General features: G+C 42.6%; 1 protein-coding gene across 1 annotated transcript; it reads right to left on the minus strand.

The window, feature by feature from the left end:
• Positions 1–31,687: 31,687 nt before the first annotated feature.
• Positions 31,688–469,532, minus strand: LOC126260331 (synaptogenesis protein syg-2-like). Its single transcript, XM_049957655.1, has 14 exons — positions 468,757–469,532; positions 339,180–339,309; positions 226,506–226,720; positions 224,686–224,796; positions 171,715–171,918; positions 153,944–154,095; positions 147,300–147,444; positions 139,507–139,637; positions 112,651–112,810; positions 97,876–98,169; positions 82,657–82,953; positions 76,906–77,172; positions 54,045–54,199; positions 31,688–32,770 (listed from the first exon to the last, which is right to left on the minus strand). Exons 1-14 carry the CDS (start codon positions 468,848–468,850, stop codon positions 32,414–32,416), a joined length of 2,712 nt encoding a protein of 903 aa, XP_049813612.1. The 5' UTR covers positions 468,851–469,532; the 3' UTR covers positions 31,688–32,413.
• Positions 469,533–576,716: the final 107,184 nt, after the last annotated feature.

Below are 576,716 nucleotides of genomic sequence, written 5' to 3' on the forward strand. Positions count from 1 at the left end.
ACAAAGAAGTTCTGTATTTCGCTTTTTTTCCTACTCATGAAAGAGCCATAGTTCTAGATCATTAAGATATTAAACACCGGTTACAGATCCTTCACCGAAAAGGAAATACCCGAACACTTTTCAGCACATTATGGCACAAAAAACATTAAAATTAAGGGAGTATCGTCGCAACTATCCCATCTCGTCGGTATTTTCTGGTCCTTAGTTGCACGTATTATATGTCTTCACATTTTCGCTTACATGAAATGTCGATTAATCACTGTAGATGACACGATATAGAAAATTTTCTTCGTCATGCAGCAGCATTTCCTTTGCATAAATGGCACATAAACCTTAGTCCGTAAACTTAAGATCTCGTAGCAACTGCAAACGATATGGGTATAGTGGTAAGCGTCCCAGAAAAGTCTCTGCACAGACTTTACTGCCTAATTCGCGACTAGTCTTTTGAATTGATTTCTTGTAAGTACGACTGAAATACTCTCTCACTCGTAAAATACGTTCTTCAGTCAGTGTTGGTCCTCCCGTACTCTTCCCTCTGCAAAGGTAGTCGGTGTCTTCAAACTGATGATACAACCCATGAATGTTACTACCACTTGGACGATTCCTGTGGGACTTAATACGAAACGCACGTTGCACTGTAACAACAGATTCAGTCCTTGCAAACTGCAAAATATAGAGTTTTGTTCAATAGTCGCCATTTTTGCTACTAGAGCTTTCTGGCGGAAGACAAAAGAAACAGTGTATGCGCATTTACACAGGAATAAAAACAAACACAGTTGAGTACTATTTCATTTGTTGTATTATTTATAATCGTAAGCTGAGTGCGACAAAGCCTTAAAACCCCTATGTTCATTTGAAAATTCGTCGTATAGTGATAACGAAAAACTGAGCAGATGAAAATAATATTTTTAAAGTAGGAGTGGCGTGGCATTCGTTGTATCACCCACCACAGTAGAGTACCATACGTATTACCGACAACAAACTAAGACGCCAAAGTAACGGGTGCAGGTCACATGACGTCTGTAGTATTGCGCGATTTACATAGATTAATTTAGGACGAAATAAAATCGGTAACTTTTTCCGTAGAAGTGAGTAATAGAGCAGTGGGCTTACAGGCATAAATCGCTGATATCAGCATGAGGATTCTTGGAATTGATGCAGCCAGCTTGAGCATTCATATTATCACTGACACCATCATCCAGTTCGCAGTGTTATATTTTCGCTGAAATTCCCTCTCCCACCCCTTTGGCCCACCTACCACATTACCAGGCCCATTCGTGGAGGGAGGCGAGACGCGGTGATCTCTCTCGCTCTCTCTTTCTCTCTCTCTTTCTCTCTCTCTCTTGCACTCTCTAAGGTATGTGTGTTGATCACACTTCTATTGTTCCATCACAGTTGCTGACAGGTGCTAGACCTACATTCACACACTTAGATCCATCAGCAATTTGATTATATATGGAGATATTCTACTGTGGTTAGGAGTGCAGTGGCAGTCGTATTGGATTACGTGCTGTAGTATACTAATCTCATATTAATGTTCATCTCTTATGGCAACACTGATGTACTGAGTAACACTATTTGTACAACGTCGGATGCAGTATATCATTATCAGATTTCCTACATCTTATTCTAAGTGTTATAATGGTGCTATGATACATGACAGTACACTATTTTACATGATATCTTGGATACGTAAGAGATTTGGGAGTACATACTAATTTTATAAAATAACAAATATCCTGATAAATATCTACTCCCAGGAGAACAATAATATGGATGATGGAATTATACACGTACTGCAGCTTGTATAAAAATATTAGTGTGTTACATCTTTTGTTAGTTTTATCTCAAAATTACACGCACACACACACACACACACACACACACACACACACACACACACACACAGTGTTCTGATAGCAATAACACTGATCATGTATATCACGCATTAAAATGCGAGGGGGGCAAAAACAAAAATAAATAAATAAATAAAATAAAAAACGGGATAACATTTCCGTGGACGGAACTTGCGCATCACGCATTTCTGACGGTAGGTGTGTGTAGCGCAACTCATTGCCAGTTCAGTGCTGTCTGTGTTGTCGACCTAGCTTGTTCTATTCATCTGCAGTGATTGTCTTTGGTAGCGCTATTTTGTGCTTGTTTCTGTATCTGTCATGGCAAGTTTAAGTGAACGACGTGTAGCTTTGAAATCTTGTTTTCAACGCGGTAAAAGTGCTGCTGAAACTATTTTAATGCTGCAAACAGCTTTTCAAGATGAGACTATGGGATAAACTAAAGTCTATGTGTGGTTTGCTCGATTTAAAAATGGCGACATGCCGATCGATAACAAACATCGTTCTGGACACCCATCAGCTGCCCGAATGGATGAAAATATTGAAAAAACTCGAGAGCGTATCTTCGCAGGACTTCGACAGAGCAGTAATCAACTGTCAGAGATTAGTGAGTAATCTTGGAGTTCAGTTCAGTGAATTTTAAAACAAGATTTGGGCAGACAGGAGACTGGTTCTTCTACCACGATAATGCACCTGCACACACAGCCATATTAGTAGACAGTTTTTGGCTAGAAACGGCGTGATTCCGTTCCCTCACGCACCTTAATCGCCTTACCTGGCTCCGGGCGACTTTTTCGTATTTTCATGAATGAAAACGTGCATGAAAGGACACCAATTTGAAAAGAAGTGAAGAAAAAACCAGGGAGGAGCTGTCGGCCATTTCTAAAGGTGACAAAAAAGAAAAAAATTCGAATACTGGAAGCAGCTTCTAATATACAAATTTGCATCATCATTAAAGTTAATTATAATGAATGCTCTGTAATAAATGTCGCTGCACTGATGGTACCAAGCTACGGTTTCAATGAAATTCACACAAACACTTAAAGTAAATAGTGCAGCTTTCTATGTAGGTAACATTTATAGTTATGTTTGCTTAGGGTTTCAGTAATGCTGCAGTGTGGTCATCACATTTGCCAGAGAGCAGTTATCATTACTTCATGTTGTTGTGCATGGTATATATGATATACATTATAGATATTATTTTCCAACAAATAATAGGACTTTCTACAATACATGGATTTTAACATAAAAACATTACATTTCTATCATTTTTGTATCCATCGTATGAGAAATCTCATGAGCCAAAATCACAGCATGACTGTTCCAGCAGTTTCAAATTTAACTCAACAGCCATTGGCTCGTACATGTCAACACACATTTTCAGTCTGAGTGCAGGGAGTCAGGAGCATCTCCCATCCTCAATATTATACTAATCGTATTCCAGTAAAAAGTCATTAAACCACTTCACTTTCTCCACGTCCTTCTCAAAGACATGTCACTCGGCTTAGCGTACACCACTCAGTGCTACCTCAAATGGCACACCATCTGAGTCCATATTGAGCTGATGGTGATTATCGATCAACCGTTTTGCAGAACTTACGTCCAGCTCATAGTGGGGCATTGTCAACTCCGGAATGAAATCACCATAAGCAATTACATATATCTGAACGCCAACCAACATCTCAAAAATTCCGTTGCAACAAATCGATTGTCTGTATTGTGGAATCCTTGGCATTCAAAGAGGTTTCTGGAAAGAGAAGAAAAATGTAGCAGTGAAAAATCTCAGGCTGCAAAAAGTTCTGTTACTAGGCAGGAGATAATTATGGTTTTCGCCCTTACCTTCAGTAAGCTGCCCAACAAATTACTGAACAGTTGCTAACAACTCTGAGTAAGACTGATGTGGTTTATAGTGAAAGAGTACTTCCTAGTTACAGATTAAGTTATAAAGCCAGTGGGGTGTACCCCCCTCACCCCCCACCGCAACTACCACCTGTATCCCTAGATCAGTCATTCTGGATGCTGACATCTTGCATCACCCACTGCTACGCGTTGGAAAAAGAGTTGTTTTTTCAGGAAATAATATTTTGTAGTTGTATATACATTGACATACATTTGCATCTCATACTGCAGTATTTCTTTTTCTGCAAATAGATGCTTCCTGCATACTACGAAGTCACCTTGTATCCGTTTAGTACTTATGTAGGTGACAGAATACAACTTTGCTGCTGATTGTGGATAAACAACGTCCCTTGATTCAATTACTACAGTCACAGGCAGTATCTCCCAGTTGATAAAGGGCATTTTTGCCTGTATCCCAGCAATCTTTTCATGATAAATAGCTTTGAGATAATCATAATAAACTATAAGCTAGTTTCTCATCGTTCATAAAATATCCTAGAACGAAATTTTCACTCTACATCGGAGTGTGCGCTGATATGAAGCTTCCTGGCAGATTAAAACTGTGTGCCGGACAGAGACTCGAACTCGGGACCTTTGCCTTTCGGGGGCAAGTGCTCTACCAACTCAGCTACCCAAGCACGACTCCCGCCCCGTCCTCACAGCATTAACTCCGTCAGTACCTCGTCCCCTACCTTCCAAAATTCACAGAAGCTCTCCTGCGAACCTTGCAGAACTTGCTCTCCTGGAAGAAAGGACATTCTGATTTCACAGGCTGTGCTGTGATGTTATTTTCAATGCTGTCAAAATATCTTACTGCATCACTGTATGATGTCCGTTCAGAGTAATTAGACATATGTATGGCGTATGTATGGTTATATGCTGCGCGTGTACAGCATATATGCGATGTAATTCCAGCGTAACTGTGTCATATTTCAGCAGTGGCTGTGGTGTATGTAGTGTAACTGCAGCATAATTGTGGCACAAGAGGCTAATTACAGTGTTATGTCATACAAGGCGTAACTGTGGCGTAGATGCAGCGTGGCGTTGCGTTGGAGTTAGGGCAAGAGGTCTATGCGTGTCAAGTACGTATCCTGCTTGAAGTAGCGTCTGAAACCTACGCTGGCAAGAGCAGCTAAGAATTCCCAGTACTCACATGGTGGCTGTCTTGAATCAAATCGATTCTATGGTAAGTAATAAAAGTTTGTTACACTTATTTGTTCGAATGATCCTAATCATATTAAAGGCAGTCAGAACTTTTTATGGTTGCCCACACCTGACGTCAGTACCTTATGTACATGTTGATGCAGTATCCTTATTTGATGGCACTGTGAAGAAAAAGTATATATATACGGGGTGTTACAGAAAGGTACGGCCAAACTTTCAGGAAACATTCCTCACACACAAAGAAAGAAAATAAGTTATGTGGACTTGTGTCCGGAACGCTTACTTTCCATGTTAGAGCTCATTTTATTACTTCTCTTCAAATCACATTAATCATGGAATGGAAGCACACAGAAACAGAACGTACCAGCGTGACTTCAAACACTTTGTTACAGGAAATGTTCAAAATCTCTTCCGTTAGCGAGGATACATGCATCCACACTCCGTCGCATGGAATCCCTGATGCTCTGATGCAGCCCTGGAGAATGGCGTATTGTATCACAGCCGTCCACAATACGAGCACAGAGTCTCTACATTTGGTACCGGGGCAAGAGCTTTCAAATGCCGCCATAAATTAAAGTCAAGAGTTTTCAGGTCAGGAGAGCGTGGAGGCCATGGAATTGGTCCGCCTCTACCAATCCATCGGTCACCGAATCTGTCGTTCAGAAGCGTACGAACACTTCGACTGAAATGTCCAGGAACTCCATCGTGCATGAACCACATGTTGTGTCGTACTTGTAAAGTCACATGTTCTAGCAGCACAGGTAGAGTATCCCGTATGAAATCGTGATAACGTGCTCCATTGAGCGTAGGTGGAAGAACATGGGGCCCAATCAAGACATCACCAACAATGCCTGCCCAAACGTTCACAGAAAATCTGTGTTGATGACGTGATTGAACAATTGCGTGCGGATTCTCGTCAGCCCACACATGTTGATTGTGAAAATTTACTATTTGATCACGTGGGAAAGAAGCCTCATCCGTAAAGACAACATTTGCACTGAAATGAGGATTGGCACATTGTTGGATGAACCATTCGCAGAAGTGTACACGTGGAGGCCAATCAGCTGCTGATAGTGCCTGCACACGCTGTACATGGTACGGAAACAACTGGTTCTCCCGTAGCACTCTCCATACAGTGACGTGGTCTAAGTTACCTTGTACAGGAACAACTTCTCTGACGCTGACACGAGGGTCATCGTCAACTGCACGAAGAATTTCCTCGTCCATTGCAGGTGTCCTCGTCGTTCTAGGTCTTCCCCAGCCGCGAGTCATAGGCTGGAATGTTCCGTGCTCCCTAAGACGCCGATCAATTGCTTCGAACGTCTTCCTGTCGGGACACCTTCGTTCTGGAAATCTGTCTCGATACAAACGTACCGCGCCACGGCTATTGATCCGTGCTAATCCATACATCAAATGGGCATCTGCCAACTCCGCATTTGTAAACATTGCACTGACTGCAAAACCACGTTCGTGATGAACACTAACCTGTTGATGCTACGTATTGATGTGCTTGATGCTAGTACTGTAGAGCAATGAGTCGCATGTCAACACAAGCACCGAAGTCAACATTACCTTCCTTCAATTGGGCCAACTGGCGGTGAATCGAGGAAGTACAATACATACTGACGAAACTAAAATGAGCTCTAACATGAAGATTATGCGTTTCCGGACACATTTCCACATAACATATTTTCTTTATTTGTGTGTGAGGAACGTTTCCTGAAAGTTTGGCCGTACCTTTTTGTAACATCATATATATATATATATATATATATATATATATATATATATATATATATATATATATATATATATATATATATATACTCCTGGAAATTGAAATAAGAACACCGTGAATTCATTGTCCCAGGAAGGGGAAACTTTATTGACACATTCCTGGGGTCAGATACATCACATGATCACACTGACAGAACCACAGGCACATAGACACAGGCAACAGAGCATGCACAATGTCGGCACTAGTACAGTGTATATTCACCTTTCGCGGCAATGCAGGCTGCTATTCTCCCATGGAGACGATCGTAGAGATGCTGGATGTAGTCCTGTGGAACGGATTGCCATGCCATTTCCACCTGGCGACTCACTTGGACCAACGTTCGTGCTGGACGTGCAGACCGCGTGAGACGACGCTTCATCCAGTCCCAAACATGCTCAATGGGGGACAGATCCGGAGATCTTGCTGGCAGGGGTAGTTGACTTACACCTTCTAGAGCACGTTGGGTGGCACGGGATACATGCGGACGTGCATTGTCCTGTTGGAACAGCAAGTTCCCTTGCCGGTCTAGGAATGGTAGAACGATGGGTTCGATGACGGTTTGGATGTACCGTGCACTATTCAGTGTCCCCTCGACGATCACCAGTGGTGTACGGCCAGTGTAGGAGATCGCTCCCCACACCATGATGCCGGGTGTTGGCCCTGTGTGCCTCGGTCGTATGCAGTTCTGATTGTGGCGCTCACCTGCACGGCGCCAAACACGCATACGACCATCATTGGCACCAAGGCAGAAGCGACTCTCATCGCTGAAGACGACACGTCTCCATTCGTCCCTCCATTCACGCCTGTCGCGACACCAGTGGAGGCGGGCTGCACGATGTTGGGGCGTGAGCGGAAGACGGCCTAACGGTGTGCGGGACCGTAGCCCAGCTTCATGGAGACGGTTGCGAATGGTCCTCGCCGATACCCCAGGAGCAACAGTGTCCCTAATTTGCTGGGAAGTGGCGGTGCGGTCCCCTACGGCACTGCGTAGGATCCTACGGTCTTGGCGTGCATCCGTTCGTCGCTGCGGTCTGGTCCCAGGTCGACGGGCACGTGCACCTTCCGCCGACCACTGGCGACAACATTGATGTACTGTGGAGACCTCACGCCCCACGTGTTGAGCAATTCGGCGGTACGTCCACCCGGCCTCCCGCATGCCCACTATACGCCCTCGCTCAAAGTCCGTCAACTGCACATACGGTTCACGTCCACGCTGTCGCGGCATGCTACCAGTGTTAAAGACTGCGATGGAGCTCCGTATGCCACGGCAAACTGGCTGAGACTGACGGCGGCGGTGCACAAATGCTGCGCAGCTAGCGCCATTCGACGGCCAACACCGCGGTTCCTGGTGTGTCCGCTGTGCCGTGCGTGTGATCATTGCTTGTACAGTCCTCTCGCAGTGTCCGGAGCAAGTATGGTGGGTCTGACACACCGGTGTCAATGTGTTCTTTTTTCCATTTCCAGGAGTATATATATATATATATATATATATATATATATATATATATATATATATATATATAGGGTGAGTCACCTAATGTTACCGCTGGATATATTTCGTAAACCACATCAAATACTGACGAACCGATTCCACAGACCGAACGTGAGGAGAGGGGCTAGTGTAATTGTTTATTACAAACCATAAAAAAAAATGCACGGAAATATGTTTTTTAAACTTGCCTACGTTTTTTTAAATGGAACCACGTTAGTTTTGTTAGTACATCTGAACATATAAACAAATACGTTATCAGTGCCGTTTGTTGCATTGTAAAATGTTAATTACATCCGGAGATATTGTAACCTAAAGTTGACGCTTGAGTACCACTCCTCCGCTGTTCGATCGTGTGTATCGGTGAGCACCGAATTACGTAGGGATCCAAAGGGAACGGTGATGGACATTAGGTACAGAAGTATGTGGTATCAGCATGATGGTGCACCTGCACATTCCGCAATAAACACTAGGCTGACCCTTCACAGGATGTCCGACGGGCGTTTCATAGGACGTGGAGGACGCATAAATTGGCCAGCCCGTTCTCCTGATCTTACACCTCTGGACTTCCTTCTGTGGGGTACGTTAAAGGAGAATGTGTATCGTGATGTGCCAAAACCCCAGAGGATATGAAACAACGTATTGTGGCAGCCTGCGGCGACATTAGACCAGATGTACTGCGGCGTGTACGACATTCATTACGCCAGAGATTGCAATTGTGTGCAGCAAATGATGGCCACCACATTGAACATCTATTGGCCTGACATGTCGGGACACACTCTATTCCACTCCGTAATTGAAAACGGAAACCACGTGTGTACGTGTACCTCTCCCCTCATGGTAATGTACATGTGCGTCACTGAAAAAGACCAATAAAAAGGTGTTACCATGTGGACGTAATGTGCTGTTCCAGTCCCTTCTGTACCTAAGGTCCATCACCGTTCCCTTTGGATCCCTACGTAATTCGGTGCTCTCCGATACACACGATCGAACAGCGGAGGAGTGGTACTCAAGCGTCAACTTTAGGTAACAATATCTCCGGATGTAATTAACATTTTACAATGCAACAAACGGCACTGTTTACGTATTTGTTTATATGTTCAGATGTGCTAACAAAACTAACGGGGTTCCATTTAAAAGAACGTAGTGTTAAAAAACATACTTTCGTGAATTTTTTTATGGTTTGTATTAACCAATTACACTAGCCCCTCTCCTCACGTTCGGTCTGTGGAATCTATTCGTCAGTATTTGATGTGGTTTACGAAATATATCCAGCGGTAATGTTAGGTGACTCACCCTGTATATATGTATATATCCTGCTGCTTTAGTATGACATTTGCATAGTGGGGTAGCCGCTGTCTTATACATGGCAGTAGACAAATGGCATTGTGTGTGATTGATACAAAGACAGATAGGTGTAAAGGCAATGGTCACGTCACTCCTCAATAATAATATTGCTGAAGCTAGTGGATTGTGAGACTACACATACTGTATCATGTTTGATTCCATTGGCAAGCAGCTGCCCCCAGCGTCTGCATTTATTTCAAGCAGTAAGGGGTACAGCAGTCAGTCGCGAATAATGATTAGTAAATATCCACAGTTCGGTCACTGTGTTGCCTTTGCCATAGCTAAAAGACCTGTAGCAGCAGTCAAATAAATTATCATGCAGGCATTACTTAATGTACAGTTGTGTAAACTTCAAATGTGAGGCAGTCATAAAATACACACGAGTAAATACAAGTTAAAACGTGAAAACCACATATATCCACATAGGCCCAATTGGATTACTTATATCGAAGGTTGAGTTCACACCGAGACCACCGTTTACAGTTACAGCACAGCTGAATTCAGTGTACGTCATAGCCATTACAGCGGTCTCTTTACACGAATAATTTGTTGACAGTACTTTTGTGGGTGGCGGTTATGGCGTCGAATAGTTGATCGACGGGAAGGTGAATGTTCGACTTTAGTGGGAGAAGTTTGTGAAAATGTGGTTCGTCAGCAAAGGAGATCAGATATAGAACGTAGAATGACCGAGTCTTGAGCACTGCTCAAGTGTTTGGGGTGAACACGAGGTCTCATTAAAGTAAGACCTGGAACCAATTAAAGGCAGACTGCTAAATTCGTTACCAGTATGTTCAAACAACACGCAAGTGCCACTGTAGTGCTTTGAGGGCTCAAATGAGAATTCCTAAAAGGAAGGTAACGTTATTTTTGAGGATAATGATTATAAAAATCGTCCAATGCATAGGTTCCTTACACCAGGCGAGGCGTGGTTTGTCATTTACAGACGTGATGTGTGGCTTATGAGCAGCTGCTCGACCATAAATTCCAAGTTTGCTCACCTCCCGCCTAACTGTCATAGTACTTTCATTGATTCCTGATGCAGTTTGAAATTCCTGTGTAATGGTCTGGATAGATGTCTGCCTACTACACATCACGACCCTCTTCAACAGCCGGCGATGTCTGTCAGTCAACAGACGAGGTCGGCCTGTACGGTTTTGTGCTGTACGTGTCCCTTCACGTTACCTCGTCACTATCATATCGGATGCAGTGGACCTACGGATGTTACGAGTGTGGAAATCTCGCGTACAGACATAAGACACAAGTGGCATCCAATCACCTGACCACGTTCGAAGTCCGTGAGATCCGCGGAGGTCCCCATTCTGCTCTCTCGCGAAGTCTAATGACTACTGCGGTCGCTGATATGGCGTACCTGGCAGCAGGTGGCAGCACAACGCATCTAATATGAAAAACGTAAGTTTTTGGGGATTTCCGGACACTTTTGATCACTTAGCGTATAGGGGATGCTAAGAATGTGTCCTAAATCATTTATCTAGACCAGGAAGAGCAGAGGGCCTATAATATTTACTTGTGGAAAATCAGATATTACTTTTGTTTTACTCGATGACTTCCCATCAGTTAATACGAACTCTGAACTTTCTGACGTAAAACCACGAACCCACTGGCACAAACGCTTCCTTACTCCATAGGCATATAATTCGATTAGCAGTCGGTTGTGAGGAACGGTAACAAAAGCGATCTGGTAATCTAAAAATATGGAATCAATTTTGCGTCCACTGTTGATAGCAGTCATTACTTCGCGAAAAAAATGAGCTAGTTGCGTTTCACAAGAACGCCATTTTCTGAATCCATGTCGGCTATTTATCCACAAACCGTTGTTTTCGAGGAAATCCACTACATTCGAAAACAAGACATGTTCCAAGATCCTACTAAAAATCCATGTTAGTGATATGGATCTGTAATTCAAAACGTAAAAAATGCACATATCCACAAAGATGCTTTCAAGAGATTCTTTTCAGTAATCGTAAATATTTAGGTCACTGTGTCATCTCTTATTTTTTATGTGTGTAGTGATTTACGTAACCGGTAGAGGTAAAGAAACTTGTACACATGCCTAATATCGAGCAGGGCCCCAACGAGCACGCAGAAGTGTTGTAAAACTCGACTAGTGCCTGAAGTGGAGTGAGTTAACACCACGAATTCTGCAGGGCTGTCCATAAATCCGTAAGACTACGAGAGGCAGAGACCTCTTCTGAACAGCACGTTGCAAGGCGTCACAGATATGCTCAATAATGTTCATGTCTGGGGAGTCTGGTGCGCAGCGGAGTGTTTAAACTAAGAGGACCGTTCCTGGTGCCAACCTGTAGAAATTCTGGACATGTGGGGCATCGCATTGTCCTGCTGGAATTGCCCAGGTCCGTCAGAATGCACAATGGATTTGGAAGGATGCCGGTTATCAGACAAGATGCTTACGTACGTCTCTCCTGTCAGAGTCATATCTAGATGTATCCGGGGTCCCATACCACACCAGCCCCACACCCTTCCAAAGCCTCCACCAGCCTGAACAGCCCCCAACGGACATGCAAGGTCAATGGATTCATGGAGTTTTCTCCGTACTCGTACATGTCCATCCGCTCGATACAATTTGAAACGAGATTCGTCCGACCAGGCAGCATGTTTTCATTCATCAGCTGTCCAATGTCGGTGTTGACGGGCCCAGGTGAGACGTAAGGCTTGTGTCATGCAGTCATCAATGGTACACGACTGGACTTTCGGCTCCGAAACCCCATATCGATGATGTTTCGTTGAATGGTTCGCATTCTGACACTTGTTGATGGCCCAGCACTGAAATCTGAAGCAATTTGCGGAAGGGTTGCACTTCTGTCACGCTGAACGGTTCTTTTCAGTCGTCGTTGTTCCGTTCGTGCAGGGTCTCATTGCAGCCGCAGCGATGTCGGATATTTAAGGTTTTACCAGATTCCTGATATTCACGGTACACTCGTGAAACGGTCATACGGGAAAATCCCCAATTCATTGCTACCTCAGAGATGCTGTGTCCCATGGCTCGTTCGTCGACTATTACACCATGTTCAAACACGTTTAAATCTTGATAACCTGCCATTGTAGCAGCAGTAATCGATCTAACAACTGCTGCATACTGTTGTTGTCTTGTAAAGGGGTTGCCGACCGCAGCGCCCTATTCTGCCTGTTTACATATCTCTGTATTTGAATAAGCATGCCTATACCAGTTTGGCATGCGGGCTAGTAGTGAGAAGAACTGACAGGAGAAGGCCAATGTTGTATGAGAGGTGCAGACAAAGATTTGTGAAAAAGTAAAGCTTGTGAAGAGAGTGCGGGAGAGGTTACTGAAATTTATAGAGAAACCAGGAGGAAGGTAGAGGGTATGCAGAAACAACCTACAGTAGTGGAGCAGAAAACAAGTAAGATGAATCAGCAGTTACAAGAAGGCTTAAGAGTTTGTCGTGTTTATGACCCCACTCGATAATTTCGAATGACAATGTGAGAAAGCGAAGCTATACAGCCAAGAATTTAAAAGAGGGAGGGAATGTATATCCGAAAGAATTTGTAGACATTTTGAGGAGGAATATGCCGGCACACTGTAACGAAGAAAATAAAATAGATGTGGCTTGTAATTTAATGAAGAATGACAGCAAATACGAGACGAACAGGAAAACACTGTCAATGCCGATCGTTACGTAGAGATGTTACGAACTTTCGTTACACCTGCATTGAACAACTTTCCAAACGGTCTAGAAGCCTGGTTTCAACAGGACGGATCGACATCACACACTGCACAGCAATCAATGGCATATATGCGAGAATTGTTTGGCAACCGTGTGATCTCACGATTCGGTGACATTCCCTGGCCCCCTAGATCGCCAGATTTATCCGTTTGTGATTTTGTCTTGTGGGGCTACTTCAAGAGCAAAGTCTACATGGCTCGACCAAGAATCCTGGATGAGTTAAAACAGAGCATTCGGGATTCAATTTTCAGTATCCCAGCTGATATGTTGCAGTGGTCAATGAGGAATTTCACAATTGTATTCGTACAGGAGGACGTAATTTTATTAAAAATGATAAATGACATCAATGTTTCGTAAACGGAAAAGTTGTAAGGTTTCAATTACTATGAATACAATTTCTTTCCTTCATCACTTCTAGTTTTGTTGGCTTGTGGAAATGATCCCGCTGTGTCACCCTGTACTAAAGTCGGTAACATGTAACTCTTACTAAAAATATACGGAGAGAGGTACTTTCGCATTTAAATCATTTCTGGATATTTGATGTCTCTGCTAATAAATCATCATATATAAGCTGCAAGTATGCAGGTACGTATAAATTCCACTAATTAGAAAGATAGTGAAAGAACGACACTGTGAACGAAATTCTGTCAAGACAGAACAATTGCTAATGTTAATTACGAAAATTACGTTTTTAAATCAACCACGATATTAACCTAAACGCATCAAATGACAAGCTGTAGTCGCATGAAGTTTTTATCCCATGCAAATCGTATGATGAACTCAGTTCGCTAATGAGCGCTTCACTATCTGAATGCATGGAGTTCAGTTTGTAGCTAATAGACGGCTCTTAATTGTGTTCTGAAAAGAATCGCAAAGCACTGTGTGTCACGTGGCAGCAGATTATAGTAAACAACCAACATGGCACAGAGGCTAGCTCGTAATGACTATGATGAGTGTTTACAAAAACTTGTTGAAAGCGTTCTTAAAAGTGCTAATGAAGGAAATGATTTGTTTTTCAGTAATTCAGATTTTGAAGAACCTCAAGCAATAGTTCGAGGTGTCCTCGAATACCATAACGGAATTGATGACGTACACTTTTAAGACCGGAAGAAAGCTCTCTTTCCAGACACGCGTCGAACTGTGGAGGGATATAGAAAGATACGTCTTTTAACATTTCTATTGGTGTAATTGAGCTCCTTCATTATGTATTACAAGCTCAATGGAAAGAGAAACACCTGCTGCACAAACTTCAGGGACAACGTTGCAACTCTGATCGGAGGAGAACATCAGTGAGTATCGCCTCTGTGGGTTCATTTCCCTGAGTACGTTCTTCCAGCTGAGAGAAAACGGTGCCAGTAGGGTTTGTGCTGCTTAAGAGGAAAAAGAACTGAAAGTGCAAGCCATTGTAAGTAGTATTGTGTTGTTCTATATTTGATAGACTGTTTTGAGGTGTAACAAACCCAACAATCATACTAGCTGGTATGTAAAATTAGCTGATAGATATCAAATCCGATTTCGCAGCAGTCAGTAACATATGTAAATACGATGTCACTGAGTTAATGAAGTGTAACATATAACTATGATCATGTAACTATTTATACAGGGTGTTTCAAAAATGACCAGTATATTTGAAACGGCAATAAAAACTAAACGAGCAGCGATAGAAATACACCGTCTGTTGCAATATGCTTGGGACAACAGTACATTTTCAGGCAGACAAACTTTCGAAATTACCGTAGTTACAATTTTCAACAACAGATGGCGCTGCGGTCTGGGAAACTCTATAGTACGATATTTTCCACATATCCACCATGCGTAGCAATAATATGGCGTAGTCTCCGAATGAAATTACCCGAAACCTTTGACAACGTGTCTGGCGGAATGGCTTCACATGCAGATGAGATGTACTGCTTCAGCTGTTCAATTGTTTCTGGATTCTGGCGGTACACCTGATCTTTCAAGTGTCCCCACAGAAAGAAGTCACAGGGGTTCATGTCTGTCGAATAGGGAGGCCAATTCACGCCGCCTCCTGTATGTTTCGGATAGCCCAAAGCAATCACACGATCATCGAAATATTCATTCAGGAAATTAAAGACGTCGGCCGTGCGATGTGGCCGGGCACCATCTTGCATAAACCACGAGGTGTTCGCAGTGTCGTCTAAGGCAGTTTGTACCGCCACAAATTCACGAAGAATGTCCAGATAGCGTGATGCTGTAATCGTTTCGGATCTGAAAAATGGGCCAATGATTCCTTTGGAAGAAATGGCGGCCCAGACCAGTACTTTTTGAGGATGCAGGGACGATGGGACTGCAACATGGGGCTCTTCGGTTCCCCATATGCGCCAGTTCTGTTTATTGACGAAGCCGTCCAGGTAAAAATAAGCTTCGTCAGTAAACCAAATGCTGCCCACATGCATATCGCCGTCATCAATCCTGTGCACTATATCGTTAGCGAATGTCTCTCGTGCAGGAATGGTGGCGGCTCTGAGGGGTTGCCGCGTTTGAATTTTGTATGGATAGAGGTGTAAACTCTGGCGCATGAGACGATACGTGGACGTTGGCGTCATTTGGACCGCAGCTGCAACACGGCGAACGGAAACCCGAGGCCGCTGTTGGATCACCTGCTGCACTAGCTGCGCGTTGCCCTCTGTGGTTGCCGTACGCGGTCGCCCTACCTTTCCAGCACGTTCATCCGTCACGTTCCCAGTCCGTTGAAATTTTTCAAACAAATCCTTTATTGTATCGCTTTTCGGTCCTTTGGTTACATTAAACCTCCGTTGAAAACTTCGTCTTGTTGCAACAACACTGTGTTCTAGGCGGTGGAATTCCAACACCAGAAAAATCCTCTGTTCTAAGGAATAAACCATGTTGTCTACAGCACACTTGCACGTTGTGAACAGCACACGCTTACAGCAGAAAGACGACGTACAGAATGGCGCACCCACAGACTGCGTTGTCTTCTATATCTTTCACATCACTTGCAGCGCCATCTGTTGTTGAAAATTGTAACTACTGTAATTTCGAAAGTTTGTCCGCCTGAAAATGTACTGTTGTCTCAAGCATATTGCAACAAACGGTGTATTTCTATCGCTGCTTGTTTAGTTTTTATTGCCGTTTCAAATATACCGGTCATTTTTGAAACACCCTGTATATACGACTACGGTCCAACAATATCTCAGGTATACAAGTCCATAACGTCAGCTGGAATAAAATCCTTTTGTGTTTTTGGCCACGTAATGTCGATACTAGAAAACAACTTTTAAAACTGACGTTTCAACCATTTTTCCACTGTCCGTCTATACAGGTATCTGTTACGAGGTAGTTAGATCGGCTGTCACATGACAACCTAAATAGGTCGGAATCTAGGGAAGATCATCAATAGAAACCAGCAGTTCGTTCCGCTGGATGAAAACCGCTGCAGCGACTGTTGAAACTTCTCTGTCAATAGTGAGTTTCAGTTTAGGAACATCGCGGAGTAATGTCCAACAGGATTTTATTCAAATTTCAAGCACAGTTTTCTGTGCCAAGCGCACAGAAATTGATTATACTGACGCTAATGTTGTATTGTGTCACTTCTGGTACTAGTCATTGCAACACTGTCGTCACTCCACCTTGATACCGTTTTTTATCTGTAGGTTCCAATTACGTCCAAGGGTATGCTAGAAAGAAAATCGTTTTTGTCTTAGGAGACAGAATACTCACACGTAAAATTTTTAAACAGTTTTATTACAAAAGCCACAGTTTAAATATTACCATTTTACAATTCGATTTACAGTGAAAACAATTCATGATACTAAAACTCGGAGTCAATGAATACACATGTTTCTCGCAAAACCATCAGAGCTCTCTTCACAGTTGGCAACTAGGGGAGGCACTCGCTTCGATTTGAGAATTATTGAAAGACGATAAAAACGAGCAGTATGTGAAGAATGAAAATTAGAAATGATAAACGAGTAATGACATATTAGTAGTAAACGTAGCATGTAAAGCAAAAGACTATTTCAAAGTATCAGAAGTATGTAATGACCAGGGAATAAAAAAGGTTCTATAAGATTTTTCTAAGGATTTACACATAAGTTTAGAGCAAAACAACATTTGCTTCACTGCATCAACGTTCCTTTCTGTATTTTTGTCGTAAGAAAAACCGATAGCTTACAATTAATTTGAAATCTTACGTCTCTATACAATAGCAGTGGGGTTTAGTGGAGTTAATAAATCAGATATTCCATTGAAATGTGTGGTGCCTAGCGTAAAAGATATCATCTTATTATCAGTTAACCTAAGTACGTGCTGCAGTACGATCGGAGCATATACCCAAGGAGATGCACGTAAGCGCTTTATAATAAAGAACATTCAAGGTACACTCTATGCTGCGTTATATATAGTGAATATGCACTGACTGGAACACATAGTGTAAGTTGAGTGTAGAGAGATAATTAATACGAGAGAATGGATGTAACAGTATACAAACAATTTACGCTTTCAGACCAGGTAAATATAAAAAGGAAATGTACACATCACTAAGTTTTGTATGACATGATTCACAACAGCGATTTAAATTTATAATATTAGAGAGATTGTTCCTGCTTCGTACGATCACAACTAGTTTCGATTTTTACGTCTAACTTCTGGCAAAAGGTAGGTATACAGGTTACTTCATTCTGAGTTTTCTGACAGGACACATTGATGACTTTTTTTTAAAAAAGGAAGTGTTTAATTCACTGCCGAAAGCCAGATCAGTAAGACGAGAAAAAAGTTCGGAAAAGACAAAAGTGTGGCAAGAATCAGGTAAACAACGGAAAACGTTATTTGAGTAGCTGGATTAGAAATTAAACACCACTGGCAATGCCCTAAGATATTCCGTGATGTACACTTCAAGAAAAATATAAACCGGTTGCAATATTTCGAAAATGTTGTTCTCCTATCGCTTAACGGTTTATTGGCTCTGAGCATTATGGGACTTAACTTACCTAACTAGCCTAAGGACATCACACACACTCATGCCCGAGGCAGGATTCGAACCTGCGCCCGTAGTGGTCGCGCGGTTCCAGACTATAGCGCCTAGAACCGCTCGGCCACCAAGGCCGGCTAACGGTCAATTGTTTATATACATATCTCATTACCAATGAATTCTATTTTTCCTTTAATTTTCGCCAGAATAAAGTCATGGGACACAAGTTACATTAAGTAAATTTCTGATGAGGGGCGAGATGGCTTAGAAATTTGTTTTGAACAGAACGATTCGATAGTTACACGACAATCGGGAAACTGATGAATGCTTCGAATATTCGCGTTAAGAGTATAGAACAAAGAGGACCTGCCTTGCATAATACTAGGTCAGATCTTTTCGAACACAGCATGTTTGGAGTCATCCTTAGTACACAGAATGAAATATATTTGCGGTATTGTCAGATTCTGATGACAGATATTGCCGTGAACCAGAAGGCAATAAATTCAGTTCGCTAATGAACGCTGCGTTGAGCTTTCCATGCCAAACCACACCAAAATAAATCCAATTATCTGGACGCAAGCTCTAATATTTTATGTATGTGGCGACTAAACCTGACAACAGTAAGCATGGCTAACAATTATTTATGATTAAATGTAATTCCTGTTTGTTTTCGGTATAAAGTGCGTCTGGATCATAATAATTTGTCTCGGTGTATGACATCGTTGATGCAAGTGGCGCTACAAACATTAACAAACTCTTACTTATGGTCTCCTTATCCGAACCGAACACTATTTTTGACTAACACAGAGTCGTAACGGACATCTTTAACGAACCAGTTAACCACAAGTTGTAGAACAGTGTTTACGACATTTCTTATGAAAAGTGACATAATAAAGGTGTAAATAATATTTCAGCACTAACACATACAGTCAATAAGGAATCAAGCTAAATATAATGGACATAGAGTTTCCACTACTGAATACCCGTTCGTGTAAATGATAGACGTCGTTGTAGAATTTCAGACTTACCGGCTAATGCTAACAAGATCGTAGTTCCTTCTGACAATATGTAAAAAATTCCAAGTGAAGGGAATAAGTGCTCCATGAAAAACTGTTTATTACATGGCAGTTTATCCAACATTTTGACGGTGTAGTTAGTTATTTTTTAATTTTGTTATGATTTCTGTGTTATTAGTCACGATTTTAAATTGAGGGACTGAATGAACAAAACAAAATTATTTTCACTTTATAAAATTTTATTAATGTCAAAAGTAAAGATGTTCCATCAAAGTAACAGGATTTTTAAAGTGTTCCTTCAAAGGAAAAGCTTGGGAAGCTAATAACAGAGAATGCCTACAGTGTAAAAACACCTCACCAATCTTTGCATTCACTGTGAAGTTATCTCTAGAGACACAGTTTTCGTGTTTATATAGCTAATTGCTAATGCTTCGCAAGTCACTACTCATTTTGCTTGATACTCTTTCAGTGCTGGATTCTTCGAAAGATAACTTAGAGCATATCACATGTTCTTTTTCGTGTGCCATGCGACGTATTTCATGTTTTATCTTCACTTAGTTTACATAAGACCCATTTTAGATATTTCAAGAGATCAGTGTTGCCAGATGGTTATAATGACTGGACGGAGTGGAGAGTTTATTTAAGCTTACAACTCACGATGTGGCATACTAAAGCAGACGGCTTCCTGGAGGTTTATTTTCATCAGCTCTTTTAAGTATCCTGCCTTTCCGACTATCCCCAGTTACTGCATAGTATTTCTATTTTCGTAACCTACTATGCGGTTTTGAAGGAAGCATTATTTTCAGAAATGCTTTACCTGTGTATATATATAACAAATTCGTAAACTGTGCCGACGATCGTCATACAATTTTTCAACCATAAGGAGTCTCTGTTCATTCGTTTGAACACAGAACGTTGAAATACCGTATCCAATTCATCGATTTTGAGAGCGCGGTTGCTATATAAATACATTCATCTACATATGTCAAGCCGGTACATGGTGTGTTCATTAGACTCTGATAAGCTAGCTTTGTTCGACTAAAGTGTGAAAACCATCAGTCATGCGCTGTCTAAGGAATCAGCACAGCATTCCCCTGACGTTGTAGAGGGTGCAACTGTCAATAGTGGTATGACACACGCAGTCGTTCTTAGGACCTTTGGTTCTCTGAAACATTTGTAACCGAATGCTCCTTTTCCTGGACGGGACATCGTCTTGCTGTTTCCATCAACAATCCATAGGTAACGACGATCACGCACGTCTACGTGAAGCGATGGTAGTGGTTTTTCAGGTTTAGCGTGGAATGGTCGTATGCAGTCGAGTGACTCCAAAGACTACGTTCAATTTTCAGCTGTTGATATCATATGAGTTTAGAAGCTATCCCTCGAACAGCAGAGTAACAGTGACTGATTAGTCGATTTATTCGTGGAGGGGGAGCATATTTACGCATGAAATCAGTGGATAAACCAGTGTCGCCAACTTAGTCAGTAGCATCCGTTGACTAGCTGTGACATTATCTGAACAATTATTAAGGCTCCTGTTATAATTCGATACTTCACTGTGGAAAACCAATGCAACAATGGGAAACTTCAGTGTGAAAGGGACTGAAGTTAACGGCTAACGTGAGAATGGCTGCATCTAATAATTTTCAGGAAGTGTGTTATTTACCAGCTGAATAATCGAGGTAAATGATATCAACTGTTGTCCCTCAAAAGCAACGTTTTCACTTAAAATGAAAACTGATGATTTTAAAATTCCTAAAGAAAACAGACACGATGTCGTTTGAGGCAGCTCAGTCATGTTTCGTACGAAGTGTGTAAACCATGTCCGATCGTCTCAGAGGAAGTTGTCATAATAAGGCTGAACAAAATGTTGCGGGGTAGGGGCGGGATTGGGTGGGAGAGAGAGGGAGGGAGAGAGAGATAATAAATATTTTTAAAAGAGTAAACCACCATTTGACTGTGTTTTATTAAATCTATCTTTTGTACTTTCCAGATTTCAGCTTTTATGTGATTATCAAAACAGTGCTAAAAGCTGGAACATGCAAATTGCGATACACATAGCAGCAGTTCTGAAAATTAAAAAAAGATATTAAATGCACAAGATAGTAACTTACTTGTTAAAACCATTATTAAGTCTTACCTGTTAAGGTAGTCAAAGCGGGTAAATAAGGGTAACACACGTCTTTAAGAAGCAACCCGTCAAAGAATGTGGGCTCTAGAAGACATAGTATAAATTATCACACTTGTAAGCTTATATTTGTGATATTTTTTTTAAATTTCCACACTTTTTTGTCATGTATCTGTTTGCAAGTTCCAACTTTTAGCAATGATCTTGATAAAGGCTAAAAGCCGAAATCTGGATAGTACAAAAGATAGATATAATAATACACATTCAAATGGCGGTTTACTCATTTATGACGTATCGCATGACTGTGGCTCAACTCCATCGAAAACTTTTTACATTAAAACATCTTTCACGAAATGATGGGAAATCCAACTCAGGGAGCTTTCACGAGGTTCTGACTGATGCTACTGAAGAATACAAGCCACGTTTCGTAACCGTTGCTTCAAACTCACTCGCCGTTTGACAGATTTTTACCTATACTTACGGGATCACCTTATATTTGCTCATGTCAAAACTACTTCCAGTGCTGATTTTAGATGCAAGATTCCCACCTTTAAAACATAGACCGTCTGCGATATCAGCGAAATACACCTTTTCTATTTTACTTTCATAGGAAATAACTCATAGGTTAAACTATGAAAATGTGGGGTTGGCAAAGGTAGCGTGTGTCATCGATAAAACTATCGATCTTTCGTTTAAAAATCTTGAATGCTTGATGCTCCACAGCTTTCAGATATTTATTAAAGGGGAATATATATGCACCATTAGCTGTAGTAGAAATGTTTATTTTCCAAAATATGTCACTGCTACAGGAATTCGTAATATGCCACTGGTAATGGATTATAAACCCGAAAACCTGTTTTGGCTAATAAATATTTCTAGTTGCAATTCATGGTATAGAGAAGGTGTCCTTTAATGAACTGCTGTTTGCCAAAGATGCAATTTTTTTCCCGACTCTGCAGAGCTACTGTCCATAGATCATTAAACTTCATGGCTTCTTCTTTTCTGTAAAAACGTTCTCCAAGTTGCCATTTTATCTTTGACAAGACCCTCCCAGCTAGCCGTTCACATTGTCACGCCTGTGCTAGCATTCGGACGGTTAATAGCAAGGCCCGATGTGCTGGACAGTGTGGATGTGGGTTTTCGGCCATTTTCCACATCCGTCTAAGTGAATAGCTAGCTGGTACCCAAGTCGCACTTCAGGCACATGATTCGTTACCTTTTCGCAGTTCGAAACATTTCACACACTTTCGCTTGAATAACATTAGAGACAAACAGGTGAGGTACATGGTTTCCGCTCCGGAGAAGGAAGGGGAATGGAGTTGGACGGGAAAGGGGAGCGAAAGGTAAAGCATCTGTCCACTCTACTGTGGGTGCGTTTTTATGAATGAACTAGGATTGACAATCATTTGGTTTCTTTATTAACAATTGTGATAAAAATGTTTAATTGTCAATAACATTTCGTAAGACCATACGGTGGCAACATCTAGCCATTCTGTGGCCGCCAGACGGCGTGGGCTCTTCTCCTAAGAAGTGAAACCTGGTGTCCGGCTGTTCCAGCGTTCGGTTCACTGGCTGTGTCGTCCAGTTTGCTTCCAACACATTTCCTTACTTCGCAATAGCATGTCCATTTTGATCCAACTGCGAGTAATGACCATTCGTATATTTAAGAGTAATTAATTACACAGTTCGATGGTGGGTCTCTGATCTGTACATAGTGAAATTGGATATGTTGACGTCCGTTCCGAAAAACAGTCGAGTTACACTATATCACTGAAACTGACAAATCAAGATTAACTTTGCAATCCTGCGAAGAAGCGCGAAAAAGGTCAGGAAAATGATGATTCTATCTTTGACAAGCATTGGTGAACACGACTTCAATTCAGAATATTTACATCTCACTCGGATGATATATCTATCAGTCGGCAGAACACAATGAACCCGGAGCACCACTGTAGATGTCCAAAGTAGCTGTAGACCAGTGTTCGTACCCTGGGGGTAATTACCCCCTGAGGGGTAAAATGAAATTTTCTTATGGGTGAAAACCAAACGATTCGATTTGGTTTCACTCACGAAACTAAATTATTTTTGAAAGATCATTCCTATTATCGAAATATTGTAACACGCTAATACTGATTACATAAATTATCAGTAATTACTTTCAATTAGTAGCATTAACGCGATGAAGGTTGCAGGTTCCTCACATAGTCCACTCACTACACACATGCTGTGCTTTGTCCCGTACATCGCTGATGATACTATATGTGTAACAAGAGTTAGATATGTCAAGAAAAGTATTCTCTAACTTGTAGGTATTACCTGCAGTAGTCCAGAAATCGCTTCATTAGTCGCTAGGAACAGATAAAGGAATTAACTGACAACACGATACAGCACTAACTACGCAAGGGCTACTATAGTGCTGTACACTGTATTATTATTATTGTAATATGCTCCGAATACATACAAAAAAATCCATTATCATTTAGCTACAATATAGCAGGTCAGCAACTGGAAGCAGTTAATTCCATAAATTATCTGGGAGTAGGCATTAGGAGTGATTTAAAATGGAATTACCATACAAAATTAATCGTCGGTAAAGCAGATGCCAGACTGAGATTCATTGGAAGAATCCTAAGGAAATGCAATCCGAAAACAAAAGAAGTGGGTTACAGTAAACTTGTTCCCCCACTGCTTGAATATAGCACACCGGTGCGAGATCCGTCCCAGATATGGTTGATAGAAGAGATGGAGAGGTTCCAACGGAGAGCAGCGCGCTTCGTTACAGGATCATTTAGTAATCGCGAAAGCGTTACGGAGATGAAAGATAAACTCCAGTGGAAGACTCTGAAAGAGAGACGCTCAGTAGCTCGGTACGGGATTTTGTTAAAGTTTCGAGAACGTACCTTCACCGAGAAGTCAAGCAGTATCCTGCTTCCTCCTACGTATATCTCGCGAAGAGACCATGAGGATAAAATCAGAGACATTAGAGCCCAAGCAGAAGCATACCGACAATGTTTCTTTCCACGAACAATAAGAGACTGGAACAGAAGGGAGAACCGATAGAGGTACTCAAAGTACTCTCCGCCACACACCGTTAGGTGGCTTGCGGAGTTTGGATGTAGAGGTAGATGTAGATATACTGTGTGGCTGTGGCTGTGGTCTGTGTGGCTGTGGTCAGACACAAACCGTTAACTGCCTGAAGTCTTTCAATTTCTGCCAGTTGAGGGGCGCAGCAGCGAATTGATTTACGAACCAGTAAGTACAGTGCACACAGTTTAAGCTGGTTGGTTTTAAAAGGGGTTGTCGTGTACAGGTCAAGCAAGTGCCGTGGTGGAGAAGAGAAACACAGGGAGAGTATGTTTTGTGACCAGTGTCTACCCTCAGTGTGGATAGTTAGCATTCTTGTCTGTTGTTGTGGGCAACATTTAAGATGCACCACGAATTCTTACATCATTCATTCTAACACCCCTCCCCCCTCCCCTCCCCTCACACAAACATACAAAATAAGTATCATTCATCTTTCATCATTTTAAAAATAAAAGTTACCCAAGAAAAGTATTTCATCATACTGTTTTTTCGACAACATGGTTGTGGAGATGAAGCAACGATTAGTATGATTAATCAGTTATTCAAAAACAGTCTCAATCGCATTTATTATTAGTATACCGCCAACCGGTTTCAACCCGACGTAGGGGTCATCTTCTGAGCGTTTACACCATTGGTCGACTGCTGGTGGTGTCACTCCTGTCTACATAACGGCGGGAAACTAGACAGGAGTGACACCACCAGCAGTCGACCAATGGTGTAAACGCTCAGAAGATGACCCCTACGTCGGGTTGAAACCGGTTGGCGGTATAATAATAATAATAAATGCGATTAAGACTGTTTTTGAATAATTGATCTTTCATCATACAGTTTAGTTAATAAATTTGATGATAATGTGGCGGTTGGGGGGGGGGGGGGGAACAACAGACACCAGTGAGCCGGGGGGGGGGGAAACAACAGACACCACGGAGCCGGGGGGGGGGGGTTACTACTTAATGTCTCATTGCACTCAGGGGTAATGGTCTAAGGAAGGAGGGGAACCACTGCTGTAGACGAAGGTCTACAAATAAAAATGTTATGTGGACTACTGCCAAGCAACACGCAAGATTCAACAGTAGCTACGACAATCGGTCGTGAAAGGCTTCATTGTGCGATAAGAGAATAAAATTCGCTATGCTGCCGACGTGAATTGGTATTGCTCCGTGCGCAGGCACTGATTGTTCTCGAAATAACGCGGCCCCAGATTTTCGCTTGCACAACGGCCGAGCGAGCGGACAAAGCGACCGCCGACGCCAGCCCGGCAGGCGGGGACAACGAGCCGCGTTCCTGCGGCGTCTTTCGCCGCCGGCTGGGGCACCGTGCCAGACGCCAACGCCGGCCCACGGGCGTTTTTGCCGCCACCCATTAGCCGTCCCCGCGCATTACTCACCCTCTGCAGCGAGGCGCCGGAGGCGTGATTGCCACACCAGGCGTTTCCTGCGTGAAAGCGCAACTCGAAACCGACAAAGCGTCTTCTTAGACTCGAGCCTGCCCCAAGTGGAACGCCGCTAGTTGCGGTGCGTCATCCGCTGATACTCACCGAGAGCAGTTGTGGCCTTCTTTATTTGTTTTTTCCCTTGAGTTATAAGTATCTCGAATGTTTTCATCAAATTTTTCAACTCCTCCTGTCTCCAACTAATTTCTTCATCATAGTACAGGTACTCTGCTGATCATGGATGTTAATCTGCATCGTGTATCTCTCTCATTTTCCCCTTTTGGTTTCAGGGCGATGGTGCGATGGGCTACGTCCTCACTCTTGCCCAATCACAGTACTTTCTCTGTCTCATCATGGTGTAAAAAAATGGCTCTGAGCACTATGGGACTCAACTGCTGTGGTCATTAGCCCCTAGGACTTAGAACTACTTAAACCTAACTAACCTAAGGACGTCACACACATCCATGCCCGAGGCAGAATTCGAACCTGCGACCGTAGCAGTCGCACGTTTCCGGACTGCGCGCCTAGAACCGCGAGACCACCGCGGCCGGCCATCATGGTGTAAATAGAACGTACAAATGCTGATCTCTCTTACATGCAGCTCATGAAAAACTTTATGTGTGCGGATGGGCGTCGTTGGCAAGTAATTAGTTATGGAAATTTCTTCATATGCACTGCAAGTGAGGCCACGAGCAGGTATATAAGCGGAGTCATTGGATCTTCTGGTTAGATTTACTTAGTTAACGATGGGTTAACTGTCGAGGGACATGAAATGGAAGCAGTGGTTGGGAAGGGAGTGAGACAGGGTTGTAGCCTCTCCCCGATGATATTCAATCTGTGTATTGAGCAAGCAGTAAAGGAAACAAAAGAAAAATTCGGAGTAGGTATTAAACTCCATGGAGAAGATATAAAAACTTTGACGTTCGCCGATGACATTGTAATTCTGTCAGAGACAGGAAAGGACTTGGAAGAGCAGTTGAAAGGAATGGACATCGTCTTGAAAGGAGGATATAAGATGAACATCAACAAAAGCAAAACGAGGATAATGGAATGTAGTCGAATTAAGTCGGGTGATGCTGAGGGAATTAGATTAGGAAATGAGACACTTAAGGTAGTAAAAGAGTTTTGCTATTTGGGGAGCAAAATTACTCATGATGGTCGAAGTAGAGAGGATATAAAATGTAGACTGCCAATGGCAAGGAAAGCGTTTCTGAAGAAGAGAGATTTGTTAACATCGAGTATAGATTTAAGTGTCAGGAAGTCGTTTCTCAAAGTATTTGTATGGAGTGTAGCCATGTATGGAAGTGAAACATGGACGATAAATAGTTTGCACAAGAAGAGAATACAAGCTTTCGAAATGTAGTGCTACAGAAGAATGCTGAAGATTAGATGGGTAGATCACATAACTAATGAGGAGGTATTGAGTAGAATTGGGGAGAAGAGGAGTTTGTTGCACAACTTGATAAGAAGAAGGGACCGGTTGCTAGGACATGTTCTGAGGCATCAAGGGATCACAAATTTAGCATTGGAGGGCAGCGTGGAGGGTAAAAATCGTAGAGGGAGACCAAGAGATGAATACACTAAGCAGATTCACAAGGATATAGATTGCAGTAAGTACTGGGAGATGAAGAAGCTTGCACAGGATAGAGTAGCATGGACAGCTGCATCAAACCCGTCTCAGGACTGAAGACCACAACAACAACAGCAACGATGGGTTATGGAGTCGAACCGTGGGAAATTTAAAAAGTAAACCGCTCGTGGTGAACAGAAAGAATTACTTTGGTCAGCAATACGAGAGATTAATAGTAAACGTGCCGCAAAACGTAAGAGAGATATTTTAGATGAGTCTGTAGAGTTAACTACTGAAGATAGAGATTTTTTTTGATGCTTTAGAAGATCTTCTTTTAACTGAATTATTTAGTGAGTCTCCATTTGAAACGAAACGTCCTAAACAAGACAACGAGCCTACACCAGAACGTTCTTCAAGATCTGATAATCAACCTAATTTAACAGAGAACGAATTACAAGATCAAGGATTACAAATTCCGAGTACTTTTGCATCTACGGAAATGGATGCAGAAGAACAACCACGGTCTGCTCATCAATTACATCAAGGTGCTAGTAATACTGATTCTTCAGCTGGTGGTTCAAGTTCTGGAGAATTGACTCCATTTCAGTTATCGAAGTCAGTAGAACAAATTAAAAAAAAGTAGTGTTATAATTAGTAATAAACATATATTTTTTGTGTGGGGTTATGCATATAAATGGTTCAATGTAGGTGCTTCTGATAATAATAACAAAGTTGTAGCTAAAACATTAGTTACATGCCAACACTTTGTCATTTTCTGATAATCGGCACTGGAATCATGTTACACGAAGATTCCATGGATATCATCAGCAAGTCGGGTTACTTACCAATGTACTGTAACAGAAGTGCAAAGGAAACGAATCTCGTATAAATAGACGTTTTTGTCTCATTTTAGAAACAGTGATTTTCAGTGACATTAATTACAACCATTTAATACGAATTCGTCTGCAACCATTTAAGCTGAAAAATCTATAACAAATTAACTGTTCCAGAGATAATCTTCGGACTGAGATACATTGGATCAAAACAGCAAAAACTTCATTCCTCCAGGAATGAAGTACCTTAGACACATGTTACACTCTTTTATTGATAACTGCTCCCGCAAAACCGTCGTTGGACCTAATCCTCATTTCCGAGCGCGCGCCTAGCGAGATAAATAGAGACTGGACTAGCGCAGGTGAAGCAGAAGATACAAGGAAGAGCTGCACATTGCTTCATTTTTTCGCTTACAAAGTGCGAAACGATACTGAAATGTGTCATATGCCACCAAGGTTTCTACTACAGTGATACAAACAATATATCAGTGCATCTCCTTCCTTCCAAATACGTTTCTAATATACTGGACAAATGACCGGAAACAGGTGAATGTGGGTATCTGACGACGATGTAACAGTGTGACAGGGTACTTTGCTTATGTAGATGTAGGTCAGTCTTCGAATCCCCGTGCATGTAAAGTGAAACGGCAACACGGCAGCACATGATGAATTTCAATTGTCATTTGTAGCACATGCTATTGAGGATGTAGTGTGTATTAGTTTTGTGGCTAAGAGTGTGGCAGTGTAAAGGTGCACTGAACTGAGAAGCACGTTTTCTGCAAACGTATGTAGTAGCACACACATCCCATGAAGCAGGAGCGGCGTGCCAAACAAATGATACATAGTGTTCTTGGAAACCAAATTTCGCATCGTATTTCAGTCGCCTTCATTATTGAAGGAAGCTGTCTCCGAGAAGATTACAAGAGTCACGTCTTCAGAGACAGGGATTTTGTGATACTATGTTGTCGGTGCCGGTTTTATTTCTCTGAAAATTTGAGTAGGGAATCGGGAGAATAAACTAATTGGGATGGAGGGTGAAGATGGTGACCTGCTCCTACTGATTACAAATCCAGTAACTTAAAACCCTTAATCGTCATTAATGATCCTTAAAACAGTGGCAAATGGAAGCGTATGAGGACCTCCTTTTTACAACCTATGTTCATAATGGGGGCATAATGAAAGCAGACGATTAGTAGGTGATTACCTCTGGCAATTCAAACAGGTGTGCTTTGCAAGAATGCTTAGAGAGATTACTGTTTGTGGCACTGATTTTGTATTCGAATGTTATAGCAGCGGTGTCCGTTTATTGTTCAGGTTATTGATGTTGTACAGTGATGAACAAGTTTTTGTTCCAAAAAACATGTTGTAGTGGCCTGGAATGTGCCATTTAAGGAAAAAAATCGTCATTTCTAGGTCATTTGTACTAGTCAAGAAGGCAGTAAACTAAAATGAGATTAGGTAGGCGCTCTCTCATGTCGTGTTAATCCTTGTGAGATGGCCCACTGTGTCGTTGGGCATAATTTAGGAGTATCCCTCGATCTTCTAAAGCAGATTCTTAGGATCGGAACAGAGTAACGCCGACGGAACAAAACTGTGCACGTGAGTATTACAAAGTAAAACTGAGTCGCAAGGAGGCTACACGCACAAGAACGGTTCGGGGCAGAGGTGGAGGTGTCAAAAATCTTTTTATTCATATATGAGCGAAAAAAATGTTGGGCAACATCTGTTGCGTTACTCTGTTGGGATTTTCAGACAACAGCGTCATCGACATCTCCACCACTCGTAGTAACTTTGGAAAATGGCTTTTCCCACTCACGTTTCATTGCAGCTGGCACCAGGCACGTGCACCAAGGGTACGAAGGCTCTCTGATGTCTATACATGGGGCATACTATAATCTGGGTGTGCCACAGAAGATAACAGAGCCATTCCAAACGACGCAGCACAAGGGTAACTGTGTGGGTCTGACACATTTTGGTACAGGAACTGGGGTCACCTTATGCATAAATCTTGGAGTACAGTGTGGACGATAACTACAGTATATTACCTGTCAAAAGGAATGGCACTTTTTGGGAGAAACATCCGTCCTCAAACACGAAAATATCATTCGAAAACAATCCTATCACGCTCGAATGGTTTAATAGTGTCACGAAAGAGCACATCTCCCATAAGTATACGTTCTGACGTTGCTAGAACAGGTGTACGCAGCTGCGTGACATATTATCACAGTCGATCCCTGAAGGAATGAACAGTGTGTCTAATTTTCTTATAACCCGCATATTTTTATAAACTTAGCCGCCATTCATTTCGAAAGTATTTTGCAAAGTTCATTTAGTGTTGACTGAACACATAAACAAGCTCTGTTATACAACGTTACTTCGTATGATAGCCTTTGCCAGAATAGGTTTAGTCAATCGGCAGTATAAGCTTGTACAACAACCGACTGAAATTTAAAGAGTCTCTTACCCTTTTCCTACTTATCTGCTACATGCAACGAAAGCTGTGCGTTGCCAGTAAGACGGTAGTAATTAGGTTCACCGTACATCCTAAAGTTATAGCAGTGAATAACTCTGATGTTGAATTGCTTGCTTTGAGAACTATGTGAAGTGGTTCAGCGTATAGATAGGCGATGATAGCCTTATTGGAAAGAATGACAAAACATTATTTATAACTAAAGAATACTATTTCATCCATTGGTACCGTAGGGAGTGAGCGAGCAGTAGCCGCAGCCGCAAAACGTTTGGTGGATGGTGAACTTATATTCCACAAACCCTTTATTGTTGACATTTTACTTTGTAATGTATTCTGGTTCGTTTAACAGGTAACATATAGCATATGATGCTACAAGGGTAATATTCGGCTCCAAATTTGATCGAGATACTTGAATTATGAAGTTAAATTATAGTTGAAAAAACTATCATTACTTTTTGCAAGGAAGTCTAATATAATCATTAATATACAAAGAAAATTGTGGAAGAGAAACCTACAGACTTGAAAAAGGTATATTCTCCTATAGCAAAGTAAGAAGACCGCGTCAAACAACATAAATTTAAATGTGTGGAACTGGTACCTGCTTTATCTGCAATCCACTTTCAATTAGATAAAACGTTGTGATAGATGTAGGGCATTTTATTGTAGACCGTAATAACTGATATTAAGTTACTGCGGAAAGTAGAATGCTGTACAGTGAGAGATAAAATAATGAATTCTTATGAAGTAGAGAATTAAATATATTTCGCTTGAATGATAGAAAATGCATGGGATAACATAATGGAAGACGCATATTGATGGAATCAGTGTAGAAAGAATTGTCAGACTTGTAACAAACTATAGACCTAAAGGAAAGAGAGATACAGGAAGGGCAAGTAATATGTGGCTTTTGTGAGGATGGAACGGGAAATAAGCCTACTCCTTGAAACGTAGAAGAAGAGGCAAGACAGATAAGACTTCAATAATGATATGACCGTAGAATTAGACGAACTTGGCGATTGTTGAAGTGAAATTCACTTAAATGAATTTGAACCTCCACAACGTCCAGTGCAAAAAGTTGTCGTTTCCGCCACTGTTGCAGATGCCCAACGTGAATAAGGTTAGGTGGATGTTTAGGAAAATTATGAAGATATGTTTTATTGTACATTCCATATTGTATAACTAGGAATATTTTACTGCATGTGAAATTCCTGATTAGATAACAGGCTTTACATAACGGATCAGCATAAGAATTGTAAGAACACGTCAGAGTTACACACAGACGAATTGTATACAGAAACGTATATATTGTCTGACACTCGATGAAGTCGACTTCTGCGCATGATATACCTATGTACACTTTATGGAGGAGTGATATTTTCGAACGAGTGCCTCCATTGAGTTGCCATCCGTTGAGATGCTTTGCCAATGCAGTGGGGGTCCTGAAGGTGTTAGCCTATTGCAGTACAAACTTTGTTCTTCCTAGGCAGCAATTCTATGCCTCTGGGTGTGGTGACTATTTAAAATCTATTGCGTCGATAATGAAGAGTTGATTGCGGGTCAGAGTTCCTTGCAGACTCTCACGTAGAAGCTCATTGTAGGTTTGTAGCATGTTCGTTCGGGCGCCATCCCTACTGTCCAGGAGTGGAGGGGTGGCTGCAGGTACTGTGCGCATGCGCAACTAGACGCAGCTCTCTTGCTGGCCGACCATCAGGGGCGTCCTGACGGTCACCACCTCGCGCGACTCTTGCGGTTGTTGTTGCTGCTGCTGCTGCTGCTGCTGCAGCACCTCCAGCTGCTGCGGCGACGCTGCCCTCAGCGCGCATGCGCTTCCCGCCTCTGACGTCACGGTCGCCACGGAAGTCGCCGCCGGTGGAGGCGCGTGCGCGATCTGTGCGTACACGACGGGCTCGTGGCGGTAGTAGCGGCGCATCGGCGGGCAAGCCTGAAGCGGCGGAAGGCGCAGCTCGGCGTACGTCACTTCCGGCCGGACGCCCGCCTGCTGCAGGCGCGTCGCCGGCGGCCTCCGCAGCGTCGCCTGTCCAAAGACGGCGTCCACTTTATATTACATGCTCTTCATAGAACAGAAATCGTCACATACAGGGGAAGTTTGGACACATTTTAGTACAAACAATATTTTTTAAAATTAGGAATAATGTGTTAGTGAAAACGGTGTTCTTCTCATGTATTTTTCTTTAAGGATTATAAAAATGACTTTTTTTCTAATAATATGAATATTTAGACGGGGTGTTACAAAAAGATACGGCCAAACTTTCAGGAAACATTCCTCACACACAAATAAAGAAAAGATGTTATGTGGCCATGTGTCCGGAAACGATTAATTTCCACGTTAGAGCGCATTTTAATTTCGTCAGTATGTATTGTACTTCCTCGATTCACCGCCAGTTGGCCCAATTGAAGGAAGGTAATGTTGACTTCGGTACTTGAGTTGAGATGCGACTCATTGCTCTACAGTACTAGCATCAAGCACATCAGTACGTAGCATCAACAGGTTAGTGTTCATCACGAACGTGGTTTTGCAGTCAGTGCAATGTTACAAATGCGGAGTTGGCAGATGCCCATTTTATGTATGGATCAGCACGGGGCAATAGCCGTGGCGCGGTACGTTTGTATCGAGACAGATTTCCAGCACGAAGGTGTCCCGACAGGAAGACGTTCGAAGCAATTGATCGGCGTCTTAGGGAGCACGGAACATTCCAGCCTATGACTCGCGACTGGGGAAGACCTAGAACGACGAGGACACCTGCAATGCACGAGGCAATTCTTCGTGCAGTTGACGATAAGTCTAATGTCAGCGTCAGTGAAGTTGCTGCTGTACAAGGTAACGTTGACCACGTCACTGTATGGAGAGTGCTACGGGAGAACCAGTTGCGACGGAGGGTGGATGCATGTATCCTCGCTAACGGAGGACATTTTGAACATTTTCTGTAACAAAGTGTTTGAAGTCACGCTGGTACTTTCTGTTGCTGTGTGTTTCTATTCCATGATTAAAGTGAATGAAGAGAAGTAATAAAATGACTCTAACGTGGAAAGTAAGCGTTTCCGGACACATGTCCACATAACACATTTTCTTTCTTTGTGTGTGAGGAATGTTTCCTGAAAGTTTTGCCGTACCTTTTTGTAACACCCTGTATATGTGTTGAGAGAGAGAGAGAGAAAGAGAGAGAGAGAGAGAGAGAGAGAGAGAGAGCGAGAGAGATTGATTTTTGATTGAGATTTTTACATTAAGTCGCAACTGATAACTGAATTGTGGTTCCTGTCTTCTTGAATGATCAGCTTCTGCACCAGTTGTTGACGTATTGCAATTTGGAGGAAGTTATTGTACTTCAAGGTTTAAATTACGACTCTGTTAGTTACTTGGCCGTATTGCAGATAGCTTTGAGCCCACGTTTTCGTAGCTTTTCATACCTAAGGGACCACTGTTGTAAGTAAATAAGATCAAACAACAATCTGCTTTTCGTGAGGAAAGGAGATTGTTTAACACACAGACTTCTTTTAAACTAACGTTCTGCTACATCAAAATTGGTCAGTGGAGTTCAGCTCCATACTATTGTACAAGAACATAATCCAATTACTGTAAGTAAGAATTTATGAGAGGTTGTTACTAATTGAATGAAAACTGTAGAGAAAGCATTTCTTTTCCTGTATTTTAGTGAACTTTGTACACTTGCAATTTTATCAATTGATAGACGGCAACGACAATAAAGTTCACCTCCTTTTCCAAAAACAATATATTTCCATTCTTCACTTCCAGAAAATTTGTATACAGAAATGTTTGGCAACTCTTACCTATACTTTACTTGGTTTTATCACTAAAATATCAAGTTCCATTAAATGTAACAATACGCTCTGAGCGACGGCCTAGCAACACGTCCACTTTCCACAAGATCCAGATTAACAGTTCTCCTTTTTTTTAATAAATCAATTGCCTTTTTTTTTTTTTTTTTTTTTTTTTTTTTAGAGTCCATACTCAAAGATTCACAACTACTATCGTTGCGAGGATTCCGCGCTAAAGAGCTTTTGCTGTCCAGTTGGCGCTTCGCTTCACTTCATGTACTTTTTGAATCAAATTTACGTTTACGGTATTGACACACATTACTGAGCTTCTCAGAATAAAATCAGACACAAATTAGTTAAAAAAACGGGCACTGAGGCTCACATAACATTACAGGATCCTTAACTGTTATTTATAGCACACAGCCGAACAGTTCCAGTCATTCCACCGGGAAGGAGGTACACGCTCGTGTTGTCTGTAGTTCATCGATGCCTAGACAGTCAATACCACGTTGTTACTCTGTGGCAGGAAGGGCCCTCAACAAGGGCAGTGTCCAGGAGTCTTGGAGTGAACCACAGCGATGTTGTACGGACATGGAGGAAATACAGAGAGACAGGAACTGTCGATGACATGCCTCGCTCAGGCCGCCAACGGCAGTTACTGCAGTGGATGACAGCTACCTACGGATTATGGCTCGGAGGACCCTGACAGCAACGTCACTATGTTGAATAATGCTTTTCGTGCAGCCACAGAACGTCGTGTTACGACTCAAATTGTGCGCAATAGGCTGCATGATGTGCAACTTCACTATCGACATACATGGCAGGGTCCATCTTTGGAACCACGAGACCATGCAGCGCGGTACAGATCGGCCCAACAACATGCCGAATGGACCGCTAAGGATTGGCATCACGTTTTCTTCACCGATGAGTGTCGCATATGCGATCAACCATACAATCGTCGGAGACCTGTTTGGAGACAATTCGGTCAGGCTGAGCGCCTTAGACACACTGTCCAGTGAGTGCAACAAGGTGAAGATTTCTTCTGTTTTGGGGTGGCATTATGTGGGGCCGACGTACGCCGCTGGTGGTCATGGAAGGCGCCGTAACGGCTGTACGATACGTGAATGCCATCCTCCGACTGATGGTGCACCCACTTCGGCAGCATATTGGCGAGGTATTCGTCTTTATGGACGACAATTCGCGCCCCCATCGTCCACAACTTGTGAATGACTTCCTTCAGGGTAAAGACATCGCTCGACTAGGGTAGCCAGCATGTTCTCCAGACTTGAACCCTACGAAAATGCCTGTGATAGACTGAAAAGAGCTGTTTATCGACGACATGACACAACCAGCCATTCTGAGGGATTGACGCCGAATCTCTCTTGAGGAGTGGGAAAATCACAAAAGTGCCTTGATGAACTTGTGGATAGCATCCCACGACGGATACAGGCATGCATCAGTGCAAGAGGACGTGCTACTGGGTATTAGTGTACCAGTGTGTACAGCAATCTGGACCACCACCTCTGAATGTTCGCTGTATGGTGGTACAACATGCAATGTGTCGTTTTCATGAGCAATAAGAAGGGTGGAAATGAAGTTTATGTTGACCTCTACTCCAGTTTTCTGTGCAGGCTCTGGGACTCTCGGAACCGAAGTGATGTAAAACTTTTTCTTACGTGTGTTTGTAAATTATTAGAATTGTGATTTTGTGTGACAGATAGCACGGTCCGTACAGGTCGTTAGTATTGCTCATCTTTTTGTGTTGTTAGCGGGCCTGGTAGGGCACATCAGGTGCCCTAGAAAAACCATCAGTATGTATGTGTGTGACATCAATGACCAATCGGAGCAAAATAGGCTAGTAAACATGGGCTCTAAAGTGGATAGCTTCAGTGTTATGAACCATTTTCTTCCATACCGTGAAACAAATCTCTTCCATTACCAGCTATTTGCTTTCCGCATTTTCAAGAGTGATAGTATGGACCAAAAAAGACGAAATGTCCAATATACACTGCTGGCCACCGTAAATGCAACACCAAGAAAGACAAGAGGTAGCACAACAAAATTTATTTTGTAGATAACATGTTGACCAAGTATCAAATGATTACGTTTACAGACGTCTGGAACAGGAAAGGGAGGTAATGACAGTGGCACGTAAGGTGCCCTCCGCCACACACCGTTGGGTGGCTTGCGGAGTATGAATGTAGACGTAGACATGTGGTTCCTGCCAGAATCAGTAGCCAGAGTAGCCGCCATTGTTGGAGATCACCGCTGCCACACGTCTCGGCATTGAGTCAAAGAGACGTTGGATGTGTTCCTGGGGTACAGCAGCCCAAGCAGCTTCCACACGTTGCCAAAGATCATCTGGTGTGGCAGCTGGGGATGTAATCTGGGTCACTCGTTGAGCAGCCATGGACCACATGTTTTCTATCGGCGAAAGATCCGGAGAGCGAGCCGGCCAGGGAAGCAATTCAATCTGGTTATTGACGAAGAACCTTTGGACAATGCGTGCCACGTGTGGTCGCGCATTATCCTGTTGAAATATGCCTGTGGCCGAGCCCTGAAGGTAAGGAAGGACAACTGGCTGCAGCACCTCGGATATGTAGCGCCGGCTATTTAAAGTACTGGCAATGCGTACTAGAGGCGTGCGAGAGTAATATCCAATACCGCCCCATACCATAATACCCGGTGCAAGACCAGTGTGGCGGTGCATAATGCAGCTGTCCAGCATCCTCTCTCCACGGTGTCTCCACACTCGAATCCGACCATCGTGGTGCTGCAGACAGAAGCGTGCCTCGTCAGTAAAGACAACGTCATTCCATTCTGCCGTCCACATCCGTCTGTCATCACACCATTGGCGACGGAGGCGCTTGTGGTTCTGCGTCAATGGTAGACGAAGCAATGGACGTCTTGCGGACAGACCACTCTGCTGTAAACGGCGTCAAATGGTACGCGCAGACACTGGATGATGCGTTACAGACGCAATGTGACGCGTCACTGCCATGTGCACAATTTGCCTATCAGCACGTGCAGTGGTGCACCGAGGTGAATGCGATCGACCACGTCGGTCCGTCGTACCCTCCTGCATCCAACGGTCACATACCCGCATTACAGTTGTTTGGTTTCGTCCAACACGACTAGCGATTTCTCTGTACGATAATCCACAATCTCGGTAAGCCACTATCTTTCCTCTGTCGGATACTTGATGAAAAGATGTTCGCTGTTGTCTACGAGGCATAACTGATCGTCTTGTGAAACAACCACAAGGTAAACACACGTGCCGAACGTACACTCGTCGAAATCGCCAAACCTTAAATGGCGCTATGAGGTGGCGCCACAGGTGCGCGTGAGGTGCGTCTGCGTTGAAATTCTAATCAGTTGCATATCTCATCGCTGCAAACTCATGGTGTAAATTTCACTTGATTCGGATGCTTCCTTCAGGGTGTTGCATTTACGGTGGCCAGCAGTGTACATGGGCTCTAAAGTGCATACCTAAAGAGCTATGAGCATTTGTTCATCTTGGCTGCTGTAAAGCACATCGTTCAACTGAGCAAGTGCTCATATCTCTTAAGGTATGCATTTTACAGCTAATTTTACCATACGATTTTATATTGTTTTGGGTCATACTACCTTCTCCCAAAATGTTGAAAGCAAAGCACTTGCATCAGAGGAGATTTCTTTCACACTGTCGAACAATCGGTCCTGTCATATCCCGGAATATTGACACCCTGTGCTATGGATGTGAACAGCGTCAGTTGGTTGGGTGATCACTGCAAAAGACACGGAGATGCCACGTACTTATGGGATGGTGGTGTCATCACCTGCAAAGTTTCTCCATTTGGCAACATCCAGGACCGTGACACGATGTTGGAGTGCATTGGAACATTGTGGCAGGCACATTCGTTGTCAAGGTTCCGGTTGATCACGTCTGACCATCGCAGTGGAGGATAGGATATTATGAACCAAGCATATTGTAATCTCCGAGAACATGTAATGGACGGCGTCCAGCAGTCGGTATTATCCTGTAGACAAGCAGCAGGCGGACCATGGAGTTACCGTCCCATGTGTAGGCTGCAGTCGACACCGCAACCCAAACGGCTGCGTCACGAAAGGGGCCACGAGCGGGAAGCATGGATTGCTGACGAATAGCGCCGCACTGCGTTCAGCGATCTCGGTTAAGCCTTTACCTGGATGACCATCGTCGAGTACAGTGGCGATCTTGGGTGAGGTCCCCACACTTCCATTGATTTAGAGAGACTCAGTGATGTTATTCACGGTGTGGGGAGACCTCGAACATGATTATGAGTCGTGTTTGGTATTTCTTCAGAGAAATATTTACCAAGTCACTTCCTTTTAGTTTCAAATAACCAGTATCGGTCCAGTATCGCATGTTCACATGTGTCAGACGAAAATTAAACTACTTTGGTTCTGACATTTTCATTGTCGCACGATATTTCAGCGGCGTTACTCGTTGTCTTCTTCAGGTGGTACCCGAGAATGGTCATTGGGCTTTTTTCTTTTCCTCATTCCATTACTTCCTTTTAAGGAGGAATGTAGGCTGTCTGTGTGCCTTGGGGATTAAACGCGCTTCAGCCATTGGGAGTCTGTTATTCTGTGTTGGCTCTATTTATCTATTTATTTTGCTAGGGGTATCGTAGGGCGGGGGACTTATATCTCCAATTGGGAATATATTTGCAGCAAATTTATGTGACAGCTCCGGTATTTACCTTACGGCCTGAGGAAAACCTGCAAACCCAGCCAAAGCTGCTAGTGTTGCAACCTTTTGCCTCTCATGGCCCTGCACTTAGGTACAGCTATGTTTTGTTTTTGCTTTATCAGCGCTACGGCGTTGTTCCTGCCGCCTCGCACTTCGGAGCGAGCCTATCTTTTGTAATAGCGATAGGGCTGGCGTTAGCGTGGTTCTCCTTGTTACAGACTCCCCCTATCGAGCTCTCTCTGAAATTCCAGCTGTTCAGCCTCTTTCTTTCGTCAGACCTCGAGCCAATTGGGTTGATACGTGTCGTCTCGATCCTGCGTCCTCAGGGCTGTCTTTTCTAGCTCCTCAGTGTTGACTAAATTCTCATGGCAGTGGCATGCCTCTTGGTGTTTCTGGTCTGTGGCGACACCGGTGGTTTTTATGGCACGGTTTGCCACCATTCTCTTCTTCTTGGTTGTGGTCTGCGCTTGCAACGAGCAGGATTCTGTTTGTGATGCCACATCAAAGCCCATATCGAAGCCCATTTGCATGGTCATCTGTCATGCATGCAACTCCACTCACAGAGTGAGACAGAAGGACTCCATTGGAGTGAGGCAGGCTGCTTCCATCTCCAAGTGAAACACCATCCGGAAGGGGGATACTGCTTCTTCCAGGGTGGCGTCGATGTCTGTTTGTGGTGCCTCTTGGCTCCATGGTGGTGCACTGCCTTTTGCCACTGTGACGACCTGGCCATCACAGCGGTCTTGGGCCATCTGCCACCGTCCGTCTGTCAGCAGCCGGTCACCCTCTTCCCCCCCCCCCTCACCCCCACCCACTTCCGCTGGCAGGTGGGGTGGGCGGCCGTGCTGGAGGTGGGGCTGCTGTTGGACCGCTGTTGTTCTGTGCCAGAGGTAAAGCAACGGTCTTGCTGCTTTTATGCCTCCTTCTGCATTTCTTCTTATGTTACTTCAACTCTCCGTACGTCGCCTTGTTGGTGCTGCTATGGCCAGAAAAGACTCTGCAACCACGTCAGCTGGCGACATACAGTGAGCGCACATCAGTTCTTCTTTCTTCTGCGGGCAGGCATGGCTAGTGTGCTTGCCAACGAATGTAACGCATACTGGCTAGTTGCAACAGTAGTTTGCCACATGGCCTTCCTGCTGACACTAGAAGCACTGTGGCTTACTGTCAAGTCTCGCTGGAATCGGTTCCATTTGCACATTGAAGTCCATGAGCTTATTTAGCTCATAGACTTGCTCTGATTCTTTCCTTCTCTGTTACCCTACAGCCGCCTCAACAGGTAGAACGAAGAGTGGCGGATTGTGTAGTTCGACTGCCACCTCTCTGAACGCAGCTCGCTGCAGCCCCCTGCAGACCATTTCTTCACTGTATAGCCATGGCAATTCTCGCAGAACTGCCTTGACTGCTTTTCGTCTCTTGGTTTGCGCTACTTCTTGCGCTGGGATTACGTGTTGGTCAGGGAGAGGCTTCAGAGCCTCAAAGTCAGCCCAGAGTAACGTCATTGTTAGCGCATTTGACGCTGATCTCCCACTTGGCTTCGTTTTCTAGCTTGCCAAGAAATTTTAGCCAATCCTATCCTTCGTATCAGATGAGGACTGCTGGTGTTGGAATTTTTCGGCCAGCCTTCTTCTTTGTGACTGTTTGCCCTGTGGCTGTTGGTCCTGCCGTCGTCTGCCCATCTTCTTCAGAGCTGGCAGATGTATTTTTCTTGCTCATTTCATTCCTTCTTCTTAAGGAGCAAGGCAGGCTGTTCAAGTGCCTTAGGGATTGAACACTATTCAGCCATGAGGTGTATGTAATTCTGTTTTGTCTCTATTTATTTTTTTTAGGTAAAAAGTGTGGAACTTATAACTCCGAACTGGGAATTTATTTGCCGGAAATTTAGGGGACAGCTCCGGTATTCACCTTATGGCCTGAGGAAAACCTGCAACACACGGTCAGAGCTGCTGGTGTTGGCACCATTTTGATTCTGATAATGCTTTGCTGTCGAGTGGCTGTTTTCTTTTTCACTTGTCAGTGCTGTGGCGTTGTTTTTGTAGCCTTGCGCTTTGGGGCATGCCTATCTTTGGTTAAGGCGGTAGGGTTTGTAATGGTGTCGTTCTTTTTGTTCTAGTCTTCTCCTATCGAGCTCTTCCTGAAATTCGGGTTGTTTGGCCTGTTTCTTTTGCTAGGCATCGAGCCAGTTAAGTTGATACACGTCGTCTCGATCTTGAGCCCTCGGGGCTGACTTGTCTAGCAACTCAGTGTTGACTATGTTATCTTGGCAGTTGACAAAGTCTCAAGTTTGTACCTCTTGGTCTTCTTGCTCTGCTGTGACACCGGTCGTTTGTACAGCATTGTTTGTCACCATTCTCTTCTTCTTTGTTGTGATCCATGCTTGCAATGGGCAGGCTTCTATTGGAAATGCTGCATCGATGCCCGTTTGCATGGTCATCTATGACGAACCCAATTCCTCTTGCAGTCAGTGACGGTGGAGCACCATCTGGACGCTTGATACCGTTTTTTCCACAGCAGCATCAATGTCCATAAGTGGCATATCTTAGCTGTATGTTGGTGCACTGCCTTCTGCCACTGCAACAACTGTGTCAGCATGGCAGTCTTGGGCTGTCTGCCAATGTCATGCCCCACACAGCTGACCAACCCCCATTCCACTGCCACTGGCAGGTGGTACAGGCTGTTGTGCTAAAGGTGGAGCTGCTGTTGTACTGCTGTTGTTCTGTGCTGGAGGTAAAGGAGCAGTTGTGCTGCCTTTACATCGCCTCCTGCATTTCTCTTATGTTGCTTCAGCTCTCCAGATATCAATGTCTTGATGCTGCCGTGGGCAGCAAAGGCTCTGCAGCGACGCTAGCTGGCGACATGTGGCCCACCACAGTGGGCGCACGTTGAGGGTTCTTTTTTCTTGGACAGGTATGGCTGGTGTGCTTGCCGGCCCATTTAATGCATACTGGCTGGTTGTGGCAGCACTTTGCCACATGGACATCTTGCTGACACTAGAAGCACTGGGGCTTACTGCCAAGTTCCACTGGAATCGGTTCCAATTGCACATTGAAGCCCATGACGTTATTCAGCTCACAGACTTGCTCTGCTTCCTCCCTTCCTTCCTTCTCTGTTGCTCCACGCCCTCATCGATGGCCAGAATGAAGAGTGGCAGCTTCCACCTATTCATCCGACTGTGTAGTTGGACTGCCACGTCTTTGAAGCCAGCTGGCTGTAGTCCTCTGCAGACCACCTCTTCACTGCACAGTCATTCCAATCGTTGTAGAAGTGCCTAGACTGCTGTTGGTCTTTTGGTTTGCACCCCTTCCGGCGTTGGGATCACATTTTGGCCGAGTAGAGGCATCAGAGCCTCATTGTCAACCCAGAGTTCCGTCTGGACCTCCTGAACCGCGTCATTGTTGGGGCATTTGACGCTGATCTCCCCCTTGGCTTCATATTCTAGCTTGCCAGGAAATTCCAGACAGTCTTCTCTTTGGTATCAGATAAAGCTTGGCGGCGTCACGGTTTTGGTTCAAATGGCTCTGAGCACTATGGGACTTAACTTCTGTGGTCATCAGTCCCCTAGAACTTAGAACTACTTAAACCTAACTAACCTAAAGACATCACACACATCCATGCCCGAGGCAGGATTCGAACCTGCGACCGGAGTGGTCACGCGGTTCCAGACTGAAGCGCCTAGAACCTCACAGCCACATCGGTCATGGTGTCTCTGCCTGCCTTTTTCTCTGTGACCACTTTCCCTATTGCTTACTGGTCCTACCGTAGTCTGCCCATCTTCTTCACAGCTTTCAGATATGTCGATCACCAGTCGGTGGCTGTCCATGATGACTGGTTCGTGTTCTGCCATTTTACACTTAGTCGACTTCTCAAGTGGAGCGGCTCCCACCCTGTGTGTTCTTCCATTGTTTCCTTTTCTGCCGACTGTGAGGCGCGGTTAATCACACAACAATTTGCTTTATTGCTGTGATTACATCAGCACAACTACAAGCTGCTATGCACACGCACATCACAGGGTAGCAAGTTCTCTGACACTGTGTCACTGATCTGCACGCCTCGGCTGCACAAGAGTAACTGTGACAGACGGCAGATTTATTTTTCCCTTTTTTCGCTCTTTTCATTCCTTTCTCTTAAGGAGGAAGGCAGGCTGTTCGAGTGCCTTTGGGGTTTAACACTATTCAGTCATGAGGTGACTGTTATTCTGTGTTGGCCCTGTTTATTTATTTATTTTGCAAGGGGAATGGGGGGGGGGGTACTTATATATCCAAATTAGGCATTTATTTGCTGGAAGTTTGGGGGACACCTCTGGTATTTACGTTACAGCCTAAGGAAAACCTGAAAACCCCAGCCAGAGCTGTAGGTGTTGACACCATTTTGCCTCTCATACTGCTTTACTCAGGATGTGTTATGTTGATTTGGCTTGATTTCTCAGCATTTAATCATTGTTCTTGCTGTCTTGCGCTTTGGGGCTGGCCTGTCCCCTATGGTAGCGATAGGGCTGGCATTCACGGCATCCTTCTTGCTCTTGTATCCTCCTTTAGAGCTCTTTCAGACTTCCGAGTTGTTCAACTTCTTCCCAACGCCAGATCTCGAGCCAGTGGCACTGATACGCGTCGTCTGGGTCCACCGCCCTCAGGGCTGTCTTGTCTAGCACCTCAGTGTTGACTAAGTTGTCGTGTCAGTTAACAAACTCCCGAGTTTGTACCTCTTGGTGTTCTTGGTTTGCTTCGACACTAGTCGTTTGTTTGGCACTGTTTGTCACCACTCTTCTTCTTTGTTGAGGTCTGCTCTTGCAGCCAGCAGGATCACAGATGTGAAGACCCATCGACGCCCGTTTTTAGCGGTCATCTGTGACGAACGTGACTCCACTAGCAGTCGAGGACGGAAGGACTCCCACAGCATGAGGTAGGCTGCTTCCATCTCAGTGTGGAGTCTGTGTGGAGCACCATCCGGCAGAGGCATACCGCTTCTTCCAGGGTGGCGTCAATGTCTGTTTGTGGTGCGTCTTGTCTGCAAGGTGGTGCGCCGCCCTCTGCCTCTGCGACAATTTGGTCAGTGTGGTGGTCTTGGGCTGTCAGCCATGATCCATCTGCACGCAGTCGGCCACCCCTGACACCCCACCCCCCCACCTCCCCGCCGTTGGCCGCTGGCGGGCGAGGCGGACAGGGCGGTCGGCAGCGCTGGTGGTGGGGCTGCGGTCAGACTGCTGTTGTCCTGCTAGGGATGTAAGGCAACGGTCTTGCTATCCCTATGCCTCCCTCTGCATTTCTTTTATGTTGCTTCAGCTCTCTGGACGTCGCCTGTTTGGTGTCGCTACGGCCAGCAAAGGCTCTGCAGGCACACCAGCTGGCGATGTGTGGCTCGCTGCAGTGGGTGCATATCAGGGGTTCTTCTTTCTTCTGCAAGTAGGCATGGCTGGTGTGCTTGCCAGCACCTTTGATGCATACTGGCTGGTTGTGTCAATACTTTGCCACATGTCACTCCTGTTGACACTTGAAGCACTATGGCTTAGTGTCAAGTCCCACTGGCAGTTGTTCCACTTACACATTGAAGCACTTGAGCTTATTCAGCTCACAGAAATGCTCCGCTTCCTTCCTTCACTATCGTTTCATGGCTGTAGCTATGGCCATAATGAAGAGAGGTGGCTTCCTCCTGTTCATCCGATTGTGCAGTCAGACAGCCGCCACTCCAAACACGGCTTGCCGCAGTCTTCTGTGGACTAAGTCGTCACGGTATAGCCATTGTAATCCTCGTAGATATGCCTTGACTGCTGTTGGTGTATTGGTTTGCGCCCGTTCAGGCGCTGGGATCACGTGTTGGCTGAAGATAGGCATCAGAGCCTCACAGTCGGCCCAGAGTTCCATCTGGACCTCTGTACAGCCTCATTGTTAGGGCATTTGTCACTGATCTCCCCCTTGGCTTCCTCTTATAGCTTGCCGAAAAATTCCAGCCAGTCTTCTCCTTAGTATCGGATGAAGACTGGTGGTGTCGAAGTTTTTCGGCCTGCGATCATCTCCGTGACTGCTTGCTCTGTGGTTGCTAGTCCTTCTGTCATCTGTCCATCTTTTACATGGCTGGCAGATGCGTCGATCACCAGACAGTGGCTGTCTGGGCTGCCTGGTTCGTCTTCTGTGGCATTATCCTCAGTCGACTTCACAGGCAGCGCAGCACCTGTCTCGTGTCTTCTCCTTAAGCTTCCCTTTCTGCGCATTTTGGGGTGCATAATCACATGAAAATTTGCTTTATTGTAGTGAGAACAGCAACACGACAACAATTTGCAAGGCGCGCGCATGCCACAGAGCAACAAATTCTCTGCCACAGCATCACTCGTGGAAGTATTTATGGCTGTAAGGTGCTGGGCGCTCCCTAGTTGGTCTGCATCACATCAGGTGATCGCTCTTTAGTCCGCGCCCACCAGAAGCATTCTACCACCGGAACAATTCGGATTTCGCCCAGAGCACTCCACGATGCAACAACTGAAACGTGTTGTTGAAGAAATTACTTATGCCTTCAACTATAGAGAACATTGCGGTGCAGAATTCCTAGATGTATCAAAGGTATTTGACAGCATTTGGCACTGTAGCCTCCTCTGAAAGCTATGACATATGGGTTTTCCAAGGGTCGGCGTCCAGCTGACGGCATCCGACTTGAGCGATAGGAGTTTTTCGTCCGTGTCGACGCATCAACATCAATGGACTGTCCGATTGCTGCAGGAGTACTCCAGGGTCCCGTGCTTGGCCCAATGTTGTACATCATCTTCACATCAGATCTACCGTGTGTAGAACAGCCCTTCTACGCCGATGTCACTGCCATCTATACAAGAAGAAGGTGGCCACAGGCGATACACTGAAGACTGCAGGAAGCCTGCACTGACCTGGAGACATGGTCGAAGAAGTGGAGAGTACGTTGCAATGCCTAGAAGAGCCAGGCTGTGATCTGTGATCTTTACACGCAGAAGACAGCCGCAAGTTCCGTGCATCCAGCTCAACTATGAAGATATCGAATGGCAAACACACTACTACCTATTTGAGAGTAATTATAGACAGGTCCGTGATCTGGGAGCCAGAAATTACTGCCGTCCGACATAAGGTCGACCAACGCCTGGGGCTCTTTACCCTCTCCAGACTGAAAGGTCCAGCCTCTCCATCTAAAATGGATTGCTGATATTTCGACAATTCACGCGACCCGTGATGGATTACGTGTGTGCTGCATGGGGCAACGCAGCAACGAAGCACATGCAGCGACTGCAATCACTGCAGAATAAGGCCCTTAGACTAATATTCCACGTTCCCAACCAATTTCCACCAAGAATGCTCCACTAGGCGGTCAAGGAACCGGAAGTCCTACGAAGGATTCAAGCAGCAGCACAGAATATTTGTAGGAAGGCAGAAGACTTGACGAATGAACTCATCAGGAACCTCAGAACTCCACCAGGCGATCGAGACCGCTACAAGCGGCCAGTAGGTTTGCTGGAAAGATGAATGCATGCACGGTTTAAAAGAAGAAATTTAATATGTATTGTATTAAATAAAAACACAAGAAATACCCAGTATGACATAACAGAAGTAGTAGTAAATGCCCTAGGGTAATAGACTACATTCCCCTTCAATAGAATAAATAAATTAAGATGATGCGGTCGGGCCCTCCAGGTGCGGCTGCCATGGTCCTCTGTTGTCGCTGGTGTTCCCACTGCCGTCCGCGCCCCGCTCGGCCGCTCTCTGGGGTCTTGGTTGTCATCTGTAGTGTCTGGTGCTCTGTATCCTGGCTGTTTCCTTGGTTTCCACTTCTGTTTCTTCCTGGGCGCTTCGTACTAGGTCCACGCCGCGTCGATTGTTCCGTCTCCGATCAGCTTCCGTCAGGCGCAGTTCCAGTGGTTCCCTCTGATCGTTGGCGTTCCGACCGACGTCTGTGCCCGAGTTGTACGTCCTCTAGAATCGTGGTCGTCATCTCGGTAGTGTCAGGACAAATTTGTAGTGTCTGATGCTCTGCCTCCTGGTTTTTACTTGGTCCTCACTCTTGTTTCTTTGGAGATCTCGATGTGTTTTGCGTTGAGTTTTCAGAAATTCAAGAGCTGGATCCCAGGCGTTGCTGAGCTGGTATCCAGTGTCACAGTTGATGAGATTCTCCTCTATTTTGATTTCGATGGGCTCTTTTATGACGCTGTCCCAGTATCTATGAGTCTGTGTGACAATCTTGGTGTCATAGCGGCCGAGACGGACTCGGGCGGCAGTAGGAACACCTGTGACCAGAAAGGACCATGGGAGCCACGTCTGGCGGGTGCGGACTGCGGAGAGAACACCCGATGCGGCGCGGACCGACTAGGGAGCTCCAGCACTTTACAGGCATAAATACTGGACTAGATCCGCCCAATGACCATTCTCGGGTAGCCTCTGAAGAAGACAGCGAGTTACGCCGTCGAAAAATCGTGCGAGAAAGACGCGAACATCTCGCAGAAGTCCAGTTTTTCTGAATGTCAACAGATCGCCTGGAAATCCTGAAGAACTACTTTGGTTCTGTTTCAAAGGTTTCCAAACCTGTTAAGAAATTATTTACCATACAACGTTAGGGTTACATACCATTTGTTACAGTTGCGGAGTAATTGATTGTCATAACTTAACAAATACCAACCTGCTGAGGCTCTATATGCCCTAAAAGGAGTCCTGCATCGGTGGAAGTTGAGCAAAACGTGTCTCTCTTCTTTCTATCTGGTGATGGCAGCTAGAGCTGCCATTGCGCCGGGCCAAACACAGCTCCACGCTGAAGTTTCCCCTGCCATGGCCAGTTCGATACTGTCACTATGCCGAGGGCGGCCGCAGCTGATGTTTGGTTGCGCGTACTATCCTAACCACAAGTAAGTCTAAAGCATGTCGTCACAGTTTTATAACATGCATTACGCCTTAAATCATTTCGTTCCTTAAACAGTTATTCTGGGGTGCTCATGCGGCAGGTGTAACTTTCAGTTCTTCCAGCACACACTTCTCAAGTATTTCAATGCCGTTAAATTACTCATCAGCTTTTGGTAATAATTATTATGTTATACTTAGGAACATGTTTTATGTATGAAATATTTGAGTCCTCCTGCTAATGGAGAGAATGAACTTTGCAGCGCTACTGGTGTTTCATCAATTAGGTTTCTTAAATATTTAAGTATAAAGCCTCAGAGGGTTGATATACGTTTAAATCTGACAGCGAAGTAATTGTTTCGTAGTGACAAGTTACTCCACAGCTGTAACAAATGGTATAGTACACAACCTCTGTATTGTAAATAATTTCCTAAAGTTTTCAAAGCTATATAAACATAAGACAGGACGATGTTAGGAAGGAAATTCGAGTGGAGAAGTTGACTGAGAAAACTGAAAAGAATAGATTAAAATGGTTTGGGCATGTGAAGAGGTGGTAGAGGGAAGAATACCAAGAAGAATTATGGAGTTCAAGATTGAGGGCAAGAGGCCAAAAGGAAGATCGAGAACAAGAATTATTTCTACATATACATCTACGTGGATATTCTGCAAATCACATTTAAGTGCCTGGCAGTGGGTTCATCGAACCACATTCACAATTCTCTATTATTCCACTCTCGTATAGCGCGCGGAACACCTATATCTTTCCGTACGTGCTCTGATTTCCCTTATTTCGTCGTGGTGATCGTTCCTCCTTATGTAGGTCGGTGTCAAAAAAATATTTTCGCATTCGGAGGAGAAAGTTGGTGAATGGAATTTCCTGATAAGATTCCGTCGCAACGAAAAACGCCTTTGCTTTAATGATTTCCAGCCGAAATCCTGTATCATTTCTGTGACACTCTCTCCCCTATTTCGCGATAATACAAAACGTGCTGCCCTTCTTTGAACTTTCTCGATATACTCCGTCAGTCCTATCTGGTAACTGTCCCACACCGAGCAGCAGTATTCTAAAAGATGACGGACAAGCGTAGTGTAGGCAGTCTCCTTAGTAGGTCTGTTACATTTATAAGTGTCATGCAATAAAGCGCAGCCTTTGGTTAGCCTTCCCCACAAATTTCCTATCGGCTCTTTCCTATTTAAGTTGTTCGTAATTGTAATACCTAGGTATTTAGTTGAATTTACGGCTTTTAAATTAAACTGATTTATCGTGTAGCCGAAGTTTAACGAGTTCATTTTAGCACTCATGTGGATGACCTCACACTTTTCGATATTTAGGGTCAACTGCCAATTTTCGACTCCATTCAGATATTTTTTCTAAATCGTTTTGCAATTTGTTTTGATCTTCTGATGACTATAGTAGTCGTTAAACGACAGCGTCATCTGCAAACAAACTAAGATGGCTGTTCAGATTATCTCCCAAATTGTTTATATAGATAAGGAAAAGCAAAGGGCCTATAACACGACCTTGGGTAACGCCAGAAATAACTTCGGTTTTACTCGATGACTTTCCGTCAATTACTACGAACTGACCTCTCTGACAGGATATCACAGATCCAGTCACATAACTGACGACGATATTCTATAAGCAGCCATTTTCACTATGAGCTGCTTGTGTGGTACAGTGTCAAGAGCCTTCTGGAAATCTAGAAATACGGAATCGATCTGAAATTCCTTATCAATGGCACTCAACACTTCATGCGAATAAAGAGCTTGTTATGTTTCACAAGAACGATGTTTTCATAACCCATGTTGACTGTGCGCCAATGGACCGTTTCTTCGAAGTAAATCATAATTTTTCGACCATGTATATTCCAAAATCCTGCTGCATATTGACGTTAACGATATGGGCCTGCCTTTCTTGAATATTGGTGTGACCTGTGCAACTTTCCAGTCTTTTGGTACGGACCTTTCGCCGAGTAAACGGTTATATATAATAGTAAAGTATGGAGCTAATGCATCAGCTTACTCCGAAAGGAACTAAATTGGTATACAGTATGGAGCAGAAGACTAGCTTTTATTAAGTGATTTAAGTTGCTTAACTACTCTGAGTACATTTACTTCTACGTTACTCATGTTGGCAGCTGTTCTCGATTTGAATTCTGGAATATTTACTTCGTCTTCTTTTGTGAAGGCAATTCGGAAGGCTGTGTTTAGAAACTCTGCTTTGGCAGCACTGTCTTCGATAGTGTCTCCATTGTTATCGCGCAGAGAAGACATTGACTGTTTATTGTCACTAACATACTTCACATAAGACCAGAATGTCTTTGGATTTTATGCTAGGTTTCGAGACAAAGTTTCGTTGTGGAACCTGTTATAGGCGCGCTACATTTCGAGCTTCTGTAAAGGATCGCCGATCTTGGGGATTTTGCGTCTGTTTAAATTTGGCATGTTGGTTTCGTTGTTCCTGCAACAGTGTTCTAACCCGTTTTGTGTACCAAGGAAGATCAGCTCCGCCTTTGTTAGTTTGTTTGGTGTAAATCTCTCAATTTCTGGCGATACTATTTCTTTGAAATTAAGGCGCATCTGGTCTACACTTATATTATTAATTCGGAATGAGTGGAGATTGCCTCTCATGAAGGCGTCAAGTGAATTTTTATCTGCTTTTTTGAATAGGTATATTTTTCGTTTATTTTTGGAGGATTTGGGGAATACAATATTCAATCTCGTTACGACAACCCTGTGTTCACTAATCCCTATATCGGTTTTGATGCTCGTTGTTAACTCAGGATTATTTGTTGTTATACGAAAAAGATGAGTTTAAGGAGGAGAAACCTGCTGTGGAACCAAATTGTGGAAGAAGAATGGTGGAAAGACCGAGTAAAGTGGCGAAGTACCATTGATACCCCTACCCAACCAGATGTTGGATAGAGGGGAAATGAGGATGATGATGGTAAACATAAGAGTTCAACAAAGCGTATTTAACTTTCGTGAAACAGGTTTGGAGATGAGTAGCTGGCCCGAAAATAAGAAGAGGTTATCTGCAGATTGATATTGGACAGTTTTGAGGGAATTATGACACCACAACGGTATCTCAGGGACATTATGCGTCCATATGTGTTACCACTCATGCGGCAGCATCGTGGTATTTTTCAACGGACAACGCTCGTCCACATGAGGCACGTGCTACTCCCGTGGCTAGTAACATCCCCAGATCTGTCCCGAATCGAACATGGGTATTTATCCACAAGCAGTCTCGCTCAAACGACCACCTTCAAGTCATGTACACAATTACACCAGGTTACGAAGGCTTCTTGGCGACAGATAGTAATTATTTATTAATTCAAAATAAATTCGCTGAATGCGAATATTTGACATCAGCTTTGTTAGCTGTAGATATACTTCCTACTGGGGACATTTGAATATTTGTACCAGATCGGGTCTCGAACTCAGATTTCTCATTTATCGTGAGCGGTCGCACTAACCACTTCGGCTATCCATTCACGGCACCCATACCGACCCAAACTCCCTTATGTCCCGGTCCTGCACAAATATTTATACGTCACTAATAGATAGTTCATCTGTGCCTAACACACCTCAGGGACAAGGTATTCTCATTCAGCAAATTTATTTATAATTAATTTTGGACGGCTGTCAGTAGTCATTATTGTCCCTTCATTCAGGCGTGCAAGTAAATAATTACGTACGTGACTCTAAGGAACTTTCCTTTAACCTAATGTAACGGTTTACGTGATTTCAAGGTGATCGCTGGTTTGTACATGTCCCATGAATACGGTCAGTCACCGAAATCGGTCATGCTAAATTAATTACTCATACAGGTCAGTGCTCTAAATTCCTTTCAGTATATAATACATGATAGAATCACCTAATAATAATGTATAGAAAGCTATCACATCATGGGATGAATATGTATGGTGCTGAGGACAAAAACTATATTAAAGTTAGTGAATGAGAAGCTGGAATACTGTAGATGATCTTATACTAAAACTGTTTCTTTGTTAAAGAGAAGAAATATTGTTTAACTTAAAAGGGAGGTCACGATAATGACAACAGATATTCCTTAGTCTCCTCTTCAATGTTCGTGATTTTGGATCAAATGCTAGCTAGTGCGATGAGTAATCATAAGATTTTGATTATCACGTCGATAAAGTAAAGCGACTTTTGTTTGTTAGCAGGTCCACGTCTCCCACCCTGATACACAGTGAATTATTCGCGACACGTCTGCATAGCACGCTATTGCAAACGAAATAATGCGTCGAAAAGCGTAGTGAGAATAATTAAAATAGATATTTGAATATCAATTAATACACAGTTACGGTCGGCTACCGTAAATACTTCATGTTTCAGAATTATAACACGTCTGTGGTAGTTTACTGGTAACTGTATCCGTTCTCACGTTCGTCATACACTATAAACAATCGTTTATGAACATTGTATAATCAAAAACTGCTCCTGTCAGACCACAGAAAATACGAATATGTTCGTGCTTATTTTAAAAGAATCTGCTGAAAAGTAGGGTACCATTTGCCTAATTCTGTCTTCCTCACCACCTTTAAAAATTTTCTCAAATATTTTGGCAACTCATATAAAAGAAAAGTATTGGTGAGTAATATACAGATATTTTACTTATGTGAATGTGAAAAGACACAAAACTAATATTACACCTAAGAGCGGATTTTATTGTGCAAGAAGGATAATAATAATAATAAAAATAAAAATCATAAAATAAAAATTTAAAAAAATATAAAATTTCATATGGTTTAGTGTTACATTATGGGGTTTACAGTCATAACGAAAACACTTTATAGCATATTTGTCCATGCTGCGCCACTTTCTAAACTTCGTTTTCAGCTCACACCGCATTTTACACGTGTATTTTACGTCTAAAAGCTGGGTAACTTTCAACCTTTGCATCTCGGAAACGGACAAAGATATGAAGAAAATTTTTAAGGTCCGAGATCGGGATGTGAGAAATACATCGTAAAAATTATAACCATATTCTGTGCATAGCCGTCTCGAAATGCGCGGCTGGGGTTTGGTACCCTAAAACAAGTTTCTGGGCTCTTTTTCGGTAATGGGTGAAGATTTTTGAAAACGGGGGACTGCTCTTTCAGATAAGTGACTAATGAATATACTGTCAAAATCTGAACAATATGCTACCGTTATTTATTATTTAGATTTCACCAAATGCCGGATGTTATGGATATCACTTTTACACATCTCGGAAACGAATAAAGATAACAAAAAAATTCTCAAGTTTGTTCTAAATCGGGATCTTATGAATGTATAGTAAATATGTCAGAGATATCCTGTGCACAGTCGTCTTGGAATAGTTGGGTAGGTTTTCGTCCGCTGGTGACGGCAAGAACACATTAAAAAAAAAAAAAAAAAAAAAAAATTGCTTCTGTGGATTTTTCCGAGGAACCGCCCTTGAACTCATGGTGTTTCCCAAAGCACTATCAGCCTCACCGTAGACTATACCAAATACAAAATGAACCACCCGCTATGCTACATTTGCCTAAGAAGCTATATTCGCAGTTTGACCACGTACTGTGCGGTAATGACAATGAGACGACCCTTCTGTTGGGTAAACAAATTGTCCCTAGTACAAGGACTATTCAAAATATCCAAAACACTTGATCGTACCTTTTTATCACCAACAGAAGCCAAGGAATGAGGACCGGAAAATCCGGTTTATATGTCCATCGTTTTGCATTATATTAGGTACGCATGCTGTCACATGCATACCGATTGTGGCATATTTTCTCCCAATATCAGCTCGTCAGTTAGCATTAACCTCATCTCATTTACAATTGGAAGCTACGTTTTGTCACTAAGAATCTTAATCCTTAACTCTCTGTGCTGTGTCTCCTGAAACGTTGCTTCAGTGTTCGGGGACACGTAGCGCTATTACTGCAGTGGTTGCTGGACGACGCCGCGGTACTGACCGGATGCGGCACGTAGGCGTCGCAGGCGGCGGGGCAGACCTTGAAGACCTCCCAGGCTGGCGCGGGGTGCAGGGGGCGCTCGCCGTCGCGGGGCAGCTCCGGCGCAGGCACCACGGGCGTCCCGCGCGACGACGACGCCGCGTCCGTCTCCGACCCTGCACAAACACCTGCTCTCAGAACACAATATGATCACACCGCCTCCAGTTTCTAGGACATACGGCGGTAAACATCGTGAGTACAAACTGCGGCACAGTTCTGTGCATTCGGATTTCAGTCCATGAGTGTGTCACGAAGAAGGAAGTTAGTCCCATATATGAAGGGCTTATTTCAATAGTGGTAGAAGTCCACTTTTGTTCATTCTGAGATACAGAGTCTTAAAGTTAAATGAGCGCTGAGAAATTTGCGGTTGAGATACCAGAAAGATTCAAGCATAGAGATGAAATTTTCTTTCTGTTTGTTTTGACCATTAATGTCAGTAGCATTATAGACAGAAAAGTGGAGGTAATGGACTTGTACCACTATTGAAATAAACCCTTCACATAACAGGGTGGTCAGAAACCGTTCTGGAAAGCTTTTAATGGTGCTGCAGGAGCGGTTGTGCCGAAGAAGTCGATGCATTGCGTCATGTACAATTTATTTAGCATTGAAGTTAGCCAATCCGGTAGCTGTGCGCGTAAATATGAGCACATGCGCTTGCACTTGTTGATGCTGTCGTTATCAGTTAAAATGTGCCTTTTTCGGAAGTGATAAATTTAAACTAGGTGAGCAAAAGCTACGTTTCTTTGGTTTGAGGAAAACAAACGAAGAACGCATTTGGCGACACTGTCTCTGCGATACTGCTTGAATTTCCATTCGCGATGAGCAGACGGCTAGTTCAGTGCTAAACAATTCGGACATGGCGCAACCTATCTACTTGTTTCTTAACAGTTATTTCTCAGCACAACCTATCCTGCAACATCCTTACAAGCTCTGAAGAGTGTTTCTGACTACCCTGTACAGGCCGTCTCCGTCTCACCTATTTTGTAAAAATCCTCCTTCTGTACAAACCGTTAACGATCACCTACCTTAAATAGAGATACAACACGATGGCAATGTCAGCAACCACGTAATTCAGGGAGAAAAACATTTGCAGTTTGTTAATACCCAACCCTGTTTCTTCCTTTATGCACCTATCGGCACTTATTGATGCTAAATGTACCTCGAGTTTCTTCTTCGGCTGTTTTTCCTGCATTTCAGTTTATATTAGGAGAGTTAATTACTGAACGCTACTATATGCTTGGCTAATTTAATTACTAAGATTAAGCTGGTACTCATTACACAGAAACGTATTCTAACGTAATCCGTCTCGAATACGAATCTTACGTTACAATAATGTAGAATATTGTTCGTACTGTCAGCAGTGCGAGAATATATTCAGAAAATAGCTAGTTTCCCGCAAGCAGCAAGCAGCGATATTCGCCTCGGAACGCCTTCAGCGCTCTGAGACATTGATAATTAAGGTTTTTAACATGGCTGGCAATCGGCGACTGTTGTGTAATACAAAATTATGAAAAACTCAGCCCTCAGTCGCGAACACAATCAATTTATAACCTAGGTTTCGGTGTCATAGGGAACACCTTCTTCCGACAAAATTAAAACTAAATGTTACAGCATAACGTACCAAAAAATACGAAAACTGCGGTCTTACCTGACAGCGTCAGATAGTCAGAATTAATTCTGTCTGACACTGTCAGGTATGACCGCATCTTTCGTATTTTTTGGTACGTTAAGCTGTAACATTTAGTTTTAATTTTGTCGGAAGAAGGTGTCCCTTGTGACACCGAAACCTAGGTTACAAATTGATTGTGTTCGCGACTGAGGCCTGTGTTTTTCAAAATTTTGTTTTACACTAATAATTCTTGTTTTTTTCACGTCTGTATTACTCTTAAGCCGGCAATTAGCACTCACATGTAATCGAACCAGCGTACGAGGTACTCTAGTTTTCTGATAGTGAGAGTCTTTGCATTGCGGTATGTTGCGAAAGGCCGCCATTACATAAATTATTATTGGGCAAAGTTCATGTCATGTTAACTAGAGAATTAATTAGTCTTAACTTCAGTAACAGGAAAATGTTGTCTAGAAAACGTAGCGATAGACTCTGAAACAGAAGTTATCTTTATTTATCGATTTTCAACGAGTCTTTGATTTCACACGAGCAGCATTACGGTATCGCTTAAGTCCTTTGAAAATTGATGTGAACTAATTGGGTGGACGAGCCTGCTTGCGATTACCACTATTAAAAGGGGCCATTTATTCTCTTGTCTTGAATTACGGAAATTTATAGGACAACCTGACATTTCTCATTGGGATACTGTCATTGCATGAGGACAGATTCCGACGGATCTAATGCGAGAAGAATAAAGACTGAAGTTTCAATGTCCTCGGCGTATACCCCTTGAACGGAGAGGCTTGCATCCGACTCCAGAACGCAGAAAATCAGCTCTACAAAGTTTCCTGCTGTATAGTCACGCCGTCTTTCGTACTATCACTTCCACTGAAGTAAATCTTCACAAGTTGTTCTTCATTCTGCCAACAAATAGTCTCAAATTATCAGTTCGCTTACTCTTGTGCAAAGAATTTATTGAGCTTTAATTAATCACAGACGGAATACTTAATTTGCAATTAATTCAAGGCAGTAACTTGTCAACAGACTTAAACTTAATTCAGAAACTCTAGAAAAATTGCCTTTGTGATAGTATAATAGCTGTGAGAATTTAGCTTAGATGACAGATGACTCTTCTGCATAACCAGTTTCGCCCAAGTGCGCTTGAGTCAGTACGGACACATGCAGTTCTTCCATATTGTCGTATGTGGTTGGTTTGCCTTTTTATGACTGTAGTTCTACAACGATGCATGCTTGTAAAGATACTGATTTCACGTCCGATATTCTACTCTGATTTTAAAAATAGCCGGCCGCGGTGGTCTCGCGGTTCTAGGCGCGCAGTCCGGAACCGTGCGACTGCTACGGTCGCAGGTTCGAATCCTGCGTCGGGCATGGGTGTGTGTGATGTCCTTAGGTTAGTTAGGTTTAAGTAGTTCTAAGTTCTAGGGGACTGATGACCAAAGCAGTTGAGTCCCATAGTGCTCAGAGCCATTTGAACCATTTGAACCATTTTAAAAATATAGTTTGTTTTACACACAGAAAACAATGGTAACGAAATTTGTTTGATATAATATGGTAGACAAAGATGAGACGATCTGAGGGTCACACCACGTTCAAAAGTGTGGCAAGCCACTGCTCAGTGAGATGCTTCGGAGCGGTTTGGAACTTATTCCACACCACTGCTTCACAGACTGGTGACCAGACATTACCAAGCTACAACATAACCTGCCGAAGCCGGCTCTGTAATACAGATATCTCTCCAAACCTGACTTATCGACAGCTCGAACGGAATCCTCCGTATGAGCCTTCGCTATATTCGTTTTTCGAATATCTGACTGTATGGCACACGGTTGTACCTACAGGGTAGTGTACCAAGGAAAACACGATGTTCTTTGGTCGGTACTTCAGTGTTGTGATTGATTTTAGAGTCACATGAAGTAATGCGCATTACAGGCCTCCATAAGCAGTTTTTGCCGTATTTACGGCTTTTGTTATTATTTGATATGTCCTTTGAGCAGCATTTGTAAACATTTCGTGTTATGCACAGTATTTAAGTGCTGTTTACTATAACAAAATTGTTTGGAATATTTCGTTAATTCTTCAGATATTGAATTTTATGTTGAGTAAGAGACTACATTTTTTTAGCACTAGTTATGTAACACACGGACAGTAAATCCACACTTTCTGGGTCGTGCGCCATTCTGTACTTCAGAATGCAAGAAGTCTTTTACCGCTGGACATGTGATACTTGTAGATGAAATAAGTTGCTCTAATACATTCACAATTTTACCTGCCGTAAAAATGGAAATTTGTTATTTTCCAATAATTTCTATTACAAAATGTGTTTAGCTAGTAGCTGTTTCTTGATAATACTTGTGCGTAATTTGATTTCACGTTCTCATAATCAGTTTTACTAGATTAATAACGTTGGAGATAGATTATTAAGAACAATTTTGACAAGCTTGTTTCGATTGTAACACTTTTAAATATCAAGCGAATATTTGTTCCTAGACACATGATCATGCGGCACCGCGTGACTTGTTTTCACTGTCAGAATGACCTTAATTTCTCGCAGTAACTTTTGTTAATTCAGAAAAAGACTGCAGGGCATAAAAAGTGAGTGCTATCGTTTCAAAATGTAGTAATAAAACATGATAAACGTTTATAGGGTAACGGACTGAAGAGTGTACGAAGCACATCTCACCTACTCTGACACATTGTGTGAAAAATGCACCAACAGTAGTAGGTAGTTAGATGTCGCTTCCCACGAGACAGCTCAAATACCATCAGTAATAAACACTATTTTCTCGATCCGCCTCAGCTTGGGATCGGACCCTGACTTATTGAAGCATACCCTGACGTACGTATGTATTAAACCGGGGACTTAGAAACAACGGAGAGGCTTCGTCCCGCCATAGCCCTCAGTGGTTCACAACCCCACAACAGGCCACAGCAGTCCAACCACGCCACCGCCGATCCGCACCGAATCCAGGGTTATTCGGCGGTTCGGTCCCCAGTGGAACACCCCAGAACATCTCATACCAGGCGAGTGTAGCCCCAAATATTTGCGTGGTAGAGTGATTATGGTGTGCGCGTACGTGGAAACGGGTTTGCGCAGCAATCGCCCACACAGTGTAACTAAGGTGGCATATGGGGAATCAGCACGCATTCGCCGAGGTATATGGAAAACAGCCTTAAGAACATTCCATAAGATTTTGGGATTGCAGCCGGATCTCATCGACTTCTTTCCACGATATTTCGGCTGCCAACCTTACAGCCATCTTCAGGCGAGTGTTTGACACTGGAGATTGCTAGTGCAAGTCGCTCTATTTATACTTAAAAGTGCCGCAGGCGCGCATGCGCAAGTTACCGTAGCATGCGCGCCACCTGTCGACTCCAAGGCCCTCTACAATATTACTGCATCTATGGAGCGCCAACAAATGCATGAAAAAAGTAAAACATGCACACAGATGTGTCCAAAACATTAAAAGGAAAATTTCAATATTAAATTTAAAATTACTTGTCGCTCGACATGTCAGAAGCCATAAAAAGTTTTCTTTTGGTTGAAATTAAAGAAATCAACGGGTCCCAGGCCTTATTCAATAAAAAGCCGCCATCACGATTAATGAGATTTTCCGCTAATCGTATTTCGACGGATTCCTTCACAACTGAATCCCAGAAGGATCTCGATGGGGCCAAGATTTTCGTGGCCGAATAATCCATAGTATGTCCTGTGGATATACAATGTTCGGCTATGGCCGACTTACTGGGCTGTAAAAGGCGAGTGTGGCGCTCATGTTCAACGCAGCGGTCGTGTACTGTGCGTGTGGTTTGACCAATGTAGGCTTTCCCACACTCGCAAGGTATTTTATAAATTCCAGCCTTCCGTAATCCCAGATCATCCTTGGCTGAGCCCAGAAGAGCACGAGTCTTTGTAGGTGGCCGGAAGATTGCTTTCACACGATGTTTCTTTAAAATTCTGCCTACTTTCGATGAAATGTTCCCGACATATGGGAGAAATGCTCTGGACTTAAACACCTCCTTATCCTCTTGATCTTGTGGGTGGTCACGATTTTTCCTCCTTAAAGCAGTACTGACCTGATGTGCAGAATATCCATTATGTTGAAATACCGATTTCAAGTGCTCTAATTCGTCTGCAAGGCTGTCTTTATCAGACACGACATGTGCCCTATGCACCAACGTTCGAAGAACACCCATAGTTTGTGACGGGTGATGACAGCTTGACGCCTGTAGGTACAGATCCGTATGCGTGGGTTTCCGATAGACAGAATGCCCCAATGACCCATCCACCCTGCGTTTAACCATGACGTCCAGAAATGGTAGGCAACCATCCTTTTCAACTTCCATCGTAAACTGAATGTTTGTGTGGATGGAATTCAGATGTTGTAAAAACCTTGAAAGCTCTTCTTCACCGTGAGGCCACACTACAAAGGTATCGTCCACGTACCGCCAGAAGACTGTTGGTTTCAACATCGCCGAATCGAGAGCCCTCTCCTCAAAGTCTTCCATATAAAAGTTGGCTACCAGAGGGGACAGAGGACTGCCCATGGCAACACCGTCAAGTTGCTCAAAATATTCATTATTAAATAGAAAGTAAGTAGAGGACAGGGCATGGTGAAACAGCGCCGTTATATCGGCCGTAAACTTATTGCCGATAAGTGACAATGAATCCAAAAGAGGGACCCTCGTGAAGAGTGAAACGACATCGAAACTTACTAACAAGTCCGAATCCTTCAGCTGTAGTGTTCTCAGTCTATTGATAAAGTCCGCAGAGTTACGAATATGGTGCGTACATTTGCCTACGAAAGGTCTCAGTAGCGATGCCAAATGACTAGATAAATCATATGTTGGAGCACCGATATTGCTCACTATGGGGCGTAAGGGCACATTATCCTTATGGATCTTTGGAAGACCATATAACCTAGGTGGAATAGAACTGTGAGGTCTCAATCTTTTCACAACTTCTTGCGGCAGAGAAGAGGAGTTTAGCAACTCTGACGTTTTCCTTTCTACTTTCCGAGTAGGGTCTTTATCAAGCTTCCTGTACGTTGTCTCACTCAGCAAACTATATATCTTCTGATCATACATATCACGTGGCAACAGCACAGTAGCATTCCCCTTATCCGCCGGAAGGACCACCGTCTGAGGATCTTCCCGTAACTTACGCAGCGCAGCCCTTTCCATTCGGACTTGTTAGTAAGTTTCGATGTCGTTTCACTCTTCACGAGGGTCCCTCTTTTGGATTCATTGTCACTTATCGGCAATAAGTTTACGGCCGATATAACGGCGCTGTTTCACCATGCCCTGTCCTCTACTTACTTTCTATTTAATAATGAATATTTTGAGCAACTTGACGGTGTTGCCATGGGCAGTCCTCTGTCCCCTCTGGTAGCCAACTTTTATATGGAAGACTTTGAGGAGAGGGCTCTCGATTCGGCGATGTTGAAACCAACAGTCTTCTGGCGGTACGTGGACGATACCTTTGTAGTGTGGCCTCACGGTGAAGAAGAGCTTTCAAGGTTTTTACAACATCTGAATTCCATCCACACAAACATTCAGTTTACGATGGAAGTTGAAAAGGATGGTTGCCTACCATTTCTGGACGTCATGGTTAAACGCAGGGTGGATGGGTCATTGGGGCATTCTGTCTATCGGAAACCCACGCATACGGATCTGTACCTACAGGCGTCAAGCTGTCATCACCCGTCACAAACTATGGGTGTTCTTCGAACGTTGGTGCATAGGGCACATGTCGTGTCTGATAAAGACAGCCTTGCAGACGAATTAGAGCACTTGAAATCGGTATTTCAACATAATGGATATTCTGCACATCAGGTCAGTACTGCTTTAAGGAGGAAAAATCGTGACCACCCACAAGATCAAGAGGATAAGGAGGTGTTTAAGTCCAGAGCATTTCTCCCATATGTCGGGAACATTTCATCGAAAGTAGGCAGAATTTTAAAGAAACATCGTGTGAAAGCAATCTTCCGGCCACCTACAAAGACTCGTGCTCTTCTGGGCTCAGCCAAGGATGATCTGGGATTACGGAAGGCTGGAATTTATAAAATACCTTGCGAGTGTGGGAAAGCCTACATTGGTCAAACCACACGCACAGTACACGACCGCTGCGTTGAACATGAGCGCCACACTCGCCTTTTACAGCCCAGTAAGTCGGCCATAGCCGAACATTGTATATCCACAGGACATACTATGGATTATTCGGCCACGAAAATCTTGGCCCCATCGAGATCCTTCTGGGATTCAGTTGTGAAGGAATCCGTCGAAATACGATTAGCGGAAAATCTCATTAATCGTGATGGCGGCTTTTTATTGAATAAGGCCTGGGGCCCGTTGATTTCTTTAATTTCAACCAAAAGAAAACTTTTTATGGCTTCTGACATGTCGAGCGACAAGTAATTTTGAATTTAATATTGAAATTTTCCTTTTAATGTTTTGGACACATCTGTGTGCATGTTTTACTTTTTTCATGCATTTGTTGGCGCTCCATAGATGCAGTAATATTGTAGAGGGCCTTGGAATCGACAGGTGGCGCGCATGCTACGGTAACTTGCGCATGCGCGCCTGCGGCACTTTTAAGTATAAATAGAGCGACTTGCACTAGCAATCTCCAGTGTCAAACACTCGCCTGAAGATGGCTGTAAGGTTGGCAGCCGAAATATCGTGGAAAGAAGTCGATGAGATCCGGCTGCAATCCCGAAATCTTATGGAATGTTCGATACACCGGCAAAATTTCAAGAGTCACAGCCTTAAGAACCATCCACCGGCTGGCCGGCACACCGGACATCGACTCAAATAAGCCGGCGGATTCGTGCTGGGAACCGGTGCGTTTCCCGCTCGGGAAGTAGCGCGATAGACCGTGCGGCTATCCGGGCGAACACGAAACACTGATTACCCGTACCTACAATGCCAGTTTCACATTTATTATAAACTTGCTGCAAGATCTGCACGGAAGATGAAAAAGGTTATGGACAAGATAAACAGTCTATTCCTGTCATGTGAAGTCACTCGATGTAACATTTTCCTTTGGCCTCTGCCTGTAGCATCAAAGCCTCTCACATTGCAATTAATATGCTTTTGCCGGGAATTTTTCCAATCGACTTCGCAACCGCTTTCGACCGCATAAGCCACGCCAATTTATTACTGCCGGCCGTGGTTGCCGAACGGTTCTAGGCGCTTCAGTTCACAACCGCGCCACTGCTGCGGTCGCAGGTTCTAATCCTGCCTCGGGCATGGGTGTGTGTGATGTCCTTAGGTTAGTTAGGTTTAAGTAGTTCTAAGTTCTAGGTGGCTGATGACCTCAGATGCTAAGTCCCATAGCGCTCAGATGCATTTGAACCATTTTTTGAATTTACTAATCGTGATGAGTAAAACGGGATTCAGTTCTCAGTTCACCAACATTATTCAGAACTTTCTGACAGGAGCCATGTTTGTGGTGATGACCAATGGTTGGGAAACAAAAACTATTGCAGTGCGTCGGTCTGTTCGGCAGGGCTGCCCATTATCGACAATTTTGTACATCATGGCTGTAGATCCATTTCTGAGGGTTATGGGCTACATGGATAATTATATGTAGGTACTCAACTCTGCCCTCAAATAAATAGCCTGTGCAAATGACATTGGTGTATTCATGAAGCACGATTTCGATACTGATTTGATTTGAACCACATTACAACTGTATGAAGGCGCCTCTGACGCAATCATCGACAAACGTAAAACTGTGTTGACTCTACCAGGACATCGTCGACCGACAGTGCTATCGTGTGGGACGAGGCAATAAGATCCTTGGTTTTCACGTCACTGTGTGCCCGCAACAAATTCTGGCACGAAACTGCAGGAAACTCATCGTTACCATAGAGGGTGTCAGCAGAAACCATGCCTCTCGGCGACTTGATATTCAGCAATAATTTACCCTAACAAACATCTTCATCCTCTCTAAGGCCTCGTATGTTGCAAAATTGCTAAATATGCCGAAACTTATGGGTATATCAACCTCACAATTAGTATGGTTGCTGTGGAAGCACGGAATCCTTCAAGTAAGAGCAGCGACCGTCTTTTTGCAGAAGGCTCTTAGTGGTCCCCAACTTGTCGATTTTAAACCTAAGTCCGGGGCGCTACTGGTTTACTCCATAGCCACCATGCAGACCAGCAACCCGGATGAATGAACGCTGCACTATTGGGAATTTACCGCCAAAGTCCGAGCAAGCCCTTGTAGCGGTGGCTTGATTCAGGTGTCCTTCCTTAAAGAGTAATACCTCAACAGAAGTGATGTCCTTCAAACAGCTACGGATACACAAGGACGGCTCGAAGACCGTATGTCGACTTGCTAGGTCGACCCTCAGTACACAAGTTCCTAGCCCGAATTAGAAATAGGTAGGGGAACATCAATAATCAAGCCCTGACAGCAGACACTTCTGAACTGTGTTATAAATTGGTAAATGATACTTTCCCAACTAATCAGCGTCCTGCGGACATAAACCTACTCACTTCAGAAAACAGCAGAAAATGTAATATCCTTGACACCTGCGAAAATCTTTGCCTGTGTCGTAATGTCCCAGTAGTGTGGGAACACTGTACAAGAATGGTTGCGTTCATCAACATATCCTCAAGTGCACACGTGGCCGCCGAAAGTGTCTTTGCGACAGATTTCAGATTCTAACCCAAAATCTAAGCAAATGCTACGATGTGGCTGCTAGGCCACAGAGTCTATGCCGTTATATATGAGCAAATGAATAATCTCGTTACATGCCTCTCGTATTTACGGCCACAGTATGTCAAGAAACGACAAATAAGAGAACTATAGTGCAATCAGCTTGACTGTTCATGCATCCAAGGTTCTGATAAGAAACAGAAGAATGGAAAAGAAAATTGAGGATTTGTTAGACGATGATCAGTTCGGCTTTAATTAAGGTAAAGACACAAGAGAGACAATTCCGACTTTGCGGTTAATAATAGAAACCATACTGAATAAAAATTAAGACACGATCATAGAATCTGTCGACCTGGAGTAATCGTTCGACAATGAGAAATGCTGTAAAATGTTTTAAATTCTGGGAAAAATAGGGGTAAGCTATAGGGACAGACGGGTAAAATACAATATGTACAAGAATCAAGAGCGAATAATAAGAGTGGAATACCAAGTACGAAGTGGTTCTATTAAAAAGAGTGTAAGACAGGGATGTAGTCTTTCGTCACTACCGTTCAGTGTATACATCAAAGAAGGAGTGACGGAAATAAAAGAGAGGTTCATGAGTGGAACTAAAATTTAAAATGAAACGATATCAGTGACAAGATACGCTGTTGACATTGCTATGCTCAGTGAAAATGAAGAACAATTACAGGATCCGCTATATGGAATGGACAGTCCAATCAGTACTGAATACGGACTGAGTATGAATCGAAGAAAGATGAAAGAAATGAGAAGTAGCAGTAATGAGAACAGACAGAACTCACAAACTAAACATAAAAATTGGTGTTCACGAAGTAGGTTACGTTAAGGAATTGTGTTACCTAGGCATCAAAATAACTCATAATGGCAGAGCAAGGCCGGCCGTTGGTGGCCGAGTGGTTCTAGGCGCTTCATTCTGGAATCGCGCGACCGCTACGGCCGCAGTTTCCATTCCTCCATCGGGCATGGATGTGTGTGATGTCCTTAGGTTACTTAGGTTTAAGTAGTTTTAAGTTCTATGGGACTGATGACCTTAGATGTTAAGTCCCATAGTGCTCAGAGCCATTTGAACCATATTGAACAGAGGAAGGAGAACATAAAAACACAACAGCACTTCAAAAAACAGCACTCCAGGCCAAGAAACGTGTACTAGTATGAAACATAGACTTTAACTTTACGAAAAAAATTCCGAGAATGTACATTTGGAGCACAGCACTGTATGGCACCGTAACATGAACTCTGGGAAAACCAGAAAAAAAGAGACTCAAAGCATCGGAGATGTAGCGCTGTCGAAGAATGTGTGAAATTAGGTGGACTGTTAAAGTAAGGAATGAGAAGGTTCTCCGCAGAATTGGTTCTGAAAGGTAAACATGGAAAACGCTGACTAGAAGAAGGCACAGGATGGTAGGACATCAGTTAAGAGATCAGGAAACAACTTCCGTGGTACTCGAGGGAACTGTAGAGGATAAAAATTGTTGAGGTCGACAGAGATTGGAATACGTCCAGCAAATAATTGAGGACATAGGTTGTAAGTGTTACTCCGAGACGAAGACGTTGGCGCAGGAGAGATGTTTTTGACGGGTCCCATCAAACCAGTCAGAAGACTGAGGTCAAAAAAAAGTTATGTGAACTTCAATAAATCACGGATACAGAAAGGCACTACCCACTGAACCTAGTAAAAACTTGCTTACTTCCCTTTTTTTACTCCATGAAATACGTTAGTTATTAGTGATAAGAGCAAAACTCATGAACCATCATAAGGAGTGTACCGTGATTCGATTAACTGATTATTTAGTATCTTAACTACTCGTACTTGAAAGAGGTTATCGTCTCTTAGGGACAAAAAGACTAATGGCTTTTTCAGAGAAAAGGTCACTTGGGGCTTAGAAGGGCAACATTGCAACCTCACAACAAAATTGATTAGGGAATAATTAATACGTAAGATATCGAATTATGTATATCGGAAGATTTATTCATTTGTTTTAATGCTTAATATGTTTTCCTTACAGTGGCTACCCGTTATTTCTTAACTAGTTTACGTGTCCACTTAAAAGAACTGGCAGATTTTAGACTTCATTAATTTTGCTCCGTCTTTACAGCATTTTATTTTAAGAGTCTCCACCGCTCAAAAACAAAAAACAAAGAAAATGAAAGAAAGAAGGATAAAATCTCTCGGATACCGGTATGCTTAATTTTAAAAAGTTCCGAAAGAAGGGCATTGTACTAAGACTAGAACAAGAAGGAATATCTTCCTCACTAAGAAAGAATGACAGTCATGGACGAGGAACAGAGTGCACTTCTAAATTCTTCGAACAAAATGGTACACAGATTTCATTTTTCCGGCAGTACAAAACAGAAAGCTTTTTCCGATCTACAGCGGAGGCATTAGATCACCTCCACATTGCGGATGTGTACGAAGTGACGTGTTTGTGGTCAAGTTACGTAAATGAAACTGGGAGGACAATAAAATGGGGTATTAAGGAGCACAAAGGTCCCACATATGTAAAATGACGTAACCTCTGGTAGTACAACTACAGGACGATAGTGGGCAGCATTTGGATTTTAATTATACCCGAATTTTTGACAATGTCTGGGATATTATTACAGTGTTAAGTCCAGGAATCAAATGAGATTTATAAGAGTAATACAAGTTCAACAGAGATGGTGGCTAGAGGCTTCGAGCTTCATTCGTTCTGCCATCAAGTAACCATCGATCTAACCATGATGTGCAAGGGACATAAATGGTAATCTGGTAGCCACATGGGAGGCACAACAATAATGTGCTGGTAATACTGGTCCTCCTCTCCACCACCTTTTATCAATGAAGATGTTTTACAAATTAAAGAAAAATGAATTTGGCACAATATTTTCAATTCTCAGGAAAATAATAGAAAGAGAAACTTCTGTTAGTGCATGCCCAACTCATTTTAGACAGCGTTTAGCCACGTGGCAACGCCAGAACACTTCTGAGAAAGGTCCCACCCAATCAACTGAGGCACCGACTTTAAACAATATGCGTCTCACGATATGTACCATCTACTCCACTGGAGACAGCAGCATCTATATAGCACTTACTTTCGATTGACTGTGCAGGAATTAAGTCTGGTTGTATTTATTAACTATTTATGTGTGCGTTTATTTCATCTGCGAACAGGTAAAAGTAAATAGTTTTACTGGATGTAGAAAAGATGGAGACAATATCATTAATTCTTATTTTGTAAAATATAAAATGGATACTGATAAATATGCCCTCAGAGCTGGTAACCTAGGGAGAGCCAGGCACAGGAAAAGCATGTGATGATTACAAATCCAAAGAAAGCAGGTTCTGACAGCTGGGTGTGAATATTACCGAACTATCAGTTTAATACGCCATGGTGAGAGTGTGCTCAATATTCTGTATTGGCAGGTGTTGCCATGTTCTACACCAAGTGAAGTTGGTAAGCCTGGCAGTCGTGCGGAAAATTACATATCTGGCCCGTCGCACATGTTACCTTCTGCTCTAGGTTGCAATAGCAAGTCGGTTCCCTAGAGCTCGTGGAAGCTCAAAACACAGTTTTGTGTTACCTACTTTGGATACTTACAACACATATTGGCTGAACTTTTTCCCCTCCGCTTCCCACTTCTGGCCCTAGCAAACCCACTCCACTCTTCCCGCTGCCCGCATTCGCCACTAGGGATACGGCAAGTAACAGATCAGGGGTAGTGAATTTGGATACTGTTTGTAAAATAGGAATTGCGTAGAAGAGCTATTAAAGAAATAATGAAGACGGTTGCTTAAGTTTTACCGCACGAACAACATACATTTAGTGACTGATAAACTGTTTTCCTTTCACTGTTTTGAGAGGCGATAAGGGAGAAAAAGTTTGGAAAAGTATGATATTACGTTTGTGGTTCGTTGTATATCGGTAAGTACTCTCATTGTAAAGTATTTGATAAATACATTTTGGATAATTTGCGCGTTCTCAGTTGCTCTTTTTCAACATGTGTAAACTGCGTATAATGTTATTACTTGTCTTACGTGTCAAATCTTTGACGCAAGATTCCAGTTCTTTATCAGTCGATTATAGAAGTATTATATATATATTTTTTAAATTCTGGCAATAATTGTAGACAACCGCTATAAACAATCTAAGGGAGGAAATGGTTGATTTGAGGATTTGAATAGTAATGTTTGATTAAAATCTTTTAAAGAAGATGTTTCAAGCATATACAATACGATTTCGGTTTTCTTTAATATAACTGCAGTATCGACATCATTTTACAATGGTAAATTACACAAAATATCTATTCTTAAAAATTCGACAATGTGTTCGTAATATTCTTTACTTGTAAACTGAGTACAATTAACGTTGGTTACCATTGAGTTACCGCTGTTTACTTGCAAAGCCAATTAACGAAACATTACCGCAAAATCACTGAAAATCACATATTTAAAAGATCGGAATTGTTGCAGATTGTGATGCTAATAGCGTTTGATACAAAGATTTCCACTGACAGCATTTGCTAGAATAAAGTACAGAAACCTGAAAAAGTAATCTATGATACAACGCAATAAGACTTTAATTTGACCCAGCATCTTACTGAAGAGTATATGCAATGTAAAGGACCGGCGTTAACTTTTCTAGGATCACGTAAACTATGGGAAGAGGCACATCGTGAGAATGTCTACCTGCTGCACCATATTAGGAACAACTTTGGGAGCGGTTTCGCGCTCAGGAGACGATTTCGTATCTGTATTATGTAAGTCGTAGTTTTCCACAACAACCCAGGATTAACATAAATCGTTCTTCAACAGGATTTCTTCTTTTTGGAACGAACGCTGTACGCCTTGGTTGTACAGGCACCCATAGTTTTGGCTCTTATCACTGTTTACACGCATACATCTTGACAAAGATGTGAAAAGAATCTGAAATTATAGATAGACTGCCATTTATCAGTTTGTCATGGAACTATGAAACAATATGAGTGAAGCGCATCACCTTGTAACAACAACAACTGTACATATAATAATTTTTTTCTTCTGATTTTCGTTAAATTAGTGTAATCGATGTTCTGATTTCATTTCTTTTTCTTTTCATGTCATTATGTTAAAGAAACTGTAAACAATTTTCGACGTGAATATTAATGTTTATGTCAAATTGCAAGCAATATTAAGACAAAATGGAAATGTAAGAAATGTTGAAACTGTTGTAAGATGTTAAAGTTGTAATTGTGCGCCTGGTCCATACGTAGGCAATGTATTAGGATATGTAGAATGTAAAACCTTTGGTGAATACCCTGTCTGTAGGGGAGCGGTAATAGGTGGATGGCAGGCGAGCGCGGGACAATGCACACGGGCGCGGCACGGCATAACGGGCTCAGCAGTAGTAGTCGGAGTTGGGCATCGGTCTGAGAAACAAGTTCTGGATCGAGGAGGCTCTCCTGGAAAACGTGATTTCGTTGAGCCTCGGATGTGCCGTTTCCGACGCCTATACAGCATGGCAATATTCAATAGGCACTAAATGGAAAAATATTGCGACGCTACGAAGAAGTAAAGTGCCGATACATCAAGAGCCATAGCTGTGATTGTATGTGTGCTTTGCGCCTCGCCATCTCGCCGCCCGCCGACCGCCGCATCGATACGAACAGGTTGAAACTTTTAGTACTGTATTCGTGTGGACCAGTGTTACTTTTGTTCCTGACTGTTCAATAATAATTTAACTTTTACCAGAACTGTCCTATCATTTAATTATCCTCATCACTAACCTAGACAGGGTCCTTTCCACATGTTGTGCAATCCGAGTGTCCCGAAATGAAGATTTAAACTTTATGTTAATAATACTTACCTGCAGACCTATCTATGTTAGAATGATGTTTAAAGAACTTTGTTGTTAATGAATATATAGGTCTGGCAAAGTTGGAAGATAATGTTGAAATTGGTTTAGTAATGAAGTTTAATTATTTGAGGCAGATAAAATGGTAATTAAATGAGCAGGAAATAGGCTAAAAAGAGTAGTAACTCACCTATTGGAAATCTTGAGTGCTTAATGAATCCTTTAATCAATATTTTCAATACAGTGATCATAATAGTTTCAGGGTCTCCCCCCCCCCCTTTTTTTCTTTTCTATTCATTCAAATTCGGAAGTGTACGGAACAGATTTGACCAGCAAATTTAAAGTCAATATAAAACCAAAATTTATTAGTGTTTTACCTTTTTCAAAATTGACATTGTATGTGTGTTTCGAAAGTGCTATTTCTAGGGTAACCTATGCCCGATTTTAATCAGATCAATAGACAGTACGAAATTTGTAGTAAACATTATAGTGTATTGTTGTGTATTTTTGGCTTGTCCATATTAGTATAGCAAGTGAAATTATTAGTTCAGTAGATTTTCTGGTTCTAAAATTTACCATATTATGCAGTACTATTACGTGTTGTTTTGTATGAACGTACATCAACTTGTACTGGGAAGAAACTCAGTTAATGCCTAATTAGGCTGGCGACCGTATTATTAACAATTTGGTAGCATCTGCTGTGTCGTTTCTTGTCCGTCCTAACGTGTAGTTGCACTTCAGATTTGCTTGACGCATCATTGTTGTTACTGAGTGGGTGAAAGTCTGATTTTGCCTCCATTCGGGTACACGCGGTCAATATCTACCCCTAAATCCTTTCTTATAAGGTGAAGCCCGTCAACTTACCATAGTACAGGCTTTAATAAGTATCGTACGTAGTAGCGTAGGGTTACAACCTATAGTGTCTTACATGCAATAATTACGTGTCTCATAGACTGTCTCTTCTAGTTGTTTACAGCCGATGTCTTCAGTTAAATTAAATAGAGAAAATCAGATTATTGTTGCCCCTAGAAGCCGTTAGATACGCAACTTGTTACCACGAATTTGGTGACTCTCTTATCCGTTTGGTAATACAGATACTTCTAAACTTCCATCTATAACTTGATTTTTTACATATAATTGGTATTAAATTATTGACCTATCACAGCTTCCCACATGTAGCAGAATCCGAATGACTTGTCTGGCATAGCGGTAATTTTTTTCACGGGCCACTATGTAAATTTACGACTAAAATTCGGGGAACAATATTTGGTAACTCCGCATAATTGCTTTCATACAACTGCAGACACTCAGGCAGTGCACGCTAAGAAAATTCTCAGGATTGGGTGTTACGTGTCTCATATTTTCCCGTCATTTGGAGAGATATGTTTTGGTAATGACTAGATCTGTGAGCTACCACCCAACTTGTCCACTACCTGATGGCAGCGATAGTACACTGAATCCACCTGACTACAAGGAAATCCGGTGCGAACCAAGATTACTTGCCGATTGCCCCGGTTCAGTGGCAGACCCGAGCGAGCAAACTTTTATGTGTGACCTTTTCCCACATTTCCCTTCCCAAGTTTTAAACATTAGTTCACAAGGAAAACTGCCCATCGCACTCCCCTCAGATTTTGTGATACCATAACCCAGTGAATAGTCCGTCAGAAACTGAACACGGGTCACACATGAAATCAGGGCTAAGGTGTACAGAAATGTCAAAAGAAGAACAAAATAGAAACAGTTAAAGGTCTAACCTCAGGATGTGCAACATCGAGCAAATTACAAGAACCACGACGTCGTGATTGCGTGGTCCTGGTGCAGGATTGCAAAGGGGGACATCCCTGTTGAAACCTCCCTCGCACCCCACTATTTCCGCAAAAAATTATCAACTTTCCGCCCGGACATTTGACGTGTCTGTTCTCCTTCTGTGGTCTTGGAAACTGTCATACTGTTCATTGGTTATAGAATATGAGTCATATTCCGTTCTGCGCTCATCGGCAGCACACCGCACCTGGTACATTCGGCGCTCGGGGACCAAAGCACAGCTACGACACCTGAGGATGGGCTTATAACAGTCCGAAACCGGTCGTGTGAAAATAAAGTAATTTACAACTGAAGCGGTATTTTCAACCTCTGTCATATGGTAACAATATATTACCGTGACAAGTAAATGGTATAAATAGTGAGGGCAGGTGAGATGCTGCATAGACGTCTTACAGAAATGAAAAGAACAAATAAACTGGTATAAACCATGTTGCAACAAAGGAATACAAGAGAAAAAAACTTGCAAAACCGGAAGCTAGAGTCTTAACGTGTGGTACTTGTCTAGAACGAGTAGGGGTTACGTGCTTATGGAAGTCCATTCCTTACACATCGCTGTTGGAAACGGACGTTGCACCACGACACAGACACAAATCTGAATACAACGAACAGACACGTCAATGACCGGCAGAACAGTTCATAATTTTGTGGGAAAAAATGTATGGGGCACGAGCGAGAATTGAACACGGATCTCTCAGTAAGCAGTGCAGCAGCCTGACCACACAACCACGACGCCGTAGATACTCGACTTCGCTCTATGCTGCAAATCTTCAGCTTGGACCGTTCAATGTTTCTATTTTTCTACTTTTTTCGCAGTTCAGTGCACCTCCTTCCTGTTTTCAAGCCTGGTCTGTGACCAGTTTTTGACAGGATGTCCACTGGGCCATATTACCACAATATCTGATGGGGGTGCGATGGGGAACTTCCCCTGTCAGTACCATAAAATCTCTTCTTTTTAGCTTCGTACCTGATACTCCTGCATCACAGGTCGTTTTAGATGACGGCAGGTGCTTGTGCCGGTCTCCCGGTAATGGTAATTCGCACAGGTGGCCTCAAAAATGTCCACTGTTCACTGCTAGAAAGTATTATATGGCAATTGGTGGGTGGGGGGAGGGGAAGACCAGTAGTAGTTTCTCATGTTAGCAGTCAGGTGGTCGTACGCCTACCTCCTGTTCATCACTAGATGTCAATGGCAACTTTTCCCCAACGGCAGTGAACTATAATTCAGCATAGTTCAGCCAGCTTATACGATACAGTTATAAATTACCTATACACTCCTCGAAATGGAAAAAAGAACACATTGACACCGGTGTGTCAGACCCACCATACTTGCTCCGGACACTGCGAGAGGGCTGTACAAGCAATGATCACACGCACGGCACAGCGGACACACCAGGAACCGCGGTGTTGGCCGTCGAATGGCGCTAGCTGCGCAGCATTTGTGCACCGCCGCCGTCAGTGTCAGCCAGTTTGCCGTGGCATACGGAGCTCCATCGCAGTCTTTAACACTGGTAGCATGCCGCGACAGCATGGACGTGAACCGTATGTGCAGTTGACGGACTTTGAGCGAGGGCGTATAGTGGGCATGCGGGAGGCCGGGTGGACGTACCGCCGAATTGCTCAACACGTGGGGCGTGAGGTCTCCACAGTACATCGATGTTGTCGCCAGTGGTCGGCGGAAGGTGCACGTGCCCGTCGACCTGGGAACGGACCGCAGCGACGCACGGATGCACGCAAAGACCGTAGGATCCTACGCAGTGCCGTAGGGGACCGCACCGCCACTTCCCATCAAATTAGGGACACTGTTGCTCCTGGGGTATCGGCGAGGACCATTCGCAACCGTCTCCATGAAGCTGGGCTACGGTCCCGCACACCGTTAGGCCGTCTTCCGCTCACGCCCCAACATCGTGCAGCCCGCCTCCAGTGGTGTCGCGACAGGCGTGAATGGAGGGACGAATGGAGACGTGTCGTCTTCAGCGATGAGAGTCGCTTCTGCCTTGGTGCCAATGATGGTCGTATGCGTGTTTGGCACCGTGCAGGTGAGCGCCACAATCAGGACTGCATACGACCGAGGCACACAGGGCCAACACCCGGCATCATGGTGTGGGGAGCGATCTCCTACACTGGCCGTACACCACTGGTGATCGTCGAGGGGACACTGAATAGTGCACCGTACATCCAAACCGTCATCGAACCCATCGTTCTACCATTCCTAGACCGGCAAGGGAACTTGCTGTTCCAACAGGACAATGCACGTCCGCATGTATCCCGTGCCACCCAACGTGCTCTAGAAGGTGTAAGTCAACTACCCTGGCCAGCAAGATCTCCGGATCTGTCCCCCATTGAGCATGTTTGGGACTGGATGAAGCGTCGTCTCACGCGGTCTGCACGTCCAGCACGAACGCTGGTCCAACTGAGGCGCCAGGTGGAAATGGCATGGCAAGCCGTTCCACAGGACTACATCCAGCATCTCTACGATCGTCTCCATGGGAGAATAGCAGCCTGCATTGCTGCGAAAGGTGGATATACACTGTACTAGTGCCGACATTGTGCATGCTCTGTTGCCTGTGTCTATGTGCCTGTGGTTCTGTCAGTGTGATCATGTGATGTATCTGACCCCAGGAATGTGTCAATAAAGTTTCCCCTTCCTGGGACAATGAATTCACGGTGATCTTATTTCAATTTCCAGGAGTGTACAACTCTACCTCATATATCAGTATGGCTAACAGTGAATTTCCTATTATAATCCCTACAGCAGTTCCTTAGATTAACCCAAACATATACAGGGTGGTCCATTGATAGTGACCGAAAGTTCCGAAAGTATGTTTCATTCTTGTTTTTTCTCACGAAAGTACATTGCCAAAAGCAAGTGCACCATGGGACCAAGAACTACACACCTTGCAGTATTTTTCGACATATATTGCAAGCATTAAGACATTTGTCGTAGCGTGGAATAAGTCTGAAGAGATCAGTCTGGCAGAACGCGGTGCCCTGTGATGCAAGAAAGTGTCGTACAGCCTACTCCACGCAGCATTGGTTTGGATGTTATGTCCTGAGCGTGAAGCTTTCGATGCAGGGAGCAAGCGCAAGTTCGACATATCAAGATCGGGTAGGCCGGCTGATCCAATCCCTGCCATCCGAAGCGACGAATCTGATCCTGTATGAGCACTGTAGTGTGTGGTTTTTGGGTTGTCGTCTAAGAGAGCAACACCTTTACTGAAGAGCCTTGGTCTCTTTCGTCGAAAGGGGGGCCCAAATTTGGCGAGGGTGTCGTAATGTGCTACATTGATGGTCCAACCATTTGACAAGACATTCAGGACGTCCAGGATACGAACGTCGGCGATGGCGGTATTTAAATTTATATACGTCTAGCGGAACACTAAAAGTGCTAAACCAAGAAGAAATGCAGATGATAAACGGGTATTCATTGACAAAAATATTATACTAGAAGTGACATGTGATTACATTTTCACACAATTTGGGTGCATAGATCCTAAGAAGTCAGTAGGCAGGACAACCACCTCTGGCCGTAACAATGGCCTTGATGCGCCTGGGCATTGAGTCAAACACAGCTTGGATGGCGTGTTCAGGTACAGCTGCCCATGCAGTTTCTACACTATACCACTGTTCATCAAGAATAATGACTGGCGTATTGTGACGAACAAGTTGCTCGGCCACTATTGACCAGACGTTTGCAATTGGTGAGAGATCTGGAGAATGTGCTAGCCAGGGCAGCAGTCGAACATTTTCTGTATACATAAAGGCCCGTAAAGGACCAGCAACACTCGGTCGTGGATTATCCTGCTGAAATGTAGGGTTTCACAGGGATCGACTGAAGGGTAGAGCCACGGGTCGTAATACATCTGAAATGTAACGTCCACTGTTCAAAGTGCATTCAATGAGGACAAGAGGTGACCGAGACGTGTAACCAGTGGCACCCCATACCGTCACGCCGGATGATACGCCAGTATGCCGATGACGAATACACGCTTCCAATGTGCGTTCTCGGCGATGTCGCCAAACACGGATGCGACCATCATGATGCTATAAACAGAACCTGGATTCATCTGAAAAAATTGATGTTTTGCTATTAGTGCACGCAGGTTCGTCGTTGAGTACACCATCGCAGGCGCTCCTGTCTGTCTTGCGGCATCAATGGTAGTTGCAGCCATGGTCTCCGAGCTGATAGTCCATGCTGCTGCAAACGTCGTCGAACTGTTGGTGCAGATGGTTGTTGTCTTGCAAACGTCCCCATCTGTTGACTCAGGGATCGAGACGTGGCTGCACGATCCGTTACAGCCATGCGGAGAAGTCGCCTGACATCTCGACTGCTAGTGATAGGAGGCCGTTGGGATCCAGCAAGGCTTTCCGTATTACCCTCCTGAATCACCGATTCCATATTCTGCTAACAGTCATTGGATCTCGACCAACGCGAGCAGGAATGTCGCGATACGATAAACCGTAATCGCGATAGGATAGAATCCGACCTTTATCAAAGTCGGAAATGTGACGGTACGGATTTATCCTCCGTACACGAGGCATCACAATAATGTTTCCCCAGGCTCGCCGGTCAACTGCTGTTTGTGTATGAGAAATCGGTTGGAAACTTTCCTCATGTCAGCACGTTGTAGGTGTCGCCACCGGCGCCAACCTTGTGTGAATGCTCTGAAAAGCTAATCATTTGCATATCACAGCATCTTCTTCCTGTCGGTTAAATTTCGCGTCTGTAGCACGTCATCTTCGTGGTGTAGCAATTTTAATGGCTAGTAGTGTAGATAGATGAAATAAAAATAAATTCGGTCAATTTTTTGGAAGAAACATGTCAAAGTCTTTACATGAGATTCACCCATCAAATTAATGTAGCTGGAGCGTACTCACAGTCGTCGCAGTAGGAGGGCACGACGTCGGGGTTGCGGTCGTCCTTGTCGGACAGCTCTGTGGCGGCGGCGGCGGCTGCGGCGGCGGCGGCGGCCTTCTTCTTGAGCGCCAGCTCGGCGGCCGGTGGGGAGCCGTCGCGACGCCGGCGCCGCCGCCTGCGGTGCAGCAGCCACGCCACGGCGGCCACGGCGAGCAGCAGCAGCGCCGACACCAGGCCCAGGAGCGCCCCCACCGCCGTGGGCAGGTCCAGCGACAGCGGCACACCACCTGAGGCGGGCGGCGTCTCAGTCACTCTCTGGTCAACTAATTGCCACTGGGACTGGAGGGGTTGCCACACACACATAAATGTGGAACAACCTGTGCTCTCATTCCAAACAGCTGCTGTCATTGTAGTACGTGAAGCGAAGGTACAACGGTACTTTGCGGGCAGGTGTGTCAATTAGCATCATATTAATTAAAATCGGGGATAAATAGACCTTATTTTGGAAGAATTAAAAAGGGGAAAATAATACGAAACTTTAATAACTGCACAGTATTACTAAGAAGCAAGATAATGAAAAGTAATAAAAAGCAAAGTAGCAAAGACGAAGCGGCACAGAAAGATATAGGGGCGCGTTTGTTTTTTAATACATATAAAAGAACATGTAACACATTATTGAGCTCTCTACCTTCAGTTATCGCGATCGGGCTAGTCGATGAAAAAGTGGTACGCGACTGCGAAATTCGTGAAGGAGATTATTTAAAGACTCTTCAAGCACGTTTAAAATACATTACGTCTGACGAAGTGATCAAGACGTTTATTGTCGGGTCAAGTGAAAATGATTCCGACAACATAATTCGACCTTTGTGTTAGCTGGTAAAAATACTCTTGGGAAACTATTATGGTTGTGGAACCCACGAAAGTTGTACGCAACGGAAAGCTATAGTTTACGTAATCCTGCATTTTATAAAATTGTAAAAGTGCGCTGTACATTAAGAGAATCTTATCCTTGGATGGTTGCGGGGGTAACTGATACAAACAACGCGCCAACATAAAAATAGTTCGATTATTAACTACCAGATATTAATTAACAGGGACCTAAAATACTAAAAACAGTGCATACACCGTTAAATTGAACCCTGCGTGTGAACGACAATCACATCAAACATTTCGAGAGTGAAGAATAGACATTTAAGTGCCTAATTGAGAGCCTGAGTCGTGTCGATATTTGGACATTATATGACACGCGTTATTCAGAACACGACATCGACCACTCTAATACTGAAAAGAAGGATAGGATCATCACCTCCAATACCGATTCATAGTTCATATTTAGTTAGCGAAAAGAAAAGTGTTAATAAAGAAACTACATTTCAATTTTATCCACGATTTTGGCTTCATTAAGTAGTCTTCACTACATGATAAACAATATCTGTGGAAGTTGCATACAACGTATCGTCATAATATTTAGCCAACCAAAAATGTAAATGCATAAAATTGTACTTACAGTGGATGTATAATGTGTGAGTGCGACGAACTACGTATATTGAGAAACTGAACATCCATTACGTACTTGCATGTTTATCTGCGAAAATGGTCCTTGTCGGTACATCAGCAAAGAGTTCGAATTGAATAGCTAGAACATTGCAAACCATTCAGATTAACCGAACATCTAAATACGCATAATGCTGGAATCACCAGGATGTGTTCTTTCTCCTCACCATCGTGGCAGTAATTGAATTAAGAGTCAGTCGGGAATAACAATTGACGACCATTGAGCTGGCGTTACGAATTTTCAAACGTCCACTTCCGTGAAGGCGAGTGACACCACGAGTGCAAACGACGACCGAGGGGTGTCGTCGTGATCGTATTGAATGACATTGAGCGGTCACACTGTGCAACCGAACGACAAGCGTTACGTACTAGAAGCACTGAGAAAAGTTAACATACAGCAACATCGATACCAGATCCAACAACTTCTAGTTACAGGTCTAGTAACCGTTGGCCCATCTGAGAACACTGCTGATCCCGGAAGTGTAGCACCTCGTAGATTGACACTGGCGACTAGGATGAACACAGACATGCTCCAAAATGGACACTGCTGATAACATCTCAATAACTGCTTCCAACTTACGCTGCATTTCAAATGATATTGGCAACACACTCAAAAGGGACCCTATGAGTGCAAGGTCGCAGAAGACCAATGGATGTTATTGGCATTTGACGCCCCACATATTGTCAACCATGCGACCACAGTATTGTCTGCTAATGGCAACAGGTGGAGGGTCTGGAGATATCCAATGGTGAGCACGGCATGAAGCTATGGAGCGTAATTGAAATGCCTGTTCGACGAATATCTCACAAAAGAGCTGATACAAAGCGGAGAAACGGCCACGATAAACAAAGTGAACACTGCATTATATCTACAACAGTTGCTGAAGTTGAGATTTCCTTCACAAAGGAGCCTAGGCAATTTCGCAGAGTGAGAAAGAAGGGGCAGATGAAATATTAGCGTTTCTGCGAGATATGTCTGTGGAATGTGTGGTGTCGTACGCGCTCGACTGCGTGGACTATGTATATGAAGACGTAATGATGACGATATGTGTTTAACAAGTGGTAGTGATACTGAACAAGTGTCGAGCCATGTAGTTCATCATTTTGACAGGGAATCACAGATCTCGTCCCCAGGAAATCGCGCTACAGGACAATCGTCGTCCAAGAACCGTGTACTTCACATCTTTGGCGAATGTTCACAAGAGGGAATCTGTAGTATTTCTTAATTTTTTATCCATTTGTTACATCCTTGAGCCCCTGGTTCGCAATGCACAACTAGCGATTGATGACGTCATCAGAGATTAAGGCAGAAAGGTTAAAGTTCTTATACATTGAGGTATAGGAGAATCATTGTTTTCAATGCTATGAAGTAATAGTGAATGTTATTGTAGATGAAAAAAAAATTGTCCACGTTAATCAGAACTAAAAATAAAGGGTAAACGCCGATCTTAATTTTTGAAAATTATGAAATTTGTTTTTCGTCAAATTTGTTATCCCGGACGCGTGCTATAGTCTCTCTAGTATCACGCGCCGTCCAAGCAGTTATATTAAATGCACCTATATTCTTCCGTGGCTGCAGAGTTAATTTTACTCTTGACTTCGCCACTGGGAATTCCGGCAGTGGTTAGTTTACTCTAGCCATTGTTCGTACCCAGTGACAGCGCTGAACTCAGAAATGGTGCCATGTCGTCTTTTCGAACGAGTCCCAGTTTTGGCGTTCGTCATGGCCTTGGTAATACCGGTCTGCTTCGGTCCTAACGAGAATGAACAGATCGTTATCTTTCAATAAAATGATGAAAGATTTATTGTTGTCCTTGCTGTACTACTTCGATACAGCACGTTCATCTAGATCGATTGAAAACATTTGGTCATACGTTGTAGAAAGACGGTACACCACACTCGTCAGTCACTAAATTTAATAAATTTTGATAGAGCTTAAGCGGCAAGGAATGAGAGACACGTACCTATCATTAAAGTCCAATACGACATCATGGCTACCCTCGTTGTTACTGTCAGACATTTTAGTCTTCTGGGCCCTAAATTGCGTTCTCTGTATACCGGCAAATCAGTTTCAATATGAAAAAAGACGAACAAAGAAGGAATAACCCGAATGGGAGGTAAATTGGGAGATATATTATACATGTACGGGTAAACAATTGTGTACAATTATTTTGGTGAGAGAGTTTAACAAACTGAGCTAGTCAACAAGTTGCTCCATCTCTGATTCTTTTGCCAGCAATTATTTGGCTTGGCACTGATTGACTGATGAAGTTTTTGAATGCCCTTCTAAGGGATATCATACGAAATTCTGTCCAGTTGGTGCGTTAAATCGTATGGTGGGCTGTAGCCAGGTTAGTACCCCCACCGCACTCCGGGACGTCTCCAGACAAGTCTTACGCCTGGAATCTCGTCACTGGTGTAGGATTGTCTGTGGAAATGAGTTCCGCTTTGAACTGATTCCCGATGACCAGTGAAGATATGTGTGGACAGCGGTGGGATACCAACCTGAATAGCGCCTACCACACGGCACAACAAACAATAGTGATGGCCTGGGATGCCATTTCTTCTCAGAGCAGCACCCCTTTGGCTGTCAACTGCTGCACCCTTATAGCACAGCCACTTCTGTTGCCCTCTATAGCAAGGCTTCCAGATCTTTACATTTTAGCAAGATAATGCTCACACGCATGTGGTATCACTTTTTGTGCTTGTCATCGTGATTGCAAACCCTACTTTGCCCAGCAGTAACGTCGGATCTCCCCCCTAACTGAGAACGTTTGAAGCAACACAAGGCAGGACCGTCCCACCATTTCTGGATTTAGAGTATGAACTACAAACTTAGGTATAAAAGCTACTTTTAGAGGTAACTGTTGACAACAAACGATATGAAAGCCACGAATTTCGGAACCCTCTCGTTAATCTGAGACATTGGTGCCTTGTTGGTCCATATGGTCGCTGAACCACTGATTGAAGAAAGAGAGAGTTTGAACACATTACGTGATATTGTCATGGATAGGGTCAGGTAGAAAACACAAGCTTCATCATCTAAGGTTTTCTTGTTGCAAGTATTCTCCAACTGCCGCCAAGTGCCACTGAAAACGAACCCTTGGCTGAAGAACTTCCTCCATATTTGTGATACTATAGCATAAATAGAAATTTATATGAATGAAGATAATGAGACAACAAGCGAGCAAGAGATAGATAGATAGATAGATAGAGAGAGAGAGAGAGAGACATATGAGCAATGATGCAACTACTGTAGTGAAATTAACCAACCTATTATTACGATGCACAAGCTATAAAACTAAGTGACTTCTCGTCGACGTATTTTCTATATTCTTGTCGGGCCTGATGGCAGAGTAGGTACATTGCACGAGCGAAGTAGCCACCTCGAAGTGCAGCTAAATTGTATGGGTAGCTGTTCTCTCTTGGTTCTGTTTTAGCACACATAACCCGTCGAAAACAGTCTATTTGGCAGCAAGGTCTGAAGGAATCGCACTTTCACTCTAGGCTGGCAGCGTCTGGTGACTTACTATCAGTAGTTCCATCTTTCTGATGATCCTTGCGTTTTAAAGCCGGCTCAACAACAAGATGATCTCCACAGCGATGTCATCTCTCAACAGTATAATAGTCCGCGTGTCGAAGTCAGAACAGTGCTGCCGTGGTTAGAGGGCCAATATCTTCGACTCACGTTGATGCCTTGGCGACCAAATTTGTCAGATGTAAATACCACTGAAACCATCTGGGTCGTTATCGGGTGCCATCACCGTGTACGCAAACTAGCGGCCCGTTATTTAACGTGAATTACAAGACCTGTGTGTTGACGTCTACTGCCACATTCCTCTAAAAAGCTACTAATAAACTGCTGGATCACTGATACGCAGAATCAGTGATGAATTTCGTTCCAGAAACGGACGAACAAGATATGAAGCAGGTGCTCATAATAATATTCTTCTCGGGTGTGCAGCCGGATCATAATATCATCTTGACATCGGGTTTGTGTCAAGATGACGTTATGATCCGGCTACACACCCAAGAAAAATATTATCAATTATTACGCGCGGGAAAGCCTTCGGAGTCACAGGTGGTCATAATGTTTTGGTCCATCAGTGAAGCAGCACTATTTATTCCTTGTTACACAGTCACAGCACATAGAAGCAACACCGCACTGACACAGCTGGTCTTGTTGCAGCATCGTGCCGCTACGCCCTGGTACTTACTGGCTCGCATCTCTGGCGGCATCAGCGTGGCGGCATCCAAAGTGATGGAGTCGCTGCGGCCCTTGGCGTTGACAGCGGAGATGCGCAGCTGCAGCAGCTGCCCGGCCGCCAGGCCGTCGACGACGAAGTGCGGCCGCAGCTGCGTCATGTTGAACAGCTGGTGGCCGCTGGCTGCCTCCAGCACCTCCAGCAGGAAGCTCTGCGGCTGGCCGCCGTCGAAGCCGGGCGAGCAGCGCACCACCACCGACTGCGACGTCTGGTTCAGCACCGAGCAGTTGGTCGGCACGTCAGGCTGACCTGTCAACGGCAGTCAATGGCACTCCGTGTCATACTTGTCATCACAAGCGCCTGGTCGATATACTGACACTGGGGTATGTAATGGTACTTGAATTACGTAACCATTACGGCACCTCACCTGAACCTCTCGATACCAGTAATATTCTACTGCGTTTCTGTAGAATAGTTAACATATTTCTGAGACAACATTCAGATTTGATTTCATTAATGTAGAGGTACTTTGATACATCGATATGTTTATATTGCAATGATATTATTCTTATGTATATTCTCTCTTTTGTCACTATGACTTTTGTCGTACTTGTAACTCTGATTTTTGGGCGCGTAAGCGTTTATTAGTTAGTTAGAGTCGGACCTTGAGAACGTCAAGTCTTGGACGTCATGTTGGAAAGACGCATATTGTAGTCAGCTTATAAAATGTGAACTTTAACAGTGAGGAAGATGTTTTCAAGGATGTTTCGTATTGTGAAGTGATGCTTTGTGTGTTACGTGATATTGCAACAAAAGCAATAAAAAGGAAGTGTAACTTAAATTCGGAGTGCTGCTTATTTTTTTTTACATCACCATTGCCCTGCAAACGTGTAATCTTCAAGAATGGTTTGTGAAGCGCATCTACAAAACTTTTGAATATAGTAGAATAAAACCTAGGCCTCTTTGCATTCGAGCTTGGAATCATTACCACCTAGATTTTCGACAATTGAGCCATGATTTTACAACAAGACCAGCGTGGGAAACACGAAAAGATGAGTGCCTAGTTCATTCATTATTACATGAAATGACTTTCTTAACTGTGCTCTAATGACACCTGCCACATAATAACTTTGTTGTTGCCCTTAAATGCAGTATTTAGCAGTGTGAGCAACACCACAATCATTATTAAAGTTTGACCTTTGTTGTGGTAGCGTTGTTAGATGTACCACGTACTGACGTACAGTCGAGGCGTGATTTCAAATGGGCTATTCCTTATGGATCGCGACATGAATCTGTCAAAAGATAGCGCTTGTAACATTTAAAGTATATAATGTAAGTGGTGTGTGTATGTTGCTAGATCAGGTTAGGAAGAAAGTTTCTCAGTTAACAGGCCACATCTTATTCCGATAAAATACGGAGCCTTCAATGACAGCCTAACAGAATTCGAAACAAATGTGGAAAATTGAAATGCAACTTGATAATGAATTTAGTTGAAAAAAATCATGACCTTAAGCAAAATGAAAGCTCCTCTTTTCCCCTGGTCGTCATCGTCTTTCTTCATAGATTCAGCATAATTCTTCGTATTCAGCAGTGTTAGTCGTAGTGGGTGGCCGGATGCCCTTCGTGAGCCGCCTTGTGGCGGTCCGTGCGGTTGCCCCCATCGGAGGTTCGAGTCCTCCCTCGGGCATGGGTGTGTGTGTTGTCCATAGCGTACGTTAGCGTAACTTACATTAAGGACTTTGTATGTAGGCTGAAAAGGGAAATGCAAAGGCTCAATCTAGATATAGTAGGGGTCAGTGAAGTGAAGTGGAAGGAAGACAAGGATTTCTGGTCAGATGAGTATCGGGTAATATCAACAGCAGCAGAAAATAATATAACAGGTGTAGGATTCGTTATGAATAGGAAGGTAGGGCAGAGGGTGTGTTACTGTGAACAGTTCAGTGACCGGGTTGTTGTAATCAGAATCGACAGCAGACCAACATCGACAACGATAGTTCAGGTATACATACCGACGTCGCAAGCTGAAGATGAACAGGTAGAGAAAGTGTATGAGGATATTGAAAGGGTAATAAGGTATGTAAAGGCGGACGAAAATCTAATAGTCATGGGCGACTGCAATGCAGTTGTAGGGGAAGGAGTAGAAGAAAAGGTTACAAGAGAATATGGGCATGGGACAAGGAATGAAAGAGGAGAAAGACTAATTGATTTCTGTAACAAGTTTCAGCTAGTAATAGCGAACACCCTGTTCAAGAATCACAAGAGAAGGAGGTATACTTGGAAAAGGCCGGGAGATACGGGAAGATTTCAAGTAGATTACATCATGGTCAGACAGAGATTCCGAAATCAGATACTGGATTGTAAGGCGTACCAAGGAGCAGATATAGACTCAGATCACAATATAGTAGTGATGAAGAGTAGGCTGAAGTTCAAGACGTTAGTCAGGAAGAATCAGTACGCAAAGAAGTGGGATACGGAAGTGCTAAGGAATGACGAGATACGTTTGAAGTTCTCTAACGCTAGAGATACAGCAATAAGGAATAGCGCAGTAGGCAGTACAGTTGAAGCGGAATGGACCTCTCTAAAACGGGCCATCACAGAAGTTGGGAAGGAAAACATAGGTACAAAGAAGGTAGCTGCGAAGAAACCATGGATAACAGAAGAAACACTTCAGTTGATTGATGCAAGGGGAAGTACAAACATGTTCCGGGAAGACGCTGAGGAATGAAATAAATAGGAAGTGCTGGGAAGCTAAGACGAAATGGCTGCAGGACAAATGTGAAGACATTGAAAAAGATATGATTGTCGGAAGGACAGACTCAGCATACAGGAAAGTCAAAACAACCTTTGGTGACATTAAAAGCAACGGTGGTAACATTAAGAGTGCAACGGGAATTCCATTGTTGAATGCAGAGGAGAGAGCAGATATGTGGAAAGAATACATTGAAAGCCTCTATGAGGGTGAAGATTTGTCTGATGTGATAGAAGAAGAAACACGAGTCGATTTAGAAGAGATAGGGGATCCAGTATTAGAATCGGAATTTAAAAGAGCTTTGGAGGACTTACGGTCAAATAAGGCAGAAGGGATAGATAACATTCCATCAGAATTTCTAAAATCATTGGGGGAAGTGGCAACAAAACGACTATTCACGTTGGTGTGTAGAATATATGAGTCTGGCGACATACCATCTGACGTTTGGAAAAGCATCATCCACACAATTCCGAAGACGGCAAGAGCTGACAAGTGCGAAAATTATCGCACAATCAGCTTAACAGCTCATGCATCGAAGCGGCTTACAAGAATATTATACAGAAGAATGGAAAAGAAAATTGAGAATGCGCTAGGTGACGATCAGTTTGGCTTTAGGAAATGTAAAGGGACGAGAGAGGCAATTCTGACGTTACGGCTAATAATGGAAGCAAGGCTAAAGAAAAATCAAGACACGTTCATAGGATTTGTCGACCTGGAAAAAGCGTTCGACAATATAAAATGGTGCAAGCTGTTCGAGATTCTGAAAAAAGTAGGGGTAAGCTATAGGGAGAGACGGGTCATATACAATATGTACAACAACCAAGAGGGAGTAATGAGAGTGGACGATCAAGAACGAAGTGCTCGTATTAAGAAGGGTGTAAGACAAGGCTGTAGCCTTTCGCCCCTACTCTTCAATCAGTACATCGAGGAAGCAATGATCGAAATAAAAGAAAGGTTCAGGAGTGGAATAAAAATACAAGGTGAAAGGATATCAATGATACGATTCGCTGATGACATTGCTATCCTGAGTGAAAGTGAAGAAGAATTAAATGATCTGCTGAACGGAATGAACAGTCTAATGAGTACACAGTATGGTTTGAGAGTAAATCATAGAAAGACGAAGGTAATGAGAAGTAGTAGAAATGAGAACAGCGAGAAACTTAACATCAGGATTGATGGTCACGAAGTCAATGAAGTTAAGGAATTCTGCTACCTAGGCAGTAAAATAACCAATGACGGACGGAGCAGGAGGACATCAAAAGCAGACTCGCTATGGCAAAAAAGGCATTTCTGGCCAAGAGAAGTCTACTAATATCAAATACCGGCCTTAATTTGAGGAAGAAATTTCTGAGGATGTACGTTTGGAGTACAGCATTGTATGGTAGTGAAACATGGACTGTTGGAAAACCGGAACAGAAGAGAATCGAAGCCTTTGAGATGTGGTGCTATAGACGAAGGTTGAAAATTAGGTGGACTGATAAGGTAAGGAACGAGGAGGTTCTACGCAGAATCGGAGAGGAAAGGAATATGTGGAAAACATTGATAAGGAGAAGGGACAGGATGATAGGACATCTGGTAAGACATGAGGGAATGACTTCCATGGTACTATAGGGAGCTGTAGAGGGCAAAAACTGTAGAGGAAGACAGAGATTGGAATACGTCATGCAAATAATTGAGGACGTAGGTTGCAAATGCTACCCTGAGATGAAGAGGTTAGCACAGGAAAGGAATTCGTGACGGGCCGCATCAAACTAGTCAGTAGACTGATGACCAAACAAAAACAAAAATGTATGCTTAGGGACCGATGACCTTAGCAGTTTGGTCCCATAAGACCTTACCAAGCTCGACATGAACCCCATCGAAAACTGATGGGACATAATCGAGACGTCGATTGGAGAACAAAATCCTGCACCGGCAACACTTCCGCAATTATGGAAGGCTATAGCGGCAAAATGGCTGAGAGTCTCCATCGACTTGTTGAGTCTACAACACGTCAGGTTGCTGCATTACGCCTGGGAAAATGAGGTCCAACACGATATCAGGATGTTAAGAGGTATCCAGTGACTTTTGTCGCCTCAGCGTAGTGTTTGCTTATAATGAGAGACTGTGGCATTCAAGTAGAGGAGGCAATAATTCTGGTAACTACCAATGAGGAGAACTGTGAGTCAAATCCTCTGCCACGCAGGTTTAAGTTTCCCGTCATTTCCCTAAGCCACTTCAGGAGATTCCAGAATGCTTGCTGTGACCAAGAGGTGGCGGAGTTTGTGCCCCATCTGCAATGACCTCATAATTGATGAGACATAAACTCTAATTTGCGCTCCCTAAAAACTGCTCACACGACAATGGGGCTCTTTTTTTCTCCTTTGCAGTTTTGGAACATACTAGTCAATTTCCCACAAATAATTCCAGTAGAATCTTAGAACACAAAACAGGAAGCGCTGCACATTCTCTAATTTCTCAGAGATATAAACATATTTCTGAAGTTAGCTGATTTCAAAGGTGAGAAGTGTCATATATGACAGGTTTGACACTGTATTTGATTGGCGCATGTTCATTTTATACCATCTGATACATTTATCCGAGAAACTGTATCGCCTTGTGAATATATTTATATAAGTGATTTCTTTGTTGCAGAAATGCAACACTACATAAACATGTTTCTCATAAACAAAGTAAACCTTTCCGTAGAACAATGTGGAGAAGACTAGATGACCAGGATTTAGGACGATATGTTCCGAGTTTGGTCATCTCTTTTAATTCAAGTTTTATTCGAGATAATGTTTTTGGTGATAATCGTCCGGTTCGTGCATACACTGGAGATCCTGTAATTGTGATCATCTGCTGGACATTAACTTGAGTCAAACCACAATTATGTTTCACCTAGAAAATTGTAGGATATCTTAAGCAAATCGCGGTTTTTGTATTCTGGATCAGTTAAAAGCAATAAATAGCCAGTAGGTACAAGTGCAGAACCTGGACTAGCGATTACAATTCGTCCCTCAAACACCTTTTTGGTTTTAGAATCAAACAACAGTCTGTGACAACTCAAAAAATTGGAACCAGTAATTTACTGTCGAGCATCTGCAGGAAGATATGACCATAAAAATCTTCTTCGTAGGCCCATTTCGATTTTCAGAAGGGGTTCACCACATATATTATGGAACAGTTTTCTAATCGTTTTTGCGACCTAGTGCTGTTACTGCCAGTGCGGAAACGTCTGCTCAGGAATCAACGCCGGCCGAAGTGGCCATGCGGTTAAAGGCGCTGCAGTCTGGAACCGCAAGACCGCTACGGTCGCAGGTTCGAATCCTGCCTCGGGCATGGATGTTTGTGATGTCCTTCGGATAGTTAGGTTTAACTAGTTCTAAGTTCTAGGGGACTAATGACCTCAGCAGTTGAGTCCCATAGTGTTCAGAGCCATTTGAACCAGGAATCAACGAAAACCCAACGATTCGTGTAGCGATAAGTAATGAACAGACGGCTAGATGGTTTAGTCCCCACACACTGTGCCGTGCCAACTTTCCTGTCGCAGCATTAGTGGACTATTTGAAACAAATGTACTTGTTGGTGGGTATTTCTTGCCATTCTGCTTCAGTTTATAAAAATGCCAAGATATGAGATGTTCATGTGCACGTCGCGGAGATTTTCATTTGATTCTCATTCGTGTCCCACTTCGTGGGTTCTGACTCTGGCTCGTTAGTTCTGAGAGCTGCTACCCCAGGTGGGAAAATCTGTTATTACGAGCTGGAGGCGAAACAATTTCAGTAGTATACAAGAGCTGACTGGGCGTCGAAATCTCGAAGATATTTTGAGTCATAGAAGCCACCGCATCGATAGGTACATCTTGATAAGCTGCTAGGAGAGAACCTGCGCTGGTTAGTAGCTGTTGAAGAAAAAAGTCGTCATCTAACTGCTTTCTGGGAAGAGAACGCGTCTCTCTGAGAACGATAAACGTTTTATTGTCTCCTAGTTCTACTCCAATTAGCATTTATTTTTACTTTACGTGACATTGATTCTGCAAACTCTGTGATAATGCTTTTCAATCTGCAGACGAAACCGGGCAGTGGTTTGCTAATGAAATCCGGAATTACCTCGTATACATCGCTTTCTAGTGAATTCGCTTTCACAAAATATCATGATTTCTCGTCACTTTACTGCTTAAGATTTCGGTTACAGATTGATATTCCACTTGTAAAACCCATTTTTTCACATTTTTATCGCCGGAAAGATGATATTTTCGAAGCTATATGCCATATTTCCAAGCCTGCTTATTTGATATTGGGTTGTCAACCATATCGCATATCTTAATCGACGCACTAAAATTTAAAAAAAAGTGATATTTGTGTACTAATGATCACGTCGGGTTTATCAGCTGCTGTTATAGGTTAATATAATTATTTATAACTATTTTTTATAGACGGTTTTGTCACACAGAACTACGTAACAACACAAAACGGCAATGAATGCACGTATATTTTGACAGTCATGTTGCAGTACATACGATAAGCAGATAAACTACCGGTATCTGAGTGTGTATCGCTATTGTTAACACAGTTTATATTTCACTGCATCAGATAGAGACACAGCGCCCAGTCTTGTTACAAGCATTACTTTTACGTATTTAGGTATTTTGCGTAACGCTAGAGGTTTACGGGCCAAAGAAATCGAGGTTGAACAACTGGAACGTGCCAGAAGAATTACTGGATGTCACAGGTATAGGTGTACGCCTAGCAAGTGATGTTTCAAGGTATCGGAATGATTGCCTGTTTTTTGATAATTACTTTATATCATTTCCTTTGGTAAAGTAAATGTACCCAGAATGATTCCATGCCTTTGGTCCTATTAGATGAAACCGAATTCCAAATTGTAGATGTAAAGCAAATGCAAACAAAGGAACGTCGGTACTCCCTATGGTACGTAACTAACGTTAGTGTTGCTGACATATCCGTGATTAGAGGTATATTAAGATGAAAATTTGCACAAGAAATTCGTAAATCATAAGTGCAGTCTTATGATAAATTTAACAGGAATTGTGTTGTCCATGACAGGCTTTTCATTGTTGGTGAATACAACTGACACATGGGTAGGGTGGCTATGACTGACTGTGTCATGGGGAGTTATAAAAATAAGGAATAAATAGTATGTACGTACGTTTCACCATTATTTGACACAACTGTAGAGGATTTCTGGTTGCTATACAAATACACAAGTCATTTAATACTTTAGATACGAAAGTTGTGCCCTAACAGCCCAACAATGCACAACTGCAGTATGAACTTATTTCAACAGAAATTCTGATCCGTAAACGAAATGAGTTCTTTCATTATTTTTTCCATCGTGTCATGTATACCAAACGACATGGTTTTTGACATGTTACCTAAAAGTATATACAGTGCATTCGGAAAGTCGCTGTGAACTGAGATATTGAATACGCACGAAGATTGCAGTGGATGTTCGAAGCAAAATTGACAGAATACAGGTTCGCAGAACTATTTTTTCAAAGATACGCCACTGGTTTTCAGTTCATTCTAGTGTTGCGTAACATTTAACTGCTCCAGTTCACGGAAAATACTGAGTGCGATGGGTACTATTTAAATGTTCAATTTGTTTTCAGATTGTCGTGCTTTCAACTGAGGAATGCATTTTTCTTGTTGAACGTTGACAAGGCGATGGACATACATATGTTTTGCAAGAGGCGTTTGCTGAAAATATTGCGGAAACGGCTGTACCACATCGTAACACCGTGTAATGTCTCTTGCAGCGGTCTCTCCGCGATATTTACAGAAATTTTATAAATCATATAACTCAGTACATATCTCGAAATATCTCTTCTTATCTTACCGATTATCAAGGCAAAGTAGTTTCAAGCCCAATTATTCCTTGGAACGTCCATTTACTCCATGGAATAGCTTCTCTGCTATCTACTCGTATGTTTTCTCTTAGGAAAAAGAATAGAGGACTTCTTGCCGATTAGTCGTAAAAGAAGGATGTATATGTATGTATTGTTGAGCTAGTCGCCATCTTGATGATATTCTGTATGAGAAGGAATTTAATACATGAACTAAATTAAAGTAAGTGTGTTCGCGTATTATTTAACGGATTATTATTATTGACAGTGTCTGCTTACTACGCTGTGTTGCACGGGATCAGTGGGGAACGTCTGATTTACACTGGACGAACCTGCCGTTTTGTATGCTCAAGGTATCCAGTTACTTCAAATAAATAGGCTAACACGGTCTTACCAGCAGATCTCCAGTCTTCCCCATGTGATCACCGAAAGTTAATAATTATTACAAATGTTTCCAGGAGATCGACTGACAATTTTCGTCGCACCGAGACTTCGAAATTGCTTCACTGCCTTATGGAATTTAAGTTAAGCTTAATTTAATCAGGATAGAACAGTATTGAACTGTGTGAATGTGATAAGCCCGCTTTGTCAATGAAAATTCCCTTAATATACGCATGTTTTTACTATCCTGATCAGTGAAGCTAAATCAGGCCGGTTTGAGATAGGTTTTTAAATTTTTGATCCCATACAAAATATATTAAAACCGTTCGATGACTTGCTGAGAAATTTCGAGAGATTGTCTCTGTATTAAATGCCGAACGAAGTGGAAGATGACCAAAACTAGACTAACAGAAGTTGTTGGATATTTTTGATTGTATGCATCAAAAGCCGAACACGATAATTGCGTAAATTGGTATAAGAAATTATATCGTGTATGCAATCGCGCCTTAAGCGGTTACGAAAACATTTAAATTGTTCCCATATAAAGTGACAGCAGTGCTAGACTTGTAACGGTACAAACCCCCGTTACTAGATGAGTAGGTCTTGTATGGAAGGATTGCTTTGTGGAGAGCGAGCGCGCGACATGGTGCGCCATTGGCGGAAGCGCATGGCGCGCCCGCGCGAGATTTGCAATGGTCGGTGGGATGCATCCGCCGCCGGGCGGACACGTGGCCCGCAGCTAGGGTCATTGTTTGGCTGTTCGCACACTACTCGAAAACTATGTAACTTACGGTGAAGAGCGATGCGGCAGTAGATTGTGGTCAGCAATATGCATCTTCTGAAAGAGCGATCTTTGTTTTAAGTCTTGAGAGGCAGAAGTTATACTAACTTGAAAATTGTTTAATATCACAAATAGTAAAAATAGTAAGTAACACCTTACAGAGAAGAGTGAGCGCTCATTTAAAACGTCTCGTCATAGCGGATCAAGTGCCGTAGTCACATGTGAACATTCACAAATAATTAAGTTCGTAAAAAGCAATAAACAAAGTTTGTTGCAAATTGTTTATAAAAATTCAATACAAAATTCGTGTCGTAAAGAACGGCACTATATAATATTTAGGGTGGCATCAAACGTATTTTAAACTAGCTAAGTTATACTATACACTTAACTTGCAATTGTTTTCATTGTTTGCAAATCATTAATAACATTTACATCCCATAATTAATTAATTATTATGAAGATTCTAAGATGCGCAACGTGTAGATCGCTACAGATTACGTCTAAAAACAGTTCTGTATGCATTTCTATGCTAAAACTTTGCAGCAGAAACGTAAACAAACAAATTTACGCTAAGTGGCGAAATTTTGAAAAAAAAACTAAAACTTGATTTACAGGTGACAGCAAAATCCTAGAAATTAATGTAACATAGTAAGTAAGATGTACTTTTAGGGAGGATCTGATAGTGTACTTATTTCTGTTGAGGGATGTATGTGTCAAAATTTGTAACCTTAACTAGTGAGATTGGTACTTGCATAGCCAGGAAGGGGGGGGGGGGTAGACATCCGAGCCTATATAAGTGAGCGGCCATCTTGGCCAGGGGTCACCCCTGAAAAGAACTGTGGCCTCGAAGTCGGCACCGCCGTGAAGGAGGCCACGGCAACCAGGCCACGGCAACCCTTAAAGCCGTCATGGTGGCAGAGAGGTCTGCCTTCGCAGCCGCCGTGACTGCAGAGAAGGAAGAGGCCTTGAGGCAACTGCGTGCAGTCTTCGCCCAAGGCCTCTGTGCTGCCGAACCTGCGAACACTCCTGCGACCTCGCAGAAGGACGTTCGCATGCCTGTCCCAGTGGCTGCCCCAGCAGCAGCACCGCTGGAGAGGGGCACAAAGAAGACAACCGCCGGCCCGGCAGCATCGGCGGCGAACGCCGACCGCCGCGGTGGCGGTCCGCGCAAGAGGCCGAGAAGCCAAACAGGCGGCCCTTCTCGCCGTTATGCGAGAAAGCGGCGCCCAAGTCTCCGAAGCTCAAGTGGCGCAGTTCGCCGAACAAACGGAGCTCCTCGAGGGTCAAATGCGGTACAACTGCGCCATGCAGTAGAGGAGGACGACGCAGAATGGCGGCAGGCTGCCGCCGCTCAGCAACCAGCCTGATGAAGCTGTGCCAAAACACTGACGATTCGGCGCAGCAGAGGGCATAATGGCAACGCGCTCGTTGCCGCACTAATTTCCTTGTTACAGCGAGGAAGCCGCTGCAGCAGGCCCAGGAGAATCCATACGAGCCCAGCTGCAGCAACCGGAACACGCAGCGACATAGGAAGAGCAGCAGCAGCAGCTGGTCCAGGAGACGACATCGGCGCCAGCAGCAGCAGCCCTCACCTCCTCGACAAAACTGATCATTCTATGACAATCTGGCATTGCTCTATGGTATTAATGCATGATACCTAACCACGATCTGTCGCAGATAGCAAGAAACCGCTACTGCCCTTACAACTCAACCTGACACTGTCGCAGAGGTTTTTTCCCTTGGCACTTTTTTCCCTCTGCCCTTAAAAACCGCTCTTCTTTCAAGCTTGACTCAGTCAAGCTTTTTCGATCACTTCTATCACCTAGATGCGCCCGTATTAATGGGTAACCTTACCCAGATGAACGGATAACATCGTAGTTTCTCGCTCCTGAGATCTCATCGATTATAATTAGTAACTATGCAGAGATGACAGTAGACCTTTTGAGTTGGTCACCATGCTTGTGCGAGCGTGGAGGGGCTCCCACTTTTAAAAAAAATTGCCAGTGGTCAGTCGTTGGTCAGTCGTTTGGCGGGGGGGTGGCGAGCAAGCGCCATTTGTGGGTGGCCCATGTGGTCGTTTGAGTAAGAATTTTTCGCGCCGATTTATTTCGACAAAGAGTATTGTTTAATAGTGCAAGTGTGCAAGCATATATTTGGTGAACTGGAAGTGCTATGATTATTTCTGTGAGTACGAATTACGATGTATGCATCGGCGTAAGTGAACATGTGGCGATCTGTGACTTCGAGCCAAAACTGTTAGAACAAAGAGGACAGTGGGACTTGGGGTTCTATTCGAATTGATTGTGTAATTATAGCAGGCTAGATTACAGCTATTGGGGGCTCGGAGTCAAATTTTTATTAATGTGGAACTGTAAACCGTCTCACCAGTCTAATTTCATTGCGTGAAAGAAAAGCACGACGCCAATAAATAGTGATTGAACTGTGTCGTGAAAAATGATTTTGCTGTAATAATTGCCTAATTTTATTCCCTAACATATACTGTACTCATGTCTGAGAACATTAATTCTAAAACTATAACTAATGCGCTGGTGTGGAACAGTGTACTAATGCACCAAGTGTGGAAATCACCCCCTGAGACGTACGTGATAGCCAAAATTTGCACTAACATTTTAAACGAAGATTTGTATATGCACATTCGTGTGAACTCTACAGCCGCACTTATTTGCCGCCCCGTCGCAGACTCTAATCCGTTATTGCTAATGTTTACGTGTTTTACTGACAATAATACCTTTGGCAGTCTTGGTGTCGTCATCGATACAGAAGAGGTGTAGTGTAAGTAGGCTGTTTAGGTTTTTATGTTGGTAACGCCATGTAGCGCTCTATATGAAAATCACTGACTCTTCTGTGTGCAGTCTGTGGCCGGTTTGCATTGTTGGAATTTGCTATTGTAGTGTTGGGCAGTTGGCTGTTAACAGCGCGTAGTGTTGCGCAGTTGGAGATGAGCCGCCAGCAGTGGTGGATGTGGGGAGAGAGCGGATGATCGAGCTGGACGTGTGTCCATCAGAGACAGTAAATTTGTAAGACTCGATGTCATATATATATATATATATATATATATATATATATATATATATATATATATATATATATATATATAATGACTTTTGAACACTATTGAGGTAAATACATTGTTTGTTCGTTATCACTATCTTTCATTTGCTGACTATGGCTATCAGTAGTTAGTGACTTCAATAGTCAGAATCTTTCATTTAGCTGGCAGTATTGGCGCTCGCTGTATTGCAGTAGCTCGAGTAATGAAGATTTTTGTGAGGTAAGTAATACATGAAAGGTATAGGTTATTGTTAGTCAGGGCTGAAGTGTTGGCAGAAGAGCCAACACCGTGTTGCTAGAGGAGGCCGAAATGCACGCGTTTAATTACACGCAGACTGGCATGAGGTCTGGAACAGGACATTGTCTTGAGAATTGCAAATAAAGTACGTAGATGATGTAATATTTAACTTTAATCCATAATTGGAGTACATCGCTCTTGATGATACAAAAGTATAATAAGCTCAATATAACTGGTAATGGCGCCTTGCTAGGTCGTAGGAAATGACGTAGCTGAAGGCTATGCTAACTATCGTTTCGGCAAACGAGAGCGTAATTTGTCAGTGAACCACTGCTATGAACGTCGTCTGTACAACTGGGGCGAGTGCAAGGACGTCTCTCTAGACCTGCCGTGTGGTGGCGCTCGGTCTGCGAACACTGACAGTGGCGACACGCGGGTCCGACGTATACTAATGGACCGCGGCCGATTTAAAGGCTACCACCTAGCAAGTGTGGTGTCTGGCGGTGACACCACAAGGGCCATTATTTTGTAGGGATTATTAAAAGTCAGACTGCATTGCGCTAAAAATATTGTGTGTCAGTTTAGTGTTGATCAGACTAAGTAAAGAGAGAAATGTCTGAGTACTTTCAGTTTTGCTCAGCTGCTTGAAAATCAAATAACGTAAGGGTTCTGCCATCACAGTAATTCATTACATTTGCTAAGGGGACGTTTCAGTAGTTCAACATCTTTAGTCACGTTAACACACAAAACACGCTACGACGATCAACGGAGAATCCACCACCATTTATTCTTTGGGGAGCAGCAAACTCTGCAGTGCTGTGGTGTATCGCGAACGCCCCAGGCACGCTTTGCCACTTAATAATTAAACTAAGAGCGCACATGAAAAGCAGATCTGCAGAGAGTGTTTTCCAACAAAATTAAGCAGGACCAGACTTGTATGGCCACCCGTGGACGTCATTTCCTACATACGAGGTGTGGCTAGAAAAAAACCGGACTAGTACTGGTGAAACAATAAAACGAATTCAATAAGGCTGAAAGTCGCGTGGCCTGTCACGTGACTCTCGCTCCGCCTACTGCTCGAGTTTCATCTGCCTCCTGCACTCAGTCTGCCCGTGGCGTCTGTTTTAATTAGTTGACGTTTTGTCTGTGCGTCGGAAAATGTTGAGTGTACAGAAAGAACAGCGTGTTAACATCAAATTTTGTTTCAAACTAGGAAAATCTGCAAGTGAAACGTTTGTAATGTTACAACAAGTGTACGGCGATGATTGTTTATCGCGAACACAAGTGTTTGAGTGGTTTAAACGATTTAAGGATGGCCGCGAAGACACCAGTGATGACACTCGCACTGGCAGACCATTGTCAGCAAAAACTGATGCAAACATTGAAAAAATCGGTAAACTTGTTCGACAAGATCGCCGTTTAACAATCAGAGCAGTGTCTGAGTTAACAGGAGTTGACAAGGAAAGTGTCGAACAAGTTTACCGATTTTTTCAATGTTTGCATCAGTTTTTGCTGACAATGGTCTGCCAGTGCGAGTGTCATCACTGGTGTCTTCGCGGCCATCTTTAAATCGTTTAAACCACTCAAACACTTGTGTTCGCGATAAACAATCATCGCCGTACACTTGTTGTAACATTACAAACGTTTCACTTGCAGATTTTCCTAGTTTGAAACAAAATTTGATGTTAACACGCTGTTCTTTCTGTACACTCAACATTTTCCGACGCACAGACAAAACGTCAACTACTTAAAACAGACGCCACGGGCAGACTGAGTGCAGGAGGCAGATGAAACTCGAGCAGTAGGCGGAGCGAGAGTCACGTGACAGGCCACGCGACTTTCAGCCTTATTGCATTCGTTTTATTGTTTCACCAGTACTAGTCCGTTTTTTTTTCTAGCCACACCTCGTATGATATACCGACTGCAACTTTCCGAACACCTTATATTAAACACAGGGATTCTTAATTGTATCTGTCCGTTCACTTTGCTGGAAAGTCTTGCTTTACTCAACCCCATCCCCCCCCCCCCCCCCACAACTTGATGTGGGTGTCAGATATAACGCTTGTGAAGATGGTTGGATTTAGCGGCTACATGCAAGAGTAGAGTTGCCTCCAGAGCCGACCTAGGTAAGGTAGGCACGGAAACAGTGCGAGGTCGCTAACCGGCCGGCACGATGTGGAAGACGCAGGGCCTCCGCTGCTGCCCCACGCTGTTGTCGGCCCAGCACAGCACGGAGCCGTAGTCCATGTCGTTGACGGGGGCGTGCGCCAGCTGCGAGGCGCCCGCTGACCAGTTGAAGCGCGACTGCGGCACGTCCAGCGTCTCGGCGGAGTTGTTGAAGGCCCAGCGGAAGCCGACGGCCTCCGGGAAGGCCTCCACCTCGCAGCGGACGTGCGCCACCTCGTGGCGCGCCACGGCGTACACCCGCCGCTGTCCAGGTCGGCACACCGGCTTGTCTGCAGCACACAACAAGCCACGTACTCCTCAGTGTCAGCCCTAGAACTCACACTGTAGATGCGAATTACGTGTGTCACTAAAGTGCGCGTCATTTATGCTGGCGGCCGAGTTTAGGTTCGTTCTGCGCATCTGACGTCAAAAAAATACAGTGAGCCAATGAATAGAGAACGACGTTGCCAGATCTCGACTGCAGAGCAGAGCACGGACGAGTGTCTTCAGTTTTAGAAACGTTCAGTCATAAATAAATAGAACAAAAGCAATGTCTTGATAGCAAACTTTGTTTTATAGAAAGTTTGGAAAAACCATTCTTTATACAAATTGCTTCATATTCTATTAATTAATTAAACCAAACAAGCAATAAGACTCCTAATTCAGGCGATAGCAAGGAAAGGTGTTTGTATCAATTTCACGAACCGCTTTTTAGCAATAAAGAACAGCGGTAATTGTTTATTTCCTATTGTACTTCGACGAAGTGCGAGTAATTCATAGGCATACCAACAGTGTTTGTCGGAATTCTTCGTGACCTGTTAGAGTCTTTGTGGAGGTACTTTGCAGAACGAGCTGCGCTAGCTTAACGGTTTATCTCTGCTTAGCAACGTAAACAGAGATTGCAGTTTGGTTCGCATTGTGAAATAATTTAAAAATATAGTTGTATTACAGACAGTTATACTTTGAGCGGTGTCCATTATCGTTCATACCCTTCTGACAAGCAATTACACAAAAGTTTCGTTTATCTGGGACCAGAATATCGGCTTTTGCGGCCGTCCTGAGCGGACGCGCTGTGGCGCTTCTGTTTGGATTTCATGACTCTGCGTAACAGTGTTGTGTAAGCTTGTGATTGTGGTGATGCAGCATTTTAGTTTCCTTGTTTTCGCGAGCTGTTAACTGCTGATATGGCAACAATGTTTCCCAGAAAGCTTACCCTAAGATTTGGATTTGACAAAGCAACCCGTAATGTTCAGCCAAGTTCACTAGAAATTCATGACTGGATCGTTGACGTTATTGGCATTACTTCGGATCAGACGCACACTGCTTATTATGACTTGGAGCAATACTGCTTTTTTGTGAAGCTGCTTTCCCCGTTGGTGCTGGAACGGATTTTGCAGAAATTTGAAGGAAAAGCTGAATTCCGCCATCGCGATAATTCGGTGAGTACAGTTACCATTTCAAATGCTGATGTTGATTATAAACAAGTCAGAGTATTTAATTTGCCCCCTGAGGTAGAAAACTGCTACTTAAAAGACGCATTATCTAAATACGGTGACATCAGGCAAATTCGTAATGAACTATGGTCAAGCCAGCATAGATTGCAATGCTTTAGTGGTGTTCGTTCTGTCGATATGCAAGTCAAACAAAAAATTCCATCTCATATTTTGGTTTGTGGCTACAAAGCGCACGTTATATACAATGGACAGACTTTGACTTGTCATATATGTAATGAAAGTGGGCATCTCCGGCAAAACTGTCCAAAAAAGGTGTTCGTATTGCAGAATAATTTACAACAGCGTAAAAGGTTAACATTGGCTGATCTTGTGACTGAAAATCAGATGACGGGTGGTGAAGTTTCCAGCATTTCGGGGAATGTAGACGACAGGCCACAAAATACTCTTGAAGCATTTCCACCATTACTCAGGAAAGACACTGTAGACAATCCGGCTGGAAAAAGTAGTATAGCCACTAACAAGAGACGTCGAACTTGTGACGGCAGTAGCACAGAAGAAGAAGATATCAACCTGTCGCTGAAAGCTGTAGGTGACATTCAGAAAACAGTACTGCAAACTGTTTCAGACAATATTGTCAGCATAGATTCGAACTCTGAGTCAAGTACATCAGTAGACAAATCGAATACGCTACCATCACCGGAACAGGTCGAAGTGACATCAGAGTCCCATTCTGTAGCGCTGGACGCGCCAGTAGATGGCAATGCGCTGCTCTTGGTGACGCCACAACCCAGCGCTGCAGTACCCGTACGTCAACCAATGCAGACAGATTCACTCGCGGATGCAACTGAAAGCAAACATGAAGAGGTAGCGAGTGATTGTCAACAACAGGCGACGTCACAGCCCAAATCCCAAGACGAAGAAGCGGAGTTTTACAGCAATAACACACAAACAGTAAACGAAAGTGTTCATAGAAGTGATGGGGCATTGGAAGAATGTTTGCAAACTGCTTCTGCGTCGCCTTTGGCAGACGAGATGGTGGCACACGACTGCCCCTCAGATCCACCGACACCGCCCTCGGTGGAAAACTGCTCAGGAGGTGGGCGGAGCAGACATTCGGTGAAGGCTAGTGTCAATGCAAACCGCAAGAAAAGTAAAAAGAAAGGTTCTAATGCAAACCGTGACGGTGGTCTCCAGTCAGATTCTCAGGAAGTGTCCGGCATGGAGTGGCATGAAATGATAGACTAGCGGGAAAAAGGTCACTCCCCTATGTTACAGTCATATACGATTACCACGTTAAACATTAATAGGATACAGTCGGATGTTAAAATAGCTGCTCTGAAACAGTTTCTGTATGAGTCAGCGACGGATATTGCTCTCCTACAGGAAGTGGTATTCCCACAATTAAATTTTTCCAATTACGTTGATTTTTACAATATTTCCACTGAAACGAATGTTGGCACGGCCATTTTAGTTAGAGAAGGCATCCCCGTACATGACGTTGATAAATTAGAATCGGGGCGAGGTATTGGAATAAATGTAGCAGGAGTTACTATAGTCAATTTATATGCTCCTTCTGGCAGCAGTAATAGAGCTGCAAGAGCCACATTCTTTAATGAAAGCGTAATTTATTTACTGAGGAAAAACCCCCTCCAACTTATAATAGGGGGAGATTTTAATTGTGTATTGAGTCGAAAGGATCAAATCCCCAACTTCAATTACTCAACTGACTTGAGACGTCTTGTTGTTGATTTAAAATTAAAAGATGCGTGGGAAATAAAATACCCAACAATGGTGAACTTCACTCATATTGTTGCGAATTCCTGTAGTAGAATTGACAGAATTTACGTATCGGAAAATTTAGCAGATAAAGTACTGAAAACAGAAACTGTTCCCGTTAGTTTTTCCGATCACAGTGCGTTGTTGACCTGCGTAAATTTATCACCACAACCCACCCGAAGAGTAAGAAGCCAGTGGAATCTAAATACAACGTTATTATCAGAAGAAGACTTACAAGATGCACTAACCAGAGCTTGGGAAATGTGTCTCCGTTCACTGAACAACTTTCCAAGTGTGATAGAATGGTGGACACAACGAGCGAAACCGAAGCTAAGGAAAATTTTAATATTTTTTAGTATATATATGGCCAGAGAAAGGAAACAGACTGTAGAATTCTACTACAGCGTGCTCAGGGACCTCTACGATCAGACAGATGCAATTCCTACAAGATTAAAAGACATCAAGAAAATAAAAGCAAAGTTAATAAGTCTGAATCGTAAGGAACTGGAGGGACTTAAAATAAAATCCAAAGCAAAGTCAGTCACTGAAGATGAGACTGCTGCATTGTACCACCTTGTCAGACACGCCAAGAATAGAAGAAGTTTCATGGATGAACTTCAAATAGGTGATGGTACCATAATCACCACCCAGAAGGAAATAATTAAAGAGATCTCAGCGTACTATGAAAGTATGTATGCGTCAGGGGAAACAAACGAAGAAGAATACGATGAGCTCTTTGGTACATATCTTCCACGAATATCGCGAGATGATGATGAGAACATTTCTTCGAACATCACCAAGGAAGATGTATTAGAAATCGTGTGCAGCTCCCCTGCTAGAAAATCTCCAGGACCTGACGGATTGCCCATTGAATTCTATAAACGATTTTGGACCCTAATAGGAGAAAAGTTCACCGAAATTGTCAATGAAGTCTTACAAGGAAAGCCAGTGCCTGCAGAGTTCAAACAATGCAAAATCGTGTTGATCCCGAAGAACAGAGGCTGCAAATAAATAAACAACCTACGGCCGATTTCGCTTTTAAATTCTGATTATAAAATTATAGCTCGAGTAATTAACAAGCGCTTTACACCATGCACTGCTGACATCATAGGCCAACAGCAGACTTGTGCTTTTAGAAGAACGATTTTACAAACTGCGGCTTTGTATCGCGATGTCATTGCGCTAGCGCAGGCTAGAAACATAAAATGTGGACTGGTTTTCATAGACTTCCATAAGGCATTTGATCAAATTAATCACAAATACCTTATAGAGATAATGCGCCGAATGGACTTCCTGCCAAAAACCATCGACATCATCAAGAACATGGCTATGGGTGTTACTGCACAAATCTCCGTTAATTGTCAACTAACAAAAAAAATTGAAATAAAAAGGGGTGTTACCCAAGGAAGTCCCTTATCCATGCTCCTGTTCGTTATATCGCTGGAACCTTTCTTGAGACAGCTACAGCACAGGCTGACAGGCATTACCATTCAAGGAACAAAGACCGTGGTTGGTGCTTACGCGGACGATGTAGGCGTAATCATCAGAGACCAAACAGATGTGACACAACTAGAGATGATACTTGCAAAATACTGTTCCGCATCAGGTGCGAGGGTAAATGAAAATAAAAGTAAATTTCTAAATATAAAGCGGCTTGCTAACTTACGCATTGAGTGGGCGAACAATGTTAATGAACACAAAGCTCTTGGAATGGCATTGACAACGTCCCTTTTAAAAATGATAGCAATAAATTGGCGGGAGGTGGCAAGAAAAATCAAAGGAGCTTTGATTGAAAACTGTCAACGTAGCATAGACCAGTTCCAGAGAATACTGTTTATCAACACGTGTATTTTATCCAGGGGCTACTACATAGCACAGGTTCTCCCCATTCCATCAATGGTGGCGAAGACGATCATGTCCACCTTAGCAAAGTTCTTGTGGAAAGGGGAATTGTTTCGAGTGCCGGTGAAGACAGCAGTTTTGGATCCAAGCAATGGAGGAATGGGTCTAACCGACATCAAGTCTAAAGCGATGGCACTGTATGTCAAACGAACATGGAGCATAATGTGTAATGATCCAGGGTGCATTACAGCAAAACTGTACGATATTGTCAGGCCAGAAAGTGTAGAGCCGCCGATAAACATACAAAAAATAAGTTTTAAGCTGAAACACATTAGGGAGTATTATCTTGAACTAAGTTATCTCAGTAAAAAGATTTTAAACTCCAAAAACGTTACAGCAAAGGCGATTTTAGCTGAAAGACGGAAACAAGAAAGGAAAAATAAAATAGAAACCAAATATGCTGGAATAGCATGGAATGTGATCTGGAAAAACATCAGTAGTGATGTTCTTTCGTCTGACGTGAGAACAGCGTGGTACAAGGTAGTCAATAACATCATCAGCACTAATGAGCGTCTCTTTGCCATCGGTTTAAGTGACACAAATCTCTGCAGCAAATGCAACCTCGTTGATAGTGTGCCTCATCGTTACACTTGTGGAGATCGGATTATCAACTGGAGGTGGACCAGGGAGAAAATTGCTCAAATAACAAGAACTTCAGCAAACAATGTACCGACTAACATTTTCTTCAGACCAGAGGAAAGTTACTACCCTCAGGCAAAAAATAACGCAGTGATTTGGTTAATGGGCAAATATACAAGTTATGTTTTTAACAATATTGGGAGCGATGAACATATTGAATACAAGATGTATATGGAAAATGAATTCGAGAAAACACTTAAGTATCAGAATCACAATAAGAAATATGGTAACATGCTCCGAATTGTCTTCAACAGAATGGGTATAGGTTAGGAACTGGATTCCTAGTAGAGAGGGAATGGATTGGGTCACGTTTCCGACCCTAACCTCACCTGCAAGTCACACATGAAAAATAAATCAGCAGTACAGCAGATACAAGAATATGACGAGAAACACTTGGTGTCATAAAGGAAGATCTTGAACTCCCTAAGGATGCGTTCAGAAGGCTGGAACTGACAAAAAAACAAGGCAGTGAAGGACTTTGCGATGTCGCTGTTCGGGACTTCTCTTCTGTCCATGTAATTTACCCTGGAAGGAACACACATCAAGGATTTACTGAATGATTAATTTTGGTCTGGGAAATGATTATGAGGAACCGGCTGCAGAAGAAGAAAATGTGCATGCTGATCTGCCACCAGTTGAAGGTGACAGTGAAGGTGCTATATTGTGTTACTGCTAAAGACTCATTTTTTGAATGCTGTAATTTATGACTGCAATTATCTGTCACCTTATTTACGTCATTTCATTGTAGCCATTTTTGTTACTGTTTTTGGTGAATAAAAAAAAACGGTTAAGGCGTTGGGTTAGTAAGCGGCAGGTAAACAGTTCAAACCTTGTGTGATGCTAAATATTTTCTTTATTTAAAAACAATATCGAAGTGTCTTACTTCACGAATTTTATTCGTTTGAATGCAATTTTTTGAAATTTCTAGTGCTTTATCTCTTCATTAACCCTTTCGCTGCTGCAGTCACGTGCTCCCCGCATTCCGCGCTGTGCGCGATTTTGTCATCACTGCACTGCTTTGACACTCTTCTAAATCGATTCCAGAAAACCTATTTGGCCCAAAAATTAGATTTTTACACATCTTATTGACTGATACCTTCCCCCCATAAATGACGTAATTTTGTTACGATGTTCAAAGCAGTTATTATGCAGCATTAAATGTAGTAAACCATTGCACGAAATTTTGAAGAGTTTGCGGAGGTAAAAAGTCCATAGAGTATACTTTCCGTATGGTCGATTTTAGTTGCCACAATGTTGAGAATGAAATGTGGACAAGATACCTAAATTTCATATAAAATTTACTGTATGACAATATCTCATTTAATTTAAGTACCACATAGGTGTCGTATGTAATATTGAGAAATATTCCGTCTTTAGCGACTGTAATAAAAGTTTTATTTACACCGGGCGCGTTTGGCTTTATTTTAAAGCACTTCAATCAATGAAAGGTATGGCACATGCACAATGGTACTCATGTTCTCTTTCTTGTTTTTGTTCCACAGTCGCAGTTTTACCAATGGTATTGAAATATATTCCTCTTCTGCAACTGTAATAAGCGACTTATTTAGACCAAACGCGTTTCTCTCTTTTGAAGCATCTTCAGTGGACAGTATTTTGTCCCCTCCATTGCCAAGTCACCTTTCGTAGTTTTGAGCTGCGGTAACACAATATTCAACGTTTGTATCGGCTGATCAGTGTTTTAGCAAATAAATGCTGTTTGTGTGTGCCACACACAAAAATTACATTTGACATAGCTCAGAGCACTTCACTGATAGACGGTATATTCAAGTCCTAATGTTTTTGTAAGTCCACAGTTTTGTTTAATGTACTATGTGTACTTCCTTTTTATTGATTGAAGTGCTGTAAAATAAAGCCAAACGTGCCCGGTGTAAATAAAACTTTTGTTACAGTCGCGAAAGACGGAATATTTCTCAATATTACATACGACACATATTTGGTACTTAAATTAAATGAGATATTGTCATACAGTAAATTTTATATGAAATTTAGGTATCTTGTCCACATTTCATTCTCAACATTGTGGCAACTAAAATCGACCATACGGAAAGTATACTCTATGGACTTTTTACCTCCGCAAACTCTTCAAAATTTCGTGCAATGGTTTACTACATTTAATGCTGCATAATAACTGCTTTGAACATCGTAACAAAATTACGTCATTTATGGGGGGGAAGGTATCAGTCAATAAGATGTGTAAAAATCCAATTTTTGGGCCAAATAGGTTTTCTGGAATCGATTTAGAAGAGTGTCAAAGCAGTCGGAACACCATGTGTCTGCACAGGCGAGCAGTGCAGTGACAAAATCGCGCACAGCGCGGAATGCGGGGAGCACGTCTCTGTAGCAGCGAAAGGGTTAATGCGGCCGTGGTGGCTTTACTTAATAAACTGCGCGCTCCCCCCTAAACGTAAGCTTGCGAACTATATGCTATACTATGGCGCTGCTTCTCATGGAGCGTGCGTCGTTTGCAACTGGCAACGCAGCAATCTCCCGCGTCTGGGCGAGCAAGCGCGAGCCGCCAAGATAAAAGAATTCAACTATAGTTTGATTTAATCGGCAGGTAGTAACAAACAACAACGCTTCACTCAATTCGTAATTTTCTCTTATACCTCCACAAGATTTTTACCGGTATTGTTGATGGCTTTTACACTATTAGATCAAAAGTATTCGGACATCCGTCTCAAAATAACTTACGAGTTCGTGGCGCCCTCCATCGGTAATACTGGACTTCAGCATGGTGTTGCGCCACCCTTAGCCGTCCACCCCCAGTAGCTGAGTCGTCAGCGCGACAGAATGTCAATCCTAAGGGCCCGGGTTCTATTCGCAGCGGTGTCGAAGATTTTATCAACTCACGGACTGGGTGTTGTGTTGACCTAATTATCATCATTTCATCTCCATCGACGCGCAAGTCGCGAAAGTGGCGTCAGATCGAAGGACCTGCACCCGGCGAAGGTCTGCCCGAGAGGAGGCCTTCGTCACACAACATGTATATACCCTTAGCCTTGATGACAGCTTCTACTCTCGCAGTCATACGTTCCGTCAGGTGATGGAAGGTTTATTGGGGAATGGCGGCATATTACGGTGTTCTGTAGGGTTCAGGTCAGGACTCTGTGCAGGTCAGTCCATTACAGGCATGTTACTGTCGTGTAACCACTCCGCCACAGGCCGTACATTATGAACAGGTGCACGATCGTGTTGAAAGATTCAGTCGTCATCGCCAAATTGCTCTTCAACAGTGGGAAGCTAGGAGGTGCTTAAAACAGCAATGTAGGCCTCTGCTGTGAAAGTGCCACGCAAAACAACAATGGGTGCAAGACCCCTCCATGGAAAACACGAGCACACCATAACACCACCGCCTGAGAATTTTGCTGTTGGCACTACACACGCTGGCGTTCGTTATACCCACACCCTGTCACCGGATTGCCACATTGTGTTCCGTGACTCGTCACTCCACACAACGTTTTCCCACTGTTCAATTGTCCAATGTTAACTCGAGGCCCCGTTTGGCATTCACCGGCGTGATGTGTGCCTTATGAGCAGCCTCTTGACCATGAAATCCAAGTTTTGTCACCTCCCACCTAACTGTCATAGTACTTGCAGTGGATCCTGATGCAGCCTGGAATTCCTGTGTGATGGTCAGGATAGATGTCTGCCTATTACACATTACGACTCTCTTCAACTGCCGGTGGTCTCTGTCAGTCAACAGACGAGGTCGCCGGCATCTCGTGGTCGTGCGGTAGCGTTCTCGCTTCCCACTCCCGGGTTCCCGGGTTCGATTCCCGGCGGGGTCAGGGATTTTCTCTGCCTCGTGATGGCTGGGTGTTGTGTGCTGTCCTTAGGTTAGTTAGGTTTAAGTAGTTCTAAGTTCTAGGGGACTGATGACCATGGATGTTAAGTCCCATAGTGCTCAGAGCCATTTGAACCATTTTGAACAGACGAGGTCGGCCTGTACGCTTTTGTGCTTTACGTGTCATTTCACATTTCCACTTCACTATCACATTGGAAACAGTGGACCTAGGTATGCTTAGGAGTGTAGAAATCTCGTGCACATACGTATGACACAAGTGAAGCCCAATCACCCCACCACATTCTAAATCCGTGAGTTGCGCGGAGCGCCCCATTCTGCTCTCTCACGATGATTAATGACTACTGAGGTGGCTGATATGGAGTACCTGGCAAAATATGGCAGCACAACGCGCCTAATATGAAAAACTATGTTTTTTTTTTTGGGGGGGGGGGGTCCGGATACTTTTGATCATGTAGTGCACTTCTGTACTGAATATTGATCTTTTTTGTGTAGGTATGTCATCCGAAAAATATGGTATAGTTTACTGCTCCATTTAAAAGGCCAATAGTCTGTTCTGCAGCGGCAGGATTGGGAAAGCCCGCAAAAACGTGCCAATGGAAAACGTAGAGGGAGCGAAGAGAGCGAGTCAGTCAATAACAAGAGACCAGTCCGTCGATAGCAACCAAACTGTGAACAATCTATCGTGGATGCTAGCCCAAAATACGTACGACTCTAAGAAACTAGAGTCTTAAATGGATGTTTATTTCGCGTGCAAATATGTCGAATGATGATATTGAACTACATACCAATTGCAGATATGAAGAAGAGGCATGTGTGAGCAATGTGAACTCTGATGTTGTACCCACGAAATACTATACGATGCCGTCGCAGCACTTCACATCATAACGTCCAGGCAAAGTAATTTTTCCTTACAATTGTTAAAAAACATAGTCCTGTATTTGTTGTGTATTAATCGGTGGGTATACTGGAAATATTTAATTTACCAATGGATCCAGAGTTTTACTGACCTAATTCATGTTCCCTGTGACACGGCCCCCTTCCGCATCCTAAAATACAACTTAGCGTCATATTTGCAAAGTGAATTTGTCTAATTAATCCTAACAAAGAATGTCGGAGGTTTGTAAATGCTTGGAAAATAAATTTGTTGATTGACCATTACCTGCTTACAGGCGTTGATAAATATCAACGCGGACCACTGAAAATGTATGCCCCATCCGGAGCTCGATTCCGGGATCTCCTGCCACCATGGCAGACGCTCCATCCGACTGAGCCATCGACGACACAGAGGATAGAGCGACTGCTCGGACATCTCTGGCGCGCTCCCCGTGAGATCCACACTTCCAACTTACTGTCTACACGCTACATTTGTAGTGTCCCTGACCACTAAAAAGCTATTGTTCAATTCTGAACAAATATTTGGCGTTCATAAACAATTAGTCATTATTCCGAAAATGACTTGATTCTGACAGAACTGTTAAACAGACATTTAAGATAAATTTTCTGATTTGGTTTATTACTAGACTGCTTTGTTGTGAGTTTATTCTTGTGCTAACAGAATATCGTTGTAAAGAAAGAAGGTCTGCTGGTTAATTTCTATGATACCTTTATTCCTCTACTCGGATTCATCCACACCATTTTCATATTCGCTAATGTGAGAGAGTGATTTTACTCATGGTAGGTATCTCATAGTGAAGTCACATGAAATAGCTTTCTCAAGGAACAGTCAGAGAAGAAGTCACGTTTTCTTATTGAAATTTTAAGTTTACAGACTGCAGTTACCTCGTTTACTAAAATGTCTCGTTTGAACTCGCGATCACGATATTACCGTGCAACAACTCTCAACAACAGCCGTGTGTGACGAACTGAAACGTTTCACAATCAGAATTTCCTTGTATAAACATTAAAGTGTGTCTTGGAGGCTAATATATAACTCTGGGTCAAATTACCTCAGCAGACCGTTGTCAACTCTATCGCGGTCAAAATGTATTAAAATGGCAGAATTAGACTTACAGAGTGGTGTGGCGGTGTTACTAGCAGACGACTGTTTAATTTCTAATCCCATCGTTTCGTTAGAAGAATTGACTGATTTTCTTACAGCATTAACTTCCACTGTGGACTGATGACATGAGTGGAGTTTATATGTGCTCGTAGTTCCATTGCCTGAGTGACTTTGGATGATCATCGGCATACCTTCTCCCTTTGTACCTGTGGTCGACGTTCCATGTGAGATAAAGATTCAGTATTCGCTTTGCCTGATCATTGTTAAAGGTTGTATTGTAACTGTAAATCCTGATGGCTTGTTGGAAGAAACACTATGACGACTCCTATCCGCAGACATAACTTAAGTCTCGGTGAAATTTATGAAGTGTATAATATCATTTAGTGTTTTCTAAGCTAGATTATGAAAACCCATCGAGGTCTACAACATAAGTTCTTAAGCGTAAAGAGAAATACGACAGGCTAAGTGAGCGTGTTGGATTTCTCTTTTGCAGACAATGGTGAGAGAAGACAGGTGGTGCGAGACTCTCACTAGTCTTGTGAATACATGGATCTACAGCGGCTGCGAATATCATCTTTCTGCACAGGCAGTTTTTATTTTTGGAATAGATTGTTTATAGTTTTAACACTTTATTTCGAAAATACAAAAAACAGTTTACATAGAGAAAAGTCTTCCTCAATGAAGCCATTCTCTTGTCGACCACAGAAACGACCTCGAAAAATGTGCATGCAAGTACATAACCTCACCTTTGTCAACTTCAGTCGATCATCAGCAATAGATGAGAATTCTTTAACAACGTCTACCACTCATGATGGTGAAATGTTACAAAGGGAATGAGCCATCAACACAAGACCCTGAAAAATGCACCTGTAGGTAATGCACAAGGATTAAAATGTCAAAATACTGCGGTTGATTTCATGTAAGTTCCAGTAGCATGTGCAGTATTACGATCTCCTTCCAGTCTCAATCTATGTCGATCTCTTGGCGATCTGCTTCCTCTTACCAAACACTTAGCGATGGCAGGAGATAGTGCGTTTCTGTTATCGTCTCCCGGAGTAATGTAAAATACTCGTAACGTAGCGATCGTCGATATAGCACTCTCTTCCGATTAAACAGAATTACTGAGGTTCTGGTACTTAACACAGGATCAGGACGGGACATGACATGTACAGAAACATTACCCACCTCCCAGAATTCTGCTGAATGTTTTCTTAAGAGAGACACAATGAAGCCAAGCATTTTTAAGCGGGATGAAATGAGGCACACAATTGCACAAGTAGTTTGCTTAATAAAGTCACATCTTCTGATCCGCTCCAAATAAAGAAATGACAATAGTCTACGTGTTTGGTAGAGACACATCCGTTGATAATGATAGTACAGACGACAGAGTTCTGAAAAATAAATAATCTTTTATACTATTATCTTACAGGTACGCCATTCATGGCACTAGAATGTCACCTCTGTGCCGATGATTAAACCACAAAATGTGAATTATTGAGTGTGACGGATTTTTAAAGCTTACTAATGATCTGACACAAGAAGAACGCTGAGAGTTTCATCAGTGCATTCTGTACACAGTTGTTGGCACGGAAGGCCTCATCTTTCATAGTTTATTATAGCATGATCTAATCAAGGAGCATTGCTAAGGGTTCAGTATGATACTGGCACATTTCTGAAAAAGTTTGTCTACTATAGAGGTAAAATACCTGATCCTAAACACTTTTTCCATCTATGTGAGCATTTTATGGGATGCTATATGATCGATCAATGAAGAATCTTCTTCTGTACGATCAGAGACGGTCTTGTCATTTTCATGTCCACAGTCTCGGAGAGCTCTGTTTGGAGCTATTGACCTAGTTTCTTAGTATGGAAATACACGATAAGAAAAAAAGAGTTATGCACCACGAAAGGAATTAAATTATGTGAATGGGAAGGAAATTGGTAGATGTGATGTGCATGTACAGACGAACAAACCATAATAGTTTCAGAACAACTGGATGATTTATTCTAGGAAAGAGCTTCAGAAACTGAACAAGTCAACAACGGGTTGGTCCACCTCCGGTCCTTATGCAAGCAGTGATTCGACTAGGCATTTATTGATAAAGTGATCTTGTGTCTCCCTGAAGTACATCGTGCCAAATTCTGTCCATCTAGTGCCTTATAAAGTAAAAATCCAGAGCTGGTTGGGGACAATGCCCATTAAGCTCCAAATGTTCTACATTTGGGAGACATGCGGCATTTTTGCTGGCCCAGATATGGGACACAAGCTGACTGTCCCCTGCCAAACGACTCAGCAGCCATGAGTGCTGATCTAGGGAGACGTTTCATTGTATAGCAGGACCCCTTGAGTTGTCATCCGCTGCATCCTTACAGTACAGCGGTACGTCGACCATATTCTGCGCCTTGTTTTGTTGCTCTCCATGGCAAGCCATACTGGGCTTACAGTTCAGCAAGATATTGCCCATGGTACACGACAAGAGTTTCTACTGCTCATTTTTGTGCTTGCCAAATCCTCCCTTGGTCAACAAGGTCGCCGTATCTCTCCCCATTTGAGAAACGTTTGGAGGTATATTGGCAGGTTCGTCCTACCACCTCGGGATTTGGACAATGTAACGCAGGAGTTGGATAGAATTGGGCATCATATTCTCAGGAGGATTCCCAACAGTTCTATCAAGAAATGCCAAGCGCAGTTACTGCTTTAATAAGGGCAAGAGGTGGACCAAAGCGTTTCTGAATTCTTCAATTTGTGGTAGTTCTTTCTGTTGAAAAAATAATGCAATATTTCTGAAATTGGTGTCATTTGTTTGTCTGTACCTGCACATGACATATACCGATTTCCGTCCCATACGTTAGATTCCATAGTGGTGCGTCGTTTTTTTTTCTCACTTTTTGGAATTCATTTAGTGCATGTACCTTGCACGCATCGCTCCTTCAACACCTTGCACCTTGTCCGCATGGATTATTCAGTTCTTCCCATCTGCTCCTAATACCGAAATACTGAAACAGCCAGCAAACTTTTGTATAATTTTGAACCTAATAATTTAAGGGAGTAGAAACGAGATCGCTTTTATTCTACGAAGGCATGTGGTGATTCTAAATCTATAAACAACAAAGTGGCGTCAGCTTCCGACCTAAGGTGCAAAACACTGTTAGACGGACGCTTTGTGGAGCTCACACTTGATTCGCAGACGCAGCGGGGGACTCTCCCCGTCGCCCTCCACGTTGGAAGCGACGCAGGAGTAGGCGCCGGCGTTCTTCCTGCTGACGGACTGCAGTGCCAGGGCGCCTCGCGTCATTATCACGCCGCCAGTGTGGTTCTGTACCAGCGTCTTGCCCTGCAACAAAACACAAACAGCTTCAGTGTGACATCACTACCGATCCTACAACCAAAGGAATAGGTTTATCTTTTTCACTTGTGATATCCATCCCGGGTGTCCCTCCTAGAAGCCGCCAGGTGCATTTCCTCGTCTGAGGAAATGTGTGGCTGTAGTGAGCACAAACAAATATCTACCATCACCTGTGTAAAGTGACACACTATTTCGGAGCAAAGCGTCGTAAGTTAGCCGTTACAAATAAAATATTGTATAACGCTGAATTTTACTTTGCTGTTCGACAGATGGTTCCAGATTACTCTAGTGCGATACCTGTTTTATCTGTACTTTTTATTGGGGATTCTAAGACACGAAGAATAACACAGTATTCCAGCAGCGACACCGGCGCTGCGGCTTGGCGGTGGCAACGAGCGCGGGGGCAGGCGATGATGTCACTGCTGGAGTACTGGCTATTCTTCCTGTTTCACTGCACCTGTTAATACATTTAGACAAAAAAATATCGCACTAAACTAATTTGGTACCTTTCTATCGGATAGGTACGTAGAATTCCATATTAAAAATTGTTTTAGTTGGAATGGGGAAAAAAACCAACGCTTTCGTCGACCTGGAGAAATCGTGTAGGGTGTGATGAGCAGTATGTGACTGGACTGTCTCCAAGTACACATTGCAATAGCTAAGTTCTGCCGAAATACAAGAGAAAATTCACCTAATGAGAGGTCCGCCCAACGCCTTATATATACACATGTTCAAAAAAGTGACGAATACTTTAAGAGGTGGTAGTACTCATCGAAACAAGAAAAATAAGTCCAATGAAGGTGGGCCCATGAATACATACTTTCTGCGATAAATACATACTTTCTGCGATAAACATGTGTTTACAGGAGGTGTCCAACATGGCGCCCATTCATGACTATGCACCCTCGGTCCCCGGCGTAAGGAATGACGCACAATATGAAGTAGAATCTGTTGTTTTTGTAGCTGCTGGCACGCACTGAAGACGCGACGTTGTAGTGTTCGCACATCGTTGATTGGCGTGGCGTAGACCGATTACTTCAAGTGCCCCATAAGCAGAAGTCTAGGGGACTGACACGTCTGGGGAACAAGTAGGCTACGCACACATAGTGACGAAAGTGTACAGGTGTGCCATCGTGCGTGAACCACATTTGTATTCGTTGCTGCAATGGCACAGCCCCAACCAAAGTAGGCAATACATTAATGAGGGAATCCAGATAATGCACACCAATTAACTTTTGTGTAGCACGTAAGATCCTATCAATCAATCGACAAGTACGCCTGCCCATATGTTGATTGAGAATTTGTGTTGATGCACTCATTCCTGAACTGCGTGGGAATTTACGTCTGCTCATATAAGCCGGTTATGGAAATTCACAACAACATTTCTTGTGAACTCTGCTCGTCGGTAAATAAAATCTTGTATGTGGACAGTGCATCTGCAGCACACTTCTACAATAGCCACTGACAGAACCGCCGTCTGTCATTATGAGCATTTTGCCTTATGGCATCAACATGGCGTAGGTGAAATGGGAACAGCAATACTTTCCGCCCCCAAATAAAAGAATGAAACACGCCTTTTCCTTCTGCTAATCGTCGCACACTGATCGCAGGGGTTTCTTTAGTCGAATGTTGCTCATATTCCTCCATTTCAGCCATATGGTCTATACGGGACCCTCCACACTCAGTTTTTCGAGGTGTAAGGGCATCTGTGACCCTAAACGATGAAAAAGTCTGTCGAACAGATTATGATAGGGCACTCTGCGCTGTGGATATTTTTTAGCGTAGGGGATTGGATTCCCATCCATTTTCTAAACCATTGCAGAATATCATACCCACCATTCCACTTGTCGAGTAGTAGGCTTCCTATTCTAGCAGGTGGTGGAAGAGTAAAATATAAATATACTACACCATCTGCTCGTACAAAAAGGGCAATAACAATAAAGGCATAAGTAAATCCGCGCTTGGAAGAAGGTAAAACAGCATGGTACGTACCCTGGAATGACAGTCCTGTACAATAAGGCATACAAACATGACGAAAACTTCCTTACCCTACAACATGACTCGAGCCACACACTGAGTGCAAAGCACCTGATAGCTAAATTACTGTCGGTAAGCCATTATAAGATATTGCCGGCACATTTGACGGAGCGCCAATGGAACGACTGTTCTAATATCCGAAACCAAGCGTCGCACTGCCCTTCCTATAAACACATGTTTATCTCGAAGGGTATGCGTTTCCGGACCCTTTTTTACTGGACTTACGTTTCTTGTTTCGGTGAGTAATAGCACCTCTCAAAATATTGAACACTTTTTTTTAACCCACTATATGTATACACTTTTATTTGAACATCCTATATACATACGTGGTGAAAATTAGTAAAACGGACAACCTGCTAGGACGGATTCCTGACTGGAAATGGAGGAAAAAAATTTCCTTCGGAATACGTGTCCAGAAATGCATCGTTGCCACAGTAGATGGCCTCTGACCACGTGCTGTGTGTTCCTTGTGGGTTGCAGGATGTGTGATAGACGCAGCTTAATATAAGCAGAAGATTGGTCCGGTATTCAGGTCAGAAACAACACGATTGTGTACGGTGAAGTAGATGGAAAGGGTCGAGAGGCAGCTCGACTATACCAAAACAAGTACCCACACAGACCCAACCCCAACATTTCAAGCTCTTTTTGGGTGTTTGTGGGATCATGGATCCTTTCAGACAGGCGAACGTGCAGGAAGGCGGAAGATTGTGAGTACACCAGATGTGGAGGACCTGATTGGCCAGGATTTTGATACGAATCCAAGATCCAGGCAGGTTGCCCGCCAATATGATGTAAGCCAAAGTACGATTACGTGTATGCTGCATGACAACTGTTACTATTTCTGTTACCTGCAACGAGGGAAAGGCTTGCGGCGGCTTTCCTTTACGGGAAGGATTTTGTCGATGGTTTTTCTACTACATCCTTCGCAGTTAACGAGATTTCTATCATCAGTCCCCTTTACAATTCGCTGCACAAACACACAGGCACATGGTACGAGGACCTGTCATTTGTCAGCGCCATCTTCCGTGGCAACGATGCATTTCTGGACGCATTTTCCTAAGACCTTTTCGCCTCCATTTGCATTCAGAAAACCGTCCTTGAGTTTGCCGGTTTTATTTATATTCATCTTGGATACAAAATGTCTGTATATATAGTGACGGAAAAAAATCCCAACACCAAAAAATAGTTAATATAGAGTAACGAAATATCGGGATTAAATTTGTCTAGGTAACAGATTTAAGTGGTTGACACTGCAAGATCACAGGTTAATGTTAGCGTGAAGTAAGCCATTGCAAAAGTGAAATTCTCGTACATTAATAGTCGGTGCTACCACCAGAATGTTGAATGCAAGAATGCAAATGTGCATGCATTGTTTTAAACAGGTGTTGGATGTCAGTTTGTGGGATAGAGATCCATGCCTGTTGCGCTTGATCGGTCTATATAGGAACGGTTAACGCTGTTTGAGAATGACGATAGAGTTGTCATCCAATGCTGTCCCACACGTGCTCCATTGGAGACAGATCTGGTGATGGAGCAGGTTTAGGCAACATGTTGACAAGATGTAGAGGATGTTGGGTCACAACAGTGGTCTGTGGGCGGGCGTCGTCCTGTTGGAAACACACCATGGAATTTTGTTTATAAATGACAGCACAACATGTAGAATCGCCAGATTGACTTACAAATCTAGTGGGATAACCAACAGAGTGCTCCTGCTGTCGTAATAAATTGCAACCCATACCATAACTCCAGGTTTAGGTCTCGTGTGTCTAGCCTGCAGACGGTTGGTTGCAGACCCTCAAGTGGCCTTTTTGTACCCAACACACATCCATAATTGATACTGAGGCAGAGTCATCTTTCATCAGAGAACGAAACAGAACTTGACCCCACCCTCCAATGACCTCTCGCTTCACAAAATGGCGGTATTTTGGGGTCAGTGGAATGCACGTTACAAGGCATCTGGCTAGGAGCTCTCCCTGAAATATCCCATTTGCAAACAGTGTGTCACTGTGGTGCCAACCGATTCTCAAATTACTGCTGTAGATGCAGTAAAATGCCCCTGAACCATACGCCGAATTCGATGGACCTCCATTTAGGTAGTGCCACGTGGCCATCCGAAACGCCGGCCGGAGTGGCCGAGCGGTTCTACGCGCTACAGTCTGGAACCGCGCGACCGCTACGGTCGCAGGTTCGAATCCTGCCTCGGGCATGGATGTGTGTGATGTCCTATAGGTTAGTTAGGTATAAGTAGTTCTAAGTCCTAGGGGACTGATGACCTTAGAAGTTAAGTCCCATAGTGCTCAGAGCCATTTGAACCATTTGAACCATCCGAAACACGCTCATCTTTCTACCATACATTTTCGTGACCACTGCTGCCAGCGGTTTGTAGAGTCGCTACATTTCCGCCATGTCTCCGTGCAGTATCGCAGAGGAAACATCCAAATTCTCGTAGCCCTGTTACACGACCTCGTTCCAACTCACTGAGGTTATGACAATGGCGTCTTTGTCGCATTAAAGGCAACTGTTAAAGTGGTCTGTGCAGCCACTTCTTCAACTATTATTTCGTTAAACTGTCCGGTAGAGGGGCTGAGTGGTTACCTAGTTGTCATTCAATCGCGCGGATCTACGTCGGTGTTGTTAGTAGTTGTTCTGACATATATCTTCTGCCCGGCATCATATTCTTATCTTCTCTTCTTCAGCGCCGTCCTCATGTGCTAGGAAATTTCGCGCTGCATGCGCCGTGACAAAATGTTCTACCTTGCACAATTGGTGACACAATGGGTCTGCTGGTTCTAGAAGCAGCACATTCGCTGGTCTTGGGTTTTGAAGGGCCCAGACCAGGCACTGTTCATCGTTGGTCTATAAGGTGAGAGCTGTCATCTTGTCATCCCACTTTTCTTGGCGGAATTACATCGCTCTGTAATGTAACTTCCTGGAGAGACGCTAAAGTTCTCTGGGGTCGTTGGGGCTACGGTACTGCTTGCAGCGTTTTCGCACCCTGTTTTTAAGGATCTTCAAATCCTGTTGAGAACTCTACACTGTAGAATGCGTGCCGCTTATTTCTTGCCGTATACTGACGGTAAGATCTTCGGATCTTCCCCGTCAATGCGGAGATCCTCCTCTATGAGGACTGTTGTCGTCACATCTGTTGTGAGGCGAACATCTTTGCTAAGGGACAGCTGGAACTGGTCCCAGTTGAAGGTCTGTTGTACTGGGTGGCGTACACGTTCCAGAGCTTCTCTGATGATACCGACCAGCGGATTGTGGTCGGACATCAGATAGTTAACGGTCTGAAGGCGCAGGTTGAGCCTTAGATTCTTGTCGATAGCTGTGTCCAGCAGGTCGGTTCTGTGTGCTGGATTGTTGGGGACGCGAGTCCGATCGTCCAACACATATGTGAAGGCTTCAAGTCCTTCCTTCAAGCCATATAGCTGGTTACCCTGTGGGCTGGTACGACACGAATTCCACGCGAGGTGCTTGGCGTTGAGGTCCTGACAGAGCAGAATTCACTCATGCAAGCAAACAGCAGCAGACGGTAATCCTCCAAAAATGGCCTCTGAGGGCAGACAATGTAATGATATCAAAACGGACGGAGTTTTTAATTGTAGATGCTTCCAGAGATTTAAATTGTGCCAGTGTGACCGCTTGATATTTATAGCTGTGCCTCCTCCTCGGCCATTTGCTCTGTCGTCCAGTAGCCCATTATGGTGCGTAAGTTGAAGGGTTGGGGGAGAGGGGTGGAGATGAGATTCCCTCAGGAATAGAATGTCGACCTTAAAACGTGTGGGGAAATCCTAGAGTTCCGCATTGTTATTGTAGACGCTCTTCACGTTGAATATGCAGAGTGAAAGTGTTACTGGTCTACGGGTTATTGCTAGAGGCGAATATTTTCATTGCTCCATCTGCTAAGGTTTTGATAGAATGTCTGGTGCTTCATTAAATTTTCGTAAGGTGGATGACGATAAAAATATTCCTCTGGCAGGAAGTCGCTAAAAGTTCTGTTACACGCGTGACCATCTTCATGACTTCTGAGAAGTCGCACAGTGAATATGCATCCGTTGTATTCACGCTAGGTTGTTGACCTCTGGTGTCAGGCAGCTGTGAACTGTGTAGTTCTCTGACATAAAGATGGAAATTCTTTTTCTTTGGCAACGTTCAGTTGAGTGGAGGAAGCACACGGTTATTGTCTGGTCTTATGATTTGGAGGTTTTTAGCGTGCCTCGGATGGACGGTGGTCCATGCACTTCACACAGCGAGGTGACAGGTGGCAGTAATTGACTGTATGTAAGAAAGATAGACATTTTTTGCGTTTCGAAGACCCCTCTTTTGATCTATATATTTCAATTACCACTTTGGTGTCGAAAATATTTCTTACGTCATATACTTACCCGCTGGCTAGCCCTGATGCCAGGGTCTCACAGCAGACTGGCTGTGGTATTAGCTTGCTGGTTCTCTCGTCTCTCGATTCATACTGATGGGGTGAATCTTGTTGGTAAGCATTTGAGGCTGACTGCAGTACAATTTTACTGCCACCAACTAATATTTCGTGGAAAGACCACAAAGATAAGATAAGAGAGATTAGGGCTTGTACAGAGGCATATAGGCAGTCGTATTTCCCTCGTTCTGTTTGGGAGCCGAACAGGGAGAGAAGATGCTAGTTGTGGTACGAGGTACCCCTCCGCCATGCACCGTATGGTGGATTGCGGAGTATGTATGTAGATGTAGATGTAGATATAGGGAGTTTATGCTGTCTTCCCTTCTGTGATTCTCCTGGGAAGTTACTCGATGGCGACTTTGGGAGACATGTCAGCTGGCAATTGGCGTGTAAAAGAAGGAATTTTTAAATGCTTGACACAGCGCTGGCCACTCCTCTAATAATCGAATGATGAGAAGTGATACAAGAATTTATCGCCTTTATAAATCGCCCTTATGGGTCCTTCGACGTATTCCTTCAGTTCACTGCTCAGGAGTAGGTACTGCACTGAGTATAGAATGGTAACAGGCGGTATCCTCGCTGGTGATATTGGAGGTTTTTGTGTCAGCGGAGGGTTTGAGTCACTGCTTGTTACGGCTGCACTCTCCTCTCTTGACACCTCCATCTGACCCTCGTCAGGCTGTAGTGGTGAGTGTTTGTTTGAGACGGACACAGGGTGCTGTGGTTTCGCGATGTCCTCCACTCTGTGCGCGCTCTTGCGTTTTCTTCCTAATCCTTGATAGTCAAAAAACTGAAACTCTTGGTCTTCGTCCTGACTGGGTGGTTGAGCTACGTAACTATCTGTCATGTTATCACAACCTGTCGAACTCGGTAAATCCATTGATTCCACTGTGGCTCCCTCGGCCACACCTGCACTTTGGTACGTCTGGCGTGGCATCGCGCACACGACTGAACAATAGTCTCCCGCCAAGTAAGGTTGCCCGCTACGAGATTTCGGCTGAGTTCATGCAACCCCACATAACATACCTGTCAAGCGTTTCCCTCTTGGTGGCGGTTCTTTCCCGCAGACTGCAGGGGTAATGAGGACTCTTCTACAGTGGTTTTGATGGGAAGTGCATGATCACCCACCATACAGTCATGATTTGGCTACGTCTGATTTTCGGCTCTGCTCACATGAACCGCTGGCATGGAACACAACATTTTGGCACACGCAACTAACTGCAGACCTGCGAAGTGGCGGAAAGCATAGGTGGCTGCCTTCTATGATGAATGTACTCGAAAGTTGAAACAACGCTACGACAAATGTCGAAGTCAGAGAGGCGACTACGTTAAGAAGAAACTGTGAGGTGTAGCAAACTGCTGCAAATAAAACATTTTAGTTTTTACTGTGGTTTCCATTGCGAGACTGATGAGAACTTACTTTCCGAATATCCCTCCCAAGAAACGTCAGGTGCATTTTCCCTGGTGTTTTAGCAGATCATTGAATTCGTAATTTTGTTTTGTGCATCTTGTGGCTAGTTGGCTCAAAGAAATACAGTTCATATCCTCTTTCATGCGGCACACATTGTCGACGGAAAACGTTGGTTTGTTTCTCATTACAAAGAAAATTACTTTTAAAGCGGAGTATTGCGTGGCCATTCGATAGTGTGGTCCCAAATTAGTCTAGCGCATTATTTGTTTTATCAGTATGTACATTATGTGATCAAACGTATACGGACACGCCAAAAACATACGTTGTCCATATTAGTTGCATTGTGCTGTCACCTGCTGCCAGGGACTCCATATCAGCGACCTCAATACTCGGTAGACATTGTGAGAGAACAGAATTGGGCGCTACGCGGAATTCGACTGTGGTCAGGTGATTGGGTGTCACTTGTGTCATACGTCTGTACGTCAGATTTCTACACACTCAAACATCGCTAGGCCTACTGTTACTGATGTGATAGTGAAGTGCAAACGTGAAGGGACACGTACAGCACAAAAGCGTACAGGCCGACCTCGTCTGTTGACTGACAGAGACAGCCGACAGTTGAAGAGAATCGTAATGTGTAATAAGCAGACATCTATTCAGACCATCACACAGAAATTTCAGACTGTATCAGGATCCACTGAAAGTACCATGATAGTCAGGCGGGAGGTGACCAAAGTTGGATTTCATGGTCGAGCGGCTGCTCATAAGCCACACATCACGCCGGTAAATACCAAACGACTCCTCGATTGGTGTAAGGAGCGTAAACATTGGACGATTGAACAGTGCAAAAACGTAGTGAGGAGTAACGAATCACGGAACACAATCCGGCGATCCGAAGGCTGGGTGTGGGTATGGCGAATTCCCGGTGAACGTCATATGCCAGCGTGCGTAGTGCCAACAGTAAAATTATGAGGCGGTGGTGTTATGGTGTGGTCCTGTTTTCCATGGATGGGGCGTGCAGCCGTTGTTGTTTTGCGTGGCACTATCACAGCACAGGCCAACGTTGATGTTTTAAGCACCTTCTTGCTTCCCACTGTTGAAGAGCAATTCGGGAATGGTGACTGCATATTTCAACACGATCGAACACCTGTTCATAAAGCACGGCCAGTAGCGGAGTGGTTACACGAAAGTAACATCCCTGTAATGGATTGGCCTGCACAGAGCCCCTACCTGAATACTACAGAACACTTTGGGATGTTTTGGAGCGCCGACTTCATGCCAGGCCTCACCGACCGACATCGATACCTCTCCTCAGTGCAGCACAGCTTGAAGAATGGGCTGCCATTCCCAAAGTAACCTTCCAGCACGTGATTCAGCGTATGACTGCAAGAGTGGAAGCTGTCATCAAGGATAAGGGTGGGCCAACACCGTACAGAATTCCAGCGTTACCCATAGAGGGCGCCACGAACATGTAAGTCATTTTCAGCCAGGTGTCCGAATACTTTGTATTGTAGTAACATCACGATAAATTACCAGTAGTCCAGAAACGACTAAGCCGCACTGCTACACGCCGGTAGCAGTCAGCTCGAGTCTGGGCAATGCTGGCGTTGCTGGAGAACTGGTTACTCTTAGTGTTTTACTGCCGCTGTAATACGTGCCGATAGAAACAATTTCGCACTAGTCTAATTTGGGACGGCTCTGTCGAATGGGCACTTAAAACGCCGCTTTTCACCATTTTGTTTCTAACGGGAAACAAACGAACGCTTTTCCTCCATGCTGGGCGTCTTGTGGAAGACCACACAGGCATCGGTCGGAAATGCACCGTTGTGGAGCTGGAGTCGTTAAACGGCAACCAATTAATAGCGAGCTCGCGGAACTAAACGCCTGCGCAAAGATGGTTGCGAGAATTTCTGAGGCCACGAAAAAATGATTTACAACGAGTGAAGAATTTTTGAAAGTGTGCGAGAATCCTATATTCGACTACATCAGCTTTGTAGCGATATAGGAGACCGTAATTTCGAGTATTTGTTGGAAGAAATATGAGATGAGAAAACAATACTGTTTAAGATTTAATTTATGTTTGCATTCTCACCATTGTCTTAGATTGTAGTTAATGATGAAGTATACTTATTGTCATTCATGCGGTGCTATTTGAGGCTTTCCCGACGTAATATCTGAAACGTTCATGAAACTTTCATTCCAACATGCCCTCGGTTCTTCAGCATTTCTTTGTAAGAGCCACCTGGCGGCGTATTTGTGAGAAATCTGATATCTTTAACGAACTGATTTAAATAAATATTTTAAACAATAAATATAGTGTTGTTTGTACACATTGCGAGGAAACGAAAGAGGTCAGCAGCTGCTGCCCGTGCAGAAACCGTTCAAAACTATAGCTGGCATATATTTTGTTGAAGAATTAACGGAAATATACTATGCCAAAGTACATCAAAACCCACAAGACGAAAAACCTGCAAATATAATCCGTTATGATGTCGAAACATGTGGTTCTACATAGAAGAAGAGTTCAGCAAATCTTCTTGCTTTTACAAGGACGATAATCAACGATATTGGTCGCTGTAGTTACCTCCAGATGAAGAAACTTAACCGAGACCAAACTTGTAAGAAGGTGTTATCGAACCAGTAGAGAATCTGTCGAATTTACAGGAAAAGTTTCTAATACTTTCGATGCAATTGTGCTAATGCTAGTGACCATACATGTGAGAGTATGAAAGAGATAACTGCGCTGGATTTCTGTTTAACGACCCTAAAACAGGAGTCTGGATACGAGACTATATGATGATACCACTATAGGAAACAAGTTATAATGCACGCTGGTATTTTCTACGTCTCTTTAAGTTTCTGCCTGAGTCGGCAAACCTCTTGTTCTAGATCCCTTCTCGTCCGTCTTCGCCTCGCCCTCCCCTCACACCTCCAACCCCCCAAGACGGCCTTGAATTTAAGCTGCTTATTACGCTTCACTTGATGTTTAATCGATGAGAGTACGCATCACTCCAAAGACTTTGACACGATATGAGAGGAGACTTCTAGTTCTGACTTTATCGGCAAATTTCTTCTGAGTATATGACCGTGCCGTGATATAAAATATAATAATAAATGGAATTTTGTTCACCATAGCTGTCATTCTCATCAGTAGGACTCATATGCATTCTCTTGTTTTTCAGAAGATATTGTTTGTTGTTTTTTCAGTGAAGGATTCCCTCCAAAAGCAAGGTAGGCACAGCTACCATTTCGTTAAACTTTTTGAGACGTTCCTCGTCTAACTCGTTAACCTTTTACATACAGTTCCACATATGTAGTAAAATTTACTTGTTTTGTTGTGTACGTCTTTATCGTTATTTAAGTAGGTTCGCTCCTTAAATAAATAAAACTGGAGATCTGTTCCAGATCTTTGTCTTCAATAACAATTTCTTTTAGGACTACATGCTTCACCAAAGTGAATACGTAAGTTTTATTGATATATATTTTCAGATTATAGCACTGTCTTCAATGTTCATGTAATTTACACACCAGATACGCTACTGTCGCAGGTTCGAATCCTGCTTGGGGCATGGATGTGTGTAATGTCCTTAGGTTAGTTAGGTTTAAGTAGTTCTAACTTCTAGGGGACTGATGACCTCAGAAGTTAAGTCCCATAGTGCTCAGAGCCATTTCATTTCCAATTTATGTTGTTCGTAACTGTAATTCTTAGGTACTTAGTTGAATTTAATGCCTTTGAGATTGATTAATTTATCGTATAACGGAGTTTAAGGAATTTTCAATGATTTTTCCTCCACCGTATATTCATATTTGTGTTAGCTAACCATCTGGTATATGAAGCGGCTGAGAAGCTAAACTGAATGTGTTTCTTTTCGCCAGTATGCATTTTTTACAGTTACACCTTGTACGTGTTGTTCTGCTTATACTGGAAATCTCACAGGGACTTTATTTGGTTAAGCATTTAGTTCAAGAAGTAAGCTCGCTGGTGTCTTTGAAACAAATCGTGATACTGATCAAGAGGAGCAACATAAATTTCTCACGCCCTTAAATTAATCGCTGCTCCCACATGTTAGAAACTAAATTTTCCCGGTCGATAACGTTTGGTATTAGTCTCCTGGCCTTTACGTGGGCATACACACGTGTTTCATCGTTTGTTCCTGTTACCGTACGACAGACAGACAAAAAGAAATATATAAATAACTTTCTCTCCGATGATCACTTTCAGTAACCACAACGTTTTGTAAAGTATATGGGCTATCTGACACTTTTCTGTGAACCTTTGAGAGCGACTGATCTGTATACTTTATTTCGTTAGACTTCCCATGGGCAGAGAACGCAATACCTCGTTTTCGTTTTCTCTTTATCGTACGTCCAGAGCGCTCCCGAAAGCCTTTGTTGCACATTCCCTTTGTAATACAGCGTGAAAGAGAAATTCTTTCGCTGTTGTTGAGCCCTGGGCAATTCATTAACGATTTTGTGTACAAGTGCGTTCCAGTGTATGCGAGCGCGTTTGCCTATAGGAATCCGGCACATTCTAAACAAAACAGATGGACACGTGGCGTGAGATGTTAGAAACAAAGTAACAGCAATGTAAAGGATAAACAACAGCGTGATTGTTCGCTACCGAGGAAATGTTTTCAGCCAAGCTAATATCACAGTTCATGGAATTAAACACTTTATTAGAATAAAGAACCGCGGAAATGTGCGAACGAATACATCATGTAACTCAATTACCTGCGCACCGCTTCACGTCGAGCTAATTTTTCTTTCCTCTGTAGAACGAGTTTGCGCAAAGGTTAGAGAGGGCTGAACTTAGAGCATTTACTTGCTCGCTCACCTCGGTTCTCATCTACCTCGCGGTGAAGAAGAAACGAGGGGAACTCCTTCTCTCCTGTCTGCAGTGGCGGTTACTGCCTCTCCCACCGAAAGTCATCTTTCGCGCGGCCCACCGAAAGTCATCTTTCGTGCGGCCAGTCTTCTATTCTGCTACCACCTCCCTCGGCGGTTCTCGTACTCCACCGTATAACCCTACATCCTACATCAACTCTTCGCTTACCTGCAATAGCAACCCTTTTAGATTTAATATTACATTAGCACTGGTTCATTCAAGTGCGGTACACTAAGATACGAACGAATGTTTTGAGAAAAAAAAAGTCTTAGAATATTTTTACTTAAAGTGGTATCACATAGAAAGTAGTGATTCCAAGAAACTGTTGTTCTTTATGGTGTCTGAAAAACTATTACTCATGCAAGAACCAATACCACACATACGACAAACCCATCAGGTACGATACGGATATCTCACTTTGCTACACACTGCACACCTCCTTGATGTCACCCTAGTGTGATCGTATGTGATGTTTCAGTTCATTAACCCGGTTGGATTGTGGAAGGTTTGTTTTGTAACGGCTAATACGTAGGGTGCTTTATTTTATGTTGTTACCGAATATGCGGAGGCCTCACAAGACCTATAACACGAACTCTCGAACTCATTCTGTCTCATGTGTTATTTTCGTTTAAAACTGTTCTATCGCTGATGTTTACACTGAAGCGCCAACGAAACTGGTATAGGCATGCGTATTCAAATACAGAGATATGTAAACAGGCAGAATACGGCGCTACGGTCAGCAACGCCTATATAAGACAATGTCTGGCGCCGTTGTTAGATCGGTTATTGCTGCTACAATAGCATTTAAGTGAGTCTGAGTGTGGTGTTACAGTAGGCGCACGAGCGATGGGATACAGCATCTCCGAGGTAGCGATGAAGTAAGGATTTTCCCGTATGACCATTTAACGACTGTACCGTGAATATCAGGAATCTCCGACATCGTTGCGGCCGGAAAAAGATGCTGCGAGAACTGGACCACCGACGACTGCAGACAATCGTTCAACGTGGCAGAAGTGCAACCAATCCGAAAATTGCTGCAGATTTCAATGCTGTATCATCAAGAAGCGATGGCGTGCAAACCATTCAACGAGACATCATCGAATGGGGTTTCGGAGCCGAAGGCCCAATCGTGTACCCTTGATGACTGCACTAAACAAAGCTTTACGCCTCGCCTGGGACCGTCAACACCGACACTGGACTGTTGATAAAAGGAAACAAGTTGCCTGATCGGACAAGTCTCGTTTCACATTATATGGAACGGATGGACGTGTAGTGATTTGGATACAACCTCATGAATCCATGGACTCTGCGTGTCAGCAGGGGACTGTTCAAACTGGTGGAGGCTTTGCAATGGTGTGGGGCGAGTGTAGTTGGAGTGATATGGGACCTCTGATACGTCTAGATACGACTGTGACAGATGACACGTATGTAAGTGTCCTGTCTGATCAACGGCATTCATTCATGTGCACTGTGGATTCTGACGGACTCGACCAATTCCAGCAAGACAATGCGACACCCCACATGTCCAGAATTTCTACAGAGTGACTCCAGTAACACTGTTCTGAGTTTAAACACTTTCGCTGGCCATCAAAGTCTCCAGACATGAACACTACTGAGCATGTCTCTTATGCCTCGCAACGTGCTTTTCAGAAAGGATCTCCACCCCCTCGTACTCTTACAGATTTATGGACAGCCCTGCGGGATTCATAGGGTCAATCTCCTCCAGCACTACTTCAGACATTAGTCGACTCCCTGCCACGTCGTGTTGCATGCTCCCGAGCGTCCTACACTATATTCGGCAGGTGTACTAGTTTCCTTGGCTCTTCAGTGTATGTAGATTGAAGCCACTAATGAAAATGTGTACCATGACCGGGATTATAAACCTAGTCACCTGCTAACTAGGCAGAAGCACTAACCACTACGCCACCCTGGTACACTGACTTTGCACTACTGCAGGGACTACTCTAGCTCGCCTCCCTCCAAAATCAACGTACCTATTCACGCCTGAGGCTACTTGATATTTTCCCGTAAACATGAATTCCTTCATCATCAAGAACGCCACATTATGCTGTGTCGACATTTCACTTTCATGGTCACTGTGGGATGTAGCTTATGATAATTTGGTAATTCGTCAAGTAACTGATATTGGATGTCACTGGACAGGTAAGTAGCATGGGAATGCCATAATTTCATTGCTGAGAGGATTACCCATAATTGCCAATGGTAACACACTGATACTACAAATGACTGTGTTATATAGTTCGAAAACTGACTCGTACTAATAACTTGCGGTAGAGAAAACGTAATTTTAAACACATATCAGATAGGTAGACTGAGAGGTCTCTTTATGGTACACTGTTATATCTAAGATGCAAGAAATGTGATTTCTGGAAAACCAGAACGTGTTGTAAAAAAGTCTGTCAGTTCTGATAATCGTATGGTACATACTTATAATATCACTTTCAGTAGCCTCATGATATCCAGTCTCTGATCACTAAAAATACAACCGACCTCTGATGTTTAAAGAGTAGTTCGGAACCAAAATGGTAATTTATAATGTATAGTGTATAACTGTCGATCAGATTATGATAGGTATAAACTGACAGAAGTTGTCACAACAAAGAGACTTTTACATAGCAAGGTATTTTACTCTTCAAACGAAGTTATGTAAATTTACGAACAATATGGAACACTCTTGTATTTATGAATTGACTCACAAGTACTATTTGGTGCCATTTATTTCCAGTGTGCAGACAGCTGGCCGGTTCACAGCGGGACATCATTTTAATATACGTATGATACAGGGGTAGCGTCTTTGACTAGTAATAAAAATCTCCTTGTTCTCGGTTTCCATCTCAGCCTCTGCTTTAATTTTGAATATACATCATCAGCAACGTCGGCTGAAGATTTCCATAAGTAGTCACCTTCGTCTTGCCAAACAACTGCTCTGAGGACAGTTAATGTGTATCCACAGTGGCCGGGCGGTTCTAGGCGCTACAGTCTGGAACCGCGCGACAGCTACGGTCGCAGGTTGGAATCCTGCCTCGGGCATGGATGTGTGTGATGTCTTTAGGTTAGTTAGGTTTAAGTAGTTCTAAGTTCTAGGGGACTGATGACCTCAGAAGTTAAGTCCCATAGTGCTCAGAACCACTTGAACCATTTTGTATCCACAGCACATGTGGCCTTTAGTTAATGGAAACGCGTCATAGCGATTTCCTAGTTGGCAAAAGATGCCGGACTAGTCCCCCATCATGGATCTCCGTGACTGCTAGAGGTTAGGTGACCATTAGAAGACGAATGAGAAAACAACGAAAGGGTGACATACTAGGATTTGGGACGTTGACTATCAGAATTGTGAAAGGGACAGGGAAGCTAGAATATCTGAAAGGTTTAATGCAGAGGTTCAATCAGGATATAGTGGGGGGGTGAGTGAAGTGAAATGGAAGGAATGTTAGGATTTGTGGTCAGACGAATACAATATAATATTAGCAGCAGCAGAAAGTGGTACCAAGAGGGTACGATTCGTTGTAAATATGAAGATCGGTCAGAAAGTGAGTTGCTTTGAAGAATTTAATGAAGGTTCATTCTCATCAGAAGGCAGAAAACCAACGGCAATAATATTAGTTCAGGTATACTTGCCAACGTCACAAGCTAAAGATTACGAGACGGAGTACGTGAGGCCTCTGAACGGGTGACAGACTATGTCCAGGGATGACAATCTAATAATCGTGGGGATGGCAATGCTTTCGTAGAGAATTGAAATGAAGATGTTGTTACGGGAGAAGATACCAGCTGGATTAAATCATGGTGAGAGTGAGATTCCAAAATCAGATATTGGACTGTAAGTCATGCACATGATCAGATAACAGACTCAGACCATAATTCAACAGCCTAATGATTTAGGGTAGGCTGATGTTTACGAGAATCGTCAGAAAGGTTCAATGTGGAAACAATATGGGTACTTAGGTGCTGAGGAAAGGTAAAATATGTTTGAAGTTCTCTTAGACTGTAGGTAATTTGATAATGAATAAAACAGTATGCGGTTCAGTTAAAGAGAAATGCCCGTCTCTAGAACGGCCAATCCCATAAGCAGAGCCGAGAAGAATTCAAATGGCTCCAAGCACTATCGGACTTAACATCTGCGGTCATCAGACTAAGAACTGCTTAAACCTAACTAACCTCTGGACATCACAAACAGCCATGCCCGAGGCAGGAATCGAACCTGCAACCAACCGTAGAAGCAGCGCGGTTCAGGACTGAAGCGCCTAGAACCCTTCGGCCACAGCGGCCGGCCCCGAGAAGAATCATTTAATAACAAGAGAAATATGGAAGTACAAAAATGTTCAGGAACAGACAGTAATAAAGCAAAATAACATAATCAAGAATGGAATGAACAGGAAGTGCAACGAGCCTAAGGCGAAATGGCTACAGTTACAATGCAAATGAATTGAAGAGGGAAACAAAACGGGTGGAAGAACGGATTCAGAATATAGAAAGGTTAAAGTAACCTTCAGTGACATTAAAAATTTGAAGTAGGAACATTAAGAGCGAGGAGGAATACCGCTGATACACGTAAAGGAGCGTGCACATAGGTGGAAATAATTTATTTAACGTCTCTACGAGAAGGAAAAACAAACCTGCTAACGTAACAGAAGAAGAATCAGATATCGATTTTTCAGACATAGAGCATCCAATGAAGAATTTGACAATGCTTTGTAAGACACACAATCATATCAGACAGAACGCATACATAAAACACTTTTAGAATTTCTAAAATATGTGGTGGAAACGGCAAACAAATCACTATTGACGTTGGTTAGTACAATACATCAGACTGCAGACATAGCACAAGGCTTTCGAAAAAATACGATCCATTCTGTCACGCTGATAACAAGCGCAAATAACTGCGATAGTTAATCCATAATTAGCTTAATATCTCAGGAACACAAGTTAGTGACAGAATTATTATACCGAAGAATGATACAGAAAATTTGGCATCGCTTATGTGACAATTAGTTTAGGTTTCAGGATAGGTAAAGGCACTAGAGAGGCAGATCTCACGTTGCACATGATAGTGGAAGCAAAGCGTATGAAAAATCAAGACACCTTCGCAGGATCTGTCGACTTGGAAGAAGAATCTGACAATGTGTATTGGTGCAAGATGATCGGGATTATGAGAAAAAATAGGAATAAGTTACAGGGAATGAAGAGTAATACATAATATGAGGGCTGTTTGGAAAGTAGGGACCGATCAGTCGTGAAATGAAAACCACAGTGAAAATGAAAAAAATTTTATTCGCAACAGTTAACCACGCCTTCCACCTACTTCTCTGAATAGTCGTGACGTTGTTCAATCTTTCCAGTGCCCTCATCACAGAAAACAGCCGTCTGTGCTTTCCGCCAGTTCTCTGCGCTGGTTTGCCTTTCTTTGTTTGCACCAAATCGTTGTGCTCGTAGCTAGCGGTTCATGTGAGCAGAGATGAACAACAGAGGGAGCCAATTAAGGTCTGTATTGTGGGTGATCATTTACCACGAAAACGCTGCACGTCTTCACTGCCCCTGCATAATGCGGGTGAAAATTTTCATGAATATAGAAACGCATGACATTTATGTTAAGTGGGCTGCATAGCTTCAGGCGAAATACCTCACCAGATCCACATACTTGGTGGGAGACATTGTTGTTTTAGGCATCTCTGCATGATCACTTTGCGCTCTGAACTGAATAGGGTGAAATGAAGCGATCGACAGGCACACTGAAGACACTGCCCAACACGTCTGTGCAAAATTCCATTCCACAGTGGTCTCCATTCCGCGACTAATCGGACTTTTCTTTCCGGATACGCCTCGCATTTTGATGATCCCATAGGGAACCATAAGATTGTGATGTCATGGAAAGAAGTGCTCTGGTTCAAGACTAGGATGCAGTCAATCGTCCATAGTATTCTGTCCACAGATCGAAGAAACAGTCATGGAAATAAGAGAAACGTTCAAAAATAAATTTGAATTTCGGGGTGAAATGATTCCGATGACAAAATTTGCTAATGATATTGATATCTTCAGAGGTAGTAAAAATTAATTACAGGAGCAGTATAAAAGTATGAATAGTGCAACGAGTACAGCGTATGAACTGACTGTACACGGAAGAAAACCAAAAATAAGACATTAGCGATAATTTTAATACGACGCAGTAAACGAAGTTATAAATTTCTGCAACGTACAATGCAAACTAACACATTGCGAAGGAAGCAAAGCGGCCATAAAAAGCAGAAAAAGCAGACGAGCGTAGGAAAATAAGGCTCTTCTCACGAATAGAATATTCAAGCATTGGCCTTAGACTGAGGAAGTAATTCTGGAAAATGTACTGGAATAACCTGCGTCACCGGGCACGCCGAGAAGTGAGATTTTTAGACAGTCTATGGTGGGAAAAACCGGCAGTTTCGTTGTTGGGTAGAACCGGGAGCTGAGAAACTGGAGAGAGGCTTAAACTGCAGGCATCGATAGCCGCAGACGCAGACACGAGCACGTTCTTTACCCACACGAGGGATGGTTTAAAAATCGCCACTTTGCGTACAGCCTGCCATGCAATGAGAAAATGCCGCTGTTGCAGATCTCTTCAGGCACGGAAAAGACGTCACAAAAATGCCGTAACTCATCAGCTATGAGTTGTGAAACGTCTAGCTTGCCGGAGAAGTGTTGCACTGTATGGCAAAATGCTTGGCGGGCGGTAAGAATTACGTCGATAAGTCACGCACCACTGCGGTCACTGAGACGACACGTAGAAGCAAGAGCACCCTGAATGTACGCAGAAACAGCGTGCAAAACATGGATTTGCTTTCGAAGATTTGGTCTGTGTATAATGTTTGGTGGACAGCAAGAGAATTACTTGTAAATGATGAACACCTGCAAATTCGAGAACGAAGCAGATGTATGAGAATGCCCAGTCTTCACACACAGATGGCCGTTACCAACAAGTTAGTTTCTTGTAGACTGAACTCTAGCGAAACGGCAGAGCCGGCCGCTGGTGGCCGAGCGGTTCTGGCGCTACAGTCTGGAACCGCTCGACCGCTACGGTCGCAGGTTCGAATCCTGCCTCGGGCTTGGACGTGTGTGTTGTCCTTAGGTTAGTTAGGTTTAAGTAGTTCTAAGTTCTAGGGGACTTATGACCTCAGCAGTTGAGTCCCATAGTGCTCAGAGCCATTTGACCCATTTTTTTTTTTTGAAACGGCAGAATAAAGTGCTTGATTGATTATGGTCAGTGTTAGAAACGGTGATGAAAGAGAAACGTGAGAAAACCACAAGTTCCAGAGGGACTACTAGCCAACGAAGGATCGGAAATTTCAACCTTGCACTGGGAGGCGGGCTCACGAAACGGCTATTAGTAATTCGTCGGCACTTCAAATGAGGCCCTCAAATGACTGAGAGGACGAAAAATTCGGGTAATCTATGAGCTAAGGTCAGCCAGGTGAAGCGAAGTGGACAGTTCCTCAGACAGCTCCGAAGAAGGAGTCACTTTGTGACTCATTCTCTTTCCGCTCCATGATCAATGGTCTAGTAGCTTGGACGTAAGCAATAGACTTCACACTGCAGTTTCCTTATCTGACATCCTCCTCTCAACGCTGCGATAACACAACTTCTACGATGCAACAGTCGCTGCCAGTCAACCATCCCAAGAGATGAGAGCTGCCGTCTGCCATGTCGCCACCACACAGCTAAGAGAGTAGGAATGAGCCGTACCGGCTTCACAAGTTCCACAAATGACGCCACATTAATAGTACGAAGAATGGTGAGATCGTTTATTCCTCCCCTCCTACCTCTCAATAACTTAGTGGTGTTCATGCCCAGCACTGATATTTGTATCTATATGAAACGCTCTGTAACAACCATAAACATTCCACGATTTAAACCATTCTATTAATTTCTTTAATCTACCTATCGCAACTTTGCTGTGAGACTAAACAGTACAGGCATATGATAGGTATAAAACAACCAACCGGTTGCAACAAATTTCTATTTTACCTGGCTTCGACACCGACTACGGGTGTCTTTATCAAAAAATTCACCACAATATGTCGTAACTGATGAACGAATTTAGGAGCAATAATGCTCTCGTGATAGAAAATACTTCATTAAATATTAAGTTAAACAGTTAGCTGTTTTACTTGTCATATTTGCAAAGCAGTCCTCTTAACTCACAAAGCTTTTTCTGTTGTCAGAGTGGTGGACCTCTATCGTTATTTTTTGATTTACGACATTTTGGCACCGAGCATTTGGCAATATCATAGGTAATTTGCAAGCGTGTCATGCACTATTGGATGGGAAAACGGAGAGAAGCGGATCGATGTGTCTGAGATGTGGTGCTATAGAAAGAAGTTAAAAATTAGGTTCGCTGATCATATAACAAATGAGGAGGTTCTCGGCAGACTCGGCGAAGATAGGAAATGTGGAAAAAACTGACAAGAAGAATTGTAACGATCATTAAACTTGCGTTAAGATATCAGCAAGTGACTTCCAAGGTACTAGAGCAAGTTGTAGAGGGTAAAATCTGCAGGGGAAACAGAGATTTGAATATATCCTGCAAATATTCGAGGACGTTGGGTGTAAGTGAGAAAGAGACATTGACACAGGAGAGGAAGTCGTGGTGACCCGTAATAAACTGGTAGACATATGGCACAAAAAGAACAAATGAAAAATACTCACAGTTGCGGATGTGGATCACCATTAACTGTGTAATGGGATAGCGACAGTGAAACATTGTGTCGGTCAGAGACTTGAAACCGGATTTCCGGTTTACCGCGAGCTGTCGGGTTATCATTAAGCTACCCGAGCATGTGCCACGGCCAGACCCAAAGTTACATGTCGTCAACCATGTGTCTGCAACATGCATACGTACAGCCGTTATGTATATTCCCATAAAGGCAAGAGGTTTTAATTGAAAGTCGCTTGACCGGTGTCGGCGAATAAATACCATGCTGCAGTGCCTATGTTGTTTAGAAGTACAATACAATGTTCCTTCGGATGTGCACGCGAGTCCGAAGGGATAAGGGATCGTACTTCCAGACAACTACCTATTACAGCTGTCAAAAGTTTTTTGTTGTCACTTAAATTTCGATTATTTCTCATTTTTAAGCGAGAATCACTTATGCAGACATTCTCAGAAGCTTGACAACAATTAGAGTTCCAAACACCAAACGTGTTATAAACAATTAAAGGTAGAAAAATAAAATTTGGAAATTTCTGGTAAGTTATATGGGACCAAACTGCTGACTTCATCCACCCGAATCTCCGACGGGGAGGAGTCGAGCGAACCGTGGGATGGCGCCTTAGACCGCACGGCTACCCAGAGCGGTGAAAATAAACAGATAAACATTAAACCTTGCTAAAGCCAAGTCAGTAATATACTTAATACATTAGGTTTCATACCGTTTCACGAGTACTGTAGATTGCGAAAACAGCTCTTACACTTCTCGGATCTCTGAATGTAAAGTATGGTATTGTTTCGTAGCATGTTTATGGAAGAGAGTGATAGAGCAATGATGAACATCGAATCTGTATATGGTGGCCTAAAATTAAAATGTTTAGGAAGAAAGGTTATAGTCCACACTGGTCAATCTTTTAAAGACATAAATACACCACAGGCCATTAAAATTGCTACGCCAAGAAGTAATGTAGATACTAAACGAGTATTCATTGGACAAATATATGATACTAGAACTGACATGTGATTACATTTTCACGCAATTTGGGTGCATAGATCCTGAAAATAGGTACCCAGAACAACCACCTCTGGCCGTAATAACGGTCTTGATACGCCTGGGCATTGAGTCAAAAAGAGCTTGGATGGCGTGTACAGGTACAGCTGCCCATGCAGCTTCAACACGATACCACAGTTCATCAAGAGTAGTGACTGGCGTATTGTGACGAGCCAGTTGCTTTGCCACAATTGACCAGACGTTTTCAATTGGTGAGTGATCTGGAGAATGTGCTGGCCAGGGAAACAGTCAAACATTTTCTGTATCCAGAAAGGCCCGTACAGGACCAGCAACTTGCAGTCGTGCATTATCCTGCTCAAATGTAGGGTTTCGCAGGGCTCGAATGAAGGGTAGAGGCTGCGGGTCGTAACACATCGGAAATGTAACGTCCACTGTTCAAAGTGCTGTCAATGCGAACAAGAGGTCACCTAGACGCGTAACCAATGGCACCCCATAACATCACGCCGGGTGATACGCCAGAAGAAGAATACACGCTTCCAATGTGTCTTCACCGCGATGTCGCCAAACACGAATGCGATTATCATTATGCTGTAAACAGAACCTGGATTCATCCGAAAAAATGACGTTTTGAGATTCGTGCACCCAGGTTCGTCGTTGAGTACACCATCACAGATGCTCCTGTGATGCAGCGTCAAGGGTAACCGCAGCCATGGTCTCCGAGCTAATAGTTACTGCTGCTGCAAACGTCATCGAAGTGTTCGCGCAGATAGTTGTTGACTTGCAAACGTCCTGTTGACTCACGGATCAAGACGTGGCTGAACGATCCGTTACATCCATGCGGATAAGGTGCGTGTCAACTCGACTGCTAGTGATACGAGGCCGTTGGGATCCAGCACGGCGATCCGTATTACTCTCCTGAAACCACAGATTCCATATTCTGCTAACAGTCATAGGATCTCGACCAACCCGAGCAGCAATATCGCGATACGATAAACCGCAATCGCGATAGGCCACAATCCGATCTTTATCAAAGTCGGAAACGGTACGCATTTCACCTCCTTACACGAGGCATCACAACAACGTTTCACCAGGCTACGCAGGTCAACTGCTTTTTGTGAATGAGAACTCGGTTGGAAACTCTCCTCATGCCAGCATGTTGTAGATGTCGCCATCGGCGCCAGCATTGTTTGAATGCTCTGAAAAGCTAATCATATGCATATCACAGCATCCTCTTTTGCAGTCGGTTAAATTTCGTGTCTGTAACACGTCATCTGAGTGGTGTAGCAATTTTAATGGCCACTAGTGTAATAGGATTGTTAACTGTAACACATACGCATAAGCAACATCGATATAAAGTACTGTATGGAGTTCTTTACATTTCGACTGCAATAGAGTACCACTGCGATCCTATGAACAAGACAAGAACAATAAACTCGGAAAAGGATTTCAAACATACCACGGTGTAAGGCTACCAAAAGCCAGTAGTTCGGCAAGAGAGTAAGTTAGTCATTAAAGAAAATAAGGTACGGTGTCTGAAATCCAACTTTTATTGTAAGAGAAGACATATCTGGAGAAAGCATACTACTGCTTTCAAGGCTACATAATTAGGCGATATGTGATGTGACCTTCGTCACAACCACTGCCCGCGTATCATGGTATCGCTCCGCTCAGCAGCCAAAAGCACGGAGATGCTGTGTCACCTTCTGCCCAAGGCACACACCCCGTGGAATAGTTGGCAGGTCATGGTTCCGAGTTCACAGTTGATGTCCATCGAGTTAGCAGTACCACACCGAGATTAATCGCACTTAAGGAACCAAATCTCTGTATTGTACACCCAATACGTAATGACCTGTGTCAGCAGCGTAACTGGACCAATTAAATACTGCATTTTGCGTGGAGCAGTCTTCATGTGAAAAACAAAGTGGTATATCCATTTGCATGGATGCTATTTCTAATTAATATTCAAGTTTTGAAAAAACACTGATGGTTCAAATGGCTCTGAGCACTATGGGACTTAACATCTATGGTCATCAGTCCCCTAGAACTTAGAACTACTTAAACCTAACTAACCTAAGGACAGCACACAACACCCAGCCATCACGAGGCAGAGAAAATCCCTGACCCCGCCGGGAATCGAACCCGGGAACCCGGGCGTGGGAAGCGAGAACGCTACCGCACGACCACGAGATGCGGGCGAAAAAACACTGACCAAGAGAAGATACCAAGGAGCACAACTACATGCCAGTTAGATCATTATTACTATAACAACATTATGCTACCTGATAACCGGTTGAATCGTCAGCAGCCATCAAGGTGGTACACATATACCAATATCTTAAATTGCCCAGTGGTCTAGGGTTAGTGTCGTCGACTAGTAATCAAAATTTTCTGTCTCGGGAGTTCTAAACCTCGCCACTGCTTAAATTTTATATAAAAGTCGTCAGTAATGGCTGTCAAAGACTTCAGACATAAGACGTGACTCTGATTCATCCAACGGCCTTGTCAAAGAGGGAGAAGGGGCAGATAGATGTTTAGGATACTCTCTCACCCTTGAAGTGGGAAACTGCTCTAAAGGCAGAAGAATCAGAAATGATCAATAGCGTGAAGATTCAGAAAGCAATAGGAACCACTGCATTAAAGACACAAAGTTTATCCACAGGACATGTGTCCTTTAAGTGAAAAATATCTTGACAATCTTTCCACTGGAAAAGGATTCCGGGCTAGTTCCCCATTTGGATCTACGTGAGGGGTCCAAACAAGGGGGAGGTGACCATGAAGAAAATATTCAATAACCAACGAAAACATAGCGTTCTACGAATCGGGGCGTGAAATGTCAGAAGTCTGAATGTGACAGAGAAGCTATTAAATCTGAAAAGGGAAGTGCTAGAGCTTAATCCAGATATAGTGGGGTCAGTTAAGTAAAATGGAAGGAAGACAAGAATTTCTGAACAGACGAGTCTTTTGTAATATCACCAGTTCCAGGAAATGTTACAACGGGAATAGGATTCGTTATGAACAGAAAGGTAGGGAAGAAATTGAGTTACTGTGAACAGTTCAGGGATAGGATTATTCTCATCAGAATCGGCAGCAAACCAACACCGAGAACAATACTTCATGTATATATAACGACGTCGCATGCAGAATTTGAAGAGATAGAGAAAGTATATTATGGTATTAAACGGGTAGTTCAGCACGTAAAGGGAGATTATCTAATAGTCGTGGGGGATGGGAATGCGGTTGTAGGGGAGGGAATAGAAGAAAGGGTTTCGGGAGAACATGAGCTTGGTAGTAGAAGCGAGAGAGGAGAGAGACTAATTGTGGTATGACAATAAAAACCAATTAGTAATAGCGAATACTCTGTTTAAGAATCACAAGAGGATGAGGTACACTTGCAAACTGCCGGGGATAGTGGAAGATTTCAGTTAGATTACATCATGGTCAGACAGAGACTCCGAAGTCAGATACTGAATTGTAGGACACACCCAGGAGCAGATATAGATTTACATCACAATGTAGTAGTGTTGAACAGTAGGCTGAAGTTTAAGAAACTAGTCAGGAAGAATCAGTCCGCAAAAACGTGGGATACGGAAGTACTAAGAAATGAAGAGATACGTTAGAAGTTCTCTGAGGCTGCAGACACTGCGATAATGAATAACTCCGTAGAGGTAAAGATAGCACTAAAGTTATCAAAAAACGGTTCAAATGGCTCTGAGCACTATGGGACGTAACTTCTGAGGTCATCAGTCCTCTAGAACTTAGAACCGCTGAAACCTAACTAACCTAAGGACATCACACACATCCATGCCCGAGACAGGATTCGAACCTGCGACCGTAGCGGTCACACGGTTCCAGACTGTAGCGCCTAGAACCGCTCGGCCACACTAAAGTTATCATAGAAGTTGGAAGGCAGAGATTGGAATACATCCAGCAAATAATTGAGGACGTAGGTTGCAATTGATATTTTCGGATGAGAAGGTTGGAACAGGAGAGGAATTCGTGGTGGGCAGCATCAAACCAGTCAGATGACTGACGACCCAAAAAAAGCAAAATAGAAACCGTAAGTGGTATAGATTGTCTCAAATGGCCGTAGTCAAAAAATCGTCCTGCGGTTGAAGAAAAACCCATAGTGTTAAAAACGAAATGCGTCAAACCGTCTGAATGAGTGCTGAGTATAAAATACAGGATAAGTGAACAGTAGTAGGCACGTACCTCGAACTTCCAGAAGACCTTATAGGCAGGTGGGTTGGCTCGCACGTGGCACTCGAAGTAGACGTCGCTGCCTTCTTCCACGTCGTCCGCGTGCAGTCGAGGGCCCAGTCGCAGCTCGGTAGATGGTGCATCTGCATCAAGTACACAGATTACATTAAACTATTCACCACACAGTACTGGGAGCTATTATAAAGATCTAATGCCATTCCACAATCTCTTTCAGTGCAAAAGATTGACATCTTAGAGGATCAGATACCGGATGAAGTACAAAAACGGTCCAGTCACTGCGAAAAGTTATCCTAGGTATTAATCTAAGAAACACTCATTCCGATGGATGGTACCAATGAGTTGATTGCGAAATCGCCAGAAAGTGATCATCAAACTATTGCGCTGCCCTTCCTTCCTGTTCATAACGATTCCTATTCCCGTTATACGTTTTTCTGCAGATGCTGATATTAACCTATACTCGCCTGTCCAGAAGTCCTTGCGTTTTAATCACCACTATCTGCCCGTTGACATCCAAGCCTGAACAAATATCTCCACTACAATTTCCATGAATTGTATTCTCGAACTATGAATATGTGCGTTGATCCTTCTTGTTTCCTAATGTCATATAGCCACCTACCACTACGTCGTCATCCCATTCATCTTTTACCTCAGAGCATTCAAAAACAGTTCTAGGCGAACATACGTTATCTTATCAAAGGTATACGGAAAAATATTGACGGACGTTAATAGGAGGTCAGTCAACCTTTCGACCTCATGGCGGCTCGAACTTCGCTGGGAACGGTTTCAGTGTGACGTCTAAATGTCGGTGGGGCAATGGCAACCTATTATTCATCAAGACTCCAAACTGATGAAGATAGTCATGCTGTACACTGGGAACTGAAGCGAAGTTGTCGTTGTGATACATTCAAACGGTGTTCCATTGCGTTCAGATCGTGAAACAGGTAATTTCAGTATTGGTATTGTCCACAGACCATTGCATGACAGATGCTGCTTTATAACAGAGTCAATCGTGATTCTGTTCCAAACATCGTCTCCGACCTATTCCTATATTTGGCGCAGTACATAATGCTGCAGATGTGTTCATATCATTCCTCATTCAGCACTTAGGTAAGCGGAGTAAAGAGACCACACCGTAACCCCGAAAATCACACCACTATCATAACAACACGTCTGTACTTCACTGCTGGCATTACATACGATGGGAGTCAACGTTATCAAGGCATTGGCTAAAAATAAACCATCCCAGTGGGCTGCAGAGGGCAAAGAGTGATTCATCACCCCAGATCGCTTGTTGCCAGTCATCTACTGCCCAGTGCTGTTGCTCTGTTGCTCCTTGCACCACCGCAAGTGTAGCGTATCACTGCCTACAGAAATGGGTGGCTTATGAGGAGTCGTTGGACCACTGTACTCCATCGTTTTTAACTACTTTCGCGAGGACACTCTACTAGCTGGACTGCTGATAGTGCTTTGGACGTCACCAGTGATTCCTTCCTCAGATTACATGCCATTTCTTACAACCGTAGTCCACAACTCTCGACATTCCCTGTTCGTTATTAAGTGAGTCAGCCTCTTTTGGGTTATCTGTGGTTGTTCCTTCACATTTTCACTTCACAGTCACTTCATCAACAGTCGACTACGGCAGATTTACAAGGATAGAAGTGTCCCTGATGGAATTCTTACCCAAGTGACATCCAATGACTAGTCCACATTCGAAGTGACTTAGCTCTCCAGACCAAACTATTCTGCTGTTCTCGCTCCCTGCTGACAACGCAGTCTACCTTTTATGCTGGCACGTCCGCCTGTTGTGGCATACGTTCACCATTTCATAGGGTTGTCCGGATACTTTTGATCGGATTGTCCATCATACAATCGCCTGGCTATTTGTGCTGCCCATGTTCACATTTTTTTCGTAAAACTGACCAACGATGGTTACGTAACAACCTGTATTTCTCATATTTTCGTGTTGTTTAGTATTTTTCCAGTACTCCTTCATCTTATCCCCATGTTGTCCGTTTCTTTCTTCTGTTCATGTTGCTCCTGTTGTATTTTTTACTATGTTTTTAAACGCTATTGAATTTTCTTATTTCATTTTTGAAATCTTTTTTCTTTTAGAATGAGTCCTTTCAGGTTTCTATCTAGGTCATTTCATATTTATACAATCCATGGAGACGTCGATTTTTTTCTCACAAATATAGAAGTTTTTGTTTCGATAGCCCATAGAGAGTAGTCACTCATTGGGGTTATCCGAAGATCAACTTCGCTTTAGCATTTCTTTGGTATAATCGGTATTTTTTCGCATCTCCACGTTGTTTCTTATCTTCCAATTATTTATATAAACAACTGCCAATATATCACGGTGGTTCTTTGAAAAATCCTGCACAGAACAGTCGTTGAACTTAAACTTAATAATCCTCCACAGAATGTTAACTTGTAAACCGATTATAATATGATTTACTGCTTTCAAAAAAGCATCTGAAGCTGTAAACTGACAAATATCGGATAAAATCATTTGAAAACGAGGTGTTAAATCAGCATTAAGAAATATAATTCACGAAATTAGAAAAAATACGATAGGTAAAGTAAAATTCATATAATAAGTACATCAGTCATTTAAAATAATAGCTGGTATTAGAGAAGGATGCAGTTTATCAGATTTACTGTTCAGCTGTCTGTCAGAAAAAAATTGTAGGGACATGGAATTTGGAGCTAAAAAGTCAAAAATTTAACCTGTAATTGTGAAGAGGAATTCATCTAGAATTAAATGAAACTGCCTGACTTTTGCAATGATTCAGCAATACCTCCATTGTATTTTCGTTACAGTCTTAAGTCTTCTACTACAGTTTGTTCTCTTTTCCATTTCTTGTCCTACTGATTCCATACGTGCATCTCTCAGTTGTTCCTAGAACAATCTCTGTTAATGGATAGTTTCTGCATTTAAATTTCAGACTTTGCTTCTATAAATCAGAAGCGGTAAATACACATATTATATTTTCCCTCTTCACACACATTGTAAGTCAAGTCTTTTCAGCAATATTTTGTGTACCTCAAGTACACTGTGACCATTTCTCTTCTTTTGTTTACTAGCTTTGCTGCCAATCCAATCCTTGTGTTCACTTACTATCAGCACAAAAACGTGATCAGTTGGTTCTGTGGCATTAATTATTACTTTGTAATATGAATATCAATATAGTTCCACAGCATTTATGCTTAGTAACAAGACAGAGAGATGCAGAAGAATCATTTGCCACCACAGAAGCATCTTCTGCTATATATACAAGACCATACTGTAAGATAATCTGTTTCATGAAATCGTATTATAAACAACGATTTTTTAAACATGCAGCCTCACTTCTGCTGGTGTTGATACTTATTCTCCCATAGTAAACAACAGGGTTTCAGTTACAACAGAACCAGCCTCTGACAAGGGAATGATTCTAGATGTCGAAAACCACCCTGAAATTTTTCACATTGGAAGAATATGCTGAAAGAAAATGCACAGCAAAATTTCAGCTGCTAAGGCGCCTAGTGCTCGATCAGTCGACTAAGCAGACACAGCAAGAAGGTATAGACGCGTGGCACGATGTCCAAAGTGCACTCATAGCGAAAATATCTCAGAAAGTTAATTTATTGAAAAACTTGCAGTTCATATTGGCAGCTGAACTGCAACAGATGTAATTATTACACAAGTGACTGAAGGAGGCAGCAAAATCGAGGCAGTGTGCTGTGTTACATTACAGGCGACTAACGTCAGTTGGAACTTTAACTTGTTGACATGAAATATTTTTCAAAAATAACAGTAGTATAAGTCTTACAATAACTCCTGAATATCGTGTATTTCACTAACAATGAAACTGTTCACTAGTTACTCCAAATAGTTGTCACAACAATGCGAAGTGTGTATTCGATGACGAAAAAAAAAAGGTTATCCTGACACGTGACACACTTGACAAAAGATAAAATAGTGCATTGAGACACTGCACACTAATTAGTAGCTTCATTTATATAGAACTGGTTTGCTGTAATAAATGGTCGCGGCTGTTGTTGTGCATATTGTGCTACATATTTGGCATATTTGATCAAATTCGTAAAACTTGACGGTGCAAACTGACAGTGCACAAATGACTAAAGTTAAATACTATTACGCTGACATACCTGACATGACAAAGATCTGTCGGAAATTACGTTGTATGGCAGTTTTCTGAATAATGCTTTACGCTGCCGAAAAATTTCTTTGTCGAGGGTCTAGGTCAAACTGTTGGTTCCAGGTGGAGTCCGAATTATACTAACAGCCTATCTGTCCTCCACCTGAAATAGATGTCGTTATGGCCAGGCTAAGAGTCCTACAAAGGCAATGTCTTCTTTTCTGCAGGCGTTTCGGATATTGTACTGAAAATTATAGTCTCCGATTTTTCCATATTCTGCTACGTCGATTACAAGATTTCTGAAACCAAAGACTCCTTTTTTCAGTTTTTGGCCCTCATTTGCCTTGTGCTTCCTGAAGACAGGTAATAAGCTGCGGAATCAGTAATACAGTACATGATACTTACCAGTGGCATTGTAGTATACGAACGTGTCATAACATTCATCGACTGCACAAATGCATTATTCTTTTTTCTAGCTCGAAATGATAATGTTTGGTTTGCATGCAGTTTTTTCACGAAACCTGACTGTCTTTATACACAGCATGTTAGGGAATAACAATTTGTTTATACTGTAGCCTATGATTAGCATGTCCTCTACATATGTACTTGAAGTAAACTTCATAATTATGTGACTTGTTTTTCCGTGTAATTTTCTGAATCGGTTTAACGAGGCTGAAGAAGCCTGGAAATCAGCAATGTTCGTCTCACTTGCAATTCAGATGGCCCAGTCTCGTAGACTTCCCTCGATAACGGTGCCCTGACTCTCAAGAGCAGTTCTAAATCTTTCGAATAGTTTTTCTTTCACACCTTTGCGAGTTTCATTTCGTGCTGCATGTAAATCTTTCTTCCATTTACATAATTAACGTTCAGATTTTACGAAATGAAGTCGGCTTTGCAGATAGCTTAACTTTAAACGTTTTCTCTCTCCTTCATTTAACCAACCGTTTCTTTGTCCGTGAAAGCTATTACTCTTCATATTTTCTTTGGGATAGGAAGTTACTCAAATTCTGTTCTGGAATTTAATTAGCACAAAGATCATCGTCCTTACTGCAATTCACGGAACTGTCAGAGTTACTTCTTCTTTCTTCTAATATTTCCACAATTTCTAACGAAATTTCGCCATTATCAGAATGAATGTCCAAGAAATTAGCTAATAAGTTGCACAGATGTCGGTCCTCAGGAGAAGTATGTGATTTACATTGCATACAACGTTCTTTTCGTTGTGACCTTACGAGGTTGACAAATTAAACTATGAACATATTGGATACCACACTGGTGTGAATTTCTGGAATGTCCACGATGACGGAAGCTATTAGCAAGCATATATAGAGAAATTACAAAGCAAATTATTTCAATTTAACTTCCATTGTTAACTCTTAGCAATATCGGAAAGGTAACTTCAAACTCTGCGTCTAGTTTAGCAGGGGACACAACCCGTCGGCTTTTGACCAATGACGTCAGAATTGGCCAGAGAGCATGTATTCCAAAGATGAAAGAGCTGAGAAGAATGTTCAGAAACAAAGGAATGCAACAGAGAAAAACTGTACTTGACGTATATAAGGGCCAGTAGTATTTTCACGTTAACGATATCTCGTGTTTGTATCTTAGTATTTCTCCGCAAAATACAACCGAAATAAATGAATGAAATATATTACTAGCAAAGAATCCATCACGTTACGTGTATGTCAGTTGTATCTCGAAACTCTTTCGAACTTTTTTGCTTAAGTGCAGTACGGAATACGAGTTTGTCTTAAGTCGATTTCTTCGTTTTCTCTAGCATTACTGTCCTGTTCTTCACTTGAACGATGTATCCTCCGCTTCAGTAAACCCTAAGTGGAACACGGGATACAAATTGTAGATGTGTTATTCATTTCGTCTCCGCTATTACTAACAGTCTTTTCTTACGTACATATCAGTACTACTGATGACAGAAGGACCTACGTATGTAATATATGTATACCAGACTTCCGTTGACCTCTATGTATGTACACTGGTAACGAAAAGGTGGAAATAGACGTAAGTTACATTTGCAACCTGTACCTCAATTGAAGTACACGGAGGTAAGAAGACGACACGCAGAATTTCTATCCCGTACTTCCCTATGGGGTACGGTTTTCTTGTTGCCTTGGACGCTAATAGTATCCCATTCGTTACTTGAGCTATATAGCTATACGCAACATTTGTATCTTGCTCGCCAATTGACATATATAGTGTCAGTGTAAAGGCGAAGTGAAGGACGGGATACAAATTTTAGTTGTATCGTCAATGTAAAGGCGAAGTGAAAGACGGGATAGAAATTTTAGTTGTGTCAGGGGTTTCGTCTGTGATATAGCAAGTACACATTCGAAAATGTCGTACTGATACTAGTTCTGGGAAACGAAAGAAGATCGACAGCTGAGAAATGTCTATTACGTACTTCACAACACGAAAATACACATATTGGTGGAATAAAACAGTGAAATATGTCAAAATAGTGAAATGCAGTGAGAGAAGCAAATGGCAAAGTGAACTTACCACACGGAAATGTCGAGGAATAAGAAACAGACAAATCCATTTCTGTAAACGAAAATAACACACTAAAAATTGTTCCACAATAGCAAACTAATACTCCAAATTACCTCAATATCATTGCGAATAATTTTAACGCAAAATGATGGCGCTTATCCGGAACACAGAACTGTTTTACTATCTATGCCTCGAAGTGAAGACATTACTATCTATGACTAATGTATGACGTCATTGGTCAAAGCCGACGGGTTGTATCCCCTGCTTCACTAGACCCCAAACTCTTATGCATATTAAATGAGTAGCAAATTGGAGCGAATAGTAACTGTGAAGAAATGTGTCAGTGAAACTGTTAATAGAAAGTGAAACTCGCTATACAAATTACGATCGCATTGTGCCGTGTTATCTGTTAACCGAGTGCCGTCAATCGAGGATAAGCGGTGTCTGCTACAGTTCCGGTAAGGATGTACATTTCTCCATTTCTTTAAAAAAAATGCTTGCAGTGTGTGTTAGCAGCGAAAATTTTGACATTGTGATGCTTTGGATGTAGCCTTACTGCATAATGATTTTCATGGCAGGTTTCGAAATGTCGGACTGGACAGTTTCCTTGTGAGACTAACTGTCGGAAACAGTAACTGGTTTTCATTGGAATAAATAGCCACACTTCTGTTCGTGAAGAAACGCTATCTCACCAAATCAGTGCACAGAAATGTTTTCTCATGGTTGAGGTTTATCGTAAAGAGAAATTTTAAATGATGGAGAATTCGGTATCTGCACGTTAATACATGTAAGAAATATAACAGACAGCGTTCGATAATGTAATGGTGTTTCACTCATAAGAAAGGAACAAGTAAAGGTGATTTACGAAATATTGAAGTGCAACTGAAGTATTTCTAATAATCACATGATCACACGACATGTAGCAACGCTATAGCATTTTATGTGCGATGAAACTCAGATTGAATGAAGCGTGATGAAACTACGAATAAGCGAAATCCTGTATGTGATAGCTCTCACCCCGACGAGCCCCTAGTCAATGTGTTATATATTCGGACTAGACAACAGTACACCGTGACTTTTAAGTAACTTCATGACAGATTTCTGGAGAGACATTAACTTTGTGCCAGACATACTCACAGTAAACAGCCAGCCTGACTGAATGCTCCTCGATGCCTCCAAGCACCTGAGGGTTTTCAGCCCGACAAGTGAGCAGCCGCCCATCGTCCGTAGGTTCCGGCGTCAACGATAGGGTCGATATGGTCTCGTTATCGTCTGCAGAAACCTGTGACAGATGAAGCGACCTCTGTGTCAACATTGATAAGCGTTCAAAATGCTTAAGCTGGGCTTAGGTTAGCGAAGCGTAAGCGATGGCAGATACTCTCATTAACACCTCGTCTTACAAAACCCTCCCCTCTTTATCGTTGTGGTTGCTGCTGTGGTCTACAGTCCGAATAACAATTTGATGTTGCTTTATTTTTCTTTTTTTTTCTTATGGGACTTAACTGCCAAGGGCAACAGTCCCTAAGCTTACACACTACTTAACCTAAATTATCCTAAGTACATCACACACCCATGCCCGAGGGAGGACTTGAACCTTCGCCGCTTTGATGCAGCTCTCCCCCCCCCCCCCCCAATCTTTCCTGCACACTCGACTTCTCTGGGTAGGAAAGTAAGAGTTCAGTCCAGTCACTCGTGGATGAGGTAGGAATTGAAATTTATGATGAAAAAAAAAGAAACGCTTAACTCCGTTTTAAAATATTTTTTTCGAAATTAAAACTCAGGAGTGTTGACCCAACTTAATCCGCGTACCACTGAAAAGATGAGTGGACTAATTGTTAATATCAGTGGCGCTATGAAACAGCTGAAATGATGAAAATTCAACAAAGCTCTAAAGCCCGATGGAATTCCTATCAGAATCGATACTGAATTTGCGGCTGAGTTTGCCCATCTTTCATTTATATCTTAAATCCCTCGAACTAAAAGCAGTGCTCTGTACTTGCAATAAAACACAAGTCACACCCATTTACAAATTTAGAAGAAGGATTTAGATGTGAACCGCAAAAATATCGTCCGGTATCTTAGAATCTAGTCCGAGCTTAAGCATAACGAGAATCTCAAATAGAGTGACCTCCTCCGAAAACATCGACGATGTGAAATCCAATTCTCACCAGGATTCTTACATGACATGTTGAAAGCCTTGGATGAAGGTAGTCAAGTAGATTTAGTATTTCTTGATTTCCGAAACACATTTACTCCGTATCATATCTATGCTTATTATCAGAAGTACGGTCGTATGTGGTATTGAGCGAAATTCGTCACTGGATTGACGATTCTTTGGTAGGGAATACATAGATAATTATCTTGGATGGACAGACATTAGCAGGCGACTTTGGGTGTTCTCCAGAGAAGTTTGTTCCTATACTTGCTGTTCGTAGTGTACGAGAATCATATTCGCATTTCCGAATATTGCTAAACTTTGGCTGCGCTACGCATTGGTGAGAATGGATATTCGTACACGGACCGGGAGTTGAATCCGGATCTTTCGCATGACACGAGTGGTCACCGTGACGACCCCAGCCAGCCGAGCCACTCCACGGGCCGACTCAAATTTCCGTATGTAGCCGCTTTCGTCTACATCCTGTAGTTGTAAAGGTTCTGTGAGTCCCGTACAGGAAGAGACGTATGAGTAAAGCCGCAGCCCTGTCATTAGGTGTGAAATATAATACTACAGTGCCTGTGTTGTTCTAACGTACTTTGCAATTACCTTCAGACATGCGTATATGTAAACTCATGTGTACATCTACATCTACATGACTACTCTGCAATTCACATTTAAGTGCTTGACAGAGGGTTCGTCGAACCACAATCATACTATCTCTCTACCATTCCACTCCCGAACAGCGCGCGGGAGAAACGAACACCTAAACCTTTCTGTTCGAACTCTGATTTCTCTTATTTTATTTTGATGATCATTCCTACCTATGTAGGTTGGGCTCAACAAAATATTTTCGCATTCGGAAGAGGAAGTTGGTGACTGAAATTTCGTAAATAGATCTCGCCGCGACAGAAAACGTCTTTGCTGTAATGACTTCCATCACAATTCGCGTATCATATCTGCCACACTCTCTCCCCTACTACGTGATAATACAAAACGAGCTGCCCTTTTTTGCGCCCTTTCGATGTCCTCCGTCAATCCCTCCTGGTAAGGATCCCACATCACGCAGCAATATTCTAACAGAGGACGAACGAGTGTAGTGTAAGCTGTCTCTTTAGTGGACTTGTTGCATCTTCAAGTGTCCTGCCAATGAAACGCAACCTTTGGCTCGCCTTCCCCACAATATTATCTATGTGGTCTTTCCAACTGAAGTTGTTGGTAACTTTAACACCCAGGTACTTAGTTGAATTGACAGCCTTGAGAATTGTACTATTTATCGAGTAATCGAATTCCAACGGATTTCTTTTGGAACTCATGTGGATCACCTCACACTTTTCGTTATTTAGCGTCAACTGCCACCTGCCACACCATACAGCAATCTTTTCTAAATCGCTTTGCAACTGATACTGGTCTTCGGATGACCTTACTAGACGGTAAATTACAGCATCATCTGCGAACAACCTAAGAGAACTGCTTAGATTGTCACCCAGGTCATAGATCAGGAACGGCAGAGGTCCCAGGACGCTTCCCTGGGGAACACCTGATATCACTTCAGTTTTACTCGATGATTTGCCGTCTATTACTACGAACTGCGACCTTTCTGACAGGAAATCACGAATCCAGTCGCACATCTGAGACGATACCCCACAGGCCCGCAGCTTGATTAGAAGTCGTTTGTGAGGAACGGTGTCAAAAGCTTTCCGGAAATATAGAAAAACGGAATCAACTTGAGATCCCCTGTCGATAGGTATTTTAATGACCTTGGAGTAATATTATTAGTAACCTCGGACTTCTTGCAGATGAAGCAGCTATATATGTAGTCAAGCACTGTCTGAAAAAAGATGTATAGATATTCAGTCGATCTTGAGAAGATTTAAAAGTGTTTGGAAAGGTTTGTAACTTATTGTAAGGGTTCAGAAATTAGAAAATGAGCACTTCACAAAAAAAAAAACGTAGAATCTCTTGGCTACAGTATCGATGACTCACAATTAGTATCGGTTAAAGCATACAAACACGTGGGTACATCAGTTGGAAGAATATGAAATGTAATGAACAGGTAGACTCAGTCGTAAGTAAAGCATGTAGTGGACAGAGGTTCATTGGTAGAATACAGGGGAAATGCAATCAGTCTACAGAGGGTAATACTTACAAAACTCTCGTCCGACCCGGCCTACAATATTGCTTATATGTGTGGGACCCATACCATCGGTAACAGTGGGCCTAGGGATGTGTAGGAATGTGGAAATCTGACGTAGAGACGTGTGACACAAGTGATACCCAATCACCTGACCAAATTCGAAGTACGTGAGTTCCGCGGAGCGCCCAATTCTGTTCTCTCACGATCTCTAATGACAACTGAGGTGGCTGATGTGGAGTACCTGGCAGTGGGTGACATCACAATGCACGTAATATGAAAAACATATGTTTTTTGGGCTGTCTCGAGACTTTTGATCTCATAGTGTATTAAAGAAAGGGAGCCTGACTCGTGGGCCACCTCTGTGAATTGTACATAAAACGCACACAAAATAATATTTGATACACGAGGGTCTTGGTTCATACGGCAACAAACAGGGATTCCGTTACAAAAGACGCGGCTGATTTTAAATGAATAGCAATAATATTAACAGATATCAGGGTTACACACACAATAGGATGTATGGGGTGGGCTTTGGAAGTCGAAAGGAAGCAACGACGAATACTTGACGCTAGTTAGGAGACGGAAGCGGCAATTTCGGCCCCTCAACCCACCTGACCTCACTATGTACCACGCCGGGCCGGAGCTGCTTTGAGCTGCCAATCATTTTCTGCGCCCGCGTAGTTTCGGCCCAGCTGTGACTGATGCCAGAGGCCGCAACTAGCGACACGGCTTGAAGACAGAGGAGATTTTATTGAAAACAACCAATCATTATATACTGGATATGTTTTAGGAATATGCTCGGAGCAAACGGAGGGAGCAGGCAATCCATTTCCTGTGGATGCTTTCCCAATCTGGTGTCCGCTACAACGAGGAAGTTCTATTAGTTAAGCAAGCTGCGTCTATAGGTAGTTACACTGATTTGAAATTACTGTATACAGACTATTTACGCGAGGTCAAGGGCCATCTAGAACATCTGTGGCAAGAGATGTGGAACGTGTCCCAAAAAACGACAGATGGACATTATTCGGTGTTAAAACCTCGAAATTTTACAAAGATGTAGTTTACGATGACATATTTGAACCGATCAGCTACTTCCACCATCATTCGACCCGTCATTTCAACCACTCCTCTTTTCCTCTACGTGTACAATGAAGCAATATTTAGAATTGTCCTGCATGTGAGTGTGATTCTGAGTCTGAAGCTATTGTAAACCTCATCTTGGTTATGTGAACCAAATTGGACTGTGGACCGTTGGATCTTTTTAAAGACATTACTTGGAATAACATTCCGCATCCTACATCAATTTCGTTTGCCAAAGTCATTCGATTTCGTAAAGTGACTGTCTATTTCATTAAGAATACTGTGAAATAACTCAGGCTTTAATGGTATGTGTATTTCATACTTACGGCTTTCCTATGATAACATTTCAGAAATGGTATGAGCTGATAAATCAAAACTGTCTAATTTAATTCAAAGTGTATTTTTTAACGACGTTTGGCGGACAAAATTGTGACAGGTTGTGGCTTTATACTGTAAATGCCATTCTGCGTTCTTTCATACAATTAAGTGTAATCATGTGATTTAGATGGCTAGATAGAGAACACAGTCAGGGCGACAAATAAATAACTGAATAAGTAATTAATATAATCTGGCTCATTTGCATGCTGTGAGTTTACCTTCCTTAAGACCTATACTCGCACTCTGATGAAAGTAATGATAAATAGCGGAAATTAGAACAGAGAGAAACTTGACATCGGAATTGGTGATCACCAAGCAGATGAAGTTAAGTAACTCTGCTAGGTAGGCAACAAAATAACCCATGACGGACGGATCAAGGACGACACGAAAAGCAGATTATCACTGGCAAGAAGGGCATTCCTGGCCAAGAGAAGTCTACTACTATCAAACATAGCCCTTAAGTTGAGGAAGTAATTTCTGAGAATCTACTTTTGGAGCACAGAATTGTATTGTAGTAACATGGACTGTGGAAAAACGGGAACATAAGAGAATCGAAGCAATCGAGATGTCATGCCAAAGACGAATTTTGAAAATTAGGTAGGTTGGTGAAGGGCGAGGGAAGGAATACCTGGAAAACAATGACAAGAAGAAGGGACATGATGACAGGGCACCTTAAGACATCTGGGAATAACTTTCATGGTACTTGATGAAGCTGTTGAGGGTAAAAACTGTAGAGGATGACAGAGATTGAAATATTTCAAGCAAATAATTGTGAACGTAGGTTGCAAGCGTTACTCTGAGATAAAGACGTCAGCACAGGAGAGGAATTCCTGGAGAGCTGCATGAAACCAGTCAGATTACTGAAGACCCACAAAAAACTGATTTGTTGTACTTATCTGGACTTGGAAGAGCAGTTGAACCGAATGCACAGGGTCTTGAAAGGATAATGTAAGATGAACATCAACAACAGCAAAACGAGGATAATGGAATGTAGTCGAATTAAGTCGAAAGATGCTGAGGGAATTAGATTCGAAAATGAGACACTTAAAGTAGTAAAGGAGTTTTGCTATTTGGGGAGAAAAATAACTGATGATGGTTGATATAGAGAGGATATAAAATGTAGACTGGAAATGGCAAGGAAAGCGTTTCTGAAGAAGAGAAACTTGTTAACATCGAGTATAGGTTTAAATGTCAGGAAGTCATTTCTGAAAGTATTTGTATGGAGTGTAGCCATGTATGGAAGTGAAAAATGGACAATATATAGTTTTGACAAGAAGAAAATAGAAGGTTTCGAAATGTGGTGCTACAGAAGAATGCTGAAGATTAGATGGGTAGATCACATAACTAATGAGGAGGTATTGACTAGAATTGGGGAGGACAGGAGTTTGTGGCACAACTTGACAAGAAGAAGGGACCGGTTGGTAGGACATGTTCTGAGGCACCAAGGGATCACAAATTTAGCATTGGAGGGCAGCGTGGAGGATAAAAATCGTAGAGGGAGATCAAGAGATGAATACACTAAGCCCAGTCAGAAGGATGTAGGTTGCAGTAAGTACTGGGAGATGAAGAAGCTTGCACTGGATAGAGCAGCATGGAGAGCTGCATCAAACCAGTCTCAGGACTGAAGACCACAACAACAATAAAAACTTAAAATTTGATCTTATACTTCTTAATAAGTAGATTATGGTAGCTTCTAAAATTTGTTAAACGGGTCATAATTATTGTATGAAATATCGGAAATACCGTTCTCCCTGGAAGTCACTAGATTGGGAACCTTAAACTGGGATTTAGTGACAGGGTGATCGTTTTAGCCATTTAGTAATTAGATTAAGTCATCGGCAAAGGCGAAGTTCCTAAAATTTCTCCATTTCCTCCACTGCTTACGAGAAGTACAGACAATAAGAGCAGGGAGGGGGTACACAGGCGTCCCAGTCCATTCCCTTCCATGCCCTTCAACTGTCACAACTGCTGCCTGGTTCCTGTACGAGCTGCAGGTGACTTCGCGGTCTGAGACTGCGTGCGGCCACTCACCTTGTCGGTGCTGGCGGGCAGCCGCGTGTTGTCCAGCCACCAGGAGACTACCGCCGGCGGCCGCGACCCCACTGTGCGGCAGGCAATCTCGTAGCGCCGGCCGGCCGTCAGCGGCTGCTCGCTGCTCAGGATGGTCGTGGACAGCGGCCTGACTGCAACAGCGCACCCGCCCGTCAGCTGCTGCACTAACCACTTCTCGAGTTGGCGGATGTATAGCTAACTGCCGTATTACTCATTGCCTTACATCACAGGTACATTAACTGGGACACTTGGCGTTGCCAGGGTATTTATATATTCCAGTCTTGTATTAGTCCATCTCCTCCTCGCTCTTCTTAGCACTGTCCAAATCCTCACCCCACTCTCTGTCCATCTCATCTTCCTTCTCTATCTCTCCATCTTCTTCTCCCCCCCCCTCTATTCATCCTCTCTCTACCCACCTCCTTCTTCCTCCTCTTTCCCCTTCTGCCTCTGATCATCTGCTCCGCCCTCCATGTAGCCCCTTTCTTACCATGACATCCTCCCCCTTCTCCCTGTGTCTCTCTGTCCATCTCCTCCCTCCTCTCTATATATCCCCTCCATTTCTATCTCTTCCTCCTTCCCCTCTCATCCTCCTCCCCATTTCCTCCTCCCCCATAATCTCCATCTCATCCTCCTCCTATGTGACTATCTAATCCTTTCCATTTTTCAGTCCATGTCTTCCGTCCCCTCTGGCCATCCATTTCTCATCGCCCCTCTCACCGGGCACGTCCTTCTTCCCCCTTATGTACCCATCACGCCGTTATCACCGCCTTCAGAGTAGGATACTGGTGTTTCTTGGCACAACAATTTTTCTTGCCAAGTAGTAAGGCGTGTTCTACGTTTCGTTGTTATCCAGCAAGGGGCTTAGTAAGTAATGTTGAACACATGCTTATGTGACATGTATTCCACTAATGTGAGCTGATTCTCCGCTGTGTTACACAGAAAGACTGCATACTGCATGTTATACCTATCTGTGGTACTCAACCTTGTGACTTGATCTTAAATCCTGAAATATGTAGACAAATTTATTGGCTTGGTGCAGTGCTCACTATCGTGATCTGTCTGACACAATGAACAGCACAAATGAAAAAAAAAATTGTACTCCATACATTTAAAAGTATTCTAGGTCAATTAAATACATGAAATAAACAGCAACAGATCGTTTTACAACATTTTTGGGTCAACCTTCTTACTCCACGTCCGCGCATTTACCGGTTGTGGCGACACTGCCACAGCATTTTTTATACATATAACGACCTGCAAGTAAGAAATTCGCTTGAAACTGCTCCACTTGTTGCTGTTATGCTTCGGTGTCACCACATTTTCATTCCGACCCCTCTGGGATGTTCAAAAATGGTTCAAATGGCTCTGAGCACTATGGGACTTAACATCTGTGGTCATCAGTCCCCTAGAACTTAGAACTACTTAAACCTAACCAACCTAAGGACATCACACACATACATGCCCGAGGCAGGGTGAGTGGCCGCACGCAGTCTCAGACCGCGAAGTCACCTGCAGCTCGTACAGGAACCAGGCAGCAGTTGTGACAGTTGAAGGGCATGGAAGGGAATGGACTGGGACGCCTGTGTACCCCCTCCCTGCGACCGTAGCGGTCTCGCGGTTCCAGACTGTAGCTCCTAGAACTGCTCGGCCACTACGGCCGGCGTTTAGGAACAGATGTTAAATATACGCGATGGAGAATTTATATACACCTCACAATCTGCCATCTGTGGCGAGACAAGGTTTTAAACCATCATCTATGTTACAAGATGGATGGCAAACAGCCGAGTTTCGGTCATTCGGCACAACGCAAATTGGATAGGACATTACAATGTTTCCCATTTGTAACTTAAATGAAGCACTGAGTTTAACTGACGGACTTATATTAGTGCTACCCATTTGTAGTACGTTTAACATAATTGCTCCTAAACTCCCAGAGTTAATGGGAAGGTTTTCATTTACACTGCCGCTCGCCAACCTTGTATAGGGCAGCAAACATCTGAAATTCTAAAGTTCCAGAGCGAAGCTACCTCTCTTGCATTACGGAGGTGTTGGCGCGAGGCGGGCGTGAAGAATAACATTTCACCACCGACAGCAAGTCAAGTAGATAGGTGTGGTATACACCACCTCTAACAAACACCGAACAACGCGCTCCAGTACGCGGCCACCAAATACATCGCTGGCCGCACTTCCCTGGGCGGCCCGCTGCTTCCATCGCTTGCCGTCTTTACACGCACGCTCCCTTACGTGGCCGAGAAATACATCGCTGGCCGCACTTCTCCGGGCGGCTCGCGGGTATCATCGCTGGCCGCCTTCGCGCGCGCGCGCGCGCGTTTGTCAGCACACAGCAATTGGCTACGCCAGGAAACATTGCGATTGGTTTTCCCTGGAAAACAGCGACCCCAGCCGACGGCTCCATTAACTAGCAAGCCTTATATAAACCCGGCCGCCGCCGCAAACGACAGTTCTCATCGGGAAGTGCAGTACGCCGTGTTCCAGCTGCTTGTGGATGACTCGCCGCACCACTCGACGTTACCTGGCTGCTCGGCGGAAAATCTTGCGACTTCACTTGGAGAGACTGAACTTCACTGGACTTGGGAATAATTATGGGACGTGCACCCCACCATGCACATTCGGACATTGGTATAACCAAACTTTATTTCTGCATTATTTCTGAGTGTGAGCCTGGGTAGACGCTTGGCTAACATAATTGTTAAAAAGTGATTTGTGATTTGATAAACCAGACTGAAGAGGTTATTGTGTTATTCCTGGATATAACAAAAGGCAACATCGGCGCTTCCGGCAAGCCAGACAGCGCATCGCATGAGAAATGTAGTGGGGCAGCGCAGCTGGGCAGGTTCACACCACCTTCGTCACATGATGAAAGAAACGCTTTTGCTAATGCAGTGACGCTTACCAAGAGCTTTTTAAGAAGCAGCCCACAAACTATAATAAATTCACTAGGCAAGCACGGTAGAGTAGAACCGCTGATACCTACGTTATCACATGACCTAAGCGGTCATGACTAATGACGTCAGCTAAACCTTAGCTACTAGATAGCTCCATAAATTCCCCATAATCTTACCTCGTGAGGCAGTCGGTCAGGTGGATCGACGGCGCGTGCAACATTTGCATTTTTTTTTAAATATATGATAAAGATATACTCCACGCACTCCGCTGTCTGTGAGGCGTCAAGGTCTGAAACCAACATTTAAGTTACGAGACGAACGGCCATCAGCCGAGTTTCTGTTCAAATGGTTCAAATGGCCCTAAGCACTATGGGACTTAATATATGAGGTGATCAATCCCGCCGGCCGCGGTGGTCTAGCGGTTCTAGGCGCTCAGTCCGGAGCCGCGCGACTGCTACGGTCGCAGGTTCTTATCCTGCCTCGGGCATGGATGTGTGTGATGTCCTTAGGTTAGTTAGGTTTAAGTAGTTCTAAGTTCTAGGGTACTGATGACCGTAGATGTTAAGTCCCATAGTGCCCAGAGCCATGTGAACCATTTTGATCAATCCCCTGGAACTCAGAACTACTTAAACCTAACTAACACAAAGACATCACACACATCCATGCCCGAGACAGGATTAGAACCTGTGACCGTAGCAACAGCGCGGTTCCAGACTGAAGCACATAGAATCGCTCGGCCACACCGGCCGACCGAGTTTCTGTCATTATCCACAATTTGAAGTGAAACAAATATTACAATGTTTCCTATTTGCAGCTTAAATGAAGCACTGATTTTAAAAACTGATGGACTTGTTGCACTGGTAGTACACATGCAGTAGTACAGTTAATATAATTTCTCCGTAGTTCCCGATATAAAAGTGATGGTTTTCGTTTATACGTTGGACAGGTGAGATGGTAACGAACACTGTGATACATCGTACACAGCCCTTTCGTGTTTTTACATGCAACTGAATTTTATTTCTGCAATTAATTCCTGTATTTGGTGCAATGAAAGTCATTTAACTGAAGCTTTCCTGGGAAGTCGAACATAATACATTAGGTTGGCTGGAGGCATTTAGTTCTCTGGTGATTTCTCAACGATACATATGAAATTTTTATTGTGTTTTTGTAGGAAATTACATACGTTTCTACCCATAATATCCGCTTTTTACCCAAAATAAGTTTTTCTGCTTTACGACTTTTACTTACGTCATTACATACACGGCACCGAAACGCAGCGAGATGAGAAGTGAAATGTATTTGAAAACGATAACACAGAAAACTCCTGTAGTGAGTCTGTCGCGTCAGAATCCTTGTTATTCCTAAAGATTTATTCCTGAAGAACAACGTATTTTTACCAGCTCGGTGTATAACGTCAGTTATTATTCAGTTTATAATATTTAGACAAAAAGAAAATGATCGCATGGTATTATTATAGTTCTACCGCCTGGAAAGATGCAGTGATAAGAACCACATAAACATCCAGTCCCTAAGCCAACAACCACTCCGACTAGGCCGGGAATCGAACCTAGGACCATAGGATCTTGTGCCAGGAACACTTAACAATTGAACCAAGAGATGCGAACATTTAGACATCTACACTACCAAATAGAAAACTTTCCGCATCTGCTTGCTAACAGTATCATTCCTGAGCTTCAGTCTGTAAATTCGCCATCTTGAAAAGTGTGGTCACAGTTCCTTTCAAACAGCTTTACATGAGGAACGAAATACTACTTCCTCTTACATATCTTGCAGTGCAACCAAACGCTGCCCAAGATTTCACCGCTGTAATAAAAAAAACTTTTGCAGAAAAATCTTAGAGATCATTCTTTCACTGAAGATTTAACAGTGATGAATGTAAAATATTAAAATTAAGTAAATAAGCCGTGGCCTCCACGGCATTCCGTCTCCTACACCGATGTCGTTAGTGTGTCCTGCTGGACCGTACCTATCAGTATCAATACAACCATCTCTTCCACGACTACTTTCAACGATTTTAGACAGATTCCAAGGGAAGTAGTCTACACATAAAACTGTTCAAATCATGTCTGTTATTGCGTTTCGTTATTTTGAATAGATTACGGTAGGTTTTGTTCCGAGGCATTACGTATGCAATTTTTGTATGCCTTTTTTTATCCATTCGTACGCGATGGACGGAGGGTATAGTGCACTGCTGGAGAAAATTAAAAGATGGATAACATGAAACCTAATAACGCGGGAAATACTGGAGGCAAATAAATTAAAATAAGTACGGATATAATTTATTGTACAACAATCATTTGTGAAAAACAACAGTTCGAATTCCATTGATTAGCTTGAGTAATGGCCAAGATCCAATGTGTTAGAAATCACATTTTAGAAAATGGCTGTCAAAAAGTAGCTAGTATTGTGTGTGGTCGCCGCGGACAGACACACAGTATGCGTAGCGAGAAGCCATATGATTAACAAGCGAGTTCGGGAGTGCCTGAGGAAGTCGGAGACACTCTTTCTCCAGAGCAGTTTTCAACACCTGAATGGCTCAGGATTGGGTTTGGCGTGTCGCATCTGCCCTCCCAAGAGCATCCCAAGCAAGTTCAATAGGATTCAGGGCAAATGATTTACCCAGACATGTTATAAGGTGAATGTCTTCGCAAGGAAGATATTCGTTAGCCAGTCAGGCAGTATGTGATTTTTCGTTGTCGTCTATATAAATGAAATCAGAACCGACAGCACAAAGGGCCGTCTCCCTTCTGCACCTCTGGGCTATTACGGAACCAGTGCCAAACGCATGGAGCAGTGTGCGGATATGGTGCAAGACCCCTGCCGAAATCATCACACCTCCGCCATCATAGGTGTCCCATTCCCTGATGTTGCGGGTCCCTCCATATGAAGACTCGCCGAGAGTCACATGGTAGACTGAATTTGGCTTCATCTCTGAAGCCTGTTGAAGCTTTGTCCACTGTCCGTATTGTATGCACCGTTGTTAAAGCTCTCTTTTGAGGGAGGCGGCGAGTGGGATGCACACGGCCGACTTTCTGACATACGGCCTTGTTCCGCAAAGCCATCTGGCAACCGTCTTCCTCACAACTGTTGTTACTGTGTCAGCAGCGACGTCACGAGGGAGTTGTGTAGCTGTAGACGTCCTCTTGCGCTTGGCTGAAAGCACCAAATACGGTCGTGATTGGCGCTTGTGGATAGCGGGCGACCTTGTCCTGGTCTTGTGGTCACTGCCCCACTGGTTTTAAACAGCTTCCACATATTCGAAGTAACACTTGGTGTTACGTCCAATTCTCTCGCAACCTGAGTTGCGACTACCTCAAACCCACCCAAGTTTCTCCATCTCATACCGTCGTCTAAGCCATGATGCGTACGTATTTCACTGAAAAAAACGAAAATAAAGCGAAAGCAGACACTACTGTAATTCGCAACGGACGTAATTGCGCAGATTTTTATCCGTCCCGCTGGTGTCGGGCGGCCAACACGAGTTCGTAACCTTATCTCAGCTACGCCAGCGCCAAACTGTTTGCATATTGCATTCACGGTCCCAGTCTCGTTTGGTTTCTTCTGAGAAATGTGGGAAAATGGTACCCATCTCTTAATTTCGTCCACTAGTGAATATATTCTTTAATAATGCTGTCTTATCCGACAATTCACTTCCCTGTTCTTACAGATCTTGCTCCGTCTACCGCCGCCAGTACCATCATGAGGACAATGGCTTATTTTGTTAATAATGTAGATTCTACTCCAGATGATTTAGCCATGTATCGTATCTCTGTATACAAATCCCTTTGAATATGTACTTATAATTTTGTACTGCAGTGATTACTATCTTAATTAAAACAGGTTGTCGACTATAATAAACATATGTTGTAATCGACAATGTTTTACTCAATTTTAATACCACAGCTAAGATAAATACACACATCAAAAAAAGTTTTGCATCACCTGGGTTCCGAAAGTTCCAGAACCTATACAGTAAATTGTAATAGAGATCAACATTAACATCATTTCCGCCCTTTTTATTGCGCATGAAAACCACGCATTGTGTGTTGTACCACCATACAGCGAAGCCTTCAGAGGTGGTGGTAAAGATTGCTGTACACGCCGGTACCTCTAATACCCAGTAGCACGTCCTCTTGCATTGATGCATCGCTCTGTTCGTCGTGACTTACAATCCAGAAGTTCATCAAGGCACTGTTGGTCCAGATTTTCCTACTCCTCAACGGCGATTCGGCGTAGATCCCTCATAGTGATTGCTGGGTCACGTTGTCCATAATCAGCCCTTTTCAATTGAACCCAGGCATGTTCGATAGAGTTCATGTCTGGAGAACATACTGGTCACTGTAGTCGAGCGATGTCGTTATCCTGAAGAGAGTCATTCACAAGATGTGCATGATGGGGGCACGAACTGTCGTCCATGAAGACGAATGCCCCGCCAATACTCTGCCGACATTGTTGCACTATCGGTCGAAGGATGGCAGTCACGTGTGGTACAGACGTTACGGCGCCTTCCATTACCACCAGTGGCGTACGTCGTCACCACATAATGCCACCCCAAAAGAGCAGGAAACCTCCACCTTTCTGCACTCGATGGACAGTGTGTCTAAGGCGCTCAGCCTGACCGGATTGCTCCCAAACACGTCTCTGGCGATTGTCTGGTTGAAGGCATATATGGCACTCATCGGTGAAGAGAACGTGATACCAATCCTGAGCGGTCCATTTGGCTTTTTTTTTTTTTTTTTTGCCCATCTGTACCGCACTGCATGCTGTCGTGGTTGCAGAGATGGACCTCGCCTTGGACGTCGGGAGTGAAGTTGTCATCATGCAGCTTATTCCGCACAATTTGAGTCGTAACACGACATCCCGTGGCTGCACGAAAAGCATTATTCAACATGGGGCGTTGCTGTTAGGGTTCCTCCGCGCCATAGTCCGTAGGTAGCGGTCATCCACTGCAGTAGTAGGCCTTGGGCGGCCTGAGCGAGGCGTATCATCGACAATTCCTGTCTCTCTGTGTCTCCTCCATGTCCGAGCAACATCGCTCTGGTTCACTCCGAGACACCTCGACATTGAGCTTGTTGAGAGCACTTCCTGGCACAAAGTAACAATTCGGATGTGAGCAAACCGCGTTATTGACCGACCAGGCATGGTTTAACTACAGACAACACGAGCTGTGTACCACCTGTGGAATGACTGGAACTCATCGGCTGTCGGACCCCTTCCGTCTACTAAGCGCTGCTTATGGATGGTTTTTTACGTCATTGGGCGGGTTTAGAGCCGTCTCAGGTCAAAGGGACTGTGTCTGTGATACGATATCCACAGTCAAAGCCTATCTTCAGGAGTTCTTCAAATGGTTCAAATAGCTCTGAGCACTATGGGACTTAACATCTGTGGTCATCAGTCCCCTAGAACTTAGAACTACTTAAACCTAACTAACCTAAGGACATCACACACATCCATGCCCGAGGCAGGATTCGAACCTGCGACCGTAGCAGTCGCGCGGTTCCGGACTGAGCGCCTAGAGCCGCGAGACCACCGCGGCCGGCCTTCAGGAGTTCTGGGAACCCCGGTGATGCAAAACATTTTTTATTGTGTATAAACTGAAGGTTAAATCAGACGTCACCTACAAATGAATGCCACCAGTTGTTAGCTTATCGTGATGTTATACACCAGTATGAATGCGTTGTACTGAAATCAACATGTATGGCCTAAGCTCCAAAGAATAACTGAGCCTGCTATACTCAATGGCGGCCGTTCCTTCACAGAGTGAGTTGACCCTCTAATGCTGTCCTTCAGTAGAGAAACACGAAGTGCCGTGGAGGAGTTCCCAATAGTCAATAGAAATTGAATCTAATTAGTCTACGACAAAATAAAATCAATCACAGACATTTTAATCCTTGGGCAACGTACGTTTTAGAAGGGTTCGGTCATATGTTGAACCTATCTTCATGCAGAAATCAATATCAAAAGAATAGAGAGAAGTCAGCCATAAAGTAGATTTAGCATTTTTATTATTTTGAAAAGGAAAATGCTTTCACAACATGAAGATGAGAGTGTTACAGTGAATTTTAGAAGAACGAGGATGCGTAAATGTTCGCTGATTGCAACTGCAAGATCTCCCTGTCAGAAAATATCTCATCCCTTAAGTGCTGGGGAGGGGAGATGGACTTTAATGCATTATAAGGAACTCTGGCTGTGGGAACATCCTTCTTTGTCGCCCCATCCCATTCCCTCTCCATCGCGCACGTGCACCCGCACGCGCATACACACATAGAACGATGGCATGCTGACCCTTTGTAAGGGTTTTGATGACCAAGCTATTGAGCGTCCTATACCCAAAATCATCATCAATGAAAAAGCAACAGGAATTACAGTATTAAACGCAGAGCAGTTAGCGGATAGAATGAGAGAATGTTTTGAAAGTGGGAAAAATCAACTGCTTTAGTTCACAGTCAGTATTTTATTTTGTCTACTGACAACCTGGTTTCGGTATCAAATGCCATCGACATGCCATCACATGGGTCGCAGTAACCAAGCTCGCTTCCAGGTAGGTGTGACATATAAGTGTGTCATATGTTTTAATATCTCACACCTACTTCGGTAACATGTCTGACGACTGCACGCCAGGGGTGGTCTGATGAGGACCTTGTGTCTACTATGGTCTTTATGTCAAAAAGCTCACCCGGTCTGAGTGAGGGGATGGTTCAAATGGCTCTAGGCACTATGGGACTTAACATCTTAAGTCATTAGTCCCCTAGAACTTAGAACTACTTAAACCTAACTAACCTAAGGACATCACACACATCCATGCCGGAGGCAGGATTCGAACCTGCGACTGCAGCAGTCCCGCGGTTCCGGACTGGAGCGCCTAGAACCGCACGACCACCTCGGCCGGCTGAGCGAGGGGAGAGAACCTAGGTAGGCAATTGCTAATGAAATAGTTATTCAAAAACTTTTCATTTCAGGAGGACGCTGTAGTGAGTTACTTTCTTACTGGTGTGTCTCAGCGTTGGTGGGGTTTATCACAAAGCAGGACTCAGTCTTTGCTGAGATTCTCATATGTAGGTACTACGGACGGTCGCTAACCTTCGCTAAACGTTTTAGAGTCCATAAAGAATGGCGCCGTGTGGTTCTTGACTATAGCACAACGACTTTGGCTTTCCGAAGAGGCCATTTTCTTGGAATAAAAGTGCCTTTGAATAGAATGAACGCTTTATAGCTGTGCTTCGCCAGCGAAAAGCATCAAGGACGGACGTAATTCAGGGGGCAGTAATGGCGCAACTTGAGGCGAAGTCTCCGCCGTTTATCAGCAGGGGTGCAGAGCTGCTGGGCGGGCGCGCAAACTGCCGCCACCAAGCGTGATGCCCGGGGAAGTCCCGGTCTCGCTCGGGACGTGGCGTCGCCACTGTGGCTAACGGCAGCAGTGCGGCCAACTTCTAACTCAATAACGCAGCCGGCCGCGCCAGCAGTTCACGACTACCCCTGCTCCACCACTGTCCGTCCGGACGAGGCTACACGGGGACGACAGTCAGGACTGAAGGAGGAACAGTGCCTGTTCCACGGCATACTTAGTAACTACATGTACGTGACTCGCAGCTGCTTTCAATATTGAGATTCCTACTGGAATAAACCGGTTCAGTAACTTTAGTACATACTAGTTAATGTAGTCGTAATGACGTAACCGTAGTGACTTATCGAGTATTTCTGGTCTCGCTGATTCGTAGGTTGAGCAGCTTTCTCGCTTTGCCTACTTCTTTCAAGGTTTCGTTTTCTGTGGTGTGTTTCGGTGCTTCTTCTCTCTTGGTCACTTGATGTTTGCTTGCCCTTCGCATGCTGCTGGTGCGTGTTGACACTACTCACGCAGTAGAACATTCCAACAATGAGGCCAGGTCTAGTAATGAACCTTTCAGTAACTGGTATCGTGTATATTGTGTCACATAGTGAAAAATAAGAGATATATATATATATATATAATAGCGGTTTATTCACAATCACACACAATGACCACCTGAAGGAATGCGCCAAATGGTTCTTAGGAGAGACACAGGTGTCTGCATAACAGTTGCAGTGGCAACATGATGCTCTACAATGGGGAAAACATTGACGTGCAAAGCCCCCAGAACAAATACCGTAAGACTTATTTCTTTAGGGCTACATGAAAGCCGAGGTGTATTCTATCTCTCTTGACTCAGATGTGGAACTGGTTACAAGAACTCTGGAAGCGGCTACACAAATAGAGAACACACTACGCGTTTGTCAAATGGTTCAAATGGCTCTGAGCACTATGGGACTTAACATCTATGGTCATCAGTCCCCTAGAACTTAGAACTACTTAAACCTAACTAACCTAAGGACAGCACACAACACCCAGCCATCACGAGGCAGAGAAAATCCCTGACCCCGCCGGGAATCGAACCCGGGAACCCGGGCGTGGGAAGCGAGAACGCTACCGCACGACCACGAGATGCGGGCTACGCGTTTGTCGTTAACACAGGACTCCCTGCTACGTTAATACCTGCTGTGGGCTGAGATTAATTGCGGTCATTTTGAAAATTCATTGTAGTGTAATAGTGATCATGACATTTCACAATCACACACGATTACCGACTGTGTACTCAGTACTTCACAAAATGCGTTTCTGATCTGTGGATGCTCTACGAAATATATTCGTTTTAGTCTCCTGTATCATCCCTATTATTTTGGGCACAGAATTTTGCAGTACATCAACCATGCATCGGAAGCACATTTTGTTGAAGTACTGAGCACTGAATACACACAGGTGGTCATTGTGTGTGATTGTGAACAAACTGCTGTTAAATGTTTTCCATTACTTTACTGTTATGATCACTTATTACATTAAAAAGAATGTTCAAAATGACCACCATTAATCTCAGCGCACAGCCGGTACCAACGTGCCATGGAGTCCTGTGTTCACGACAAATGCGTGGTGTGTTCTGTATTTGTGCGGCCGATGGAAGAATTCTTGTAACCATTTCCACCTCCGAGTCAAGGGAGATAGAATATACCTCGGATTTCATATAGTCCTAAAGAAATAAGTGTCCAGAAAGATCTTCAAACAAATCGAGAACAACCGTTGTTCGGGGAAATGTTCATGAATGGTTGCAGATGGTCTCCAAGTAGCCGGACACAACTATTTCCAGTCAGCGATATGTTCAAGGCCCAGTCCATTCGATGAAAACACAGCCAACACCATTATGGAGCCACCAGCAGCTTCCACAGTGCCTTGTTGACAGTCTCAAAATGTTCATGAATGGCTGCAGATGCTCTCCAGTAACTGGACATAACTATTTCCAGTCAATGATCGGTTCGGGACCTAGTCCATTCGAAGTAAACACAGCCCATACCATTACGGAGCCGCCAGCAGCTTGCACAGTGCTTTGTTGACTGCTTGGGGCCATGGTTTCGTAAGGTCTTGCGCCTCATTCGAAACCTGCCATCACCTCTTACCAACAGAAATAGGAATCATCTGTCCAGGTCATGGTTTTACAGTAGTCTAGGGTCCAACCGACATCGTCATGAGCCCAGGATAGGCATTGAAGGTGATGTCGTGTGTCTGCTGCCACAAACCGTTAACACGAAATTTCGCCGCACTGTCTTAATGGATACGTTCGTCGTACGTCCCACATTGATTTCTGGAGCTATTTCATTCATTGTTGCTTGTCTGTTATCACTGACAACTCCATGCAAACGCCACTACTCTCGGTCTTTAAGACAAGGCCGTCAGCCACTACTTTGTCCATGGTGAGAGGCATTATCAGAAATTTGGTATTCTCAGCACACTCTTGACGCTGTGGATCTCAGAATACTGAATTCCCAAATGATTTCGGAAACGCAATTCCCCATGCCTCAAGCTCCAAGTGCCATTCCGCGTTTAAGGTCTGTTAATTCCTGCCGCGTAGCCACAGTGACGTCGGAAACCTTTTCAGCTAAACACCTAACAGCAAATGACAGCTACGCCAATGCACTGCCCTTCTATACCTTGTGTACGCGATACTACTTCCATCTGTATATGTGCGTATCGCTAGCCCATATCTTCTGTTACCTATGTGTAGTTAATTTGCATTACAGTATGGCAGGAAAAAAGCGTTATGAAAACAGGAGCACATTTAAATTGCGTATAGCTATAACAGTAAATCTAAATGGGATGGATTCAAAAATAGTGCAAATGGCTCGGAGCACTATGGGACTCAACTGCTGTGGTCATCAGTCCCCTACAACTTAGAACTACTTAAACCTAACTAACCTAAGGACATCACATACACCCATGCCCGAGGCAGGATTCGAACCTGCGACCGTAGCAGCAGCGCGGCTCCGGACTGGAGCGCCTAGAACCGCACGGCCACTCCGGCCGGCATGGGATGGATTAAATGAAAGTGTGTACATATAAAATGTATCCAAGCCAACAATTGATAGTCACGCTGAAAATAAAAAAAAAGAGAAGTCGAAATGGCGTATAAGAACTTTTGGCCCTACGATCTTTTTTCCACCGAAATTGAAACCGAAAGGGAAGAGCATTTCTTACATTTGAAGGCATGTTGTTTACCTTAAGCATGTCTGACGTAAGAAAAGCTGGGTTCGACATTGCTCCAGGAAATGGATTGCCCCATAATTTCAATAGAGTGGAGGGAGCTGTGGCAAGCAAAATGTGGGCTGAAGGTATCCATAGAAGAAAAATCGCCGAAACAAAACTTCCAAGGCCTAGCCAAGGAATCTGTCATCTGAGGAGCAATCCATTATAACACAGAAAAGAGATAACCGATGAGAAAAGTGTACAATTAAAGCTCCACCTGGCAAAAGGAAATGTTTTGGGACTGTGAGGAAGCTGCAACAGTAACCCATTCCTAAAACAGAAGAAGCGTGTAGACTGTTGTGGGAAGAAGATCCAATGGAAGAAATGATGAGATGCATAAAATGAAAAATGTGACTTCATGAAAACTGTGTAGGGGTGTCGAATGGAGAGAAAAAGTCACATTGCGATACCTACAAATAATGGTATAAGAACTAAAGTATGGAACATTTCCTTAAAGTCCAATTAGTTCATACCTTAAGCTCAAGCACATAGTTTATAAGAGCGGTGTAACAGTTTCTGAATTTGTACCACTTACAGATGTTTAGAAGATAAAGTGTAGTGTTTTCATCTACCTCAGAATTTCCAGTCTTCAGATCAGACACCATGAACAACATCCTTCAGTGAATGTGCCGTAAATTTAGTGAATTCGGTTGCGTTTTCTGTCAGAATATCTGAGTTCGAGAGTTCAATTCCGAGTAGCACTGGATTATTTTTCAATTTCATACTTACTGTAATAAGAGTGTGTATCTTCGATTTATTACAGCCAGGCAAGTCAGCTGTGGCCGAACATTGCATTGATTCAGGGCATTCCATGAATTACAGTGATGTGAAGATTTTAACATCCACCTCCTCTTTTTGGGAATCTGTTTTCAAGGAAGCTATAGAGATTAAATTAGCCAATAATTTAGTAAATAGAGATAATGGTTTTAATTTGGACAAAGCGTGGAATCCGGCTCCTGGGGTAATTAAACTGCAGAGAAGTCGTCATGGTCTCACCGCCGCCGATCATACATCGATAAGCGAATCGAATGTCTGTACGCCTTCGCCACAGGTGGCGCATGTGTAAACGTATCTCTCTGCCGCCAACCAGCATCTGTGACCCGCATGCGCAGTACCGCCGCGGTGGAGCATATAAGGCCGCGCTTGGCATCTTGTCGTCAGTCTTGTGACTCACTCTGAGGATGGCCGGACGATACACGGCCGAAATATCAGCGGAGGAAATATTATTTGCGGGGCTGCATGCCAAAAATTTAATGGATTTTCATTACGCCGCGAGAAGTTGAAAATGCACAATATGGATTCATATTGGTTAATCCAGTACAGTACACAGGATTTAATATAAGTGGAAGGTATGCACGGTAATGAGACGTAAAAAGCCTATAAACATAAGAACATTCACTGATTACTTTATTTACAAGGGAACAAATGAACCTGAATAACGCTAGGGTCTAGTATTCGTAGGAAAAGGGATAACTGATTTCAGTTTTCATAATTTTCGTTAGCGCTACTCGACAATGTCCCATCGTCAAGGCCTATCACAAGTGGATCGATCGTAGTGAGGATCAAGTTCTCATTCACTCCCACTAATATACGTTTTAAGTCTTTTTTATGCTTCAGTTGATGGAAAGCCAAACCTTTCTTTTCTATTCTGTTTTTCTACACCTTAGCCTTAATTCATGACCATCTGGACCGCCATGCGCTGTTGCCATTTTTCAGGATGCATTCACCCTCGTGACGCCAATTGAGGAGCTACTCGACCGAACTGTAGCGGCTTCGGTCAAGAACACCATATTACGACCGGGAGAGCGGTGTGCTGACCCCATGCCCCTCCTACCCGCATCCTCCACTGAGGATGACACGGCGGTCGGATGGTCACTGTAGGCCACTCGTGGCCTGAAGACGGAGCCGTAATTCATGAATTAACATCCCGTCGACGAAGGGTTCTAGGAGATGGGGCACAGTCGCTGACAAATGATGGTGCGTAGTGTATTTCACAGGAATGTGATCCAGGAAGAATGACTGTCTGAGCATGGCAAGAAGAGTTCTTAATCTCCGTCCCTCCTGAATCACTACGTTTTCAAATCAGCCTTCACGCATATGGTCATAGCTACACTAACTTTTCTTTCAATTTGTACCACGTTCTAGAATGAGCTTCTACAGTAATATACCCCAAAATACTTCCTACATTTCGTACATGAAGTCACTGCTACGTCGTTTTGCGCTTAGGGAATGTTACATGAGTGCCTCCTCCTACCACAACACCTGGTCGTCCAACAACTGGTCGTCCGAAACGACTATGTTTGACAATATTTCTGGGTGCACTGCGTATTCCCCTCCCACCATTTCAGCGTACGTCCAGGATTGTCGAACATTAACGTTTTGATGGTCCAGCTGTTACAATGAACATGTAACTGACTTCCAAATCTTTGAATACTGTACACTGGACCGTCAACGTTATTATGACATCGTATATCTTCCACATGTGTGTTTTGCCACCGGTGCATTTGGCCCTGACTTCATTTTGACGAACACCTCTGAGTGACTGCGTCGAATGAACAGCTGGAGGAGGTCTTGGAAGGAGAGGATGTTTAGCGAATGGACCTTACCTGCCAGTCCCCCGACTCAAGATCGCATTGATCACATATGGTATGGTTTGGGGAGACGTATTCTAGCACGGCCACGTGCGCTATCGACAATCCAGCACTTGTCAGCCGCTTTGTTTGAGGAACAGGAATGGTGCACCTCACAAACAGAACTTATCACCTCTGTAACCATCATGGTACCATGTTGGAGGGCAAGCATTGACGTTCATGGTGATCAGACAATGTGCTGTCTACAGGAATGTCCATACGACCATCATAAATCGCTATGACTTCAATGTTATTTTATTTGAATGAAAGCTCCCTTTCTGATCATCTATTTGTGTATTTCCTTCAGTTATTTCCTGCACTACACTGTCGTAGTTCTTCCTATGTGTGGCCCAGTATCGTCGATTTATGGTACTGGGTGGTTGTAGTGCACCTGCTCCCAGTGGTTCAGTGCGTGCTGTAGTTATAGTAAAAAAATGGTTCAAATGACTCTGAGCACTATGGGACTTAACTTCTGAGGTCATCAGACCCCTAGAACTAGGAACTACTTAAACCTAACTAACCTAAGGACATCACACACATCCATGTCCGAGGCAGGATTCGAACCTGCGACCGTAGCGGTCGCGAGGTTCTAGATTATAGCGCCTAGAACCGCTCGGCCACCTCGGCCATCTTATAGTTATAGTACGGCCGCTAAACTTGGTAGATACTATCTGTCTATCGCTTGCGCCTTGTCCCGCGGTGACGCAGGGTCGTCCATGATTAACCGGATTTGGCATGCAATTGTTAAGGGGTAACAAGATGCTCTTCCTGCCGCCACCGCATACCCCCCTGGGACGGTATTAATGTACCCCAGCTGTCTGCGTCTAGTGGAGATCGTGAAATAGCGCGAATGTGTTTAAAATGTCGGCGAGTCGTGTAACTGAGGCGGGACGTGGGGACCAGCCCTGTATTCACCTAGTAGGATGTGGAAAACCGCCTAAAAACCACATCCAGCTGGCCGGCACAACGGCCGTCGTCGTTAATCCGCCGGGCGGATTCGATTTGGGGCCGGCGCCTACCCAAGTCCAGGAAGCAGCGCGTTAGAGCTCTCGGCTACACTGGCGGGTTAAACTTGGTAGATACTCTTATGCGTTAATGCGTAACCGATTTACGCTGGGAAAAAATTCCCAATTTTAGCCAGCAGGTGCAATTCCGGCACTACGAATGAAAGACGTATAGAAATATTTCCATGTGTACTAGATTAGGAACGGTACTTGGGCAGAAAAGGTCAAACAAGTGAGACATGCATAATTTTGATTATATCACCACACGCCGCTTACACAATTTATTCAGTATGAGCACCGGAGACGTCGACGAAACGCTGTACAGAGATATATTTGCATCTGGTGGCCAATATTGGAACAATTTTTTTTCAGCGTGAACCGGTTCCGCATTAACGCTTTAGTATATCTAAGAAGTTTCGCTCTCGTACGATAATCGCAGCCCACAATGGACCTCCGTGCGTAGCTGAACTTCCATTATAAACACAGGATATTTAGCAACCGCACACCATGCGGAAGCTACTTTCGCCCTTGGATTTTGATAAACCTGTTTAGATACTGTCACATTAGTGTACATGTGGCACCAGTGGGCGACGGAGAGACTCACAGTTAATGTCCAGCGAAACTCTGGCCTCGGCGGGGAGTGTGAGGTTGCTGTTGACGGCCTGGCAGGTGAGCGCGGCGTGCAGGTCGGCCCTGGAGAGGCGCGGCAGCAGCAGCAGCCTCTCGCGGATGCGCGGCCCCGCTGGAAGCTCCCTGGACTCCAGCAGCCGCTCGCCGCGCCACCAGCGGATTTCCGGCGGTGGCCTCCCTGTCAAAAAGCAACGTGCAGGCCTTTTGGATGGTGACATGCTGCTGTAAAATTGCTCCATAATATGATGCCAAGCCGCAACATCTGAAGGTGAGATCAAATCATACTGATTAGTTGTAGAAATGACATCATCCAATACCATAAGTTGCTGCTTCATTTGTTCTTTAATGAGCGACAGGTTTCTGTCAGAGACTATATAGTCCAGAGTCTGTCATAGGTACAAGAATGTTTCAGTTTAAAAGTATGTTTATAACTTGTAGTAAAAGTAAGTGATTCTTAGTCGGTTCGTTAGTTCTTTTGGTAGTAGCAAAAATATATATTTTGTAGTACTACAAAAGAACCGACTAATATATATATATATATATATATATATATATATATATATATATATATATATATATATATATACTTCTACATCGATATTAGACATTTCTTCGTATTGAAATTTGAGAACAACAAATATTAAATACCTGATATATATGTAAATTTAGGCCTATATACTTACAGGTCTAGTTTGACAAGGATGTGGCAGGTGGTCGGCGATGGCCTCGTAATGGGAAGCGTTCTGGCATCTGCTTCGAGAACTTTAAGCTGCATACGAGAAACGTAACTCAGAATGATCGGATGAAGACTGGGGCCTCCACACTCCAAAAGCTCAAGATAAACAAAATGAAACTGCCCCAACAACATGTTCCCAGACAAACATAACAACAACCTCGAAACTATCAAACATATACTCCAAGACGTCTGATCAGATTGTCACGTAAATTGTTTACATAGGCTTGGGACAGCAGAGGGCCCGTTTTACTTCCTTGAGAAACGATAGGTTCAAATGGCTCTAAGCACTATGGGAGTTAACATCTGAGGTCATCAGTCCCCTAGACTTAGATTCGGACCTGCATCCGTAGGAAAAACGATAGATGCCACATCTGTTTCACACGGTGGCTTCCAATCCAGTACTATGAAATGTGATCTTCATATAGGAAACCACGAATCTAGTCGCACAACTGAGACGATACTCCACAGGTACACTATTTGATTTGAAGCCGCTTGTGAGGAATATAAGTTTAGAAACATAGATACCATAATGAACAACCATCATATGAAAGGCTTTCTTATAAATACTTGGCGTCATATTTGCAGAATACTTCTGAAACCTTATGATCGAGTACGCTAGTTGATTGCAAATGATCATGACGGCTGTTAGATAACTCTTCAAAGTTCTACTTTTCTAACAGGATACTGGAAATATTTTTATCCTTCTTTTATTTAATACTTGCATTCGATTTTATCTGGTCTTTTCTGGATCTTTTAGTCATCATGATGATTCAAAATAGTCGAAACTGGTAAACTGCTGTAAATACAGGGAGTACGTATAGTTCAGGAACACATTCAATTTTTTATTGCTCAAGAAACAAACATTGTACAGATATCATACAAATGTCATTTTTAAGAGAAACTCTAAAAGTTTTTATTCCATGTATAACTCCACAGCGTGTTTGGTAATTTGCGATAGAAAGTGCTAGTCGCAAACATGGCGAGTTCAATTGCGGAGCGAGCTTTCTGTGTCTTCGAGTTAGACAAAAGCAATTGTGCTACAGCTGTTCAATGGATGTTTGGAACCAGGTGCGGTAAGAAGCCACCAATAAGGAAGGCCATCTACCACTGGCACAACAAATTAGTTACGACGGATTGCTTGTGCCCGGCAAAGAGAAGCGGACGTCCCAGTGTGAGTGAAGTGAATGGAGCGCATACGAAAGATATTCGTAAGGATCCCAAAGAAATGGCTGCGTCGTGCATCCCGTTAACTCGAAATGGCTCCAGTGACAATGTGGAAAGTCCTGCGACAGAAGCTATGAAACCATTGAAATTGGAGCTAGTGCAGAAGCTCAATGACGACGCCAAAGACAAGCGTTTTGAGTTTTGTACGCAGTTGCTATAATTGAATGGGGATGGGGATGGCATTGCTCATCGCTTAATTTTTAGCGGTGAAGCCATTTTTCACACTAATGGGAACGTGAATAGGCGTAATTGTCGAATCTGGGGTACAAAGAAGCCACACGAATTCATTGAATTTGAGCGTGATTCCCCAAAGGTAAATGTTCTTTGTGCCTTGTCACGTCAAAAACTGTAGGGGCTATTCGTCTTCGCCGAGAACACAGTCACTGGACATTCCTATTTGGACATGTTGCAGCAATGGCTGATGCCTCAGATGCAATCGGACTCTCCGTTCATCTTTCAGCAAGATGGGGCTCCACCCCATTTTCATCGTGAGGTTCATGGGTACCTGAACACGGAGCTGCCGCATCGATGGATCGCCGTGCTACAGATGGGCCAGTTGTTTCATGAAATGGCCTCTCCGATCCCCAGATGTGACTTTTTTCTGTGGGACACATTAAAGATCTTGTGTATGTACCGCCTCTACCACGTGATGTAGCAGACCTCCGGGAGAGAATACGGAAAGCGAGTGCCCCAGTCGACGATGCTATGCTGAGATGGGTATGGCAAGAATTCGTTTACCGCATTGACGTCTGCCGGGTCACTCATAGTCCGCATATCGAATGTTTGTAAAAAAAAAAAGTTTAGTTCTTGTGCAATAAATAATTGAAAGTGTTCCCGTACATTATGTACACACTGTACATCCAACGTGATCAAGTCAGTAGGAGGGTTATGCATTAAATGGATCATTTTAAATCTTTCAAACGATTCATGACGCAAGTAATTTATGTCTTCCGTCACAAAACTAACACTCTTAATGCAAGAGATTCACGTCTTCTGTCAGAGACCGATCATTCACTATTGAACAAAAAATTATATAATCTTACCACAGTTCGTGGACGCTTCGGATTCAGATGTTGGTACATGCTATTTCTCTTATGTCCTGCTCCACATTTCCATCAGAAATTCTTGTCCCAGTTTTACCTTACCCCTAAATTCACCACACTTTTTCTCTCTGAAGAGGTGTGCTATATCACTTGTTGAAGGATTTACTAATTTCTACCTTTTCGCTCAGATACGAGTAGGTAGGTTTGCACCGATTATTTCTGAATGTACTTATAACTTGGTTAACATCTTTCATCGTATATGAAGCAACAATGTCTGCAGTAATTCAAAATCATGTCTCTCTAAACTTAGGCCACACCCACAAATAAATACGATTAATGTCTGGACACGATGCGTAAGTCTATTGATGCTCTGGTTTTCAGATTTCAAGGATACATCTTCATGCTTTTTTTTACCTTTGACCCACTGTATACATGCAGATGCTGTAATAACCAGAGCATAAGACGATGGACTTATAATGTAATTTTGTGTAACCTGAAACGAAGTTATATGTACGAGACGCCGGAATTTACGCTGAGGGAGATTTTGGTACGATATTCACATAATATATTATTGGTACCTTTTAAGTCACCACAGTTCTGTTTACACCCAGATGAATTTCAAGGTACTGGCCACCAAAAAACGTATGTATGTATGTTAACCGGAGACCTAGAAACGACGGCACCGTCCCCGCCGCAGCCGCATTGGTCCACAACCACACGACGACTACCGCAGTCCACTTCACCCCTCCGCCGCCCCACACCGAACCACTCTTTCAGGAATATTGTGTGGTTCGGCTCCCGGGGGAACCCCCCCGCCAGGGAACGTCTCACACCCGCGAGTGTAACGCTATGTTTGCGTGGTGTACGCGTACGTGGAGAACTTGTTTGTGCAGCAATTGCCGACATAGTGTAACGGAGGCGGAATAAGGGGAACCAGCCCGCATTAGCCGAGGCAGGTGGAAAACCACCTAAAAACTATCCACAGACTGGCCGGTTCACCGGACCTCGACACAAATCGGATTCGTGCCAGGGAGCAGGCGCTCCTTCCCGCCCGGAAAGACGTGCATACCGGGCGGGCCAACCAGAGAACGTATAGTCTTCAGAAATAATTTCATTGACCATAGAGATATCGGTATCTACTGCGCCTTTTGGAATGAAGCTATAGCAGTTTGTGCTACTAGTATCGTAAGTATCAGAGAGACCAAGAATGTTTCTAGGTTTGAAACGTCTACCCCCTCAAGTATGGGATTGGGGACTCCTCCACTAACGTCTCACACCCGCGAGTGTAACGCTATGTTTGCGTGGTGTACGCGTACGTGGAGAACTTGTTTGTGCAGCAATCGCCGACATGGTGTAACGGAGGCGGAATAAGGGGAACCAGCCCGCATTAGCCGAGGCCGGTGGAAAACCACCTAAAAACTATCCACAGACTGGCGAGTGAATTTTTTGGGCATTTCGTTACTGAGAAGGAAGAACATAAAAAATAGTACATTTTATGGTTTGTGTGGTAAATAACATATGAAAAATGTTTAAAAGTTCCGTAACCTCTCTCAGAATCTGAAAACGCTACAACCTAGACTTCCACCCGTGAAACACCCTGGATATATTACTAAAATCGTATTTCATTAGATATTAAGTATAAATGAGCTATTGAAGTAAAAACCGAGACAAACTAGCCACAGTAGGACATGCGACGTGTGTGAGGAAAGTAGTACACTATCTTTTAATCTAACACACTTTTCATTTGTTCAAACAAAATTATTGTCCCCGTCAAAGTAGTTCACTTCGACAGCTGTACACCGGCGAAGTCGTTGCTCCCAGTCTTGGTAGGACCCCTGAAAGATTACATCTGGTGGGGCCTTTAACATGTCACTCACTTTCATTTAGATGTTCTCCTGAGTCCCAAAATGACACCCTTCTAAGACTTTCTCAGTTTCGGAGAAAGAAAAAAGCGACAAGGATTCAGGTCAGATGAATGGGGTGGTGGGGCGGTTGGGGGGGGGGGGTCTGTGGAATTACAGAATGCCTTTTGAGGTCAAAAATCCCGTGATGGAACAGACTATGTGACACTAGGCGTCGTCATGATGCAGCATCCACTTCTCTGCAGAGTCCACTTGATCCATTCTCTTTCTGAGCCTTCCGAAGATGTCTTCGTAAAACACTTGGTTGACAGTTTGTCCCGGAGCAACACGTTCTTTGTGCTCGATAGCCCTACTGCCGAAAAAGCAAACCAAAATTATCTTGATCTTCGATTTTCTCATTCGAGCTTTTCCCAGTCGAGGAGGTGTCGCAGTGTGCCACTCCTCTCGCTTTGCTGCTTTCTCTCAGGATCGTACTCGAACATTCAGGATTCAACACCTGTGAACCAGTCGTGATCAGTGGCAATCTTCTGAAAAAGATCAACGCACATGTTTCTTCGACCTGTCCTTTTTCTCAGTGAGGTTTTTCTGCACCACTTTGCCACAAACCTTTCGCATGTGCAAAACTTTGGTCAAAAATTGACGTTCGGTGAAATGTGTAGCATGTAACTCACCATTTGTATTGTTAAACGTTGGTCTGATCTCACAAAAGCACGGACACATTTGACAATTAGTTGGTTTTTGAATCTGAAGGTCTCCGTGAGCAAGGTTCTTCTTCAACGAGTTCTCGATATACCAAAAATGATTTGTGCCAGCGGAAAACCTCTTCTCTTGATAAGGAGTGTTCCCTTTAGGCCTGTTTCAATTTTTCAAACGTCACACTCGCGGATTCGCGAAGTTTAAAACGAAACGCCAGTGCATCTTACTCTAAATTCCGCTGTTCCGTTTCCATCACATGCTACAAAAACACTGCTTGACTCATGGCGCTCTGAAAAGCTATTTGATGGCTGTAAGGAGCTGAAACTCGGACTGAGCATCTGGAACGAATGAAAACTCCAGTCTCCACAAGTAGAACAACATAGCGTGGCCATATCACTCTCATTATTACCGTCTATTTACTTTTTTCGTTCACCTCGTATAACTGCTAAGAAGTCTAATGATAGGAGGCGTACTTGTGTATTGCCGATACCAAGGACGTGAATTGCAATACTTAACATTAAATCCAGGAACAGACAATTTTTGGTGATACTAGTACATCTCAATTGCGTAGGGCAGATTACCACGCTGTATAATTTACCAATTATGCTCAGAGGAAAAGTTTGGCTAAGCATATGCGTAAGTAGACGTCACTAAGTCACAACAAGAAATGATGACTATAAAATAAGTTGAAACCCTGTCCAAGAATAACTGGCGTTTTTCTGATTATCCGGTTTTGTTTTGATGTTTCCTCAGGAAACACCAGCATGTAATGAAACACGAATTTGCATTCTGCATCGCTCCTCTGCTGCCACGCCATGATCGTTTCACGCGGCAGTTGCTGGCGGCATTGCCGTTTATGTCCGGCGATCCTAATGGTAATCGGAATTCCGCGCATCCCAACGCTACTTTCTCACGCGAGCAGGGAATGTCGCATACGCTTATTCGGTAAATGGCCTACATTCATTATTAAACGACTGAAGTATTTGCCCACTTCTTTTTATTGTGTGTATGTGATCCTTACATTACTTTGGTCATGCACTGGTGGATTCCGGTGGTCATCATTGCACTTCACGCCAACCAGACACCTCCTAAAACTCTCTTCTTCTATACGTCTTTTTGGATCTATAGCGATTGCATATCCTATCTTCAAATGATAAGTGCCTTTCATACCAATTCTTGTTCCATAATTTGTGCGGTTTCTTCGCCTTTAATATACTTTAAAATATACAAACATTTTTGTCCGTATTGTCCGAAAACATTTTATGAGGTGCAGGTAAAGGGGAACATAGCTAACATATAGATGCCACAGCGTAGAAGAAGCTGAAGCACAAACATCGCACTCCACGTTTATACACTACGTGATCAAAAGTATCCCGACAGCCCCAGAAACATATGTTTTTCATTGTAGGTGCATTGTGATGACACGTGCTGCCAGGTACTCCATATCAGCGACCTCAGTCAAGCCGAATGGAGCACTCCGCGAAATTCACGGACTTCAAACGTGGTCAGGTGACGGGGTGTCACTTGTGTCATAGGTCTGTAGGCGAGATTTCCAGTCTCCCAAACATCCCTAGGTCCACTGTTTCCCATGTGATAGTGAAGTGGACACGTGTAGGGACACGCACAGCACAAGACCGTACAGGCCGACCTCATCTGTTGACTGACAGAGACCGCCGACAGTTGAAGAGAGTCGTAATGTGTTATAGGCAGATATCCATTCAGACCATCACACACGAATTCCAGAATGCATCAGGATCCACGGCAAGTACTATACGATTTCGGTGGGAGGTGAGAAAACTTGGATTTCATGGTCGAACGGTTACTCATAAGCCACACATCACGCGGGTAAATTCCAAACGACGCCTTGTATGGTGTAAAGAGCGTCAACATTGGACGATTGAGAAGTGGAAAAACGTTGTGTGGAGTCACGAATCACGGTACACAATGTGGAAATATGATGACGGGGTGCGGGTATGACGAATTCCCGGTGAACGTCATCTGTCAGCGTGTGTAATGACAACAGTAAAATTCGGAGACGGTGGTGCTATGGTGTGCTCCTGTTTTCCATGGGGGGCGAGGGGGGGGGGGCTGGTACCCCTTGCTGTTTTGCGTGACACTACCACAGCACAGGCCTAAATTGACGTTTTAAGCACCTGCTTCCTTTCCATTGATAAAGTGAGATTTGAGGATGGCGATTGCACCTTTCATCACAATCGAGGACCCGTTAATAAAGCACGGCCTGTGGCAGAGTGTTTACGCGACAATAATATCTCTGTATTGGACTGGCCCGCACAGAGTCCTGACCTGAATGCTAGAGAATACCTATGGGATGTTTTGGAACGCCGGCATCGTGCCAGGCTTCACTGACCCACATCAATACCTCTCCTCAGTGCAGGACTCCGTGAAGCATTGGCTGCCATTCCCCAAGAGAACTTCCAGCACCTAACTGAAAATATGCCTGCAGTCATCTAGGCTAGGGGTGTGCCAAAATCCTATTGAATTCCTGCGTTACCGATGGAGGGGGCCACGAACTTGTAAATCATTTTCAGTCAGGTGTCCGGATACTTTTGATCACATAGTGCATGTAGGAAGGCAAGTTATAAAATAAACTATTAAGCGCCTTGGTTTCAGGGTAGGTATCTGGGAATGAATCGAAAGATGAAATATTACTCTCCCGCTACAAATGAGAATATACATAAACTTACAGCAACTGTTTGAAAGCACTAAAAGTTGGGATACGGACATTTTTCTTTTATAAATTTTAACAAAAAATCCTAAACATCGAAGGAAGCTATCTGTACTGTTGTCGAATTTCGTCAGTAACATTATAAACATCTACAGTGCCGACGGTGCTACAGACAAACACAGAGCCTAGAATTCGACTGAAAATTCGGAGCGCTGCAAAGTTATATAGATGAGTACCATGACCTACGCTTCGCCGTCATTGGGCTGCATTCGTACTGCGCATACTAAAGTGATTACGATCCCATCAAATACCTCTGACGCTGATGCACTATGTGACTGAATGTATCGGGACATACTCGTGTAACACTGTTACGTTCGAGCCTTTATGACGCTTTTAACTCTACTGTGGACACTTTCAGTGAGATGTCAGTGAAGTAATGGCCGCCCATGCTTTCTCAAGAGCCGAAACCACAGATGGTACTGAATATATTTACTTACTTGTTCTCCACATAACAACCTGTTATCTAAAAAGCTAACATAGTCCATATAGTCACTTTGTTGTGGATAGCAAAAAATGGATGGTTTAATTATTTGTTTCTGGTACTCACAAATATTTAAAAAGATGCTAATTCTACAAAAAATATTGCTAATACAATTATTCACTACCACCAAAAACTACAAAATAAAAAAATTAATGAATTACACACTGTTAATGCTACTTTAGTGCTAGAGATATTGTTTTATTTATGTTCATGTCTTGGAGTGCACCTAAACCGTTTACATTTGTTTCCGTTGCAGGATCCGTCCGTCCTCCTAATGCCCCGGTCAGAAATACTGTCTGTAGTCCAGTAGGGATAACTCTAAAAATAAGGGAAATCGGAAATAATTGCTACAAAAGTTTTATTGTTTTAATGGCTTCATTTATGACCCAATATGACTATCCTAGGTTTTCCCCCTCGGCGGTGTCGTGGAAAAGTGTTGGGGAGGAAAAATTTTCCCGAAAAAGGGGTACTTTTCAGTTTTGTGATTATATCTCGTAAATGACTCACAAAATCGAAAACATAGTGAAATTAAGATTTGTAGGGTATGAGGTTCTGCATTGAATGAGACCATCCGCATATTTTTTGGACCACCCGTTTCCATACTACTGCTCTTCAAAATTGGACGAATTTTACATGTTCATGAAAAATTTTCGTTTTAACGTCTGTTTTTTGGTTATATCATTGAAACTAACCCATCTATCAATAATGTCGTTCGGAAAAAAGGTATGGAGAGAGAAATTTCGCATTCGATGAAACCGTAAGTGAATTTATTGGAGCACCCACTTGTGTACAGCTCCTCATTAAAGTCGGACCATTTCTCATCATCAATGAAGACAATTTCAAATGTAGTTCTTCAGTAATTCTTATGTACACTCTTTTAAGTACAGAACTATAGCAACCCATTGTCTTGTACTTATTTAATATAGTAACAGAATAAAATATTCTTGGCCCCCACCACTTTTCCACAACTCCGCCTTGGGGGAAACCCTAGGATAGTTATACTGGGACACAAACGAAGCCATTAAAGCAATAAAACTTTTTGTAACAATTATTTCCGATTTGAATGCCAATTCTGCTGGACTGCTGCTGGATTCCTTGAACTTCGGACAGAGTCAGTATCGTTTCCACTTTACGAACGGATCCATGTTCCACTCTAACATCTTAGAATTCAGACTTCCGTGGTCGCTTGCATCAACGCAATGTAAATTTTAGAAAAACTGTTTCATCCAGTGGTCGGTGACTTCACTGGCCTTCTCTGCCTGTGTAGAGTATCTGATCTAGCCGGAGTGGCAGCACACTGCTCTGCCGTTGAATGCCTTGTGAAGTCTTCCTTGGTTTCCTGGACACGGCGCTTACACTATAGTTCAAGATGCAGCAAACTGACTCTTCCCTCCATGCTGCTCTGGGCTTGTGGCAAATTAATATTTCTGCGTGATATAATTACAAATTAAAAAGTTTCAGATTTTTTTCCTTTATTGTACTCTGAAACCTCGCTTCTTGTTGGGTTTCGTGATTGTAACTCAACGGAGAAGACCCTGTAGGTTTTGATAAGTATCGAAATTTTTTAGTTAAGTGGCCGTGCCTTTTGACTGCATTGACATAGAAGGGACCGTAGGCCTTAGCGTGTGTCATAAATTTCAGCCCATGCTTAAGAAAAGTGGTGTTTTACAGTCGGCCAGAGAGGCAACAAGGTGATTCCATATGGGTCTTGTTTTTACCGTTAGAAGTATGTAACCCTAAAAACAAGTTTAACTAATAATTTCTTATGTTTCTTACGTCACTGGTCTTTTTTGTAAAAAGTGTACTCGAGTATATCTGTAACACTTACATAGTAAATATCTTCTGTGGTCCAGAATGAAGTACTGGCATTAGTGAAGCTGTAAGGACGGGGAGTGAGTTGAGCTTGGGTAGCTCGGATGGATGCCGGCACATTAGCTCAGCGTGTTCGTTCAGCGGGTTAGCTACCCTCTGTAATTAAAAAAACCTGAGTGAATGAATAAACGAAGAACCTGAACGGATGTCGTCGGACATCCGCCCCGAACAAATTCCACTAACAATATAGAACAAAACGAGATCAACAGAAAAAAAAAGAAAAAGAAAAGGTGGTAGAACACTAGCCCGCGAAAGGCAAAGGTCCTGATTTCGAGTCTCGGTCCGGCACACAGTTTTAATCTGCCAGGAAGTTTCATCTTCTGTGGTGCTAGGACGGAGACTTTATATATGAGTAGACGTCGACCATTGCTGCAACTCACGGCTGATGTTTTTCCCGCTGCATGTTCGTAGAGGGCGCTGTCCAACGATGTCTGCATTGAAGTGTCCAGATTGCCGCAGGTGTTACTATTTTTAATTTGCCTTTTTATTTTGCACGGGTACATAGCATATCGGCCATGACCAGTCAGGTAGCGTATCAGTCCACTCCACGGTTGAAGAAATCTTTTGTTTCTCCCTGAATTTAGGGAGAAATTCACATGTCCTCATTCCGGTGCCTGAAGAGCCCCATTCATATTGCCTGAGTTGCAGTATACGATCTTCTGTTAACTTTTTTGTACTGGCCTCAGTTTCAAATATCCTTAGTAATTCCATTTGCGGCCTTTCTTTAACAAAAATTTAGTTTCCTTTGTCTAAATTGCAAAATCCAGTTAGCTTGAGTTACTAAAATGTATCATTTGGAATAGTGCAGGAGCAGTCCGTTAATCTTAATACCACCGGCCGGTGTGGCCGAGCTGTTCTAGGTGCTTCAGTCTGCAACCGCACGACCGCTAAGGTCGCAGGCTCGAATCTTGCTTCCGGCATGGATGTGTGATGTCCTTAGGTTAGTTGGATTTAAGTAGTTCTAAGTTCTAGGGAACTAATGACCTCAGACCCATTTGAACCATTTAATCTTACCAGCACTCTCCGTTTGACTCTTCTCACTAATGAAGCTGAATTCACAAGCATTTTATGAGCTTAAACGCTCGCGCCATATCTTAGGACTGAGGCTAATTTAGATTGTCGCAAGCTCGGACAGTGCACAGGGGAAGTCGAAATTACTTATATACGATGGTTATAATTCAGTTCATCGTGTTACTACCTCTTATGATAGTGATGTTGGACACTGGAGTCTAACGCGAAGTCGATCTCCATCGTCACCCCAAAGGTATCTGTTCCGTTTACATATTTTGTTACCGCGTCCGTGTTCCCTAGGTCGCATCTTGCGTCGCGATGGTCAGTAGTCATGATGTTTCGGCTCTTGAGTGTACAGACTACATTTCAGGCCTAGGTCGTAAAATATTCGGAACTGATGTACTCAATACTCAATTACACTTTCTGATAGAAAGTATCCGGGCCCTTCTGTGAAATGCAAAACTGACTGGAAGATTTTATGAGCGGTGGAGGCGCCCCATGTAAAAGGAGGCGGAGAATATTGTACTGCTAACCTAACCTATCCTAACCTAAACACGAGCTGTGCATAGACATCTAAAGTCACATACCTCCACAGACCTGCCAGCTAACTGTCGGATGCCTGATAGGTCGAATCAGTGATGTATTTCGTTCCAAAAACGGACAAATAAGCTATTAAGCAGTTGGACATAAAGATTTGGCACATCAGCGCTAACGCCCGCATCTCGTGGTCGTGCGGTAGCGTTCTCGCTTCCCACGCCTGGGTTCCCGGGTTCGATTCCCGGCGGGGTCAGGGATTTTCTCTGCCTCGTGATGGCTGGGTGTTGTGTGATGTCCTTAGGTTAGTTAGGTTTAAGTAGTTCTAAGTTCTAGGGGACTGATGACCATAGCTGTTAAGTCCCATAGTGCTCAGAGCCATTTTTGAACATCAGCGCTAACATGTGGGGCGTACTCTCAGATACCATATCAGTCTCAGAGATAGTGGAGTGTGATAATATTACAGAAGTTTAACAATAGTATTACACAGCTCGATAATTATTCATGATCATGATTATTTTATCACTGTCGGCGAAAGTACTTCTCAAATACTACTGGGCGTAACACGTTTTTATAAATCGCTCCCGTACTATTTTTCATAGGATTAATTCATACAGCAACGAAACTTAAAATGTTTGCATATACGTTTCGACTGTCTGCATAACACATTTATATGATATTGTCTCGCTAAAGATACAGATTAAAGCTAATTAACGGAAGAAAGTTCTTGCTGGTAATGTAGACCAGTTCCGCCGACAGTGCCTCAGAGCCATTACATATGCGTGCTCTGTTAAATGCTGAAATACTATGGAAAATAGGATTAAATACCGCCCACCGGTATTAAGCTATAAATAATTCAGTAGCATCATACAAGAAACAAATAAACACCCTCAGCGTCATCTGCGCTTCCCATGTCGAACGTTACCTCGTCCTTCAGGTTCTATTAAATAGGCCTGGTATACTTATACACAGCGTATTTGAGATAAGTCGTTTTACTCCATAAGTTACAAAATGATAAGTGAAAGGAACAGTAATTTGAATAAACAAAGCTAAGAGACGTTAATATTTCTTATTCTTATGAACGTAGTTCATTTAATTTTTTAATTTTATTTTCCAGCAACGAGCTGTAATTTTTTAAATCGAAAGTTAGTATTTACTGTCACGTTGATGATTTGTTCAAACCAATTGTGAAAAAATGATTATAAATCACACTTCTTTCAATTTTATTTCAGATGTGTCACAAGTTGTAAATTTATTGGTGTCACGGAGCATCAAGCTCCCTCTGTGCGCTGCTTCAAGTAGTGTTCGGTTAGATTGTGGAATGTATGCTTCCAATGCCATAAACTGGGAAGTTAGGACTCCACAAACTGCATGCAGATCCAACGAGTAGGGTGGCATGCAGCTTATTCTCGTCATATGTCGATACGATGCTAATGAAGCAGCTATGAATTATGTCGTGACAGACCCAGGTCCATCACCCATCGTGTTCTCTTGTACTGAGTAACACTTTCGAGATTCAAGCAGATTGACAAGGAGTGGCTGTAATAAACGAAGACGAGTGACAAGTGAAGATATACATATGGTTTAGCTACAGTTCCCCACTCATACCAACTTGAGAGATGTTACTATAGTCACAGGTATGAGACTTTCAGGTGTGTGGTGAATACAGCGTAGGTCACAACCTGTGGATGTCTCACACAGTGTTAAGTTCTCTGACGAATCCCCGAATTCAGAAATTACGGTTGAGCTGTGGCCAGCTCGCACTCATGCCGTTTGTTCTTTGGCATTTTGTCGTAATCGAGTGGCGTCTTATTTCTCCCTGAGTTACTACATAACGAGGTGCTGACTTCCCTCTGTCAGTGGCAGCAGCACCTCTTATCGATACTAGTAGTACTGTACCATGTTTGGTGTGACCGCTATATTTCCATGTGGTGGTGTTTATGTGGCAGTCAGCCAGTTAAGACAGAGCAGCGAGGAAGTCTCCGCAGTGCGCGGTCAGGCCGGGACTGCTGGCAGCATGCACACGCAGTCGGATTGTGAGGCGTTAGCTGTGAGAGCTACAAAGTTCGTTGCCCACCGATCCTGGACACTGAAGTTGAGTGATTAGTTAACCTGTAATGAAAAATGAACTGCTGTGACATCTCTTTGATCATGGCCGGTTGTTGCCTGCTGGGCCGTTCCAGCTAGCAGCAATGTATGATGTTGTATTCGGCCAAATTTTGCAGCTGTCTTCCTGTGTGGTCCTTAACTATTAAATTGGTTGTTACTTACCAGTGAAGTGCACCAGCTGTTTTCTTCTGACTTGTGACCGTTAACGCCCCAGTTACCTGCCCTGTTCGCTAGCGTACTTTCCCAGCAGTGTGTTTACCTTGCCGTCTTGATGCTGTCTGGCACAGCATGTAGTTTGACAGCCTTTTAGTTGATTGTTCGTATATTTATTAATAGTCGTTATTGTGCCTTGGCTGATTTTAGATACCAATATTGAAGATTTACTGCAGCTGGTGTCTTCGTCCTTGGCTGATATACTCGTATTACGTTGTCGTACCGTAGGTCAGGTGGAAGGGAATTGATTAGGTTGTTTGTCGGTTCTTCAGCCTTCCTTGGGTCGGGTTGCCATTTGATTATTTAACCCTACTCTTGGCTGCCTGTCTCACCTCACCCTACGTTAGAGCTACCTCCTCAGGCCGACCCTTGGAACAATTCTCAGCACCACTCTTCTGTAGGTTTTAGATTGTGATTTTCATTTTAGTCTGATGTACTGTGTGAGGCCTTTAGCCGTCTATTAATATAAGGCCTTTAGCTGACTTAAATTAAAATTTGAAGATTGATTTGTTTAAAAACTAAAGTTTGGAAAGTTTTTTGTACCTGAAATTCTTGTTATCCAGTTCCTAAGCCCTTGAGTTGTTCAGTGTCTTGTGTGTGGCCTTCAGCCGAGTATTTTTGTGAAATATTTTATTTTTATGTAAGGCCTTTAGCCACATGTATTCTTTAAAGTTATTTTTATAACTTGTATTCAGGCCTTCAGTCGATCTTGTTTTTTGTGTTGTTTTGGACCTACAGTCTAGGAGGTATTGCAAGTTTTCTGAACTAGGCCTTCAATAGTATTGTTTTAATTTGATCCTTTTAAGGCAATGTGTAATTAAGTGCTTCTTAGGAAAATAAAATCAGTGTGTTTTGTACAACTAACAGTAACTGATAACAGTCCCCTCCACAATCATAACCTGATCAGCTCTATCCTTCAAAACCAGATTTGAACTGGTAGCAGTGTGTGGTTACGATTGTGATACTGCCATTCCAGTAACTGCTAGTTTTAATTTTTTTCTGTCTTTGTTGCATGATATTATTTTGGTTCTTGATTGTTTCACGTGCCTTATTTTAATGGTGATCAGGCAGTGCCTTCGGATCGGCTGGTTGAGGAAGGACCATCTTGTTTGTGAGTTGGCGAGAAGGCGCCAGTCTATCGAGGGCAGTGTTCCGGAATTATAGTTCAATTCTTTTATCTTGGCGGCTCGCGCATGCCCGCCCAGACGCGGGAGATTGCTGCGTTGCCAGTTGCAAACGACGCACGCGCCAATAGAAGCAGCGCCATAGTATAGTATAGTTCGCAAACTTACGTTTAGGGGGCAGCGCGCAGTTCATGAAGTAAAGCCACCACGGCTTCATTAACCCTTTCGCTGCTACAGAGACGTGCTCCCCGCATTCCGCGCAGTGCACGATTTTGTCACTGCACTGTTCGCCTGTGCAGACACATCGTGTTCCGACTGCTTTGACAGTCTTATCATTCGATTCCACAAAAACTATTTGGCCCAAAAATTAGATTTTTACACATCTTCTTGACCGATACCTTCCCCCCATAAATGACTTAATTTCGGTTCGACGTTCAACGCAGTTATTGTGCAGCATTAAGTGTAGTAAACCTTTGTACGAAATTTTGAAGAGTTTGCAGAGGTAAAAGTCTATATCTTATACTTTCCGTATGGTCAATTATAGTTGCCACAATGTTGAGGATGAAATGTGGACAAGACAGCTAAATTTCATATAAAATTTAGTGTATAACAATATCTCATTTAATTTACGTACCAGATAGGTGCCGTATGTAATATTGAGAAATATTCCGTCTTTCCCGACTGTAACAAAAGTTTTATTTACATTGAGCACGTTTGGCTTTATTTTAAATAAAGAGACAAAGCACTAGAAATTTAAAAAAATTGCATTCAAACGAATATAATTCGTGAAGTAACGCACTTCGATTTTAAATAATGAAAATATTACACTCTGCATAAGATTTAAACTCATAACCTTTCACGTAGAAGCCCATCACCTTAACCGTTACGCTATCGCAACTCGTCTGACTACAGAGCCTCATGAAGACTCTAACACCTCACGCAAAATACGGACAAACACTGTTGGTATGACTATAAATTACTCACGCTTCGTCGAAGTACAATAGGAAATAAACAATTACCGCTGTTCTTTATTGCGAAAAAGCGATTCGTGTGATTGATACAAACACCTTTCCTTGCTATCGCCTGAATTAGGAGTCTTATTTCTTGTTTGGTTTAATTAATTAATAGAATATGAAGCAATTGTTGTAAAGAATGCTTTTTTCCAAACTTTCTATAAAAGAAAGTCTGCTATCAAGACATTGCTTTTGTTCTATTACTTTATTTATGACTGAACGTTTCTAAAACTGAAGACACTCGTCCATGCTCTGCACTGCAGTCGAGATCTGGCAACGTCGTTCTCTGTTCATTGGCAGACTGTGTTTTGTGACGTCAGATGCGCAGAACGAACCTAAACTTGGCCGCCAACATAAAAGACACGCACTTTAGTAGCCTGATTGCGTGCCACCATTCTTCAGCCGGCTGACGTCACGCAAGAGGAGGTGGGTGAGACAGAAACAGCCTTTGAATTTTTGTTTAAGGCTGTTAGTGGCCTTGAGGACACCATTTGTGTTTTGGAAGGCACTCAACCAAGTGACAGTCAATTGGACAGTGTGCGGGCACAGTTAGTGCGTTTAACCAACTGGATAGCGGATTTAGTCATGTTATGTTTCGAGGATCATCATAAAAAATTAACTGTCGAATTTGGGTCTTTGGTTAATGCATTTCAGTGTACGCTTACGTGTTTAGAATTAAATAGGAAGAGGACTGACGAGCGGGACTTGTTATATCAAGCGGGAACCGGGAGCGAGCCTGGGGTGGTGTTGTTATATCTTTTGCGAAGTTAGATGCAGTGCTTGCCAAATTACCTGATCCTCTGGCGTATTTCCTTCGAGATATTACTGAATTAGTTGCAGATCGACTTATTATGGTTGTTGGTTCATCTTGAACGATATGCTGCTGCCTTTCGCTTTCCTCACCTAGCAGTTTTGTCGCTATTGTACCTGTTAGCTAGAGGTGAGTTGTAGAGCCACCTATCCCGAGCCATGCCAGAAGGGTTGCCCTTACAGCAATTGAGGGATCTTGTCATTAACCAGAGATTGACCACCGGAGTTCGGAAACAGCTTGACTGTCGTTATATTTTGGAGATGCAGCAGGATAAAGAGGAGTTAAATCAGTATGCCGACAGAGTTCAGACAGCCTCCTGGGCCTTGTTGATCGATTTGACAGAGTAGGTGCCTGCTGCCCTTAGGGGAATGGAAGCTGCGGATAAGTCGCACTTTGTTTTTCGTCACCGTCATTCAACCCGGGGAGAGCTCCGTGCCGCTGTTATAGCGATATCTGCGTTGCCGCTTGAGAACGATATATTTCGTGAAGTTGAGGGCCAGACAACGGGCGTTGTCAAGCGAAATTCACGATTGCCTACATCGGCTGAGACCGCTGAAAGGGAACGACAACGTTGCTTCAGGTGTAGTAGCATGGCTCATTTGGTGCGCTCTTGCGTTCAACCTCGCGCACCCAGAGCCAATAAATGACCCCAGGCTGGGCAGTGATTTAGGGATCGAGCCTTTAAACGTTGGTGCACCCGTGTTGTTGCTCCCTCATCAACGCCCTTGCCTTATATTTGTTCTCGAATAGGTGGGGAACCGATATGTGCTCTTTTTGACTCTGGTAGCTCCCTTTCACTATTGACCTTCGAATGGTTTCTTGAATTTGGTCATCTTACGAAACTTCGGTCGGTCCCGATGTCAGGGGGCCAGCGGCCAGTTGTTGCCTCTGCATGGCTGGGTCCGAGGGAATATATCGTTTGGGGATTTCTCCTGGCCCTTGTCATTAGTCTTGGTCAAGCAGTTGACGGGCGATTTAATTTACGGGTGTGATTTCTCCAATAAAACTGGGTTAGTCTTGGATTATTCCGGGCACACCTTCTTATTTAAGTTCGCTCCTGTGGAGAAGTCTGGTTGCTGTGAGTGTGCTAAACGTATTGTACGTCCAAATGCCGGCCTGCATCCTGGCAGTTGAAGCTCTGCCCAATGAGTTCGATCTCGCCAATATCTCCCCACATCAGGCCTTGTGTGTGGCCTGCAGCCGAGTATTTACGTGAAATTTTTTTCTTGAAGGAAGGCCATCAGCCACCTGTATTCTTTGAAGTAATTTTTGTAACTTGTGTTCAGGCCTTCAGCCATTCTTGTTTTTGGTGTAGTTTTGGGCACGCAGCTCAGGAGGTATTGCAAGTTTTCTTAACTAGGCCTTCAGCTGTATTGTTTTACTTTGATCCTTATAAGGCTATGTGTAATGAAGTGGGTCTTAGGAACATAAAGTTTGTGTGTTTTGTGCAACCAACAGTAACTGATTACGGCCCCATCCACAACCATAACCTGATCCGCTCTATCCTGCGAAAGCAGATTTCAACTGTGTTGTGAACTACTCTATTAAGCACTACAACCACAGAAAATCCAAGGTGGATACATCATATCAATTATTAATGGTCTATTACTGTGTGACGTGGAATCCTTGGAGATGAAATCATCTCATCATACGTAATAGGTACTATGACAAATGAGATATTTCGAGACTATATCATCAACAATTTAGGTGCACACCTAGAAAATGTAAGGGTAGGCTGTACATAGATGCCGAGTGAGTCTACACAGTATGTGTCACAATTCAACATCAAATTTTCATGAAAATTATAATGCAGTGTTCGTTAGCAATGGCCCGCAAATGTTGTCTGAAAAAAAGCCTGTACAAGATGAAGAGACAAAGAAATGAAATGAGAATTTTTAACGGGTGATTCAGTATGCAACGGGAGATTTTAATGTAATAATCATGGGGCACTTGAACGCAGCCGTATAGGAGGGACAGAAGATATATATCCTCTAGATAATGGGCTTGGGAGTATGAATGAGACAAGAGACAGACTGTCTGAGTCTTGCAATTAATTTCAGCAATTAATACCGAATATACTGATCAAAAATCACCAGGGGAAGAGCTATACTTGTAAGAGGCGAGGAAATAAAAAAATGTCAGCTGGATTAGGTCATGGTCAGACAAAAGTTTCTGAATCAGATAAAGGATTGTAAACCACAATCAGGAACAGTTTAGGACTGGGATCGCAAATAAGCAGCTACGTAACATAGATTGAATTTTAAAAGTACCTCCCAGAACAATAAATGTAGGAATACTGCAATTTTCAGGAGTTATGAGATACGTTTGAAGTTCTCTGTGACTGTGGATACTGAGATGATGAATAGCAAAAGTCGACAGATGAGTTGTAGAAGAACTAACATAATTGAAGAGACAATCTTGGAAGATGGCAAAACAAACAGAATTACAAGGAAGATAACTGAGATGCTGGGAAATGAATGAAATAGTCCAGTTAATCGACGGAAGAAGGAAGTACAAAATGTTCAGGGAGACATAAAGAAAGTGCAGGGAAGCCAACGACAAGGGACTACAGGAATATATGAAGAAATTGAAAAATAAACGGTTGTCAGGGGGACTGATGCTGAATATAAAAAAAGTCAAAACAGCTTTTGGCGAAGTTAAAAGCCAGAAACTGAGCAGAAAGGGTGCTATGGAAATTACGCTGTTAGGTGAAGATGAAAGGGAGAGTAGGTAGGTGTACATAGTACGTTGAAGGTCTCTACGAAAGAGAGGAACTGTCAGATGACGTAGTAGATGAAGACGTCGGAGTCGATACAGATGAGATAGGTGACCCACTATGACAGTCAGAGTTTAACGGAGCGTTTGATGACTTGCACACAGCCGGCCATTGTGGCCGAGCCGTTCTAGGCGCTACAGTCTGGAACCGCGCGACCGCTACAGTCGCAGGTTTGAATCCCGCCTCGGGCATGGATGTGTGTAATGTCCTTAGGTTAGTTAGGTTTAAGTACTTCTAAGGTCTAGGAGACTGATGACCTCAGAAGTTAAGTCCCATAGCGCTCAGAGCCACGTGCACACAAATTAGGCGGAAAGGATAAATGACATCGCTTGGGAATTACTGATATCTTTGGGTGGAGTAGCAACCAAAGGTCTCATCAAGTTGGTGTGTAGAATGTATGAATCTGGAGACAAACCATCAGACTAGCGGGGAAATTCCAGATACATAATCCCAAAGGTAACTATCTAAACTAAATGCTTGAACTACCGCACAATCCACTTAACCGCCGATAAAAGAAGAGTAGAAAAAATAGAGCATCTGTTTGATGACTCCCAATTTGGCTTCGGAAAAGGTAAAGGTATTGGAGAGATAGCTCTGAGATATCACTTGATAATGGAAGCAAGACCTCAGAAATTTCAAAACATTTTTATTGAGTTGGTCTATATACAAAGGGCACTCGATAATGTAAAATAGTTGAGTATGTTCGAGGTTATAAGGGAGATAGAAGTTAGCTATCGGAAAAGGCGGGTACTATACAGCAGATACAAAAACCAAGATGTAACAATACAGACATAAAGAAAGGTTTGCATCACCCCGGTTCCCAGTACTCCGGAAGACAGACAATGACTGTGGATATTGTTCAGGGATGTCAATAATCCCGCCCAAATATGTAAACAACGGTCCATGAGCAACGTATATTAGAGGGAATGGATCCGACAGCCGATCAGTTCAATCATTCCACCAGGAAGGAAGTACACGGCTCGTGCTGTCTGTAGTTCAACCACGCCTAGACGGTCAATACCGCGGTTTAATTGCGTCCGCATTGTTACTTTGTGCCAGGAAGGGCTCTCAACAAGGGAAGTGTCCAGGCATCTCGGAGTGAACCGAAACGACGTTGTTCGGACATGGAGAAGATACAGAGAGACAGGAACTGTCGATGACATGCCTCGCTCAGGCCGCCCAAGGCCTACTACTGCAGTGGATGACCGCTACCTACGGATTATGGCTCGCAGGAACCCTGACACCAACGCCACCATGTTGAATAATGCTTTTCGTGCAGCCACAGGACGTCGTGTTACGACTCAAACTGTGAGTAATAGGCTGCAAGACGCGCAGCTTCACTCCCGACGTCCATGGCGAGGTCCATCTTTCCAACCTCGGCACCATACAGCGCAGTACAGATGGGCCGAACAACATGCCGAATGAACCGTTCAGGATTGGCATCACGTTCTCTTCACCGATGAATGTCACGTATGCCTTCAACCAGACAATCGTCGGAGACGTGTTTGGAGGCAACCTGGTCAGACTGAACGCCTTAGACACACTGTCCGCGAGAGTAGCAAGGTGGAGGTTGTTAAGGCTTTCGTGGCCACTTGTTGACAAACTGCCTATTGGCTTCAGTCTCGGGTTCTTCGGCCGACGTTCATCTAATGATTTTTCTGACGTTTCGCCAGCACGAGTGGCTGGCATTGTCAAAGCTTCACCCTCCATTGCCGGTGGTGAACTGGAGCCGAGCTCGGGGGCGCAGACTATATGTACCTGGCGGCGTCTTCTCTGCCGGCGGACATACAGAGAAACCTGCTCAACACAGAAGCCCTACCACCTCGGCTGTATGGATTACCCAAGATCCATAAGAACAACGTTCCACTGAGACCGATCGTTAGCGCTCCTGGATCACCGACATATAAACTGGCAAAATACTTGGCCTCTCTGCTCCAGCCACACGTGGGGAAGACCGACACATACATTAAGGACTCAGGACATTTCATTGAGAAGCTGAAGAAACTGAAACTTGTACCAAACGACATCTTGGTCAGCTTTGATGTTGTTTCGTTATTTACGAAAGTGCCACTCAGTGACGCTCTGGAGCACATCGGCTCCATTTTCCCGCAGGACATCAGAAAGCTCTTCCATGCATGTCTCACCACGAGCTATTTCACGTGGAATGGCGATTTCTACGAACAGCTGGAAGGCGTCTCCATGGGTAGTCCTCTCAGTCCAGTGGTGGCCAACTTCTTCATGGAACAATTCGGAGCACACGCACTGGACTCGGCGACTTGCAAACCTAAGGTGTGGTACAGGTACGTCGATGATACTTTCGTTTTGTGGAGCCATGGTGAAGAACAGCTCGGTGACTTCCTAAGACACTTGAACAGCCTCCATGCCAACATAACATTTACCATGGAAGTAGAAAAGGACAAGAAACTGCCATTTCTAGATATGCTGGTCACAAGGGACGGCGAAACCCTGGGACACAGCGTGTATCGAAAACCGACACACACGGACCGATACCTGCACAAACTGTCAAACCACCACCCGAGCCAGAAAAGAGGCTTGATTAGTACGCTCGTAACGAGATCAGGACGAATATGTGAGCCGCAACACCTCAAACGAGAAATGCAACACCTGGAAACTGTCCTGAGGAACAATGGGTACTCCACAAATTATATTAGAAGTGTAACAGAGCCAAACACTCGGCGAAGTAAGGAACCAGAAAAAGAAAGGTCGGGTACGGCCTTTCTGCCATACATTCCCAGAGTGACGGACAGAATTGGCCGTATATTGCGCAAACATGGACTAAAGACGATTTTCAAACCGACAAGGAAGATCAAAGAGTGTCTTAGATCGGCGAATGAGAAAAGAGACCCACTTGCAATGTCGGGAATATACCGTATACCTTGCACATGCGGAAAAGTTTATGTCGGAATGACTGGACGATCCACCAACACCACGATCAAAGAGCATAAGCGACATTGCAGGTTGGGGCAGGTGGAGAAATCGGCCGTGGCAGAGCACACACTGAATGAGACCGACCACGTAATAAAATTCGCCGACACGCAAGTTCTTGCCGTAGAGAATATCACACGCGCTTGTTCAGAGAAGCTGTAGAAATACAAAAACACGCGAACAGTTTGAACAAGAAAGAGGAAAGCCTTAAGGTCAACGGATCCTGGCTTCCCGTACTGCAGCGAACGACCGTCGCAGGTAGCAAGAGGAGAACCGCACCGGAAATGACCGCGGAGAAGCCCTCGGACGTTGGCGCGCCAGGTACATATAGTCTGCGCCCGCGAGCTCGGCTCCAGTTCATTCGTCATCATGGACGACAATTCGCGGCCCCATCTTGTGAATGACTTCCTTCAGGATAAAGAAATTGTTATACTAGAGTGGCCACCATGTTCTCCAGACGTGAAACCTACGAACATGCTCGGGATGGTTTTAGAAGAACTTTTATGAACGACGTGACCCACCAACCACTCTGAGTGATCTACCCCGAAACGCCGTTTGAGGAGTGGGACTATCTGGACCTTATGGTAGTATGCTACGACGAATACAAGCAAGCATGAGAGCAAGAGGACGTGCTATTGGTTATAACAGGTACTGGAGTGTACAGCAGTCTGGACCACCACCTCTGAAGGTCTCGCTGTGTGGTGGTACAACATGCAATGTGTGGTTTTCATGAGCAATAAGAAGGGCTCAAATGATGATCTCTGTTCCAGTTTCTGTACAGGTTCCGAAACTCTCGTAACCGAGGTGATGCAAAACTTTTTTTTTATGTATAACATTGGAGAATTAAGAACGAAGTGATCAGATCGTACAAGTAAAAGAGTGTAAGACAGGGATGTATTCTTTCATACCTGCTGATCAATCTGTACATGGAAGAAGCAGTGACGGAAATAAAAGAAAGTTTCAATAGTGGGATAAATAGTAAAGAAGAATGTATATCAATGATAAGAGTCGCTGCTATCTTCAGTAACAGTGAAGAATTACGGAAAGTACTGAATGGATTGATCGGTGTAATGAGTTGTGTGTAATGCATTTAGAGTAGATCGAAGAAGGCGGAACGTACTGAGGAGCAGCTGATATTAGATTAGCGATAAACTTTGCATTAGATTTAGGGCTCACGAAGTAGATGAAGGAATTCTGATACCTTGGGAGCAAAATATCACATGACGGACGAAGCAAAGAGGGCCGAAAAAGCAGGCTACCACTAAATGAAACGGAATTCATGGTCAAGCGATGTCTACTAGTATAAAACAGAGGCTTTCAATTAGAATCTTCTGAGAATGTACTTTTCCACCACAGCATTGTACGGAAGTGAGTCGCGAACAGAGGGAAAACCGGAACAAGAGAATTGAAGCGTTAGAGTAATTGTGTCATAAAAACATGGTAAAATTATGTGGGCTGATAAGTAATGAGGAAGTTCTCCGCAGAATCCCCGAAGGACATGTATCGAAAAGTCTGACAGAATGAAAAGACAGGGTTGTAGGACATGGCTTAAGACATTAAAGAAGTAGAGAGTAAAACCCACAGGGTAAGAGAGAGACTGGAATATATCCCACAACTAACTGAGGACGTAGACCCTAAAAGCTACTCGGAAATAAAGAGGCTGGTGCAAGAGAGGAATTCTTTTGGTTGCAACATCTCTTTTAGTGGAGAAAAAAAATGGTTCAAATGGCTCTGAGCACTATGGGACTCAACTGCTGAGGTCATAAGTCCCCTAGAACTTAGAACTACTTAAACCTAACTAACCTAAGGACAACACACACATCCATGCCCGAGGCAGGATTCGAACCTGCGACCGTAGCGGTCGCGTGGTTCCAGACTGTAGCGTCCAGAACCGCTCGGCCACCAGCGGCCGGCTTTTAGTGGAGATATCTAAAAAGTCATATATATGTTACCGAGCCCACAACGTCAAACGACTTCAAACAGCGAACAGTCGAATCTTGTCACAGCAGCAAATTTGGATCTTGTACTCAGCTCCTTTCAAAGTCGCACAGAGTTGTTCGTGCAAGATCCCGGGTTCGATTCACGGCGGGGTCAGGGATTTTCTCTACCTCGTGATGACTGGGTGTTGTGTGATGTCGTTAGGTTAGTTAGGTTTAAGTAGTTCTATGTTCTAGGGGACTGATGACCATAGATTTTAAGTCCCATAGTGCTCAGAGCCATTTAAACGATTTGTTCGTGCAAGAACAGTATGTATGTGAGTGTGTGTGTGTGTGTGTGTGTGTGTGTGTGTGTGTGTGTGTGTGTGTGTGTGTTGGTGTGTTGTGTTTGTGTCTGTGTGTGCTTATGTGTTTGTAGATTATTTGAGATCATCGTAGGGATTATCGATGATAACGATAACACAACACCCAGTCGCCGAGCGGATGAAATCTCCGATCCGGCAGGATGATCGAACAAGAGCTTCAGAACATAAGCACTCGCCTTAACACCTTACCATCAGAACGTCCATATGAACACAGTTACTTATGTACGCATATGGTCCTAAAGTTTTGTACGTTTACAGCTCCGTAATTGAAATTGTTAGCAATACGATTTAAATTTATTTGTACACCACTAGTCTAAATAAAGCAACTACTTCATATAAAAAATAATGTTCCATTTAAAAGTTTATAACTAATACGAAATGTATTGGCGGTACCGAATACGTACAGCCACCGGCTGTATAAGGGAATGACGACAATATATGGGTTGAAATTACAATTAAATGCAGACCATTACCTGCTTACAGAAGTTGATAAATATCAACAGGGACAGTTGAAAAAGGGTACCCGACTGGGACTCCAACCCGTTATCTGCTTAAGTGGCAGACGCTCTATCCGACTGAGCATGGCAGTCATCTACCGATTCTTGTTAAGAGTTTGAGCAACGTCAGTGCATCCGCAGTGAAGAAGATTATTGGCCGGTAAGCCTCATCTATAGGAAGATGGTATCTGTTCTACCGGACATGTCTGAAAGGACAGATACCACTGGTGATCTTTCAGCTCTCGAAGATTGCCGAGAGTAATGAGTATAGTGGGCAGGGGCACTACAAATGTAGTGTGTGGACAGTAAGTTGGAAATGTGGGTCTCACAGGGAGCGTGCCATAGATAAGTCCCTGCAGTCGCTCTATAGTCTCTGTCTCAATGGCCCAGTCGGATAGAGCGTCTGCCGTGTAAGCCGGAGATCACGGGTTGGAGTCACAGTCGGGGTACACATTTTCAACTGTCCCTGTTGATATTTATCAACGCCTGTAAGCAGGTAATGGTCTGCATTTAATTGTAATTTCTACTCATATCTCGTCGTTCCTGCGTCACAACCTCCGCTCGTACAGACAGTATGTAACTCTGGTAGAAGAGAGCATCTTTTAATTTTAAGTCGCTGCCTGGTATCGGTGGATAAATACGCTATTGCAGTGCCTGTGTTGTTAAGAAAAACAATGGAATGTTCACATACTCGGACGACGACGTGTGGAAGTTTGTGTTTGGCTGTGATCCGTGCTAAAATGGCCAAAGCAATTAAGGCGACCGTTCGCTTAATGCAGCGGCGGGCAGGAATCCTGCACGTGTGCGGTGCACTTGCACGCGTGCAGTTAACAGGTGTTCTGCGTGCACACAGGGGCAAGCTGGCCACCCGCTTACCTCCCCTCTCCACCATACCTTCTGTCCACTCCTTCCTCTGTTAAGCGTTTTGTTTTTCTAGCTTGCCTTATTGAATGATGCAATAAGGTTAGCAGGAGTGCTTGAAATAAATCATGGTTTGAAAGAGTACCTATTAACTACGATACGTTTTATTTAATTATCACAGGTGGAGTTTACAATACGTTTAATATTTGGAACAAAATTTCTGCATACAGACAAACGCAAACTGTGGTGTCACCGCTAGACACCACACTTGCTAGGTGGTAACTTAAATCGGCCGCGGTCCTGTAGTACATGTCGGACCCGCGTGTCGCCACTGTGTAATCGCAAACCTAGCGCCACCACATGGCAGGTCACAAGACACGGACTAGACCTCGCCCAGTTGTACGGACGACATAGCTTGCGACCAGACGTACCAAGTCTTCCTCTCATTTGCCGAGAGATAGATCGAATAGCCTTCAGCTTAGTCCATAGCTACTACCTAGCAAGGCGCCATTTGTATCAGTGCTTATAGCGTACTAATATTCAAGAGAGATGTATTCCAACAAGAGAATAAAAGTTAAGTAACCTCTACGTACTTTTCTTCTTATTCATTAATAAGTCTCATGTTCCAGAACTTCAAGCCCGTCTGCGTTAGTTTAGCGTGCACCTAGCTACCTCATTGTGTCTATGCTTTATGAGCTAGACACAACACAAACAGTTACGTAAATTTTCATCACTTATGTTTGCTCTTAACCGAGGCTTATTAATTTAGCAAATGGTTTTCCAGCTCTCACTATATTAAGCGCAATTTTATAGCTTGCACGTACCGCTGGGCTATTATTGTTGTCGTCCTGAAAAATTTAAAACAGTGCTCCATAAAATGTTAAATCAGTTAGATGAGAGACCTGACGAGAGAAAGTCTCAGATCTCTCGTGACAACGGCAACTAGGACAGATGCATCTAATATCGTCAGGTCGCTCTTCTTAAGCTCAGTCAATTTCCCCATCCGCTCAAAATCCGACAGTAAATTGTACTCGTCCTTGTGACATTTATTATAATGGCCTTCAATACTAAACTTCCGCTGACCAGTGAGAATACTGCCACATATTAAACATTTCGAATTTTCACGTTTTTGCACAAAGAAAACGTGATTCTCCCATTACTTTTTAAAAGATAGCAGATCTCCACGTCTCCGTTTCCTTGATTCACTCTGCATTTTCCGGTTATTGAAATACAACGTTCACTACGTAGTGGTCGCTTCGCTTCAACGTCCGTGGCTTAGCCTTGTACTACACTGCCGCAACCTGCCGGCTGTCGCCACTGCCCCATTCGACGACTGCACGCGAGCAGCACACGTGCAGCGCTGTGCGCTCACGAGCCGCGTGCAACGTTTGCCCGCCCCTGCCAATGCGAGAAATACAGGTTCTGGACGCGGTCCGGAACAAATTTTCATTTTCGGCATTTCCTTATACAGTTGATGGTTGGTCGTATTCGCAAGTGCTAATCCATTCTATATATATATCATGAAGGCCCCACTCACCGCGGAGCCTGTTCCTTCGCACATGGCCGGCCGCTGTGGCCGAGCGGTTCTAGGCGCTTCAGTCCGGAACCGCGCTGCTGCTAAGGTCGCAGTTACAAATCCTGCCTCGGGCATGGATGTGTGTGATACCCTTAGGTTAGTTAGGTTTAAGTAGATCTAAGTCTAGGGGACTGATGACTTCAGATGTTAAATCCTACAGTGTTTAGAGCCATTTGAACCAACCTTCACACATGCATATACACTCCCGGAAATGGAAAAAAGAACACCTTGACACCGGTGTGTCAGACCCACCATACTTGCTCCGGACACTGCGAGAGGGCTGTACAAGCAATCATCACACGCACGGCACAGCGGACACACCAGGAACCGCGGTGTTGGCCGTCGAATGGCGCTAGCTGCGCAGCATTTGTGCACCGCCGCCGTCAGTGTCAGCCAGATTGCCGTGGCATACGGAGCTCCATCGCAGTATTTAACACTGGTAGCATGCCGCGACAGCGTGGACGTGAACCGTATGTGCAGTTGACGGAATTTGAGCGAGGGCGTATAGTGGGCATGCGGGAGGCCGGGTGGACGTACCGCCGAATTGCTCAACACGTGGGGCGTGAGGTCTCCACAGTACATCGATGTTGTCGCCAGTGGTCGGCGGAAGGTGCACGTGCCCGTCGACCTGGGACCGGACCGCAGCGACGCACGGATGCACGCCAAGACCGTAGGATCATACGCAGTGCCGTAGGGGACCGCACCGCCACTTCCCAGCAAATTAGGGACACTGTTGCTCCTGGGGTATCGGCGACGACCATTCGCAACCGTCTCCATGAAGCTGGGCTACGGTCCCGCACACCGTTAGGCCGTCTTCCGCTCACGCCCCAACATCGTGCAGCCCGCCTCCAGTGGTGTCGCGACAGGCGTGAATGGAGGGACGAATGGAGACGTGTCGTCTTCAGCGATGAGAGTCGCTTCTGCCTTGGTGCCTATGATGGTCGTATGCGTGTTTGGCGCCGTGCAGGTGAGCGCCACAATCAGGACTGCATACGACCGAGGCACACAGGGCCAACACCCGGCATCATGGTGTGGGGAGCGATCTCCTACACTGGCCGTACACCACTGGTGATCGTCGAGGGGACACTGAATAGTGCACGGTACATCCAAACCGTCATCGAACCCATCGTTCTACCATTCCTAGACCGGCAATGCACGTCCGCATGTATCCCGTGCCACCCAACGTGCTCTAGAAGGTGTAAGTCAACTACCCTGGCCAGCAAGATCTCCGGATCTGTCCCCCATTGAGCATGTTTGGGACTGGATGAAGCGTCGTCTCACGCGGTCTGCACGTCCAGCACGAACGCTGGTCCAACTGAGGCGCCAGGTGGAAATGGCATGGCAAGCCGTTCCACAGGACTACATCCAGCATCTCTACGATCGTCTCCATGGGAGAATAGCAGCCTGCATTGCTGCGAAAGGTGGATATACACTGTACTAGTGCCGACATTGTGCATGCTCTGTTGCCTGTGTCTATGTGCCTGTGGTTCTGTCATTGTGATCATGTGATGTATCTGACCCCAGGAATGTGTCAATAAAGTTTCCCCTTCCTGGGACAATGAATTCACGGTGTTCTTATTTCAATTTCCAGGAGTGTATGTCCGAAGTAACAATACATCGTTCTTCTCAAAATTACAGCCAGTGCAATATCGAATCATTCGCCGATACCGGACTGTGACTTTCAATTAAAATCTCCTCTCCTGGACGGGAATTACATAATGTATATACGAGTACGGGTTGTGACGCATAACGACCTCTTGCGTAAGTTTCGCTGTGACCAGGGTTCGTACACCGATAGCCAGAGCCTGCTAAGTCAACCGCTCATTTAAAGCGGGAAATCCGGGTTCTAGTCCGGTCTGCCACAAACCTGCTTTGTCGTCAATCCTAATTCAGCTGATGGTTGTACATATTCGTATCTGCCAGTACATTTCGTGTATTTCGTAATGGAAGTAAACGCCGCAGTGGTTATTCCTTTGGACATGCGTGCATGTCTGTAGGAACATTGCATTGTTCGTCTTAACGACACAGGCACTGCAGTAACGTGCATATAACTTATTGCTGTGACTGTGAGGAAAATAAGTAAATAAATAGTCTTCGTTATTCTCCAGAAAGAGAAAAGTTTCTTACATTTACTTATCTGAATAAACAGTCCATTAACTTGTCTATGTCCATAAAAACGTTTATAGAAGATTGTAAATATCCCAAATTTCTGTACCGATTGCTTTGAAATTTTGATTCAACATTGCATTCAAAGAAGCGTTTGTGTTTATATACACTCTGGAGCGCTTCCGAACATTCATTAGAGTATTGTACAAAAATGTAAAGTAAATCGATGAAGGACTATATATGAGTAAAATGATGGGATAGGTTTCTAGCAGAAATCTCCAGCATATTTATACAAAATCGTCATTCCTCGATTACTTCGATATTTGGAGTTGCGTTCGAATAATTTAGTGTTTTAATATAACATTTTTAATATGTATGAAACGTGAATAAATATGAAATATGTATTTAGCAAAAATCTCGAAGAGTTCTTGATGTGCTTCAAATTTTTACACAATATTTTAATGAACATTAGAACAGAGGTCAGCTATTCACTTTATATATGTAACACATAAATATGTACATTAAATATCCAGTCTTGAAATGTAGTTAGCAAAAAGGAATGTTGCGTTTACCCTTAATGGAATATGGAATGAATGTTACTACAGAATCTGAATTTCAGTACCAGAACAAATGGCCCAAGATCAGCGATAGGCCAGGAGATGGAGAGAGGGGTAGATGAAACTGGATAAAGCAAGCAGAAACGAGGAGGTAGTAGATGAAGCTGGAGGTGATGGAGGGGAGGAGAAAATGGACATAGAGTGTGCAGGAGGAGATGGAGAGTGTGGGAGGAGAGGATGGGTAGATAAAGGGTGGAGAGGTGATAGAGGGGGAAGGAGGAGGAGCTAATAGAGGGAGAAGTAGAAAACGGACAGACAGTTGGGAGAAGAAGTTTAGGACGTATATCCATTTCCCATACGTTTTAGAAACGTGTGCGTTGTCTTTTCTTTCGTTTCCTTTTAAACCAACTGAGCCACAGCAAAGCGTGATCAGGACATGAAAATGGTTCAAATAGCTCTGGCCACTATGGGACTTAACATCTGAGGTCATTAGTCCCCTAGAACTTAGAACTACTTAAACCTAACTAAGCTAAGGACATCACACACATCCATGTCCGAGGCAGGATTCGAACCTGGATGGAGCAGTCACACGGTTCCGGACTGAAGCGCCTACAACAGCTTGGCCACAGCGGCCGGCGTGATCAGGACATCTATTTATTTTATAAGTAGCAGAGGAAAGAACATCTCAAACACTGTGTATATGCCACCACCAGGCTCGTTAGCGGTGCAACGCTCTTGCAGTGTTTCCGACACCTGCTCTCACTACAGCAAGCGAGGAGGTGCTGCAGAATTAATTTCGCTTGCAATGAAATACGCGATGCTCGACTATACGTCACTGACTGTTCTTTAATCGAATTTATTTTGGTCACGTATTTATCGAAAATTCCAAAGTACTACAGTTCGACAATGAAAGGTACACGGGATCGAAACAAGAGGCGACGGTGTGTTAATAGAAGGCGTCGTCCGATACGCCCCAGCGGTTATCAGAGAGCGGTGGAATTAAGGTTTCGTGCGGCGCGGCACTCAGACCAGGAATCAGGCCAGCCGCGGTTTTAGGGCGCGCGTGACAATAGGCGGCGAGCGTGTGTTTGAGCTGACCCGCCCCACGCCGCTCCCTCTGACGGGATCGATACGGGAGGGGCGGGGCAGGGGCCGGAACAGAGGGAGCTTCTGGCGCAGAAAACGAGATTCCGTCAGCCCGCCGGCGTATCGGATCCGCGGCGGTCGCAACACCCGACCAGGCCACCTGCCACTGGCCATCTGCACAGCGCGCTGTACGGGGACGACTAGCGAATATCCACGCTGGAAGGTATATTCTACTTAGCCGTTGTTTCTGGGCCGAAAAAACAAAGCTTGATCTTCTGACATAATGTGCAAAACGATATACACTACTGGCCATTAAAACTGCTACACCAAGATGAAATGTAGATGATAAACGGGTATTCATTGCACAAATATACTGAAACTGACATGTGATTACATTTACACGCAATTTGGGTGGATAGATCCTGAAAAGCAGTACCCAGAACAACCACCTCTGGACGTAATAACGGCCTTGATACGCCTGGGCATTGTGTCAAACAGAGCTTGGATGGCGTGTACATGTACAGCTGCCCATGCAGCTTCAACACGATACCACAGTTCATTAAGGGTAGTGACTGGCGTATTGTGACGAGGCAGTTGCTCGGCCACCATTGACCAGACTTTTTCAATTGGTGAGAGATCTGGAGAATGTGCTGGCCAGGGCAGCACTCGAACATTTGCTGCATCCAGAAAGGCCCGTACAGGACCTGCAACATGCGGTCCTGTATTATCCTGCTGAAATATATGGTTTCGCAGGGATCGAATGAAGGGTAGACCCACGGGTCGTAACACATCTGAAATGTAACGTCCACTCTTCTAGGTGCCGTCAATGCGAACTAGAGATAACCGAGACGTGTAACCAATGGCACCCCATACCATCACGCCGGGTGATACGCCAGTATGGCGATGACGAATACACGCTTCCAATGTGCGTTCATCGCGATGTCGCCAAACACGGATGCGACCATCATGATGCTGTAAACAGAATCTGGATTCATCCGAAAAAATGACGTTTTGCCATTCGTGCACCCAGGTTCGTCGTTGAGTACACCATCGCAGGCGCTCCTGTCTGTCAAGGGTAACCGCAGCCATGGTCTCCGAGCTGATAGTCGATGCTGCTGCAAACGTCGTCGAATTGTTCGTGCAGATGGTTGTTGTCTTGCAATCGTCCCCACCTGTTGGCTCAGGGATCGAGACGTGGCTGCACGATTCGTTACAGCCATGCGGATAAGATGACTGTCATCTCGACTGCTAGTGATACGAGACCGATAGGATCCAGCACTGCGTTCCATATTACCCTCCTGAACCCACCGATTCCATATTCTGCTAACAGTCATTGGATCTCGACCAAAGCGATCAACAATGTCGCGATACGATAAACCGGATTCGCGATAGGCTACAATCCGACCTTTATCAAAGTCGGAAACGTGGTGGTACGCATTTCTCCTCCTTACACGAGGCATCACAACAACGTTTCACCAGGCAACGCCGTTCAACTGCTGTTTGTGTATGAGAAATCGGTTGGAAACTTTCATCATAGCACGTTGTAGGTATCGCCACCGGTGCCAACCTTGTGTGAATGCCTTGGAAAGCTAATCATTTGCATATCACAGCATCTTCCTTCTGTCGGTTAAATTTCGCGTCTGTAGCGCTTCATCTTCGTGATGTAGCAATTTTAATGGCCAGGAGTGTATGTTACATCCGAAAATACACGTCAGGAAACTGTTTATCCATACGTCGAGGCAAAGGACTAATATGGCGAATATCGACGGCAGTAGATGATAAGTGTATCGCATTAATGTTTCGACAAACTTCATGGGGTTGTAGAGAGTGTCTTGAGGAACAAACCAACGACCATCTAGTATCATCTAACGCCACTACAGAGCATCGAACTTACAGGTACTGGCTTCTGCCACTAGGCCACGATTGCCAGCGGAGAAAATGGGGTTCTCTGCTACGTAGACAGTCCTTATCTCCTACGAAAGCGATACTCTGTTATATGGGTTTATGTCGGTTTCGGACATGCTTTTCGATTATCCGTTTATTTTTCCTCCTGGATCCGTCTAAAATCTGCAGTGTTTTTACGTGTTCAGGAGAAAAAGGTACTGCGAATGGGAACCCATGTACGAAACCGTCATCGACAAAGGCAACAGAGCATCGCATTCTACACACCAGCCAGTACCATCTTCTCCACCGGCCATCGTGGAAGTCAGTCGCAGTCATTGAATAGCACACAACATGCAGGACATTCCACCTATGGTCTGTCAGCATACGAAGTCATATTTTCTGCCGAAGGGGTGACCTAATGGCAGACGCCGGCGCCGGTAACTTCTACGCTGCGTAGCGTCGTTGGATGACGTTTCCGGACACGGGTCCATATCCTCGATTCGTTCCAGCAAACACCCTCTACAACCACTCGATGTCCGTCGTAGATTTATGGGACATACTGTATACATAGTGCAAAACTGCACCGAAGTGAAAAACGGCACAGCATTTGCAGAACGATATATGATACTTCAGATAGTATTCCATCTGGACATAAGGAAACTCTTCATTCGTCCAACGATAAGTATAAAAACTCCATAAGTCCACGTTGGGCTTATTTAAGGAAGAGTTATACGACCTGATGAAAGGATCAGCCGGCATGCGGGTACTTATCCAAACATGGATCCTGGGGTTAGTACTTGGAGGTTCACAGTTTATTTCAATCTGCCTCCTGTCTGCCAAATCTAACTTGCAGTGATTCCTTTCTTTAAGGTACCATTGATGTCGGTGACAATAATACAAACAGAGTGTTAAAAAAACTATCCAATATTCCAGGGGTTGATTGTACTCATCAACACAAGAAAAAAGTTTCTTGTAACCATGGATCCTACAAAACATACATTCTGACATACGGCCACTTGACTGAGGAGGTGCTTAACACGATGCCCATTCGTCCAGTGCATGCCCCTGGCCTTCGGTGTAAGGACTCGCGCACTATTTGAAGTCGCCATGGTTGGTTCTGAATGTGGTGAGATGCAAAGGAGACACGGTTGTGTAATGTCTGTACATTGATTATTATGGTGGCATAGACAAATTGCTTCATCTGTCCCTATAACCGGTAGTTAATTTAGGTCCAGGGAACGAGCAGGTCAAGGATGGGACCTCCCAAACCAATACACAGGTTTTCAAATGTCCTCGTCAGGTGCCGACTCAAAACGTAGAGAGAATGTGCTGGAGTGCCACCATGAACGACCCATATCTGCAGTCTGTCCTGACATGGCAAATCCTCCAGGAAGATAGTCAGTACGTTCTTCAGAAACCGGTGATAGCAAGCTCCAATTTATCTCTGTGGTAGCATTTATGTCCCTTGTATTCTACTGCCATGAACGCCTACCCACACATTGAAACTTCCTGGCCGATTAAAACTGTGTGTCCGACCGAGACTCGAACTCGGGACCTTTGCCTTTCGCGGGCAAGCGCTCTACCATCTGAGGTACCGAAGCACGACTCACGCCCGGTACTCACAGCTTTACTTCAGCCAGTATCTCGTCTCCTACATTCCAAACTTTACAGAAGCTCTCCTGCGAACCTAGCAGAACTAGCACTCCTGAAAGAAAGGATATAGCGGAGACATGGCTTAGCCACAGCCTGGGGGATGTTTCCAGAATGAGATTTTCACTCTGCAGCGGAGTGTGCGCTGATATGAAACTTCCTGGCAGATTAAAACAGTTTTAATCTCATCATGTTATAGCCAGGTTACTCTTCTTACAACAAAAGACATGACTACATCAAGCCATTTAATGGTGTGTGGCGGATGGTACTTTTGGTACCACTGACTGATCCCCTCAATTTCCTGTTGCACTTAAATGTCAATGGCACGTATTAACTCACATTTCTCGAATTTTCTCGTTGTGGTCATTTTGTGAGATATATGTGGGAGGTAGTAATATGTTGCCCGACACTTCCCGGAATGTCCTCTCTCAAAACTGCTATAGAAGACCTCTCCGTCCTGCGAAAAGCATACGTTGTAACGTATGCCACTGGAGCTTGTTGAGAATTTCTGTAACAATCGCGCGAACTAAACGATACCCTGACGTAACGCGTCGCTCTTTGTTGGATCTTCTCTATCTCCTCTATGAAGTCTTAGTCTGTAGAAATCCCACACAGATGGACGGCACTGAAGAATCGATCGAACAAGCGACTTGTATTCTACTTCATTCGTGAATGAGTTACACATCCTTCAGATTCATCCTATGAATTTCAGTCTAGCATCTGCTTGTCCTACCATTTGTTTTATGTGGTCATTGCACATAAGGTCGCTCTGGATAGTTAAACCTAGGTATTTTACGGTAGATGCTGTTTCCAGCAATTTGTGATCAGTAGTGTAGTTGTACAGTTGCAGATTTCTTTTCCTCTGCATGCGCAATATGCTACATTTATTCAGGGTATACTGCGAGATCTTGCACAGTTCATCAACCCTCTGCAGCTAAGTCTGCAAATCCACACTGTCTCCCAGCATTGCTGTTTTCTTATAGACAACCGCGTCATCTGCGAAGAGAGTTTAAGAACTTCCTACGTTTTCTACTAGACCATGTAAGACTGTAAACGGTAACAGTCCTATCAAACGTCCTTGCGGTGTTCCAGAAGTTACATTTCCATCCGTCGATTTTGTTCTATTGAGAGCGACGTGTTGCGGTCTATCTGCAAGGAAGTCTCGAATCCATTCGAAAATGTGGTCCGATAATCAGTAAGCTCCTATTTCGTCACTAAACAGCAGTGCGGGACGGTGCAAATGAATGCCTCCCTGAAATCAAAGACAGTGCCATCACCTGAGCGTCTCATTGAGTAACAGAGCGAGCGGAGTTTCTTAAGATCCCTATTTTCCGAATCCATCGGCCTGTCTCCACAAAGTCCTAATCCTTTGGGCATAAAACATGTTCTATAAATCACCAAAAGTCTTATGTCAAGGATTTAGGTCTAAAATTATGTGCAGCTTTCCTACGACGCTTCTTGAAACGGGTATTACCTGCGCTTTTTTCAGTCGGTAGGTACCCTCCGTTGCTCCAGCGATCTACAATAGATTCCTGCTACAAGGGCAACTAGCCCTTTCGCGTAATGTTTGTAGAACCTTGTAGATGTCTCAGCTGGTCCTGATGGCCCTCCACTAGTATGCGACTGTAATTGCTCTTCTATTCCTCGATCAGTTGTCTCAATATTTTCCACTTCACGTTCGTAAGATTAGTGAAAGGAGGGGCAGTGATACGATCTTAAGTGGTGAAACAATTTCAGAATACCGAATTCAGTATTTCGGATTTCTCTCTGTCATCTTCCCTTTCGGTGACACTGTTATCGAACCGCTTATTGATTTCACTTAAGATCAAAACCTCTTAGAGGTTTTACGCAGAAGGCAAAATTTTACTTTGAAAGTTGTTGAATGAGTCTCTCATTGCTGTCCTTACACTCATTTTCACTTCGTTCAGCTTTCGTTTGTCAGCTAGATTTTGACTTTTCCTGAATCTGTGATGAAGCTCTCTATGTTAACGAAGCAGGTTTCTAACACGGCTATTATACCACGGTGGGTCTTTTCCATCCATTAAGAGATGGCTCGGAACATACTTGCGTAAGCATATTGAACGATGAAACTTCCTGGCAGATTAAAACTGTGTGCCGGACCGAGACTTGGAAGGTACGAGACGAGATACTGGCTGAAGTAAAGCTGTGACGTCGGGGCGTGAGTCGTGCTTGGGTAGCTCAGTCGATAGAGCACTTGTCCGCGAAAGGCAAGGGCCCGAGTAAGAGTCTCGGTACGGCACACAGTTTTAATCTGCCAGGAAGTTTCATATCAGCGTACACTCCACTGCAGAGTGAAAATCTCATTCTGGAAACATCCCCTAGGCTGGAGCTAAGCCATGTCTCCGCAATATCCTTTCTTTCAGAAGTGCTAGTTCTGCAGGAGAGCTTATGTAACGTTTGGAAGGTAGGAGACAAGATACTGGCAGAAGTACTGGTGTGAGGACGGGGCCTGAGTCGTGCTTGGGTAGCTCAGTTGGTAGAGCACTTTCCCGCGAAAGGCAAAGGTCCCGAGTTCGAGTCTCGGTCTTGCACGCAGTTTTAATCTGCAAGGAAGTTTCATATCAGCCTATACTCCGCTACTGAGTGAAAAATCTCATATTGAACGATGGTTGTGGTTTCTTACCATTTATGCTCCACGTCTTCATCCTCAACACTGACTACTTGCTGGCGACTGCTCAGATACTCTGCGATATGTATGCTTTCACTTTTCTCAACCAGGAGTATTTTCCTCCCGTTCTTTAAATTCCTTGTAAAACCTGTAATCACTCTAGCTATCACAGTTTTATGATCACTGATACCTTCCTCTTCGTTAACTGATTCGATAATTTCACGTCTGTTTGTTGCCAGGAGGCTTAGGGCGTTACCTTCACGAGTTGGTATTCTAATTATCTACGTGAAGTAAACTCTTTTCGTACGGAGGAACGTCCAGAATCACAACTCACACTGTATCTCCTCTCGTCTGACAAGACAACACCCTCTCGTCTTTGATCCTGACCTTATGCTCTTCCCTCAACAGTGGCGCCAATGTCAGGATGAGAACGTAACACAACGTCCTGGTTGTCGGACAAAGGCACTATGCCCGTGCAGTGGCCATGCCCCAGGGGAGTATTGGATTTCCTGGCTCGCAGTCCAGTTGCAATTGAACCCGAAGTTTAACGTGGGTACCTTCATATCTGTTGTACAAAGCAGCAGTCATCTGACACTGAAATTCAGCGTGGTCGACCACCTCTTCTCCTTCGATTAGTAGTGCCTATGGTTCAGAATGCTCCCCAGACACGTGTATCAGTGCTGTGAGGAACACCCAACTTTTGGATTTCACTCTTTACTCTTCTGTCCCCTTCCAGTTTCCCGATGATTCTTCCCAATTCAGTCGCCCAGAAGTTGTCTCCAGGACACGATCACCATCTAAGTGCACCGTAACTGCTCGCTGAAAGAAAAACCCTGTCTTTTCTCGTTGCTCTTAGGACTGTTGATACATAAAAAAAATGCATCACCCCGGTTACGAGAGTTCCGGAACCTCTACAGAAATTTGAAATAGAGGTCAACATAAATATCATTTCCGCCCTTTTTGTTGCTCATGAAAACCACACATTGCATGCTGTACCACCATAAAGCGAGACCAGCACGTCCTCTTGCATTGATGCATGCCTGTATGCGTCGTGGTATAATATCCACAAGTTCATCAAGGCACTGTCGGTCGAGATTGTCCCACTCCTCAACGGAGATTCGGCGTAGACCCCTCAGAGTGGTTGGTTGGGTCACGTCGCAATAAAGAGCTGTTCTCAATCTATCCCAGGCATGTTCGATAGGATTCATTTCTGCCCAAGATGCTGGCCGCTGTAGTCAAGCGATGTCATTATCCTGAAGGAAATCGTTCACAAGATGTGCACGATGGGGGCGCGAATCGTCGTCATTAAGACAAATGCATCGCCAATATGCTGCCAATATGGTTGCACTATCTGTTGGAGGATGGCATTCAGGTATTGTACATCGGTTACGGCGCCTTCCATGAACACCAGTGGCGTACGTCGGCTCCACACAATGCTACTCCAAAACAGCAGGGAACCTCCACCTTCCTGCACCCGATGGACAGTGTGTCTAAATCGTTCAGCCTGACCGGGTTGCCTCCAAACACGTCTAATACAACTTCATCTAATACAACTTCATCGGTGAAGACAACGTGATGCCAATCCAGAACGGTTCATTCGGCATGTTGTTGGGCCCATCTGTACCGCGCTGCATGTTGTCGTGGTAGCAAAGATGAATCTTGCCATGGACGTCAGAAGTGAACTTGCGTATCATGCAGCCTATTGCGCACAATTTGAGTCGTAACACGATGTCCTGTGGCGTTTCTGACAGGGTTCCTCCTAGCCATAATCCGTATTTAGCGGTCATCCACTGCAGTATTAGCCCTTGGGCGGCCTGAGCGAGGCATGTCATCGACAGTTCCTGTGTCTCCTCCATGACCGAACAACATCGCTTTGGTTCATCCGAGACGCCTGGACACTTGACTTCCTGAGAGCCCTTCCTGGCACAAATTAACAATGCGGACGCGATCGAACAGTCGAGTTGACCGTCTAGTCATGGTTGAACTACAGAGGACACGAGCCGTGTACCTCCTTCCTGGTGGAATGACTGGAAATGATCGGCTGTCGGACCCCCTACTTCTAATAGGCGCTGCTCATGCATAGTTGTTTACATCTTTGGGCAGGTTTAGCGACAGCTCTTAACAGTCAAAGGGACTGTGTCAGTGACAGAATACCCACAGTCAAGGTGTCTCTTGAGGTGTTCTGGGAACCAGGGTGATGCAAAACTTTTTTTTCAAGTGTGTATTTTTTTAAATATCGGGAATCCGATATACCGATATTTAAAACGTATTGTTGATGTTGCTCGATATATCGAAAACGTATCGAAATGTCTATATATTTGTAAAAATATATCGACGTAAGAGCTAAAAAAGAAAAAGTCGGCTGATCATACTGCCCGTTTTAGAGCTGTATATTTACGTATTGAATTATTATTAGATACTCTTTGCATCTACAAGCTAGCAGCCCGCTTATCCCGCTTAGAGCAATAACTTGGCGATAACCACTTTGCTAACAATGGTAACTGCAAATAAGTGGCACAATAAAAGTTGGCCGACGGATCCGTCGGTCGGTTTCGTCACTTATCGGATTTTTTAGAACATTTCATGTCGACTTCCCCGTTTTTTTTTTTTCATTTCAGCAAACGCCAGTGACCTAGCTGTTGTAGTGTCATAATTGCGTGGTGAAGTTACACGTTGCCGTTTTCGTTAGTAGCACCGAGAGCCGATTACCTCCGCATTTCCCCTCACACCTCTCCACCACACTGCAAACACAAATCTTGTCACTTAGATTATAGTTCATCAGTTTCAGGCGTTAATTTTTGCTAACGTAACTGGGGTGCTATTTATTCACATCGAATATCTGGTTATTCTATTCACACTGCCATTCCCTAGTGCTATCGCACTTCTTTGTGCCACCTACACCTACTTCACACAGTCAAAGAGAAAGACTGGACGTCATGAAAACTTGTAGAGTAGTAAGACTCTTTCACACGAAGAAAGTAAAATTACGTTCTACTGCAATTTCAGAGGAACAACTTCAAATATTTATCGAAAATCGCGAAAAAATGTAATATAAAGCAAAAATATCGGCACTCGATATTGCCTTTTCAATGTCAATACATCGATAACTAAGTTAAAAAATAGTCGTTGGCATGTATCTATACATCTTGGAAAATATATCAATTTACCGATTCTTTGTCAACAGTCCTACTCCCTCTTCTTGAAGGGCCAGCCCTATTTGGCGCTATGTTCGTGCTGGGCTCGTCTCACGCCATCGGTTCGCAGCATTCTGTGAGTGATGGGTGACATCTGGTAGCATGTTCCTAGGCTTCCATCCATAATCACCGAATAGTTAACATATGACTTAATGTAACGCGTCTTTAAGTTTTGCAGGGCAGTGTACAATTGCCTCTCAATACAGTTTGCAGAGTTTCATATAGATAGATTAGCATAGGCAGATAAAGCTCACTCAGCAGCAAGTAACAGATTCTACTATGAATATGGGGAAGAAGTATCTGCATGTGTACTTGTGTAACACGGCATACATGCAAATGAAAGGAAAAGAGGGCCATCGGAAATCCGATGAAGACAGAACGCCACTTCCAAAATATGCCAATTATTTCTGTATCTCTCACACTTTCATCCATATTCCGGTATTTTGTTCACTTATTTCATTTCTTCTCGACTTAGATGTTGAAGAATAGTGGCGGTACATAGAAAACCTTCCTTACAGACTTTTTAACAAGACATTATCTTAGGCTTTCGTGTTTTTCAGTAGTACCACGTATGAAGGTGATAAACGGTATAATTGTTTTCTAATATTTCTCATTATTTTCAGATGAGCTTTATTCTGTTTCATGATACGTTTTGTTTGTCATAAAACTACGTAACCATATTTTTCGGGAACTGAATCCATTCGCAAGTCTTAAGCAACCAGACTTGTTAAATAACTGTATAAGGCGGATGGTCCTCATTAAGTTTTTGTATGTCCATCCTTTTGACAGGAGGTCTTGGGGACGATGGCTGTTTCCTACTGTGAGAAAATGAAATGCCTACAGCCGTCCTTATTATTTTCTTTATTTTGTAGCTGCCAGTTCCGGCGCTTCAATACGCAATCTTCAGGCCGTAGTTGATGCTTCCAGTCTGCAATTTCTTTAATATATTTCGAGTAATGCTTTAGTAACCATAATTTCTGTAGCCAAATGTGCAAATATTGACAGGAATTAGCGTGTATTCTGATTTCAATTTAATGCTATAGCCTAAAATTTATGTTAAAATGTTATATGTGTGCCTATTCCAAAGCATAAACAACACTTCCATTTGATTCTGATCATATGCCTAAATTTAAAAATTTATTCAATGTATAACATAAATCATTCATCAATCGTAAGTAGCTAACTTCTTTTAAGATCAGACTGTTCGGAGTACTTTATTTACTTTAACACTGGTATTTCCCGTTTTTCGTATTGTTTCCACTATCAAGCAAATCATTAGCGGAATCATGGATTATATAACTTGGGCCAAAGTTCTTAATAATTTCTAATAACAAGGCTGGAGTCTTTGCCACTATGTTATTTAAAATATTGTACTGGACTTAGGGAATAGTTTAGTTCGTGTTATATCGTATGAAGCCAGTAAGCTCTCTCATTATGATATTTTACTGGATTCATTAACAAAACATTATTTAAATTAATTCTCTTATTATTAGACAGCTTCTTTATTTTTACCATTGTGTCAGGAGGTCTTGTACCACATGGTAATGTCTTGTTGTGGCCTCCTCTGGAGCACATTGCAAATCTATTCAAATGAACAAGGATGGCTTGATGAATGCTGTCTGTGCAATTGCACATTCGTGTATGCCAACTGATTTTTTGTTTTTTAAAATATCCAGCACATCTCATCAATTTCTCGCTATGGTCGGCTTCGATTAGTCTAGTCAAGCTCTTTTAGCTATCTCTTTGTGTCTCCAGTGGAGCATGTTCATATCTTTGGTGGGCTGTAAAGGCCATCAGCCAATAGTAAACGTTCGCGGGAGTCGAACCATTCTGTTAGCTGCTGTTTGGTCTCTTCTTCTCTGGTCTCCTTCATGTTCTGTCTGGTGTGTTCTGGGGCCGAGGGGAGGATGTTCGGACGGCTAACATGTCAGAGATAATGGGTGATATCTTTACTATTACTTGCTGTGGTGAGTGATACGCGATGGGTAGGTTATCTCTGTCGCCAGTTCTAAATATCCTCACATTTACCTTGCGCTCGTTCCACGCACAGAAGATGCAGTGATCTATATCGTGAAATGACATCCTTGTGCGTGGTGGCACTAAGGCTCTTAGACTGCTTACTTTTCCTGAAATGGTAGCTGATTGTAGTAGTGAGTATTGTGTTGTAGATTCAAACTTCGCATCCCCTCCTTCATTATAAAGGGTTTATTGTCTTTATGGGAGACATGCCTTAATATTATGACATATCGTAAACTTTTCTAGAGTTTCATCTGTACATTATATACATCGAGAACCCGCCTGGTCCATGAGATTTTTCTTTTCTGGTTGCAATCAGTGACATTTCTGTGAATTATTTCGCTCACCGTGTTATTTTTTTACAGTCGTGAAGAATATAATCTCACGTGCCGAGGCATTATGTTGCTCACACCTGTTGCTACAGGCTTCGTCGTATCTGTGAGAGGTCTTGGTATGATTAATGAAATAATATAGTTCTATGGTACTATTGCAACAGATTAATAATGACTACATTCTTGCATGAATCAAATTACAGGTGGACTAACGTATGTCACTGAATGATGTTCTGGAACGCTGATGACATCAGAAAGTTTGTAATCTGCTTCTGTATTATAGTGAGATATTACGTGGAAACGAGGTACCCGGTGGTTATCTATTATCGGAACATGGAGTGTTTCTTCTTGATTACGTCAGGATCTCAGTTGTTTAATGAAGCATTTGACTAATTATTCTTTCGAGTGTACATTAATTGATTACACGTACAAGGAAACAGCCTCACTGCACCGCTTCTGGCAATAAGCTGAAGTACACATATCAGAAAATTCATTGCGTAGGTTTTCGATACGTGGTTTCTTATTATTTGGCGTTATAATGCCAGCCTAATTTCTATCATCCCTGAGCCTATTTTAATCAAGTGCCTGAGACTAGTTTATTAATCATTTGAGGTCAGATTGCGTTTTCAATTAAATACATGGTCATAAAAATTCATTAAATAGAGCATAGCTTATTATATATGGGCTTCTTTTAACTACCCAGCTTATTAGCCCATTCTTATAACACCCTTTCTAGTTTCATTTGCGAATGATGTGCAGTGAGAACGATTGCCGGTGGGCCTTCAAGCTAGATGAACTTTAGCTGACATTATTGCCAAAGTGGCTTATCGGCTTGGATATGGGCGCAAGTAATATGTTTCTTGTCTCTTCGTAGAACATGCGATCTTAGAGTTTGAAAAATGAATCTTTCTCTGCGACGAAGAGTATGCCACAAGACTCAGGTGAGATCTTCGAGGCGATCTCGCACTTAGTAAAAGTCACTGTGACAGCATGTACTGTTTCCTGCTATAGTCTGTGTCAACTCTGTGAATCCTTTGGAACCTGAGAGGCAATACTCAAGACTGTGTTGACAATTCTTACGTTCTTTAGCACTCTTTCTGTGAAATTCATTCTGGTATCAGCAATAAGTTTATTTGGTCATTACACTGCGCGTCACTTCGGACACTTAACCATAGATATTTCGTAGTTGCTACTACTAATTGTGAATCGTGTAACTGAGCATCAAGTATGAGCACAAGAATTATCATAAGGGAGGATGTTATGAAAAGCAAATTAGACACAAGCTTGGTTTGGACTTCGTCGTGAAAGTAATCGATCGATTCCTAATCAAATCTGCCACCGCGATATTTACGTTAAAGGATTCAGGACAACCGCACACATACCCAAATCGTAATGGCTGGATGTGAGATTAAACAATGCATTTCATGAATCAAAATATAGGTGGAAACAAAGCATAAACTTGCTCGGCAGAAGGTCGGCATAATAAGAGGAGGAGGATTAGGGCTTAACGATTCATCCACAATGAGATCATTAAAGACGGAGCGCAAACTTGGATTAGGCAAGGAGGAAGCTAGAGGTCGTCCGTGTGCCTTTCAAAGGAAATAACTCTGCTTTTCTCTCAAGTAATTTACGTAAAAGACAGCAAAAACGTAATTAGGACGCTACGATGAAAACTGAGGATCGCCCTTTCAAATTACATTTCTAAGATTATTATCATTTCCCAGTATCGCTTGCTTGTGAGGAAGAATGCAGAAAACGGAGCGCTCGCAGTGTCTCCATCACATAGTAGAGCTTTCTCCCGACATCCTCATTCATAAGCTGGTTGTATTTCAAGCTCTGTCATTATCTGCATTTTTGCCGCCTATGGATCCCTCCCGTACTACTTCCGTTTTTATCGTGTGTTCAGTCACCCTTTCCTACTAGTTTGCCGTTAATTTCATTTCTGCTACTTCACTCTTTCGTCGTTTACTTTAAATCCATATTCAGAGCTTAGTGGAATTTACACGCCATTGAATAGGCTCTGCAATTTACTTTCACTCAAGATAGATATGTCCTTACCGAATATTGACAATGAGACAAGTTTAACCTGAATTTTAATACAACTTCTCATACTTCTATCTATGCTCTTAATTGCTTCCATATAAATATTGAACGGTTGATAAAAAGACAGCATTCCTAACCTATCCCCTGTTCAATACAGGGACTTCTTTCATGAACATCCAGTGTTATTGTTCCTATTTGGTTCTTGCATAAATTGCGTATTACCTATCTTTCCCTAAGGCGTCTTCAATACATTGCGTATTACTTATCTTTCCCTAAAGCGTATATCTTCATTTATCATGCTTTCAGATATCTTCCACACCTTTTACATCATCGACATGTTTCAAAGGGGTAGCAATCTAAAAGTTTTGATTTTTCTGAAGTCTTACTTCTATTTTGTGTGTAGTTTTAGAACTGCTCATTGAAACCTTATCCTCATCCAAGGGATACGCTATATCTAAGTAACTCCTCTACAATTCACGCTTACCGGTAAGTGCGGGGAGAGGATTCATTGAGCCATTTTCACAGGATTTCTCAACCGTGACACAGCTCGAACATAGGAAAAACGAACAATTAAATCTTTCCGTGCGAGCTCTGGTTACTTATGTTTAATAACGATATTCATTTCTTCCCACGTAGGTAGTCGTCACCAAATATTTTCGCAATCGGAGGAGAAAGTTGGAGACTGACTTTTGCGAAAAGGCCGGCCGGAGTGACCGTGCGGTTCTAGGCGCTACAGTCTGGAGCCGAACGACCGCTACTGTCGCAGGTTCGAATCCTGCCTCGGACATGGATGTGTGTGATGTCCTTAGGTTAGTTAGGTTTTATTAGTTCTAAGTTCTAGGCGACTGATGACCTAAGAAGTTAAGTCGCATAGTGCTCAAAGCCATTTGAACCATTCTGAACTTTCGTGAAAAGGTCTTGCCGCAACGATATATGACTTTGTTTTAATGACTGCCACCCCATATCTCTAGTCTGTTTTGTCATAGTACAAAACGAGTATCCTTTCATGAACTTTTTATATGTCCTCCCTCAATCCTATCTGATAAGAATCCCATGCAGCACGGCAATATTCCGGTAGAGGATAGACAAGTGTAGTGTAGGCACTCCATTTAGTATATTTGTTCCATCTTCTTAGTGTTCTGCCAAGAAAACGCAGTCTTTGACAGACCTACCCCACATCATTTTTTATGTTATTATTCCAAGTTAAATCGTAATCTCTGTGCATTGTGTGAAATTGACACCCTTCAGTTTTTCGTGATTTATCATGTCTCCGAAATTTAACGAATTCCTTTTAGTGATCATGTGGATGACCTCGCGCGTTTCATTATTTAGAGTCAATGCCAGTTTTCGCTGCGTACAGATATCTTGACCGCATCATTTTGCAATTCATCTTCTGGTGCCGTTATTGGACGCTAAACGACAGCATAATCTGCTGACTCGTTAGTATAGACTAGCAACAGCAGGGGTTCTTTAACACTTCCTGCTGAACGACATATATCACTTCCGTTTTAGTCTATGACGTCAGTTACTACGAATTGCGACATGTCTGACAGGAAGTCACGAAACCAGTGGCACAACTGAAACGATACTCTATAGGTACGCACTTTGATTAGAAGCCGCTTGTGAGTTACGGTAGCAAAAGCCTTTTGGAAATCTAGAAATGTGGATCCAATGTGAGACTCCTGTCGAAAGCAATCATTACTTCGTGAGAAGAAAGAGCCAGTCGTGTTTTACAAGATAGCTAATTTCTGAATCCGTGCTGGCGTGTGTCAACGGATCCATTTCTTAGAGATAGTGCTCAGTGTTTGAACTGAGTTCCAAAATTCTCCTACAAATCGTCATCAGCTACATCGATTTGTAAATCGTCGGATTACACCAACTTCCCTTCTTGAGTACTGACCTGGACTGTCAAACTTTTCAGTGTTTAGGTTCGGAACTTTCGACTACCGAGCGGTTGTATATCATTGTTAAGTACGGAGCTATTATTATCGTCGTATTCTCAAAGCAGCACAATTGCTATAAATTCTTGACCGAATGACATCCTGAAGCTGCTTCGCTGCTGTGTGGATATCTACACTACTGCCCATTAAAATTGCTACACCAAGGAGAAATGCAGATGATAAACGGGTATTCACTGGACAAATATATTAACCTAGCACTGACATGTGATAACATTTTCACGCAATTTGGGTGCATAGATCCTGAGAAATCAGTACCCAGAACAACCACCTCTGGCCGTAATAACGGCCTTGATATGCCTGCGCATTCCGTGAAACAGAGCTTGGATGGCGTGTACAGGTACAGCTCCCCATGCAGCTCCAACACGATACCACAGTACATCAACAGTAGTGACTGGCGTATTCTGACGAGCCAGTTGCTCGGCCACCAGTGACCAGACGTTTTCAATTGGTGAGAGATCTGGAGAATGTGCTGACCAGGGCATCAGTCGAACATTTTCTGTATCCAGAAAGGCGCGTACAGCACCTGCAACATGCAGTCGTGCATTATCCTGCTGAAATTTAGGGCTTCGCAGGGGCCGAATGAGGGCTAGAGCCACGGGTCGTAACAAATCTGAAATATAACGTCCACTGTTCAAAGTGCCGTCAATGCGAACAAGAGGAAACCGAGACGTGTAACCAATGGCATCTCATACCATCACGCCGTGTGATACGCCAGTGTGGCGATGACGAATACACTGTTCTAGTGTGCGTTCACCGCGATGTCGCGAAACACGAACGCGACCATCATGATGCTGCAATTAGAACTTGGATTCATCCGAAAAAATGACGTTTTGCCATTCGTGCAGTACACCGTCGCAGGCGCTCCTGTCTGTGATGCAGCGTCAAGGGTAACCGCGGAGATGGTCTCCGAGCTGATAGTCCATGCTGCTGCAAACGTCGTCGAACTTTTGTGCAGATGGTTGTTGTCTTGCAAACGTCCCCATCTGTTGACTCAGGGATCGAGACGTGGCTGCAAGATCCGTTACAGCCATGCAGATAAGATGCATGTCATCTCGACTGTTAGTATACTAAGCCATTGGGATCCAGCATGGCGTTCGGTATTACCCTCCTGAACCAACCGATTCCATATTCTGCTAACAGTCATTGGATCTCGACCAACGCGAGCAGCAATGTCGCGATACGATAAACCGCAATCGCAATAGGCTACAATCCGACCATTATCAAAGTCGGAAACGTGATGGTACGCATTTCTTCTCCTAGCACGAGGCATCATAACAACGTTTCACCAGGCAACGCCGGTCAACTGCTGTTTGTGTATGAGAAATCGGTTGGAAACTCTCGTCATGTCAGCACGTTGTAGGTATCGCCACCGGCGCCAACCCTGTGTGAATGCTCTGAAAAGCTAATCATTTAAGTATCACAGCATCTTCTTCCTGCCGGTTAAATTTCGCGACTGTAGCACGTCATCTACGTGGTGTAGCAATTTTAATGGCCAGTAGTGTACCTCTAAATTACTCATGATCGTAGTTAAGAAGCTGTGAAGGTACTGATTCTGCCTTGCCGCTGGTGTTTTACGGGCGTTCAGTAAGTGCTGCAACACATTTTCTTTTCTCGTCCAACGTCGGCTGAAAAAAAAATGCGGAATTCGTTGTGGGATACCGTGGAGTATTCACGCTCAGCCCTTCAATTTCATGAAGTACCGATATGCGGCGGCGCTATACGTCGCCTTCATAGTAGCGTCTGTAAAGGCGATGCGTTCCAAGCTGAGAGCTGTCATTGAGTTTCTTGTGACGTAAAACCAAAGTACAGCTGATACTCATAGGCGTTAGCAGAATGTCTACGGAGACCTGGCAATAAACAAAAGCACGGTGACTCGACATGCAGAATGTCTGTCACCACCGCAACAACGTCGTGCGAACCTGTCCGATCTCCCACGTGCACTACGGCCGCACGCAGCTTTGATTCCTACAACGTTGGAATGTGCACACCACTGTCATTCGAGGTGATCGACAGATCACTAACTTCACTGCACAACTGGGCGTCTCTGTTAGTACTGCTGACAACCTCATCCACCAGTTAAGGTACTCAAAGGTGTGTGCTACATCGCTTTAGGACCTTATGTGCGGAATTTCTTGGGCGTTATGAGGATGATTATTGCAATCTTTTGTCGAACATGGTCACAGGCGATGGAACATGTGTTCATCACTTCTAACCGGAAACAAAACAGTAATCCATGTAGTGGCGCCACACCACCTTCCGTTCGAAGAAAAAGTTCAAAGCCTCACGGTCAGCCATCAAAGCCATGGTGACGGTCTTCTGGAAATGTGAAGGGGTTCTGCTGCCTCCCGTATGGTGCAACGGTAAAGTGTGATGCATATTGTACTACCCTCGGGAAACTGAAGAAACGACTTCAGCGTGTTCGTCGCCACAAAAATGAAAACCAATTTCTCAGTCAAAACGCAAAGTCTGCGCACGCGAGAGGAGCTCACAAAACAGTTCTTACATCCTACAGCCCGGGTCTTGGACTTTAGACTTTCATCGGATTGGCACAGTGAAGAATGCACTCCGTGGGAAGGAGTAGATGGATGATAGGATCGTCCCACGCCCGGGTTCCCGGGTTCGATTCCCGGCGGGGTCAGGGATTTTCTCTGCCTCGTGATGGCTGGGTGTTGTGTGATGTCCTTAGGTTAGTTAGGTTTAAGTAGTTCTAAGTTCTAGGGGACGATGACCTCATATGTTAAGTCCCATAGTGCTCAGAGCCATTTGATGATAGGATCGTTGTTGATGTAGCCAGACGATGGCTCCCACGACGACCAGTACAGTGGTTCCATGTGGACATGTAGACCCTCCCCGCAATGTTGCGAAAGGCCCTCGCATTGAACGGTGATCAGATTAAAAAATAGGGTTTGTGGCCACAAGAGTCGAATTCCGAATAAAACCAATATGCTTTCATCAAAAAATGTGCTGCATTACTTACTGAACACTCCTCGTACTTTACATTCCACCAGAATATGTTTGGGTTTCTTGTCTGATTTCGAGACAGATTCGTTGTGGAAACTATTAAAAGTATTTCGTATTAAAATCCACGGTAGATTTCGAGCTCCTGCAAAACTTCGCCTATCTTGAAGATTTGGTTCTCTTTCGTGTATTGTTCTCGTCAGAAGCTTGGATATATCAGCAGTCAAGTAGATTGTACGACTGTCCTCGCTTTTTTCGTTCCTGGCTGTCTTCAGGGTTGTTGAGACATTATTGTTCGGAATTTTCGAAGGTATGTCTCTAGTCATACAGATTATACCAACATTATTTCTCCCAGTGATTTTAAAAGTTCTCAAAGCATTTTATCTATGGTTTTTTTAATGGAAAGCGATCTTAAACTTTGTCACACTTTGACTCTAATACAGCATCCCGTAAGTCGTCCTAATCGAAACTCCTTTCTTCTTCTGTGACGTTATCAGACAGTCCGCCTACGTCAAAGAATCCCTCATTGTACACCTTTCTCCAAACTGATCTCTTCTCTGTGTTAACGGAATTGCTTGCTCAGTGTTTTTTCAAAGCCTTTGCTTATAAGTCTCTGAAAGTTAGTTCCACATTTCCTCGTGTTGAATCTAACCTTGCGATAACCATATCTTTTTAAATTCATTAACGTTCGTTCCTATGTCACTGCCGTTGCACATCTTTCCCCTTCTTAATTACAAACTGTAAGTGACTTATATTGCTGCATTGTTGCCTTTTTCTGAACGTTTTTCTTTTCTTTTCTTTCGTCAACCAGTTGAGATATTCCGTCTGTTACCCAAAATTTCTTCGATGTCACTTTTCTATATGTTCATTTTTGAGATATCTTTATGCAGTATTTAACCTGTTGGGTTTTGCGGAGATAGATATGTTTCATTCTGCCTTGATTATGTCACTTTATCTGGTGTTTAGTTTATTTCATTCTGGTGCAGAGGTGGTTAGCTATTTGGCTTTACAATGAAAAATGTGGTTCCTGTTGTCAGTGTGAATTGGTTTACTGAAAGCACAAAGGTAGACGACATCAGTAACAAAATGTTCCTTGTTCTTGTTACCGCGCTCTGAGTGGAATTCGTTATATCGCTTGCAAAGTGACAGAACAAGCCACATGCTCCATATTACCAGAAGACTTTTATTTCTTACAGTCATAAACTCAACTCAACAACGCACTTGTATCATTCAAGGCAGCTTTGCATCTCTATCCAATTTCCTCCAGTCTTGGAGGCAGTGTTGACGCCAAGCCTCGTTGTGGAGCACTATTCGGCTCTGGCTCTGAGCACTATGGGACTCAACATCTGTGGTCATAAGTCCCCTAGAACTTAGAACTATGTAAACCTAACTAACCTAAGGACATCACACACATCCATGCCCGAGGCAGGATTCGAACCAGCGACCGGAGCACTATTCGCTGTTGTCTACTGCAGTATCAACGTCTTCAACCTTTTCCTATCACATGGCGGGCGCTTACTTCTAAATTTGATCATGTGAAATTTTACACTCCTAGACCAAACGGAGCTTTTGTTTGGCTAATAGCAAAAGCTCGGTAATATCCAATTTTCTCCAGTCTTGGAGGCAGTGTTGACGCCAAGCCTCGTTGTGGAGCACTATTCGGCTCTGGCTCTGAGCACTATGGGACTCAACATCTGTGGTCATAAGTCCCCTAGAACTTAGAACTACTTAAACCTAACTAACCTAAGGACATCACACACATCCATGCCCGAGGCAGGATTCGAACCAGCGACCGGAGCACTATTCGCTGTTGTCTACTGCAGTATCAACGTCTTCAACCTTTTCCTATCACATGGCGGGCGCTTACTTCTAAATTTGATCATGTGAAATTTTACACTCCTAGACCAAACGGAGCTTTTGTTTGGCTAATAGCAAAAGCTCGGTAATATCGTCGTCTCTGATAGCGGCCTAGTAATATTTCGGGATGATACAATGCACCTTGCCACAAACTATTAAAAATTACAGTGTACTACCGAAACCGTTAGCAATTTTGCGGTATATAAGTATTCCACTTGTACGTATGGGAGGTTACTCACCACCGTAGACAACGCAGGTGAGGCGTGCTTGTCCTCCTTCTTGGTAAGGGCCGGCAACAGGTCCCACCTCCACCCCACGCTCATCGTAGATCTTGGGTCGTTGGGGCGGGACTGTGGAAAGAGAAGAAATGGTTCAAATGGCTCTGAGCACTATGGGACTCAACTGCTGTGGTCATTAGTCCCCTAGAACTTAGAACTACTTAAACCTAACTAACCTAAGGACATCACACACAACCATGCCCGAGGCAGGATTCGAACCTGCGACCGTAGCAGCAGCGCGGCTCCAGACTGGAGCGCCTAGAACCGCACGGCCACCGCGGCCGGCGGAAAGGGAAGAGGTAAAAACAGTCACCATTAACCTGCGGTTAAGAATAGAACTAAAGTAACAATCGCGCGGTCCTAACTGGCTTAGTGGCACATATCATATAGTCCAATACACAAAATTTATTTACAGATGTTGTACAAAGTCATTTGTAAGACCTGTCAGAGAGATGTAATTTATATCAGAAGGCTGTTGGGGATCATATTGTGTTCCAGCCTGTGGTCGATTTTTATGGTCAAATGCACATTAACCAAAACCTTCTGCATAACGATCAGATATTAAAAAAGTTTTTTTTCCAGGTGAATCTCCATTCAGTAGCATCTTCTCCAAAGGTTGTATCAGATGCTGAATTGCATACAGCTGAAACGACTGGGATCCATACGAGGTTTTGTAGGTCACAATCGCATTTTGAAACTGGTTACATTGTTTGCCATGTTGGATGAAACTGGCAGCCCAACTATTGAAATAATCCCCACTGTGATCCGTCTCTACAGGACGACAGGTCCCGATATTGCGCCCCACGGCATCGCTAATTACCGCCCTGGCTCGTAGTGGGACGATGGTAGGATCCTTCTGCCGTTCTTCAGACGTCCGTTACTTATAACTGATCTAAATGACGATCTGTGTGAGATCTTCCCTTTATTATTTCCCATTGTTTGTATATTAGCGAAGCTAATTCCGTCCCATCAAGGCATAGTGTGGTTTGAAATATGTGCTCTCCAGTGGATATTTGACACATGTGGTTTCCTGCGCATACCATTTTATGATACAGCTTTCTGTAGATGCATGTTTATCTCAGATACTGTCAGAAATGCTCCCCTTTTTTGGCCACAGCCCAATGCATAGGTGTTTTGTTATTATAAATCCAATTCTAGGAAGGGCCACTGCTTTCCTTGGAAGATGTTTTGTCCCACTTTATTCGGTATTTACAGTGACACCAGTAGGCCTAATGGCTGCCGTTTATGAGGTTGAGGAAAGGTGGGGCCTTCTTTGAAATGTGAGAGATCAGTTACGAAGAGATTCTAACACAGCACTATATTTTACGTTCGATGGCATTCTTAGTAGTAGACTGATGCCAGTACGTTGTCGTCCGCGAGGCGGCACCCTTCAACATCAATGAGAAGGAATACATGACAGGTTACATTATTCGCAAGTCTTCATCATTATCTGTTTCTCACTGCAAAGAATAATGATCGTAAGTCAAAAACAGCGATAGTGTAATTCACGGAACACAGCAAACATTGTAGACGGATTACTGTGTTTTCGTGAATACGGACGTACATAAAAATTGCCAGCTTTCCCCAATGATTCAAATCACTACACAGTGACAGCTAAGTTTAAGTTTGGCACATCATTGTAGTCTGATGCCAAGAATAAATCACTAAGGTTTCTGACACATGTTTTTGCCACCCTGTGTCTTGGTGACGCCACAGGGTTGCGAGTAAGCTCCACATGGTTGGCAGGTGTTCAGTATCTACTTGTAACGTTAGGAGCGTACCGATGACGGTGAGTCGGACCCGCTGTATCCTGGAGGCGGAGCGGCGGAAGTCGACGCGGCAGCGGTAGACGCCCTCGTCGGACTCCGCGACGTCGCTGAGAGACAGCGCCGCCGGCGTCGCCACCGTCCGGAAGAAGCCGCGCTCGCCCAGCAGCTGGGGGTGCTTCCAGTGCGGGCCGGAGGGTCCCTCCCACGACTTGCGCCGCGCGTCGTAGCTGCAACAGGCCGGCCACACACAAGCGGCTCAGGTTGGTGATGAACGTAACACGCTGCTGCGGGCGCACGACATGGAGGTCTAGACAGCCCCAACCAAAAGGCTAGGTAAAAGCAGCAGAATCACACATTCACACACACATACACAAACTGCCACTTCCTGGTTCTTGGAGCCATAAACTTTGTTCCCACATACCATATTCCAGTAGAGGGGAAATACATACATTGTAAGGTGATCTGGGGCACGAATGACAAATGGCAACTTACATCATTCGTGGGAACTGCACCAACCTAATCGATTTCCGTTATGGTTGGTGAGCTGTGTTGCGACTCGTATTGGTGCCATTGGTAGGTTGGCATTGTGTAATAGGGATAGTGGCGTCTCGTTTTCTTCTTGTGTTTACTGGCGCCACTACGTTCACTAGCGTTGTCTGTCCATGAGTGGGAGCAGCTGCGGTTATCGATACCTAGTACAGTGGTACTATCTTTGGAGGAATGTAAAGTTTTTCCGGGTCAGAGTGTGTCAGCGAGTTCGGTTGGGACGGAGCAGCAGTGAGATCCGACAGTGCGAGGACATACCGTGACCGCTGGCGGCATGCAGGCACTGCCGGATCGATGGGTTGTAGTTGCGAGGGCGGCAGCCTCGTTCTCCACCGAACCCAGGACGTTTGAGTTGAACGAACATTAACCCAGTAGTGAAACCTCCTCTACTTTGAGATCACGCCATTGGTTCGCACGTTGCTGCTCGCAGGGTCGCTGAGGCAAAGAGCAACGAGTAGCGGCGAATGCCACCTTGTGTTACGTCAAGTTACCTGCAGGACTCCTTGGTTCTCTGATCTGCTTTTTCGTTTCGCCATATGCCCGATGCCACGTACATTGATGGATACATTCCTTGCTTCTGAAACAGCAGTTTCCCTTGGTTTAAGCAGATGATTTTCTATGCTCGGCCGCACGGGATTAGCCGAGCGGTCTCAAGCGCTGCAGTCATGGACTGTGCGGCTGATCCCGGCGGAGGTTCGAGTCGTCCCTCGGCCATGGGTGTGGGTGTTTGTCCTTAGAATAATTTTGGTTAAGTAGTGTGTAAGCTTAGGGACTGATGACCTTAGCAGTTAAGTCCCATAAGATTTCACACACACACATTTCTATGCTCGGTACATTCGCTGCCTTGCAAGACACTACGGGATCGCAGCAAATGAGACAGTTTTTTCTCTGAAGACGTCTAACCTGCAACAATCCCTCCAGGGTCGCATGATGCCCTGCAATTAATACTGCTTATTCATGGGCAGGCGAATCCTGAAGAGACGTTCGGGAACACTACTGAATAGGGAAGGGAGTGCTCTTGTGCGCTACCTTAGATCTATGATGCCTATTTAAAATGTTATAAAAAAACTTTAAACTAAAAACTTTCTTCAAATTTCTTAAGTAAAAATTAATTCAGGCGGTGTTTAAGAGCCAAGTTGAAGATCAGCTCCTACCTTAAGGTAAAACTTGAAAATCAACCACATCAGTTTCTAATAGATAATCCTTATAGGGAATTCATTTGGCGCACGATGTGCTCTGTCGATCATTAAGATGTTCTTCCAGTGGTTACCGAGTAACAGTATGATATGCGGCTGTCTGTGGCCTAGTATCGTCAAATGGTTCAAATGGCTCTGAGCACTATGGGACTTAACTCCTGAGGTCATCAGTCCCCTAGAACTTGAAACTACTTAAACCTAACCAACCTAAGGACATCACACACATCCATGCCCGAGGCAGGGTTCGAACCTGCGACGGTAGCGGTCGCGCGGTTCCAGACTGTAGCGCCTAGAACCGCTCGGCCACTGCGGCCGGCCTGGATATCGTAATTTAGGCCTATGACACCATAAGGAACTAGTGCCTGATATTACGTGGCAGCTCGCCTGCCTCAGCGCTACTACTTGGTATGGGGCTGCATCTAAAGATCCCGTTGGCAGCCTAATGCTTACACGGCGCCCGAGGTCCAGCTCTTTCAGATAGGACCCTCTAGCGAACCCATACACCGTGCGTCCATAAACAAGGCAAAGTAACAGGTAGCTCAGTAAAACACAAGAGTAATGTTCGGTGTGCTCTCCACAAATTACGCCTCAGCCATTTTAAAAAATTAAAATTTTTAGGGACATAGTTTTCACGTCTCGAAGGCGTGGCCATCAAATTAAGTTTAAAATAATATATGATGCCCAAGAGCTTCATCATTTGTCCGTAATTTTGTTTTCTCCGTTTTTCAACACAGGAATATTTAAAGGAACCGAACGTGAACTGTGAAAAAGAACACATGCACACAGATTTCTCGGCGGAATAAATGATTCTGATTTATCCACCCTACTTCCAACCTTCTGGTAGTCAGCTGCAATTAGAAAATCGCTATCGTAAGGTTGGAGTAGGAAGAGAACACAGCCAAGTCATTCACATTCGAAGGACACTAGATGTCGACGTAATGGTATCGATAGCTATGGTGGATACAGTCAACCTTTAGACTTTAAAAAAATTTTCAAATACGTGTGAAATCTTATGGGACTTAAATGCTAAGGTCATAAGTCCCTAAGCTTACACACTACTTAGCCTAAATTATCCTACGGACAAACACACACACACCCATGCGCGAGAGAGGACTCGAACCTCCGCCGGGATCACCGCACTTTAGACTTTACTTTGGCGGATACCGTTCTCTTTTCTAAAGCTGCCAGTGAGAATCTCACCGACTAGTTATTACGAATATGGTTATTTCCTATTGCCTATGAACCAACGTCTTGGAAAAGGCAAAGCTGGTCGGATTTTTGCATGCTGCTGTCTTGAGCATTTGCGGAGAGAGGACGGCGGGCAGTGCAGTACTGGTACAGACACAAATGTTTAGGAACGTACCGTTCATCGCACATTGTTTAACATGTACACTGAGGGAGACGAATACTACGTATTCGCATGCTGATCCAACGACATCGTTGACTTTGGATGGAATGGGTACGGGTTCTGCGAGATAGGATCATGGATAAATGGAATTGTATTGCCTGGTCGGAATAAGTACTTCTTTTGCTACACCACGTCAATGGTCTTGTCCAGATACGCCGTAAGCCTAACCACCAGCTACTTGAAACACGCACAGCACCACCGATTTCGAACTTTGATGACAATATTATGGTATAGGAGACATTCGCTTAGGCTTCTGCGGTGCCTGTGCTAAAAATAGAAGGCACTATGGCAGCTGCGGACCACTCAACCCCCATTATGTTTGATATCTTTTCCCTGTAGCGAATGTAAGAAATATTCCAACGAAACCATTAATACAGTTTATGAATTTCAGTTTATGAAAAAGTTCTTGACTCCGGAAGGGACAAGCTAATATTTGAACTCAATAACAAGCCTGGGACGCGCAGCGGCGGCATGTGACTAGCCTCTCGGTTCCAGGGTTCAACGACGTAAGGCAGGGAAAGTATAGGAAATGCGGAGTCCATCACGCTTCCACTCCTTCTACGAGTAGTGCTGAGTGCAAATGGAGCTGTTTACAATACCGACCATTAATACTGTTACACCAAGAAGAAATGCAGATAATAAACGGGTATTCATTGGAAATATATATTATACTAGAACTGACATGTGATTACATTTTCACGCAAGTTGTCTGCATAGATTCTGAGAAATCAGTACCCAGAAAAACCACATCTGGCCGTAATAACGGCCTTAATACGCCTGGGCATTGAGTCAAACAGAGCTTGGATGGCGTGTACAGGTACAGCTGAATTTGCAGCTGCAACACTATACCACAGTTCATCAAGAGTAGTGACTGGCATATTGTCACGAGACAATTGCTCGGCCACCATTGACAAGACGTTTTCAATTGGTGAGAGATCTGGAGAATTTGCTGGCCAGGGCAGCAATCGAACATTTTCTGTATCCAGAAAGGCCTGTACAGGACCTTCAGAATGCGGTCGTGCATTATCCTGCTGAAATGTAGGGTTTTGCAGGGATTGAATGAAGGGTTAAGCCACGGGTCGTAATACATCTGAAACGTAACGTCCACTGTTCAAAGTGCCGTCAATGTGAACAAGAGGTGACCGAGACGTGTAACCAATGCCACCCCATACCATCACGCCGGGTGATACGCCAGTATGGCGACGACGAATACGCGCTTCCAATGTGCGTTTACCGCGATGTCTCCAAACACGGATGCGACCATCATGATTCTGTAAACAGAACATGGATTCATCCGAAAAAATGACGTTTTGCCGTTCGTGCACCCAGGTTCGTCGTTAAGTACACCATCGCATCCGCTCCCCTCTGTGATGCAGCGTCAAGGGTAACCGCAACCATGGTCTCCTAGCTGATAGTCCATGCTGCTGCAAACGTCGTCGAAGTGTTCGTGCAGATGGCTGTTGTCTTGCAAACGGCCCCGTCTGTTGACTCAGCGATCGAAAGGCGGCTGCACGATCCGTTACAGCCATGCGGATAAGATGCCTGTCTTCTCGACTGCTAGTGATACGAGGCAGTTGGAATCCAGCACGGCGTTCCGTAATACCCTCCTGAACCCACCGATTCCATATTCTGCTAACAGTCATTGGATCTCGACCAACGCGAGCAGCAATGTCGGGTTACGATAAACGGCAATTGCGATAGGCTACAATCCGACCTTTATCAAAGTCAAAGACGTGATGGTACGCATTTCTCCTCCTTACACGAGGCATCACAACAACGCTTCACCAGGCAACGCCGGTGAACTGCTGTTTGTGTATGAGAAATCGGTTGGAAACTTTCCTCATGTCAGCACGTTGTAGGTGTCGGCATCGGCGCCAACCCTGTGTGAATGCTTTGAAAAGCTAATCATTTGCATATCACAGCATCTTCTTCTTTTCAGTTAAATTTCGCGTCTGTAGCACATCATCTTCGTGGTGTAGCAATTTTAATGGGCAGGAGTGTAATTATGACCGTCCTGTACTACTGAAGAGAGCAGGACGAGTTACCAGCAGATTACACTGTAGACGCTCGTAAGTCTGATTAGGACTAAGTTTACTGCACTAGCCTCGGCTGAAGTGGGCCGCATATTGGACTTAGAGAGTGTCGAGTTAGGACATCGTAGTGGGAGACTTGAATTCAGACAAATGTGTCGGGGATACTTCCGTGTAATGTAAGCCAATTCTACCCTTTTCTCTGAGCAGTCCTACCGAGTTCCGTTCTCAGCATTAATCAAAGCTTGCTTTCCATCCGAGGCCAGGGAATGAGCAATCGGCCCACCATCGGTTAACCTTAGCAAAATCCACCGCACGAAGTAATCTAATCTATCGGGCATACAGCAGTCCTTACTCCCTCAACGACACGACACCACCACGGCGATCAAGTTTTCCAGCATGCCAGCATGTTAGCTAGTCCTGTCAGAAGATCGGTGTAACATATCTGGGACGCTATCGGGTGCAGGTAACACTGTATTGTGACTTAGGTGCTGAACAACACGATATGAAGAAACCGATCATATATCTTTGCAATCATCAGTCTTGTGACTACTGTTTTGAACCCGAAAAATAAAGTTTGATGAAAGATAACACGAAGCCGTTCGTACATATAATGATTTAATGGAACAGCATCGTTTAAGCGTAGCTCGATGATTACAGAATGAATCAAAAGTTGCGGTAGTGATATGACAGAAATGAGGTCGTAAGTTTCGAAATAATACAGTTCCTGTGATTTTGATTATAGGATTTCTTGGAGAACATCGCAGACTCAGAACGATTGTAGTATTATTCGATTGGCATGGTTCAAATGGCTCTGAGCACTATGGGACTCAACTGCTGAGGTCATTAGTCCCCTAGAACTTAGAACTAGTTAAACCTAACTAACCTAAGGACATCACAAACATCCATGCCCGAGGCAGGATTCGAACCTGCGACCGTAGCGGTCTTGTGGTTCCAGACTGCAGCGCCTTTAACCGCACGACCACTTCGGCCGGCTCGATTGGCATGTGTCGGCCACATATTGTCGACATTAACAAGGAACTGCCCCTTGTGGCTTCCTGTCGCAACATCCGACAAAGAAAGTGTCACTTTTGCATCACTCAGTTTCACATTTTACAAAACCGTTTCAGAATTACTTTTTCCTTCAACCAAAATGTTATATCTAAATTTTACCGGAGACAGTCGATTAACAAAAGTACTGTTTTTTACACAGCTAAGCCTCCATTGTTTGTTTCTGATTCTACAATTACATAACGACGCCATGGAAATCAGTGGGTGATGCGTAAACTATCTGAGGTGAATGAACTTGGCAGCACATTCTGCACCCAGCTTCTGCTGAAACAGAACTTTTTACATGATAGCAGCTTCTTTTTCACGTTAGATGATTGTTATCACAAAACTCTTAATGCACTGCTCTGCTGCCAACTACACTGCGAATTCTATTGAACGTTTCTTCTGTAGAAACTGCGGACGTCCGGAACTTACCATACCGAAATCTTCTTAAGGATGGTTTAAATGCTTTTAATCAGTAATACACTGACTCTACTGACGCTTGTAAGCCCCTATGATGTCCCCTCATTTTCGCTTACTTATTAACCAACGAAACGTGTCTTACTGACATCTTATTACTGCTGTCAATGAAGGACTGTAACGACCGTTTGTCTCACACCTTCAGCGATACCGTTTGAATTATTCAGCCATGGTGCTTAATACTACTGCACGCTGTCTCGTAGAAGCAGCATACAGATCATCGGGTGGGAAGCGTTAATGGCTGAGTGAGGCTGATGGTGGATGATGCTTTGACATGTAGAACCATAGAACAATACGTAAAAAGCATACAAGCCTAACAGACTCTCAGATAACGTTGAATGTGTATTCGTCAAAAGTGCAGACTTTATGATAGGAATTTCGTTGTGATTTTGTTTAAAAGACATTTTCTAAGCCTTGGTTAGGTTCCTGTGTCACTATCTCGTAGGCTTTCTCTGTCTAAGCTATGACCGTTAAGTGGTCTCACTTTGTTTTATTTGTATTATTTAGACTTATAATATTTACTTGAAAGGTACAACATTTCTAATTAATATTATAGTTCCTTATCCTAACACTGCTTTTTACATGTTCTCGCAGCCTCTTATAACGGCGAGCAACAAGTTAAATTATTTTTTACTAATACTATGATACTACTGATCGGCCGCCGTTGCTGCAGCCTTGAATGCACATCTCACGGTGAATACAAGAGCCTACATTTATTCTAGATTCATGTTACCACGTCCGATACTTCCTAAACACTCACTGCAATGCTAATCAAATACTGATATTGAATTACTGAAATTTCTTCTCACAGTCATCCGTCACCCTATTAGAAATGAGCTAACAATTGATGATTACACGTATTTCCGTCTCAGTTCCCGTCATTATGATAATTCCCCTATCTCTTCTTGTTAGTGACCAAATACAAACATTCTATAAAATTCAGTTCAAGAGAAAAGGGAACTGTACTAGGTATCTTGTAATGCGAACAACTCATGTGAAATGCATGGTAAATGTACAAAGAATTGACATGCAGATACAGCGCCGGCCGCGGTGGCCGTGCGGTTCTAGCCGCTGCAGTCCGGAACCGCGGGACTGCTATGGTCGCAGGTTCGAATCCTGCCTCGGGCATGGATGTGTGTGATGTCCTTAGGTTAGTTAGGTTTAAGTAGTTCTAAGTTCTATGGGACTGATGACCTCAGATGTTAAGTCCCATAGTGCTCAGAGCCATTTGAATCATTTTTTTTTTTGGAGATATCAGCAACAGCAACAACAACGGTGGAAATTCCCGACATGGGCAGGAATCGAACCCGGTCCTCTTCGGTTGGCATTCAGCCCTCCTGACCCCACAGCTGCCCAGGCGGGCTGAAAGTGTATTGAGGTGTACAGGTGTGGGTATCGGTGTAGAGATTTAGCAGAGTTATCAGTTTACTGTCGTGAACTATAGCAGTGGTGTACAAAGAAGCAGAGTACGTGACTGCAGCGTGAAGCACGTCCACGGTCGCCAACGTTCGCGTTCACAGAGACCCTCTGGCTGCAATGGCAGCGGTGCGGTTCCGGCTGTCGCCCGATATTCGGACCACACCAGCCAGAGCACAGTGTTTGCGGCAGCGCCACCCCGCGCCTCTCGTGAAATGGTCTCGCACTTGTCGATACGGACCAACACTCTGGGTGAAATACCAGTGCTCTTCCATAGTGGACGAACACTTCTGCGGTAGATGTAGAAGTATTCTTCTATTGTGTCACTGTTGGTAATAATGATTCTTCTGTCACTCTCGCTAGTGACGGCTAATGTAGCCTTCCGTGGCCATTTTCATCACAGACATATATAGAAATGTAGAAATGTATGTATGTATGTGTCAATCTATGTGTGTGTGTGTGTTTTCTACCCCTCTGCTGAAACAAATGGGTCGACTCCAATCCAATTTGTTACACATAATATTTATTGTCTGCGCAGGAGTACTGTGGGGATAGAACCTACCTACCTGCCATTGGGATGGGCGTGACGCCGGGAAGGCCTGATAACACACTCACTTCCCTGCACAACAGGCGTATTGTGTGAGTAGTAATGATACATTCCAGGAGGAATACCTGCAGATGGCACTGATGAACAGAGGGAGGACGGAGGAAGAGATGGACAGGGAAGGTGAGAGGAGAGGAACAGATGTGGCAATAGGAGATGGACAGAGAGACATAGGGGAGAAGGAAATGGAGAGATGGAGAGTGGGAGGAGAAAATAGACATATAAGAACCGGAGTACGAGATGAAAAGAGGGTGGTGGGGTTTGGAGATACACAATATAGGGGGGAGGGAGGAGGAGGTAGTCGGAGAGATGTGGGAGAAGCATATATACAGCGAGGGACCTAAAGAGAAGGAGGAAGAGATTGTCAGAGAGATGGGGAAGGAGAGTATGTACAGAGACAAGAGGGGGACAGACAGAGGAGAAGGAGGAGAAGACGGTAAGAGGGGAATGGAAGGTCAGAAAGAGGGTGGGGGAGGGAATGGACGAGAGGGGGAGGTGTACAGACAGAGGGAGAGATATTCTGAGGGAGAGATGGGATGTAGGATACAGACAGAGAGAGTGAGTGGAGAATGAGAATAGGAGGCAAGTGGATGTGGAGAATGGTACTGGGGAGGTAGAAAAGAAATAAGGTGGAGGAGGATATGGACAGAAAGAGTATCGAGGAGGAGACAAAGTCTATAATTTATATAAAACGACGCACCACGGAACAGTTATCCGAATGGGACGGAAATTGTTAATTTAGATATATAGTTGCAGATAAATAAATGATTACTATTTCCGAAAAACTGGATAATTTAATCAACAGAAAGAGCTTCACAAATTGATCAAGTCAAAAACACGTTGGTCCACCTCTTGCCCTTATGCAAGCAGTTATTCGGCTTTGCATTCACCGGTGACCTTGCTTGCCAAGATGTGGCGGCGCAGACAACATCTTCGGCATATCGCTGTGCTCTAAGTGTGCCGCAGATGACAACAAATGAGATCCTGCTATGAAGTGAAATGGCACCCCAGAGAATAACTTCTTTTTGTTGAACTGTATGATGGGCTTTAGGAAAAGTAAAGGGACGAGAGAGGCAATTCTGACGTTACGGCTGGTAATGGAAGCAAGGCTAAAGAAAAATCAAGACTTTTCATAGGATTTGTCGACCTGGAAAAAGCGTTCGACAATATAAAATGGTGCAAGCTGTTCGAGATTCTGAAAAAAGTAGGGGTAAGCTATAGGGAGAGACGGGTCATATACAATATGTACAACAACCAAGAGGGAATAATAAAACGATCAAGAACGAAGTGCTCGTATTAAGAAGGGTGTAAGACAAGGCTGTAGCTTTTCGCCCCTAATCTTCAATCTGTACATCGAGGAAGCAATGATGGAAATAAAAGAAAAGTTCAAGAGTGGAATTAAAATACAAGGTGAAAGGATATAAATGATACGATTCGCTGATGACATTGCTATCCTGAGTGAAAGTGAAGAGGAATTAAATGATCTGCTGTACGGAATGAACAGTCTAATGAGTACACAGTATGGTTTGAGAGTAAATCGGAGAAAGACGAAGGTAATGAGAAGTAGTAGAAATGAGAACAGCTAGAAACTTAACCTCAGGATTGATGGTCACGAAGTCTCAATGAAGTTAAGGAATTCTGCTACATAGGCAGTAAAATAACCAATGACGACGGAGCAAGGAGGACATCAAAAGCAGACTCGCTATGGCAAAAAAGGCATTTCTGGCCAAGAGAAGTCTACTAATATCAAATACCGGCCTTAATTTGAGGAAGAAATTTCTGAGGATATACGTCTGGAGTACAGCATTGTATGGTAGTGAAACATGGACTGTGGGAAAACCGGAACAGAAGAGAATCGAAGCATTTCAGATGAATGTTGAAAATTAGGTGGACTGATAAGGTAAGGAATGAGGAGGTTCTACGCAGAATCGAAGAGGAAAGGAATATGTGGAAAACACCGATAAGGAGAAGGGACAGGATGATAGGACATCTGCTAAGACATGAGGGAATGACTTCCATTATACTAGAGGGAGCTGTAGAGGGCAAAAACTGTAGAGGAAGACAGAGATTGGAATACGTCAAGCAAATAATTGAGGACGTCGGTTGCCAATGCTACTCTGAGATGAAGAGGTTAGCACAGGAAAGGAATTCGTGGCGGGCCGCATCAAACCAGTCAGTAGAATGATGACAAAAAAAAAAGTGATGGGAGGTATTCAGGTTGATATCCACTATCCGAGACGTCTCTAGACACATAGTTCCTGGTCATAACGGCTGCATTCGAAGTGTGATTCATCACTGAAGCCATTTCTACTCCAGTCAATGAGATTCCATTTCTTGGACAGCGATGGTCTACCAACCTGACAGTTGCCCACCATAAATCCTGACAATCAGGAGCGAGGGAGGCATTTAGTTTCATACCAGGATCCCTTATGTTGTCATCTGCAACAGCCTTGTAGCACAGGGGTACGTCGATGGTATTCTAACACTCCGTTCTGAGACCATTCATGTAGAACTATCATGGGCTTACACTTCAGCAAGATATCTGCCACCCGAACACGGCGAGTGTTTCTACTACTTTTCTTCGTGCTTGTCAAACTCTGCCTTGGCCAGCAGGGTCGAGATGTTTCTGCAACTGAGGAAGTTTGGAGCAACACTGGCAGAGTCCTCCGACCATCTCGGGATACGGGCAATATAACGCGCAAATTGAATAGAATTTGGCACCTTAACCCTCAGAAAGACATCCAAAAATTCTGTCAAACAATACCAAGCCAAATAACTGCTTGAATAAGTGCCCGACGTGAACAAACGCGTTGTTGGCTTGCTCAGTTTGAATAGATCATCCAATTATTATGAAGTCATAATGATATTGGAAACCATCGTTGTGCGCAGCGATCGTAGACTGTAGACAATGTAGAAAAGAAAAACAAATGAGGCCGAAATCCATCGTTGTATTACAGCAGACCTCGATTTCAACTATCATATAGTCATTTTTAGTGCTAAAAATTACTAAAAAGTAGAATCAGGAGCCAATATATGATTGTTAACAACGTATCGTAAGTGCAAATACAAGTACCACATAGAAGGATAAAATATAACTTCCTGTAACATTAGTCAAAAATGTCACGTAGTAAACAATATTGGTTGATGTAAAGCATACAGGAGTCTAATATGAACTGAAGCCGTTGATTAAATGGTTGAACAGGAACTGAACAGAAAGAAAATGTGACGTCACAGGCGAATGGTTCCCTCTACTAAGGCACCGGTAAATAGTTAACAGGGAGACTCTAAAATACTTAAAAGTTTTAAAAATTTACTGACAATAAAACGAAAAGTAAAGGTTAATACATAGGAAACAAATCACATTTGTGAAGCCAGAAGTACAGTCCGCTCAATAACAGAAATATCAGAAAGAGAAATGTTCAGACAACTGGGATTAAGTGGGGCCATGGTTATATTCAAACGTGCGTACTCACTGGGCTAATGTGAGTCAAGGAAGCAGCTAAGGAATAAGATAACCACACTTAGTGTACAGTAAGTTAAAAGAGTATCAATAAGATGTACAATGTACCGGCTTGAAAAGCCAAACAACTCATGGACACGATATATCCTATTGAAATGCACCTTATTATGGCTACAGCAGAAAGAACGGTGATACATTAATCAAACAGTTGTATCTTTCTGTGGGCTATAGATTAATACTGTGTCAGTTTCAATTAATGATAAATGTGTTCCATAGTGAGATACAGGAATCCCTAAATGAGCTAAAACAGTAACAAATGAAATTACAAAACCGTACTTGAATATCGACCTGTTCCTTGGCCAAGAAAGGTGAGTTGGACATTCAGATGCGTCTTTTTACCCCTATCTTTTTATAAGGTGCTCCCAAAAAAGTTCACCAAATTCACCAGGATTCGCACACAGACCAGTGGACATCAGGGGATCTCTTACTCTCTTATGACGAAAAATCTTAACTTCCTCCAACAGGTCCATAAACCATCCCTTCCTGCGCGATGCAACAACGTAACATGCAACAAACAATATGGAACAGCATGCCCGTTCTGGATCAGATGAGTGGCAAAGACTTTTCTAGTCCATCCCTCCATTCGAGCGCTACAAGTTCCCTGTACCAAACGTTCATTCTGCCCTCCAGTTTGTCCGATTTAACACGCTTCAGAATCGGGACACGGTATTTTGTGTACTCCCGGTTCATGTAACCCATTTTTCTTATATATCCATTAGCCAATATCAAAGCTAAATAATTATTAGCTAAAACAGAAACGGTACTGTTATACTTCATGAAAACCGATGTCTTTTTGTGCTAAAGACCCACTGTACGACAGTGAAATGTACCAGTTGTTACTGTCTTCACCCCCAGGGTCTAAATCTACCCGTAGTCCTGTATTATTGTTATAGTTCTCAACAATTCTTTTGTAAATATTAAGTACATAACTAGCAGCGTGATTATTCGTTTTCCCAATACAGTTAATTGTGTCAGAAATCTAATTCGTGCTCTTTTTGAGAAAGCGGTAATATGAAAAACCTTTTAAAAGCCAAATGAAAGAACGTCTTTTTGTGCTGAGGCGGGTGATTTGACTAATAAAGAGAAAATTACGAATAATGGACCGGTCTTCTGACTGGTCTGATGCGACGCGTCAGGGAAGTCTTCCCTGTGCCAATCGTTTCACCTCAGAGCAGCAATTGCGATCTCAACTGTATGCTTGATGTATTAGAATCTCTTTCTTCCGCTACAGTTTGACTCCCTACAGTTGGCTGTACTACAGAACTCCATTGATGTCTTAGTGGATGTCCTGTTTCCTGTTCTTTAGTCTTGTCGGTGTTTTCCAAGTACTCTTTTCCTCGCCGAATCGCCAGGAAACTGCCACGTTTCTTTACTTATCAGTACCCCTAATTTTCAACCTTCTTCTGTCGCACCACATGTTAAACCCTTCGATTCCCATCTGTTCCGGTTTTCCCACAGTCAATGTTCCACTACCATAAAATGCACTGTTCAAACGGCACATCCTCAGAAACTTCTTCCTGAAGCTGAGGACTGTGTTTGATACTAGCAGACTTTTCTTCGCAGGAACGCCATTTTTCCAGTGTTAGTCTGCCTTTAAGTGTCCTCCTTGCTCCGTCCATGATGGTTTACTTCGCTGCCTAGCTGAAGGAATTCAATAACTTCTTCTGCTTCGTAATCCACATTCTCATGTTGAGTTTTTCGTTATACTCATTTCCTTTACTTCTCATTGGTTTCATCTTCCTTAGATTTACTCTCAGTCAATATACTGTACTCGTTAGACTGTTCGATCTATTCAACAAATCTTGTACTTGAAACTTCCTGGCGGATTAAACATGTGCGTGAGTGACACTCGAAGTAGGGATATTTGACTTTCGCGGTCAGGTACAACGTAGAACTGCCTCTTTGGTGCCTTTACCTATCCTGAAGGCAGGTCAGCTAACAGATCTACGATTTCTTTTCCGTTATTCTGTATCGTATTCTTGTCAGAAACTTGGATGCATGAGCTGATTTCTCGATAATTCTCGCACTAGTTTCCGGAATCGTCTGGATGCTGTTTCCCCGAAAGACTGATGGTGTATCACCATTCTCATATTTTCTACATACCTACGTGAATCGTCATTTTGTCGCCACTTCCCTCAATGATTTGAAAAAAAATTCGATGGAATATTATGTAGCACTTCTGCCTTATTTGATCTTAAGTCATCCGAAGCTCTCTTCAATTTTGATTCTAATAATGGATCCCCTGTCTCCGTATCGACACCTATTGCTGCCCCTTTCCCCCTTATAGAGGCCTTCAGCGTAAGCTTTCCATCTACCCTCTCTGTCTCCTGTATTTAACAGTGTAATTTCATTTGCACTCATGATGTTACCGCCCCTGCTTTTAATTCCACTGAATGCTGCGTTGACTTTCCTATATGGTGAGTGAGTCCTTCCAACAATCAATTTTTTTTCTGTTTCTTCGCATTTTTCGTGCAACCGTTTCACCTTGTCTTCCCTGCACTTCCTGTTCATTTCGTTCCTATGTGACTTGTAATTCTGTTTCCCTGAATTTTCCTTCACATTTCTTTACTTCCTTCTTTCGTCGATCAACAGACGTATTTCTTCTGTTTTCCACCAGCAGAAGTATTTCTTCTGTTTTCCATGGTTTGTTCTCACTTATCTCCCATGTACCTACGTTTTTCTCTCCAACTTCTTTTATTGCTCTTCTTAGAGATGTCACTTCCTCTTCAACTGAACTTCTTACTGAGCTATTAACTATCACAATTTCCATAGCCACAGAGAACTTCAAGCGCATTTCTTCACTGGTTAATATTTCCGTATCCCACTTTTTTGCATATTGATTCTTCCTGAGTAGTTATTAAACTTCAGTCAACTCTTCATCATTACCAAATTGCGATCTGAGTCTATATCTGCACCTGAGCACGCCTTACAATTCATGTTTCATTTCGGAAGCTCTGACTGGCCATGATGTAATCTAACTACAATCTTACCGTATCTCACGGTCTCTTCAAAGTATAGCTGCTCCTCTTCTGATTATTGAAAAAAGTATTTAAATTAGTTGCAGAACTCAATTAGTCTTTCTCTCTCCCAGTCGCATGTGGCTACTAAATTTTCAGCTCATTTTACTTACTGAATTATCCGCTCAATATTCTCGTGTACTTCCTCTGTCATTTCACTCTTTGTTTTTGCGTTAGCATGTGTAATTGAGTTACTATTGTCGGTGTTGGTTTGCTGTAGATTCTGATGGGAACAATCCTATCAGAGAACAGCTGACAGTAACTCTCTATTCGTAGCTAATCCTCCTCCTGTAATATCACTATCTGCTGCTATTGATATTACGCTGTACTCACATAACCAAAAATCCTTATCTACTTTCCATTTCAACTCACTAACGTTCAATATATCGAGACAGAGCCTTAGCATTTCCTTTAACAGGTTTTCTAGCTTCCCTAAAACGTTTAAACTTCTGACATTACACGCTTCAACTCGTAACACGTTACTCTTTCATTCGTTATTCAGTCGTTGTCTCATGGCGAACGCCCCTTGGTAGTCGCCTCTCGGATCATTAGTTGGAATCGTTTGCCAATGGCGAGGTTATCATGAAATTTTCTCTTTTATAGGCCACATGCTCTATCGGTACATATTATGAGTCTTTAATGCAGAAATTTCCATTGCCCTCTGAATTCTCATACCGTTAATCAATGCTGATTCTTCCGCCTTTTAGGGGCAGTTTCTCACCCTAAGGGGAAGAGAGTGCCGTGAATCTCTGTCTGCATCTCCGCCCTCTTTGACAGGATCGTTGGTCAGACGAGGCTGACTTCTTATGTTGGTAGTCTTCTGCCGCCATAGCTGATGATCTTTATTTGAAACTGAAGCAATGGCGAGGATCTAACCCGGGACCAACGACGTATCGGTAATCAGGCAAAGATACTAACTGAAGACCATATTTAAGAAATATGTTCTAGAAAGAGTTTTATATTCGACGATGCATTTTTGCTGCTGGCTTTTTATTTTTGACAGTGCCTAATGCCATAGATTGATTAAGGTATGCTGTATGACACGATGTATTGTACGTGCAAACAAAGTTGACACTCGTCGCAGTGGCTGGTGGGAGCGACTGAAAAGGCATTTCTCATTTACAGCCGCTCCCATCGGCCAGCGCGCCGAGTGTCAACTTTGTTTTCGCGTTTAATACATGTGCACAGTTGTCAGTATGTGCAGTATTGCCATGTATTGATTTGTTTCCTTATTTTATAGCACTTGGTTATTGGATAACATAGTCGCAAAGCATGTTGTGACAGATACATGAAACGTTTGACAACTGATGCGTAGCATTCTCAATGCTTATTCGTGAGATAGTTGTAGTATGACTTCACAACACAAAACATTCCTTGCACATCGCATTTCCGAAACCTTATTACTCCATTCACAGGCAAACATTGTGGAATGTAAAGATGGACCTGGGATTTCAATCTCAACTTAATATATTTGTATGATGTGTATTGTTGACAACATAAGAAGGGTTTTGCATAATGGAATAAAAACTGACCATTTGGAATAAGACAAGGAGATGGTCGGCCCTGTTCTCTTTAATGAAGCCCTGCAAAAAATTATGAGGAAACTCATGCAAATACCTGCTGGGCTTTTGCAAAGAAAGAAACTTAAGGCTGTAGAGTGCGCAAATGATACAGATATTGGAAAAAGTGAAACAGAGGTTAAACAGTTATTTGTGGAACTCGTATAAGAAGAATCCAAACGCTGTTGTAAAAGTAAACGATGACAATGCAAATACATGACAGTTTAAAAGTGCAGAGATGAACAAGACAACCAGTCACATGTACAAGTAGGCAAAAGTAAATTGGAACTCGTTGAATAGTTCAAACTTTTGGGCAACATGTTAGATGAACAAAATGAGAAACAGAAGATAAAGTGAGACGGCAAAGTGCTAATAGAACCTTCTTCTCCACAGAAAAGTGAAAAGTAAAACTAAAGTGAAGATATATTACACAATCACCAGCCCAGTTCTAAACTAACGAGCAGTTTAACTAAAATGGAAGAACACTAGTTACAAGTATCAGAAAACAATTCTCTCTTCTCTTGCTTACTACCGGATCGCATCTCACATCTTTGTTTTTGCATAGTGGGAGCAACAATAACAGAAAGCTTCTTGTGTGGAGTTGGCCCATACTATGACGATGAGTCGCAAACGTGGGAGAGAAGAGAAAGACATGTATCACAACAAGTTTTATTAATGCGTGTAATTAATTCGACAAGACTTCACTGGACAGATCATCGGATGAGAATAAAAAGAGAATCAGATAGTAAAGCAGATAGTAAAGCATGACATAAGCAATGTACTATAAGTCGTCCGAGCAAACGAACTCTGCAGATTCCTGGAGTATACTGAAGAGACTAACTCCACTTTGTGGGTATATACAAGACGACGTACGACAACTTTTCCCTAAATATGACCCATTATTTTCTAGGAAATTTCGATGCAATACATTAAAATTATTTTAATATGTCCACTCTTTATCAATGAAAGAAATTCGAGTTGCACTTTAGTCAAAAACTTCGACGGCTAGCAACCAACTCCATACAAGAAGCTTTCTGTTATTGTTGCTCCCACTATGCAAAAACAAAGATGTGAGTGCGATCCGGCAGTAAGCAAGAGAAGAGAGCTGTTGGTAGCACATCAGAAAATTAATCAATTTCTGCATCTGACAGTGTTTGTTTCTATGCACGGTGACATATGCACATGTCTGTTAACTACCGAAACTCTTCCAGTCTTTTTCGTCTGATCTCAGCACCACAGTATAGGTTGCAACACAGATACTCACTTCAAACTTTTAAGCGCTTTGACGTGTAACCGTCCACACAGCGTATGACCACTCTGCTCACTACACGAAACCCCTTTCAAACAGTATTTGCTGTCCTCGTAGTTCTAGTCAGTAATAGACAGTGACACCGTGTTTGTGTGAGAGAGAGAGAGAGAGATTTTATTTCCGGTTTCGTTCCGATAACCACACGGTAATTGTCTCTGGCTGTGTACAACGCTGATGTCAGATATAAAATTTTATACGAGGGTTGCCCAGAAAACGCCTGGTTAAATCCGCAGGACAGAACAGGTACTTGGAATTGGGGAAAGGGGCCAAAAATGAGCGGCTATCAGTTACACTCGAACACATACAACTTTATTTAGTTGCCCAAAGATTACAGTGCAGATTTCTGAGCTTAGCTATCGACTGAATATGTCACATAATCTTATAGCTTAAGGGCACAACCTCTTTAATTTTTATAACGGCTCAAGTCCCATGATTCAAAACACAACTACAATAAATTTTTACAAGGCAGAAAGCCCAAGGCTTTATCCTTAAACCAAAGTCGTCCCCACGCTGTACATGTGTGTCGGCAATCGTGCGGCAAGTGATGGCTACCCGCATCTTCCTGACGATGCATGCCCTACTGGTGCTACGTCACGACTACGTCAGCCGACCAACTGCTACACATAAGCACGGAAACAGTACTAAAATAACTGGGCAGTCGACATCACAAACTACACACAGCATCGCGAACACTTGGACGAAGAAGGCGACCAATGGTAAAAACAGTGACTATGTAGCGACGAGGACGAACCACGAGTAGAGACACACACATCTCAAAACCACAAACAATCGGCGAGAAATCACGTCGTCCGGTAAGACGACCAATCGACGATCAACCAAGACCGTCCCTATTGCAACTATGTGTGCCGGCAGCGGTCGGCCGAGTCATGGCTATTCAAACCTCACTGCCGCTCCATCCCGACCAACTCCGTCCCAACTGTCCGACTGCCAGCTGCGAAGTCCACTGCTGAAGCGTTGCAGCTCACTGCCACATACCTACTAAATTCTCAACACACGACAACCGGGAAGTAATAGCAGGCCAGCAGAGATAATACGGCGGGGCATATATCGATAAGCGCCGCTGATGCCCCTCACGGGCAGGTAAGGCAGCAACTCAATAACACCAACATTTGAATTAACAAATCGAGGTGGCAGTACTGTAAAAACAGAATGTAAAAACAGAGAGATGGCACGAACACGAGCCACGCACAGCTCGATAATGCACCGTATTATTTTCTCACCGAAAACAAAACTAAGAAACTTTACGTATGTAGTATTTGAAGTATGCTGAGTGAGAGAGCCATGTTTCCATCACTTCCGACAGATAACTTAGCTGCGGGACAGTTTCAAAATTGTGTCTGTAGGTGATGTACGTTACAAGCAAAATGCTGTCATTGAATTTCTCAGTGCAGACAAGTAAACGGTGGGAAATATTCACAAATGCTCATCCAAAGTCAATGGAGGAATTGCTGTCGACAGAAGTGCAGTTAGTCGCTGAGCACAGAGGATGAGGTCATCAGAAGGCGGTTCGGCGGAGCTCCACGATTTTCAGCGGTCTGGAAGATCATCCACGGCTGTCACACTTGGCAAGTTACAAAGAGCTGATGTTGTCATTCTCGAGAACTGACGCATTACGACTCGGCAGTTGGCGCTGCATCTGTCAATCAGTAAAGGAAGTGTGGATCCAGTTAACCGCACTTTTGGATATTCAAAGACTGTTACCAACAGGGCATTCACGCCCCTGTTTGACGCTGGAGGATGGCCGTAGAACGGTGTGGAGATTACGTGGAAAAATAGTGTGTGTAGATAAAACACCATTCCTACGTGTGTAAGATTCTCATTATGCTCAATAAAGAATTTTAGAAGAAAAAATATGCAGTGCATTACTTTCTGGGCAATACTGGTATGTAGCTGGCGGACGAGACCGGGAATAAAGGAAATATGTAAGCGAATTGCGGCTGTTCAACAATTATCGTTTTTCTCAACAGGATTTGCCTACCTCGATGTTTACTATCATAATGGAAATAGATAGACGCTGTACAGAAAACGCGGAGTATATAGTAATATAATCCAGAACTGGCTTCGATTAATGAATTACTAAGAGAGACGTGTTAGGATAAAAAAGCAATCAAGACAATCTTGCTGTCTTTATTCAGTATTGATCGACCCGTATATCGACGAAGCACTAGAGAAAATAAAAGCTTCAATAGTGGATTCAGAGAGAAAGGACATCGGTGTTCAAATTACATTGACAATAATGCTCTTCCATTGTTAGAGTAGAAAAAAGGCAGGGCCTGCTACATGGAATAAACATTCTAATGATCATAACATTTGTGTTAAAAGAAACTACAGCGAGTAAACAAAACACTAAGGGAAACAGTGAAGATGCGAAATGCAAGCAGTAGGAAAAGTAATTTTACGGCGTAGGAAGCTCAATAATGTATGACAGGTGAAGAAAGGACGACATGAAAAGCTGACCACAACAGATAAAGAGAGTATTCGTAATGAAAAGTATGAAACATATAAGGTGTTCCAGGAGGAATGGTAAATATTCAGTTACATGACAGTGACGTTCAAACTAACAAAATAGTTCAGTAAACGTGTGCCATAAAGATCATAACTTGAGAACATTTTCGATAATGTGACAAATCTCTGCTACTGCGAGCTCTTTGCTTTCCAAATTTGAAAGTGAGGTAGTGAGGACAATAAAAGAAAAATCGTAAACACGAGCTCTAAAATGATACCTTAAGAGTTATGAACACTTTTTTAGTAGAAGGGAAGTGTTTCAAATTAACGAAGATGAATAATTTCTGATAGATCTTATGGTATGTACTTGAGAGCCCACGTGCGCTGGACATTTTTCTCTCAAAATATGGAAGACAAAGAGTTTGCCCTAGGAGAATATCCGTCACGGTATCGAAGATGAAGAAGTGCTCATAGCTCTTAAAGATGTCATTTTAAGCCCACGTTCACTAGACTTTTTTGCTTCGTATTACCGTTCCTGTCACATGCATCAGTTCTTTCTTTGGGTCTTTGTCCTGCTTCAACGCAGGGTCGGCCGTGTCATTGGGATTTGGCCGTGTTAGTTGCAGAGGGTGGCCAGATGGCCTTCCTGCTACCTTCCCAAACCTCATGGGATGTAAGCAGCGTAACCAAGCAGTCTGTGTCTAGCCAGGAAATAGTACGAACGTGTTTCAAATGTCTGTGTGTCGTGTAACTGAGGCGGAAGGTGGAGACTAGCCCGGTATTCAGTTAGCGGGAGGTAGAAAACCGCCTAAAAACCACGTCCAGGATGACCGGCATACAGGCCCCCGTCGTTAATCGGCCGGGCGGATTAGATCCGGGGCCGGCGCGCCTACCCGAGTCCAGAAAGCAGCGCATTAGTACTCTCGGCTACCTTGGTGGGTCTGTCACATGCGTCAATAATACTCATTATTCCTCCTATACGTCTATCCTTGTGAAAGAAACTTCTCATAATGTGCATCTTGACGGTAGTATTCAATAAAACTCATGTATGGACTATGAGAAACTGCGGAAGGCGAGAGTCTAAGCGTTTCTAATGTAGTTTTTGCAAAATCTTGCTGAAAACTGGGTGGACTGACTATGCAAGACATGGGGAAGCTTTCCGCAGAATCGACGAGCAAAAGAAAATTTCAAAACACTCACTAGACTTAGGGACACGATTATAGCACTGTGATATAAACATGCTTGCTTTTTCCATGGTTATAGACGTTGTCATAAAAAGATGATAACGGGGAGAAACCAGCAATGAATATCCGACCTTGTCGATGACAACCTGTTTCTATAGCTCTGCTTGCACTGAATGCAGGTCCGTCTCAACCGTTTTTCGAGGGAGGGAACATTGCTTAAGGAATTGTATGCAACGGCTACTGAAGTCCGTTGCATTGGACCCAAAAGTCCCCCGTCTCATAAATTTCTACGCCTTCAGCTGGCTGAACAATATAGAAACCGCGCAGAATATCAGTCGTGCACCGACGGGTGGCCATTTTACCTCTTTATAAAATATGCATTATGTCGACTGCTCAGGCGGCCAGACTAAAGGGGCAGTCTTCCTTTCCCTAGCGTTTTTCCCGTCTATTACGGGGATCTGCTTTTCCAGGATTTCACAGATTGTATTACGTTGTTTAATTCTGTGTTTGATGCGCTCTTGACACCACAGTCTTGAATGTAATCAAAGGAGGTCGTGTGATTCATTTGTCTGTAAATCGTGTAATCTTTCTTCTGGTTGTTAAATTTGGAGCACTAGAAATTGTCATGAATCAATATCAGGATGTCATACACTGAAGTGACAAAATCCATGGGATACTTGCTAATATCGTGGTTGTGTTCCATTTTCCCGGCGTAGTGCACCAACTCGACGAGGCAGACGTACTGAATCATCCTCCCTCTATAGGCGTCAATAACTACGAAAGAGTTGCCGATGCAGGATTTTGTACATAGACTGACCTCTCGATTATGTGACATAAATATTCGATGGGATTCATGTCGGGCGAACTGGGTGGCAGTTCATTCGTTCAAATTTCCCAGAAAGGTTTTTTAACCATTGTGATCAATTGTAGGCCGGTAACATGGCGCATTGGTTTCCATGTGAATTCCATCGTTGCTTGAGAACTTGAAATCCGTGAATGGCTGCCACTGATCACCCAGTACCGGTATAGAACCATGTCCAGTGGCTGACCGGTTCAATTAGGACAGTGGACCAGTCCATTCCATGTGTTCACAACCCGCACCATTATGGAGCCACCATCAACTTGCCGAGTGCCTTCTTGACAAACTGGCTCATGACTTCGTGGGACTGCACCACATTCAAACCGAAACATCAGCTCTTACCAAATGAAATCGGGACTCATGTGCTGGCCACGGTTTTACAGTCGTCTAGGGTGCAACCGGTTTGGTCAAGAGCCGAGGAGAGGCGCAGCAAGCACTATCCTGCTATTAGCAAAAGCACTTCCATTGGTCATCTGCTGCCATAGCCCATTAGCACCACATTTTGCAGCAATATAGTAACGGATACGTTCGTCGTACGCCCCATATTAATTTCTGCGGTTATTTCACGTAATGTTGCTTGTATGTTAACGCTGACAACTCTACGCAAACGCCGCTGCTCTCGGCCGTTAGGTGAAGGCCTTCGACCACTGCGTTTCATGTGGTGTTAGGTAATGCCTCAAATTTGATATTCTTGACACTGACGATCTCGGACTGTTCAGTTCCCAAACTATTTCCTAAATTGAAAGTCCCATGCGTGTAGCTCCAACTACCATTCCGCGTTCATAGTCTGTTGGTTCCCATCGGGCGGCCATAGTCACGTCGGAAACATTTGCACATGACTCACCTGAGTGCAAATGATAGGTCCGCCAATGAAGTGCGCTTTTATACCTAGCGTACGCTATACTACCGTCATATATATACGTGCATATCGTTGTCCCATAATTTCCATCACCTCAATGCATGACCGTCCACCGCTTATAGACACGACAGTGAAATGGTGCGTGCGTGCCACTAGGTTGTATGCAGCCATCGCGTTAAGATCGGACGATGTGGAGGCATGACATAACTTCAGAAATAGTCCATCTAGTTTGCACATACCCTTCACTGTATCGTGAATGAAATGCCCAATTGCCCTATTTATTGGTGTGTATCAAGGCGAAATGTCCGATGGGTCTACGAGTGGTGTATCGCTCGATGAATTGTAACATAGCGTACGGGCAGTCGTAAAAAAAAAAAAATAAATAAATAAATACTGCAAGGACTGTATCAACGGTTTGACAACGGCAATCGCTTCGGGAAATAACAAGGTTCATGTCACCAATATTCCGAGCAAGCACTGCGAAGGGAAAAAATGTATGCCAAATACATTTGGAGTCGGGTTGTTAGAGAAAGGCCATTACTCACTGTGGCACAACATAAAGCCCCACTTCTTCACAGGACCAAAGAATATAAAAACTGGACAGTAGCTGACTGGAGGCGTGAAGCGTCGTCCAACTAGTGGATTCTCCGTCTGTCCATAAGGTATCAGGCGTGGAGTGCACCAGCGACTCAATTGGCATTTAACCTGTAGTGTGTGAAGACTGTAGTTGAGACCGAAGGTGGTAATGTTTTAGGGGTAGTATTCGCTCACGACTTTTGCGCGCTCGTCCAGTTACTAAAGACATGAACTAATAAACAAGTGTTTGCACCTAAACAAGTACTGCAAATAAAGCAAGTGTTTCCTCATTTCTTTACGTCTTCATCATTAGTATGCTGTAGACAGAAGACGGTAACAGCCGATTACACAGAACTGTTCGCTTACGTCCTGGGTTTGAGAACGGCTATTGCATTCTATCGCACTTCAGCTGGTTGCTAAATTTGACAATCATAATGTCAAATGAAATGGTAACTATATGGAATAGTAAGTGAAACGTAGCATTAATCATCTCTGTCATATGGTTGCTACACGAGATCATTAATGATTAGCTTCAAATGGTAGCGGTATACCTGAAGAATATTATCGCTATTTCCATGAGCGATTTACATCATTATCAAGGCTACAGTACTAACAACTAATGTTTCATTTGGCACGCTTAGTTTATCAAAATACACAGATGGAAAATAATCGCAACACCAAAAAACAGTTAATGTACAGCAATGAAATTGCGGGAATGCATTTATCTAGGTAATATATTTAAGTGATTAATTTTGCAAGAACTTCACTTAACTAGCCTATTTCCACCCAACAGTGCTATACTGGTAAACGCTTAAGGCCGGCCGGCCGCTGTAACTGAGCGGTTCTAGGGGTTTCACTCGGTGTAATGGGCTTCCAGTCATCACCGGGGATGCAGATGGTAGGAACACTTACAGTCTGCTCCCAAAGGAAGTGCATCTACACAGCTGGAAATTAGATATGGATATTTGACCATTCTAAGTTCAGTCCCGGAACTCTGTTTGATATGTACACTTCCGCTCGTGGCATCGACAACTTCTATACTTCGCAACATCTGTCCGAAGACATTACATATCAACTTTGTTCCTCAGAAAAATCAGAGGTTCGCCAATATCGACAGCTGTTAATTAGGACCCTCCCAATACTATGGTTACAAGACTGCTCGTTGTTTATTCTATGGCCGACGCGTGGCACATCACGTCCGCGTCGTAGCATGTCAACAGAAACCGACATATTTCAGGAGGTGGACATTCAGCAGTGGTATCGTTCCAAAGTCCGTCACACTCCTGCTGTGTATTCATTAAATTTTTACTTGTAGCGTTGGATGGATGTACGTCAGAGTGAAAGTGAATATAATACCCCTTGATATCTAGTATAATGATCATATCCGTCCTTACTAACGCACGAAAGAAACACCTGGACAGGTATTATGTATCGTGTTACGCGGAGAGCTAGAAAGCGTTTTGAATTTCACAGAGGGGACTAATGTAGTAAATTAATAATTTCGGCGGCACTTGAATTTGAATCCGTGGATGTTTAACAAAGTTGAAACCCATTCGCCACTTGTCTCGGTGATTCGCTTCATGAGACGCTAATTTTCGGCACTTGAGGAAAATGATGAATATAATGAATTAAAATGGTGTCAGAAATAACAGCAACAGACAAGTAGTTGTCATCTCTCAATCCTCTTATTTTTCCAGTAATTACATACATTCGTTATAGAGGCAGTCTATGAGAAATTATTATTTTTTCTAAAGGATTATAAGATATGCCAAGTAGCTGAATTATCCTGATTAGAGAGACTCCGGTGTGTAGTCGGGCCTTACGCACTGGGGCAGGCGACGTCTTGGCACCCAGCCCGCCCCTGCCGGCAGCTGGGCTCTATTCCTCTATCACAAGAACTAGTCAGTTACCCCAGGGAATTTTTTGGGAAGAGGTGATCCGGACAGCACCCACAACTTGGCGCCATGGCTGCGGTATTGACTTAAAGACGTCATCCTCTAGTTTGCGATCGTGATGTGGCGGTTACTTTCGATATAATATGGGCAGAAGAACGCCGCAACATAGTGGTACCTCGCGAGTCGTCTACTGGAATGCCCACCTATCTTTCTTCGTAAAGATGCTTGGCCGTTATTTCGACTTGTCTATTAAAGATGGGGATTTGCGAAGGTGTACTTCTCTCGTGTCATTGGCTAACAACAAGCGACGAGATTTGATTAGCCTATACTAGCCTATGTGCACTCTTTCTTCAAGTGGATGCGAACTGGGTAGTTAAGGAGAGCTTGTAGCTAATTCTGTCTTACTTCTAATCTGGAGATTCCGTTCGGTAAAGAGTTGCTCATCTTACTGTGTGTATGTACCCATTACATCTGTCGAATGAAGTAATATTGTACTATAAGTACTGCCTGAATCAAAGTCGTAATAAACATTCGCTTATTGATTACGTATATTACAACGATTCTCCCACAGCTTGACACGGTATTTTCTCTCGTCATTGCCTTGCTTTAGGATGAAATATTACAGTCCAGCGTCTGACACACGGTGTTGGCGATCAACAGCCGCATTCAGTTACAAATGAACTCTTAAACTGCGATTATGGTTCTGCATCTACCGTAGAATATTTCAAAAGAAATGAAAATTTGTGCCAGACCGGGACTTGTAACCGGATTTCTGACGCAGTCACCTTAACAAGTTGGACTGTCCGAGCATAGGTATAAATATGGGCCGCTTCTTGAAGCGTGCTTTGATAGCCGAAGTTGCTAAGCGACTGCTCCGAAAAGCGGGAAAGATGGCTTAACACTTCAATTGTTCAGAAATATTCTGCAGCTGATGCGGAACCATAGTCGCTGTTTGCCAGTTTATTCTTAACGATTGCGGCTGCTGATCGTCAACGCAGTATCTCACACACTGCACTACGTAAATTCTTTCTGTAGCTTCGGTGAGTGTAGATTCGAACGTGATCCATGAAGGAAACTCTTTTCGTTTCGATGATAGAATGAAGGCCTTCACGACCGAATTACACTGCTGCTGGTAAACCTTTCGGTATGTAAGGCTGTGGTCCACTAAACTCTTCTGTTCCTAGCGTTTCGTCCAGAGCTGCGCTGGACATCTTCACAGGCGTTGCTCCTCCGTTGAGTCGGCAAGACTCAACGGAGGACCAATGCCTCTGGAGATGTCCAGCGCAGTTCTGGACGAAACGTTAGGAACAGAAGAATTTAGTGGACCATCACCTTAAGCCCTGAAAGGTTTACCAGTAGCACTTTTCATCTCGTTTCTTCACTTCCTTGCTGCCTACACACGAATATACTAAATGCGATCAAAGCAGCCTAATATATTCCCATGTATATTGTTGATTGTTCGTGTCTAAATTGTGTTTCTGTTCAGTTTCTCATGTGGGCTCTTATCATAATCAATTAAAGCGAGTTGTGACTGAACTTAGTTTTATTAATTACGTCGTCACACCATCACTACTTTACGATTTAATGATTCTCGAAGATCATGACCCATTATTCATTTTCGAAGGACCTTTTCTCTTTTAATCCCTCCTGCGAATTTCAAATTGGGTGTCTGCATTGCCCGCATCTCGTGGTCGTGCGGTAGCGTTCTCGCTTCCCACGCTCGGGTTCCCGGGTTCGATTCCCGGCGGGGTCAGGGATTTTCTCTGCCTCGTGATGGCTGGGTGTTGTGTGGTGTCCTTAGGATAGTTAGGTTTAAGTAGTTCTAAGTTCTAGGGGACTTATGACCACAGCAGTTGAGTCCCATAGTACTCAGAGCCATTTGAACCATTTTTTTTGTCTGCATTAATGGGGAGCTATCTGACTGCCGGAAAGTCAAGCAGACGCCAGACATCAAATCTACAAGTTACGTCGTGGATCGGGACCGTCATCTTGCACAGGAAAGTACACTTCTTTTAAAAAACGACATAAATTTTAATATATGTCAACGTTTCAGCCACTATTGCCTGTCATGATGCGAAAAATATCCCTAAAACATATAGGAATCTCCATTGGCATGCAATGCAACGTTCACATGCAAAAGTTTAAACGTCTAATTTAGTCAGTTTACATCTTTCGAAAACTGGGAAAACTGTATTCGTCAGACCACACTACACGCCTCCAGTCAATTACAATCATGTACCTGTATTGTCACCGATTTCTTGCTTTTCAGGGTGAGGGCAGGAATCAAGATATGCCATCTCATTATCAGTAACGAAAAGCTCTCGGCTTTCCTGCCGTGTGCCTCCTTTTTTTCACCTTAAATAAAGTTGTATCTGGCGCAATTTCTCAAAACTGCTTCTCGAATTCACTGCCGTAGTAACTTACCGATTCAACAGATGCCGGTAGTGTTGTCGCTCGCAAACTGCCAGTCATCGATGTTCGTATCAAACAGAGTCCGTGGCCTAGCGGTTCTAGGCGCTTCAGTCTGGAACCGCGCGACCGCTACGGTCGCAGGTTCGAACCCTGCCTCGGGCACGGATGTTTATGTTCTTAGGTTAGTTAGGTTTAAGTAGTTCTAAGTTCTAGGGGACTGATGACCTCAGATGTTAAGTCCCATAGTGCTCAGAGCCATTTTTTGAACAAACAGAGTCCTGCGATAGAATTATCGAATGCAGAAGGTGAAACACTCACACACATTCATGAAAGACCGAAAAAAGTGTACGGTGATGCCATAGTGGATACCAATATTTCTAGTCGCTGCGACGAAACTCAAAGACAATCAGTCTTAGCTGACGAAACATAGAGCGGTAGGCTAGTGACTTCAGCGCCTCCAAACATTTATGGAGTCCATGATATCAGTCGTGGTGACCACTCACCCAGCACTTGATAGTTTATAGTCCAGTTGTCACACCACATGCATGAAATCCAATATGAATGACTGTTTTAATACGTAACATTTTATTTTACATGGTAGGAGCTTTTATTAGAATTTAAAAGCTTTTGAAATCTGCATCTCATCTACTTGAAGTAACTGTCTGTATTGCTAGAAAACGAATGTTTATCCCTTGCGCTTGTAATTGTTTTAATGGCGCTATAATTATATAGAATTAATTTCTTGTAACGAGTTTTAAGGAAAGAGTTTTCAAATTACTTTTACAGCATTTGCACTGTAAATTTGTTTCGTATGAGACTGCCCTGTAAAGGGAGCCTTATAATGTTCCTTAATCATGGACTGTTTTCCTCAGTTACTGGACGTAAGTTACTCAGCATGATTATTCGCAGCTAAGGCAGCAAAATTTTTATTTGCCATTTGATATTATGTAAGACCCTCAGCATGTTTATTTGTGTATTTTTAGGACGTTACGGAAATTACCTTAACGTCTGAGCACAGTACGTTAATCAGCTGACAAGATTTACACGTGAAGTTCACACTGATGTTATCAAATCGCCATGAATGATTATTTTATTGTTTTTCACGTGAATTTTTAACTGATACCAATCATACTGCTGTATTCTAATGTACTTCTTCAACACAGTATGTGCTAGTACGTGTGTAGTCTTCAGCACTTGCTGTTTCTGCTTCACTTGGTCCTTTCGTAACAATGTGTAATGCCTAGTTGTCACAACCTGTTCCTGAAGAAGATAATGTTATCATTATCGAAACCTTGGTGAAGTATCGTAATAAATCTGTATAACTAATCTGGTTGGCTGATTTATTTGAACCTTATTCCTTACGTATAAGTCTCAGCTAGGTGAACACCAATGTCCTTGGATTACAACAGGGTTCGTGGCTACCTGATTTCCTGTCGAAACTTTAACACCTTCTTTTGCCGAGAGCTGAAGACAGCTTTAGCTACAATGAAATCGTTTTCCACACGAGGCAGTTTTTCAGCATGTAACGGAGAAACTCAGTTTTAATAAACGTAATTGTTCTGCTAAATAAAGTTACAACTGCCGCACTCTGAACGGAAATAGAGAAATTTGACGTATATTTGACGAAACAGAGAGACCAGGAAACTAAGAGAACGCAAACGAAACACATGCAGAAGGTATAAGTACACTTCCTGAAAGGAAAAGTGACGCACCGTAAGGGGGAGAGGGAGGGACGAGGAAATGAAACTTCATGGGCTTAGAGGTTATGTGAAGTTATTTGAGTGACCACAGATTCGAGACAAATTTGAAAATTGGCAACTGATCAGTATGACGTTGCACCCGCTCTGGGCTGTATTCATTCAACGTTTCAGTTGGTTATGGTGTCATAAAGCACTGGCACCGTCTCCTCAGGCAAACTGGTCCGCCACTGTTGTCCCTTGTATGTTAGAAACTGGTACTCGGACCGAGCTGACATCCAACGTAGCCCATAAATGTTGTATCAGAAGCAGATGTAGGGAACATTCGTTAAGGCCGTACCTTAGCATGATGCAGAAGCTACATAGAGGCATGTGCCATGAGAAGACGATCATTATCGAACTGAAAAACGGCACCAAGATACTGCAAAACGAGTAGTGACACATGGCGGCAAAGGTTGTGCACGACGTTCTGTTGCCCCGTCAGCGTTCTCTCGCCCACTACCATCAATGTCCGGACGTCATACCCGACGTCTCACTATCCCGAGATGACAGAACTATCATCGCTGTAACTCTTCAAAACATCGTAACAATATCGTTCACTTGGCCCCATTCTCGCGGACATTGGTCATCTAGCAAAGCGCAGACACACAGCTCACCGCTGAATCCAAAGCAAAGTTATTCTTCTGCAGTCCATGCTTCCAGGCCACGCCACCACTCGGAAAGCGACCGTCTGTGTTGTCGGTATTCGCATGCTGTCGATTCTGATGAGAACCGGGACAGAGAATGTATGTGAGGATATTGAATTAGTAGTTCAGTACGTAAAGGGAGATGAAAATTAAAGTCATGAGTGACTGAAATGCAGTGGTAGAGAAAGGGAGCTGAACATCTACATCTACATGGATACTCTGCAAATGACATTTAAGTGACTGGCAGGGGGTTCACCGAACCACTTTCACAATTCTCTATTATTCGAATCTCGTATATCGCACTGAAAGAATGATCACCTATATCTTTCGGTACGCGCTCTGATTTCCCTTATTTTATCGTGGTGATCGTTCCTCTCTATTTAGGTCCGTGTCAACAAAATATTTTCACATTAGGAGGAGAAAGTTTGTGATTGGAATTTCGTGAGAAGATTACTTCGCAACGAAAAACGCCTTTATTTTAATGAAGTCTAGTCCAAATCCTGTATCATTTCCGTGACACTCTCCCGTATATCGCGATAATACGAAACGTGCTGCCTTTCTTTAAACTTTTTCGGAGTACTCCGTTAGTCCCACCTGGTAAGGATCCCACACGGCGCAGCAGTATTCTAAAAGAGGACAGACAAGCGTAGTGTAGGCAGTCTCCTTAGTAGGTCTGTTACATTTTCTTAGTGTCCTGCCAATACATCGCTGTCTTTGGTTAGCCTTCACCACAACATTTGAAGAAAGCATTACGAGAGTATATGAGCATGGTAGCAGGAATGGGAGAGGGCAAAGACTAATTGAGCTCTGCAATTAATTTCTGATGGTTGTAGAGAGTACTTTGTTCAAGAATAAGAAGAGAAGAACGTAAATCCGGAAAAGGCCAGCAGATACATAAAGTAACATGTTTCACTTTGTTACTTTATAATAATGAAGATACAGTGTTATGCAAACGTAAATCTTTTCCACCTTTCCCACCATTCACTATTTTTAAACAATTAATCACACCTTACATATGCCATTGCATATTTTCCTTCCTATTAGTTAAACTGTACACACAAAGAAGAGTTTTAGGGTATTATTATTCGTTTTTAACACAATTTTAGTTCTGTTTTATGCCTATATTCTTATCTCTAAGAGCAATGGCATGTCAGCTAGACATATATTTACCCCCATTTTTATCAAATGTCTGGTATTGATCTATAACGGAAATAGCCGTGCATATTTAACATCATTCGTACTTGTTTGTAGCATAAAAATGGTTAATGTCAAGGTAAATTGCATCTTAGTAAAAATGAACGAAATGTAACTACTTTTAATGAATTCATCCTATATATAAAATGTTTATAATATATTTATTTTGTACACTAGCTCACAGACTACTGATGTCTCACATTGTTTGTTTTATGTATGGTGTTGTTATATAGGGCCTGAAGATGGCGTTGACGCACCGTCGAAACTAGTAGGCAAATAAATATAAAATCTTAAGTACAGTTGGAGGACTTTCATTTTTAATAAAAAAGATATATAAAGACTCCGCCTAGATTACATCATGTGCTCAGGCAGAGATTCCGTCGTCACCTACTGGACTGTAAGGCATGCCAGAGGTAGATATAGACACAGATTACAATTTGCTAATTATGAAGAGTAGACTGAAGTTGAAGAGACAAGATAGGAAGAATCTGTGTGCAAAGAAGTGGATTACAAAATCTCTATCGAATTGAGATATATGGTTAACGATCTCAGAGGCTATAGATAAAGGAATATCTCAGTAGGCAGCTGAGTTGAAGAGGAAAGGACATCTCTAAAAACGACAGTAACAGAACTTAAACAGGAAAACGTAGATACAAGAAAGGCAGCTGCGGAGAAACCAGGGGTCACAGGAGAAATACTGTTGATCGACGAAAGAAGGCAGTATAAAAATTTTCAGGGAACTTCAGAAATACAGATTACTTAGAAATGAAATCAGAAGGAAGTGCCAGGAATCTAAGGCGAAATGGTTATATGGTAAATGTGAAAAAACCGAGAAAGAAATGATTGTCGGAAGGACTGACTCAGCATACGGAAAAGTCAAATCAAAATTCGGTGAAAATTAAAAGCAATGGAGGTAAAATTTACATTGCAACAAGAGTTCCACTGTTAAATGCAGAGGAGGAAGTGGATAGGTGGAAAGAGCACATTGAAGGTCTGTATGAGGTGTGGACTTACCTGATGTGATTGAAGAAGAAACAGGAGTCGAGAGGGAAGAGATAGGGGATCCTATATTAGATTTTAGACGAGCTTTGTAAGACTTAAAATCATATGAGGCAGAAGGGATGGGTACCATTCCATTGGAATGTCTGAAGTTACTAAAAGAATTATTATTGACCTTGGCATGTAGAATATACGGCACTCGCAATATACCACCGGACTTTCGGAAAAACATCATCCACACAGTTCACAAGAATGCAAGAGCCGCCTTTTGATTAGAGTTCCAGTTCTCAGTGACAGGTAGACGGTTCACCAGGGAACATTATTGTTATCCGGTTTGGTGTCGTTACCAGGTCTGGGATGTTATCTAAGGGACGTGAACATCTTCAGATGTTGAGCACTGAGAAGAATATGTCGGCGGCCTTTACTGATACGGCACAGCGTTACCGGCACACACGCAGTCTGAACGGAGCCCTCTTGCGGATTTTCAAATTTCGGACTGGTTGAATCGTTCAGTATCAAAATTGGGCTCATTCGGAAGTGACTGTCTCGATGTTGGACTACATGAAAACGTGACGGGAGGCACACATAACGTCAGAGTTCTTGTCGACCACTATTGAGATCTACAAGGGACGATCCCTGTATTGTGTAACCAATTCCGATATGCGCCTGCCAACGAAGAATAAGTAATGACTCCGTGCAGCATTCTACGCAATTAGTAACCATTGCTCGGACACTAGCAACAGACAGTGTAGGGAATTACTGCTCCATACGTGAGTCGCCAGACTAGGGAACTACCCTGTGATATTGCAGTGCCTGTCTTACTCCGATTACGACGCAAAGTTCTTTCCGATATCCATGCATCTCCAAGGGAACAGGCACTGTGGCGACCAAGCCGTCACGAAACACATCAAATGAATGCGCCATCCCATTAAGGACTACCCTCAGCTATAGTATGGAATGACGACGCTGAAAATTTGTGCCGGACCGGGACTCGAACCCAGATTTCCCGCTTATCGCGAGCGGTCACCTTACCATTTGTTTATCCATGCACGAATGATGGACAGACCCAAACTTTCATATGCCGTCAATCAGAATAACACAAGCACTGCAATATCGTATTTATCTGCCGATACCGGGTGGGCCACTTTCAAGTGCAACGTCTTACCTGTACCGGAATATACATAATGGATGTCCGAGTACAGGTCGTATTGCAGCAAAGTATATATAAACATACATCCAATACCCATGAATTTTCTAAATCGTATATTGTTACGTAACACCAAGGGGACGTTACCTTTTTTTTTTTCCTTGCCTCAACAACATGACTGGTTTGATGCGCAGCTAGTGTACGTAATGTTGAAATACGTGTGTGGAAGAGTCGCTGCTTGGACGCGTGTTTGAGAGATTTTTTGCTCTTTTAAGCAAGCCGCAGTGGTCTGTCAACTGCAGAGTAGTTTATTATGATATGTATTACGGGTAGGAATGTCAATATTGCGGCGTCGAGGGGGTGTCGACCGCCCACGGAACGCCACTCACCGCCGTTCCTAGCTCGGAGGGAGATAATATATTTAAACCTCCAGCCAACGCACCCACGCTTTGCAGTGCTCGCCGTCTCCGATGGATGGCGCTGTGGACGCCACCAGAGGACGACGTCTTTGCCTCACTGCATTCAGTTGTTTCGTCGGCAAGTTCTTTTAAGACGAAACGCAACGAACTCTGCACAAAAGTCGAAAGACTATCAGTGAGAATTCATCGTTATAGCTCGACACCACAGTTAGCCGGTGATTGTACAGTAGGATCGCTACTAAGTGAACCAGTTTGTATAAAGAATGATTCTCCAATCGATCAGTAAAAACACTGCTAAAGGACTCGTGATCTTCCATGTCATGTATACCACGTATTCCCATTTGTACTCATTGTAAATAATAAATAATTTCCACAGCAGCAGGTTAAAGAAGTTTTTATGCCAATGGTTGGTTCGGTCCGGTTTCTCGGTGTTCTGTTGTTTTTTATTACTCCGAATCATCCTGTTTTGGCATTTCGGTACTTTTAGAAAAAACGATTATTTACTGCCTTTGTAGTCTTGACTAAGTCCGTGTGTGTAGTAACCGGTTTGTCACGGTTTCGTTTTGATACTATTTTCTAAACAAAAAAATTAAATTACCTTATCTTGATAGTTTTTCATCCTTTTGCTTAATTTTAAAGCAAGCATAGTTCCTGTAAAGTGCATCACGCTAGTCAACATCCTGCATTTATTACTTCTTTTCATAAGTTGTCGTTGTATGTCATAGTTTAGATGTTTAACTGCTGTCTTGGACCATTTTGCACACAATGAAATGCTGCTTTTGCATGGACACCATTAGCGCTATTAATAGTTTTTACTAACTTACTTTGGTTCTAACACATTGTGAGCGATTACCCAGGAATCCCAACAGCGCAGCTATCATCCTATTTGTCTTCTTATCAGCGGATGCTATCCACGTGATCCTACACTCCAAGTCGGTATGTGGTGTTTCCGCAATTTCGTCTCGATACACATCCACTGTGCGCGCTTCATGTGGTTGAATGTAACCCCTTGCCGTCTGGCTTCGCAATGCATTGTTTTCTTATTTACCGAACAGCCAAAGAAACGTACACCTGACTAATATCGTGTAGGGCCCACGCGAGCACGCATAAGTACCGCAACACGACGTGACATGGACTCGACTAATGTTTGACGTAGTGCTGTAGGGAACTGACACCATGAATCCTGCATGGCTGTACAAAAATCCGTAAGAGTACGAGGGGGTGGTGATCTCTTCCGAACAGCAAGTTGCAAGGCATCCCAGATATGCTCAATAACGTTCATGTCTGGGGAGTTTGGTGGCCAGCGGAAGTGTTCAAACTCAGAAGAATGTTACTGGAGCCAGTATGTAGCAATTCTGAACGTTCGGGGTGTCGCACTGTACTGCTGGAATTTCCCAAGTCCGTCGGAATGCGCAATGGATATTAATGGATGCAGGTAATCAGACAGGATGCTCATCTACATGTCACCTGTCAGAGTCGTATCTAGACGCATCAGAGGTCCCATATCACTTGATCTGCACACATCCCACACCGTTGCAGGGCGTCCACCAGCTTAAACAATCCCCTTCTGATGTGCAGGGTCCATAGATTCATGGGGTTGACTCTATAACCTTTTACGTCCATACGCTCGATATAATTTGAGTCGGGACTCGTCAGACCAGGCAACACGTTTACAGTCATCAACAGTCCAATGTCGGTATTGGCGAGCCCAGACGAGGCCTAAAGCCTTGAGGCGTACAGTCATCAACTCTACACGACTGGGCCTTCGCCTCCTAAAGCCAATATCGATGATGTTTCGTTGAATGGTTCACACGCTACACTTGTTGATTGCACAGCACTAAAATTTGCAGAGATTTACGGAAGGGTTGCACTTCTGTCACGTTGCACGATTCTCCTCAGTCGTCGTTCGTCCCGTTCTTGCAGGATCTTTTCCCGGTCGCACGCCTTCGGAGATTTGATGTTTTATCGGATTCGTCATACGGTTCCCTCGTGAAATGGACTTATGTGAAAATCCCCACTTTATCGCTACCTCGGAGATACTGTGTCCCATTGCTGGTGCGCCAACTATAAGATCACTTTCAAACTCACTTAAATATTGGTAACCAGCCACGGTAGCAGCAGATACCGATCTAAAAACTGCGCCAGGCACTTGTCTTACATAGGAGTTGCCAACCGCAGCGCCGTATTCTACCTGTTTATTTAAATACGCATGCCTAAACCAGTTTCTTTGGCACTTCAGTATATATGTTTCTCTCTGTATCAATAATTGGGTCGATCTGAAAGTTATATTATTCTTGAAGAATCAAATTTGCCATAATCGATAGCAATTCCTTTTATTACTGTTGCTATTTTCGAGTGACCTGATGATAATAGTTAGATCTGTTGAAACTGGCAATAGTAATAAAAAGTATTACCAGCGAACTTGGCAACTCGATTCTTCAACAATAATATAGCACTACTTTCTCCAGATTGAGCTGTTTAAGTACGACACGATGTTCAGCCTTTTTCCACTTCATGTCAGTTTCACGCTGAGGCGTAAAATAGTTTTATAGTAGCTTCGTCCTATCTAGGTATCACGGGAGTGTTCTATACTATTTTGTGCTATATCATGTCCTCCACGTAGCGAAAAATTACTGACTATGAAGGTTAGGTCATCCTATTCACTTTCCTCGCTCAGAACATGACTTCATTTCGTGAGTACGTTCATCACATATATGTATTCTCATTTCTCATTTTTTCTTGCCTTTCTTGAGTTTTTGTCTACCAACTTGTACAGATTGCACCTGATAATGCTTCTAAAATGCTACCAAACCGGTCGTGTCTATAAATAAAATATTTACAGCTTAAGCGATCTTATGTTTTAGAAAAGAAAATAAAAGTGTTAAAATTTAATTCTATTCTTATATGTCTGATGTGTTGAGCTACCTCGTAAAGTACAGCCACGACGAGGCTGGTTCACTATAGTTCCATGAGTTTCGTCGGCACAGTAATATATACACTCCTGGAAATTGAAATAAGAACACCGTGAATTCATTGTCCCAGGAAGGGGAAACTTTATTGACACATTCCTGGGGTCAGATACATCACATGATCACACTGACAGAACCACAGGCACATAGACACAGGCAACAGAGCATGCACAATGTCGGCACTAGTACAGTGTATATCCACCTTTCGCAGCAATGCAGGCTGCTATTCTCCCATGGAGACGATCGTAGAGATGCTGGATGTAGTCCTGTGGAACGGCTTGCCATGCCATTTCCACCTGGCGCCTCAGTTGGACCAGCGTTCGTGCTGGACGTGCAGACCGCGTGAGACGACGCTTCATCCAGTCCCAAACATGCTCAATGGGGGACAGATCCGGAGATCTTGCTGGCCAGGGTAGTTGACTTACACCTTCTAGAGCACGTTGGGTGGCACGGGATACATGCGGACGTGCATTGTCCTGTTGGAACAGCAAGTTCCCTTGCCGGTCTAGGAATGGTAGAACGATGGGTTCGATGACGGTTTGGATGTACCGTGCACTATTCAGTGTCCCCTCGACGATCACCAGTGGTGTACGGCCAGTGTAGGAGATCGCTCCCCACACCATGATGCCGGGTGTTGGCCCTGTGTGCCTCGGTCGTATGCAGTCCTGATTGTGGCGCTCACCTGCACGGCGCCAAACACGCATACGACCATCATTGGCACCAAGGCAGAAGCGACTCTCATCGCTGAAGACGACACGTCTCCATTCGTCCCTCCATTCACGCCTGTCGCGACACCACTGGAGGCGGGCTGCACGATGTTGGGGCGTGAGCGGAAGACGGCCTAACGGTGTGCGGGACCGTAGCCCAGCTTCATGGAGACGGTTGCGAATGGTCCTCGCCGATACCCCAGGAGCAACAGTGTCCCTAATTTGCTGGGAAGTGGCGGTGCGGTCCCCTACGGCACTGCGTATGATCCTACGGTCTTGGCGTGCATCCGTGCGTCGCTGCGGTCCGGTCCCAGGTCGACGGGCACGTGCACCTTCCGCCGACCACTGGCGACAACATCGATGTACTGTGGAGACCTCACTTCCCACGTGTTGAGCAATTCGGCGGTACGTCCACCCGGCCTCCCGCATGCCCACTATACGCCCTCGCTCAAAGTCCGTCAACTGCACATACGGTTCACGTCCACGCTGTCGCGGCATGCTACCAGTGTTAAAGACTGCGATGGAGCTCCGTATGCCACGGCAAACTGGCTGACACTGACGGCGGTGATGCACAAATGCTGCGCAGCTAGCGCCATTCGACGGCCAACACCGCGGTTCCTGGTGTGTCCGCTGTGCCGTGCGTGTGATCATTGCTTGTACAGCCCTCTCGCAGTGTCCGGAGCAAGTATGGTGGGTCTGACACACCGGTGTCAATGTGTTCTTTTTTCCATTTCCAGGAGTGTAGTTTAATTTTCTCTTCTACAATTAAATATTGATGTATTTTTAATTTTTGTATAAAAGAGGCCGGCCGTCGTGTCCGAGCGGTTCTAGGCGCTTCGGTCCAGAATCACGCGACTGCTACGGTCGATGTGTGTAATGTCCTTGGTTAGATAGGTTTAAGTAGTTCTAAGTTGTAGGGGACTGATGACCTCAGATGTCAAGTCCCATAGTGCTCAGAGCCATTTGAACCATTTGTATAAAATAGCTACTTCCGGAGAGCAACCATTCACTCCACTTATTAAGGTTCAGAGCCAACAAATAGAAACATTCTCGGGAAGCATAATCGTAGTAATGGAAGCACAACCAGCCCAGCAAGAAACTATGATTGAAGCACAGAATATCTGTAGCATGGGGCGACCTCCTTCCTTTCGGTCTTCTTTTGATGAGAAACAAGATGACGGACGTATCTCCAAATGCAGCCAAAACAACATTTTGCTGCTTACAACATCTCAGGTGACGCATGACGTCCTTACTTTTTTTCATGGGTAGGAGTGAATTTTTTCGTTTGTTTGGAAAGCGTTTCCCTTAGAATACTAAACCGTACCCTTTGTTAGGAATCAGGACGATTTTTGAAGCTCAGATTAATGTAGCTGCAGCTTGTTTCAAATTTTTTTCGCATGCGTGGTCTCAGCAAACTGTCTTACAAGAAATGGTTTGCTGAACTTAAGGTCATGATAAGGAACTGTGAATGTAAATGCACTTGTATAATTTTCTTACAAGACGACATCCTTAGCATTGTGATTATTCAGAACTCTGTTGATAACAGAATCAATACTTCTGACTCATCGCTAACCCTGGTCACAATGATGTACTTAAAGTAATTGCAACTCAGTAAGTACAAGACATCGCGACCATGCGCTAGTTGTTGCAATGGGGAGCACGGATGGTTATCAGCGGCACTACCCTAAATGACAGTTTTCCGCAAGAGTCTCAGGCAGCGGCATAAACCGGGCGATGGTCGCCCATTCTGTTTCACAGCTAGGTCTAGCTCTTGTGTGACGTGGTATCTAATGTATGATCTTAAACAGTGCTTCTGCTGCCGTACACAATCCCGAAACACCGTAATCATGACACACACAGCAAGTGCGCCCACAAAAAGAATGCTAACAAAATTCTGTTCCACACAAGTCTAGAAATGAGAAATTGGAGATAAATATGACATCTCGTTTTGAATCTGTACTCAGTTCTGGAAAACTCCGAAGGAACGGTGGACAATAGCTCAGGAATAGGAAAGTGACTTGCACACAGCGAAGCTTCGCTTATTGCAGTTAGCTCTCCACTAACAGACGACCAGCTACACTTTCTATCAGTCACAAATCAGTCTTCGAGAATGTCAGAACTGAGTCGCATTCAGAGACCAAACACCAAGCTATTCATCTCTTTACAAATTTGCAAGCAGTCCGTACCATTTTAGTTAGAAAGTTGTGGTGCGATCACAGTTGTTAATAAAAATATTTCGAGTAATTCTCACACCCTCAGCTCCAAAAATCGTGTCTGCACCTTAGAGCCTGTAACGCGCGAAATTGTATCTGTTCTCGCGACGTGCTCTTTGTTACAAAATATGTAAATAAAACTACGTCAGTGCCAGTCACGGTAGTTTAGTCAACTAGAGTCCCAATATATTTGACATAGATGTATTTAATTTGTTTGGTGTAGATATTCATGACAATGTGCATTCTACTGATATGCAGATTTCCTATACGAGCGTTCATCAGTTGTTTGACAATTATTCACATTTATTCGGTGGTACATTGGAACATACAAAGGATTTTCATGTACACATTGTGCTGAACCACTATGCACATCCAACTTCTTACTGAACCCCTCCAGTGCCTCACGCCAGTACCCCAGCCCACCTACGCAACCACTGCCATAGCCGCGACATCCGTCGGATTCACAGCGTCATCAGTCACGGACATCGAGCCTGCATCGGCTGTACATCCTCCAAAGTCTTCAGTAACGCCAATTCTGCACCCTCCTGCTCCACTGGATGACATTCCTATTCACAGTTCTTTGGCTGTAGTCGACCGTGGTTTGCAAAGCAAACGTAGGGAAACAGTTTGGTTTGTGCCAATTGCAACGTGCTGCAGCCAACCCTATGAGCTGCACCTCCACACTGACTGCCTCCACGTCGCCGTCCGAACTCACACTGTACGTCGACGGAGAGCAATTTGGTGGTGGGTGCAAGGGGAAGGACTGCGTTCTCGACGGTGTCTTCATCAAGCACACACGGTACATGGCTCTCTGCTCGCATCTCCGCGGGAGACGGTACATTTAACCAGCCCGCCTGCGCGTCTCTGCGAGCCCCGCTCTCTCTAGCGTTGCGCCGGGTGGCCCCACGGAGCCAGCAGGGGACGTCGTCTATGAATCACTCACTGCACTCAGCTTTTCCGTCGGAAAGTCTTCTTAACACACCACACACCGAGCTTCGACCGGATCTCTGAAGACTTTCAGTGAGAATACACGTAACAGGTAGCAAATGACTACACCTAATAACCGCTGGGAAGTGAAAGACTTCATATCAAGGACAGTTCAGCAATTGATCAATCACACCACCGTGAAGGACTCCCAGCCTGCCAGTTCATGTACGCGACGTATATAAACTTGCGCATACTGATACTAAATGTGTTAACATTCAGTTCATTGCGTAGATGTCTTATGTTTTAAGCTAAATCGCAGACAACAGACCCACCAAATATTTTAAAGGCACCTGTTATTTAAAGAAATTAATGACTGCAGTAATCTATGTTTTGTGCATATGAGAAGGAACCATTAGAATAAACTCAGTGTTTTTTTCCGTATTTGATGGCGTATTTATTAACATGCGATAACCAGTAGAACTCTATCCTCTCATGAAATAAAGTTTGAGAACCGCTGCCTAAGCAGCCAGCACGTTACGAAGGTGGAAATTTTATCCGACGAGAGAACAAACTGAGGACCTAAATAAACGTAATTTTCTGAATTTCACAAGTAATGTTTATTGACTGCATCTATCAATTACGACACCGACATTTTAAATGGAATTATATAATTTTTATTTGATATTAGGGAAGAGACTTCTAAGAGGACTTAAATATCAGAAAATGTGTGAAACTTTATTTTGTAGTAACAACGTAACACCATGTATAGCGCTTTCTTTGAGCATTTGTAATCAGTCTCTCTACGCGCTGTGCCATTTACAATGCGCAACACAATTAAAGTATCACATTTTTCAAAACACCGTAGTTGTCTCCCAGTGCGACGTAGAAGTTCGAAATTCACAGTCAAAGGTGCGTACAACCTTCCTCTGCTGGTGCAAAAACATGGCGACCTGCGACTACACTCTCGTGCTCGGCGAAGATTCAAACGACAAGGTGTCAACACAAGTGGTAGTTGGGTCAGAACTAAGTTCGTGTGAGGTGAAAGGTGTATTAATGATGTCATATTGTCACCAAATTTAACCCAGTCCTGCCGGCGCCACAGGGGACATGTCACACGATGAAAAAGTCACCACACCCCGTCTTAACAAGATTTCACTCCTTATTTTGATGCCCCCTGCGGTGGACATAACAACCATAATGCCCAGCGTTTTCTTACGGCTGGCCAAGAAAACATTTCCGACATACTACAGTTCAGAATCAACACAATAAGGCCTTTGAGGCTAGCATAAAGGACATCAGTGAAACCACCACCCCTTCGCATGGTACCATGATTCCTGTATTTTTCGCAGTTGAAAACGATAGTTCACATTGCAGTGTGCAACAGGACGACGTTCTTGGCAACTTTTCACAGTGCTGACACTTCTCGGACGATTTAACCGTTCTAATAGGAAATCGTGGGCCAGCAACTCCACTGCATGTGACCGCAGTTTTCGTTTTAGTGTATAGGGTGGAACCAGCAGGGAGCGTTCAAAACAAATTGACGAAATCTTAATGTGCCTGCAGGCAGGCTACATCGCTGCTCTCGCACCGAGTGAGCTTGCGCAATTTGAGGTGCGTCAAGCGGTTGCTTGCCTGCAAGTGCTTAGCACTGCCGTCACAGTTTGTCTCTGTAGAATACTTTCATAATGTAATCAACAAAGGCAGACGAGCGGCACCGAGGGTGTTGCCAAACTGAATGGTCATTGGTATTTTATTCACGCACATGTCAGTGTTCAACCCTTCTATTATCACGTCAAGTGAGGGAGCATTACAGGAGGATCGAAAAAACCATAAGCACTCTTTGTTGCTTCAGATTGTCTTCAAATTTCGTGAAATGATTTTAAACGGTCCCTATTTCTAGCACCTATTTTACCAGAGCCAAAAGTGCTGTCTCACGGCATTGAAATGGTTCAAATGGCTCTGAGCACTATGCGACTTAACCTCTGAGATCGTCAGTCGCCTGGAACATAGAACTAATTAAACCTAACTTACATAAAGACATCACATACAACCATGCCCGAGGCAGGATTCGAACCTGCGACCGTGGCGGTCGCTCGGTTCCAGGCTGTAGCGCTTAGAACCGCACGGCCACTCCGGCCGGCCACGGCTTTCCAAAAGGGTGTGTAACATTCAGCGTGGTTGACGGCCCACGACGTAACTAGACGCGAATTGAATCGTCAGGGATGGAGGGTTGGGGAAATTGTTAGGATTGTCAAAGATTACGGCTCACTGCAATGATAAGTGTCGTTTTAGACTGCGAAATGTATGAGAATCAACACACCGAGGAAAGAGGTGGTTTCAATGACTTTCAAGTCTCTTCGTGACGACTCTGAGCTGCGGTGTGTTTGGAATACTGTCCTCAGCCACGCTTAAGAAAACAGCGTGATTTTGACGCAGGGTGTCGCAGTTCTGACCTCAATCGCAATTGTCTCAAAAGAAGGGCTGGGTAGGTCAGAGGAGTTGCGAAGTGCCATCCCATCGTGTGACACTTACATGGTGGCATTGGGTTGTATGGTGGTGAAATTTGGTTCCAATGTGGCATCATTAACCCATCTCAAACCTGTTGCGGACATTTCTTCCCATGTATCGAAGCCGCACTACTCTGAGTCAAATTTCAAACTTGTAGCTCGCTATGGGGGACAGTTACGACGTTTCGAATAAGTGTTCCTTTAATTATGCCGCGCAGTGTAGCTTCACTGGATCTAAAACTATTTTTCTACCTAGCGTTTATCCCGTGTAATATGTAGTCCCTCATTTCATGTAAGTCACCAACCTGAAGGAGGGAAGGTGGATGTGCCACCTTTCTCTCATGCGAGTAGACTTTCATCTGTATGTTAATGAATTTTAACTATTTGCCTATCGTATTCCCTGAGGCGGAAGTTAGTCCTGGAAACTATACTCCGGCCGACCACTGCAGGAGACCACTGTCGTTAATCCGGTGTACAGTTTCGATCCGGATCTGGTGCAGCTCCCTCTCTGCAAGTTAGTGTGCTGGTCGTTAAGCTATAGTAGCAGGTCGAAAATTAACATATTAAAGAATTCCATACATGGGATTATACCGTTCGCAGTCTCGAAAATATTAGGAATTTTCAGCAAAAGTTTCGTTTGCAAAATAGTAGTTATAGATAAAGCACGTATCAACATTTAAATAAATTGGATAACTATTTGTTATTGGCTCTCTCTTCATGTTGTGTCGTCCACGTCGTCAGTAACTGCAAGTCTGCTTTGCCATCCTGAGATTTAGTGCGGAATATCAGCCTCGCTTTTGAATATGAATTCAGAGTTTAAAGATTTTTTAATATCGGTGTTAATCAGTTTGTTTAGGCATGTAGAAGAAAACCGTTTAACAAAGACGTGGGTAATTAAAACCAGCCTCCCTTCTGTTGGTGTGCCAATAGTTTACACAGATATGAAGAGCACAAGGCAAAAATGATGATAGTAAATTTTTTCCCATTTTCAGGTTAGGACAGGAATTTGTAGCTCAAATACGGCCGAATTTGTAGGGAGGTGTACATGGCAAGAATGCTGGCAGTTACTAAGTTATTTGCCATTTTATTTTTGGTGTGCACCGTAAAACCGATGAATGTCATTTCATCAGGAGTGATCAGGAGTTCAACGTGCTGTCTTCACTCTTTTGTTTACTTTGTGTTTGTGGTTAGAAAGTTGCCAAAGTTTATAGCTTGTGTTCTTGGTAGTAGTTTCTGTGAAAATGAGTGAATTAAGTGAGTCAGGTGTGGATGAAGATTGTGAAAACGACAGTAAACCTAGCACAAAGAAGAGAAAATCCCATGGAAGGGTAAGGGATGTGAAGAAAAAACTTATAGTGTGTACTCACGAAACTGGGCCCGATTGCAGATGTAAAAGACTACAGTGTTTTGATAGAGTTTGTGAAGGTGAAAGAAAAAGATTAATTTCTCATTTTAATAGTTTAGAATATAATTATTCCACATACTTGGCTGGGCTTATCAATGTTGGGTAAATGAAATAAAGAATGCCAGAGTAAAGCCTTCGCCTTTCACTGTGATTGAAGCTGACCAAAACCTATTTAGAAATTGGACTGCTTTTTTGGAAAATCACTATCACAAGAAATGCCCGTTTGCTACACGACCAATTTGTGAAATAAAATTTTCAAATGACCATTGCAGGTTAGTTGGACACAGATCATCATCCACTGGGTACTTTCTTATGTCACCGATTCTAACATAACACCAACTTACCAAGCTTTCAAGAGACACAGAAGACCCTGGTGATAATACGTCCTCTTTACCAAGAATTCTGGGTGAAGGTAAGAGAAAATGACTCAGCACTTTACCTTTGCTTTCACATATCAATAATCTATAGACCTATAATGAGTTATAGAATAATACCTCATAACAATGGTGTAACCTTGAAAGTAATGCAAACTTATCAGTACAGGAAATATTTTTGCGATTATTACAACAGATATTTAGTTAGGTTATTAGTTAAATTCATAATACGTTATGTAAGTAGGTAGGTTACTATTTTATGAGAAAAACCACCAGCCAAGTTCCCTTGTTTTAGCCCAAAAGTTTGCTTATTTCCAGATCTGATTAAACTAAAACCTGGAAAGTACCAAGACCTGCAGCACCTGAAGCAGTTTTGCAGTCCATCTTGTCAAAAGTACTTTGAAGAACTTCCTCATTGACAAAACATAAGTTGCAAGTAACAGAAAATAAAATCTATATGGGCGTAATGTGCTAAAATCTAGAATATTATAAATTTTATAAAATAAACAGTAAACAGAATCTGTTTACAGGTTACAAGATCCACTGAAGAAGCACAGAAAGATAGTGGACTTTCATCGTTTTTACGAAGTTTTTTATGACTACCATAACTTTTACCATGTTTTTTGTTTACCTATTTAAGTTCTTAATTAGTATAACACCTTAAAATTGAAAATGTGTTTGTTGTATTGCATTTATTACCTAAACAAATAGATATATATATTAATAAAAATGCTGTTGTGATAATTGTACGGTGAACGTTTATGATATACGAGAGACTAGAGCAGAAAATTCGTCGCCCTGAAAAGTTAAAAGGAAGTGACTATCATCATTTTTGCCTTGTGCTCTTCATACGTCACTACCAGTAGTGAGTTAATAGTTACGACGGTGTGGTTCATAAGCTGATGACTGCTGGTAACTAGCAATAATTTAAATTAGCAGACTGTTATGCGTGTAGTCTGTTAAACAGTGCCAGGATTTACTATGCTGCCACTTAAGTGAAGTTTGTCCAACATTAGTTCGCTCAGGAGAACATGGACTTGTCTATAGATGTTTTTCCACTGAATTACTACCAGCAGTTTTTTTCTTATCGAGAAGTAATTTAGTTGAGCCTCAGCTTCCTCAGCCTACACACAGTGACTCAGAATTATTCTTTCACGATGTAGTGTGAGGCCGAACTCAGTTTCTACTCAATGTAAGACTACCTACTACCACCGGGTAAACTTGTTTTAAGTGAGTACCGATACAAGTGCATAGTACAAGAATATTGTGGAGGAAATGTCATACTTGTTAAAATATTTCGACGTTTATGCTATGAATTTCTTGTGGAAACCCAATATCTCCTCGCCTGCTGCGGAGGAAAGGGTGTTGCAGCTTCTTCTAAGGCCTGGTGCACAGCGCGGCTCACCACCCTTTGTCATTTGAGAGCAGATGTGACTGTGTGGAACAAGTCTCCTTGCAACTACACACTTTGTATTAGCAAAAGTTCCTCGACGTAGTTCCCAAGCTCGTAGCTTTCCCATGCGATGTATTACTTATATGCGGATGGCAATATAAACATTCATTGAAACTTCCTGGCAGATTAAAACTGTGTGCCCGACCGAGACTCGAACTCGGGACCTTTGCCTTTCGCGGGCAAGTGCTCTACCAACTGAGCTACCGAAGCACGACTCACGCCCGGTACTCACAGCTTCACTTCTGCCTGTACCTCGTCTCCTACCTTCCAAACTTTACAGAAGCTCTCCTGCGAACCTTGCAGAACTAGCACTCCTGAAAGAAAGGAGTGCTAGTTCCGCAAGGTTCTCATGAGAGCTTCTGTAAAGTTTGGAAGGTAGGAGACGAGGTACTGGCAGAAGTAAAGCTGTGAGTACCGGGCGTGAGTCGTGCTTCGGTAGCTCAGTTGGTAGAGCGCTTGCCCGCGAAAGGCAAAGGTCCCGAGTTCGAGTCTCGGTCGGGCACACAGTTTCAATCTGCCAGGAAGTTTCATATCAGCGTATACTCCGCTGCAGAGTGAAAATTCTCATTCTGGAAACATCCCCCAGGCTGTGGCTAAGCCATGTCTCCGCAATATCCTTTCTTTCAGGAGTGCTAGTTCTGCAAGGTTCGCAGGAGAGCTTCTGTAAAGTTTGGAAGGTAGGAGGCGAGGTACTGGCAGAAGTAAAGCTGTGAGTACCGGGCGTGAGTCGTGCTTCGGTAGCTCAGTTGGTAGAGCACTTGCCCGCGAAAGGCAAAGGTCCCGAGTTCGAGTCTCGGTCGGGCACACAGTTTTAATCTGCCAGGAAGTTTCATATCAGCGCACACTTCGCTGCAGAGTGAAAAATCTCATTCTGGAAACATCCCCCAGGCTGTGGCTAAGCCATGTCTCCGCAATATCCTTTCTTTCAGGAGTGCTGGTTCTGCAAGGTTCGCAGGAGAGCTTCTGTAAAGTTTGGAAGGTAGGAGACGAGGTACTGGCAGAAGTAAAGCTGTGAGTACCGGGCGTGAGTCGTGCTTCGGTAGCTCAGTTGGTAGAGCGCTTGCCCGCGAAAGGCAAAGGTCCCGAGTTCGAGTCTCGGTCGGGCACACAGTTTTAATCTGCCAGGAAGTTTCATATCAGCGCACACTCCGCTGCAGAGTGAAAAATCTCATTCTGTAAACATTCATTCTTCACATAATTTCCCTACACAACATTATGTGAATTATATCACCGTGTCCAGTTTGTGGTCAAGACACTCACTATACTCGCGCGGAGTGGCAGCGTGGTTAGAGGCGCCATGTCACGAATTGCGCGGCCCATTCCACTGGAGGTTCGAGTTCTCCCTCGGGCACGGATGTGTGTGTTGTTCTTAGCATCAGTAAGTTTAAGTAGTGTGTCTAGGGACCGATGACTTCAGAAGTTTGGTACCATAGGAATTCACACACATTTTGAACATTCACTATACAAAACGTCATTACATTTTCAAAGGACAATGTTACAGTACTGAACGATGGGAACCCCTGACAAGGTATGTTATTTGACAGCAATGTACTACGGAGGCCACGTGTGACAGAGTGAACAGATTAGTGTTCCACTGCGATTTCGAAATGGTAGCACTAATTATTATAGCTGGACGACTTCTCTGGTATAGAGAAAATATGTCATAAACCCGAAATGAGTCTGGTTTCTAGGAAAGTGCTTACTTGAGGACACGAAGCTGATTGGCTATTTGTGGCACTGTCACGGTTATCTACGAAAAGTGGAAGGGTAGGTGACTAGATGTTGGACGTCCTGGCTTCAACTTCGAGAGTGGAAGCAGGATAGACAGCGATCTGTGGCAGATCTGACGACAGAATTCAATGCTGATGCAGGCGCAAGTGTTTCGGAGTACCCTGGTCTGCACACATTGCTGAATATGCGTATCTACAGTATATGACCCTACGTATTCCTAGGCTGATCCAGCACAAGTGAATTACGACTGAGAATGATTGGGCACTGGATTTTCGAGTTTTGCCGTTGAATTTCTGCAATTTAGTACTGTCATCACAAATTTTCTTGCAAAAGACACAATTTGCTGTTGTATTTAACGCATAAAATGCTGAATTGTTATGACTCTCACGTATACTCATTGTAACATACGACACAAAACATATACAGGGTGATTCAGTAGCCCCTACCAATGTCATTTCATGCAACCCGCTCTATGTCTGTATCAGGAACAGTGTACAGCCAGACACGTAATCGATAAACGTTGCCTTTCAGAGCTTCGGCCGGCTGTTATCAAATGGAATACAAGCGAGGGTTGTCCGTAAGTTACACAATATTTTTGGACCAAGATATACCTTAATTCAGACACACTTATCTAAGTGTCTCCAATCTCTGTTTGCGTAGTTATGGGGTGGTCATACAGATTTTGGATGCCTCCGTATGTTAATTACATGTATAGTACTTAATCTTTCTTAAATGGTTCAGAAATGTTGCCTTATAAAGGTTGTTTCACGATCGAAATTTACAGGACATACCAAAACAGTAAGTGTGGAAGTAACAACTTTCCAGTATATAACCGTATGAAGAGGTTAATATTTGGCATTTTGCATTAAAGAAATATAAAGTAGTTTCATAAACGAAATTGTACAACAGGTCTGAGGTATTTTAGTATACTTTACCAGTTATTCTGCAACATTTTTGAGAATATGCTTCACGTCTCTATAGCGAACTTGCCGACATTTATCTGTCACTCGAGGTTACACTAAACGACATCGGTTGCTGTAGCTGAATCACGTTGTATGTTTCTAAGATATCATCGACTGGAAATGTACTGCAGATATCGACATATGCAGACCTATAGATCATCCTTAATTGATATGGCAAATAGTAATCAACTGTGCAATCTTAGTAATACTGACTCTTTATCTAACGTGAATGAGTGCTCTGTTTTTCACATTTTTTATCAATGTGCATGTAGTTTTCTATTATTGGATAATACATAACTCTTCGTAAATATGCTGTAATTATGTACCAATTGTACTAATAAAAATTAAATTTAACTTACTACTGTTAAATAACGACGGCAGTCTATTTTAATAAACCATAAATTGTCTGTAAGACGATTGTGCGTATTTTAACACGAATTAGTAGGATATTAACGGCTTTTGACTTCGAAAAGGTCTGTATTTTCTTCATGTCCTGTATCATATTCAAGTATTATGAAAATGTGGCCGTTCACAGATATAATTATGTATTCACAAAAACAAAAAAGTGACGGCAGAAAACAAAAGTGGCATTATGAACTTTGAAGTACTATAAGGTTTTCGCTCCTACACTAACGGGTACTAAAAGCAGCAAGACGAATTTTCCTCGCGCGTTGTCTTACGATTCCCTTGTTTAGTTTCTATCTGCCTACTTGTACCTTGCTACAAAATAATTAAAAATGCGGTTGTCAGCGAGTCCCGAAAGGTGAATATAAGCAATTTGCACCTAGCAGGCAAGCACGTTACCTCACAAGGGAACCTCCCCATCGCACCCCCCTCAGATTTAGATGTAAGTTGGCACACTGGATACGCCTTGAAAAACTGAACACAGATCAATCGAGAAAACAGGAAGAAGTTGTAAGGAACAATGAAAAAATAAGCAAAATACACAAACTGAGTAGTCCATGCGGAATATAGGCAACATCAAGGTTAATACAGCTCAGGAGCGCCGTGGTCTCGTGGTTAGCATGAGCAGCTGCGGAAATGAGAAGTCCTTGGTTCACGTCTTCCCTTAAATGAAAAGTTTAATTTCTTTATTTTCGCAAAGTTATGATCTGTCCGTTCGTTCATTGACGTCTCTGTTGTTCACTGTAATAAGTTTAGTGCCTGTGTTTTGCGACCGCACCGGTAAACCGTGCGATTAGTAGACTAAATGACTTGCCTCTCCAATGGGAACCGAAAACATTTGATCGCAAGGTCATAGGTCAACCGATTCCCCCACAGGAAAACGCGTCTGTTATATTCTATACGACACTGGTGACGGCATGTGCGTCACATGACAGGAATATGTTGTCGACCCACCTAACTTGTACACTTCGCGAATGGGTAAAACTCTTCTAACTTACCCGATTTCGGTTTTCTTGTGGATTTGATAATCACTCCCAAAAAAGTGATGAAAACATAAGAGTTTGTCACGTAAACTGAAAATAAAAATTAAAGTTTTCACTCGACGGAAGACTTGAACCAAGGACCTCTCGTTCCGCACCTGCTCACGCTGACCACGGGACCACGGCGCTTCTCAGCTCAGATTAGACTTGATATTGCCTATGTTGCACATGGACTACTCAGTTTGTATATTTTGCTTATGTTTTCGTAGTTACACACAACTTCTTCCTGTTTTCTCGATTGATCTGTCTTCAGTTTTTCAAGGCCTATCCACTGTGCCAACTTATAACTAAATCTGAGGGGGGTGCGATGTGGAGGTTCCCTTGTCAGAGCTAGCGAAGAGGTGCGGCGTCTGTGTGTTACGTATTGGCCCAGTAGCCGCTATGACAGATAAATCGCAATATAAGAAATAAGAGTAGTTTTATTTCACGTTTGGAACAATTTTCATGGACTCAAAAGCATTAACTGACATCCTTATATCACACCTCAAGAGAAAATCTCTCACATTATTCTAATGAAATGACACGGTAATATCAAGTGAATTTAGCACGATAGTTCTGTGCCATCAAGGAGGTAACTCGTCGATCACAGAGGTGACAAACATATCCTGCAATGTTGCTGAGTTTCAGTTATACTACCAGGAAGGATACCAGCTGATGTGTTCCGTGCGTAACCTCGGAAGTGACTATTGCTTCGCCTCAAAGTTGTGGATGGCAAGGGCTGGAATAACATCATTATATATCAATGAGTGTTATTCACATTTCTGTAACTTGGTTTAGGGAATATAGTGTAATTACTTGTAATACATCGATGCGCTGAGTGGAAACGAAACATCATAAATTAATAACTGCTACAATTATTTGTATTCTACTGTCTTAATCGGACGGAAACCTTGAAAGCTTATTCACCAGACGCGGTTCACAATTTTGGAGCTCCTCCAGTGGTTGAGTTGGCAACTTATCTTTGCTATACAAAATTACTATTGAGATCACTATCGTTGGCACAAGAGCCACAAAACAGGCATGACCTGGTTCCTGTTATCAGCTTTTCTGACGGATATTCTGCTGTTGCTGGAAACGTGAAGACTAAGAGATGAATTCTAACATTCCATATGGTGAAAATCTATTCATCCAGCTCCAAACATCAAAAAATAGTTACAACAAGTGACAGAAAAATGTCTGTAAACCAACAATTAATAATTCAGTCATAGTGGAATCTGGCAAACTCCATCTGCCATCTGATGTGAAAAACTACTTTTTGCTTCTGCACAGCACCGCAGTATAAACTCAACGGTTTCGTAGGATTCCTATACTTAATTCCGTTGTGGTCGTTCCCTATGCAGTAGAGGAGGACCAAAACCATCTGACTTGAAATATAATTATCCAGCGGGTTTGGAATCTTTGACTACAATTGCCGTAGCACATCCAGTGAGGTATCAAGAATGTGAGCATTCAGTCTACGGTAGAAATAAGTAGGTTTCCCACAAAGTAAATCATGAGAGACACTATAATTAACGCACAAGTAAATTTTCCAAATAGCTGTCACTTATTAAACATGAATGGTTCAGAAAATTACAACTATATCTGTTGAAATGAGTAGATTAATGCAGCTTCAGTACGTCACTATAACTGAGACGCCAAACATTTTCCGAATAGCACTTAAGGTGCACACACACAGTGTCGTGTCTATTCTTTCGGTCATGTCCGAAACAACAGACACTATGAATCGAAACAGTCCTGTTAATTAATTAAATATTGAAGGACAGATGTACAGGCTGATCCATCTTCGGCGGCAGATGAAAATTTGTGCCTGGCGACGTTCGAACCCGGATTCTTTGTGTCAGAAAGAACAAGTACTACACATATATGCATTTACAAGGTGTTTCAGGAGGAAAAGTAGACACTTTAGCAGGTGGTAGTCCAGACGAATTACATAAAAATTCCATATATAAGTAGACACTTTTTATTGTGTACAGAGATACAGCTGTTATTACGTAGCCCTATCAAACTCAAAGTAAAGGCGAATGAGGACGTTCAAAGTTGATTTTCAAAAATTCCCCCACCAACTTCAATTGACTTGACTTCTCTTGATAATACCACGTGTAGCTCTTCTGAGGTCGTCTTTGCGGTTTTTTTAGGGCTGCACTATCACAATCCGAACGATCAAATCGGATCTTAGGTTTACTTTCTCTTTATGGGCTTCGCCTTTCAATCATCCCCACAGGCAAAAATCCAAAGGGACAAGGTCCGGGGGCCTTGGTGGCCAAGAAAAGTGCCCACGTCTACTGATCTATCTTCCGGGAAATGCTGGGCTTGGATGGTGTGTCACCTGATGACTATAATGTGCAGGAGCCTCGTCATACTGGAGGAACGTACGCTTTCTTGTAGCCAAAGGAACCTCTTCCAATAATGCTGAAAGGTCATTTTCAACTAAGTGTAAACAACGGGCTCCTGGAAGGACCAACAAACTAAACGAAGCCACGTGAGGTAGCAGCACGGTTTGAGGCGCCTTGCCACGGACTGCGCGGCCCCTCTCGCTGGAGGTTCGGTTCCACCCTCGGGCATGGGTGTATGTGTAGTTCTTAGCATAAGTTAGTTTAAGTAGTATGTAAGGCTAGGGACCGATAACCTCAGCAGGTTTGTCCCTTAGGAATTCACACATTGTTGAAACGAAAATGCATTGGACACTTGTTACATGGTATTTTTTCTGCTATTTGCATATACTACCACCTCCTACAATATCTACCATTCCTCCTGAAACAGCCCGTATAATTATCCAGGTCTCAACGGGACATTGAGAGTTTTCAGTGCGAGACGCACGTCATCGTCCGAACCCTCGCGGGAATACAGTGTGGCTGTGAGCGAGTGGAATAAAGGCCTAATGGCCAATGGGGAAAAGGGGGTGGGGGGGTTCGTCGTATGTGGTAAGGGGCAAAGGTGGGAATTTGCTTCTGACGAGGAGCGTGTGTAGATAGGTCCTGCACGGAGATTGGTCGTTGTGTCCTGATAGTGCAATGATCCGCGCGTCTGCCTAGTAAGCAAGAGACCAGGTTCGAACCCCGACGGGCATAAATTTTCATTTGTCGCCGTTGCTGTATTTCATCGCCCTGCGACTGTGTGGACGTCTATCCTTCTTTATTTAGGATGCAGTTGGTTCAAATGGCTCTGAGCCTGTGGGACTTAACATGTGATCTCATCAGTCCCCTAGAACCTAGAACTTCTTAAACTTAACTAACCTAAGGACATCACGCACATACATGCCCGAGGCAGGATCCGAACCTGCGGCAGTAGCGGTCGCGCGGTTCCAGACTGAAGCTCCTAGAACCGCTGGGCGACACATGCTGGCGGATGCAATTGTTTTTAAGGCAATACAGGTGATTTACGAACATCTGTCTTGCCACCAATGTAACGGGACTTCAATGACATCCATTTCTTAGTCATTGCTTTGTGATGGCGCTTACCCATGTAATATACACGCGAATCAGATTTTATCGCATATTTAGTCAAATAACAAATGTTCAGTATATTCGTAAATAGTACAAGCAAGACTGCAGCGAGCTGATCACTTAACCAAGTGCAACATAGAATACCTGTGCAGTGAATCATTTCAGCTGCACAGCTGACAGTAATATTTGTCAAGCAATTCACTGCAGAATTAATGTAATACCTGGACGATGATATCTGTAGTCATACTATTTCATTAGCAGCTCGTGAATGGAGTACTATGTTCGTTAAATCCGATTCAATGGGTTCAGATGGCTCTGAGCACTACGGGACTTAACATCTGAGGTCATCAGTCCCCTAGAACTTAGAGCTACTTAAACCTAACTAACCTAAGGACATCACACACAGGATTCGAATCTGCGATCTACGGTCGCGAGGTTCCAGACTGAAGCGCCTAAATCAGATTACTCAAGCTGTTAGGCACAATAACAGAAGGCTCATTCTGCTGAAAAACTTGATGACCGCAAGTCCTTAAATAAGAACCTGCGAGGGGTAGTAAGGCATGAAAGGAAACAGACCGTTGGACAAAAAAATGGAGAGCTCCCTGCTTTTTGCGTTTCAGATAGGGCCTACGATAAGAATCTGGTGTCATATTATGCTTCAGAAACCTAAACTGTTTATTTGTCACTTCACACTAAAACAAAAGCTATGATATGGAAAGAGGAAATGACTTACGTACTTCTCAGAAACTTTATTTTCTCACTTCATACAAAAACAAGGGGACTGATTTGAGGAAATGAAATATACGCTTCCAAGACCATATTTCCTTGTGTGCTGTTACTGCGTGCATGAAAGCTCTGAACTTAATTTTTGTGTGTTAGATCACCTCACATTACTTTGAGGGAAGGTGCCTATTACTTGAGATTCAAATAGAGTGGACCTTTCATCACTGGTTAATATGCTGATGACTAATGACATGCTACTCGTTCCAATTTCTCCGTGGTACCTGTGAACAGAGTCTCACGTTGGCTACTATAAGAACATGCAGGTAGTGATGTCCGCTCACTGCAGTCAGAGCCAAGGTGATTTCTTTTTGTTTACCGCGAAGTGTCTGCTGCAGTGACCGCGCTCAGCCAACATAAACAAATCGCTGCGGTATTGAGCACTGATAATTGCTGCACTTGTCGCGAACCGCGACATGAGCGCACTGTCTCTGCTAACGATACCATGGAGTTATTACATCTCACTTTCTTAATGTAATATGCAGGACATGGGTTTGTTAAAAATTCCGTTTGTAGTACTTAGCCATTGCATTATACTACTTTACACTTATGTTTGGTGCAATAGTTATTGTTGCTAGTCTCAGTCTCTCTAATGTTAATAGTATTGCTTCAGATTGTGTCTGAACACGATACCACACACACACAGACACACACACACACACACACACACACGCGCGCGCACTCACACACACACTCAGTCACTCTCTCTCTCTCTCTCTCCCTCTCACACACACACACACACACAGTCATTGATTCCAGTGCGATTGATGACTACTGTCTGTTGAACAACACATACGCCAATGAGTTACGCAGATACAATACAAGCGAAAAGTGTCTCAGTTGTTGGCAACAAATTCCAGCTGTGATGTACACATCCTTGGGGAAGAATTTCTAGGGTAGAACACTCATTTGGAACTATCAGATGGGAAATATTATGTTCACGCTACCCTTTTCTCGAGCTTATTTCTTTTGGAAGGGCTCAGCCTTTCATTTCTTCTTGGGACGTTAACGATAAAGGCATCGTAACTCGTCACCAGTAACAACATTGCACAGGAATGCTCAACGTGCCACCTGTTGATGTTCAAGCAAATCTGCAATAATAGTCACTCCATGACCTTTGATGTTTCGAATAAGAGCATGCAGTACTTTACAGTAGAGTTCTGAGCCTTGCCTGTTGAATGCAAATGATGCATAATGGTTAAATGGTAATCGATCATATTTATCAGTAGTCAAGACTTCCTTAAAGATCGAAAATCATTCCTGCAAGAACGATCTTTGTTGAAACAAGAATATCTTTTCTAGCACATTTTTCCCAGAAGCACTCGCTCGACACATAGTTCAAATCTTTCGAGCTGCCTCCTATGTATTCATCCCTCTATTATACCAAAAGTAAATATTGTGTTGCCAATGTTACACCTCTTTCCACTTGAGACCAAATTTTGCAATGCTTAACCGTTGTTCACGATTTTCAAGCACGCAAAATCCAGTGCTTAACTGGAAGATGACAAATAGAACTTCAAATTCGAAAATAACAGTTGATTCATACACTTCAGTTGCTACCACGTTCAAAATTCTGTTATTTCACGCTCAGACTCGTAGAACGTTAGACTTCAATGTCTGTTCAGCCTTTTTCTTATGATTACTTTCCCCTTGGCAGTCCTCTCCCGGAGATCCGAATGAGGTTATATTCTTGAACTTTTGTGAGTGAAGAGATTGTCACGAGAATTTTCAGTCGCAGGCATACGTCCTGTGCATGTAGACGATTTCTTTATTGGTTTCCATTACCTTCTGCATACTCATGCCGTGGATCATTGTCGTGTCTTCCACCTTTTCGGCGTAATTTCCCACACCAAGGGCAAGAGAGTGTCCTGAACTTCCGTCCACTTCTCCGTCGTCTTTTACAAAGCCGTTGGCAGAATGAGGGTGACTCCAACATGCTGGAAGTCTTCGGCAGCCATTGCTTACGAATTTGGTTCAAAATTTAATCATTGGTACAGTGGAACTCTGGATCAAGGACGTTCTGATTACCACTCAAAGACGCTATCTTCTTTTCTCCTGGAGAGTCCTAACAAAATAAAAGACCGGCATCTCTTCAGGCGATAGTGCCTGTCTATGTGTGAGAAAAGAACTAACCTATTATTAAAAGGGGAGAAGGAAAGGAATAATATATCGGGACAGAATGTACAGAGGATCGATGAAAATGAAAGGAGTCGTGTAGCGAACTTTTTATTTTCATATTTTGTTTTTATTCTTTTATTTCTATCTGTCTTATGTACAGATATTCCGGGTGTCGCTCGCGCCTTCGGATGGTGCAAAATCCAAACGTCTTTTTGAAATTTTAATGGTGATTCGCTTTGCAGTTCCTTCAGGACACCATTTCGTCAAAATTAGCATCAGTATCTCATGGTTTCGACGTTCCAGCTGGAAGGCCGGTCATGAAAGGCGTTCACTGATATCTGTTCACCTTGAATTTTAATCCTACTCTTGAAAATTCATTTTATTCCAATCACTGGTTCTTCGATGCACTGATTGAACAGTAGGGTTGGAAGATTACATCTCTGTCTTACATCCTTTTTAAACCGATCACTTCGATCTTGGACTTCCAGTCTTATTGTTCCCTCTTGGTTCTTGTACATAATACACACACACGCACACACACACACACACACACACACACACACACACACACACACACACATATATATATATATATATATATATATATATATAGTCGTAAAGCTCCCAACATGGAAGACGCTAAGTAAAGATGGTTCACTTCTGGGGCTTCTTATTCTTCTTGTTTGCCCACCAGGTCTTCATTCTTTGCGAGAATTCAGATTTTCTTTCTTCGCTCCATTTTGTTCCAGTTCTCGGCGCTTTTGTCTCTGGTTTGACCTCCCATTTGTCAACTTTAAGTTTGAAATTGTTTCTTTTGTTCATGTCTTCAGTAGTAATGTTGGCTAACTCCAGATCTTTCTTTACATTTTTGATCCATTCTCCTCCATTAACAAGGGATGCTACGTATCTTACTATTTTTTTTGTAAGTCTGTGATCGGGAAGTCTCATTATGTGGCCATAGAATTTTAGACGCCTCTTCCTCATGTCTATCTCTATGTTAGAATATTCTTCAATTATATATATATATATATATATATATATATATATATATATATATATATATATATATATATATATCGTCTTTCCCTATAGCTTGCCCCTATTTTTCTGACAATTTCGACAATTTTCTGTTATTTTACATGGTCGAAACCTGATTTCCCTGTCGGCCTTTAGTTTTGCTTCCAGTACCAACCACAACGTCAGAACTCCCTCTCTTGTACCTTCAGCATTCGTAAATCCAAACTGATCCTCATCTAATAAGTCCTCACTTTTCTTTTCCATTCTTTTGCGTATTATTCTTATTAGCAAATTGGATGCATGGACTGTTAAGCTGATTGCGTGCCAATTATCGCATTTGTCGGCTCTTGATATGTTAGGAATTGTGTGGATGATCCGAAAATATTATGATGTATCGTTAATCTCATACATTCTACATACTGTTTTATTTTGTTGCCACCTTCATCAATGATTTCAGAAATTCAGGCTGAGTGTTATGAATCTCTTTCGACTTATTTGATCCGATCTGGTTCTAGATGGTGGGCGGGGCCTCGTCTTCATAACTCATACCGCTTTTACGTTGTTCAGCAGTTAACGAATGTGCCTTATGGTGTACAGTTCGTCTTCGCTCAGCCCTTCCGCTGATTACTGAAGGGTATAAATATTTAGTATATTATCGTAATTTATAATGTCAGTTCTGTATGCTGTTAATATTTTCAATAGTTCCTGATCTCCTAGTAAAAAAACTATATTAACTTTTCTTTGACGCCTTCCGGTCTGAAGATCATTTATTTTAATTGAAACCGGTCACCACTGATACATTATCTTCTGCTTTGTGATCAAGACTGACTTTCTCATTATAACTGAACTTAGGTCGCTGTACTGCAAATGTTTTATGAAAAATCATTAACTATTTTGTACTTCGAAACTTTGATCCAGTAGGGGACGTTCCACCTTCGCAGTGCCAAAGGGGGAGATCGTAGTTTACACAAACTTTCGGAGAGTACTAAAATCTTTGAAGATACTTCATAACTGTCACATTCAATATTTTCGGGTTCAGTATCCTACCTGCATATCAATGTCTCTTTAAAAAGTATGTTTTTTAGAAAAAAGTCACCAACAATTAATGATTTTTTCTGATGGTTATCAAAGTATCCTATCACTGAAGGTACGTGATACTGAAAGTGTACCGGTATTGCTAAGATTGTGTTAAAAGACAGTGTTGGATTCTATACCATTCTTACACAACAGAACCTCTTTGAAAACGATGCTGTCAATACAAATCAATAATAATTTACATTATTTTTAGTGAAAGTGGTAACGTTCTTTATAAAAGTAGTGTAACGTTCTTTATAAAATTTTTGTATTTGTTTGCCAATTAATATCACATGCGTTATGTCTGTGCTATGCAAATTTACTGTGTGAACAGTAGTTGAGCAAATGGCGTGCTTAATCAGTTTGACTGTAATCCAAAAAATTAAACAACTGGAAAACAAATACACAATGTTCATAATGAAATCAGTCCTCTGAAATTTACCCAGTCTCGTGAGCACCGAGTTCTATGGCCCCGAACCATAAACTGACAAAATTCTTTGTGCAAATAAACAATGAAATAAATTTTCCTTAGCTCTAGAGTCGTAACAGATGTAATCTTGGTATTCTGGTCACTACACAGTAGTCATAGAAAATATTCAGTCTTGGTACAGCGAAGTGCAATGTGGGCCGTAAAATACCTACATACAAGTAATGTCAGTAAAGTGGCTGATAAATGAGTAATCTTTCAAATGTGCAGTGAAAATACTGGATATGGGCCCAGCGTTGTGCAATTCTGCCTGCTTTGAGACTGTTAGAAACATTATTACATTTCTGATTCTGGCACATTAATTGTTTTCTGATTGAAAAATGGTTTCATTTAGAAAAACATTAATTGGATTTAAACAAACACGATGAGGAAGAGGATGAGGTACTGATAAGGGTTTATGCTGAGACTGAATGCTTCACTTTGAAAACTGTATTCAAATAAAGTTTCACCTCCGCAAAATCTGATATGAAACACTTTATATTAACTTCACAATCAGTGAACTTTTCAACTGTTCTACAATTCTCACTTACTGTAGAAACTAAAAACACTTGAGTTGTTACATGAGAAAAAGTCTGACAGCGTTGGACAACATAGATCCCAAAATCTAACTTCTCTGCGTCAGGATAACAAAATACACCAAATATTACAAATCGGGTTACCTAAGCAACCTCTATGATGGAAAATACTTCGTTCCTACGTTTAAGGGTCAGTATTGTAAAATTCAGCCAAATCCACACATCGCTTTACTGCATGATTATAACTAAATATACAAAATTTCATTACTTTACAAATTCCAGTTGCTTTCCCTTTGAGTTGCAGGATAAATTCATTGCTCTTCTATAATTGCTATGAAACAATGGTCAATATTTGTTAGCGATGAGTATGACTCCAATTCATGAAAATTTTATAGCCTTACACTTTTATAGAACTAACTATTACTGGCTCTGTATCAGTACAAGTAATATCATTAACCAATTCATTTTATAAAAAACTGTATTGTGCTGTGACCATAGACCAACAACTAGATTCTCACAGCTTGCCGCGAACTTGAATTCTTAGACCCTACCCATGGCAGAGTGCAGCCGCAACTGCTACTGCGTTCTCGCGCTCCTACTTGCAGTCGATTCTGCCATCGAGGCAACATCTTTGGTCCATTGGTGTCAAAGATACAATCCCTTCTACATATGATAACCGTTTCAGGTTATATTTCATGAATTATATTACAAAATCGGACTCCATGTACAAGTGGACCCCTCACAACGTACAGTAGCTCCCAGCCTCTTGGTAGTACCGGTACATGGTACTGAAGATGCGTGGTTATTGTTAGGATTAATATATGATAGACATTTTCAGCGCTGAAGTAACAAGTGAAAGATGTAAGTCTACGGCGGGACTCCGACGTGTTAGGATGGACGGAGGTGGTATGTCAGATTATTAGTAGAAAATCAGCTACAATTTCTAAGAACAATTTCTTATAGTAGTAAAGAGCAGGAAGTGAAATCTGAAAAAATAACGCAAATTTTCGAAGTACAATCAATCTTGGTCGGGACTCTGATGCAAAGGACAGACGGGTGCATATGAGCAGTTAGTGCAAAAGTGATCATTTTTCAGAAGACAGATCTGTTTTCGTTGTGATTGACAGCATAATAGTTTAAGATCAGAGAGACATTGTGTTGAGAAGAAGAAAATAGCACTAATGTGAGGAGTCGAGAAGAGTTCGGAAAATTATACAAAACGATTGTTTCGCTATTGTTGTAATAGCATACAGAAATTTCAAGAAAAAACCTAATACTGAAGAGGTGAAGATTTGGAAGAGAAAAGAGCCACATTAGCCCAAAACTACAAGAGTGAAATTTTCCAAACTGCAATGATAAAGATGAAGGGAGGCAGAAACCAATAATACATTACCAGCATACAAACAAAAGGAATCCCGGAAAGAGAACTCAAATGTACTGTGATTTTTTCCTGGCAGTATTCCGAGTTACTTTGGACACAAAAAAGACTGCGAATTTTGCCAGTTCTATGGACTGTATTACGAGTGGGAGCAAACTGCGGATCTTTTGTTTATTGACATGATACTGTTTCGAAAGCTCAGTCAGGGTGAACACCAAAGAAGTGAATGCTAATAGGATGACTTGCAAGTTAAACATTTAGTTAAGAGGTCGTCCTTATTGCTAGTACGTATCTGTGTCCGTAATGGTAAGGTGTCATTCCGATCCTTGCATCGTACACCGAAACAGTTTCTAATTTTTACAGCATGCATTCTGCCACGAGATGATGTTTGGACCAGCAGTAAAAATCTTTTATTTAAGTTTTTGTCACAATTGCTTCTAATGTATACAGGTCACTAGACATGCACTGAAAGTTCTTATAAAAGAAAAATTCCACTAACATACTTGAGTAACGTCCATACAGTACACAGCCATGCAACAGACATAAACTTAGGTGACAAAATCCATTGTATAGCTATATGCACGTGTAAATATGGCGGTAGTATCGCGTATACAGTGTATAAAAGGATAGTGGATTGGCGTAGCTGTCATTCTCACTCACGTAATTCACGTGAAAAAGTTTCCGACGTGATTATGGCCGTACCACTGCAATTAACGGGATGTGAATGCATAAATTTGAAGGTAGACGCCTGGAACATTACATTTCAGATATCGTTAGGGAATTAAGTATTCAGAGATCCGCAAAATCAAGAGTACACCGAGAATATCAAATTGCACGCAGTACAATGCAATGGCCGACGGCTTTCGCTTAGTGGCCGAAAGTAGCGGCGTTAGTTTAGTGTTGTCAGTGCTAACAGATAAGAAACACTGCATGAAATAACCGCAGAAATCAATGTGGTATGTGGGCCGTGTGGCTCGATCAGCGATACTCCCGCCACCGGTATGGGTTATCTTTCCGCTGATGTGCGCAAAGGCGTGGTGGCGCCACCTACCGGGCCGATCGGGGAGCGGAGCGATCTACAAACATTCTGTTTGTAGATTGCTACAGTCAGTGTTAACCGCCGTTGAAAACAGTTCGGCTGGTCCATGTCTAAGTGCCGCCTGGTTATTGTATTTATATCACACGATGGAGTGAAGCTGGCCAATTGCTATTGATATACATGGAAAAAATTTTCCCTGGATATATTTTGCTACGAATTGCCATGACATTACTGTTACGTTTCTATCCGAAGTGATAGTGTGTCTGACAGACACGTGTCTAACTCTAAATGAGTAGTTTAACAAATTCTTACAAGTTACTGAGAGGCCAGTTGTTATTGTTAGTTTAAATAGTTTGAAAGAGATCCTGTTAATGAAAGTACGAGAATTCCTTCAATGACACTATGTGGATATGGTAATTAATTCTGATTTAAGTAAATGATTTTCAAATCACTTCACTAAATGTGTAATTGGCCATAAGTGCCATGGTTTATAAATGTTTAAAATTTAAAGTAACTTTCTCTCACCTAAATGGTAATTTAAAAAAAGTGTTGTTGGTTTTATTGTTATTTGTCTTGTTTAAATGTGCCAAATAAATCGTCAGTGCGACTATCGATGGTGATGGCCCGATGTGTCACTTGGTCCAGTACTACCACACCCGAGCCTATAGTGCTGAGCTAGTGTCGTTGAGTAAAAGTTAAATTCCATGCTGTGCTAACACATCAGTATGTGCGACGAACGTATCCGTTAGAACTGTGCGGCTAAAATTGCCGCTAATGGGCTATGGCAGCAGAAGACCGATGCGAGTGCGTTTGCTAAGAGCGCGACGTCGAATGCAGCGCCTCTTCATGGCTCATGACGAAATACACTCCTGGAAATTGAAATAAGAACACCGTGAATTCATTGTCCCAGGAAGGGGAAACTTTATTGACACATTCCTGGGGTCAGATACATCACATGATCACACTGACAGAACCACAGGCACATAGACACAGGCAACAGAGCATGCACAATGTCGGCACTAGTACAGTGTATATCCACCTTTCGCAGCAATGCAGGCTGCTATTCTCCCATGGAGACGATCGTAGAGATGCTGGATGTAGTCCTGTGGAACGGCTTGCCATGCCATTTCCACCTGGCGCCTCAGTTGGACCAGCGTTCGTGCTGGACGTGCAGACCGCGTGAGACGACGCTTCATCCAATCCCAAACATGCTCAATGGGGGACAGATCCGGAGGTCTTGCTGGCCAGGGTAGTTGACTTACACCTTCTAGAGCACGTTGGGTGGCACGGGATACATGCGGACGTGCATTGTCCTGTTGGAACAGCAAGTTCCCTTGCCGGTCTAGGAATGGTAGAACGATGGGTTCGATGACGGTTTGGATGTACCGTGCACTATTCAGTGTCCCCTCGACGATCACCAGTGGTGTACGGCCAGTGTAGGAGATCGCTCCCCACACCATGATGCCGGGTGTTGGCCCTGTGTGTCTCGGTCGTATGCAGTCCTGATTGTGGCGCTCACCTGCACGGCGCCAAACACGCATACGACCATCATTGGCACCAAGGCAGAAGCGACTCTCATCGCTGAAGACGACACGTCTCCATTCGTCCCTCCATTCACGCCTGTCGCGACACCACTGGAGGCGGGCTGCACGATGTTGGGGACCGTAGCCCAGCTTCATGGAAACGGTTGCGAATGGTCCTCGCCGATACCCCAGGAGCAACAGTGTCCCTAATTTGCTGGGAAGTGGCGGTGCGGTCCCCTACGGCACTGCGTAGGATCCTACGGTCTTGGCGTGCATCCGTGCGTCGCTGCGGTCCGGTCCCAGGTCGACGGGCACGTGCACCTTCCGCCGACCACTGGCAACAACATCGATGTACTGTGGAGACCTCACTTCCCACGTGTTGAGCCGGCCGAAGTGGCCGTGCGGTTAAAGGCGCTGCAGTCTGAAACCGCAAGACCGCTACGGTCGCAGGTTCGAATCCTGCCTCGGGCATGGATGTTTGTGATGTCCTTAGGTTAGTTAGGTTTAACTAGTTCTAAGTTCTAGGGGACTAATGACCTCAGCTGTTGAGTCCCATAGTGCTCAGAGCCAGCCACGTGTTGAGCAATTCGGCGGTACGTCCACCCGGCCTCCCGCATGCCCACTATACGCCCTCGCTCAAAGTCCGTCAACTGCACATACGGTTTACGTCCACGCTGTCGCGGCATGCTACCAGTGTTAAAGACTGCGATGGAGCTCCGTATGCCACGGCAAACTGGCTGACACTGACGGCGGCGGTGCACAAATGCTGCGGAGCTAGCGCCATTCGACGGCCAACTCCGCGGTTCCTGGTGTGTCCGCTGTGCCGTGCGTGTGATCATTGCTTGTACAGCCCTCTCGCAGTGTCCGGAGCAAGTGTGGTGGGTCTGACACACCGGTGTCAATGTGTTCTTTTTTCCATTTCCAGGAGTGTATTTCCGATCCTAGACGAGTGGAAAGTCGTGATGTGATCGGATGAGTCCCGATTTCAGTTGGTAAGAGCTGACGGTAGGGTTCAAGTGTGGCGTAGACGGACGGAACCATGTCCCATAGTTATCAACGAGACACTGTGCAAGTCGGTGGTGACTCCATATTGGTGTCGACTGTGTTTACATGGAGTGGACTGGGTCCTCTGGTCCAACTAAAACGTCCATTGACTGGAAACGGGTTTGAGTACTTTTGAGAGCATTTTGAGCCATTCATAGACTTAAAAATTCCCAAACGGTGATGGAATTTTTATGGATAACAATGCATCTCGTCAAAACCTTCTCGACGATTCGAGTGACTGATTTGGCCAGCCAGACTGCAGCATCGAAGATACATGGGATCCTTAGAAGGCACTTCGGCCAAAAAATCCTGCGCTAGCAACACTTCGCAGTTGTGGACGGCTATAGAGGCAGAAGGCTCAGTATTTCTGCACGAGACTTCCAACGACTTGTTGGACCCATGCCACGTCGAGTTGCTGAACTACGCCGGGCAAAAGGAGGTTCAACACGATACTGGGAAGCACCCCATGGCTTTTGTCACTTCTGATTTTTGCTATTTAGTTTTCGTATTGTGCAGCTGGAGTCAGCCTAAACAATTACTGCACTTCCAGTATCAACAGAAACCATCGGTTACAAACAGGATACATTCAAATGCTGGACCTGTTGTGTCTATCATGCATGTAATAAGTTTACTTCTTATCCGATGTATGACTATGTGTTGTGTGGACGTTACCCATCTATGTCAGTGGAATTTTGCGTCGATAAGAAATTTTACAGGAGGTCTGGTTCAAAAACGAACGGCTAAGTTGGAAACTATTCACCACACAACTACAACAGAAATTTAACTAAAGAATTATTATATCTAAGCTGGTGGATCTGTTCCAACAAAATGTCTAAGCTACATAAGCAGCAACACTTTTATTTTGCCTTTTCTTAATTCATTTTCCTATCGGCAAGATATAAGTCACAATCTTGCCTCTTTCCATCCATCGGCAAAACAGCTATAGTGCCCGCACTAAATTAGATCCAGCTCGCTGACGAAGACTCCCAGTGAGGCAAATGAACATTCTAGCGATCACTATATTGAAACTAGCTTTGTTTGGCAACGTCTGAAGACAGCGCCATAGCTGACTGTCACGTAGGTGTTGACCGTAAGAACTGTAATTCAGCGTTCCTTAAGAAAAGAATAGAACACAGTTTTTATTGCATATTATATTACGAGGGCCGTTCAGAAAGTAACCTCCGGTTGATTTAAAAAAATACACCAAGTTAAATAAAAATATTTTAATATATACATCTTACAACTACATCTTTGCACTATTTTTCTACATAGTCTCCATAGCGATTGAGGCACTTATCGTATCTCTTCACAAGCTTTGAAATTCCTTCTGCATAAAAATCACCCGCTTGTGCCTGGAGCCAGCCTGTGACCGCATCTTTGAGCTCTTCGTCGTCATCAAACCGCTGTGACCCGAGCCATTTCTTCAAATGCATGAAGAGGTGATAATCACTTGGCGCCAGGTCTGGGCTGTAAGGTGGATGGTTGATAACGTCCCACTTGAAGGACTCAAGAAGGGCCGTTGTTCTGCGAGCAGAGTGAGGACGGGCGTTATCGTGCAAAAAAACGATACCGAAAGTCAGCATACCACGGCGTTTGTTCTGTATAGCCCGTCGTAACTTTTGTATTGTTTCACAGTACACGTCTTGATTAATGGTCGTACCAAGTTCCATGAATTCAACCAAAAACACCCCTTTGGCATCCCAAAACACCGTTGCCATCAGTTTTCTGGCAGAAAAATCTTGCGAGGCTTTTCTTGGTTTCGTAGGCGAATTTGAATGTGCCCACATCTTTGATTGTTCTTTTGTCTCAGGGTTCACGTACTTAATCCAGGTTTCGTCACCGGTCACGATTCTGTTTAACAATGGTTCTCCTTCGTCCTCATAACGTGACAGAAAGTCTAATGCAGAGGCCATTCTTTGAGTATTGTGGAGGTCGGTAAGAATTTTGGGCACCCATCGTGCACAGAACTTACGGTAACCCAATCTTGCTGTCACTATCTCGTACAAGAGAGTCTTAGAAATCTGTGGAAAACCAGTAGACAACTCCGACATTGAGAAACGTCGATTTTCACGAACTTTTGCATCAACTGTCTGAACGAGTTCGTCAGTCACCAATGATGGTCTACCATTCCTCTCTTCATCATGAACGTTTTCTCGTCCACTTTTAAATAAACGTACCCATTCACGGACAACTCCTTCACTCATAACTCTTGGTCCGTACACGGCACAAAGCTCACGATGAATAGCTGCTGCAGAATATCCTTTGGCTGTAAAAAACCTTATGACAGCACGCACTTCACATTTGGCGGGGTTTTCTATTGCAGCACACATTTCAAACTGCCACAGAAACTAAACTAGCGCAGGTACGACGTTCACTCGACCACGGCTTGATGCCGACTGACCTGTTGAGTGCGTGAAGGCACAGATGGCGTCGCTACTCCCCCCACAACCCGCACTGTGACCAATCGGTGGTTACTTTCTGAACCGCCCTCGTATAATCAGCACAGATAGTCTGTAATCTCACCGCATAATACGAACTGTGGAAGTACTAGCGCTTGTGTATGAAGTATCAAAATTTTCGTCTTCTTTGGGAAATGTATAATTACGGAAGGAATCACTTGTCTGAAAACGTTTTTCTGTGCTGGGGGAAGTACAGACACACTTATGATTAGGAAGGACAAGATTAAAAGCAGAACTTAACACAACATATATCACAAAAATAATTGAACATAACGACTGCCTTACAGTTAATCTTTAACCTGCGGATTATAATTTTTACTACTTAAGCGTCAAAGAAACTGGTACAAGTCTTGCTTATTCAAATACAGAGGTATGTAAACAGTAACAATACGGCGCTGCCGTCGGCAGCGCCTATCTAAGACAAGAGTTCGGCGCAGTTGTTAGATCCGTTACTGATACTACAATGACAGGTTATCAAGATTTAAGTGAGTTTGAACGTGGTGTTATAGTCGGCGCACGAGCGATGGGACACACGATCTTCGAGGTAGCGATGAAGTGGGGATTTTCCCATGCGACCAATTCACCAGTGTACTGTGAATATCAGGAATCGGGTAAAACATAGAATCTCCAACATCGCTGCCGCCAGAAAAGGCTCCTGCAAGAACGCGACCAACGACAACTGAAGAGAATCGTTCTACGTGACGGAAGTGCAACCCTTCCGCAAATTGCTGCAGTTTTCAGTGGTGAGCCATCAACAAATGTCAGCGTGCGAATCATTCAACGAAACATCATCGATATGGGCCTTCGGAGCCGAAGGCCCACTCGTGTAGCCTTGACAACTGCACCACACGAAGCTTAATGCCTCGCCTGGGTCCGTCAGCACTGAAATTGGACTGCTGGTGACAGCAAACTTGCTGCCTGGTCAGACAAGTCTCCTTTCAGATTGTATCGAGCATATTGACATATACGAGTATGGAGACAATCTCACGAATCCTTGGACCCTGCATGTCAGCAGGGGACTGTTCAAAGTGGTGGAGGCTCTGTAATGGTGTGGGGCGTGTGCAGTAAGAGTGATATGGGACCCCTGATACGTCTAGATACAATTACGACAGGTGACACGTACGTAAGCATCCTGTGTGATCACCTGCTTCTATTCATGTCCATTGTGCAATCCGAAAGACTTGGGCAATTCCAGCAGGACAATGCGACATCACGCACGTCCCAAATTGCTACAGAGTGTCTCCAGGAACACTCTTCTGAGTTTAAACACTTCCGCTGGCCACCAAACTCTCCAGACATGAACTTTACCAAGCATATCTGGGATGCCTTACAACTACTGCTCAGAAGAGATCTCCCCCCCCCCCCCCTCGTACTCTGACGGATTTATGGACAGCCCTGCAGCATTTGTGGTGTCAATTCCCACGAGCACTACTTCAGACATTAGTCGAGTCCGTCCCACGTCGTGTTGTGGCAGTTTTGAGGGCTCGCTAGGACCCTACACGACATTAGGCAGGAATATAATATACCGGGTGTGTCTCGCAAGAGTCGTGAGGCCCATTTTCTCTGGTGTTTCGGTAGATATTTGCAATTTCGTTTTCGCAACTTGCAGCTGGAATCAGTCTAAACAGTTATTGCTCGTCAAGCCTTTCGAGCGACGTCCAGTGCCAAGTGACACATCAGTTTGTTTCCCATTACAAACAAAAACACTTTTAAATAGGAATTGTACGTGCCCATTTGATAGAGCGCTCCCAAATTAATGTAGTCCAACATTCGTTTTTTCGATATGCACCAAAATAGTAAAACACTAAGAATAAACTGCAAGTCAGGAGCAACTCTATCACTGCATGCTTGGCGGTAGCAATCAGGTCGGACCAAGGAGGTGCTGCGGCTGATGGAGTACTGATTACTCTTAGAGTTTACTGCCACTCTTAATATGTTGTTGTTGTTGTGGTCTTCAGTCCTGAGACTGGTTTGATGCAGCTCTCCATGCTACTCTATCCTGTGCAAGCTTTTTCATCTCCCAGTACCTACTGCAACCTACATCCTTCTGAATCTGCTTAGTGTATTCATCTCTTGGTCTCCCTCTACGATTTTTACCCTCCACGCTGCCCTCCAATACTAAATTGGTGATCCCTTGATGCCTCAGAACATGTCCTACCAACCGATCCCTTCTGCTGGTCAAGTTGTGCCACAAACTTCTCTTCTCCCCAATCCTATTCAGTACTTCCTCATTAGTTATGTGATCTACCCATCCAATCTTCAGCATTCTTCTGTAGCACCACATTTCGAAAGCTTCTATTCTCTTCTTGTCCAAACTATTTATCGTCCATGTTTAACTTCCATACATGGCTACACTCCATACAAATACTTTCAGAAACGACTTCCTGACACTTATATCTATACTCGACGTTAACAAATTTCTCTTCTTCAGAAACGCTTTCCTTGCCATTGCCAGTCTACATTTTATATCCTCTCTACTTCGACCATCATCAGTTATTTAGCTCCCCAAATAGCAAAACTCCTTTACTACTTTAAGTGTCTCATTTCCTAATCTAATTCCCTCAGCATCACCCGACTTCATTAGACTACATTCCATTATCCTTGTTTTGCTTTTGTTGATGTTCATCTTATATCCTCCTTTCAAGACACTGTCCATTCCATTCAACTGCTCTTCCAAGTCCTTTGCTGTCTCTGACAGAATTACAATGTCATCGGCGAACCTCAAAGTTTTTATTTCTTCTCCATGAATTTTAATACCTACTACGAATTTTTCTTTTGTTTCCTTTACTGCTTGCTCAATATACAGATTGAACAACATCGGGGAGACGCTACAACCCTGTCTTACTCCCTTCCCAACCACTGCTTCCCTTTCATGTCCCTCGACTCTTATAACTGCCATCTGGTTTCTGTACAAATTGTAAATAGCCCTTCGCTCCCTGTATTTTACCCCTGCCACCTTCAGAATTTGAAAGAGAGTATTCCAGTCAACATTGTCAAAAGCTTTCTCTAAGTCTACAAATGCTAGAAACGTAGGTTTGCCTTTCCTTAATCTTTATTCTAAGATTAGTCGTAAGGTCAGTATTGCCTCACGTGTTCCAGTGTTTCTACGGAATCCAATTTGATCTTCCCCGAGTTTGGCTTCTACTAGTTTTTCCAATCGTCTGTAAAGAATTCATGTTAGTATTTTGCAGCTGTGACTTATTAAACTGATAGTTCGGTAATTTTCACATCTGTCAACACCTGCTTTCTTTGGGATTGGAATTATTATATTCTTCTTGAAGTCTGAGGGTATTTCGCCTGTTTCATACATCTTGCTCACCAGATGGTAGAGTTTTGTCAGGACTGTCTCTCCCAATGCCATCAGTAGTTCCAATGGAATGTTGTCTACTCCGGGGGCCTTGTTTCGACTCAGGTCTTTCAGTGCTCTGTCAAACTCTTCACGCAGTATCGTATCTCCCATTTCATCTTCATCTACATCCTCTTCCATTTCCATAATATTGTCCTCAAGTACATCGCCCTTGTATAGACCCTCTATATACTCCTTCCACCTTTCTGCTTTCCCTTCTTTGCTTAGAACTGGGTTGCCATCTGAGCTCTTGATATTCATACAAGTCATTCTCTTATCTCCAAAGGTCTCTTTAATTTTCCTGTAGGCAGTATCTATCTTACCCATAGTGAAGTAGGCCTCTACATCCTTACATTTGTCCTCTAGCCATCCCTGCTTAGCCATTTTGCACTTCCTGTCGATCTCATCTTTGAGACGTTTGTATTCCTTTTTGCCTGCTTCATTTACTGCATTTTTATATTTTCTCCTTTCATCAATTAAATTCAATATTTCTTCTGTTACCCAAGGATTTCTACTAGCCCTCGTCTTTTTACCTACTTGATCCTCTGCTGCCTTCGCTACTTCATCCCTCAAAGCTACCCATTCTTCTTCTACTGTAGTTCTTTCCCCCATTCCTGTCAATTGTTCCTTTACGCTCTCCCTGAAACTCTGTACAACCTCTGGTTCTTTCAGTTTATCCAGGTCCCATCTCCTTAAATTCCCACCTTTTTGCAGTTTCTTCAGTTTTAATCTACAGGTCATAACCAATAGATTGTGGTCAGAGTCCACATCTGCTCCTGGAAATGTCTTACAATTTAAAACCTGGTTCCTAAATCTCTGTCTTACCATTATATAATCTATCTGATACCTTTTAGTATCTCCAGGGTTCTTCCATGTATACAACCTTCTTTCATGATTCTTAAACCAAGTGTTAGCTATGATTATGTTGTGCTCTGTGCAAAATTCTACCAGGCGGCTTCCTCTTTCATTTCTTAGCCCCAATCCATATTCATCTACTACGTTTCGTTCTCTCCCTTTTCCTACACTCGAATTCCAGTCACCCATGACTATTAAATTTTCGTCTCCCTTCACAATCTGAATAATTTCTTTTATTTATCATACATTTCTTCAATTTCTTCGTCATCTGCAGAGCTAGTTGGCATATAAATTTGTAACACTGTAGTAGGTGTGGGCTTCGTATCTATCTTGGCCACAATAATGCGTTCACTATGCTGTTTGTAGTAGCTCACCCGCATTCCTATTTTCCTATTCATTATTAAACCTACTCCTGCATTACCTCTATTTGATTTTGTGTTTATAATCCTGTAGTCACCTGACCACAAGTCTTGTTCCTCCTGCCACCGAACTTCACTAATTCCCACTATATCTAACTTCAACCTATCCATTTCCCGTTTTATATTTTCTAACGTACCTGCCCGATTAAGGGATCTGACATTTCATCCTCTTGAGTAGTCCCCGCCCGGAGATCCGAATGGGGGACTATTTTACCTCCGGAATATTTTACCCAGGAGGACGCCATCATCATTTAATCATACAGTAAAGCTGCATGCCCTCGGGAAAAATTACGGCTGTAGTTTCCCCTTGATTTCAGCCGTTCGCAGTGCCAGCACAGCAATGCCGTTTTGGTTATTGTTACAAGGCCACATCAGTCAATCATCCAGACTGTTGCCCCTGCAACTACTGAAAAGGCTGCTGCCCCTCTTCAGGAACCACACGTTTGTCTGGCCTCTCAACAGATACCCCTCCGTTGTGGTTGCACCTACGGTACGGCTATCTGTATCGCTGAGGCACGCAAGCCTCCCCACCAACGGCAAGGTCCATGGTTCATGGGGGGGGGGGGGGGGGGGGGACTCTTAATATACACATTGATAAAGAGAATATCGCACAACATTCATTTTGGACAACTCATCCGCTTTAATCATTTTTTTCGGAATGGTAAACACAACTGACGCTTTCTGTCGACAACGGGTGTCGCATTAAAGACTTGATGAGCACTGTTTGAGGTGACTCCTGCGCAACGCCAAAACTAAACTGCAAGTATCTGCTGAAACACCAGAGAAAATGCGCCATTCGACTCTTAGGAGAGGCACCCTCTGTATGTATGCAGGGTGTAACGGGCGTAAGTGCAGATGTATCTATTGGTTCAAAAATGGTTCAAATGGCTCTGAGCACTATGGGACTTAACTGCTGAGGTCATTAGTCCCCTAGAACTTAGAACTAGTTAAACCTAACTAACCTAAGGACATCACAAACATCCATGCCCGAGGCAGGATTCGAACCTGCGACCGTAGCGGTCTTGCGGTTCCAGACTGCAGCGCCTTTAACCGCACGGCCACTTGGGCCGGCTGTATCTATTGGTGAGTGACGATGGTGTACTGAAGAACATTACATCAGTATTTACTTCAGTTACAGACTAATAATTATAGCTGCTAGGAGTAGTGTGTTACTTGGTTGCTCAGTACCTTTAAGAGAAAGCCATTAAAGCATATTTTCTCCTGGATAGCTGGTCTGGTATTGAAGTGCGGACACGTGGACGTAAACGGTTAGCCTACAATGACAGGCGTAGTCCAGTTAGTTGTACAGTTACGGCCATGCAGGAAACATCATGTCGTTAAGTTCGTGACGCGTTTGCGGGAAGGCTGTTTGACGCAAAAAAAATAAAAATAAAAATAAAAAAAAAACAGCCAACTCTCTGATGTGTGTACATATTAAGGAACGTATCATGCGAAAAAAATGTTGTAGGTGAGAAACTAAAATTAGTAAAGTGGACAACTTGTGATACAACTGGCCACATCCTAACAAACCTTCCTTCATGAGGGGGGGGGGGGGTATCAACTTTGTATTTTGAAATGGGAACCAACCATTTTGTTGCATACTGCATTTGATTCTGCACTTCATCTACGGTGAAGATGTAATCTTCTGTGTTTGGGCTTTGTCGTGAATTAAAGTTATGGTGACAGTCAGGGGGACTCACTGAAATGAGGCAGCCCGATGGCAAGAGGCAATGGCAATCACCGATACCAAATATCCCAATGCGAACAGGAAACATATCTAAGTCATTGTTCCTGTATCACTCTGAACGCAGTTTCTAACCAGATATTGAAACGGCTAACCGAAATGTGCTGTGAAAGGAAACTAGCAACATCAAAGTAAATTTAGGAAATAAATATCAACCGTTAGAACAAAAAGGTTTACGTTTACATTCTAAATGAAATGTAGAATCAAATGTGTCGGTTCTTATTTTCAAAAACATACACCTTGATATTTGTTGATTAGAGGGCCATCTACCTCGATTGGAGAACAGTGGTTAGAGTAACCCGTGCGTAGAAATTTTTTGCCCAGGATCCGAACATTCTATGAAAATGTGGGGTTCCAATTTGAAAATACGAGGTTGATCTCGCCCGAGCAGGAGGGATGGTTAGGAGGTCGCCAGTTGCAGTATAGGCAGATGCTCGTTTAAAAAACATTAATCTTAAAGTTTTAACATTGCTGGCTGGTCAGTGACCGTTTATAAATTGTAGTTAACACAATTACAGCCCTTGGTCACAAAATTTTAGTACTTTGACCAGGTTTTAGTCAAAAAATTTCTCGCTTCATATTTAACGTATGTGCGACATTCCCAGTTGAATATTTAATTTCTGATGAAGGCTATCATAGAAGTGTTGAAACCTGCTCAAAAGAATTAAATTTTGTGACCGAGGGCTGTAATTGCTTTCACTTCTAACCGTTCACTTAGAACATTTTGTTCGCACGAGGCACCGTTGTCGAGGTATTCAGTTGTCGCAAGTTAGAAAAAAACACGCTGTATTTGTTATTTTGTGAGTGCGAATGAGGGTGTGTGAATGTGTCACTCTGTCTACCTCAGTCCGAAGTAGTAGGGAACTACCTAGAAGTCGATTCTGTTACTTATCTTCACACAGCAATAAAGTATCTTAAGATGAATCAGAGTAAGGGGGTTAGTAGCGTTCAATTGTATCTTAGTTGGGCACTTGCCTTGAACTTCTACTGATGGTGCATTATGGACAACGACGTAGGAGTACCGAGTATGGTTATTTTAGCCATTTACAATTTTACGTATCCTGGTTGTCAGAGAAACGTTTCAAAATTTTTTAAATTTTGTGAGAACCATCTTAACCAACACAGCATACTAAAATGTTAGATAATTTAGTCAGGACGGTTTCAGATTCTAAATAAAGCAACGACAGAGAAAAAAGCTATTGAAGAATCTCTTTCCTAGTTCTATCGAATTGTTTATGTTTTCCACGAACATTTGGCCTGGCACTTCAAGCGTTGAAAACTATTATTTGTAGCGTGCCTCGCATAACGGTTCGTATTGTGCGGAATGGAGAAAATTAGCGTGTTACTGAAAGTTTAGCTGCTCATGTCGGCAGGTAGAGGTGCCCTCCCAGTATGAGCCGGTGATAGATGGCTGTCATAACGTATTTCAATCCAGTTGGAACCAGGTGAGCGGATAAAGCGGCAGGCATGAGGCCATGAAACGCGACGGGCCAGCTAACTGCTCATTTCTGTCAGAGCGTTTGACATTTATTTGACAAGGCCCCAAACGAATTACGGCGGCCGGTAAGGATATTCGACCGTTCCAGTGCAGTTTATTTCAGAAGCATTTAAAAATGGTGCTTCACGCCCGTTTCCTCTCTTCATTTTAAATAAGTGAGTTTCGTGAAGTACTAGAAACACATCCAGGGTAGCGCAGGAGACGTTGAACCATTCGATATTTATTTCGTGGCTATGCTATAAAGCGACATATTTGTAAATCACGGCCATCCATGGAGTGGCTCATGGAGTGTTTGCTGGGGCTTAGCTCAGATCAGATGAGTAACCGTTTCATGGTTAAAATTTATTTGGCATATATTTAAAAAATAAAAGGTCAAAAATTGTCTTCCTTCGTGATAAAACTTTCAGTATTAAAGAGATTTTTAGGAGACCGATCTTGAAAATCTGTGAAATGGGACGTAAGTCCCACGAACCTAACTAGTTTCATGTTTTCATGTAAATTTATAGTTTTTAGAGTTAAATTTCTAATTTTAGAACGATTTCATTAGGGTGGCATTTATGGCAAAAAGTGCAATGAATCAGTAGCCAAAAGCATTTATACCTCTGACAGTGAAAAACATGCAATATTGCACACTAGTTTTCAACACAGCTTTTGAATATGGCTTTCACATACCACACACAAACGTTTTCAAAATTCTATAAATGTTTCGGGAGCGTAGACGGCCCACTATATACAAATTCTGTATAAACCTGCAGAAGTACTGGGGTTTGTAGCAATGTTTAAAAACAGTGTCTGCGGTACATAGAAAACACAATGAGTTACTTCAGACATTCTTGGGATGTAGAAGAGTGTGATTTGATCTGATTTTCGTGAAACATACACACACATACACACAATAAACACACTGCACCCCATTACGTCGCTATTTGTTAACACCAGTCAGATATGCGATATAGACGTCCCATCGCTTTAGACTGCATATTACTTTAGTCGGACACATGTATTCCATCAACCACGAAAGGACGAAGGTGCTTTTATACGCAGAATAAAAGAGTTTTATTATGATATACAGACGTTTTCGTCAACATTTTATCATACGATGGACTCCAGCTAGAAACAAAAGGCATAGGTTGAGCCGTGCGCCTGGTTCCATATCTCGCGCCCCGCGAGCTGAGCACTGGCTTTGCCGTTTAGAGTGTCTTTGGTTTTCTCTCTGGTGGGAGAGGAAGTCGGTTGTGGGAAAAGAAAGGGGGCAACTGGAACTGGGCGGTTATGGTGGACGGTATGTTCAGTGGAATGTACTGGCTGCTAGAGAGTAATTCATCAGCATTTCCAACGCCCGGAGAGTTGAGCAGCATTTTTGCTAGTTACAGAGTCTCTGGTTTTCTCTTTGGTCGATGAGAGAAAGTTGGTTGAGGGAAAAGGAAGGGGGCAATTGGAACTGGGCGGTTATGGTTGATGGTGTGTCCAGTGGAACGTAGGGGCTTCCTCGAGAGCAACTGACCAACGTTTCCGACGCCCAGCGAGTTGAGGAACTTCATTGCCAGTTAATGGGTCTTTGGTTTTCTCTCTGTTCAGAGGAAGTCGGCTGTGGGGAATGGAAGGGAACGTTTGGAATGGCGGTTATCGTGGTTGGCGTTCCACTGGAACATACCTAGCCACCAGCAAGGTGCAACCACCTGAAGATGTCGGACAGTTGCTTCGAGAAATTATCGTGGAAATTGCACAATGTCATCAGGCGGCAAACCTGTGTGGACTATTTAAATCTGCGTATACTGTTCCTGCGCCGGTCTGCGAACTTAAGTTACTGTTCAACTGAGTACACGGAATGAAACTCGTGAAAACTTTATGCCCTAGTACCGACATGTCCCATGACCACTATCCTTGCCAACTGTTCGGTGTAATTGCACTGCAGCGTCACACATTCATCCACCTTTCGCCAAGGTTATACTACTGACCCTTAAAACTGCTACACCACGAAGATGACTTGCTACAGAGGCGAAATTTAACCGACAGGAAGAAGATGCTCTGATATGCAAATGATTAGCTTCTCAGAGCATTCACACAAGGTTGGCGCCGGTGGCGACACCTGCAACGTGTTTACGTGAGGAAAGTTTCCAACCGATTTCTCATTCACAAACAGAAGTTGACCGGGGTTGCCTGGTGAAACGTTGTTGTGATGCCTCGTATAAGGTGGAGAAATGCGTACCATCACTTGTCCGACTTTGATAAAGGTTGGATTGTAGCCTATCGCGACTGCGGTTTATCGAATCGCGACATTGCTGCTCGCGTTGGACGAGATCCAATGACTGTTAGCAGAATATGGAATCGGTGGGTTCAGGAGGGTAATACGGAACGTCGTGTTGGATGCCAACGGCCTCGTATCACTAGCAGTCGAGATGACAGCATCTTATCCGTATGGCTGTAACGGATCGTGCAGCCACGTCTCGATCCCTGAGTCAACAGATGGGGACGTTTGCAAAACAACAACCGTCTGCACGAACAGTTCGACGACGTTTGCAGCAACATGGACTATGAGCTCGGAGACCAAGGCTGCGGTTATCCTTGACGCTGCATCACAGAAAGAAACGCCTGCGATGGTGTACTCAACAACGAACCTGGGTACACGACTCGCAAAAAGTCATTTTTTTCGGATGAATCGAGGCTCTGTTTACAACATCATGATGGTCGCATCCGTGTTTGGCGACATCGCGGTGAACGCACAGTGGAAGTGTGTGTTCGTCATCGCCATACTGGCGTATCACCCGGCGTGATGATATGGGGTGCCATTGGTTACACGTCTCGGTCACCTCTTGTTCGCATTGACGACGCTTTGAACAGTGGACGTTACATTTCAGATGTGTTACGACCCGTGGCTATACCCTTCATTCGATCCCTGCGAAACCGTACATTTCAGCAGGGTAATGCACGACCACATGTTGCAGTTCCTGTACGGGCCTTTCTGGATACAGAAAATGTTCGACTGTTGCCCAGGGCAGCACATTCTCCAGATCTGTCACCAATTGAAAACGTCTGGTCAATGGTGGAAGAGTAACTGGCTCGTCACAATACGCCAGTCACTACTCTTGATGAACTGTGGTATCGTGTTGAAGCTGCATGGACAGCTGTACCTGTACAGGGCATCCAAGCTCTGTTTGACTCAATGCCCAGGCGTATCTAGGCCGATATTACGGCCAGAGGTGGTTGTTCTGGCCACTGATTTCTCAGGATCTATGCAGCCAAATTGCGCAAAAATATAATCACACGTCAGTTATAGTATAATATATTTGTCCAATGAATACCCGTTTATTGACTGCATTTCTTCTTGGTGTAGCAATTTTAATGGCCAGTAGTGTAATAATTTTTCGTTTTCCGTCGGTACCTGTGTGAATATCAATTGGAAACCAGTTTGCATAACCCCTTGATGGTGCTTCGTTTTATTTTGTCTTATAGTGTTTTTATGTAATACTGTATTGCTTTCAGTCCATCTGCTTGTTGAATAAGTGGGTTAGTGGCAAGAAAACGGGTAACTGTCACTAGGAGTAGTCCGTTTATCGCCCTTTTCCCAGGAGCAGAGGCGAGAACGCCGCGGGTGCCCGCTCCGGCCTTTGAGGCAGACTCCACGTGCGGCCCTGCCGCCGGCCATTCTTCTGGCGGCGCACATTGTGTCCCTCCGGGGCGCAGACCTGTGGGTTTCCGGCGCCATTGAGCTAGCGTCCGGACGGCCGCGCCTGAATGCGGGGCGCGACGTGGCGCTGAGCGGGGCGCGCCCTCCACCTTCTGCCCTCTGCCCTAGCTGCTGCTGACTCCCGTGCAGTGCACCACCTGCTGATACCGCTCACCATGTGACTTTACAACCGTGCGCAGGCGACGAGCAATCGGAATTTAACTACTGATGTGGAACGGGGTTTTAGTTTGATACCACCTGCATATAAAGGCTCATACACACTTTGCCAACTACGTCCAACAAACGACAACTAAACGCTCTGTGTGGCTGAGATCTTCTTACGACTTCGGCACAGGAGACGAGACAGCTAAAGCTGACGTGGCGCTTAGCGAGTCTTGTGACGTCACTTCCTGCTCTTTCAAGTTGAGGAGCCATTTTCCCACTTGGAACATAAAATAGGCCTGAGCTCTGCGATATTTCAACGACGTGGCACTTAAAGTAGAACCAGTAGGAAACAAGAACCCTTTTTACGACACAACCAGAAAGCTTGAGGCCCGCAGAAACCAATGCACCATATTCTACTTATTATGTTCAGTAGAAATCCACATTCAATGGATTTTATGTTATACCTTACACCCCATGAACAAATGCTGTTTATAAGTACCAGCACACTGAATGTCTCGAGGATGAATCGTCACTCGTATGGTTTGTTGTAATAACTACGGGAAGTGTATACGAGATGATATTTAGTTATTATCGCTTTATAACAGGTGTGTTACCAATGTAAATCTTGTAAAGGTAATGGCACATTAAAAATTCATAAGAAAAACGTGTCGGTCTTGTTGAGATTTGTTATAATTAAATGTAAATTAATAACATATCGGCGACTGAAGCCTTTATAAGGCTATAAGACATTACGAAGCTACAGACTAGCGTAATGTGTAAACACTCAGTGCAGAGATTGTGTACGTAAAAGGTATGAGTCCTGGTGTATCTGATTTTTTTTCTTTACCTTCATGTGATCCATACCTTTGTGAGACATTCTTACGAAGCTGATAGAAATAATGTCCGTAATACTTAAAGTTATGTAAATGTAAGTGTGTTCTCTGTCAGAGTGAGTTGCTTGATCTTCTGTAAGTCTTATTGTCCTATTACATGATCACGGATATCGAATATTTTATTTATTTTAAAGCGTTTGCTCTGGGTTTTTCTTGAGATTCCTCTTCTAGTCTGGACGCCAGGTGGGAGGCTCGGTACCGCTTGGTTGTGTCTGTTGAACGGGTGAGTATTAATTGCATATAAGAATACTGTACTACGGACTTGATTACAGAGATAGAATTAAAGCTGACAGAGTTTTTTCATGAACAGTAATGTTAATGGAACCTAGAAAATGGAATTATAAAAACTAATTGAAATGAGCTGTTAGAAAGTAATGTGCAGACGTGAAAAAAGATAACCGAGTCATTACTGACTTACTTTCTCCGTGAACAGCAAACAGAACCAAGCAAAACTGGGAGTATAGTTGATCGTCGATAGCTTGTCGTATTCTTAGAATATTTTAGCTACAAATCGAATCTGTATGGGAGTCAATATCACTAATAAAGCATGTTGTTAAGATTCAGTCAATATCTTCGGTCTTGCACGTCTTCGTGCACCGCTCAACGAAGTGGAACCTGGCTAACCTGTCTAGGGAAAGTGAGTCAACTCAGAATAGCCACTGTGAGGTAAACACTAGTGGCCAGGGACAGTGAAGACCCCGTACTCTCACGTACGAGTAGGAAGAGTCAGAACAGGAACTTTGCTGGACAGCAGTAAAGGAATATGGGTCCGCTGATGCGGAATATTCCCAAAGTACCGAAAAATAATCTATCGAAATTTGAACCCATGAAGAAAAGTGCTTCAGAACTGTGCACAAAACGGAAGCAATGAACATTACGAACTCAATAACTAGAGACCGCCCCGACAGCGTCAGGAAGTCATGGGGCAGTGACGCCGGGACACTGGAACTTGGCAGCTACCGGTGGAACTTTAGAACCTTGGATTACAAGAGGACGGTGAGATAGTCCTGTGGTCCCAACGACACTTTATGTTTCCATTGGACTGCTCATAAACGCTGTGTAACAGTATTAAACGATCACTCTGTAAAAATCCAGTGATTACCACCCACTGTTCAAAAAATGGTTCAAATGGCTCTGAGCTCTATGGGACTTAACATCTATGGTCATCAGTCCCCTAGAACTTAGAACTACTTAAACCTAACTAACCTAAGGACATCACACAACACCCAGTCATAACGAGGCAGAGAAAATCCCTGACCCCGCCGGGAATCGAACCCGGGAACCCGGGCGTGGGAAGCGAGAACGCTACCGCACGACCACGAGCTGCGGACCGACCCACTGTGCTGCGTGAGTTTGAAATTTCGTACAAATCAGCGTAAGATCTACCTCTATAATGGTGCAAAAACTTGCGTCCTGGGACGTCGCCCTAGGGCTTGGAGACGCTTCAAACAGCGATTTGTTGACCTATGCGAAAAAAGGCAGCCAGATCTCAAAAGCCAAAGTGACGGTAAGGTGGGTTAATAATGTCCCATTGGCGGCAAATTTCACCACAGATGCTCCCATTGCCACTGTCGACGTGTCACTCGACCAGAATGTCGTCACACCCCCTCTTACCCACATTTCACCCTTTCTTTCGACGCCTCTGCAATGGAGGTCAGAACCATAACGCTCAGCTCTGAATACAGGCGCCTGGTACCCTCGTCACGGGTTCTGCCTGTAAAGGTACATTTTTACGATGCTCAACAGAGCCCTAATAAGTGTGTCCTGTGTATTGGGCTTGGCAAAATGTCATTAAATATATGCTGCAGAGGAAAAGGAATTCACTAACTACTGAATTAGAATCTTTGCCCGAGTGAATCTAAGTTCATCTGAGGCGTAGCGGCTTACGTGGCGGTATCGATCTTGGTAGTCAGCTCTCATCTTTGACCATAGGGCTTAGAAGCGAGTGTAGCCCCCTCCTAGGGGGAGGAGGGGAGGGTTTGAAGGGTGGACCGTCCTGGCTGTTTTTGTAATCTTACTCGCCACATCTCTTTCCCCCACGGCATTCTGGTAACTTAACTTGGTGTTTAAAAGAACTTCAAATTGTAATCCTCATTCATGTCGTAAATTATAGCCTGTGCCAAATTATTTTAGGGTAATGGATTTTCATATTTGAGTTGGCTCTGGTCTGCTATGTCGGCACTAATTTATGTAACGACTCTAATCTAACTTTATAGTTAATGCATGTTCCGCGGGTGATTAATCACCGTGTACTTTTTCTCTTATATATTAGCCTTAAATTGAAATTGTCCTAGGTTGTGATTTTGCTGGAGTGGCTGAATGATATGTGCTTATTGTAGTACAGTGGCTCACATAGTGACCAGTTTCTGTCAGCGTATATTGTGTAGCGGTGTCGCAAGGTTTCTCCGCAGAGTTGACTTCATTATGAGGTTCTGAGCCGATTGTAGAAGCGTTTCTACGCCTCCAAATGGTTCAAATGGCTCTGAGCACTGTGCGACGTAACTTCTGAGGTCATCAGTCGCCTAGAACTTAGAACTAGTTAAACCTAACTAACCTAAGGACATCACACACATCCATGCCCGAGGCTGGATTCGAACCTGCGACCGTAGCGGTCGCTCGGTTCCAGACTGCAGCGCCTAGAACCGCACGGCCACTCCGGCCTGCTCTACGCATCCAAGAAAATAGATTGTGTGTTAAAAATTCATTATTTTTGTTGTAACTTTGTTTTAAGGCTTCAAGTTTAAAAAAAATTGAAAGATTCTCTGGCGTTTGTAGACCCTGCTAAGGCCTTTAGGCTGTTATTTTCTACTTGTCTTCGAATGCCTACCCTTAGAATATATATTTGGGAGGGGGTCGCGTGGTAGTGTCTTTATAGTATTCCGTACCTTAAAGTAACTATTCTGTACTGCATGCGCGTGTCTTTGACATTTCCCTAAGGGGATCAACAGTGACGGTGATCGTTTGGAAACGGCTCCATGGAACTGAGGCTGTCGGCCAAGCTTGTCTCGCTAGCGTGCTGTCCTGGTGCTTAAGCAGGGCCGCGGTATCTGCCCACTTGCCGCCACACATCCGCGATATTCTGCGTGGGCCGAGGGCGGTACGCCAAGCACAGTTCCATTCATCTTTATTGTGACCAAGTTACCGTGATTTCGACATATCTGTTTCCTAGGCACTCCATGGGTGTCAGCTTTTAGGGCTTCCTGAGGTGTCTAACGATTAATCTGTTTAGGTGGGTCCTCATCTTTCTTATTCTCATTCTTCACACCTAAGTTCACATTTAGTAAACTGATATTTCTTTGAATGTACATCTGGATATTTTCTCTAAGGTATGTGAATTTAACTTATTCCTTGCTGATTTAAAACTTCAATGTCAGTTATTTATTTAAATCAAACCGCTAGTATCAGTTTTAAAGACTTTCTTAAAGGGCGACCCATGTCTGTTGTTATCTGAAAGCAAGTTTTGAAATTTGTAGTGAGCGAGATTGGGTACTGAGTGTTCATATTATTCCGGGGGCATTTGCATATTGGTAATCCATCAGTTCAATGTTATTGTTCCTGTTAAAATGGTTAATGATTTGTGTTATGAATGTTTAAAATTTTTTTCAAAAGATAATTTGTTACTTGGGTTAAATGCTCTGTCTGTTATTAGAAGGAAGGTCAGCGTTGGCCGTAATTTTGATGGTTTATTGACAGCAAAATCGATTTTCAATCACGTAGTGACCATCTTCAGTGCTGTATTGTACAAATTAAACTCATATGCACTGGTGTCAAGTTATCATCAGTAACCAAAGCTATGTTACACGCTCTGTTTGTTACAGTGTATTTCTTACTTTATTTTAAATTTTAGGACAAAGTTTATGTACTTTATAACGAGTATTGGTTCATAAATTATGCGTATGTGTTAAACCTCGAGTGCCCGCATCTCGTGGTCGTGCGGTAGCGTTCTCGCTTCCCACGCCCGGGTTCCCGGGTTCGATTCCCGGCGGGGTCAGGGATTTTCTCTGCCTCGTGATGGCTGGGTGTTGTGTGCTGTCCTTAGGTTAGTTAGGTTTAAGTAGTTCTAAGTTCTAGGGGACTTATGACCACAGCAGTTGAGTCCCATAGTGCTCAGAGCCATTTGAGCCATTTTTAAACCTCGAGTGAAGCATTTGAAATCGCTTTAGCCCAGTCCTTTCCGTAAAGTCTTGTAGCCATTTGAGAGGTCGTAATTTTCCGTTACAACTGGTAGCAAAGCGGTGACTCCGAGCCACGGACCTCTGATCTGGTCCTACCACAGAATGCACGAGTAGAAGAAGTAAATTAATATGGATCTCAAATTTGCACAGAACGAAAGCGTCTATTAATTAGCTCTTCCATGCATGACATCTCTTAATTAGCTCTTCCGTGCATGACTCACATCGTTTACATGTTTACATGTCCTGGGACCGTAGAAAATATTGAGTTCAATACAAGATTTTAAATGAAATCAAGTACTTTTTTATATTTTCTTTAGGAATATTTTGTTTTAAGGTTTGTCAGTAACATAAAAGACAGATGAGATCATTTTAAGAGCTTTATTAAGTGATAAAGAGCATTTATTTTAATCTTGAATAATTTTCTTTAAATAAATGGCGTTAAGAATGACGTTATGAAAACTGAAACATAAGCCACTACTATTATCATCACAAACTGGTCACACGTTGGTTGCTATGGTATTGACAAAGGACAATCATTAAACAAAAGAGCATCGCATTAATTTTTATATTTGCTGCACACCACACTGCTATGGTCCTGGCATAAATGTTTTGTGCACTTATAGTACACGCGCCTTTCCTTCGTTCTTTGAAACAGGACACAATGAACACCTTACTGTTGCTGTTATAACTGTTATTTTGTGTCTGAGGGACTGTAATGCACTTCTCCTTATCCATATATACGGATTTCTGTGGGAAGGTATTAGTAGATCTTAATGTAAACGGTTGCATCATCACCATTGGAAGTTCGTTGATGAAAAGTCTCCTCTTGCACAAAAGCCCTTCCTTATATGTGGGATGTTGTGTTGCTGTGTAAAGAATAAAGGCATTTAGAGTGCATATGTTGATTATGTCGCGTCAGTGAGGCATGGGCCAGCGTTTAATTTGTTTTTTGCACGTATAACGGCGCACAAGCTGATTCATAACATACACATCACCCTTCGTCCGGTTATAAAACTTCACGGTCTCAGGCTTCCGTTTTCGACGTTGTTCATCTATAAAGATGTAATTACGCATGGTACTTAGGCTGTACCAGCAATATTGCCTGCAAGGATCTTCACTGTCACAAGACCCCATTTTTTATGGGGTGTCGCCCTTCGCTTTCTCTCTGTGTATACAGTCCCATCAATATGCATAACAATTTTTAGCTTCACACGTCCAGAATATTTTCATTCCATACTTTCCAGGCTTATTTGGCATATGTTGCACGAATCCACAACAGCCCGTAACAGGAACCAGCTGTTCATCCAGCACAACAATAATCTTCTATATCATTACTTTCCTGCACTGTAGTATAGATACTTTCCATACGTAGGACGTAACAGCAAGCTTATCAGTTTGTAGCCTAGCCTTTTGTTGTCCTTTTGTCATAAAATTTAATGAATCTTCTTATTGCCTCAAACCAGCTCACAGACATCGTAGCTCCACATAATGGAATGGAAAAATTTTCCGGAGAACGTTCCCTAATAGGAACAGCCCAACATTTATCTGTTTCATTATAAAGCAAAATTCCTTTGGAGATCAGCATCTCTTCTTTAGCTACATCATGCTAGTTTATTTTTCTTGATACATAAACTCTTCCTTCCTTTAGGTTTGTGCATGTCACAGATTCATCCACAATGGCTGCAGGAGTAAATAAATCCCAAGCGTCATAGGGGGTGTAGGTCATTATGCGCCTTCTAGTTCTGTTATAAATTTCACCAAATTGTGTGCAAAAGTTTTATTTTGCACTGCGGTGGCTTTTTCTCTATAGCGCACCACAAGGAACAATATAAATGTGGGCCGTTTCACCGCTTATTAATCCAGAGGCATTATCACCTACGTAATCATCTCCGCGGCTACTTTGTTATTCACCTGCAGAGTTGCATGCCGCTGCCTACGGAACAACTTCATGTTTTTCATCGAACCAGTGCTTACGCGTATATCTGGAAGGAAATCGGCATCTTCACCTACCCACTGAGTATCAACTGATTCAAAATTGGAGCTTGAAAAACATATGCCATCACCTTTACTGTACCTTTTGTACGTGTATATTCCGACGTTCTATCTGAAAAAAAAAAAATAATATGAAGAAATAACTTGAGTGATATCTTCTTTCTTCGACCACTGTGCATGTTATTGCTTAGTGTCACATATGACATCTTTCTTTAAAAGTAGGATATCGAATATGAAAAACTACACTGATGTATAAAAAACTCCTACAATATTTCAGTACCGCTTCACACATTCGTAACCATCTACAACAATAGTTCGCTGTCTCACACAACACTGAAGTACGCAATCTGACAGCTGAACAGAGCTGCAAGTTGTAAGAACGTATTTTCTGCAATCACAACTATGCATATGTGTGCCAATAATGCATTTTCTCGAATCCAGCACAAAATAATAGATTACAACCCAGTCCAATTTAATGACACTACAACATAAACAACGGTGTACATCGGACCCAAGTTATGTAAATGCGTGGTATAAAGAAGAGAATCTAAGTGGCACTTGAGACTAATGCCACAGCTTTGTAATAGTAACTGTTACGGCGCTGTCTGATCGTCCAACAAAGAAACGATATTGAAAATTTTGCAGTCTGTCGGCTCGGCGCCGGCACGCTTTTAGAACATTTACAATTTCGCTAATTTATTGTTTATCCTTGTTTTTCCTGCGTACATAATATCTTGAACTTCAGGCCCTAGTCTCCCCCTATCCAATATTTTTTAAGAACGTCCAATAAGAACATGCCTCAACTTTTCGTGAAGGAAACCCTCATGACAATGAGAAAGCTACCTCGAAAAAACACGCTTTCAACAGGGGACCAAAAACACATTAAAATAAATGAATAGCGTCTGTTCCTTCGGAACAGCAAGAGATAGGATTCTGTTGAAACCGTTTCCCACTCTGCCTGGCTTGCAATAATTCACTGTGTGGAGTACAGTGCTCTCTGCAAAGCGTGCTTTGACCGACCAATGCCTGCTTATAAAAAGCCATTTAGTTGCCAAGGGTTGCACTCTCCACCGTCCATTATTTTCGCGTTTTAGCCAGACCATGCTGCGTGCACTGTTCGTCTACGACTCGTGGGAAAAAATTTGCGGCGGTGTTGGAAAACGCACAGCAGAACAGTGTTGAATGGCTAAAAACCGGTGTCCCTCTTCCTGACGGAATGGTCATCAGAATTCAGTCCCTTACCTTCGGAAACTACATTAGGAGATACCTTGGCGTGCAATTCCTGCTGTGGTATCCCGCTAGCTTCCCAGACCAAGGCTCACAAGCGACATTTAATACTCTGCATGGGAACATTCCAAATCAGAACAAAGGGAACTAAAAGATAACGAAAGGTGGCTTGACTTTACCGTAATTACCAATCAGCATAAAGTCAGCGGTGGAAACAAGACTGTAACTGCTATTTACTGCGTAGAATTTATGGAATAAAAATGGGCTGTGTCACACTTGTGTCTTTCAGCACACCTGACTCCTAAAATACACTGACGAGGAAAAAGTGATGGGATATCTCCAAGTAACGTGTCGGGTTTCCTTTTGTGTTGCGTAGCACAGCAACTCGACGTGGCATGAACTCAAGAAGTCCCTCGTAGTCCTAGCAAAAATACTGAGCCATGCTACCTCTACAGCGATTCATAACTGCGAAAGTGTTGCCGGTGCAGGATTTTGTGCCCGAACTAACCTCTCGATTATACCCCATAAACGTTAGATTGGACTGATGTCAGCGATAACTACTTTCAGAGAATGGTCGGTTCAATTGGACCAGAGGACCCAGTCGATTCCTTGTTAACATAGCCCACACAATTATGGAGCCACCATCAGCTTCCACAGTGCACTGTTGACAAGCTGGCTCCATGGCATTATGGAGTCAGCGCTAAACTCGAACCCTACCATCAGCTCTGACCAACTGAAATAGGGACTTATGTGACCAGGCCACGGTTTTTCCGGTCGTCTGGAGTCCAAGCGATTTGCTCACGAACCCATAAGAGTTGCTGCAGGTGATGTCGTGCTACTGGCAAAGGCAACCACGTCGGTTGTCCATTGTCGTGCCAAATTAACGACAAATTTCGCCGCACCGCCATAACTGATACGTTGGTCGTACCTCCGACACCCGGTGTTTCTTGTCTGTTAGCACTGACAGCTCTAAACAAACGCCGCTGCTCTCGGTCGTTATGTGAAGGCCGTCGGCCACAGAGTTGCACATTGAATGTAATGTCTGAAATTTGGTACTCTCGGCACACTTTTGACACAGTGGATCTAGGAATATTGAATTCCCCTACGATTTCAGAAATGGAGTGTCCCATGTATCTAGCTCCAATTATCATTCCGTGTCGCGGCCATAATAACATCGGAAATCTTTTCATTTGAACCACGTGAATGCAAATAATAACTCCGCCAATGAAATTTGTACCGTCTGTAAGCGATACTACCGTTATCTGTACATGTCTATATCGCTAACCCATAAATTTCGTCTTCTCAGTGTAATTTAGGAGGATACTGTTGCACTAAAGCCAGAATAATGGCTGTTTAACGTATACTCAATTTTCTCTTCCGTTCTTCCTCTAAAATTTTTAACCCTGCAACCTTTCTACAGCAGGTCTCCTGACTTCATCCTATGTGCAATAAAGGTTTATGCAAAGAAGGTCTGCTGCTTTCAACTGGCACTATGCATGCTCGGTAGTGTTCATCTTACAGATACCAAAGGCTACTCCATTCATTTGATTTTAGTTCAGACAGGGAGAGAGGATCACGAACCTACCAATGACATATTGATTTTCTGGTGAAAAAATGGGTTGAGGATGCGGTCCCGCCGGCCAGAGTGGCCGAGTGGTTCTAGGCGCTACAGTCTGGAACCGCGCGACCGCTACGGTCTCAGGTTCGAATCCTGCCTCGGGCATGGATGTGTGTGATGTCCTTAGGTTAGTTAGGTTTAAGTAGTTCTAAGTTCTAGGGGACTGATGACCTCAGATGTTAAGTCCCATAGTGCTGAGAGCCATTTGAACAATTTGATGCTGTCCCGATATTGCTCAGCCTTTAGTTCAGTATCGGTAGTGGTGAGCAGTGTCCAATAGCCGTTCGTGGTACTGGACTAAAATATGAGTAATCCACTTGCCTGCTGAAGGTACTGGACAGTTTGTCTGTCATGCGCTTTGGTACCTAACCACCAGCACACTTCTGTGATGAACATCAGACATCTGATAAATGCTGCACTAGTCACTGAAGAGAACGCAACGCTTTTGATGTTTGCTCGAATCCAGGAATTTTTTTACGTTTGTCTCCTTTTACAGGTACTACAGGTCTGGGAGTTTGTACTCTAATTCTTTAAAGGTCAAACAGGTAGTGTGGTGACAGTTGGTACTGTCCGGGTGAACACACCTTCCACAGATGCCTCCAAATCAGCATACAGTTACTTTGTGTTCTATGCAGAGCACATACAAGCCAATCTTTATAGGTTGTGATCATCACCTGGTTTTGTTTACCATAGGCGTCCACTAATAGGACAAATTAAAATGTTTAGTGTATCAGTAGAACTTCTGAATTTTCGGGAGACGCCACCAGACAAGTTACCAAGGTACCAATCTTTCCATAAACTGTCAATGAGCGCATGGCATAAGACTGAACTCACCCTTCGAGGTATTGTCCATACACTATTGGAGAACATACTGCGTTATCCAGAAAAGCATCGAAAACATACATTAATTTTTACCGTCTTTTTTTTTACCTCCATTCATTATGGTCAAATAATGTTAACCAAACAAATCATGAAATTGGCGCAAAACCTTTCTTGAGCACTTTTCCAAAAGTAGAAAACAGTCTATGTTGCAAGTTTATTTTTAATAATAACACGTTTTGCTTGAACAGCGAACAACGCATTAGAAACATTTAAAAGCCATTGATTCGATAGTGTGAAAGCGAAGCCCACAATCATCAAATGTAATTGCGTCTTTATTAATAAAATGCTTGCAACGGAGACTGTTTTCTATTTAGTAGGCACTGAACACTGTTGGTGTATAAGGCGAAAAAAGAGTGCAGTAATGCGTTTTTTTTCGGCAGTTTATGTTGTATTCTGCCTACTCGTCATATATGGGGTGCCTAGGAAAACTGCTTTCTCGGATCGCTCGACAACAATTGAAGAAAATCGTATTAATGAATTTTATTTGCAGAAAATAAATGACAATACTTTGTATTTATACAGATGGGTCGCAAGCAACTGGCGACATGCAAATAACAAGTCTCTTCAGCATATACAGTTCCTAATACAAGTGTTATAATACAGTCCCTAAGTCGCTGCTATGCAAGTGCCTATCCTTGATGCCGCTGTCAAAGTCAGTGAACTGGGACGCGTCTAGGCGGCGTGGCGATTATGTCTTCTACGTACAGAGAGCACTGCCGTGGTGTTGTTCGTCTTGGAGAGGGGTCTGTCAGCACACTATTGGCTGACGTCGTCTCACAGCCCTCTATGCTCCACCGTTCTCTCCTGGCGGACCTGCGCTTTACTTTACGCCGGAAAAGTTCATATCTTAACTGGAATGTTTGCTGCTAACTGGAATGTTTGCTGCTAAGTAAACACGTACACCTGTTACGCAGTAGTTCAGAAAACCTTTCACAGTGAAGCTAATCGACTACTCGGTACGTGTTTGTATTGGAAGAGTGATCTTTTACGTATGTTTTGAGTGGGATGTCACTGCTGCAAGCGAGGGACTACTGTTTACCATGGTCTACTCCACAAAACATCTGTGCAGTCCTGTTGCCGATAGTGGTGCCTCCGCCATTGCCACACATTAATAGATGTGATATTTTCTCTACTTTAAGCATACTTGGTGTGGTGTCACAGCCAGACACCACACGTCCTAGGTGGTAGCTTAAATCGGCCGCGGTCCTGTAGTACATGTCGGACCCGCGTGTCGCCACTGTGTGATCGCAAACCTAGCGCCACCACAAGGCAGGTCTCGAGAGACTGCCTCGAACTCACCCCAGTTGTACGGACGACAGAGCTAGGGACTAGACGTACTAAGCCTTTCTCTCTCATTAGCCGAGAGACAGAATAGCCTTCAGCTAAGTTAATGGCTACGAACTAGCAAGGCGCCATTAGCCTTACAGTGATTGTAATTAGAGTCTCACTTGTGTTCACCATAGAGATGTACAAGAAGAAATTAAAGATAAGTATATGAGAAACTGCGTACTTTTCTTCATAGCATTAATTACGTATCCTGTTCCAGTACTTCACGCCCGTCTGCGTTAGTCTAGCGTGCATTAAGCCACCTCTATGTACAAGGTGTTGGCCCAGCTGCCGACACATCACTTGGTTTTTGGGAAAGTTCCAAGAGCAATCCGATTGCTTCACAGATATTTTGGGTAACCTAAAAATCAGAGGGTTTTCCATGACAGTAGTGAGAGCTTTTCTGAATGTTTATGGTAATATATATGCTGCAATGTGCTTTTGAAATTTAAGAAATACCTATTCATTTACGAAGCAATATCTTATGAGAAATCTCGAATTCAGTTACTTACTTAATTATTAAAGTACATCGTTTCGACAGATTAGACTATTAACACGTTAAACTATGGACTCCTCTATATGTGTTAGCAACAGAGAACCCATTTAACAGACACATATTTGGACCTAGATAATTTCAGGAAAGTACTTAGAAAGCTTTTACGAAAAAAGACATACCCTCACGGAGATACGATTAAAGCTATAACGTTCGTATTTTATTACATTAAGTATTAAGAAACGCCTGCACGATTGAGATGCAATTCTTGCGCGATCAGTGGATCACAAACTGTACATTCCCTGTCACACGAGGTTAAACTTTAGATGAAGGACAAAAATTGTTGTCAAAGATTTGTACAAGGAGTAGAAATTTCTTATTATTTTAGGACTGTCAAAAGCTATAACATTACTGTTTCCGATATTTTCAGCGAGAAGGCTACAGTGGTTTATTCGTATGTGAGCAAAGGCTTCGACACTAGAAAATCTGAAAGAACGCGTTGAGGAAGGCAAAAGATATTTAATGCCTCGTTTGGCAGATGAATTACTGCAGATTGCTGTCTTGAAACACTGATGCCACAAATAAGCTAATTTTAAACCTCTTTCCATCTACTTTTCTTGTTGATCAGTCTCAATGGCTGTTTTACATAGTCTTTTCTTTAATTTTTTTATGGGCAATCAGTTTTCTGACTCTTTTGATGGGGCCGCCACGAATTCCTCTCTTGTGCCAACCTCTTCCTCTTAAAGTAGCACTTGCGACCTACGTCTCCATTGTTTGCTGGATGTTTTCCAATCTCTGTCCTCTTCTACAGTTTTTACTGTCTACAGCTCCCTCAAATACCAAGAAAGTTATTCCCTGATGTATTAACAGATGTATCATAATGTCACTACTTCGTTTTCAACGAATTCCTTTTCTCTCCGATTCTGCGTAGAACCTCCTCATTCCCTACCTTATTAATCCACTTAATTACGAACATTCACCTGCAGCACCACATCTAAAATGCTACAATTCTCTTCTGTTCCGCTTATCCCACAGTCCATGTTTCACAACAATACAATGCTGTGCTTAAACGTCATTCTCAGAAATTTCTTCGTCAGATTAACACCTATATTTGATACTATCGGTACATATATCTCGGCCAGGAATCCCCATTTTGCCAGTGCTAGTCTGCTTTTGATGTCCTCCTTGCTCCGTCCGTCATTGGTTATTTTACTGCCTAGGTACCAGAATTCCTTAACTTTATCTACTTCGTGACCATCAGTCTTGATGTTTTTTCGCTGTTCTCATTTCCGCTACTTCTCATTACTTTCGTCTTTCTTCGATTTACTCTCAACCCATATTCTGTAATAGTTACACTGTTCATACCATTCAGCATATCATGTAATTCTTCTTCACTTTCACAAAGGATCTCAATGTCATCAGCGAATATTATCATTGATATCCTATCACCTTGAATTTTAATTCCATTCCTGTACCTCTCTTTCATTTCCATCATTGCTTCTTCGATGTACAGATTGCCAGTAGTGCCGAAGACTACAGCCCTGCGTTACACCCTTTTTAATGCGAGCCCTTGTTTCTTGGTCTTCCACTCTCATTATTACCTCTTGGCTCTTGTACGCGTTGTATATTATTCGTCTCTCCCTATAGTTTATCGCTATGTTCATCAAATTTTCGAACATTCAGCGCCGTTTGACATTGTTGAACAATTTTTCCAGGACGACAAATCCTATGGACGTGTTTGTTTGTTGCTTTTTTTTAGTTTTGCTTTCATTGTCAACCGCAGTGTCAGAATTGCCTCTTTGTGCATTTTTCTTTCCTACAGCCAAACTGATCATCATCTAACTGATCTTCAATTTTATTTTTCATTCTTCTATGTATTATTATTGTGAGGAACTCTAATGCATGAGCTGTTAAACTGACTGGGCCATAACCGTCGCACTTGTCAGCACTTCCAGTATTCGTAATTCTGCGGCTGCTTTTGTTCAGAAAGTCAGGTGTTACATCGCGAGACTCATACATACTTCACACAAATTTGAATAGTCGTTTATTAGGATTTATCATTTTTCGTAACTGTAGGTGATCCTCCATTGGCCTCACAAGAGCTAAGTGCAACCCGCTTGCTAAAAGTGTCTGGTAGAACCGGATGATCAACACTGAAGTTCTAGCCATCGGTGTGAGCACTTAGATTCAGTGATCCGACGGAAACTGGTGTTGCTATACGGCAAGTTCGTTGACATTACGGAGATTCACAGTCTGTTAATTATTCCTTGCTAAATACTGGAACGTAATACGACGAAAAATCACCGACATTCCTTCAATGTATCCTCTGTCACGCATTTTATAGAAGCTTGTGGAATATACAGGGTGAGTCACCTAACGTTACCGCTGGATATATTTCGTAAACCACATCAAATACTGACGAATCGATTCCACAGACCGAACGTGAGGAGAGGGGCTAGTGTAATTGGTTAATACAAACCAGAAAAAATGCACGGAACTATGTTTTTTAACACAAACCTACGTTTTTTCAAATGGAACCCGCTTAGTTTTGTTAGCACATGTGAACATATAAACAAATACGTAATCAGTGCCGTTTGTTGCATTGTAAAATGTTAATTACATCCGATTACATTCGATCGTGTGTATCGGAGAGCACCGAATTACGTAGGGATCGAAAGGGAACGGTGATGGACCTTAGGTACAGAAGAGACTGGAAGAGCACATTACGTCCACATGCTAACACCTTTTTATTGGTCCCCAGATCATCAGATTGACAAGTATGAAGAACAAAGTAAAGGCGCCAAACCTTCAAAAAATTTTCTATTTGTTAGTAGGAGTTGGTCATTCAGGATGTTGTATTTAGCATGTTTCAGATGCTTAAAGATCTGCATTTCTTCCAAAATATCCAGTTTTAAGCCCTTAACCTCGTCGTGAAGTAACTCGATATTAACTGGAGGGCTCGGCGCATGAGCTGTTTGCACAAGGTGTTCCGCATAAGTAGAGCCCTTAGTACCGTCACCGCTCCTAGTAGGAATATGCTCTTTACACCTGAGACCCAGAGCTCGCCCCGTTGGGCGGATTTAAAATTTTGGACAATCCCAGCGTGTAATTTTATATACTCCTGATTGGGATAGTTTAGCGCTCTTACTCTGCAAGGAGTGAATTAAATTCCTATGTAAACTATTATTAGTAGAATAGGCGACTCTGAAATTATGGGCTCCGAGTAAACGCCCCAATTTGGAACTTACATTGCCTATGTAAGTGATGGATATCGTTGCCACCTGTTTGTCATCTAACGCATCCCCTAGGGTGGAAGATGTAATATTATTTTTATCTATTTTCTTGTTATGCATCTGTCTTACCAACTGAGGCCCATAGCTATTATTTACAGCAATATTCCCAAGTGTGACCAGTTCAGTTTCTACCGCATCTGGTGGAAGAGGGATAGCTGTAACTCGATGAATATTAGAATGAAAAAAGGCCATCTTATGGGCGTACGGATGGGCCGAGTCTGCAGGTATAATATTATCGGAAAACGTGTTTTGCCGAAAAATATTAAATTCAATGCGGTTTTCAACCATAGTTAAAGTGATGTCCAAAAAAATAAAATCCTATGAGGTGATTGTCCAGAATTTTACATCGGGCTAACGGGGCGAGCTCTGGGTCTCAGGTATAAAGGGCATATTCCTACTAGGAGCGGTGACGGTACTAACAAAGGAACATCCCCCTCGCACCCCCCTCAGATTTAGTTATAAGTTGGCACAGGGATAGGCCTTGAAAAGCTGAACACAGATCAATCGAGAAAACAGGAAGAAGTTGTGTGGAACTACGAAAAAATAAGCAACATATACAAAGTGAGTAGTCCATGCGTAATATAGGCAACATCAAGGACAATATGAGCCGAGGAGCGCCGTGGTCCCGTGGTTAGAGTGAGCAGCTGCGGAACGAAAGGTCCTTCGTTCGAGTCATCCACTCGTGTGAAAATTTTACTTTCTTTATTTTCGCAAAGTTACGATCTGTCAGTTCATTCATTGACGTCTCTGTTCACTGTAATAAGTTTAATGTCTGTGTTTTGCGACCGCACCGCAACACCGTGCGATTAGTAGACGAAAGGACGTGCCTCTCCAATAGGAAAAGAAAACATTTGATCGCAAGGTCATAGGTCAACCGATTCCTTCACTGGAAAACACGTCTGATATATTCTATACGACACTGGTGACGGCATGTGCGTCACATGACAGGAATGTGTTGTCGACCCATCTAACTTGCACACTTGGCGAATGGGTAATAAGATTCTGCTACCTTGCCCGATTTAGGTTTTCTTGTGGATGTTATAATCACTCCCAAAAAAGTGATGAAAACATAAGAGTTTGTTACATAAACTGCAACAAATGAATGCAACAGTTTCACAGTCGCACAGTTTTCCCTGTGCTCTGTCAAAACATATGTTTTTTACGTTTTCAGATGTTTCCGTGTGTAGACCGTCAAATCCTGCATATGTCCAAGCAAATCTGAACATGTCCTGGAAGTTTGGAGAGCGAAGCTGATTATGTGTGAGTGCCTGAACTTTGATAATTGTTTGAAAATAAGAAGTTAAACTTTTCATGCGAGAGACGACTTGAACCAAGGACCTATCGTTCCGCATCTGCTCACGCTAACCACGGGACCACGGCGCTCGTAAGCTCACACTTTCCTTGATGTTGCCTACCTTGCCCATGGACTAGTCTGTTTGTATATTTTCCTTATTTATTTCATAGTTACACACAACATCTTCCTGTTTTCTCGATTGATCTGTGTTCAGTTTTTCAAGGCCTATCTCTGTGCCAATTTTAACTAAACCTGAGGGGGGTGCGATGGGCAGGTTCCCTTGTAATGGCTCTACTTATGTGCAACACCTTGTGCAAACGGCTCATGCGCCGAGCCCTCCAGTTAATATCGAGTTACTTCACGACGAGGTTAAGGGCTTAAAACTGGATGTTTTGGAAGAAATGCAGATCTTTAAGCATCTGAAACATGCTAAATACAACATCCTGAATGACCAACTCCTACTAAGAAATAGAAAATTTTTTGAAGGTTTGGCGCCTTTACTTTGTTCTTCATACTTGTCAATCTGATGATCTGGGGATTATCACGTGCGCCCGCTGATTGGCGAGCGCGGTTGGTCAAGCTGTTCATCTTCTTTCGTTTTATCCTTCTTTTCCTTTTACGATGAAGGTGATTTTAGTGTGTTGAACACCTCACGTTTTTTCCCTATATCTTTATTACCACGACGTCTTTAATTATGTCCCTTCAGCCCGCCCCCCTGCCCATGCTAACTACTGGCTTTAGGAATAGTTTTTAAGAGGTCCTCCTATTGTCATAGGTAGCTTCATATATAAGTTTCTTTACTAGCATAAGCAACCGTGTGCGGTTATATTTAGGTTTCATCTCCTATTTAGCTCGTGTCTTGTTATATCCATTTAATTCTTTGAAATACGTTGATCCACGGTTGGGAATATATGGGCTATTTAGCCCCAACCCATGCAAAACTTTCTCATACTTGTATGCGCATGCGCATTCATGTAACTTCCCTTGTCTTGCGCATGTGCATACATAGTGGGTCACGCTTGTAAGTGAGCGACCGTTTGTAGCTGCAGTTTATGGCGGGTCATGGCCCATCTAACACAGGCCGGTGTGAGGTGGAGCGTACACCATTAAGTTAAGTAGTGGTTTTGACTTTGTACATATGTACTGTTTGTGTTTTCCATTTCTATTTCGTTTATAAATGTATAGCTATGGTGTTCTTTTAATCATTGACATAGGTCTTCTTAGGCACTTGCGGGTTTTATTGTTGTTCTGAAGAAGGTGTAGTTATCTACACCGAAACCTGAGTTAACACTTAACACTAGGTACTTTTTTCGCAGTCGAGGCGGGTTTTTAGTATTTTAGTATATTAACCAGCGATTGCTGAAGCGCTGCGATGTTGAAGGTTATAACTTCAGGAGATAGTTGAAGTCAGGCCAAGCTCATAGTGGTCATCACGTCTTTCAACCGACGCACAGCGTCCACGGAAAGTCTCGATGTGTTTCCCGTTACAAACAAAAATTCAAACAAATACATTTTTTAAGCGGAAATCAATAGAGCAGTCCAAGATCAGTTTAGAGCGGTATTTGTTTTATCGGTAAGTATTAATAGGGACAGTAAAACAGGAATAATAAACAGTACTCAGCCTTAGTAACGCTAATGGTTGGCGGTAGCACGGTATAGCTCTTGCTGCTGTAGTAATGGATATTCTTCGAGTGCTGCTGTCCCTGTTAATACATATCGATAAAAGAAATGTCGCACTAAACTAATCTCAAACCGCTTTATCGAATGGATACGAAAAATCCCCTTTACAAATCGTTTTATTTGGAACGGGAAACAAACCGACGCTTTCCGTCGACACTGGGTCTCGCATGAAAGACATGATGAGCACTACTGACTCCAGCATACAACGCAGAAATAAAGTTTCAGATATCTGCTGAAGCACCACAGAAAGAGCGCCTTATGTCTCTTACACCGCACGTATGTCGAGATTCTTGCAATGGCCGTTTTCGCAGCAACTGTATTTAATTTCCAGTAGTTTAATAGAAAAACGCTCTTTCCATGCTGCACATTAACGAGGAACGCGTCTTGATGCACAAATTAAATTAGAAACTTACAGCGCAGCGCAACTTTTTCTTTTAAGCTGCTGCAGTATGGTTTCAGACATCGTCCAGTCTCATCTTAACCTATGTACCAGAGCAACATGCATGTAAAACAACATACCATTTGTTTTGAATACATCTGCGTGTAACGAGTATGAATTTTTGATAACTGAAAATCGGTGACAGTGTTTTTTAAGTTGCGTTCGCACGGCCGCAATTTAAGGCAAAATGTTGTCGCCATAGTGCTGCCATCAACATTCCAGCAAGCTGATAGCAAATACGCAGCCCAGTTGCTGTATCGTCCTGCAATATTTTTTATTCAGAAAGGTTTTGCTGTTAGTTGCCGAGGTATGGCCGATATGTTGCCAGTGTATTGCAACGAAGGTGGAGAATATTTCTGTATGGACGGTACTTTTCTTTAGATGCTCTCCTCTCACTCTCACCCTTTATTCCTCTTTCTGTCACCGATAGTGCAGCACTGCCATGTCACGCAACCAGAGCGGTGGAACGTTATTTAGTTTAAGTTCCAAAGATGGAGCGCTAATGTAGAGGCGCTAGATATGTTGACTGCACGAATATCGAAGTGGACAAATAAATTGGATCTGTACGTCTACGGCCAGAGTTATGGAACATATACAGTAATACACAAGATGTCCCAGGGCGAATGGTCAATATTCAGGGATATGACGAACCTATCATTCAAAGTAAAAAAGTGTCCTAAAGATGAGCTCTAAAATAAATACCTTAATAAGTATGAGGAATTGTTCGTCTTCGCTACGTGAAACAAATCTATTTACTGTAAACTCGTTGCTTTGAATATTTTGAGAGGTCTTAGTGTGGGTCAAAAACAGAAAAAAGTCCAGTAAACATGGGCTCTAAAATCCATGTTTTAAGAGCTATGACCATCTGCCCGTCTCCGCTTCTTTGAAGCAAATCTACTGAACAAGTGCTCATTGATCTTAAAGTGCTAAAAGGAACTCGTTAAACTTCGGTTACACGATAAATTAGTCTAATCTAAAAGCCGTAAATGCAACTAAATACCTAAGTATTACAATTACGAACTACTTAAATTGGAAGGAACACATAGAACATGTTGTGGGGAGGGCTAACCAAAGACTGCGTTTTATTGGCAGGACACATAGAAAATATAACAGACCTACTAAGGAGACTGCCTACACTACGCTTGTCCGTCCTCTTTTAGAATACTGTGGCGCGGTGTGAGATCCTTACCAGATAGGACTGACGGAGCGCATCGATAAGGTTCAAAGAAAGGCAGCACGTTTTGAATGATCGCGAAATATGAGAGGGAAGGTCACAGAAATGATACAGGATTTGGGCTGGACAGCATTAAAAGAAAGGCGTTTTTCGTTGTGATGGAATCTTCTCTCGAAGTTCCAATCACCGACTTCCTCCTCCGAATGCGAAAATATTTTGTTGACACCGACCTACATAGGGAGGAACGATCACCACGATAAAATAAGGGAAATCTGAGCTCGTACGGAAAGATATATATGTTCAATCTTTCCGCTCGCTATAAGAGATTGGAATAATAGAGAATTGTGAAGGTGGTTCGATGAACCCTCTGCCAGGCACTTAAATTTGATTTGCAGAGTATCCGTGTACATGTAGATACATTGTATAACCCATATTTACAGTTTTTTGTTTTTGTTTTGTTCCATAACACCTCGTCCCAAAATGTGGAAAGCAAAGAGCTTGCAGTAGAAGAGATCTGTTGCACCGTCTCGAAGATTAATTAGTGCTCATAGTTTTCAAGATATGCATTTTACAGCACGTCTTCACTTAATGTTTCTGCTTCGAATGACTGTTCTTCTCATATCCCTGAATACTGAACGTTGCTCCTGGGACACCCTGTACAAGGACCGCAGTCTGAGAAAGAACATTCTCGCTGCTACCGACGTAGCTGAAGATCTGTAGCAGTAAGCTCTAATTCTACCTTACATAGTTTCAGACTTCTATTTTTTTTAATTTCAGGTTTCATTACATGTGTTTCCATGTCCATGCCTAGCAGCATGCCCACTATTTTTTATTATTATTATCTCGGTATACCTTGCCAATGGCCTTGCCGCAATGGTAACACCGGTTCCCGTCAGATCACCGACGTTAAGCGCTGTCGGGCTGGGTTAGCACTGGGATGGGTGACAATCCGGTCTGCCGAGCGTTGTTGGCAAGCGTGGTGCACTCAGCCCTTGTGTGGCAAACTGAGGAGCTATTTGATAGAGAAGTAGCGGCTCCGGTCTCGGAAACAGACATACGAGAGCGGTGTGCTGGCCACAGGCCCCTATATATCCGCATCCAATGACGCCTATGGGGTGAGGATGACACGGCGGCCGGTCGGTCCCGTTGGGCCTCATGGCCTGTTCGAGAGGAAGAGAAGAATAAAAAAGATCTTTGTATACCTTATTGTTCACGTATCATAATTATTATCATATTGCGTATATGAAGATCATAGTTCTTTCTGTGCACTGGTGGTTCACATGGCATTACCAAATACGTTTGACTGTCACAAATGTCTGGTACCAAGTGGCTTATCGATGAGAAGTGTAATTTGACGTAATACATCAATAGTGGTATACTATTAACAGTTCTCGGGCTAACTGCTTTTACGACAAATTCGACAAAGAGATTCAGCATTATGAAAGGGTTAAGCATCCAGCACCATTTAACGATTTAAAGTTTCGGAAGCAGTTTGCTTACTTAAGAAAGAACGCATCCACGAAGTCCGATTTCTCTTTCTCTTGCCAACTTTTTCTTGTGGGTTGCAAAAGTAGTAGAGCCGCATTTGACTTCGGGTAGCTCGTTTTCGTCCATTTCGCGGCAATACCGTGCCCCCCGCAAACACTGTGGATCCGGAAACGTATTGCGCAAACGTTGCCGGGCAACAGTTCCCAGCAATATTGCCGACATATGGCCGCATTTTGGGAGTCTACCAACGTTAACCGGATACGTTCTCACAGTATATTGTTGGAATTTTGTGTTTCTAAAGCCTTTATAAACGCTCCAATAATAGAATTAACTTAATCCAAATTGTGATTAATTGCTTGTAAATTTTATAATCATTTTGCCTCACACAACATCCGAGTTTCTACAAAAACTCGACGTTTCGCAAAATAGTCGAACGCTCGATAATGTTTCAGGAGTGTAGCCGGTCGTCGTTTTGTACCACGCACAAAATTTTATCTTGGCACATGACACCTGTCTTCATATGACCAGACGAAGTCTGACATTGGCTAATTCTCTATGTTTAGAGAACTGACAAATCCACACACATTATAGAAGTGTATGCATGTTCCACATCTCTTCCAAAACCGCTGAATCGATTTTAAACAACCTTGGGACACATATCATTTACTGTCTGGAAAGAATGACTGTGGGAGTAAGAACAACTTACTTCTCATACGGATGGGGTGGGAAGGAAATGGAAGCATAGCTTATGACGTGCAAATAACCATACTGTATTTATTCAATATTTGAGAATTACAGCACCAAGTGATTTGTCACAAACTTTACACTTAATTTCAAACCTTAACGAGACTTTTTCTCGCTAACCCCCCCCCCCCCCTGTACAAAATGTGATGAAAGAGAAATGTTTATCACTTACTATATTTTCGCTGTTCATGCAGTAAAACTGCCTAATCAGAAACGACCTATTAAGTTATTATGTCTTTACTAACAACTCTGGTCGCAACGCATTTCGCACACAGTTTCCTCGTATACCACTCTGGACGTATTTGCAAAATTATATCATTCACACATAGGTCAGGAGATATGTCAAAAAATTGCGTTCCTTGTACAACAAAACTGCTGGGCGAAACTCACTAGGGATACAGGAGAAATATGTGTGAAATATGTTAAATTTATATGGAGTACAGGGAATAGGCAAAATAATGTGAACAGTGGTAGCAACTGCATGGTTGTGTTTGACGACCAACAATGCAGGTAACGCCCGTGTCGCACTGGAGTGTGCGTGTTCAGTGCGGACTAGACATCGGTGCAGGTTGTTTGCGGGTAGTACACACTTCGTATTGGCATTCAGAGGCCGAGGTCGGCGTGCAATGAAAGACCTAACAGACTTCCAAAGAGACAGAAGGACGGGGCCCGATTAGCTGGAGCATCAGTAACCAAGACAGCCAACTTATTGAATGCTTCAAGAACAACCGTTTCAGCAGTCATGACAGCCTACATAAAACATGGAAGACATCATCGTGTAAACGTAATAGTGGGCGAAAATCAGAACTAAATGACAGATATCGTCGCACGCTAACACGAATTGTGTCAAAACAAAACAAAACTATGGCTGCTGAAGTGACTGCAGAGCGCAATAGCCATCTTCGAGACGCCGTATCCATCGACGCTGTCCGCCGAGAACTCCATAAAGCGAATATTCATGGACGAGGTGCTATATGGAAACCATTACTGTCGACATTCAAAGGAAAAAAGAGTAAAACATGGTGTCCTGGGCGGCAGATCAGTGGAAACACGTATATGGTCCTACGAGTCAACAACGTTTTCGTTATTTCGGGCCGGATTTACGTCTGGAGAACGCCAAAAGATGCCGGCAAACCTGATTGCTTAATTCAAACGGTTTAGCATGGAGTTGGAAGGGTGATGGCGTGCGCAGCTATACCATGGTATTCCACTGGTCCAATCATTACTCTCAAAAGCCATGTTACAGCCAACGATTATGTCATCATTTTAGGTTATCAGCTGGACCCCATGATACGCATGTTGTTCCCAAACGATAATGCACCCATTGACTCAGCGAGGACAGTACAATCGTGGTATGAGTAGCAGCCAACCGAACTACAGTGTCCTCCCCGGCCAGTGCGGTCCCCGTACTTGAACAGTATCGAACCCTTATGGGCCATATTCGAGCGCAGTCTCCGGAGCAGATTCCCACCTCCCTCGTCACTACAGGAATTAGAAACGTTCCTGATAACAGAGTGGCACAACATTCCACTGGAGACTATAGAATCAATATTTGCCAGTATTCCAAGAAGAATCACAGCTACATTACGGGCAAATGTGGGTCCAACCCCTTATTAATAAACCATTCCCAAATTTTCATATCATTTTGCCTGTCACTGTGTGTGTGATCCTACCCCCATGAACCATGGACCTTGCCGTCGGTGGGGAGGCTTGCATGCCTCAGCGATACAGATGGCCGTGCCGTAGGTGCAACCACAACGGAGGGGTATCTGTTGAGAGGCCAGACAAACGTGTGGTTCCTGAAGAGGGGCAGCAGCCTATTCAGTAGTTGCAGGGGCAACAGTCTGGATGATTGACTGATCTGGCCTTGTAACACTAACCAAAACGGCCTTGCTCTGCTGGTACTGCGAACGGCTGAAAGCAAGGGGAAACTACAGCCGTAATTTTTCCCGAGGGCATGCAGCTTTACTGTATGGTTAAATGATGATGGCGTCCTCTTGGGTAAAATATTCCGCAGGTAAAATAGTCCCCTATTCGGATCTCCGGGCAGGGACTACTCTTGAGGACGTCGTTATCAGGAGAAAGAAAACTGGCGTTCTACGGATCGGAGCGTGGAATGTCAGATCCCTTAATAGGGCAGGTAGGTTAAAAAAATTTAAAAACGAAAATGGATAGCTTAAAGTTAGATATAGTGGGAATTAGTGAAGTTCGGTGGCAGGAGGACCAAGACTTTTGGTCAGGTGAATACAGGGTTATAAATACAAAATCAAATAGGGGTAATGCAGGAGTAGGTTTAATAATGAATAAAAATATAGGAGTGCGGGTAAGCTACTACAAACATCATAGTGAACTCATTATTGTGGCCAAGATAGATAACGACGCCCATGCCTACTACAGTAGTACAACTTTATATGCCAACTGGCTCTGCAGATGATGAAGAAATTGATGAAATGTATGATGAGATAAAAAAAATTATTCAGGTAGTGAAGGGAGACGAAAATTTAAGTCATGAGTGACTGGAATTCCAGAGTAGGAAAAGGGAGAGAAGGAAAAATAGTGGGTGAATATGGGTTGGGGGGAAGAAATGAAAGAGGAAGCCGTCTGGTAAAATTTTGCCCAGAGCATAACTTAATCATAGCTAACACTTTTTCAAGAATCATAAAATAAAGTTGTATACATGGATGAATCCTGGAGATACTAGAAGGTATCAGATAGATTATATAATGGTAAGACAGAGATTTAGGAACCAGGTTTTAAATTGTAAGACATTTCCAGGGGCAGATGTGGACTCTGACCACAATATTTTGGTTATGAACTGTAGATTAAAACTGAAGAAACTGCAAAAAGGTGGGAATTTAAGGAGATGGGACCTGGATAAACTAAACCAGAGGTTGTACAGAGTTTCAGGGAGAGCATAAGGGAACAATTGACAGGAATGGGGGAAAGAAATACAACAGAAGAAGAATGGGTAGCTCTGAGGGGTGAAGTAGTGAAGGCGGCAGTGGATCAAGTAGGTAAAAAGACAAGGAATAGTATAAATCCTTGGGTGACAGAAGAAATATTGAATTTAATTTATGAAAGGAGAAAATATAAAAACGCAGTAAATGAAACAGGCAAAAAGGAATACAAACGTCTCAAAAATGAGATTGACAGGAAGCGCAAAATGGCTAAGCAGGGATGGCTCGAGGACAAATGTAAGGTTGTAGAGGCTTCCAGAATGAGATTTTCACTCTGCAGCGGAGTGTGCGCTGATATGAAACTTCCTGGCAGATTAAAACTGTGTGCCCGACCGAGACTCGAACTCGGGACCTTTGCCTTTCGCGGGCAAGTGCTCTACCAACTGAGCTACCGAAGCACGACTCTCGCCCGGTAATCACAGCTTTACTTCTGCCAGTACCTCGTCTCCTACCTTGCAAACTTTTTTTCTTTCAGGAGTGCTAGTTCTGCAAGTTTCGCAGGAGAGCTTCTGTAAAGTTTGGAAGGTAGGAGACGAGGTACTGGCAGAAGTAAAGCTGTGAATACCGGGCGAGAGTCGTGCTTCGGTAGCTCAGTTGGTAGAGCACTTGCCCGCGAAAGGCAAAGGTCCCGAGTTCGAGTCTCGGTCGGGCACACAGTTTTAATTGTAGAGTCTTGTCTCAATAGGGGTAAGATAGATACTGCCTACAGGAAAATTAAAGAGACCTTTGGAGAAAAGAGAGCCACTTGTACGAATATCAAGAACTCAGATGGAAACCCAGTTCTAAGCAAAGAAGGGAAAGCAGAAAGGTGGAAGGAGTATATAGAGGGTCTATACAAGGGCGATGTACTTGAGGACAATATTATGGAAATTGAAGAGGATGTAGATGAAGATGAAATGGGAGATACGATACTGCGTGAAGAGTTTGACAGAGCACTGAAAGACCTGAGTCGAAACAAGGCCCTGGGAGTAGACATCATTCCATTAGAACTACTGACGGCTTTGGGAGAGCCAGTCCTGACAAAACTCTATCATCTGGTGAGCAAAATGTATGAGACAGGTGAAATACCCTCAGACTTCAAGAAGAATATAATAATTCCAATCCCAATGAAAGCAGGTGTTGACATATGTGAAAATTATCGAACTATCAGTCTAATAAGTCACGGCTGCAAAATACTAACGCGAATTCTTTACAGACGAATGGAAAGATTGGTAGAAGCCGACCTCGGGGAAGATCAGTTTGGATTCCGTAGAAATGTTGGAACACGTGAGGCAATACTGACCCTACGACTTATCTTAGAAAATAGTTTAAGGAAAGGCAAACCTACATTTCTAGCATTTGTAGACTTAGAGAAAGCTTTTGACAATGTTGACTGGAATACTCTCTTTCAAATACTGAAGATGGCAGGGGTAAAATACAGGAAGCGAAAGGCTATTTACAATTTGTACAGAAACCAGATGGTAGTTATAAGTGTCGAGGGGCATGAAAGGGAAGCAGCGGTTGGGAAGGGAGTGAGACAGGGTTGTAGCCTGTCCCCGATGTTATTCAAACTGTATATTGAGCAAGCAGTAAAGGAAACAAAAGAAAAATTCGGAGTAGGTATTAAAATCCCTGGAGTAAAAATAAGAATGTTGAGGTTAGCCGATGACATTGTAATTCTGTCAGAGACAGCAAAGGACTTGGAAGAGCAGTTCAACGGAATGGACAGTGTCTAGAAAGGAGGATGTAGGATGAACATCAACAAAAGCAAGACGGGGATAATGGAATGTAGTCGAATTAAGTCGGGTGATGCTCAGGGAAATAGATTAGGAAATGAGAAACTTAAAGTAGTAAAGGAGTTTTGCAATTTGGGGAGCAAAATAACTGACGATTGTCGAAGAAGAGAGGATATAAAATGTAGACTGGCAATGGCAAGGAAATCGTTACTGAAGAAGAGAAATTTGTCAACATCGAGTATAGATTTAAGTGTCAGCAAGTCGTTTCTGAAAGTATTAGTATGGAGTGTAGCCATGTATTGAAGTGAAACATGGACGATAAGTAGTTTGGACAAGAAGGGAATAGAAGCTTTAGAAATGTGGTGCTACAGAAGAATGCTGAAGATTAGATGGGTAGATCACGTAACTAATGAGGACGTATTGAATAGAATTGAGGAGAAGAGGAGTTTGTGGCACAACTTGACTAGAAGAAGGGACCGGTTGGTAGGACATGTTCCGAGGCATCAAGGGATCACCAATTTAGTATTGGAGGGCAGCGTGGTGGGTAAAAATCATAGATGGAGACCAAGAGATGAATACACTAAGCAGATTCAGAAGGATGTAGGTTGCAGTCAGTACTGGGAGATGAAGAAGCTTGCACAGGATAGAGTAGAATGGAGAGCAGAACTGAAGACAACAACAACAACAACGTGTGTGTGATACGTGCAGCGGTGGGCAAAGAGCATATAAAACGTTCCTCCTAAAACAAGTCAATGGTTTTCAGCCGAACGTGGTACAGGTACTGTATGCTGCCTAGAAACATATACTGCGGTGGTAAGAACGAGCAAACGTGTATGGGTGTGCGAGATGGGCAAACAGGAAGGGAGGAGAAGGACACAGATATTCGGGTGGAGGAAATAGACATGGAGAGGCAGAGGGGGAAATGGACACAGGAAGAGAAGTGGAGATTGGGCAGAAAGAAGGAGGAGGAGATGGAGCCAGAAACGGAGAGGAGATAGCTAGATGGAGGCAGAAGGGGTGGAGGGATAGGGAGGGGTGGGAGAGATGGACAGAGAGAATAGGGAGGAAGAGATTGAGGGAAACTAACAATTAGACAAAGAGCGAGGGCAGTGGAGACGAACAGAGAGGAAGGGAGTAATAAATGGACAGGGATAGGGGACTGAGGAGATGAACAGAAAGGCTGAGAGGAGGAAGGAGGAGGTGCACTAATAGATATGTGACCACGCACGCCAGGTACTCAGCCACTTCACTTATATTTGTGATAGGTTATCTCTGTCCTCAAAATGTTGTCAGATATAAAATGTATGTGGTGTTTGAACGTAGGTGCAGTGACCTGCCAGTATACAAATACGTTTTCATATATCGTCGTATACATATCCAATGATTAATATTAGAGTCCAAATTTACTTCATCAGTAGATAGACAAGCTCATTTATTATTCCCTTATGCCAGAGTTCGTGAAAAAACTAATACGTAATTTTCCAAATGGACAAACTGCCTGTCAATTTTAAACTGTATTTGTCCGTTGCGATTTAATGCTAATCCCTGGGACCGCATGAACAGAGCGGCAGCATATCGATTTCAGAAGTTACTGCGTCATTATATGCGACCGTATCCTAGAGCATAAATCGACGGGCAGCGAAATCTGTTGATCGAGAGTATTACGCGATGACACATGAGAGTGATATTTACTGGGGAACGTAAATATGCGAATGCTGTTGCAGCGCGTTATCCAGAGCAACCTCTCAAACAGCTACCACCGTCTGGGTAGAGAAAATATTATGGATTCAGAAATTACTGAAATTGGATTGCAGCTTCGTGCCACTGAAACATGTGGAACTGCCTATTGTAGAAGTTTGAGTATAAGGATTGTCAACGAAATCATTGAGGGTATCAAATTCTTGAGTTTTACGAAATATTACACTGATCATAAATGTAGCCACTACACAGAGTGAACGTTAAAGAAAATCGACAAACTGCATTGATGGATTCCTGGCTATAAGTGGAGGAAGAAAGTTTCTATGAACATGGTCGTGTCCATAAATGGCTGGTATGCGTGCAGCAACAACAAATCTTCCCGTAACACAGTACAGAGCTGCATCGCATCCGCGTTACCACAGATGTTCACAGTGGCCTCCATGGGATTGCAGGTGGCAGGAGTAGTAGCGTTTGTCATGCAAGATATATATGAGGGTACTTTGGCTTACACTATGTTGGCGGGCCATTTGCTGGAGCTTGTACTACGGTTCGTCTTAATAGCCTGTAAAACCCGGTACTCTAAATCTGGCGTACGCACAGTATGCTGCGTCACTGCACGTTCCGCGGTCAGAGAGGACGCATAATCAACCAAATGCCCTAAAATGGATTGGAAAGTTTTGTGATACGGTTGGTGTCTTTAAGGGAAATTGTTTTGGTATAGCTGTGCTGTCTCCTGTGTGTTTCGATCTGCTTGGTCGTACCCAACACCGTGTCGGCTACAAATACCAAACCATTCTGCTGCTTACAGTACGCTGCGTCAGTCACACAGCGTGCAACATACACTACTGGTCATTAAAATTGCTACACCAAGAAGAAATGCAGATGATAAACGTGTATTAATTGGACAAATATATTATACTATAACAGACATGTGTTCTCACGCAGTTTGGGTGCATAGATACTGAAAAATCAATACCCAGAAAAACCACCTCTTGCCGTAATAACGGCCTTGATACGCCTTGGCATTGAGCCAAACAGGGCTCGGTTGGCGTGTACAGGTACAACTACCCATGCAGCTTTAACACGATACCACAGTTCATCAAGAGTAGGGACTGGCGTTTTTTGACGAGCCAGTTGCTCGGCCACCATTGAACACATGTTTTCAATTGGGGAGATATCTGGAGAATGTGCTGGCCGGGGCAGCAGTCGAACATTTTCTGTATGCAGAAAGGCCCATACGGCACCTGCAACATTCGGTTGTGCATTACCCAGCTGAAATGTAGGGTTTCGCAGGGATCGAATAAAGGGTAGAGCCATGGGGAGTAACACATCTGAAATGTAAGGTCCACTGTTCAAAGTGCCGTCAATGCGAACAAGAGGTGACAGAGACGTGTAACCCATGGCACCCCATATCATCACGCCTGGTGATACGCCAGTATGGCGATGACGAACACTCGCTTCCACTGTGCGTTCACCGCGATGCCGCCAAACGCGGATGCTACCATCATGATGCTGTAAACAGAGCCTCGATTCATCCGAAAAAAAAATGACTTTTTGCCAGTCGTGTACCCAGGTTCGTTGTTGAGTACACCATCGCAGGCGTTTCTTTCTGTGATGCAGCGTCAAGGACAACCGCAGCCTTGGTCTCCGAGCTCATAGTCCATGTTGCTGCAAACGTTGTCGAACTGTTCGTACAGACGGTTGTTGTTTTGCAAACGTCCCCATCTGTTGACTCAGGGATCGAGACGTGGCTGCACGATCCGTTACAGCCATACGGATAAGATGCTGTCATTTCCACTGCTAGTGATACGAGGCCTTTGGGATCCAGCACGGCGCTCCGTATTATCCTTGTGAACCCACCGATTCAATATTCTGCTAACAGTCATTGGATCTCGACCAACGGGAGCAGACATGTCGCGATACGTTAAACCGCATTCGCGATAGGCTACAATCCTACCTTTATCAAAGTCGGAAACATGGTGGTACGAATTTCTACTCCTTACACGAGGCATCACAACAACGTTTCACCAGGCAACGCAGGTCAGGTGCTGTTTGTGTATGAGAAATCGGTTGGAAACTTTACTCATATCAGCACGTTGTAGGTGTCGCCACCGGCGCCAACCTTGTGTGAATGCTCTGAAAACCTAATCATTTGCATATCACAGCATCTTCTTCCTATCGGTTTAATTTCGCGTCTATAGCACGTCATCTTCGTGGTGTAGCAATTTTAATGGCCAGTAGTGTATAAGGAACACACGGCACGTGGTCCTAGGAACAGTCATTGCCGGCCGCAAGTGGCCGAGCGGTTCTGGGCTATTCAGTCCAGAACTGCGCGACTGCTACGGTCGCAGGTTCGAATCCTGCCTCTGGCATGGATGTGTGTGATGGCCTTAGGTTTAAGTAATTCTAAGTTCTAGGAGACTGATGACCCCAGATGTTAAGTCCCATAGAGCTCAGAGCCATTTCAACCATTTGTACAGTCATTCGTTAGCGCCATCTGCCATGGCAACGATACGTTTCCGGACATTCGTTCTTAGGACATTTCTTCCTTTATCTCCAGTAGGGAATCTGTCCCTACATATTATCGGTTTTATTAATGTTCACCCTATGTAATAACACAAAATCACCATAAAATATTGCGAGGAGGTAAAATATTGAAATTAGTCGATAGAACGCCATTACATTTTAACTCACAAGTGCATAAAATAATCAAGCGCCAATATGGAGACGGTATTTGCAAATTAATGAACCATATCGTCGACTTGGTGTTGAATATCATCGTAGCTCCCTCGTAATGGCTTTATAGTGTACAAAGCGTTCCTATGATTATAATTCTTCTTCATTTATTTGAAAAAAGTATTTACACAATACTATAACATTCAACCAGAGCATTTTATGACATATAAATAAAGATTATTCTGAGTAGCTGAACGTTGGAACACGGATTGCTTAACATCGAAATTTAGAATGAGAGTTTACAAGAGTGAAACAGTTTTCCAATCAAGGACTCAATATGTGAAGTACGGGAAATGTCAGAGTTGGTGGCCTCGAGCCAAATACGTAATCTACTTGACGCCATTCGTATACGTTTAAAATACTGAAATATTGACACGAAATTAAGGTATACGTCCTCCTAGTGAACAATAATTTGGAAATAATTTATAAATAAAATGGACAGATAAGGTTCGATGCGAAATTAAGAGTTTCTGAAATGAATCGAATTTCAAACAAGTATAGAAAACCCTTACCAAAGGAAGAGACCGATTAGTGGAAAATCTGTACCGGTACCTCATGCGCGAAGAAGTAGTAAAACACTATAGATAACTGGTGGGACAGACTGAAACTACAGTGCTCAAAATATCCCATAGTGACTGTTGAGTGCAGTCTTTGTATAGGGATCAAAACTGTAGCACAGGATTATAATGTTAGCATCAGACAGGTAGACGCGGAGAACGGCATCGAACCAACAGAAATACTAATGAGACGGAATATGGAGCGGTGGCCTTAATTTCTGAAAAGGTCTGAGACCAATACACATAGAATCTCTGAACTAAGAGTAGCAACATCCAATACCACATCACGATTGAGAGAAATCTGTCCCCATAAATGGACGCATCAATTATCGTTCGCGTTTGTGTACATCATAATATCATATACTTATTTTAAGCAGTACAACATCATCTCTTCTGGTAAACTGTACAAATTCAAGTTTACTTAAAAGGGTATCCACCGTTAATAGCTGTCACTATTATCACATATTGTCATTTATATTTTCATTTTACTTTGTAAATAGTTATCTTTCTTACCTGTAAATGGCAGTCTTCTCATTCTTGAACCAGATGACGAGCAATACGGAGTCTCCCGGTGTAGGTGGCGTCATGTCGCAAGGAAGTTGGGCCGTTCCGTTGATAACTGCTCGCACTTGCTTCACTCGACCTGTGGACACAGACACATTCACATGTGCAGTCTCGAATAACATATTGACTGAGCTGCTCGTAACCGCCAATATATTGCACCTCTTTTTGTTAACAGTAATTAAAGTTTCTAATAATTGTACACATAACACAAACATTCATGGAAGAAATGCAAATGTTTGCAGATTGCATTTTCAGAGAGAATGCTGTTGTCATCGGCTGTGGCACGATGAATCGGCATATTAGAATTTCAATTCATTTTTATGTATTCGTATTTCGCGAGACACACTCCAACACGTTGTGAGACCCGGCACAGAATACACTGGGATGTGCGTCGTTGTTTGACTGGAAAGCCCCCATTGAATAGCGTGCTCGGAGGATATAAGAACTTGACTTCGCTCCTGGCCCTGCTTGGACATCGCACCTTCCTCACCCTAGCTATATGCCATGTGTGGATCATACGGCCCAGGGTTATGAAGCCTCATTTGAAGAAATTAAGCCGCCTAAGGTGACATTCGAAACAGGGTATGTAAAGGCTTCGGCACGATCCCCAACATGCTAATCTCTATGTTGGAGATTGCTGTTTACGAGGTGATGTTATGAACCTGAAAGTAGTGTGTACTTATTTGGTCAATAATGTGACTTTATTTTAGAGCTGGATGACCCAGAACCGAATATTCATTACGCCTGTGCATAAATGAAATAATATGGTGGACAGTCTGGAGACGGCCGGTGTGGCCGAGCGGTTCTGGGCGCTGTAGCCTGGAACCGCGCGACTGCTACTGTCGCAGTTCTGAATCCTGCATCGGGCATGGATGTGTATGACGTCCTTAGGTTAGTTAGGTTGAAGTAGTTGTAAGTTCTAGGGGACTGATGACCTCCGATGTTTAGTCCCATAGTGCTCAGAGCCATTTGAACCATTTGACATTCTGGAAACTATGTAATATTCACTATACACTATTCCGTAAAGTGGCTACGCAGACACCTCGTTGTCTGCATCCGAATTTCAACAAAGCGCTCCATACATTAAACTACTTTTTAAACAATCTTTATAGAGCTACATGTGTGGATTATTGATACTATAATTTTGCTCGAAGGAGAACGCCGCAGTTCTTATACACACATTCAAGTTTTCTCCTCTATCCTCTATTGTTTAGACAGCTACTATAATAATTTTCTATCCGTACGACTAATGGAAGGTTTTCATCTCGTAATGATCAAATAATCAAAAAAGAATTCGAATTCGTCTCTTCCCACCAAAAATGAAAGTAACTTTAGGGTGACCCTATTCGTTCTTTCTAATTGTAGATAATTCCCGACATTCCTTTATGAGCGGTGAGAACTTGGGTGTGTAGCATACGAGTCTTCTCGAAACAACATTCCGCCCCCGCTTCATCCACGAAAAGTTAAGAAGTGACCTTCATCAAATAGGACTTGCAGGGCAGTAACGTCTTTGTATAGGAGGGACTGACTCGATCACTAACACAACCAACGTTGACTACAGTCTGTAGTCTAGTTCAGTACAATGCCTACTAAATGTTCACATTTCTATATTTCACTGTTGGGCTAGTTGTGAAAATATGCATAAAATGCTACACTACAGATTTAAAAATTCCTAGGAATATAAATTTTGTCCAAGTGTTTGCGAGTGCGAACTCGCGCGCGCGCGCGCGCGCGCGCCTGTGTGTCTCTGTGTGTGTGTGGATGGATGTGAGTGTCTATGTGTGTGTGTGTATGCATGTGTGAGAAGACGTGTTGTTTATTGCAAAATTTTGTTATCCAGCATTAGGGGCTATATGAACAGATGAAATTTAGTTGACAATGTTGTTCACTCATGGCACAATCTGGCAATACCTGATCCTCTAATGATGGAAATTTGCATTACGAATTTAAGTGCGAATCTGATGAATATCACGTTTGGATTTTAATGTATTATAAATAATGATTAAAGGACAGAAAAATCATAAGAAAGTGTATGTATGTTCCGACCGAAGACGACATGTGAGTGTTTTGTTATAAGGGGGTCGGAAAGGTGTTCCGATTGCACTAAACTAAGAAAATGTTTTTGTTGTTTCATCTGTAAACATAAGAGAACACTGTAGCCACGGTTTATCTATGTCGTGTGTTGGAGCACAATGACATCACTTCAGTACTCCTGGCTTTTTGCTGTAACATATCTAAAGAAAAATTTGAGTATGAAGTAGCGAGACAGGTAGTCTTGCTCTATGTACTCCTCCACCGAAGACCGTATACGCCCAGCAACGGAAACGCACCGCGGATCTGTCGATAGCACTGACAAATACAAGCACGCCTGTTAACAAGCCAGCTTCCAACAGACGCTACCAGAGGCGTCTACGCCACCACATGCATTGCACGCACGAGCGACTGCGGTGCTGCAGTCGGAGAACTAGGTCACATCCGTGGGTTACATGCGCACCAAGCCGCACCGGATGTCCTTCCACCTGCCGCCTGTTTACGTCAGGCTGCACAAGCTTGCCTTTGCCTGATTCGGCAGCACCTTGTGGCTCATTAGTCGACGATCACGCCAGTCACACCACACCGGTCCGCCAGCCATCGCCCTCGGAGCCTTTGCCTCTACGGGCGCTGGCCGTGCACAGATTCGGCATCTCAGCGGCCATCCGTAGAACATACATCAGAGCACCAGCACCGATCTCCCTTTGAGAATTCGCCTCTTCTGGTGTGGGCTTTCCACGGGTTCGGTGTCCCTGGAACTGGTATCCTTCTCGTGGACATGTACCTAACAGTTACCGTCACGACGGGCCATTGTCGCTACCTACCTCAGGACATCGTTACGAAGCGGACCACTACAAACTCCTGGGTTGGCCACATTCATACCAGATTACGAGCACCCTATTTCATTCGTAACTGCTGGAAGCTATATAATGTCCAATCTTGCTCTTTATGTGCTGTGATAATTAAACGTGATTGCACGCTACTGGGGAACTCATTATTTGTTACGTGCAGTCTACCACTAATGACAAGTGCGAAATATGTATGAGGTATGTGGATAAGTGTGTGTGTGTGTGTTTGTGTGTGTGTGCGTGGGGGGGGGGGTGGTATGATGATACCATACTGTAAAGATCTGAACTACGAAACAACGACATAATTAAATGCCGCAAATGGTTTGTATGTTCCATCAGTAACAAGATAATTTTACAGATGGACTAAACGATGGTGGAATGAAACTGGGTTAGCCTATTTCAAAAGCACCACCCAAACATTCTTTCTTATTCGTATTGGGAAATTAATGATAACTTGAATCTGGACATTCAGACAGGGATATGATCCTCACTCGAACCCAATACGACACCAGTATCCCGGAAATTGCATGGATCAGTACCACCTTGAGTATAGCGATAATTTAATCTATCCTCAGATGCGAAATGTTTTTGTGGCAAAGTCTGCACTGAAAATTTATCAATGCCGCAGTTGCAGCTCTCAAAATTATTTGGAATTACGCTCAATGCACATTTAAATGTATCTTTCAAACCAACAATACAAATATCGTTATCAATATCCACATTATTCCTATCGGATTCTCTACTCAGAAATTCTGTCTCTCTAGCTTATAGCCTTCCAGTCCGATTCATTAGTGTTCTTCATCGAGGGATAGCCTGAAACAAAAACAATATATATATATAATATATATATATATATATATATATATATATATATATAATGTGTGTGTGTGTGTGTGTGTGTGTGTGTGTGTGTGTGTGTGTGTGTGTGTATGTATGTATTTGATACATCAGTCTTTATGCTGGTTTGATGCGGCCCGCCATGAATTCCTCTCCTGCGGCAATCTTTACTGTAGCAGTTGCAAAATACATCTCATTACTTGCTGGATGTATTCCAATGTGTGTCTTCCTCTAGTGTTTGTACCTTCCGCAACTCCCTCTGGTACCACGGAAGTTACTCGCTGAAGTCTAAACAGATGTTCTATCATCCTGTCCCCGCTTCGTGTCAGTGTTTTCCATATGTTGCTTTCCTCTCCGATTCAGCTCAGAACCTCCTTTTTCCTTACCTCATCAGTTCACCTAATTTTCAACATTCATCCGTATCATTAAATCTGAAATCCTTCTAGATTCTTCTGTTCCGGTTTTCCCACGCTCCATGACTCACCAACATACAATGCTGTGCTCCAGACGTACATTCACAAAAATTTGTGTCTCAAATTGAGACCTGCACGTGATACGCTTTTTATGTCCTCCTTGCTTCGTCCGTCATTGGTTATCTTCCTGCCTATGTAGCAGAAAATTAAATATTTCATAATCGACAATTCTGATGTTGAGCTTCTCGCTAATCTCATTTCTGCTGCTTCTCAATCCATTCGCCATACTTACATTTATTCTTAATCTATAACCTGTATTCATCAGACTGTTCATTCCATTCAACACATCCTGTTATTCTTCTTCACTTCCACTGCTGATACCAACATCATCAGCGAAACTTATCATTGATATATTTCACCTTGAATTTTAATTCCACTCTTGAATCTTCTTTCGTTTCCGTCATTACTGCTTCGACGTACGGATTGAATAGTAGGCTACATCCAGATCTTACACTATTTTTAATGGGAGCACTTCCTACTTGGTCTTCCATTGTTATGGTTCCCTCTTGGCTCTTGTACATATTGTATATTACCGGCCTTTCCCTACTTTTCTCAGTGTTTCGAACACCGTGCACCATTTTAGATTGCCGGCCGAAGTGGCCGTGCGGTTAAAGGCGCTGCAGTCTGGAACCGCAAGACCGCTACGGTCGCAGGTTCGAATCCTGCCTCGGGCATGGATGTTTGTGATGTCCTTAGGTTAGTTAGGTTTAACTAGTTCTAAGTTCTAGGGGACTAATAACCTCAGCAGTTGAGTCCCATAGTGCTCAGAGCCATTTGAACCATTTGAACCATTTTAGATTGTCGAAAGCTTTTTCCAGGTCTCTATTAACGTTTCACGGTTTTTTCTTTAGTGTTGCTTCCCTTATCAACGGCAACCCCTGGCTCGTCTCTCCGCTGCCTTTATCATTCCTAGACCCAAACGGGTCGTCATCTACCATATCTTCGCTTATTTCTCCATTCTTCTGTATATTATTCTTATCAGAAGCTTGCATGCATGAACTGTGAAGCTGATTGTTAAGCTGATTACGTACTTGTAGGTTTGCTGTCTTCGGAATCCTTTGGGTCTCGTTTTCTGGTGGTATGTCGCCACGTTCATACATTCTACACGCTCACGTGAATAGTTCTTTTGTTGCCACATCCCTCAGCGATTTTAGAACCTCCGATTTAATTTTACCTATCTCTTTTGCCCTATCTGATTTCAAGTCGTAGGAAGCTCCATTAAATTCTGAATCTAATACTGGATCCCCCATCTCCTCCTTGTCGACTTCTGTTTCTTCTTCTACCAATTCATCAGAAATTTCTTTCCCCTCGAACAGGCCTTCAGCGTATTCTTTCCACCTATCTGCTCTTTTCCCTGCCATTAACAGTGGACTTGCCTTTACACTCTTAAGGTTACCGCCTTTCCTTTTAATTTCACCGAAGTTTTCTGACTTTACTGTGTGCTGAGTCCGTCCTTCCGACAGTAATTTCTTTTTCGATTTCTTCACACTTTTCTTGCAGCCGTTTTGCCCTAGCTTCGATGAACTTCTCATTTCTTTCGTTCCTAAGTGACTTGTAACGTTGTATTCCTAAATTACCGCAACCTTTTTGTAATTTCTTATTTCGTCGATCAACTGAACTAATTCTTCTGTTATCCACAGTTTCTTCGCAGTTAATTTCCTTGTACTTCCAGTTTTGTTTTGACTTTCTTTCACTGCCCATTTTAGAAATGTCCAATCCTCTTCCACTGAACTGCCCACTGAGCTGTTCATTATTGCAGTTTCTGTAGACTCAGAGAACTTCAAGCGTGTCTCTTCATTCCTCAGTACTTCCATGTCCCTCTTCCTTGCACACTGACTCTTCGTAACTAGTCTGAAGCTTCAGTCTACCCTTTATCATGACTAAATTGTGATCTGAGTATATCTGCTCCTGGGAAAGCCTTACGATCTAGTATCTGAGCCGGCCGGAGTGGCCAAGCGGTTCTAAGCGCTACGGTCTGGAACCGCGCGATCGCTAGGTCGCAGGTTCGAATCCTGCCTCGGGCATGGATGTGTGTGATGTCCTTAGGTTAGTTAGGTTTAAGTATTTCTAAGTTCTAGGGGACTGATGACCTCAGAAGTTACGTCCCATAGTGCTCAGTGCCATTTGAACCATTTGAACCAGTATCTGAATTCAGGATCTCTACCTGACCATGTTGTAATCTATTTAAAATCCCGGCCTCTTCCAAGTATACTTCCTCCTCTTAAGATTCTTGAACAGAGTATTCGCTGTTACTAACTGATATTTGTAGCAGAACTCGACTATCGTCTGCCTGATTCCTACTGCCAAGCCAAAATTCTGCAGTAACTCTTTCATCTACTTCCTCTTCTACAATAACATTCAAATCCTCCATAAATATTAGATTTTCATCTCCCTTTAAAAATTGCATCACCTGTTCAGTGTCTTCACGTCGGCGTGTATATCTGAAGCATTATTGTCTGTGTTCCTTTGCTGTAGATTCCGATGAGAACAACAATATCAATAAACTGTTCATATTAACCTCTATATCTGTCTGCCTCGCTATTCCTAACGAATCTTAGTCCTGTTATACCATTTTCTGCTGCTGTTGATAGTACCCTGTACTCATCTGACCAAAAATCCCTGTTTTCTTCCCACTTCGCTTCACTGACCCCGCTATATCTAGAATGAGACTTCGAAATAACTTTTAAGATTTTCTAGTTTTCCTAACGCGTTGAAGCTTCTGACATTCCTTGCCCCTACTCGCAGAACGTTACTCTTTCATTGGTTGTTTAGTCTTTTTCTCATTGTCACCTCCATTTGGCTGTCCCCTCCCGAAGATCCTAGTGGGAGTATAGTCCGGAAAATTTTGCCAATGGAGAGGTCACCATGAGATTGTTTTTTCAATTACAGACCACATGACTTGTATATATGCGTTCTGTATCCTCATGCCGTTGACCATTACTGATTCTTCTGCTTTTTCAGGTCTGTTTCCTACCCCAAAGGGTAGAAGAGGCCCTGAACCCTCCTCCACTCCCTCACCCTCTTTGACGAGAACGCTCGCAGAAGTCCTCGGCCGCCATTTCTGGCGATTTTGATTAAAAATTTATACAGTATTTAGGTTCGAATCCGGAACGTGAATGTTTTGTTTGTTAGCCAAAGACCCTTCATAATTGGTGTAATGGAGACAGATGAACACTAAGTTAATTCTGTATAATCTCAGATAAAGATATGCGAATAAACGACGTTAATGCCTTGAAGGATTTCGTTAGTACGATGTTTTGTTTTCCACTGCTTACAACATCAATGACCTGGCACTTGGTGAAACTAACTGCCCGGCATGCGCGTGTTACTGCAAATGAACCGTCTGCAACATTTATACTTGAATGTCCATAGGACGCGATTTCACGCAACGTTTTTGCTTTCTTGTTTCATTTCTACCATAATACATGATCTGTATGCGGAGCATAAGTTTGCAGCAGCGTGATACACAGAGAAAAACTTTATTCGTGTGTGTTGTGTCTACTGAGACTTTCCTGTCTTAATGGCTTTATACTTACATATATTTTGTGCGCATCTATGGGAAAGTACCTTTCAAATTATGTACGTTTTAACACAATCTTCCGTCAGTTCTTGGTAGAACAACATTATTATAAATAAAAAGCACCAGTTTGCGTTTGTTCTAGAATATTACTGTTATTGTAATAATAATAAATTGTAATAATAATTGTAATAATAATAAAAGTAATATTGTAGAACAAAAGCTTTTCATTTTTTATGTAAGTTTTATTGGCCTCCTTATGCAATTACTATTAAGAATCTTTACTCAAATTTTAAATGTTCGCCGATTAATACTACGATTATTAAAGACCCTTCCTGGATCACGTTAAACATATCCAGCTGTAGGTTGCCTACGTAACAGTTTCTTGGGGTAACAAGTATTTGATTTCCAGTATTACACACGATTATTGACCAACTTTAAAATTTAAAAAGCCTTCACAATCCTCTCATTAGCAGCTACAATCATACGTTAAAAGTTAAACATAGTAAGAGACGTATTACAGTTAGAAACTGTAGTATGTCTTGAGGGTAGCTTAACTCACACTGCGTAAATTACCCACACTGTATTCATACAATATTTGAGGATGAGAGAAAGTAGCGACTTCAGACTTAATCTATACACGATTTGAGACCTTTACGAAACTTTTTATCGCTGACACCGGAAAATGATGAAACTGAAACAATTTATCGCTGATTACATTTTCGATGTTCATGACGGAAACGTTTGTATCAAATATGAGGTTTTAATTGATCAGTTCATTACTATCAACTGTAACCGCAAAATGTTTTTCAGATAATATCCATATATAACACAGAACGTATGTACAAAATAATATCATTGTACGACACGCGATTCAGCTTATATGACGTCATCAACTTAGAGGTGGGTGAAAGATTAAATTTTACTTAAAACGGAAGTAAAATTAACCTGACTGTACTCATCCAGTGTTTGATAATGAGATTACTTAGCGACTTTCAACAAAATTTAAAAATTATTTAGACCTTTTCTAAATTTTTTTCTCTTACATGTTTAACATCAAATAGCTAACATATTAACTCATTTGTAAAGTAATAAGACGTTAGAAGTTGTTTTATAAATGGGAGTTCGTTTCTGTACAGGTTCGGGATGCGGCGTTCACTGCGTGCTACAGACGAAATGCGGGCAACAACCAGACTCTGCACTATTCCTTTCCCTGCCAGGACGAAACAAAGAACATATTAAGTTTACTTTACAGACGAACAGTGAAACTATACAAGGCTACGACAGATATATTTGTCTCACTACCTCGATTAACTAAGGAAGAGACTCAAGTAGATTTAACAGTAGATAATAATCAACCGTCCGCCCCTCGTGGTCTCGCGGTAGCGTTCTCGCTTCTGGAGCACGGGGTCCCGGGTTCGATTCCCGGCGGGGTCAGGGATTTTTCCTGCCTCGAGATGACTGGATGTTGTTGTGTCGTCTTCATCATCATCATTCATCCCCATTACGGTCGGAGGAAGGCAACGGCAAACCACCTCCATTAGGACCTTGCCTAGTAAGGCGGTGCGGGTCTCCCGCATCGTTCCCCTACGCTCTGTAAAGAAGCATGGGACTTCATTTCCAATAATCAACCGGCTTTCGCCAAGAAAACCAACTGTTTCAAAGAAAAGTAGAAAGTAGGAGGAAACTTCTGTTGTTAGTTTGTACCAATGGAAGAGTCGTAGACCAGGTCTCGCAGGAAAAATTAGGTGACAGGTACGGGCACTCTGCAAGTTTAGTCAAGCCCAGTGCATGTCTTAGCCTGGTGATAGAGGACGAAGGATAACTGTACAAGTGTTTTACAAAGCAACATCATGTTACGACAGTGGCTGGACAGTGGCTGGTGCAGGAAACAGTATAGATGGGGATCAGGGCTACAATATCGAGTATGACCTAGTAAAAATAGCTTCTACGTAGGAGCATACAAATATTGGCTTTCTTCCTGGTTACGTGCCATATGGTTGGACCCAGTTGAACAGCTCTGTCGGGATGGCCAATATGGAGTTACACCATTTGCGTTGGGCGGATACTTTGTCAGGCATGGGTTTGGTCCGTGTAGACATTACCGATAGGTAGGACTTCACAAGACACTGCCTGCATCTTATTAGGAGACGGAGGGGTAAAACGGCCGGGGCGATAGCAAAATACTTAAGGTGATGGACTGAAACTCTCGGGAGTACATCTTTTTTACGCTAAGAACAGTGTCCCATGATTAGACATTGAAATTAATTTCAATGAGAAGCTCAGACAGGCAGATAATAGAGATATTAAAAATCACAACATTGTCATAAAAGTACAGTGAAAAGTAATTGTAGTATATTGCATTAGAATATCAAGAGATTGAAAAAAAAGTAGGTGAGCTTCTCGTTTGTGTAGGAAATTTAGAAACTGAGGATGGAATAGATGTACTTCGTCTGTCTGAACATCATATAGTCACAGCTATGGAAAAGGTAAATGTAGTTGGGCATAAGTTTTCATCACATGTAAGCATAGATAGTATGGAGAGAGGAGGAATGTATATACATCTTAAAATTTATCAATGTGTAAAAAATTTAGAAACTAAAAATAATTGTTTAGAGCAACATATAGAAGAATGTACCTGTGGGGCCGGCCGGTGTGGCCGTGCGGTTCTAGGCGCTACAGTCTGGAACCGCGTGACCGCTACGGTCGCAGGTTCGAATCCTGCCTTGGGCATGGATGTGTGTGATGTCCTTAGGTTAGTTAGGTTTAAGTAGTTCTAAGTTCTAGGGGACTGATGACCACAGATGTTAAATCCCATAGTACTCAGAGCCACTTTGTACCTGTGGGCTTGAACTAAATAATTGTACTTTGACACTGGTAAGACAGAACATCATCACCACCGACCAACTATCCATATAACCTCATTCAGGCGATAGTAGCGTTACATAGACAGAAATACACTCCTGGAAATTGAAATAAGAACACCGTGAATTCATTGTCCCAGGAAGGGGAAACTTTATTGACACATTCCTGGGGTCAGATACATCACATGATCACACTGACAGAATCACAGGCACATAGACACAGGCAACAGAGCATGCACAATGTCGGCACTAGTACAGTGTATATCCACCTTTCGCAGCAATGCAGGCTGCTATTCTCCCATGGAGACGATCGTAGAGATGCTGGATGTAGTCCTGTGGAACGGCTTGCCATGCCATTTCCACCTGGCGCCTCAGTTGGACCAGCGTTCGTGCTGGACGTGCAGACCACGTGAGACGACGCTTCATCCAGTCCCAAACATGCTCAATGGGGGACAGATCCGGAGATCTTGCTGGCCAGGGTAGTTGACTTACACCTTCTAGAGCACGTTGGGTGGCACGGGATACATGCGGACGTGCATTGTCCTGTTGGAACAGCAAGTTCCCTTGCCGGTCTAGGAATGGTAGAACGATGGGTTCGATGACGGTTTGGATGTACCGTGCACTATTCAGTGTCCCCTCGACGATCACCAGTGGTGTACGGCCAGTGTAGGAGATCGCGCCCCACACCATGATGCCGGGTGTTGGCCCTGTGTGCCTCGGTCGTATGCAGTCCTGATTGTGGCGCTCACCTGCACGGCGCCAAACACGCACACGACCATCATTGGCACCAAGGCAGAAGCGACTCTCATCGCTGAAGACGACACGTCTCCATTCGTCCCTCCATTCACGCCTGTCGCGACACCACTGGAGGCGGGCTGCACGATGTTGGGGCGTGAGCGGAAGACGGCCTAACGGTGTGCGGGACCGTAGCCCAGCTTCATGGAGACGGTTGCGAATGGTCCTCGCCGATACCCCAGGAGCAACAGTGTCCCTAATTTGCTGGGAAGTGGCGGTGCGGTCCCCTACGGCACTGCGTAGGATCCTACGGTCTTGGCGTGCATCCGTGCGTCGCTGCGGTCCGGTCCCAGGTCGACGGGCACGTGCACCTTCCGCCGACCACTGGCGACAACATCGATGTACTGTGGAGACCTCACGCCCCACGTGTTGAGCAATTCGGCGGTACGTCCACCCGGCCTCCCGCATGCCCACTATGCGCCCTCGCTCAAAGTCCGTCAACTGCACATACGGTTCACGTCCACGCTGTCGCGGCATGCTACCAGTGTTAAAGACTGCGATGGAGCTCCGTATGCCACGGCAAACTGGCTGACACTGACGGCGGCGGTGCACAAATGCTGCGCAGCTAGCGCCATTCGACGGCCAACACCGCGGTTCCTGGTGTGTCCGCTGTGCCGTGCGTGTGATCATTGCTTGTACAGCCCTCTCGCAGTGTCTGGAGCAAGTATGGTGGGTCTGACACACCGGTGTCAATGTGTTCTTTTTTCCATTTCCAGGAGTGTAACTGCTAGTCAGGCGAACGGACGGAGCGTGTAGTAACAGTGAGTGCTGTCCGTGCGTAAAATGAGGAAGGTGCGCGATCTGTCTGAGTTTCACCGACGCCAGATTTTGACACCCGGACGCTTGGCACGAGCATTTCTGAAACTTAACAACTTGTCGGGCCTTCGAGGACTACCGTGGCGTCTTCAAAAAGTGGTGAAACCAAGGTGAAACCACGCCCCGGCGTCGTGGGTTTGGGCGGGCGTCCCTCATTACAGACGTCAGACGTCATAAGGTGGCCAGACTGACAAAACAGGGCAGGCGGCGAACTGTGGCCGAACTAACATCAGAATTTAATGCTGGGCAGAGCACAAGTGTGTCTAAATACTTAGTGGATAGAACACTTCTAACGATGGGCCTCCGCCGCCGATGATCCACGCATGTGCCAATGTTAACACCACGACATCGCTAACTGCGACTGAAATAGGCATGTGGCCGTCGGCACTGCACGTTGCAGAACGTTTTATGGTCTGATGAATCCCGATACCTAATTCATCACGCCGATGAGAGGGCGCGAATCCGTCGTCTTCCAGGGGAACAGCTGCCTGACATCTATATTGTGGGACGCAGACTATCTGGCAGCTGCTCCATTATGCTCTGGGCGTTATGCAGGCACCATGACGGCCAAGGAGTATCTTATATATCTTATACTGGTTGCAGACCATGTACACCCTTTCACGACGGTCATGTTTCCCGTTGGCAGTGTCATTTTTCTGCAAGGTAGTGCGCCATGTCACAAGCTCAGGAGTATGAAGAAGTGGTTCGTGGAACACAGTGGCGAGTATCAATTGATATGCAGGCACATCCACCTCGCGAGTTGTAAGCCCGATGTATTGAACTTGCAGTCAGAGCTCATTGTCCCCTTCCGCGGGATTTACGGGAATGACGTGACGTGTGTGTGCAGATGTGGTGCCAACTTCCTCCAATGACCTACCAAGGACTCACTGCTTCATGCCAAGACGCGGCACCGCTTTTATCCCTGCCAAAAGTGGACATACCTGACATTAGGCAGGTGGTCATAATGTTGTAGCTGATCACGGTATAATTGTAGCTCTGTATACGTCCGCAATGGGAAAGTTTCAACTATTTCTGAAAACCTGGATTCTTTTTTGTGCTACCCGTCAGATAGAGGGAAGGAAATTACTTATTGTGTGGACTTCAATGTAGATTTCCTGAAAGAGTCTGACAGAAAGAATGACGCTGAAGTATTACTCGGTTCTTTCCAATTGGTTTTTCTGCTCGGGGAGTACAGCAAAGCAGCACACTGAGAGATAATTTTTTTATAGAGCAAAACAAATATCATCAAATAAAAACTTTTCCTCTAAAGAATGGTCATCCTGACAATGAAAATGTTCAAATGTTCAAATGTGTGTGAAATCTTATGGGACTTAACTGCTAAGGTCATCAGTCCCTAAGCTTACACACTACTTAACCTAAATTATTCTAAGGACAAACACACACACTCATGACCGAGGGAGGACTCCAACCTCCGCCGGGACCAGCTCCACAGTCCATGACTGTAGTGCCTTAGACCGCTCGGCCCTGACAACAATGTAAAGCTAATTACAATACATGACATAGCTCCATACAGTAATGCAAAACATTCCTAAATAATGCATTCAGTTAGCGATTTAACAATCGCAAATTGTAGGGAAAGCTTGCAGCATTTAGACTGTAATGATATGTGCAGAGAACGTAATGCAAGGAACGTATGTCATGGTGTTTTTGTAAGTATACTTGAAAACAGTTCCTCTAAGAAAACAATGAAATATAGTTGTAAAAAGCATCTAAGAATCCTTGGTTTACTAAAGTGATAAAAATTTCTTGTAGACAGAAAAGTGAAATATATCTTATACCTAAAAGGAGAAATGATCCCGAAACAGTCAAACATTATAAAAGCTATTGCCCTGTATTAAGAAAAGTTATCAACAAGTCCAGAAATGTGGAAGTATGTGAGAGATTATTAGTTCTGACAATAAGATTAAAACAATTTGCAATATTGCTAAAAGGGGAAAAGGGCTGCTGAGAACACAGAAAGATTGTATTTGTATGAAAAGTTTGTTTAAAAAGTCAGAAGTAGAAAATATTTGTATTAATCATTTTGTAAGTGTTGTAGAGAAAACAGGATCCAGCGGTTCCGTAGAAAATGGAAGGCTATATACTGAATGGGCAAAACATATGCAATTTTATAAAACTGAAATTCAACCCACCTCTCATACTTAAATTAGAAAAATGATACATTCACTCAAAAGTAAAAGATTCATGGAATTGATGGCATTTCGAAGGGAGCTCTAAAAACTTGTTCCCAATGAATAAGTAAGATTCACAGCCATATTTGTAGTAGCTCAGTGACACAGGGCATTTTTCAGGATAGTCTAAAATATGCTATTGTTTTACCATTGCATAACAAGGGGGTAGAACTAATGCTGACAACTGCCACCAGTCTCATTTCTGACAACTTTATCGAAAAATCTTGAAAAAGTAATGTACTCAAGAGTAGCTTCACATATTTGTAAAAATGAATAATAACATAATGTGAATTTGATTTTCAGAAAGGCTTGTCAGAAGAATATTCTGTGTATGCTTTCACTGATAAAATATTTATTGCTCTGTAAAACTGAACATCACACACTGGGATGCTTTTGTGATCTTTGAAAGGATTTTGACTGTGTGAATCATGAAATTCTTCTACATAAACATAAGTATTGCGGTAGAACTAGCTCTGCACCTTCATGAATATAGAGTGGTATATAGTTGCCACTCTGTATTCATGGAGATGCAAAGCTAGGTCTTTTTGGTCATGTTAGAAATATAGTAATCACACCCAACAAACAGGAATTAGCTAAGGAAATTCTAGATCATGTTTTTTAGAAAATTATCACTTAGTTCTCAACAAACGGGATCTCGCAAAATTTTGAGAAAACACAGTGTATACAGTTCTGTACAATAAACCGCATAACTCCATTGATATAGACCTTGAACAGAAGTCCGTTACTGCGGAAGAATACTCGAAAGATCTGAGTGTGTGCATTAAGGAGAAACTGAATTGGAAGGAACACACTGATGCTCTGCTGAAACGTTTGAGTTCGGCTACTTATTTATTAGGTTTATTGCAAATTTTGATGGTAAACGTATTAGTAAACTAGCCCTATGTGCCTGTTTTCATTCACTGCTTTCATGTGGCATCATATTTTGGGGTAATACATCATTAAAAGAAAAAGCATTCATTACACAAAAGTCTCCCCCCCATGAACCATGGACCTTGCCGTTGGTGGGGAGGCTTGCGTGCCTCAGCGATACAGATGGCCATACCGTAGGTGCAACCACAACGGAGGGGCATCTGTTGAGAGGCCAGACAAACATGTGGTTCCTGAAGAGGGGCAGCAGCCTTTTCAGTAGTTGCAGGGGCAACAGTCTGGATGATTGACTGATCTGGCCTTGTAACATTAACCAAAACGGCCTTGCTGTGCTGGTACTGCGAACGGCTGAAAGCAAGGGGAAACTACAGCCGTAATTTTTCCCGAGGACATGCAGCTCTACTGTATGATTAAATGAAGATGGCGTCCTCTTGGGTAAAATATTCCGGAGGTAAAATAGTCCCCCATTCGGATCTCCGGGCGGGGACTACTAAAGAGGACGTCGTTATCAGGAGAAAGAAAACTGGCGTTCTACGGATCGGAGCGTGGAATGTCAGATCACTTAATCGGGCAGGTAGGTTAGAAAATTTAAAAAGGGAAATGGATAGGTTAAAGTTAGATATAGTGGGAATTAGTGAAGTTCGGTGGCAGGAGGAACAAGACTTTTGGTCAGGTGATTACAGGGTTATAAATACAAAATCAAATAGGGGTAATGCAGGAGTAGGTTTAATAATGAATAAAAGAATAGGAGTGCGGGTTAGCTACTACAAACAGCATAGTGAACGCATTATTGTGGCCAAGATAGACACAAAGCCCATGCCTACTACAGTAGTACAAGTTTATATGCCAACTAGCTCTGCAGATGATGAAGAAATAGATGAAATGTATGACGAGATAAAAGAAATTATTCAGGTAGTGAAGGGAGACGAAAATTTAATAGTCATGGGTGACTGGAATTCGTCAGTAGGAAAAGGGAGAGAAGGAAACATAGTAGGTGAATATGGATTGGGGGGAAGGAATGAAAGAGGAAGCCGCCTTGTAGAATTTTGCACAGAGCATAACTTAATCATAGCTAACACTTGGTTCAAGAATCATGAAAGGAGGCTGTATACATGGAAGAAGCCTGGAGATACTGACAGGTTTCAGATAGATTATATAATGGTAAGACAGAGATTCAGGAACCAGGTTTTAAATTGTAAGACATTTCCAGGGGCAGATGTGGATTCTGACCACAATCTATTGGTTATGAACTGCAGATTGAAACTGAAGAAACTGCAAAAAGGTGGGAATTTAAGGAGATGGGATCTGGATAAACTGAAAGAACCAGAGGTTGTAGAGAGTTTCAGGGAGAGCATAAGGGAACAATTGACAGGAATGGGGGAAAGAAATACAGTAGAAGAAGAATGGGTAGCTCTGAGGGATGAAGTGGTGAAGGCAGCAGACGATCAAGTAGGTAAAAAGACGAGGGCTAATAGAAATCCTTGGGTAACAGAAGAAATATTGAATTTAATTGACGAAAGGAGAAAATATAAAAATGCAGTAAATGAAGCAGGCAAAAAGGAATACAAACGTCTCAAAAATGAAATCGACAGGAAGTGCAAAATGGCTAAGCAGGGATGGCTAGACGACAAATGTAAGGATGTAGAGGCTTGTCTCACTAGGGGTAAGATAGATACTGCCTACAGGAAAATTAAAGAGACCTTTGGAGAGAAGAGAACCACTTGTATGAATATCAAGAGCTCAGATGGAAACCCAGTTCTAAGCAAAGAAGGGAAGGCAGAAAGGTGGAAGGAGTATATAGAGGGTTTATACAAGGGAGATGTACTTGAGGAAAAAATTATGGAAATGGAAGAGGATGTAGATGAAGATGAAATGGGAGATAAGATACTGCGTGAAGAGTTTGACAGAGCACTGAAAGACCTGAGTCGAAACAAGGCCCCGGGAGTAGACAACATTCCATTAGAACTACTGATGGCCTCGGGAGAGCCAGTCCTGAAAAAACTCTACCATCTGGTGAGCAAGATGTATGAGACAGGCGAAATACCCTCAGACTTCAAGAAGAATATAATAATTCCAATCCCAAAGAAAGCAGGTGTTGACAGATGTGAAAATTACCGAACTATCAGTTTAATAAGTCACAGCTGCAAAATACTAACGCGAATTCTTTACAGACGAATGGAAAAACTGGTAGAAGCCGACCTCGGGGATGATCAGTTTGGATTCCGTAGAAATGTTGGAACACGCGAGGCAATACTGACCTTACGACTTATCTTGGAAGAAAGATTAAGAAAAGGCAAACCTACGTTTCTAGCATTTGTAGACTTAGAGAAAGCTTTTGACAATGTTGACTGGAATACTCTCTTTCAAATTCTGAAGGTGGCAGGGGTAAAATACAGGGAGCGAAAGGCTATTTACAATTTGTACAGAAACCAGATGGCAGTTATAAGAGTCGAGGGGCATGAAAGGGAAGCAGTGGTTGGGAAGGGAGTGAGACAGGGTTGTAGCCTCTCCCCGATGTTATTCAATCTGTATATTGAGCAAGCAGTAAAGGAAACAAAAGAAAAATTCGGAGTAGGTATTAAAATTCATGGAGAAGAAGTAAAAACTTTGAGGTTCGCCGATGACATTGTAATTCTGTCAGAGACAGCAAAGGACTTGGAAGAGCAGTTGAACGGAATGGACAGTGTCTTGAAAGGAGGATATAAGATGAACATCAACAAAAGCAAAACGAGGATAATGGAATGTAGTCAAATTAAGTCGGGTGATGCTGAGGGAATTAGATTAGGAAATGAGACACTTAAAGTAGTAAAGGAGTTTTGCTATTTAGGGAGTAAAATAACCGATGATGGTCGAAGTAGAGAGGATATAAAATGTAGACTGGCAATGGCAAGGAAAGCGTTTCTCAAGAAGAGAAATTTGTTAACATCGAGTATAGATTTAGGTGTCAGGAAGTCGTTTCTGAAAGTATTTGTATGGAGTGTAGCCATGTATGGAAGTGAAACATGGACGATAACCAGTTTGGACAAGAATCGAATAGAAGCTTTCGAAATGTGGTGCTACAGAAGAATGCTGAAGATAAGGTGGGTAGATCACGTAACTAATGAGGAGGTATTGAATAGGATTGGGGAGAAGAGAAGTTTGTGGCACAACTTGACTAGAAGAAGGGATCGGTTGGTAGGACATGTTTTGAGGCATCAAGGGATCACAAATTTAGCATTGGAGGGCAGCGTGGAGGGTAAAAATCGTAGAGGGAGACCAAGAGATCAATACACTAAGCAGATTCAGAAGGATGTAGGTTGCAGTAGGTACTGGGAGATGAAGAAGCTTGCACAGGATAGAGTAGCATGGAGAGCTGCATCAAACCAGTCTCAGGACTGAAGACCACAACAACAACAACACAAAAGTCTATAATCAGAATAATAGCTGGAGCCCACCCAGAATCACCTTGCAGCCATTTATTTGTGGAACTAGGGATGTTCACAGCATGTTCAGAATATACATATTCACTTACGAATTTTTTAATAATAACCTATCCCAGTCCAAAAATAAAAGCAAAATATATAGCTACAAGACTAGAAAAGATGATCTTCACTATTCTGGGTTAAATCTGATTCGGGCACAGAAAGGAGCGAATTATGTTGCTAGTAAAGTCTTAGGTCATATATAATCATCATCAGCCAATTCAATCATTAGATGATGTGGCCTCTTCGAGTTGTGGATTCAGGTAGGCTTTCAGAAGTCTTCTCCAAGTGGGACGGTCTTGGGCAGTTCTCTGCCAGGTGTTACCAGCGATCTTCTTGATGTCTTTGTCCCGTCTGTCTGGTGGTCTTCCTCTAGGCCTCCGGTGCTCTCTTGGACTCCACTCCAGTACTATCTTCGTCCATCTGTTGTCTTTTCTTCTTGCAACGTGGCCAGCCCACTGACATTTCAAGGAACCTACTCTCTCTAAGATGTCATTAACCTTCGTCACAGACCAGATGTCTACTGCCCTTTTCCTGTCCTTTCTTGTATAGCCCAGCATTGATCTCTCCATGGCTCTCTTTGCTGTCCTAAGTTTCCCTTTTGTGAATGAGTTCAGTGTCCATGTCTCGCAGCCATACGTCATCACAGGAAGAATGCATTGATCAAATACTGCTTTCTTCAGATTTACTGGCATTTTTGATCTGAATACTTTTGAATTCTTCCCAAATGCTTGCCAGCCAAGCTTGATGCGTCGATAGGTTTCTGGCCTTATGCCTCCCTTCATATTTATAATCTGGCCAAGGTAGACATATTCACTGACCTCTTCTAGTAGACTATCCTTGACTTTCACATCTCCAGCTGGGACCCATTTGTTGGATATTACTTTTGTTTTGGAAAGGTTCATGTTCAAGCCAACCAGCTGACATTCCGATGCAAGATCTATAACTAAGTTTTGGAGCTCTGCGAAGTCTTTGGCCAGTAAGGCAATATCATCAGCAAATCTCAAGTTGGTAAGCCTTCTTCCATTAATTCTAATTCCCTTACCTTCCCAGCTCAGCTTTGACATAGCCATTTCCAATACAGCAGAGAACAGTTTTGGGGAGATGGGATCGCCTTGCTTGACACCCCTCATGATGCGGAATTCTTGAGTTGATTCGCCGATGTTAACATAAGCTGAAGAATTCTCGTAGACTTTCCTGAGCACTTCAATGTATGCTGCTCCCACTCCTTGCTCACTCAAAGCTTGGAGGACAGCTACATGGCTAACGGAGTCAAATGCCCCTTCAAAGTCAACAAAGCCAATGCAGAGAGGCAGTTGGTATTCATTCGCTCTGCTTATCACTTCACTAACGGTCAGAATATGGTCAATAGTGCTAAAATTGCTTCGGAATCCAGCTTGTTCTATAGGCTGGGCTGAGTCTAGGGTGGAACTAATTCGGTTTAGCAAGATCTTTGTGAAACTTTTGTACAAAATTGAGAGCAAGCTGATAGGACGGTAGTTTTTAATATTGTGAATACTTCCTTTCTTGTGTATCAAAATAATCTTACAAGGGGAGGCCGCCAATTGTGAAATTCAGGTTCGATTCATACTGCACATAATAAAAGCTCATGGCCAGAGGTGTAATGTGGCAAAGCACCAAGATGCACTTCTCAGCCGTTGTCGAGAAAATCGACAGCTAAAAGAAACCGTTGCGGTGAAATACTCTCTACGATTAATAGTTTTCTACAGCATCGTGGCGCAGTGGTAAGCGCTCGGGTTCGTAAGCCGAAGGTCGCCGGATCGAATCTCGCACCATGCAACATTTTTATTATTATTTGTTTTTTGTAATTCAAATGTACACACACTCACACACACACACACACACACACACACACACACACATATATATATATATATATATATATATATATATATATATATATATATATATATATATAATTCCCGGCAATCAGTTGCAACAATTATGCATATAATATGTTGTTAAAAGTCGTTTGTCGTGGAAAAATAATACTTGAAATAAAACAATATCACAAATAATATTCAAGTGGATACAATTTATTGAAAAGTTCGGTATATACTCGCACATAATTAACAATTAGTGACCAGAAGTAGCTGGAGTATCGCACGAACCAGAGTGATAGTTATCATAGAAACCTGGAAAGCAGAAAACAGCACGACATCGAGCGCATCGTCGATTTCATTAATGTCTATCAGTTCGTCATCATGAATGAGGGTGTTTTCGGCGAGCATTTGCAGCGTATTCTGGAACATTTCTTCCCCAATTACCATGGCTTCTTCGTTGATTAATGATGAGGGTTCTGCTGCGATGCGATTACTGTTACGAAGGAGGCTTTCAAAATACACCAACGCATCTTTCAATTGTTGTTTCGCCACTTCACTGTATATAGAATCTTCTTCCATCACATCACTTTCATGCGAAGGGCCCGGATCGCTCTCTAATTGTAGCGCCTCCATTTTTCCTTTTGTTTAACAGGGTGTACCAAAGCTCTCACGTACGCACTGATATTAGACGTTGTTATAAGTTGCGCTAGGGACCGCATCTACCTTCTTTCGAAGTTAGCAGGCCACTACGCTGTTATGCGGCGGCTCGTTTCGGGCCATTCAACATCTGTCCTTCAAGTGTAACGAGCGAGTAAAGGAGTTATATTTCATGCCATCCACAACAAATTTGTGTTCGTGGGGTCTCTATTCTAATTCGAACGTTTGACTTACACTATACGTATTCGTTTCGGAATATCGTTTCTACGTCTTCCGTTAACTATACGTGGTAAACACTATGAAGACAATTAATGACATTTGTGAAATACAACTTTGTTTGCGGAAAACATAATAATGTTCGAAGTCGCCAGTTTTTCCACGACAAACAACTTTCAACAACTTATTATATGCATAATTGTTGCAACTGATCAGTTGCAGTGTGTGTGTGTGTGTGTGTGTGTGTGTGTGCGTATACACATTTGAATTACAAAAAACAAATACTAAAAAAAGTTGCATGGCGCGAGATCCGATCTGGCGACCTTCGGATTACGAACCCGAACACTTATCGCTGCGCCACGACGCTGTAGAGAGTTAGTAATCGTAAAGAGTATTTCAACGCAACGGTTTCTTTTAACTGTCGATTTTCTCGAGATCGGCTGAGAAGTGCATCTTGGTGCTTTGCCACATCACACCTCTGGCCATGAGCTTTTATAATGCGCAGTATGAATCGAATCTGAATTTCACAACTGGCGGCCTCCCCTTGTTAGCCTTGTTCCACGATCGTGGGATTGAAGCATAGTGCAGGCAGGAAGTAAATACTTTTGCCAAGTGATTTATTGTTACCTCTCCTGCCAGTTTGAGGATGTCACCGCTGAGCTCATCATCACCCGGCACTGATCCCTTCTTCATGCTATCTAGAGCACACTTGACTTCCGATAGGAGTATATCTTTAACACTAGGTATATCATTTAAATTAGATACACTCAAATTTTCTCCTGGATTGCTATACAAATTGCTATAAAAGTCTCTGATGAACTTCAAAACCGCCTCCTTTTCAGTGATTCGACTGTCATTCATCGAGTGCGATAATCTGCTTTTTACCGATTGTGAGTTTGCGCAGTACATTTTCAGGCAGACAAACTTTCGAAATTACAGTAGTTACAATTTTCAACAACAGATGGCGCTGCGGTCTGGGAAACTCTATAGTACGATATTTTCCACATATCCACCATGCGTAGCAATAATATGGCGTAGTCTCTGAATGAAATTACCCGAAACCTTTGAAACGTGTCTGGCGGAATGGCTTCACATGCAGATGAGATGTACTGCTTCAGCTGTTCAATTGTTTCTGGATTATGGCGGTACACCTGGTCTTTCAAGTGTCCTCACAGAAAGAAGTCACAGGGGTTCATGTCTGGCGAATAGGGAGCCCAATCCACGCCACCTCCTGTATGTTTCTGATAGCCCAAAGCAATCACACGATCATCGAAATATTCATTCAGGAAATTAAAGACGTCGGCCGTGCGATGTGGCCAGGCACCATCTTGCATAAACCACGAGGTGTTCGCCTTTATTGACGAAGCCGTCCAGGTAAAAATAAGCTTTGTCAGTAAACCAAATGCTGCCCACATGCATATCGCCGTCATCAATCCTGTGCACTATATCGTTAGCGAATGTCTCTCGTGCAGCAATGTTAGCGGCGCTGAGGGGTTGCCGCGTTTGAATTTTGTATGGATAGAGGTGTACACTCTGGCGCATGAGACGATACGTGGACGTTGGCGTCATTTGGACCGCAGCTGCAACACGGCGAACGGAAACCCGAGGCCGCTGTTGGATCACCTGCTGCACTAGCTGCGCGTTGCCCTCTGTGGTTGCCGTACGCGGTCGCCCTACCTTTCCAGCACTTTCATTCGTCACGTTCCCAGTCCGTTGAAATTTTTCAAACAGATCCTTTATTGTATCGCTTTTCGGTCCTTTGGTTACATTAAACCTCCGTTGAAAACTTCGTCTTGTTGCAACCACGCTGTGTTCTAGGCGGTGGAATTCCAACACCAGAAAAATCCTCTGTTCTAAGGAATAAACCATGTTGTCTACAGCACACTTGCACGTTGTGAACAGCACACGCTTACAGCAGAAAGACGACGTACAGAATGGCGCACCCACAGACTGCGTTGTCTTCTATATCTTTCACATCACTTGCAGCGCCATCTGTTGTTGAAAATTGTAACTACTGTAATTTCGAAAGTTTGTCCGCCTGAAAATATATATATTTGTAAATGACCTAAGACTTTACTATATATATTGTATAAAGTAACCTTATGTAGAACTCACAGATTCCACGTCATTACGAAATGTCGTATTCACGATGTGTGGAACAAGTATTAATATAGTGTAATGTAATGAACTGTACAGAGTAAGGGAAGTCCGAAAAACGTTTTTAAACTTTCTCACGACAGATCAACGAAGTTACACATTGGAAAAGTGTTTTACTCTTTGCACAAAACACATCACACCGACGGATATCAGGAATCCTTTAACTAATGTGTTACTGTTAGTCAGATTTCTCAGGACATCTAAAAGCACGTAGGGAAGAAAAACACGCACACTCTTACACTCACCATCAAAATTAAACGACCCAGAAAATGAACATTAAGGATATTTTCCTAGTACCAAGTGCTTTACTCCATTAGTGGAGAAACACCAGAAATATCACAATGTTTATACTGCCGAAAGACTTTACTGGTAACTGACATTTGAAAACAGACTACTTCTCAAACGCTGCCGCTATCAAAACAAACCCTCTTCAGAAAACACCGACTGCGCACGCGTCTCCTTTAACACAAACACACACAGATGGAGCTGCAAACACGAGAAACACGCAACCACGTAGTAGCAGACACTTGAATGCAGCACAATCAAAAGACGCTTCATAGCACTCGAAATGTTGTTTATGGATTGTACCCTTACACACGAGAAACGCACACAAACTTCAAATTGTCAGTATGGAAAAATGAACATCCACGGGATTATGAGTTACATAAAGGTAAGGCTAGCGTAACGACTCTAAATAGAAGATTCGACTTAGAGGCCGGGCAAGATGAATTTTTGGTAGGTCCTTTCCCAAGCACTACGAAAAGATTCGAAGTAATACCATTATGATATTTCAGACATTTGAATATTTCCTTACTGAAGCTAATATAACTGCTCCTAGCAAACTGATTGTTCCAGTCTGTACTTTAATGCCACAGACGGAGTACTTGCGACTACAACTTTATGCAGCAAAACACAGAAATTACTAGGCGCTCTCTACACAACACCGGACACGCAATAAAACTGATAAGGATTAGCGGTGAACGTGTGGGAAAATCAAGTACACATTACATAGATTTGTCGAGGTAACTTCTTGTGAGAACTTACTTTCGTACGTTTCGTTGGAGAGATTGTCACTTACTGACTTGCAGTAAAATTTCGAAAGCTTTCAGCCAATAATGTCGATTCATAATACACTACATCTCTGTCTTATTTCTCACTACATCAGATGTAATATGAACTCATCACTTCGTGAAAGACTGGAGGCGTGTACTGGACGTGAAGTAGGACGAAAGCTTTAATTTCGTCCGGACTTCGTCTGCTCAGTTCCTCGATGGAGCAATGGATTTCCTTTCTTTGTTACAGCTTCCAATTTGCACCTCAACGGAAAGTTGAACACCACAGCGGCTCTTTGATGATGTTACAAGAGATACAGCGCGCTGTCGCTGCGATTTTCAAAAGCGTTTTTATTTTTTAGCCATCAGCCCTGAACGGTTCCGTGCGGTCGGCTACGAATTGTTCGCCACCCTCTTTATCCCAGAGTAGCACTTGCACCCTAAGGTCTGAATTATTTGTTAGATGCATTCCAGTCACTGACGTCGGCTAAATATTGCATTCTCCCCTTTTTTTCTCGATCCTGCGGACTGTCCTCTTTCCACATCAATACAGCTACTTTTCAACATCTTTCTACATCACTCCGTTTTGAAAGTTGCGAAACTCTTATTTTCCTGTATTCGTACAATCCATGATTCATTTGCATACAGTACACTGCTCTAAAGTACATTCTCTAAAATTTTTACTGAAATCAATGGTAACGTTGATGCTAACAGACATACTTACGGCAAAGAAATCCCTCTTACCATATGATGGTTTAATTTTTGTGTAATCCTTGTTTCGTCCCTGCATGTCATTTTTAGCTTCGAAAGTATGAGGATTACTCAACTTGATGTTAAATTTATTGAAGATCCCATCCTGAAACTCCTCATTACTTTCGCCTTTCCTTTTACACTCAATCCATAGTAGCTGCTCATTAAACTATTCATTCAAGCCAAAAGTTGAGGTAACTTTTCTTCATTTTAAATGATTATAGCCATGTCTTCAGTCAATCTTATCACTGTTATTCTTTTATCCTTGCTTTTTATCGTATTCTATAACTTTTCTTTCAGTTTCTTCATTGCTTCTTCGCTTCGATATACAGACAGAACAGGCGTCGGAGGGGGGGGGGGGGGGGGACAACCTTTTTAGTACGAGCACTTTGTTCTTGGCGTTCAATTCTTACTGTTCCCTTTTGGTTTTTGTTCATAATGTTTATTATCCATCTTTCGCAATGGCTTACCCTTATTTTCCTTAGTATTTCGAACATTTTGCACCACTATATATCGTCGAATACTTTTTCTAGGTCGCCCTAGGAACATATCATCGTTTCGTTAAGTCTTGCTTCAGTTATCAAGGTTAATGCTAGAACTGCCTCTCTGATGCCCTACCTTTCCTAAGGCCAGACTTTTCCATTCTTCTGTATGTTGTACGTTCCAGTAACTTCGACACATGAGCTGTTAAGCAAAATGTTCCCTAATTATCGCACTTATCAGTCATTGCACCAATGATAATTTTGTAAGTGATGTTTTTCAGAACTTCTTCTAGTACGTTGGCACTATCATTTATTCTGTACGTCAAATTGAATAGTCACCTGGTTTTAAATACCTCCGGTGATTTCAGCTTTTCCGAAGAAAGGGTAGGTATTTTATCCACCTTTTTTTTTTTAGTATATTAAACCTCTATGAAACTCTGTCGTCATACTGGATTACGTGTGTCTTCCAGATCCATTCCCACATCTTCCTAAATCAGTTCATCACAGAACTCCTCCTCAAATTCACACATAAATCCTCAAAAGCTTTGCTCTTTATCTGCATCTCTGGATTTAAAATTTACTGATATACTGGGTCCTCCAATTAGAATAATCTGAGAAAAGAAGAGTAACTATGTTTCAAATATACGTCAAACACAACAATGAAATAGAAGTAGCTTAGAATAGCCAATCAGTATTCATCGGCGACACGAAATCTGAGGAGATACAACCAATGAAATCACTTACTGATGCTACGAAATGTGGAATAGCGTTTAAATTTTGTAGTCTTGTTATTATTTGGTATGTTTGCTTCTTTCTCTAATAGACAAAATGTGAAGAAAGGTAAACCACATGACACTGCAGCACGCTTTTCGGACTGAGGCAAGTGGGGAATCGTTGGTGGCACACGGTTAAATTAGGCAACAAATGAGTGACCTTGGAAAGACGCCAGAGAAACGTGTTTCACCATTCAGCATTTCACACAGGTGTAACAGCAGCATACCTTCGCATACGCAACTCTGCATAAACTCAAACTAAAACCTTACATGATGACTGTAGTGCTTCGACCGACAAGTTCCGATACTGCTGCACAACGTCATTACTGCAACTGCCTATCGTAGTCTTTGCATGACGGAGCGGTTGATGTGTAATGGTCCTTGCAGCATCTATTGGGATAACGTGTACATTGCAGAACAATGGAAGTCTCTGTCAGACAAGAGGCTCTGCACGCTGTGACAGTAGGAGTAGCCGGCCGCTGTGGCCCGAGCCGTTCTAGGCTCTTCAGTTCGGATCCGCGCTGCTGCTACGGTCGCAGGTTCGAATCCTGCCTCGGTCATTGATGTGTGTGATGTCCTTAGGTTAGCTAGGTTTAAGTAGTTCTAAGTCTAGGGGACTGATGACCTCCGAAGTAAAGTCCCATAGTGCTCAGAACCATTTGAACTGTGCAATAATTACAAGAATTTTTGTGTGTAAAGTAAGTGAAAATTCCAGCACTATGAGTTCCTTTGGAGAGAGATGGCGAAAACTATGTACACGGGAGCCACTTGTTTTTTGTTTTTACTTTCTTGTAGTAAGTTGGACGTGAGAAAGATTTGTCTGTACACTGAAGTTTTGGTGCCATAGATGAGGCATAAGTGTCAACGAACAGATTAAGCCATTCATTGGTGACAAAAGACCTTCACCGAGACTAGCTGCTTGTGAATCTTAAAAAATCAAAGAAATATTATACCTAACTACTGAAAAGTTTTACAGATCACACCAATACACACTAAAGGAAACAAAAGTACTTCATTGAATAGTAGACCCATATCACTGATACCGATTTGAGACGAATTGGGTAAATATTCTGTTCTATCGTAATAAAATATAGGAAAACAATCTGTTCACATACACAGCCAGTGCGGATTCAGAATATATCCTTCTGAAGAAACGTAACCACTTCGTAATTAACATGATCCCATGAGGGCTTTCGGCTACGTATCTCAAGTTGACGCCTTCTCTTCAAATTGCGTGTCGACAGAGTATCGGCTTCTAGATTCGTAATTACCTGCCTAACGGATCATACTTAGAAGTAACTGACCGGAATGAACTTCATAAAACAGAAATAATACCAGGGATTCCCCAAGATTTATTGGTCCTGTGCTCTCCTCAAGCTATGTAAACGGATTAGGAGTCAATCTTTGCGGCGCTCTTAGATTGTTTGTGGATGATGCAATTCTTTACTGTCTAGTAAAGACATAAGCCAAAATTAATTACACGATTATCTACAGAAGATGTCAGCACGATGTGAAATATAGCAGTTGACTTTAAACAAAAAACGTGAGTACTAAAAAAAAAATGTTCCTGATACAGCAGTCAAAGATTTTAGGTAAAATTACAGTCTCCGTTTCGGAGGTTTCTATTTTTAAATTTAAATGAAGCGTTTCGCCATTGGTAGGCATCTTCAGATTACCTACAATGCAAACACCTACACAGATGACGTTCCGGCTCTTTTCAGGAACACATTTGAAAGGAACTGAGGATTTTCAACTTTTGATATGCCAATCGCATTTTTATTTTATGTATTCGCATAAATATTGTATACAGAGTGCGTGCGCCATGACCAGTTCCTGTAAAAGTGCATAAAAACGTTTCCCGTGGAGTACGTTCTTGCACAAGATGGGATCCGGACGTTTCCTTCGACCTGTTTTTATAACTTTTTGCATTTTAGATAATCTGAAGGTGCCTATAAATGACGAAACGCATCACTGAATTTTGAAAATGAAAACCTCAGAAACAAAGACTTATTTTAATCAAAAAATAGTTACATTTCGGTTACACGATAACTGATACAAATGCAGATTGTCAACTAAATAATTAGTTACGACAGTTACGAACACCTTAAATCGGAACAATCACACCGAAACTGCTGAAGGGAAGGCAAACCAGCGACAGCGGTTTTTTGAAAGACCGCTAAGAAGGTGCTACATTTCTGCTGAAGAGCCTGTCTACACTGCGCTTGTCTCCCGTTTTCTGCAGTACTGCTGGACGGTAATGAATCCATACCACTCTACATTGATGGAAGTCATTGAGGAGTTTCAAAGAAAACCAACTTATTATTATTACAACATGAGGAAGAAAATATCACGAAAATTATGTGTTCAGGGGTAAATAATTAACACAGAGATATTTGGTTCATTTTCATTTAATTTTAATAATTAGTCTTCTCCTCCGAAAGCCAGATTACTTTTGCTTATCTCCACCCACACAGGGAGAAATGACTGTCGTTATAAAATAAAAGACATGAAAGTTAGCACGGAATGTGTTAAGAGTTCTGTATTCCCAAGTGGTTTTCGCGAGAGGTACGGTAGAGAAAAAGTCCGAATGATTCAAAACACCCTCTGCCAAGCACTTAAATGTTAACTAAAAGGGCTGCTATGTAGATGTAAATGGTACATATCACCATAAAATGTGCAAATTTAACGATGAAGATTCATCTGGATCTCTAGCAAACCGACATTACGTTCGGCTAAAGTTCTGCAGCAATCTGCGCCAACTTCTCCAAGTAAAACGATAGCGGCGAAACCACCGAGTCTCTCGTATCTCGAGAGTAGGTTTCTCTTACGGGCAAACATCTAGAGGCAAGTCGATAAGGATTGCACTGAAATTGTCCTTCGGTGAGAAAGCTACGTATTGTACGTCTGGACTCTTGGAACAGAATATAATGCGGCTTCGTAGTCAGTACCCGCGTTCTGAAAGCGCTCCACCGTTAACAAGTGATGCAGTGAATAATATCATCGCCGGTACGTTTAAATTTAATCTTCAGTGCCAACCTCTGAGTGACAGTATAGGTGTACATATTCCTAATGACATTTTTAGCCACTTTTAAATAAATTTGCCACGTGAGGAGAAACAGTAACTTCATAGTGGTTGATTTCATCGATTTTTAATTCGCTTATTGAGTGCTAGAGAAAGAAGGCTTTACATTTCACAGCATGAGACAGAGAACATTATTACGCGGTATGAAACATGCTGTGGTATCTTCTACTAGTGGAATGATTGGTAAAGAAATGCTTCCGCTGATTCTATGGCACTCTGTAGGAAATCTGACGAAATATCTCTCTTGAAAGAACATACGTGACACAATGTGGTACTACTTAAGAGAGAAATGAAGTTATTCCAACCTTTCTTAAATATATTCGTTTCAACACGAAACATGACTACAAGTATTCTAGCGCTTCTATTACCACCAAAAGTAAGAAATTAAGAGAAATCCAAGTAGAGAGCACATAGAAGGATTTACCGAGCTAAAAGAAAGGCAAGGAAACCTCTTTCCGAAATTGCTACCAGAGCCTCTGGCTTCTTCAGGGGCAAAGCCGATGTAATGCAGCCTTTTGAAATTTGCCATGGTACATTTAAAGTGTAGAATCTAGATATTACATAGCATGGTACATTCAGAATCTAGAATCTAGAAATCTAAGCACTACAAGAAGTAAAAGAAAACGTAAATCTGACGTCTTTCGTACACTAACCGCTATAAATACAGCGACAAATATTACGGAATGACATAAAAAGCGCAGATTGATCAGATTACCGAACTTGGAGCTTGTGGTGACGCCTAACAGCCTCAAATTTGGGAAAATAAAAGTGCGATAGAATAAAACTACGAAAAGCAGAGCCCTAGAAGCTAAGGGAGGGAACGTTGAAATTCATGCTTGTAAAGGTGACCTACACAGAGGAAGCCAGATTCTTACAGAATATGGATGTAAATGTCGAATTAGACGATCTAGGTACTGGGAGACGAAACTCTGTGAGTCGATGACAAACGGATGAGTAAGGCGTAAAATGTGGAAAGTACTATAAGGTTTATGTTGAGCAGACAGGAAGGAGCTTCAAAATATGACAAAAAACAGCACAGGGAAGGTGCTACACCCGGAAAATTTACGTAAGTAATCAATTCAAAATGACAACCGATGGGGACGGAGGGGGGGGGGGGGCACATACTGAAAATCTCTGATTTCTTAACAAGGTAGTAACAGACAAAACACTTGCTTAACTTGAATTGACAGAACCAAATTTTGCGAAATGGAGAAAATCGGCTGTGGTGTCGCTGGGCAGTGAAAGCCACTGTCGTAAAAAAACTTGCTTCAAATCATCTAGCCCTGTCGTTACGCTTATGTAGAACTATGAGTATCTTTGAACTGTCTTAGATACTGGTGTATTATGTAAGTTATTATGAACAGCGTCACTTAAATTTTGTAAACGAGGCAAGTATTTGTAAATAGCAATAGGGCTATGGTAAACTTTTCGTCAGGGTTATTTCATAAGTCCATTATTTCTTGAGGTTGAACAACAGAATTAGTATCCTTACATTTATTTCTTGTTTTGCGTAACTTCGAAGTAGTTTCTTGAGATTCTAAAGCTACCGTTGATTTAAATAATCGATGAATACAATGTCTGTGTTAATACAGTGTCTGTATTTTCACATTGCAATGTCCTTGGGATATTCATGCGAGACTGAGGGAACAGACACTGTTCTGACGATTGCAGCTGTGGCAGATATTACGAAACTGACTAGCGTTTTGCGAATCCGGATTGATGGTACAATGTTTGGGTTTAGAGAATGTCTGTATCTTCACATAACAATGTTCTTCAGATAAGCACGTACGCATTAATCAGCAATAGGTAACGCCAATCCGGATTTGCAAAATCCACATCAACTTCTTCATGTTTTAAATAAATTTTATTTTCATAGAGGATCTGTGTACTGCATCATTAATGTCTGATCACTTTCTGACGCTTAGTGCAACCTTGGAAATTTTCCCAAGAAAATAATTTCCTGCCTCTACTAAATCTTTCTCAAACTCTGCTAGTTCTTTCTATATACACTGAAGAGCCTAAGAAACTGATACACCTGCCTAATATTTTGTAGGGTCCTCGCGAGCACGCAGAACTGCGCAGCACAACGTGCCGTGGACACAACTAATGTCTGAAGTAGTGCTGGAGGGAACGGACACCATGAATCCTGCATAATTGTCCATAAATCCATAACAATACAAAGGGGTGGAGATCTCTTCTGAACAGAACGTTGAAAAGCATCCCTGATATGCTCATTAATGTTCATGACTGGGGAGTTTGGTGGCCAGCGGAAGTGTTTAAACACTGGAGTCAGTCTGTAGCAATTCTGGACGTGTGGGGTGTTGCATTGTCCTACTGGAATTGAACAAGTCCGTCGGAATGAACAATGGACAAGAATTGATGCAGATGATCAGACAAGATGCTTACGTACGTGACACCAGTCAGAGTCGTATCTAGACGTATCAGGGGTCCCACATTACCCCAACTGCATACACCCCACACCATTGCAAAGCCTCCAGCGATAGGACACAGGCTCTCCGAGGTAGAGATGAAGTTCTGATTTTCCCTTACGTCTATTTCACGAGTGTACCGTGAATATCAGGAATCCAGTGAAACATCAAATCTCCGACATCGCAGTGGCCGGAAAAGCATTCTGCAAGAACGGGGCCAACGACGACTGGACAGAATTGTTCAACCTGACAGAAGTGAAACCCTTCCGCAAATTGCTGCAGATTTCAATGTTAGGCCTTTAACATGTGTCAGCGTGCGAACCATTCAACGAAACATCATTGATATGGGCTTTCGGAGCCGAAGGTCCACTCACGTACCCTCCTGACACGAAGGGTCCATGCATTCATGAGGTTGTCTCCATACCCGTATACATACATCCGGTGGATACCATTTGAAACGAGACTCATTCAGCTAGGCAGCATGTTTGCAGTAATCAACATTGCAATGTCGGTGTTGACGGGCCCAGGTGAGGCATAAAACTTTGTGTCGTTCAGTTATCAACGGTACGTGAGTGGGCCTTCGGCTCCGAATGCCCATATCGATGATGTTTCGTTGAATGGTTCGCACGCTGGCAGTTCATAACGGCCTAGCATTGAAATCTGCAGCAATTTGCAGAAGGGTTTCACTTCTGTCAGGTTGAGCGATTCTCTCCAGTCGTCGTTGGCCTCGTTCTTGCAAGATGCTTTTCCGGCCACTGCGATGTCGGAGATTTTATGTTTCACTGGATTGCTGATATTCACGGTACACTCGTGAAATGGTCGTAAGGGAAAATCAGAACTTCATCTCCACCTCGGAGATGCTCTGTCCTATCGCTCGTGCGCCGACTATAAAACCACAATCAAACTCACCTAAATCTTGATGACCTACCATTGTAGCAGCAGTAACCGATCAAACAACTACGCCACACAATTGTTTTCTTATATAGGCGTTGCCGACCACAGTGCCGTGTTCTGCCTGTTTATATAGCTCTATATCTGATTACTCATGGCTCTACCAGTGTCTTTGGTGGTTCGGTATAAACTGTTTCAGCAAGTCTTGAAATAAAGAACTCGTTTACATTATGAAAAATGTTTTCTTCTCTATTGTTTCTGAGGTATAGGTACTACTACTTATCCTGTAGTAGAAACACATGAATAATGCTGTCCAGTTTGCCACGAGGAGTGCCCGCTTGGTTTGAGGCGCCATGTCACGGATGGTGCGGCCCCTCCCGCTGTAGGTTCGACCCCTCCCTTGGACAAGGGTGTGTGTGTTGTTCTCATCATAAGTTAGTTTAAGTAATGTGTAAGTCTAGGGACCGAAAACCTCAGCAGTTTGGTCGCTTAGGAATTCACACACACACACACACACACACACACACACACACTGTCTAGTTTCTTGGTACCACTGCACTCTCTCTGTCTCTGCCATATACAGCGTGAACTGCCAGCCCTCTCCTTCAATCCGAATTCTCGCTTCCAGCGAATCGTTAGTTTCATCTCACACCAACTGAGGATCGAGCTATCGGTCTTGTGGATCCACGATTTACGGACAAAAGCTGGAGTATACTAATCTGAAAATTCATAACGGATAATAATTACTGTAAGACTATTGCTGTTGCGTTACTTCCTGTCTTCGTGCGGTGCAGTACAGGTGGTATTATGCATGAAACGTCTAATGCGTAGGCCTGAAAGGGGAATAACCCAGGAGAGTAAAATCTCTTTCTGCCATGTTTTCGAAAACCACTCACCAGAGCCAAACCAGCCGGGAAATCACCAGTGAGATATTTTATCTCTTTTTATTGCAACCTTCAGCTTCCCGTTAAGCACTCGCTGCGCTAAAGCCCTCGGAATCTTTATATTTCAGAAGTCATCAACCACGCAACACAAAACTATGTCAGTACATTTATCACTGTAAAACATTATTTGCATAAAGGCTATCTGTAAGGACACACATCCCTTGGATTTCAGTACATCCGACAATTAGTTAAATATATTGTTTGACTGTTAGTTTTGCAATCATATAGATAACTCTCGAATAATTAATGAATGGTTAATAGACGTATAAGAGCACAATTTGCTGTGTCTACACTCTTTGTTGACCACCACTACATACAAAAAATTACGTGAATTGATACCTGCACTCCGAATAATGTCTAGGTTACGAAAACAACAAAAAAACTATTAACTGTCCGTATACACTGGCCTGTGGCTAACAACCGAAAGCACGCCGTCTCCGACCCTGGCGAAAAAAAACGAAGCAAACTCACAGCAGCGGTCGTCCATTTCCTGGAAAGGAACAGGTCTCAAACAGGATCAGTAGCGCTTTGAATTTGAAATCCAAAAGCCGTCAATGAGTATAGACGATTTATTCGCGTAGATGACAGGTTTCGCCTATTCTCGGGTGCCAGTTTTGGATCTGCTTAAGATGGGACCGAAAATGCTGGGATACAGCAACTAACGAAGAGCACACATAATTATATCCAAAATCTGCAACACATGGCATAGCATCATACCTATGTTTACACCATTACACAATCTCCTTCCTTCAGTAAGGTAAGTGGTACCATACAGTGTATGCCCCTGACTGAAATTTTCACTCTGCAGCGGAGTAGGCGCTGATATGAAACTTCCTGGCAGATTAAAACTGTGTGCCAGACCTAAACTCGAACTCGAGACTTTTGCCATGCGCGGGCGTGTGCTCGACCGCGAAAGGCGCCGGACCCGAATTCGAGTCTTGGTGCGTCACACAATTTTAATCTGCTAGGAAGTTTTATGTCAGTTCAAACTACCCTGCAGAGTAAAAATCTCATTCAGTAAAAATCTCGTTCTGGAAACATCCCCCAGGCTATGACAAAGTCATATCTTCGTAATATCCTTTCTTCCAGGAGTTCTAGTTCTGTAAGGTTCGTAGAAGAGCTTCTGACAAGTTTGGAAGGTAGGGGACGAGGCACGACGAAAATACAGCTGTGAGAACGGGTCGTGAGCTGTGTTTGGATGGTTCACATGGTAGAGCACTTGCCTGTGTAAGGCAAAGGTCCCGAGTTCGAATCTCGGTCCGGCACATAGATCTAATTGGCCAAGAAGTTACAGTGTATGTCGTTGTTGGTATCTTGAACTACGCTGAAGTCAGCATGTCAGTTTTACAATAACAGTTACGTACACATTATTTCGCCGATTACAACTGCTCACATTCATCACTCTTTGACGGATCTCAGTGTAAGCATTCTTAGTGATGCATTAGCACATGAGGCGGATTAGTGAAAGTACAAATCGATACTACCATCTACCATTAGATTAAGGCATAGATAGACAATTCTATATAATTACATAGCCTAAATTATTGTTATAACATATAATCCGGGCCTCTATTTTAAATACAAACGGCTAGTAAAACAGTGCACAACATCCATAAATCGTAATGTATAGATAAAAAAATTCCAGAATGGGATCTACATCTACATCCATACTCCGCAAGCCACCTGACGGTGTGTGGCGGAGGGTACCCTGAGTACCTCTATCGGTTCTCCCTTCTATTTCAGTCTCGTATTGTTCGTGGAAAGAAGGATTGTCGGTATGCTTCTGTGCCGGCTCTAATCTCTCTGATTTTATCCTCATGGTCTCTTCGCGAGATATACGTTGGAGGGAGCAATATACTGCGTGACTCCTCAGTGAAGGTATGTTCTCGAAACTTCAACAAAAGCCCGTACCGAGCTACTGAGCGTCTCTCCTGCAGAGTCTTCCATTGGAGTTTATCTATCATCTCCGTAACGCTTTCGCGATTACTAAATGATCCTGTAACGAAGCGCGCTACTCTCCGTTGGATCCTCTCTATCTCTTCTATCAACTCTATCTGGTACGGATCCCACACTGCTGAGCAGTATTCAAGCAGTGGGCGAACAAGCGTACTGTAACCTACTTCCTTTGTTTTCGGATTGCATTTCCTTAGGATTCTTCCAATGAATCTGTCTGGCATCTGCTTTACCGACGATCAACTTTATATGATAATTCCATTTTAAATCACTCCTAATGGGTACTCCCAGATAATTTATGGAATTAACTGCTTCCAGTTGCTGACCCGCTATTTTGTAGCTAAATGATAAGGGATCTATCTTTCTATGTATTCGCAGCACATTACACTTGTCTACATTGAGATTAAGTTGCCATTCCCAGCACCATGCGTCAATTCGCTGCAGATCCAACTGCATTTCAGTACAATTTTCCATTGTTACAACCTCTCGATACACCACAGCATCATCTGCAAAAAGCCTCAGTGAACTTCCGATGTCATCCACAAGGTCATTTATGTATATTGTGAATAGCAACGGTCCTATGACACTCCCCTGCGGCAAACCTGAAAACAACCTTACTTCGGAGGACTTCTCTCCATTGAGAATGACATGCTGCGTTCTGTTATATAGGAATTCTTCAATCCAATCACACAATTGGTCTGATAGTCCATATGCTCTTACTTTGATCATTAAACAACTGTGGGGAACTGTATCGAACGCCTTGCGGAAGTCAAGAAACACAGCATCTACCTGTCAACCCGTGTCTATGGCCCTCTGAGTCTCGTGGACGAATAGCGCGAGCTGGGTTTCACACGACCGTGGCAACATTATGAAAACGAATGATTGATACTCACCATATAGAGGAGATGCGGAGCAGTTTAAGAGCCATTGCAGTCCTACGTGGGTTAATAATGGTACATTTGTTGTATTAATCATTGGGAGAGTGTTCACCTAGATATCAGGTGATCAGATTGCACATAGGTATCAGGTGACGAGATTCCACCTAGACCTCTAGTGATGTGTTGCCTTGGATAAGCTCATATAAACATTGTAATTGACAACAAAAACACAAATGTTAAAGAGCATCATTGCTGGTGCACATACTTTGAATATATTCTTGATGAATTGTCATATCTATTCCTGTAGATTTCGAGCTACTCCTGAAGTATTAAAATATATTTCATACCATTAGTTGTACGTAGAGAGCTTTAAGCGGTTATAGGCTGTCATATTGTGTGTGATTTTGTATAAAGGAAAATTTGGTAAGAATATTGACTTGGCTTATACGTTATCATAATAATTTAGGCATATGTAATTGTATGGAATAGTAGATGCATGCCTTAATCTAATTTTAGATGACGGCATTGACTTGTACTACCACTACGCCATCTGATGTACTTATGCATCGCTAAAAATGCTTACGCTGAAATCTATCTGTTGTACAGTGGTGGTGAATGTGAGCACTTGTAATCTGTTCAATGATATGAGTGTACATAGCTGTAATTTTAATACTGACTTGCCGACGTCTAGTATAGCTCACGATATCAACACGGAGATACGTTGTATAGCATCACTTACCGCACTGAAGGAGGAGATTGTGCAATGATGTAAATACAGGTATGTTGCTGCTATATGTACTACAAATTTTGGATATAATTATGTGTGCTGTTATGTTAGTTGCTTTATTCTAGGATTTTCTGCCTCATCTCTTGCAGATCCGAAGACGGCAACACAGAACAGCCGAAAACAATCACCTGTGCCGATAAATGATTTTTGTGCCCTTGTCAATTGAAAAGTTATTCAGCGTTCCTAATACTACTGTTCACCGCCACTCTCATGATGTCGGAAGTGTAAAAGGACAGTTTAATAGGCCACGTGCTAAGGCGTCATCGAATCGCTTATTTATTACGCAGTAGAGGCCAGAAATTATAGGGGACGTATTTGAATAGGAAAGAAATAATTTAGGAAATTTGTTGTAAATGCTATTCTAGAACTAAACTTTCACGGGAGTAAACGGCACGCCTTTTTAAGTCATAAGACCATACCAGGACTGATCTCTGGTTTAGAAACGTGGGATACCTGTACTTAAATCAACCAGAACGGCGTTCACTCCTAACGTCAATCAGACTGATGCATTGCGCTACGTTATCTGGAGGTGTTCTTTGTCTGCACTTAATCTACGGTGAAGATGAGTGACTGGTAACTAATAAATTAGCGTTTCTGATTGTTAGAGTACATGAAAGAAGGACCCAAATAAATACAAACTCTGGGAAATAAATACAACGGCATACTAGCACTCTGTGATTTATACTGACGACAAAAGTTCTACAAGTCGAACAAAGCAGAAATATAAGAGGAACTACTGGTACACGTCAATGTATAGTGTGAATAAAATAGAACGCGGCAAAATTCTCGGTCTTCGGGCGTTCGTTTGTCATACGCGACATTTTCATTCATACGAAGCCTAGGATACCTCGTTGACGGCTAACGCTATTGCATTTGAACAGCGCTGAAAGCTGTTTCTCTGGAAAATGGCGTTGACGTAGCACAACATTTCCTTTCATGCAAATGTCAGTTCATATCAGATACAGCTGACTAAAATTCGAACTGAACGCTTGGCCTGCGGTAAGGTAAGTCAGTCACAGCATGAAGTTTAGATTGATACAACTGCCAATACAGCCTGTAGATCTGAAATATAAGCCACTTCTACACTCACCATTCAATGTTATTCTGACAGCGTACGCCTACATCTACATCTACATAAATACTGTGCGAGCTACCTTACGGTACGTGGCGGAGAGTACAGCTGTATCACTACTGGACATTTCCTTTCCCGTTTCACTCGCAAAAACGACTCTCTATATGCCTCCGTATGATACCTAATTTGTCGAATCTTATCTTCGTGGTCCTTACGCGCAGTGGATGTTGGCGGCAACAGAATCGTTTGGCAGTCAACTTCAAATGCCGGTTCTCTAGATTTTCTCAGTAGTGTATCTCGAATAGAACGTCGTCTTCGTTCCAGGGATTCCCATTTGAGTTCCCGAAGCATCTCCGTAACACGTACGTGTTGTCCGAACCTACCGTTAACAAATGTAGCAGCCATCCTCTGAATTGCATCGATGTTTTCCTTCAATTCGTTCTGGTGCGGATCCCAAACACTCGAGCAGTACTCAAGAATAGGTCGCACCAGATGGACCACGTGAGTTTTTTCAAGGATGTATTCGGCCATGACTTCATTTTTATGGATGAATATGCGCCACTGCATCGAACATCAAAGATGATGGAGATCTTGGAACAAGTGAATATTCGGTGAATGGGCTGACCTGCCCATTCCCAGGAATTCGAACATCGCAGGTGAAGGGGCTCTTGGAAATCGTAGTTATTCAGTAAATTAACTGGCCTGCCCATTCCCCGTTCTTAAATCCCATACAACAAGTGTTTGATGCGTTTGGGACACGTATTGCAGTACGCTCATACGCACTACCGACCGTTCCCAACAGAGCTGAGGGAGAAATGGAGCGCCCATACAATCCTCTAGATCAGCCCGGGAGCAGAACGCAGAGCATTGAATGCTGTCCTTGGTGATCCCACACGCTATTAAGAACCCGCGTCCCACATTTTGTAATGTTAAGGGATCCATCACAAATCACGGTGACATCAATGAAATTACTGGCTTTGAACAACGTGTCATTTTTATTCGTCTCATTCCGTATTCCTTTCAGTTAAGCATTACAGCAGTTCTCTCTTTATAGTGTGCTAGTACCATCGAGCTATGTTATTGGGCAGTGACACGTCATGCGAAAATTGCTTCCATCCTTCGTTTTGGATACCAGTGTGCAACGTAAGGAAATTAATGTCTCGTACCATCATATTTCAGTTTATACAGAGCTTCAGCGAGCCTCGACGATGTCAAATATTTGTAAGTCTGAAAGTGGTAAAGACCTTAGGTTACAAGCGCATAAGACTGTCTTTGCAAGACACTTCGATTTGTGAAAATACTAGAAAATAATGGGGAGTAGTAGTAACGAGAATAACGATGAACTTAACACCAAAACAGTGGACCATGAAATGAAATAACTCTGCTAATTTCGAAGCAAAGTAACAGATGAGAGACGAAGCAAGTTACACGTAAAAAGCTGACTAATACAAACAAACAGCGCCTTCCAGATCAAACGAAGAACGTTGGTATCAATCTTCGGCCTTAATTTGAGGAAGAAATTTGTGGGAAAGTAAGTCTAGAGAACAGCATCGCACGGCAATGAATGGCGGACAGTGGGAAAACCGGAACAGTAAAGGATAAAGGCATTTGAGATATGGTGGTATACAAAGGCATTGAAAACTAGGTAAGCTCATGAGAGAGACGGAGGTTCTCCGTAGAAGCTGTGGGAAAAGGGAGACGCTGATAACATTGACAAAAAGATGGAGCAAGATCAGAGGACACTTGTTAAGTCATCAAATATTAAGTTGCGTGCTACTTGAGGCAACTTTATAGGCTAGGAAATGAGAGAAAATAATTCCAGTTGCGCCTTTTTATAGAGCTTCCTATACCGTAACTTCTACAGTATAACAAATACCGCAAAGAAGGAATGCGTTTGATATCAACACCTCATTTCAGTTCTCTCTTTCATATTTCCTTTAAAACGCAGTCATTACATATAATTACATTTCTTTCTTGTAATACTACACCTGAGAGAACTACAACGTTTACATTAATTCAATCACCGGTAACTACCACCAATGATACTCTTTTTGTAATTGTTAATTTTGCTCATCTGTGCCCAATAACTGCTTATTTTTTGCATCTCAGTACATTCTTTTCAAGTTGTAACATTTATTCCGCTGATTTCCCATGCTACTATCTGTAGGTCCCTAATAACGCCTTGCACCTTCCGCTTCCACTAGAAGTTACCATTTTAGCCAGCACAAGGCGACACAAGAGTGTCCCTTGACGTATTGCTTTGTCAGCGTCAATCACGAATTGTTCATGACAAAAAATTATCCATGTATCCGAACCCACACTTATGTGGGAAACCCTAGCCGGTTACCAATGTAATGTGAAATAAATAAAGAAATAGATAAAATAAATGTGAACGAACTACAGCGGTTCCTCACAGGACGCTTTCCATTAAACTGTCAACTCCTGAGGAACAGAATAATATCCCCAAGCTCCAGAAACTAAGAGCGGACATAGCGATGCGTAAAGAAGGCGATACGTGAGATCGTAAATTAAAACACAAAAACTTCGCAGTGTTTACAGCTGCTGCTTTTACTGGGAACGGGGCCACGTGGGTGCGTGAGTCAGCTGCCAGCCATAAAGTTGCCGTCGCCTTCACCCTGGCAACGCCTCCGCTAACCACCCACCAGAATGCGCGCCATTGGTTAGGCTGTGGTCCAAGTCCCACGAGAGAAAGTGATCACAAGGCCTGAGGTATAATTATCCTTCCTGCTGCGCTCGCAGCAACTACAGCAAGATATCAGGAGATTATGTCGATGCCCGAATCAGATTGCTCGTATGAAGGCGTATGAAACAGCTGAACCGAATCGTAATAAGAGCTTCCACATACAGTGTCACTAGGAATGTTACCGACAGGTTTTTCCTTTGCTTGCGGAAATACATAGACCGAGAATTTCCAGTCACAATCACATCCGTCACAGCTGATATATTTTTTCTACATCCGAACCAACGACCCAATGATGAGTACCAGTAACATGTTTGAACGTAGTACTTTGGTATTTGTTCATTACAAAACCATGTATTCTAAGCGAATTAGATGACATGTTTTGAGATAAAATAGTAACATATGTAACACATACATAAGAAATGTATTATAAGGAAAATAGCATTACACCACAAAAGGAAAAAAAATCCATAAATTGACAATTCAGTGATTGATACAGTAATGGGACTTTGCGATATAAATTCAAATAATGGTCGATGTCAGAAATGGCATGAGGTTTTTTGGCGACGAAGACTATAATGTTCTCTATTGTTGCTCAGGTCTGCTCCTGTGTGAACCTCAGACACTCACATTATCAGCATCACATGAAAAACTGAGTTTATAATCGTCCTATTCGCATACGAGGGACGAAATATACGATACAGTATGCTATGGCAGTTTTCATCCTGGCCAGTTGCAACCTGTAAACAATGTATCAGATACACCTCTGGGTAATTTCATTCCATTTGCAGCTATCTTGTGTTCAAAATGTTCAAATGTGTGTGAAACATTATGGGACTTAACTGCTAAGCTCATCAGTCCCTAAGCTTACACACTACTTAACCTAAATTATCCTAAGGACAAACACATACACACCCATGCCCGAGGGAGGACTCGAACCTCCGCCGGGACCAGCCGCACAGTCCATGACTGCAGCGCCTGAGACAGCTCGGCTAATCCCGTGCGGCTATCTTGTGTTCCACTGTTCTTACTGTTTTTGCACACTCACGGATATTAATGCCAGACAAATTCATATTTTAATGTTTTCTACAAGAATCTAAGGCATTCTTTATTAGTTTCTTCACTTGTATTTATACACAAGTTGTTGAACTGAAAAAAGTGGTCCAACTAAAACATTCATATTTCTTTACGTACTACACGAATATGTAATAAAAAATGCGGATTCCTATTTAAAACAAATGCAGTTGATATCCGTTTGCCCTAAGGCAGCGCCATCTAGCGGACCCACCATAGCGCCATCTGGTATCCCCCTTCAAGCTAGACAAGTTTCGTTCTTTGTAGGTTTTTCGTTTGACGCTTATTTCGTGAGATATTTGGCCCGGTCACGATCAATGGACCACCTTGTATATATATGGTGTGTGAACAGGTAACAAGTTATCTACTACAGTTTATGCATCGAATTCGTATTAAAATCTATGTCACAGTCTTATTATAAAAATGGGCACAACAGATTTATCGTAAATCGTCTTTGTTATAGCCTCATCAGAAGATTAATTTGTTAAATTCTGTTTAGTTCACCAACATCACGCAAGGCTATTTTTGTTTGAAAAACGAAAAAAAGTTCAAAAAGCTTCTTTGATTTCCTCTTTAATTTGTACAGCCTTCTTTCCAGTCAATCTTCCTTTTAGTGTATAGATAACTCGTTAAGTTATTGAAGATTTTCTAGACTGGCGGCAAACTGTACTATGGAATCAGTAAAACAAAGTTAGGGGAGAGTTATTCTAAAAGTACTTACTCGTATATCTTTTATTTTCGGTTAAGAACTATGAGGACTTCGACTTAGGGGAGAATACTTCTGGTGAGTACTGAATCATCTTCTCGATCCATTACGAGTATCTCAGTGTCCTCAGGAAGTTCAATAAGAAACAGATACATATGAAACTGAATGTGCAGCATTCTATGAATATATCAATTCCGCGGAAAGTGGTAATTTATTTAGCGTCTTCCCTGCCCTAATTTGTTTTGGGGACTTAAAAAATTTGTTGTGTTCCAGAGTGAGTTGGTGTAAAATCGACTTTTCCTCATGGGATCTGTGGTAATACTTCGTTCATTACACTGCCGTGAATGATACATCCGCAGTGTCTTACATTGTTAAAGAGGAGTGACAGCATTTATCGAGGTATGAGGAATGGTCTTCCCCTGTAAACATAAAGCAGATGATTACTCTAGTTAGAGGCGTTCACCTGCGCGCATTTGTTTGTGTGCATGTGTGTGTGAACGAAAGCACGTCGGTGTGAGCATGTGCACATGTTTTCGTTCGTATGTAGGGAAGTGAAACAAACAGAAAGCAGAGAAAGAAGAGGGGTGGGAGTGAACCCTGATGAACACAATTCCGAAGTTTCCCTCTTCGTCATCTGAGTGCTGAATAAATATTCGTTTAGTGACAGATTTGTTACCATTTGTGCATGTGAATGTCATGGTGAAAGGTAGATAGTGAACTTCAGCTGCAAGACATGAGGTAGGAATCGTCTTATAGGAAGTCGGTGAATTAGTTGTGAATTGAGTGCCTATGCGGCTGAGACTGCGCAGAAAGTTCTTTCTCGAATTTTCCAGAAAGTTCGCGAATGTTGTAAAATGCTCCAAGATATTATCGAATCCTCCAGAATGTTAGCAAAAGTTCTAGAAATTTCTGGAACGTTCCAGTTCAGAAGCGTTGTGTTAGTATCCTTTTGGAAACAGATTAGAGTGGTTAAAAAAAAGTGAAATTCTTAGAAAGTGAAGTAAATTATAGTGAAAATTAATTGTTTCAGACAGTGAATGGTATATTAAGAGGAACTTAGTTTGCCAAGTGACATTAATATTTAACAGGGAGCAGAAATGTAAAAGGGGAGGAGATCTGTCAGTGTTATCTTGAAAAGAAGAACAACTAAAAAATTAAACAGTTGAATAGAGAGAAGCACAACAAGGGAAGCGCAGGTAGCACCCAAACCGATGGTTTTCCTTTCTCTGACAGATCTGAAGATCATCACTATGAACGGAAAGCGATATTCTCGAATGTTCTACAATACCCAAAAGTGCTCTATATTGTCATGGAGAGGTAGTTAAGGTTTAGCAATGGTCTTCAATACTTTGGAATGTTCTGGAGTACTCCAGGAAGTTCCAGGATTCCTTTAACGTTCTGAAATATTTATGAACGTATTGGAATGTTTTCACATGTTTTGGAACATTCTCGAATGTTTTCGAATGTTCTCAGTGTTCTTCAAATTATTAATAAATGAGTGACAGGGTACGAGATTTAAAATAAGCGTGCTGTTGAATATTTAAGCGAATATAAGATTACCTAAGTGTTTACGATCATTCGAAAGTATTCTTGTGGTATAAATACCAATGTTTTTGTGATTCTTTAATGTCCATTTTCACGATGTTCGAATACAAATGAAGAATAAACAGGATTTCTCTAGTTGTCCTCTACATAACCGGTTCCTAATAGATGGCAACTGCAGGAAACAAGCTGAGAGTCACAGCTCTGAGTATGCAACCGGCCTGCTTTATTTCTCGAAATCGCACTTTCATCGCCCAACCAGCTTCGACCTCGACTACACAGTATGCGTTTCGGAGAATGCAAAACTTGGAGACAACAGCAGCACCGTAGGTGTAATGAGGCATTATAGATCCTCTTGAGGAAAATAGTGAAATACGTCCCGGTGAAATGTGGATAAACGTTAACAGCGTACAGCGACGTGGATAAAGCACAGAATGAACATTACAATAAGGATTAATGTACCAGAAATTTAATTTGCACATTATGAATACCTTAATTGACGGGGAGAATCGACCGTCATCCTACTTCTCAAACGAAAGAGAAACTTAAAATTCTAATAGTTATCAAAATGTGACTTTCACGAACGGCATCGGCAACAGTATGGAGCGCATGATCGGGTGTCGCATAATATGGGTCCTTGAATCCAAAAAGCAGCTACTATGGGTTCAGTAGATGTTGCTCGACAACCTGGTCGTATTGGAAGCAGGAATAGAGGAGTACCTTGTATATAGGCAGCATTTAATAAGCCCCATTTTTCGATATTGAAAAAGTTCATGATACAACCTGCAGTTAAACGTCTAACGACCGGTACACGACTGGTCACTTCGTGGTAACCAACCAATTACATTACTGTCATCTTTTGAGCGACACTGCAGATTCCGAGTTGACCTTTCCTTTTCGGGCAAATAGTCGCAAGAGAACAGAGTTGTTCCAGGTAGTTCATTAAGTGTCACGATCTTTGCTATAGTAATTGACAGTACAGTATCAAGACTAAGGAGTCCGGTGAAAAGCTGTTGAGATGGAACATTTTTTTCTGTCCAATTTCTTTGCCTCAGTGTACCCTATGTTCTCTATCACTAATCATATTTTTGTTCGACAGTCTCTAACGAAAGGGGTGGACACACCGTATTTATTTATGTATTTTATATTTTAAATCCTTTTCTCCTTCACTATTATGTTGCTCACTGTTATGCAATGAGTTAGTGTTCTGTTTTTGGCTTCATGAACAGCTGCAGTAGAAATATACCTGTTTTACTTAAAATCTATTGCCGACCTATTACCTGCGGTGATCTGTCAAAGATCCACCTTTGGTGTTGGGTTCTTTGGGGTGGTACTCGCCTCCTCCTCTCCATGAAGGATGATCATTGTGTCCGTTAGCTTCCCTCCGCCATTTTTGGGCATTCGGTTTCCCGGTGGCCTTGGAGATGGAAGGACTCTGTGCTGATTTCCATCAGGCTGTTTGGCATGTTCAGAGGATTTTATAATTTGAAAAACTAATTAGTTTTCAGCACCATCTTAGTCAGGCGTTTGTTGCAACCACATTTTTAGTCATTTTTCAAATAAATTCAGTGGTTAGGACTGTGATGTCTAACAAACACAAGGAGCTCATTTCAAATCGATCGTTATTAAAATACTCCTTTTTGTGCCTTCGCCACGTTTAATGTTGGTTGCATTCATTTTTCCCCCAACTCGCGTTTATATCTTTTCGGTAATGTTTTTCCTTTGTGATAGAGGCCTCAAATTCTTTATATCAATCATCCATGTAGGCTCAGCCGTAACGACAGTGAGTAGGCGTTTTCTAATATTGGTTTTAATTTAAGATCATAACTGAATGAACAGTGTGAAGTACATAAACATTTGAGCTTATACAATTATTTGATTTTATTTGCTTTTCTCTGCTGTTCTTCGTCTCCACGCTCGAACATGAGCGTAACTGTACGGAGGAAGGACCATCTGATTGCTAAGTTCCTTAATCATAGGATCTGGATATTATGCGTGTGATATTTTGTTATTAATTCAAGGTCGATCCAACACAGTAATTGTGTCATCGACTTCCAGTCACGCACACGGTGTTGGCTGAACATTCAATGGGCATCGGACGTTCTTGTGTAATCCAATAATAGGATTAATCCAAGATCCATCCAGCAAGGAGATTATGTAATTTTGGCATTGGCTTCCAATCACGCACATGATGTTGGCTGCACTACCAATTCAGAAGGATCGATCTTCTAGGATTTCATGGTAGGTTAAACGCGTTATCGTGTGAACTATTTGCGAGGATCTACTGATGTTTTATATGTATTTTATCACGTATAATTTTGTCTGCTCGACCTCCATTTGCCCACTTTTAAGTTACCTAGAAGTTACGCACTGATTGTACGTACGTGATCACTGTTGTGCACCGCCTTCTTTGAGTCGCTTTGTAAATGTGTGAAGGCATATGAGCATGATATACATGAAGGGTATACGCAGTTGCGAATACGGGCAACCTCTAGCTGTAGAATTTGGAAATTACTTGTGAGAACCGCCTTAAGTCCGGAATCAACATAATTTCCCTCCTTATCCCACGCGTGCTGAAGTACGAGATCGCTTAGGTTTACATATTAAGAGCCACCAGCGCATGAAATACATTACATATTCTTTGTTCTCCACTGATAGTTGGGCAAACTGCCACAATAAACTGTAACGTTAATGGGAACCTATGTCACTGTTGATACTAGTAATGTCACACACATGAACACGCCTGGTAATGCAGTCCTGAATAGTTTTAACCCATGAAACAATATTGAACCAGTCATTAATTAAATCATAATCCCAGGTGGTTATTTATCGTATCAGACAATGGTGGAAATGTTTCCATCAGATTACCTCGTTTGGTTGTTTGCTCCCTCCCATTGCCTTGTCCGTTGTGCTAATTTGTGTAATTCAGAATTTAACTAATTAATCCAGTAAATAAATATCAGCAGTAACCAATGAATCGAAGAGGATTGCATGAGTGTTAGGCACAACATAAACATTTACACCTATCACGATTTCATATGCTGTTTGACGAACAGCAAAGTCATATCAGTGGTTATTTTACTTTATTATTCGTATCAGTCGAATTCTCTCCAAGCAAAAGTGAAATGTACAAGGCGAAAACGCTATATTTCAGTCTTCCTTTCTGGCCGCTGTCAATGGACTAGTGTACTTTAGAAACAGCTGACGCCTAATTTAAACACCTGCTTCTTGTGGTGATACGTGATCACTGCTCTGCACCGCCTTCTTCGGGTCGCTTTGTAAATGTGTGAAGGCATATGAGAATGACATACGTGAAAGGTATACGCAGTTGTGAATACGGGCAACGTCCAACTGTAGAATGGAATGACGACATTTAAAATTTGTACCGGACCGAGACTCGAACGCGAATTTTCCTCTTGTTGCGAGCAGTCGCCTTAAACATTTTGGCACGGCCATACCAAAACTTCCAAATGTCGTCCCCCATAACTCACTAAACTGCGCTAGTGCACTTTCTGTAATTTCCGTACATGTTTTTATAGTAGATAGTTTCTGAAAAATTCTGAATTTGTGCACTCGGTCCTTTTTAATTATTGTAACATACAAAAAGTTAATTCAGTTATTGGATTCACCATCAAATGTTGGCTGTGATCTTACTACGCATACTGGTCAGTGGTACACCCGTAGTATCAATGTCCCACTCTCTACCGCACTAAGGTCGTCGACATAACGTCTCTAGTAAATAGCTTCGTCAGATGTCTTTTCTAATCACTAAAAAATGTATAGTTGTTTCGTTTTTACTAACTCTTTTTCTCTTTAGGTACACACATGAATATACACGATTAGAGACACGATTGTAGACACCACTCACTTTTTTTCTTTGGTCAGTGTTACATATCTGCACATTTCCCGCCTCCTGTGCACCTGCAAACTGTCACAATAACCAAAAAGAATGGAAAAATAAAACGTTAAAACGCTGCGATTCTTATAAATATTGTGGCTTTTCTAGGTAACTGCCCTTCCGATAATTTACTTTCATACCGTTGTGTTCCCATTTCGTAGGGGTACTAGAGTGGCCTCTTCACAGCTAAGCACTGGATAATAGCTTAAAAAGCCGGGATTAGTTGTGAAGCAAAGGGAAAGTTTAAGTAAATTACCGGCTGAGTCCAAAAATTCCGCATAACTTTAATAAGCATATGGCTGTCGTACCCTAATTGAGGAGGATATATGAACATATGTGTTGAATACTGCAACATTTTTTGCTTCGAATAATAATTGCGCTTTACGCTTAACTGCTAAAATTATTGCAACAAGAGTTGCTCATTCGTTCCAATTTCAGACCAAAGAACGTTCAGTACTTTCATCGCCCTAATACTCTCAGCTGCGCATGCTTATTCGGACAGAATAGTAATGATGTTACTAGTGTAGTTACACATCGACGTCGTTCTAATTACCTGCACTCAGGAAAGGTCAGAACGTCTCCAAATCTATCAAATGCTCTAATTTTTCGCCCATTTCATTTCATTGTCGTAGGCACGTAACTGTTGATCGTTTACAATCAAAATAAAACGGAACTACTACGTTTATTTGAGGCTCGCTGGCTGGCCTCAGTTCTTTTAATGGCCTGTTTCCCATTCTACTGCTCACATAGTTAGTAGCTTTTCCGCCGACTCTATTAACAACCACATCCTCTTCCAACTACAGCTACTACTGCACGTGTCTGTTCTATTGGTACACACTCTGAACCACTGTATAACGCATGGGAGAGAGATTTCATCTAGTACCATCCAACTAGTGTCCTATTCCATTCGCGCGACGAACGAGAGAAAAGTAGTTGTCTTTCCACCACTGTAGATAACTGTAATCTCTTTTATCTAATTCTCATTGTCACTAAGCAAGATATACGATGGCGACAGTAGAAATATCAAGCTGTTATCGAATGCCGGTCCTCTAAATTTGCCCAAAATAGATTTCCCTAGCACAACGAAGAGTCTGTTCCGAAGATTTATATTTCTCTGAACATGTCTGTTATATAATGTCATTTTAACGGATTATCAGGATCAGCTGGTTTACTAACTTAATGCGTCCGATCGTTTCGACCGAAACTGGTAGTCAGTAAGGATTTACTTTACCAACATTCCTGCAGGTACAAAAGTATGACTTTCTTTTTCAAATATTTACGACTCGTGGAAGACCACAAACACAAAACAAAAATTCAGTTACTATTTCTTGTGGACTATGTCGACCTGAATCGTTTTGATATCTGCTATTAATGCCTCATAAGCATTCAAAATGCTGGACGCCTGCTCTAGACCTACTCTTGTACGCAGTTTCCTTTGCAGTTTTCCGTGTGTGGTCGAAGCTGTTGACAGGGTCCAGTCATCACGCCCTTACATAGTTGTTCTTTTATTTACCATAATGAAGGTGTTTTGGTTTTTGGCTACTACGTCACACAACAGCACGTAAATGTTGAAATCGCTTCCTTCTACCGATAAGCCATTCAGACTTTTCTTGACTTAATAAATCTCCGCATCTTGAAGTTATTTCTACAGAAAATCTCCTAGCACCTATTGGCGTATACGGAAATGTAGCTGCAGTCGTCGTTTGTCACCTTTCTCATGACGTGTGATTTATATTCCCTATTTTGTTTCTCTACAAATCACCTGTTATAATGCTCATAGCTGCTCTTTTGTCTGCCTTCCTCTTCATTTAAACATACAAAGCACATAATATGCTGCATGCATGACATCCTGGGTCGTCCACGACGATTTCTTAGCTCAGTTGCTTCTTCTTCTATTGTAATGACGTTATTGTGTCTTAAAATATGTCATATGAGTACAACTCTTCTTTTCTTGATGTGCAGCCAGAGTGATCAGGATTTCAGTATTCTTCTCCACATCTTTTCACTGGTACTTCCCCCTGTCCAGCTGATTTCCAACATCCTATGTCTCCACAGCTTCAAGCGATCTTCTCTCTTCTCTTCCTGTTGTCCAAGTTTCTTATGCACAGAGGGCCACACTACATCTGTATCAGCATCTGCGTACCTATTCCAGAAGCCACCGCATGGAGCGTGGAGGATACCCTATACCATTACTAGTCACCTCCTTTCCTGTTCCATTCGTAAATAGAGCGAGGGAAAACGACTATCTGGACTTAATTTTTCGCATCTTATCTTAGGGTTGCCAACAGCCGTGCCGGAGTGGTAACACCGGTTCCCGTCAGTTAAGTGCTGTTGGACTTTGCTGCACTTGGATGGGTCACGGTCCAGGTCTACCAAGTACTGTTGTCACGTGGGGTGCATTCAGCCATTATGCAGTTGAGGAGATACTTCTTCACTGAGAAGTAGCGGCAGCAGTCGCGAAAACTGACAACGGCCGGGAGAGCTGTGTGCAGACTACTCCGTATCTGTACCTGGTGACGCCTAAGGGCTGAGGTTGACACGGCGGCCGGCCAGTAATGTTGGGCCTTCAAGTTCAGTTCAGACGGTGTTTGTTTGTATCTTCATGATCCTTATGCGCAATGTGTATTGGTGGCAGTAGAATCGTTCGACACTCAGCCGGCTCTCTGAATTCTCTCAACAGTGAAAAGAAAGTCACCATCCCTCCATGGATTCCCATTTGAGTTCCCGAAACATCTCCGTCATACTTACGTGTTGTTCGAAACTAAAAACTATACTTCGTCCGAACAGGCTCTGAAGGCCCAGCGGTATCGATCGGCCGCCCTGTCATCCTCAGACCACAGGCGTCACTGCATGTGGATATTGAGAAGCACGTGGTCAGCACATCGCTCTCCCGGCCGTAAGTCAGTTTATGACGCCGGAGCCACTACTTCTCAATGAAGTAGATCCTCAGTGTGCCTCACAAGGGCTTAGTGCACTCCGCTTGTCAACAGCTCTTGGCAAACTGGATGGTCACCCATCCAAGTGCTAGCCCAGCCCGAATGCGCTTAACTTCGGTGATCTGATAGTAAAAGGTGGTATCACTGCGGCAAGCCTGGTTGCTTGAAACTACTGCCTCTGAAATGCTTCCATGTCTTCCTTTAACCCGACGTCATAGGGTTCTCAAACACGCGAGCAGTACTCAAGAGTAGGTCGCACCAGCGTCCTATAAGCGATCCCCTTTACAGATGAACCACACGTCCTTTAAATTCTCCCAATAAACCGAACTCCACTTCTTACCTTTCTTACTATGGTCCTCACATGCTTGATCCATTTCATATCTCTTTGCAACCTTACACCCAGATTTGTAAACGACGGGACTGCCAAGAAGGACACTACTAATTCTGCATCCGAAAATTGAGTTTGTTTCTCCTACTCATCCGCAGAAACTTACACTTTTCTTCAGTTGGACCTAGAACAAATGCTGTCATGATTAGTTTCCCGATATCCCGAACGACGTTCCTTCTGGTGAGTGAGTTCATTCTCAGATTAACTGCACTTTTGGCCTGTTGTTTTCTGCTCACAATTTCCTTTCGGTTTCTATCATATATTGTGATCCTGCTTCCAAAATAGGTATATTCGACTTCACCTCTTTCATATCTCGTTCTTACGGGTTCATATTCGTCTTCAGTACATCACTTTACTCTTCCTCTTGTACATTCTCGTACCGTACTTGTAACTGAAAAACTTTTCTGTTGTTATGAGGAACTTCTCCGGATATTCTTTCCCCTCAGTGACCATAGCAATATCATGTGCTTAGCGCAGTACCTCTGACATCTGTGAATCGGTTCTGTAACCCAGCTTTACTGCTGCTGAAACTTTATCCTCAGTGCCCTGGATGTAAGAGATGAGAGAGCTTATCCTTCTCCCCTGCCTTTTATATTCTTTACTTTTAGTTCTCGTCAGCACTCGGAACACCTCTTGTGACGTAATTTTATCAAATGCCTTTTCCAGGTCTACAAACGCAACATAAAGCGACTTATTTTCTGTAATTGGTTTCCAGTCAGAAGCCTCAAGGCCAGTCCGCAGCTCGTGGTCGTGCGGTAGCGTTCTCGCTTCGCACGCCCGAGTTCCCGGGTTCGATTCCCGGCGGGGTTAGGGATTTTCTCTGCCTCGTGATGGCTGGGTGTTGTGTGCTGTCCTTAGGTTAGTTCGGTTTAAGAAGTTCTAGGGGACTGATGACCATAGCTGTTAAGTCCCATAGTGCTCAGAGCCATTTGAACCATTTTTTAACCTCAAGGCCAGAACCGCCTTTCTTGCTCCCGATCCCCTCTTGAATCAAAACTAATCTTCATTCATTATATCCTCCTGATTCTTTTCAACTCTCATCAGAATTATTTTTATGAGATTTTTTTATGCACATGATACAAAGCGCCATTATCAGTGATTTTTTCAGTGAAACTTCATGTTTCATTGTCAGTCGGAGAACGTAAATAGTTATACTCTACAGTGTAAGTTACATGTAAAAGAAAAAATAAATTAATAGTAAAAGGAAGAAAGTTCAAGAAGCTTGAGCCAAGTGGGTTGTACAGGTGCCTTTAGCTTTTCTCGAATCGTAGACCACGAGCGACATTTATTACTGGGGCCATGATCCACACAGTGTCACAGCATTCTGCAGTGAGTTGCCGCGGCATCTTGTAACGGTGACTAAGATTACGTGCGTGAGTTTTATTTACTTCACGTGGATAAAAGAAGAAATTTATCTGAGACGTTTTTAAGTCACGTGCCTGTCGACGTATTACATCGCCCTTCCCAACAAGGGAACCTCCCCATCGCACCCCCCTCAGATTTAGTTGTAAATTGACACAATGGATAGGCCTTGAAAAACTGAACACACATCAATCGAGAAAACAGGAAGAAGTTGTGTGCAACTATGAAAAAATAAGCAAAATATACAAACTGAGTAGTCCATATGCAAGATAGGCAACATAAAGGACAATGATAGCTGATGAGCGCCGTGGTCTCGTGGTTAGAGTGAGCAACTGCAGAACGAAAGGTCCTTGGTTCGAGTCCTCCATCGAGTGTAAATTTTACTTTCTTTATTTTCGCAAAGTTACGATCTGTCTGTTCATTCATTGACGTCTCTGTTCACTGTAATAAGTTTAATGTCTGTGTTTTGCGACCGCACCGAAAAACCGTGCGATTAGTAGACGAAAGGACGTGCCTCTCCAATAGGAACAGAAAACATTTGATCGCAAGGTCATAGCTCAACCGATTCCTCCACAGGAAAACACGTCTGATATATTCTTTACGACACTGGTGACGGCATGTGCGTCACATGACAGGAATATGTTGTCGACCAACCTAACTTGCACACTTGGCGAATGGGTAAAAAGATTCTTCTACCTTGCCCGATTTAGGTTTTCTTGTGGATGTGATAATCACTCCAAAAAAAGTGATGAAAACATAAGAGTTTTTCACATAAACTGCATCAAATGAATGCAACAGTTTCAGAGTCGCACAGTTTTCCCTGTGCTCTGTCAAAAGATATGTTTTTTACGTTTTCAGATGTTTCCGTGCGTAGACCGTCAAATTCTGTATATGTCCAAGCAAATCTGAACATGTCCTGGAATTTTGGAGAGCGAAGTTGATTATGTGTGAGTGCCTGAACTTTGATAATTATCTGAAAATAAAAAATTAAAATTTTCACCCGAGAGAAGATTTGAACCAACGACAGCTGCTCACGCTAACCACGGGACCACGGCGCTCGTAAGCTAACACCCTCCTAGATGTTGCGTACCTTGCGCATGGACTATTCAGTTTGTATATTTTGCTTATTTTTTTCATAGTTCCACACAACTTCTTCCTGTTTTCTCGATTGATCTGTGTTCAGTTTTTCAAGGCCTATCCCTGTGCCAACTTACAACTAAATCTGAGAGGGGTGCGATGGGGAGGTTCCCTTGTAAGAAACATCGGAAAAATTTTCTATGTTTGATTACCTTGTATCAGAAGGTGCTACACCGATAATTTATTTATGCTGCCATTGTGAATGAGACTATTGAATCCCATATTTTACACAAGAAAACATTTCGATTTATTCATTTAAAATATCCTCAACAGCAGGGATTTCTTTTTCCCGTGTAGAAAAAAGATTGATACATTCATGACGTTTTCAGTAGAATATTCCACTTTTCCACTAGTGCTGGATAAAAAAGGTAAAACGAATTACGAAACAGTAAAATACAGTATGTCGAATGAAACACAGATGGCTACCGAATGATAATGTGATTAACAGCAGATCTTCAAGACATCGACCAAAAATGCCCAATTCAATGTTTTTTTTTAAATTTAGAAGTAGAGCTCACGGATTATAAGTTCGCAAAGTTTCAGTGATGAAATTGCATCTGAAATGTCTGAAAAACAAATCTGTGACTCGACTTTCCTGCCACGCCCAATTTTAGAACAACGCTTCAATACCAGTTCGGTAAACGGGGATTCCGTGGATTACATTCACAAGGAGAGATTTCCGGAGGCTTCTATATTATTACCTGGATGCTGTTGTGAAGCCCACTTGCAGGTTTCTGACCGACTCTGAACTTCCAAAAAGGTGCGTGCATGGAAAAACCCAGAGTCCAAATGAGTCTCTAAATTCACTTATATGGAAACGATACCATTAAACCAGATTTTCATCTGCTACATTTGTCAGAATTGCAACTTATGGTGCAGTTCTTGTATTTAACTATGGGAACGTAGGGGAGATGGAGGTGTTAGAGAGAAGGAAATTTCATTCAAGACATTTTGAGAAAAATAAATTTACAGTAGACCTCTGTAATCAAAAAGTCAGTTGAAGACCTGCTAAAGGCAGAAAAAAAAATTATCCAGATGAATAGCTTTGTAGGGAAAGATGTTTCTCGGGTGTCGGAATAGGTAAAATCAGAAAAGAAACATTAGATTGAACTTCAGATTCCATATCCCGGAAATTATGTTTCTTGAAGTTTAGGTACCTTTTTCTCAGAATCTATGAAGGTTAAAATTATGAGATTTTGTACACCTATTTTTAAAAACCCAATAAATGTTGTCTCGAGAGTTAATTTTGAAATTATGAATGTAATCTTAGATATGAGTTAAAGTACATGGAATTTTGCATAAACTTTTTATTATGGTTACAGATTTATGGTGAAAAAATTAATAAACTTCTCCTATTCGATATATTCAAAACACCTCATGAGACAAACTTACTACATGCGAAGAGATAAAACAGCTGGAATTTTCGAGAAATTTTGAATAGTTTTTGAGAAAAAGGTCCACATATCATCTTCTGAGAATGGAATTTCTAAATTACATAATAAATTTGAATATACTGACGGAAAAAGTCACAGAAGGAGTTGTGCGGCATAAACAAAAGTTAGTACTCTGTTTCGACATCTGAAACATGATGAAAATCAGATTTCCTTTAGATACATGATGTAACAGTTGTGAGCGTTTGTTCCCTTTGAGATTGGACGCTGTGAGATGATATCGGTCAACACTGTCTTTAAGGCGACAAAGATGCCATTTCCAACAACTCACAAATTTTGAACGAGGTTATGTTGTAAGGGCTGTATGCTCCTTCTGCGATACTGCAGAAAGACTTGGCAGGAATGTAGTCACTGTACATAACTGCTGGAAGCGGCAATTAGAGGAATGTACAGTAGCAAGAAAACCAGGCTCTCGACGGTTACATGGAATTACCGAGAGGGTAGAGCGTTTTGTTCATAATATGGTTCTGGTGCTGGCTCCATAGTGACACAACGAACTGTTTACAGATGGGTTTCTTCAAGAACAGCTCCGTGTCAGACGCCCTGCAACATGTATTCCACTGACGCGAACTGTCAAGTGAAAGCTCTTTGGAGAGCAGGGTGGTTCGTTCTGATGTCAGCAGGTTCTGCCTCGTTGCTAGTGATGGCCGTGTGTTGGACAGAAAGAGGCAGCTTAAAGCTTGCAACGAACATGTCTTTGTGCTATACACACTGGAACTGCATCTGGAGTTATGGTCAGGGATGCACTTTCGTAAGGTAGCAGAAGCACTCCCGTTGTTATCCTACACAACCTGATCGCGCATTTGTACACCACTCTGATGATTCGACCTGCTATGCTACTATCCATGAACAGCGCTCCAGGAGGTGTTTTCCAGCAGGATAACGCTCGCTCACATACCGCTGTTGTAATCCAACTTACTCCAGAGAGTGTCGACACATTGTCTTGGCCTGCTAGATCACCAGATCTGTCTCCAATCGAGCGCGTATAGAACATAATGGGACGGCAACTACAGCCTCATTCATTCAACGAGCATCAACCGTCCCTGTACTGCCCGACCAAGTGGATCAGGCGTGGAACTATATGCTGCAAACTGATATCCGGCGCATGTAGAACACAATTCACGGCGTTTGCATGCTTGCATTCGATATTCTGGCAGTTATACTGTTTAGTATTTTACCAGGATTCCACATTTGTAACTGCTTATCTCGCGCTATCATTAATAAATTATCTTGCAATATTCATCAATTGACTATGTAACCTAGACAAATACATTTCCGAGATTTCTCTACTCTATAATTATTTTTCTGGTGTTGCAGTTTCTTTCCGTCAGTGTATATATAATCAAAGCAACGTAACAGTAAAAGTGTTAATTTCTTGTGAAGCATGGTACTAGGTTTCCTTGTAGTACTTTCAGTATTGAAGTTTTGGTCCACATGTTAAATAGCATGTGTTTCCCGCGAATGTTTCGCCCTCTAAGAATAACACAGATAACTGGCGGAAGGATACAATGGCCAAGCCTGTTTCCCCGCTTCTTGCTGCCCCCCTCCCAATCCCACGATGTTGACATGTATGATTCAGGCTGGTACGGTACGTCCCCCCCCCCCCCCTCACGGCCGCTCCCCGCCCGCCGTCTTCACCCTTCACCCCTCTCCGCCGCCGGGGATCATAAGATGCCTCACGGGGGTACAGTTCCAGATTTATGTTAAGTGCCAACGTGCCTACCTTCCTTTCGTTACAATTTGCGGTCGCAATTCTGGCTAGCAGCGCAGTGCAAGTCCAACTCAAGGACCCCGGCGAAGCTTCTATCCGCTGGCACCTATATCTCCCTCCTGCTACTGCGAGGAACCTTCAGTTGAGCATTCACTCCACCGCGCAGTGAAAATTTGATGCGGGGGAAACTATTTCATGCATAGCAGCGGCACAAAAGCACTCTTCGCCGGCCTCATTCTTTTTTTTACCTCTCCCCCCATCAGGCAGCCGGTCAATAAGATTGAAGACACAGTGTCCTAGCGCGAACTGATCCCGCCCCTCTTGTCACCGCGGTCGCTCGGAGGAAGGCGCCGGCCGTCTCTTCTCGCGTCGTCCCCGGGGGCTTTCCGCGAACAGGCAGAAATAAACGGCCGCCTGCCAGCCCACGGCTCCGACGCCGACGCTGCCTGGCCACCGCGTGGGCACAGTGCCAGCCAGCGACGCCCGACGCTAGAAGCTCTGTTGTAGAAAGGCCGCACCTCGGGGAGGGGAGGGGTGGGGGGCAGGTCATTGCCACCGGACGGTGAAAATACCGCGCCGCGGCCGGCTCTGCTGGTGGCCGGGGGTGGGGGTCACGTGTAGCCCAGAAGAAGGGAAAGATCACAGCCGCAGGAAGGCGGCGAAACCAGCGCAGCTCATTCTACCAGATCCTTCTTGCGCTAGAACAGATTTGCCAGGAGATAACGGAGGAAAGGAGATAGTAATTTGTCGGACGGTGACAACTAACATCAGTCTCTTTTGGTTAGCCTCCTGCTTACAGCTGTGTCATTTGACGTGCATCAACTTTAACAGAAGTTTGAAGTTTGATTTTATCCTTAAAGTACAACAATAAACTGGTAGCCAAGATTGCAGGAATTCTTTTTATTCCACGATTACCGGTTTCAGCGAAACTAAAGCCGCCATCATCGGACCTTAGGACATATATCCTTAAAGGGTACGAGGTCGTGGTTGTGATATGCACTTTTAAGTTCTAGGCCCAACCACATTGTTGCAAAAACACTAGAATTGCATTTTGGTGAATCAAGGTTTCCCCCATTTACATATCTTCAACGTTTCGCCGCCCTGTCAGCAACCGTATGAATATTAATTTTAATTTTAATAATCAACAGCACCGTTCACCTAGAATTCACCTAGGTTTCGGTCGGGATAACCCAACCTTCTTCAGAATAACAATAACTACCGTTTGTCCATAATGGACAACGTCAAGCTAAAACCATAAATCCATAAACTATCGTCAGACTATAAAACGTATATGGAAGTGCCTCGGCCCCACTTCGCGACCGCAATGCCGCAGCCACGAGTGCTGTACTGGCCAGTGCAGGCAGCTACGAGTGCTGTACTGGCCAGTACAGCACTCGTGGCTGCCGCATCGCGGTTGCGAAGTGGGGCCGAAGGAGTTCCACATAAGTTTTATAGTCTGACGATAATTTATAGATTTGTAGTTTTAGCTTGACGATATCCACTATGGACAAACGGTAGTTATTGTTATTCTGAAAAAGGGTCGGTTATCCCGACTGAAACCTAGGTTAATTCTAGGTAAGCGATGCAACTGAGGCTGTTGATTACTAAAATTAAAATTAAATTTCCCCCCATTTGACTGAAGAAGTCATCCATTTTTAAGGTATGCAACCATTTAAACTGGCATATAGTAGTAGAAACGTCTTGATCGCTACATCATTTATGACGCGTTTCGGCAGGCCAAAACTAAGGCAAAGGTAAAATTACAAAAGTTATATATAAATACCACAAGACGTCAGGAACGCAAGTACACATAAACGTGAGCCATTCGAGAAAATGTAAATTATCAAGTGCATTTGCCGTTAGGCGTATTTTCAAAAGACGCTACTTTGTGATACCGCATTGCAAATGTGTTCTTGGGGTTCCAGTTCATTAATTTATTTTAAATTTTATTCCTAAAGAAAAGACTTCGTATCTTCCTTCCTATTACATGTTGGTTATGTACACAACGTTTACTCTTCAAATGTTAGAATAATTGAATGATGTTATGTATTCGTGTATTGTATTTGAATAATGTTATGTATTTCATATGCTTCATGCAACTTTCCACTCGCCGTCTCATCCTCCCCCCCCCCCCCCCCCTGCCAATAATTTTCTCCAATGATACTCCTGTATATGTAATATTCATGAGGTTTCAGTTCATTGGTCCACTTTTAAATAATATTCCTAATCAAAGTATATTGCTGTGGTACTCAACCAACGGACAGGCTGAAAATCATATTAATAAAAAGTTGTTACGTAGTTGGAAAGATTCTACGCATCAAAGTGTGTCACGATTTTTTTATGTATTGGACTCTGTATGTCATATACATACAAGGACTATTCCGAAAGTAATTCCCGATCTGTCCCGGAATGGGAACCTCTAACAAAATAAAAAATGTTTTGTTTTGAATAGTTAGCTACACTTTACAGGTAGTTCCTTCCTACTTAGAAATTTGTCGTAGCGTTCTACCAACTTTCCAGAACCCTCGTCATAGAAGGCAGCCACCTTTGTTCCCACCAGTTCTCTACACTCGTTGTCTCTGCCAAAATGTTTTCTTCATAGCCTGCGGTTCATGTGAGCAGAAATGAAACTCAGGAGGAGCCAATTAGGGCAGAGTTTAAAAACTATTACGCCGAGAAGCGTCACTGCGATCATTGTACCTGAACCTGAAGCACTTAACAGTCTTACCGGTGTATTCGACGATGGTCATTATTTTAAGTAAATCTTTTTTGGGTATGTGACCACGTGGTCACACTCCTTGTACAGGCCAGAGTTTCGGCTACATGTAAGCAGTTATCAGCATTCTGGAGTGTTTACTACTGGTCTAGCGTCACATGTAAACCTTAAGCACTCAGGAAAGGAGATAAGTCACATCCCTATAGCCTTCATGCTAACAAACTACAACAAAACTCTAGCCTTCTTGTGATGTCATAGGCTAGGATGGGACTCAACATGTGTTTACTGGAACGAGGGCTATCCGTTTAATAAGGTCCGATCGGTTGCGAAATGGAAACCACTGTGAAAATGTGATGAATCTTTGCACGTTTGTGTTGGGCAGTGTCTCTAATATCCCCATCAACCGCGTCGCGTCACTCAAAAAATGGTGCAAATGGCTCTGAGCACTATGGGACTTAACATCTATGGTCATCAGTCCCCTAGAACTTAGAACTACTTAAACCTAACCAACCTAAGAACAGCACACAACACCCAGTCATCACGAGTCGCGTCACTCTTTTCAGTTCTGAGAGCACAGTGAACACTTTAAGATGTGTAGAAAATAGTGTCTCCCACCAAGTATGAGAGCCTGGTGAGAGACTTGGCTCGTTTTATGCAGTCCACATAACGTATCTTACATGCATTTCCTTCTTAATGACAATTTTTGCCGCACACTGGAGAAGCAATGAACACGCTCCTGCAATGTGACGTGTGACGTGTTTGAGCACCCACTATACAACCTGGACTTAACTCTCTCTGAGTTTCATCTCCCCGCACGTGAACTGCTGGCTATACAGACATTTTGGCACAGAAAAATAGCTGCAGACAAACGTATAGAGACGGCGGAAAACACACGCGACTGTCTTCTATAATAAGGGTACTGGAAGGCTGATACAACGTTAGGATAAATGTTAAAGCCAGAGGGACGACTCTGTACATGACACAGCTGGAAGGTGTAAGAACAATTGGAAAGTACTTAGGTTATTTACGTGTGTAGACTCTGTGTTTAGACAGCAGGTTGTATAGATTTTACCACTGTGAGCATAGTTACGAGCTTTTACCTGTTTTTAAGATTTGCTTCTTGAGAGGTAAAATAAGAAATCATTCGTCATGAAACTACAAGTTTTGAAGTGCGGTATGTATTTGACTATCTGTCATTCATTTAGCAGCTAGTCTGGCACTATGCCGGGTTTTTGCTTCCTTACTTCATTCGCAGTGAGTCTCATAGTTTCATATAGCTGTTTTAGTTCGTTCCTGTAACGAGCATTCGCAGCTAGAGTATTTGAGAATATTGATCTTTTACGCACTGCATTTCATCAAAATTTCATGCATACGATCACCAAGATTTATGAAGCCTGTATTATTACGATCCTGAAGTTTTTTTTTTTCGATTTAGGTGTAGCACTGACGCTTGGTGTGTATAAATTTTTAGTACATCTCTTTCGCACTTGTAGTTGGGTGCTGTAGCACTCTTCACTGTTAATAACTCACTCCCACTTGGAGATTTTTGCTGAACTAATCGTCTTGGCAGTGGTTTATAGTTTCGTGACATTCCAAATATGCAGACTTATTGTCTAAATTAAGTCCTTCATATTTATTGTGTGATAGAGACAGTTTTATATTTGTTCTTTTAATGCGTTATTTTTGTAGGGTTTGCAGTTTGAGAATCTCAAAAGAGCTTGTTACTCATAAAGTTATCCGTGAAACACACTCACTCTGAGTCCATGAATGATTATACAAAATGTTGTGTGATTACTTTTTATTACGCATTCAAACATTTGTTGATCATCAAAAAGGGACAAGTGCTTGCGTTTGAACCTTATCTGGATCAACATCTGTTCAATTTTTACTTTTTTTCTCGTAACAGGGAACACAAATCTTAGCCGGCCGCGGTGGTCTAGCGGTTCTGGCGCTGCAGTCCGGAACCGCGGGACTGCTACGGTCGCAGGTTCGAATCCTGCCTCGGGCATGGGTGTGTGTGATGTCCTTAGGTTAGTTAGGTTTAAGTAGTTCTAAGTTCTAGGGGACTTATGACCTAAGATGTTGAGTCCCATAGTGCTCAGAGCCATTTGAACCATTTTTGAACACAAATCTTACACCATCTAATTTTCTGGTCTACGTTCGTGTTAGAATAATGACACGCCGTCTGAAGAAGCTCTAAAGCAGAAATATATGGGTGCCTAAACAGTTTACGAACTTCGTATAGTGTAAGAGTAAACTGAAAGAGATATTACTTGTCTAGCAACGATCCAGTACTTAAAATGTCGTTTACTAGTATATTTCTAGCAATGTCATCCTGTGTTTGCGTCTCATCAGCGGAAGCTGGAAATTCACCATTACCGATTTCGCCCAAATTTATGGTATATGCAGGCTTTGGCCATAAATGAGTGTGACACAATTTAGTGCTGCAAATGGCCAAGCGTTTAGAGAAAAATAGCTGTTTGGCGGGGGTCGGGCGAGGCATGATTCATTTACATTATCCTTATTTCTAGGTAAAATTTGCACAGAGTGGAAAGAGTAGACAATTGTAACCAGAGGTCGTTACTATACGGAAACATTTTCCACTTTTCAATTTTTACGTTACTTGCACTACAATAATTCTAAATAATGATCAATATATTGTATATAACTATCTTGTTAATATTTTCTTAAATGGTGAGAAAGGCGAAGGAAAATTTGGGATTAGCCTACAAATAAAATTCCAGGAAGGAATTCTCCACTTTAATTATAACCCATTCTTGGAAAGTTATTTGCGGAGTCCTCGTGGGCACTGTTCGCAAAATCCTTAGTTGGAAATTATTTGCAGTACAAAATTTTTCTTTGCCATTCATTTCATGCGTTTTAAGAAAATATTAATAAATACAATATACTAGAATTTTTCAGTGTAAATACTACAAAAATTTAAATAAAAAAATAAAAAGAGTTAGCGCTTAAGGAACTCTACACCACAACCCTTGCATTACTACTCTGTCCCCTTTCTGCTGCATTACACCGTGTCTACAAACTATGCTAACATGAGTAGTTGATGCTGCGAACGACTCACACCAGAAATGCTATCTTTTCCATTTAATAGCTTCCACTTTCATATCTGGCCAAGCGCCGCACATACCATGAACTTGGGCGAAATCGATGGTGATGAGTAGGCGCTTCCCCATTGTCAGTGGCGGAGGCATCGCAGCGGAATATGCACTCCGGTACCGTCCACTGTTAAATTCCGCATCATGTTGGTAGGCGGCCCAATTTTCAGCCTGTCTGCGCATCCCCCTCCACTAGACACTGACACCCAATAATGTGCTACGAGTTACAGCTAAACAGCGAATATCTCGCTCCTACATGCTGCACTGTTGCCCTACTTCCCGACAACTGAATTATTCATTCAACTGTCAGGTTTTTTTGTTTTCTTTTTCTTTCTTGTAGTAGCATAGCTGTGAATGTGTACCTGTAAATGTTTGAAGTGCGATTTAAAAAAAACGTCAGGTGACGGCAATAAGTACTTCACAAGCAGGTGAGGAGCATTATTCATCGTATTTATAACTTTTTCAAACGTGAATGTGAAAGGTCTCCTACTGTTGACATCTGATGACACAAGAATGGACTCTAGAACCATGCGGTGTACGCAAGAGAACTGTAAAGAGAATTGTAAATGAAAGCTCAGAGCTGTAGGAACCATAGAAACAGTTGGTTTCGTGTCACCTGGAAAGCATCGAAATCAAAGGAAGCTGTAACACAAATGGATGATTTTAATAATGTTTTAAGGTGCTCCATACGAATGATGAATACCCAACAAGACAAAAACATGTTGCAGTTGTGCAGGAGAAAACTTTCTTCAGTGGTAAGCGCTTCGTCAATGTAAAGAATTTTAAAAGACGTTGGTTCCAGACACGTCAAGAAGGGAGTTTTTAGTTCAAAGAAATGACATAGGTGCAGCACGAACTATATCCCATATAATGGTTCACGATACGAGAGAAGGAGATAGTTCAACAATGTACTACCTTGATGGAACATGGGTCAATCAGAATCATTGCAAGAAGATGTGCTGGAAAATGACTGATGGTACTGGCGGTTTTAATGTTTTCATAGGAATGGGTTCTCAGATAATCATTCTGCATACTGACTGCTCTTCTGGATTTGCTTCTGAGAGTAAATTTGTATTTACATGTAAGAAAAATAGCAGTAACTATCATTCGGAAAACGAACGCTATGGGTTTCGTGACGTGATTAACAATTCTTTTCATATCTTGCTCTGAAGTCGGTCATTCCCAGTTATAATTCTACTGTTACAGAGGAAACACCAAGTATAAACACCAAAAAAGGAGAAATTATTTTTGGTTTAAAAACAGAAATATTAAGTACAGTATAAACCAGACTCGTGCCGATCTCCTGCAGTTCGTTAATTTAATCAAGTCACGTGACAAAGCGTACAAACTTGATTTCCTTGCACAAGAAAAGGATCACACAGTTTTGTGTTTACCCACGTGTCGCTGTCAGTGTAGCCCCATGGAATTAATTTGACCAAAGGGTTAAGGATATGTGGAAGAAGGAAAAAACATTCAGGATAATATATGCTGAATCGCTTGTGCATGAGGCGATAGCCAATATCACGCCTGTAGCGTGGGCTCAGAGAAAGAATAATTGGACAAGGAAGTGATGATGAATATAAGCCTTGAACCTGTCATCACAAACTTAGTCAGATTATTCGGAAACAGACTCAAATGGAAGTGATGATGGTATTACGATGTAGACTTTGAAACAAAGTATAATATTTCTTTGTTTTAAAGACTCGTGGTTTAAAAAATGTGTTTGTCAACATATCAGTTGCGTACATAGTAATGAGAACTTCCTAGCCTCTTTGATTCGGACTTGTATTCTTTGAATTATGCAGACTATAATGTTAACATATTTCCCAAGGAGAAGTTAAGTTTTCAGCACCACACCACGTTGTATGCTTTAATAACACGCGAGAATGCTCATGGATAAATTCGTCGAAAGTCCGATATTTCCCCACGTAAACCTGTGTCATTTTCAATGCACGAACTGGATAAGGCCCTAAAATGACAGTAACTGTTACCTGTCGAGATATCGGTGGTTTTCTATGTTATCGATCATCATTCCCTGCCGTTATTTGCAAATAATTGTTAATTGTTTTCTTGTTCAATGGATTACCAATGCGGCCTTTCACTGTAATGTCGAACGAGTTAGTTTACACTCATAATTCCCATTAACCGCGAAAAATAAGTCAAGTTACTGATCATTTTTACGATAGTCTTTTCGTCGGTCTTTTCTACCGCTAATTTCTTTTTATGCCCAGTGATTGCAATTAACTACCATCAAACACATCAACACACACCTCATGCACATTTCTAAAATTTCTATTTAGTAGAAGCAGTTGTCAAGCAAATATGATTTCGGTTAGTGCTTGAAGTTAATGTCGTTGTATACTAAATATTTAGTGATAATCATACCGAAATAAGTGATAATTATTGCTAGCAGTTACAATGATCTCGTCGTTAAACAATTGTCATTTAGATAAAAATTGTGCTTCACGTCTTCACAAAGCTGTGTCAGCTGTTCTCGCCTCTCAGCATCACGCGGAGTAAATCTATGTAGCAGTGGGTGTAGTGTCGTCAAGACATTAATTAAGATTTCTCTCATGACGGCTGATAGAACTTAGTTTTAACATTTACTATTCCCCTCACAGGCTTGAACGTATTGTACTATGCACCGTGGGCAAATGAGCCTGACTGTTGTCCACAACAACGCAGTTCGGCAACGTGGACTTTGTTTGACCGCTTTACTGCCGCGCATGCGCAATTCTCATCCCTCCGCACTTCCTTATTGTTCCGCCTCTCTGCGCTGAAGTGCCGTCCAACGAGACGCGAGCTATACCTACGTACGACAGCAGTTCGGACGAAATGTGGCCGACGTAGCGCTGGTGGTCGGTTCCTCTCTGTGCAGAACGTGGAGAAAGCAGCGCACCTAGCGGCAGTGCCTACAAACATACACTATTAACCCGCAAGCACCTAACCTTACATGCGTGGCCGCTGATAGCGACCAACCAGTTGTGATCGGAAGCTTCTCTGGATGTCATTGTCCACTGTCCACGTAAAATTGACGTACTCCTACTTGCAGACATGGATTTTCAATGTATTTTTTGCGTTACGTTCCGTGTCAGCTCTTGATTCTGAATTTGCTCCGCGATGTTTGTGGCGTGACTAGCTTCCACATTATGCATGGACTTCTCCGTATGTGGATATCTGGTAAACAAACTTTAACATGCTCTTGTGAGTTATGTAGGCCAAATATGTGTCGTTTTTAAGAACCGAAACAGAAATGCGTAAAGAGGGTGTTCAGAACAAACATTTCAGTGGAAACATATAACCTCCTGTAATCATGACTTAAGTACAATCTTTCTCTGCATAGTCATTATATTTTCCTCTGTATGGTTTCCAGTTGCTGTTCGCCACTTATTATGATTGCCAAAGACGAGGGTAAATATTTTAGGTTAATCAGTAGACTGAAATGCTTATAACGTAACGTAGACAAAATCAAGCAGTAGAACCCTATCATCATGGTGTCGGTTCCCAAGGTGAATTATTTGGTTTGGTTAGAAATCTCCGTGGACCGATAAGAAGAACTGTAACGTCTGTTCAATATATTGTCAAGCAAAAAATTTACGGTGTGGTGGAGGGCGATCTCGAAAGTTATGTTATTGGAATGTATAACTGCTGTTCAAAAATTAGACTAAAGCCCAGTAAAATTATAAGATAAAAAGGAAATCATGGAAGGAAGTCAACCAACAGAATGTATGAAAAGCATTAGCAAAGAAGTACTGTTTTGAATTACGGCAAATTTACTGTTGCATAAATTAATAAATTGTTGCTAGGTAATGCAAACCGATACAGCAGTGCAATGTTTCCAATTTCTGACATTATTCTTCAATCAAAAGTCTCTACTACCTTTACGAAATCATTATATCTACACAATCAGTGCTGTGCGAATTAAATGTATGTACGGGTACAGCCTTTAGAGACAATTCAATTCCAGTCAGAAGCCAAAACCTTGACTTCCCTTTACACTTACCATTCCGTATATTATTAGCACAAAAATTAGCATTTCTCAATATATTATCTCAATTCAGGTACCAAGTAACGGATAACAGATATCTTACTTGAGCCCCCCTGTAATGCTTCGAACCTACGGCTTAAAAATTAACACTTGAACTCGAAATATCTTCTCTTTTGTTAGGTAAATCAATGTTCCCTCATGCGTCAGTTGATTCGGTGGTCAAATTTGCTTCGTAAAGCACAGATCTTGGATTCAGCCTCGGTTTCAGTATTTCAAAGATACTGTTAGGATGCAGAGTGTGGTCAGAAAATGTCTGAAACGCTTGTAGGGATGTTGCAGGGCAGATTGTACTGAGATATGAATGTTACAAAAAAATTCGGTACGTTGCGCCGTTTCCGAGATATTTAGCGTTGAAGTTAGCTAATCAGATCGTCGCGCGCGTAAATTCAAGTTTCAGCTAACGAGACAAAGCACTCGTTGGGGAACACCGTCTCTGGTAGGCCGCTTGAATGTGAGCGCACGACGCCTCGATTGGCTAAATTCTATGCTAAATAACTCGGAAACGGAGCAACGTATCACATTTTTTCTTAACATTTATGTCTCAGTACAACCTGCCCTGTAACATCCCTATAAGCATTTAAAACATTTTCTGACCACCCTGTATATACACTAGAATGACAAAATGTAACTATATACATACGGTGAACAATTGTATGCCAGGTTCGATAACGCGAATTTTACATAAATAGCTAAGTTGAGGGAATGAAGAAAGCGTTAACGATCCGTTAACAACGAGGTCATTAGAGACGAAGGACAACCAAGTTTCAAAGAAACTACACTGATACACACAAAAAAACAAGAAAAAGTTAATGTAGATTAATGAAATTTAGGGAATACGTTTGTCTAATGATTAACATTGCAAGTTTCCAGGTTAGTGCACGCGAGAAATGTCATTGCTACTGTGAAACGTTGGTACATTAATAAATTATTTAACCGCCAGAATGTGGATTGCAACTGTCGTGTAGTTGCTGAATGTGAGTTTGTAGAATGGAATTCCATGCCTGCTGCATTTGGCCAGTCGATACAGGGACGGTTAATGAAAGTTGTGAATAACTCTGGAGGTGTCGTCCGATGATGTCCCATACGTATTCGAATGGAGGCAGATCTGGTGACTGAGCAGGCCAAGGCAACAGTCAATAACCTGTAGAACATGATGGGCTACAACAGCGGTATGTGGGCGAGCCTTATCTTGTTAGAAAACACTCCCTAGAATGCTGTTCATGAATGGCATCACAGCAGGTCGATTCACCAGACTGATGTAAGTTTTCGCAGTCAGGGTGTGTGGGACAACAGCGAGAGTGTTCCTGTTGCCATCTCTGGCACCGGGGCGCAATCGACTTTCATTAGAAAATACAACAGTGCAACAGACCTCAACTCTGCCCTCCAATAAGCGGTGATTTTGGGTTAGTGGAATGTACACTGAAGAGCATCTGGCTCGGATCTGTTCTTTGGGCAACCGATATTTAACAGTTTGTTGTGTCACTGTGGTGCCAACCGCTGCTCGAATGGCTGCTGCAGACGTAATACGATAAGCCACAGCCATACGCCGAACACAAACGTCATGCCTTTTAGTGGCCGTTCAGACTCCGGCCTTCTTGCGACCGCACATTCTCGGGGCCACCGCTTCCAGCAACCATGTACAGCGTAGCTACGTTCCAGTGAAATCTTTCTGCAATATCGCGGAAGGAACATCGGTTCTCGTAGCCTCGTTCATACACCCTGGGTTGTTCATAACAGCATGACCGTTGTGTTAAAGGCATTCTTGTCCAACATCAGATCACCACGTCCAGTCTCAACGTTCACGAATGTTACAGCACGTATTTGAAGCAAAAGAACCACACCTACAACTTACGTTTATTTCACAGAAATTCATCTTGGGATTATTTTTCCATTAGTGTACAGTGCTCTGACCGATTTTGAGTAAACGCAGATCATATATTTATAAATGGCCGGACAGTGAATTGAACACTGTCCTCCGAAATTAAATTTCAGCGTGTCAACAATTCATTGACCCAAGTAAACGGCTCTGAGCACTATGGGACTTTAAATCTGAGGTCATCAGTCCCCTAGAGCTTAGAACTACTTAAACCTAACTAACCTAAGGACATCACACATATACATGCCCGAGGCTGGATTCGAACCTGAGACCGTAGCGGTCGCGCGGTTCAGACTGAAGTGCCTAGAACCGCTCGTCCACACCGGCCGGCTGACCCAACTAATTAATAGCTAGATTGAATCGTTGGTACTACCTACCGGTATGTGGTACAGTATCCCACAAAGCACTGATTCAGTGGTTAAAAGCGAGGCAAAGTAATAATCTATTTTACGAGGTTAAATAAGACATTTAGACAGAAGTATTCCTTGGAGTGGCCTACACTTTTCTCCGGTTCAACACGGAACATTTGAATTTAAAAATCGCCCATTAAAATGGAGAAAGCATCACACTCCGCTAAACTTTTCTATTGTATGAAGTGCTTGAGAAGTAGAACCTCGTTAATCAATAGCGCACGTCAAAAAGAGAGAAAGAAACGTGGTTTAAGAAGTTTGCCGTCACATGTCCTAGAGCATGAATAATGAACAAAGTTCAGTACTTGGGGAGGAACAGCGCTCGGACTTTTCTTGCCGTTGAAGAATCCACCACGGCTCCATTTCTTACATTCCGTTTATTTTCGGAAATGAATTTGCAAATGATTTCCAGAATTAGTTTCTAGTTTCCTCCTCGTAGATACCAATAATTCCTGTCATAATAAAAGGTACTTAGACAGCGGAATAACACTTGTCCGAAAGAACGGATACCATTTTCATACAGTTACGGTTAACCGGCCATTGACCTCCTTCTTCTGTGCTGGATGCACACGCCTTGCTCAAAGCCTTACCGGACTCGGTAAGATTGTCTGCCGCGAGTTATGAGTGTAATGGGCAGCGGCATTACGAACGTTGTGTGGACATTACGTTGCAATGTGAGTCTCACGGGGAGCGCGCAAGCGATAAAAACCTGCAGTCGCACTATCCTCCATGCCCTCGGTGGCTCAGATGCACAGAGCGTCCGCCATGTGAGCGGGAGCTCCCGGGATCGAGTCGCGGTCGGGGCACACAGTTTCAACTGTCCCCGTTGTTGTATATGAACGCCTGTCGACAGCTTAGGATCATGATTTAATTATGAATTCAACACAGTTCTTCGTCCTCTCATTTCTTCCGAGCAATAAGTACAACGTTACACGTTTTCGCCGTTGATTTTAATGTTGGTTTTGCATTGACCCTGGTCACTACCCTATACTTACGTCAGATTCCAACTTCACGGCAAAAATAATATTAAAATTCTGCAGTGAATGTATCCTCGGATATACTCGTGTGCGTAGCAATACGTAGAACTATGGTTTTTAAGTATTTCTATAATAATGTTTGTCTTACTAGCTTAATCGAAATTTTAATAACATCACTGATCGGACGAACAGACTGCCTCGCGGGGCTAATAAGGCGTATTTTCCTACAACAAAACTCGATTTCTACCGAAAAGCTTTAATTTTTCTATCCGGCCGAAGTGGCCGTGCGGTTAAAGGCGCTGCAGTCTGGAACCGCAAGACCGCTACGGTCGCAGGTTCGAATCCTGCCTTGGGCATGGATGTTTGTGATGTCCTTAGGTTAGTTAGGTTTAACTAGTTCTAAGTTCTAGGGGACTAATGACCTCAGCAGTTGAGTCCCATAGTGCTCAGAGCCATTTGAACCATTTTAATTTTTCTTACAGTACGAAAAGACCAATCATCGATCCTTTAATATGAGAATATTAATGAAACTAAGAGACCTTAACTTTTCCCGGCGAATTGAATGTTCAAATAATTTATGTTCTTGCTGCCGGGTGACGTCGTCGACCACCGCCGATATATCGGCAGGAGCACACCCTGCCATTCTCAAGGCACAACTGCAAGGAGGAAGCAATGTCCAAGGGCATTCAATAGCTCGGTTCACAGAGGAGAAACAGGGAAGATACCACACACAGAAGAAGTAACCGCAAACTCAACACACAACCAAAGATAACCAACATCAGAAATTTCGCTAGTGATCAACAGGTGAGGTAGCCCTAATTCTGTCACTCTGTTTTTGGACAGATTTTAATTACAGATTTAATCGTTATTTGACTGCTTACAAACGAAAACCGATCAGTGTTAAAATGGTTTACGTGATATGACGGTCACCATACAGTCTGCATTATAATTAACAGTGAAAACTGAGTCGTGTGTAATAAACGATACTCAAAGCAAAAAACATGAACGTAGGACCAGATAATGAGCCTCTTGCGAGATAATAAATAATATGTGGTACTGAGTCGCCACTAAACTAAACTTAACTCCGTCAGAATAGGCCTTGGAAGGTCCAGCGGTACCGACAGGCCGCCGTGTTGTCCTCAGACCACAGGCGTCACTGGATGCAGATTCGGAGGGGCATATGGTCAGCACACCGCTCTGCCGGCCATATGTCAGTTTACGAGACCGGACCCGCTTCTTCTGAATCAAGCAGTTCCTCAGTTTGCCTTACAAGTGCTGAGTGCACCCCGCTCGCCAGCGTGCTCGGCAGATCGGATCGTCGTCCATTCAAGTGATAGGCCAGCCTGTCAGCGCTTAACTTCGGTAGCTGACGCGAAGGAGTCGCCACTAACCTGCAAAAAAGTATTGCCCTTGTTCCTACGAAAATGTCACTATTGTAATCTTTTCAGATGTCAGCAATGGACTGACATAACAAGAAATACGCCGGCTGGAGTGGCCGAGCGGTTCTAGGTGCTACAGTCTGGAACCGCGCGACCGCTACGGTTGCAGGTTCGAATCCTGCCTCGGGCATGGATGTGTGTGATGTCATTAGGTTAGTTATGTTTAAGTAGTTCTAAGTTCTAGGGGACTGATGACCTCAGCAGTTAAGTCCCATAGTGCTCAGGACCATATGAACCATTTAAACAAGAAATACGATACTGCTTCTGCATGTAACGTGTTACAATTCAGAACATCATCGCGCATGTTGAAGGAGAAAGCTTCATGTGTTGTGTCGTCCTTGAATTTGGATGCAGTATATATATATATATATATATATATATATATATATACTCCTGGAAATTGAAATAAGAACACCGTGAATTCATTGTCCCAGGAGGGGGAAACTTTATTGACACATTCCTGGGGTCAGATACATCACATGATCACACTGACACAGGCACATAGACACAGGCAACAGAGCATGCACAATGTCGGCACTAGTACAGTGTATATCCACCTTTCGCAGCAATGCAGGCTGCTATTCTCCCATGGACACGATCGTGGAGATGCTGGATGTAGTCCTGTGGAACGGCTTGCCATGCCATTTCCACCTGGCGCCTCAGTTGGACCAGCGTTCGTGCTGGACGTGCAGACCGCGTGAGACGACGCTTCATCCAGTCCCAAACGTGCTCAATGGGGGACAGATCCGGAGATCTTGCTGGCCAGGGTAGTTGACTTACACCTTCTAGAGCACGTTGGGTGGCACGGGATACATGCGGACGTGCATTGTCCTGTTGGAACAGCAAGTTCCCTTGCCGGTCTAGGAATGGTAGAACGATGGGTTCGATGACGGTTTGGATGTACCGTGCACTATTCAGTGTCCCCTCGACGATCACGAGTGGTGTACGGCCAGTGTAGGAGATCGCTCCCCACACCATGATGCCGGGTGTTGGCCCTGTGTGCCTCGGTCGTATGCAGTCCTGATTGTGGCGCTCACCTGCACAGCGCCAAACACGCATACGACCATCATTGGCACCAAGGCAGAAGCGACTCTCATCGCTGAAGACGACACGTCTCCATTCGTCCCTCCATTCACGCCTGTCGCGACACCACTGGAGGCGGGCTGCACGATGTTGGGGCGTGAGCGGAAGACGGCCTAACGGTGTGCGGGACCGTAGCCCAGCTTCATGGAGACGGTTGCGAATGGTCCTCGCCGATACCCCAGGAGCAACAGTCCCTAATTTGGTGGGAAGTGGCGGTGCGGTCCCCTACGGCACTGCGTAGTATCCTACGGTCTTGGCGTGCATCCGTGCGTCGCTGCGGTCCGGTCCCAGGTCGACGGGCACGTGCACCTTCCGCCGACCACTGGCGACAACATCGATGTACTGTGGAGACCTCACGCCCCACGTGTTGAGCAATTCGGCGGTACGTCCACCCGGCCTCCCGCATGCCCACTATACGCCCTCGCTCAAAGTCCGTCAACTGCACATACGGTTCACGTCCACGCTGTCGCGGCATGCTACCAGTGTTAAAGACTGCGATGGAGCTCCGTATGCCACGGCAAACTGGCTGACACTGACGGCGGCGGTGCACAAATGCTGCGCAGCTAGCGCCATTCGACGGCCAACACCGCGGTTCCTGGTGTGTCCGCTGTGCCGTGCGTGTGAAGAATTCAAACTTGATTATTTTCGAGGGGGGCATCTGCTGGTGCTAAAATAAGTCTGCTACCCCAGCCCCCTGGGGGTGGGAGCAACTTTAAAATTTCAAATGGGAACCCCCATTTTTTATGGCAGAATCAGATTCTACATGAAAAACCACATAGGCTACATTTTGTCTTAAACATTTGTTATGATTCTTGGTAGTTGGCGCTGCAATTCAAGAAAATCCATGTGCTCAGTTTTGCGTGGGAAATGGTTACGGATGAATAAAAACTTCTTATTTACTTCGTAAGTTTTTATTCGCTAACACTAAAATTCTCCCTCTCTCCCCATAGGGCAGGGCTTGAGAGAGAGGAATTAGAGTCTCAGAAATGTTCACCCACGTATTACTTTTTTCCGCAGATTCGGATAAGTTTTATTTGTTTCGTGGTCTTCAGACTAAACAACTTTTAACTATCAAAAAATCATCTGACTATCTAACTAACTAACCAAATATCCTACTTACTAACGAGTGAACTAATTTTTTATTTATCGGTAACCATTTTCCACGCAAAAATCAGAACATGGATTTTCTTGAATTACAGCGCCAACTACCAAGAATCAAATAAATGTTTAAGACAAAATGTACGTAGTTTCTTTATGTAGAATCTGATTCTGCAATAAAAATGGGAGTTCCCATTTGAGATTTTAAAGTTGCCTCCCACCACACCCCCAGGGGGCTGGGGTGGCGGGCTAATTTTCGCACCAGCAAATGTCCCCATCGAAAATAATCAACTTAGGATTTTACACATTTATTCGTGTGAAATTTATTTTTCGATTTATTCTGGTTTGCCAACTTAAAATTTACACCGTGTTTGTGTGTGTGTGTGTGTGTGTGTGTGTGTGTGTATTTGGGGTTTGTGGGGGGGGGGGGGGGGTTCGGTTCTTTCAGTGTAACATTTATGTCTCATATATATGTCATGTCTGTTCTTTTGAAAACGAATCAGGAGAGAATGTCACATACTTTGTGTGGTTATTCTACATGATAATATAAAATGATAAAGTTCGCTGAACATGTGTACGATCTTCCATCTTTACGGAACTGGAGTGGATTGAAGACTACACACACCCATGAATGATTACAAAGTGTGAATATTACTTACCGAAGTGCTGTGTAGGCGCTGTGGTGGACAGAATTATGGTCGGACAGATGACTGATCCCTCCTACAAGGGTGTTCAAGAAACCCCTCACCCGTCTGAATATACCTGTCAACGCATTGGAGGATGTGTTATATTTCACACTGAACATCGTCTCAGCGTGTCTTAAGGCGACCAACAGCGTCGGTGATGCGAGCGACAAGTTCTAAACCTGTATCCACCTTCGTAGCGTACACATCCTCCTTTAATCAGCTCCATAATCAGAAGCCTAACGGAGTTAGGTCGGGTGATGTGGCACTCCAGTTAATAGAGTTAGGTTGGATGATATGACAGGTCAGTCAATGGGTCTACCACGGCCAATCCAACGTTGTTGATGTTTCACAGCGGACTATTCTACGTGCCTACAAGTAGCTGTGTAACACACGTGGGCACGAAATACGGCTTCATTACTGCAGTCGGAAAAGATACTGACAGAGGAACCGGTCACGTGTTCCGTGGCTTGTGGATCAAAACTGCTTACAAACTCAACAGGCATTGCTGCAGGCAGTGAACCCGTTAGCGAGGTAACATTGGCAACGGGAACGGCATTCAATGAAAATTAGGAGTTGGTCACCTCACAGTAGACCGTTGCTCACGCAGTCACATACAGACGAAAGCAGTGAAGTTAATCGGGCTCGAAGAACATGTTACCTGTTTTCTGAACACTCCCCCACCCTATTACATGTCGACTGCCGGGAAGATCATCGGATCTGAACCCCTTAGAAAATCTGTGGAACATGTTGGAACAACGGCTAAAACGCCACCAGCTGCATACCTGCAATTCGGTGGAACTGCACGATCAAATCCTTACCGAATGCCTTAATCTGAACGCGACGTATCTGCGCATCCTTGTGGACTCACTTCCTAACCGAATCCTGGTGGGTACAAAGACAGGGGTGAAATTATACGGTACTGAATCATCTTTGCAACGATCTGTCTAAGAGTGACTAACTTTTTTCTCCGTTGAACTTACCTTTGTACTAAGTAGAACAATATTTGATACAGAGGTCAACAGTGTAACCAAAATCCGCAGTCATATCGCTCATTTGCGGATCCATCTACTGGAACGCTGTTGTTTCTCTCGTTTGACTTCACACGTATTAGGGTCCGGGGTTCAGTTCACGGCGGTGTTGTGTACTTTCTCCAACCGGGGACTGCGTGTTTGTGTTGTCATCATTCAGGAAAATGGTTAGAATGGACTGTGAATAGATTGGGAATCGGTAGGGGCGCTGATAACCGCATCATCGAGCGCCCCACAAAGTAACCATCATCATCAAAACGTGTCAGTTTCCCATACCAACTATGATTCACCCCGTATAACATTTCGCACAGATTGGCGCAACCAAACCAATGAGCCACAAGGATATTAACACATAAACAATAGCTTTGTAATGGTGACATTTGAGTTTCAAAATTATTTTGTTAAATTACCTCTCCCGGATGGGTTGGAAGCCAATGCAAATACTGTACACACAGCGCATTCAGTCCCTCGGCGAGAGGAATACGTCGCTGCACATTACAAACGACAGTCATGTTTTGACGCGCCGGCATTAAGCATGCGTGAAACCACTACAGCGCTCTGAAGGAGTCAATACGTCCTCTCTCTCTCTCTCTCTGTCTGTCTATCTACTTTCCTACTCTCTCCCTTTTCTCGGAGCGAGCCGCCTATTCAGGCGGCCCCCTGAGTTCGATACCGCAGCGGCGCTCGAGCTTGCTGGGATGCCAGCCATCAGGCGTAGAGCCATTCTCTCTTTTGTATCCACAGACGTTGCTGCCCCGCATCTGTTTGGCTCTCGCCGTTTCTACAGAATCCCGCGAGTCTCTTCCAGCACAGAGAAGCTGGGCGTGCGTGGTATAATTAAACAGCTGGTTTCAGTTCAGCGGCGTTATATACACACTAAAAGACTGTATAATCACAGGCAGAGGAGACTTAACACACACCACTATTTGCTCAGAAACGGTATGGTTACTTAGTGCTTTCGACATCAGGATAAAGCGACTGGTGGATTATGTAAACAATTTGGCTTCTTCGTTGGCCACGAACAACAGAAACACTCTTACATTAACCTCGCTGATGGAAAACAACGTGTTTCTCGTAATGCTTCAGTTCAACGGGAATAAATGTATACAGGGTGATCAAAAAGTCACTATAAATTTGAAAACTTAATAAACCACGGAATAATGTAGATAGAGAGGTAAAAATTTACACACATGCTTGGAATGACATGGGGTTTTATTAGAACAAAAAAAAGTTCACAAAATATCCGACAGATGGCGCGTGAAAGATCTCTTGCGTGCGTCGTTTGGTGATGATAGTGTGCTCAGCCGCCACTTCCGTCATGTTTGGCCTCCCAGGTCCCCAGACCTCAGTCCGTGTGATTATTGGCTTTGGGGTTACCTGAAGTCGCAAGTGTATCGTGATCAACCGACATCTCTAGGGATACTGAAAGACTACATCCGATGCCAATGCCTCACCATAGCTCCGGACATGCTTTACAGTGCTGTTCACAACATTATTCCTCGACCACAGCTATTGTTGAGGAATGATGGTGGACATATTGAGGATTCTCTGTAAATAACATCATCTTTGCTTTTCTTACTTTGTTATGCTAATTATTGCTATTCTGATCAGATGAAGCGCCACATTTTTTGAACCTTTTTACTTTTTCTGTTGTAATAAAACCCCATGTCATTCCAAGCATGTGTGTCAATTTGTACCGCTCTATCTACATTATTCCATGATTTATTCAGTTTTCAAATTTATACTGACTTTTGATCACCCCGTACATTGAGATTTCAAACTACAGACCGTGCTGGACAGCGACAACACGATGAGGAAAATACAGTGCCTGAACTTACGTCAACGGCTGGGACAGGTAAGAGGAACGTTAACGGCTACAAGGCAGAAGATTCCGCTGGTGCACTTCAATTAAAAATAACCCAGTACAGTTAAACTCCACCGGAGGATGTTTCAAATTTTCCAACTTGAAAACACACGTTGTCGCTCGCCGGAATGTCCCAACAGTCGACAACGAAATCCAAACGACACAATGTGAACAGTGGTGACTTGCTGGTAGATTAAGTCAAAACCCAACTTTCGTGTCCAGAATCGGTGAGCCAAGGACCTCGTAGCAATGAGTGATAAGTGACTTCAAACGTGAGCAAATTGTTGGTGCTCGTATGGTGGATGCTTCCGTGAACAATGTAGCCCAAATGTTTGGTATTTCAAGAGGCACCCAACCGGAGAATCATGCCGAATGCAGGGAAACTGCAAAAACATCACCGTTTAGTAACAACGTTAACGAAAATGCGTATTGAGTAATCGTGACAAAACGGCCATTGAAGAACGTTGTAGGAAAAATAAGAGGACAACATCAGCAAAAGTCACTGTAGAACTGAATATCGCTAACACGAACACTGTCAGCATAAAAACAACAAAAGGAATGTTCCATAAACAGGGAACTGCATGGCCAGCTGAAATTCCAAAACCATTCATCAGTAATAGTAAAGTCATTAACAGGCTTGGAATATTATCAGTTATTTATTTTTCACTTTATCATAGTCCACTTACATCACTACAAAAGGGGACTGTAAGGCACAGAATAACATGTATGTGAATTTTCGAGATAATCAACATATTCTTCACCCCTTACTTATCTTTTTCCTCCTCTGAATATTGAACTAAATTGACATTTCTGCAGATATGTTTTACCGTTTCCTTTATTTCTTTCGACGACTATCACTGTAACTCGAAGATCACTATCTATGCGTATTCTATGGCATCTTTGTACACTGAGAGTCCAATCTTCATTTACTGTGACAGGAGACCTATGGGTTTCCGTTATTTTAAATTACGATGACTGCTATTACATTTGTCATTGTACTAAATGCTATAATCACTCTTACAATGCCATTAACTACTACTACAATAACATACAATCAAATTATTACAATTATTTTTTGTTCGGCAAATGATACTATGACTGAAAATCATATTGCTGTGGCTAATAGTAATACTAATAAGTTTACTATGATCAAATGTGATCCCTACTACAATTATTAGAGTGAAGAAACCTCGGATAACAGTTAAAAAATATGTGGTCCTCCGTAGCTTCACTATTTTTCTTTACTGTAGTCTGCAATGGATCAATGGAAGAAAGTCATGTTGTCGAACGAGTCTTGATTCAAACTATTGACAACTTTTAGCCAAGTTTTCATTCGATAAGTGTAACATGGCGGGTTTTCAGTGACGATTTCAGCAACCACATCGTGGTTTTCCATGGGCGCAATACAGCCAAAGATTATGAGATCATTTCCGCTAATCACATCCATCTAATAGTACAATGTTTGTCGTACACTGTTTGGTGATGCTGTGTTCCAAGGCGACAGTGCCCCTGTTCACACAGTTCGAATCGTGCAGGACTGGTTTTGTGAGTATGAATCGTAGCATCTCCCCTGGCCACTACTTTCAGCAGACTCAATATAATTGAACCTTTTTGGTCTACTTTGTGGATCACTATGCACCCCCAAACATCGTTTCCCGAACTTTTCACTATTTTTCTGGAAGAATGGTATAATATTTACTTGAAAATGACACAGGAACCGTATTTTTAAAGTCCGAGGCGACTGGAAGCTCTTTTGATTCCAACGGGATTCCTGCGTCGTATTAGTCATGTTTTAGGTGTTCCCATTTTTATGTAAAATCGTTCTTGTTGAACTCGTTGGTTAGCATGTCTGATACATGTCTTCGTACCTGACCCTCCACACTTTTCTGCGACTAAGGTCAAGCGTCAGACAAATCCTACACTTCTCGTTTAAGAGTACAGGATCCAGATTCCATTCCACTGTTACGTTGCACATCTTTCTTGCGAAGTACGGTGAAAGAATGCTTGTATTATTGTTTGCAAATGATCCCTAAGGGCTACAGCGATCATGCAGAGACCCTTGCATACTGTGTAAGTCCTTAAGGCACTCCCAGTATCCCCAAAAAGGTAGCTCGCAGTTGTGTTGCATTCTGATCAAATTATCCGGGAACCTAGCAATGGACATTGATATGGAGTGTAGCCTCCGGTCACTGTTATAAGGGCTTGAGGCTGTTTTCAATGAGGTGTTCGAGTGTGGAGGAATGGCACCTCATTATTCGTCAACAGCCCAACCCTCAGAAGATAAGTATGTTGGACACTGGAATTTGGAGTGAAGCCGACGCCCTACCTCATCCCAAAGGTGATCCATTCTATTCTGGTCGGGACACTATCTCACATAAACACCCCCTCCTCCGTACCTCAATGTTGGCAGTGCACTTGATGGCAGACAACGTTCTTCAGGCATTCGCCTAACCCAGACCCTCCACTGGATGTCACAGAGTACAGCGTTATTCGTCATCCCAAACCACATGGTGCCAGTTTTCCACCTAAAGCATCGCTTAGCACTGACTGCAGCAATATCTGAGTTATGAGAAGCTGCTCTACTACTGTTAACTATTCTACGTAACTCCCTAAGCCCATTTACTGTGGAAGCTTATCTTGTGGTAGGGCTTTGACACTCACGACCGTCTTGTCCCGCTCATAGCAAGCGGTGTAACGATAGTCTCGCAATGCGCGACAGTGCCACTGCGTCAGTACATGAGGTCTGCCTGCTCTTTGTTTATCTGTGGATTTTGATACGTGCTTCCACCTCAAAATCACGTCTCCAACTCTCAACCTGGCCAATTTTAGAAGGGTTGGAACGTCCCTGACGGATTTATTATTCAGGGTGTTCCGGCGTATCGACAAGAGCAGGTACGAAGACCGTAAGAGCAAAGAAGGCGGTGAGACGACGTCAGCCAATAGCCCGCTGACAATGACCGCACCACGACAGGAGCGCCCTCTAGCCGAAGAGAATACAAACTCCGCCTCTGCGAGCCTCAGGCGGACAGTGTTTGCACAGTACTAGGAGAGCGCTACGATAGCAGTGACGTGTGATCCATATCAATTTCTTACATGGACCTTGTATAGAGCAAAGAAATTTGATTCTTTGCATGTCGCCCATCGCTTGCGACACCATTGTAAATATGAAGAATTGACAATCTTCTTATTTGTAATAAAAACTAATAATGTGATTTGCTTGAATTTGGTTCTGGCATTCCGAGAACGCAGCATCTTTTAGGCACCCTATACCAGACGACTGGGCAGGACCCCACACAGGTGATACCCGAATACTCGTCCAAATTCCAAGTCACTGAAATGTCCTGACCGATTCGTTCCACTGTTACTGCTGGTCTATTGGTAACACAATATCCCTCTCTTGTTTGGTACTGGTAGGTCCACCTCTCATGACATTTAATTGTCATTTCCGCAGTATATATATGGATGTTCGTATACTTTTGAGCAAATAGTATAATATGCAGGCGTCAGTCATCAGCTACTGGCCGCGTGTGACCACAAAGAATCTGATTTTAAGTGTTTTGAATATCACAACAGCTGTTTAATTCGCTGTAGCACACAGCGCACGCCAGCCAATTCGGTGAGTATCTTCACATGATGACATTCATTCTTGTCCGTTAAGTGACAACACATACACGGTGTAAGCATTAAATGACCATGTTTGACGTGTTGACAGACGGAACAATGTACACATGAGGCGTTGTCGCGTTAACGCTAGCGGACAAAGAGCGTTCCATTTGCCTGCGTTGATAATGAAAGTTTACCTTCATCTCCGTTATACAGGGGGCTGTACATATCCATTTATGGGATCAAAAGGGTATTCAGAAGGGGATATACGAGGGGCGTCCCCTACAACGCTTTTTGTTTCTTGGCCAATTTCGGTGCACAATTTGTTGTGAGACATAGTGGAATATTTCCGCTTCACCCCCTATAATTTCATGAAGTTTGTATAGATGGCGGCGCTGTAATCAGCCTTCAAAATGGGGTATGTAGCGCAGGTCCATTCTAAGCAGGGAGATGTTATTTTCTTTAGCGGAAAACCAGAACATCTCAGATATTCGTAGACACTTGCAGAATGTCTGCGGAGACCTGGCTGTGAACAAAAGCTCGATGAGCCGTTGGGTGAAGAGTCTGTCATCGTCGCAACGACGTCCCGTGAACCCGTGCGATCTCTCGTGTGCCTGTGGCCCGCACACAGCTATAACTCCTGCGATATTGGAGCATGCGGTACTATTATTCGAGATGATAGATAGATCACAATCATATACCTCGCTGCTCAATGGACGTCTCTGTTGGTAGTGCTGACACACTCGTCCACCTTTTGGGATACTCATAAGTGTGTTCCCGCTTGGTTCCTCGTCCTCTTACAGAAAACCATAAAGAGCAAGGAAGGAACACATGTACTGAACTGCTTGCGTGTTACGATGTCGATCGTGACATTTTTTTATAGAACATCATCGTACGCGAAGAAACATCTGTTCATCATGTCGGACAGGAAACAAAAGTTAATCCGTGGAATGGCACCACACCACCTATCGTCCGAGGAAGTCGGGCTCTCAGACGGTCAGGTTATGGCGACGGTCTTCTGGGACTCTAAAGGGCTAATTATGTTTGATGTTATTCCTCAGGTGCAACAATCGACTGTGGAGTGTATTGTGCTCCTCTCAGAAAACTGAAGACTTCAGTGTGTTCGCCGCAAAAAAATGCAAACGAACATCTCTTTCTCCGTGACAACCCAAGGCCTCCCAAAATTTGCGTACTGAGGGAAGCTCAGAAAATTTCGTTGGACGGTTCTTCCTCATCCACCCTACAGCCCGAATCTCGCTGACTTCAATCTGTTTGGCCCAATAAAGGATGCACACCGTGTGAAGCAGTACGTGGTTGACTTTTTTTTATTCACACAAGTTCCGTCGGACCAAGTTGAAGAGCAAAAAATGGCTCCGAGCACTATGGGACTCAACATCTGTGGTCATAAGTCCCCTAGAACTTAGAACTACTTAAACCTAACTAACCTAAGGACATCACACACATCCATGCCCGAGGCAGGATTCGAACCTGCGACCGTAGCAGTCGCGCGGTTCCTGACTGAGCGCCTAGAACCGCTAGACCACAAATTGAAGAGCAAATCTCCAAGATCATAGAACGTGAGAGTACATAAAATTACAACATAAAAGTCATGACAGATAAAAATAAAATATTTATGAACCCAAAATAAGTCAAGCCATAAGTTTAAGCAAATGTAATCAAGAGTATAACAAAAGAATCAGCTTAATTTTTCAAGGAACTTGTCAGGAGAATAGAAGGAGTGGCTAATGAGGAAACACTTCAGCTTCGATTTGAAAGCGCGTGGGTTACTGCTAAGATTTTTGAATTCTTGTGGTAGCTTATTGAAAATGGATGCAGTAGTATACTGCACATCTTTCTGCACGAGACTTAAGGGACTCCGATCCAAATGCAGGTTGGATTCCTGCCGAGTATTAACTTAGATAAAGCTGCTTATTCTTGGGAATAAGCTGATATTTTTAACAAGAAACGACAATGAGGAATACATGTATTGAGAGGCCAATGTCAAAATACCCAGACTAGTGAACAGGGGTCGACAAGAGATTCGCGAACTTACACCACTCATTGCCCGAACCGCCCGTTTCTGAGCCAAAAATATCCTTTTACAGTGGGAAGACTCACCCCAAAATATAGTACCATACGACATGAGAGAATGAAAATAAGCAAGGTAGACCAATTTTCGTGTCGAACGATCACTTAATTCAGATACCGTTCGTGTAGTAAAAATGGCAGCATTAATCCTATGAACCAGACAGAGATGTTATTAATGAAGGACGAAATTGGCTCAGACCTCGACAAGTAGAGTGGTACCATGCGAACGTACAGGCCCTTGTAGCTTGGTGGCGTAAGACCATCGCACTGAACGGAAACTATGTTAGAAAATAGGGTTTTGTCGCCAAACGAGTGGGGAACGATATGGTGTATTGGAATCCTGAATAAAACTAGCATTCAGGAAAATATATTTTCCATTACTTACTGATCGCCCCTCATACTATCAAAGATGCGAAATCCTGTCATGACAAGGGAAATCCTGTTTCGAGCAGTGTTTGCAAACGATGAATCATGCAAGGTATATACACTCCTGGAAATTGAAATAAGAACACCGTGAATTCATTGTCCCAGGAAGGGGAAACTTTATTGACACATTCCTGGGGTCAGATACATCACATGATCACACTGACAGAACCACAGGCACATAGACACAGGCAACAGAGCATGCACAATGTCGGCACTAGTACAGTGTATATCCACCTTTCGCAGCAATGCAGGCTGCTATTCTCCCATGGAGACGATCGTAGAGATGCTGGATGTAGTCCTGTGGAACGGCTTGCCATGCCATTTCCACCTGGCGCCTCAGTTGGACCAGCGTTCGTGCTGGACGTGCAGACCGCGTGAGACGACGCTTCATCCAGTCCCAAACATGCTCAATGGGGGACAGATCCGGAGATCTTGCTGGCCAGGGTAGTTGACTTACACCTTCTAGAGCACGTTGGGTGGCACGGGATACATGCGGACGTGCATTGTCCTGTTGGAACAGCAAGTTCCCTTGCCGGTCTAGGAATGGTAGAACGATGGGTTCGATGACGGTTTGGATGTACCGTGCACTATTCAGTGTCCCCTCGACGATCACCAGTGGTGTACGGCCAGTGTAGGAGATCGCTCCCCACACCATGATGCCGGGTGTTGGCCCTGTGTGCCTCGGTCGTATGCAGTCCTGATGGTGGCGCTCACCTGCACGGCGCCAAACACGCATACGACCATCATTGGCACCAAGGCAGAAGCGACTCTCATCGCTGAAGACGACACGTCTCCATTCGTCCCTCCATTCACGCCTGTCGCGACACCACTGGAGGCGGGCTGCACGATGTTGGGGCGTGAGCGGAAGACGGCCTAACGGTGTGCGGGACCGTCGCCCAGCTTCATGGAGACGGTTGCGAATGGTCCTCGCCGATACCCCAGGAGCAACAGTGTCCCTAATTTGCTGGGAAGTGGCGGTGCGGTCCCCTACGGCACTGCGTAGGATCCTACGGTCTTGGCGTGCATCCGTGCGTCGCTGCAGTCCGGTCCTAGGTCGACGGGCACGTGCACCTTCCGCCGACCACTGGCGACAACATCGATGTACTGTGGAGACCTCACGCCCCACGTGTTGAGCAATTCGGCGGTACGTCCACCCGGCCTCCCGCATGCCCACTATACGCCCTCGCTCAAAGTCCGTCAACTGCACATACGGTTCACGTCCACGCTGTCGCGGCATGCTACCAGTGTTAAAGACTGCGATGGAGCTCCGTATGCCACGGCAAACTGGCTGACACTGACGGCGGCGGTGCACAAATGCTGCGCAGCTAGCGCCATTCGACGGCCAACACCGCGGGTCCTGGTGTGTCCGCTGTGCCGTGCGTGTGATCATTGCTTGTACAGCCCTCTCGCAGTGTCCGGAGCAAGTGTGGTGGGTCTGACACACCGGTGTCAATGTGTTCTTTTTTCCATTTCCAGGAGTGTAGCGCTCTCTGAATTAGGTTCCTTATGAAGCGATTGTCTACTAGATATTAAAGTCTAACGATTATTCCAAGGAAATGCAGAAAGGGATAGACAGTATCTCTGTTTGCTACACATAAAGACAGCTCTACAATGAGCAAAAAATGAACACTTTTCGCAACCCCATAATTGTCTCGCATGACGACGCATGAGTTTGAAATTTAGATGAAATATGTCTACAATATTCCTTTGTAAAGAGAAAAAGCATGGCGCCCTGCGACTTCACTCCCGGGCTCGATGACGCTTCAAACAGCAAGCTGTCTCTACATGTTGAAAAGAGGTCAGAACTCAGAAGTTCATGTGAATTGTAAAGTCGGTAATTATCTCGCATTGGCACAAACTTACATCACAGTTCGATCCAATGCCATCGTGGACGTATAGCCACTGTTGAAATCACGCGGTTTTCCTATGGGTGGCTAACGAAAAGATTCCGCACAAATCGACGCTCAGAATCGATACGAAAAACCATAAGAAAGTGTTGTAAGAGACGTCAGTGTAACCACGACTCCCCTTAAGCCGTTGATCCCTACATACTTCGGTCTAAAACGACAGATCGCACTGCGATGAATAGCAGGACGTTGGTCTTGACAACTTCCTACATTACTTACATCCCTCGGACGACTCAGCCTTACTCTTAGGAAATCGCGAAGCTGAACGAGATTTGTTGCCTTCGGAGTGTATTGGAGCCGCAATTTTTGCTGATCTATACAGGGTGGAACCACTAGCTACCGTTAAAAACCATTCGACGAGATATGAATGTGGTTCGATGCAGCAAAGTGTGTGTTATACATTTTCAGCCCTGATGTTTCGCTCCCTGCTGTGGCTTAATAACGGAGAGGCGGATCAATGAAATGTGCGTGAATGAAGCGGCAATGGGCCCATGTAAGAACTGTAAGAACCCCCTCCCCCCCTAGTCTGTTATCGCCATCGGTTCCACCCACGCATCTTTGTTGAGGACGTTAAAAATGTACCTGTCGAAGACCTCCACATCCATTCAGCTGAGTGGCTGCACGTGGTTGTTCTAACTTGTGAATACATCGAACATGTAGCGTCAGGATGTCCTTAGAGAATGGTTGAATTCTCCAGGGAATGTCAGCAGTGTTGAATTTCGTTGAGATCCTGCTGCTCATCACACTGCGAACTTCCGTTTTCGACATAGGAATATGTGGCAATTACTTCCCCAAGGGAAGCCGCGGTTTCACTGACGCCATTTACAGCACCTCCTGAGGACTTTTCGTGTCGATTTTGAGCGGCGATGTGTCTGATATTTTATTCTGGGTCACCCATAGGAAACCGCATGATCAGTACGCTTGGCGTTGGGGTTCTGACTTCCATTGCAGAAGCATCAAAGAAATGAGTGGTATATTTGTGAGAGGGGTTGTGAGGACCTTCCCATTGTGCCACAGGGTCACGATGGCGTTTGGCAGAATCGTGGTGAAACTGGGTGACAAATTCACAACATTAACTCACTTCACATGAACTTCTGAGCTGTGCCCTTGCTATCTGAAGTGTCGCCGAGCCCTAGGGTGACGTCGCAGGGCACCACGCTTTGGCATGTTTACAAAGGATTAAAACGAATCACTATAGCTGTGTCATTAAAGAAATTTATTTCAAACGACTGGTTTCGGCATAACGCCTGCGCCACCTTCAGGTAAACAAAAGTCGACCTGAAGATGGATGAATGATGTGCCGAAAATAGTCGTCTGAAATAAATTTATTTGATGACACGGCTGTGGTGGTTCGTTTTCTTTATTTGTATTATGAGTCAGTGTCCCAAGTCCACGAGAACGATGGACTTCCACTAATTACAGAGTAGGGCTGTAGGCATCTGGGAGCCAAATTTCGAATTTATTCGTCGCAACGGGAAACAGTTACGAGGTATTCAAAAAGTGATACTTGCTTGCGCAGTTTAATTGACCCGTTCGTTTAGCGTAGCGCGCAACGCTCTGCCGTGCTAGATAGTAAGGCGTACCAAACTCGAATCGAAAAGTCGTTGCTAATAAACGACCGTACAGTGGTATACGGGCCAGGCTTAGTGAAGATTTTATGCGTTTTCCCAGGCCGGGAGAGGAAGTGCTGGGCTAGTACCCAATTCCATCTCAGTGAATATGATGCGTAGAGAGATTATGATAATGGACAGAACATACACGATTTGTAGACGGATAGCTCGCACCACTTCCGTTGCTTTTACAGCCAAATTTAATGAAAATCCGGGAAAAAAGCAATTGACTTACTAGACAGTATAAACGCTTTAGAAAACAAAGTATGTCCACAAATCTTAAATAATACTTGTAAGCTGGTGAAAAAAGCTTGTAGTGGCCGATTACCTCTGGGACAGTCACCACAGTTAAATTCATTACTAAGAAAAAAGAAACGACGAAGAAGGAAGCAATTTTCCTAATGGGGTGCAAATCGGAAGATGTGACGTACGGTTACAGCAAAACAATTATTACAGTTTCACAAAAAAATGAATGATTTATTGATGACAAAGAGCTTCGAGAATAAGAGCATGTAAAAATGAGCACGTCAGTAATGCTTTGTCCAATCTCTGGCCCCTAATGGGAGCAGTTATTTGGCCTGGCACAGACTGACAGGAGAGTTATTGGATGTCCTCCTCAAGAATATCGTCCTAAAGTTTGTCCAACGGGACTCTGCCCTTAATGCTCAAATCGTTCTCGGCTGGGGAGAGATCCGGCGATCTAGTTGGCCAAAGTATGGTTGTGGTCGGGCTGTTTGGCGAGCGACAGTAAGGTTGGTATCCGACCCCTGTCCGAGGCGTCCCCAGAAACGTCTTCGCTGCTCGTAAGGGCTCAGTTATAAACGGTTCTCATCACCAAAGACAATCCTACTCCAGTCAAAGAAATTACAGACCGTAGGTCTGGAGACGTCGAAGACAGCGGTGGGATACAGACACGACTATTGTCTACCATACGGCGCAAAAACTAGGAGTAACGGTCTTGGGAGCTATTCCTTTTCATAGTAGGGCCCAATTGTCAACAACAGCTCCCTTGCAACACCCTCAGTTCTGCAAGGTGCGCAGGAGAGCTTCTGTAAAGTTTGGAAGGTAGGAGACGAGATACTGGCAGAAGTAAAGCTGTGAGGACGGGGCGTGAGTCGTGCTTGGATAGCTCAGTTGGTAGAGCACTTGCCCGCGAAAGGCAAAGGTACCGAGTTCGAGTCTCGGTCCGGTACACAGTTTTAATCTGCCAGGAAGTTTCATATCAGCGCACACTCCGCTGCAGAGTGAAAATGTCTTTCTGGAAACACTAAGTCCTATTTTGTTGCCCTCCATGGCAAGCCCTCCTGGGGCTACATTTAAACAAGTATATGCCCGCCTGCACATGGCGAGGGTTTCTAGTACTTTTCTTCGTGCTTGCCAAACCAAAACTTCGTCTGGTCGTTGCAGGGCCCTCCAACGATCTCGGCATTTTGACGATCCAACGCGCCAGGTGCACAGAATTTGGAACGGTATCCTTCAAGATAGCATCCAATAACACTATAAAACAGTTCCGAACAGAATAGCTGCATACATTGAAGATCATATGTGGACCAACGCGCTTTGACTTGCTCAATTTGTGAAGCTCTTTCTTTCGTACAAATCCTCCAATTCTTTATGAACTTGTAATCATTTAGTTATCTGTACAGGTACATCACGTCTACCAATTTAAGCCCCATAATTCCTTGGTAGTGCGCCGTTTGTTTTGTCTTGAGAATGTACTACGAGGAGGTCTGACATGTAAAAAAGACAATGAAAATGTAGCATAGCAGGCCACTGTAAGACGGAAGAGTTCTGAGAATGCGGGGATGGTGGAGTGCATTATTTAACGAATTGGCAAGATGGGACAACCAGTCATGAACTACTGTTGTTCTGTTTGCGGTATTCATCAACGAGAGGTGTCGGCAGAAGTTGAATTCAGAGACGCTGTCCGTTAAGGAAACAAATCTATAACAGAGATGCTCAGAGTACATAAATTGAAATCTTTAGCGACAATGTGGCGTTATTTTTACAATATCCTTTACCACTAATATCAGGTGTAGGACATTTGAGGTACCTGTGTAACTGGTCTTCTGCTTGCATCAAATGCTGTTATCATTGGAGCAAGTTTTTACCCTCGCTCGAATCTGGAATAAATGTAGCTATAAAGTACTATCCACTACACATTATCTAATATTATAACAACAATTTCGTATGGTGCTAGTCCTTCAATTGGAATTAAAATCATGTGTCGCTCCAGACGGCTTCTCACATCGTCGAGAGGTGTAGACTAGATTAAAAGTGAAGTGAAAATATCAGCGGTCCAAAGGTGATTCTATGTCGCGACTTCTCTGTTTACAGGTATGCACTTTAACCAGTACATTACCAGGATAACAATGTAATAGTGTAGAGAAGTTTAGTACGTTGTTTTGTTTGAAGATGACCCCAAAATGAAGGTTAAATTTATTGATTGGCTCTCCTTTCTTAGCTAGGCCTAATGATACATTTTTTCTTACACATAATTTATATTAGATACGCTAGGATCATATGTTTCTGGTCTGTCTCTGATACTGTGTTGTAGGACTGTTCCTCGTCACAACACCGTAGCAATCACTTAACATAACACCATTTCCGTCTGTACCTTCTAATGGTTCCAATGGCTCTGAGCACTATGAGACTTAACATCTAAGGTCATCAGTCCCCTAGAACTTAGAACTGCTTAACCCTAACTACCTAAGGACATCACACACATCCATGCCCGAGGCAGGATTCGAACCTGCGACAGTAGCAGTCGCGCGGTTCCGGACTTAAGCGCCTAGAACCGCTCGGCCACGGCGGCCGGCGTCTGTACCTTCACTTTGTCAATGAAATATCAGTATAGTCGCTCACCATATTCGTATTTTCCTTCGCCAAGTGAGGCGTGAAAAATTCCAGATGAGATTCCAAAAAATGCGTGTTTTATCACATGTTACACTGCAGCTGTTCATCCGAACAAATCGTATCATCGTCAAGTAGGTGGACGGTTTCTACATTGAAGATCCCTTAAAAGCAAATCGACACATACTTTAAGTATTGTTACGCGTTTTGATTCATTCCATTTAGCACTCAACGTCGAAGCTAGGTCAGGGGAACTTTTGAGTTAAAGTGACACAAAAATAATCGTAGCTCCCAACTTCGCACGTGCTGCCGGAAGTACAACTTTGCTTCCATCTATCAAATTAATCACGTAAACATTTTTCATTTCATGAGTTAATGACTGTCTCAGGGACAGCTATTCTGCGAGTTCGGGTTCCTAACATGACTGTCGCTGTCTTTTAACAAGAGAGAGTAATCAGTATAGCCCGACTGCAGCCCTGCGAATGTGGCAAGAATATAGGAAACCCACACACTTTTCATCAAACATTTATGTTTCTTTAGTACGTAGTTCTCATGAAAACATTTCAAGAAGCGCGGAAACTCTACCACTTAATTATAACATTTCTTAACAGCTGAAGACGCTTATCCGGCCACAACACCACTGATCTCGTGATGAACAAGTGTAGAGAACATACAGGATCATATATATTAGTTTGTGAGGGTTAAGACCAGTGATCACGAAATAGATGAACATACGGAATTCTGCTACCTAGGCAGAAAAATAACATATGACGAATGGAGCGGGGAGGACATAAGAAGCAGACTAGCACTCTCAAAAAGGGAGATCCTAGACAAGAGAAGTGTACTTGTACCAAGCATTGGACATTCGAGAAACAATTTTCTGAGAAAGTACATTTGAAGCATAGCATTTGTGTCAGTGAAACATGGACTGTGGGAAAACTGGAACAGAAAAGAATCGAAGTACTTGAGATGTGATGAAAATGAAGTGGATTGATATGGTAAGAAATGATAAGGTTCTACAAAGAATCGGTGGGGAGAGGAACATAGGCTAAACACTGACAAGAATAAAGAATGGCACGATAGGACGTCTGTTAAGAAATCATAGAATAACTTTCATAGTAGTAAAGGTAGCTGCAGAGGAAGAAAACTATGGAGGAAGCCAAAGACTGGAATGCATCCAGCAAGTCATTGAGGGCGTAAGTTGCAAGTGCGACTCTGAGGGGAAGAGGTTGGCTCAGGAGAGGAATAAATGGCGTGCTGTATCAAACCAGGCAGAAGACTGGTGACTCAAAAAAGAGACTTAAGACACCCTTCGGTAATACTGACAGTTACTTACCGGTGGAGCCGTAAGAATGGCTACAGTTAGAAAACTAAAGAACTAATAAGTGAATTTTGACGCCACTTTGGTATTCTGTAACATCAAATTAACCTTATTTAGCTGACATTACTTTCATAAAATTTTGTGTATTGAGCAGTGTAATTATGGCCACATTTCGTGTCCAGTACAGAGGAATGAGTTTTAGAAGTCTAAATTCCTCATTTGTTGTATCTGCCGATTTTCATCATGTCGTATACACGCAGACTGAAGCGACGTAGGAAATAAGGGTTTCCTGCTCACTGGGAAGATGCGCTAACCACTTTGCCAACCTGGTACCGTGACTTTGCCTAACTTCATGGGATAAACTACCACGCCCCCTCCTGAATCCAAAATTCCATTCACGCCTCAGCCCAGCTGATGTTCCCCGTATACTCGAACAGCATTACAGACGGTCTCAAACTCTATTGGAATTGCATCACAGCATCAAACAAAATGGGGGATTCTACCAGAAAACTAAGCGTAGATACTTTAGTCAAACGAAACTGCGTGGTTTCGGACACCTTTACAAGTCTGAAACATCTACGGAAGGGGTGGCCAAGATTTCGGCACTCGGGGTATGCACGGGCCCTAAAGCCAAAGCACTCATCTTCGCTTCACATTTCCCTCATCGCCACGCCGTGCTGTCTGAGCGCGATGAGGGGAAGAGGGGAAGAAAAGCAAACACGCCGCATTTTAATGGCAGTACAGTGTATGACTTGATATAATATTTCACATTTCTCAAAAGCATCCATCACAAACAAAACAAGTTTTCAGTATTAATTAATTGTTTTTGGCGTGCTGAAGACAAAATATAATTTTTACCTGGTACAAACTGTCGACATATGGCAGATGCAGACAATTTCAAAGAGTTTCGCACTCCAGTTTCCACGTAACCATGACTTAATTTCATAATCGGAAAAAGGCCTTTGATACAAATAGATCAATCTCCATATTGTAGCACTTCTACAGTCTCATTATGGAGACTTGGAAAATCTACCTGAGAAAATGGATGTAGACGTCCTGGACAGTTTTAAAGTAAAAAGATTTTTAATTAAAACTGGAATTATCTAGCAGTTTAATCAGTTACTTCTGCACATGCACAGGGGATCTTTCAGGCGAAAAGGCAAATGATCTCAAAAACATCTTGGAAACAGGTGTAAGATTGACAGTGTCTTCAAAATCTTAATAAAACTATCGTTGTTATTCTTGCAAGACCACAGTGATTTCTTCAAACCTCGCGCTTTCTTTAACGACAGTGAGCTATGGGAACTGCATTGTTAAAAAAATGGCTCTGAGCACTATGGGACTTAACATCTTAGGTCATCAGTCCCCTAGAACTTAGAACTACTTAAACCTAACCAACCTAAGGACATCACACACATCCATGCCCGAGGCAGGATTCGAACCTGCGACCGTAGCAGTCCCGCGGTTCCGGACTGCAGCGCCTAGAACCGCACGGCCACCGCGGCCGGCGAACTGCATTGTCTTTGTCAGAATATATCCCCTCTACAACGTGATTGTCTTTTTAAATGTATGTCCATCAAACCAGTAACAAACTAGCTTGCGATGTCTTGCTGTGAGCAGTGTGCAGTTAAGTCTACTTAAAATGCAAAGTTAGGTTGTTTGCGGGAGGAGACAAAATAGCGAGGTCATCAGTCTCATCGGATTAGGGAAGGATAGGGAAGGAAGTCGGCCGTGCCCTTTCAAAGGAACCACACCGGCGTTTGCCTGGAGCGATTTAGGGAAATCACGGAAAACCTAAATCAGGACGGCCGGACGCGGAATTGAACCGTTGTCCTCCCGAATGCGAGTCTAATGTGTTAACCACTGCGCCACCTCACTTGCTAAAAAAATGCTAAGTCTGTAATCCATTGTGGATGTTCTAATTTTCATTCCTGCACTCCACTTTCCTTCATAAATTCAACATTACCAAGATTTAAATCACAAAATCGTTCCACGCATGCCCCTTGGTTTAACCACAGCACTTTGCTGTAACATATGAAGTTTCCACACTCTTTGTTCATTATCATTGGAATCTGCTGCAGCTGAAAATGGAATAATTGGTGCGAGTTCTAAAATTTTACGATTCGTACCGCCAATTTCTTCAAGTGCTCTATGGCTGAAAATTTAGCTCAGAGTGCTTCTTGGTGTACAGAACGAAGAATCCCGTCTGCGGTACATTTTAATTTTTTTGCTCTTTAATTGTCATCTAAAAATATAAATTCTTTCTCCATGGTACTATAATGTCGATCCGTAACAAATGAGCAGTACTCGGCGCCTATGCGAATTGAAAATTCTTATCCCTCTCTACCGTCATTCCCATACATTTTAAAGGATTGAGAAGATAGATTGCTAGATTGCCTCTCTTTGTGTAAACAGCCACCGGACCTGTGAACTTCCTTCATACCACGAACATATAGCGAAGAGTAAACTGCACTGACACCACGATTACGCCGAACTCAGAGAGCTGTGCCGACCGCAAAATGCCGCACCACAGTGTAAAATGAAATGTCGCGCTCTTCTGGATACTTCCGAGAAGGACCGATCAAAGCCGACTGACTGGCCGCACCTTGACACGTACGCGGCCCTCACACGAAGCAAGTGTAAATTTTGGCTTGCAGCGACAGCCCCTATCGATGATATACATATCAACACTAAAGCGACAAATGAAAATCTGTACGCAGCCTTGGATTTGAACGCAGACTCCTGCTCACTAGACGGATGCGCTAACCACCACGCCACCTGGCGCAGTGACTTTGGACAACTGCACGCACTATCCTAACACACGCCTTCCTCTTCAATCCGAATTCCCTTCAGTCTATATAAATACATGGTAGATGTTTGAGAGTTGAAATGATCTCTGTAATCTATAGTTTCTTCTTCGTGATGTGCTTATTTACAGATATGCGTCTACATTCGTTCCAGTTGAGAGGTGTTACCGGAAAGTAAGGTCCGATTACGCGCGAAATGTAAACTACTGTGAAAATCCGATGGAACTTTTCACAGATGTGCTGGTCAGTGTCTTAAGTGTGCCTGTCGATCGCTTAACGTCGCTCTTTTCAGTTCAGAGTGCCAAGCGATCACGTAGAAATGCTTAACACAACTGTGTCTCCCTCCAAGTATGTGGATGTGGTGAGACATCTCGCCTGAAGCTATGCAGCCCACATAACATAAATGTCATGCGGTCATTTCTTCAAGAGAATTTTCAGCCGCATTCTGCAAGGGAATTGAAGACGGTCCTGCAGAGTTTTCAATGGGAAGTGTTTGATCACCCCTAATACTTCTCTTAATTGGCTCCTTCCGTTGTTTATCTCTGCTCGCATTAACCGCTGGCTACGAAGACAACATTTTGGCACAAATAACGAAAGGCAGACCAGTGTAGAGAATTGGCGGTAAGCACAGTCTGCTGCTTTCTGCGACGAGTCTACTACAAAGTTTGTACAAAGCGAAGAAAAATATGTACGTCGGAGCGGTGACTAATTAGAGAGGTAGCTGGAAGGTGTGGCTAATTGTTGCGAATAAAATATTTTTGGTATTCACTGTTGTTTTCATTCTGCGACCGATGGGTCTTACTTTCCGAATAGCGCTGGTACGTTATGGACATATATGTAGTGCCACCTGTTGCAGACTCAAACGGTAGATTGGTTAGAATTGTACAGTTTTTTTTACCACATACGTCATTCTGCTGAAGACAATATGCACTTGTCGTCTTCTGACTTTTCAGCGGACTAACCCAGGACATTAGGTCCTAAAATTTCACAAGAAAACAGTAATAATTACAGAAGTTAATCATGCGATAGATGGCAAAATACAACTTAGGAAGGGTTATGGATGGAACTCAGAACGTTAGTCACTCGTTCACGAAGTGCTGTTTATGCAAATGTTCGGTGTGGAAGGCAGAGTATAAGGTGACCACTGATTACCTACTTCTCATGTCTTCTGGGCGTGTTTGGTTAATGCAACCGAGATATTGTTTCCATTTTATGTATATTATTTTATGCGGCAGACACAGTCGTCTTCTGTGTGTCATGGGAATTACGAGTAAAATGAAAACAAAAACTCGGGTGAACATCGGAAAGCTCACCTATGATTACACACACAATTTGAATAAAAACTATACGGGCTGTTTTAGCCGCCCTTACCGATGTCATTTTAAGCAACCCACACTGTGTCTGTTATCAGGAACAGTATCCAAGACAAGCGACTGCCACATAATCGTTACATGTTTGCTCTCAGAGCTTTCTGCGAATTTTAGCAAATAGAATCTTACTGTAAAAAGGACAAATGAGGATTGCATACGATTTACACGATATTTTTGAACCAAGATGTACCTTACTTCCGCACTACTTATCGAAGTGTCCACTATCTTTCTGTGTGTAAGTACCAGTTTTGGATGTCTCTGTAAGTTTATTCCGTTTACATTACTTAATATTTCGTAAACAGTTCAGAAACGTTGGGTTATGAAGTGTGTTCATCAGAAACAACGAAACTTGGAGAAGAAATCAAAATGCGAAGTGTGAAAGTAACAACTTTCGGGTACATAATCCAGTGCAAAGATTGATATATGCCTCGCGGCGTTAATATGCCAAAGTACTTTCATGAACGAAATTGGTACTATAGGACTAAGATGTCTTCGTATACTTGACCAGCTATACTGCATTGTTCTGACAATGTGGTTCTCGTCTCCAGAACGAACTGGCCGACAACGTTGTTCTGTCATGTGGGGCTGCATAAAACGACATCAGCAGGGGAAACTGAATCACCCCGTATAAAATTTGAAACTATTAACGAGCCTTTTCGATAATTGTATAGAGTTTTGCTGTTCAGACGTTTTGTTGAATTGTGAGTTCTCCGCAGATGCGTTTGATATGCTATAACATCTGACTATACCTTGATTTTGGACAGATTTTCACTTTTTCACGTGACTATATTCATCTCCATATTTAATGACGCAAACAACAGTAACGAATCTTTACACTACTCGAGAAAACGAGACCACGCCGTTGAAGGATTTCCATTACTGGCGCTTTGCCAGCGAGGGGAGAAGAAGCGATGGCTAACGATTCCTGACGATCAGCCTGGGCGCCAGTGTTCCGGATTAAATCAGGAGCCTCCCCGCATTGTGTTACAAATCGCTGGCGCCAGAATGTGGTAGTGCTAATCTAGCCCTCTGGTGAAGACGTTACGAGTGAGGAATTTTCGGAACTCTACGAGGTACACTGGAAGCGTAGGTTTCTTTTCTTTGATGTCTGGATTTACCAATAACAACGCAGCCGCCACTTTTAAAATACTTTTATTACATGATTCTGTATTCGGCTCGCTCTATAATATTAAGCGAAGAAGAAGATATTAGCAGCCGCTACAGGGTCTTTCACAACATTTAGACGATTTCAAATCTGAATGAGAAACAAACTAATCGCGAAACAAAGCTGAACATTTTACACAATGTACAACATACTCGTGAACTACTACATCGGACGAATCACGACCATTCGTGGCTACCCAATACTCGAGGCGTTTCACCAGATTTTTGAATACAACTTTCGCAATAACAGGAGGAGTTCAGGAAGTTTCATTGCTTATTCGATCTTTGAACAGTTTCAACCTATCGGCAGGCAAGAGTACACTCTCGCCTTCACATAACCCCCCCCCCCCCCCCCCTCAATATGTAAGACTCTGGCACGGTTAAATCAGTGAGTTCGACGGTTTCCAAGCGGGTCGATTGTTTTTCGATTCGATGCACTGGCAGTTGTACGAAAGTTTCTTACTCAGTTCAATATTGTTCTACGAGCAGGAATTGGATGCGCGGCTGAATCTTGAAATCATTACGAAGGCACGTTGCACTCGGACGACTGATTCGCTTTAGCAAAAATAGCTCTTCACAGCGGATGCACCAAGTTGCTTCGACCTTTACGACATGATTACTAATCTGTATATGGGATGAAACGCGATATTCCGCACTACTAATAGGCCCATTCTACCGTCACTGTATTTTGCTTTTAACGCGCGTTATTCAAATTTCAGCTCGTCATAACATTGTAAAACGCTCTGTATTACACCGCAACATAGCAACAGTGTTGACTCAACGCTGTCCTTTGATGAGGATGATAATGTTTTCTAGTAATCAGTCATTAGATATCTGCCGAAGGATAAAGTACTCCTCCATTTTTCCATTTCACCGCCTTTGGCTGTACGTATCAATATTTCTTCTGCTTGATTTATAAATTCGTCTCAGTTTTTACATTAGATCGTATTCGCGATTCTTTCTTATTACTAGTATAAAGTCATTGGTACCGACGCTACCCAGTCATCTCCCTGCACGTACCATCCATCTTCATTTTACGTACATCAAAATCATAATTGCGAACTCTGTTTCTGCTTGTTTGCTGTCCCATCGTATGTTTTAGTTTTTCTAGAAGTACTTCTCAGCATGCGTCTTTCGTTAGTTCGATTTGTTTTTCAGTGGTCTTTGCAGTAAAACCTCATATCTTACTGCCGTAACTCAGAACTGTGCGTGATAGTATGTATTACTTTCCAGAATATCAGAACCATAGGTTATTATAAAAACACTTTATGCCGTTTTATTCTCCTACCATTTCTCTTGCTACCAGTAACTGTCTTCACCATGATTAAATACAAAAACTCGCCAAGTGTTTACCAGACTGCGTTCTTAATCTGTACTTCTTTATACTCTAAAACTTATTTATAAATTGGTTTTGTTAATTTGTTTCGAGGCTTACTTTTAAACTTTCTGTACCATGACCTTCCATTTGTTCTTGAAGCATATCTGGACAACAGCCAAACGATGCGGTTAACCATTTACACATTTTTGTTCTTATTTTCCATGATTGCGTAAGTGGACACTACCTCTGTTACTGCTGGGAATAGTTCTAGTGACAAGAAATCTCACTTTCTGACTCTTCATTCAGTTGTCAATAAGCCTAAGCTCAAATGTTATCAGAAACACACGACACAAAAAATCAATTACTGGTTATTTGCTAAGTCGCAGAGAGTGGCAATGCTCTGGCAGAGGAGCTGATGTCAGTCTCTTTCAGTGACATTACTATTACGTTACATTGGGCACCTGCGTACAACATGTACTAGATATTTGAAGTACTTTCCTAGTTTCTGTAAATAGAAAAGGGTGATTCATTTTTACGTTTTCAAACCTCGAAGGTAAGTCGTTCACGTTGAACGTAAGCCACATTTGGCACTGGATTTCGGGAAATACCTCAAAGGCGGACGTCAAATGTAAAAAAATGTGACGTTATCAGATGACGTATCTGGCCGCACGTGCGTCGGTGAAGCGCATCAATCTGTCGCACCTGGTCACTCCAACCCAAGTCAAGTATTCACGTTATTAATTTATTTAACAGTCTCGCGGTCTCTGCAAGTTCTGTGTGTGTTCAAATCTGTGTGAATTCCTGAGAGACCAAACTGCTGAGGTCATCGGTCCCTTGACTTACGCAATACTTAAACGAACATGCTACGAACAACACACGCACGCGCGCACACACACACACACACACACACACACACACATACACACATACACACACACACACACACACACACACACACACATACACAGGCCCGAGGGACGACTCGAATCTCCGGCGGGCGGGGCCGCGCAATTCGTGACATGGCGCTTCAAACTTCGCGGCCACTCCGCGCGGCTCTGCTAGTTAATTTAGAAGTACAGTACCTACAGTACTGCGTCACAAGCAGATAAGTATATAAGTATAAGCTTCCAAACTGAATCTCTACCAGTAAACGAAACGACCTGCGCGTTCTTAACTAAGTAAAGCCCGTAAAAAAAAAAAAAAAAGGGCAAAAGGAACGAGACACAAAATAAGAACGGCGTTTACTTGGTTACATTTACGATTACAAGAGATCATATTTACAAAACGTGTTCAAAACAGAGTAGCCTAGCGGTGATGGTAGGATCGACAACTCCAACCGCTGCACACAGGGCGAGGTATAGCATCTAGTGACGCAAAATGTTCAACAATTGTAGACCACTTTTTGAGTGTTTCCCGACGTTTGCAGCCCCTGAGTGTATTTTATTAAATTACCTGTCTCAGCGCCATCTATGTGGCTTCGGGGGGTTTTAAACGTTAATAATAATCATCCCGTGTCATTCCATCTCGTCCTCCCACATTTTACTAAATCAGTTTGGGGCTCGTAGGTATTGGTACTCTTTCACAGGATGATTATTGCACTGACAGCTTTACATGAAACTAGTGTCATAAAAATACTAAGGTATTAGCGCATTAATGAAAAAAATTAATCACACAGAATGCAAATGATAATGGTTTACAGTTTGCCATTTTGGTGTAAAGGAAGTCGAGACAAAGAATTTGATACAGGACACTTGTGCTCGATCAAGTCGGGCAACCACCAAATACCGGTCAACAAAAAAAGCTACAGCGCATATGAAGTGCGCGAGATTTCCGGTATTCTCTCGTCTCTCCGCGCAAGTTATTGATCCTAGAGTAATAACCGGTTAGACTTTTCTTAGGTAATTTAATTTACTAGAATTTTGAGCAGGGATACGTTCTCTTTAGAGGTCCCATTTTTCGAGCTGTTCAAGAACAGATGTACAACAGGATCTGGAAACGACCCCCACACTCATCCCCACCATGTTAATCACTGCACTCCCTCATACCACAGTACAAAAATTTACAAATACACGAATCAGTTACCATTTTCGAGTTTTTGGTCTTCATTGACTGGTCCATTACTAGCCCATTGGATTAGTTGTGCATTTGCAAACTGTAAAATGACGTTTTGTGAAAATTTTCCCTGAGAGTTTTGTTAATTTTAAAAGTGAAAACTAATAATTAAATTGTTGTATGTGTCTTGCTTTCTTACTGAGAAACTACTGCGCCTGTAAGAGTTAACCTTCGATCAAGTTGCAAAGATAATCAGTCTTTACATGACGTTCATAAAAGTCTTTCTTCTTCCTTTACACTCATGGGTAATTTTACCTTAATTACTTTGACGGAATAGGCCACTGAGCCAGTGGCCAGTCAACAACGACCAAAAACGTTCGAATATGGCAAATAATACGTGTTGTCACAGATTTTTATATTGTGGTAGAGAGGAGTGCCATGAAAAACATCCTAAATGTCGTGACACTTTTTTTTTTTTAATAACTCAAAACACACAGCCTCCAGCGAGTAACAAAGAAATTTCAACTATGTTTAGTTTCGTGCCTCAGCGATACAGATGGCTGTACCGTAGGTGCAACCACAACGGAGGGGTATCTGTTGAGAGGCCAGACAAACATGTGGTTCCTGAAGAGGGGCAGCAGCCTTTTCAGTAGTTGCAGGGGCAACAGTCTGGATGATTGACTGATCTGACCTTGTAAAATTAACCAAAATGGCCTTGCTGTGCTGGTACTGCGAACGGCTGAAAGCAAGGGGAAACTACAGCCGTAATTTTTCCCGAGGACATGCAGCTTTAAATGATGATGGCGTCCTCTTGGGTAAAATATTCCGGAGGTAAAATAGTCCCCCATTCGGATCTCCGGGCGGGGACTACTCAAGAGGACGTCGTTATCAGGATGGCAGTAATAAGAGTCGAGGGGCATGAAAGGGAAGCAGTGGTTGGGAAAGGAGTGAGACAGGGTTGTAGCCTCTCCCCGATGTTATTCAATCTGTATATTGAGCAAGCAGTAAAGGAAACAAAAGAAAAAAATCGGAGTAGGTATTAAAATTCATGGAGAAGAAGTAAAAACTTTGATGTTCGCCGATGACATTGTAATTCTGTCAGAGACAGCAAAGGACTTGGAAGAGCAGTTGAACGGAATGGACTGTGTCTTGAAAGGAGGATATAAGATGAACATCAACAAAAGCAAAACGAGGATAATGGAATGTAGTCAAATTAAATCGGGTGATGCAGAGGGAATTAGATTAGGAAATGAGACACTTAAAGTAGTAAAGGAGTTTTGCTATTTAGGGAGTAAAATAACTGATGATGGTCGAAGTAGAGAGGATATAAAATGTAGACTGGCAATGGCAAGGAAATCGTTTCTGAAGAAGAGAAATTTGTTAACATCCAGTATAGATTTAAGTGTCAGGAAGTGAAACATGGACGATAACTAGTTTGGACAAGAAGAGAATAGAAGCTTTGGAAATGTGGTGCTACAGAAGAATGCTGAAGATAAGGTGGGTAGATCACGTAACTAGTGAGGAGGTATTGAATAGGATTGGGGAGAAGAGAAGTTTGTGGCACAACTTGACTAGAAGAAGAGATCGGTTGCTAGGACATGTTCTGAGGCATCAAGGGATCACAAATTTAGCATTAGAGGGCAGCGTGGAGGGTAAAAATCGTAGAGGGAGACCAAGAGATCAATACACTAAGCAGATTCAGAAGGATGTAGGTTGCAGTAGGTACTGGGAGATGAAGAAGCTTGCACAGGATAGAGTAGCATGGAGAGCTGCATCAAACCAGTCTCAGGACTGAAGACCACAACAACAACAACAACCAAATAAGTCCTATTCATTTTTCTTTGAGACCAATAGACTGCGAGCAGAGAGCGATAGAATACCGAGAATCTCGTGCACGACGCATGCGATGTAGCATAGGTGCATTTTGCATGTCAATTTGTGTAAGTTTCAATACTTGACGGAGCAGAATTGTCCACTATCAAACTGTCCGTTTAGATTTTATCACTACGATACGTAATGATCGATTATCGTTTATACCCTGCGTAGGGTGCTTTCCTATCACCTGTGAAACCTATTTTGAAGCATGATATTTGTTTATGACGTGCTCGGAGAAGTGATATGAACTGCGTGACATACGCACGTAAGCTTTGCACCTAAGTAACCGATTCTCGATTTAATTATGTTATCACTTACTACTTAAGGTCTGTTATCTACTGATTTTTGCATCCTGCTTCCTAATGAAAACTTCCTTTAACTCGAGGATAAATAAGTTTCGATCTTCTTTAATACACAGCAATTTCATGTGGTTCAAGTCATTCAACAGCACGGCACGACTTGCATGTCCCTAATCTACTCTTTAACTTACCGGATAAGGATAACATACAGTTTAACATGGAATCCGAACCAACTGTCGTTCCCGGCGATTCCTCGCATCGTTGAGATGTGAAGGGTAGATTTAAGGTACCACCGTGAATATTTGCCGCGATCTCTCGGTTTCCAGGCACGCAGTTGAATACTTCTCTTACTTACTTTTCTTTAATTTTTTTACTTTATTTTTTTATGTTCACTACATTTTTTGCCGAAATGTCGATTCAAAAATAGAGGGAGGAGTCTCCTCTAACTCGTGACTTCGTGTTTACATTTTTTCACGTTTACTACTTTCTTTTTCTTGCGCGCGACGTTTACGACCTTTCTTTATGATACGGAAAATGCTTGTACAAGCAGGAAAGAACGGAAGATGTTAGCTTCAGGAAGGGAGGAGACACGATGGGCAGGATGTCAAATTAAACACCTTTCAGCCATCTAAATTTCCAAATTGTTATTTTTTTGGGCAAACAGTTTCGGCGATATATTACACTGTTTTCAGGTGCCTTGACCGACGTGTAGAAGAGGCCCCGCCTTTGGTCCAGCCAAACTAGGTGCCAACATTTGATACCTGTTATCTGTAGCTTTTTGAGACAGCGAACTCTTCAAGCATCGCCTTCCTGAGAAAGCGATCACTTCTAACATCACTTTAAAAAAGAAAAAAAGGAAAGGATCCATTTCGAGTTTTTGCCTGCAAGAATTTGTTGTTTCTTTTGTTGTTATTAATTAAGAAAAAAATACAAGACAACAGGTACATGAAGTAAACCCCATAAAAAGACTTCTGAAAAGGGACTATGACGAGTATACCACAAGGACCGGTTAGCTCAACCGATACCTTGACGGCTATATATAAGATTCAACATATTGGCGAATAAGTCGCGATACCGTGGCAGATGCAAACATTTCCAATATGTAATGGCTATATGTTGGTGGAAGACGAGCGGCTCCCTATCGCCCCCTCCATCTACAATGAAATAAACATAGTGGCCCAACAACCATGCAAAGATATTTCACTTTGCTCTCGGAAAGTAGGAGGAATTTGGACGCAACAGAATTCATCTGAAAAGGCAGTCTCAACGGAACGAGTTAGACCCGTGACCATGACTCGTAAATCTATGTTGTAGTGCTTCTATGGCGGCACAGCGACTAGACTGATCGGTGACACTAGGTCCAGTACGAAAAATCCTCGCACTGGTTGATAACAGCTCGTGTAGCACAGGAGGATGCCAACGCCATTGGTAGAGCAGGAACACTAAGATGAAACCACACCATTTTCCAAAATTTTGCCGTGATGCCCGTTTAACCGGCGCAGTACAATCAGTCCCTACCGCTAGACCACCAGGTCCGACTCTGTGATGCATGAAGACAGTAGACAACATGGAGTCGTGTTTTAGTATAACTCGTCAGTAGGTTCAAATGGCTCTGAGCACTATGGGACTTAACTTCTGAGGTCATCAGTCCCCTAGAACTTAGAACTACTTAAACCTAACTAACCTAAGGACATCACACATATCAATGCCCTAGGCTGTATTCGAACCTGCGACCGTAGCGGTCGCGCTGTTCCAGACTTTAGCGCCTAGAACCGCTCGGCCATGCCGGCCGGCTCGTCAGGAGGCAGACTGCCTGTACGTCTATTTAGGTTACCTGTTTAGAATTTGACATTTATCACAACGAACACGGTACTTTGGAGCACGTAGCTCTCTCAAAGCGTGTAAAATTCCCTTTAAATTAATTCATCTCTAATTGTTATGATTAAAACAAAAGCCTTTGAAACGTAATGTTCTAACAAAATGCTGAAGAGTGAATAGGGAGATCAACGCTTGACACAAGCAAGAACATACAAGATGTAGGTTGCAGTACTTACGTGGATGAAGAGACTTGTACGGAATAGATTGACTACATTTTATCCTACTACGAAATGAAGGCAAAAATTGTAACCGTGGCATCAACAGTCTGTTCATCGCATATATCAAACCAATCACTCCGACAGTATGAAGACAGAATGAGATTTTCACTCTGCAGCGGAGTGTGCGCTGATATGAAACTTCCTGGCAGATTAAAACTCTGTGCTGGACCGAGACTCGAACTCGGGACCTTTGCCTTTCGCGGGCAAGTGCTCTAGTATGAAGACACTTTGAAATGACTTTCGTCAGAAGACCGCTTAGTGTTTTCAGTTTGCGCAACATGAATTTCTGTGTAGCAGAGGGAAGTAGGGGTATGCGCTCGCAATTGCGTAATAGGGGAGAGGGATATTATATTACTTTTGTTATAGAAGAGATTTTGTTTGCTACCTTTCTTATCACACTCAAGCTTTTGGTAGCAAAACGGGGGAATCGCAGTCATTATCGTATTCATAATTTTTAGCATACATTTACATAAGTAATGGGTAATTCTACGGTGAAGACCGTTACTATTGCCTCTAAATGGCGGAAGAATCAGCAGTGATCAATGGCATGAGGATGCAGAAGGCAATGGATGGCTATCCTCAGTGAAAGCGAAGAAGAATTACTGGTTCTGTTGAACAGAATGAACTGTCTAATAAGAACAGAATATGGATTGAAGGTAAGTCGAATTAGAACGGAAGCGATGAGAAGTAGCAGGTAGCGGGGAATGTAACATCATAGTTGGTGATCAGATGCGAATAAAGTTATGGAATTGTGCAGCATAACAAAATAATTCATGACGGACGGAGCAGGGAGAGTGGACTAGCATTGTCAAAAAGGGCATTCCTGGCTAGGAGAAGTCTGCTATTATCAAAGACTCGTCTTAATTTGAGGGAAAAGTTACTGAGAATGTTCATTTGCACAACAGCTTATTATGTCAGTGAGACATGGGTAGCGAGAAGAGAATCGAAGCCTTTGTGATGGGGTGCTACAGAAGAATGTTGAAAATTAGGTGTACTGATAAGGAATGAGTAGGTTCTCCGCAATATCGGCGGGGGAAGGAACATCTGGAAAACACTGACAAGAAGAAGGAACAGGATGAATGGACGTGAGTTAAAACACCACGGAATAAGTTCCATTGTATTAGAGACGGCTGTAGACAGTACAGGAAGACAGAGATTGGGATACGTCCAGCAAATAAGTGAGGATGTAGGCTGCAATTGCTACGCTGAAAAGATTGGTACAGGGGAGTAATTCGTGGAGGGCTGCATCAAACGAATCAGGTGAGTGATGGCTACAAAAAAATTAAACAATCGTTTCAATATCTTATATCGACTCCACAACACGCTACAATTCTATTCTCATATCGCGGAGCAAGTTTGTGCTATGTACCGCTAATAAGATTATAATAATAAAATCTGTATTTAATTTTCAGCGAAGCTGTACAGCATTAACGGTTCTGACGACGGTTGATTGGGATAACGTAGCCAGCATAACATATTAGCGAGATTGTACAAAATGCCGTTTCCATTGGACCCAGTAATTAAAAAAAAACTCTAGTTATCAGTAACTGCTTTACAATAAAATGTACAGAATTAGTTGAAAAATAAAACGACGAACTAGAGCAGAAACTTAATTAAAATAAAATCCATTCTGTTTGTTCAACACGTAACGTTTGTCGTGTCTGCAAATGAAACGCTTCTGTTTATTTGTCGCACTCGCCGTTGACAAAACTTTAAATTTCATATCTTTTTTACCCTTTGTGCTGCTCAATCATAACGTTGTTATTTCCGAAAATGCACTTTATGCGTAACATGGCACTTGCAATAATCCTTGTTTAGCAACATTTCAAGATACGTTTATGTACTCGTATAATGTCAGAGTCAGGTATTAAAGAGGCGACGGAATCATCGAAAAAATTGTGTTTCGGTGATTTCCTTATAGCCGTGACACACAAAACTTGCCGCAGACACACGTAGAGTTAAATGTCTTATCAGAGCATCATAGCAACAACGGTAACTGTTGAAACAACTTTGTTCTGAATGCAGTACGGTTAATGTGTGATAGGCCTTTGGTTAAATAATCTTGGAAGATTCAACCACAAGATGAGAAATGGAAGTCTTAAAAGATGGGTAAATCATGTAGCTGACGTCAGTAGAAAGCTAGAATCTACGCTACTGGCCATTAAAATTGCTACACCACGAAGATGGAGTGCTACAGACGAGAAATTTAACCGACAGGAAGAAGATGCAGTGATATGCAAATGGTTAGCTTTTCAGAGCATTCGCACAAGGTTGGCGCCGGTGGCGACACCTACAACGTGCTGACATGAGGAAAGTTTCCAACCGATTTCTCATACACAAACAGCAGTTGACAGGCGTTGCCTGGTGAAACGTTGTTATATTGCCTCGTGTAAGGAGGAGAAACGCGTACCATCACGTTTCTGACTTTGATAAAGGTTAGATTGTAGCCTATCGCGATTGCGGTTTATCGTATCGCGACATTGCTGCTCGCTTTGGTCGAGATCCAATGGCTGTTAGCAGAATATGGAATCGATGGGTTCAGGAGGGTAATACGGGACGCCGTGCTGGATCCCAACGGCCTCGTATCACTAGCAGTCTAGATGACAGGCATCTTACCCACATGGCTGTAACGAATGGTGCAGCCACGTCTCGATCCCTGAGAGAACAGATGGGGGCGTTTCCAAGACAACAACCATCTGCACGAACAATTCGACGACGTTTGCAGCAGCATGGACTATCAGCTCGGAGGCCATGGCGGCGGTTACCCTTGACGCTGCATCACAGACAGGAGCGCCTGCGATGGTGTACTCGATGACGAACCTGGTTGCACGAATGGCAAAATGCCATTTTTTCGGATGAATCTAGTTTCTGTTTACAGTATCATGATGGTCGCATCCGTGTTTGGCGACATCGCGGTGAATGCACACTTAAAGCGTGTATTCGTCATCGGCCTACTGGCGTATCACCCAGCGTGATGGTATGTGGTGCCATTGGTTACACGTCCCGGTCACCTTTTGTTCGCATTGACGGCACTTTGAACAGTGGAAGTTACATTTCAGATGTGTTACGACCCCTGGCTCCACCCTTCTTTCGGTCCCTGCAAAACCCTACATTTCAGCAGGATAGTGCACAACCGCATGTTGCAGGTCCGGTATGGGCCTATCTGGATACAGAAAATGTTCGTCTGCTGCCCTGGCCACCACATTTTCCAGATCTCTCACCAATTGAAAACGTCTGGCCAATGGTGGCCGAGCAACTGGCTCGTCACAATACGCCAGGCACTACTCTTGATTAACTGAGGTATCGTGTTGAAGCTGCATGGGCCGCTGCACCTGTAAACGCCATCTAAGCACTGTTTGACACAAGGCCCAGGCGTATCAAGGCCGTTATTACGGCCAGAGGTGGTTGTTCTGCGTAATGATTTCTCAGGATCTCTGCACCCAAATTGTGTGAAAATGTAATCACATGTCAGTCCTAGTATAATATATTTGTCCAATGAATACCCGTTTATCATCTGCATTTCTTCTTGGTGTAGCAATTTTAATGGCCAGTAGTGTACCTTCCCATTCCGATTTTTGTTGAAGTGGAGAAAAAATGATATTTGTTGGAATGAGACCTATCTGAGTAAAATGTGTAGGAATGTTGTTGGTATGTTCTGACAGTATGTAGCATTGACGATACTGGAATAAGCAGAATAGGCAAGAACATCCGGTTGGCTTGAGAGAATCTTAAAGTAGCAGTCATCTGAAATTTGGATTTAATATAAACCTGATAAATTGTGAAATAATTGTAGAAAACACATCTAATAATTTAAGATATCTCTCCGTCATCGTTGAAGAATCAATAGTATGACAGTCAGTTTGATTTATAAATTATAAGTATTCGGTTGGTGCATAAATTCGTAGCTTTTTTTCCATAGACTTAATAAACACAACAGATAAGCATATGAAAGACTTTAGTCATCAGTAATACTTTCTCATTCACTATTTACAACAGCCTGAAAACGCTGGGACAGTTTTTCGATTCCGTGACTATAGAGACCACGTGGTTTTGAGGCTTAGAACTCGTTGAACCCTGTTCGGAGCCCATTTTCATCTAGAAAGGAAATTACTTGAAGGTTATTCAATAGAGAGCGGAAAAGGTGAAAATCCTAGGGTACAAGATCACGTGAATAATGTGGGTGTGGAATTACTTCCCAGCCCAGCTCCTGAATTGTTTTCTGTCAGTCTAGCAGAATGCGAGCGAGCGTTATCGTGAAGCTTACAATAACTTCACGCAGTATTTCTGGTCGTTGTTCTTACTCTGCGTCTCCAAGGCATCTTAGTTGTTGACAATAAATGTTAACGGTGATGTCTACACCCCGGGGAAGCAATTCGTAATACATCGCACAATAGCTGTTGAATCAGGTGCCCAACATTATCTTTGGCAGATGCGCGCAGGTCTCTTTACAGGGAGTTGCCGTGTGGGCTCAACCATTCCTTTCTTTTTCGTATGTTAGCACAAAGATACTTTCTTCGTCACTAGTGACGGTACAATATAGCAATGGTTGGTGTCGTTCACCGGCCGTTGATGATGAGCAAGTAGAGATGCACATGTGGGAACCGGATGATTTTTTTTTTATTTTGGCTTGGAGTATGCGGTACCGATACACCAGATGTTTGAACCTTCTCCATTGCATGCAAATGTCCTATGTTGGTGGAACGATCACAGTTCATCATATCTGCCACATCTCGAGTCAATAACGTGAATCATTGCGGATTAATGCGTATAAACGATCTTCATCAAACCTCGAAGGCCTTCCTGAGCGTGAACAGTCATTAATGAAATAACAACCCTTCTTAGAACCATTTCTTGCCGTGCTCTCTCCAATGAGACTATCCCCTTGCACGTGGCAAATAATTCTGACTGCGTCTGCCACTATCGCCCTTTATCGACACTGAACCACAAATAAAAAATGACAGATAAACCTATAGCAACCAGAATACCAACATACAAAACAGAAACTCTAGGAAATTATGTAACTTCATAATGAAATGAAATGGAAATGAGAGTTTCGCGTCATTGGCCGGAAGGCCCCTTACGGGGCAGGTCCAGCCGCCTTGGTGCAGATTATATTCGACGCCACATAGGGCGACCTGCGCTCCGAAAGGGGTTGAAATGATGATGAAGACAACACAGCAGCCAGTCCGTAAGTGGAGAAAATCCCCGGCCCAGCCGGGAATCGAACCCGGGCCCCTTAGGACGGTACTCCGTCACGTTGACCATTATTTTTCTCACATTCTGTTCTATTTTGTTCGTTGAATTTGTTCGGGGTGGTCGTCCGATGACACCCGTTTACGTTCTTCGTTGATCGAGTCACTCAGTTTTTTGTTGCAGAGGGTAGCAAACCCTCTGGCCGAACACGCTAAGCTACCGTGCCGGCCTCATTCAGCTATCGTGGCGGACAATGGAATGAAATCTTCGTGTGGCATTGATGCCCGGGAGGCCCAACCTGGGATGTTCCACAGTTGCGTTGCAAGTATTATTTCAGGTGGCGCCACATTTTATGACTTGCGTGTCGGTGATGGTGAAATGATGATGAAAACAACACAACAACCCGTCCATGAGCGAAGAAAATCTTCAACCCGTACATGAATTCAACCCGAGCCTGCCTCATGGTAGGCAAACACGTCAGCATTCAGCTAGGTAGGCGGACATCTTCATGCTGGTTTTGAAAAGTGAGTTCCCTGATGCAAGATTCCTGCAGGAAAGCTTTCGAAAAGGTAACTGTCTCAAAAGAATTGGTTCTGTTACGGAAATATAGGCTTTGTTACTCTTTGGAAGTATCATCCATGTATTAGTGCTCTCTGTCAGTCGATAAAACGCTTATAAATTTGAAGACGTTTACTTCTGTCCTTTTTTCCTTTTTTTTTTCTTTGTTCACAAATGCCAATGTGTCACATCACAAGAGTATTGTATAAATGTCTACATTAATTATTAATTCAACAACAGTAAAATACATTAGACCAAGCTCGGTGGTGCAGTGGTTACAGTTATGTTTGTGGTCATGACAGGAGCTATTACATTACTCTTTTTCTTGTGGCAGGATCTTGAATCAGTTCCTAGTCTGGAATAAGATCTGCAGGCCTCATGGTTCCTTCATAATCCTTAAGGTGGAAGCTGCGATGTTTTCTTCGAAAAGGACATACCAGGGCCCTCTTTCTCCCATGACCACATCATTAATGTGAATTTAAAAAAAAAAATACATCCATTTTTTAAACAAATAAAAATGATTACTGTGATCTTCTCGTGCGCCATTCCGAAATGGAAAAGTAAATGAGTGAAACTGTGATGATATTCAAAACACCCTCCACTACACACCAACCCGGAGACGTAAGCTTCCATATATAAAGAATGAGACAGGAGTAGAATGAATTATTGTGGTTCGTCTGGTGTTCGTATTCACCTTCTGTTAAAAATCACGTATTTTGCTAAAGTTTGAAGTTTAATGCGCAATCGCTTCTAGAATAAATGTAACGTAGACGGATGAGCGAAAATACTATGATTTCCAGATTAATAGTTTATTACGTCACCTTCAGAATGCAATATGTCAGGAATTCAGCGTGGCATGGATTAAGCATGTTCCTGATAATTTGCCGTGGGTATGTGACAGTAAATGTCTACGCAGAGGAAATGAGATTCCCACAAATCATGAACCATTAGTCTATGGATTCAGAGCTGTCGCCCGATAGCGTCCGAGGTGTGTTCAATAGAGTTTAAATCAGGCGAATTTAAATCAGCAACATCGTCAACAGTTCGTTTACATACATCTCTTATCACTGCAACACGATACTGGCCTATTGCCATAGACAGTTATTCTGCTTGATGGTGCCATCGCAGTCTCGTGAGACATCAAGCGTGAAAGTCTAGAGATGGTCCGCAATGATGTTCATGTAGACCATGGCATTCATGTTGCCTTCGAATACTACTATACAATTACTAATATGAAACTTCCTGGCAGATTAAAACTGTGTGCCAGACTGAGACTCGAACTCGGGACCTATGCCTTTCGCGAGGAAGTGCTCCACCAAGTGAGCTACACAAGCACTATTCAGGCCCCGTCCTCCCAGCTTTACTTCTGCTTCTGTAAAGTTTGGAAGGTAGGAGACGAGGTACAAGTATGTCATTCTGAGCAGTGGTTCTCTTTCTAAAGAGCTCTGATAATGGAACTTCAGTTATGGACACCTTGAGTATTAGAACTAGTCTGACCACTTCTCGGCAGATAAAAGCGCTGTTCAGGGCGAAATATGTGCAATGGCCGCTTTTCCCGTGCTGGCCACATCACCACATCTTCTGCTGGTCTTAAAAAAATGGTTCAAATAGCTCTGAGCACTATGGGACTTAACAGCTGAGGTCATCAGTCGCCTAGAACTTAGAACTAATTAAACCTAACTAACCTAAGGACATCACACATATCCATGCCCGAGGCAGGATTCGAACCTGCGACCGTAGTGGTCTCGCGGTTCCAGACTGTAGCGCCTAGAACCGCTTTGCCACGCCGGCCGGCCCAGTTTTAGAAATCTGACTTTTGTCAGAAAGCCAGATCATCTTATCGATCAAGAAAATTCTGTTCTCCTAACCATGTCTGAATTGCATTACTGGCATTTGAGTATTCAACTTATTATAAAGAAAAATAAATGACAACCAGAACAACTAATCAAAATACGACGTATTTCGAAACATGATTTGTGGAAGACAAAAGAACAGGTTCACAACAATTTCGTGTAATGTATCTAAAGGATCAGTATCCGATGTACGTTTGGTAACAGTGATCACTCCTGTACAGAATGCGAAAACACAGTTCGTATTACGATATACATGGAGGGCTTATGGAACAGATTGTGTAAACATGTATTTTAATTATATATCTTTCATATGTAGTTCTGTTTAGAACTGCTCAAGGTAGTTTGTTGGTTTTGGGTTCATTTTGTTACATATTTGGGTATTTTTGTCACTTTTTTAAAGATGGAGAATGCACCACGAATGTACATACGACGAATATTTAGAGTAGGTACAATTTAAGTACATGTAGTAATAGATTAAAAGCTATTGAGAAAATTTACAGAATGTACTTTATGTGTCAACTACGCACCAGAATATAACTGTCGGGAAAAGTGATTGGTCAGTGTCAAACCATTCTAAAGTTTGATTACTTTTGAGCAATGTAATAAAATAGGTAGTCAGAGTCCCGCGTATTCTTAGACCACAAACGCCTCCACACTATTAATTTCAACAGTTTGCAGTTGTGTCTTTCATTATGAGTCATGTAAAGAGCACTTACCCTGTTTTGAGTACAATCCGGCTTCCCTAGCTACGATCGAGTAAACTGGAGACAGGAATATCAACTTGCCAATATTTTGTAGCGTCGACAGTCTCATTAAGGGTGCAAATTCTCCTCATTATAAGCTCTAAGCAGAACCAATGGTTCTTTATTCTTTCCCCTTTCTTCCTTTTTCCTTCTTTCTCTATAGCTGAATGAGACGAAGCAGGAGCGCGAAGAGGGTAGTGCCGTGTACGACACTACAGAGAATCAAGCGAAGACGTGGCGACTGCGGAGAGAATCCTTTCTAGGAGTGTAGTGATTTTTATTAGGTACAACTCGTGCACGGATGTGAAACTGTCAACAGATTTTGTTCGCATGTAGCTATTTACTGGAACTACACTCCTGGAAATTGAAATGAGAACACCGTGAATTCATTGTTCCAGGAAGGGGAAACTTTATTGACACATTCCTGTGATCAGATACATCACATGATCACACTGACAGAACCACAGGCACATAGACACAGGCAACAGAGCATGCACAATGTCGGCACTAGTACAGTGTATATCCACCTTTCGCAGCAATGCAGGCTGCTATTCTCCCATGGAGACGATCGTAGAGATGCTGGATGTAGTCCTGTGGAACAGCTTGCCATGCCATTTCCACCTGGCGCCTCAGTTGGACCAGCGTTCGTGCTGGACGTGCAGACCGCGTGAGACGACGCTTCATCCAGTCCCAAACATGCTCAATGGGGGACAGATCCGGAGATCTTGCTGGCCAGGGTAGTTGACTTACACCTTCTAGAGCACGTTGGGTGGCACGGGATACATGCGGACGTGCATTGTCCTGTTGGAACAGCAAGTTCCCTTGCCGGTCTAGGAATGGTAGAACGATGGGTTCGATGACGGTTTGGATGTACCGTGCACTATTCAGTGTCCCCTCGACGATCACCAGTGGTGTACGGCCAGTGTAGGAGATCGCTCCCCACACCATGATTCCGGGTGTTGGCCCTGTGTGCCTCGGTCGTATGCAGTCCTGATTGTGGCGCTCACCTGCACGGCGCCAAACACGCATACGACCATCATTGGCACCAAGGCAGAAGCGACTCTCATCGCTGAAGACACGTCTCCATTCGTCCCTCCATTCACGCCTGTCGCGACACCACTGGAGGCGGGCTGCACGATGTTGGGGCGTGAGCGGAAGACGGCCTAACGGTGTGCGGGACCGTAGCCCAGCTTCATGGAGACGGTTGCGAATGGTCCTCGCCGATACCCCAGGAGCAACAGTGTCCCTAATTTGCTGGGAAGTGGCGGTGCGGTCCCCTACGGCACTGCGTAGGATCCTACGGTCTTGGCGTGCATCCGTGCGTCGCTGCGGTCCGGTCCCAGGTCGACGGGCACGTGCACCTTCCGCCGACCACTGGCGACAACATCGATGTACTGTGGACACCTCACGCCCCACGTGTTGAGCAATTCGGCGGTACGTCCACCCGGCCTCCCGCATGCCCACTATACGCCCTCGCTCAAAGTCCGTCAACTGCACATACGGTTCACGTCCACGCTGTCGCGGCATGCTACCAGTGTTAAAGACTGCGATGGAGCTCCGTATGCCACGCCAAACTGGCTGACACTGACGGCGGCGGTGCACAAATGCTGCGCAGCTATTGCCATTCGACGGCCAACACCGCGGTTCCTGGAGTGTCCGCTGTGCCGTGCGTGTGATCATTGCTTGTACAGCCCTCTCGCAGTGTCCGGAGCAAGTATGGTGGGTCTGACACACCGGTGTCAATGTGTTCTTTTTTCCATTTCCAGAATGTATGTTAACGAAACAGTCACAGTAATGAACCCCCTAAGATGACTGCCTTTCGTTAGCATAGTTGCAGCAAACAGCTTCTGTTGACAGTTTCACATCTATGCACGGCATTATGTATTAAAACTGATATTATCAACTCTAGGCCGGCCGGAGTGACCGTGCGGTTCTAGGCGCTACAGTCTAGAACCGCGCGACCGCTACGGTCGCAGGTTGAAATCCTGCCTCGGGCATGGATGTGTGTGATGTCCTTAGGTTAGTTAGGTTTAAGTAGTTCTAAGTTCTAGGGGACTGATGACCTGAGATGTTAAGTCCCATAGTGCTCAGAGCCGTTTTTTTGTGAACTTTAACAACACAGACAGCTTTAAGAAATCTCAAAGTGAACTGCATTTGGTGACGTTTAAAGCACAATTTACTCTTACAAGACAAAATCTTTGACTTCAATGATAACCATAAAGGACGTTAGAAGAAGATACGTATGCTTCATCGGCATGAGAAAAAACGCTTAAAGATTACTCGAAGTTGAACAAGGGAACATATCATCATTAACTATGAATACCTTATGACAAGTTATCTAAATCGTGACATGATGACGTGTATTTAAAAATATTAATGCTCAAGCTTTGAGCTAATACACGGCAACTGTCTTTCTAAGAAAGTGTAGTTGATGAGTATGTCATAATGGCAGCTCGTGAAGAGTTATCGAAAATATATATTGACAGTGTGACACGCGAACAGCTTGACACTCTTCACAATAAACCACATACGAAGCGTAAGATGCAGGGGTATTTCGAAACATAATTTCGGAAAACGTAATAATAAGTTTTATTGTCCGTCGACAGAGGGTATGCTTGAATTAGCAAGGGATGGGAAATATTATCTGTCATATTCTTTTCAAGAGAACCATCCCAGCATTTGCCTTGCCCGATTTTGGGAAAGCGAAATAAATATTGATAGCGGGATGTGACTTAGCGCCGCTGTCCTTCCGAATCTGTGCGAACCGACCGCTTTTATGGGAATCATTTCGTTATTTACATTATCGGATTCAGGCAAATAATTAAAAACCTAAAATTCAACAGTCGGAAGGAGTTGAGGAACAGCCATCCTCAGGAATGCGAGCAAAATGTGTTAGCCACAGTACCACATCGCTCGTGGTCCAAGGCTACCTGTTCTGTTCAGTGCACCGTAGAGATTAAGCAACCAGTAAAGCGACGTCACGAGAGGTATAGGTTGGTTAGAGAAAAAATAATGAGGATAACGAGAACTGTTGATAGTAACCAGTAAACCTAAAAACCTGCATCTTACGCTTCGTATGTGGTTTATTGTGAAGAGTGCAAGCTGTTCGCGTGTCATACGTTTGCTGTCAATATTTATTTTTGATAACTCTTCACGAGCTGCCATTATGACACACATATCAAAAATAAAAATGTCAGGCCGAATGCGTATTTGCTGTGTCATAACCGAGAGGGATCAAAGTTATCTAGCAAGAATATCTTACAGCACATAAACAAGCCCAGTGACTCATTCAATTCAATTCTTTACTAAAACTAGGGAGATTTTTATATATGATCCGTCTCCATTGTAATACTACAGTCCAAAACAAATAAGAACATTTCTTAGATTTGGAAGAAGGCGGCAAAAAACCAGGAAACCTTTGTGAACGATACCCAATGAACGAGTTAGCACCAACGGTAATTGTTTGTTGGATGTGTATGTAATTTTGGGTTATCCACTCTTGTCAGTGCTGCATGTGACTTTTGGTTGTGTAAGCACTGACTGAAATCGTGTATAACAGTCTATAAAATCAAGTGGACTCTTAAACTGCAGTCACAAAGATGATCATCTTTTTCGTTTACAGTGCCACCAGAGATCGAATGTTAACCCCTATAACAGACATTTTACCCAAACGTTTTATAAATATCTTACGTTTGGAAACCAGAATATCTCATTAAATAATAGACTCCCTGACCTTCGGTAGTTTATTCAGCGAACACTTTTACAGGCTCTGCCATTGCACCTATCAAATTCACACTTTACACGTACGACTCAGTGATAGATACGATATATCGCCGAGACATGAAGAGAAAGCTGAATTAACGATTATGTTGTAAATCTACTATATTGTGTACTATCTATCGTTTCACTGGCGCTCATACACCAGGAAGGGAAAAATGAGGTGAGACGGAGAATTCTGACCGAAGGAAATCCTTCATGTGTGGCGACAGGCTACTTCCCGTTCTACTGGATTCCTGATATCCAATTCCAGGTTAAAAAGAGAGAGAATTCCAATTTCTATCATTAAAACTATTATTCAGTCACTTTAAGGATGCGCGATAAGAGTTGCTGACAAGTAACTATTTTATAAACGAAACGTAACTACAGTAACTGATTACATTTGTTGACGGATTACTGATTCTCGAACAGAAACTTATTCAAAAGCAATCTTTAGGTGTCCTGTAACATTCAATGAGCATGCTGTACTTAGATACCGTTTAAGTTCAGCTGGTAAGACCACTACGTCTGGAAACAAAGTGGCTGTGATATTTTAGTGTCTCGTTAAAAAATTTATCTTCAATTGTAATATCCCGTCGACTCCGATACCAGTATCAGAGGGGGAAAGGAATTCGTCATGATCAGCTCAAATACGGAAAAAGTTATTTTTACATATCGTGGAAGTGAAAGCTGACTGTGAACGTGATTTTCTTTTCTGCGTTTATACGGTATCTACACCACCCTTACACTTTTTGCTGAATATCTGCTGTATGTAACTCTCTAATCACTATTCGTCACATGGTTGTGAACGTCCCACAATCATCTAGGCGTAAACGAGAATGTTCTGAAACGAATGTGAACACGACCCCTTACCCAAAAGAAGTCTTCACATTCAAACTTTGAATTTTGATTGACTGTCTACCTCTAACAAGGGAACCTCCCCATCGCACCCCCCCCCCCCCTTAGATTTAGTTATAAGTTGGCACAGTGAATAGGCCTTGAAAAACTAAACACAGATCAATCGAGAAAACAGGAAGAAGTTGTGTGGAACTATGAAAAAAAGTAAGCAAAATATACAAACTGAGTAGTACGCAACATCACGGAGGGTGTGAGCTAAGGAGCGCCATGGTCTCGTGGTTAGCCTGAGCATCTGCGGAACGAGAGATCCTTGGTTCAAGTCTTCCCTCGAGTAAAAAGATTACTTTCTTTATTTTTGCAAAGTTATGATCTGTCCGTTCGTTCATTGACGTCTCTGTTCACTGTAATAAGTTTAGTGTCTGTGTTTTGCGACCGCACCGCAAAACCGTGCGATTCCTTACATTTCGGAAAATATTCATTGACCTTGTTATTGAAGTCGCGAGCTATATTTGCTGGATTCATATTGCCCACGGAATACATCTCACGTATTTAAAGCACTATCTTCCAAAGTAGCGAACAGTCAACTGCCAGCCAGGGAGCCTCGTTAGCGCGAATACTCTATCTCCCGCACGCTGTAGTCGACTGACGTCGTGTGTTTCGATGATTGTTTAGGTGTAGCGTCCCCATACTACGGCGCAGTTACCTCGCATCGGACGGACGGGCGGACAGATAACAATTGTCTGAAAATAAAAATTTAAACTTTTCTCTCGAGGGGAGACTTGAACCTAGGACCTCTCGTTTTGCAGCTGCTCACGCTAACCACGGGACCCCGGCGCTCCTGCGCCCACAGTGTCCTTGATGTTGCCTATCTGCGCATGGACTACTCAGTTTGTATATTTTGCTTATTATTTTTCATAGTTCCACAGAACTTCTTCCTGTTTTTCGATTGATCTGTGTTCAGTTTTTCAAGGCCTATCCACTGTGCCAACTTATACCTAAATCTGATGGGGGTGCGATGGGAAGTTCCCTTGTAAGAACTATTACACTTTACAGTCGCTAAATATCTCGTTATTCTCTTAGTTCATCAGAAACTGTTCTAAAAGGGGTGGAGGAGCTATGGGCTTCATACTCCCACAGAGATGAACTAGCACCTCTACAAAAAGTGAGTGAAGAAAACATTCTTTGCTACATAGCTTTCTCGCTACTGTAATTCGTAATATGAAAGATTAAGTAAAGAACTTCGTTTACTCTAGAAAATTTGGAGACGGCATGGTGATGCAAAATTTCTATGAACTCAACGCCCCCTCTCCCCACCCGATACCAAAATCCAGATTTCGACTCCACATCAGAAGTGAATAAATGACCTTCGGCTCCGATAATCCACCCATCTACGATGACCTTGCAGCCGACGGAATGTTAGCCATTGATATTCCGCTTTCTTCCAAGGCCCTTGGCCGTTGAAGGAAGAGCGTAACAAATAGAAATATATTTTTTGAATCGTATGATCCACGTATTGCAGTTACCATGAACTCATTAAACTACATCATCTTCATTCCCTCTTCTCAATTTTAATCATCCATTTAGTGACCTTGACCCGAAAATGTTTCAACTTTTACTTTCATTATCACCAATCTTGGCGGAAGAAATGAAACTACGAATCACGTTAGACCTCATCCAACGGCAGTTTTGATTCTACCATCGTGACTGTTGATAATGAATTTTAAAACATGTCCCGTTCACTAAATAAAAGCGCAAACTGAAGCGAAGATGTTCGAAATTGTAACTTTTGGTTAACTATGTTAAACAGTCGTTCCGACGGCATAAAATCTGTACCCGATGCTATGAATAGCTAACAGAGTTCTGGCCGTTTTGGAGTGTCCTTTGTTCATAAAGTGCAAATTATAAGTGGTTACCATTTTACGGTATATTGATAATTTTTACTTATGGACCGTCTGACAGCAACTGAATAAAACACAATTTTAGTGCCATACGCGATTCCCCTTTATTTTCTGCAAGGCATCATCAGTGGCCTGGAATATGTACATATGTTAGCTATTTTATTTACATTTTTGTCACTGTGCCTATAGGTTATAAACAGTTCTGGTGGTTGGTATTTCCTATTAAGTAGTAATGTTTTGAACTGTACTTACAGGTTGCGTGGACAGTTTCTTACATATTACGCTCCTGTTGCACTTTTGGTGTTGTTCTTCTTCTTATGATCGCCAATTTGCGTTTTTTTTCGACATTACACAGCACTATGGACTGAACGCTTGTTTTAATGCAATATTTTGGTTTCTGTTGTCGACTGTCAAATGTTTTTGCCAAAGATCGAATGTTATTGCCAAACTTATGAGTGTAACTATTGAAGTATCTGTGGTCTGTTCGCGTATGCATTTGCGTGTGCGTTTGTGTATGTGTGTGTGTGTGTGTGTGTGTGTGTGTGTGTGTGTGTGTTTTGGTGTGATGTATATTTCTTGTGCTGTGTGAGTCTGTATTTTGGAATGGTACGATTTTTTTTTTGGCTGTGTATGTATGTATGTGTGTGTGTGTGTGTGTGTGTGTGTGTGTGTGTGTGTGGGTGGGTGGGTGTGTGGGTGTGTCCAGATGGTGTGGGGAATAGTTTTTTTTTTGTTTTATGTTATCATTTCCTTTATTAAGGGTAGTAGGGAGCCTGTGCTGATGTGTGTTTGTTCATTTATCACATGTTTGTTTTCTGCTATGGCTTTCTGGATCATAAGAAGAAGATCAACGCCAAAAATGCAACAGGAACGTTATATGTAAGAAATTGTCCACGCAACCTGTAAGTACAGTTCAAAACATTACTACTTAATAGGAAATACCAACCACCAGAACTGTTTATAACCTATAGGCACAGTGACAAAAATGTAAATAAAATTGCTAACATATGTACATATTCCAGGCCACTGATGATGCCTTGCAGAAAATAAAGGCGAAACGCGTATGGCACTAAAATTGTGTTTTATTTAGTAGCTGTCAGACGGTCCATAAGTAAAATTATTACCATACCGTAATATTATACGCAACTGAGGAAGACAGTACTACAAAAGTTGAAGAGGTCACCATTTTCTTCTGTACGAATTTGGACTCAAATTTCCAACCGATTTCGCTGCTATTTGACTGCTGAGCATGCTTTGGTGATTTCATGGTAATATACATTTGCATTTTGAGCTAAAAGTAGTGAATTAAGTATCTCTGAAAGCTCCATACGTACTGTTTCCAGCAAGTTCCCTCACCTCAGGTACACAGTGTTTTAAATTTAGAGTACTCAAGTAAGCAGCGAGTAGAAGAAGCATCTTTCAACGACGAAATAATGGATGCCAATATCTATACATAGATTAGAGTATGGTCATCAATAATAACGGTTTCGTCTGTGGCTACAAAGAAAAAGTGTGTGGGAGAAGAACAGACTACTGTTACAACCTGTCAAGGGTCATTAGTCTAGATATATTGGATATAGCTGGTGCTATCTCTGAACATTCATCATTCCTCAACTAACAGCGTGTTCTTTGTCACTCCAGGCACGATGATACTTATTACTTACTACTTAGTCCAAATTAATTCCGTACATCTCCCTAGATTTTCGGTTAATAATTCAACGTCTAAATGCATTTAAATTACAATACTGATGACAGATAAGGGAGACTGATCGGTAACTAACTGCATATGGCAGATGGGAAGACGAAGTAGGAGGTGAAAACCTGCATTTGCTAAAGCATGGCATTGGTTGTTAAAGAAACAGTGCGTCAACGAGCATGTAGTTGAAATACGTCTCGATAACGTATGCGAAATGAACCATTATGAGAGATTACAGCTGTGTGCAAGCCAGAAATGAAACCGGGATCTCGATTCTTTGTTGACAGCCTGAAGCTTTGCATCTCCCGAAAGCCAGAGAAATGAGTTCGAGTTAAGCTTCAGTACACAGTTTGAGATGGTCACCACATTTCATTTCAACGACTCTGCACTCTATAGTGAGGGATTTATTCTCAATGCGTTTCTCTTTTCAAGCAGATCAATGACGGTGAGACGCAATATCATTCGGAGCCCGTGCGCCCTCCAGTCGGAGGCGGTGGGCGTGGACAAAGATCAGGGATATAAATAACACTAAAATGTAAATATTGTAACTACCCACGGTAGCCAAATATTTTAACCATCTCTCTACTACGATACGTACAGATTGTAACAGCGCTTGAATGTAAGACATACCGGTTTTTCAAATGCCGACAGTCACCAACGGAGAATAAATTCAGACAAGTAAAATGTGTTGATGCCAGAGCTCAAAAATTTTCTGTTCTATCTCATTAGTATGTAGTACTTTGGTAGATTACACAGTTACAGGAAGAAAGGTGAATGATATATACAGAGACAGTCGTCACGAAAATGTGAAGATGGAAATTAAGTAACTTACGACACGAAAATGAAAACCCGATCGAAAGCGTGCTTTCGAGATTATGCGTGGGTCATAGCTATCTCCTTATTAAACATACGATTGTGAGAAATTTGAATGAGACCTAGGGAATAAAAACGGCCAACGTTTCATCTTCTTTACATCGTTGGATTGTTGAAAAACGCATTGATGGAAGTGCGTTGTAAATACAGATAGTTACTTCAGCAACTGATGTAAAGCACTTCCAATGTTAATAAGAGCATATTCGTGTCGGTGAACTATCTCCTTATTAAATACGTAGTTGCGAAAAATTTGAATAAGGACTAATGAATAAAAACGGCCAAGGTTTCGTCTTTACTAATCACTCGATTGTTGAAAAATACATTGATAGAATTGTGTTGTAATAACAGACATTACTTTAGCAACTCTTATATAGCATTTCCAGTGTTAATAGGAACATAGTCTTATCGATAAACTATTATACAAAATAAATGGCAGATGTCAAATAGCTGTAAAAAGTATGTGTCATTAGCTTTTAAGAGTAAAAGATAGAGCCTACAGTAAATAGCAGCATACGACATTATTCCACCACTTGATTACGTGAAATAAGGTTAACTTGCTGGAATACGCTGATTAATATGAAATGAATCGAGATGCACAAAAGCGAACTCGAAAAAGTAGCCTGAAATGCCCCAGGGAGAATGATCGTCAACGTATTTGGCACGATAGTCAAATGTTGCGAACGTAATTTGGTATTTAAATCTGTCGAGACGTGGCGTGTCAGTTTTCGCAGCTTAATATAGGTCTATAAACGAGTGGTGACCAACATAGCCACTTATGTTAGCACGCCGCTTCTGGGATTCGAACAAGGGGGGGGGGGGGGGGGGGGCGGTGAGAGCTCTGGTCCCGGATCGAATCTGCCCGGCGGATTACCGACGAGGGTGGGTGTGTCGGTCAGGTTAGCTGTGTTGTGTAGGTGGTTTCCCATACTCGTCTAGGTGAATACCGAGCTGGTATTGACATCCCGTTTTAATTACACAAATATTTCGATAGCTGCCTCATACTTTCACACGGGGGTGACATGTAGCCATTCCCTAACAGTAACACTGTCAAAACCAGATTAACATTCAGACACCGCGAAAGGAACAGTAAAAGGAAGAACTGAAGGAAAGTTAAACAGTTACGCAGTTTCATGCATGTCCCTGACCACTGAGGTGGAATTTAACAAAAGAATGGATATTTATAAAATACTTTTTATTTCATGTACCTTCTTTTTCGGATAAAGGTGAAATGACCTCCTAGTATGGGAATTCTCGGATTTTTCAAGAGGGAAACATTCAGATTGTCGAACAACTGTTCATCAGTTGCTACAGGCACATAACGTCGTATTTACTTTTCGCTTTTTGCGGAAACGAATACTTCATAGTGCAAGTAAGTATTGTGAAATACTTCGTGTACCTACCAGAGCGGAACTCGAGGAGGTTGAAAAGAGAAAGAATTTGATGAGAATTATTATAAAAGTAACATGTAAAGGTGGAAATTTTTTTAAAAGTTTATTTTTGTAGGGGTTCACAGCCCCTACGTGTTTTGAGAATAAAAGCTTAGTCCACGTAGGCTGTAATCTGTTTATTATTGACCAGTTTCAACCGTCAGTTAGTTTCAGGCACATATTTTAAGCATCACGCTTCATTTCACAGTGATGTGTACTGATGAGCCAAAACCTTATGAAGACTGCCCACCGCGAGGTTGAAATGCCTCCTGGTGGTGATGCGCGCACGCAACGCAGTAAGGAAACAATGTAAGTGAAAGACAGACGAATGGTCAGTCATTATATCGAAGAAAAGCGCCGCAGGTACAGATGTCCACAGATAAAAACGGTTTTGGCAAGGGGGCATTGCTGCAGCGCTGCGGCTGGAAACGAGAATCTCGGAAAGGACGAAGCCGGTCGCCTGTTAGCACCTATGGAAACAGGTTGAACGTCGTATGATATTGAAAGACCACGTGTCATCACAGAACGTAGAGAGGTTGGTGGATCCCACACTGTGTAAACCAGGACAGACAGCGATCTGTGGCAGATCTGACGACAGAGCACACTGCTGGTGCAGGTCCAGGTGTTTCAGAGCACGCCGTTCAAAGGCCGTGTTGAACTAGGAGCTCCACATTAAACGACCCCTTCGTGTTATTGTGCTGACCCAATGGCATCGTCAGCTATGAATGCAGTGAGCACAGCACCACTGAGTTTTCACCGTGGATCAATTGAAACGTGTCTCTTGTCGAATGAATAGCATTTCTTGTTACACCAGGTATATGGTTAGGTCCGTATAAGCCGTCATCTAGGCGAATGGCTTCACGAAACATGCACTGCGCCACAGATGAGGGCCGGTGATGGCAGAGTTATACTGTGGAGTAGTTTGAGTTAAGCTTCCATGAGATCTGTGGCGGTAATCGAAGGCATGATGACAGCAGTGGAGTACGTAAACGTTATTGCTTACCATCTGTATCGCTTCATGCTTGAAATCTCCCCCTACAGCGGTGACATCTTTCAGCTTGATAACTGTCCATGTTGAAAGGTCAGAGTAATGCCGCGGTGGTTTGACGAGTATTGCAGGGAACTCACATTGATCTCTTGGCCAGCAAATGTGCCTCACATATACCCATTGTAACACACTTGTCGCCAGCTGCGTGACCATAAACCGCCATCCCGTAATTTACGGGAACTGATTGACCTCTACACAGACATAAGGTGCGACGTACTTCTGTAATCCTGTCAAGGATTTATAGAATACATGCCAAGTACAATCTCTGTTGTATTGTGTTTTAAAAGTGGAAAAACACGCTATTAAAGAGGTGGTCATAAGGTTTTGGCTGATCAGTTTATTAGTAAGTGAAATGAAGCGTGAAGCTTAAAATATGTAATTGAAAATAACCCACGGATGATATTGGCCAATTTCCCGGATAATAAAGAGATTACGACCTACTTTGACTATGAAATGAGAAAAAATATTATGCACAACCCTACGGATACAGAAGATTCAACCGGCCGAAGTGGCCGAGCGATTCTAGGTGCTTCAGTCTGGAATCGCGGGACCGCTACGGTCGCAGATTCTAATCCTGCCTCGGGTATGGATGTGTGTGGTGTCCTTAGGTTAGTTAGGTTTAAGTAGTTCTAAGTTCTAGGGGACTGATACCTCAGTTGTTAAGTCCCATAGTGCTCAGAGCCATTTGAACCATTTGAACCTCGGATGTTAAGTCCCATAGTGCTCAGAGCCATTTGAACCAGAAGATTCATTTTGATTGCCAGGTAAACATCACGTAACTGGGCCGAGGCTTAACTCTTGAAAGGTGGCTACACTGAGCCACAGCGCCAGAGATCGCGCTAGAGGGTATTGTTCCGCCGCCTCCACTGGCACTGATTATTGAGATGTCGTAGTGGGCAGTGCTTGTCGAGGAATCGTAGTAGTCAGTTCGTGTTGAGATGTGCTAGTAGGGAGTGCTTGCTGAGATGTGATACTGAAAAGTTCTTGTTGAGATGTGGTAATAGCGAGTCAGTGTGGAGATATATTGTAATGATTAGAGTGATTTTGGTCAATATATGAAGTTAACGAAACTTGATTTATTTTTCATTATTTAATGTCGTAAATAATGCTTCATTACAGGTTCAGTCAACAAAGCATCTGGCTTGTGTTCTCGGATTAGAGTGTAATTCTGGCTTTCTTGAGTAATTATGGTATTTCTATTTCCTTTAATTAATTCAGTATAAATGATATTTAAAATTTCTTGTGTTGTTGAAGAAGAACCGTGCCAGATGCGTACGTTGAGTCATACTTCCACACACAGAACAGTTATACTTGTGCTTTGGTTTCGTAGGTTTTATAGTTCTGGGGACTTAATTAATTAATTGTGTTGATGAAAATTTCCATTTCATTCTTTGTTATTGTTCTATGCAGTCAGATAGCGTAATAATACTACTCAGGGCCAACCGTTACGAGACTTCGTAACCGAACAGACAGCTACTGAAGCAAAAAATTAAAATTATTTGCATTATATTCTAAATAAGCCCCCATGCACTCTCTACGTACTATCTCTCTTACCGTCTGCGGAATTTGAAACCTATTTGACGAAACGCTACCCTGAAAACTGTGACAAGAGTAATTGAAACATATTCCTGCCTTTAAAGACTCCAATGCCAATTACGGAACAACATTTGCTACGATGTCTTCATGGATCAAAGTAGCGAGCACTTATCATCCGAATATATTTTTCAATATATATTTGCTACTTGGAGTTGTTTACGGATTATTGCCGAATCTTGAGATGTTTGAGGCTGATAATTGCTTAATATTCTTCATCTTACTGAAGCTGGGTTCATCTCTCTAAAGCTGGGGGTGTTGGGCAAGGAGAATAAGCTATACCGAATTGGATATTTCAAATTTCATTTTTAAATGAGGCTTTATTGTCATTACAGTAGAAATACGAAACTTGTTTCGTATTCTTTCTCAAATAACGCTATGACATGACTTCATATGTTAAAGTGAGTAACAGTCTATGTTTACAAACTGTCTATATACTTCCAAAAAGCTATGGTGGTAGGGCCGGCGCAAGAGACGTAGTTTCGGAACGCGTCAGGTATTTGGACACAAGCGCACCAAAATGAAACTGGTCGTGTAGAAATGCAAATAAATCAGCTACTAAAAAGGAAATAATTTCTCCACATTCACAATGTATTTTTGTCTTTCGCTCAGCACACTACTCGGTTCATCAAACAAAGAGATCTACAGAACGACTACGATGATAGGGACCTTCGGGATCACTCTCTGACTAACTGAAAGCCTCTTACTGCTGCTGCTGCTGTTGCTGTTTCTGTCTTCAGTCTAGTTTGATGCTGTTCTCCATGCTGCTCTATCCTGTCAAAATTTCATAATCTCCGAATTACTGCAACCTACGTTCTTCTCAATCTGTTAAGTGTATTCATCTTGGTCTCCTTGTACAATATCTCGCCCTTATCGGGATGTCTTCTACCAACCGATCCCTTCGTTTAGTCAAGCTATACCTCATCAATTGTCACTCGATCTATCCATCTGCTCTTCTGTGTTCTTCCGTTTCTGTAACTGACTAAATGTAAATGCGAGTATAGTCACAGAACGAAGCACAGCCTGTGTAAGGTGGTATACCGCTAAACATTCACCGTACTGTCAATGAAATTTTTCTGAGTATGTATTTCCATCAATGAGAGGAAACAAGAAAACACCAATAAAGTACGTGTGAAGCCTCTCCTCCCCATTCTCACTACCCTACCGGATTATGATAATAACTTCCTCCATCAGCATATGAGAACAAAAGGTTTTCTCGTTTAGCAGTCAACAAAACACCCTGAGGAAGGCCGCTTGCAACAGTGGCCGAAACGTCAGAGAATTTTACGAGTACATACTGATGATGCGATTACGTACCGTGAACCGTTTTATTCAGAGTGACAACGGCCGCGGAAGCCTACGCTTACATTCCTGGGCAATTTTCATACCGTACTTCCGTCGCCGTTCGTGGTGACAGCGAAGAAACATTGCCTTTCGCTGGCGATTAATCGTGAAACCACGTGCTTCACAACCTCCGCTTCCTCGATCTTCAGGTCTGGCATAGTTCTATATGCGAAACGTATTGAAGATGGATGCGCCTGAAGAATTTCGTAGTGTCTATAATATTGTTACTTCAGGGAATCGGGCAATGAATACTGTAAAATATTTTTTGATTTGGTTTGTTGCGTCAATTCACACATCGCCGCAATTATTACGCTTTGCGGCTTGACGCAGTGTTACGCAGCAATGCGTTTACATTCTGTGCTACAAGATTTTTCCCTCCTTATATACGTAACCACTACATTTTAGTGCTTCCTCTAATTTCTTCTTTTACTTGTGGGTAACCTTCGGACTGGCTCGGTCTAAGACACTAAGGCATAGCCCTACGACCACGCCCCGTATCACGTGCCGTTGCAGGCCGTGAGATCGACATTGTGCTGTCACCTCCGGTGCCAGGAAATCGTCTTGTGCACTGCCTTGTGGCTCACTATCTTACTGGTACATTGTCCGCCCTCTAGTCGAGCTTCGTTGTGAAATACAGTCAGGCATTGCAACGAGAAATCCTGCTTATCTATTCACGCGGATGGAAAAACAACAGCTATCGGAATGTGGATTCCGACAACTATAGTCGTTTCTATATAGATCATCTTTAATACGTTTCGCATATATCTCTATACGGCTGACAGGCCCCTGCGAATCTGTGTTACATCTTCCTACTAACGTATAACACTCATCATTGAGTCGGCAACTTTTTAAAACCTACCAATTGTGCAGGTTTACCAGTGGGAACACTACGAAATTTAACAAGTACGAAGAGCACATTTCTTTCAGTATTCCTTAATAAGATCAAGTATTCAGGTAAAACCGTGAGTTATGTATAGTTTTGTAATTTATTCTAAATGAAAAAGAACAAATTTATACCAAATGCACATTCTGAACTAAATACACTTGTTATCTTAGAAACAAGTGTGTGTGCTTCTATTTTACTACAATTTTCATCTTTCTAGACATATAAGAGCTAATTGTCCATTGAGATAGATGGAGTAAACTACCCATATATATCTTAATGTGAACGACTGCAAAGCAAAAAAGATCAACAAAGCCTTGACGAGTTTGTGTAATGCGCCTGCTTACTAATCCATAACGGGCTGACATAGAGCTTCGTCTCATTGTCACTTTCTGATGTGTAGATTACACTTCCACACTTCACCGTCTCGCATGACCTCGATGCTGACGGGACGTTAAACATTAACCTTCCTCACTTCTTTTCTGCTTTCCATCTTAGACTTTTCTTTGGCGAGACTGACTTCAAGCTCCTACCTAGTCATGCTGGACTGCGTTTCCTGTTTGTTTCTTAACCTCTTAGGAGCTGGCGTGAGTACTCCAGCAAAAAGTGTCAAAGCGCATTTCACTGTCAAACATTGCTATGTTCGCAAATTATTCCATATATGCGACGAAATCTGGAACTTGAAACTCTGTCCCCCCAGCCTTATAGTAATAAGATCGAAACAGATAGGAAGAGATCGTAATCTATAGTATTAATGAAGCATGAAATCTGCATTGTTATTATAGATCATCTCAGATATTTTACGACAGAAATGTAACTTCCTGTTAGTCTAATAATGCGTCGACAACGATATTAGTAAAGACGGATATAAAGTTCCTATATTACCAGATTATCGACAGAAATCGGCTAGATTCATTTAAAAAAAATTGTTGCAGGAGTCGCCTTAAACTATTTACACATAACCCAAATTAGAGTGCCTGATATCACTTGAACAATATTAATTTTAATGCGTCTCCAGTACACAAACGACTTTACCACTTTCATCAGTATAAATGTAACAACAAAATTCCGGTCTTACCTTGGGCTGAAACTATACCAGCAGAGGCGAAGAGTAGAAGAATGACCGTGGACACCGCGAGGACGGTGTCCAAAGACCGCTGTGGTTGTCCCATGTGTGCAGTTAACAGAACAGTAGTAACAGAACAGTCAGCAATGTATACTGAGGCACTGAACTGCGAAGATAACTTTACATTTCACTTCAAAACACTGTAGTCTTCACATTTCTACGATGGATGGTGAGAGTATTATTTGAATGCTGTCACCATGTTACGTATTTTATCTTGATTTTAGTTGTTAGAATTATTGAGTCTTACAGATGCTGTAGTGCGGTAAGGCAGAAAAGAGCTTGTGAATAGATTGTCACCCCTAGGAGACATGATGTAATTAATGTATGCTTCGTAGCGAGACAGTAAGGATTTCACACGTGCATCAACGCAGTAACTTGCCATTTAGCAGGTATGTCATGTTGCTCTTGGATAGTAAAGGACATAAAGAAAAATTATGATGGAGCAGCGCTTAACCCGCTAGCACAGGCGCGACGCTTTATTTATTTTATTTTTTTCGTACGAAAGATATTTCCTAAGGCATCTTAAAAACTCAGCAGATAAACAGAGAAAAATGATGCTTCATATCCATGATGCACCACTGAATCGCAGGGCTATCGAACCAAAGTATTACACCGCGTCGACCCGTCCGTCGCAGTGGCTTACGATGTTACGCGAGAGCCGTGCGCACACCAACTGTCGCCCGTGGATCCAGAGCGGACGCAGGTCCCCGCCTCCCAGCATGCTTCGCGCGCAGTGCCGCGAGAGCAACTGGCTCACGCACGGTAGGCGCTACAGAGGCCAGACGTGTTGCCCAGTGCGCATGCGCAGCTCGCTGGCTCTCGTGTGGACGTTAATTCGGATGTCGGCGCTCGGATCCGCCACCGATGCTCGACGAGGCAAACGGCTGCATCGAATCCTCGCGTCCATCGAAAGGTTTTTTTTTTTCCTTTTTTATCGCCAGTGGGTTTCAGTTGTCATGTAATATCCAAATCGGGTGGGTAGTTACTCGTAAAAAGCCAGTTTACAACGTGGTCCAATTAGTGCAAGTTTCATTAAGTAAAATTTATAGCTTGTGAAGCATGGCTGAACTTAAGAAAATGTTCTTCACTTCATTCTGACAAAAGTAACAAAAAATGAGCAAAATGCACATCACACACTCTTCCAATATATGTAAGTTTCATTATGTAAAACACAAAGTTCAAAAACATGGTTAAACTTGAGAAACTGTTCTTACTTCAAATTTTAAAACTTCGATGCAAATCTTGTTCACCCTTTCATTATTTTACGCATTAAGCTTAAGTTTTATGGCTACCTTAGAACTCCGGGACTGAGTAGAAAATCTAACTCTCAGGTGACAAAATCACAGGGAACCTCCTAATATCCTGTCGGAACTCCTTTTGCCGGCTACAGTGTAGAAACTCGACGTTGTATGGACTCAACAATTCATTGGAACTCCCCCGCAGCAATATTGAGTCATACTGCCTCTATATGCGACTATAACTACGGAAGCTTGCCGGAGCAGGATTTTGTGAACGAAGAGGCGTCTCGGCTATGTCGCATACTTGTTCGATGAGATTCATGTCGGGCGGTTTGGGTGGCCAATTCATTTTCTAGAACGTTCTTCAAAGCAATGACATTGCGCGTTGTCATCCACTGAATTTCACTCGTTGTTGAGAACATGAAGTCTATGAATGGCTGCACATGCCTGCAAGTAGACGAACATACTTATTTGCAGTGAGTGATCAGTTCAGATGGACCAGAGGAGCCAGTCCATTCCATGAAGCAACAGCCCACATCAATATGGAGCCATCACCAGCTTGCACAGTACCTTGTTGACAACTTGCGTCCATGGCTTCCAACCGTACTATCGGCTCTTGCGATCTGAAATCGGGACTCGTCTGATGAGGCCACGGGATTTGGATTATCCACGATCCAGTCGATATGGTCACGAGACCATGACAGGCGCTGCAGGCAATGTAGTGCTGTTAGCAAAGGCATTCGCGTCGGTCATCTGCTGCCGTAGCCCATTAACGCCAAATTTCGCCACACTGAACGAACGGATACATTCGTCGTACGTCCAGTATTGACTCCTGCGATTATTTCACTCAGTCAGCATTCGGCCGCTGCGTTGTGTCTGATGAGAGATAATGCCTGAAATTCGTTATTCCCAGCAAACTCCTGATACCGTGGATCTCGGAATACTGAATTCCATAACGATTTCAGAAATAGAATGCCCCTTGAGTTTATTTCCAATTACCAATCCGTGTTCAAAATCTGTCTGTTTCGTCGTGTGGCTATAATCTTGTCGGAAATATTTTCCCATCAGTCATATGAGTACAGTTGACAGCTCCGTCAAGGCACTGCCCTTTTATACCTTGTTTACCCGATACTACGACCATAGATGTATGTGGACATCGTGACCCTCCGAGTTTTGTCACCCAGTGTCAGCTAAACATACTATAAATTAAAGCACACCTCCATGGTTCCTATCTGTATGTTCAGGCCAATCTGAGGAATTATTGTAGGAATTTAGACACGCGTTCCACTAACAGATAGACTGATTCCCACCAAAAAAAAAAGAAAAAAAATGGTTCAAATGGCTCTGAGCACTATGGGACTTAACATCTGAGGTCATCAGTCCCCTAGAACTTAGAACTACTTAAACCTAACTAACCTAAGGACATCACACAACACCCAGTCATCACGAGGCAGAGAAAATCCCTCACCCCGCCGGGAATCGAACCCGGGAACCAGGCCGTGGGAAGCGAGAACGCTACCGCACGACCACGAGCTGTGGTAATGAAATATTTTATTAGTTCCTGGCCGTAGCCATCTTTATTTCTGAAAAGGTGTGTACTGTTCCTGATTATTATTTTCTTTCAAAACTGCGATGAGTAGATAATCTCTATTTGACTCTAAGAATGGTGTTGCAGGAATAAACTTGATCAGCAATCTTTTGATGAATAAGGTAAAACGCCTATTTAGGTAGACACGGAGTGTAATCTCCCCATGATGAAGGATGGATAAATATATTACGTCCTTTTCAACATTCGCTTTAATCGGTTTAGAGAAACGACAGAAGACCTATAGTACTTGACAAAGATTCTTGTATCACTGTCTCTGGATTGGTTTTGGACCTCTTCAAGTTTCAAACATTGTGTATGGCTGGTTTGAGGTTCAGTCTATCTAGAGGGATGCCCCCCAACAACAATCGAACAGTGGAATCTAAATTTTTGTACTGTTACCCGACAGTTAATAAATATCTATATCAAAATATCATATCTGAAAAATAGAGGTATTTCCCTTCGTTTCTCTACGTGTGGTCCTCCTACGTATCATATTATTTCCATCACTTTTTTTTGTTTTCGTTTCGTTCAACTTAACGTTAACGGAATATTCCCATCTTTATCTGCTGAACAATTTTTTTCACTCTTCGGTACGTTTTCTAGGCTTTTACCTGCGATCTTTGCAGCTCATAAATTTCATTATTTGCGGATTACTGTCATATATTATTTAGTAAGAGGCTGACCTCTTGGAAGAGATTTTCGTTTCTGTGAAAGAGTTTGCTTTGGTTTCATCACTTGGAAAAAAAGCGAAGACCTCCGATCTTTCCAGTCTGTTGCCCTTTGTTTTTCCACCAGACTCCTTCTACTCATTATAAAACGTTCTGTTACTGTAGAAATTAGAGGCAAATGACTGTAAAGCAGAGTCTGAACCGAACTGAAGGCTAGTGATAATTTGTTATTAACATGTTTAGTAGAGTAGTGGTCAATTAGATTTCGTTGATATTTTATGGAAGAAGTTTTTTTTTTTTATTTTTTATTTTTTTTTTTTATTGGAGGCAGTAGGATCCGTCCACTGAATTTGGTATTTAAGCTTATGTACTCAATTGACCCCCCCCCCCCCAAATTACCTCTAACTCTCCTGTCTCTTACGGTATGTTCAATAAGCAATATGTTTCCCCAAATGAGATCTATAAGTTCTCCCTGCTTCATTTTTCAACAAAATCTTTACATTCTAGTTTTCACATTTCTTCGTGCTGGATTATGTTGATCTTACAGCGTAATGTTACTTCATTTTTCAACAAAATCTTTACATTCTAGTCTTCACATTTCTTCGTGCTTATCTCGAATAATTGTGTCCGGAAAACAGTTGAATACTAAAGGCGAATATTTATAACTTTGCCATACCCAAAAGCGGATTTCAATGCCGTATGACATCTATCAACCAAGTTTCACTATGGAGGCTCAGTTCATCAGTGTCTGTAGAATAGCTGCTATTATCCCATTGTCCAGATCCACACCATCCAAGATCCGGCAAAAATAATTTTCATTAACCGAGCTGTAAGTCTTCTGAAAAGTTGTTGCATGTCAGATAGGAACTGTTCGCTCGTCAGTTGTAGATAAGGAAGACCATCATTTAGGTTCACGCTATGCTGAAGACACCCTGAAAATGCAAGCCTCCCATACGTTAAAAAGCTGAATGAGAAAATAATTCACGACTGTATTGCCGGCTTTTTGGTGTCAAAAGAGAACAATATTTCGGTCATTAATCACATAACCATAATTTGTTGGGTGGGAGTCCATTTTTATTATCATCATTCCGCACCTCTTCCAGAGCTTAAGTCCAGATCCTCTGCGGCGGGTCGACTGGCGTAGTCTCTCAGGTTCAGTCTGCGGCTCGATTCCCTTTTCCTGCATTGGCGAGCTGGAAGAAGTGAACTTTTCAGTCCATTACATATATTTTCTAAAAATCTCGTTCTTTGTCCTAATTAAACCAAATGTGAAGTTTCTAAAGCTCTGGCGATGTTGTAGCCAGTTAGCCAGTGTTGTGGCAGATTGGTTGTCTTTGGTCCGTATTTCAATAGTTTACTTGTTGACGCAGTACCAACAACTTAAGTCTTGGGAAAGAGCCACGTGACAAATGGAGTGAGAAATCAGTGATAATACTCGCTGGTTGTACGGAAGCTCCTCCAAAATTAAGGAGTGGCGTGGATTGAGTCAGTCGTACATAGGGCATGGTCCATTCCTCCAAAATCAACGAGTAGCGTGGATTGAGACTGTCCGTTTTCTGACCGATCACGACCCATACCCAGCGCATCTCTAATATTATGACACTCGGCCAGGGATCTCGACGCACATGAAGGAAATGTGGCTCTAGAACCACTCTTTTCCACTGTTACGTCCTAGATCAAGCAAGACAGCTGCCTTTGACACCCGAAACCACCAGTCAATCACGACAAGACACTAGTAAGTTTGTCCAGTCCTCTGTTCACATGACATATTTCACGTTCCATCGATGAGAACTTCACCCAGTTTACATTTTAATCACAGAGGGTGGTCATTCTCTGGACAGAACACGTTGAGCTACCCTGCCGTCAACCACTCAGCTAAAGAGGTGTACGGAAACCTATCAGTGGGCATTAACATGGGATGTGTCCATCCCATGTCATGATGACGGCTTGGACTCTGCTTGGGACGCTGTCGGTGAGGTGTCTTAATGTCACTGGAGGATTTAAACCGTTCTCCTTTAAGAGCTGAAGTATTTTCCCGTACTGTTCAACATACAAATAGAAAGAGAAATGGGAGGCATGAAATGAAAGCTCAAGAGGGGGTTAAAAATTTAGTGAGATGTCAATGATAAGATTCGTTGATAACGTTGCTGTCTTAAGTGAAAGTGAAGAACAATTACAGGACGTCTTAAATTAAATGAGTAGTCTAATTACAACAGAATGTGGACTGAGCGAAGAAAGACATGAAGAGTACCAGAAGTGAGATTAGAGATATTTTAACATCAGACTTCGGGAGCAGAATGTAGGCCAAGTTAAACAACGCTTCCGCCTCGGAAACAAAGTAACAGGTGGTGAACGTAGCAAGAAGGGCATTAAAATAGATGAGCACAGGGAATCAGGACATTCCCGGTTAAGAGAAGTCTGCTAATACTCCTGAGAAGGTACGTTTGGAGCACAGCATTGTGTGGTAGTGAGTCTTGGGCTGTGGGAAAACAAGAAAAGAAGGAAGAAGCGTTTAAAATGTAGTACTTCATTGAATGGCCAAAAATCTGATATAGGTATGCGTGTTCAAATACAGATGTATGTAAACTGGCAGAGAACGGCGCTGCTGTCGCAGCGCCTACATAAGACAAGTGTCTGGCGCAGTTTTTAGATCGGTTACAGCTGCTTCAATGACAGGTTATCAAGATATGAGTTTGAACGTGGTGTTATAGACGCTGCACGAGCGATGTGTCGTAGCAGTTTCGAGGTAGCGATGAAGGGGGATTTTCCGGTACGACCATATCACGAGTGTACCGTGAATATCAGGAATCCGGTAAAACATCATATTCCCGACATTGCTGCGGCCTGAAGAAAACCTGAAAGAACGGCATCATCGACGACAGAAGAGAATCGTTCAGTGTGATAGACGTGCAGCCCTTCCGCAAATTGGGGAAGATTTCAATGCTGGGCCATCAACAAGTGTCAGCGTGCGAACCTTTCAACGAAACATACCGATATGGCCTTTCGGAGCCGAAGACCCATTCCTGTGGCTTTGATGACTGCACGACACAAAGTCTTACGACTCGACTGGGCCCATACAACACCGACACTGGACTGTTTATGACTGGAAACATGTGGCATGGTGGAACGAGTCTCGTTTAAAATGGTATCGAGTGGATGGACGTGTACGGGTATGGAGACAACCTCATGAATCCACGAAACCAGCATGTCAGCAGGAGACTGTTCAAGCTGATGGAGGCTCTGTGATGGTATGGGGCGTAAGCAGCTGTAGTGACATGGGATCCCTGATACGTCTAGATACGACTCTGACACGTGACACGTAAGTAAGCATCCTGTCGTGTGAAAAATGTGTGTGAAATCTTATGGGACTTAACTGCTAAGACCGGCCCGAGTGGCCGTGCGGTTCTAGGCGCTACCGCCTGGAACCGAGCGACCGCTCCGGCCGCCGGTTCGAATCCTGCATCGGGCATGGGTGTGTGTGATGTCCTTAGGTTAGTTAGGTTTAATTAGTTCTAAGTTGTAGGTGACTGATGACCTCAGAAGTTAAGTCGCTTAGTGCTCAGAGCCATTTGAATCATTTAACTGCTAAGGTCATCAATCCCTAAGCTTACACACTACTTAACTTAAACTATCCTAAGGACAAACACACACGCCCATTCCCGAGGGTGGACTCGAAGCTCCGCCGGGACCTGCCGCACAGTCCACGACTGCAGCGCCCTAGACTGCTCGGCTAATCCCGCGCGGCAAGCATCCTGTCGGATCACCTGCATACATTCATGTCCATTGTGCATTCCGACGGACTCGGGCAATTCCAGGAGGACAATGCGACACCCCACACGTCCAGAATTACTGCAGAGTGGTTCCAGGAACACTTTTCTGAGGTTAAACACTTCCGCTGGCCACCATGCTCCCCAGACATGAGCATTATTGAGCATATCCTGGGTGCCTTCAACGTGCTGTTCAGAAGAGATCTCAATCCCCCTCGAACTCTTACTGCTTTAGGGAGAGCCCTGCAGGATTGGTGTCAATTCCCTCCAGCACTACTTCAGATGCTAGTCGAGTCCATGCCACGTCATGCCGCGGCACTTCTGCGTGCTCGCGGTGACCCTATACAATATTAGGCAGGTTTACCAATTTCTTTGGAACTTCACTGTATAAAAGGGCTTTTGAAATTAGCTGAGCTAGGTACGTAAAGGGGTTCTCCACAAAATCAACAAAGGAAAGAACAGACGGAAAACAGGGTCAAGCAGAAGGGACACAATACTCCATTCTTTTTAACTCGATTCGCGCAGACATTGTGCTAGCTGGACTGTTGCTAGGACTTCTCAACTCACGGGTGATAAGATACGTGCTAAGACATCAGAGAATAATTTCTGTAGCACTAGAGGGAGCAGTAGAGGATTGAAAGGGAAAGCTGATACTGGAATACTTTCAACAAACAATTAAGGCTGTTATATGATAATGAGATACGAAGAGAGTGGCACAAGAGAAGAATTCGTGGTCTGGAGACTGACGTCATCACCCGAAATCACATGTTTCCAGTTATCCACATTCCTCCACCTCAAGCTTAGCATTGTCTAAACAAATGTATTGCATAAGAGTAGCTGCTTGATCACTATACTACATTATTTCTAGCTTGCTTCGCACAGACAATGTGCTGTCTGGACTGCTGGTAGATCTTTTCAACTCACGAGTGATTCCATCCGCTGACTTCATGCGATTTTTGCAACCACCTCCCCAATGATCGACGATCCATGCCCGTCGGTATATCTAGTCTGTCTGATGTTGGTCTATTCATGACTGTTCCTTCTCATTTCCGATTCACAACCGCATCACTAACAGTAGACCTGGGCAGCTTTACAAGGGTTGGAATTTCTTTGATGCGTAATTTACACAAGTAACAATGACTATGTAGTCCATTGTTACTGCTTTCTACTATCAGGACAGTACTCTCCGCCACATTTTATACTGGCAGGTTGGGCCCTTCCGGACATGCAGTGGTTAGTCCCAAAAGAAATAAGGATGACAGGATTGTTTTGATCAGATAATATTCTTTAGTCAATTGAATGTGTAAAACTGCATTCCAGAGTCGGCAAATGGAGTATCTTATGACATAGACGTGATGAGTCTTAACTAGCAGGTACATTACTTAAAACAGCACGACTGTACACTAAAGAGGTTACAGTATTTAAATCTTAAATTTTGTGAATAATATTACTAAAGGGATAAACAGTACATACTCAGGGACTTAAGATGCAAATGTTTCCGTTTCTGTCCAGCATACGCCTCCGACGTCCGGCGTCCCGTTCGACGCGCGCGTGTTCATTTTCCTGTTCACGAGGCACAGTTCCGTCCTCGCTTACACCAAAGTCCCAGGTAATGAGTCACAAACGTCCCAATGCTTTTCTGCAACTCGCCCCGCTGCGCAGCCAAGCGACTGGCGTATAAAAACACTCTGAGAGTCTAGTGCATAAACGGAATGGTGACGTACTTTAAAAACGAAACTGAGGTCATATTTCGGAGGCTCTTGTGGCGTTACAAATTTAAGTAGTTTCCATTGGATTTGGCATACGTGAAGGATCTGTTGCACTTTATCAAAGACGGCAAATTAGCACAACACAATTCATTTATACTACAACTGTGGTAGCCGAAATTGTACACTAACTGGGTGTTGTGCTAAATGAAACGGAGAACATCCTAACTGTCCTTTAAGATATGCGTAAAATACAAAGGAAGCGTAGATGTGGACGAGTTGCAGGAGTAAATGTTAAAGATGCGAAAGGTAATCGTGAACATATATACATTGAAGAGCCAGAGGAACCGGTACACGTGCCTCAAAAAGTCTAGGGCCCTCGCGAGCACAGAGAACTGTCGCAACACGACATGTCATGGACTCTACTAGTATCTGAAGTAGTGCTGAAGGAAACTGATGCCATGAATCGTTCAGTGCTATCCACAAATACGTAAGAGTACGAGGAGGAGGAGACCTGAAACATCCTGGCAGATTAAAACTGTGTGCCGCACCGAAACTCGAACTGGGGACCTTTGCCTTTCGCGGGCAAGTGAATCTGAGTTACCCAAGCACAAGTCACGTCCCGTCCTCACAGCTTTACTTCTGGCAGTACCTTGCCTCCTACCTTTCAAACTTTACAAAAGGTCTCCGCAATATTCATTCTTTCAGGAATGCTAGTTCTGCAAGCTTCGTAGGAGAGCTTCTGTAAAAGTTTGGAAGGTAGGAGGCCAGGTACTGGCAGAAGTAAAGCTGTGAGGACGGGACGTGAGTCGCGCTTGGGTAGGTCAGATGGTAGAGCACTTTCCCGCGAAAGGCAAAGGTCCCTAGTTCGAGTCTCGGTTCGGCACACAGTTTTAATCTGCCAGGAAGTTTCACATCATTGCAAACTCCACTGCAGAGTGAAAATATCATTCTGGAGGAGGAGATCTGTTCTGAACAGTACGGTACGTTGCAAGACATTCCAGATTTGTTCAACAATATTCATGTCTGGGGAGTTTGTTGGCCAGCAGAAGTATTTAAACTCAGGAGAGTATTCCTGGAGCCACTCTTCTCCAATTCTGGACGTGTGGGGTGTCACATTATCGTGCTGGAATTGCCCAAGTCCGTCGAAATGCACAACGGAAAGAAGGGATGCAGGTGATCAGACAGAATGTTTTCGTACGTGTCACGTGTCAGACTCATATCTAGACGTATCAGGGATCCCAGTGTGCAACCGGTTGCCTAACTGCTACATTTTATATCATTACATACACGGTTGCTGAGCACACAGCCACAAAAACGTTTAAAATACGATTACAGAGCCTCCACCATCTTGAACAGATCCCTGCTGACATGCAGGGTCCATGGATTCATGAGGTTGTCTCATATCCATACACGTCCATCCGCTCGATACAAAATGAAACGAGACTCGTCCGACCAGCCTACAGATTTCCAGTCATCAACAGTCCAATGTCGGTGTTGACAGGCCCAGGCGAGGCGTAGGGCTTTGTGTCGAGCAGCCACACGAGATGGCCTTCGCCTCTGAAAGCCCATATCGATGATGTTTCGTTGAATGGTTCGCACGCTGACACTTTTTGATGCCCCAGCATTGAAATCTGCAGCAATTTGCGGAAGTGTAGCACTTCCGTCACATTGAACAATTCTCTTCAGTCGTTGTTGTTCCCGTTCTCGCATGATCTGTTTCCCGCCGCAGCGATGTCGGAGATTTGATATTTTACTGGATTCCCGATATTCGTGGTACACTCGTGAGATGGTCGCACAGGAAAATCCTCACCTCATCTCCCAGAGACGCTGTGTCCAATCGCTCGTGCGCCGACTGTAACACCACGTTCATACTCACTTAAATCTTGATAACCAGCCATTGCAGCAGCCGCAACCGATCTAACATCTGCGCGAGGCACTTGTTGTCTTGTACAGGCGTTGCCGACAGGAGCGCCCGTTTATATATGTCTGTATTTAAATAAGCATACCGAGTCCAGTTTCTTTAGCGCCTCAGCATATAACAGGGATGTTCACTGCGCCATTTCGGAGTTATTTAGCATTGGAGTCAGCCAATCAGGTCGTTGCGCTCGCAGGTTCAAGCACTTGTACGTGGTATAATGCGGCAAGCCTATACGTCAGTGAGTCTGTGAGTTACCACTTGAACGAATGCTCATTACCAGTTAAAATGTACGTTTTTCGGAAGCGATTAATTTAAGCTATTTGACCAAATGTTACGTTTGTTTGGTGTGATGGGACACAAAAGAAGAATAATTTGGCGACCGTGCCTCTGTCAGACTGGTTGAATATGCACGCGCGTCGGTCTGCCTGGCTAACTCCGATGCTAAATAACTCGAATATGGGGCAGTTTATCATTTTTTTTTATTTACAGGAATTTCTCAATAGAACGTCCCCTGCATATACCTTAAATACACACACACTCACTGGTCATACCGGAGTCGAGAGTCCATTACCGCAGCAACGTATTTTCGCCATCTGTTCCTGTCTTGGACTGTTTCCTTCCATTCACCTTCAATACCTAGGCTCCTCAAATCAGCCGTCACAATGTCCTCTCATCTACGCCTCAGACCCCCCACAGGACGTTTCCCTTTTAAGTGCGCTACCAGTACTTTGCGCGCTGCCCTGCCCTCATCCATTCGAGCTACGTGACCCGCCCATTGCAGCCTACGTGACTTAATAATATCTACTGATTATGTCAGGGCTTGAATAAAGTTCGTGAACGTCTTCGTTATGCAGTTTTCGCCACTCTCCGCTAATGTCATCCCTTTTTTGTCAGAAAATTTTCCTCAAAATTTTGTTATCAAATACTCGAAACGGCTTTTCATTTTGCAGCATAACTGGTAGAATAATAGTTTTGTATTGAGTTTCTTTTGGCGGAAAACCAAAGCCTGGTAGATATTCACAGGCGCTTGTAGAATGTTTACGGAGAACTGGCACTAAACAAAAGAACGGTGAGTCACTGGGCGAGGGGTCTGTCATTATCGCAACAAGGTCGCGCTGACCTGTCCGCTCTGCCGCGTGCAGGCCGGATGCGCACAGCTGTGACTCCTCCAGTGTCGGAATGTGCGGCACTCTCATTCGAGGTGATCGACGGATCACAATCAAACATTTCGCTGCACCACTGGACGTCTCTGTTGGTAGTGATGACACTCTTCCACCAGTTGGGGAACCCAAAAAAAAAAAAAAAATGGTTCAAATGGCTCTGAGCACTATGGGACTTAACATCTTAGGTCATCAGTCCCCTAGAACTTAGAACTACTTAAACCTAACTAACCTAAGGACATCACACACATCCATGCCCGAGGCAGGATTCGAACCTGCGACCGTAGCAGTCCCGCGGTTCCGGACTGCAGCGGCTAGAAGCGCACGGCCACCGCTGCCGGCGGGGTACCCAAAGTTCGGTTACTTGGCTGACAGACGAATATAAAGAGTAACGAAGGACCATACGTGCGGAATTGCTTGCTCTTTACGAGGCACACTGGACTCGTATTCGGGAGGACGACGGTTCAATCCCGTCTCCAGCCATCCTTATTTAGGCTTTCCGTGATTTCCCTAAATCGTTTCAGACAAATGCCGGGATGGTTCCTTTGAAAGTGCACGGCCGATTTCCTTCCCCATCCTTCCCTAACTCGAGCTTGCGCTCCGTCTCAAATGACCCCATTGTCGACGGGACGTTTAAAAACAGTAACCTAACGTATCTAACCTCTTTACGAAGTTGATCTTTTGTCAAACGTCGTCACAGGTGATGAAATTTTGAATTACACTGAAGCTTCTTTATTTAAATGTGTGAATCTGTACTTCAATTGCTGATTGAGAAGATAGAAATGAATGTAAATGAGCGTTTGGCGTCATTGTCCAGGAGGCCCCTTATGGGACAGGTCCGGCCGCCTCGGTGCAGTTCTTATTACATTCGATGCCACATTGGGCGACCTGCGCGCCGGATAGAGATAAAATGATGATGAAGAAAACACAACACCCAGTCCCAGATCGGAGAAAATCCACGACCCATCCGGGAATCGAACAACCGCCTCCGAATTTTACTGTTGGCACTTCACACGCTGTCAGATGACGGTCACCGGGCATTCGCCACACCCACACCCTCCAATCGCATCGTCACATAGTGTACCGCGATTCGTCACTCCACACAACATTTTTCCACTGTTCAATACTCCAATGTCTACGCTCATTACACCAAGCGAGGTGTCGTTAGGCATTTACCAGCGTGGTGTGTGGCTTATGATCAGCAGCTCGACTATGAAGTCCAAGTTTTCTCACATCCCAGCTTACTGTCTTAGTACTTGCAGTGGATCCTGATGCAGTTAGGAATTCCTGTGTGATGGTCTGGATAGATGTCTGTCGATTGCACATTATGACCCTCTTCAACTGCTGGCGGTCTGTGTCAGTCAACAGACGAGGTTGGTCACTACACTTTCGTGCTGTACGTGTCCCTTCATATTTCTACTTCAGTATCACATCGGAAACAGTGGACCTAGGGACTTTCAGGAGTGTGGAAATCTCGCGCACAGACGTATGACACACGTCGCACCCAATCACCTGACCACGTTCGAAGTCCGTAAGTTTTGCGGAGTGTCCCATTCTGCTCTCTCACGATGTCTAATGACTACTGAGGTCGCTGATACGGAGTACCTGGCAGTACGTGGCAGTGCAATGCACCTAATATAAAAAACGTATGTTTTGGGCGCTGTCCGGATACTTTTGATCACATAGTGTATGTCCGTAACAGGAAAACTTCGTGTCGATGCAAGAAAACGTGGACTATGGAGAGGTGGAACAATGACATTTGGCAGGATTAGTCCCCTTTCACGCTATTTTCAACTTCTGGTAAAGTTTAAGACCCAACAGTGACACATAGAAACAGGGGTTTGGCGATGTTATGGGCAGCCATATCGTGGTACTCATTATGCACCGTGGTCTCGGTATAAGGGCGCGTGACTGCCGTGGGTTATGTGACTATTTTGGCTGATCAGATCCAATATGAGGGGCAACTTTTTTCCCCAATGATTCCTTATACTGCGTTCCATGTCGACAGGTTCCCTGTTCCTACACCTTACATCGTCCAGGAGTGGTTTTGTGAGTACGAGAATAAAATGTCGCATCTCCTCTGGCTACCACATTGATCAAGTGAGGTTTCGTATACTTTGGAGACACTGGTGCGTTATTGCTATCCACATAGATATTCCATACCAGTATTTGCCGCTACTTTCCAGGAAGAATGGTATAAAGTTTCCTCGGAAACCGTACAGATCTATATCTATCCATTCCGTGACAACTGAAAGTTGTTTTGAATTCCAACGGGTTTCCAACATCATATTAGACATGGCGAAATGTATCTTACTGTTTACACGTTTCTGTCCTATCCTTGTACATTTTTATACGTGGGAAATAGATGAACGTGACAGGGGCACGCAAGGCGTCGAAGCAAGGAGAGGGCAAAAGGGTGTTTATAAGAAGTAGCGGGAAATGTCAAGCAATTTCAATATCTTGCCTAGTCTTGAATGCATCAAAATGAGTCTGAAATTTTACAGAGAAACTCGTGAACAAAATGAAGTGAGTGCAAAGTATCTAATGTTAAATATACGGATGCGCTCGTTACAGTCTGAGCACTTTCTCTTCTGTATCTCATCTCCATGCATCGCCGCCTGTTGTATTTAAGGCACTCTTGATTTATTGTGACCGACGATCTAATGGTTAACCGGTTATGTTCGGCCTACTGACGCCCATTCAGTATTCATAGCACGCTGGAGCAACCGTTGACCCATGCTTTGACCTTTCCTGACGATTCGCTAATTGTTTCGTTTATTCACATACAAAGACCGTTAAATCCCGTAGGTCTCGCAAGTTTAATTCATGATTTAACATATCTAATCCTTTTATGTGGCTCCTAAGCTACGAAACCTGTCACAAGAGCAGCCAATGGATTATTTCTCATGACGTCTACTTAGGAGTGCGGTTGTCCCTCAAACAGGTAACTTTTGCATTGCACTGATATTTTATTATTATTATATGTTTACAGTAACAACAGACGGCAGAGTATTAAAAAACTAGAAACCTGCCTCGATTGCGAATAAAGCACCTAGTGTTAACCTAGGTTTCGGCGTAGATAACTACACCTTCTTCAGAACAATAAAACCCAAAAGTGCCTAAGAAGACTTAATGGTGTAACCTCCACCTCACAGCGGCCTATGTTCGATGGGCCATGACCCGCCATATGGCAATATGGCGGGTCATGGCGCATCGAACATAGGCCGGTGTGACGTGGAGGTTACACCATTAAGTTAAGTAACGGTTTAGACTTTGTAAATATGTACTGTTTGTGTTTTCCTTTTTCTCCTTTATAAATGTATAGCTATGGTGTTCTTTTAATCATTGACAAAGGTCTTCTTAGGCACTTGTGGGTTTTATTGTTCTGAAGAAGGTGTAGTTATCTACGCCGAAACCGAGGTTAACACTAGGTGCTTTTTTCGCAATCTAGGTGGGTTTCTAGTTTTTTAATATATTAACCAACGATTGCTGACGCGCTGCGATGTTGAAGGTGCTTAGACGGTAGAGTACTTTTATTTCATTTTCCTATTCATATTGAAAAACTCACCATCACGTTTGGTGATTGGGAAATATGGAAGGAACGGCATTAAAAATATCAAGCACGTAATTTCTAACATACAATCTTCTTTTGCTATATGATAGCCACTTGGAGCAGTAGCATCGCGTCAGCTCTCGAAAGATTGTATTCTTTGTAACCTCGGCTGTTTTTCGTACTTTCTGGTTAGACTGCAGGAGTAGGTGGCAGACGGCAACGGGAGGCGAACTGAACGCGCCATGCAGTCGCAGTGTTTACATGCAAGTTCCAATATCTCATGCAGCGAGGTACAGATGGTGCTTTGATGGTTGGCGTCGCTGCGGTAAGGTAATGGGGTCCACGTGTGTATTCCCAGGTCAGTCGAATTTTATCCGCTCGGGTGCAGGATGCTGTGTTGTACTGATCATCATCCACGCGCAAGTCACAGAAGTAGCGACAAATGAAAAGACTTGCACTAGGCACCCACGCTGCGCAGATGGTGTATCCTGGCTAATACCCATACAATCGTTTCATTTCATGACATACAGAATGAGGTGTCTGTCAAAAATAAGTCTAACAACTGAAACACGTATGTATTCATTACCAGCGATGGCGAGGCATGACAGAATCTCTGACCAGACAGTTATTTATCGTTGCTTGTCTGCGCTTGACCGCGCGAGTCGTCAGTTGTACTTAGCGAGTCGGCAGGAACAGAGTACCATGTAGCGAGTCGGCAGGAGCAGTTGTACTCTGTCTGTAGTAGTAGTAAGTCGACAGTAGTAGCGAGTGGACGGTTGTACTGAGCAGAAGTCGGCATGCGTCGGCGGCGTGCTCTTCTCGCGACTCTGGTCACGATTCGGGACGATATGTATTGTTGTAGAAGGTAAAGACGCAGCATTGCGCACATCTAATAATGTATGTATATTAATTCGTTCAAAAAATGCCCCAATAATAATTTTTTATAAAGTAACTCTTTTAAAGAAAAACATTCATTTCAATTTAAAGAATATTTCCTATGCATTTCCTCCAAGAATCAAAATTAAATATACGCCAGCATTGCACGAAGCTGTGTCGATAGATAAGAGCAGATATAGTTGCAGTTTTTTATTGAGGTAAGAATTTTTTGCTTTTTTATTCAGCATACAGGGCCGAAGGTCAGCGCTGCAGTCCTTATAAAATTTATCAGGTTTAATTATTTCACAGGGCCGAAGGTCAGTGCTGCTGTCCTTATAATATTTATCAGGTTTAATTATTTCTCTTCAGACGGTACATTCAGTTCATGGTTCATTATCTAAGTAATATTATTGTGGATTTATGATCAATTTTCATTCCTTAACGATATTTTGTGGTTAGTTAACATCTGGCTCACATTTTTTTTTATTATCATTGGCTTTTATTTCTGTGGGGAGGTTACACTTGGCGACATCCGGACCAGGATCGTATTTCTTTGTGAATCTTCTGAGAAGTAGTCATATATCTGCTCTTATTTACTTAAATGTAATTAGTATTTAGCGCAACGCATTTTTTTACTAATTTGTCACTCTTTCTTCCACAGATCATCGGCAATTTGTTGCTCTCTATTGTATTTGTGTTTGTAGCATTTTGTATTGTCTTTGTTTGATTTGTGAATAATTCTGATTTGTGTAAAAATGCCGCGAAAAACTGTTAACAGTACATCGCGATGTACAATGAGTGAAATAGCCGGTTCGAATAATCTGAGCGATAGTACTTGCGACACGCAGTGTAATAATGACAGTTCCCCATTTACAGACAATCAATGCGTACTGATTACCGGTAGGGTTTTATTGCTAATAATGAGCAAATTTAATTGTGTCCTCTGTTAATTTTACGACAATTGATGATGCGGGGCGTTCTGTTGCAATGAGTGCTGCCCAGCTTGACACACCCAGTTTGCAGGATTTACGTGACGAACAGACAAATTTTTCTAATGAAAATGAACAGTGTAATCAGAGTACGACAGATTTATTTAATTCCGGTGTAGTGAATAACAGTGCACATCCGACTGGCGAACCTTTTCAAAAATTACAGAATGACCAAATGGTTACAAAAAACGTGACAAATGCAGATACACCAACACACAGCACAGAGAATAGAGTAGGTAATGTTACTTTGGATCAAATTATGGCAATATTGCTAGAACATAGAGAAAATTTTAAACAAATCAATGAACATAACAAACAACAGAGTGAAAAACAAGACAACCTTAAAGAAGATTTCAAACAACAACTTAATGAAAATAACGAAAATCTCAAACAACAGCTAATGAAAAATTAGACAACAATTCCAGACAGCTTAGTGAACAGATTACAGCCGTTGCCGCGCAATGTCGTGATACTAAAGAACAATTACGTGAGGAAATTGAGGCTTGCGCTAGGAAAAGTAGTGAAGAAATTAGATCTGTTGCTCAAGAATTAAGGGATATGCCAACAGCTGCAACAGAATCACTTAGAGGCGAAATTAGTGCAGTCGGTAAACAATGCTCTGAAAAAGCAACACAGTTACGCGACGAGTTTAAATTCATGACAGCAGAACTTTCGCGCACAATGGATGCAAAGATAGACCCGAAATTTGAACAACAGAACAGTCAGATTGACGAGCGTTTTAATCATCACCTACAAAACAGTGATACGCGTTTCCGTAAATTTATACAGGAACAGAATAAAGTAAAACGACAAGTCATGGAAACAATCACCGCACAAAGACAGGAAGATAAACGTAAATTGTTTGCGAAAGCAAAAACGTACATAGACAACAATATTGCTACAGTATCGGACAAAATTAATACCATCAAACAGTTGAACACCGAATTGCGTGATGAAATTTCCGATCTTAAATCAAAAACAGATACATACACAGTAGATTATCAAACAGTGACCGACAGACCCGAACAATTAGAAGTAGCACACGATTCCGATGTCATAAAAGCCGACGTTAAAAAATTGAACAAAACCACATGTAAATTACAAAAACAGATGAATGCTTCTGACACTAAAAGCGATGATCAGGTAAAAATACTGACTGAAAAATATGATGATTTGGCCAGTCGTATCGATGTTATCGAAAGTAATAATGACAGCAAATCAGACGATACTGCACCGATTTTGTTTTACCAAACACCTGAATTCCAAAATTTACAGCAGACGGTCAGTGAGATAGATTCATCTAATAACACATTACGTAGAAAGTTGTCAAGTTTGCAGCAAGAAGTAACAGAGATGAAAAATGTGGCAGCGTTTAACACATCACAGCGGACGCCACTTTGCGAACATTTGTCAGGTTCACGCAGCGTGTATAATTTGGGTAATTTACAGAGAGTGCGCGACTTAGATTCCGAACAGTCACAGACAAATAGATTCTCATACAATCTTGAACCTGTTCTGACATACAGAGAAGATAATTTTGATTACAAACATTTTCTATCAGTGAGAAAATTTAAAGTATTTAAAAATGACAGAACACAGATTCACCCCCTGGATTGGATACAACAATTTAGCTTTGCTTTTCAACCGACTTGGCCTGTAACACATAAACTTGGATTTATTTGTAGTTTTTTGGGAGGCGAACCGTCAACTCGTATGAGACCGATCGCGAGACAGTGCTATTCGGTAGAAGAATTTCAGAATGCTTTTCTGTCAGCATATTGGTCAAAGACGACACAGCGCGGAATTAAGGATCAACTAATTAGTTTACCGAATTATGAGAACTCAAATTTTCCCAGTATCACGCAATTTTTTGAGCACATGGTCCAACAAAACCAGTACTTAAGTGAACCATACAGTGAATCTGCACTTATTCAATTATGTATTTCTAAATTACCACGGTCAGTAAGAGTGTCACTTTTAACGGGCCAGCAGAAGGAAAATATTTGGGCATTCAGAGATCTGTTACAGCTTTTGGAAGTGCAGCAATCGTATTATTCCTTTATAAACAAAAATTTTTCATATAATAACCAAGGTCAACAAACGTACAACAGTTACGATCAGCCACGTAATTTCAATAGCAAAGGTAATAGACGCTTCAGGAACGACGACCACCAAAACTTTAATAACAGACAAAATTATAATTATCAGTATCGTTATGATTATCAGCAACAGCGAACGCATTTTGGTAACAATAGACGTTTTTCACCACAAGAGCATGGTAAGTCAGCCGGTTAGCATACCTAACCAACAATGCAGTGTGCAAAGTCAGCCGGGCTTTAATGTTTCGCCGCGTGCACGTATAGCGTCAGCCCCAACAAAGGGTAGCGCACAGCAACAAGGAAATAACTACGTACAGAAAAGACACTATTTCAATTCCTATCGCAATGCACCGTATAGAAATGACTATCACGACAGACGTAAAAACAATGAGCACAATTATCAACATACGTTTAATAACAGTCGGTCTTACCAGCAGCAAAATGATATTCTCATGAATGAACCAGACAGTAGGTATCATCCAGGACGTAATACGCCTGGAAGAAATAACAGAACAGTTCAAATAGTCGAAATGCCACAGAATCCTCCTGATAATAATAATACGTCAGATAGAATTTGACTAGACACAGTACAGGTCGAATCTTCCAGCAACGTAAGCAATACTTCAGACACACAGAATGTTGTTCATGAAAATGTTATTACTTTTGACGACATCAGAGACACTCTTTTGCAGGAAAGACCAGTTGTTCAGAAAACCATTTCACACCCTGTCATCGAAATTAAAATTGGTTCATCGAAATTTTCAGCAGTAACCGATTCCGGATCACCTATGTCAGTAATAAATGAAGAAACTTTCAACGAGTGTAACAAAAAGAATACCTATCCTACGTTACCATTAGGCAAAATGAAAGTAAAAGGAGCAGTATCTACTAAAGGAGTTGATGTTAAATTACAGACGCATTTATCATTTTGTATTGCAGGTCACACATTTCACTCAAATTTTTGGATTGTTCCTTTATTGACAACAGACGTTATTTTAGGTACGAATTTTCTGGTACAACACGACGCAGTTATTGATTTTCAAAATTCTTATTTAATGTTAAAGGATGAAAATGTACAACTGGCTTTAGAATTTCAGCACTCATTATCTGCAGAAGAACAATCAATTAATCGCACAGAGGTCATTTCCGTATCACGTAGCATAGACTGTAATTCCACATTGTTCACAGATAAGTACGTACACAACTATAATACTCCAGACGCAGCCGACTATGACGTAATACAGACGATTTCTGATAAAGTTAAACAGAGTAGTGCAAATACAGACGACGAACGCACGCAACTACACAAAATTCTTTTACAGCAAGCTCCAGTTTTTGACAACGTTCCTGGTACTATGTCCGGTTTTATGTATGAATTTCAAGTTAAACAGCACGACACACTTAAGGCCAAGCATTATCCCATTCCGTATATTCATAGAGAACAAGCTACGAAAGAATTGCAAGCTATGCTTGACCAAGGAATTATTGAACCGGCAGTTAGTCCGTACATAAACCCGCTCCATATTGTTAAGAGAAAGGGTGGCTCACTTCGCCTCGTACTTGATTCGCGTCACATCAATGACATCATTATTAATGAAACAGATCGCCCACAGACACTGGAGGAACTTCTACAGAAATTTCATGGTACTGCTATTTATTCCACATTAGATTTGAAATCGGGATTTTGGCAAAATCAGCTCCTTCCGAACTGCAGAAAGTACACAGCATTTCTCTGTTTTGGTGACTGTTATCAATTTTGTAAATTACCGTTCGGCTTAACTATTTCTTCAGCAGCATTTATTCGAGGTTTGAACACAATACTTCCGACAGAATTTAAAGACAGAATCACAACGTACGTAGACGACATTCTTATTGCAGAGGCTAACTGGACTGAACACAATCTGATTCTTGAACGACTGTTGCAAACTTTTCGTGCACAAGGACTCATAGTTAATCTCAGTAAATCACACTTTGGCAAAACTTCTATAAAATTTCTTGGACATTTAATTTCGGCAGCGGGCATTACGCCTGACCCGGAAAAACTTCAAGCTCTACGTGACATTACTGTTCCTACGACGAAGAAACAACTACGCAGCTTTTTGGGTTTATTAACTTTTTTCGTAAATTTATTTATTACTCTGCTTTAGATACCCCTAGATTATGTCAATTGACAGGTAAAAACACTATTTGGTCCTGGGACAAGCAAGCACATTCTGAATTTATGAACCTGAAACATGCTTTGTTGAATGCACCACTTTTATCGCACCCAGATCTTACTAGAAATTTTTCCATTGCCACCGACAGTTCTAACACCGCTTTGGGCGTACATATTTTTCAGGAAATTGAAGAAGATGGTTGCACAGTAGTTAAAAACATCGCTTTTGCAAGTCGCATTCTGTCACCTGCTGAACGAAGTTATTCTGTTACAGAAATTGAAACATTATGTGTTGTATGGGCTTTTACGAGATTTCGGCATTTTCTGTATGGAAGACATACGACCGTTTACACAGACCACAGAGCGATACAATTTTTACTTTCGGCTAAATTTACACACGACAGATTAAGCAGATGGAAACTTTACTTGCAGGAATTTAATTTTACAATTGTTCACATTCCCGGCACACAAAATGTTGTAGCAGACGCACTATCTCGTTCTCTCAGCAACAATCAGCAAGACATCGCAACCAACTTCTGCAAAGCAAATTTCAGCGTCATGTAAATTCAACAAGTTGCATTTGAAAATTTCATTTCGTCGTCATTACAGGACATATTACAAGAGCAGAGTAAAGACAACGTATGGAAAGACATTAAACACCTTTGGCAAGATAGGAATAATGTTACCATTAGAAACCATTACACTGTACCCAATGACATTCTGTTTCGCCGCTCTTATCCTGACAGCAATAATTGGTTATTATGCATTCCTCATGAACTTGTTAACAAATTAATCTGGTATACTCATTTAAGTTACGCACATTACGGAGCCAGAAAATGTTTTTTTATACTGAGACAGAACTGTTATTTTACGAATATGGAGAAACGTATTCGACGAGTTTTAGCGTCATGTAAAATTTGCCAGAAAGCTAAATCGGATACGACTTCACATATTCCTCCATTACATCCCATTGTTCCTGTTAAATTAACATACATGGCCGTTGTAGACATTTTTGGTCCGATTCCCAGAACTAATAGAGGTTTTTGCTACATCTTTGTCGTTGTTGAACTCACTTCAAAATTTGTTACCTTCACTCCGTTACGCAAAGCTACTGCTAAAACTGTTTCGAAAGCATTTGTAAAACATTTTTTATTTCATGTAGGGCATGTGTTGAAAGTAATTTCCGACAATGGATCACAGTTTAGATCTGCTATATGGACACGTATGTTACGAGCTAGAAACATTTCTCCGATCTATATATCCAGGTACCATGCTTCTTCGAACCCTTGTTAACGATTAATGAAAGAAATTGGTAAACTGTGTAGAATATACTGCCATAAAAGACATATTGATTGGGACACACACATACTCTCATTCCAAGATATAATTAATTCCATACCAAATGAATCCACTATGCTATCTCCGTCTGTTTACTGAAAAATGTTGAACCACCTAACAAAATTAAAGAATTGGTAAATTTTCCTACATCTCGTCGACTACGACACCGTGAAATAATTGACATTGCGCTGAACAACATCAAACGTGCCGCAGAGCGACGGAGAAGACAGCAAGAACAGGTTTGTACACGCCGTGACTTTCACTTTGGACAGAAGATATTAGTACGTACACACTATTTATCCAATAGAGTAAAAGGTAGGTGCAGTAAATTTGAACTTCTATACGCAGGTCCATAGCGGATTCGCAGCATTCCTCACCCCAATGTTGTACACGTCGAAACTTTGAGAACCAGAAAACCAAAGGAAACCACCACATATCGAATATCAAACCTTTTATTGAATGAAGATACTTTATGATTTAACATGCTGTAATGCCATTTGCTAATTTTTATGACCACTTATGCAATTATATTCACATGAATACTTCATGATGATCGTCGTATTTTTCTTGGCAAGTGCCCGGCAAGGTAAGGTTAGCAGGTCGCTCTTCTTGTCGTTACACATCAGACCGTGCATATTTTCCATTTTTATGTATGTACGATTGTTTTCCTGTTTTGTTTGCATGCACTATGTACTAGTTAAGATATAGCAAACACCAGTTTACTTTGACCTTTTTGCCTTATGATATCTCAACATTGTGACTACTTTACTTCTTTTTTTTTGCTGCTACATTGTGATACACTGGGTATATTTTTGCCTCTGGACACTATCTATGTTTTTGACATATTACGTTTTCTGTCATGCTATGCTGTATGCTCAATTATGCTACTATAAACCAGTTTTTATCTAATGTGTATATGAATTAAATGCAAGACATTAATCTTTGTTCATCATTTTCAGAAAGAAATAACGTGTAAAAGAAATAAATTAAACAGAAATGGGAATTTCACCTTCGGAATGACGAAAGAGGATACAATACTTCGTGATGAAGAGTAAATGGATCAGGATTAACAAGCATTAAGAAGAATATACTATACACATCGTAGAATAGCAGTCTTAACTAATTTTTTCTTTCAGAATACAAGGCGATTGATGCAGGCTGTCAGACAGAACTACATATCTTAGTTTTAGTGATGAAATATGCTATAAATAAGTAATAGTTGTGTAATGAGTAATGAAGTGACTTTTTTTGCAGATTATAATGAATGGTGATGAATAATGATGAAGAATATGCTACTATGGATAATGAAGTTTTTTTTTACAGGTGATGATAATAATGGAGTTATGAGAATATAGATAATGAAGTGATGGATAATGAAGTTTCTTTTTTTCTTTACAGATGAGAATAATGTTGAAGTTATGTATTTATGCTATGTAGTTATTTAAGTATTTGTTGCAGTTCGTTTTGACAGTATGTGTTATATTGCATAGTATGATGACTGAAGGTTTTCGAAAGGACAGTTAGGGAACACAATTTTTATACACATTTCACTACCTGTTAATTCGAAGTTCACTACTTTTCAGCATAAAATGCGTTTCTTCTTTCAGTTTAATAATCCATTTTTGTATTTTACAGGAGAAATTATTTATGAAATTAATGTGCTATAAGCAGTTGTTCATTAAACCTGTGTCATTTATGAATTTGATTACATATACTCTACTTGTTTAATAATCTTGCTACAGCTGACTCATGAGGAATGACGTTACACATCTTCATTTGCAGCAACAACTCAAAAGCAAATATTTTCATTCTTCAGTCATTTTCCAATGCAATGCATTGTTTAAAGTATATATATATATATATATATATATATATATATATATATATATATATATATATATATATATATATATAACTTTATAATTAGGCAATGAGTGCCAATGTTCTCTGTAAAACGATTTATGTACATTATTCTGTAATACTATGTCATTTATTACCTCCTGTTTTCAATGATGACTTCTGATGGTTTATAATTAGGCAATGAGTGGCAATGTTCTCTGTAAAACGATTTATGTACATTATTCTGTAATACTATGTCATTTATTAGCTCTTGTTTTCAATGATGACTTCTGATGGTTTGTAATTAGGCAATGAGTGCCAATGTTCTGTGTAGAACGATGTCATTTATTAGCTCCTGTTTTCAATGATGACTTCTGATGGTTTATAATTAGGCAATGAGTGCCAATGTTCTCTGTAAAACGATTTATGTACATTATTCTGTAATACTATGTCATTTATTAGCTCCTGTTTTCAATGATGACTTCTGATGGTTTATAATTAGGCAATGAGTGCCAATGTTCTCTGTAAAACGATTTATGTACATTATTATGTAATACTATGTAATTTATTACCTCCTGTTTTCAATGATGATTTCTGATGGTTTATAATTAGGCAATGAGTGCCAATGTTCTCTGTAAAACGACTCATGAACATTATTCTGTAATACTATGTCATTTATTAGCTCCTGTTTTTAATGATGACTTCTGATGGTTTATAATTAGGCAATGAGTGCCAGTTTTCTCTGTACAACAACTCATGAACATTATTCTGTAATACTACATACATGGTACAGAAATGTTCTATAACTGGGCAATGAGTGCCACCAACTATTAGTGTAATTCTCAATGAAGACTAGTATGTGACTTAATGTCCTTCACCTTCTGACCTAATTACCTGAAATTACTGCAATATCCGTTTGTCCTGTATGTCCTCATGATCATGGAGCACTATATTTGGTTTTTGCACTAATTCTACGTTGGTGTACCTTGCAAGAGCGTGATGTTGACACGACATGCTGTCCACTACCGTGAGCGATGGAGATGCTATTATGGTCCCACTGTTTGGTGTACCTAATGTACTACCCAAAAGATAACATGGAATATTACTACGACATTTCAGTTTCTTGGCTACGCTGATTAATACTTCTGGGAAAAGAATTTCAGATTGTCCCACTTGGTGTTGTGCTTCTGTAGAAAGATATGGACTTTCAGTGCAGCTGCGTGCAACCTAAAGTGCTACAACCATGATGCAATCCTTCCCTTTCCTATCCTAATTCTCCTAACATAGTGAAAATCATTTTTGCTAACATGATTTGTATTCATGACCTATACATTTTTTGATTTGCTGATATGTTCTGAACTACAGTACGTGTGCACTTTTGTCATTTGTTAACATGATTTCTACTAATTGCATATACAATTTTGATTTGCTGATATGTTCTGAACTACAGTGCATGTGCACTTATGCCATTTGTTAATTTGTTTTGTACTCATTGTATATATATTTTGTCATTACCTGATATGTTCTGTACTCGGTGCATGTGCACTATATTTATTTCATATTCTATACCTATATATATCTGTATATTCTGTGATTGTAAAGTTATTTAGTTAAAAAAAATTGGTTGCTAATGGCAATTCCAAATGACTCACCATCGCTGCCAAATTTTTGCCCCCCCCCCCCCCCCCCCCCCCAGTGGAGGGTTATGAAACACGTATGTATTCATTACCAGCGATGGCGAGGCATGACAGAATCTCTGACCAGAGAGTTATTTATCGTTGCTTGTCTGCGCTTGACCGCGCGAGTCGTCAGTTGTACTTAGCGAGTCGGCAGGAACATAGTACCATGTAGCGAGTCGGCAGGAGCAGTTGTACTCTGTCTGTAGTAGTAGTAAGTCGACAGTAGTAGCGAGTGGACGGTTGTACTGAGCAGAAGTCGGCATGCGTCGGCGGCGTGCTCTCCTCGCGACTCTGGTCACGATTCGGGACGATATGTATTGTTGTAGAAGGTAAAGATGCAGCAGTGCGCACATCTAATAATGTATGTTAATTGTAATTAATTTGTTCAAAAAAGGCCCCAATAATAATTTTTTATAAAGTAAATCTTTTAAAGAGAAACATTCATTTCAATTTAAAGAATATTTCCTATGCATTTCCTCCAAGAATCAAAATTAGATATACGCCAGCATTGCACGAAGCTGTGTCGATAGATAAGAGCAGATATAGTTGCAGTTTTTTATTAAGGTAAGAATTTTTTGCTTTTTTATTCAGCATACAGGGCCGAAGGTCACCGCTGCTGTACTTAAAAAATTTATCAGGTTTAATTATTTCTGTTCAGACGGTACATTCAGTTCATGGTTCATTATCTAATTAATATTATTATGGATTTATGATCAATCTTCATTCCTTAACGATATTTTGTGGGGAGTTAACATTTGGCTCACATTTTTTTTTATTATCATTGACTTTTATTTCTGTGGGGAGGTTACACAACTGATCCGAGTCTTGTCGATTAGCCCCATAAATCTGATATCTACAGTTGGTCTAAATGTCTTCCTGTCTCTAATGACCACGATGTCGACGGGTCGTGTAGCCCTAAACACACTTCCTTCGAGAGTCTTCCTTTACAAATTCTGTGTTTGAATTCTGAGTTACAATTATATTTAACTACACCAAGTTTTCTTCAGTACTAATTTAAAGCACCGATTTCCACTTTTTGCTCCTGTACATATGGTATTTTTAAAACTACTGATCAGCAATGAGTGACCAGATGGAAATAACAAAATCTGCCATGTCTACACGAATGTACATAAATCAGACGTAAAACAAATACGAGAATAAATCACACACACGCACTGATGTATAGCTAAAACATGCCCTCCAGAGATAGAGTGTTCAACACATGAAATGTATTTGCTGTGTAATGGAAAGACGACAGTGAAAATTTGAGCCGGATTGGGACTGGAACAGGAATGTCCGTCTCAACACGAGGGGTCACCTTGCCATTAGGCTATCCGAGCACAACTCACTTCGACCCAAACTTCCATACGTCGCCAACCATGTGTCTACAACCTGCACCTGTACAGTCGTTATACATATTCCTGTACAGGGGAGACATTTTAATTGAAAGTCGTTTTGCCGACCGCTGTGGACGTGCGATCGTAGGCACTTCAGTCCGGAACCACGCTGCTGCTACGGTCGCAGGTTCGAATCCTGCCTAGGGCATGGATGTGTGTGATGTCCTTAGTTAGTTAGGTTTAGGTAGTTCTAAGTCCAGGGGACTCATGACCTCAGATATTAAGTCCCATAGATACTGTCGGTCCGAGCTTTGACGCTTCCTGATTATGTGATGGGCTGGATTGTTCTAGACACTCATTCTCAATAAAGCCTGTTGCATTGCGCAGTTGTCGGACGCCTGAATTTGACTATGGATTTGGCGCACACCGGACATTTTCGGTTAAAACCTGACAAACAGAGCTTTTGGGTGGGGTATGTAGTGGGACGCGAAATTGAAGCGTCATCCATCCACCAGTGTTAGCCCAGTTTGCAGGTGCATATAAGTTTAATTTAGGGTTTTGTTTATGTATTTTTATAATATTTGTACTTGTAGTGAATTATCTAAAGTTTTGTATTTATTTATTTAATGTTTCATGTACGGAGAGGGCGGCGCAACGAACGGAGACAGCATCGTCACTGCCGGGACCAGAGAGAAAATTGCTGGCCACTATACGTCGCGGGTCGACAGCCAAAGAGCAACAGAAGATCCTGAAACCTAGTTGTCGCGTCGTGCCTCTAAAAACTGAAAAAATAATAATTTGTAATGTTTCTACAACAATGATGTCATAGAAAGTTTAAATCATGTTGTAAATGTTCAGTCTTGTCTTGTCAAGGCTCAGGTTCACGTCTATATGTCGGAAGATAATAAACTAGTGGATGCTACTAAAGTTTAAATACGTGTTCCGAGAATTTATTTATGAAGAATTAGGTTAATGAATTACGAATATATTTGACAAGATTATTAATTTTGACTACGTTCGTCGCGAGTTTGAGTCCTGAAAGTTTATTCAATGTGGTTCTACTATTTATTAAATCAGATAACATGTATTAATTATAACAAAACGACATCTAAATTGAAAAGATTTACGCAAACCAGTAGGACTGAGTGACGTAATTCTGCGCATACGACTCAAATGATGATGTTTTACAGTTTCGTTCAAGAACCATTCAGAGACAATTTAAAAAGAATTTAAATAATTTCGAAGTGTGTTGTAACTGACGTAGGTAACGAAGTCTGCACATGGTCATATGTCGAAAGGAAAATCATCTATACAAAACTATACGTCGTTACAGTACACCGTGGCGACCTTATAGACCGGACTTGTGTGCAACTAAGACACACAGGTACGAAACAAAACATCAAGAGTCCTTCGGAAGTCAACGCGAGGTTTCGTGGAGCCTTCACCAGCCAGCGGCGATTTGGCGGGTGTGGGCATCTGACGGAGCGCAGTCAAGCAGTACGGTCACGCAGTTATTCCACGAGAAGGCGCATCTGTTGGGCAGCAGCTGAACGCTGCAAACCCCGACAACCTTTTCTCCCTAAATTAACAGGCCCAGTACGTCAGGTGGGGGGCGTTCCTCCGGCTCGTATTAGAGGTGTTGCTGAGGGCTTCTCCGGTCTACGGTGGGGCCGGGCGTGGTTGCAGCCAGTGACGTCTCCGGTGTTCGACTCAGCGTCCTGCCGGTTGCGGAAGCGGCGTCGCAGCATCTCAGCGGCTGCATCGACGGCTGTTACTTCTGCAGCCCATAGCAGCACACTGATCACCGAGAACTACAAACTACAATATTAGGCTCCGGTGAGTCTGTTTTAAGTTGGAAGGGAAGTGTTGTACATAGGGAGTGTGCTTTTATAGGATTGCTGATTACAAGTCTGCCTGAGTAACTATTTAATATCTTACAATAATGTCGGGAAGTGAAATGTCAGACGAAGATCAATCTGTGTCCGATAGGAGCATGAGATCCCTTTTTAGGGCGATCGCTAAATTGATACAGTCTAACGAAGAATCTACTGCTAGATTAAAAGAGGAACTAAGAAAGGAATTAAAACGATCTAACGAAGAATCTACTGCTAGATTAAAAGAGCAACTAAAACAGGAATTAAAAAAGTTTACCGAAGAATCTACTGCTAGATTAAAAGGGGAGCTAACAAAATCTGCAGACACGTTACAGGAACATCTTAATGAAACCAGTCGAGAATTAAGTGATAAAATAGAGGCTTCTAAAGTTCAAATGCAGGAAAAACTAGTAGGACTTAGTAATAAGATTGCTGATAATTTTAAAAGGTTAGAAGAACATATCCAGGAATCACGTGAGGAAAAAGCTCGCATGCGAAATGATATTACTGACTTAACCAAGAGACTAGATAATGTCAGTGTCTTAGTTGCAAATGAAATAGAGAAAAATAACGATAAGTTACGGGATGAATTTTCTATGCAAACAGAAACTATTCGTAGAGAATTATTAAAATCTATTAAAGAGGTATCTACCAAACCTGTAGAGATTTCTTCAATAGATAATGTAGAATTAGAGACATTAACTCATCTAGTAGAAAAAGATCATACTGAAATAGAAAACATGAAATTTTTAATTACCGAAATATGCAGTAACCTTGAGACCTCCAAAGACAATAACATTGACGAAGGTACAGAGCGTTGACATCGTGCACACAGTGAAGAATCGATATTAGCTAACCGCGTATCCAATACAGAAATGCGAATACAGGAAATTACTAAACGGTTATCGGAATTAGATAATAATGAAAACATTTCAAGTAGTAGAAGCAACAACGTAATTAGAGACGACAGTCGCATCGTGTTTGCTAGCTCGGACGACAACAACACAAATAAAGAAATCGCGGCAAGCAAATCCGACGCAACTCCGTCTCTGCAATCTACACTAAATCCAACTATGTCTCTCGCAGAATGTTGGGATGATATAACGACAAATTCAAATGTAGCAAGTCGATTTCCTGTATTCAAACCAAGAGGCGAACTTCACCCTATAATCTTTATAAAAGCTTTTTAAATTTCGTTATCTCCTAAATGGAGTAATGAAAAACGGATTCAATTTGTAATAGGACATTTAGAAGCAGAAGCTGCGGAATGGGCAGTACTGCATAGAACTGAATTTAGGGACTGTGATGATTTTGTTAAGCAGTTTAAACAAAATTATTGGTCAAGAGGAAAACAACAACACTTAACTTTAGAGTTGTTAGACCCTCCTCCATATTCTAAACGGTGGGGAGGTTATAGGAATTATTTCGAATGGCATTTAAACCGTGCTAAATTAATTAAAGAACCAATTATTGAAAGTCATCTAATACGAGTCCTAATTAGTAGGTTGCCGCATTATGTAAAGGAAAGAATGATAGAAAGGGAATGGTCACAACCTTGCGAATTATTAGGATATTTAGAACAGTTAGATATACTTAATAGAGAAAGGGAAGACGGGAAATTTAGATTTGATAGAAATGAAAATCCTCGAAATAATAATTCAGAACCACGAAAATTTAACAACAACAATCATAGCCGGTTTTGTTATATAAAACGTCAAACTAAAGATAAAGAGAGCCAACAAAATCGTGGTAATAACTCTAAAATGCGGAAATTACACAATAACGATAATGAGATAAATCATCCTCAAGTAAATAATGAAGGTCAAGTTGTAGGTGACGTTATCATAGAAAGTTCGGAAAACTAGTAAAGTGCTTTAGTACGGGTCGACTAAAGGGAACTGTTAGTCAAAATTATACAAGATCCAATTGCAATTTATCATTAAGCTGCCACAAGGAAGGTGATTGGCAACAAGATTTACTTCAGGAAGACAATCAGATAATGGAGAATATAACTTATAAACCAGTTATTAAAGGTTAAATTAAAGATACCGAAGTAAATATTATAATCGATTCGGGTAGCGAAGTAAGTATTTTATCTAAAGAATTATTTCAACTTAAAAGGAAGTATTGGAATTTCCCAACCTTACCTGTAACGGGTGAAAATTATAGGAGTTACTGGTAAAAGAAGTCAAAATATTACTTAGGAAGTTTATTTAACTTTTGAAATTTCTGAACAATTAATTGCTCACTCTGTGCTTGTCGTAGCCAATAGCCAACTTAAATGTGGACACAATTTTAGGTACAGATTGGTTGTGTAAATACAAAGCTATATTAGATTTTAAAGAATCTTCCTTAACCATCCATAACGAGGCATGTGCTTTTAAAGTGAGCTTTTCTAATAATCAAGTACCTGAAAATTGCTACGAATACTTACAGATTAAGTACACACAGACCATGAACCTATTAATAGATTCTAGTGGTCTTGAATATGAAGTATACCAATGTGAGGCTAGTAATAGTATCGAAACCGAAGTGAAAGAAAAATGTTATTCTACGAATTGTCTATCCGAACAAGAAAAGGTAGACCTTGTATTAGTACGATGTCATCCTAAAAGTTCGAAGATCAATAAGGAATGTAGGAAATTCTTCTTTATCTTTGAAGGTCCATATGTTGTTCATAAGATTGTGCATCCCGAAGCGTTACTTCTTATGGAACCTTCATCAGGTATAATTAAAGGATTATATAGTGTCGATAAAATTAAACCCTTCATTCCTAAATAAGTTAATATTTAGTATATGTTACATACGGATGAGCATTCATAGTTTATTCATGTGAAGTTTTTCAGGATAGTTACGTGTTATTTTAAAGAAATGACAGGAAGTTTAAACAAGTGTTCTACAATAATCTACCGGTACTTCAAAAAGGGAAAGATAACTAAAAGGGGATTTATATGGAACAGAGTTATGTTATTAGGTTTGAAGGAATTCTGTATATTTTTTATTTACTCGGATGGTAGGAACCAAAGGGGATGGTTAATAATTTTTAGGGACCATGGGCGTCCAGAGCTATATGGCTCACGAGAACATAGCAGAGTGCCTTCAATAGAGATATGTAATAGTGTTAATATAGAACACACCACACGGGGCCCTCTCGCTTGTATCTCCTAAATAAATTGCCATTACCCAACAAAGTGTCTGAAGGTAAAGAAAGCTGTGCCGAGATTCTAAAGAAAGTTTTGCTTGATTTCTTCTTGACCACAGGCATAAATAAAGCATTAGGGAAAAAAACGACGTAAAGTAAATAGTACTATTAGTTATTGTGAGAAACTTATTAGTAATATACATTTTGGAAAGAATAACTCTAGTAAATGAATAAAACTGAAACTAACCTATCACAATTTGAACGCTCTGTCCTAATGTAACAATGTTAAAGAACGTACTAAATTATTATTTACTAGCAACTATTAAATGAAAAGGAGTAATCTCTATATATTCGGTTATGAATTAGCATAATAACACAATTAAAAGTAAATGACAAATAGTCACAACAATATTATCATAAAAGGATTGAATCTATCTAAGAGCACGGACTTTAGATTATGTAAACTGTCAGAAAAATGTATAATATTAACATTTAAATATTGTATATAGAAGAAGTTTTATTTTCGGTTAAAACCTGACAAACTGAGCTTGTGGGTGAGGTATGTAGTGGGACGCGAAATTAAAGCATCACCCATCCACCAGTGTCAGCCCAGTTTGCAGGTGAATATAAGTTTAATTTAGGGTTTTGTTTATGTATTTTTATAATATTTGTAATTGTTGTGAATTATCTAAAGTTTTGTATTTATTTTTTATGTTTCATGTACGGAGAGGGCGGCGCAACGAACGGAGACAGCATCGTCACTGCCGGGACCAGAGAGAAAATTGCTGGCCACTATACGTCGCGGGTCGACAGCCAAAGAGCAACAGAAGATCCTGAAACATAGTTGTTGCGTCGTGCTTCTAAAAACTGAAAAAATAATAATTTGTAATGTTTCTACAACAATGATGTCGTAGAAAGTTTAATCATGTTGTAAATGTTCAGTCCTGTCTTGTCAAGGCTCAGGTTCACGTCTATATGTCGGAAGATAATAAACTCGTGGATGCTACTAAAGTTGAAATACGTTTTCCGAGAATTTATTTATGAAGAATTATATTAATGAATTACGAATATATTTGACAAGATTATTAATTTTGACTACGTTCATCGCGAGTTAGAGTCTTGAAAGTTTATTCAATGTGGTTCTACTATTTATTAAATAAGATAACTTGCATTAATTATAACAAAACGACATCTAAATTGAAAAAATTTACGCAAACCAATAGGACTGAGTGACGTAATTCTGCGCATACAACTCAAATGATGATGTTTTACAGTTTCGTTCAAGAACCATTCAGAGACAATTTAAAAAGAATTTAAATAATTTCGAAGTGTGTTGTAACTGACGTAGGTGACGAAGTCTGCACATGGTCATATGTCGGAAGGAAAATCATTTATACAAAACTATACGTCGTTACACTACATCCTTCTCTCAATGACGCCGGTTGTGGGGTTTGTGTGTGGTTTGTTGATCGGGGCGCTTTTCTCAATTACGCCTGTTGTAGGGTTTCTCTATGGTTTTAAAGACAACTGAGTATGGCCCTAAATTTTGTGGAGTTTATTAAATGTATCACGAAAAGATTTTTTTGTAACTGCGATAGCACGCTAGGAGTTCTGTGACCGTAGAGTTACACCTTGGTGTGCAAATGTTATTATTACAACAATATTAGAGATAATATAGGTCCCTACTCACCGTAAAGATGACTCATTGAATTGAAGAGAGGAACAAACAAAAATACTGTTGCGCACTACAGCTTTCGGCCAAAGCCTTCTTCAGCAACGATACAATGAAGTGTAAAGAACTTATCGTTGTTCCCGTCTGCAGTTCAACGAGTCACCATTCTATTCTTCTCCTAATATTGTTGCTATTCCAACCTGAAACTTCCACTGTATGATTCTTAATCTTATAATGAACGTATCAAACTATTATGATCCAATTTCGTTAGTAAACGTAACACGTACGGACGTGTATAATGATTAGCAGGAGTGTGTAGTATTGTTGGACGCCATCATCACCTTTTTTATTTATCCAGAAGTGGACGAACTGAGTTGCGAACATTAAACATCGCCATAGGATTTTCGGACATTGCTTTCTGGATGTTTCCCAGCGAGCCTGCAAGCACAGTCATTTCATCGAGAAAAATTAATAACCAGTTGTAATTTTGTGGAGATCTGTCCATCCAGGCACAACAGCTCAGCTCAGAACATAAATGCACTGGTACAGACTCAGAAGATTTTATGTGTGGGAGAGAATACAATATCCTGTTTGAGGAGACCATGTATTATTTAGCAGAGTTGAAGTTAACCGATGAGATCTTTGCCGACCAGCGCAAAGGCTTCTGGTAATTCTCTGATGTTTTGTAAGATATTCAAAATCGACTGAACTCACTACATTACCAATCAAATAACTGTAGAAGAGCTAAATGATAGAAGGACCAAATAAACTAGTACTAGCTCCTGACGAACTCAAAATAATAATTATAACAATACTACCTGAATAAAAGCGTTTTAGCAGTAAACTTATAAACAATTTCTTAAATAAAAAGCAGTGACGTGACGTAATTGTCACAGTTCACATCCGAGACTTAGTAGATCTCGAAGTGGTGCACAGAAGGATCAGTCCCTTTCTCCAGCTAGGCCCCTGTGTATGGCAAAGCCTCGTTTCAGTTCATTCACTATAATTGAGGATAATGCTGCACAGTAATGAAAATCAGTATAAAGTCAGGGTTGCTACGAAAGTAATATCTAATGTGTGATGCATAAGTGTATCGAATTTATTATGAAAGTTGTAGATACGTACAAGGCTTAAATAATCATGACGGAATTACATACTTTCTTTCATAACACGAGTAACAAAATAAGACTCTTCTATTTCCTGGATGGAAAGTGGTAGAAAGACATTCACAGTCCTCTTCTGTTAATGCACCGTCAGTTCTTCTTATCTGCGTAAAAATTTCTCTTTTGTGTTGATTTCGTTAGGGTTTGTAGTTCTTGCAGTGAAACTGTCGTCCCTCTCCTCGTATCGCCTTTTTCAGCTCACATACGGCCGCAAACTGCCTTCCATTGCGATAAACATGCCTTGCAAGTATTCCCCAGAGCTTTTGATAGGGTTCAAATCCGGGCTACTTACAAGCCAAGGAAAGCCGTCGATATTTTTATCTTAAAACGACCTTTTGTTTTGCAAAAACCTGGACAGATGCATTATCTTGTTGAATCATTAGAATTTCGCCCGCTAGGTCCTCATACATTCTAATCCATTCTGTCTTCAGTATCTCGGTGTACATATTAGAGTTCATTCTAGTGTTCACCGAAGCAATGCGTGATTTATCTTTAGTGGAGAACGCTACCAAAATCGTAACACTTCCATCACTAAAATATCTGCTCATTCCTAACTGCTGCTCCGTTCTCAGATCGTGCCAACATTGAAATTCTTCCGGTCCATCTAAATTAAACTTCTTCTGTTCACGGTGTGGGTTCCTGTAGTCTTGTCCTATTTCATGAACCACGGGCAACGTATGAGTGGCCAAGTAAGTGGTCCCGACAGTCGGGATACCAGTTACTTTTTAATAAGGCTGGGCATCTCGGACATATTCTGAGTCGTGGTCACCTTTGTGCTCATACGGCAAAGACCACCAAATCCACCGGTTAGTTCCTCAACCGTTAGGGGTAAAACTCAATGGGACTCGGGGCAAGTAAGGCTAGCAACCTTCTTCCCTGGTACTTTAAATATGATGCTGGCAACAATCAGAGCAAAATGCCTCGGACCTTTGGAGGTGACGGAGTCCCACCTCTAACTGACAAACCAGGGACTCCTAAGATACGACTTGGCAAACAAATGGTAATGAGATGGGGAGCTATTAATATCAATGGGGGCTACTCTGGGAAGAAGGTAGAGCTGGCAAAGGCTGCAAGTAAGTTGGGGCTGGACGTTTTAGCTGTTGGTGACATTCGGGTAAGGGGTGAGAAAGAGGAGGAAGTGGGAGAATACAAGGTCTACCTGTCAGGAGTCAAAGCAGGAATAGCACAATGGGGTGTAGGGCTTTACATCAGGAAAGAAATGGAACCCAGAGTAGTTGCAATAAGGTATGTAAACGAACGAGTGATGTGGATAGATTTGACAGTGTATAGCAAGAAAATTAGGATTGTGTCAGTATATTCGCATTGTGAAGGGACAGATCAAGAAAAGATGGATAGTGTTTATAAGGCACTCAGTGATGCAGTTGTTAGAGTAAAAGACAAGGACAGTGTCCTGCTCATGGGTGATTTTAATGCTAGGATTGGAAATCGAACAGAAGGGTATGAAAAGGTTATGGGTAAATTTGGTGACGATATGGAGGCCAACAGGAACGGGAAACAACTCTTGGATTTCTGTGCCAGTATGAGCTTAGTAAAACTCCTTTTTTAAACATAAGAACAATCACCGGTATACTTGGGAAGGCAGGGGAACCAGATCTGTCATTGGCTACATAATAACAGATCAGGAATTCAGGAAGGCTGTGAGGGACACACGTATATCCAGGGGATTCTTTGATGACACTGATCATTATTTAATCTGCAGTGAAATTGGGATTGTGAGGCCGAAAGTGCAGGAGGTCAGGCCCATATGTAGGAGGATAAGAGTGGAGAAACTTCAGGATAAGGAAATCAGGCACAAGTACATAACACTGATCTCAGAAAGGTACCAGTTAGTTGAATGTAGTGAATTACAGTCACTGGAAAAGGAATGGACAAGGTACAGGGACACAGTACTAGAAGTGGCTAAAGAATGTCTTGGAACAGTAGTGTGTAAAAGTAGGATGAAGCAAACAGCTTGGTGGAATGACAGAGTCAAGGCAGCCTGTAAAAGGAAAAAGAAGGCGTATCAAAAATGGCTACATACTAGAACTCAGGTAGACGGAGAAAAGTATGTTGAAGAAAGAAACAAAGCCAAACATATAATTGCAGCATCCAAGAAGAAATCTTGGGAAGACTTTGGAAACAGGTTGGAGACTATGGGTCAAGCTGCTGGAAAACCATTCTGGAGTGTAATTAGCAGTCTTGGAAAGGGAGGTAAGAAGGAAATGACAAGTATTTTGGACAGGTCAGGAAAACTGCTGGTGAATCCTGTGGATTCCTTGGGCAGATGGAGGGAATATTTTGAAGAGTTGCTCAATGTAGGTGAAAATACGATCAGTAATGTTTCAGATTTCGAGGTACAATGGGATAGGAATGACGATGGAAATAGGATCACATTTGAGGAAGTGGAGAAAATGGTCAATAGATTGCGGTGCAATAAAGCAGCTGGGGTGGATGAAATTAAGTCAGAACTCATCAAATACAGTGGCATGTCAGATCTTAAATGGCTACACAGGATAATTGAAATGGCCTGGGAGTCGGGACAGGTTCCATCAGACTGGACAAAAGCAGTAATCACACCAATCTTTAAACATGGAAACAGAAAAGATTGTAACAACTACAGAGGTATCTGTTTAGTCAGCTTTGTGGGTAAAATCTTCTCAGGTATTGTTGAAAGGAAAGTGCGAGTATTAGTTGAGGACCAATTGGATGAAAATCAGTGTGGGTTTAGGCCTCTTAGAGGTTGTCAGGACCAGATATTTAGCTTATGGCAAATAATGGAGAAGTGTTATGAGTGGAACAGGGAATTGTATCTATGCTTTATAGATCTAGAAAAGGCATATGACCGGGTTCCTAGGAGGAAGTTATTGTCTGTTCTACGAGATTTGCAAGCAATTAAAGGCCTTTACATGGATAGTCAGGCAGCAGTTAGAGTTGATGGTAAATTGAGTTCATGGTTCAGAGTAGCTTCAGGGGTAAGACAAGGCTGCAACCTGTCTCCACTGTTGTTCATACTATTTATGGATCATATGTTGAAAACAATAGACTGGCTGGGTGAGATTAAGATATGTGAACACAAAATAAGCAGTCTTGCATATGCGGATGACTTAGTTGTGATGGCAGATTCGACTGAAAGTTTGCGAAGTAATATTTCAGAGCTAGATCAGAAATGTAAGGACTATGGTATGAAGATTAGCATCTCCAAAACGAAAGTAATGTCAGTGGGAAAGAAATATAAACGGATTGTGTGCCACATAGGAGGAACAAAGTTAGAACAGGTGGACGGTTTCAAGTACTTGGGATGTATATTCTCACAGGATGGCAACATAGTGAAAGAACTGGAAGCGAGGCGTAGCGAAGCTAATGCAGTGAGCGCTCAGCTACGATCTACTCTCTTCTGCAAGAAGGAAGTCAGTACCAAGACCAAGTTATCTGTGCTCCGTTCAATCTTTCGACCAACTATGTTGTATGGGAGCGAAAGCCGGGTGGATTCAGGTTACCTTATCAACAAGGTTGAGGTTACGGATATGAAAGTAGCTAGGATGATTGCAGGTACTAGTAGATAGGAACAATGCAGGAGGGTGTCCACAATGAGGAAATCAAAGAAAAACTGGGAATGAACTCTATAGATGTAGCAGTCAGGGCGAACAGGCTTAGATGGTGGGGGTATGTTACACGCATGGGAGAAGCAAGGTTACCCAAGAGACTCATGGGTTCAGCAGTAGAGGGTAGGAGAAGTCGGGGCAGACCACGGAGAAGGTACCTGGATTCGGTTAAGAATTATTTTGAAGTAATAGGTTTAACATCAGAAGAGGCACGAATGTTAGCACTGAATAGGGGATAATGGAGGAATTTTATAAGGGGGCTATGCTCCAGACTGAACGCTGAAAGGCATAATCAGTCTTAAATAATGATGTTGATGACTCATTACTGAAAATCACTTTATCCCATTCTCAAGTCCATGACATATGTATTTCCGAAAACTCCAGTCACCCTGTTAATATCTGGATGTTAGAACAAGTTCTGCAGTCGTTTTTTGAGTGCCGTACGTTTTCATTTGACAAAATTTGTTCAGATGGCTCTGAGCACTATGGGACGTAACAGCTGAGGTCATCAGTCCCCTAGAACTTAGACCCACTTAAACCTAACTAAGGACATCACATACATCCATGAGCGAGGCAGGATTCGAATCTGCGATCGTAGCAGTTGCGCGGTTCCGGACAGAAGCGCCTAGAACCGGTCGGCCACTGCGGCCAGCGACAAAAGTTGTTGTAACACATATGGCAGATACAGGAAACTGCAAATCAACAATAAGTTGAGAATAATAATGATTTGTGTCCCTTGCTTTGCGCAAAACTAACCGTTTCGACGGCTCAGATGGTTTTCTACTTTGCCCATATATTTCGTTCTTTCCATATCGTGCGTCATACATAACGAAATTATAAATCACTGCACTGGAACTACTCTTAGGAATTTAACGATTAGAGCGTCTCATTTCCTTCTAAGCACCTTTGTTGTATTTGTAACATGTGGTAACGGTTTTCCACGTGGCTAGGTCACAATAGTGGTACAAAATACGCATTAACGCTATCGTTGTCTGTTTCCTACCTGCATGAAAAGCACGTAAGCACATTCTAACACCTCCAACTGCGCAACGCTATGCGCTGTTCACAGCCAGCTGCCTAACACTACAATGGCAGACAACAATGCAAACCAGCCACAGACTGCACACAGCACAGCCGGTGATTCTCACACAGACCGCTACGTAACGTTGCCAATAAAAAAACCTAAACAGCCTACTTACATAGCCCCCATGCTCCCCACAAAAAATTTTACAAATTGGTTTGGGCAGTGCCCAATACAGATTTGAAAAAATTTTTCATAATTACAATAACAAAGAAATCAAATGCACACACTTATTGATACAATGTTGGTCAAAAGCTCAAATTTTCTCACAGTCCATAAAGACAGTCCTGATCGTTCATGACGTTAAAATAGCAGTGTTTTTCTCAAAGTCTGAGCAGTAAAAGAAAATGCACACGGAAGTAGTGGATTTCCATGCAGTCTTCAAGAAGTAGTGTTGTCCTTCCAGCGGAAAGACAGTGCTGACTCTTGACATGCCGGCAGGTAATGGGCCACAACAGAGCAAACCCACAGCTGAGTCAGTCAAAGTTTTGAAGAATATTGGTAGGTAGGTCATCACAGAGCAGACCCACGGTAGTCCTGGTAGACATTACGGTATTGGTGGGCCACCAGAGGCGCAGACCCACTGCATGCCTTGTAGAAATAATGGTATTGATGGATCATCAAAGCTGTAGACCCACTGTAGTCCTTGTAGAGATAATGGTACTGGTGGGTCATCAAAGATGCAGACCCACTGTAGTCCTTGTAGAAATAATGGTATTGATGGATCATCAAAGATGTAAACCAACTGTAGTCCTTGTAGAGATGGCTAGCAGCCATCCGTTGTGACTGTGCAGGTGCACAATCACCATTGAAGAGTCTTGTGGATAATTTAGCAAGTCCATAACCACCACTTGTGCACTCACAAAGTTTTTGGAATTGTCCTTAGAACCAGCAATGCTGTTATCCAGTCCCTTGCTGACTTATTAACACATGTGCAAACACTAACAGTCCCTACTTCTCACATATTGTCCATATACTATGACCAACAGAAATGTGTGCAGTGAAATGTAACTTACAAGTTACTTAATTTGATGACCTGGTGTCAATTACAATTTTATAACATGAGAATACAATTACAAAGATACAAAATACATCATTCAAGAACATAACAATACAGATAACATTTGTAGTACAGGCTTTACAACAGAACAGAAATAAACATATACATCAATGTTACAGGAATTATGAGATAAGTAGATACATAAAAGTTCAGAATAACTTTCGAAACATCAACTTCACACATGAGCATAAAAACAAAACAGAATAAATAATGTCTAAGCATATTTACAAGTTAAATAACATATTATTAATACCAATTATATTTGAGGATAACAGTATTCCTCATCATAGTGAATAGTATTAGAAAAAAAATTCTATGAAACTACACAGAGACAGGAAGAAAACAAATACACAAGGGTACACAAACACATAGGGGGATAACACAATGGAAAGGACAGGGTTCATTTTCAGTGTAACTTTTGGTACTGCAGTATGTTGCGAACAAAGCCTTTTTTGTTCTTGGAGATCTCCCTTCCTTCATCATTATTCCCGAAAAGTCCTATCTGTACATCTTTTCTGTATTCTAACCATATTCCTTTCAAAATAAATATTTCTCATTGTACAATACTCATTTTGGCCCTATCTGTTTCTTGTGGCTTCTCAATGCATTTCTTCCAATTCATCATAGTTAGTTTCTTATATAGTCTACCCCCTCTTAAGCTAACTTAAATCTACTGAGCTCAGATACTAAACTAAGGAACGAGGCAATGCAGCAGCAGAAAACAATTAACACAAACAGCAATGATAAAAAATACAAAAGGCAAAGCAAGCAGTATAGATTACAACTAATATAAGGCAATGAGCAGCAAACAAGAAAAATAAATCAGTAGTAAACTGGCTTAGCAGAGTAATAGAAAGTCAAATTCAGTAACACTATGACTGGCAAACAGCATAACTTATACCTAAACATGACAAAGTTCAAGCAGAAAAAGTATTACACTAAAAATGGCCATGTCTAATACCTATGTCACATCTTAACACTAGAGTGATGCATCACGATAACTTACTCTACCAAAAAAATTACCAAGTAGTTGAAAAGAAAATTATGTATGCAGTTCCTGTTACTAGTCCCTTCTTATTGTTCTTTCCATTCCAAGAGCTCCTTTTTCGAAGAATGTGGATCATAAAGTAATTATTTAATAGATCTGTTGACAGAAAGTGTTCACATTAGCAAATGCATTTAATTTTATTTTATGAAACCAATGCTGCAAGACAGCTGGAAACCAGATATCAAATGAAATAAGCAATTACGCAAACCAAAGCATAAAAATATCATTCAATAGTCATGTGACATTTCATAAGTTAGTAGAAATTCTCTCAACTCTCGTAGAAAGACACTTGTCCTAATCAGGTGTGCAGTTGTAAGAATGATTCCAAGTTATTATTAGCGTGTCGTATTTACGATGCTTTCTACAAAGGAATGTCAATAGCGAGGATAATGGCCTCCCTTTTTTTTTCTACCACCTAATGGCTTTTTCTCAAGGCGGCTGGCACACCTGGCCGCTCACAACGAATTACGTCACGGTCACTTACCTTTCATACCGAAATATTTACGACAGCAGTTTTCGCTCCAGTGACAGTCTCATATAAAAAATTCACAGGTCGAAAATTTGCGTTACAAATGTGTAGAAACAAAATCCTATAAATATAACAGTGTCCAAAAATTTTTCGCCGGCATTGTGATACATTCACGCATTTACACACATTTCCTACCTCTTAAAGTACGATTCTTGGTTTCCAACATCCTTTTTCACAAGTCAGTGTCCCTAACCGCTACTCATTACTCCTTACCTTATTACACATATATATATTCGTCGACGCTTCTTTAATATTTCATTATATGAAATATGTAGCATAATCAAATTCCTCATATAACATCAGCTTCTTGACCATAAACATACCTCAGCAGCATAATACACATCGTCGTCGTAAAAATAACATCATAACACCTCAGTCAACTCTCAAAATCGTCGTAGCTTCCTCCAATAGTTTCAAAACCTAAAAAAATTCTTTGCTCATGTCAATAGTGTCATCTACCTCAAACGTACCTTAAAAATCATGATCCCATACCAAATACATTATTCAAAGCTCTATAACATCACAATGGGTCCGAAAAAATATGAACAGTTCACAAAGTACAAACAAAATACAGTTTCATAAGTGAAATTATTCAACTGTGTAATTACGTAAACATCTGTCACTAATATAGTAAAAAAAATGTTTGTTTCTCTCAGGTAAATAATCAGATAGCTGTGTAATTTGTGTGTTAGAGAAATATGGTACCGATGTGTAAAGTTGTATAAGCAAATACCACATTAGCTAGGGTTCCTTGTGGTTGCCACACACATGGTACACAAAGTAAGCGTGTACCCCCCTGAGGATTAATGTAATTATACCCTCAGGTGTTACAGATTATAGCAATGGAATGAAATGTATCACGGAAAACCCTTGTATCATTGCACTTCAAATATCTAAAAAAAATGTGCAAAATTAATCACTCAAATACGTGTACTGTAGCGCTAAAATGTGTGTCATGTTGTAAGATAATTCTGTGGAAGTGTCGTAGTTATCGTCCTCCGAAAGCTAAGTTCTGCAGAAGTCTATGTACTTACCTCATGATACACAAAAGTGAAATGCTTTGCGTATAGATATCTTAGTTATTACACTTATTGCCGTGATGAGGAAAGTACTGTGCTGTAACGTATTGTTGTGCCACGAAAAAGGCTGTCTCATTGTTGCTATACCACAAAAGTTACTACTAAAACATGTTTTTCTTTCCAGAAGAATTCAGAAGACTGTGCAGATATGAAACAGACACACCGCAAAAGCAACAATGTAAATTGTGTCACACATTAGTAGCGTCGTGATATAGTCGTGTAGCTGTCACACAAACTCCAGAATGTATTTTCAAGTAAACCAAAATGTTGCATTAAAATCTCATTAGCAGTACTAGTATGTGTCCTAAGTATGTAAGCCTGATAGTCGTTACGTAATCGTGCAGCTAACAAGCAAGAATGTACAGACACAATAACACTGTGACGTCTGTTCACTATAACAATACATTCGTAATTTCTGTTTAAATAAGTTCTCTTGGTTCTTGACTGGATATTTAACTTCAAACATTGTTGCATGTTAACAGATTCTAAGTCTGACAAAGCATACTAGAAATGTGAAGTGAAAAATTTTATGGCAAAGACTAAGTTAAAAAGCAGATAATCTCTCAATAAACGGTTTTAGATGTGAAATGTGGTGCAATCCTTTACTCTTCATAGTACTCAGAGTTTGAACTAGAAAGCAATTGTCATGTGGTATACGTCGGTAAAGAATACTGGAATTTTTCTCAAGGTTAGCGTCTATGTTATTTTTCCCTGGGCCAGCCGGCGCAAGCGGCTGCCTGCGGTGCGAGTCATTGTCTGTCTCTTTGTTGGCGTGCGTCGTTATTGGGATTAGGAGACCTAACTTCTACAAATTCGCCCTGCCGAGAGGGCCCAGCTCTGTTAGAATCCCGCCAGTTCTGATGAAATTCACGTCTGTCGTTATGATTATCTCTTCTGTCGTCATGTCGGTAGATTTCATAATTTCTTTCTTGTCGGTCATGTGGTGGAGAATTTCTTCCTGAATCGTACCTGTGCGCTGGACCGTTGCGTCTGAAATTATTCTGTCTCCCTAGATAATAATAGTTCTGGTTACCATATTGTCTGTTTCTGTGGTTGTCTCTGTCACATTCATTACTACGAAAATGCGATCTTTCTCTGTAACTATTACTCTGCCAGTGGTTGTCATATGGGTGGTGTCTGTTTTGGTCACGATTTACGTTGTAAGAATAGCCTTGTCGTGTCCAGTTATTATTTCTTTCATCGCGGAATTGCGACGGATGTGACCTGTAATTGCTGTTTTCATGTTTTCGCGTTCCGCGATTGTCAGTGTCAATTTCTAATTCTTGTAAGAGTCCCTGAAAAGCTTCAATGTCGTCTTTGCAACGTCCTGCCAAAATAATATGTCGTAAATGTTCAGGTAATTTGATTAAGCAAATGCGGATGAGTTCTGAGGGGCTGTATGGGTTTGACAGGTACTGATTCTTGTGCAACATGTCTTCAAAATATTTCACAAGACTGGAGAATTCAGATCGTTCGAAATGTTTTATCATTATGATGCTATGTTTTACTCCGTCTTGTGTAGCTTGAGACCATATGCTGAGAGGAAGGCATGGTAAAATTCTCCTTCACTGTGACAATCGTGAATGACCGATCGCATTCTTACAGCTGGTTCATTCTCTAAATAGCCACACATAAATTCTAATCTGTGTTCAAACGACCAGTTGGGAGGAAAACAATGAGAGAATTGATGGAGCCACGCTTGTGGATGAATGTCGTTGGCAGAATTCTTAAACGTTTTGAATTTACGTGTAGTAATGAACAGCTTATAGTCAAAATCATCGTGTCGGCGAGTCGCATATCGGTCATTGTTACGTCGTGTCGGCGGTTCCATCTCAAAATCCAATGCGCCTTACCAATTTCTTTCATAATTTCCGAAGTGTCCTGTGTTATTATTTTGTGGTTGTTCCGTATTTCTATGTCCCTCTTCCCGTGTTGGAGCGCGAGTGTCCTCTGAAATACGTAATTCTTGTATTACCTGTGTCAGCTGATCTTGTACTTCGCGGATTTCTCTTTTGTACTGTGTATTGATTTGATTTTGATTTTGTTTGAATTTTCTAATTTCTTCATACTCTTCTGTGTCATTAAAGACTACCGGTTTTGGTTCATTCACATTATCATCTACCTTCGTAGATAAATTAGTGAACTGATCCGAAAGTTCGGCTACTTTCTCCGATAGTGTACTTATTTCCTCAGTGTGTTTTTCTGAACCAAGTTTCAGAGTATCTACTGTGTCCTTTCAGTTTTCCTGAGTATTTGCGAGTTGCGTAACCGAATCGGTAGATGCAACTGAGTCAAATTTAGCTTGCAAGGTCTCATGATTTTCATGAACAATAGTTTGCAGTTCTTTTATGGCTGCTTCGTGATTCTGTAATGCATTTTCATGCCGCGAAAAAATAGGTTGAAAACGCTCACAAATTTGAGTTTTTACGTCATTACAGACTTTTTGACATTTCGATTCAATGTTATGTAACTCAGTAGTTAAATCTTCACGTGTTTGTTCAAGAGTTTGTTCCAATGAGTCTAACTTTTGAAGCTTTTGCTGTGTTTGTCTCTGATTTTGTTCCATTGTGTCTAACTGTTGCTGTGTTTGTCTCTGATTTTGTTCCATTGTGTCTAACTTTTTGAGATTTTGTTCCACTGTGTCTAACTTTTTGAGATTTGGTTCCACTGTGTCTAACTGTTGCTGTGTTTGTCTCTGGTGTTGTTCCATTGTGTCTAACTTTTCAAGCTTTTGTCCCATTTGTTCATTAATTGTAATAACAATGCACTGGTGTCTGAAACATGTTCCTCAGTGCTTTTCGGCAGTGAATTTGCACCGGCAACATTCACATTTTGACAAGTGGAAAATGTGTCGTGGCTCATTTGAGAAAACGGTGTGAACCCAAAACCTGAGTCTACAATATTTGCAAAATTGTATCCTGTCATTCCCGATTCCTGAGGCGAGCTGTTGCTTCCCTCTTCATTAATTGTTTCACTGTCTACGCCATTGTTTGCAGCCCGCTCCATTTCCCTATGCACCATTACCAAGTTACTATGTTGAACATTAGTTAATTCATTACACAGTGGCGCTAACACACTGCTTTCGTCTTCGCTGTCATTTCTCAGTTTACTTTGGAGCCTAGTGTTACGTTTTTCACACGCCATTATTGTCACAATATTTCACACGACAACACAGAAAAGCACAATTTGAAGAGCAAAAATAAGAGAACACATTAACATAACACTGAAAATAATATCTAGTTAATTGAGCTGCGAAATACTTGGTGCAAATCTACATGCATGCCACAACTGTTTTACTGTACAACAATGAAAAACTACAACTACAATGGAAAGTCTCTCTATAATTACGCGCTGGCAATAAACAAAAACTACACTAATTACACAAACTACAAGAAAAAATCAGAAGATTCCAGTGAGGTATCCTAGGCTAAGGGTCGACATATGAAACATCCCCTTTAGAACTATTTATACAAGACTATGCTTAAACTGACACACAATATTTTTTTAGCGCAACGCAATCTGACTTTCAAAAATCTCTACAAAAGAATAGCCCTGACTAACATTAAACTATACCTTTCACAAATCACTAAATCACTTACCTCACAATAATCTTCGTTTCTCCCACTACTGCAATACAGCAAGCGCCACTACTGCCAGCTAAATAAAAGATTCAAACTATGGATGGCACTAACTACTGATAGGGATAGTTAGCAAATGAAAGATATTAATAGAGAACAAACAATGTATTTACCTTGATATCATCATATATATATATATAGCAGTTCAAGACAAATTTCAAAACTCCGCCATCTCTCTCCCCACATCCACCACTGCTGGCGGCTCACCTCCAACTGCGCAACGCTACGCGCTGTTCACAGCCAGCTGCCTAACACTACAATGGCAGACAACAATGCAAACCAGCCACAGACTGCACACAGCACAGCCAGTGATTCTCACACAGACCGCTACGTAACGTTGCCAATAAAAAAACCTAAACAGCCTACTTACACTTTGTACTACTGACATCAAATGCGATACCATTTAACTGCACATAATGCTGCACAAACACTGTGCTCAAGTATTCCTACTGTCAATGTTAGTTTTCCTACAATTGTCCATGCCATTATGCTGATTTCAACTACTGTTGGCGGAGATGGAAGTTAGTACGTCGAATCTGTTTTCCGGCCGGTGTGGCCGAGCGGTTCTAGGCCCTTCAGTCTGGAACTGCGCGACTGCTACAGTCGCAGGTTCGAATCCTACGATGTGGATGTCCTTAGGTTATTTAGGTTGAACTTGTTCTAAGTTCTAGGGGACTGATTACCGCAGATGGTAAGTGTCATAGTGATCAGAGCCATTTGAACCATCTCTCTCAGTTTGGCCGCTTTTCTTCAATACCTGCTCCATGTGTTCCTGTTCACGTTAGAAATTCTATGTATCGGAGAGAGTACGTGTCTTCTTTTAGTAAGGTTTTTAGCACCCTGTTTCTCTGCACTATCTGGTGGAAGCTCTTAATGTGCATTTAAACGTCTGATAAAATGTAGAGCGAGAAGCTGGGACTGGAAGTTTCCAGGAAAAAAAAACAACATTTACTTCCCACGAAAAATTATTTATGTGAGTCGAGGTCAGTGCTGAACGAAGACGTCCAATGCTAGGGTTCAACGACCATTCAGTCAGCAGATTATTCGAACTGAGGTCTCATCAGATCCCGGATACAGAGTACGCCTCCAGAAACCGCTCCTCAAGTTGATATAAAGGTATCAGGCTTCACATGCAACACAAGGAGAATGCTGTCATGTCTCCATCGCAGCACTTGCATCACGGCGGCTAATTAGACTCAAAGCCGCTAAACGAGGAACACACACAGCCACCGAGAGTGGGCGCGCAGAGCTCTGAAATTGGGCAGGCGGTAGAAGCAGCGCTGTGGTGTGACGTGACAGCACTCGCTGCCAAGTTACAAAGTGCAAAGGCACAACAGGCGAAGGACTACTATCAGTAGTAGGTTGACGACCCGATAAGCGATTCAAAGTCGGTGTCAATCTTATAGCATTACACGATGTGGCACAGTGTTCCGTATGCCTTCCTCTTCACTGACACGTCCATAGACTTGGACTTAATTCGATTGTTATTATTATTTTGAGCTTTTCATCATTACAGAGGCTCATCTCCAACATAATAATTTACTTGTAAATTACAATACAAACAATAAACGTTCTTAAACTATATTTTCAAAATAAACCTCCAGGTGTTTCGATCTTGTGTGTCCTCTTGCTCTGCACCCATTCTCCTCATATGTGGTGTACATTTTGGACCCAGGTGGTCATAGGTCGTCCTCTTCTTCTTCTCCCCTCCGATTCCCACTCCAGTATCAATTTCGGTATTCTGTTTTTCTCCATTCGTTGTACATGCCCGTACCACTCTGATTTCTTCCTATCCATTACGTCATATATTCTTCCTTTTATTTCCATTCTCCTTATTATTTCGGTGTTTCTTATCTTTTCTTTCTGGAGATTCTTGCCAATCTTCTCCAGAAGTCCATCTCTAGAGCTAGTAATTTTTTAATATGCTTCATGTTAGTTGTCCAGGTCTCCGTTCCATACAGAACCACACTCTCTAATATGGATTTGTATATAAATTTTTTAGTTCTGCTCATTACATTCCTGCTCCATAAGACTGACTTAAGCATTCCAATGACCCTCCGTCCGCTAATAATTCTTTTATTGATTCCTGACTCTGATTTTCCCTCGATTTCTAAAATGGATCCCAAATAACAGAAAGTGTTTATCTTTTTGGTTTTCTTTCCTTCAATGTATAGCTCATCTGAATCATTAGTCAAGTATACTGTTTTTTGGTAATTAATCTTCAAACCCCAAGTTTTGTATGCTACTGCTAGTTGATTGCACATATAGTTAGCATCCTCCCCATCTTGTGCTACGACTACTTGACCATCAGCAAACAATAAATGATGTAGGTTAACTCCATCTCTTATTTCTAATCCCATACTATTACATTTACGAGACCATGTTCTAAGGCTAATATCTATATAGATTTTAAATAATGATGGTGACATGGGACAGCCCTGTACAAGGCCTTTGCTTGTTCTAAATTTCTGTGAAAGTTTATTACCAACTTTCACTTGGCAAATGTTATCTTTATACATCTGTTGTATTACTTTAATCAAGGAAAGGTTTATGTTTCCCATATGTAGTGCTCTCCAAAGTAACTTTCTTGGAACAGTATCATACACTTTTTCCAGATCTAGGAAAATTAATCCAATATTTTTTGATTTTTCCCTGTGTTTCTCCAAAATCTGTCGTAATGTGACAATATGGTCTACACATGATCTCCCAGCCGTGAATCCACTTTGTTCTTCTTGGGTTCTAAAATTATTTCCAGTTTGTTTTTAATTACTTTCGCAAACTTTCTCATTAATGTGTTTGTAACACAAATTCCTCGATAGTTTGAACAAATTTTGCGATCCCCTTTCTTAAATATTGTGTTAATGTAACCTAGCTTCACCTCATAGGGTACTGAATCTCCATGTATCATTTTGTTGAAGAGATGTGTTATCAGTTTCACAATTTTGTCACCACCATATTTCAGACACTCCAGATTGATATTGCCTGGTCCCGGTCATTTACCATTCTTTCCTGTTCTCAACGCCTGAAGTACTTCACTTTCTAAAATTTGGATCTCATCATCTTCATGTCCTTTTTCTTCCACTGTTCTTTCTTCTAGATATTCTTCTCTGTCCTCATTTAATAATTTTTGGAAATACTCTGCCCATTCCTTTTGTGTTATCAGTTGGAGATTAGTTTTGCTTTTTGTATCCTGTCGAAGCCCTTTTAATACTGACCATGCTTCTTTAGCTCTCCCAAATCCTAATTTGCTATTCACCTTCTCACATGTTATTTCCCATGCTTCATTTTATGCCATCCTTACTTTTTTCATCACTTGATTCTTCTTTTCCTTGTATATTGATCTTGTTTCTTCTGATTTATCATTCAACCATTGAAGGAACGCATTTCATTTTGCTCTAACGAGGACCTCTAGTTCCTGTGACCACCACTCTGCTGCACGGCTGTGGTTGCTATCTTTTTTACCCAACACCTCTGTTGCTATGATTTTCACATTAGCTTTTATATAGTCATATATTTCCTCTGTACTTCCTTCGAATGATTCAACCAGTTTCCTTTCCATCCTGGCCGCAAAGAGTTTTCTGATACTTTCGTCTTGTAGGCTGTCAATATTAAAACGTAAATTTTCATCTTTCTCAGTCTGGTTCGTTTTATTTATATTACTTGTATCATTCCTTGCATTGTTCCATGGCCAGATAGACTTCATTTTTACTAGATAGTGGTCTGATCCACACTGGGCTCCTCTATAAGATCTGACGTCTACTGCCTTGAAACTACTTGTTGCCTAATGATAATATAATCTTAATTCGATATGTGACTTAAATTTGAAGCAGGCTACTGTTCATGTCACAACTGATACATGTCCATGACGAGAAGGTGTCGTCAATACACTGAAAAATGCAGAATCCTTAGCTTCACCTCCGAAATGCGCAACATACAAGTTTACTACAGCCGGGAAAGTGAGCTCCTTAAAGGAAACACATCTGTCTGCTCTTAGTACATTTTATGAAAGAATAAATACTTATAGGTCTGGACTGCAGTAGCTGTAAAACATTTAGATGTTTCCTCAGACCTAAGATGGCTACTATTTTTTTATTGACAATGTTTGTTTTCTCGGTTTACTCAGATAATCCCTAAGCTCTTCCGGAAGTAAGTCCCACCTCATCTTGCTCCACTGTCCGTAACCGGAGCTGACTTGGGTGTTGGGCGTGAAGATGAGTCTATGAGTCTCCTCTACTCGAGTAAAAGCAAGTTTCATGACAGTCTTGCAAGGAGACTTTTAACCTCTCTACTATATTTTTATTTCTGTACGCCCAAATTTTGCCCATTCTATAAATAATCCACGTACGGCCAAAACTATGTACTCACAAACTGTTTTCCAACAGAGACTTGTATGCTAACCTTTAGATAAACAGATCCCAATTTGAACTGAAGTGTAACTGATCTCAATACATCTTGCCTTTGTATTAAATGCGCAACTGAAAAAATCATAATTATCTGGCCCAAATCAAAATCTCCATTTACCTCACGGCTTGAAGACATCGTTGCAGATTTCTCGAAAGCATAACAGGAAACAGCAAGCAGTCGGCGGCTAAGTTAGATTTCTACTTCTAAATAAAATTTCCAAACTATATTCAAACAGTTTCATAACCCGTGATGCAATGTGGTAATGCGCAATGATAAACAATGGTATGGAGAGAGTAACTATTCCTATGAAAACGTATTCCAAGACAACGATTTTAGAATAGGGTATGCGCTTACAAAGACACAGTAAAACTTCGTGTGATCCTAGGTCTGAGCAACACTATAATTAACAAAATAAGATTTGAGACGGGTACAGTGTCAAAAGAGAATTACTATAAAAATCACTTAACATGTTAATGCATAACTGAAGGAAGTGGGACGGCCTCTGTCTCAGCTCTGAGCAAGTGAACAAAGTTAACTAGCTGCCAATAATCATTACTGAAAATTACTGCAGAGGGCTGCTGTCTTGCCTCAAACTTCTTATCTTAAAAAAATAAAAATAAATAAATAAAACATTATTCAAAACGTATGTTCCTTCCACCTCTCAATTTGTACATCATGTTCGTACTTAATGTCCTTTCTTCATCTAACCGACACCATCACAAGGCGACACAGCACTGCTAAATATGTCCATCACCTACCACACTTCAACTAGAAATGTACCAGATTGTGCAAGGGCAAAGACTGTGCCACGACAAGACCAAAGTTTAACTGTAACGTAACTCAGACATGCACATTGATAACACATACAAATCAAAATGACATGGGCACCTTACAGGCTTTGTTGGTGATGCTCCTAGAGCTGTTCATATTTCGATATTTGGTACCCTGTGACCCTCTCTACAGAGTTAGGAGTAGCTCAGCTGACATCATTAGTCCTGTCCGAGGCCCGGGAATTAAACGGTTTTCTTAGCTGTCAACGCAAACTATACAACTACTTGGTGCTGGCATTTAAGCTTACGCGATTGAAGTGTACACTCGATGGAAAGGTTGATGGTCTGAATGTCACACTTTGTTCCAGCCGTTGTACAACGTTCGCTCTGTTCCATACGAACATTTACGCACGTACTGTCTACCTGTATCCTTGACGTGTTTCCAAAGCACGTAGATGTCAGCACTAATCCTTCTGACGATTGAGTGTAACGATACTCATTGGAAATTCATTATGCCGCGACTAAACAGTTGCTTGAGTACGTGTTCTCTCCTCAGGCAGGACCGAGTTCTTTAATAACTGTGTAACGGTAACTGCTTACAGCCGTCATATAGTCGAAATTAATCGTTTTGAGCCTTCAGTTGTACATGTGCAACTTCATTTCTTAAGAGCTTTCGCTTACAAGGATCATCACTGTAGGAAAAGCTGTACAGTGAAAAATCAAAATGACGGCAACATGGAATAGGGTGGCTTTTCTTTCGGTGATGATGAATTCAGTTTAGAAATAAAGTTTCGCATCTTCTAATAATTTCCGGGTATGTAGCCGGATCCCGTCGACATTCTGCCACGATATCTCAGCCCAGAGACGTCCGGCCATCATCAGGTGAGTACACAACTACTGAAGAGTCCAGGTGCGGTCACGGTATTTATGCCGAATCTCGCGCATGCGAAATGTACTGGAATCCTACAGCGCATGCGTCAGGTGTTGACACGCGCGGCATAGCCGAGTTGTACGTGCTGCCCTCAGTGGTGAAAGTAGAAAGATCATCTAGTCATTGAGTATCGAATGACGCTGTCGATTCCGCTGTGATTGTATCATTTTAATAACAGGATTCCAATTTTTATCCAGCTGAAAGCCGTTGTCACGATTTATAAGATTATCGGCAAGACGTATTTCCACTGATTTTTTGATTACGGAATCCCAAAATCCGGAAACCGGAGCTAAAATTTTTGTTCCATTTTATTCCACTGAATGTCCCAAAGAGAAACAGTGCTCTGCTGCTGCCGATTTTGACGATTGCCGCAGACGGGTGTATCTTTCATATTCTGTACATCATTCATTGACAGTTCTTGTCGTCTGGCCAATACATGCAGAGCCACATTCACAGGGAATTTTGTAGACGTTGTAAATAGTCTTTAACGGATCCAACCAGGGCCCAGTTCTTTGTTGGTGGACGTAAGATAACCTTGATTTTATTTTTCTTCAGTAATCGGCCTATTTTCGACGACACATTCCCGGTCTATGGAAGGAACGCAGTTGATTTAAAGTCGTCATCAGCGTCCTCAGTGCGTTGCTTCTTGTTATGACAGTTGCGCATGGCCTTCCTTATTTGGCGTGAAGTGTAGCCATTCTCTTTAAAAACCTTCTCCAAGTGTTCTAATTCTGCATCGAGGTTTTCATCATCCGATATTACATGCGCTCGATGTAGTAAGGTACTGAGAACACCGGCTGTTTGTGCTGGGTGATGGCAGCTTGACGCCTGGAGATACAGATCTGTGAGAGTCGGTTTCCTGTACACAGAACGTCCTAATGACCCATCATTTTTACGGCGCACTAGCACGTCTAGGAATGGTAAAGTGTCATCTTTTTCAGTCTCCATCGTAAATTCCATATCCTCACGTAATGAGTGTAAGTGATGAAGGAATTTCTCCAGTTCCTGTCAGACATGAGGCCATACAACAAAAGTATCATCTACGTACCGCCAGAAGACAGTAGGCTTTAAAACAGCAGACTCAAGTGCTTTCTCCTCAAAGTCCTCCATAAAGAGATTAGCTACCACAGGGGACCAAGGGCTCCCCATGGCGACGCCGTCTGTTTGTTCAAAGAATTCGTCATTGAATGAAAAGTACGTTGAGGAGAGTATATGTTCAAACAAGGCCGTCATTTCTGCACTGAATAAGTTACCAATAAGATGTAACGATTCCATTAAAGGCACTTTGGCAAAAAGTGATACCACATAGAAGCTGACTAAAAAATCCGAGATGCTAAGCTTAACTTCCTTCAAGCGACTGACAAAATCCTCAGAATTACGTATATGGTGGCAACACTTACCCATATACGGCTTTAGTAGAGAGGCCAGATATTTAGCTGTAGAATAGGTCGCAGCACCAATATTACTCACTATTAATCGTAGTGGGGCACCATCCTTGTGTATCTTGGGAAGACCATAGAGTCTTGGTGGTACTTCATTGTGTAGTCTCAATTTCTTGATAACTTGTTCAGGTAGAGGACAGTCGTTGAAAAAGGTAGCAGTTTTCCTTGATATTCTGCTTGTTGGGTCCTTTTCAGTTCTGCGGTATGTAGAATCATTTAGCTGACTATAATCTTCTCGTAGTAGGCTTGTCTTGTCAGAAGAACTGTGGCATTACCCTTATCCGCAGGCAGTACGACTGTGCTAGTATCTTCTCTGAGGCTGCGGAGAGCAGCTCTTTCAGCTGGCGAGATGTTACTCCGTTGTGGCGCACATTTCAACAACGTTCGGCAAGATTCACGTCGAATTTCGTCTGCAGAATCCACAGGGAGACGTCTAATAGCTTCCTCAATGGAACTGATGAAATCCGTTAAAGGCAATGAAGCAGGCGTAGGAGCGAAGTTCAAACCTTTCGCAAGCACTGACATCGTCGCATCGTCAAAAATTTCTCCGTGAGGTTCAGCACGGATCGTCCAGAGATAGCTTCTTGCGGCTTTCGTGCTACGAGCTGGCTAAACTTTGCACTTTGCCTGTTCGTACTGTTCCTGTGAGCCCAGTTTGGTTTGGCCCAGGATACACCTTCAATCCAGTCCCAGGTGAGGGAAGAACATCTAGCTGCAATCTTCAGATGTAAATAATATAAATTCCTGGCAACAGCGTCTAACTCACGACGTGTAAAACGGATTCGTTCTCTTACTAAGGCCAGATTCGCCTTGCGTTTTATGTTGTTGGAGGCCACACTATTAATAAAATGAACAACTCTGGCGAAAGTTGGAATCAAGTTATTGTCTCTATATTTCATTTCATTTTAGCTCCGGTTTCCGGATTTTGGGATTCCGTAATCAAAAAATCAGTGGAAATACGTCTTGCCGATAATCTTATAAATCGTGACAACGGCTTTCAGCTGGATAGAAATTGGGATCCTGTTATTAAAATTATACAATCACAGCGGAATCGACAGCGTCATTCGATACTCAATGACTAGATGATCTTTGTACTTTCACCACTGAGGGCAGAACGTACAACTCGGCTATGCCGCGCATGTCAACACCTGACGCATGCGCTGTGGGATTCCAGTACATTTCGCATGCGCGAGATTCGGCATAAATACCGCGACTGCACCTGGGCTCTTCAGTAGTTGTGTACTCACCTGATGATGGCGGGACGTCTCTGGGCCGAAATATCGTGGCAGAAAGTCAACGGGATCCGGTTGTATACCCGGAAATTACTAGAAGAAGAAATACGCCGGGAAAATTTCAGAAGACACAAAGTTTAACATGTACAGCTGAAGGCTCAAGATGCCTTACTACTACCTTTCTTAGTTGTAAGGTAATCTTCTCCACGTGCTTGGTTGAATCAGCCTCAGTCTTCAGATACATGTTGTCCTCAAATAGGTTCCTCATACCCCCTGTCCCTGCGGAAAATGATCACCGTCTTATATTTCTCCGCCCGCATCTCGTGGTCGTGCGGTAGCGTTCTCGCTTCCCACGCCCGGGTTCCCGGGTTCGATTCCCGGCGGGGTCATGGATTTTCTCTGCCTCGTGATGGCTGGGTGTTGTGTGCTGTCCTTAGGTTAGGTTTAAGTAGTTCTAAGTTCTAGGGGACTTATGACCACAGCAGTCGAGTCCCATAGTGCTCAGAGCCATTTGAACCATTTTTTTATATTTCTCCTCAGATCCCGGTTGGAAACTCTTTCATTCGCGGTAAAGTCTGTGTATCGAATCTAGTCTGTGTGGCCCCCAGCTGGTTTCTTGAAGAACTTCATATACCGATTCGGTAAGAACCATCGCGTCAAATTATTCTGTTGTCTGCAGCTGGAGCTGGTTATGTATTTCGCATAAAGTTGAGTCCTGGCTCCTTGACTGAACTAATTCCGTCGTCCCGTTGTCTAGTGAAGTTTATGACAGTCTTGCAAGGGGATTATGTTGTTGGTACTCCTAGAAGCTTTCACATTTCGGTATGTGATGCCCCGTGACCTTCCTGTGTGTAGACTCAGTAGCGGCGCAGGTGACCTCATCGTTCCAGTCCCAGGTCCAGGAATTAAACCTGTGCGTTAGTTATAAACGCAGAGTTGTCGACTCCTTGGTACAGTCTTTTAACCTCCAGTGGCTGAAACAGACAAGCTGGGCTACCAAAGCCGATCATTTTTCATCGTCACACATGTCGTTATGCAACAAGATCCATCGCGAACGACTTGTTACCTTTGGACAAGAATGCCCTCCACGGTCTGCGGCTAGCTTCTTTGTCCAGTAACCAAAAACCTATTATATGTTAAAAATGACGTAATTCCTCCAGCTGCATTAAGGTGTTGGTTTTATTGGCAACTAGTTTCGATGTTGTTACAACATCATCTTGAGGCATGCGGAAGGCAGGTAGTAACTGATATCAGTTACTACCTGCCTTCCGCATGGAACACGCATATCTCGCCACTGACTACTAGTGTTAGACACATAAGTTACTGTTAACAAGTATGGGCCTGAAGATGATGTTGTAACAACATCGAAACTAGTTGCCAATAAAACCAACACCATAATACAGATGGAGGGATTACGTCATTTTTTAACGTCCCAAGTCGTCCGTTTTAATTATGGATATAAAAAGAAAAACCTATTAGACCTCGTTTAGAATCCCAGCCACTACTTAAATGTAGACTAAAAACCACCAGTGCCAATTCTTGTGTAACGGGACACTGGGACACTGGAGTTCTGCCTGCAGCCTTGTCGATGAGGACTGAGGAGCTGACAGAGGTTTGAGGCACATTCTAGCCGTTGGCCCAAAATATTTGGAAAAATGAGCAGTGGTAATTGCCATGAAGAGGTAGAAGGCACTGGGAGCTACTACGTTAAAGTCACTTAATATGTATCCCACATGACATGTGGCCTGTAATTGAAATACGTAGCTGGCCGGAGTGGCCGAGCGGTTCTAGGTGCTTCAGTCTGGAGCCGTGCGACCGCTACGGTCGCAGGTTCGAATCCTACCTCGGGCATGGATATGTGTGATGTCCTTAGTTTAGTTAGGTTTAAGTAGTTCTAGGGGACTGATGACCTCCTCTGTTATGTCTCATATTTCTCAGAGCCATTTAAACCATTTCGAAAAACGTAGTTTTGATTTCTCTATTGGCAAATGATTGCAGATTATATCTCTCCTCGGATCTCCTGGACGAGACTGACAAAGGAGAAGCAACCATAAGAAATAGGTAGCATACCCAATGAAAAGATAAAATTCTGTGTTTGAGACATGAAAGCTCTTGGAGACATGTAACAGAGAAGCGGCCAGAAGGTGATGCTAGTCTCACACATGTTGGTGACAGTGAAGAAGACGTAGCAGAAAGGCAAGAAAATTTCCTAAAACCAGAAAATCGCCTTCATTGTACTGTTTCAATGAAAATAGGCAGACAAGGCAAAAATGGCAGCTTTTCCACGTTGTCATGACTCATGGTTTAAGGGTCTCGGCTTCGAGACCCGCCACGGCTTAAATTTTTAACGAAAATAATCAGCAACTGGGGCATAAGAAGTCACCATCATTCTCTCAACGACCTTGTCAAAGACGCGGAAGGAGCGGACAGAGGTCCGGGGCACACACTTGCCGGGGAAGCTGTCCATGAAAGTCGGAAGAATCAGCAATGATCAACAGCATGTAAGTTCAGAAGGCACTGGAAACCACTAAATATAAGACACGTAGTATATATCCACAGGAATTGTCCATTGTAATTGACAAAGTGTAATGACGATCAGTAAATTGGCAAATGATTCCGGACTAGTCCCCCATTTGTACTCTGGGACGGGAGTGCCTAGAGGGGGATTACCAAGCGAAAGAGTTTGAATAAACAAGCGAAAGGAACGTTCTACGATTCGACCGTGGAATGTCAGAAGTCTCAATGTGATAGGAAATGAAGAACATCACAAAAGCGATATGCTAAGGCTGAATCTGGATATAGTGGGGCTTCAGTGAACCGTTCTTTGTCAGACGAGTGTAGGGTAATATCATTAGAAGCAGAAGACGGTACAACGGGAGTCGGCCTCGTTACAATTAGGAAGCCAGGGCAGAGAGAGTGAGTCACTGTGAACAGTGACAGGATTGTTTTCATCAGATTCAACAGTAAGTAATCACCGACAATGGTTTACGCCTACATGACGACATAGCAAGCAGAGGGTGAAGAGATAGAGAAAAGTTACGAAGATATTGATAGGATAATTCAGTACATAAAGGAAGACGGAAATCTTAATAGTGAGGGGGTATGAATGCGGTTTGAGGGGAACGAGTAGAAGAAAGGGTTACGGGAGAATATCGGCTTGGTATTAGGACTGAGATAGGAGAAAGACATTGAGTTCTGCAATAATTTTCAGGTATCGCTAGCGAATACCCCGCTGAAGAATCATGAGAGAAGAAGGTATATTTGGAAAAAGCCAGGAGGTGCGGGAAGATTTCAGTCAGATCAGATCCCCCGCAGACAGTTTCAAAAATCAGATATTGGATTTTAAGGCGTACTCAGGAGCAGATAAAGATCCCTGTTCACAATACGGAAATGATGAAGAGTAGACAAGTCAGGAAAGATAAGGAAAGGGATACTGAAATACTAAGAAATATAATAGATACTGCGGTAATAGCGCAGTACGCTCTTCAGTTGAAGAAGCACGGACATCCCTGAAAAGATCAATCACAGGAGATGGGAAGGTTAACATAGGTACACGTAAGGTAACTCCGAGGAACCAATGGCTAACTGAAGTATTTAAATCAATCGACGAGAGATGGATGCATCAAAAATTTCAGGTAAATTGAGGCATACAGAAATATATTTAGGAATGAAATAAATAGGAAGTACAGGGAAGCTAAGGTGAAATGGATGCATGGAAAATGGTAAGAGATTTAAAAAAGAATTGACTGTGGGATCAAAACAACCTTCTGAGATATTAAAAGCAAGAGCGGTAACAGTACGATTGCAATGGGAATCCGACTGGTAACACCAGAAAAGGTAGCGGATAGGTGGAAAGAGTATATGGAAAGACTCGATGAGGGAGAGGACGTGTCTGAAGACGCACTTGAGGAAAGATGAGTGGAGAGCGAAGAATAGTGGATACAGCCCTAAAAACAGAACTGAAAAGAGTTTAGGACAAGTAAATATCAAAGAAGACAGAAGATATACAAAAATGCCATTGGAATTTCTGACATCATTTGGGGAAGTGGTAACAAAATAACTACTTACATTGACGTGTAGAATGTATGAGACCCGCGAAATACCATCTGGCTTCGGGTAAACTTCATCTATACAACTCCCAAGATTGCGAGAGCGGAGAATTATCGCAGAGTCAGTTTAACTCCTCGTGCATCCAAGTTCCTGACAGTAATAATAACATACAGAAGAACTGACAAGCTAATTGAGGATGTGTTAGATGACGATCAGTTTGCCTTTAGGAACGGTAGAGGGGCCAGGGGCTCATTTCTGACGTTGCGGTTCACAATGGTACACTACATGGAAAGGCGAGTGATATAGAACATGTACAATAACCGAGAGGGAGCAGTAAGAGTGGGAAACCCAGAACGAAGTGCTCGGATTAAAGATGTTGTACAAGAGGCAGGTTGTTGTTCACCATTACTGGTCAGTTTATGCATCGATGAAGCAATGGCGGAAATAAAAGAAACATTCAACAGTGGGATTAAAATAGAAATTGAAAGGATATCAACGGTACGTTTCACAAATCAGATCGCTATAGTCAGTGAGAGCAAAGACGAATTTCTGTCTAATGAGTACAGAATATAGATTGAGAGTAAGATGAAAAAAGACGAAAATATGAGAAGTAGCAGAAATGAAAAAAAAAACTAGAAATTTGACATCAGAAATGGTGAACACGAAATAGATGAAATTAAGGAATTCTGCTACCTAAGCAGCAAAATTACCCATATCGTACGGAGCAAGAAGGACATAAAAAACGGACTAACAGTGGCAAAACTGGCACTCCTGGCCAAGAAGAGTCTACTAGTATCCAACAGAGGCATTAATTTCAGGAAGAAATTTGTGTAAACGTACGTTTCGTGCACAGAAATGTATAGCAGTGAAACGTAGACTACGGGAAAATCGGAACAGAAGAGCATGGAAGCATTTGAGATGTGGTGCTACAGAAGAACGTTGAAAGTTAGGTGGATTAAAAATGTAAGGTATGAGGAGATTCTCCGCAGAATCGGAGAGGGGAAGACTATATGGAATACACTGGCAAGAAGATTGGACATGATAACAGAACATCTGTAAGACACCAGGGAATAACGTCTGTGGTACTGGACGGAGCTGTAGAGCGTAAAAACTGTGGAAGAAGACAGAACCGGGAACACGTCCAACAGAAAACTGAGGACATTGGTTGGAAGTGCTACTCCGAGATGAAAACGTTCGCACAGAAGAGGAATTATTGAAGGCTCAAAAAATGTATCAGAAGTACAGAAAAAACCTGGTATTTGAATTATTTGGGTCACTGAAAGGAACAAGATCGCTTCGTTAATGGGAAATATTTACATCAATACTGCACTCTCCAATACGCCATGAGGACGGTCAGACATTCTGGACTGAATGTTGAATCGGGTAAGACTCCTTACCAATAATTGGCAATTGTCAGATAGCTAACAAAAGTACACAGTACTTTTTAATAGATGTACCTCAACTACGTTCGTTTCGCCGATGTCTTCTCGCTGTTTAGTGAACAAGATCGCTGCGTTAATGGGAAATATTTACATCAATACTACACTCTCCAATACGTCATGAGGACAGTCAGATATTCTGGGCTGAATGCTGAATCGGGTAAGACTCCTTACCAATAACTGGCAATTGTCAGATAGCCAACAAAAGTACACAGTACTTTTTAATAGATGTACCTCAACTACGTTCGTTTCGCCGATGTCTTCTCGCTGTTTAGTGCAGTGAAACTTCTACTTTTGGAGGAAGACTGTAACAGAGAAATTTTGAACGTAAGCCTCAAAATTTGAACGTTAGCGTCAAAATCTGAACGTAAGCCTCAGAATCAAGAGTACATGGAAAATGTTCAAGACTTTTTGTAAAAGGTATCGCTAGATGGATACCACACGAAATTGACACAAGAAGAAAAATGGCTTTGAATTCTTTAATGAATAGAACTTAATATATTTTCCAATATCAAACTTCTGGTTTTTCACAGTCGGATATCCTAAACAAGAGTGTTTGTTACATTTTAAACGAACTTTAAACGTGAAAACATACAGGAAAACTGAGTGTAACTTCCTGAGCAGGGGAAAATTAATAGAAATCGGAAAATGAACCGGTTGCGAGCGGTGCATGTATTCAGGAGAATAGATAGTGTGTATCGTGTAAGTGGATACCATCAATCTTAAAATCAAAGTATGTATTTAAGTGGAACTTCTCTATATTCATCTGTAACACACAAACGAAATTCAAGTAGTAAACCACAAATAAAATAAATATTTGATTTCATGAATTAGGATTTAGATTCAATGTGATGTTTCGAAAAAATTTTTAGTTGGTTGTAATGGGATCATGTTCGCCTCCTGCGCTCCGTTGTCATCGTACCTGATCGCCGCCAATTGAGGAGCAACTATCGATGCTCCGAAGTCTAGATAGCTGACAACGACCGTGACAGCGGTGTGCTGACGCCACGGCCTCGACACCGCACAGGCAGAGTACTTGGAGCTTTAGCTTTAGTTAACTAATACTTTCACGAGAGAATGATATTCGTATTTGCCAGTATGTAAATACATAAAAGAAAGTCAAGTGCAAAAATGAATCTGTGTTTGTTCATTTCAAATAAAATCGAGAGACAAAACTATTTGCTTTGATACTAAACTGTTTGCTTTGACAACGGCGTTATATTTATTGCTCAAATTAATGGGTGGTAATAATTGTATAATATAATTTTTATCTGCTCGGAACCTTTCTATGAATGACGCTGTTCTGAGACATCTCTGTCTCTCGCTCTCTCTCTCTCTCTTGAACATCTTCTGCAACTTAGATGTGTGAAACCTAAATGTACTTCTCAGGAATATCGCAGTGTAATGTTAATGAGGTGATAAAAATCTGATGAGGGAATAATTCTGGATTAAGTTTTCAGTTTCTATTTCTAGGAAACATTTCGAAATCGTGTGCTGATACTGGAGGTGACTGCTACTTCATATTTGTTTTTATGGCTCGTTTTTATGGCTGCGGTAATATTTTCGTCAGCCCAGAGATTCAGGTCGTTTTAAACGGGGGGGGGGTTATCGCCAGATGTAGTAAATTCGGGAATGTTCCAAAGAAGTGATGTAAAATGTCACATCAGACGGAAGTACGGTGTAAATTATTTGGTCAAATGACTTGGGGTCTGTAGTAACTATTATATGAAATATTAGGGGGGACCGGGAAGAACGTCCTGTCTAATGTCTAGAGTAAATTTTTAAGGTCTCAACGATGAACAAAATTTTTAGGAAAAGCAGCAACCTTTTTCAAACATTTTTGTAATACAATTATCAAATTAAGAGAAAATAAAATAGTGTATTTTGTTTGTTATATCAATAAACTAAAAAAGTGTCTTTAAGTACGTTCTACCGCTTACAAGGGACAGAATGTGTTGTATCGTACTTTTAATACAACCACCAAAGGAGATTATACTCATCTACGCACTCAGCTATTTATACAACGTTGAGGGAAACACTATGAGGGGAGGACGAGAAGCACACTGAAACAGTGATAATGATTAGTGACAAGAACACAAAATGTACTGACAGATATTCAACTTCGTCTAAATGGGATCAGGCAGCAGATCATGAGGTTCTACTACATTTCCAGAAGCTAAGGCTGAATGGTAAACATGTCTTGTCCGAGAAGAATGTTCACTGAACGCGGGCTGATGTAAATTCGATAGAAGCAGACGATGCCGTGCATTGTACAGAAGTAGAAGGCAGTCTTCTCTGTTGTCGAACTGACTTGGAACCGTCCGCTGTGCTGTGCCGCCGGTGTATGTCACTTCTCTGGTTGCGCCGCCATTGCGACTTCTTGGTGTGGCAATCGCTGCGCTATACACTGTCGTTGGACTGGGTCATCAACCAGTCGACGCCTGCTGTGGTGCGTGCCGTATTTGCGACACCACAGAATGGACCCTTTCTTTTCTTCTTTTCTGTTCTGTACATAGTTCCGCGTAGTGAGCACGTACACAGCTTTCCCACTAGAGCGCGCCCCGCTAAGCACAACAGCGCAGGCACAGCAGTCGTCCGTCTCCGCACTACGAGATGGCGCTGCCTTAGAGACGGACCAATTTCTGCTTCCGCCGATCCGCGTATTAATATGTAACGCTGCCAATGAGATTGCTGCTAATGTAGAGCCTTTTCTCCTCACAGATAACAATTGCGCAGTGATACCTAAACGCGTGAGGTATTATAACGAGTGTACACACCTCCGATTAGTCAGTCTGCATTTGTCTGCACCAGTCTGTACCAGTCTGCATTAGTCTGTACCAGTCTATAGTCAAGTTTCAGTCTGCACCTAATAAGATTATAATATTCCTGTACGTAGCCATGAAGATAAATGTATAGACACTTTGTCAAGCATCAGAGATATGTGAGAATAAGATTAACGTACCAAGACCAAAGGAACTTCAGTTTGTCAAATGTAAATAGCATCCAGAATCAAGTTAAATAATTTTTATGCTTGTTATTATTTTAATAAATACGTGTGAAAATTAATCAAGTTCTGTTTAAAGTTGGTCACCGTCAATCTGCTACTCTAAGCGTGCAAGTGGCATTTCTATCATCTGACCTAACGGCAGAAGATAAATACCCCACAATAAGACCACGAGATATATTGCTTGTAGTGTCGCTAGCAACGTCGTCGTACAACTGGGGCGAGTTCTCGTACGTCTCTCGAGACCTGCCGTGTGGTGGCGCTTGGTCTGCGATCACACAGTGGCGACACGCGGGTCCGACATGTACTAATGAACCGCGGCCGATTTAAGCTACCACCTAGCAAGTGTGGTGTCTGGCAGTGACACCACATTGCTGACACTCGCCTAGTTCACTAGAGTGACAAGTCAAATAATCTGATGGTGTGTGTACCGAAGGTGTTACACTACGCACACCACATTTTCATTTCGTATACGACAAATCTTACAAATTATCGGACTTCATCGTCCTCGCTGTCTTTGCCAGTGTACGAATTACAGTTCACCGATTGCACTTCTGACTTACAGTCAAAGCCTCGTTGAAGCTCAGTACAATTTCTTCCAATATATGCATGCCGCCTCTTCGTCGCCTTCAGATGTTTTATTTTTTGTGGTGTCAATTTCTTTTCTTTCGTCTTCTTATTCTTTTAGTGAAAACCCTTCCCTTCTCCATTTACAACCTTCCTCGATGTAGCAACCTGATCATTGCAACTTTCTTTTAGGTTCTTTAGGTTACAGGGGTTTCAGGCCACATTGTACAGCTCATTCTTGTAGGGGGATGATGTAAGAATAGCTTTCTTTTCACTCATTTCTGCGCTGTTGCAACTCTGGGTACTTGTGCAACATTTTCCGTGCTAGAAGTAGGAAAGCTTACCCCTTGGAGTTATTGATGGTGTCTCGGGCCCAAAGAACACTGATATCTAGGTTCCAGCTCAGTAGTTATTAATCTGGCACTAGGCGCATTAGTGACTAGATTTGATGACCGATTTACTGAGGGATTGTCGGTGGTAGTGGTTGCTTCTTCAATGAGAATGAGTCGTCACAGCTGGCAGAAAGTCATCGCCTCTGAAGACAATGAAACTCTTTGGTCAAATACCTGCTTTCTCGAATCCTTTCATTACAGTTCTCATGTTCGCAGCATACAAAAAAGTTTTCGCAAACAACGATGAGATTAGCCACCAAGTGACAATATTCTCTGGGTTGGATCTTATCCACCGTCTCACTTATGTAACCATAATACAAAAGAAAAAAAAATGCTACATCTAGGTTCTGAAATTTATGCGAGCTATGTGGCGGAAACCACAGTAAAATAATACCATTTATCTGAGATAGTTCTATCACCTCCAAGTTTTTCCTATGAGAGGCATGCCCATCATGGAGCAGCAGAACAGGATTATCTGTCTTTGCATTAGCAAAGTCGATGACTTTGTGGAACCAGCGTAAGAATGTGTTCTCATCATACTGACTGCTTTGTATCCCGTGAGATATCTTCCAATAAAAGCGTGAGCAGCATGTGTTAAGAACTTGAGACGTTTGAATATATTAGTTTCCCATCAGTAAAACAGGAACAAATGATACGGGTCTTGAAATCCACGCAGCCTTAGTGAAAGAGGCCTGTTTTCATCAACTTCTTCGAGCCACGGTGGATTTTCAACTGGCGATTAATGAATACTACGGAGGTTGACTTTCCCAGTGTTTCTAAACGATGCTTCTTCCTTAGACAAAATTTCCCGCATATATATGCCGCATTACATTGTACTTTTCGCAGATGACTTTCGAAGGACTGTAATCAATTTGGGAAGTCATTGCCATGAAGCTGTAGTTGCACCCAAGTATGAGGAGGATAAGATACCTTGGAATGTAGTGTTCACAGAATACTCGTTTGGTTAATTCCAATCATCCTTTCGAGATGCCTCGTAATGATGTTTGTATTGTGTAGTTGGACATTGTGGCCGAGCGGTTCTAGGCGCTTCAGTCTGGAACCGCGCTGCTACTACGGTTGCAGGTTCGAATCCTGCCTCGGGCATGAATGTTTCTGATGTCCTTAGATTAGTTAGGTTTTAGTAGTTCTAATTCTAGGGGACTGATGACCTCAGATGTTAAGTCCCATAGTGATCAGAGTCATTTGAACCATTTTTACTGCGTGTTACTGCTGCCAAAATGTTAGTTTCATATGTTTCATAAGTTACTCTTCTTTTTCCTTGGCGTATTTTATTTTGTACAGTTTTAGTTTCTAGAATTTTCTCTATATTGTCTGTAAAGAGACGTCTTAAATACTTGGTGCGATCTGAATACTATTTAGCATACAACCGCACCGTTGCTCTGGTAGTTTGGCGATAAGCAGTTGTCAGATTTTTGATTCTCGTATGCACTATGAATGTGTCAGTAGTTTCATGAGCAACAGCAGAACACACAGATATCGGCTTTAGGTGCAGGGGTAAACAGAAGCCACATATCGGGTTTAGGTGCTTGCTTACATTTGGTATAATACGGCTGACATTCGTGGAACCTCTTCTCCTGACGGCGGGACGATTTCCGGCGCTGTTATCGTCATGGTATTTGATCTAGTCGAAAATGATTCAAATGGCTCTGAGCACTATGGGACTTAACATCTATGGTCATCAGTACCCTAGAACTTAGAACTACTTAAACCTAACGATCCTAGCCCGCATCTCGTGGTCGTGCGGTAGCGTTCTCGCTTCCCACGCCCGGGTTCCTGGATTCGATTCCCGGCGGGGTCAGGGATTTTCTCTGCCTCGTGATGGCTGGGTGTTGTGTGCTGTCCTTAGGTTAGGTTTAAGTAGTTCTAAATTCTATGGGACTGATGACCATAGATGTTAAGTCCCATAGTGCTCAGAGCCATTTTTTGAACCTAACGATCCTAAGGATATCACAAATACTTGGTGCGAAGAGAAATTGATCTAGTCCTATACATGTTATGCCGTAGGAAAAAGTACGTAGTTCTATTACAGAAAAATGCCGATGTCGTAATGAGGCGACTATAAAAATCATGAGCTTGTCTATATATTCCGCTATACGATGAGAGAAACAGCACCCCAACATATTATTTGATTGTAGTGCATCATCCTGTTTACATTCCCAGAGCGGTTGTAGAGCATGTCCTGTGGAACAAATCCAGGATAGGAAACCGTGTCTGGAAATGACATTCAACGGCGCTACAGACGTCGAAGTTAATGGCACCGGTGCGTGCTACTATGTCACCCCTTCGGTAGCATATGCGGATTTGTACGCCTAAGGACCATAGGTGTAACATCTTAAATGTTTATTACTGAGTGAACGCGAATTGAGTGATCGCGATTGCTTGCCTCGATCGCCAATGGAAAAATGGTTCAAATGGCTCTGAGCACTATGGGACTTAACTTCTGAGGTCATCAGTCCCCTAGAACTTAGAACTACTTAAACCTAAATAACCTAAGGACATGACACACATCCATGCCCGGGGCAGGATTCGAACCTGCGACCGTAGCGGTCGCGCGGTTCCAGACTGTAGCGCCTAGAACCGCTCGGCCACTCAGGCCGGCCGCCAGTGGAAAAGATGGAGCTAGCTGCAGCGTCTGGTCTCCTGTCAATGCGACGCGCTGTCGCTGCAGTGAATGGCGATTTCGGATGCGGGTTTCCATCAGCAGCTTATTTTCCTTCTGGAATCCTCTGAATTCTCCAGTGGTTTTCGGTGCACAGGAGAAAAGTAGGATCCAGATAGAAACCCGTGTATGAAAACGCCGTCCAGCCGGGCAACAGAGCGTATATTTGTAGGACACAAAGCCTTTATGCGCAATAACTGAGCTAGTTCTCCATTGCCGATTGCGGCCATCAGACACGACCCAATGAATAGCAGGGAACACTGCGGGACGTTCGAACTATGGTCCGTCAGGGTACCAAGTGACCTCTGCTTCCGAAGTTGGGGTCCAGTGGCAGGTGCAGGCACCTGTAACTTCGACATTGTGTAGTGTCATTGGCTGACGTTTACCGGTCACAGGTACCTGTCGTCGGTTGCTTCCTTCTGACACCCACTACACCATTTGTATTTTGTAAACTCGCTCATCAAAAGTTATATAGTACTTCCCATTGACCTAGAGCCACGAAATTAGGCGAGAAGCAAGGTTTCACAGTACCAATAAGGAATACATCCAAAAACTGTTAAACTGTAATCATATCGCATGATTTTTCCGTTAGAACTCGCATTAATCATCCGTCAAAAGACTGACAAAAAATATAACTGCATGTCAACATAAAACGTAAGTTGTAGTCATGTTTAGTAAAGAAGTAAATCTCTACATGTATAAACTCAGGTGCGCTGCTCTCTTCTTTTTGTTCGTCCAGCCTAGTATCAGGAACTACCATAGAGATTTTGATCGGTCTCGCATTTTCTGGGACGGATATGTTGCCAGTATCGATGTCGATAAGAGGCAGAAATCTTGGATGTTCTCGATTCCCGGGATAGATGGCATACCTGCATATATAATTAAGCTTGGAGGGAGATGACTTGTGCTGACCAGCATATATTATTAAGTGTGTGAGTGCTACTCACAGTTGGGCAATTGTTTCTTATGTTTAGAGTAGACTGTGTAGAGTTACTGTGGTAGTTTGTGATTTGTTTTAGAGTTTACTTGGAATTGCTTGGCATGGCGTTGAAATATTCATATAGAGACTGAAGTTCACACGTTTATCTGTGTTTGGTTACAAATAAATTAGTTATTGAATAGGATCCGTCTGGAGCAAATGCAGCATTTTCTTCTTTTTGTCGACACATTTTTAGGTGAAATTACAGAATGGTTATTGTTTTTTTTATTTATGTTGAATATCAGTAAGCAGAGAAATTTCATTTTTAAAGAAAATTCTTTTTCAAGTATATGTTGTAATCATAAGCTCTGGTTTTCGTGGTTTTCTTTATTTGCATTTCATCTATTCTTCTTTCACTGTTTGTCATCTCCATTCATAGGGCACGTAATGAAGTTATTTACATGGAATTTACTAATACTGTTACCGTAAGAGCGTGCAAAAATTTAACGGGACGAAGGGCATGCTCCACTGAACAAATTGAGGAAGGGAACCAGGGGTTGGAGAAGCCAGTGTGTAGAGCTAATAAGAATAAAACCACATTATTGTGTACTTTTTTATTTACATTAGTTACAGTTAACTGCAAATACCACCACTGACACAGTGAACGTAGCATTTGTGCTGTATCTTACAAAATGTGCTCAAACTGACTGCCATCAACCGCAATGCAAGTATGATATCGGCGAACAAGATTCTGACGCACCGTGACAAATATCCCTGGTGTGTTTCGAATCACATCACAGGCGCTACAATTCTGGCAAGTATTTCCATCTCCGTATACACTGGGTTCTCATACACAAGTGATTTTAGATAGTCCCATAGGAAACAAACAAGGGGATTCACGTCAGGTGACCTCGCAGACCTTGGAGTATGACCTCCCTTCCAATTCAGCGTCCAGGAAATACAGCACTGAGACGGTTGCGGACATACACACTAAAGCGAGGCGGTGCACCGTCATGTTATTTCGTATTTACATTGCCCCATGAGAGAACGTGCTTTGAGTGAACGATACAACAGAGCCACCTTACGGACAAGTAAAGTAAACAAAACCTGTATCAGGACGTCCTAGCAATCAGGCTCGCCTTCCTTGTTGCCTTGCAGGAAATAAAGAATTTGCATGTAAATAAACAGCACAGTGCGTGTAAACGTGTACGCATGTTAGCTGTAAATAAGTTGGAAAACGGTAATGCTAGACAATGCGGTAGACAAGTTCACTTCTACATATCCTTTATTTCCTTAAGCTGGCTTCGCCAACCGCAGATTCCCTACCTCAAACAACTTTATATGTACACAATCAGTGACACTAGAGTGAACTTCAGCAGTAACATGAAGATTTAGTTTTGTCCATAAACATGGCCGCCCATTACTCCGAGACGAAGTATGGTAGTATTCCGCAAGAGGTTGTAAATCGAAGTGTAACTAGCCCATGTGATAATATTAATCGATACGGATGTAGAGGTAAAAAAAAAATTCATCGTGATGAACAATTGCTCTCCTTAGTGTTTTGGCATGGGTTTGAAGTCGCGTTAACATTTGGATTGCATAAAAGGAAAAAATGTTCTTTACATGACGACGTTTGGAAAGAGATGGCTTGGGCTGATCAGCATATGCAACGACAGGGGAGATGTAAAGATGTTCCAGTAGCTCACTCTATGAACAGCTCTAAACTCTAACGTCTCTACTAGTAAGGCAGAGTGGTGCTGGAATGGCACGGCCGGGAAGGGGGGGAGGGGGAAGCAGGGGTTAGGGGGAGGGGGGGCAGTTTGCGAAGTGAATATCCTTATATTATGTGGGTGATGTCTCGAGCATCTTCAGATGTACAATGACATCCCAATGAATATAGGTTTGTTTTAATGACTGATTAAAATTAATGGGTGCAGTTATAGATAAAAGTTCTATTCGCATTGTTTGCATGATACATCAACGAGTTTTCGGAATCACAAGACGCATTTCTCATTCGGTATACAGGGTGTTACAAAAAAGTACGGCCAAACTTTCAGGAAACATTCGTCACACACAAATAAAGAAAAGATGTTATGTGAACATGTATCCGGAACGCTTAATTTCCATGTTAGAGCTCATTTTAGTTTCGTCAGTATGTACTGTACTTCCTCGATTCACCGCCAGTTGGCCCAATTGAAGGAAGGTAATGTTAACTTGGTGCTTGTGTTGACATGCGGCTTATTGCTCTACAGTACTAGCATCAAGCACATCAGTACGTTGCATCAACAGGTTAGTGTTCATCACGAACGTGGTTTTGCAGTCAGTGCAATGTTTAAAAATGCGGAGTTGGCAGATGCCCATTTGATGTATGGAGTAGCACGGGGCAATAGCCGTGGCGCGGTACGTCTGTATCGAGACAGATTTCCAGAACAAAGGTGTCCCGACAGGAAGACGTTCGAAGCAATTGATCGGCGTCTTAGGGAGCACGGAACATTCCAGCCTATGACTCGCGACTGGGGAAGACCTAGAACGACGAGGACACCTGCAATGGACGATCAATTCTTCGTGCAGTTGACGATAACCCTAATGTCAGCGTCAGAGAAGTTGCTGCTGTACAAGGTAACGTTGACCACGTCACTGTATGGAGAGTGCTACGGGAGAACCAGTTGTTTCCGTACCATGTACAGCGTGTGCAGGCACTATCAGCAGCTGATTGGCCTCCACGGGTACACTTCTGCGAATGGTTCATCCAACAATGTGTCAATCCTCATTTCAGTGCAAATGTTCTCTTTACGGATGAGGCTTCATTCCAACGTGATCAAATTGTAAATTTTCAAAATCAACATGTGTGGGCTGACGAGAATCCACACGCAATTGTGCCATCACGTCATCAACACAGATTTTCTGTGAACGTTTGGACAGGCATTGTTGGTGACGTCTTGAATGGGCCCCATGTTCTTCCACCTACGCTCAGTGGAGCACGTTATCATGATTTCATACGGGATACTCTACCTGTGCTGCTAGAACATGTGCCTTTACAAGTACGACACAACATGTGGTTCATGCACGATGGAGCTCCTGCACACTTTAGTCGAAGTGTTCGTACGCGTCTCAACAACAGATTCGGTGACCGACGGATTGGTAGAGGCGGATCAATTCCATGGCCTCCACGCTCTCCTGACCTCAACCCTCTTTACTCTCATTTATGGGGGCATTTGAAAGCTATTGTCTACACAATCCCGGTACCAAATGTAGATACTCTTCGTGCTCGTATTGTGGACGGCTGTGATACAATAAGCCATTCTCCAGGGCTGCATCAGCGCATCAGAGATTCCATGAGACGGAGGGTGGATGCATGTATCCTCGCTAACGGAGGACATTTAGAAAATTTCCTGTAACAAAGTGTTTGAAGTCACGCTGGTAGTTCTGTTGCTGTGTGTTTGCATTCCATGATTAATGTGATTCGAAGGGAAGTAATAAAATGAGCTCTAACAAGGAAAGTAATCGTTTCCGGACACATGTCCACACAACATATTTTCTTTATATTTTCTTTCTTTGTGTGGGGAACGTTTCCTCAAAGTTTGGCCGTACCTTTTTGTAACACCCTGTATAGCTATACCTCGCCAGGCAATTAGCAAATGAATTTACTCGCAGATGGTTTTATTTATTTCCACTACTAATTTAAATTCCAATCCCTATTGATAACAAATGCCGACTAATTTTCAGGTGATTTAATTTCTTCACTTAGTTCAGTGGCTGCTAATCTGGCAATGATTCTTATATGCTGTAAATTGCTGTAGCTCTGCTTTATGAATTTTATAAAGTAACATTTCCTCCATAGTCTATAAAGCACCCTAATTGTGGACTCAGTTAGCGGCTGGAAAATTTCACTACTAACTGAGATGTAAAAGTGAGTGGTAAGGAAAACAGATTGACTATCTCTCACTTAGATACATCGAATGCCAGTTTGAGCGAGTAGGATGTACCTAGATCCAATGAGAACCTGCAGAGCAATGAATTCACATCAAACAAGGATAGCATGAAGACTTTTACATAAGCAGAACAGAAGTATGGAATAGGAACGGTATAAACTCCACGTACAATGGCTACAGTGAGCCAACCACTACCATGAGAAAAAGTATCATTAATATCAATATTATAATTAAGTCTACAACCACAAAAAACACAAGGTCCGTCGACAAGTGCAGTAGCAGCAACACTATTAACTGGTATGCGATTCTTCTTGTCTCCAGCTGTTGTGGCGAACTCGATGTTCTCGATGGTTCTATAGACTGTCTGTTTAGAACGGCGAAGAATTATCCTGTAAGGCATCGTGGCGGCGTTCAAAAAATTCTGTCCACAATTTAGGGCGCGGAACAAGCAAAATTACTGGCGTAACAAGTAAGTTAATATAAAACAGAATAGTATCAGCTTATAACGAATTTTAGTAAACTAAGTAAAATCAAATACGAAACTGATCGGAGGGAATAGACGGATCATGTGAACACTATAGATAACTGGAAATCAACGGTGAAAACGTCAATGGAACTAATAGGGTAAGTCTGAGAGAGTTGGACCACTTTTTTTTCAGTATAAAATATGTGTGTTTCTCAACTCTTTCTGACTAGTGGCGGCATGTTCGTATACTGTGCCATATAAACTTAAGTACAACAAATTATTGAGGCACTGCCACTTAATAATACTAGGGATATTAGCTAACGAAAATATACATCAGTGGTCCATCTCACCCATATGTGGTCCATCTCACCCATAGGTGGATGGACGAGATGGACCAGTGTCATGGGAGATATCAACCATATAAAATGCCTGTACTTAAATAAAGTGAACTAAATTTTCATATTTTTGTTTGCGACATGTTGTAGTGAATACAGAATTATACTATCAAATATTTTAATCCAAAACAATTTTACCAGTCGATTATATTTCTTGGTTGAGCATTAGCATTTCTAATGAGTTGTTAGTTTTGTTCAAGCATTAGCCTGTCTTCCTCTTACCACAACAATTAGAGTGGTTGCCGATTGTTGAGCATCATTAACTGGCAACAAACTGAATCCCATCTCAATTTTTATTAATTTCGTAACAGTCTTTTGTAAAAGACTTTACCACAGTCAATACATTCATCCACATCTCAATCAACAGAGATATTTTTGTAATATTTTACAATGTCTGTACCTGGTGAATACGATGAGATATTTGTAATATCTCGTGTTATTTAGCTTTTTCAGTCTGTGTTTCTAATCATTAGTGTTTCCCTTTGGTGATTTTATGCCCTTTTTCAGTTTCCTTTCTTACCCATTTTTTTTACAGGTCCAATATTTTCACCAGAGTAAAGCACCTTGGATACAGTTGCTTGCTTCCTCCTAAAATTTATGCTTTTATCACTAGAAGGAACACATGACATCCATTCCTTAATTTTTGTCTGTGTTGGCTTATGAGTAGTCTCTCTTGTGGTGGAAACCTCGAAATTTTTAGGTTTAGTAGGAGTGGAGTTCGACGTTGTCAGTGAAGAAATTTAACTTTCGCAGGTAACTCTAGTCTTTTGGTGTGCATGGGATTAGCAGGTCTTTTGGTGAGCTGATGGTTGGCTGATGGTTAGATGGCCTGTGTGTGGGATTCTGCTTTACCACTTGTTACCACAGACATATCTTCTGACAAATGAGCGCAGTCTGAAGCTGTGGCCATCTTCAATGGGATTATTACACAAGCCTTGAAGGAAATTTTTCTTATACCCCATCTCTCTCTCGCACATAAAAACAAGTGTTCCATCTCCCCCAAATAATAATAGTACTTTCCTCATGACTGGCTGGGAGAGATGGTACAGGCCGATTTCTGTCTGTAAACCAGCGAACTCCTTGGCCGTTTTAGGTTAGCTTCATTCGTACAAATTTGGCAAGCTCTCAATGAAAAACTTACATCAATTCTGTGCAAATCAAGCCTTAGCAATAAAATTGTGTATACACAATAAAACTTTTCCCCTTACCAGAGCTACCTTCCAAGTATCGGGAGCTGCTCTAGAACTTAGTTTTTGTTTAATACGACACTGGTTTGTCTCACCCAGTAGTCCAACTCTCCCGGACTTACCATGTGTAGGTAAACTTTCTGTTATACCATTTCTCATGTAGTGACATGACATAAGCTTCCTTTAGGGGACAAAAAAGATGAATTTCGTACACCACATCGACTGAAATGGATATAAATTGGAAAATACTTCAATTTGTCATTTGATGAAAATATACTAGTAGATTGTGTGACAGAAGGGATTATGGAAGCTGTACTCGCCACAGATTATTTCGACAAATTCCAGGTATTGGAAGTCTGCCCCAATAAAGGCCATCTTTCCGATGCGTACAAAATGTCATCTGATCGGTGGACTTACGGAGCACTAGTTCACTATCTAGCACATAGCGTCCTTATTCGGACGCTAAACGAAAAATTGGTTATGTTTTCACTTATTGGGGAAAAGTGAGTAACTGAAAAATAAGCTGTAATGTCGGAAAGCGTGCGAGTTACATTGCAGAAATTGGAAGAGCAGGTGGGAATCCGTACCTGAAGCTACTGAGTTTCCATTTGAAACTGATGAAAAGATTGCAGAAGGCCGGTAAGAGCAATAGGGTACAGAGCTCCGTAAAGTTCTTATAAGACATCATCGATTGCTTTCATTGATTATTTCCTCGCCTGTCGGAAGTACAATTTAATAATTATAAGTGAAAAGTATAAATTAGTGTACGGTCTTCAGTTACAACGTATTTAATTAGCTGATTTTCAGCTTACCTGACCATCTACAACTATGGTTATCAAAGACACCACGGTACACATGGACTACACAGAAAAATACACATGGACAAAGAAGTGTAAAACAGAGAAAATATTCGTGTCCAGTATTCTGAAAAATACTGTTTAGCTATATCAATGTTGATCCCACTGCTTCACGCCCACGAGGTGGGGCGGGGAGCAACTTTGATATCCTAAATGGGAACGTCCCATTTTTATCGTAGATTCTTATTCTACCGTAAAAAGTATGTGAAATCTATATATAACATTTGTGTCGTTGCGCGATACATGGCGTCAAAGTCGACAAATAACTCAATATAGAGTTCGAAAACAGTACTACCGTGAGAAAAATACATCGGGTCAGAAAATATATAAAACGATTCAGCGTTTCGCAGTTTCTCCGTGTAGTTCTTTTGACAATTTCATTTATTCGTTCATTATCTGACTGGATCTTATTATGTTCACATCACCCCTCTTATCTTAAATACGTTTCTTCATAATCTGACTTTATTATTAATTAGAACGCACGCAATTACGATGGAAGAATAAACTGAAAATATTTACTTTTACCGAGAAAGTGGCGTGAATGCCGACAGTGGCGTATTTACATACAGGCCCCCTAGGCACGGGCCTGGGGGCGTCACCTTAAGGGAGGCGGCATTATTTGCTCTGCACTTATTTTAACCTTTTACGTTTTAAAATAATTGCGCTTAGAAACAACAAAAAATTTTAATGTTGTTAAACAACTTGCTAGTTTGAATAAGCCTTACGAACGAAATTCGACGACACAGGCTTGCAAATATACATAGTTTACTTGGTGACTGAGTGGTAGATTAATATTGGGTTTCTGTCTGGTATCATCTTCATGATTGTTCAAAATACTTTGAAGCAAGCTGTAAGAAGGCAGTCTAGAATTCAATGTATGTAACGTTATTATTCCGAGAATGTTGTCAACTTCTACTTAACCCTACCATAATTTCCCCATGAAAATACCGGGACTACTGAAAAGCTGTGATAAAGTAACCGGCAGTTTCTTAAATACTGTAATAAGTGTGAGTCTCAGTACGAAAAACTCTACTCTACTTAAATTGCTTGTCGAAATTACGGGCAAGTATCAAGTCAGCCCTCCATAACTGTAATTAATGTGAAAGCTCTGTGGTCTTCAGTATTTAAGCCTTGATTTAATGCAACCCGTTTAACAAACCATATTGATACTGGAACGGTTTCATATGCAAAAAGAACAGAAGCAGAATATCTAATATCTTCACAACAGTTTAAATTTTCTTCAATTTATTTACTTAGTTACCTTTTTGGCGAAAAAAGAAGAAGAAACCAACTTTCGTTTGTCTCATATATTGTGCTGCAGCCTGAACGATTTCAAAGTTCCTACTCTGTGCCATCGAATAGTGAGTGGAATTGCAAATTTTATATTAAACTTCTTAACTAACGTAAGCTCATTTTCTTCTAGGAAAGGATATTTTTAATTTATACTGGAACAGAAGGTGCATTTGGGTGTGGACATAACAGCAGAGTTCACACAAATAACAGCACATCACATGAACTGACGACACGACTACTTAAACTTTATAGTCTGTCTTCTCTGCCCACAGAATGTTATCAGAATAAGTGGGATAAAGTGTCGATCCAGCACACCTCACTGCCATAAACTGCAAAAAATATTTGCTTTTTAAATTAGAAACACAGTGCCGAGAATATTCAGAAAATTTTTGCGTCCCAGCTAAAACTGGCAACGCGGGAAACAGAATCCAAAAAAGGGACTGTCCCGTTTTCTTTACGAGACTAATTCCAGCCGGCAGGGGGACTGAATGAATGAGTAGTGAACCTGTTGAAAGTTTCCTTCTGTTTTTCCTAAACAGGGGACCCAAGTCCGAAAACTTAGCTGAGGCCGTACTAAACTCCTGTCTACAAATTTATTGTTATTACTGGCTGTAGATGTCAGTCATATGACAACGCAAGCAATATGTCAAGAACCTACACTGGTTTGCAGGCACGATTAAAGAACGGTATCCGAGAGCGAATTATGTGCCGTGTACAGCACCTTCTTTGAATTTAGTCGGCACTAGTGTTGCAAACTGTTGTCGCGAAGCATGTGCTTTTTTCAATGTAGTGCAAAACAGTTACAATTTTTCTGAGCTTCTACACAGCGCTGGGATAAACTTCTTTCTTTCATGAAACCAAGAAGCAAAACGGTAAAACGTTTATCAATAACACATTGGTCAGCAACAGAGGAAGCGTGTGAAAGTCTATATGAAAACTTGAAGGGCGATATCAGTGCCTGCACACGTATTTCCAATAATACGTTTGAAAAACCACTTGTATGAAATGAGGCTTCAGCTGTATTGAATGAACTCAGCAGACTAGAACCGGTATTCATGATGACAATTTGGAAGGACACACACCAGAGATTTAATAGTGCAAATCTGAAATTGCAAAGTGTAAATATTGATATTAAAATAGTGCATGAATTATATGAATCACTCCTAGGACTTTTTGCATGTGTTCTTGGCATGTTCGACTATTATTAAAATTAATCCATGGAGACTGTCACTGATATAGACTATGAATAGGCCCATAAAAGTTCTCGATAACGCAAACGTCATGATGACGAGGAAGTGCACTCAGAAGTAGTTTTTCTGACTGGAAGCAAAAAATTTACAGTAGAATCATTTCTTCCAGTACTCAACAACTTGTACGTTGAATTAGTGAGGAGGAAGGGTGGCAATAGAACACTGTTGGGCTCCTTCACAGTTTTCAATAACCTTAAGAACAGTTCACCTGACAATATTGCTGAACGTGCAGCAGAACTCCAAGCATCATATGACACAGATTTACGGTCTTCCTTTTCTAGTGAGTGAGTACATTTCGCGGAACTTCTGAAATCTTCTGAGATAAGTGACATACCATTCGAAATGAATAATTTCTTACAAAAAGAGAGGTTACAGTCCGTGTTTGTGAATGTTGACATCGCTCTTCGAATATTTCTATGTATGGCACAAATTGTTCAGCAGAACGCTCGTTTTCTGCTCTTAAAGGGCTGAAATCATACCTACGTTCTATGTTGTCTGAGGAGAGATTGAACGCCTTGTCCATTCTTCACATCCAAGGCAATCTCCTAAGTGAAAACCGTCTGGACACTGAAGATATGAGCGACGCGTTTTCTTCCGTCAGAGCGAGATGCAAACTTTGCTTGCTGGTGAGTTTTTTTATTTATTCATATTAGTTTTTCGTTATAACTTAGAGCACATTCACTGGATTTACAATCTACGTATTACCGGTTATTTTACAATTGCCAACGGCAGAACGCGGAACTAAACCTCGTTTACGTGTAGACGTAAACGAAAGCGCAAGACAATACTAAACAATACCCGATTGACCCAAGCCGCTCGGCGCTAAACAGTCAAGTCATACTGATACTACAGTATATTACAACTAATGCGTATTCTTGGCGTCTGCTGAAATATACGTTATCGGAGAGTACGCTCAGATGAAAAAGTGTTAATAAATGTCGTAGTTCAGTTCTGCCGATAAATACATAAAAGCTCTGCTAATACCGTTAGAAAGAACTATGGTCAGAACAGTAGCTGCAGTAAAAAACTGTTTAGCCCTTACATGGATTAAAGGTATTGTGTACACTTATTATGCATCATCTAACTACGCAGACCCTAATGTTTTACACGTTAATTATTAGATTATAAAACAAATATGATTTTTCCACGCTAGTCTATAAATTATTTAGTATCAAATCCGGTTCTGTGTTTGTTCGTCTGTATTTATTTATTGGTTCGTGCACCGAAATCTCTATTTCATTTTCATTTCTTACGCTTTCCTACAGATTCACGTATTAATACCGAACCTGTATTTTTTATCTGTTACACATTCAAGTTATTAGATCGTAAAACGAACGTGTTTTGTATCTGCTACACATTCAAGTTATTAAATCTTAAAACGACAGTTTAATTTTAATTTTGAACTCGTCTCTGTAAAAGTACGTATTAATTTGTAATGTATGACACGTTCGTTTTCATTTTTAGATCGAACCGCAACTTTTTATATTCAGTTTCAACGGTTTCACGTAAAAGAACAGATTAAAAGTGAATGAATAACAAAAATCAGTGGTCTCCTACACACTCTGCTGAGTTTTAAGCCATAGAAAAATAGTTTTCCTTGTGTTTGTTTCTGTTGTCTTTTAACATAAGGATGTGTTAACACAATGCAGTTTTAAGTCTGTTGATCCACTGCCGTACACCAAGTAGAGTTCACGAACCATATTACTTCTTGGTTGAGTGCGACATGCATGAGGAACTTCGTGGCAATTATTTCTGAAACCGAGTAACACTTTTCCAGTGGTCGCTAACGCGTCCTTCAGAACAACGAATAGCAGAGTACGGAAACACAGAACTCCCAACCTAAAAGGTAATTGTGAAGTGATCGGCTGTAAGTTATTACGTAAAACATGTTTTTTTGAGGGGGGGGGGCGCATATAATATGGTGTGAATATGGTGTGCCTAGGGGCGCAAAAGTTTGAAATCCGCCACTGAATATCGATAATGTTGTCACCGTTTTTTACGCAATGTTCTCGAACCGAGTGCGAACAAGCGCGTCTTTTCGTCGCGTTATTCGACTGATTCCACAGAGGGAACTAAACAAGCACGGGAAAGGAACTGTCGAAGTACGTTACTTGGGAGAATAATTGAAGAAGCTGCAGTGAACAATAAACCCCACAATAGCACTCCGCAATCAAATCGTAAATAATGAATTAGTCAGACTGTTGTTTGCATCATTTTCAAACGTACAACATATCATCCATTTCATGCTACCCTTCATGAGGAACTCCATGGCAATTATTTCTTAAACCGAGTAACAATTTGTCAGTGGTCGCTTCAACAAATAGAGACACGTAATTTCTTTGCTGGACTATACCTCTCTGATGATTGGACGAACCATGGTACGATTAATCGATGCAAAACGCGTTATTGGAATGTTGTAAACCCACAATTATACGCCAAGGTGAACATCAGCGTTCATAGGTTGTGAATGTTTCGTGTGCATTAGTTGGTGACAAATTCATTCGTCCATCCTCTGTCGATGGAACCGATGGTGACAAATATCTTCGTCTCTTGCTTTCTGATATTGTCTAGGCTTTCGGCAAGCAACGTGGTGCCGGCCGGTGTGGCCGAGCGGTTCTAGGCGCTTCAGTCTGGAACCACGCGACCGCTACGGTCGCAGGTTCGAATCCTGCCTTGGGCATGGATGTCTGTGATGTCCTTAGGTTAGTTAGGTTTAAGTAGTTCTAAGTTCTATACTGCTGAGAGCCAACAACGTGGTGTCAACATCAAGGTTTTTAACGAAGTGGCAACGTTCTGGAATAGCTGTGGGTCAGGAACTTCCGTTAATAAGTACAACGAAACATCAGTCCAAAGATGGAGGTTTCATCTACTCTTTATTTATTGATTTTTTTATTCACTCGATGACTAGTTGGGTGCCGGTCCGAAACTAGTCATCGAGTGAAATAAAAAAGTGGAAATTGCAACTTAGGACAGGTGTTTCGTTGCGCTGAACATGAAACTTGTCGAGCACGTTATTCTGCAGCAGCCCGGAAAGTATTAGTTCGCGAGTACGGTCGTCAATGGATCGGTTAAAGGCGGTCCTGTGTCTTGGCTTGCCAGATCACCACATCTTACTTCGTTTGACTTTTGTTTGTGGAGTTACTTCGAGAGTGAAGTTTACAGTCAAGAACCAACAACGTACAATAACATGATTGAGCTTATCAGCAACGCAAATAACAGAGGACGAGGAGGGGAGGGGGGAGGAGGAGCAGATAGTCCGCCGTACAGTCATCTTACTCGTCAGCTCATTGAATTTAAAAATGTGTAAACACGAAAATAACATGCAATTATTTATACACAAAAGCGTCAAAGAAACTGGTATAGGTATGAGTATTCCAATACAGCGATGTAAACGTGCAGAATACGTCTCTGCGGTCGGCAAAGCCTATGTAAGACAAGTGTCTGGCGTAGTTGATAGATCGGTTACTACTGCTGCAATGGCAAGTTAACAGGATTTAAGTCAGTTGGAACGTGGTGTTAAAGACGGCCCACGAGCGATGGGTCACAGCATCTCTGAGGTAGCGATGAAGGGATTTTCCCGCACGACCATTTCACGTGTGTACCGCGAACATCAGGAATACGGTAAGATCAAATTTGCGACATCTCTGCGGCCGGACAAAGATCCTGCGAGAAGGGGGCCAACGACGACTGAAAACAATCGTTCAGCGTTACAGAAGTGCAACTCAGCTATGTAGGATATCTGATTTCTTACCGGGTTCCTGATATTCACGGTACACACGTGCATGGTCGTACGGGAAAATCCCCGCTTCATCGCTACCTCGGAGGTGGTGTGTCACATCGCTCGTGCGCCGACTATAACACTACTTTCAAACTCACTTAAGTCTTGAAAACTTATCATTGTAGCAGCAGTAACCGACCTATCAACTGCGCCATACACTTGTCTCATATAGACGTCGCAGACCGCAGCGACGTGTTCTGCCTGTTTGCATATCTTTGTATTTGAATAAGCATGTCTATACCAGGTTGTTTGGCTCTTCAGTGTATAAAGATTTGCATTTTATTTTTGATTTTACATATTTTTAAATTCATTGGGCTGACGAGCAGTATGACTGTACAGCTGATTACCTGCTCCCCCCCCCCCCACCCCGTGTTATATCCGTTGGTGATAAGCTGAATCGTGTTATCGTACGTTGTTGGTTATTCATTGCGAACTTCACTCTCCATGTAACTCCACAAACAAAAGTGAGGCGAAGTAAGATGTGGCGATCTTGCAAACGGATTTATAGACAGCCCTGCAGGATTCATGGTGTCAATTCTCTCCAGCACTCCTTCAAACATAAGTCGAATCCATGCCACGTCGTGTTGGGGCACTTCTGCGTGCACGCGGGGTCTACACAATATTAGGCAGGTATAACAGTTTCTTTGGCTCTTCAGTGTACATAAGAAACGGGAGTTCCTCCGCTTTTAGTTGAAAACAGTACTGATAAATGGTAAAAGTAGAGCACAATAACATTACATTTAATGTTAAAAACATGATGCAAAATGTTGATGTTATAAAGAAACCCTTCACTTGCATTAAAACTGGAAGGACCTTCCCTAGGGTACGCAGTTATTTGTTGTAGGACAAAAGTGGTGAGTATAGAAGAATGTTGAAATAAGGATGGTGGACTGATGTGTAGTATCGATGGGGTAGGAGTGGCTGTTGGGATACTAAAGAGTGAGACTGAGAAGAGTGTGGTATCGGCGAGACTAAAATCTGACCGAGGAACGAAAGGGAAGGAAGGGGAACTAAAGGCTAGGGAAAACAGGACGAGGGGAAGCAGATGGCGCCCCGATGAGGTGAACTGGCTGGGCTGATTTTAAAGTTGGTAAGATGGGCAAATGAAGGGATGGAGTTGATGATCTGGGAGGGAGAGGTGGTTGATGTTTCTTTGAGTGAATATGTGGAGTGTGTGTAGGTGTAGGTTTAGTTTTGGTGAGTTAGTAGAAGGTGTGTAGATGTAGGGTTAGTAGGTTATGTCGGTAGCGTCACAGAAGTGTACAAGGGTTTGAAGGCAAAGGGGAAACTATAAAATCATTGGAGTCGAATTTGTGGATGTTGTAGATTGCTCGGAAGCGTTCAGTGTGAGTCAGTAGAATTGAGATTCCGATGGTCTGGTAAAGGATCCTTGTGTTGGTAAGTACACGGGTGCGGTACGCGAGGCGGAGTGCACGACATTCAAGGATATGGAGAGACTTATAAAACTTAAAGGGGCGGATATCCATGCAACTTTTCGATAGAGAAGGATGGGTCGGATCAAGTTTTTGTAGATGTGGAGGACTGTAGAGGGATGCAATCCCCAGTGTAGCTACTTAGTACATTCAGTAGCGTTATTCTATGTGGGCTTTCTGTCGGAATGTTAGTAGATGAGATTTCCACATTAGGCGTCGGTCGATGGTTGGCGACAGATATTTCAGTATATTAGTTTACGACATGGGACTGCTGTAAATGGTAAGTTAGTAGATATCGTGGAGACAGAAGGTGTAGATCGTGCGTCCTATAATTACTGTAATTATTGTCAGAGTTTGGAAGGCTAATCTTGAAGAACTATTGGTTACATCAAAAGGAACACTGATTGAGGTCCATTTGGAGAGACCTTTGGGGTTTCTGGAGTGCAGGGCAGAGGGCAAGGAAAGCAGTGTCTTTAGCATACCGAGCCAGGTGGACTGATGGAGCTAGCTTGTGCATATTAGCAGTGTAGAGAAGATAAAGGAGAGGAGAGATGACGGAGCCTTTCGGCACGTCTGCAGTGGGATGGAAGATATCAAGAACTGGTATTGTTAATGGGGGCAAAGGGTGGGCATTAAAGAGCAAGGATGCAATACCGGGTTTTCTTCGCCTGGAGACTGGGTGTTTGTGTCGTCCTCATCATTTCGTCATCATTCGGGAAAATTTGCAAACTGGACAGTGAAAACATTGGGAATGTGTAAAGGCGCTGATAACCACGCAGTTGAGCGCCCCACAAACCAAATATCACCATCATCTTCCTCAAAGTTAGCGAACCCATTACGTATATGCTTCGCTTACGTGCTTCAAACTACACGATTTCGTCTCTGTGAAGACTAAAGTAATGACATTATCTTAAATCAGCTGGCCAATCAGAAACAAAAAATTCGTGGAAAAGGTCACATTTATTCTTTAATGATCACACATTTCTTTGCTCTGCTAACAGAGATAATAAAGCTAAGATATGCAACAAGAAGAAATCTCAGCATGGAGCAACTGTGTATATTTTTGTGAAAGGTACCTTATGACGTTTTTATACACTGGGCTGACAATAGTAAGGGGATAGCGATGTGCACACATACAGATCGCAGTAGTTTCGCATACAAAAGATATAAAAAGGCAGCGCACTCGCGGAGCTGTCACCTGTACACAGGTGATTCATATGAAAATGTTCCCGACACGATTATGGCCGCACAGTGGGTATTAACCCTTTCAGACCTGAACTTTTCCTGAAGGAAAGAAAATTTCCCTTCGTGTGATAGTGCTCTTAGGTGAATTATTAATGATTTTTTGATGCAAGATTACACAAAAATACATACCCACACCAAAAAAATGCTTCGTAGACTTGACTTCATTTTTGGAGTAAAATTACTAAATACGAAATAATCTCTACTGTAATAAACAGTGAAATGATCATTCAAAATAACATCATGTGAAATAACAATGACAGTATTCAGTTGTACAGTAGAATGTAGGGAACCAACCGCATCTCTGCATTGTGTTGGTCACTGCTACATCGGCTTGCTAATATTTTTATAGTGGTGCCCAATAGTTGGCAGCGCTTATGCATGATGAACAGGTTGAACGTTCGTTTCCATTAGCAAAAAATACGTCTGTTGCAGTAAAAGGTAATGAACACAATTTCAGCAAGAGGATCCGAAAGGGTTAACGGAATTTTAACACTAAATGCTAGTTGAATATCCGATATTGTTAGGGAATTCAGTATTTCAAGAGCCACCGTGACGAGAGTGTCCCGAGAATACCAAATTTCACGCATTGCCTCTCACCACGGACAGAGCAATGACGAACAGTCTTCACTTAATGACCCAAAGCAAAGGTGTTTACACAGAATTGTCAGTGTTAACACACAAGTAACACGGCCTGAAATAAGCGGGGAAATCAGTTGGAACGTAGACGATAACAGCAGTCAGCTGTGGCAGAGCGGTTCTAGGCGCTTCAGTGCGGAACCGCGGTGGTGCTACGGTCGCAGGTTCGAATCCTGCCTCCGGCATGGATGTGTGTGATGTCCTTTGGTTAGTTAGGTTTAAGTAGTTCCACTTCTAGGGGCTGATGACCTCAGATGTTAAGTCCCATAATGGTTAGAGCCATTTGATTTTGTAAACGAAAGTGTCCGTTAGGACAGTGTGGCGATATCCGGCGTTGATGGACTACAGCAGCGAACAACTGACGCGAGTGTCTTTGTCAGCACCACGACACCACCTCAAGTTCCTCTCCTCGGCTCGTGACTAAGTCGGTTGGACTATAGACAACAGGAAATGCTTGGCCTTCAGAGATAAATCCAGATTTCAATTTCTCGGACTTGATGGTAGGATTCTAATGGGGCGCAGACGTTACGAAACGATGTACCCAAGTTATCAACAAGGCACTGTGCAGGCTAGTGGTGGATCCCTAATGGTGTAGGTAGCGTTGACATGGAATGGTCTCGCCGCTCTGTTCCAATTGAACCGATCATTGACTCGTAATTGTTAATTTCTCCTACTTGGGGACCATTGGCAGCCATTCATGGTCTGCGAATTCTCATAACAATGTCCCATGGCACTAGGCCACAAATATTCGTGATTGCCTTGAAGAACGTTCTGGACAATTCGAGTGATTGATTTGGACATCCAAATATCCCGAAATTAGTTCCATCGAACATTTATGCGCCATAATCGAAGGGTCAGTCACTCACAAAATCGGGTACAGGCAACACTTTCTTAGTTATCGACGGCTATACAGACAGCATTGCTCGGTATTTCTGTAAGAGACTTCCAAAGATTTCATGAGTCCATGCTAAGTCGAGTTGGTGCACTACACCGGGCAAAAGGGGGTCCGAAAAGATGTTAGGAGACATTCTACGTCTTTTGTCACCTCAGTGACTATGTACATACATAGATCATGATGATGATGATGAAGTCCCATACTCCCGCACAGAGCGTAGGGGAACAATGCGGGAGTCCCGCATCGCCGTACATCGTATAGTCGCCGTAGATCATATAATCGTATTATTACACCATTATTACGACATACTACCTTACGCTAAAAAGGCATTGCATGTAAGTCAAGTCACATTACAATAATAAGGAAAATCACATACACATAAAATACTGCTACAGGTGCTATAAGAGTCATTTTATAAGAAACGCGTGTCTTTGCCGCGAGGGGTTGCCGCCCAGTAATGGCCGCCTTACCACGGTTCTCGCAACTCCACCAATCGGAGATTGGAGTCACCCCTCGGGTATGGGTATGTGTGATGTCCTTAACGTAGTATGCAACCCAAGGAACCGATGACCTCAGTAGTTTGGTCCCATAAGAACTTAACACAAATCACCAAATTTTTCCACCTGTCTTTTATGACACAGATACCATTCCTGATAGGCAGCGCTTGCAGTTAGTACGCTAAAATGAATTACGATATGAACAACAAGCAACTAACCTCAAACAATTATTAATTATTATGACATACTTATAAAAGAACGAAAACGAATTCCCTACAAAGTAAATGTTAATCCAGGTTTCTAATGCTTCCATCACACAGCTTGATCAACACCGTGCAAATTCTTATCGCCTGGATATCACATGTAGAGTAATTATAGCATCTCAGAAACATTATAGACTTACCACTGAAAGGATGGTACCGTTTAATATGCCCGGTGAGCGTTCTTTAACATTTAGTAAAGAGCGTATGTCTTAATTCGTGGATCTTGTTTTTCATGACTTTTGATGCACCGTGATGGTTCATAATTTCGGTAAAAGACAAACGTTGATTACAAAACCGAACGAATTACAAACGTGTTTGCCTTAAAGGACCGCAGCCGGTCATTCTGCCCGTTGAGATACTTCTTTGTTTCATGTCTGTATAGGAGCAACAATGGATTGTTTCATCTGCTTAGCTTATTTTATCTTATTGTTGTGATCTCGTTCCCTCTTTCTCTTTACAAAAATTATAAAGATGACACGGAATATAAGCCCCACAAAACAGAAGAAGGCGAATCATCAGAGTCGGAAGATGAATGTTTGCAACCTGCACAAGAACGTACGAATAATCCAGTGCTTACATTTTGGACTCCAATGGTAACACAAATTTCCATTCGCTGCCAAGGAAAAGAACGGAAAAAATCGCATCCGTCTCAGTATCCGGAAGATGGAAATGCAGTGACTGTAGTCGACGGAACAGAGTGGACTCGAATTCCACCAGATCACGCAACTGGAAGATTAGGGCGTCACAACGTCTTGGTAGAAACTCCTGAGCCAACGTGTAACGCTCAGAAACTTACAGTTGCAGGCAGTCACTTGACTGCGTGGCGACTTCCGATAGACAGTAATGTTCTACAGAACACAAAATTTTTTACACAAATTAGAGCCCGAGAACTTCTCCGAGATGACTCATGGGTACTTGATATTTCCCAGTAGAAGCTGCAATTATCATAATGTATTAGACTTCTGTGGTCTCAAGTGTGTTGGCCGGCATTTTTTTCCAACACTAAGGGATGAATACGTTCAAAGAAGAGATGCGATTTTTAAGGTTTGGTGACAAGCACACTCGTGTCGAATGACTCAAGGCCGATGGTTTCGCAGCAGCTACCCCAGTCTGGAATTTATTTGTAGCTAACAGTATACAGAACTATGAACCATGTGCATTTATAACCGTGGATGAGGAGTTCTATCCATGCAAAGCTCGGTGCCGCTATATACAAAACGCGAGTAATAAACCAGAAAAGTTAGATTGGAAGTGCGGGATTGCAGCAGATGCTAGCAGTAAACATATAGTGAATGGATTTCCTTACTTGGATAAACAAAGTAAGAGACCCACTAACACACCTGACGCAGACCATGTTATTATTGTTCTCATGCAACATACATTTCGAAACGATGAAATGTAACATGTGACAATTTCTTCACAGCCAAACATCTTGCAGAGTACCTGAAGCGAGAGACCACAACCATGGAAGGTACATTGAAGAAAACCTGAAGAGAAGTTCCTCAATCAGCGAAGTCCACTGCCGTATCTTTGTATCATACTTTTTTACACAAATGTGGTGACATAACAGTTACTTCCTATCAGGGGAAGACAAAGCCAAATGTTCTTCTATTGATCACAGTGCACCAGTCACTTGCAGTGGACGAACAAACACAGAAGATACTCCCTGAAACTATGAGTTGCTACAATTCCACTAAATCTGGAGTTGATATTCTGGACCAGTATGTTTCATTTCAAGTTAACAAAATGACTCTCCTCTATGTATATACAATCAAGGAAAGGATCTGTTATACATTCACTGCGACTACTGAAATACGTAAGGTACCGGTACGGAAACCTGCCATATAGGAGGATGCAAAAGTTCGAACAAAACTAAATACACAGTCCATGTTCTGGAAGTCTTCAGCACGTGTGTGAAAAGTGTATTAAAAAAGATGGTGCCTTTGATTAGAAAGATGTCATAGAGAGAAAAAAAAGTTGTTTTCTGTTATTGCTACAGTAATTTGTATCCATTTTTCTTTGTTTTCCGGACTTAAATTTTATGGCATTTTTGGGTATTTCACTGATTACAAGTCATACAGGTATAAATGTTATTATATGATTATAAGTTTATTTACGTTTATAAGTATAGTTTAATTGATTTTGTATTTCCAATATATTCTTTACTTTGATTATTTTTATTTAATTAAATTTACTTTATACAGAAATTCTTTAACATAACGCGTTTGTACGGTAAGTATAATCCCCTAATGACCTATAAAGACAAAGTACTGAAGTAACTTAAGAAATAAAACTGAAAACAAAGAAGGGAAACTTCAAGGGCCAAACTGACCAGTAGCGGTCCTTCTAGGTAGTTCGCTAATGCCGGTCTTAAAAAGATTGACTGATGATCACGGTAAGAGATTTACATTGGAAGCCTACCGTCCTTTGACTGAATCATTGGCTGACAATTTACACGAAATTCTATATGTCTCAATATTCTACATATGTCTCGTAGACACGTATGTATTTCTCTTCTGTGATACTATCTCCCTGTTTGTCACACGAAAAATTAACAATAACGTAGTATTTTAGAGAACTAGCGTTGCATTTAATCCGCGAAAGACCTTGTAATGGTTCTTTATTTACGTGACCATTACGGCACTCCAACTCCAGTTCTCCATACCAGTAATATCGTACTACTTTTCTTTGAAGTAACAGACATATTTTTGTGACAATATTCACATTTGGTTTTGTTAATGTATAGGTACTCCGATGTATTGATATATTACAGTGATATGGTTCTTGTGTGAATTAATTTCTGTGAGACTGTCATAATGTTTGACTTACTCGTAACCGTTTTGGAGCGAATGCACACAGAGCAGTCTTTGTTTCACTCCGCAGAAGTTAAGTTGTTATTTCGCTTTGTAAAAGAACAGTCTAATCTTGTGTTAGTTAAAGTGGAAATTAAATGTATGCTGATTGATACATAACTGTTTTCTTGATGATGTGACAATTAGGAAGAAGTATATGTGAATTAACAAGAAGTTTAATAAAAATGTGGATCGTGAACACCAAGTCAAAAATTATTTCTACCATACCATTGTTCTGATCTGGGATTGTTTGATCATTAAGAATTTCCTGGAAAACGCATTTGTTATGTCTTCAAATATTGCTAAAATACAGATCTGGTTCATTATTTTCATTCTGACGATACAATCCACAGTCAATAACTCTGTTGTTGCCCGATAAAGCGAACACATGCTGCGTGAGCAACATTATTAATCTCATTTCTAACCTACTTTGCAAGTGGTGGTATTGTTAGAACCTGAAGGATATGTTAAGTATGTTACATGTATTTGTTGTCACTGGTTCAAAGTATTCGTATTCAGTAAAGGGAAGTGGAGGTTTGTAACAGGATGACATATGAAGGTAACTCGAGTATTATAATCCAACAGCCAGCATCAGATACGCCCAAAAAGTCACGCAGTCCACACTCCTTCTTTTCATCGCAGTCGTCGTCATGTCCATTGTGTCTATTAGCTTCATTCCCTAAAAATTCCTACGTGTTGCGATCACAGAAGATGTCAGTTTGTCGATAATCTGGACTGCCTAAATGTCGTCTTCCGTTAACTTCACATTGGGTCACTTTACAGACCAAAACACTATGGCACGCTACGGACCAATAAGTGAACTTAGGATTACTTCATTGTTCACTATGTACCTCAGTATCTCTTTAACCATCTGTTTTCATTTCATGCTCAAACGTTGTAGTACAGTCTATATGCCGTTTCTGCTGAATTTATTAGCTTGACGAAGAGTTCAACATTCACATATATGTACCTCGTTTTTATTTCATATTTTGTAACCTGATTTGTATTTATTTCGTCAATTGTTCGCCAAGGATTCTTTTAAGTATTTCATGGAATTTATTATAGTTTATAAATTGTTCAGTACGTCTGCTTGATATCCGGATTTGTGAAATGTGGCTACCCGAATACATAAACTCCGCTAATGGTACCGTTGTTACGACTTTCACTGAAATTCTTACTCTTGAAAGATTTCCTCCAGTTATAGCCATTGCCCTTCTCAAAATCTCTAGAAGTTACTTATTTAGCTCTTTGCGGAATTATTTTGACTTTGTTCGTTAATTCTTGTAAATCATCTTGACATCTAGCCAATAATATTTTGTCACCTGCAAATCATGATGTTTTCAATGTGACATAAAATTTAGCACTGTGTAGCTTCACTTCTTTCTCGTTCTGTATTGATCCATATCAATTGTAAATTGTAGTGGTTATAGACTTCTTCCTGTCTAAGTGCTTGATTAATGTATATATATTCTACGATAATGATACAAGCTGAGGACATGAATTAAAATTTGTGACACAACTAGGACTTCAGCCGGGGTCTCCTTGCTTGCAAGCCATAGCACCACCAAAGCAGTATAGCCATCACAACTGCACGGACTACCCTGGTTCAGTGCCCGCACTAAAACCAACTTCAATTCACCTCTTCAGCTTATATTCCCTTCCCCTTCCCTTGACCATCATTATATGTTGGTTCTTTCCGGTATTGGAATAGCACCGCAGTGTTGGAAGTAATGCGAAAATTCGGCCAGTACTCCAGCTTCTGTCAATATCGTAGGTCAAGATGAGACTCAAATGTCTTACGAAAAATTTGACTATAAATTTTCTAGAAAATTGTAAATCTTGAGTGGATACTAGTATAAGTTCTTTGTTATATAGGTTTTATTATTCGTATTTTGACAATTTCATGACTTTTCCAAAGCTGGCTTCTACTTAGAATATAGTGTACCTTTGAACACATAACGTTTTTTAATAGGTACTGCACTGCAGTGACAGATTTTACCATCACGTAAAGGAATGGGCACTAGAGACTGGCATAAGCAATTACCTTTATGTTTTACAGTTTTTGCTGTTCCTAGACATAGGATTGTGTTTTGTGCAGCGTTTGTAAATAACATATCAAAAAAAGTTTTACATCACGTCGGTTCCGGAACCTGTACAGAAAATTGGAACAGAGATCAACATAAAACATCATTTCCACCCTTTGTATTGCTCATGAAAACCACACATTGCATGTTGTACCACCATACAGCGTGACCTTCAGTGGTGGTGTTACAGATTGCTGTACACACCGGTACCTCTAATACCCAGTAGCACATCCTCTTGCATCGAAGCATGCCTATATTCGTCGTGGCATACTATCCACAAATACCTCAAGACATTGTCGGTCCAGATTGTCCCACTTCTCAGCGCCGATACGGCGTAGACCAATCAGAGTGGTTGGTGGATCACTTTGTCCATAAACAGCGCTTTTCAATATATCCCAGGCATTTCCGATAGTGTTCATGTCTGGAGAATATGCTGGCCACTCAAGTAGAGTGATGTCGTTATCCTGAAGGAAGTGCACTATGGGGGCGCGAATTATCGTCCATGAAGACGAATGCTTCGCCAATATGCTGCCTATATGGTTGCACTATCGGTCGGAGGATAGCATTCACTATCGTACAGCTGTTACAGCAACTTCCATGACCACCAGTGGCGTACGTAGGCCCCACATAACGCCACCCCAAAACAGCAGGAACCTCCACTTTGATGCACTCTCTGGACAGTGTATCTGAGGCGTTCAGCCTGACCAGGCTGCCTCCAAACACGTCTCCGACGATTGTCTGGTTGAACGCATATGCGACACTCATCGGTGAAGAAAATGTGATGCAATCCGGAGCGGTCCAATCGGCTAGTTGATAGGCCCCTCTATACCGCACTGCATAGTGCTGAGGTTGCAAAGATGGACCTCGCCATGGACGTCGGGAATGAAGTTGCACATCATGCAGCCTATTGGCGCAGTTTGAGTCATAACGCGATGTCCCCCGAGCCATAATCCGCAGGTAGCGGTCGTCCACTGAGCGAGGCATGTCATCGACAGTTCCTGTCTCTCTGTATCTTCTCCATGTCCGGACATCATCGCTTTGGTTCACTCCGAGACACCTACAACACTTCCATTGTTGAGACCACTTCCTGGACAAAGTAACAATGCGGAAGCGATGGAACTGCGGTATTGACCGTCTAGGCGTTGTTGAACTACAGACATCACGAGCCTAGTACCTCCTTCCTGGTGGAATGACTGGAAGTGATCGGCTGTCGGACCCCTTCGTCTAATACTCGCTGCTGACGCATGGTTGTTTACATCTTTGGGACGGTTTAGTGACATCTGGGAACAGTCAAAGGGATTGTGTCTGTAATACAATATCCTCAGTCAACGTCTATCTTAAGGAGTTCTGGGAACTGGGGTGATGCAAAACTCTTTTTGATGTGTGGATTTTGAGTCCTGCACATTTAAATGTTCTATACGACACAGAGGTTACAAAATGTATGCAATAGCATATACAGGTGGTGGCAGTATTGTATACACAAGGTAAAAAGTGTAAATGCACTAGTAGAACTGTCAATTGTACTCAGGTAATCCATGTGAAAAAGTTTACGACTTGATTATGGACTCACGATGGAGATTAACAGTCTCTGAACGTGGAACATAGTTGCAGCTACTGGCGTAGGACACTGTGCTTCGGAAATCGTCAGAGAATTCAATACTCCGAGATCGACAGTGTCATGAGTGTGTCGAGAATTTTAGGCATGACATCTCACCACTGACAACGCAATGGCCGGCGGCCTTCACTTAACAGTGGCGTTTGTGTAGAGTTGTCACTGCTAACAGACAGGCAACACGGCGTGAAATAACCTCATAAATCAATGTGGGACGTGTGACGAACGTATCCCTGAGGACAATGCAGTGAAATTTAGCGTTAAGGGGCTATAGCAGAAGATTACCAAAGCGAGTGCATTTGCTAAAGTACGACATGGCCTTCAGCGTCTCTACTGCGCTTGTGACCATATCGGTTTGACCATAGACGACTGGAAACCGTGGCCTTCTCAGGTGAGTCGGATTTCAGTTAGTAAGAGTTGATGGTAGGTCTTGAATCGGGCGCAGACCCAACGAAGCCATGACCCCAGTTGTCAGGGTGGTGGTGGCTGTGTGGGTTATGTTTACATGGAACTGATTGGGTCCTCTGGTCCAACTAAACCGATCATTGATTGAAAATGGTTACGTTCACCTACTTAGAGAATACTTGCAGCCGTTCATGGACTACATATTCCCATGACAATGCGCCGTGTCACCGGACCACAATTGTTCGCGACTGATTTGCAGAAAACTCTGGACAGTTGGAGTGAATGTTTTGGCCACCCAAATCACCCAAAATGAATCCCATCGAATATTTATGGAACGTAATCGAGGGCTCAGTTCGTGTGCAATGTCCTGCACCAGCAACCTCGTCGCAATTATGAACGGCTATAGAGGCTGCATGGCTCAATATTTCCGCAGGGGCCTTCCAACGACTTGTTGAGTCCATGTCACATCGAGTTGCTGCACAACACCGGAGAAAAGGCGGTCTGATGTGTGATACGATATCAGGAGGTATCCCACGACTTTTATCACATGAATGTATATTAACGCTTTTTGGAATATATAGGTTAATTCTTCAAAAAATGGCTCTGAGCACTATGGGACTCAACTGCTGAGGTCATTAGTGCCCTAGAACTTAGAACTAGTTAAACCTAACTAACCTAATGACATCACAAACATCCATGCCCGAGGCAGGATTCGAACCTGGGACCGTAGCGGTCTTGCGGTTCCAGACTGCAGCGCCTTTAACCGCACGGCCACTTCGGCCGGCGGTTAATTCTTCAGTTACAGAATTTTTTGCCGAGTAAAATTCTACAATTTTTTAAATCTATTGATGTAGCTTGTAGACGGTAAACCCATACTTCTTCGGTTATGTACCATCTTGTACCTTGAAACTGATGAAGGTATTTTACCATATAACATGGGATATTTGCGAATTAACTGAATCTCAGTAATTTTTAATAATATTATCCGCCTTGAAAATCGAAATGTGTTTCCATTTGAGATTGTTTCAACTGGGTCTTGGAAACACCTCTGCTTAATCTGACTAAAGTAGTAACAGAGTATTAATACCACGGTTGGACGACTAAATACAGTACTGATAAGATTATCTCGATTGCAACGCTGAACTATTGGTACACATCGATATTCCTAATACGAGTACCAAAAGGCTTCGTTCAAGACATCCTCCTCTTGCTCTAGACAGCCTCACTGGGTGTGACATCAACTCTTGGAGAATAGAATGGCTCCAGAATGCCCCAACAACTTCCCACCTAATGCCCTGTATTACCGAGGCAGTTCCTGGGTTTGATCAGCCCCACAAGATCTGATCAACTCTGAACCGATTAAGAACTGGGCATGTGAGATGTGCTGACTCACTCTTCAAATGGGGACTGCTGTCTTCGCCAGCACGTGACTACGGCGCGCCTAAGGAGACCGTCCAACACATCATAGAAGAATGCAGTGCTAGAGTGTTCAGTGGGGACTCTGAAGAATTCCTCGTGGCATCCCAAAAATCCATTGAATTTATACAAAGACTAGATGTTTGTCTGTGAATATATATAATTTTATGTACTGTAGACTAAAGTGATCCAATACTGAAATGTACTTAAATTCCATGCGCAAAATAAATAAAAATCTCTATTGCAAAGCATTTACAAATTGAATAGACCGTGCTGTACCTGGTAACGTGTTAACGTGTTTTTAATTTTAGAAATACGTTAATGTTCCAGATGAAATTTTTATAATTTTTTAGAAAAGCCTGCAGCACATAAAAAATTAATGCCCTATTTAAAAGTAGAATACGAAAATATATTAAACTTTTAATAGAGAGCTGGCTATGGGCAGAAGTCTGAAATGTGTCTCAAGGTACAGCATTCTTTCCCGGATGTTCCTTGTCTCAGCTATCAGCCTTTCAAACATATGAAAACTGCTTACTGACTACATAAAATCTTTTCTTTCCATTTTGAATCATTCAGCTATAAATGTGGCATCAATAGACAACTGTTGTTGTTGTTGTGGTCTTCAGTCCTGAGACTGGTTTGATGCAGCTCTCCATGCTACTCTATCCTGTGCAAGCTTCTTCATCTCCCAGTACCTACTGCAACCTACATCCTTCTGAATCTGCTTAGTGTATTCATCTCTTGGTCTCCCCCTACGATTTTTACCCTCCACGCTGCCCTCCAATACTAAATTGGTGATCCCTTGATGCCTCAGAACATGTCCTACCAACCGATCCCTTCTTCTGGTCAAGTTGTGCCACAAACTCCTCTTCTCCCCAATCCTATTCAGTACCTCCTATATCAACAATTTTCTGCTACAACTTTCTGGTATTCTGCTTTTCAGAATTGTTGCCTTTATTTTAATTGCTGTTATTAGTAGCGAGATGACAACATTGGTCGGTACTCGTGTTCATCGAACAGCAAAATGTCCGTGTACATTTCTCCCGTTTTCCAAAGTGTTCTTCAAGTTTCGTGTCTTCTGCTAATCTTCCTAACTACCAGACCCCTCCATGATTGAGTTCGTGAGGGTCACGATGTAATGGTGTCTGTTCCAGCCTACACTGAAGTAAACGACTCTTGACATGGTTGAAGGACAAGCAGATAGTCTACGACGTTTCAATTCCAATCACTTGCATGATCAAGAGCAGAAAACTGAACAGCGCTCTACTTCTCGAGGACAAGAAAAAGGAAGTGAAATTGTTGTTCAATGCACTCCATCCACAGCTGAGAACGTGCGAACCCCACAAAATCCAATAAAAAATTTCATTCATTTGCAACCGTATGCTCAGGACGTTTATGTTTCATTATCGACTTGTAGATATCTAATCATGGCACTTTGTCGTTTCGTTACTATTGTGATTTCATGTTTCAGAGTTCTATGAATTCCTCTTCCTGACATAATTAAGTTGAGGTGGTCCCTCTCCAGAACTTGCATGACTGTGAATGACTCTCAGATATAGACTGAAAAAATTAAACATACCTAACCTACTCGAAGACAAGATCATCAGTTCCGTATTCGATGTTGTTCTTAGACAATGTACCGGAATGAATTTGTACTGTGCGGAGAAATGATAATATACAGCAACCTGATTTTAAATAACACTTGAGAAAATTTCTTGCTCACGCCGTTACATATTTTAGAGGCCTGTCATAGAGAAGAATTATCCTAATCGACAACACTGACTTCAACAGTGTGTCCTTGTTGCCTCATTTGTGGTACATTTTAGGAGCTAATTCCTTTTAAGGTAGCCATTTTCTATTGATGTGACGTTGTATTTCATATTTTCCAATCTTTTAATATTTTTTCATCTTCATGTGACGAAAGCACCCGGCATCTTCTCAATTCTAATTTTAAATACTACAGTTTTCGTCTGCCCGTGTTATTTTCCACTTCTGATCATTCCATTGTACAGTTGCCTACTGCTGATTATTGTAATTATGCACACCAACCTGTGCCTTCTCCTAGTAAGGAGAGATGACGTTTTCACCTCACCCATTCGTATTAGCAACCAATAAACTACAGCACTTGAGAAGAACAAACGCCTTCTGCATGCTGCACATAATTTTTTTGTTTTACTTATGCAGCCAGTCGCGTTCTTGAAATATTACATGGTTTAGTCGTTTTCACATATAGGTTAAAGATTTAAAATAATTCATGAAACTTTTTATAATGAAACTGAAGGGTACTAGCAGTTCAGCATCTAAATCATTTTTTATTACTCAAGCAGCTTTCTTCCACATAGAAAACTGGTTGAAAGCTTGCAACCTTTTTTGTGGTCGCTTTGTTTCGAAACGTAGCACTGTAATTGTCGTTTTCTTCGTTTAGAGAGTGATTTATTTTTATAAGTGCTGCCGAGTTTTCCTTCTTTAGTTTCCAGTTAAATTTGTCTGTCTGTGTTGATGTAAGCTTTGTATGTGTCTGTACTTTTTCCCTGTTTATATACTTGAAGGTCTGTGATCATCTGTTTGGATATTTGTCTGTTATGTGATCAGTCAGGGCGAACAGAGAGTGGTTTTATTCACTTCGTTATTTAGTAGTAGTTTCTTTTCTGATGTTGTTTGCGTATGTGACATTTTCTGGTAAAATTAGGAGGCATCTGTCATTGTTTATTCTGTCTGCATTTCTTTTTTAAGCTGGCTTACATTTTGCAAAAGTTGAGCGGCTTGTCCCATATTTCCATGATACGATATACTGTCCGTCGAGTGTCGAATGTTCCGCTGGTTTGACCTACGTACATCTCATTCCACGTGTTTCATTATAGTTGCTATATTCCTACCCTCTCGTAGATGTATGTGCATTTTGTTATTTCTGGAATGTTCTTTTGGACTGAATGCAATGTTTATGACTTGTCTTTGAAAATGTTTGCTATTTTGCAAGTGACTTTGTGCTACTATTTCATTGTGTATCATCCTGTAACGTCTTTCTTATTTTCATGTATTCTTTGTGTCATTGTTTTTCTGTCATTGTGTACACTTGCTTGGGTGGGATGTTGTTATTTGTGGCTGTTTGTGTATTGTGTTCATTGTCGTATTTGTTTAATTTTTTTTCTGCGTTTTGTGGATAGATTACTATTGCACCCATTGCTTGTACCTCTTTGTGTGAAACTCACTAGTTCTTTCTGGCAGTTTCCTGTGCTTGGTAGTACTGTGTTGAATCTATAAAGCATATACCGGAGTGCTGCTTCTTTCCGTGAGTATGGGTGATATGAAGTCAGGTATATGATAGTGCCAGTCGTAGATTTTTGGTAAATTTCAAAGCTATGTTAATTCTTATATTTTCCACTGTTATTCTAAGAACCTTATGTGGTCCCATGTTAGCTTTCCAATTCTTTATCTTTTTGTGTACTGTGTTAATATTTGCATGCGAGCGGTTAAATAGTGCTATGTTTCGAGAACAGTATGACGATAAGAAAAACTGCAAGCTTTTTCCCATGAGACAAAGCACTTGATTTACAATTAATGATTTGGGTACTTACCTGTAAGTAGCTTTCCATTTTATTATAAAAAATCCATGACCTGTTTTCATTCTATATCCTATACGTGAAAACGTAAAATACCATGTAATTATTCAGAATAAGAACTGAAGATGCCTTTTAAAAAAGGCGAAACGCATCTGGGTGCGTATGTAAAATAAGTAATTAATGTGGAGCAATTAAAAATCGTTTTTCGTGCAATCTACAGCAATTAATGAACAGTTTTTTGAGAAAATGGCAACCATAAGACACTTGTATTTTCTGTTCGTTCTTTCGTATTTTTATCTGTCTACGGTTTTTGAATATTGTACAGCACCACATCCCAGATATCTCCATTTTTCTGGTGACCCACATTTCATTTACAGCCAATGATCGGTTGTGTGATAGTTGTTTCAAGAAACTATCAATACGTCTCACTAGACGCCTTTATTTTCTTTTAGGTAGAATCGCCATATATCGATTACCTGGGACGCCTATGTTCTTCAGCTGTAAATGGCGGTTCCATTTTTGGGGCCACAGACTTTACACGACATATATGCCGTTATTTTGTCGTGGGACTGCTGCAGGTGAAACACCCTCACTACCATTCGTTGATCTCTTTGCTTGCTCTGACAGCCAATGTGTTACCTGCTGTGCGCAAATTGTTCGCTGCCGCAGGGGCCCTCTGAAAATGGAGTGTTTGTGACAGCATGTAAGCAAGAATGGTAGGGAGGGAGGAATGGCTAAATTTAGCACGTGAGTGACGCAGTTGTTGGGTGGCACTGTGTGTATGAAATGGAAATGTGCGTAGATCACTAGATGGCAAAGCTCACCATACACCGTTCGATAGCCTAGGTAACACTTGCGACCATTGTGCCTCACTCGTAACGACAACAATTTATATGTAACTCAAATTTTGTGGACTAATTAATGCTGAAATACAATAGATATAAGAAGACACGTTCCTTACTGAAATAGACGCTAAGCAACGAGCATCTCGTAATTCTACATTGAAGAACCTACTTCATCAGCATTCCAGAACCGAATTAATAATACTCTGCAACAAGATTTTTGTCAATAGAATAGTTACGAATGAAACTCTAATCTAAGACTGGACCCATTTTGATTGTCGGTGTCTGATTTCTAGGCATGCTACTCTCTCTTTTATTAAATGATTGTAAATGCTGCGCATTGGGTATTCGTCTGTGGCTCAACTTAATCAATCTGCAGGTGAAACTGTTGACAACTAACCCAAGCACGTACGAAGAATCCCCGTGAATGACCTTCACAGTGGAAATCTGTTTCCATGAAATGGGAGATTCCAACACTGCCAACGAGTCATGCTGGAATACTGTGCAATCGGGCTGTGAGTTGTTCGTTGCCTTTTATGTATCAGTATCAGCAGCAGTGAGAAAATTTCTTGGAAGTTACTGGTTCCTGTCCTACGTTCTTAAATGTTCATGTTTCATATTAATTTAGCTAAAATCTCTGATGGCGCTGCTAATGCTGCATATTTCCTTTGTTTTACCAGGGGACAGACAACCCGGAAATTTGAAAAGCCCTGAAATATATTATTTTGTAAAACAGTGCAATGAACTTTATTACTCAATGGGCAACTATAAAAGCAACTACTTTCCAACCCGGATATACGTTGTTTTAATGTCTGTTACACTCCAGACAAGTTGTTTAAAAGTAGAATATGGACTTTACTGTATAAATAATACCATATAAACAAATGCACACCATGGACTGTTAACTCTCTTACTATCAAAAAGTTGGGATCACTTCAGCTACAAATAAAAGTGTCGGCTTCCTTTTTTCCAGTATGTAATATACCATAATGCCTGTATGTCACAATTCAGAACTGCTGGCACCAGTGCATCCTGAGAACTTGGTAATGTGTGAATATAGAGCTAAGCATTCACAGAGAAATAGATTCCCAACCAGACCCAAAATTTTGAGCTCCCTTTGAAGAAAGTGGGTTGCTGTACATATTTAATCTCAAACGGATCTCGGTGATAGTGTTCAAAGCAATAGGTTGAGCTATTAGGTTCAGTGTATAGATTGCCTTTGCTTTATCCATGAGTTGGACAGCACGGAAAGAAAGCAACACAGTTTCAGCAAAGGTGACCTCGTTGGAATGAGCAACAGCCTCAACAAGAAGCCAGTTATATAAATTATGGACTACTGCAACTACTTTTGATACGTCAGTGTATTTGTACACGTAGTTTATTCACGGCCTTTTCTGTTCAAATATCAACCACTGCATTATATTTTATATAAGTTACCATTAGTAACTGGCAACTATAAGAACCTCAACTTTGACTAGACTTCCTCATAATAAATAACTGTCATTAAATTTATTCTTTTTAGTATCTCTCACCGACCCCGTTACACGTCGTTTATCACTTTGCCAGTCACAGTAATCAAATTATCGCACTTGTTTCTTTCCGCTTGTATGTAGCAGGGACTTGTTCAAGTTTTACAGTTGTCAAATAGTACCTTCATTTTTATTTCCCTGTAGTACATCTAACGTTCTCTGTAAAACCGTAAAGATTATCTGTGCAAATACAATAAAAAGTGACGAAGGCTATATGTTCTTCCATTTTTTAGACATGAAGGTAACCGGTCGGTTCCAAATGTCAAAGCGACCCTTTTACGATCTAACAATTTCTATCCGTCCCTAGTTAAGCTGATTCTCGTTAAAATCTTTGCATATGTAATGCACGAAACATTATATTCATTTATGTTTGTGATGTTAGTTTCCCAGATCCAGTAAGTGAAGTACAGTGTAAGAGAAGGAGTTCTAACGGGATTGTAAATTAGGGAAGTGACTTGTCAAGAACGTTTTATTAGATTATAAAGAGTTCTTAGCATAGCTGTCTTTCTGAGCCGACTGCCACAATTATTTAGGAAATTATAATCCTAATAAATATCACGATTTCACATATGAACAGGAAAGATCATACAGCTCAACCGTATGTAGCATGTCACTTCAATTAAATTTCTCGGATTATAATTTTGAATTTTTCCCATATAGCACAGGCAGTCTAATGAGCAGCACGGAGAACAGGTCCACCAGGGATGTCCTCAAATTGGTGAGCATTATCACAATAAATAGAGGGCTGCGACGGCGTCTGACAACCACTGGAGCATTACGAAGAGACAAAGTGGAGGCCATATATCTCTGGATATTAAGAAAGAAATAATTATAGGTAGATTTATTCACTGTTCTTTAGTTTTATGATGTTTAATTTGTTCTTTTTTTCATGACTTAACAATGATTTTCTTTGCGTTTGGATTTGGGATTCACGTAGCAATAGCGTTTAAATCAGCCTGACTGTGATTGACGTACAAACTGCAGTCAATACCGCAGAGCAAACATTAAATATGAATTGAGAGGAGGATTTTATTCCAAGTATGTGTCCTACTTGCCACATTTGAAACATCTCTTTTTGTATTTTGTACCATGTTGATACAACTGTAATCAATTTCCAGCTTAAGATAACCGAAATTGATAATATTTATCATTAGTCAACATTTTCCTTATGTTGTGTAAAGTGCGCTTCTAATCCTTCAGTTGCTCTCCTCCCCACCCCTCCCCCCGCCCTCCGCATATCACATATATTCGATATACCACTCGTTTAATAAGGTGCAGGCTGCAATTTATGTACGTCATACGTCAGTAAAAACAAAAATGAAGTAAATTTTTTTCACATCTGCGCACCTAATATACATGACCTCATCGAAAAGTCTCCTTCACAACTCATGTTCTTCGCACTACACATTTCCTATTTACTGATCACTTCATAATCACATTTTTCGAACACAGGATATGGACTACAGGAGCCAATATTCCAGTTACCCGCCCATTTTTCGCTGCGAGTTCTGAATACACTTATCCTATCACTCATTCACTTTTGCATCTCGTTATTTGCTATTCCTGTATCCGATTACCGAAAACATATTCAAATTTTGTATTCTATATAGCAGAGAAAGCACTATTTTGAATTATTGTATTTAGATTTGTTTAGATCCCTGATGATGGGACAATACGCTACAATTTCACAGTTTTCAAAGGTATAGAAATATGATCACCACCGGATATATGCACGAGGGAGTTGATGTAACACATATACATTGAAATAAAGAGGCGAGAAAATGATTTCATATATCTTACACCCTTTATGAAAAAAATCATGGTGATCACCTTAAAGAGGCTACTCAGAACATTACAAAATAAGGAAAAGTACACCAGTTAAGGATTGTGTTCACGCTATAATTGACGATATAGTCAGTAGCTTTGAATGATGTAAGACAGCTGTTTTCAGTCACCACACTCTAACGTTTTAGATTTCATTCTCGCCTTTCGTAAGACTTCTAGTATCGGAACGGGACGAAAATCTGTAGATGTGATGTGTATATACAGAAAGAGAAGTACTTACAGTTTCAGAAGAATTGAATGTGAGCAACGCGATACCGCGTTGATACATCTCTGGACATTATGCAAGCAGTTATTCGACTTGGCATTGATTGATAGAGATATGGCAGGGGACAGTCAGGCTGGTACCCCACCGCAGTCCGAGGTGTTTCCAGACATACCTTCTCTCGTCATCGGGGCTCAGTTCGAAATGGGACTCATCGCTGAAAGCAATGCTACTCCAGTCGGTGAGATTCCAGACCGAGACGATTTCTCTTGAATAAATCTTCCTATTGTTCTGAAACGTTATTCAACTGTCTGTACTTGTACATCACATCTAACGATAGCCGTCCCAATCGAATAACTCCTTCGTAACGCGTCATCTTTTTTTCCTAGACTGCGAGCATTTGTCGACAAACCACTTCTGCCATTCCCCAAAGCCATGCAAGCACACAATGAAAGTGATACATGTTTAGTTAGGGGCTCTACCAGAATTCTGGATGCCAGAGTAGTGTTGAGGATCTGGATGGGTACTACTAACATAGAGAATACGACAAATGCTATAGCTTAGTGGAGGAGGGCTCAAAACAAACTAACACGTGTCTCGGCTTATCCACAGATACTCGACCGCTTCTGAGCAAATGACCGTCTAAGTTTCCGACACAATTTGGATGCTTGCTATCGGACGATAATTTCGGCTGCGCAGGTGCTAGCGATGCAGCTTCGTATTTCTGCGCCTGTCTTCGAAATCTCATTATTATTTCTATTTTCTCTCTTTTTCATTAGTCTACCCATATCTGTAAAAGGTTACTACACGAGTGTTTATTATCATGTTATGGGATACAAGGACGTTATATTAATTTTAAAGCTACGACAGGGTTTCACAATAAGCGTCATACATTTATTATGTAACATACGTGTGTCTGGTCCGTTGCTGTCTGTTCTCTATGAGAACTAGTTCGGGAACGATGTGTTTCCCTTACTGATTCCCTCTAGAGAACAAGGACAGCTAGGCAGGTCAGTATCGACTGAATACGAGAGCCACTTTGCAAGGTGCAGGAACAAAATACCACCAGTTGAAATGGTTCAAATGGCTCTAAGCACTATGGGACTTAACATCTGTGGTCATTAGTCCCCTAGAATTTAGAACTACTTAAACCTAACTAACCTAAGGACATCACACACATCCATGCCCGAGGCAGGATTCGAACCTGCGACCGTAGCGGTCACACGGTTCCAGACTGAAGCGCCTAGAACCGTACGGCCACACCGGCCAATACCACCAGTATTACTGAAAGACATATAACAGAAATTATGCTGAAAACGACTTGAAATTTGGTGTAGGGATCTTCTCCGAGCATGGGTAGATAAATGAACAAAAAGAAAGTAATGTGATTCTTCAGTTTCTCCCGGCGTATTTGTTGCTCGAACAGTCCACGGGTATACTGCCGGTTCATAGTGTACAACGAGCACAATATTTCGGCGATCAGACATGTCGACATCGTCACGTGCGCCGACGAACTGACACTTTCGTCAGCGCACCTGACGATGGCGAAATGGCTGATCGCCGAAATATTGTGCCCGTTGTACACTATGAACCGGCAGTACACCCGTGGACTGTTCGAGCAATAAATAAATAAATAAATAAATAAATAAATAATAATAAAATAATAATAATCATAAAATAAAAAATTGTTGCGTTTCAAACACTCTCGGAAAGCGTCGCGCCACGACCGTAGCCGCTGTGCCACTAATTTCTACTGCGCTAGCTACGTGCTGAAAGGCACATGAAATATCTTAAAAACTTTGACTGTCGTTTTTAGGGCAAGTCCTGAGCGCGTTCGTTTAATTTGACCACTCTCGCACTGAGCGAATTTTCTGAAAATTTGAGTTATGCCACCTCCCGTGATCACCTCGTGAGACAAACGCCTGCTCATAAACGAAAATACACTGCTGGGAATTTAGTTTTTCCACGGTATCGGAGATGTTAAGTATATGGAGATATAATCACCATCAAATATATACCGAAATGGAGCTGATATGACACTTTGAAATAGGGAGACAAGGAAACAGGTTTCCATGTTTTTAACCCTTTACGAAAAAAAAAATATGGTGAACACCATACGCAGGACATCTAGAACATTACAAAGTACGTAAAAGTACACTAGCTAATAATTATATTGGCGCTGTTGTGGACGTTATTACTCTCCGGCTTTGAATGTTATATGGCTGCTGATTTTTAAATCACCAAACTGTTTCGTTTTAGATCCCTGTCTCAACGTTCGCAAAGGTCTTTGGTGTATGCATATTCAATATACATTCGAAAATTGGCCAGAAAACCACATTTCCGTTCCGTAAGCCGAGGCAAGTGCCCGATAAAATTAAGTTCCGGGATCCATCTGAATTCTGGATGCCGAAGTGGTGTTCGGGATCTGGACAGAGACAGTTACCGGTAAGCACACTTTACCTCTCTACTTCTCTGATCAGCGCAGAGGAAGGTGTTTGACGTACCTTTTGCCTAAACTTGCGAGGAGAGTGACACAAGTGGAAACATCTGTCAATATGTCTAACAGTTTAACTGAGAGCAATTAATTTCTTGAACATACAACGCACAGTGTACAATTGGTGATCTGTTAATGCATTGTAAGCAGAATACGCGACGATTCGATAAAGTCCTCTTGGCGATGTCAAACATTCCTAACGCTAAGTACAGCGACAGGCCGATAGATCTCTTACCAATCCATAACCGACGAGATACAACGTTCCTTGTTGTTAATCGCTGATGCCGATGGACCTCGTAGAAGGGCGGATAACGCAGTGGAAATTTCTGCAATAGCTCAGGTGTGTGGGCGGGCGACGCATATTCATCAAGATTATGACGTGAGGCTGGCGATCTTGTACCGTGACGTCAGTCACTACACAATGTGGTGCCTAAATGAGGGCATCACTCACTTTGGATCATCCCCGGCTATCAATCATCCTTTCTCTTTCACAGGCACGACAATGGTCCCTTGTTTCGTGATTCGATTACCGAACTCTCAGAACGCCATACAAGTAACAAAACTGTCGGAAATGAAACAACAGAAAATATTCTCGAATCTTTAATTTACCAGTGTCACATGAAATCTTTTTCATCTCCTTGACAAAGAAACTATAAACTGGCAGCTATCATTCTTGCTCATGATTTTTTTGAGTTAACCAGTGATATTTCTAGAATACTGTCCTTTTTTGGTCGGGGGGAGGGGGTGGGGGGGTGGGAGGGGAGAAAAATAAATAGAGAGCGTTCTGACCTGGTTTATGGCTGTGCGCCACGGTTTCGTACTATGGAACTTTCACTTCTTGTAAGAGGAATATTTATACCTAACGTCCTCAATCATTTTTGTATGCATTCCACTCTATTCGTACAGTTTGTGTCTTCTACGACTGCCACACAGGGTGTTTCCATGGAAATTGTTATCTATTGTGCTAATACTAGTTCCATTATAAGTAGAGCTATTCTTGCAGAGATTTCCCTACACTCTGTCTTCTTTACTGTCTTATCAATGAACAGTGACCCTCATACCTCTCCTCGACTTTAACGCTCTTGTCCTAGCAACACAGGAGAAGCACCCGTTCCCATCAGAGCAGACTTCTTTCTGTCCCTCACCATCGCTAAGCCACCTTCTTAAAGCCATTCTCAGTAGCAGGAACTCCACACTGGAATAATTCCTCGCGTGATATTAGAGAGCTAAATAGCAGTTCCAGCTTCAGGAGGTGGGTAATGACGTATTTACTAAAGCAACAACAAGATTACCACTGGTCCTGTACTCACTCG

Source organism: Schistocerca nitens, chromosome 5 (assembly GCF_023898315.1).
Source record: "Schistocerca nitens isolate TAMUIC-IGC-003100 chromosome 5, iqSchNite1.1, whole genome shotgun sequence".
In the NCBI taxonomy this organism is placed as follows: domain Eukaryota; kingdom Metazoa; phylum Arthropoda; class Insecta; order Orthoptera; family Acrididae; genus Schistocerca; species Schistocerca nitens.

Bases quoted from the DNA above. Each gene is read 5' to 3' on its own strand.
- LOC126260331 (XM_049957655.1), bottom strand. From the start codon at position 468,850: ATGGGACAACCACAGCGGTCTTTGGACACCGTCCTCGCGGTGTCCACG. The intron at 98,170-112,650 runs GTGAGCTCCACA...TGTGTGCTGCAG, and splicing joins GCTGCGTCTGCGAATCAAGT to ACAAGCCGGTGTGCCGACCT. The intron at 54,200-76,905 runs GTGAGTACGCTC...GTGTTTGTGCAG, and splicing joins GCCCTCCTACTGCGACGACT to GGTCGGAGACGGACGCGGCG.